This window comes from Aythya ferina, assembly GCF_964211825.1.
Source record: "Aythya ferina genome assembly, chromosome: 4".
In the NCBI taxonomy this organism is placed as follows: Eukaryota; Metazoa; Chordata; class Aves; order Anseriformes; family Anatidae; genus Aythya; species Aythya ferina.
The window spans coordinates 47904513-48363567 of NC_140300.1; the positions used below are offsets into that span (position 1 = coordinate 47904513).

The 459055-nt window shown below is 35.8% G+C and overlaps 5 long non-coding RNA genes across 6 annotated transcripts; 4 read left to right on the top strand and 1 right to left on the bottom strand.

Annotated features, from left to right (window-relative positions):
* Nucleotides 1–51515: 51515 nt before the first annotated feature.
* Nucleotides 51516–55653, top strand: LOC311436009. Its single transcript, XR_014692535.1, has 3 exons — nt 51516–51557; nt 52258–52324; nt 55071–55653. It is a non-coding gene; the product is annotated as an uncharacterized lncRNA (long non-coding RNA).
* A 31503-nt stretch (nt 55654–87156) lies between these two features.
* LOC311436005 lies at nt 87157–102733 on the top strand. 2 transcript variants are annotated; one of them, XR_014692530.1, is made up of 3 exons: nt 87157–87493; nt 90849–91006; nt 93031–102733. It is a non-coding gene; the product is annotated as an uncharacterized lncRNA (long non-coding RNA). The 2 variants fall into 2 exon arrangements; XR_014692531.1 differs by lacking the exon at nt 87157–87493 and adding an exon at nt 89515–89862.
* A 13221-nt stretch (nt 102734–115954) lies between these two features.
* LOC311436008 lies at nt 115955–147774 on the top strand. Its single transcript, XR_014692534.1, has 6 exons — nt 115955–116105; nt 119440–119549; nt 124579–124632; nt 127726–127806; nt 133465–133545; nt 147645–147774. It is a non-coding gene; the product is annotated as an uncharacterized lncRNA (long non-coding RNA).
* Nucleotides 147775–182186: 34412 nt separating this feature from the next.
* LOC311436006 lies at nt 182187–456227 on the bottom strand. Its single transcript, XR_014692532.1, has 4 exons — nt 456062–456227; nt 356171–356221; nt 354038–356073; nt 182187–182213 (listed from the first exon to the last, which is right to left on the bottom strand). It is a non-coding gene; the product is annotated as an uncharacterized lncRNA (long non-coding RNA).
* Nucleotides 198010–348716, top strand: LOC311436007. Its single transcript, XR_014692533.1, has 4 exons — nt 198010–198140; nt 200211–200286; nt 263549–263732; nt 347743–348716. It is a non-coding gene; the product is annotated as an uncharacterized lncRNA (long non-coding RNA).
* Nucleotides 456228–459055: the final 2828 nt, after the last annotated feature.

The following is a 459055-nucleotide window of genomic DNA, read 5'->3' on the forward strand; positions in this document are numbered from 1 at the left end:
TTAGGAATACAACTTCCTGGAAGGAAGGAATTTTCAAGGAGAAATTTTCTGCTCTGGAACTGAAAATTTCCTATTTTAAGCAAAGGACGTAGTTTTTCAGGGAATTTTTTTTTTTTTTTTTGCTAGCTGTGGTTCAGAAAGTCTTTTAAGTGGACATAGCTTTACAGCTTGGCTCATTGTTTTAGGAAAGTAGACAACATATGATCCATTAGGAAGAATATTTAAAGCTTGTAGAATCATCCCCATTCTGTATTTACTCCATTGATTTTTATGGTCTTTTAAATTATTTCTACTCTAACTGTGTTTGGATATCATTCTTCCAGTTCAGAGTATGAATGTCAAAGTCACAGTCACATCACATTTTTATCTCCCTTTCTTTCATTCACATTCATCATTGGATGGCAATACCACACACTTAATTTTTTGAACATACCTTCTACCTGAAACTTGATGGGAGAGGGAATTTGCTAGGTCATACGAGCTTCTCTTCATATGTACTACAGCTGAACTGATACAGTGTGTTTGTTTCTTCTACCTAGCAAATGCATGCTGTGAAGTTCCTGTGGCTCTGGAATGACTGAAGGTTATGTACATTAAAACCTAGTGCCATCCATATTTTTGCACTTAAGTGACTTTTGCACTTACATTGCACTTACATGCACTTACATACTTTTGCACTTGAGTTCACTTAAGTTAAATTCTTTTCCTAGTTCAATAGGTGGCTTATCTAGTTAAGTACTTTCAAGCTCTCCATATTACATTGCAATAAAAAATATTGCCTAATCAAAATGATATTTCTTGATCAGAACTTCTTACCTTAAATACTCAAAAAGTACTCTTATTTACACCCAAATCTGTAACTGGTAGCACACCTTGAGTAACAGTGAAAAGAAAGTAGATCATGCTGTAAACTTCTGTTGTTTCTCTAGTAAGAGTGTTCAGTGCCTCTTTAGCATGAGTGCTTGTTGTCTGATGCTATTTCTAATTGTGTGTAGTGACACAAAACTTCCTATCTCTGGGCTATAGAAGCAGTTAAAGCCTATTCTTGATGCTGAATCTGAGACCACACCCCTCCATCAGATTATTTTCAAATTGGCCAATAGGTTAAATCATTATTTTGAGAAGAGCTAAGAGCCAGACATACATGCAGAGGTAGAAGAGACAGACATGCCTGTGGAGAGTGTTGACTACGTAAGCCTTTCTACCCTAGGATATCAAGCTAAAACTGAATTCTATTCATAAATATATTATGAGTGACTATTGTTGAACTCTCAGCATACAGTACTGTTTTTATCCCATGAGCAACAGCAGCAAGCCAGGTTCTGAAGTGTTCAGAAAAATGCTCAACTGAAAGAATGGATTGAATTTCAGTGTTCAGCGGATCAGCAACCCCCCCCCCCCCCCCCCAAACAAACAAACAAACAAACACAATGGAATAATCTTTTCAGGTGACTTGTTTCTTCCTGAGATGCATTTTTATAGGAACTCCTCTTCAGTCTTACTGTACTGGATAAAAAACTGTGAGATGTGCAGGTGATCCTGACTGCTGGGACAGGAATCTGTTAGCAGCCTCCTGTCATGTCTGAAGAAGCCTCTCTGTACCTTCTTGTCACCTAGCTGGGCAGCTGCTGTGCTGTGTGGTGGAGCATAGTTCCTGGAGCCCTACTGCAGAGGCTTCAATAGCAGACTAAGCTTAGCTTCCCTGAAGTGTTGGCTTTGCTGTTCATACTTACCTCTTTTCTTGGTTTGGCAAAGAAGTAGTCCAGTGTAGACATTCTACCAACATCATACCTAGGATGTGATTTTAAATTCAGGTCAATGAAGGGATTGGTGGAACTTTATTTCATTTTTTTTCATATAACTTGTTCTAATACTTTTATTAGGACAGAGAAAAAATCCAGCGTCAATTCTGTTTTTTCTTTGGTAATATGACTGCAACACCTGTGGCTAGCTTTTATGATTGTTTAAGTATGGACAATAGCAGCAGTAAAGCTGTGGTTTGTCAGTGCTGACTTAATCAGCCATGTGAAGTGTATAACTTCCCTTAAATTTTCCTGTAGCTTCCCGCAAGAGCAATTGGTTGGGTAGAGAAATTGAGGTAGCATGACTGCTGTTTTCAGAACCTGGGTGATTCTGGATGCTATAGTGTTGTGCTGTCGCTGTTGCCCTGTCAATTAACCTATAAGCAGCTTCTGAGATCCAGACCCCACAACTAAAGCACTTTTAAAGAACCAGTGTAATCTAAGTTCTATATGCAGTTCAATGTAATCTAACCTCTATATAGCTCAATTGTTGCCTCAGAATATGTGATCAGCTCAGTTCTCAGTATGGTGTTTCCTATTGATGACAGCAATATTCTCTTTACCCTTATCTTCTATGTCCTTCAGTGATCTCAGTGATCTTGAGACATTTTCCAAATATTTGTCTCCTCTTCCATACTCTCCCAATGACTTCAGCAGACATCCAGGTCTGAGTGTTATGTTGAAGGTGTGTCTTTTATTGATTTTCTCTGCAGATATTTACAGCAAGGCTTGACCTCCAATAAGTCCTTTTTTGCAGATAATACAATGTAGCAGATTGAGACAAACAGATGATTATATGGAGTGATTTTTCTGAGGAGAGAGGGAATAAAACATTCTTCACTTAGCCTGGAAAAGGTTACCCTCTTCCCAGGAAGGTCAGACATTTTATTTTATTTTTTTCCTTAAGTAAACCAGAATTCTGAATTTTGCTGGAGAGACATGAATTGTGGAAGGTGGGGAGCTTAAATCAGGCTCTGAATCTTAGGAAAAAAATAATATGTTTTAAAAAAATTAAAAGATAGTGCCTTTCTGCTAGTGCCTTTCTAGTGCAGTTTGCTGTGTGGAGAAAAATAGCAGAGCTGTACCTCTAGAAAAGAAAGTAAAGCTTGCTATGTAAAGGTGGTTGATTACCTCTTGCACTTCTGCACCTTTTCAACCACCATAAGGCATTTCTGATGACTAAATGAAACCTTTTTTTCCTTCCCCCCCAACTCCCCGCCCTCCGCATATTGCTCTCAAACACAACACAAAGTAAAACTTTTCATTTACATTCCCTTTAAGGTGGAGCTAAAAAAAAAGAATTACTTAAGTAGATCTTGTCTTTATTAGCCTCATACATAGTATAAATCTATAATGAAATACCCATATTTTTGCTTGTGCAGTCATGAACAATTTTATCAAAGCCACTGAAGTGTAAGTCTTTATGTCACTGATGGGAAAACTTGTTCGGAGGAATCATTATTAATGATTTGTTTCACTTGTGAAGAAAAGGGCAATGGAAGTAAATAGGATTCAAAATAAAAAAGAGCTTTCTGGCATCATTTGAACATTATATTCACCACAAAGAAGAACCTGCTAAGGGGCTTATCTGAGAGGATGGCAATAAGTAATCTAGATTGTTGTTGCTATCTGTATTATTTTTATATTTTACTCAGTGAACCAGATGCTATAGAAAAGGTGAATAATGTCAACAAGTCATGGATCTCAGCCCAACCGTATAATTAAAAAATCTGGTGAATCAAAAAGAACCTATCTTGATTTGTTTCTTACTCCAATGTTAGAACAATGAGTGCCTCGCAGAAGGAACTACAGTGAAACTACAAGAGTATATTTCTTAGATTTGTGGAAGAATGATTTTTCCTTCAGCTATACAATACAGGAAAATTCAATATTATTCAAAAATGTTAGCCTACTGTGGAACTAGTACCATCAACACCAAATAATAAAAACAAAAAGGAAATCAAATGACCCCCTCCCTCAAAACTGAACAACTTCCACACAAATCTAAACCTCTCAGTTGTGACGCTGCAATAAATATTCAGAGCTTTAAGACAAATACATAGAAGCTTGCTTTTATTTCATAAATAGCATACTTTTTTAACTTTTTTTTTCTTTTTCTTTCTATTTTCAAGATTTACCTCATATTAAAAAAAAAAAAAAAAAGAAAGAAAGAAAAGGAAAAGAAGAAAGGTGAGTCTGGTATGATGATATGATTTCAGAAGCACAGGTTTTAAGAATTTGTGATGAGATAACAAAAAAGTATAGAGAAATACTGATGCAGCTTTACCAATAGACCGTAACTGTAATGCAGATTCTAAAATGACGATCAAAGAACAGCAACAGTAAAAAAGCAAAATTTTAGTGATAGTCTGAAAAGAATTAACAGCCCACCAATTAGTGGAATATTTGAGAACCTATTTTTAAGAGCATGTTGTGTTTGGTGGAGTAGTCTGGCTTTTTGCAAAAGATTCAATGAATAAGGAAATGTCTCGAGGTCTTGAAAGTACAAACAACAAAAGGTAACATTAAGATGTAAGAAAGTAAATGTGTTTTCAATTCAAGAATACAGGCCCCTTCCTAACAATAGATTTTGGACTTCGTTGTATGAAAGATGAATCCTGCTTTTGCATATTTGTTATTCTTTAAATCCAAGTTATGAAAATGGATGTGCAAGCACAGATAGCTATCCTTCTGCAGAACCCTTTTGAAAGTCAAGTTACATTGAGATATCTGTTGTCATAGTGTATTGTTACAATGACAGAACAGACGTGTTTCTTTTGAGACATTTGCAAATGTTAACATTTTTGTTACTTAAATTATCATATGAATAATTGTACATTGAATTTAGCTAGCTCTATAGAATGATCAAAACTTAATTGAATTTGGCTGATGGTTAAATTATGTCCTTATAGTATTTGCAAGGAATGCCTTCAGAATTAATTAGTGGAAAACAAAACAACAACAAAAGTCAAAGTCTGGTAATACTAATGGCACAGATAAGTGTTATGTACACTTGTAAAGCAGAAGAGAAATCACACTTCAGCTTGCATGAAGCCAGGACATGGAATCCTGCAAATAACAGCATAAATATCACTTACTGCATTTCAGATATATCTCATTAAAGAGTGTACATGGCAGGATGTATACTACTTTTTTTGATGAAAATATCTGTAGCTGTTTCTTCCTTGCCTTGCCTTGCCTTGCCTTGCCTTCCCTTCCCTTCGTATTACTTATGTATTTACAGGAGTGTTTAATAATATACTATTTTTATTTTGGTGTTACTGTAGCAACACCAGAAAGTGCACTGATTTCCCTCCCTCCCCCCCCCCCCCCTTTTTTTTTTTTTAAGACCGTAAACAAAGTAATTACACTGGTATTCCTTCTGCACTAATTTACCAACAATACAAGCCTGAAATTGTTCAAATAACTATCTTAGGTTCTCTTTTGTAAATATGGGAGCAGTGATGTTGCTGGCCATATTGGATATATTCATTCTACTTGGCAATACAGATTAATTATAGACTAATTTAAAGTTAGTAGATTGTACTAGATATTTATGCATCTTTCTATACTTTACAAGATCAGAAATATATCTTACCGTGCTATAAAATCATCTTTGTTTCCAATGCCTCCAGTAAATATTCCAGACATTTTATGTCATTTCTGCAGTTTCATCTGCATTTTTTATTGGATTGTTTATGTGACAGGACATTATTATTTAACATAAATATTTTTGTCACATAGCTTCACTAATTGCTTAGACAATATTATTCTTAGCATTAAACAGTGGCTGCTTGGAAACATTCTCAGTGGAGCTGCATACTTTTCTGACATATTTGTGTACGTATTTCTCTCAGATAAATTGCAGTAAGGATGCTTTGACTAAGAAAACTTATTCAAAGTAGGTTCTTGCTTTTCATACATCTGCAGATATTGAGAGTCCTATTTCAGGAAAGAAAAAATGATAGTGGTAACAAGAATCAATAGAGAAAAAAATGAAGCGTTTGTTAATAATTTGTACACTATTTTTTTCCGAGATTAACCTATGGTAGTAAATGAGACTGTTTTACCTTAAATAATAATTTTGAATTGGAGAGAATTCCAAATTTTGGAAGTATTTTTTAAACTAAATTGTCTTTAATATATCCTATTAAAGAAGCAGGATTCTTTCCATTGCCATATTGAACACAAGTTTGAGACAAAAATGTTTCTAGTGTACTTATAAGGGTTTTATAGGCACTTAAGAAGTAAATGATTTCATTTTCAAAGAGAACACTGTAGATCACAGGAATAACTTTTTTTTTTTTTTTTTTTTTTTTTTTTTTAGATCGGGGGAACAGCTATTTTTAGTTTTATTAGTTTTATTAATATGTTCTGGAGTTGTGAAGAGCCTCTGTTACCATATTTAGGTTTATTCTCTCTTTCTCTCTCACTTTTTTTTTTTTAACAGTGATTTGGAAGGAAGTTCTGCATTAGGATGTCAGATATTCTCATAATTTACATGCATCACAGCTAAATGGAAATGATAGTTTTTCCTTTTAATTACTTGGGATTCTCAGTTGCACAGAGTCAATCTTTCTTTGATTAACTTTATAGGCAGAAAATTCTCCAACTCAGTCTCAAGAACTAATTCCTTCAAGCATAACAAACTTTAGACACAGAAAAAAATGCTGTACTGGTATCTCGGCAATTTTTCTTTTTCTGTATCATTGGTGGTCACACCACCTTTTGCTCCAAAAATAGTAGCATTCTATTTATCCCTGTGAGCCTAAAACTTTGGCAAAAATTAAGGAATGTCTATTCTAGCTCTCATTTATTATGACACACAGTAATGTGCTTTGCTTTGCCTCAATTAGATGCTGTTTTACAGCCTGAGACTCTATTCTGTGTAGAGCTTCCAACGTTTTCTATGAGTGTGGGACTGACCTTTAATACATTGTGCTTTAGGCATTGAACAAGCGTTGCAATATCAGAATATAAAATAGATCCTCTGATTCAGTTAGAAATGGCCATCTTTTGCACTGTTGCAGTTTGGAGACTTTCTGTTTTGTTTGTTTATGTGTGAAAGGATGGGAGATCAAAGAAGTTCTGGGACTGTTACCATTGAACAAACTTGCATGAGCAGCACAAGTCAGCAGACGCGGCAGTGGGGAGTTGGGTCTGTTTGGTGCAGGCTGTCAGGTCTCTGCCTGTGCTCTGGTGACATGTGGGATACGTAAGTGTTGCACCTCCAATCACTTTTTTTTTTTCTTTTTTTTTTTTTTTTTTTCTGTTTACTGCCACATTTCCACTACAAATGCCAAAGCAATGCTTAGCAGTCACTTTTTAATGTGATAAATCCCAGCTTTTGGAAATGGAAAGAAAATGCTTCACTCAGCTATTGACTGTGAATTTAGGTGCTTCCTGAAATAGTAGGGAAATACTGAAACCATAAGAAAAATAAAAGCTTGGTCATGGACTTGACCTGGATACACTATTTAATTCAAGTCATCTAGAGGAAGCCTAGAGAAAGTCTGCTGGAGTGATCAGAAAGGTAGGGAGCTCACTTTACCATAAAATGCTAAAAACACCCGTCTTTTTCTATCTAGCAAAACAAAGGCTGACTAGCCAAATCTAGCAAAACAAATTGCTGGCTAGAATTTATCAAAATAATAAATGCCACAGAGAAACAATGCTGGCCAAAGAGCAAATGCACATGAGACAAAGGGTCAAGGACAGTAAAAAAAAAATATGGCCAACATTAGAATAATAGACATATTATTATAATTATCTTGCATATTATTATAATTATATTAAAATAATAGAAGAATGAGTTTTTGATGTAGCCTTTCTTTAGATCTACTTTGATGAGAATATCTAAACTATTTGCTGAGGGAGCGTTTACCAAAGGAATGGGTCCATACAGTTTAGATTGCCCCAGGTAACAAGGGGTTAGATCTGATGACAATGGAAGCTGTTTCCAGTATAGTACTCCTAAAATAATGTCTTAAGGCACCTTGTACCAGGTCCGGGTGCTATTATTTACAGATGACTGCTCTGAATCTCTTTCAGCTCAGATGTACGGCATACCTTATATGCCATAAAATTCTAGACGTTGTCAGTGAGGTTGCATTACATTACTTCAGGGCTTATCTTGCTCCAATAACTTGTAATTCATTCAAGCTCATATGCTCAGAGTGGTTATTGGAGTTAGGTGTCTAAATCACACTGATGTTGCACATAAATAAACATCAATAGTTAGATATATCGTTTTGAAATCTGCATTCCTTAGCTGTGACTAATTTGTGATTTAATGGTGTAGTTTTGGCTTTTGAAAAATGGCTTTCCAGTCTTAATTCTATATTTCACTTATTTCAGTGCATTGATTAGCATAGTGTATTAAGTACCATAATTAATTAACTCACAATCCCACTGATCTTATTATTTTTCCTGTAAACTAAGTTCTTTTATGAACGTATTACATTTCAACAAGGGAGAACAAAATTTCCTCTGAATTTTCCTATTTCAGCTAATTAGCATGAAAGGGTCAGGATTCACAATGCTAGTTGTTTGTAATTTTCATTATCTTTCATGATGTTGTTTTTTCCATTTCCCGACCATAAAATTTTGTTCCATTTTAAAAAGATTTGAATTTTAGATGGTGCCTCTGTAAAGGATACGAAACTTAGATGCATGTATATACTAAAATTAGATTCTTCAGTTTTTCTCATTTATTAACAAAAATAGTCTATTTGACTTGAATGTGACTATTTGTTTGAACAACTGCAATTTAGCATCAGTAACATGGATCAATTTAATTTTCCAGGGAATTTTGATTAATCATGGAATGTTGCTATGGTCATATAAATAAATTATTTAGCAACTCGTTATAAAAACTTCTTTCATATTCACATAGAGAACTAACAGTTTAAAGGAAGGTCTGACAACTAGATTAAGAAAGAATGTTGGAATAACATATAAAATCCTTTTCAAGGAGATCTCTTTTTAAGGTATCAATTAACTTTAATTTTACTATCAATTCATCTAAATGTTTTATTTTCTAATGTCAAAAGGGGTTAATGAAAAGTAATTTCACTGAAGTTAATCACTTTTCCATACAGTTTTTCAAATAATTTAACAGAAGAGGATTCAGGATGAGGCTATGCACTTTGTAGATAAAGGGGCAGAGATCCCAATTATCATAATTTTAAGTCTTGTAAGTTCATTTATGTTGAAGAGTTTCTGTTTGGGCGGTATTTAGGCTGAAGCCAATTATGAGAGCTACCTGTGTGGACAAGTAGCCTACTACTGAAAAACATTTTTAAAGTAAAAATGACTTTTTCCTCTCCTCTTCCAAAACAAAAGTACATGTTTAGGCATACGTTGTTCTGGGACTGTCTGTGCCATTCTTTGTGCTCACATACAAGATCAATTTCTGTAACAGTTTCTGTGGATAATGATATGCAGCTGGTTTGCTTGCTGTTGTGCCAATGTTCCTTGGATATTAGTACTACAAAACAATGAGTGAAGAATATTATATTATTTTAGAATTACTTTACTGTTTCTACTTATAAGTGGGACTGATCCCAATTTTGAGCTGAGATTCTTTTTCCTTGGCAAACAGCACTGATATTAAAGGATCTATAAAAAGTCATCTCCTTTCTGTTCTGTGTTAATAAAATGTAACTCCGTATAAACACTTTTTTTCTAAAGCATTGTGAATTGAAAGAATGTGACATAAGCCAAAGTCTAGTAACATCCTTGCGATTGAGACGGTGGTAAAGAGATCTGAAATTGGCAAAAAATGCCAGCATGCAGCTCACCCAGCTGCGTATGTGTTCTATTATATTTTTTGGCAATGTCTGTGTATATTAGTGCCTGTCTATGTGTGTCTGTTTATATAGATAATTTTATAGATCTTTCTGTGCATATCCTAGAATCCATAAACTTCATTCTTATTTTTTAAATTTTTTTCTTATCCAAGAAACTTTCAGATTGTTTTAACCTATTTTTATTTTTATTTTTATTTTTATTTTTATTTTTATTTTTATTTTTATTTTTATTTTTATTTTTATTTTTATTTTTATTTTTTTTAACTGAGTCACCTGCTTCCTCATCCCACAAATCTTTCAAAAGATCAATATCTTTCCCTTTAATTCTTATGAGTCCTTGAAGACCAAAACTTTGTCTAGAATGTCTAAGTATGTTGAAATAATTTAAAGGAAAAAAAAAAAAGAATTCAGAATAACTTTTCAATAGCATAACAGAAGTATCCAAATTGTTGTAAATGTATTTCTCAGATAAGGAATAATTATTTTATCATTAGCACTAGATGATCTATGTCTATAAGCTTGATCTAGATCAATTAAAACACATTCACATATTTATTAGTGTAGCCAGAAATCATGTGCCCTGCTTGCAACTTGGATAGAGTTAATTTTCTTCATAGTGGCTGGATTCAGGAGGAAAATAATGTTAATGCACTGTTGTTGTAGTTCTTGTTTAGCAGTGCTTACATTGAGTCAAGGACTTTTCTGCTTCTTGTACTGCCTGAAAGCAAGGGATGCACAAGAAAATGGGAGAGAATGCAGCCAAGAAAACGGACCCAAAGTGGCCAAAGAGATACCATATTGCCATATGGAATTATCATGGTAATAATCATAAATTATCAATTAATTATTAAATAAATTCAAGTCTAGGCAACACTAGTTTGCTTTGGTAATGCATGACTTTGCAATTAATGATCTAATGATCTTTGCAATTAATGATGACTTAAAGATTTTAAGTTAATGTCTTAATTAAAGTCTTTCTAGAAAGTACTTTATAACCTGATACAAAAAAAAAAAAAAGTTTACAAAAGCTATGTAATTTATTTTTGAACTGCATTTGTATTTAAAAGCTTTAAGAAACAAAATATATTACTAAATCTGTAAAATATTATTTTTCAGCTTTTGATTGTTCATGATGATTAATATATGATGATGATGGTATTTGTAAACCTAAAAAAAAATCTGATAGTGAAATTCTTTTCATATTAATAATTGCTTTGTCCAACTATATATACTATAGCAAAAAAAAAAAATCAAAAGAATATAAATCTATCATTTTAGATTGTGCATGTTGGACCAGAGTTTTCTAAGGCTACATTTTACCTCCTCCTCATCCAGAGGTTTGCTACAATCTACAAACAGAATTTATCATTTATCCATTATTTTTGACTGCGAAAACTCATAATGCTTATTTTCAAATCTCTGGAATGTGATGGATTAAAAAGCTTGATTTGTACAGAACTGAGATTTTTTTTTTTTTTCTTAAATGAGGTCATGAAATCAGAACTGGCAGATAAAAAGAAATTCTAACATTAAATACTTCATAGTGGATTTCAAAATAGTGGCTTAAGCTAATAAACTATACTTTAAAGATTATATCATTATGAAATAATACAGAGATGCACACCTCTAAAGTGGAATGAAAATGATTAGAAATATCAAAAGGTCCTTGTAAGAAGGTGGCTATGTGAGACCATTAAAAGGGCATAGGATGTCCCTGGTTTGTTAACAGTGAGTGCTACAGATAATATAAATTTGGCAAAATATTTAGTCAGTTGCATAGGAACAGCAGCAAATCATCTGTATCTCCAGAATGTTCTTTATTCTTTACAAATTATTAGATATGAAATTAAGTGCAATATGGTATTAGTAAAACTATAATCTTATACATGTCTTTGTGTGGTAAGGTTAAGCACAGCTATATGCATAGAATGGAAATATCTCCCAGAGATTCAATATGGTTAAGTCAAATATTTTCAAAGAAATATCCTCTGAATAAGTTATCATGATCTTATCCATTGTAATAATTCTTATATCTTCTTTTAATGCACTGAGTACTGCCCTGCTGGAGTCAAAACAGTGAGCTAGAAAGTCAGTGTGGCAAATCCTGCCTTAATGTGCTCATTATACAGCTATTTTCCACAAACATATTACCATTGTTATACAGCAGCTAGTCTTGACAATATTCTAGAAAATGGGTGGAAAAAAACAAAACAAAAAAAAAAAAAAAAACAACAAGCAACCATCCCAAACCTTCTCTTTATGTGATTCTACAAACAGTGTATGACTATTGATTAGCTATACAAGTTGCTATTTCAAAGAGGAATGTAAAAGAAATTACTTCAGTATTTTTGGGTGATTTACTTATATTGATACTGGCAAGGTCTATTGGATACTAGAAGAAAATCAAGCTGATGCATTAGATTTAATTTCTGTAAATGTAATTAAATCCTGTCCTGGGTTTGTTCATGTATCAGTAAACTAATTGCATTTAGTCAAACATTTGCTTTGAGACTGGACAAAATTAAATTAATTTCCCTAGCTGTAAACTATAGGAAAGCAACATAGAGTAAGTTGCTGAAGCATCTGGACTATTGACTTAGAAGGCAAAGTTACAACAGAAGTGTTGATACATTCAGTAAAAAAAAAAAAGCCATTAGAACAATTATATCTTACTTGAAGAACAATTAATTTGTGGTAATAGTATTATAAATAATGATTAAAATAGAAAAATAAAAGTATTAGTAGGGAAAGTTTACTTTCTTCTGCCTCTTGGAGATCAGTTTTAAGAACATGAAATTTCTCCTCAGATTCTGCAATATAGTTGACACAGGTGACACGAAGCTAAGTTGAACCAGAATTTGACTGAACAGCTCACAATGATGCCCCTGCTTAGAAAGAAAACAGGTGGAAAAAATTATGAAGGGGAGCTGAGAGGAGCAGGACAAGCACCATTCCCTGCATAGGAGAAAGGGTTCAAATAATTGTCACCTGCACGTGTATTGAACAGAACAAGATCTCAGCTCACAGCACGGTTGTGCATGGTGAAAAATGAAAAGATTTGGAAAGAATATTATTAAGAGTATAGATAAAACCCCTGCACCTCTCTCCTTATCTCACTGATCCTGGAGATGCTTTAGGCATTAGGCACCACTCATTTAGACCTGAGGCTTCTCTAACAGCTTTTCATCTTACTTCTGTGTGTGCTCAAAGTTACAATTCACTGGGTCCCTGCCAGTAAGTGGAGTTTCTTGCCTTTACTCAGAGTGGAAATTTCAACAAATGTCTTGCACTTTCTATCTAATCCTTTGAGAAGGAGTCCAAGTACTTGAGAAGGAAATCTTTTTAATTACTGGGATAACGCCATACAAAGAGACTAACAACATCAGTTTCCTCTGTGTCCTATAATTAAGGAGGCTTGAACTCAGATACTTTCCCTCTGCATGAATATCTTGAGGACCCGGGACAACTGTTCTACTTCCAGCAACTTTGTGTTGTGAATCTTATCCCTCTTTTCCTTTGTTTACAGGTGAGTTAGAAACTAAGCAAAAATTTCACAGAAAGACTGAAAAAAACCTCCTGATTTGGTCTGAAGTTTTTTTATTTTTTTATTTTTTTAAACTGCTCCACCAAAAAAAAAAAAAGAGGAAAAGAAAAGAAAGATTTTTTCATACAGCCATAGTTTAATTAAGTGCAAAGAATATCTGGCTAAGTTTCTGAACTAGAAGAATATTTATCTTCCCTGAGTCTCTGATATGAGTTCTTTCAAGTTATTTTCTATTATTTTGAATAAACGGAACAGAAGTATGAATGCTAGAGATGAACAGAGGATTTTGGAAATGTAAGTCCTACATTCTTACTCAGTTTATCTTTAAACTACTTCATTGACTGTATACTCTGTCTGGCTCTTTCACACATTCTCTTTTATGTATTGGAGTTTACTGGTTAGAGCATCTACTAGACTGAATGCAATCACTTGCTCAGTTCTGTGCACATTTAGTTGCACTGAATCATAGACAGACTAAAGTATAGAATGCCAATTCTGTAAGAAACTCTGTATGCATAATATTTAAAGGAAACAAAGTAAACAAAGGAAGTAAACCCACAGAACAATGTCTAGCCCTGAACATCATATAAATCAGCAAAAAGGCTTGTAAAGATCCGGGTGATATTCTGGAATCAGTCTCTGGCAGATTAAGCAGCACTGGAAAGAAAAAGGCATGTTTATCACAGCACTATATTTTGCTCTCTCCTGATTTGGAACATACTTAGCTCACAAATACTCTAAATCATTAATTGAAGTGGTAAAGCAAAGGCTGGAACAAATTTTAACTTACCAAATCTACTAGTATTGGTAGCTAACAGTTCTAACATATTACAAACTACAGTAAATCATACTTGTAGAATTTATATGATCTTTAGTCTGTTAGTTTGATTTTATTGTATCATATATTTCAGCAAGGTGTCAGTAATTTTCTTATATAATGAATAAAATAAGCAAGCCAATTTGCATCTGTTCCGGTGTACTCCTACTCATTTAAGCTTCATACTTCGTGATGCATAAAATAAATAATTGACTCATTCCTGCATGAAAAAAATAAAAGTAAAATGATCAGGAATGGTAAAATTATTTCATTTGCTTTTATGTGGTTCAATTTACATTGCTGAGTTTTATCTTCTACAGAAAATTTCACTGTTGTATACTACAATATCAATTCATAAGAATAAAAAACTTTCTGAACATCAGAACTAGACCATCCACTTCAGTCCGTAAGTAGATTTAATTTATTTTGACCACTCTGTCCTGTTTTTACTCCCTTCAGATCACAGATCTCTTGAAACTGAACTCTTGAGAAGCTGTGTTTCTTTGTATTTTTTGGTTTAATTATGTCACAGGCTTAAAACTGGAGGTTTGAATGCTAAAAGACTTTTTATCTATGTTAGCTAAAATTACTTTGTTATCAAAGGTATAGAGTTTGTCACAGTAAGAATAATGGTATGAGGAACAAAAAGCTCCTAGAAAGAAAACATGGCTCATCTAACAAATAATTTATATTTTATATTTATGTATATTTAATTAAGCAATTTTAGTGTACCAACTATTCTTGTTCAGAAAGAAGGAAAACCTGCGGTAAGACTTGAAAAGCCACAAGAAGGACAGAAACCAAACCAGAAAGTACAAGAGACTGTTAGACAAAACAAAGCAGAACTTAGAAGATGGAAAACAGAATGTGTGAATGAGGCTATAGGTGGGAGACATAGCTGAAGCTGTGAGTACTGCAAATAAGTTTGCTGTGGTTAACTTGCTCTGCAAACTCTATACAGCAAAACATAATGTGGGAAAAAGAAAAAACTAGCTGAGAAAAAGGTCATCTTAGAATCTGTTTAGTAAAATCTGGGACCCATTATCTCTAAGCGAAAGCAGTGTTAAAGTAATTCTGAAGAGAGAAATATAAGACATGCCATGCAAAAACAATCCAGCCCTCCATGTACTCTAGTATTCTGTTTTTAGCAGTGGCATAAAATGTTTCAAAGAAAACTGCAAGAAGACGTGGTAAGCAATTATAAAATTTGCCTTGAGGAAAAAGTTTCTTCCTGCACCCCATCGGTTACAGGTTTGTTTATGCCCTTAGGCATGACAATTAATATTCTCTCCAAATACTTTTGTTTTATAAAGCTTTATTTTTTTTTCTTAACAGTATTCATTTTCATTATCATTATTTCTAATCCCACTGACCCTCTGGAAGCCAGGGTGCTACAGTAAATTCCACCAAATAGTTAGTTACTTAAGTGTCAGAAATATACTTTTACATCTTTAAAGGGCAACTGAAATTGAAAGTGTTTGCTCTGTAAGATTTTCCGAGATCATCACTGACCAAAAGCAAAGATTAAGTGAATTTCATCAAGCTGTATGGTGAAGGAATGAGAGATGGAATTAAAGAGAGAACAGATAACAGGTTTCACCAGGCAGTTGCCATTTGTGTGGTCCTTGCAACTGACACATACAGACCATAAATGTGACAAATATTAAGTATAACCAGTTGTGCATAATAATCTGTTTAGATTGCATAAAACATTGTTGTCTAATTTTCATTTAAGGTGACTTCACTAAAAGCAGAACTCTGAACCCCACCCCAGCCCCAAGTTATCGTCAGAGTAGTTACAGAAATTATAGGAAAAGAGAAGACGCTTACAACTCCTATTTGGACAGACCAATTTCTTACATTCATTAGCTTAGTCAGTGTATATATTGTAAATAAACAAATTGAAAATATATTCTTGTTTTTAGGGATATATGTTCTCAAGATGCTGCCTTACAATAGAAGACTGGATACTGAAAACGTGGGCATGTGCGTAACTCAATAAATATAGTTCAGTAAGACAGCTTATGCACTTGCGTTTCTTTATATATTCAAAAGTTTGTAAACTGCAATGATACACAATGAAAATGCCCTCATAAAGAGCCACTTGTGAAGATTCTTTTCTTTACTTTTATCATCTTATGTCTTCAAAAGACAGTGCAAAACAGGGGCTGCAGAAGCTAAACTGGCTAAGCATTAGAAACTGAAAACCTCTCATTCTCAGTTTTTAAAGATTGTAGCATGCAAGTATTTTCCTTTCAATATCTGAAATCTTAAGAGTTACTTTTTATTATTGTTCCATTTCTGGTAGACAGGTATGAACAATATGATAAACATATTGTATAAAATTATATATGTAAAAATCTGGAAATTTATGGTAAATACCAAACCTCATAGGAATATTAAAAAAAAGTAATCCAAAGACCTAGTAATTCTATGGCAATCCATGCCTATCTAATGTATTCTGAAATGCATACTGGTTAGATGAATCTCTACCAGCCCAGATGTTTCACATCTATGAAAAGCAAACAGAGAAAGGACGGATCAGAAGTGGATGGATATTACAGAATGATAGGAAGAAATGGGAATGCAATGACAAATAAAGGGCTTATCTCTGGCATTTAACCACAGAGCTATAGTGGAGGTAATGAAAAGCTCTTTTGCTTCTGGTGATGCTTAGGGAGCAATTAGAGAAAGATAACCTTCTTGAGTTCCTGATGCCAAAGAGCTCTGCTGCTGATGTCAGTCTTTTAAATGGCCTGTGTGGCCTCCAAGCTAGTGACCTACCCAAAAAACTGCTATTTTGCTTCCTGCCTGATTTCTGCAGCAATGCGTGTCCCATGGCTATACAAAGAGAAAATCCTTCCTTTATTCTCAGTACCATGTTCATGATATAAATAACTATTAGGCAAGATGCTCATAGGAAGAAAGGCTACTGATAACTTAGTATTTTAGGTAACTCCTCCCTCCCCAGCTCCCACCTCATGCTATATTTTAAAATAAGGAATATTTGCAATTTCTTTTGAAATTCTCTTTTTATTGCCATGCCTACGCCAAAATCAGGCCTTGAGATTCTGGCTGATATTTTAGTTTAGGTTGCTCTGAAGTCTTAGAGACTCATTTTGTTTGCAAACTGATCCTAATTCCATTTTTATTTATCTAACCTTGTAACAGGTAACACTGAAAGTTGTATAATGTGGATTCTTTTGTGCCTTTTATTTTTTTCCTTTTTTTCCTTTTCTTCCTTTTTTTTTTTTTTTTTTTTTTCTTTCTATTTTTCTATCTAATTACTTGTGCATTTTCATTCAGGCTAGAGGAAGTTGCCATTTTGTGTGTGTGTGTGTGTGTGTGTTAAAAATTTCAAAGAACTTTAATAAACGGGTAATTTTTTATTCCTTTAATCATAGTATTCATATAACTCTAATTATGTTAACAGATTCAGTTATAATTGAACTAAATAGTGTTATCTAAGCCTTGAGAACTGATAGATTTAATGTTTTATCTCAAATTTTAATACAGCATCAGGTTTTACCAGGTTCAGTGAAGCAGGTTTGTTAAAAAAGCTGTAACTTTATAAACATAGAAACTGAACAGGACTTTGATTTTTATCATAAGTCTGATTGATAAGTGCATAATGATGAGCTATTGCTTATTAACTACAGTGTGCATTTAGGTAAGTCTGTTCCTAATCAGGAGAGCCCTTTCGCACCTGTGTCTCTTCAATTATTCCTTTAAGACCCACTGGCTTAAATCTATGTACTGCTTTTGAGCAGGGTTATTTTCTCGATACACAGAGTTTGAATAAAAACTGTTTTTGTATTGAATGCTCATTTTTAGGCCTAATAAACAAAAGCCTCCTAGAACCCAATTATTTTAGAAATGGGTGTTGTTCATTGTCCTAATCCATGTTCATATTGTATGATTTATATTCTTGTTTACAAACTACACATTGTCATTTAGGTCAAAAATCCATAGTTAAAAACTACCAAAAAGCAGATTTACTGTACAGATAGAGTGTAGCAGCTAGGAAGGAGCTCAATGAAGGATTAAAATCTATTGACAATTATCCGTATTTTGCAAGAATAACATTTATTTGAAATTCTCTAAAAGCACAAAAACGCACCTTTTCTGCTGTAACATAACTTCAACTGGCATTTGTTTAGAATTGTGTCTGTTGTGGGTAGGGTGGTATGAAAATATTGAATCTTCTCTTTTATTCCATCTGTTTCTTCATGAAATATCTGCAGTCTTGTCACAGATTAAGAATCTGATATGTGTTGTAGTTTTGCACATTTTGACGATCCACCAGATCGTCTACGTTTAAAGCAGGGAATTGCAATGAGAGAGGTGGTTGGATAGAATGAGAAGATACTGTTTAAGAGAGCAAGAGAAAAGTGACATGGACAACTATTGGCAACAACAGTTCAATCTCTGTAAGAAGACTTCAAGACTCATTCTAAAGAAATCTTAATTAAAGATGTAGAGTTGAATGGAAAATGGCATAAAGACAATATGGATTTAAAAAAAGGTAATGCATATCACAATGACATGGTGTCTTTCCTTGGTAAAAGAATTGATTTTATTGGCAAGAAAAATACAATACAGCTAATCTATCTCGAGTTCAGTGAAGCATTTGATTCAGTGTCTCAAGGACAATTATTACTTCAACTTGAGAGTTATAGCAACATAGTGGGATGGATAAAGGATTAGCTAAAAGGAAGGTGAAATAGGTAATGTTGAAGATGGAACAAACAGCTTGAAAGTTAGTTGCCAGTAGAAATTCTGGAGGCCTAATCTTGAGAGTAATTTTATCAAATGTTAATGCTAGTGGCCCTAGTATATGTGATTGGAGCATGTTGTTATTAAAACTGCTTCTATGCTAGCATAGATGCAGATTAAAATTTCCAGCAGGTTAAACACAGCAAGCTCGTAAAAAAAAAAAATGCAGGATTTTATGAGGGTTCTGTGTAAATACAAGTGTGACAAGTGCAGTAATATTGGCTAATGAGGATTTACATTATTTCAGCTAAGAATTTTATTTTCTTGCTAGACTTCTTCACTAATACCATTATTTATAGGAAATACAGAAAGAAGTATAGAAGACTATATTTTAAGATTCAAAGTGCTTGAGCTATCAAAAAGGTGCAGTTATTACCATTTTGAATTGCACTAATGGGGTCTTAGTTAGTTTTTTTAGGAAAAAAAAACGGGGGGGGGGGGGGGGGGAGGGGGCTAAAGCTCATACCATCTAGAAAAATCAAAAAATTGGAAAGATACAAGAAAAGTAGAATGGATTTCTCAATGCACCACAATACTTCCCCCCTTCCTCCCCCCACAGGTAGCTTTCCTTCATTTTGAAAACATGCACTTGCATTCTGAATACAAGTGAGTAAAATTTCACGTTTTCTCTTAAATGTCAGAGAAAGTTAAGTAAATTGGGGGTGTTTAAACCACACTTAAGCTTTCCATGTACTGCAACTTCAGAGCCGAGGCTTGGAAACTGATTTCTTGCTCACTCAGTCATGCAATGTAATAATGCAGTATCTTTCTGACTTAAATTTAATTTCAGATATGCAGGCTGGTTCTGTGTTTTTGGTAAACTTAGAATTTGTTAAAGGTGTTTATTTAATATATTTCCAATCAGGAATCCTCCTAGTAAGTGACCAAGGAGTTTTCATGTATCAATGGCACATAAGAATAGTCTGATCTAAAGCAAGAACGTAGAGAAAAAAGACTTCTTGGATATGAATGTAATTAAGCTGCATATTGAACTGAGACATAGGAAGGTTCCGAAAGTGCTCAAAATTTACCCAAACTATTTTCCAAAACAAGCATTGTGTATACCAGGCTTCCCCTCTTTTGTCTTTGGACAGTGCACTGAGGTGGTGAGGCTATGTAACTTCTGTTTTGCAAAATCTACCAGGGCATTTTGGTATCTCATGGACTTTCATATGTCAGAGCACTTTCTAGTCCTTGCTTCTCTAGTCTCTTTGGGCTCCATCCAGCCATCATTGCCTCTGTTGTGGACATGCAGTTCTTCCCCTTAGTCAGTAGCAGTGATGAAGTAGCAGCAATTGCAGTGGTTGTAGCAGTCCTGAAAGAAAAAGCTATTACTCTCACTCCATCCGTGCTAAGCATTTGACTATTTATGCAAGCTATTAACAAGCTTTTTCCTGTATGTTCCTGCATAGTTTTGTTGCTGCTCCCATTCCCAACCTATACATCAGCCATTACTTTAGGTGATTAAAGAAATCTAGCTGTATCACAACAGTCAGTGTTTTTGTGGCAGCCTGTTACACTTGTAAATTGTCAATTATCTTAGAAATTAATTTACTTACAAGCTCATTAAGAAGGGCTTTTTAGAGGCTTCCTCAGTTTCCAGATATTTTTCAACAAATCTAAGGCTGTGAAATGCCAAAGAGTTTTAAATAGTGGTAAGTACTGTACATTCTGGCAATAAACTGTACAGGTTTGACTTGGCAGTGCTATAGGTTCACGGTTCACCTTGATGATCTTGGAAGCCTTTTCCAACCTAAGTGATTCTATGATACTAAGAGCATACATCTTCCTAGCAGCAGAAATCAGCCCTCCTTGAAATACTGTTTTGGAGAATATGTGTGAGAGACATTGCACTTGCAGGAAAAACAGAATTCTCCTGCTTGGTTTTAAGGCCATATCAATAGTAATGTAATCCACAATATTTGTAAAGTGCTGTTTAAGCTGCCACTTTGCAGAATACCATTAGACAGTGATATTTACTACAAAACATGTTCTTAAAAAGCAAAGTCAGCTACAAAACAAAATCAATTATAGGGTTTTATTTAAATGAATTCAGTTTTGAGATGCAATTGTATCTGTTTTCACTAGAATTAGTTGTGGATGGGGAGCATTCCCCATATATGACTCTGGTTTAGGATATTGTATAACAAAATATAGTGGACCTGGAACTAATACTAACTTGAGAATACTGGTCCAAATCTTAAAACAGCATTTACAGATCTGTTGCTTAGGTGCTGTTTCATTCTAAGCAGCGAAGTCATTTTTGGCCACTAGATGGGACTATACAGCTTCACGCAATAGTATTAACAGCAAATTTTGAGAGTTTCTTTTACATGCAATTAATATATATATATATATATATATATATATTTTGCTGAGACTTTACTGAGAGTTGTGTACCTCTCCTTTGCAAAGTGTGAAAAGAGAAAACAGTAGAACCTCTTACAATCTCTCTAATGCTAGTGAAAATGTGAAAAAAAAATAATAACAAACATTACAGTCTAACCCCAATAAAAGAACCTGAAAGCATATAAACCAGTTTTAGAGTTGTAACAAATGAGATTATCTTCTGTGAAGACTAACATTGCAGTTATGCTGCTTTACAATACCCTACTTCTACATTTTTCATCTTCATCACCTTTTTCCTTGGAGTGCAATTATCTTAGTTGTTAACAGCTGAGTCTGACTTTCTAAACTATACATTGTACACATCTCTTTCTAATCTTAGTCTCAGTCAGGGTTCTGTGATATTTTATGCATATTAAGATGCTATAAGAAATAAAAGAAATGAAAACCAGTTATCCCTTTTCCAGCTAATTCATTGCATTCTTCTTTAGTTTTCCTGTGATTAGATTCAGAGTTATGTGGAGCTACTGATGTAGCAGTAAAGCATTTTCCACTTTGATGAACTCAGCAGGTTTTATTTCATTGTGAGACAATGTTTTGCAGATGGAAAACTGATCTTGGTTGGTTAATGTGATTCTAATGCTTTTTTATTATTATTATTTTTCTTGTTCTTGGTCTTAGTGTAATAATTGTACTATGGTTCTTTTTGTCTGAAGTCTAAGGATATTAAATTTAATCAGCATAGGAGAACACATTTAAATCCCAAGGCTATTTTAATCTGATATATGCAGGAAAGGTTTTGACCCTGTGATACGGTTGTTGCTGAATTTATTTTTGTTTCTTGGTGGAAATGTGAATTTCAAGCTCTTTGACCATCTGTTTAAAAACTAAATAAAAGGAAACAAAGCAGAACTTGATTTTATTTATTTATTTTTGCACTATTTGATAAGAATATGTGGAGCATACTTACAGTGTCAGGGCCAACTCTAATGAGATAGTGATTTTACTTACCCTTTTTATGGAAGACACTACATAATTTGCTGGGATATCTACACAAACCTGGGTTTTACTATCAAAGCTGAGGCACTGAAAGGCATCTAGGTTTTGGTTTATTGTACTCCACTGAGAATCTTGTATTCTAAAACAGGAAGCCAGGGGATTAATAGATTATTATTCCACTTTAGCCAGGCAGCACAGAATAGAGACAATACCGTTAACACATTGAAATACCACAGGTCTTCCAGCTGCATATACATTGAAGTTGGATGATAAACTTAATTCCAGTGGTGCCTCACAGGAATGAGATTTTGGTTGATGAGTGCTAGTCCATTATGGTCATTCAAATACTCTTAGCAAGACAGAGGTGGATTCCCGGATGCCCCCACTGTATAGCCTCCAGAGTTGTCTGAGAAATGCCTTACAGTTATTAACACAGACAGCCAGGACAGAGAGCAGAATAATCAGTTTCTCTCTTACCATTTCCAGAAAGATGTTACCAACCAACACAATCAACCTAGATTCTAGTTCTTATTGCTGGTCTATATGTACATGCCTGTATTCAACAGGTATCTAGATAGATACATATAAAAACATTTTGTTTATATAATGACAAATTAAGAGTGGTTAGGATATATTCATATGAATTTAAAGCTAATAGTTTTAACGTTGACTGTGAATGAAACTCAAGTTTCATTGTGGCTGAGGAAATCTTATTGATATGGTTCTTTTTCACTGATCTACAAATACTTCTGGACCAGCGTTATATAAAACTCATAGTCTGTGTGAGTAAAGAAAAAGATGGTCTGTATTGTATATATTATAGAAAGAGAGAACAGCTAAGTACATTTTTATGCATAAATACATTTACATGTGTGTGTATGCTTCTGCGAGTTGTGTTAAAGGCTGTATCTCCAGACACTGTCCTGGATGCTTAAAAAAGTTCTTAGTGTCAAAGATAGTTTGAAAAACTGACCGAACTGTTCCAGCAGTGGCACACATTATTGGTCGGCTTGCTTTGAAAATTAAAATTAGATTCCATTCTGCATGTCCCACTTCACAATCAGCTTCAAGTGCTTGTTTTTAGCTATATTCTACAAATTTAAATGCACCATAGAAGTGAAAGTGTATACAGCAGCTGCAATCTCCCAGTAGGTATTTTCCCAAGCAGAGATTCCTGGCATTGCAATGCAGGCTTATCTATTTCTCATTTTCTTGTCACTAACTAACAGGGGGTGGAAGAAGGTCGTACATGTATGTACAAAGAGAAGAGCACAGGGCACAGTTTCAATATTCTTCACTCCTTTCATGAGCTTCACTAAGCAGGTATGTGAAAAAAAAAATCAAACTTTTTACTTTTTTTTTTCCTCCTAAGACACTTATCCTTTTTACAGAAATTTTTCTATTTTCTTCCAGAAATAACTTAGACTTTTACAATTCCCTCCACTGAGGGAGATTATTACTGCTGCTTCTGTTGTTCAGATAGAGTAGAAGCCAAATGCTGCTGCTGATCTGAAGTGAGAGAGACCCTTTTCCTTTCTTATTCCTGATGCTCACAAGTGCCTAGTCATTTTAATTAGCCTGGATACTAGGGAGAAAATTTAATCTTGGGTCAGACATGCTTTTGCATTAGAATTCCCGATTTTCAGAAAATACACAATTACTGTTACTTTTAGAAATCACACACATTTGTGGGTAAAATTAAAGCATTACTGGTTTGCATACAAGCTTGAGGTTTCACAAAATTTTGTGCAAATGTTGTTGACTTTTGTGGAGATCTGTTTTGGGTAAGACAAAAGCTGTGTTTTGGAAAAAAAAACAGAGGGTAATGTGGAAGCAACTTTCACAGTTGCTTTTGGCTGTTCCTGCTATTCAAGAGGTTTATGTAGTGTCAAGAGGTTTAGCAAGGAAATTTGGGTAGCAGGACCTGAGATGCACTGATGACATCCAGACTTGTCTCCACTGAGGTGACTCAACAGGTTACTTAGCCCATCAGTGACATGGGGTATGAATAAGTGCTGCTTTCAAACACCATTACTGAAGTCTGAAGGTGTCAACAGCTCCCCCGAGGGAGGACAGTCTCTTGTTCATCATATCTTAGCCAGAACAAGCTGATGAACAGAAGTGTTTAATATGTTAATAATTGAGATGACATTAACTGGTTTAATGAGGTTGGCTCTCATTTGTGTTTTATACTTTCAAGCTTGCTCTGACTCTACGGGTTAAATAAGTGTCTAGAGATGTTGATGCTGGACTTGGAAAAAGGAAGGAAGAAATTCAAGATTTGCTTGTATTGTAAGTGGATTAACTGTGGCTTCCCTTCATTTTTATCACATCAGAACCTATAATCCTATAAACCCTATCTAATGGTATGGATTTTGCAGAGAAATACTTACCTGGCTTGAGTTACAGGCTGAGTGAATCAATGTGCCCCGTTCCCTGGGGTGTGGTAATCATAAATTTGGTACTAGTCTACTCATACAGAGCCCAAAGCACTAACATGTTTCCTCAGAGGGTAAAAGGATTCATCTTCCCATTAGCTTATGTGAAAGTTTGCAGTAAAAGGTTAAAAAAAAAAAAAAAAAAAGTTTCTGATGACCCACATCAGCCAGGAAGTCCAGAGTTCTGTAGGGTTTTGTAACATGATCATTTTGTAATAGTATCAGTACTAAAAATATAAGACAGTGCTAAAAATATAAAAATATAAGTGTCATGGCAGAGAATAAGAAAACCAAACTTGTTGAGGACATCTCCTAGTAGACAAGGAAGCTCTAAATTATGTGTAGCACATGTTGGAAAAAGTTAAGTTGGGCTATGATTCATGTCCCTAAGAAAGATGTTTTTTTCGGGGGCGGGGGGTTGTTGTTTTTGTTTTTGATCTTTATGCAGAGATTAAAGCAACATCAACAAAAACAAAACAAAAAATAAACCATTAATAGCTCTGGGAATAATGCATACAATTTACAGAAAGGTGCCCTTTGTGCCTCTAGGCACTAGAAAATGCAATATTTTCCTATTGAATATATACTTATATATATATACACTATATATATATATAGTATACTATGCATATAGTATACTATATAATATATAGTATGGCTTCTGGAGTAATACGAGCATAGAGCACTTTAAAAAAAACATCAAAAAACCCTCTCCACCTTACATTCATTGTGAGCTGCTGCTTTCTCTTCCATTATTAGAACTATTTATTTACAGATAAGTATATTCTGTGCACATCAAATGCATCTTCATCAGACATCAAATATTATCTAATAGTTCACAATGAAATTCAGTTTTAGGGGATATTAGGTGAACCACTTTGTACGTAGCCTATTGTAAGCTGTTCATACCTTGTCCTTTAATCTTTTCCTTGGCACTTGCAAACACTAGAACAGCAGAGATGGAGTGTGTATTGTTACCTGCTGCCAATTTTATCAAATCTACAAAGTAGTAGTGATCCCAAACATGAATACAGGGTGGATGATAAGCGAATAGAGAGCAGCCCTGTAGAAAAGGACTTGGGAGTAGTGGTGGATGAAAACACTGACATAGGCTGGCAACGTGTGCTTGCAGCTCAGAAAGCCAGCTGTACCCTGGGCTGCATCAAAACTGTGCGTCTGGCAGGTTGAGGGAGGTGACTCTCCCCCTTTACTCTGCTCTCATGAGACCCCCCCTGGAGTACTGCTTTCAACTCTAGAGCTCTCAGCACAAGAAAGACAGGCCATTTAGAGTGGGTCCAGAGGAGGACCATTAAGATGACTAGGGGCCTGGAGCACCTCTCCTTTGAAGACAGGCTGAGAAAGTTGTTTTTTTTTTAGCCTTGAGAAGAGAAGGCTCCAGGGAGACCTTATAGTGGACTGCCCTTAAAGGGGGCCTACAGAAAAGCTGGAGAGAGACTTTTTTTTCAGGGAGAGTAGTGATAGGACAAGGGGTAATTGTTTTGCACTGGCACAGGTTTCCCAGAGAAGGTTTCCCAGAGAAGCTGTGGATGTCCCATCCCTTGAAGTGCTCAAGGCCAGGGTGGATGGGGCTTTGGGCAACCTCGTCTGGTGGCAGGTGTCCCTGCCCATAGCAGGAGTTTGGAACAAGGTGATCTTTAAGGTCCCTTCCAACCCAAACCATGCTATAATTCTAAGTAGAACACCTTCCCTGTTGAAAACCGGTATCAGTGCAGATAAAGCAGATATAACTATGTATAATCTGCTGTCTGTAATAACATTTATATGGAGATATAAAAGCTGCTACTAAGTCATGAAAATGCTGACGAACCAATCTCTCATGGTGAGGCTTATTAATCTAGAAATATATGTGCTATTAAATACTTTGTTTCCTAACAAAGTGTTCTTCCTGTCTTTGGAAGAACCAGGCCAACCAGGCACGGACAAAAAGGTTTTTTTCTAAGTTAAATAGGGGGTTTGAGTGTTGCTGTTCCATAAGCCTTTTGGGATGGCCTGCATGGTCACTAATTCTGAAAGATGGGCTAGCAGTCTTTTGGAAGAGTAGGAAGGTGGGGAGAGTTGACCATGTTTGGGAAAAAGCTAGGCTTGGGGCAAGCCAAATGCTTAAAACATAACAGTCCCTTATGGAGACTTGTCTTCATTTTTTTTCACTCCCCCATAACCATAAGAATCATATTTTATCTCCTTGGGTCCTAAGAAAAAACATAATGGGGCTCACTAGAGAAGAAGGAAGTTTTCCAGCAGGTCCTCAGCAAACTTCTGTAAAGGTTGTTTTGTCATAACCCCTCTTCAAATAGTTGATTTTACCTGTGGCAATGTTAATTTTCCGCTCCTTCTGAAATGTCAGGCTCAGGCTGGTAAACTGTTGATGAGCTAGCTCTTGCAAATGTCTCTACAGAGGAACAGGGAAACATCTGCCAGGCAATGGATACTCTATTTTAGGATTGCCAGGCTGCAGGGAGTGTCTCCAAGGAAGCCTTGCAAAACGCTGTACTGCCAGGCAGTGTGAGTCTGCCTATGACTGTCACTCCCTGGTGACAGTAGATAGCTGGACCAACCTTCCCAGGGGAAGCCAATTCTCTCCTCTGGTGAGAACATGCACCTGCAAATCAAACACCTTTCTCTAAGGAATCCCTCACAGCAAGACAATTTTGCACTGCATACCAAAACCTTCCTGAAAAATGGATTTTGCAGAAGTTGATTGACGTGTATAAATCAAGCTGGGAGGTGGGACAGTGAAAACAAAGGGATGTAATGAGGGCAGACTGCAGGCTCCTGCATTATATATCCCGGAGCTATAGAAGTCCTGGGACAATCCAAATCACCTTGCTATGTATTTTCCTGTTCTCAGGGCCTGTGTCACACAGCCCTAACCTGCCGGAGCATTAGGCAGGGGGATAAACTAGGCCAAACTCTTCTTGCTGATTTCTCAAATACACAGGCTAAGGAGAGCAGTAGCCACAGCTACATGGCTGCAGAAGGAAATCACACATATGCATGGGAGTGGCTAGAAACATTGACTGGGTATTGTCATCTCAAATTCTGACTGAATTGCAGGTTTTCAGCTGGACTTCAGTAACAAGAGTCTCAGTTTGTGTCTGAGAGTTCAGTTTGAGACCTAAACGGAGAGGAATCACAGAATCACAGAACTGTAGGGGTTGGAAGGGACCTCGAAAGATCATCGGGTCCAAACCCCCTGCCAAAGCATGTTCCTCAGAGCAGGCTGCCCAGGTAGGCATCCAGACAGGCCTTAGATATCTCCAGAGAAGGAGACTCCACAACCTCCCTAGGCAGCCTGTTCCAATGCTCCGTCACCCTCACTGTGAAGAAGTTCTTTTGCATGTCAGTGCGGAACTTCCTGTGCTCTAACTTGCAGCCATTGCCCCTTGTCCTATCCCCACAAACCACTGAGAAGAGGTTGGCTACATCCTTCTGTCCCTCACCCCTCAGATATTTATATACACTGAGGAGATCCCCTCTCAGTCTTCTCTTCTCCAGGCTGAACAGACCCAGGTCTCTCAAGCTTTCTTCATGGGGAAGATGCACCAGGCCCCATATCATCTTTGTGGCCCTCCGCTGGACTCTTTCCAGGAGATCCCTGTCTTTCTTGTACCGGGGAGCCCAGAACTGGACACAATATTCCAGGCGAGGCCTGACCAGGGCAGAGTAGAGGGGGAGGATCAGCTCCCTTGACCTGCTGGCCACGCTCCTTTTAATGCACGCCAGGATCCCATTAGCCCTCTTGGCCACAAGGGCACAGTGCTGGCTCATGGTCAACCTGTAGTCCACCAGGACCCCCAGGTCCTTCTCCTCAGAGCTCCTCTCCAGCAGGTCGTCCCCCAGCCTGTACTGATACTTTGGGTTGTTCCTTCCCAGGTGCAGGACTCTACACTTGCTCTTATTAAATCTCATTTGGTTTCTAAATGTCATCTGCAGGTTTCAAAGAGCACAAACGTGTGGCTCCATCCCCCAGACAGCTTTTGGTTTTGGGTGAGAAGCAGGATCTTGCTGCAATCATTTCCTCAAAAAATGAGGAAAAAGTGAGCAAAAATTACTGTCTAAAATTGCTGGAAAATATTTTATTTTATTTTATTTTATTTTATTTTATTTTATTTTATTTTATTTTATTTTATTTTATTTTATTTTTATTTTTTATTTTTTTCCCAAGAAGACAGCTGAAGTTTGTGTTGACTTGATTTATGCTAAGTGCAGATCATAACATACTATCTCACTTCAGCAGGTGACTGATCTATTTTAAAATAGATCAAAAAAAAATAAAATTGAAAATCAGTTACAAAAATAAAAATCTATTCCAATTTGAAAAGATTCATTTGGAAATGCTAGCACAAACATTTCTGAGCTCTTAAATGTTTTTATTTCAATTTTTGTGGGGGAGGGCTTTGAAAATTTGTTCAATTGGGTAACAATTTGAGAATTATTTCCATTCTTTCAAATCTGCATGTTTTAATGAAAGTAAGAAACCAAATATTGACACCTAGCTGTACATCTGATCCTAAGAGATATGTTTTTTGAAAATGCTTAATATCTTGTCTCAAATGTGAAAAATTTGTTAGAACTCCTGTGCAGTTAAGAACTAACAGGAGAGCCAGACAGACTCATATCATGGACTGTGCATTTCAAGAATATATCTGACAGAGAAATAATGATTATATTGGAAAGAAAAAAGGATTATTTATTTGTTATACTTTTGGTCATCTTGCTTGCTGAAGACAAGTTATACTTATTCTGTTCTGACCTAAAGCAATTTCTTTGGTAATCAACACTGAAGAAAGACCATATTGCAACCATAAGCCAGGCTTCATGTGGTAGCACAGATGCCATTCCCAGCAGGCTTTCACTGAGTGAGAATTGTGTTCATCTTTTATATTCAAGAGCAATCTTCTATAGCATTGTTATTCACATATTTGCTCTTCTAATGTCTTCTTTAGCAAAATGGTGACTATGACGCTTAAGAAATGTAATCACAAATTCTCTGCATTGGCAAAGTTACTTTTTGCAGGAGCTTATACATTTTCTATTCAATAATGGAACTGTAGTAACTATTTTTTAAATAAGCCAATTCCCACTAAGAAAAAAAAAATACAATCTTCTTTACAGTGTTTTATGTGTTCTTAATCAAAGTTCAGATCTTAGATTTGATTAAAAAAATACAGAAACTTGTGTTCAGTAATGAAGGTAAATGGCACATAAAAAGTGTATTTTTGAGTTCGCACAGTTCATTTCTGAAGTCAAGATTTTTCTTTTTATGGCTTGATTATAACCTACAAAGACTCCTGGGATAGAATTCTAACATAAGTAGGTTTGTCCTTAATATATTCAAACCTCATCAATTTTGCTTAAATGATATTCAAGCATGAATGTTAACTGCTAGAAGTATAGGCTTTGGATTTTTGTAATCACAGTGGAATCACTGTGGAATAAGGAAGATGAGATTCTTTTATGGTTCTTACTTCACTGTTCAACAGGGACATTGTGCAAATCACTTGATTTAATACAGACCAATTCTAAGATAAGTAAAAACAGGAGAAAAAGTCTCCCAAAGAGCCCTTTCAGCATATAGTTTAGGGGAAGGTAGTTTACTTGCTATGATACTGTTCTAACTCTTCAGAATTTTCATTAGAATTATTGTCTCCTCCCTGCCTCTTGCTGCAACATTACCCAGCATTTGAGGAAAGGTATATGTTCATAGCAAGTAGTATAGCTTTATACCATCAAACAAGGAATAATATCAGGATCAACCTAGAGAAGTGGGCCACCCAGAACTTGGTGGGCTGATTTACAGATGGGAAAACTATCTTCTGTTCTGATGAATACTTTTATAATCACATTGCAAATATATTCACATACTTTTATTCACATTGGGAGAAATTTACAACATGCAACTAACTATGCTTTGTGCTATGTACTGTTGTGTGATTTATGTAAGGAGGTGCCCTCTCTAAAATACGCATAGGAAGAGCTCAGTGGTGTAAGGTGGGAATGTCATGATCTCTGATGCATCCTCTGTTTTGACATGATTTTGCTCTTTTGCTCTTTTCGTTCAGTGATCCTTTCCCTTCTCCCCTCCACTGCTGATAAGTTGTTCATGTTGCAGTCGGTATTTTTATCAGACTCTTCCTTGACTTTTTCAACAGCTTGACCTTGTTGTTTAGATTTTAGTTCTAGACAGTTTTACAACAGCTGAGTTCAGAGTGTTCATCTGCATTCCTGCAGCTCTCCAGAGACATGGTCTTGTGCATGAGTCAGGCTACAGCTTCACTTCTCTTCTTTGTATGTTATGTAGGGTGCTACATCTGAGGGGTTTTCTAGCTCAGAGACTTGCCTGTTATAAGGAAAATAAGTATATTTTATCAAACAGGATAATTTATGAGCTATTTATTGTTGAAATTATATGATCCATGGATAGTTTAAAAATACAGAACACTTGCTTTCCCTGCAGCATTTTAACACCTCAGTTGAAATATTTGGCCACAATTAATTAATGACTAGAAGACAACATTGATTGTGTTGATACTGTGGTATGAAGACTTCCCCTTTTTCATTGTACTCCAGCCTAAATAGCCTTTATCATTTGCTAAAAGATAGAAGCAGGCAGGGCAGTTGGATCTGGGATTTCTGACTAGGAGATAAATAATGATAAAATAAAATTCTACAGAGCACAACACAATATAATAATTTACTTTGTCATATTGATGACATAGTGAATATGCAATGGAGGATAATATAACAGTAAAAGTTGAGAATACAAAGAGACTATATAGAAAGAAGAATTCTGTGAGAAAGGGAGGCAAATTTGAAGAGAGAATGAAGGAGAGGCTATGTCTCACAGGACCAAATGGAGAAGCTTATGTGAAAAAGGCAGAAGGAAGCTCCAGGAAGTAGGGAGAAGATTGTCATATAGAAATAGTTGGTGAAGAGTTTTAAATTTGGAATAACTAGAAAATAGTGAAACAATGACTTGCACATAGGCATATGTGAAAAGCCACTCTACCACTGTGTCACTCTGTATTTGGGTATATCTTCAAACTTTATAATCTTAAAATGCCATTGGCTAAGCTGTGCTCTACTGCAACTGTGCACCTCCAGCAAAAGCACTTGAAGTTGATGAAATTACACCAGCTACTAATCTGAGCAAAAGCCTTCTGGCTTAAGATCAACATGATAAAAGAAGCTGAAATAAGATAACTGGCAGTTTAGAATACAGGAAGGCACTGAAAGTGAAATCCTAGCTGCCAGTTTGAAATTACTGAAAAGGACTTATGAAACCTCTTCTCATGGTCATTAAATGAGAAAGAAGTACTTATAAGAGAATATCACTCTATTTTGGGTATACAAAAATCTTTGACCTTGCTGCATTATTCACTCTTTGAAATTGAGTAACTCAAAAGTGTTACATTATATATAGGCCATTCTTTAAATTTTTTATCAGTACTTTTCTCCCAATGTTATTTTAAAGTCAAAACAGCTAACAAAGCCATTTACTACTAATGATCGGGATCATTTATATTGAGTATTTGTACTCTAACTGAATGCTGTTAGAGATGTCAGTTGAATGGCTATTTTTATTGTGCTTTTTTTAGATTTGCTATTAGTCCTTTTCCGTAAGGGAAAAATAGTTAGTAAAAGTTAAGTTTTAGCTATGCACAGAGAGAGAATAAAATAGAATGTGTAGTGTGAAAGCAGAGTGCCTGATAAACACATTGGTAGTGCTGTCAGAATTAGTTGTTATGAGTGAGTAGTTGCGACGTCACAACGTGGTCAGCAGCAGTGTTTTTAAGGAACACTGGACACAGGTCATTTCTTGGAGCAATGTAAACCAGAATTACATTTTAGATGCATGCACAGCTAAGATTCAAAATTAAGGACAATATTCCTTTAATTCTTACATCTAGTGTTAGAAAAAGAATGAATGTCACGATTGAAAATACTTATGTTCAGGACTCGAAAAAGAAGTGTGTATTTTTGTAAATTCGTTAAAAAAAAAAAAAAGAAAAAAAAAAAGTATTGTGTCACTGCCTGCAATTTTATTGTTACCTGAATATTATTGAAAGCAAAACAAAACAAAAATTGCATATTGTATTTTCATTGTTTTACTCTGAGAAATGAGTTCAGAAATGGGATCAGCTTTCATATACATAATAAAGTAACTGTCATAGAGTTTGAAAATAACAATATTTGGTATTTCATCCTTTATTTGAGAAAAGGCTGATATTAGCTTTGGATTGCTAACTTTTCCACATAAACCAAAGCTGTTCTTTTGAGGTATACATTTCTTTGCAGCCTTACATTGCTGTGAAATCTCCTTGACAATCTCAAGTCCTCTCCTGTCTTTCAGAGTAGTTACATGAAAGTGAATAGAAACTGTGACTAGTGGAAGAAAGTAGCTAGGGACAGGGAAATAGACAGCAAGACTTATGTTAGAGTCCAAAAAAATCATGTTTTTAACATTGTCTACTGCCAGTAAGTTCATTTTTTATGAGTTTTATGAGCAATTCTTCAAATTTGGACTGTAAGCAGCCTTCCTCCCACCTCAGAAATAGCAAATTTAAACCTCAATTGTCTAATTCAAAGGATACAATATTTCTTCAAGTTCTTAACACCTTCATTATATAGGACTTCTCTTACACATCATGTCAAATGGAATATTAATTGCATACTTCAAAAAGTAAACTAATGAGGACTAAATATGCAATCTGTCTTATAATATAGTAAGTGGCAAATTTGACTTATTTTTCTTCCTTATGTGTTTAAGAAAGTCAAGTAATTGGGTAATTTCTTAAGGGGTTTAATCACAAAAGTATTAACTACAATGCAGATATTTCCAAAGATTGCATGATAAGCTGCAATAATTGTTCAAACTAGTAAATTTTACAGAAGGCTCTGTGAACATTATTTCAAAATTTCCAAAGTGGAATTCTGGTCTGGATAAATCTGAAAAAGTGTCATAGATTCACTTAATATTCACTAATTTTATGGGGTCTAATACATGGAGAATCTGGCCTTTAATGGAGACTCTATGTCTGTGCAAAACAGCAACTACTAATGGCCCACCAAAATTGCTTTAGATATTTTTACAGTGATTAAAAACAGGTGGTCAGTAACATTTTCCACAGTGTAACAAATTTAGCATATACTTCATATGTAATCAAATGCTGATTCATTTAGTTATGATTTTGAGATTGAATAAGGATGACAGAAATAAAATGGTGAAGGAGATTTCTGATCTCAGTGCTGCTCAGTTGAAGCCAATAGCTAGTCTGGATTAACAACAGGATGGAATACAACATTTAGGCCATGACTCCTAGCTCTGGTTTCTAAAAATTTATGAAGATAATTAATGTCTTAGTCCTGAAGCTTGAAAAGCTGTTATAAATATTTTCCAGCATTATTTACATTCCTAATCAGCTTCTTTTGCATACATTTCTCTCCCTTCCCCTCCCCTCCCCTCCCCCCCTTTACTAATAGTCAAGATTAAGATACTTTTAGACTTCAGTAGCTATAGCTGTGCTCCTCACAGTCAATACACCTCCTTGGTGTGTGTCAGCCCTGACTGAACAATTTTAGAGCTTTTGACATCTTTGGTAGTCTCATGTACTAAGATATGACAGGTTGTATGTGCTCCAAATTCATGAAGCCATGAGGAATTAAAGGCTATGTCTGCGATGTGACTTCAGTGCAGCAATGCTCAGTTTTGAGGATCTTAATCTTTAGTATTTTGCCTGTGAGAGAATCTACATTCTCAGTTTGGTGTAAAACTGTTCAATGAAACAATATAGGTGCCTATATAAATAAGGAGTTCAAATGCTCAGACTATCCCTAAAAATGCCTGGATAGTATAATGTACAGAATAAGTTGTTGTTGTTGTTATTTATTTATTTATTTATTTATACGCCTGCTTTTACACACAGATAGAGACTGATTTTTTTTTCTTCTAGAAAGACAGTACACACAAGAGGGGACATAAATGTCCAAATACTAAACAGGCACATGGATATGAGGAGAGAACTCAGTTCCATGTGATTTGGGATGATTACTGGAGGAGAGGTTGAAAAGCCCTGCAAGCAAGATACACAGCAGAATTCCTCATTTCTTTATCCTGGCAGAACTTGGTGAAAATTTACAGTCAGATTTTCATTAGATATTTAGCTCTCTGTTCCTGACACACAGACCTGAAGCACTTCATTAAGGAATTTTGAATTAGAAGGTAATGTTTTTTTGTTTGTTTGTTTGTTTGTTTTTACAGATTTCTTAAGGAGAACTTTGTGTCTGTTTTTCCATAGTCCTACTCCTGAATCTTTGCTTTCTAGGACATAGCCTTTCAGAGTCCATCCAAGAAGCCAGTTTCTGGAGATGAATTAGTAGCTGTAGCTTGTTTAGTAGTTTGTAAGCAAAGCTGAAAACTACACTTTCAAAGTAGGCAGTATATATGGAAGGAAACAAAGGATTACCATGGTCCTGTAACACAGGAGAATTGTGATTTTCTTTTTCTTCCTCTAAGGAGATTTTGGACAAAGGGTAAGGAGAACTGAAATACTTTTGTTTCCATTTTGAGTTCATATCAGCATCTTCAAGTAAAAATGAGTCAAAATAGTATTATAAGGAAATATCATTTTATTTTATTTTATTTTATTTTATTTATTTTATTTATTTTATTTTATTTTATTTTATTTTATTTTATTTTATTTTATTTTATTTTATTTTATTTATTTTATTTTATTTTATTTTATTTTATTTTATTTTATTTTATTTTATTTTATTTTTAATTTGTGTGTGTGTGCGTGTGTCCTCATCCTCTTGCTACTTTTAATATTTAGAACAGTTCTTGGCTGAATGTGGTGTCTCAGGTAAATACAACACAAAATGTCTACCATGAAATGCTCTGGATAACTTTACAGTCTTACTAAAACTTTAGTACCTAATGGCCTTCAATCCATCAGAAGTCTGGAATGGTGCTAATGGCAACCTCAGCGAGTAATTATATCTAAGGGGTTAAAATCTATTTCAGTGATGCCTTCTGGTTAATGGAATTGATCTTGACCATTCTCTTGCAGATAACCCTGCATAGAATTGTGTATAAGGTCAATGCAGTTCTTCTTGGTGCATGCTTTTCTTAATTCTCCAACAGAATGTACACCTTAGATGATATACTTGATGCAGTACAGTACATGTAAAGATAAGCAGTTCTAATACAATAAGATGCAGAAAGACAAACATAAATTACTTTCCTGTGTGTGTGCATAAACATCTGCCTTCTTTTCTCCCAGTAAAATCTTTGGATCAAAACCTGAGCACACATAAATCTGTCCACCTTCATGAAAGACATGTCTGATTTACAGCTTGTCCTTATTGGATAATTCCTCATTTTGCCTGTCATTTGGCTGATTTGTGTGTGGAGGACCTAAGGCATGTAAATACCACAGGCAAATGTAACTCCCAAGTTGTACTTAACAGCTGTGCTATGTGCTGTGTGCTGAATGCAAGTTCTTATTGAATATTCCATTAATTTCCTTGGGTATGTAATAAACGTATACAAAGAAATGGTGATTTTCTCTTGGATCTGTTTATTGACAAAAGATACTGTTTTGTTAATGAAAACTCTGAGACATCTCATAGGCTTTATCTTCTTCTATACTGACTTGTTTTTTGCTTTCAAGCTGCATCTCTCTGATTCAAGTCACTTTTAATTGAGTACAGCTAAGCAACTATTGCTGCACATGTCACACTTCAGAGGAAAAGATAATTCAGTGAAGTGGTGTCTTATGAAACTAGCAGAGCAGGGTAAGTTAAATGTTTTTACATTGTACACTAATAGAGCTAAATACAAAGGAAAATACACACACTCATATTTTTTTTCCCGTAATGGTACATTATACTATCTTTCATTTTCTTTTAAACTACTTGAGATAATCTGAAAGAAATTTTGTTTCAATTATGCTAGGCCTAGATTCATTTTGATGCCCAATCACATTCCTAAACAAGTCTCCTAGTTAAAAAAAAAAAAAAAAAAAAAAAGCTTTCTGTGACATACATGTATATGTCAGGTTTTAAGGTAGAATCATAGAATCATAGAATCATAGAATATCCTGAGTTGGAAGGGACCCTTAAGGATCATCAAGTCCAACTCTTGACACCGCACAGGTCTACCCAAAAGTTCAGACCATGTGCCTAAGTTCACAGTCCAATCTCTTCTTAAATTCAGACAGGCTCGGTGCAGTGACCACTTCCCTGGGGAGCCTGTTCCAGTGTGCAACCACCCTCTCTGTGAAGAACCCCCTCCTGACGTCCAGCCTAAATTTCCCCTGCCTCAGCTTAACCCCGTTCCCGCGGGTCCTGTCACTAGTGTTAATGGAGAAAAGGTCTCCTGCCTCTTGACAACCCCTTACGAGGAAGTTGTAGACTGCGATGAGGTCTCCCCTCAGCCTCCTCTTCTCCAGGCTGAACAGGCCCAGTGACCTCAGCCGTTCCTCGTACGTCTTCCCCTCCAGGCCTTTCACCATCTTCGTAGCCCTCCTCTGGACACTTTCCAACAGTTTCATGTCCTTTTTATACTGTGGTGCCCAGAACTGCACACAGTACTCGAGGTGAGGCCGCACCAGCGCAGAGTAGAGCGGGACAATCACCATTTGCAGAAAATGAATTCTTATGTCAATTATTTTTTTTTCTCTGAATATAATTGGAAAAAAATAACAAGTGGCAGAAATTATGAATTATCTTATGATTCCAGTAAAAAATATTTCCCTAAATTTCTCAGGACAGTTTAACTTTGAAGCCTGGGGAGGTCATCCTGCAGCCTTTCTCTAAAGAAGGGTCTTCTCCTCTACCTGGCTGATTATTTTCATGAAACTTGTAGAAAAACAATTATTTTTTTTTAAGACTGTCACCTCGGTCAAATTTTCCTGAAATTATTTCGTACATAGAGAAGTGATTGAAGACATATTCAGACATAGACTGTGGCACAAAGAAAGTTACTGAATCAGTTTTGTTTCCATGACAATTCATGATAAACGATCAGCATTGGAGCTCAGAGGTGAGGTAGCCTCCCCAGACCTGCAAGATGAATTTAGTGCATCAGATACTCTTATTTATATTAGTCACATTAGTTTATATTTTAAATGCACTATGTAGCTTATCAGTTGGCTTCAGTGATGACATTTTGTTTCCTTCCTTGAGACCTGTTACCATTCTTGTTAATGCTCTTGCTTTTCTAAGAATAAGAATTGATGTTACTATCATTACATTGAATCTAGAGGTCATTCTCTTCAGACAGGGAGTTGTTGAAATCAATTTCTAGTTTTTGCTTGATAACAGAAGCAAGAATATCAGGAGACAGAAACAAACATAATCTGACCTGCATCATGTTAGAGTTCTCTGAGGTATCTCAGACATTATTCTGCAATCACTTTTAAAAGAGCTTGCAAACGGTGTGAGAATTGCAACAGAGTCTTATCTCCAAAAACTCAGCCAACAGGCCACCCTCAATTTAGAAAATATTTTTATTTTTGATTTTATTGTTGCTGTGTAAAATAGTAACTTTTCAGTAACACTATTTGATTACTTTTTTGTAGCCTATTAAAAACATCCTTAAAAATAAATATGCTAATGTACTACTGTTATGATAAGAAGAGGAAAGGTTCTGTATCACTGTGAGCTTTCATTTAACAAATCTATGCGTTGTTAGATGCTTTAATATCACTAAGACATAAACAGTTTTAGAGCCACAGAGAGTTCAAGTGAAAGAATGGTAAAGCAATTCATGCAGTTCTGCATGGGAGCTTCTAGCTAGTGAGATGGAAAAAATAATTACAAATGATTAAATAAATAATGAGCCTGAAAGCTGTTCATCCATTGCTATACATGTATTTTGCAATTAAAGTTTTCTAATAAGTAGGAATATGTATTGCCTCAGAACTCTTCCCAAAATTCCTTCAGATATCCAATTATTCAGTATAGTGTTTATTTAGACAGAACGAAATTCAGATATGAAAGTTTGTTTTGGATCGGTAGAATACAGTAATTTTCTTGCCCCTTTTATGTTTTTTACTTCATTTATTTAGCAGCTTCTACAGTCAAGCTAAAAAAGAGCAACAAAGTGTATCTAAAGGCATTGTGATTACAGATAATTCAAATGTCACAATCAGAGAAACAGTTCTTAGTAGCCAATAGTATTGAAGTACTAAACTAAAACTGAGCCTTTTCATGATTCAGTTCCAACAGAAAGGAAAAAAAAATATCATATTGTTTGAAACACTCTGAGAAAAAAAAAATGAAAGAGGGATTTTTTTTTTTTTTCTTTCAGAAATCCCTGCGTAGTTCCATTAAAAAAGAATTGTGATAGTAATTTACACCTTCTATATTAGAGATGCATCAAAGCAGGGGTTTCTGCTCAGTGCTTTCTCTATACCTTTTCTCTTGTCTTCTGGCCAGTGGAACATGTGAGGGGAGGGTAGAAACTTGAAGTCAGACTTCAAGCTGTATTCTTTACAGCACAGTCAATAGAATTTTTACCATAATTAGTTGATAATCTTTGCATTGATCTGACAGGACTTGGGCTTGAGCTGATTCAAGCTTCTTTTATAAATTTTCTAGTGGTTGACTCTTGCTTATCTGTTTAAATTCAAGCTCTGTGTATAGCATATATTACAAAAGTCCGACATATCTGTGGAGTAGATCGTTAGGTCTAGCACACCAGGTAAAATGGCAGTCTAGCAAGCAACAGCTCTTTGTGAGTTGTGGTGTTCGATTCTCGTATAGTTTTCAAACTTCATCTGAAAACCAATGAAAAGGAAGCATACTATGATGAGAAAACATTTTAAAATCCAGTCTCAGATCCAAGTGGATCTGAGAGTGAGGACAGAGATCAAGCATTGTGCTGCCTATGGTGAATAACTGAGGATAACCCAAAGTGACCTTCTGCCTGGTAAAAAGGGGAGTCACTGACCTTTGGACTTAGGAGGACATTGAAAGGATGAGAGTGAAAGAAAAGGAGTAAACATGAATAAGTTTTCTTTCATGACAGTTCTAGGGACTTTTGTTTAATTAAAGGACTATCAATATTACTGTAGTTGAACTAAAGATAACTGTTGTACTTTGATTGGATTTTTGGGATGGTAACTAAGCTAATACTAAATTTTTGGTTTCACTTACAAAGTGTTACACTTTTGGCATGAAGGCGTAAACCAGAGCACTTTTTGTAAAGTCTTTGTGGAGACAGTACTGTGCACAGTCAGGCAGAAAAGTTTCCCTCACTCTTCTGTTTTTTCCCCTCCCAAGATTTTGACCACCAGAAATGGCAGTGGGTGGACTGGATCAAGCAGCAGCATGTAGCATAAGAAATTGCCACTTGCCGAAGCAATTGGCTCTGGGGCAGACGCGTTCTGCAGCGGAGCGGGGAATCGGACAGGCAGGGCTAACTTTTCCGGCACCGAAACCACTCGAGGGAGCCACCAGGAACCGGCAGCCCTGTCGAGAGAGGTGAACGAGGCGAGAACGAGGCATAGGCGGAGCCAGCAGCGCCCCCTCCCCGGCCGTTCATAAGCTGCCCCTAGGGAGCACAAGCGACCAGGAGCACAGCAAACAGGATGGGCAAACAGGGCGTGGCGCGGCAGTTAGGGTGTGGCACGTCAGAAGGGCATGGCGTGGCAGTTAGCACGGCAGTTTGCGCAGGCAGGGTGAGCAGGAAGGGCAGAGCGCTTCACCTCCTTAATGGCGGTCTACCGCAAGCTCAGCTGCAATGGTGTACACCAGGCACAGTGTGCTCTCCAGGAAGTCTGTACACACCCAGACCAACTGCCTGCTCAAAACTGTGGCAGTTCAGGTCTCTGGGTGCAGGGAGTGCCTTGAGCCTGTTGCTACCACCTGCGGGGGACAAAGAGACTGTGTGCATGAGGTGCGAGCAGGTGGACAACCTGGTCCAACTCATGGCAGAACTCAAGGAGGAGGTCGAGAGGTTGAGGGATATCAGAGAGTGTGAGCGCGAGATAGACTTGTGGAGCAACTCCCTGCGCGGCCTGAAGGACAGGTACCAGGGTGAGACACCCCAAATGGCGGTGGACCCCCTGTCCTGTTGCTGTCGGGCAGAGGCAGGGGACCTAGGAGTTGAGGAGGAATGGAGACAGGTCCCTGCTCGACATCGCAGGCAATGCCCTCCCCCACCAGCTCCACCTTCCCAGGTGCCCTTATGCAACAGGTTTGAGGCCCTGGAGCTTGAGGGACTGGTAGCTGAGGAAGAGGTAGTAAGTCTACCCAGGAGGATGCCTAGGGCAAGAAAGTCAACTCCACGCCTCAGGACTGCCTCCACCAGGACAGAAAGAAGGGTGATTGTTGTGGGCGACTCCCTTCTCAGGGGAACAGAGGGCCCTATTTGTTGGCCTGACCCTACCTGTAGGGAAGTCTGCTGCCTCCCTGGGGCCAGGATCAGGGACATTGCCAGAAAGCTTCCCAATGTGGTTTGCCCCTCTGACTATTATCCTCTTTTAATAGTCCAGGCTGGCAGTGATGACACTGAAGAGAGAAGCCTGAAGACCATCAAATGGAACTTTAGGGGACTGGGACAGTTAGTGGATGGAGCGGGAGTACAGGTGGTGTTTTTGTCTATGCCTACGGTGGCAGGGAGGGGTACAGAGAGGACACAGAAAGCCCACCTGATAAACACATGGCTCAGAGGCTGGTGCCAACACAGAAATTTTGTTTTTTTTTTTTGACCATGGGGCACTTTACTCAGCACCCGGCCTGATGGCCACACACGGGTCCCTATCTCTAAGGAGAAAATGGATCCAAGGCCAGGAGCTGGCGGGGCTCATTGAGAGGGCTTTAAACTAGGTGAGAAGGGGGACAGGGCTGAGACAAGGCTGTTAGAGCTGTGTCAGGGGTAACAATGGCAAGGCTGGGAGAGAAGGCAATGGCCCAACTGAAGTGCATCTACACTAATGCACGCAGCATGGGTAACAAACAGGAGGAGCTGGAAGCCATCGTGCGGCAGGCAGGCTACAACTTGGTTGCCATCATGGACACATGGTGGGGCCATTCTCATGACTGGAGTGCTGCAATGTCTGGCTATAGGCTCTTCAGAAGGGACAGGCAGCATGGAAGGGGTGGTGGTGTGGCTCTCTGTATCAGAGAGTGTTTTGATGTCGTGGAACTTGAGGCTGGGAATGATAAGGTTGAGTCCCAACGGGTTAGGATCAGCGAGAAGACCAACAAGGCAAGCATCCTGGTGGGGGTCTGTTATAGACCGCCGAACCAGGATGAAGAGACTGATGAGGAGTTCTACAGGCAGCTGACAAAAGTTGTGAAATCGTCAGCACTTGTTCTCGTGGGGGACTTCAACTTCCCAGATATATCCTGGAAGCACAACACAGCCCAGAGAAAGCAGTCTAGGAGGTTTCTGGAGAGCGTGGAAGATAGCTTCCTGACGCAGCTGGTTAGTGAGCCTACCAGGGGAGGTGCCCCGCTAGACCTTCTCTTCACAAACGGAGAAGGACTGGTGGGAGATGCGGTGGTTGGAAACTGTCTTGGGCAGAGTGACGATGAAATGGTAGAGTTCTCCATTCTCGGAGGAGCCAGGAAGGGGACCAGTAAAACCAATGTATTGGACTTCCGGAGGGCCGACTTTGAACTGGTCAGAACACTGGTTGGTAGAGTCTCTTGGGAGGTGGTTCTGAAGGGCAGAGGAGTCCAGGAAGGCTGGATGCTCTTCAAGAAGGAAATCTTAATGGTGCAGGAGTGGTCTGTCCCCACGTGCCCAAAGACAAGCCAGCGGGGAAGAAGACCAGCCTGGTTGAACAGAGAATTGTGGCTTGAGTTTAGCAGAAAAAGGAGGGTTTACAATCTTTGGAAAAGAGGGCAGGCCACTAGGGAGGACTATAAGGATGTTGCGAGGCAGTGCAGGGACAAAACTGGAAAGGCCAAAGCTCATCTGGAGCTCAATCTGGCTACTACTGTCAAAGACAACAAAAAATGTTTTTACAAATACCTTAATGCAAAACAGAGGACTAAGGAGAATCTCCAGCATTTACTGGATGTGGGGGGAAAACTAGTTGCAAAAGATGAGGAGAAGGCGGAGGTTCTTAATGCCTTCTTTGCCTCAGTCTTTAGTGGCAAAACCAGTTGCTCTCTGGATACCCAGTACCATGAACTGGTGGAAGAGGATGGGGAGCAGAATGTGTCCCTCACTATCCATGAGGAAATGGTTGGTGACCCGCTACGGCACTTGGATGTATGCAAGTCGATGGGGCCAGATGGGATCCACCCAAGGATACTGAGAGAACTGGTGGAGGAGCTGGCCAAGCCTCTTACCATCATTTATCAGCAGTCCTGGCTATCAGGGGAGGTTCCAGTTGACTGGTGGCTAGCAAACGTAACGCCCATCTACAAGAAGGGCCGGAGGGCAGACCCAGGAAACTATAGGCCTGTCAGTTTGACCTCAGTGCCAGGGAAGCTCATGGAGCGGATTATCTTGAGTGTCATCATGTGGCACTTGCAGGGCAACCAGGTGATCAGGCCCAGTCAGCATGGGTTTATGAAAGGCAGGTCCTGCTTGATGAACCTGATCTCCTATGACAAAGTGACGCACTTGGTGGATGAGGGAAAGGCTGTGGATGTGGTCTACCTTGACTTCAGCAAGGCTTTTGACACCGTTTCCCACAGCATTCTCCTCAAGAAACTGGCTGCTTGTGGCTTGGACTGGCATACACTTCGTTGGGTTAGAAACTGGCTGGATAGCCGGGCCCAAAGAGTCGTGGTGAATGGAGTCAAATCCAGCTGGAGGCTGGTCACTAGTGGCATTCCCCAGGGCTCAGCACTGGGGCCAGTCCTCTTTAATATCTTTATCGATGATCTGGATGAGGGGATCGAGTGCACCCTCAGTAAATTTGCAGATGACACCAAGTTAGGTGGTTGTGTCCATCTGCTCAAGTGTAAGAAGGCTCTGCAGGAGGATCTGGATAGGCTGCACCGATGGGCTGAGGTCAACTGTATGAAGTTCAACAAGGCCAAATGCCGGGTCCTGTGCCTGGGGCGCAATAACCCCAAGCAGAGCTACAGGTTGGGAGATGAGTGGTTGGAGAGCTGCCTGGCAGAGAAAGACCTGGGAGTATTGGTGGATAGTTGGCTGAATATGAGCCAGCAGTGTGCTCAGGTGGCCAAGAAGGCCAACAGCATCCTGGCTTGCATAAGAAGCAATGTGGCCAGCAGGTCTAGGGAAGTGATTGTCCCCCTGTACTCGGCTCTGGTGAGGCCGCACCTCCAGTACTGTGTTCAGTTCTGGGCCCCTCGCTACGAGGACATGGAGGTGCTTGAGCAAGTCCAGAGAAGGGCGACGAAGCTGGTGAGGGGTCTGGAGAACAAGTCCTACGAGGAGCGGCTGAGGGAGCTGGGTTTGTTCAGCCTGGAGAAAAGGAGGCTCAGGGGCAACCTTATCGCTCTTTATAAGTACGTTAAAGGAGGCTGTAGAGAGGTGGGGGTTTGTCTATTCTCCCATGTGCTTGGTGACAGGACAAGGGGGAATGGGCTTAAGTTGTGCCAGGGGTGTTATATGTTGGATATTAGGAAGAACTTCTTTACTGAGAGAGTTGTGAGGCATGGAATGGGCTGCCCAGGGAAGTGGTGGAGTCACCATCCCTGGAGGTCTTTAAAAGACATTTAGATGTAGAGCTTAGCGATATGGTTTAGTGGAGGACTTGTTAGTGTTAGGTCAGAGGTTGGACTCGATGATCTTGAGGTCTCTTCCAACCTAGACAATTCTGTGATTCTGTGAAATCCCAAAGCAAGAGAGAGACTTCAGTGTGGCAGCAGTGTGAGGTACAATTCTTGCTGTCAGAGAGGCCTCCTGGTATGGACTGCAGAAGCTGTGGCTTAGAATATATATAAGATGCTTGTGAAAACGTAGTTTTGGAGAGGTTTGTACTTTGTGTCCAGAAATTGGAGAGGCTTTTGGGCTGGAGAATGAAAGGGTGATGATGAGCGATGTGTAAGCTTTCGATCTTGGTTTGGGAACACACAGAAGGAGAGGGCAGGACAACATAATTTATATCAAAAATTGGTTTTGGACTGTAGTTACTACAGCCTCGAAATTTGTCTATTCAAATGGTATGTTTTTTTTTTTTTTTTTCCCTTTTTAATTTATTTATTTTTTGTAAGGCAAACCATCAAGACTAATATCGCATCATGTATATTGAGCTTCTTGACTTCAGAAGGGCTTCAGTGTGGTAGATCATAATCATAGCTAAAGATCAGTCAAAAATTGACTTTACTTCGTCCATTTAGCTGCTCCTCCTCCTCCTCCTCCTCCTCCTCCTCTTCCTCCTCCTCCTCCTCCTCCTCCTCCTCCAAAGGCTTTCTCCAAAGTGGTCAGCAAAAGATGCATAAGTAAAATTATAATATAGTAAACCTCTGATAGATTCACAATATACATGTGTTCTCCCAGTGTCATGTAATTTGACTTATTGGTCTTCCTGAGCCTGAAGAGACATACATTTATGGCTCTCAGCTGGCATTTTACTTTTTTCCCAACCTATACAAACTTGTAACATTGTTGAACAAGAAATTCTTCAGCATAACTATGTGTTGTGTAAAAAAAAAAAAAAAAATCTGTTGCTGAAATACACTTGGGTTTTATTGTTATATTCACCATTATCATTCCTCAATTATCCTCAATTATTTCTTGATTATGCTCAAGATACCTATTCCAAGAGTAATTTCTAGTATTCTAGTTGCTCTTAGATCATTATTGCAGTTCTTGTATTTTTTCCTAAAACTCTTCTATCATTTTTGGAATCAGTTCTCTCTTTCTCATCTCAAAATTTAAAATGTATGTAGAGAATGGTTTACATAGTTACATATTAGTATTCTTTGTTTTATTCAGTGTTTTCTTCCTTATGACTCCTAGCATTTGATTTGATTTTTTTTTTTTGACAGTAACATGTTGAGATGACATTTTCATATAATTATGTATTTTGATTCAAGATCTTGTTCCTTAGTAGTAATTACTCCAAGCCCACCATTTTATAGACAAAGATTCCACAACCTCCCTCCCCCCAAATATATAATATGTTCATCATTTATTTTGAAATTGCTCTGTTATTTTATTATTGAGTCATTCAGAATTACAAAGTGTTTCTTCAGTTTTTCACAGGTATTCTTACCTTGTGTATTCTCAGAATCGCAGTATCTTCTGTTTCCATGTGCAGGTTTTTTTTGTTTGTTTTTTTTTTCCCTCCCCCAAATGATACAGGAAAATGTTGAACAGCCTGCATCCCAACACAGCACAGGTTCCTGTGATTTTCCTTTGTGACTATACTGCAAAGAAAAAAATGTTTTGCATTTCTTTTTGTTATGAATAGAGCCAAGTCTTCCCTCTTTTTTCACAGGTGCATAGCTTCCTAGTTCTGAAAGCCTTTTAGAAATACATGTAAACAGTGAAGTAGGATTACATTTATTCTTACAGTTTTTAGTGTCTTTAAGACAATTGCGGTGATTTTTTTTGTGGCATAACTACTCTCTGCAAAAGGCAGACTGACTTATATCCATTAGATTGCATTTTCCTGTAAGCCTTTATGAAACCTTTATTAAACTTTCTACTATCTCATCCAGCACAGCCATCCAGTTTACTGTTTTGTAGTTTTCCATAACAAAAAGAAAATATTAATCACATGTACTGCTTTGCAATCTTTTGAGAACAGTTTTTTAAATGCTTGTACTTCACTTATTTTATCTTTAAATTTATGTAGGACTCTTGATTTTTTTCTTTCTCCTTTTACATGTGTCACAATCTCTTGCCTTTGAATTTTCCATATCTCTCAAAAAAGAATTGTACATGTACAGGGTTTTGTTTTAGGAACCCATGATCCTTCAAACATGCCCAGCTCCATTTGTCAACCCTTCTCACACCACCACCTTTTCTCTTGACTGTCTTTCATTTTGTGTGATCAATCCTAACTAGTTAATCAGTACTCTCCAATTGGAAGAGTAACAACATGTCCAACAGCCAGAATCACTCACCTTTTAAAAGCACATATAGTTCAATTACTGTCTGTAAAATGCTTGTTCAAAGTTGCAACATTTCTCAGAAGTGTGCACCTGTGTCTGAAAGTCCAGTCACCACAAAATCTGAAGGCAGACAGGTATGAGCTGCAGATTGTATTCAGTTTTCTGCCAAGAATGAAGTTCAAAATTAGATTCTGTAGATGTACCTAAGATGAAGTAGTCACAATATAACCCCTTAAACTACATTACTGTGAGCTGCTAGAAACCCATCTGTCTAGCTTGGCTATTTGCATGAATCTTTCAAGCTAGGGAGAAAGATTTTTACTTAGGCTGTTCTAGAGAGCTGCTCTCCCTAGAAACATTTTCAGACCTCCTCCGTAAGGGAGCAGACACGCACTAACATATGTAACTGTCACACAATTGATCTTCTGGATTAGTGGGGAAGGAGTCTTTCATGGTATGATCTTTATACTAAGTTTTCACTTGAAGCCTCCTTTTGAAAAATACTTGGATTGAGTCACTATCATTATTCATCATCTTGAGATGTGGCATAGTTTGACACAGAAAGAACAGGTATATGAAAATTTTCAAAGGGTTTGGAAAAATTACTCCCTCTCAGCTGCATGCTCAGTTTAACCATAGGTATAGTGCGGCTAGATTCCTTTGTTTTGTTGAAATTCATATTCAGTAATGTTACACTTTGCATGGTTGAGCTAAACTACAAAAATAGTTCATTTTTTTAAGGATTCTTTTAATGGAGTCAAACTACAAAAGGCATTAAGATCATGATTGCATCTCTTGATACACTTCCCAGGCATGTAAGAAAAGTACAGGATTTGTTTTTTGCTCTGCATTTTGAAACAATGAACAGTAACATAAGAAACTAAATGGCAACACAGCTTTGGAGGACACAGTGCAATATACTTTCCTGAGTTCCTCCTGTATCCTTTTATATGAAGTAGTTGAAATTCCCTAAACTTATAAGGTTCATTTGAAAACTGAAGATGTTTTGTTCTGAATATGATAAAGTAAAAAAGCATGCACCTAGTATTCCAATTGAAATGAGATAAGACAACTATTTTAAATCATGTCAGTATTATACATAAGTAGTTACAATAATGTACCTACACTGAGAGACATCATATATGAAATGGGACTAAGATCCTATAAATCTTCTGGACTAGCAAAAATAAAATCTGGTTTTCTCATTGTATTCATTGGATCTTAGATACTACGTTAAGTATTAGAATTTTGCAAGAAACAATATATTCCTGGCAACTAACTTGGTTTAGAGAAAAAAGGGGGGAGTTCTCATTCATCTCATGTTTTCAATGTTTGTCTTGAAAAATTTTTGGCTAGGCTTTTCCTGTCAGTCTTGAGCTGAGTTGGTTAGGTACTTGTATGTCTACAATTGCAGAGGAATATTTGAACCTGAAGTCATTATGTCAAAAAATGACTATTATTTTTTCACTTCTAAAAGTGTTTTTTTTTTTTTTTTTTTTTTTTTTTAAGACTATGCTGAAACTATAAAAGTGTCTTCCAGAATGAAAGCTCTAAAGGATAATTTCAGCAATGTGATTGAAACTTAAGCCCCTGAAAAGAAGTGTTTGTAATGGAAATGCTGACACAACATTAACCATAAAAGCATGTGTAGTCATAATGAAGAGTTTGATAATAGGTCTGATAATGAGTTACTAACTTTTTTGTTCAGAAGTGATGACATGACTAATTTATTTAATTTGTGTAACTGTAGATTAGCATGTACATTTATTCAGTTCTTAAAATTCACTTATAATTATTTTAGCTTTCTAAAATAAGGCATGTTTCTATTCCAAGGTTATAATGAACTTGCTAATGGGGTATTGACTACTGTTTCTTATCATCCATCTTCTGGTGGAAAGGTGTTTGCTACTTTTCACTTAATTCCCAGTTTTATCCACGTTCACATAAAATTACTTTTATTAGAAATTCATTTGATTTGCGGTTGAAAACAGCCCCAGCAACAGCTAGTGTTTAATGAAGTTATTTTCTGTATAGTATAAAGTAGAAATTTCAAGGATACCTCAGAATTAAGAACTGTTTCCTCAGCTTGAAATTTAGCAATCATATACATGTCTTCAGACTTGAAATTTGGGTGCTGTCATCTCAACTGACAAATCAATTCTCTATTAGACTTTCTTTAACACAGGTTTGCTGTGTCAACATCTCTAATCGAAATGAACTGTTTTTCTGAGAATCTCTTGAGCAGAAATAGTGATTTTGATCATATAATTTTGCATTTGGATTAATTTGCTTTTAAAATAAAAACTATGGACAATGTAATGGCTTCAAAGAGAGGAAGTTTCTGAGCTTTTCCGTGAGTTATGGGTCCCTTCCAACTTGGGATATTCTATGATTCTATGATTCTTTTGGTTCTATCAGGCTCAGCACAAGAAGCAGAAACTGCAAGAAATATCCATGTCCCCACCTTTTCAGTAGGTCGTTGGTTTAGCATCAGCTTTAATTAAATCTCTTACCTCATTCTGTTTCCAAACAATCCCAATGAGTTTGAGAAACTACCCACCTTACAGGTTATATCACCAATAGCTAAAGTTGGGCAGCAACTTAGGGAGTGATACTTGGAAATGAACTGCAGTTCTCTCTTAGGCCAAAACCTCAATTCCTTAGGACTTCACTGTTTTCCTGAATTCAGGTGCCAGAAATTTCTCACTTGAAGTATCAATGAGTAGCTGATCAAAGAGACTTAATACCTTTATTATAGTAATTTAATCCTTATAAACATGTTGATTTATGCTGGCAGAAAATTGTTCAAAACCTTTAATATCCCAGTTTGTATTCTGCTTAAATTATGCTTTAGCGTTCTGCTAAGCAACTTTCAATAGTAGTCCATATGAAAGGATGAGAGTAAAAATAAAGGATTGAATACAGAAGGTTTGCTTCATTTGTACAGAAGACCCTTACAGTGTGAAGAACTCTTTCAGATTTCTAGATAGAGTGTAGAACCAGTAACCAAACTGAAAGAAACTCTGTTATGCAATTTAAAGTTAGCTTTATCCATGATCTTTCACTAAAAAAAAAAGTTCCCAGTTCCTGACACCTCAGTTCCCATGGTAATCTGGCAACTCAAAGTTAAGAGCAAAAAGCTTTATGAACACAATTTAAGCACAAGCATTCAACTATAAGATATTCTTTGTTGTAACTGAATTTTCTTTTTTTACATCTTATAAGTTCCTACTGAGTTTTCTATTGTTACAGGTATGAGAACTTGACATATTGCATAAAAAGTGAACTTACTAAATGGAGGGTTTTAAAAATTTTTCTATGTAAATATCTTATGCGACTGCTATTGTCTTCCAACCTGCATGATCTCTGGTAAGTTTTTAGAGCAGTTTTTCTCTGCTTAAAGAAATTATTTCTAGTTGGACCATAGTAGAAGCAGTCATTATCTGTCAAATAAAATCCCTAAAGTTCAGTCAGTTGTAATCAAGTAATTTCAGCCAATATTGAGAAGCAGACTGAAAGGTAGCTACATGGCATATGCTGATTGCTGGAGAAAAGTTGAAATGATATTAAGATCCATTTTCCTTCCACTGCCACTTCCTGATTGCATGTTGTTATGAGCTCACGTCAGAAACTTATGTGTAACACATAAATATCTGTGCCTACAAATTTTATAATTATGAATAGCAAGACCAAAAAAAAATTAGGTATGTAGTGAATAGTTTTTCAAAGATATTAATTTTGATTTGAATTGTGATTACTTTTAACAATCCATTGTGTCCACAAGTTTATGCTAACTGGAAAGACAAAATATGAAGTACTAAATGAACAAAAAATGAACATTTATACAAACTTTATTTTTATTTCTATTTTTATTTTTATTTTTATTTTTATTTTTATTTTTATTTTTATTTTTATTTTTTTTTATTTATTTTTAAGAAGTATAGTAGTGCTAAAATGTCATTTCACCTGTACTGCATAGATCAAAACTATTGATATGTGTTTGATCATTTATTCCCCAGTGAGGACAAGTCATCAGGATACCACTTTGAAATGCATAGCTTGCTGCTCTGTACAGGGATCTTATTTCAGAACTTGAATGTGCCTCCTCCGTATGATTTTCACACCTGATTACAACAATGTCATTTGATGTTCTTAAGGTCACTCAACTGGCAGAGTCATGTATTATTGACTCCAGAGCTTGTCCTACACCCACGTACTTCTTGATTTTTTCAGATTCTTGGGACTCCTTCAATATGCTATTTTTTTCTAAAGAGAAATGCTTAGAACAATGATAAACTGTCCATTACAATGTACAGTGATACAGTGTATTATAAGGTGCTGTAAACTTATTAGTCAGTTTCAACAAGAAACTGACAAGACTCAACAGTCACAAGTTCAGGAGAAGGTGCTGAAGCAGCCTATGGGAAAATTGGAACAGGTGCAGAATTCTGATGTAATAAAAAAATAAATATCTTTATGTCTGAGTAAACTATGAACTGTATTATATTATAGGCCTATACTATACAATAGCAACACATATGTAAATCTCAGTTTTTAAATTGATTTTCTGGAATTTTGAATCTGGATTCAATATTTGCATGCACACTCATCCAGTCTTTGTTTCTCTCTCTCTCTCTCTCTCTCTCTCTCTCTCTCTCTCTCTCTCTATATATATATATATATATATATGTATATATATATATATATTTTTTTTTTTTTTGCTAGATATATATATATATATCTAGCAAAAAGCATGAGTTTTCACATAAGGATGTCAAAAATTGTATTCTTAACTTAATTTCAGTCATTTGAAAACAAATCTTAATATTTGATGTTAAGTGCTTGTTTGCCTACCTACAGTTTCAATTTTTGCCATACTTAGACACATGAAAATACTTTGTTTTGAAATTCCAGATACCTTGGTCCACATTGATTTGTCCTGTGTAGATGGAGTGTGAAGAACTTGAAAAGTTCCATGTGAGGAGTCCTCAGGTGTTAATTGTAAGCTGTGTGGTACTCATACCAGGGTAAAGGGGAACTGAAAATAGCACATTTTGGAAAGAAACACAAGGAGAAAGTTGCTTAGAGGAGAGGCAGTCCCTCCTCATCTCCCTCTCTCCCTCCCGACCCCCCCCCCCCCCCACTTTTTTTTTTTTTTTTTTGTCTTGTTGAACTGTATGGGGGTGTCTGGTTCCTCTGTGCATGAATCCCCAGGAATCACAATGCTTATGGCAGTAAAATTTACTGTTGTTCTAACTAACAAGTTACTGCATATCCCTTGCTTTGCTGTATTTGTCACTTATGTCCAGTCACTACTCGCTATGCAGATTTGTCTTAGCACGAATGAGATCTAAAGAAACAAGGAAATAATTCAAGAATCTCCTTGTCCGCATTTGGTATTTAGAAATTTTTTATCCAGTGCCTCCAAAGTTCACTTTTGCTTGATTGACTTCTAAGACCAGATGGTGCAATAGAGCAGCAATAGCACCACAAAATTTATTAAACAAAACAAAACAAATTTAAAAAAAAAAAAAAAAAAGATATTTAAGGGCTGAATGTAGAGCCTTGATTTTATCGAATTACTGAAAGTGCTCTTCAAATGTTGCATGGGCTAAATTGCATTGCTTTATTACTTCAGTGCTTATACAGTATGTAGATTTTACAGATTACAAATTTTAAAATTTGTCTTGTTTTCTGATAGAGGAAAAAAAGTCATCGTCTGATCTACCTTCTAGCAAAGACAAAAATGCAAGGAATGGTCAAGTACGGTATGTATTTGCTTCTAACAAAATATATAGTTAGCTCATCAGAATGTTAAAAAATATATATATTATGGCTGTCAGATTTCATAGAAACATCCACACCTCTGATTTGTGCTATGGCATAGAAAATTGTTTTGAATTATTCTGCTGGAAAAATTAATAACGTATGTCATGACACAGCATGTTATACTGCATAGAGAAATGATTTAAAGAACCATTCTGACGCTCTGCTTAAATAGTTATGCTTCATAATGATCCACTTTTGCCATAGTTTTCTCCTGTGTATTGTTACCTGGAAGAGTTAAATCTTGTTTGCAGTGTTGCTTGTGTTTGTCTCTGTCTCTGCTAACCTGGTTTTCACAAGCTCTGGAAATTGATGCTGTCTCTGGATGATGCACTCCTTTCTATGTGTCTGCTAACTTGTATCTGCATCCACAGTGATACATGAAAACAGCAGCCCTGTTCTGCAGTGCAGAGAGCAGGACTCTATGGTATACTTGAGGGAAACTCTTTACCTTACATCATGTAAGGTTCAGACAAATCTGCTTTTTAAAAACATAGTTCACGTTCCCTCTGGGACTGTGGAGCAAACAGGAATTGGAGTGTTTTATTTGCACAAAGCATCCTGAGTACCTATAGAGGATGAGACAGGAATTTCTTCTTAGTTATTTTGATTTTTATTTTTTTGTCTCTGTATACACCTTTTCTCATAAACTTTGTTATCTCCTGTGTAGCAGAACATTTTCTCATCACAGTATATTATTCTCGAGACATTGGGGGAAAAATTGTATGTTTTCAAGGGAGATATAATTTCTTTAAGGATGGGCATATCTTTTAGTTTCCATTCTTGGCAAAAAAGAAAGAAAACAAACAAGCAACCAAAAAACAAAACCAACCAACCAACCAAAAACAAACAAACAAACAAACAAACCAAACCAAACCAAAAAAGAACAACCAGCCAACCAACCAAAACCAAACAAAAACCACAGTAACGAAACTAGTACTGTGCATAAAATTACTTGCATGTCCAGGTAGGAATATTGAACCGAAGGTTTCTCTACTTCAGAGGAGAATGTCTAGACCAGTTCCTAGCTCCTCCAATTTTTTAGACTCTTAGTCCTTCTGGGACTTTACACAGCATTGTCTCAATGAGCCATAGGAATGTTTGGTTTCCAGATAAAAATATGTCAGAAATTAGGGAAAGTGCACCATCTGAGAATGTTGCATGTTTCACTTTTAGATAGAACCTTCTACCTAGGTTCCTAAGCAACGTTGCCTGTTCAGACACTTGTGTTCTATGTATCAGAGCTTTAAAGAATATGACTTGTATCAAAATCCATGAAGTTGATCTTGGGAGATTTCAGCCTGTTCCCATAGGCCTGACTGTCAAATGAAGGCTTCCTAAAGCCACTGTTTTAGAAATATATTTTATTATCATTGTTCTTTTAAACTGATAGTGCTTAGAAAGATTAAAAGATATGGAGGATTTTTAAAAAGTAATGATGCATGTGCTGTCAGTTCTGTGAAGAAAGGTTGTAAATGCTGAAGATCAAGTTGTACTGGAATCAAGATCTTGCACTAATTTCAAAGCAACAAGCAAACTATCCAAGATGTCTGGGTGTACATAGCCAAAGCACTTGTGTGACAGCGTGATATCATAAAGTCCTTGTGGAAAGTTTGCAAAATATTTTCAGTTATTTTCCATGAAACCAAACTTCTGCTTCAAATCTCTGAAGACCAAAATTTTTATAACACTTGTGGTGTCATTGCTCCTCCATTGCCCTCAGAATCTGTATGGTGCTCAGCTTCATGACTGGCAAGTGCAAAAGAAAGATGCCAAAGGCATTCTTGCTGCTGAAAGAAGAAATTTGTGCTTCCATATTTGAACTGTCAGCTGTGAGCTGCTAGCACGTTATGAAAGAACCATGCATAAGGCTATTGCACATACCCCCTTCAGCTACACTACCTGAACAGATAATGCAAGCATTTAACTGCTCACACAGTCTTCAGGCTACCAAGAAAAGCAACTGTAAGTCCTGCTAGACCAATAACTATATTCATTATAAATCAACATATATAGTGTTAATTTTCAAAAATATCTAAGCCACTAAAAATCAGAATATAACAATAGTGAACAAGTAGCAGTGAGCTGTCACCCATGAGTTAAAAACAATGAAAGGGTGGATTAAAGAGGACGTTAAGAAATAGAGAAAGCAGAAGCACATGTTATTAGAAACCACAAGCTGAAAAAAAAAATCCACAAGAGCAGCTATATCCAACATACAGTTACCCCTATTTTAGCTTCCAAGCTGATTACTGCAATGTTTCCTCCCATGGTCAACAAGAATATATACCAATTTTACACACTATATATGATTCAGCAGCTCTGTTGTTGTGCTTCTTACCCTAAGTTTGTTGTTGTTTGTTTGTTCTTGTATTCCTAGGCAAGTTCTAATAGATCACAGTGATGCTAATCTGAAAGTACTGACTAGGTCCTTACTACAGCTGTTTCTGTGCAGTCACTGACTCAGTCAAAGAGTTCATCCCTGTGATTGCTTTGGTAAAAAATACATTTATTTTCTGTGCACATAGGAAACCCTAATGCTTAGGTTCCTGGGGTCGTTCAGACTGAGTTCCACCAACTCATCATGGAAGGTTAGCTTTGTGCATGAAAGAGTGAATAATAAGCAATGTTTTGGTGATAATTTTGTGGTCCCTGTATGCACAATTTATGTACTTTTTTTTTCTTCAGGTTTGGGCTTTAGTGATCAACAATTCAAATTGAATGAGACTTTGAAGGACTGGATGAGCCTTTAAGAGCTAATCATTGAAATTAAATTAGTATGAGGAGCCTTTAAATCAGCCACATTAGAAGCTTATTTAGACCAACAATGCATACAAACACTTAGAGAAGAACCAAAATGAGTGTCCTTGTATTTCTCCAGTTTGTTTTGTAAACATTCAATTAAGTAGAACACTGTGAACAGGTACAACTTCTACCTTCTTATTTTAATGTAAGGATCACTGAAGATTTGAGCTCTAAGCCAGTATAATCATGTTACCGAAATAACTGAAGCTCCTGGCAAAACTTGAAGGATCAGACTTGTAACCTGGAACTGCAGTAGCTGCACTGTGGATTTCCTAATTCCAGTAAAGAGGTGGAAGCCAGTGCTCAGGGAACATGTCAGAGCGTTAAAACAAACAAACAAAAATCATCACCAAACAATGTTCCAATACTGCAAGATAAAATGATGCTTAGAATATACGCATCCAATGTACTGGGACCCAACAAAACAGGTGGGCAAAATAACTCTATTCAGAATTTTCCAGGCATTTAATCTATGACATTGGTTTTGATGCAATTATACTCGTTCTGTTGTTGTTGTTGTTGTTGTTGTTTTTCCCCCCAGATTTTAATGCTAGATTCTGTATCCAATGTTAGCCCTGCAGCAGAGACAGTGTGGCCCCATAATCTGTCTGTGTCCAGATACGTGTAAATGTTCTTTATACCACTGATTTTTTTGCTGCCAGTACAGATGAGATTTGAGAATTTCGAATTTTTGAGATATTGCTTACATGCTACAGAAATCTGTCAGCTTAGACAGCAATGTGTCATGTCTACTCTTTATTATTCTTAGTAAAAGTCACATAAAGAAAACACAAACTGCCATAGGAAAAAGTTAAACTAACAGACAACCTAAAGTAGCTACAATAATAGAGACAGAGACCTGCCTTTGAGACAAGATGCTCTTCAGTTAAGCATAATGACAAATAACTTCAGGCAAATACATAATAGGAAAGTTAATAGCATCTTGCATTTGAAAGCCTGACTGTGTCTCTTACTAGTAATTTTTATCTTGAGCAGCACAGGATAACTGGAGAATAAGCTAATGGAGAAAGAGAACAGTTGCCACAACAGTTTCCAGGCTTCTCCCTCAGGAAATAAGTCCTGGGAGATGCTTCTCCTATGAACCTCTTCTGGTGGCTTGGTGCTGTCCATGAAGGTTAAATTCTGGAGGCTTTGCTTCTGCCAGCTCTAATGAACAGATTCTGTTGCCTGTCTCCCAGCTAGGGGGTGCCTCCTCCTTTGATTTCCAAATGGGTAGGGATCAGGATTACCAAACACCTATTGAAGAGGTGCTTGAGGAACAGTGATATATCCTGTAAGTGTCAGTGCAGCTTTCAGAACACAAGAGACAGTGATGCACTGGTTGTTTACAACAGTTAACTCAGCAGAGGCATCACAGGACAGTAAACTCCTGAAGATGGTTTGAGCCTGCTTGAAACCATATGCTAACAGTATCAATGCAACACAGGACACTTTCCAGCACTGTTCTTGGTTTCTCAAAAGCTTCAAACCAGAAAGAGGGAACAGGATAAGGAATTAACAAGACTATAAGAGTACATATCAGAGCAAGCTAAGATAGAAGCAAGTGTTTGTACCAAGGGAAAAGATGAGTGATAATTTTTAAAAATTCTCCTGATGGGGTACAGATGCACCCCTTTTCCAACATCACTGAATGCCTTGAGAGGTTTGTTGCCTGTTGGAGGCTTAAATATGGGATGCTGTGGAGACTGCTGAGGTGTGTTGAGGCCTCATGTTACATATTACCCCTTGTTGCTCATGCAAGTGGGCATCAGTGATAATGCTAGGGGTACCCTTGAATGTATCAGGAATGACTAAGAGACATGATGACTAAGGTGCAACTAAGGATGATGGGGGAAGGCTACCATAATCTGAAGCAAAGTGAAACAACAAAATGTCTGGAGGCGGTATGATGGGGCAGTTTCTCACACTCCCCACCTCCCAGTGCACACAGCATGGGTAACAGGAGGAATCAGAATTCATTGTACTGTAGCAGAGCTCTTATTGAGTGGGAATACAGAAATGTGATGGGAAATGCATGTCTGGAACGGTCCATTACATTGATACAACCTCTTTGTGAAAGAGGTTGGGAAGGCTAGGAGGAGGGGTTGCACACTCTGCAAAGAGTGCATTTGCCTTGAAAAGGTTTACAAGCCAGCTGTAAACCTTAGCTTAAGACTAAGGATGAGAACACTGGAAAATATTGGTAACGTAGTAGGTGTCTGCTATCAACCATTTGATCAGGAAACGGCAATAGTTGAAGTGCTCTGTAGACAGCCGGAAGAAGCTTCATGATTGCAGGCCTTGGTATGCATGGGGGACTTTAAACAACCTGGTATCTGCTGGTAAGGCAGTATTTCTAGGATCAGGCAACCTGGATTGTTTTTTGGACATTTCTGGATTGTTTTGATGACAGTTTCTCGTTAGAGCTGATCAACAAGCTTGCTAGAGGAAATTTGCTTTGCTGGACCTGAAACCCGCAAAGAACGAACTACTCAGGGATGTGAAGGTCAAAGATAGCCTTGGCTACAGTGATGATATGCTGTTCCAGTCATGGAGTTTGAACTCGTGACAGTCCAAACAAGACAAGCAGTAGGATTCCAGCCCTGCTCTTCAGGAAAGCCAATTATGGGTAGTTCAGCATTCTGCTTGGCAGATGCTATGGGGGAGAGTCCTGGAGAACAAAGGGATCTAGGATACCTGGCTGATCTTCAGGGACTGCCTCTTTTAGAGAGAAGAGCATTTCTACCTGTGGGAAGCCAAACAAGTGTTCATCCATGCAGGCCTTCTGCTTGGCTCAGGCACAAAAGGGAAATACACAGGAAGTGGAAACAGGAATGAGCTACCATCCTAGGACACCGAAACAGTCAGGAAGCTGGAGACCTCATGTATGGCATCTGAGGAGGAGTTTGTTTCTGGACTTGTTCAGCTTAGAGAAGAGAAGGTTTAAGTGAGCTCTTATTGCTTTTTTAACCATGTAAGGGAATGTTACAAAGAAAATGCAGCCAAACTCTTTGAGGAGCAGAGTGATAGGATGAGAGGTGATGTACACAAGTTAGATTACAGGAAATTCCTATTAGGATATAAAGAAAAGGATTTTCACCATTAAGGTCAGTGATTTCTAGCACAAAAGGCTTAGGCAGGTTCTAGGAACTCCATCCTTGAAATATCTAAAACATGACTGGACATGGCCATGCGTGGTCTGATCCAATTGATTCTGCTTTGAGTGAGGAGTTGATTACCTGATCTCCAAATCTAAACCTAAACTATTCTAAAATGGTAAGATGTTCCAAACTGATTATTGCTAACCTAATGCTTTACATATGTTGAATAACCGTTATTGTTTTGTCTGGCAACAGAATTATTTCTTAGGCCTTAAAACAAATAAAGACAAAATCTTGCCTTACTGTCCTTTTTTGCCACGTCTAACCTGAGAGTCAAAGCTACTTTGGTTTTCACTGTGGTGGCATTAGGATTTTTTTTTTGCAGTGGCTAGGAGAGCATTAGTTGGGCTAGAATTTCTCAGTTGCTACTGAGTATTAGCATTGTCTTTATTTGAAAAGAGATGTCCCCCTTTGAGTTTTACAACACCTGAAGTAGTTGTGCATCTGATATTAATTAACTTGTCAAATACACAAAATTTATACTGCCAGGTGTTATAAAAGTTAGGATGAGTGAACTTAGTTGCTCATTTTATTTCCACTGTTAGGTGGAGAAGTATTAAATAATACATGTATAGAGATGTGTGTTTGTAATTTTTTGGGGTTTGTAATTTTATTGATGGTTCATACAGTAAAGAAAAGTCTCATATACAAAAGACAAAGCATGTTTATAGAAATAGAAAGGTAGTAAGCAATCCTTTCTCATTCCCACTTTTCTGTCCTGTACATGTGGAAGTGAGAGATTGCCAGCATAATGTATTACTCACTGAAAAATCTTTCTAACAAATGCATTTAATAATGAAGTAGTGGGAAGCCCTCTATATTCACATTCATAAATGGGGAGTGTATCAGCAAAGGCATGTTGTTATTAATTTTAGAATAATCTGTACTTATTAGTAAACTAATAGGCCAACTAGAAATTGAAAGGGATTTTTTTTGCACACATATGTTCAGAAAAGCAACATCACCTGTGGAACTATTGGAAGTTTCTTTCATTTCAAAGGCTTATGCTGGGAAAATAAACCAGTCCCAAATAACTGTGTAGTATGGTTTTCCATGAAGGCAATAAATAAACTGAACTTCTACAAAGAATCTTTTCTTGGCAGAACAGTACGTGTTTCTACCTGACTTGTTTATATTAATTTTCTTTACTGGGAATGCCATCCGTTTTTTTGACATGTTTTATGGGTGAGTAAAAATCCTTGATTGCTACTGCATACCCAAAGAAGGGGTTTTGCCACTTTTCACAAAAAAACTCTATCCTCAAAAATGTCAGGGGCCATTTAAATGTCATTGCTTGAAAAAGTACTTTGAAAATGCTCCAAAATGAGCTGTTTTGGAGGTGTCAACTCTTCAAAAACTAATAATAATAATAAAAATGTATCTGTCTAGTCACATTGGAATCACTTTCATACAGGTTTTCATGTATGCATATAAGAAATATATTAGATAAATGCTCAAAGCCATACTGCCCTCACAAGGAAATAGATCTGAACATTTCTCACAGAGCAGAATTCACAGGCTACTTCATAAGTAAGATTAATTGTATTTATTTCAGCTTGGCAGCTTTCTCATGCATAGAAACAGAGGATACAAAAATTGCTGATGATTTTGCTGGTTTTCTTTGCTGAAATTTCTAACATGCTGGAGAAAATTATGAAATCCAAGTTGTTTTACAGTTTTGTTATCTCTGTTTTACACTCATCTCTAGTACTCTGAAGTACTAGATAATGATTCTCTAGCACCTTGTGTGTGTGTGTATATGACATTTTGGAAAATTAACAGGAAAAAAAATGAATTCTTTTTGTATTGTGGCATATATTTATCTCTAATTGGAAGATCCACAGTGATGGGTAGCTGCTGCTTCTAGAAGAATACCCTTAAGTCTTGAGTCTCTTATTTTTATTAATGAATAATGTTTAGTAAGCTAATTTGATGGCTAATTGCACCCTCTGTTTAAAACTAATAATTATATATATATATATATGCACTGAATTCTAAGCCATTATATACATGTATACAGAGCCAGTTACTGGAACTGTTATACCTTATTGAGAGATTTAAGAATTCATTTTCTTTGTCTTTAATATCATGGTTTTATGCTTGCCTTTAATAATCTAAATAGAATGAACTTGACTTCTCTGTAACTCAAATTTTATAATTCTTCAATTTTTCTGGGGGTTTTCTCTGATTTTTCTCCAATTTATTGATGATCTTCCTGAAATGTGAATGTCAGATCTGTATGCAGTACTCCAACAGTGATAACATCAATAGCATATGCAGAGGTAATGAATGCGACCTTTCCTCTAGTACCAGGGCCTACCTGAGAAGAGAGGGAATAAATAATTCCACAACATAGGCTGTCCGTGACACAACCCTGCAATCTCGCTGTATGGTGTGATGTTTTCATGCAGGATGGACAGTTTTGAAGTGGAGAGTACTGCCTAATAAACTAACATCTGAATTTTCAGAAAATCCTCTTCTATGCAGAAACTAGCTTTAATGGACATGGAGAAATGTCCTGCCTACACAAAACTGCACTGAAACTTTCAAGATATCTTGAGCTTTCCCGAAGTTCTCAGGAAACAGTCATTTATCATTGGCAAACTGCAGATCCTAAGAAAACCATGGGCATCCTAGTAGCACAGTGCAGAGATCCTCCAAGCTAGCTAGGGGTAAGTGTTTCAAGATCCCTGCTCTACAGGGATCTTTTGGAATTACATAAAGAGCACTTCCCATGTGTTATAGCACAAGAAAGCTAAGAAAGGTTTTTTTTGTTTGTTTCTCTTCTCTTCTCTTCTCTTCTCTTCTCTTCTCTTCTCTTCTCTTCTCTTCTCTTCTCTTCTCTTCTCTTCTCTTCTCTTCTCTTCTCTTCTCTTCTCTTCTCTTCTCTTCTCTTCTCTTCTCTTCTCTTCTCTTCTCTTCTCTTCTCTTCTCTTCTCTTCTCTTCTCTTCTCTTCTCTTCTCTTCTCTTCTCTTCTCTTCTCTTCTCTTCTCTTCTCTTCTCTTCTCTTCTCTTCTCTTCTCTTCTCTTCTCTTCTCTTCTCTTCTCTTCTCTTCTCTTCTCTTCTCTTCTCTTCTCTTTTCTCTTCTCTTCTCTTCTCTTCTCTTCTCTTCTCTTCTCTTCTCTTCTCTTCTCTTCTCTTCTCTTCTCTCTTCTCTTCTCTTCTCTTCTCTTCTCTTCTCTTCTCTTCTCTTCTCTTCTCTTCTCTTCTCTTCTCTTCTCTTCTCTTCTCTTCTCTTCTCTTCTCTTCTCTTCTCTTCTCTTCTCTTCTCTTCTCTTCTCTTCTCTTCTCTTCTCTTCTCTTCTCTTCTCTTCTCTTCTCTTCTCTTCTCTTCTCTTCTCTTCTCATTATTCTTACCTGCATGTAATCAGATGTAATCAAGTATGTTTATTTCTTGATATCTAACCTGAAAATGAGAGAAAAAGAATGTAGCACAAGGTGTTCTTTTTAAAACAAACAAACAGACTAAACCTATTCACTAAGAAAAATCTTGCATGTCTATTTTTTTTCTGTATTTTACTTGTAAGAAAGATAGCATATCTGTATCAACAGGATTAGAGACAGGATGGCTCCCTAGCTGTAAATTAGTCAATATGTTTTGGCTAGATTCTCAGCTGGTAACAAACTGGAACACATTCATTTTACATCAGGAACAAAGACAGTGTCAATGTGTGATGTATTAATATTCTGTGCAGTTTCTAGCATACTTCTTATCTTGAAGACATTTGGATTTGAACCAAAACTCCTGTATATGCCAGTAAAAGATTTCTTTTAAAAGTAAATGATATGGATCAAACTTCTTGTCAGAGATCACTTAGATTTCTGATTAAAGATCAGCCAGATCCATATCATTTTGTCTCAAGTATTTGTAATAATCCAGATTTATGTTTAGATAGAAAAGATGGTGGTGTTTTACATTATATACTGTTTTCAAGTGTATGAGAATAAATTTAGTTTATAGTTGACGTGGTACATTGCAGTTTTGTGTTTGTGTATGTGAAGCTTCCCCATGACTAAAATATTCTGGTGTGGCAATTTTATGCTTGCAGAAAATAACTCTGAAACATTCCTCTGAAGTAGAAAACATCTTATATTATTAGTTCATACATATATAGTTTTCAATTTTCTAGGCAGGATAAATGAGACTGTTAGTAATTTGAATTGTTCTGTTACAGACAATTTAACATTTTTAGCATTCAGTTCATATTCAGAGTTACTGTAAGCCTGGTCCAATAAACAGTACAGATTGCTTCTTTATGGCTTGTTTGTTGCAGGTTTTATTGATCCTTATACTTGACCTCTAAGCATAACCAGGAACTATATTAAGAAGAAAATTAAGGAGGAGAAATGAAAAATTTTAAAATTGAACAAGCATCAAATCTCTTAATCCATAAGGCTTGAGTGTACACAAATAAATTTGTATGATGGTAAGACTTTGTCTGGATGCAAAATTCGTAAGAGTAGAATGGGGAGAAAGAATTTGGAATCCTTGAAGATAAGAAGGGAATGCTAACTTCTGTCTGCTTCAACAGATGCACTGAATAAAATAATTATTAATATCTTACATGCATCAGCTGCAATCTATGTATAAAAGCTGTTGCAACAGAAGGCATGAGCATGATTACATGCTGGCTTTCCCCTCTACTTCCCCCCTGCCCTGTCCCCACTGTGTTCAGTGGACAAGTTAAACATTAATCTTCAATATTTTATTTTTGTTTTTCAATATGCAAACCTTATCTAAAGTACTGAATAATAGTTAAACCATGTTATGAAGACACAATTTATTACTGATTTATATGATTTTATATGAGGTAAATGTATGATGCTGGCCCCATTTTATCATTGTTATTTGAAGTATGTGTAGCATTAGTTATTTTGTCTGCTAATTCAGGGCACATGATGCGATGTTTGCAGTTCAGAAAATTTTAGAAGCTTGCATGGTACTTAGTTGGACAGAACATTTTGTAAATGCAAATCCTACTGACAGTTTTCACAAGTGAGTACTCAGTGGTTTTGAAATTTATATCTTCAGGTCTTATATGATGCCGCCCAGAAAATGAAGACTTATTAGCTGTGATTTCTAAGAGATTCACTTGAAGTATTTTGTCCAGATTCCTCTAGGAAATTAGTGTCAGAGGGGGATAAAATTTAATACTCCAGGAGAGTGTCAAAATTCTTAAGCCATATGATTGTTCTTTTTTTCCCTGCAGTATCTCATTTGATTTGTCATAATCCTTCTAGCTTCTGAAGGAAATTAAACCAGGATCATTTTCTTCAAAGCAACAATTTGCTATTTGTTGAATAAGTTAACTAAAATATGTGTAATTATGTAATTAACTCTAACAATACTAAAATAAAGAGGAGAGATGAATTAATTTCAATGTACAACCCTAGTTTCAGACATAAGTTTTCTCTGATATTTGCTTTCCATCTATTTTTATCCAATCACCTGGAAAATTTCTGGAGCTGCAGCTGGACTCTATGTTAACACTGCTCACACCATCTTGTACTTAGAGGCTACTATTTTGACAGAAATTTACAGTTCCCCTTCATAAGGCCAGTACTGTCTGCATGTGTAACAGGTATTGTACCAGTAGGCTGTAATGCTGGCCTTTATCATGGTTCAGAAGAGATTTTCATTTTACATGTTTGCAAAGGCCTGTCTTCTCTGCCTACCCTGCAAGAGTGCAGAGTATTGACATGCATCTCTTTGTCTTTCATGTTTCTTGACTGCAGATTGCTTCTTTGTGGACTTATTATTGGACCCATACTGTTTTCTTTCCATGGACAAACTTTAATGATTGCAGTGGAGTTTTAAATGGTTGGTTTTATGATTATTTTATTTTATTTTATTAAAATAAAATATTTTATTTTAGATTGGAGTTATCTCCATGTCTTCTCTATGTGTATAAGCTCAAAAACCCCAGCAGTGCCTTTGAATAATTATAACATACCTAAGGGGAAATGTAAATCTATATATTTCTACCTAAGAAAAGAGATTATTGTGAATTTGCAGTCATTAGAAAAATAAATCTGGTTGTGATTCTACTAGCTGTATTGTATTAAAATAGCATTTGATATCAATTTTCTCCCTGTTTACTTTAGACACTTTTACTTCAATTTCTACCTTTCCTGGTAACAAGGATATTAAGGATGAAAAGACATGATGAACTACAGGAACTACAGACCTGTTTACATTATGTCCACTACTCACAGCATCTGAGTACTTTTCACACACAACTTTAGCAACATTATTACCACATATAGTAATGATAATGATGTGTGTGTGTGTACATATATATATATATAAACAGAAGGGTGAAATGAAGCACTGACCTTGCCTCTAGTTGGTTAAAATCCAGGGATTTTGCAATTCAGCATTACCTACTTTGTTTCCCATGCAAAGTTTATGCTTGTTCCCATTCAATAATAGATAAGACCTGTAACAAGTAAAAGTTGTGGATGTGTGAATGTCTAGACATTATTGCTTCAGTGTGTCAAATAAAGATTCTCAGACACTGATGAGTTTATGATAGAATAACAAATAGGTCATTAATTCTCTTAATAAATTACAGTCTGTCATATTTGTTTCTAAAAGTTAAGCTAGTTTTGGTCTGTCTTTCTGCCTTCTTGACACCATCAATTCTTATGTTGTTGAGCATTTATATGTCACTTTTCATTTTGTTATTCATCTTTGACTTAATATATAATTAAAAAAAAATCATTGATTCACTGACTTATTGATTTGTTCACCGATTAGTTCAAATGCAGTCATTATCCTATCAATCTATTTGCATTTTATATTTCCTTTGTTTCCATTTTATCAGTCTGGATGCTACAGTGTTTTGCTTTCAAAAGCTGTGAAAAGATTAGGAATTGCGAAGTATAAGCATGTTGTGATTTTTAATGAGTTTTATGAGTTCTCATTTAAACATTTAAGATTTTCTCTGTGATAGCTGTATTTGAAGAGATGGCTAATTTTGTATAACTGATTTAGTTAGACAAAACTGACTTTTTTCTTTGTTGTTGTTGTTGTTTTTGTTGTTGTTGTTTTGAAAGTTATCACATCTTTAGATGCCTGAGCACCATCTATGTGAGAAAAAATGCAAATAGGAAAGTACAATAAATGTCTCTGCATAAGTGCCAGATACTTTCTGAGCTTGCAGTACTTGTGTTTCATTTCAGATAAAAAAGGCATTTGAGAAAATCCTCCATCAGACTTGTGCCAGTGAGTGGAAACAGACATATGCTATTATTGCGTATCTAAAAATTCTAGCAGCACAGAATTCTAGCTGTTCTGAATCCTATTTTGCCTGTCCTGTTGTTCCAGCAATATTTTTAAAATCAGGAAATTCTTAGGGAGCTGATATGTTGTTCTTACCCCAATATCAATGAACGTTTATAACATAATATCTTACGTGAAAGAGATAATAATTTTAATATTTTATTTTTCCTTGTTGTAGTAAAGCCATAAACAACCAATAATTATGTGTGCTGGGCTAAACATATCAGCAGTACTTTGATCACACTTTTGTGTCATTTGTCTTCCATCTTCAAATCTATGGTAAAGGATGACATTTTCAGGTGGTTTATTGTGCACATGCAAGTGGGAGAGAATATGTGTTTTTGGCTTTCTGTTCTCTTGTATATATCAATGACTAAAATAGAGTTATTTTTTATTTATAGTGCTTTAAGTAAAAGGACAAACAGTGATGCTGTAATTTATTTAAAAACAATGCATTGTGTCAATGGGTAAATTTCTCTTAATCCAAAGATATGTTTTGCTTTCCATGCCTGGAAAGTTGAAAGCTTTGAAAGGGAAACCAAAATGTTGCTCAAGTGTGGAAGGCAAGGATTTAGATTAAGAAATTTTTGTCCTTGTTAGATGATTTTGGTGCTTTTCAAGGTGTTCCTTGTTCTTTGGTGAGACAGAAATTTAAGAGTTTTATTTGTTTGTTTGTTTTCTTCTTTGTTTTATGTCATTCACCTTGAGCAACTACTTATATAATTAAACAGAACATATCTACTGAAGTCCTCTGGTTGATTACATTTTAGCAACCTCTTTAAGCATGAAAAATAATATTCCATTCTCTTGTTCTGAAATATAGTAAATTATAGATGAATCGGTAAGATAAAATCCCAACAGCTGTCTCTAAAGGGGGAAGGTTTGCAGACCTATGGAATCATTAGGTTATCACTTTGTGTTTCTTTCCCCCCCCCCCCCCCCCCCCCAATTTTTTTTTTTTTGACAGCATGTAGTATACTAAATAGAAACAAGTTCATGTTAAAGAGGTTTGTTAAAGAGTAGTTCAGTTGGAAGGGATTCACATAGATCACTAAGTCCAATAGACTGCTTCAGGGCTAACCAAAAGTTAAAGCCTATTTTTTATATATATATATAAAAATATATAAATATATATATATAAATATATATATATAAATATATATATATATAAATATATATATATATATATATAAAAAAATATATATATATATATGGTCCCATTCACTTTTGAACTCTCAGGGCTGTCCTGGGATTTTAATTGTTGATTGGTGATAGTTGCTATCACCTGGTTGCTTTTTTTTTTTTTCTTTTTTTCTTTTTTTTTTTCTCCTTTTGACTGTGGTTGGTTCAGGCATAAATGTAGCGTTTTCTATTGATTTTTTTTTTTTCTGGTTATTTAGAAATGTTTATTTTATTATCATTCATCTATGAACAATATGTGCAGACTTGGCCAAAATATTGGCAGCAAATTGATTAAAATATTGAAAATAAATTACTTTGTAGAAATTAGATGATACTTAACGTCAGAGGATTTCTTATTACATTTTTGAATTAAATAGTATTCTAGTTAGAGAGCAGTAGAAGGTTTTCACTGAAATACAATAGCAGAGTCACAAACACTCAGCAAGAACTCTTATTTTTGTAATTACTTGTATATATTTTTAAAATTTATTTTATTTTGTGCATTTATCCATAATTTATCCCTGTGAGACTTCCTAGGAAAGTGTTTCCAAGCAGAAGAGTTTTATGTGTGTTTATGTGTGTGTATTGGCATGACTGAGGAGGAAAGGATAGAGGAAAAGAGACAAAAGTGAGAATAGATGAGAGTATCAGTATGTCTAGGGAATGCTAAAGGATCACATATCCATTTTTACACTGTAAATACCATACTAGACATGGTAAATAGATGCTCTATCTGTAAGTTTCAAGGATGGCTCCTTGAAATCCACCATCCTCTGCAACTCTGCCTTGTTTGTAAGCTCCTATCATTTGTTATGGGAGCATAACAAATGACAGTACCATAGGCTGAGAAAATCTGTGAAGCAAACGCTGCTATTATGTGCTCCTGTGAAATTCAGCTTAGTTTGCTCTTACCTGATCAACCGAGAATCCTTTGAAGAAGGAGAAAAGGAAGAATTTGCAGGAAAATAGCAAAATAAATTAGAAAAAAAAAAAAAAATAAAAAGAAAAAAAAAAAGAATCACTAAAAATGAGGAGGAAATCAAGACTGTATAGAAATTTTCTAAAGACAATACATTCTGAGAAGAAAGGGACTTACGGAAGAAACTAAAGTGCCTAGATAGTAGTGGAAAATTCATCTTGCTGATGTTCTGAAGGGGGTAAAGGTTGCTAAAAACAAACAAACAAACAAACACAAAACCAAACAAAAACTCACCCAACTTGATAAAGTATTAACAAAACATACTTGTGTTAAAAGACACTTGTTAAGATTTCTTCTTAATTGCTTTCCAGAATTTTGCATGTCTAAAGAATCATCTTAAAAAACTGTACTTATGAGTTTATATATAAAAATATATTTCTGTTGCTGCTTATTTGGATTAGAAGAGTCTAGACTTTTTAGAATGTCTCAGAATCACGCCATACTTGAAAATACTTTTTGCCAGACCAAAATTTGATAATTTTGGTTATCAAATTTTCCTTAGTCCATTCAGGAGACTATTCCTCTAGATTAAAGCTCTTTCATTAGTGTATTAATTCAATTTTTTTCCTGCACCAAGGTTAGTATTTATATCTTTCTTGTTTCATACTGGCTATGTATCTTCCTCTCCATAAATTATTTGAGCCAACACTATCCAATGGACAGTGGAAGAAGGTCTTCACAAAATAAAAGAAAATGAAATGTGTGTTATGCAGATGTGTGTTGTAAATTCACCATTTTTTTTTTTTTTGAGGAAAATGTCAAATTTTAGGTGACTGTTATGAAGTAGATATCATAGAAGATGCACAATGAGAATAGCTAGGGTTCTTTCATAATTTATTTCAGAGGCCTTGGGGTGAAGCCTACAATGGTACAATCACAAGCAGTATTTTGACTGATATCCTGTTTTCATACAAACTCTTTAAAGTCACATGATGTATCATATAAATTGGAGTTGGCAACTAAGTCTGCCACTTCGATTAAATAGTCAAAATGTCATTATCTAAAAGTTTCATTTCGTGGAAAAAGCCGAATATAGGAAAAAAGAATGGAAGAGATAAATCAAGTCTATATATATATATATTTTTTTTCATTTAATGGCTAGAACTAGTGTCCAACAACTGGCAGTCACTACTGGAGAAAGGAAGTAAATCAAGGAAGATGGTAGAAGCAACTACATTTGCAGTTATTTATAACCTAAGAAAATGGAAAACCCAAGAACTTGGCCAGAAGCTTTGATGTATAAGGTAAGTTTTTAGTGTGATATATCTGAAATAAATGTTTAGCAGCTGAGATCCTAGAATAGAATAGTAGTGGGGAAAAAATATTTACAACTTTTCTGTACCTTTGCTCTTAGTAAACTCTTGTAATATCAAAAATTTTTGTTGCTTATGTTCATAGATTCATAAGTCATTGCTATATCACTGCATGTTCGTATTTTCTATAATAAAACTGGGTAATAAACAAAAAATTTTGATGCCTGCTCTACTAGCTATCAAATATTTCACTTAACTAGAATTTGACAGTTATATGTTTTCTAGTATTTATTAAGTATCAAACATATCCTTACAAACACTTCCATTATTTTTGCTTTTAAAAATAATTTCAGGAGCATTTTTGTATGTGCATGAGACTGTTAATTTTAGAGCACAGTTGTTTAATATTATTAAGTTTCTTAAAAGAATCTTTTGTGCTTCTATGTCACCTAGAGCTTGATAGTCATCTGCTGTGAATTGCCCAGTGGAAAAGGAAGTTTTGTCTACAAAATTGTCTTGCGAAGCCCCTCAGTTTTCTGATTGTACTGTCTATCTACAGGTGAGAATTCTTATTTATATCCATCATAAAATAGAAAAAATATGATTTTGTAAATTCTGAAAGGTTTATAAGCTGAATGTCTGACTCCACTCATTCACTATGAATTCTGAGTGATTCAAAAGGCAGGTAATCTTTCTGTACCGCTTTTCAGTTTTCAGTGTGGTGTTAACTGATATGTAGTACTGCCCATCTAGTATGCACCAGATGCACATTTAAATTTTTTTTTGTATGTTTGCAAGGAAGAAAATACTCATTCTGACTGCCATCCTCCTTGACCAGTTGAGTGCTGTAGAGAGAATTTGAGAACATAATTTACATAAGCAGAATTTTCTAATTGACTTTTATAGGTCTATGTGGCAAGGATAACAGTATGAGACTATTATATAATCATTAATAGTAATATCCTTCAAAAAGGATGGCTATGATATAAGCTGTCTGTGACTTCTCACACTGCCTAAGAGAAGCCAAAAATAATACGTTAAACAGAGTACATCATGTTTCTGTATCCTCAGCAGGCTAGGTAATCTGACAGGGAGGAAATAATCTGCCATTAAACTGAAGGTGCAACAGAGAAATCTTTGAAACCTTTGTAAATACTGTTGACTACCTACACTTAATAATCTTAATGAGCTGTTGAGGTAGGGAGAGATCAACATGTTAGAAAAGTTTAATTAGGAAATAACGCCTTTGATTGTTCTGTTTCATCCTTCAAAATAAAACTGTGAAGAAAGGCATAAAGAGTTTTTGATAGTAAATTTTAATTGGGTATCATAACACGAGAGCAATGACTAGTTTAGACTTGCTAACTTCAATGGAAGATATATTTTGATGTGTTTAGGGCTGTTAGAGCAGAGCATCGTGTTCTACAGACATTCTGTTGGTGTGAGGTACAGCTGAAGAGGAAGAAATGTATGACATCTCAGACGCAGTGCCTCACCATTAGCACTGGAGGTGCCTCTTTTACAGATAGTACCGATGAAGAAAATTGCTTATACTTTCCAGATATGTGGAAAAAGCCTTTATTGCACTGTACGTAGCAAGCATACCTCTGGTAATTTAGTTTAAAATATTACATTTGTGATGATGTTCTGTCCTAGCTAATTTTCCTTGCTAAGAAGCAGGTATTCTGAACTCAGTACTGTGCTATGGCTGGTGCATGCTGCTGAGTAAGATCCATGAAATCTCCACAGGACACTGCAGAGTGCTGTAATCTTTATTCCTGGCCTGAACATCTTGCAGTCTACAGACTGCTTGACCCAGGGAAAGCATACCATTATTGCCATGAGGATACAAAATCACTCTAGTAAAATGCAGCAAGCAAGGAAAGGATGGGGAAAATTCAAGGTGGAAGGGCAAAGATCAAGATATATGTACCTCTTATAGGTGTATTTTAAAAATATTACTGAAGGATGCCAGTCTCACTTATCATTTGTGTTTCAAGCAAATGCCTACTCTCTTCCTGATCCACCCAGGACTGCTCAGATGATGGATCATGAATGCTAACAATGCATTGGCAGAAATGTGTGCACAGATGTATACAGTAAAAGCTAAACAATAATTTGCCTCACTACTTGCATCTGTAGAGAAGCTACCAGTTCACTTTCTGAAAAATCATACCTCTGTTCATAACAATAAGGGAAAAGCGGTTTGGTTAAAAAATTATCATATGAATTTTGAAATATTTATTTTATTTTTGTTCCTTTTTGAGATTTTTTTTTTTTTCTTCTATTGAATCTACTCAAATCTGCTCTTCCTATGGCCTGGAGGGGTTAATTAGGAAAAAGGAAATATCTAAAGTATATTTTGAAGTTATTCAGATTCCTTATTTTTTTTTTTTTTCCCTGAGAATTAACTAAGGAAGTTGCTTGCACAGCTTTGGATGCTATGTTAAGGTTGAGTGTTTCAGCACCAATCCAGTTCTAATCACTTGGGCACAGTGTATATATAGGTTAGGGTACTCTGTGTATAGATAGATTACAAACTATGTTTTAATTCAGTTAGGATATGCTGTTTCTTTAGTGAAGATTTTCTTTGTCCAAGGCAGCTGAAAAAAAGCAATGTCTCAGTAAGCCTGAACTTTACTCCTTTGCCTTTTAGTCCTGCTGCAGATATTGTGATATGTGTGCACATATGTGTATACAGGTGTAAAAATAGCACTGAAGCACCCCAATGGAAAAAAACTTAATTGAATTCAAATGTCTCATTGGAAGTAGGAGCAACAAAGAATTTTTACATAAGTTAGAACTTGGTGGAATACGCATGGTATTCCTAAATAAGATTTCTAGTATACTATATTTTTTTTCTTGTGACCTGACTTTTAAAATTGCATTTTCAAACGTCACTGCAGTGCGTGTCTTTCTCTTATGTGATAAGATGCACATTGTGTAAAGTTTGCACTTGGGGTCAGGCACAGATGTTCCTTTAAAAATTTCTTTATCTTGTGAACTGAAATTAATGCTAATGAGCTCTTACTGTGTGTGAACCCTTTTATCATTTCTCTGATCCGTTGTTTGTAAATGTAAGATTAAACATAATTTCTGCCTTGAATCACTTGAAACATGCAATTTAAGGGTTGTGTCTCTTTCTTTCATTTTAGGATAACATTTAATATTACCTGAAGTAAATATGGAAATGCTTCTGTAAGGATAATTATTCACTAAAATAAAACTTATTTTTTTAAAAAAATTAAAACAAAAAAAAAGTTGGTGTGGTCTTCTAGGGAAAAAAAAATCTGAGCATGGCAGTCATAGAATATTTTCTACTAGTCTGCCAAATTCTAGGTTACTGTAAGAGAAGTTTTATAGATTAACTGGAGATAGAAGGAAATGAAGATACAGTAGTAGGACAGAAAATATCTCTAAATACATTTTTTTATAGGCAACCACTTGAGTTTGGAGAAAGAACTACCTAATCAATTATTTACATATACATTTACATTTTTGTTTCATTAGAAATGTAACTGCACAACATTGGCATAATTACTTAACAGGAAGGCTAAACTGTACCCTTAAAAAATAACTCACTTTAAAAAAAGTAGCTCAAGTCAGATTGCAGTGTTTTATTATTATTTTTTAAAATTTCAAATGTCACAATTCTTGAATTTATCTCAGCTCTGGAGAAAATAACCACAGAACATATCTTTTAAAGTGATTTTTTTGTACTGCCTTAGTTTACAGGTTTATGATATTTCTGTTTTTACACATTACTTTCTATGTTAGATGCAAATTAACTATTGTGCATAACCTGTATCTGATTGAAGTGAGATGCATTAATCCAGTGCCATCGATGCTCAGGGCAAGAAGAACACACTTCATAGTGCTTTAAAAGCTCTTGAATGCAGCAGGACTTTTTCTAGAGCAACAGAAGGCTCAGAAGGTGAAAAGAAAGAACATGTAAGGAAAAGCTTAGGAGTTTATCTGCTCTGAAAACTTTCCTGTAATCAGTGATTCTATTTATGACTCAGCTTTGCTTGTTATAACTAGAAATGGAGGTTCTCAAAACAATTGGATCAGCTAAAGCAAATTTTAGTTCACAAGACTACAGGATGGATGGTCTTGAATGATCTTATGTTTTGGTCATTGATCTTAGCATTACCTAGGTGTGTGCAGGCTTTGTTGTCATATTTATCACATAACTCTGGCATACATTCTTATTTTTCCACTAATGTTGCCTTGCAAATTTGTTACTGTCTTGGTTTAACCCGGCCGGCAGCTAAAAACCACGCAGCCGTTCGCTCACCTTCCCCCCTCCCTCTCTGGGATGGGGGAGAGAAATGGAAAGTGAAGCCCGTGAGTTGAGATAAAGACAGTTTAATAAGACAGGAAAATAATAATAACAATAATAACGATAATAATGATAATAATGACGATGATAATAATAATAATAATACAATGATGATAATAGTACTACTAATAATAATGTGTACAAACAAGTGATGCACAATGCAATTGCTCACCACCCGCTGACCGATGCCCAGCCTAACCCCGAGCAGTCCAGCCCGCTCCCCCGGCTAGCCACCCCTATATATTGTTTAGCATGATGTCAGATGGTATGGAATACTCCTTTGGCTAGTTTGGGTCACCTGTCCTGGGTCTGTCCCCTCCCAGATCTTACTGCACCTCCAGCCTGCCCGTTGGCAGGACAGAGCAAGAAGCTGAGATGTCCTTGGCTTGGTATAAGCACTGCTCTGCAACAATTAAAACGTCGGGGTGTTATCAGCACTCTTCTCATCCTAAGCCAAAACATAGCATTCTACCAGCTACTAGGAAGAAAATTAACTCTGTTCTAACTGAAACCAGGACAGTTACCCAGGATAACAGACTGAGAATGTCCTTTTTGTCCCTATTTTTAGTTCTGTTTGTGAGAGCTGTTGCAGTCATTTTGCAAAATTGGGAATAACAGCGTTATGGGAGTGTTGGCCAAAGCTCCAAATTCATTAAAATATGTTGTGGTGTTTTCCAGCGCATAAATGTTAACTACTGGATCAGGGAAAACATATATGTGAAAAAATAGTTTGTTGGCTCTGTTCCTTGAACCCTGTTTCTGTTTTCTGCTCTTCATGGTGTTTTGGATCTACATTATGCCCAGCTGAGACTATTAAGGTGAGTAAAATGACTTCTATATCTCAGTATGTAAGACCTAATATTGGAGAAATTTAAAGCCTTGCATATAAATCTGCACAAAAAAAGAAAGAAAAAAAAAAGAAAAAAAAAAGTAAACACAAGTAAATAAAATATCATTATGAATTCCAAAAGCAGGAGAGACCAGCAGTTTTGTCTATATTTAGGTACAAATAGTACCTATTACTCTTTAGTAGAACATAGAGTAAGCTGCAAGAAACCACTTCTTTATTTGGATTATTATATGTAATCTCTCTCCTCTGAAAATGCATTCCTCTTTTCATGATATTCTCTGTTAAGAATGAAAGTAATGAAGGAAGGGTTTCATTAATATTTTATTTATTTATACTTTATATATGTATTTATATATATAAATATTTTACATATTTTATATATACAGTTTCTCAGCTGGGGTTGCATAAGAAAAACAAACAAACAACAAACAAACTGAAAATGTCATTGAAGATTGCCTCTAAATTATAGTATAAAGAGAATTTTGATTCTAATCTCTGATTAATGGAAATTAAATCAGGATATCTGCAATAATGGTGAAAAATATGTATATACATATATGTGTATATATATATATGTGTATATATATATATATATATAAATGCAGCAAAGCCAATTCCGTGTTTCTTAAGATAAAAGTTAAAATTACACCATATTTTAAATAAACACACGAAATTGCAAAAGATAGCAGCCAACCTCAGTTAGAAATTCTAGCTAGAGGTTATTGAATGTTCACATAGCTCTAAGTACACTACAGATGTGCTCTGCCAAACCATTAAATGTCACATGCTAGATGAAGGGAAAGCAGCTATGCAAAGTGGGCAAATGTGAACAGTGTATTAAACACTTTTTCTGAACACACAAAAAAAAATCTAGATTTTTAGTGAATGTGTATAATGCAGAGTGTTCTATTTCATTATTTTCCATCATACCAAAATAAATACATAAAATCATAATATGTGATTAAGAGCATAATGTGTAAAAGCATATATAATATGTGATTAAAAGTGTAATATGTGTAATATGTGATGAGGATATTTTCTAGATTTTTTTTTTTTGATTATAGGAAAAAACTTAAATCAGTAATCTAACCTTGTAATTAATTAGTAATCTAACTTTGACCTTTCCACTCTACCTGCTACAGGTATATGAGAGATCTTTTGCAAGGATTTTAGAAACTTCATTGACGTCAAGAATATAGAGGTAGCCAGAAGCTACTCTTGTAGTTGGCTGCCATCTATCCATCTTTGCTATTATATATCCAGTATTCCTAGCCTCACAGTATACTATCTGATGGTTTTCAAATCTTTTTTCTTTTTTCTTTTTTTTTTTTAATAGTTATGCCCAGCGATTGAAAGACTTTTATAACAAATAAATAAATAAATGAGACTTATTTGATATATGAGCATGCACCCTCATGAAATGGAACCCCATACTCTAGTGGTATGAATCTAATGCAGTTTCCAAAAAAATATTTCTAATTTTGTCTCTAATACTCTAATACTCTCATTGTGGGATGATAAGTAGGAAAAGACTGAGTGATTCTAGATTTTTTTTTTTTTAATAAAATTATTTTTAATGTGTTAATTAAGTAAATATATTTTGCATCCACTTCAGACTAAGATGGAGGCCACCTCATAGATCAAGGTTGTAGCAAGAAAAATGTCACCCCATAAAACCTTAAGAACCTTCCAGAAAGTGGAACCCTTAAACTGATGTAAAAAACCTGCAGAGTTATAAAAGTAAAGCTCATAAGGCACAGTAAATTATTCTTAACAGTGGCAAGACACAAACAGAACAGTCAAAGCAATTTATGATACAATTGCCTCTAAAAGAACAAGCAAAGACAAACAAAAAAATCTGAAATCAGAAATTTGGATCTGCTCTAATTAAAACATTAAACAATGACCTCCTCCACTGAGAAACCACATGAACTTTAGGAAAAAGACTAGATTTTAAAATATCATATTCCAAATACCTATTATTTTATTCCTTAATAGTGTTGTAAGTCAGGCATGAAACAGAACAAATTACAGGAAAACACAACAGACTATTAAAAGGACAGTAACTCCACCTTGTAAAGGACATTTCAGCAGTTGCTGGTTCTGCTTGAACTCCAGCTGACTTTGCTGGAGGAGCAAAGCTTTTATGCTTAGTTCTGATTCTGTTACTAGAAGGAGATGGTAGTTGAAGCAATCCCAGTGCTTAGCCAGCCAGAAGAACATTTTCTATTCCCTCAAGCCCTATATTTTATGTATGATCCGATGAAGACTTTTTTGACTTGTTTGTGTCTTCCACCTTTAGCTTTATATGTGCATTTATGAATTACAGTTTCTGAAAGGATAGAATCATACTGCCATGCTATTGCCTTAACCCAGTTATTTTTGTTGATCATACTAATCTTTTCCTGTCTGGTTCTATCTATATTTTTTTCTTGGCAGATTTAACTTGTTTGAAAACTTGTTAAAATATATCCTAGAAACTAAGTGGTCCTCCTTTTACTATCTTACTAGAAAACAACTGGACTAATTATAGCTTGCATTGAAATGATCAAATTATAGGTGAAATATCCCATAAATGGTGTTAGGGAGTATGTAAATGAAGAAACATATGTAGACAAGAAGATATCCAGAGTGTGGATATCATCATTTAAATTTTTTGTAACTGTTTGAATATTGTTTATTCTAACTGCTGATAGTGTACACTTTCATTGTATACTAGAGAATGAGATTTTGTTTTTGACAAATGGTTGTTGAATTTGTTGTTGAATGTTTGTAGGAATATCTGCATATATGCAGAAAAAAAGTGCACACACTATTGCACACATTACAATTCTTATAGTTCCCATTAGAATATTTGTTAGGTGAACAGGAAGCAGGCATAGGCTATGATCTAGATGTAGAGATGATACTGCAAATAATGTGCAGACAAAGCAAACAGTTTTGTTAACTTCTACTAACACTACTAATAACTCAATGGATTTGTATAGATAAATGTTTCACAGATGTTGGAGTGGGGATTTCACATTTATGAGAAAAAATGAAATCCTGAATTCTGTAACTAATCATTTGCAGTGTGTGTTTTAGACCAACTTTACTATGGGAGTTGATGGAAACATTGGTCTTAAGAAACACATTCTGGTGAAATCATGATTCAGTTCAAGATTCAGAAAAATGTCATTAAATTCAGTGATGACAAATTTTATTTCAGATTTTTGGAGCAAATGATAAAAGCTCTAAATTCCCCAGCTGATCAAGTTCCTTGTCAGAACTGGATCCTTTACCCAGTTGTTTTTATTGTTAATACTGATCTTTTCCCAAGACTAATTTTTTTTTCGAGAGAGTAAGGAACAGATCAAGTTCTGTGTGAGAGAGGAAAGAAGACAAAGAACCTTTTACTTAATTCTTATATTTAGTTAAATATAAATATGCTAAATACTATAAAACTGTACTTCAGTATGGAGCAAAAGTTTTGATCAAATGATCATAGGAGAAAAATGTGCAATATATATATATTTTGTCTTCAGTATATCAGCTGAGACACCAGAAATCAGCATCCACGGTAATGTTGGCTTCTGCATTGTTCAAAGTCTTGCATGAAATTATTGATATCTTTGTGAAGATGGCCCTGTGCTTATAATAATGAGAGAATCTTTTAAAAATAAAATTTAAAATTACTATTACTAAATAGTAATAATTACTAAATATATCAGTGAGCCAGAAAAGAAAAAGGAACAGGAAAGGAAATGGATGAGACAACCAATTTCATGGAGATATGCTGCCCCCTCTTTCCCGACTCCCCCCCTCTTCCCCCATGGAGCTTGTTAGCAAAGGTATCTTGTCTTTTGTTACAACTTGTTTTAGTTCAATGAAAAGTAAAGCAATGACATCGTATCTTCTTACATAAACTAGCAAGAATTTCTCAAGAGATAGCCATGGCTATCACACTGTAGATCTGATCTCAGCTAGAAAAATGGTCTAGAAATCAGACCCTTACTCCCATAACTCTCTCCCCTGATCCAGTGTTTCTGGAATTAAATTTATAGACAAATTACAAAAAAATTAAATCAGAGCTGATTATTTAATGGTATAATTGCTGTAATATAAAGGACAGTATGTCAGCTCTTTTATTTCCCTTAATGACTCACTGAAACACAATTTTAATGGCAAATATGCCAGAAGCAATCTGTCCTTTTTGTAAAACTGGAATTGTGTCCTCCTAATGCAGAGTTTCAGTCCATTTGAAGCAACTCTCAGACCTTTTCTGAAAGGATTCCCTCTCTGAATTTACAATCTTTTTTAGAGATGGACTGGTTGTTATACAGCTGGCACCTTTATTGCACAGTCCCATTTTAGTAATCTATAATAGCCATCTGTGCACTCAAAATTCTACCAGAAAAAAAAAAAAAAAAAAAAAAACACAAAAAAAACCACACAAACAACAACAAAAAAGCATTTCTACAGACCACAGGTGTATACTTCTGTTTTGAGGTGGGCCAGGTATGAGGATTTAATGGGAACATAAAATTACACTATTAGGAGAGTACTGGCTTTAGAGATGCTGCTTCCATGTACTAAAAGAAAGATGAAGATGTACACGATAACCATATAAAATATTTTTCAACTGATCTAATTTTATTATGAATATGTTGGCAACCACTATTGCAAATTATTGCCTTACAATTTCTAGGCATCTCTTAAAAAAATATATATATATATTTAAATTTCATGTACACTAAAACTGACTTCAATAGGGTGGTTAATTGTGCCTTCAAATAAATGTTGTTTTTAGAAGAAAAAGGAAAGTTTAATTCTCTGTATCTTTTATAAAGCTATTTCTAAATAGGCAGCATGACATATAATTGATAAGTATTTGCCCCAGTTTAGTTTCCTTTCATTTAGGTGTAAAGGATCAGAAAACAATTGAACTAGACAGCACTTATTATGTTGGACTTCATTTTTTTTTCTTTTAAGCATCACTCAATACAATTAATCTCACTTCTTTTTTTTTTTCTTTTTTTTTTTTTTTTTCCCTTTTCTGTTTTCCTCTTTAATCATGTTTTCACCATCCTGTCAAACTTTGTATATTTTGCCCATAGATGAATTTGCAGCTGTATGCACATCAAATTCTGTATTTAGTTTGCTGAGACATGCTGTTAAAATGGTATAAAACATAGAAATGCTGTCTGCCTGCCATGAACTAAAGATTTAGGATAAAGGATTGTGATGCATTATTGGTAGTGATTTTCTTTCAGATACTGAAAGACAGTGGGATTTCCAATGCAATAACTTATGTAATTACTGAACCCCAGTTTTACCTAAATTGTGAGTTTATCTTGAGATCGAAATGGGTTTTGTTGCTCAGATAATGGGTATACCTAAACATACATTCTCACTGAAAGTAGGCAAAGCCATTAAAATGGCTTTTAAAATATTTTTCTGATTGGAACATTGTCACTGGTTGATGATAACAAGCTTTGTGCCACCAGCTTCCCTCAGGGCAAGACAATGAAAGAAAGGGTGAATTATCCTTGCCCCTTTCCTGTGTTTTCTACTTCTTACAGCACAGGGTCTCACATCACAATAGCGATTTCTGCAGGGTGAGAACAGGATAATGGGAAATATGAGGTGTCTGATTTTTTTCTACTATAATTCATAATGGAAGATTTTTTTTTCCCCCTCCTGATATAACAGATGTGCTAGTTATCTACTGGTTCTTCTGGTTTGCACTGGCTCTTCCTGTCTGCATCTTAAGTACACCAGACCTTGAAAAGCCCTCTGTAAATTTGAGGCAAAATAAATAAATCAGTTTAATTATGTCTGGGTGGTGGCTTACTTTTAAGTATGGGTGGAATTCCAGAAATATAGTAGTTTGGAAAGTAACAGATGATGGCTATATCTGGATGAAGTTTGGTGAATACTGTTTGCTAAACTTGACATAGTATTTTTTTCTCTTCACTTTTTAAGTACCTAAAATTTTGTTTTCACATAAAGGTGACCTCATTTTTGTTGATGTTGCTTGTTGTACATCATATTGTACAGGTAGTTGACATTGGTCAGTCTTCCCTTGTTGACTGATGCAGTTACTCCAGCACTGAAGGCCACCAAATGGGTCACACACAGCTTAATATACATCTCTCCTACTGTTTTGAGAAGTGAAAAAAAAAAAAAGATCAACTTTTAAAATTCCTTATTTTGTATCTTAACCATAAAAACAAAGAAAATATTAGCAGCTAAAGATATTATCACAAGCAGAAACTACTGAGTCTGCTAGCTGAGTGTAAGGGATATAATTTTTAGGAGACTGTTTAAGATTACCTTTTCATTTAGCTAGCAAATGTATGAGCATGTAAAAGAGGGACATAGAACTACTGGAGCGAGTTCAGAGGAGGGTTACTAAAATGATTAGAGGACCGGAATACCTGCCATTTGAGGATAGGCTGAAAAAACTGGGCCTGTTTAGCCTGGAAAAGAGAAGACTGAGGGGATACCTCATTAATGTATACAAATACCTGAGGGGAGGGTGTTGAGAAGATGGAGCCAGTCTCTTTTCAGTTGTGCCCAGTGACAGGATGAGAGGCAACGGGCACAAATTGAAGCACAGGATGTTCTGCATGAATATGAGAGAGCACTTCTTTACTGTGAGAGTGACAGAGCACTGGGACATGTTGTCCAGAGAAGTTGTGGAGTCTCCAGAGATATTCAAAACCCACCTGGATTCTATCCCGCGCAACATGCTCAGGAGGGGGGTTGGACTAGATGATGTTCAGAGGTCCCTTCCTACCTTGGCCATTCTGTAAGAATGAGCCATGGATTAGTGCTAACAGAGATGTGGTTGTATACACTATGCTACAGTAGAAGGATAAAGGTTGTTTTCTCTCATCAATACTTAACTTCATGTAACTTGCCAATTTATATTAGAAAAAAAAGTTACTTTCATAACAGAGTAAAAATCCCATAGAGCCATAAGCTGCATTGGAGGGTCAGATTAGGGCAATCTTCAAAGGTATTTGACAAGTCTGATTGCTTATTGAAACTCTGAACCTCTAGAGATATGCCATTAATCCTGTCATGATCTCAAATTCTGTGCAGTTGTAAAAGCTTTTTTTTTTTTTTTTTTTTTTTTTCCCAATCATAGTGCCTCTGCTAGAGAGATATTAACTTTCTGTGCAATTATACAAAGTATTATGTTGTTTAATCATTATGAAATGTCATTTATTTTTAATTCCTATAAAATGTCATCAAGTTTGAGAATTACAACAGGGTCTGAATAATATTTAGAGACAAAATTGAATTCTCTATTTCACCCTATAATATTTGTTGTAACTGTTATTACACTACCTCAGTATCAAAGATGAAAAACTACCTTGTCTTTATTGCTATGCTTGATTACAAACCTGTATGAATTTGCAAAGTTTGTTGCTAGTGGTCAGTTGTCAGCAGAAGAATATAAAACAGAATTATAGTATACAAGAAACTTTTCAGATAATTCTGTTTAAATGGTCTACTGTTAAAAAGTGAAATCTAACTAGATGAAAATTCATTGACCACTTATTAGAGATACATATCTTCATTTAGATTTCTGTGTTGGAATATTTGTCTTCCTTACCTTCACTAGGAAGATAGAAAAACATTTTTGTTTTATTGGTCTGAGATTTATCAGCATTATTTATAGGATATATTTTCTTTGACTTATTAAGTTATTCTACAAATAATGTTTTACAGAGCAATAAAATCATACAATTTAGCAATAAGGTGACCTTCATCTGAAATGTGTGTATGAAAAAGTGCGTCATAACCATTGTTGTTTAGCTGCATGAAATAATCATTTCAATTTATCCAACAAATATTTCTGGTCTGCTCAAGTAATTTGCTCAATAATGGTTCATCCAGCTTTAATTGTTAGCAAAAACAAAAATCTAAACCATTCAAACATAGTCTTATATGATTTGACGATAAAATATTGAAACAGCTGAAAGAAAATTTATTCTAACTGACATTATATTCTGAAGCTTCCTTCTAATAGAGTTCCTTCTACTTTTTTTTTTTTTTTTTTTTTTTCTGGCCATTTTCTGACTTGATGACATTTATGTGAATTTTTACATCACTGCAGAACAACAAAATTTATGATCATCATTAGCATTGTGAATTCCACTGTAATCCAGTCCTCTTTTCATAATTCACTGCTTAGATTACTATTTTGTGAGGGAGAATAAAATACTAAGTTATAAAAAAAGAATTATGTTGTGGGTCTAGAAAATGTAAATCATTAAGCCTGGTGTTGTAGAGATTAGAAATGGAGATGTGATTAGAGTTTGAATGTTGTTATGCAAAAAAAAAAAAAAAAGAGCAAAGTAAAAAAAAAAAAAAAAAAAAAAAAGTGAGAAAAAGCATGAAACGTGTAGAGTAAGATACATCCTCAAGTGATTCTTCTTGAACAGTACTGCTCTAAGTGTCCCATATCAAAAAGCACTGCAACTTTACCTTTCCTGAGGTGAATTACATAGGTTGGTAAAGTTGTATGTTGTATGTTTTATGTTTTATTATTTGGAAATGCAAAGATCAGAGTTGCTACTATCAGTTACCTGGGCATTAAGTACAAATTACTTCATTGGCTTTGTAGAAATTCTAATAGGGATTACTATGAAGCCTTTGTTTTCACCCTTTAGAAAATGCTGATTGAGGCTACATGCGGTAACCAGTAATTTATTTTTTACAGTGCTTGTTATTTCAAAGATCTTTACAAACAAGCATTGCAGTGCAGGGAAATTCTAACCACTTTTTGAAGAGCATTTCTTTCTTTTTTTTTTTTTTTTTCCTTCTTCATGGAGGCAGTGAAGACTCTGAATTTATTTACAGGCTTGCTATTTATCAGGACTAAAATCTGAAATAATGATATGTTGTACAGAATGAAAGTTCCTCAAATTTCAGAAAGGAGATTGTTAGAAATATCAAATACTAGAAAAAGAATTTTTAGAGTTTAGAAAAAGAATTCATTTTTTCAATGTTATTGAATGAATGAAAACAGTTTGTCTTGAATTAAGTTTAATTTTAAAATCTTTATGATTTTAATACTGTATTTTCTCTTGGGAGTGGGTATCAATATTCATGTACCTCTGACCCTCATATTTTTCAGATTGCATACAATTTTGGTGTTTGGGCTTGTTTTCTAACAATGTGGTAGAAGTTTTCTAGCTATTCTAGGTTGCTTAAGAGAAGATGTATTCATTTCTTACAAAAAACTTCTATGATTTATGCTGTATGAAGATGCAATTAAATATTGGATTAACTTGAATTTCCAATGCAAAGAATCTTAGGATTTAAGGTGAAGATGTTAGCAACATTGGCAAAAAAAAATACAAGAAATAATAACAAATGCCCCAAAACAATGGGAAAGTTAAATTCTGAAGAAACTGAAATCTCTTTCCATTCATTCTGAGAGCAAATTGTCAAGGAGCTTCTAGCCAGAATGTGGAATAACTTCAGTTAAGATCATACAGAAACTCGCAAAATAATTGTACTGTAAACATCTTCAGTCATTCTTCAGCAGAAGTGAAACTCAAGTCCTGATGTTTTTCTGGGGAAGAGTCTGATTCTGCAATGACTGAAAAACAGTGCTGCAGAAGCAGACATTTAGCCTTGCTCCCATTTTTCAGTTTTCCTCTGTACTCATTTATCTTTCTCCCTCTGAAAGTAGAGATGAATTTGGAATACAGTCCACAAATGGCTTTCTAGCAAAACCCACCTTTTGAATAAGACAAAAAAGAGCTGGCTTGTGCAGGCTACAAGGTATGACAGTGAGAAGCTGTTTGAGCAGTGTAGGCTAGAGATCTTTATCAAATTTAATAGGAATATAGATCTATTTACAAATGCAGTAAGAACCTGCCAGTACTTGTAATTAAACTGAATATGCAAATGATATCACTACTATTCATTTTATACTGAAATGAGATATATTTAATAGTGCATTGAAGTGCAGTGAGATTTAGTAGAAAATAAAGAATCATATTGCATTCAATACAGTACATATGTCAGTGGCCCAGCCAATGGGACACAGGAAAAAGTTGAGCACCAACTAACAAAAATAGTCAATAAACTATAAAATGGAAAAAGAAGGAAAAAAATGACAAAATACTTGTGTACCAGCATTATTTTCTCTGTGGACCCAGACACTGAAGTAATTACAGAGAGAGAAAATTCTATTAAGCAAAGAATTGTCTTGTGCACTCTGATATTGCAGAAACCTGCGTATTTTACAGTTTTGGCATGCCCATAATTTAAGCCCCTCATTCTCTTTTTGTAATCTTGTTAAGCCGTATGTGCTCATCTTCCACTTTTAATTCATTTAATTTGGGTTATTGCATAATGGCAACAAATAAATAACAAATAACGTGGAATTGTGCCCATTATGTTTTGTTCCCATTTTACATATTTAGGGCCTTCTAGTGTCTGACTCTTTGCCAGGAGTAAATTCAATGCTCTTGTTTTAATTAATTATTTTTTTCCTGCTTTTTTTTGAAAGTAATTAAACAAGAATTATGCAGATTCACTATAGGATTCACTCTACCTTTCAGAACTTCTGTTTTTATTTAGAGCTGACATATCTCACCACTTATAAGTAATCATGATCTGTAGTGTGTTGTTTAGGCTTTGATTCAACATGCTTCATCTTAGTTTTCTTGCTGTTCTGAAATAAATTTGAGGATGAAGTACTATTAATAACTACTTTTCTGGTTGTCCATTCTACTTGTAGGTGACCTGGGTCCGGATGGGATTCATCCCCGGGTGCTGAAAGAGCTGGCGGACGTCATCGCGGAACCTCTTTCAATTATTTTTCAACGATCCTGGGAATTTGGAGAGGTCCCGGTAGACTGGAAGCTGGCAAATGTTGTGCCAATTTTCAAGAAGGGTCAGAAAGAAGACCCTAGCAATTGTCAGTGCCTGGTAAAATCATGGAGAAGTTGGTTCTCGGACTTATTGAGGCGCACCTGGGGGACAAAGCAGTCATTGGTCCCAGCCAGCATGGGTTTGTGAAGGGTAGGTCCTGCCTAACTAACCTGATTTCCTTTTATGATAAGATCACCCGTATGGTGGACCAAGGGAAACCAGCTGATGTGATTTTTTTGGACTTCAGCAAGGCTTTTGACACGGTTTCCCATAGGATCCTACTGGACAAAATGTCCACCATACAGCTAAATAAAAACATCATACGATGGGTGAGCAATTGGCTAACGGGCAGGGCCCAAAGGGTTATGGTAAATGGGGCTGTGTCAGGCTGGCGGGCGGTCACCAGTGGGGTCCCTCAAGGCTCCATTTTAGGGCCGGTACTTTTCAATATTTTTATAAATGATCTGGATGTAGGAATAGAGGGTATTTTGAGCAAGTTTGCTGATGACACCAAACTTGGAGGAGTTGTGGACTCAAATGAGGGCGTAAAGGCCTTACAGAGGGATCTGGACAGGTTGGAGAGCTGGGCGATCACCAACCGCATGAAGTTCAATAAGAGCAAGTGCCGGGTCCTGCACCTGGGATGGGGAAACCCTGGCTGCATGTACAGACTGGGCGATGAGACGCTGGAGAGCAGCCTAGAAGAGAGGGATCTGGGGGTCGTGGTAGACAGCAAGTTGAATATGAGCCAGCAGTGTGCCCTGGCAGCCAGGAGGGCCAATCGTGTCCTGGGGTGCATCAAGCATGGCATCGCTAGTAGGTCAAGGGAGGTGATTGTCCCACTCTACTCTGCGCTGGTGCGGCCTCACCTCAAGTACTGTGTGCAGTTCTGGGCACCACAGTATAAAAAGGACATGAAACTGTTGGAAAGTGTCCAGAGGAGGGCTACGAAGATGGTGAAAGGCCTTGAGGGGAAGACGTACGAGGAACGGCTGAGGTCACTGGGCCTGTTCAGCCTGGAGAAGAGGAGGCTGAGGGGAGACCTCATCACAGTCTACAACTTCCTCGTAAGGGGGTGTCAAGAGGCAGGAGACCTTTTCTCCATTAACACTAGTGACAGGACCCGCGGGAACGGGGTTAAGCTGAGGCAGGGGAAATTTAGGCTGGACGTCAGGAGGGGGTTCTTCACAGAGAGGGTGGTTGCACACTGGAACAGGCTCCCCAGGGAAGTGGTCACTGCACCGAGCCTGTCTGAATTTAAGAAGAGATTGGACTGTGCACTTAGGCACATGGTCTGAACTTTTGGGTAGACCTGTGCGGTGTCAAGAGTTGGACTTGAAGATCCTTAAGGGTCCCTTCCAACTCAGGATATTCTATGATTCTATGATTCTATGATTTCAGGTCAAGTGTTCAGTTTTTACAGTCCTTCAGCAGCTATCATCCCTTCTGCATTCTCTACAACTAACAACATCTCATAAAATGCCAGTGTTTGTGGTGTCAAGAAATGAGTAGAAACAAATCCAGAAGATAAAATTCTGTCCTGTTTAACCTGAACAAATGTTTTAAATATTGTTCAATTTATGCAGGAGTTACATTAATTTATTTTCCAGTTGACCTTAACAACAGTCCCTTAGGATGTGTGGGCAGATCCTTGCTGACTAGAATCTAATTCCATCAGTGTTCAACAAAAACCTGATGGACAGAAGCTGTATTTTGACATTCCTTTTTATTACAAGTCTGTTCGTGAGTGGCAGCATCCTGTTCTACATATGGTGACTGTTCTTAAACCTCACAATTGCCTAAAAAGCAACAAGAAAAAAGCCAGCTACAATAATTCTTGAAAGATCAAACAGAAATTTCAGGGAGGAATAAATGGTATAGACAATTGCCTTCCTGAACCTGTTCACCATTTTTTTCTTACTGGTGTATTTATTATTATTATCATTATTAAAGACAGAGAAATTCAACATAGATGTACTGGGTCTGGCTGGAATGTTAACTTTCCCGGCAGCAGCCCATACAGTGCCGTACTCTGTACTTGTAGCTGGAACAGCAGTGTTATCACACCAGTGTTGTGTCTACTGCTGAGCAGCAGTGGCACAGCATTGGGCCTTTCTCTAACCCTCCTAGGGGGTGGGCAAAAAGTGAGGAGAGAAACATCACCAGGGCAGCTGACCTAAACCAACCAAAGGGATATTCCATACCATGTGGTGTCACACTCAGCAATAAAAGGTGGAAACAGGAAGAAGAGGGGAGGGGTGGGCTCTCGTTGGGAAAACGTCGGTCCTCCTCTCGAACACCGGCTGCGTGCGTTGAGGCCTTGCTTCAAGGACGTGGTCAATCATCGCTCATTTGCGGGAAGTAGAGAGTAATTTCTTTCCTCTGCACTTCCATACAGCCTTCATTTATTTTGTTTGTTTGTTTTCCTCCCTTCTTTTTATTTTCCCTTTTCCCCTCCCTTTTCCCCTTTCCCTTTTTATTTCCCCTTAGTTAAATTGTTTAGTTCATGGTAGTCTTTATTTAATTATTATAATTATTTCCCTTTAATTAAATTATCCTTATCTCAACCCGTGAGTTGTTCTTTGCTTTACTTCTCCCCCTCCTCATCTAAAGGAGGGGGTGAGAGAGCGGTTGTGGGGTTTAGCTGCCCAGCATGGTAAAACCACCACAATAGAAAACAGAATTTCATTGTGGGACTCTAAAAGTGTTAAGATGTGAGAGGTTTGCAAGTATATCAGTCTTCAGCAATGTGCATTTTTTCTGTATGCCTATCTTAGGCCTACGCTAACTGTGTTAACCACGTTAAAACAGAAATGTATTGTGTCTAAAACACCAGCTGTTGATATTTGGTAGCCGCATGGGGAAATTTGAATGATTTGTAAAATCTCTCTAGTAAGATAAAGCAGCAGTTAAGAAAGCAAGGGCAATTCTGAACAAAAATGCAAATGTCTTATTTTTAATGGCAACTAACAGAGCTCTAGTTTCTCTTACCTCCATTGGTAAATGCAACTTTAATTAAACAATGCATACATTAGCTTCTGGCATTTTGAATCCTAGACAGTTGTAATGCTCAGAGCCACAGCAATGAGAGTTGAGTTGAGGAAGAAAATATTCAAGTAATGTGGTAAACTGAAAGGTGCAGTTCTCTTTGTCTAAACAATTTATGGAAAACAAAAAATCACCAAGCTAATGTCAAACAAAGTTCAGAGGAAATGTATTTTCTTCTTCCCTGAAAAAAAAACAACCACGTTGTCTGGATTTTTTTTTCAGTTTCTAGTCAGTGTTTGCTGTATTTGCTACATACTCCATCATATCCAATGTATGTTTATTTTCTCCATTTATAGGAGAAACCACTTTTCTTATTTATTCTATAATAAAGACCATAAAATATTGTACATTCTTGAAGAGAATTAATTAAAAATAGCTAAAACATACATTTTATTAAATTATTTTAAAATACCGTTACAGAAACAAACAAACACACACACACACAAAACAAACAAACAGAACAAACAAACAAACAAAAACAAAAACAAACAACCAAACCAAACCAAAACAAACAAACAAAAAAACCCACCAAACTAACCATGAACCACTAAATAAGGCAAGTTTGTTCATACTCTTTTAGAGAGAAAATTTTGCTTGGAATTGATAGGAGTATATTACATATAGTGGTTTTGCAATACCATTTTTTTTTTCCCAAGTTCTTCAAATGTTAGTCAGTAATATTACTAGTAAAACAGTGCAATGATTTCAAAACTGTGACTTTAGTTTCTGATTGGTAGTGAATATGACAAAAAGTGGTATGATTGCATGGATACTTTTTAAAAATGCCACATAGAAGAAGGCATTTGTTGATCCAGATTAATAAGAGAAGAAACAGGAAAAGGAAAAGAAAAAGAAAAAAGGAAAAAACAAAACAAAACAAACAAACAAACAAAAAAAAACAGTGTTCTGGTTCAGAGAAATTGTGCACTGTGGCTTGTCTGTGGTTTATGCCTCTCTGTTTTCATAAATTAATTTGTGCAATCAGTCCCTCTGACCTCAGGAACAATTCTCCTGTTTTTGTGAGGCATCTGAGCACTGATGCTGGGACTGAAAAACTTACTACAACTGGTAATTGATAAATTGCCCTCTAAGTAAACATAAACTGTGGATAACATTGAGTTATCTAGTTGAATGGCTAATTTATTTTGTAGCAGAGCCACATACACACCACTACACAGTAGAAGGAGAGGGAAACTTTTATGTTGCCTTTTTTTTTTTTTTTTTTAAAGTATTTTCTGCTCGTAAGGCTGGCAAATTGTTAAGGATTTCTGGATTTCTAACACCAAGTGTGAGAAGGAGACTGTGATGTTAGTTCCTCCTGTAATTCTGATCAGTTAACATCAAAACAAATTTAGAACACTTATGTATAGGTGGAAGGAAGGGATGACATATTAAGATTATAAATTGTTTTTGTAGATATAGAAAAGGAGAAGAAAAGATTTAAAAGACAAAGATAGAAAGGACCACCTGAAAAACTTAGCTCTGTCCTCTTGCCCATCCTTAGGTTAACCAAAAATACATTTATGTTCCTAAACATTTACTTCCTCCACGTTGCATATGCTTTTCAAATGCACTATGACAAACGTGACTGTAATTTTGGCACCAATACTGAAGCAGGACAGATCCCACATTCAAACAGCTGTTGATACAATTCAGTGCCCTGCAAGCATTACCTTTGAGATAAAAGAGGTAAGAGGTAATGGGGTGATGGGTAAGAGGTAATGGGTAAGGTTTTTAAGCTAAAACCCTCCTTCCAGGATCACTTATATTCTGCTGTTTTCTCTTAATTGTAAAAAGTGGAAGTGCTTTCAACCCATTTTAAATTGCATTTTGAAAATTTTCTCTGTGGAGGCCTGAAGAGCATCTTTGGTTTCTACTTTGTTATTGCAAGAAGCATTTATACTAGCACAACTATAGACCGCTGCTTGTCGTAAGAGAAATAATTCTACTCTCATCTTAATATTTACTACTTACAGTCCTTTGCAGACTTCTTCAGCTCCCCTTTCAAGTTACATTTCTGTAGACCAAAAAAAATTCAAGTTCTTTTAATGTATTTTTCAATAAAAGAATAAGTTCCTCAGGCATCTACTCATTGCATTTGTCCCATTCCAAGTTAAATTCACATTCCTTAAATAAAAGGGGACCAGAAATATATGTGATATTTTGAGTATTTTTACAATATTTTTACAATTTGGAAACTGATTCTGAGCTGATCAGCTTTAGTTCAATCATGTCTTTGTCCTTGTATTTGTTAAATAAAATTATTACCTCTAATTCTTTTCCTGTCATTTCATGTCATAAAAAAGGAATCACAAAAACATTTGTTTCACTATCACCCTCTAGAGTTTTTGTTTGTTTGTTTGTTTATTATTACTATTATTTTTTCTTCCCATAATTATAATAATTCCAAAAAAAAAAAAGTCAAAAAACAAAAAACATAATTTGTTCTTGACTTTGGTAAAGATATCATACTGATGCCACTGATGCTAGTGTATTACAGAGATAAAGATAAATGTACTAAGAGCTCAAATGTGTTATTTATCTTGCCTACTGTTATATATTACAAGTAACTTCGGAGATAAAATCAAGAATTCATGTAACTATAAAATGTCATAAATATTACGTATAAACATAACTGAGAATAATGTAATAAATTATATTCAATTGTTTTCTAGTGATCTGTTCCTTGTGGATTTAAGTATGTTGCCTGTGGCCATCCTGCATCATTAGAGGAATATACCCAGGGATTACGAGAATGACTGTACAATGTGCCTTGATTGAGCAAGACTGAACAATCAAGAATGGAACAGGAAAAGGCAGGAATTTGATGACAGTAAGTTGAGTTTCTGTTATACTTATCATTTGTCTTGCCAATTTAACAGAAAATGGAAAAAGAGAAGACAGTCCTCAAGGCAATATAATGGAAGCATAAGGCAGCCATCTATTCATACTCATTTCTGAAAGGACAAGCCAAACAAAACACAATGCAGTTACAGCAACTGTTAGAGTAAATGACATGGTATACATGGAAAATAAGATGTCAGTTTCTGGCTTAGGCTTTGACCATGTTTCCTTTGGGATCAACAGTTTGTTTGATGATACAGATAAAGTGGAAATGGGAGAGAGATCTAAAATATGTTCAGCTATGAAGTATTTGCTAGTCATGACTGCAGATTTCTTATTGCTACTGACAGAAATGCTATTAAATATATTGGTAACACTTTCCCTTTATTCCCTTGTCAAATACTGAACTTGGCTGTTTGAGCATTTCGTTTGATCATGGTTGTTTGATTCCCTTGGCCTGGAGATTATCCCGCTATAGAAACTAATACGAAAAAATCCAATCTTTATTTTTCAGAAAAGTACACCTCTGAATAGGCAAAGAGAGAGAAATTTTCTGTAAAGGGAGACTAGAAGACTGTTTAGGTCATGGTTCTATTTTGAGTAACATAAAGTAGGATTCAACCAATTCACAGGCTTTGTGCTGACCTTCTGTGCTGAGCTGAATTTTACCCAGGCAGTGGATTTCTTCAGTAGAAAGAATCAAGAGCAACAGTATAGTTTAATATTAAAAAACAAATTCAGATGCGATACAAGCAGTGGAACTTCCCCACTAAAATTCCAGTAGCTGAAATATCAGGTTTGAATTTAGCCTAAAGCACTGCAGTCTTTCTAGTGTCGCATGCTTCATGAATTTTTCTGGTGGTGGTGTGTTTCATACTCAGTCAGTTGTATAAAAAAATCCAGGAGTGCTAATTAGCTGAAGGTAATGGCAACAGAAAGTGTCACTAACAGTTAAAATATAGTCTGAAAATTTCAAAAAAATATTGAGTAAATCACCATACATAGTAAAATCAAGTCAGTCACTATAATAAACCAATGACAGGGCAGTGCACTGATGTATAGAAAATACCAAGCACAAAATATCACCAGTGATTAACTACCTATCATTGTACTACAGACCATAATTCACCTTCCTGAGAAAGCAGTTATGATAGGACATAATATAATAAAGTCATTCATCAGGTACCATTATAATGAGGAAAACTGACTCAAGTCTATGCAGCCAGTGCATCTTCTATCCCTTTTTTAGAAACAACTGTTTTTTATTCTGACTGCAGCCCTTTAAATGAAGTTTCCCTTCATTTTTGGAGACTATGCCTGTTGAAACCCAAATTATGCACAAAGCTTGTAACAGCAGTAGAATTTGTTCCATGCTTCTCTTGCAAATTTCAAGATAGTTTTGCTACTAACATTGTACTTTTTTCTAGTTTAATACATAACTCATCTTCAGCATTAATTATCAGAATCAAATGCTAACCACACTCCATTCACCAATTGTTTAACCTATTTGTTATGTTATTATTTGCTTTTTTTTTGTGTGTGTACATCATAAAGAAGTAATTTTGGGAAATGGATTCAGTAATATTTGTAATCATAATGCTGTAACTTTAATTTCTTCAGAAGGGAATGAATAACTGCTATATTATTTTTTAATTTACAAGCTGAAAATCTAGGGAGCACAATGAAGTAAAATGTTTTTTATCATTCAAAAATGAATGTATATAGATAGAATAGTAATGGTAAGGAAAAGATTAATCAATCAGGTGACACATAATAAAATTAACTTTAAATTTAATCTGAGGATAGTAAAGTCTATGTGATGTCTAAAGATGCAGTTTTGCAAGCTGTTACTACTGGGGCTGCATCAATTGTGTCAATAGCACAGCAAAACCAGGTGTCTTACACCTTCATTAATAGGAAGACAGAACATAAGTGACTAACATGCAGTGAATTTTATTTTATTTTATTTATTTATTTATTTGTGTGTGTGTGTATGCTGTCTGCAACACCTAGCACTTCCACTCATATACAACAGGGAGGTACACAGCAGATCACATTTTCAGTAAGAGACCAAAAGGAGCACATGAGATTCACCTTTCTGGTGCAGGAAGCTTCAGACCAACAAGGTAAGTGTGTGGCTTGGTTGGCCCTTTTCATGTTACCCTTACTTCATGTCTGGAGATTTACTATTTAAAAAATAATAACACAAAAACCTGTCACTACTAAAGTTTGGAGCATTTGTATCAGCTCTGAACAACTCAAGTTGGCTGAACTCAGTGCACTGACTCATTTAAAAACTAAATGCAGATCAGACAGCACTCTGTGGTACTCCAGCTGTCTGTGGAAATATTTTCACATGGTCTAAATAAGATTTGTAGCATTTTTGAATCTCATACAGAGACAGCCAGTGGCATAGCTGTGAAGGGCAAATTCCAGCTGTGATGTTCCTTCTCACTGATCTGCTCAGCAGTTCCTGGAGGAATGAGGTGTAAACTAACAGTGCTGTCACACTGCTGGGCATCACCAGACACGATGGGCAGTGCTCGCTTTTTATGTGACTTCTAGACACTGTCACAGCTTGGGGGCACCCAGTATTCACTGTTTCACAAGCTAGCACTGAAAATGTTGGGATGTAATTAAATCAAATGGCTGGTTCATGAGAGTAGTGGAAGAGGCTGCTGAACATTGACCAATCGGCTAAGAGAATAGTTGAGGTTGGGAGGATTAGTGTGGTGTGTCTTGAGTTATGTTAATGCATAAAGAATTCTTCTTCATTCTTCACTATGTGCTAGGATTTGCTGAAATTCAAAGCACCTGACTTCTCACTGGATTTGTACTGTTTTATTTTGTTTTGTTTAGGATGTAATAATTATCTTAAATAATGATTATTTTGGCAACATTGATTATGTGCCAGCTACTACAAAATTTCTGTATAGTTTTGTGTTTTGGTGTAGTGAGTGTTCCTACAGCCAATAATGACTTCAGCACTTAAATTAATTTATTTTACTTTTTCAGGAATTATATTTCTTTAATTATTCCTGGAAATCTCCCTGTGGTGGAATTTCTCTACCTAAGAGTAATGTTTTTATTACTCTTCTCACTTTAGTACACTCTTCCTGTATTTTTCTCCCATTCAGACTTGTAAAATCATATGCTTTTGGTCCTGAAGTTCAATAGAAGAGAAGGCATGGCTAGTGGGGGCTATTTTGCTCCCCTCAACAACTTAAAAATTGTCACTCTTCCATCTGGACAGCACTGATTTACTGATCAGTGCTATCTGATCAGGCCATCATCTTGCCTTTCTATAAAAAGCAATTGCTCTTGGCTCCTGCTGAATTACCAAAGGAGCTATATCAAATACTGTTGCACAGAGTACAAGTATCTATCACTAAAAACTCTGTGAGAGTTACTGAATTGTATTATGGTAGCAGTTCTCAGCTCCTGATGTGTTCCTGGGGCATGTGACCTATTGCTCCAAACAAGGACAATTTGCTAGCATGGGACTGTACAAATCAGAAGCCTCCACTGAACTGAACTGTGCTCCTCTAAAACAGTGTGTTCCCACTTCTTTCAGTTTTTATTTCTGTTATGGGACCACTAAGGTTAAAAGGATTCACACAAATCTTATGGCCTGTTTAGATTTCCACTGAAACTCAAAGTGGATCTTTAGTGCATGGTTAATCAATTGATTTAAATCAACTCTCTGTATGTCTGGTGTTTGGGATGGAGCTATTGCAAGCATTCTGGAAACAGCAACAGAGAAATCCTATTCTAGTTGCTGCTGAATGACTCCTTACAGCAGTGTGGAAACATGGTATTCTGGAGGTTTCATACCATTTCCCAACCTTTCAATTAGACCGGTACTGTTCACATCACTTTGGCTCTTGAGTAGGTATTTATTCTATGTGCAAGTTATTCATTCATTGTCTAAGTGTCCACAAAGTGCAGTTGTTCTATTTACTAAAACCAAGAAATATTTGCAGGTATTTGAAAACATGATATTTATAATACAGTGAGAAACAATTCAAGGACAAAATTCAGCAGAATAATTTGCTCTTCTCTCCTTACACTTTGTTATGCAGGCAGCTTCCAATTGTGCTCATGCACCCTGCTAGGCTATTCAAGTGCAAGCTGCCCTGGGTGTATATTGCATTCCTAAATTCTAGCAAGTGTGGAGAATATAAAGTGTTGCCTTCTACTTCTTTTGCAGCACTGATTGCACTCAGTCCACCATTTTAATATATATATGTATTTGTCTACCAAGGGTAATAGTATTCTGTTTTATTATTCATCTTGACAAAGCAATGTAGTGCTCTTGGAATATACCTGAATCCATCTTTTTCTCAAGGTTTAAGTTAAAAATAATCACGTCTTGCTACCTCCCCACCCCTAAATTTTGTATTTCACTCTTGGAAACTGCATTTCCTTACATGTGCTCATCTTACAATTTGACATATAGCCTGTAAGGTCTTCAAGATATTATATGTTGACAAATGAATTGAAGAGAAATTTCATTAAATGAATAAGAACAGTGGTGTGCATAGGGTAAGTTATTCCTCATTATGGAAGGAAATGTTTGATCTTTACAACAGATAAGCTTCATACAGCAGATAGGTAGATGGTGTGGAAGGTTATATTTCTGTGAAGCTCATTTGAGCTGTTTGGAGTTAAGTTGTCATGCAAAGCTTTATGTTAAGTATATCAGTAAGCTAAAGCTCAGATCTTTGTTATACAAAACCATAAGTGATAAATTCTAACAACCTGGTTTAAATAATAGATTTGTTTTAAGGTATTCCATATTTAGCTTTTGAAGTTGTTTTATATGGCTGAGTTGTGAAGATTTGTAGAACTCCACTGCTAGAACCTATGCCTCAAATAACCTTATTCTCATGATATTAAATAGATACTCAGTTAAACATAGGTTATCAGCAAGGCTGTTTTTCCTGAACCAGTCGTTGGTGGCTATTTGAGTTATGATTATTGACCTATAGTGAATCAAATATCTACAAATGACTCAGACACCCAGTAAAACTGTGGGAGAACAGTCTCATTCTCTGAGGGCATTTTTTCAATGCGTATATGTATTTAACATATCTGCCAGTATCATGTTTTGCATTAGCAATAACAAAAGGCACTCACACTGGGCACTGGTACTTTAAAAGATCTGCCCTTCTCAACAGCTCTACTCTTCTATTTTCCTATGTTTTCTTTTCCAATAGTCAGTATAAGCCCTGAAGACTCCCTACAAATATAATAAATGTGGACTATTTACATAGGAATTGGGCTGTTTAATTTCTCCTTTCTCCATTTGTACCTTTTGGAGAAAACCAAGGAAAAATGTGCACCACTTATATACACTTATTTAGAAGACTTTGAAAGCAGGTAGCCTTTCTTCTCTGTGGTATTCTTTTTTTCTGCCTTAAACATTCTTCTTTGAGCTCACTTACCAAAGGGTCCATCAGCTTCAGTTGTCTTGGCTTCTTTCTTGCCCCGCATTAGCCTTCTGTCCAATAATTAGGCCTTTCAAGCTTCATCCAGATTTGAAAGAGAATAATTTTAAAAGGAAAAAATCAAAAGGGAAACACTCAAACTGTCAGAGGATTTAATGCAATTCTCGAAAGCTTCATGCTTTTAAAAACCTCTCTAGCATTCATTTTTTTTAATTTTTTTTCCCCTCCAGAATGTTAATAAGGACAGCAGAACTGACAATAATTAAAAAAAAACCAAACTCATCTACTACATTTCTGTAGAATTACTTTAATAGTTACAGAAACATTTTTTTTTTCCCTTTGGAATTTGAGAACTTCTGGGAAGCAACCTCTCGTTAATTTGAAACTTTGGCTACAAATCCATCTTAAAACCTTTGATGCAGAGCTATCATAGTCTTTACCTTTCACTGTCTGAAATTCACCTTGAAAGCTAGTGCATCACACAACTCTGGCCTCAACTGTAATAAAGAATGTTAAGAAAAATCTGTAATGTGAATCCAGTCTAAGCTTGACTTTGAACAATCATCTCCATTTTCACTCTGTACCTATAGATTTCACTTTAACATATCTTAAAATGTTAAGTATACTCAAGTATACCTCAGGGAATCTTTTTTCTTATATCTTCCCAAATCATATACTAATTCTAGAAATTACTTGTCTATTGAAGACTGTTTTTTCCTCCAGTAGATTCACAGAAATTTGCTAGAGTTTGGTCTGACAAGGACCAGCCCTTATCCTGTCAGCTACAGAACTCTGTTTATTTGCTGGGTCTGAAAGAATGCTGGTCCATTTCACTCTGTACCTTGCCTGTATTTACTGCAAACAGGAATTGACAATATATAGCAAGCTTTCTAAATAAAACTTCAGTTGCAATATGTTATATACATATATATATATAAAAGAAAGGGATTTGTAGCTGCAGATTTTTGGTCACCATATAATATTTAAACAGCAGCCCCTCTAGTTGTAGCTCCAAAATTAAGCCCATTTAGAGTACATTTATTCTAAATAGAAAATGTCTTGTAGATGCAATTGTTCTGTTGCATAAAATCACATCCAAATTATTGTTATTCTGGGTGTAAGGTACTTTATAGAACTGCAGTTGTGTAATGAAGTGAAGATTAGTATACTGCACATGTGAGGCTTGTACTATAGTTGTAAAGAAAAATGACTTTCCTTGCATTCAGCCTAACATTTTGTAACAGAGTCATTTGCATTTATGTAGTCAGACCTAAACTGTGAAGGTTTTAGCATTTTGGAAAACGTGAACCCACAACTAAAACAGTGAAATTGATTGAGGTGTGCTGTATTGAGATTTATATCTGGGCAGTCCAAAATCCAGAGTTCCAGAAGAATGAAGTTTTTTTGTTTGTTTGTTTGTTTGTTTTTTAAGTGAAAGTACCACAATACTAAGTGGAAAAGACAGAAGTTGAAGAAAGACTTCAGTAGTCACATTTTCTCAGTAAAATGCGTAGTTTGGGATTACATACTGGGGAAATAATCTTCTGAGTGTTAGATTACTAAGAATTATTTAGCCTGTTCTATGTAGCAGAAAAATCTTTTAAACTAGGATTGAGATGCTTCTCTTATACTGTATTGCATTCACTGATGTATTCACTAAATGTGAATAAATCAGATGATGTGAATACATCATCTGATGAGCTAATCCTAGGGAACAGAACTGGTGGAATCTATTTTATATCAGTTCTCCCATCATTAAGTTGCACAATTCACATGTAAATCACAAGAAAATTCCATATAGGTGTTGCTTATTAATTACTCTATTTTGCTTTTTAAATAAAGATACGGGAGAACAGGCAAGGCACAGAAGATAAGTTCAAAATAAACCACTCATCATGCACAGTGACATATTGTTTAACATCTGAATATCAACTTAAACATGGACAGATATTGAGGTTATATTAGGAATAGTTCAACTGAAATAATACTAATCTCCTTTAGGTTGAAGAACACAAATCAACCTAAGAAAAAGAAAGAGCTGGATAGCAGCTGGAATAGAAAAATGTAGAATACAGGAGGAAAGGTACAGTTATAGTTAACCTGTTAAAACTGCTTAACATTGGACTAATTCTACTCCCAAAGAAGTTAGTGGGAATTTCACATCTGATTTTAGGAGGAACAATGAGGCGAAGTGGGTTAAAAGATCTGCAGAGATAGTCCTATACATCTTAAAATAATTTGAACTCTCAGTGATAGGCTGATTAGATTTTACACAGAGTTCTATATTAAAAATTTATTTAGATGTAAGAAAAATGACTTATTCTTTTAGAAGAATGAGTCTACAGTGGGTAGAAACCTTATAACAGCCCTAAAAGACAGTACAGACATATAAGTCATGCCTTTGCTCCTGCATTGTACATACAGAGCATGTTTGCTCCTGGGATTGATCTGAAGACAAAGAAAAGAATGCTAGTGTCACTACAGAGAACTGGGCTCAACCACTAAAATGCATCTCAAATAGCTTATCCACTGGCAATATCCATTTTGGGATGTACTTTTTCAGTCATGTAATCAAACAAGCTGGTTTCTGAACAAATAAATGTGATCAAAAAGACTTGTTTCCTTCTGGTAAAATCAGAAAGAAAATCAAGTGGTAGTTTTTTTGTTTGTTTGTTTGTTTGTTTATTTTTTAGAACAGAACAATATATTACTTATTAGGACTTCTGTTCCCTTCTTTCACAGCTCTATCAGTTGATCAGCACCTTTTGTGTAGATGGAGCGAGTAGACGGAAAGTAGAGAAAAAGCTTGGCTAAAGACAGTTCTGTTGTAGCTTAATCCTTAGATGAATGAGATGCATCATTGATGATGTCAAAGGGGCACATGGGCCCCTTCCATAAGCAGACACATCCCTCTTTGGTATCCTTTGCCTCTCATGGCAGTAATACTACTATTACTGCTATATTTTTCTCCTGATACTATTCTGGATGCTAATACAATAAAAAGAGATTCCAGAAGCAAAAGCTGGAGTGTTTGTTCCATTAGCTTTAAATAGGGAAAGAAGGGTGAAAAAAATCAGACGTATTCTGGGCTGCTGATGGAAAGTATTGCTTTGACTTTGTTAATTACACCAGTGGTTCTAAAAGATCATTTCATTCCAAAATATCTCTGTAGACTAATTAGAAAACAGGATTCTTAGGCAATGCAAAATTACTTTCATTTTGTTTCTGTCCTAGTTATCAGCTATCTTCTGTGACTTATTTTTCAGTCTTGAAGAAAGTTATTTTTCACTGGCTCTCAATTTTCCCCACAAATAAAAGTTATTGGCAAGAGAAATACACAGACTTGTCTGCAGAAATGAATTTTTGCTATATTATTCCCTGATGTTTTTGCAATCCTCTTTTTCTCTGGCTTCTATGATTTGACTATATTCTTGATATAACTGCATACTTTATTTTGACTTTCTGTAATTCTTACTGTTCTTGCCACCCCCACCCCACCCCTTCTTTTTTTGAGTGCCTTCTCTCCAGAAGTTTTCATCTAGGATAGTATATCTGACTCTTTCAGATGATTTGATACAGTTATCAACATGCCATTGAACACTGAAATTTGTTTTGTAACTACTGATGGTAAGTACTAATGATACTTAGCTTGGTCAGTAGGAAAACCTGTATCACTAGGGCATGGTACTGATTTCAGACGTTTATTGTTTTGAAATTTTAATGCCAATGATCCAATAAACGATACTGAGAACTAGTTCTGTTATCCACTGCATAAAGATAGGCTGGAGATACTAATTACTGGAAATTTGATCCTGTTGAAATGCTGCAGCTTGTTTGTTTTATCTTTGTGTGTGAAGCAAACATTCCTTCATCAGTATAGAATTTGTCAATATTTTATGGATTTTTTGTATTTTTTTCCTCTTTCTTAAAAGAGTGTTGTCAATGTTGCCTTTCTCTGGTCCCCACAGAAACCAATGGCGATATTGCCACTGGCTCAAAAATCAAAATCTCCCTTTCTATGTACCTTGAAGAAAAAATAATTCCTCTGATGACAAGCATCTTAAACCAGACATATTAATTTCAACTCATAGTTTCCCCCAAACAAAGCAAAACAAAATAAAATTTTGTAGTAAAAGACATCTTTAATGCAAAATCAAAAATCAGAAATTCTTATGAATGAATGGATTCAAACGGCACATTTGATGTTCTACAAAATGTATGTCACCTTACAAATATGCATTAAAGAGGTGTTGTGATGTATTTCAATCTTTCTGGAAAAGCAGTTTTTCTTTTTACCTCATATTACCTAGAAAATTAAAAAAAAAAACAAACACATAAATAATAATAAAAAATAACACCTAGTGGTTTTAGTACTTCAGTTTGTTAGCAAAGATGTCTCACTGCCAATGAATGCTAGTTTCAAAGCTAGATTATGAATTTGCATAAACATTAAGCAAATTGTGTAACAATTATAAAAAGACTCACTTTTAAAGAGCTCTTAATATATGATAAACAAATTCTCTCTAGATTTGGTCCACAAATTTGGATTTTTTTCATATTTTTTCCTATACAGTTAGAAAAAAAATAGAAATCTCTGCTACTATACGCTAATCCTGTGTAGTGGGTTTACGTGGCAAGGTTTTGGTAGCAGGGAGCCATAGGGGTGGTTTCTGTGAGAAAGATCTAGAAGCTGCCCCATGTTTGGGAAGGGCCCCATTGTTTTCCAGATCCGAGCCAATAAGCGATGTTGTTTTGTGCCTCTGTGAGAGCATATTTAAGACAGGGAAAAAAACGCTGCGCCAGACAGCAGCCGGGAGTGAGAAACAGCCTTGCAGGTGTCAAGGTCAGTGTAGAAGGAGGGGGAGAGGTGCTCCAGGCGCCGGAGCAGAAGTCCCCTGCGGCCTGTGGTGAGGACCATGGTGAAGCAGGATGTCCCCCTGCAGCCCATGGAGTACCACGGTGGAGCAGGGTTCCACGCTGCAGCCCGTGGAGGAGACCACGGTGGAGCAGGTGGCCCTGCACCGATGGAGGCTGCCGCCTGTGGAAGACCCCTGCCGGAGCAGATTCCGGGCCGGACCTGTAGCCCGTGGAGAGGAGACCACGCAGCAGCAGGTGACCTGGCAGGAGCTGCTGCCCGTCGGGGAGCCAGGTTGGAGCAGTTTTCTCCTGAGGGATGGACCCCGTGGTACGGACCCATATCTGGAGCAGTTCTGGAAGAGCTGCTGCCTGTGGGAAGCCCACGCCGGATCAGTTCATCAAGGACTGCATCCCGTGGGTGGGACCCCACAGCACAGGGGACGAGAGTGACCGAGAAGGAGCGGCAGAGAAGAAGTGCTGTAGACTGACCATAACCCCCATTCCCCCGTTCCCCTGCACCGCTCGGGGGGGGGGAGGAGGTGGAAGAGGGTGGATGGGGGGGAAGGTGCTTTTGGTTTCTTTCCTTTGTTTCTCACTTCTCTAGCTTATTAGTAATGAGCAATAAATCTTACTATCTTCTTATGCTGAGTCTGTTTTGCCCGTTACAATAATTATTGCGTGATTTTCTCGTCCTTATCTCAACCCTTGATCCCCTTTTCACATATTTTCTCCCCATTCCTCTTTGAGGAGGGGGAGTGAGAGAGCGGCTGTGGTGGAGCTCGGCTGCCCACTCGAGCAGAACCACGACATCCTGCTATCTTTAAGTTCACATAATTTATACCACTGGAATTACTCCTTTGGATCAGAGCATCTGTAAAGGCATCAGCTATTGAACAAAGCTGTTTCCATTACTTTCCCTGTGGAAGAAATTATTTTTTCTATTTACTCATACATTTGTTTGTTTCCATCTCTTCGGATCAGTGTGAGTGTATACTGTGATTTCTAAACTGGTGATTTCAAAACCAAGGGTGGTCTCATGCCTAAAGACCAATAAGATAGTACTGAGACATTAAGAATAGTGTAACATTCTCTGTTCAGTATAGTTTAATTACCTACTTAGGTAATTTTCCTTTAGGTGTGATTAGCAGTCAATAAACTGATTAACAATTCCAGATATATGTCTGTCCTTTATTTCATAGCCAACTTCAAACATATTTCCCTCCTGAAGTAAATTTTATGTTACTGACTTTTTTTTTTTTCCATTTAACTGGTTTTCTTTGCCTATTGATCCCTAAACAATCTATCTCTAACTTTTTTTTTATGATATATTCAGCTGAACAAGATGGAGAATGATTGACCCTCAAATCTGTGTAGTCATTTAAATATTGATAATACACCATGATCAAAAATATATTGTGTCTGAAAAGTTGAATAAACTCAGTGTTAGAAAGAAGCGAATGTTTATAATAAAGTGCAATCAAATTGTCATGGGACCAAATAGTAATAATTGAATGATAATTATTTTAATATGCTGCTTTGTAGTGACACCTGTGGTGTATAAATGTCCTACAGAAATTGTGTAAAATGCACATTTCACAGAGTATTGTTTCAACTATTGTTTATAATTTCACAGCTAATTGTACACATTCTACAGCATACAGGATGGAAAAAAAAAAAGAAAAAGAAAAAAACAATTCTCTAGAAAATTCATTTTTAGAATACCATCTGTAGGACTTCTGTGTTACTGCAATATTTGTTGACTTCCTAATGAATTCAAGTGGTTTTTGTAAAGATACTGAACTTTTATATAGAAAATACGGACTCAATAATAATGTGTATAACTTCCACTACTAATGTACATTAAGCATATAAAAATAAGACAAGTTGTAATTACTTCATTCTCTGTTGAAGTAGTGATTATTCAGGCAAAAAATACTTTCAGTAGTTGAGAAAAAGGTGATTCACAGATCACATTAGGAGACAGGACTTGGAGTGATACATTTATAAAATCCTTTCTATAACAATCTCTTGCTGTTTTAAATCTAATTCCTCAAGACACCAAATCTATACTGCATTTCAGTCAGAGATGGTGAGATCAAACGTTTTCTTCTCACAAGAACACAAAGTGGGGAAAATATCCACTTACATGTAGAAAATGAGTGATCTGGGGCTTTTTTTTTTTAAAAAAAAAAAAAAAAAAAAAAACTTTCACAAGCTTTTATAATCATAGAATAATGTATGGGTGGTTTCTTTTATTACTTGGCAGTTATTGATAGCAGACTTGTAATGTGAACCCCTCTTGTGCTGCTTGATAAGGTGGAGATGCTGCACATGAGAACAGGAACACTGACAAAAGAATTGCAGCATCTGTGTGACCACTGGCCAATCAACTTAGCTTTAAAGGTTCCTGAATTGGTTTGTGGGGCAAACAATGAAATATCAGACCTTTCTATTTATATCCTTGTTAGCTATGCACAGCTTCATCATCATCATTATTATTATTATTAGAAATTGCATCATGCAATGCCTTTTAGTTCTACCTATACTAATTTAGCTCTACCTCTATCAATAGCTCTACCTTAAAAGCAGTTTGACATTTGGGTTTCCCACTATTTCAGAGTGGTGACCTTATGTGGTGGCAGAAATGCTCCTTTCTCTCTGCAGATGGTGAGAAACCCTTGACCAGATTCCTCAGAGGGAACTTGTTCTCTCTGAATGTGTTGTCGATTCTCCAGTGCTGGGCAATGCTCGTACATCAGCATAGTCCAATAGCAAAGAAAACATTGTTATCTCTTATGTTACCTGTAATGTAATACAACTTTGTGTACTCTTAAGCTGGTTCAAGTGCATAGTAAAAGAGTTTGGCTTAACAGAAACAAACAAAAAAGCAAAACAACAACAAAAAGCACATAGCCACAACAGAAAAGAACAAATACAAAAAAAGAACCAAGCACATATTGAGCATTCTGACTTAAAATCCTGCCAATATGGGAGCATCCTGAGCCCTATCAATGCCTGTGTATCTGAATTGCTGAGTTATAATCTGCAAGGAAATGGATGTGGCTTTAGAATGGCAGAAGCTAATAAATGTAATTAATTCCTAAGTTATTTATTCTTGTGGTGGACATACTTCCTTCACAGTTTCAGCAAAGTGTCAGCTGGTCAGTTTCAGGTTACACTTTGGTGCATTTGGCATATTCATGTCAGTGAAAAGTACAGCCTCAGGAAAGTCTGCAAATGGAGAATGCAATTTAGTGACAGAAATACTATTTAATAAAGCAGAAGACATGGAAAGGAAGGTTCAAGAAAAGGTAATGATCTTTAGAAAGAGATCTCTAAAGTGATTTTCAACATAATTTGAAGAAAAGGTTGAGTAGTCTGAATTTATATAAACTGCATATTATTCCACTCTGTGTAGCGTGTATGTTACAAAAACTCTCTGGTCTCATCACTGTAAGTGAAAATTTTGTCACTGATTAGAGTGAGATCAAGAGTCCAACATGGACTCATTTACAGCTACAGTGAGACAGCAGATGCTCTCGTCCTTTCACCACCATACAACTCTCATCTGTCTGTGTGACCAAATTAATTCTGAAGAGTGCTTTGAAGCTCACATGCTTATCCAGAGATTATGCATGGCGGTGTTCTGGACAAATTCAATGAATATAATGCAGAACTCTTACCGCATGTGTAGAAAAACACTTAAAAATATTAGTAATGAAACATAGTTAAATATGATTTTCCAGATTTAATTTTCTAAAGACTAGTACAGATTATGTATAAAATTTTAAAAATTAAACATTTTAAATTATTTTTTATAAAAGTAAATATATAATTAATGCATTAACAATAACATTTAAATATTAGTGTTTTTTTTTTTTTTTTTTTTAAATTTGTAAATCATCAGGGAAAAAGTGAGAAAACACCTCTTTCAAATCCCTATCATGTCTGTGAGATTGTTTTGCTTCTATTAATACAAAAAACACAAAAAAATGAAAAGAGGCCATGAGATGTTATGTATCTGTTTTATAAAATCAAAGCTTTATAATATTCTATTAAGAAAAATAAGGTCTCAGGCCACTTTACCAAACAGTCAGAAATGCGTATAAAGTCAAAGCTGTATGTTTTTGATGTAATGTAAGAAAGACTCTGATTGTATGCCAGCAGGGTTACAGAGGGAGAACGTTTCTCCCTAGTTTCAAATAGAATCTATAAAGAAAAATGCTTTATGATAATGTCCTCTCAGACACCTCAACATCTCCTGGTACTTCCTCCTGTTATTTAAAAATAAACTGTAGGTGGGGAAGAATAAGCTTTAACTGGGGTATGTGGTGACAATGTTACTGTACATAGTACCTGATATGTTTTTGTGTGCCCAAATCCACTTGATTATGCAATTCTTTGCAGACAGACAAATAACATTTTCTTAAAATTTTAGTCACCCAAAGGAAGTGATGCTAGTATATGTTTTGAAGTGAGTGAAGAAAAAATAACAGTAGTTTTGTAAAATGCTAGGAAATTTGGTGTATTTGGGCTTATTTTATATTGTGTTTTTGATGACAAAACCAATTTTGAAGTACATAAGCAAATACATGGATCCAAACAAACTTGTTGAGGAAAAAAGGTGAAGAACGAATGTTTTAATGATAAAGGAAATACAGGGTTATAATGGACATATGAGAAATGCTCAAGCAATGTTCCAGCACATGGAAAAATAGGACTTAAAATTTACATTCAGTTTAATAAAACTGAATCAGTATATAAAAACATGTAATTGTGAAGTGTACAAAAATACTGTTTTCAGCAACATGGTTAGCCTTGTTTATCACAGACATACTGTAATATCAACAAATGACTGTGGAATTCGTAACACTTTATTCTTCTATTCTTCATATTTATTGGGATATAACTTTTGGAAGTGAGGCCATAAACGTTTTGTTTCCCTTTTCAAAGACATATCTTTGTATTTTATTCAATAGCTACACTGCCATTAAAACAGTGAAACATCCAATATCTGCAATGTATAGATGAGTATGTGCAATACGGTATGCAGCATGAATTATAATTTACCTAATCATGCAGCAAGCTGATTTTTATATCAAAGTAGAGGTAAGGTAAAGATTGAGCATATGCTAAACTCAAATTCAAGAAAAAATACATAACTGAAAGGGCAAGAAGAAAATCAGAGAAAAAGCATTACTTTAATAAAAACTGTCACATTGTAGTGGGTTTACGTGGCAAGGTTTTGGTAGCAGGGAGCCATAGGGGTGGTTTCTGTGAGAAAGATCTAGAAGCTGCCCCATGTTTGGGAAGGGCCCCATTGTTTTCCAGATCCGAGCCAATAAGCGATGTTGTTTTGTGCCTCTGTGAGAGCATATTTAAGACAGGGAAAAAACGCTGCGCCACACAGCAGCCGGGAGAGTGAAGGGAGTGAGAAAACAGCCTTGCAGGTGTCAAGGTCAGTGTAGAGGGAGGGGGAGAGGTGCTCCAGGCGCCGGAGCAGAAGTCCCCTGCGGCCTGTGGTGAGGACCATGGTGAAGCAGGATGTCCCCCTGCAGCCCATGGAGTACCACGGTGGAGCAGGGTTCCATGCTGCAGCCCGTGGAGGAGACCACGGTGGAGCAGGTGGCCCTGCACCGATGGAGGCTGCCGCCTGTGGAAGACCCCTGCCGGAGCAGATTCCGGGCCGGACCTGTAGCCCGTGGAGAGGAGACCACGCAGCAGCAGGTGACCTGGCAGGAGCTGCTGCCCGTCGGGGAGCCAGGTTGGAGCAGTTTTCTCCTGTGGGATGGACCCCGTGGTACGGACCCATATCTGGAGCAGTTCTGGAAGAGCTGCTGCCTGTGGGAAGCCCACGCCGGATCAGTTCATCAAGGACTGCATCCCATGGGTGGGACCCCACAGCACAGGGGACGAGAGTGACCGAGAAGGAGCGGCAGAGAAGAAGTGCTGTAGACTGACCATAACCCCCATTCCCCCGTTCCCCTGCGCAGCTCGGGGGGGGGGGAGGAGGTGGAAGAGGGTGGATGGGGGGGAAGGTGCTTTTGGTTTCTTTCCTTTGTTTCTCACTTCTCTAGCTTATTAGTAATGAGCAATAAATCTTACTATCTTCTTATGCTGAGTCTGTTTTGCCCGTTACAATAATTATGGCGTGATTTTCTCGTCCTTATCTCAACCCTTGAGCCCTTTTCACATATTTTCTCCCCATTCCTCTTTGAGGAGGGGGAGTGAGAGAGCGGCTGTGGTGGAGCTCGGCTGCCCACTCGAGCGGAACCATGACACACATAAACAACAGCATTCACTTCACCTAGATCTTTAAGCAGCAGGTTACTTGGAAGATAGCATTGTTGCTATTGATATATTTCTAACCAAAAATGTTGTGTAATGTTGTGTTGGGTCTGTCTGGGCTGGAGTCACCTTTCCCTGCAGCAGCCCACACAGTGCTGTGCTCTGCACTTGTAGCTGGAACAGCACTCCAGTGTTGTGTCTATTGCTGCATAGCACTAGCTATGGACTCATCCATCAGGACTCCTTCCAAGCCCCTAGAGCCAGCAGGCTGGGGTTGGGCAAGTGATGGGGAGGGGACATCACCAGGGCAGCTGACCAACCAACCATTCCATAACACCTGATGTCACACTCAGCAATAAAAAGGGGGGCTCTTGTGGGGGAGGGGGCTGTTCCTCCTGATCAACCACTACACATTTTGAGGCCCTGCTTCCCAGGACATGGCTGAACATCGCTCATTGATAGGAAGTAGAGATTATTTTTTTTCCCTTCTCTTTGTGCTTCTGTGTGGACTTATTGTTTCTTTTGTTTCTTTTTCTCCTCGTTCCCTTTCCCCTTAATTAAACCTTTCTCATCTCAAACCTCAAGTTCTCTGTGTTGTATTTTCTTCCCCTTCCTCTTTGAGGATAGGGGGAGTGAGAGAGCAGTTGTGGTGGAGCTCGGCTGCCCACCTGAGTAAAACCACCACAAATGTCACTCTAATTTTCTGGATAATTCTTATCTTCTTTCTGTCTTAGGAAAAGTCAAATTGGATTAGACCAGTGGTCTATCTAGTCCAGTAATTTCTTTCTGACATTAAAAAATGCTTACTGTATCCATAGCTACAGGAAAAGAAAAAAAAAAAAAAAAAAACACACAAAAAAACAAAAAGCAATAATTTCTGGCTTGGTTAATCTAGAATAATTTACAATTGTTTTTTCCTTTTTGTGCCTCTAGGTCTTAAATGACTTCTGATGTATGCAAAGCCTTTGCTCTTAGACATGAAATTTTATACATACATATTCCAAAATAAAGGTTTTGTTACTTATAAAAATTTAGGATATTCATCAGATATGTATTCTCTTTCTGGGTGTTGAGTTTTTGGCCTCAGCAGCTTCTGGAAACAGTGACTTCTGTTCTCTGGAAGAAAAAGTGTTTATGATTAATTTATCACCCTTTAATTATTTTACCCCTCCCCACTTATTACAAGAAATGAAGATCAGAAGTTTCCAAGCACTTCCAGGCTATTGGTGCATACAATTTTATTGTGATTGGTATAAAAAAAAGCAATCTTTTTCCATCATCTCTGTAAGTAAAACAATTCTAACATTGGTGTGCATTTTTCCATCCCTTTGGTAATGTCTTTGAATCTTCCTCTGAGACTTAAACTCCTTTTTATGAACCTCTGCCAGTTTTTCCAGTGATGACTGCTGAACATATTATTTTGGAGGAGTTGGCATTTCTTTACTGCAATGCCACATTGAGCAATTAATGTTTTTTCATTCCCTCTCTTTCTCTTTCTTCATTGTCAGTTAATTTGGAAGGTACAGAGTAACTTGCTCTAGACCCTTTATATTAGTACGAACTAGTAATTGAAATGAGATATGATCATTCTTTTTGATTTTCTTGCTCCACATATGTGTTGCATTCAATTACTGCTGTCTTTAAATGTTTCAGACCTAGCTAGAAAGGATATCCTCTCCTATGATATGTGATTTGGTTTCAGAGAAGTGCTTGGGTGGATGCAGGGGTAAAGTCTTGTCTTGCTTTCCTCTGAAAGAGTGAAGTTACACTAAGGCAAGGACAGAAGTTACACTAAGGCAAGGACAGATACCAGGGGTGGACTGTCATCTCTATTGTGTTGAGAAAACCTTTAGTTTAGCCTGTAGGTTGTTTGCATGGCCATTCTTTTGCCCTGGATTAAATTTGTGGCCAGATTTAGGGAAAGGAAGGATTTTTTCCCTTATTCTGGATTGTTTTACTAACACAGGTAATATCCTTAATCACTGCAGGCTTCTTCCTCTGGTATGTTTTCCTTTTAGAGGCTTTTGGTCTTTTATAGTAAACGTCCTATTCTGCAATCAGATGCAGAGGCATGTTTTGTACAGTGAGGGGTATTTTACAGCTTGTGGATGGGACACTGAAGAATTCTGCATTAATGACTGTATGTCAGCCACGTATTTGGCTGTACACCAGATCTGCATCTCATTAATTTAGTGGAAGTGGCCTTAAATAACTAGTGCTTTGTAGCCTAAGTTAGTTCCCAAGTATGTGTGTGGAAGGGGAAGAGGGAAAAATAGAAGAGACAGAAAGATGATATAGGGAAAAGGAAGAGTGGAAGGGAATCTAAGCATAACTCTGTATCGTTACGTTTGGATGTTTGCCATATTGCAGGATATATCATTAGACAACAAGGTTTACTTCCAAATTTATGCATGGGTTTTACTTCAAGTAGTCAGAACATGGCCTGAATTTTATCCTTCTCTGTAGCCCATGCTCTAGGCTGCAGAATATCTTTTACACTGTCTTGTCCACTGACTTTAGGAACATTATATGGGGTTGACTTCCAACTGTACTCCTTGATTTTTGTGTTTTTGATATCCTATTTTTTCCTTGTACTACTTATATTGAATTTAGGAGGCGAAGTCAGAAAAATAGATTTTGTTAAGGGGAGCAAGAAAGTAAAATTATATGTTTCAGTGCTGTTCTATTTAAATCCCTTTTAGATACAGATCTAAGATATATCTCAAATATAAAGGGTTTCCATAATAATGAATTATTTAGGAATAGTCAGAACTAGAAAGAAAGAGAGAGAGAGAGAGAGGAAGCAAGGAAGAAAGAAAGAAAGAAGGAAAGAAGGAAAGAAAGAAGGAAAGAAAGAAATAGCCCAGACTTCTCTATCTAATTAAACAACAGAAATCAGAGAAAACAATTACAAATTAAGAGTAAAATTTGAGCTGCTGTAATTTGAAAGCTTAGTTACAGGTTCTTTCAAGTTACTCCTTCACTCCCCTTTAATGTTTTATGATGAAGGTGACCTTGGGAAATTCATCTGTTTTGGATGTAGCAATAGTATTTCAAAGATGCTTTAAGAATTTTATTTGCCATCTGTTTATTTCTATACTTTTGGACTGAGAAGCCAAGATGCTGAACATGATGTACAATCACACAAGCCAGGTAATAAAACAGCTTTATTTTTTTACATTTCTGTTTTAGCTTTGTTTCTGTCTGAGGTACTAGCAGGTCATGAATTCTAAAATCTAATCTTCTGTAAGTGTTGGTAATGAGACAGTGCAGCAGAGAGGCATGGCCTCTTCCCATGAGGTTTTACTTTGTTTATGAATTAAGTCATATGAAGTGTGGAATCTGAGATAAGGCGTGAAATTTTTAGGTGATGCCAGCTGGCATAGCTCCATTAAAATCAATGGAAAGATACATGTTTTCACTACCAGCTTCAGATTCACTCCCAATGGAAATAAAATAGTTAATAGAAATGTTTCAGTCATGAGCCTTTTAGATCAAAATATTGACATGGCAAGGACAGATGCTGGTTTTCAAAATCTGAGGCGATTTGAGATATTATATCTTGGATTTGAGGCAATCTGTAGGTTTGCTCTCTATCATCCACTATTGCTTTGACCCTGATTTATATTTTAGTTTAGCAGAGAGTAGGTGAATGATGTGAAGTTCCTTGTGACTGTAGTAAATTGTGGGCTGCTGCATAGCATTAGGATGAAACCTGGCTTCTCTTAAAGACTCAGGCAGAGAAGGGTAAAATCAAATCTTTTCCCCTCTATTCCTCATGAGATACAAATTGAATTGCACTACCAAGTCCTTGTCAGCAATATGACTGTTGACTGATGCTCTAACCACTAAGTTTAGCAAAACCATTTAAGATGATAATATGCATGTCACTTTGTCATTTTATTTTAAGGTAAGTGTGGGATTCCATTTTCCAAACTGAATGTGGCAGCAGCAAGTCAAATTCATGCATGAGGATGCATGAATGGGCATGGAAAGAAGGGGATGCAGCTTTGGAGCATTTTATAACATTTTGAAATTTTCCAAATTCCTACTATGAGGTCACAAAATGCCCCTGCCAAAACAAATTGGCTACAAAGAGACTACAAAGCAGAAAAATAGTTGGTCTATCTGAATAAAAGAGAATCAGAAAGGTCAGTTTTTTGGCTTTCATTGCAAGTACACGTGCTTTTCCCTGAACCTGTCTGGTAGCACTGTCATGCTTACATCAGTGTGTACATCAGTCTAGATCAATAGTACATCACTGTATGTATTAGATAAAAACATGTATTGCTTCTCTACTATATCTTCATTTATTTCAGCTGTGATTTGGAATATCACCTTTCCTTTTAAAATACTGGTATGTGGTGTTCTCTGGAACACTAGTTACATTTGCTGAGAGGATAAGATGCTAATAATGATGAATATGCATCTGCAAGTCTTCCATAGGCTTCTGCTTCCTCAGGGAGCTGTAAACAGAAATGCCTGGAAATGCTTACTTCTAGCTCTCAATGCTTATTTTTGAAACTTTTGAAAAGGCTGCTGTTGCATGGAGTAAAGAACTTCATGTCTATGTCATTATAGCCATTATTAGTGTGCATTACAACATGGGGAAGTGAAGCAGTATGATTTATTCAATTTCACTTTGTATTTCTTCAATTGTAAATTATCAGAATAGCATAAAATGTCAGAACAGGGAACGAAAGCACAGTCTTGTTCATTTAAAGCAATATTTAGGCAACTATGTTTTTCTTTTCATGACTACTTATGTGAATGCAGTTCCATATATCTGAGAATAAATTATCTAATATCTTTTAAAATATATAATTAATATACCTTTAGTAGCCTACTTAAGATACATTTATTTATTTATTTATTTATTTTTCTGAGAGTTATGTCTTGGCTAGAGTTCAGTTCTCTCTACTGATTTTTCACAAAAACTTGTAATTGAATTGTCATGATTTTATTATAATGGCCATTGCAGTGCTGTTTACAGCTGTACTGCAATGAAGTTTTAACTTAACACTGATTGGCAAAAAATGAAATAACTTATATGGATTTTATCTTTTAATTGGAAATATTAATAAAAACAGCAACAACAACAACAATATGCTGCTTTATCTTTCCCCTTCAATATCAGAATAAATATTAGGTAAAGTACAATTATCTTACTATTTGCTGGAAAAGAAGAGTGGTAACCTAGCCCTTTGTGAATCCTGCTTAAACAATATGCAAATGAGAGTTTTATTTCATGGACAGCTTTGTTTCTTCATTTAAATTCCCCTTGGATCAGTACAGAAGCAAATTTCTCACTTTGGAGCATTATTGATAAAGGTATCGTTAAGCAAGTAATCTCAACTGTTTTCCTTCCAAATGAAAAAGGAAACATTTCTGTGAACTAAGATTTGCCTTCTGGGTAGGCACTTGAAATTCTCCTGGGACCAAGTTACAAATGATCCTCCACCTCTATGCAGTGAAAGTGCATGGAGTTTAAGCTGGTTCAAAATATGCTCCATTAACTTTACTATGTTTTAAACATAATTACAGAATTTTCGTTTTCCACCTTTCTGTGTAGCTATACTTTTCTCCTATGGCGAGGCCTTTCTGTTGAAGAAATTACTGTCACTAGAAGGCTATCAGTATTATTTTTCCTTATTTCTTAAACATATTGCAATCATAAGTTCATAAAGTATTTCATGCTGGAAATATACCTCATTAACCCTCAAGTCCAACCTCCTACTCAGAAATCTCAGCTATGAAGTCAGACCAAGCTACTCAGGACTTTGTCCAGTTTTGAAACCTTGTAAAAATGTACAAGAACAGAATAAGAATGATAAGACAAATAATATATAAAACAAATGATAATACAAACTTATAAGTTCTTGATATTAAAGAAATTATAAATCTACAGTTATTGGATTAAGGATATGTCCTGGTTTCAGTTAGGACAGAGTTAATTTTCCTACTAGTAACTGGTAGGGTGCTATGTTTTGGATTAGGATGAGAAAAGTGCTGATAACATGCTGATGTTTTAATTGCTGCAGAGCAGTGCTTACACCAAGTCAAGGATGTTTCAGCTTCTCTCTCTGTCCTGCCAGTGGGCAGACTGTGGGTGCAGCAAGAGCTGGGAGGGGGCAGACCCAGAACAGCTGACCCAAACTAGCCAAAGAGGTATTTCATACCATCTGATGTCATGCTAAACAATATATAGGGGTGGCTAGCCGGGGGGGGGGGGGGGGGGCAGACTGCTTGGGGTTAGGCTGGGCATCGGTCAGTGGGTGGTGAGCATTATGCATCACCTGTCTCGTACACATTAGTATTACTATTCATATGTATTAGTAGTAGTACTATTAGCATCATTTTTGTTGTTGTTATTATTATTATTGTTATTATTATTATTATTTTCCTGTCTTAATAAACTGTCTTTATCTCAACTCACAGGCTTCACTTTAATGTTTCTCTCCCCCATCCCAGAGAGTGAGGGGGGAGGGTCAGCAAACAGCTGTGTGCTGTTTAGCTGCTGGCCAGGCTAAACCACAACAGGATATTAGAGGGTACGTTTTTTCATATTTTCTTTAGTACTTGTTTATGGACCTGTTGTCTTTACATTTGTCTATTTCTTTTTTGAATTTGCTGCCTTCTGAGGCAACAGATTTCAGAAGTCCATTTCTTACTATCTAATAGATTCACTGAGTGCTGGTTGTTTCTGGTTTTGATTTGTTGAATAAGTTTTTCCCCATTCATTCACCTTTGTGATTTTGCAGAACTTCAAACATACCTCATCATCCTTCTTTCCAGGTGGAACAATTCTAGCCTTCTTCATTTCTTCCTGTAAGGCATTTACTCCTTCTCTGTTCCATTCTAACTCTGTGATGTTTTGCTGGAGGTGCAGGGGCCAGGACTGTCCACAGTACTCAACATAGCATGGAAGAGCCTGCTTAGCTCCCTTGATGCCTAAATTCTGTCAGAGATACATGTGTAAAATATAGCTTTAAAATGATGGTACTGGAACTGAAAGGAGCTGTAAGGTTTTGGTATAATGAAAAACAAAACAAAACAAAACAAACAAAACAAACAAACAAAAAACAACACACAACCAACCAACCAAACAAAAAATAATAAACAACCTGCTGGTGGTTGTTGAAACTAACAGCAGGCATGGTTTGTTGGACACTTATGATGGCTGTATAAAATCACAGTGAGGTGAACAAGGAATTACCTTACCAAGCAACTCATGAGATGCCTAGACTGGATGTAATTATGATAAGCACAGTCCATAGCAAATGCTTGGCTGAAGATCTTTTTAAGATCCTGGAGGATACCTGATGACAGACCTGACTGCTGATGGGAGGAAAGAGAAGAGCTAGCTCAGAGCACTGAGCCTGAGGCAGAGCTGTGTGCATGGAGCCTGGTCTGCATGGATAAGAGTGTTCCACAGGCTGCAAAGACAGTTCTCCAGCATCATGAGCATGTGGACCCTCTCTCAGACACTCATAGGGCAGTACGTGGAGCATGACTTCTCTGCATGGTGTGACTGCTGGCCAGGAAAGTGGCTGTTTGCTGTAGGAATGGGCTAGCCAGTGTGTGTGTAGTGAAGGAGCCATTGTGCCTTGTGCACTGCTTTTGTGTAATGGAAGCATTAGAAGTAAGAGTACCAATGCCAACTCCAGGATATTGTTTTATATTATCAGGGTAGCATAGTTCTTTTTGTTGGTTGTCACCCCATTCAATTGCCAGTCTCAGTGTAAACTTATTTATTAGTTCCTAAGCTCTTGCTGCCCTGCTCTAATGTGCAGAAATTCACCAAGCTTCTCTGCCATGGCCTTATGAACTCATTTACACTTGTTTCATCACATGTTACTTCATTCACTAGCTATTTCTGTATATTTTTACATTTTATTTCTGTATATTTTTACAAAAATTTTTATTAGCTTGTGCGTACTTTGTAAGGAGTTTTTCAAGTTCTTATTTTCATCCTCTTAATATCTCTCTTATGCCTGGTTTATGAAGTTTTGTGGCCTTTCCTGATTTCTGTATTTGTATAAGCTTTACATTCTTTTCTACTACTAGGCTTTATTTTAGGGATATTTATTTTAGAAATACCACATGCTGAACAGTAAAACTGGGGGAGACAGCTGGGAGAACTGCCATTGCTGGGAGATGGCTACTCATTGGTCAGTAGCAAGCAATTGGGTTTTGCAGCACTTTTTTATTATTATTGTTGGTTTTTTTTTGTTTGTTTGTTTTTCTAATTTTCTTCATTTTCTTATTAAACTGTCATATTAAATTTGATATCTGAGAAACATTATTTTTTTTTAAAGAAATATGTTAGTAACCATAAAAGAAATATGAAGAGGACTTCTGGTGTCAACAAGTCTGAAGTCTGCATCTGTCCTGAGCAACCTTACCATTACACTTATGTCTTCCAGTCAGACGTTGGCAATTAAAGAGCAGAGTCCTTTCTTTCAAATTCTGCTAAGATTTTCTTCAAATTAGGTAAGACATGATTCAGTGTACATTAGTACCAATTTACCAAATGTTTAGTTAAGCTATTTACTTATAAATGTTCCTTCTAGGTAAACCTTTAGAGATTCAGTATCTCATTTTCTTTTCAGTCCTGGCAGACAGGAATCTACTCATGCATAATAACTATCAGTTTCATAAAGCTAATGAATTCACACTGCTTGTAAATAACAATTGTGTATCAAATTTGAAAATATGCAGTAGAAGATTAATAACTTGTAAAAGCACTGACGATCTTTGAAAGAGAAAAATAATTCAGTTTTATCAGCAAAACTTTCAAGTGATTGTTCTATTCTACTCCTTTCTGATGAGAAAGGAAATAGTAAACTCCCTGCCTGAGACAGGTGGGTGTTATGATAAATTCATAGATTACAATAACAAAGTGAGGAAACAGTCCATTCCTCTAGATTAATCTCTGTTGGTTAGCTTCCTCTCTGTTCCTGCATTTACATAATGTGTTTATCACTATCCTAGTTATTTGTTCTGTGTGCTGGATACTTTTAATGCAAAGTTTGAGGCAATAAATGTAAGCAATGCCATTTTCGTAAAAATTCTGAGAAGTGTGTCAAGTGCATAGAATTTTAACTGAAATTCGCAATGTCTGTATTAGATCTTAAAATTAATTCAGAAGCAGTTTCAACACATTTTGGCATTATTGAATTGGGCGCAAAGGTAACCTTCATGCCAACCTTCCGTTAGCTTGCTTTTGGCACCATCTCAATAAACTATGCTAGTCTTTAAGTATATCCAAACTGCTGTTACACCAGATAGAAGTTAGTAAGAATGAAGTAGTGCTCTGGAATGCCTCTGCCACCAATTCTTTACTTCCATTTGCACAAAAGAGAATGTTTTAGTGACATCTGTGTCATCAATATATCATTAAGGGATCCCCTGCTAATCCAGAAAAGGTTTATAACACCTTTACACATTATTACAGTGCAGGATATCAGGGTAAAGATCATCATGTTTTTGAAAACAGTGATTAGGCACTTTAAAATTGTCAATGGATATATTTTTTAGCCATTTTCTTATTTTCTGTCAAATAATAAAATAATTCAATTACTGTATCATAATATTTTGTAATAAATATATCTACTACTTTCTACCAATAAGTATTTTATGAGGAAAACTTATATACTTAGCTCTATTGCCACATGGTTAGAAGCAGGGAAAAATTCTAGTTCGGAATGTTTAATTTGACTCCTAATCAATACATAAACTACTTTGTGCCCCACAACTCCAGCAAAAGTAACTGTACTCAGTAAGCTTCCTGCAGCAGGAAAAAAATCCTCATTTGGAAATACACTCTAATCATATAAAAACATGGATACCTTTAAACAAAAAAACAAATGTAATAGAATAATGTAATATATATGTATATGGTAATGATTGATCACATATATGCACAGTAGAAATTTCTCTTTATCCAAAAAGCTGTCAGTATTTCATGGAACACACCTGCCCTAAACTGATGATAGGATTTGATGGGCATCAGTCCCCTGGTTGACCAAACTTTCCTCACAGTCTCAGCAAATGACTATGCAGAGTATATGGATCTTCTTAACAAGATTTTGTTAGTGCCCAGAGTGCCTTCTGCTTTCTTTGGGCTTGCTAGCATAATTCCTTAAATTGGTAGTTAATAAAGTACTGATTAGAAAGACAACCATACAGTGAACCCAATTGTGCTGTGTATTCAATATTCAATTGTGCTTTATTCATGATAAATTTATTAATCTGCACCTCACCGAACTCATGATCGAATTCAAAGTAGTAATACCTTTACTCAGATCCAAAGGAATATTAGAACACTAAACCAATCATTGATTGAACTATATTAGTCAAAGTTAAAAACAAAGTTGTTCACAGAGACTTTTCAATTAAAATAAACAAAAACTTTTTTTTCTTTTTGTTTGAACTTCTGGGATTATTGGAAAAAAAAATTGCTGGGATTGCTTTAAAAAAGAAAAAAAAAAAGAGAGAATAACATGTCTAGTAATTATTATCACTTATATTTTTGCTGCCAATGTGCTTGAATAGATTTCTTTTGAAAGCATCCTTCATTCAGTTACTTTAGTTTGTTGCTTTTGATGATATTTAGAGTGAAGAGGATGAGAAAGAAACAAAAACTGAAATCAAGAAAATGAGTATCATGCCTGATACTGTTTAGAGACATAGCTTTGGGCTTGGCTAGATTTCAGCAATGATTTTGCTATAGAAATAAGTATTTGAAAATCATATGCTTGCATACACAAAGTCCCTAACGATGATTATCATAAATGTAGTTTACATACTGGTGCTGAGTCAGTTCCTTGGAAAAAGAGACAGAATTGTCTCATTTTTGGCTACTTGTATGTTCATGTGGTGCTAGTGGCAATTCTGTGTGGGTTGGAACAATCCTGAATCTCTTGTATGTAATTCTCCAGACTCTTGACTAACTTTATGATCTGAGTAAGGGCAACAGGTCTCTCTCTTTTGAGCATATGAGCCAAAATATAAATGAAAAGTTGGTCTGTGAAATTACATTCTTCTCTCTCAGTAGCCAGAAATGTGAAATATTCAAATTCATATAATCATTATGTGTAATTTTAAATACAATAAAGCAGATGGTTCAGAACAAAAGCTTCTTTTGTTTGCTGTTGTCTTGCTGAAAGAAGAATGGCTACTAATATTACTGGAGGAAATTTTTAGCTGTGAAACTTGATTCCTTTATTTCTTTACTTCTCTCTGAAATTTGAAAAATATTTCAAAAGTTAAACAGTTATTTTTTATGTTTTCTTATATCCCAGCCAGCGGATGTGTACTTAGAGTCTATTGCTATCAAGTTTTTACTTTTCCAGGGTTGAGATAAGATTATTTTTAGAAAAGTGGCTGCCATTAATAAATGATTCAAAAATAATAATATAATTTTAAAATTTCTGAAGAGTGGGTGTACTCTGCTGATAGGTGAAACTACCTGTAATCTTTAAATTAAGAGAAAAATAAGAGAAAACTATTTCACTTGCATTTCATGTTGAAGTCTGACGTTCAGCATAAGTGTTAATATGAAAATTTAACACCTTGAGACATCTATTTATAGAAAGGCCCAGGTTCAGGTAACTTTTGTTCTAAGAAAGAACGTAACCTTGCAGCCATAGCTGAACAGCTACCCATTGAAGCAAGAAATTGAAGCATTCTTGCAGAATGAGAGATACAGTTGAAGACCATATAATCCTATAATCTAGTAGAAACTCTCTCTTGTGTACTGTTAGGTATTTAAATAAAAATACATAGTCTCATCTAAGGACTTCTGAAATTTTACTTTCATCAGATTCCTCCCCTGACATCTGATGATGACTGGTAAATGTAGAGTCCTTTTTCCACATAACAAAGAACAGTGGATTGGTGTCCTTTACATGCTGGGAAAAGGCCTTGTAGAAGGTAAGTAGTATGGCAATTTTTTTTTAATATATATATTTTTCTGTGAAGGAAATGGAAAAGAATTAAGCTAATTAGACAGTAATGATCACACTTAGGACTTAGAGTGCTTTGTGCTTTACAGAATATTACTATCACCATTTCATAATTAGGGAAAAGAGTGGAGTGATTTACTGGAGGTTATTCTGAAAGTTAGTGATACTCTCACAAAGAGAATCCAAGCTGTGCAGTCTCTGTAGATCACACTGAGTGAGTGAAAAGCAATGTGAGTCTAGAATGTCTCATTATTTCTGTTTTTCATTGGGCCATATGTGTGCTATTAGAAATACTATATACAAATCTGATGCACTTCCCAGTGGAGTTTAAAATCTTAAATGGGCAACATGAAGAGAAGAGGGTAAAGCAACAGAAAGCAATCAGTCTATTAGATTTTTTGTCAGTTCCCCAGACAGTTACTTAGAAAGATTAGGACATATATAGACATATGAATCTCCCTTTCCTAAGAGGGCTTCAAGTAGGAGAGTGCTAATATAAACAAGTAGATAGTCTAATTTTACTTGCTTTCTGCTATCACTTTCTTGAGAAAAGAACTAGGTTTAACAGATCAGTTGAAAGCATCATCTCTCAGGGGAGAGAGAAGTTGAGTCAACATGAAGGAAGCAATGAAAAAAAATAAAACGGATGAAAGCAAGTAAATAGATATATTTATAAATCTTATATAAATAAGAAAGTGAAAACAGGAAGTTTCACTGGGAGGCAGTGTGATATGTTTTTTCCTTCTCTTTAGATAGAAAAGGACAAGAGAATGATACCATATTTCTGGAAATGTCTGTGAGTTTATCTTTTTGTTTGACAGCCAAATCAATACAATCTTTTTTATTACAGTAAATTAACATACTCATTGAGAAACACAGACCATTGCTGTGTGAGATAAGTCCTCAGGAGTGCAGCAAAGACTGTGAATGTGTAGTAATGTTTGACCATGTTAGACAGCTTGCACAAAACAGGAAACTCACCTACTCTGGAAACCAGTGCTGAGTACAGTGAACAGGTAGTTTAGTAATTCCATAGGGTTTTTGAACAAACTAACACCAGGAGGAAGAATCCCATGGATTCTCATGGGGCTCAAGACCTGTTCTTAAAAGTTTGTCTCCTTCATTCCTGAAGATGGCCATCTAGACTGTCTAAGCAAGACAGGAGAGAACTTTTGTCTTTCCAGCAGGATGAGATGATGAGACTAAGAAAACCTTGGACAATGCCTTGATTAAATTTGGGAGAATCATAGATTGGTTTGGATTGGAAGGGACTTTAAAGGTCATATTATTCCAACCCCCCTGCCATGGGCACGAACACCTTCCAGTAGAGAAACATCTGGTATGAGAAAAAAAAGGGGGCATAAAACAGATTGTAAAGCAGAGGTTGGGTCACTTGCTCTCATACCTGATATGTTTATCCTCTAGATCTAATTGCAATTCCTGAAATCACTGAACATCTACATGGATGTGCTAATCCTGAGAATACCTAAAAGAGTATTGACAAGGCTTACCACATGAGCAGCTGTCTTTGATGAGACCTATTTTTATAAGAACTCTAGAACCTACCCCCACCCCCCATCCCCAGCTCAAACAGCTTTGTATGTAGTTCAGGGCTGCTTACTTTGTTTTCCTGTTTCACAAGGTCTGATGTACAGGGCTACACAGAGGGTTTGGATGTAGTGGGTCCATGAATATCAGTAGGATAGTTCTATTCAAAACTCATGGGGGTTCAGCACTATTAATACTATGATGTATTAATACAGGAGCTCTACTGTAGGAGAACAGTGGTGCTTCAGAGACATGCATTAAGGCAGCAGGGAGCATTGTAAGGGAGGTTATTTAGTATGTGGTATTCTGATCCAAAATTAAGGTTTCTTGTCTAGCTGCAGATTGCTACACAACAAGCTGTGAACACTGGTGTCTGCTCACATTTGACTGCTTGTGCTGGTCTGTACTCGTTGGCTGTAAAGCTGGTATAAAGAGCGGATAGGCCAAACAGATCCAAGGCAAAGAATAGCTGTTAAGGTACAAGATGTTGCCATAGATATATCAGTGTCTGGGTGAGGATGCTAGACGTGCGTGTGTAGGCATATGTCATTTGGGGCTCTTCTAAATATGGTTTCTGGAAGCTCTGGAGTTCTGGATAATGTGAATCTGAGGGCTTGGCAATGGTGTTGGATAAGGATCCGATGTGTGCAGGAACATATGTGTGGGACAGTTTTGTAGCTGTGTCTGCTAGCCATTCTGATGGCTTGCAGCTAAGAATTTATGTGACCATATGAAATCTAACAGAATACCTTCATGATAGAGAGGGGATTGTTCTTACCAGACGTGGGTGATGAAACACCAAAGTCTGCTTAAAACATATAAGGCTAGTGTTATGGCCCATGGCTGTGTCACAGAGAGACAACACGTGCACCAGGATGTGGGATTTCTGGAAATATTTCCAAAAAAGTGAGTCTCTTTCATAGCTTTTTACATATATTGGCAGACTAATATGGAATCAGGTGGTGATGCTACTGGGGCTGTGGCAACAGCAAAGAGAAACATCTATGGAACTTCTCAGTAATGACTGAAATGATGAAATAAAGTAGAAGTTCAGTCTTTTGGGATTAAATGTATTAGAGTTATTGAGTTATTACTAATCTGTCTTTGGAAGTTGAGAGATCACCTTTCATTTATGTTAAAAGGTTCATTATATATTGTACACCAAAAAATGATGGTATGGACTTGTAAAGTGTAAGGGTTTGAAAGAAAATAACACATAAAAGAGTCATTCTAAAATATATATTTCTGTAATTTATTTAAAGAAAAACTATTCTGGATAGAGGAGTGGTGGGAAAAATGAGTACTAAAATGAGAGTTAACTGAAGTTATACAACGGACTGATTTTTATGGCTTAGTAATAAACCTTTTAAAGTTTCTAGTGCAAGTGCTGACACTATCTTAAACACCGTAAAAAATCCTGTACTGGTACCAGATTTCTGGGATTTCTTTATGTATTTTTTAAATACTTAAGCCTTTGGAAAATAAATAGTATAGATTATATTAAGTTCTACAGTTGAAGAATGGTAGTTTTTTCTTGTAGTATAATGTGTCAACACTAAAAATTATTAACTTACTAGCAACATATTGTAAATAACCATAATAAAAAACTTGACCTTCTGTAGTTCAGCTAAAATCTTCAAAGTGAATTATGCTTATTTAAAGATTTTCTAAAGTAGCTTTACTTATGCAGTTACTTGAAATAATTCTGCTATAGATTTTTTCTCCTCTTTATGTTAACAGTCTTCAATCACAAGAAATGATGTCTTGTTCAGAAATGAAATATCTGCAAATGCCACTTTTGTTACAGAGATGAGAGCTTTTTCTTACACAGATGTGTGCTTTTGTTTAACCATAATCATCATATTCATGCACCTAACTTGTAATTTACTTACATTTGTAAATTCAAAAAATTGATTTTGATCTTACATACACAGAAACACAAATTAATTGCCATGAAACTGATCCGATCTTTTCCAATTTTTAAAAAAAATCCTTAGTAAGTAAGGATTTTTTGCTTTTCACTGTTCACCAAAAAAAAATAATAATAAAATAAAATAAAAAAAATCATCCACTGCCATTTATTTATTTGTTAAATTATTACTCTAATAAACAGTCTATTATGGACAAGAAAATATTTGTTAAGTTTAATCTTGTACTCTTGCAAAGAATTAAGCCTGAGAACTGCAGCAGGAGCTCCAATCAGATGATTCACCACAGCCTTAAGCCTTTCTAAAGGTAATGTGGGAATATGTGTAGAATCAAAGAACTACTATCATCAGCCTTTCCATTCCTTCCATGGTAACAATAGATTATACCCAGACAGGGATAAGCATATAACAATTTTTGAAAAGCAAGGTATCTCCTTTTAGAGAAAGAACTAGAACCCAGTATCCAATGCAGTAAGTATATACTGAAAAAGCTGAAGGTAAGAGCACTGTTATTCCTCAAAATTCCCTATTTGTATTCTTCTCCAAACCCTGACATCATAAAATGGGATAGAAAAGCTTATTTTAAGCTACTTTCTTGTGGCCACTTAAGTGTGCAGACTACCTGATTTTCAGGGGATTAGAACTCCTGCTACAAATATTGGAGGCTGTGCAATTTCAAATTTGGCAGTATCAATTCCAGACTCTAAGTACTGTCAGCCTTCACAAGCAAGGCTGTTAAAAGTCAGATATTGTATGACATCACAGCCATGTTTGTGCTAGACTGAACATAAGCAATAATTTAAGAAACATATCCTTTTTATGCTGGATATAAGGGATGAAAATTCTTTGAGCCAAATGTTCATGTGACACAGTATCTAAAAGATGGAAAAAGAATGTTTGATAAAAACTAAGACACACCTTTTACTGCTAATAAGCTTTGCTTTATTAAGCAATAGGCTAAAACAACGAGAAACAGTTTTAAAGTAGTGGAAAAAATAAGATTCGTCATGAGAATTCTTTGCTGTTGCTGTTACATTTGAACTAGTGACCTGTTTGTAAATGGCTTTCCTGGAACTACAGGAGGAAAAAACAGGGTGAACAAGGGAATTCTTGAATACAGTGTACAAGTTTGAAGAATATATTTTATGGTCTTTGATTATCTCTAACTGCCTGCTAACATTAGAAGAGATGTTTGTAAACATTTGTTTTCCCACAATTCACTTGTGAAACAAATGTTTATTCCTTCCGAGAATTTCCACATACATGAAAAATTGTACTTCATTTTAATTTCTTGATTTTTTTTTCCCAACAGCTGATCCCACAAATCATATGAAAAGACATCTAACATGGTTGCAAAGACCTCCATGATGCTTTTTTTTTATTTTTCTGATTTTGTTTAGATAAAATTGAATGCAAAAAAAAAGAAAAAAAAAAAAAAAGTCTTTATCCAGCTCTAAAGATAAAATGTTTAGTCTTGGTGTTAAATATCTAATCTAGATTCATATTTTTATTTCCAATCAGGTATATGAACATGAATTTCAAATTGAAGTATCAGTGAAAATTCCGTTTTTTAAGGTACATTATATTTTGGACTTATGTGGTTACCTCAGAGAACAAAGAGATTTGGTGGGTAATTAAGTGAAGGACAGACACAAATAATTTTGATTTTAGCTCCTGGAACGTTACCTTATTTTGCAGGATATATTGAAAGTTTCTGGAGATACAGCTATGAAGAGAATCAAGCAACCCCCAAATCTACCACTGCATCTAAGGACTGAACTAAGATTAGTAGCACTCCCAAAAAACAGTAGCCATAAATTGAAGAACACACATCCAACTAGCTTGTAACAAAAAACAATGCAGTAAGGATTCACTCTGCTGTTCAAAATAGATTGTTATGTATCAGTCAACCCATATTTGGTCCCTGTTATCTTAATATCCTTTTTAAAAGAGGACTGGTGCAATGTTTCATAGCATTGTGTAGAGAAGATTGATGTATGGTTATAAAGTTGACTGAGGAAATGACATCTCTTGAATTTATTCGATTAATTAATTAATTCATTTTTTCCAGAGGAAAGTCACATCAAGTTGGCCAATCTGTCTACATGCAGTCTCAGCTTGGTTAAGAAGTAAACTAGGTTATAATGAGAAACAGGCCACACTTTGTGTTATAGTTTTAATAAATACAAAATATAATTCACCATTTAGAACAGTTCATTATCATATGTGGCGTCCTTTTTGAAGTATCCAGGTGATAAAGGATGAGGACTTTATTTTTTATATTTTCTGTAAAACTGCAATGTATTTTATTCTTGCAGCTCAGATGATAATTCTGGGTCACCACTGAACTCTTCCTTCAGGCAGAACTCCCATGAGTACTTTATTTCTTGTAGTATTAAGCAAGCAGGAGACAAGTGAATCTTAAATCTGTAGGATGTCAAAATGGGAAACTAGATTAACTTTCAAATGCAGATGTAAGAGAGAATAGAGTCACATATTTTAAAAATTCAAGAGTATCACATTCGTTATGCAAAGATATACATATGATTTATCTTAGAACAGTAGCTAGCCATATCAAAGGATCTTTTCAAGTTAGACTCTTGCAAGGTGTTAAAAAGTACCTGGTATCACTGAAGTCTGGTTTAGGATTTTGAATGCTGATAGTACAGGAGTTGAGGACTAGTTTTCTTTGAGATTTTTACAAGGATAAGACCCATATCTTCTGAGGAATAGCTTTTCTTGTCAGTATTCATTCTCTATTTATTCTATTGTACAAATGTTTTCTCTCTTCATGGAAGCTTTAATTTGATCACTTTAGTGTTCTACTGTTCTCTCACAATAAATGGAGTTAGTTAGTGGCTGTTTTACAGTTTGGTGTAATTCAGACAATTATATTCTGTACATTGTGGGTATTAGTAGAAAGCCGAGAGCAACATGGCTCAGGGCAATGGAAAGCATAACACACTGGGGAATTTATACCACTTCTAGCTAGCAAAGAAAGATTTGCTCTCAGGTTTGTTTCATAGGAAAATGAGTAAAATAGCACATTTAGCTTATGGTTAAATGGTTTCAGCAAGTTTAGAAAAATGAAGACACTTCATTTACCTTGTCACTGAAAACTGGAAAATCAACTGAAGGCTAATTTCATTCTGAAACACATATTTTGGATCATAGTGAAACCATGCTGCTAATATTAGCCAAGCTGGCAAATTAACAGAAACTCCTTGTTTCATTATTGTTTCTTCTTTTGTATTCTATTGATAGAATTTAATGTGTTGGAAATGAGCCAGTGTTAAGGTCTAATTTCCACTTAGTGGTATAATGAAGTAATAAACACAATTTGTTTCAGATTAAAAGTTTTTCCCCTCCTAACTAAAAGCATTTTAATACCTTTTTGTAGCTTCAATGTTTATACAAAATAGCTGATAGCTGCACAAAAAGACAAATCTAGCACTTGCTACTTCTAGAAGCAGCTAATCTTCAGTGCTCAGAGTTTCTATAGTATGTAGCTAGGCAAAGCAAAATGCTATATTAAGCTCAGTTATGAATGTTAGACTGGATTTGTCTTGTGATCAAAATTTAAACCAATATAATGAGGGCATTTCCCACAATCCCAGCACTCAGCTCTGTTGTTTCCCTTACTAATCCCACAGTAGCACTTGCAGGGTTTGCTGCACAGTAATGCTTAACACCAGGTATTACATAATACCCATCCAATAGTAGGAAAAAATCTATGTTTAATGAAGAAAGTGCAGAACAAATAGGAGGAGGCTTTTCTGCTTATTTCTTAAAAGTACTGGGCCCAAATCCTCCACCCAGTGATCTTGTGTGAGCAGTATTCATATGACGGAGTAAACATTTGTGTATGATAACTTGGTAGTGTCTTTGAACGATACCTCACGGAAAAGAAAGAAATAGGTCTTGATAGGGTTTGAAGATCAATTAATAATTCTTTACATAATACTTCTTTTGAGGTTATTTTAGATTCAAGATCTTTAATTCTAAATTTCAAACTTTTAAGCAAGGAAACCTTGAAAATGTTTTAAATCTTTGCAAATTTAAAGTGTATAAACCTGGATCTTTTCAGTTGGTAAATTGTTTTATCTAAACATTTTCAACAGCAAATTCTAAAGCAGTAAGTAAATCTGTAGGCCAAATTCAGCCCTTAGCTGGATGCAGGAACCACTTAAAATTTTAGGGCTAGTGCAACAAGGTTCATATCTATTCTTTAAAGTGTTATGGTGTATTACAACAATATTCTGATGACTGTTTTTTTTTGTTTGTTTGTTTGTTTGTTTGGTGGTGTTTTTTAATTTTTTTTAATATTCTATGTATTTAATATTTATGTGTATATCACCACACCATTTCACTGAGCTCATAGCTGGTACAGAATTAAGATTTTGGCTGACAAATGAGAGTTCTGTACTTCTGGAAAAGCTGGATGCCCATTCCTGGCCATGCTTAAGTTTCCTCAGTCCACTGAAGCCATGGATTAATGGTTTATCTATGAGCTATGGTATCTAAGATACCTTAAAGTGTAATTTTCTTCTACTCTTTCTGAGTCGTAAGCTTTGAAAGACCTTGCCTTTGTCTATAAGCAGAATGGAAACTAATGTTGTGACTCTGAAAGTTTCCTGAAATGTATTTTTTTTCCCCTCTTAATTCAAGGCAAGAAGCTGCTGGAGGTGAGCCAATGTAGTAATCCAGAAGAATTCAAATGTTATGCAAAAAAGGTAGACTAAGCCAGAGGTAAGCGCTAACAATTGTTAGAAAAGGTGTCCAAGTTAGTTGTATTTTCTGCATCAAGATCATTCTGCCAATGCTATCACCCAGCAGGCAAGAGAGAAAGCAGGCATGGATGGTGGACAGGAATAGGTTGATTTTTTCCAAGTTTGCTTGTGAAATACAGGTCAGAAACAGTACAAAGTGATAAAGTATGCCTTGGTAGAATTGTCCAACATTTACCCTGCTAAAAATCATATTGATGTTAATTCATATTTTACTAATGGATTTGAAGGAAACTTGTACCTAGTGTACTCAAGTTAGGCTTTATTTTATTTTGTTATTATATGCTGTTTCAGTCATATTTATACAGCCACTTAGGAGCTGTCTGAACAAATCACTGATGAGGAGAACAGGGAAATATGGAGCAGAGGAGTTCTTGTTATCATCTATGACTGATGATGATGAGAATGATGGGCAGCTGTATACACTGGATTAATCAATCTGATTTGTAGACAGGTAGCACAAGGACACAATATGGCTACATGCCACTTTACCAAATTTCTTTGAGTCATGCACTTATTTTTTCTGTCATCCTTGAAGAAGTATAAGTAAATAGTATATTAGCTACTTGTGCATCTCCAGTATAAAATATTCAATGACACCTTCTACTAGAAATTAATAGGGTTTTATTTATGTGTATGCATACATGTGTATGCAGAGTGAGAGGACAGGATTATCATCAAGAAATTTTCTTTTAAAAAGAACAATCCTGGTAAGTAATTTATCATACTTGCTTGACAGTTATGCCTCTGCAGACTGTGAAGTGCTCCCAAGCTCAGGTTTTGTCATGTTCTACTCTGCTCCTCAAATTATATCCCCTTCTATTTCCTAAAAATCCTGTGGGTTTGCTCACTACACACTGCAAAAAGCTTTGTGAAAAATCAAGCAGAAAATAATAATATATATCTTGTCTGTGGCTTTGGATTAACCTCCCTAGGAATACTTGGCCAAGGGGTCTTGAGAAATTGACAAATAATGAATGATGATAAGCTTTTTATTCAAGATGTATCCATTTGGGCTTAGAAGCTGTAGATGATGTCCCTTATCTCATCATCAACTTGTTTTGCAACAACCAAGTACTGAAATGTGACAAAATTGTGAAATGTGTCCTGTGAATTTAAACACTTCAGATTTCCATATAACTATCATAATTAAAGGGATTATCCCTTGCTAGTGGAGTGGACTGTATGTTTCTTTGAGTATTAGTTGTATCTTTCTGAAACGATGGACAATAGAGCTAAGTGGAAAGCACAGATCTTTACGGTTAAGAAGACTGTTTTAGATTGTTCTTTCTCTTTCTCTCTCTCTGTCTGTCTCTGTCTCTCTCTCTTTCTCTCATTTAATAAAATCACAATGTCTTCCTCCATGGGGTTCCCAAATATTGTATAGCAACTGTGGATGTGGAATTTTTTAGCTTACTGGAAATACCTCTGGTGAATTACAATGGCCTGTGCCCTAAACTGCAGGGCCACTAGGTTGCCTGAGAGCATCAAGAACCAATTAGCCCAGGAAATGGGCATCTAAAACAAGCTGGCACCAAAGGCTTGCTTTGGATATTTCTCACTAAGACACTGACCAGCTGACTTGTTTGGAAATAACTTCTAAAGGGTACTCAGTCATGAACTCCACAATCCAGTTAATTATTACTTGTCAGAAGAACTTTACCCTGGATGCTTAATGTCTAGTTATACTGACCTTTACAGTAATGCTTGCAGCTGAGATAACTACTTAATAGCACCCTGTCTCCTGAATGCTGGCTTTCAGAAATAGGCACAGCAGGCTTCTGATACACTTTTGCTTTTGTTCAAGACTGTCACCCTCTCTGTCCTGCTTTTATTCAGAACCTTTCATCTAGCCACAGTGCAGATACAGCTATGGCTCTTTTCATGTTGCCTGTGTCCTTTTGCAGTCAATACCTTCTCCAAGCACTTCCCTGTACTTTAAATTTCAATGTCTTCCTTTAAACAGGTTTTTCTGGCTGAAGTGATTTTTCTTGGTCGTTACAATATTTTCACCTGATATAGCATTTTATAGCTCTTATCTTATAAAACTAATTCACTAAACAGGCATGTAATTGGATCGGCTATTTTTGTTGTGCTCTTAGCTTTTAGTACAAGCCATTCAGAAGATGTAGACATGTGGTTTGATTTTCAGTGCTGATTGTCCAAACATTTATTCTCTGCCTTTTCTTAGACAGTGGCATCACATTGCATAGCCAGGCTGTGGGCAAGCAGAACAGCAGCAACCCACGTCCTTCAGCAGCTTATGCATAAAAAAGTTGCCACAAAACCAGGGCTATTGAAGTTACCGTGTTCTCAATATCTACAGCTATTTGGGCATTAAAACATCTCACAAAGCAGCTTCCTCTGCTCTGAGACTCACCATTTGTGTCTACCCAGACTACTATGGTTAACAAGCAAACTGGGTGCCTGGGATCTTTCTGAATATGTGTAGGGCACTCTGCAACATCTTTCTGCCACTTCTGCTTATGGTGGAGGTTGTGGGAAACATTTGGAGCCCTGTCTCCCCAAATATATCACAAAACAACTTGTTGAGAGCCTGGAGTACTTGGTCTCTAGAACAGAGAAGCTGGTAGCTAGAAGTGAGTCAGTTGGCCTTAAAATTTGGAAACCAAACTGGTTCCCACAGATTTCAGCTTTGTTGAATCAGCGTTACTAGAGGAAATCTGTTCTATCAGAAGATTTTCTGTCTGATCTTGTGAACAGAACAGTGAAAACAGCACATATTACAGGAGCAGATTTTGAAAAGGTCATCGACTAAATGTTCATTTTCTACCTTAGCATATTGAGGACTGAGAGAATATTTCAAGAGCAGAATGATGCCCAAGTGCTCAATTAACTTTGGAAAGTTGCATTTATTTCTTTCCTCTAAATGTCCTGGCCTGAATGTCTGCTACTGATGCTGCTTACCCCAGACTGCCTTTTGGAAAATTCTCCCACGTATGGTTTATACAAGTTATACCAAATTTTAAAGATTTAAAAGTTCCCTCTTACTTTTTTCCTGTAGCACTTTAAAGCATTTGAATTACAATAGTTTAGGAAAATCATTTTATCCTTATTTATATGTATGCAATAGACTAAAATCAACACCTTCAAATACTTTCTGATTTTTCCAGAGGCATGTCTGACACTTTACATTAGAAAATGTAGAGTTTCTGCAGTGGAATCACAGTCACAAAGGTAAAAAAAAAAAAAAAAAAAAAAAAGCAACAACAACAACAAAAAAATATATATTTTTTTATCTAAATATATAAATATGTATATATATTGATATTTTAAAAACACACTATGAATAAACAAGTAGAGTTCACTTTAAAGTGAAGTTAGAAATATTGACATTTTAAAATTTCAAAATGGACAACAGTTGTTTCTTAAACAAATTGATACAACAGAAAACAGGAACACTGTTTTCTCTGAAAGGAAAAAAAAAAAAAAAAAAGGAAAGAAAGTGGTCTGTTTTATTTGTGCTCTAATTGGCCTACATGCCTCCCAGCACAAACAGATATGCAGGGAAGGAGAATTAGAAATAAAAGCATCCAGCAACGTGTTTTTTGACAGCTGTATTTTATCGTAACATAACATGAGTAAATACAAATAAAATAAATATCGCTAGCACTAGCAAAGAACAAAGAAACAAAAAGTGGAAAACAAGAGTGGCAAGATATCACTCATACTTCCTCTGTGTCCCCTGTGTGTCCTAAGGCAGGTAGCACCCATGTATTGTGCTGCTGGCCATCACAATTCCTTGGCTATTTAATCTAATACCAAGAGGAAATCAGTAATAAAAGAACTCAAACACTAAAATGGCAAGCAATATGATTCTATTTTCCCTAATGCATGACACAGTTTACACTCATCTCTTCATCTTTCTGTATGCAGTTATTGATAACAAATTAATGGGATGTGACACAGAAACGATTTTTTGCCATTCTATATCGACCATTCTCTGCTATCTCAAAAGCAGTAAGTCATATGTAAACTTTGTTGTAACAGGACAAGATTAACATTTAATATTAACACAATAAATTATGCTAATTGCAAAAAATATATAACTTTCATTTTAATTAATTAATTAAAATGAAAAACTTAAAACCTTGAATCTCAGTTTAGATACTTAAGTAGTTACTAAAACTGTAGTTTTTGTGACAGGAGAGTTCCAAATGCTAGAAAAATACATTGTCTGGTACAGATAGCTTTCTAATGGCAGGACTCAAAACCAGTAGTAGTTGCTGGAAGTCTTTTTGCTGACTCTAAGCATTTTGAATAAAGCCTTTAGTTACTTCGCTTTTGTTCCTTACCTTTATAAGAGTGCTGTATCATATCCTACAAAGCACTTCCAGAGCTCTCCCAGTCAGGCAAGAGCAGGGTATCAGGCAGACACTTGTAGCTGCTTGCTGTAGATGTGGATTTTTTTTTCAGTTGCTTTACAAACAATGAAAACAATATTTGTTAATGTTTAATTTGCTTTGTATTGTACTGTCTGGGCTCTCATGAGTCAAAATACCCCAAGTATGTGAAGAGTTACATTTTGAGCCATAGCATGTCATGTTTCAGGAAAAGAGAGTGAGCAAAGTGGTATCAAAGCTGAACAGTCATAAGTGGTAAACACATGAAGTATTGGCTATTCTGGATGTAGGATAGAGGGAAGAGGAGCATAAACTTTGCAAATTCCTTGAAATAGATTTAGAAAATCATTCAGGAGCAGTTCTTTATGAAATCTCTCAAATGAAGTAATGTTCTGTCTTCTACACATAGTCACAAGCACACTTATCAAGGTCTGAATAAAGGACGCTCTTGTAGCCAGTATGGTAGCACCAATGTGAATGTAGTACAAAAATCTTGTGCTCTGCATTACTTTCAGTGCTATGTATGCTGATATATTTTTTTTTCTAAACTGATAAAAGGAAAAAAAAAGAAAAAAAGCAGTTTATAATGAAACCACAGTATAATTCCATCCTCTTTATCAAAATTAAATAGCAATCTATGTCTGATATAATGCATGGCAGAAATTGTACAAGCAATGAGTCTAGAACAGGCTAGTCATAAACAAAGAGAAGAAGAGAAGTACCTCTTGCTGGTTTGCTCTTTAGGGAATGGCAGGGTGCACAAATGTTTTTTTTTCATATATCTTTTCTGTTCATTTTTGTATTTTTTTTTTCCCCTGAGTTTTTCTGTAGATCTGAATACCTAGCCTATTCAGTAGCCTATTCAAGAGCTCATAGGCCTTAATGTCACTAATGGTTCTACCTGGTGTTTATAACAAATATTGTTTACAAAAATAATATTTTCCTTATGATGGCTTGTAAATAGCAAATTTCTTCTCAGTAGACAAATATGTTGTATGCTGGCACTATTTATCATCCTTGACTCTATAAAAGCTGAGGTTGCTGCATGTTTTTCAAAAAATTGTTAGTCCTTAACAGCTACATTTTTCTTTTCTGAAACTAAAATTGATATTTTAGGACATTGGTTTTGGCATGCAAAAACACCATTTTGAGAACAATTTAGATACTAATTTAGGGAACATTAATTTAAATGTTGGCCCTCTACAAGAATTCATGTAGTAGCCCTCTTCAAATCAAGCTTTTTCATTTGTGTGTAGGTACCTGTGCACGTGCCTTTTTGAAGTGCCCATATGGTGTGAGAAGCTTCACAGCCTGGAAAAGATACAAAAAGATACAAGGTGAGTACCCTACAAGGACCACCATCCTTTTTAAGTAGAGCTGTTCTGAGTACTCTGATTATAAAGAAATGACTGGCAAATGCCTTTTGAGTACTATGCTGATGAAAAGGTGGGTGAATGCTATTGATTGCTTTTATAGCTTTTGAAACAGTAGTATTTGATGGTATTGTACATGTAGTGTTGCAACATTCACAGGCTTCAGATTGACTAAGACAGAGCTCAATGACTTTGTTCAGTATAAATAACCACCTTTTGAATTTTAGCATGCCTGTAGAGATGTTTGTATAACCCTAACACTTAAAATTGGGAACTAGCAGATACAGAAGTAGCTTCTGATGTGAGATACGGATTACAGTCATATGGATATGAATTATAAATAGTTTTACTTCTCATCTTATTTTGAGACATTATAATGAGACATTAAAATAGTCTCATCTTTGTAAACTAGATAGTTTACAAATAGGAAAAACAAAATTGAAAATTATCTGAGCTGGCTGCTTACAATTGTAGTGGTAACCTGCTAATAATTAAAGACACTGATCTCTCTGATAACAGCAACAAGATCCATAGAGTTCTGTTAGGTGAGGTTCAGGCTGGGTGTTAGGGAAATGTTCTTCACCAAGAGGGTGGTTGGGCACTGGAACAGGCTCCCGAGGGAAGTGGTTACGGCACCAAGCCTGATGGAGTTCAAGAAGGGTTTTGACATTGTTCTCAGATATATGGCTTGATTTTTAGATGGTCCTGTGGGAAGCCAGCAGTTGGACTCAAAGATCCTTGTGGGTCCCATCCAATTCAGAATATTCTATGATTCTATGAAAGCCTCATCTAGCCAGGATGGAAATGAAATCCTCATTGAACCTAGGGAAAAAAAGCTTTGTGTAGGAGTCTTAATTCTGAATCTTTTATGTTGAAATATAATTTCATATGCAGCACTTTATAAACTTCCATTGTAATTGTATTTATTTAAAAAATGTTCTAGGCTATTGATTTTGGTAACCTTTCTCTGAAAAGTTAAAATGTGGTTTTGTTAGATGGTAATTTTATATTTGTTTTTCTAAATACATAAATAAATAGTGTATTTCAATTTCTGTTTAGAAAAAATAACTTACACCATAAAGAAATCATCAAAATTAAATCATTATATTATCAAAAACCACCAAGGGATTTAGAAACATTGCATTGCATGTGTGACATAATCTTGTGTCGACTGTTAATGAGTTCTTTAACAGAGCTCTTTTTAGCTTAAGCTGGTGCTTGCTGTTTTAATTTTTTATTTTTATTTTTAACATATATTATCCCCTGAAATAAGTGAGAATTTCTGTAAGATGCAAAAGAATAAGTACTCAGGTGAAAAAAATAATGTTCCTGTGTTTGCCACTATCTAAAGAATGAATCAATTTATTTTATTAGTGCTACCCAAAATCTCAAGAAAGAGAAAATTGAGTATCACTTTACTCACATTCCTAAAACCAGCTTTCCTATTTGCCATAACATTGGCACGCTCACCAGTCACCACAAGCTCACAGAACAAGCCTAGCAGATGCCTGCATAGGGAATTCAGAAAAGTATGTTAATTACTGCATTTTTTTTTCCAATAAGTCTATATGAATTTATTTCTAGATATAACACTTTCCCCAAATTTCAGTGGATTTTATACAGCTGAAAAATATTTAATAAATTTAGAAATTTCATATTTGAAATCTGAAAACTGTAGTAACCTACTTTAAGTGTTAGCTCTTCTCAGTTCCATCAGCATGTTATTTATTCTTAAGGTCTTAACAAGAATAAGTTTTCATTTATGACAAAAGTTTAATGCAGTCCCTTTTTTTAAGATCTTTATTATCAGACTATGAAAGGAACAGAAAACCAAAATTAGTTTGCTTTTCTTGGAATGTGAAAGAAGTTGCAGAATTTTGAATCTAGATATAATCACTGGTCAAAATCCTAACCCCATTTACTGATTCTGTTTTAATGTTACAGTAGGTTTAGAGATACTTCTCACAACAAAGCTGATATAGCAGCTCCTGCCTTAGGAATAGCGTGTTTTTGTGCTTTGATAAATAAAAAAATAAAAGGAAGTAAGTGTTCAAATATGTCTCTGAGTGGGGGGTAAGGAGTGCTATTCATACTTTGTTATCAGTCATCTTCTGTGCTGTGCATTATTACAAAAGTGGTAGAGAAGGTAATTTGTCTTAGACTGAATTTCTAGTATTTTCATTTTATTTTCATATATTCCATGAAATATAGGTAACCCAGAGGCAGACTGTTATGATATGAACATGGTGGTGGAGTTCCTATGTTAAAGAAACATAATTTAAGTTTTTAGATGAAGTGTATTTTCACCAGAAATTTGTCCCTCTGGCCCAAGTACTCCACCAATTATGAGCAGTAGTCCCATTACATCAAATTCATTCTCAACCGTTTCAGAGCTGTAAAGAAATGGTGTCAAATATCTTTTATTTGCAACCTTTCCATCTCTACAGGTTTCAGAATAAAAACTGTGCTCTGTTATTCAAACGTTGTAGACAATGTGCATTACAAGTGAAAAGCAGGCAAATACTTTAATGAGATCTTTCTATTGTTTTAATGAGGTATGCAAGTCAGTCAGCTATACCACATATACAGAGCAAAACTTTTGGAATGTGTATAGCCCTAAATTGTTCAACTATCCCAATAACGATAGTTGATGTAGCAGTTCCACAGCCATGTTACTTCCAATACTGGTAGTGCCTCACGAAGGACTGCAGCTTTGATTTTTTCTTTTGTGAAACACAACCAGAATGTTAGCACAAAAACTTATATGTGACAAAAAGGAATGTCATGTTACGGTTAAGAAGGTAAAACTGATATCTAAATTCCAACGGAAACCTCCAAGAACAAATAGTTATCAAGCTGCTGATGTTATACGGGACCACAATTGCTTCATCATATCAACACTAATCAGTTCAACACTTTATGACATTGTTTATCGACACTTTATGAGGCAAAGAGGCTTCAGAAAGAGATTCAGAGTTTTGCCATCATCTCAAATGTCAGGAAAGGGGGAATTAGAGAAATTCTTCAGCCTCTCTGGACAGCCTGGAATCCGGCCAAGTGCCATGTCTAAAAGCTGTTTATATAGATGCTAACCTCCTAAAATTGCTCATTAATGCCTGCATTTATGAGATGTTTGCCATTTTCACATGGAACGTGCAAAAAGTCCTGTTAGTGCTGCCTCGTTTTCAGGCCCAGAACTGCTCTGCTTTGAAAAGCTAGGCCCATCAATAGTCCAGAAGTTGGCCTGAGTGGGATGACTATCACTTGAGAAACTCTATCTAATATGTGTTTTCCACACAGGATGGACACACCAGAAGTAGCCACACAATCCTTGACTGATGCAGCACTGCTGGTACAGTCCTGCTAGGTGTGACTGGGGGGGGGTTCATGATACGGTTTCAGGTCAGCACTGTAATATCTCCTTGGTTAGAAGGAATCCAGCAACCACTGATTATGGAGCAGGAACATTATTGTTCTTTTTAAATAAAAGAGAAGAAAAAAATGAGTGTAGACCTTCAATAAGCTCTGGGCAGAAATCAAAATGGGCAGAAGCATCTTGCTTTAGTTAGATGCAGGCATGGGTTCATAATTTCCCATTGGCTTGCTCTTGATTGCTTTCTCCTCACCAGCTGGGCCATTAGGATTATCCTCAGCAGGTGGCTAATTTCTTTTCATGCTGTCTATAGGAAGCCAGGTGGGCCTTTGTGTTTTCTGGATTAGGAGCAACTGACATGCTCTTGGTTTCATATCTGTGAGCAGTGCTTCAAAGGTATAATTCTGCAGAAGGTAGAAGGTGTTTTTGAAAAGGGAATCTGAAGAGGTTGGTGAAATAAATGCAAAGCAACCATTTGAATAACATGTGATGCTGCACATCTTTTAAAGACCTGTGGAGAACACCAGTGTTGAGGTTATCAGTCTGCTGCTTCCACCCGCTGAGAATGTCTTTAAATTCCAGTGACAAAAAGTGAAATAGATACTGCAGCTTCTCTAAAGCTAGCACTTATTTGAAAAATAAGAAGAAAAAAAAAGAAAAAAAAAAAAGAGAGAGAGAGAATTATGAGATAGCTAATGTCTCATGTTCTGCATACTGTGTGATCAGACAGGTGTTTTGTGCAGAATCCTCAAGAAATGTCTGCATCAATATAAACAGGAAGGAGTTTCCAGTTCATGAATCACTAGATTGTCAGTGATCCATTACAATTTGTCACAGACATCATGGAGCAAAACTGAAGTACTGCCCTGAATTTTATACCCCTGTGACTGGAAAAAAAATTGAAAATCCCAGGGATTTGTAATTTGGGTGACTCTAGATGTAATCATCCATGGCAATCTTATTATCTACCATTATTGCTGTGAACATTTTGGACACTTTTTCTTATTGGACTTTGCAACTGGATTTAGTGATTAACCCTGTAACATTTTCCTAATAACTACTGTCTCCTGTCAGGGACAAAATATGATAGTTTTGAATATCAAGCAATTGCCTTATTCGTGGAGTAAATATAGCATAATGTCACTATACAGAAAGATTTACGAGTTAATCCCTGTATAGTTATAGATAAAGTAGCCGTTAGGCTGCTATACACACTGCATATAGTGTCTACTATATCCACACTGTATATAGTAGGTATAGTAGAGAGTTGGGCATTACTTTATTAGTGACAGTATGAGTCAGGGGACACTTATGTGCCATGCACCTCTCATCATGCTCATGCAAAAATTCCATGAACACTCAGTAGATATTGGTGGTAAAAGTTGAGATAGCCAACATAATTACATATCCTTACTCCCTGTAGCTCACAAGAGCAGAAGACTAGCTGAATGCCCATGTGTGCCATAGAAAACAGCATTCTTCAACAGTGCTGAATATTGATGTAGAAAGAGCAGGTATTTTTCTATCTTGGTAGTTGTTCACTTGCCTGAGAATTTTATCAGCGGCAGAATTATTTGAACAAGTTTTGAGGCAGTTATACTTGACTTTCATTTATTGTTAAATATGTGGCTATTTTAAAGTTCTTTTTGGTTTAGTATTCTTTTATTCCCTTCCAAAAGCCTCTAGCTTCAGTCTGGTGTTAGTAATTTGGTAAACTTCCCCTTACTTTAATGATAACATTTTTGTAATCATTTTGTATGGGTTGTTAGTACTATGAGCTAAATATATATGCTGCTTTCAAATGAGGTCTAATTCCTGAATAAATTGTATATAGTGAATTTCAGTGCTGATCTTGGACCTTATTTGCTTTGGTGTAGTAGAATTTTTCTTTTGACTGTTCCAGCTGTCACCACTTTGCAGGCATCGTTCAACGCAGACAGTGTGAGCAAAAGCTATTTCTATCATTTTTGCAGAAAATATTTTTGACTTTGTGAAATTCTAAAATTTCATTTAATTACTTTGAAAGCTAAGATTTAGCATAGTGAACATCAGGCAATCTGTAGTACTTAATCTACCAGCTCAGCAGAACACCAAATTAATTCAAATTTGAAAAGGACTCTCCATCTGTAGCAAAAGCATGTTCTCAATTACATATTGAATTAAATAAGAGATAGGAATATTTCTGAAAGCTTGAAATTTATGGTTTCATTAGACTGAAAAATTAAACCTAAAAATGTGTGAAAATCCACATTAATCATTTAGTTTTAGCACATAAATGCAAATGGCTTGGAACCTAGTTTCATTTCAGACTGTAAGTAGTAATTACCCACTGATACCTCATGAGCTTCATTAGAACCCTGCTTTTAATAAAAGTGGGGAACACTAGGGATCTGCACAAATAAGAGGATTATGGTATTTAATCAGCACGAAGTGGTAATGATAAAACTTCATTAGATAGCATTTCCAAACATGAAATCAAGAAAGATGATATAAGTGGGTTAAAAGTTCATTTTAAAGTTTTTTATTTGATGAATTTTCTTTTCTTCTGTTCATGAACTCTTTGATTTGTATGAATTAGTTTTGATTCTTGAAACAATTATATTCAATAGTTAGTAGATGGACAATTCTTTCTGCCAAACTGTTCTTATACAATGACAGTCTAGAATTATTTTTAATTTTCATTAGAATTTTAGTATTAATTGTCCACAATTTGGAATATTTAATGACTGCTTTCATCAAAAATGGTTTTGGTCCATTGCTGACCTATGGATTGTCCATAAGATGTAAGTTCATGTACAACCAAATATACATGAGAATATTCAGCATAAAGATCCAGAAATATCTTTCTTTGTACAGCCTTATGAATGGTAGTCAAACTATATACAGAATTTCATATAACAAAAGAGTAGCAAATATAATTTATGGAAGGATTGGATTGGAGATGGATTGGAGAAGGATTGGAGATTGGAGATGGATTTTTCTTAATCTTTGATTACCATCCTAAGAGTTAGCTGGGCAAATATAACTTTTAACATCTGGATTTTAATTTCCCTTTTTCATATGTTCAAGAAAAGATATAAAACTTCAGATGAAACATTTATCCTATAATATCATATTGATTTTGTTGTTGTTTAGCATGTATTCATATTATTGTAGTGTATATGTGAGAACATTATGGGAGGAAAACACAATGATACAAATACCCACAGAACATCATAATTTACCTTACAGATTTAATCTGCTATTGAAAGCCCAAATAGAAGAAAATATTTCTCAAATGTAATGACTTAAATAGAGTAGTAGAGTACTGATACACTTATACAGGGGAATTCTATCTTCTTTGAAGTGTGTGCTTCTAACTTATTCGATTCAGCTATTTCATGTGGTTGCTGCAACTTCTAGACAATGATTCTCTCTTACTATATGTCCGTATTTAAAATAATAACAAAGAAAGGTAATGTTTTAATTATTTTTCACATTGGTTTCACATTTTTCTCATTGGTTCTCATATTTTAGATTTTATTTCAATATAGGAATAACAACTATTAATCTGGGAGGAAATATTGGTGTATGGCGGTGGAAAAAAGTAATACAGAAGTCTCCCTTTATAAACATTTTACATTGATTTGTATCAGTTTATACATTTGATAATATCAAATGCACTATTCAGAATATCATGATCTACTGTGAGTTTTTACTTAACGTGTCATTAAGGTAGAACAAATGTACATTTGGTATTCCTAAAAGTCATCAAAGCATTAACCCTTTATTTTTCATTCTTTGTTTTATGCTCTCATCATGTTTTTATAATTTCTCTTTTCATTTATAATCTAAAATTTTAATAGTGTCTCATTCCATTGCTTTGACTCTTGGCCTTACCTCATCTTGTGATATCCTTACCACTGCAGCTTGTGACCCTGTGAAGTGTATACGTAGACCAAGTACTACCTTTCTAGATTCCTCTTCCTATTCATACACAGTTCAAATACTGAACACTAAATATTCAGTTATTTTTAGCTAGTCATGAAGAACTCGCTGTACAAATTGGAAGGTTAACTAAAAACGGTGCTTAAACAGTTTCGGTTTCTATGCCCAACTGCGTAAATAGCCTACATAAGATGCACTTCAGAAGATGCATGTGACTTTTGCACTTCTGCAGTTGCATTTTGGATTGCCCCAGATATCCAGTCATATGACATTCATCCTACTCATCTCTGTATGAGATTGATACTTAAGGAATGAGTTAGAAGAAAAAGATTTTGATATGACTTCTTTCAAGCACAGAAGCTTTATAATTCAAGATTCCTACATAATAATGAAAGTCAAACATGACTCTTGGGGATTATTTTTTTTTTTCCTGGTTGGGTAGCTGGAATTTTGTATGATTTCATATAATTTTCTCATTAAAAGCCATAATAATGAGTCATTCTGTCATTGCATCCAATATGTAATCTAGATGTTTGCATCATTGCTGTAAACAGCAATGATGTTTATAACTCCAGTGATTTTTAAGTTCTGCATTGATTCCTCTTTTGTACCAAGATTTTAACTGGTTTTGGTGTTCTGAAATTCCTGTTTTTTCTCTTACATAGCATAAGAATACTTTGACTGTTGATCTTAATCAATGTAATCAATTTCAAACTTACTACTTCACCCAGCACTCATTGCACCATGCAGGTACAGCCTTAACAAAGCATTAGTGCTGCTGTTTTTTCTCATTAAATTTTCCTAAAGGACATCTTAGAACCCATATATTTTCTACATCACTGTTGGTGCTTCATTACAATAAAAAAGCACCTTTACTCTGCTATAGTTTTTCTTTCTAACTCACTCTGTAGGGGTTCTTGTCAACATTTTTTTTTCCCAAAAAACATCAGATACCTTTCTGTCCTATTAAATTTATGCACTAATTTCTCAGAATGATGTTAAATGTAGCTATCAAATTCTTCATACCTGGGACTGAAAAAAAATCATATTAAGGTCAAACATGCTTAGATCTGTGTTGTCTCATCCAATGACCTCAGAGCGTAAGATATTTAAATATAATACAATAGCAAATAGATATCAGAACTTCTGGAACAAGGAGAGTGCATGCATATAATTTTTCAAATGTTTCAATCATTTATAAAATCTCCAAGTTCAGATGATATATATATATATATATATATGTACATATATAAATATGTTGGTCTCAAATTAATTTTGGTTACCTTGAAACCTTATCTGATTTAATCAAATGCTTGCAACAAGCAGCCCTTACACTGATAGGAAGTTGGAAAGTCTCATTCTGGCACAAAATGATTCCCATGTCTTTATTTTTGTGATATTACTTGGGGTTGTAGAAGAATTCAAGAACATTTATTGCAGCAGGGGTTTGTAGGGCTGTCCCTGAAATTTCAACTTGTCCATCATAAGAATTTTTGCTGCCTAAGAAGCAGTGCCTCCAGGCTGCTCAAACAAGTACAGCTGTTTCATTTTCCAGCCATATGTCTAGACTGAAATATAAAAATAATATATCACTTACAGTATCTGTGACAGTTAGTACCACAGGTACTAATGATAGATGTCAGAGGTGTTAATGATAGATGGTTATATACAATAAAATCAGAGCTTAACATCTTTCGCTTTATTTATAAATGACTAAGTCAAAACCTTTACTGTTGGCAATCATGTAATAAAATTTATTATTTTCTTTTGGCAATGACTACTCTTGTCACATTTGAAGTGTGAATATTCAGAACATACATATATAATACATAGGACTGACCCTTGAGCACTGTAAAAACAAAAAATCTAAATTCTTTTAGTAATTCCCAACAAATAAATCATTAAAAATAAAATACAAATACTTCTTTATCTAGTGGCACAGTTGAGCGTTATGTAGAATGAACACAGCTAATCTTCTACAGTCTATAGATGCAGCTACTAGCTATTCTCGAACTCACAGTCTTTCTGAGTTTGAAATAAGTTTTGTTGGTTTAGATGCAGCTCAGATGGTTGAAAATGTTAGTTCATAGCTTCTCCCAGTATGTCATCACCTCTAAGAGTTATCACCACTTCTGTTTGTCAACCTAAGCACACTCAGTCATCACCAACCTGCTACTGTAAAATTATCTGGCTTAGAAAAAAAACTGCTATTATCTTATGCTAATGTGGAGTGCCAATACCTAGGTTAAGCAAACAGACATTATAGGAAGAATCTGAATAGATATTAATAGGAAGGAAAGGGTGATGTGGAGCAAAGAACAGTATTGGCTTTACCTAGGACAGTTATAGCCAAAAAATGCATGTCAGACATCTTATGACCCCAAAGACATTCTTATATTCTAATATTCTCTGTATTTAACTGCAGTAATGTTAGCTGGACCATGAGATGCCAGGTTAATAAAATAATCCATGATTTTGCATAAGCTTAATTCTATTATTCTTTATTCACATGAAATTTGGTGTTTAAAAAAAAAAAAAAAAAAAAAAGTTATTTGAATTTGTTCAGTTTGAATGGCCAACATATCTGATCAACATGATATAGCTGTTTTGGATGATTACTGGAGAATACCAGAGATGGAGGATGTATATGCACAAATTTGATGCTTGAAGTTAGTAATACTTCATACATGATTTTAGACAGGAATTGAAATGGAAATGAGTTTTCTTATACCACAGAAGTAATATAAATCTGTTGAAGCTCTGGGCTATTCTCTCGTAGATATTTGTCTCTTTAACGATAAATTTCCAGAGTTGAGAAACTGTACCAAATTTATACTATTTTTATAGTGTGAATCCATTTTTTTTGGAGCTCATTTAACCCTATCAATTTAACTGATGTTACAAGTGCAGTAATATCTTGCAGTGGTATAAGCACACTGATGATTGAGTCCCACGTGAGTACTGATGAAGTGGAAGAGTAGTAGGAGTTTAAATCAAAGAAGATTTAAACCTTTAATTCTCCTGAATTACCAATTTCACTTAAAAGAATTTTAGTCCAGATTGGAAGTCATTTTGGAAAAATCTAATTCTATATGCTGAAACAGTTAAAATTTCAACCAGTCTAATATTACCAGTTTTTTATCACAAATTAATTCAGTACAATATCATTGGTTTTTATTCCACTATGTGTGGCAATTGAATTCTAACAGCTGCACAAAGTGTTTAAGCAGTACCTTAAGGTGAAAACTCTTGTAACTAATTGTTTCCAGAACCACCCTTAACATAATAAATATGTAAATATTGGATAGTTTTTCAATATGTCTGCCTTTATTTGATAATACCAAAAATAATAAGGTAAATTACCGATCAGCTTAAATATACATTAATAGAAAACAAGCAAGTTATGCTTTCATTTGGAAAAGGCATTGCAATTAAAAACAGGCAGCTGTTGCAGAAACCTTAAGGTTTAATAGGGAGAGTTATAAATCATGATTTATAGCAAATGAATGCAATTTCTTGAAATGGATCAAGCTTGAATTAAACCTGCTCCAAAAATGTACTTTATAAGGTTTTTTATCTAGCTCTATATGATCCGCAAAATGTCACTTGAATGGTAGCCAGGGATGTAATTTGTACTTCCCATGAGAAAACAGAAACAAAGTTAAAGCTAAAGAGAGTATAAAGCACATTGCACATTCCAGTCATCAATTCTTTCTCGTAACATCTCTACAAAGTCCCTTTTTACTGCAGTTATTTTTTTAATACCAGCATTGGACATTTCATGGTATCTCTGGGGTCTTTGAACTTCATGGGATCATATATCTAAGGAGCAGTTTTCTACCACAGACTAGTAAAAGAATTGGGAGCAGCATTATTTCAGAGATGATTTTCAGAGTGGGAATGTATGTGAAGGTATAGAGAAATGTTTATGGGGAGGAAAGCATTCAGCTTTTCTGTGTAGGTCTAAATTGGCAGTCACAGGTGTAGGAGAGTTTTGGATAGTTAACTATTTTGTAACGTGACTGCAGCTATGAATACATTAATTTTCCATATGCACAAATTATGTGAGGATTATATGACAGATCATCAATATATGAACTTGCCCCATAGCAAATGAAATTTCAATTGTCAATGAAATAACCTGGGACAGTCTTGGACAATAACATTCTAACTTCTTTGTGAAACCGTAGAACTGTAACTCCTGAGAGGTTTTAACCTCTCCATGCATTCAGCATCCTGTCAAATGGCAGCTTCAGTTCTGGAGGGCCCAAGATATGAAGTGTTCAACACCTCCATGTTCTGCCTCCTTGCTAGAATGAGAAGGATATTCAGTAGTTCTGCAGAGTTAGATTTTTTTATGTAAGCTGGACATGATGGCCACCAGCAGAAGAGACAGAGATGGTACCTGGAGTTTCTCAGTTACTGGTGGCTTCATGCAAGGTAAGCTATTGCTCAGGAAACTAAGTTACACAAGCAAGAATATATCCATGTTATTGGCCACTGTAGCTTTAATCAAAGCCACAATGTATTTAATTTTCAGTGCTGGTTGTCTCTGTCAAAATCTGAACAGGGTTACTGTGGGATATATCTCTATGCTGATAGCCATGCAGTGTTGCCACTGGTGTTCCAGACAGGAGTGCAAGGCAGATGGGTGCTGTCATTTTCTCAGAGCTATTAGCAATTCATGAATTGAGAACACACAGAAAATAACCCTAAATATGTTAAGAAATGGAAATGATTAGAAAACAGGAAATGATTAAAACCACCAACAACAAAACACCCAACCAGAGATAAAAAACAGGGACCATCTTTTGAGTAACATGCTCACTTTCTCAATCCACTTTAATAGCCTATTAAGGCCTGTAAATCAACAACACAGTAGGAGAGAGAGACACACTTTTTAAAATTTAGTTACACTTGATTTGAACTGTAGTATACCATAAAATAGATAAATCCAGAAATGTTACAGGTTTAATCCTCATTATCTGAGTTGCAAAATGATAAACATGGAAAGATGCTTTGTAACTACTAAATAATTTTAGGAAACTGAAACATTCTGATTATCTATAGAAAAGGGTGTTTTGTTGACTGATCAAATGAAAATTTGAGACTTGAGAAATGATTGTCAGTTCCAAGTTTGAATGAATGCATATATTCTATATATAGAAAAGAGAAATAGCTCAATGTTTGTTTTACTTCTGAATAAAACATTGAAATCATGCTTTGCATGAGTTTGTGCCATGTGTTTTGACTTTCTTGCAGTTTGAGGGAAAAACAACCCAATCTACTGCTAATTAAAATAAATATTTAATTACTAATCTGGATAACAGGGACACACATGCACTCATTCTTAAAAAAACCCTTCCTCCTCCTCCTACCCTTTTCACAAGCTCAAATTCCCAGGCTTACTTTTCTGCCACTTCCCCAGCTGGTTGCAGGGATTTGGGGATTATGGTCAGTACATAGTGGTTTCTCTCTACTGCTCCTTCCTCTTCACATTTTCTGCTCCAGCCTTGAGTCTCCAAAAGCTGCAGGGGACATCTACTCTAACATGGAGCTGGAGCCTGAGCTCCTTCTTCTCCTGTGGCCTTGATGTTTCCTCTGCTGTTTCTTGCTCTTCTTGTTCCCTCCTCTTCTCCTTCTGGCATTTTATGCCCTTTCTTAAATGTGTCTTCGCGGAGGTATCACCAGCTTCACTGATGGGCTCAATTGTGCCCTGTGGTGGACCCCTTGCAGAGCTGATGGGACCAGGCTGTGTCCAGCATGGGGGCAGACCTGGCCTCCTCCCACAGAGGCCACCCCTGCGGTTGCCCCAGCTACCACAGTCTTACCACCTGCACTCAAAAACACATGTATCATGAAAAAAGCTCTGAAAATTTTTGATTTTAGTCTATGTTACAATTGGAAAATTTTGTAAAGTTTTAAATGTATGGAAAATCCAGTTCCCTTTCAAATTTTTTGCCTCTTTCTGGCATACACAGTGGGTGATCACTTGCTCTGTATTGAATGTGAAAATCTGAAACTGCAAAACCTGGATTGGTTAAAAACCAAATGACATAACTAAAAATATAGCCATGTGGCTGAGCCTTTGTTTTCAAAAAACATCATCTCTTCAATTCCTTAGCACTGCTATAATTCACTGTCATCTTCCCTCTCCCCACCAAAGTCATTCTGAAATCTAATTGATTAAGAAAGCGTGCATCACCTCTGGAAAACTTAACCTTAAAGCTTCTAATTTTCAATAGCTGAGTTGCAATTAACCAATTACTTTTATTGTTTAGTGCTCAGACTTTAACAGCCTTTAAAAATGCTGCTATAAACATCAGTTGTTTATGATCCTGCAATTGTAAGACACAATGCTATTTGCATCTTGGCAGGTATTTCATCTCTGGTGGCTGAGAAATACATCATATATCTCTGCTTGAAAGCTCTTCAGCAGTATTCCATATTTCCTGTCATTAGCAGGGCAGCTGCAGGTCCAATCACATCCATTTTGGCACAGGAGTCTGTTCTTCTATAGCTCACCTTTGCAGCAGCTGTTAAAGAAAAAATTCCTTGGATTTTAGTCAGCACACTAAATATTCTGTAAAGATTAATAATCACTCAGACTGGCATGCCAGAGGAGAAACAAAAAGGCTGTATTTGACCTTTTCCAACAGGAACTTCCAACATCATATTGTTACAAGATTTGTTTACTTACACTTTTAAAGTGAAAATCTACAAAATGTTCTGCTACAATCTTGATTTTTTTTTTTTTTTAAAGGCTAGCAGCAAATACATGTTCAGATTCTGCCCAAAGTAAAAGGTACTCCATGCAGAGACTGTAAAGGAAACAAATGTGCAGAAAAAAGCAGAGAGGAAAGCTAATGCAAGCATGAAGTAAGAAGTGTATTGTATGTGCTGGATATGGTAAAGACTGGACAAAGCAAATTAAAGACCTTCACTAGGACTAGCATACTCGTTAAGGAAATACAAAACTGTCAACAAGAAGAGAAAAAGTCATGAAATGTCAGGAGCAGAATAGCTACAAAATGAAATGGAATGTTTTCCTTGGCATAAAAGCTTCATAAACTCCACGAAATTCTTCCAATCAAGTTCTAAAAGAACAAGAACAAAGCCTGAGGGAGAAAATGTCAATGCTAATAGACAGTCAAATGGAAAACAGTCCTATTGGGCAGAAAGAAAAATAAATGTATCCAAAGTAACATCCAAGCACAGACTGACCTGAGAGAATGACCTGGTATATGAGTCTTCAAATTTAGAGATAACAATTGCTTTTTTGAATAGGAACACAGGGTATATTTGATTTTTTTGAAAGGTTTTATGCATGATAATATAGACAGTCCAAAAAAAAAGAAAAGGGGGGGGGGGGGGGGCATAGAGAAAAACTCCTCTGGAATCTAGTCTTTTCTAAAATCTATGTAATTAAGTTTGTAGCATGAGATTATAACTATCATAAGGACAACTGCAAAAGGTACTAACCAGTGATGTATTGTTTCTGGTTTTAATTCATGAAATGGAGTTACTAATTGACTAACTAATTCCTATTCCTATTTCCTTTTCAAATACATAAGAACTATAAACAGTGGGGTCAGAGACTGAGGAACAGTTCACAGTCTAGGTAAATCTGCACTGAAGTTGCATGAAAAGAAAACAAAGTATGTACTATTGACAATGAAGACATCCTGAGTAAGAATCAGTGATTGAATTTCTGGGCAAATGCTTCTCTGTGCTGTGACAGAACAGGTGGGCTGTGCATCCAACCCTAGGTATGCTTGTAACACAGGTGTTTTTATGGCTGTAAATTCAGTGCAGTGAACAGTAGCATCTATAGATGTACAGAGGAGAAACACCACCCTTTTCTGTGCACCTGAATTTCCCCGAAGATGTAATTATTTTTAATTCGCCCCAGAGAAAGTCTTTGTATAAACTAACATAGGTTCCAGTGTCAGGCATCATTCATACAGAAGTAACAGTGAGAAAATAGCATAGCAATATAACTTTACATAGAATGTTTTCATTATTCTCTGGGAATCTGAGGGTGTTTGTTTGTTTGTTTTGTTATGTTGTTTACTTAAACTTACGTTTAAGTAAAAAACTTATGTAAACTTAAGTAAAAAACTTATGTTTAAGTAAAACTTATGTTTAAAAAAAATTATGTTTAAGTAAACATGTTGTTTTGTATATGTTTTTTGTTTATTTATTTATTTATTTACTTATTTACTTATTTTTTCCCAATATATATGGCCTATTTTGTGAATCCAAACTTTAGATGGCACAGAGACGTTGGGTTACTTGGTTCAGGGAAAATGATAGTTCCTTCAGGCCTAAATAGTTGTTCATCTTCAGGAAGCAGAGTAAATTGTTATGAAAATTTATATGGTGTGTGGTAATGTATCAAAATGGCCAAACAAAAATTTTTGTGAGTTGTTCTGTACAGTGGACTTAGGTGTTTAATGCTTTTCGAAGTCTTTTTCTAGTGTCAGAAAAAGAAGCATTTCTCTCTCCTGTGGTTAGACACCTTAGTCCTTCTTTTGCAACTGAGTTCAGTCCATTAATACAGAAGACATCTTGAGCTCAAGCACCTGGAGATCATGAATCTAACTTTCCAGCTTCCTTTGCCTAAAGCAGATTCTCACCTTCATCCTTTTTCAGAGACTCTTCTTGTATTTTGAGGGGTAAGTGCCCTCATTATCACATTCTAACCTTTTTTTTTTTTTTAAACTTTGTATAAAATCACAATCTATTAATATAAACTACTAACCATTTATGATTCATAGACCTATGAATAGTTTTGGGGGTTTTCCATAAGTATGCTAGTGTATAGAATAGAGGGAAAGAAAAAAGGTGTAGGTAATTTTATTTTATTTTATTTTATTTTATTTTATTTTATTTTATTTTATTTTATTTTATTTTATTTTATTTTATTTTATTTTATTTTATTTTATTTTATTTTATTTTATTCTGGTAGAAGAGATGTCATTTCAGTAGAAATGGAAGATTCCTATCAAAAAGGAAAGAAAACAGCTCAGATTGAAGAGAGTAAGTCTAATGTTACTGCCACAGAAACAATGGCAGTAACACAAGCCTCCAGGCTTGATGTCTACTATGAGTTTAGCACTATGTCTGCATCAATATCCAAACAATATATTATTTGTCTCTGGCCTTGGATGTTAAAGTAGGTTGGGGATATTACAAGGTAAGGGAAAGGAAAGGGAAGGGAAGGGAAGGGAAGGGAAGGGAAGGGAAGGGAAGGGAAGGGAAGGGAAGGGAAGGGAAGGGAAGGGAAGGGAAGGGAAGGGAAGGGAAGGGAAGGGAAGGGAAGGGAAGGGAAGGGAAGGGAAGGGAAGGGAAGGGAAGGGAAGGGAAGGGAAGGGAAGGGAAGGGAAGGGAAGGGAAGGGAAGGGAAGGGAAGGGAAGGGAAGGGAAGGGAAGGGAAGGGAAGGGGAAAGACAGAGGTGGGGAGAGAAAGTAAGATCCAAGAATTACTGCATCATTATAATTGTTGAGATAGGTAATATATAATATAGGTAATAGCAACAGGACCCTAGGGAATGGCATGGAGCTGGGGCAGGGGAGGGTCAAACTGGGAAAGGTAGGGAAAGGTTCTTCACCAAGAGGGTGGTTTAGCATTGGAACAGGCTCACCAGGGACATGGTCACAGCACCAAGCTTGATGGAGTTCAAGAAGCATCGGGACAATGCTCTTAGACATACATGTATAGTTTGATTGTTAGGTAGGTCTGTATGGAGCTGGGTGTTGGAATTGAAAGTCAGTGTGGCTCCCATCCAACATGGGATATTCTGTTATGTTCTGGTAGTGGGTTTTCCAATTCCTTTTCCCAGACTTCCTGTCTATAACCTTAACAAAAGGGTTGAGGCAGCTTGGATGGGATTGTGAACTCCACAAGATGAAAAAATACTTTAAATAAAAAGCAAACAAACAAACAAAAAAGAAACCACAACTCATTCTCCCCACTCCCAACCCTCTGCAAGCTTTGTATGTGTAAAATACAGATGACAAATAGCAACATCAGAACAGAAGGAGCAAGTGGTCTTCCTGTTCATTTCCCCTGCCTTTGAAGAATCCAGTGCCCAAAGACTTATTCTCCATCAGTGTAGTTCCACTGAATTCAAAAACAAAATTTATATTTGTGTTTATGCAGCGTACAGCCCTTCAGGCTTTTCATCCATGAACAGATGCAGCAAAGTGAAAGCATCCAGAACCATAGAGGTACTGCTCTCCATGGTGGTGGATTTCCATGGCATTTTTCATTCCATCTCTCTAGATTTTATTTCCACTGAAATTATGAGGTAATGTAAAGGGTGCTTTTAAGGCTTCTTATTCAGTGTGAGATTAATGGGAACATTCAGCCTTGAGATTAACAGAGTATACACCTACAGATGAGGTAAAGTTTGAGCTCTGAAGATCTTGTTCAGTAGAAGGGAGGAATGTTAGCTGCTGCTCCACTAATTAATGCTTAAATTACCCTTGGGTAGTAGGTAGTAGGTAGCATATCTTTACAATCTGGTAGCTCTAAATTTCGCACCTAATTGTTGCAGTGGGAGTTAGAACATAGGTTGAAGACATAATGAAATTACCACAGGGAGGAATAGACTAATGAACTGAAGTCCAGCAAAAAGTTATAGCTACACTGATGTCATCTTGAAAATCTGTAAATAACAACTTTGAAAACCATTGAGGGCACTAGACAATGGATTTTATGTGTATATAAGCATGAAATGTAGATTGGGAGGAATAATTGAGTTTGCTATATTGTTAAGTATGTACTTGGAAAAAAATCACTTGGTCATCATGCACACCTTTTTCATCTTATTTGCATTTTTAATGCAGAAAACCACAGAATATCTCCTCAATCATACTGAATTGGTTTGTGTCAAATAGTGTATATACAACTTTGTAAGTTTTAATTCTTCATCAAAAAGTTGAGAGAAAAAAAATAATATTCCTCTAGTTGCTTTTGGTATTTGGAATTTCAAAGTCAAACTTTCCCAGTTTTATGAAGAACTCTGAATTCTTCTTTTATTGAGTGGTAATTGTAAAACAGCTTATTAATGAAGTGGCCTATCTTAAATATAATTATCTTCAGTTAATAAAATACAGATGAGTGAATCCAGTGCTTTAGCAAATTTAGCAGAAAACTGCTCTCTGCAGGTGTCTTCTTCAAGGTCTTTTAATAGTTTTATTGTTATTATTAAGTTCCTGTTCTGTGGAAATATCATATGAATATCATCTATGATCCTTTGCTTGCTGTGTGTGTTTGACAAAATGCCCCTTGACCTTCGAAAAGGTAGCCACAGCATTTACTTGTTACATAAACTAAAATGCAATTGATGTGACTATACCTATATAACCTTTGAAAACCTCATCTTCCTAGGTACTGTGGACTTTTTCATGGATTATAGCTATATAAGCTGCATCAACTATATCAATATCACCTATATCAAAGTTTAAGCTTTATCCAAAACCTGGATGTTATCCAATCAGTGAATCATTCTAATAGTGGGTTCACTAGTCACCTGTGCCAGCACCTCAGTACTCACCATCACAGTTCTTTCATAATATCCTATCCTTTTTGCTGCAGATTTGCTGCTCCATTACTTCTTGTCCAACAACAACATTTCCTGCATTACAACACTGTAATGCAGGAAATAAGTTACTTTTTCCTTGTTCCACAGCCTTTTTCGTAATTAAAATTATCCTCGTGACCTGATTCATTTTTTTTCTTTCTTTTTATTTATTTATTTATTTATTTATAAAGGTTAAAAAGCTGTCCAGTCTTGTCTCTTATATTCTGTTGCCTAGACCTCTGACCACCTGCTGATATCCTCTAAGCTGTATCCAGTTAATTCACTTTCCTGGACCACAGTTACCAAGCCTGCATTATTTGTATGAGGGCTGTAGCCTTGATAACTACAGCAGGGAACAGGTGTTCAGCCTTTGATGCTCTATAATTCTCAGATTCCTTTCTGCAGGTCTACTAACTAGGCATTTTTTTTTCCATCCTGTCTCCCCTGTCCTATATGTATGTGGCTATTGTTAGCTAGCACCAATTCTCACTTTGTTATCAGTATATTGTCCTGAAATTTAGGTGCTGTCCCTCTCACCTTGGTGCAAATACACTTAACATCCTCTGCTCCACCATCCATATAAATTAATGAAGTGAGTGAATAGAGCCTAACTCAGTACAGGTTTCTGCATGTCCCCCCAAACACTCTTTCACTATGTTAAATGCTCTCTGACTATAGTTATCCAACTAGTTTCGCATCCAGCAGTTAAATCAACCTCAGCTTCCCATCTTTTTATGAGAGTATTTTATAATATTGTAGTATATGATATGTATTGCTTCTGCAGAATGTTTGCAAATAACTTGCTGGAATATTTACGTCATGGTTTTCTCAGAACTAAGCACAAGCTGGCTATATTTCTTTAGTTTCCTTATGCTCATTTTTTCCCGCCCATTAACACTTTACTTACTATATTCACTAATAATACATTAACATTTTCTAACAATAATTTATTATTTTCCCATTTTTTTTGTCCTTCACTCCTCCTTGATGATTTTGCAAAAAGATTTTTCAGCATGTCCTTTAAGTATCTCAGGAAGAAGTTCAACAAGTCACAAAGTTTTGGAAATACGTAACTCTAAACTTTTCAGTTCCTGATACCTTACCACTTTTTTGTTGTTACTATTAATTAATATTAGGTAGCTACATGCTTGCAAATTATTGTTTTAATGAAGGCTCATGAAAGACACGACACATTTCAGCTTTCTCAGCATTCACTAAAATATATTAATACTTTTCTCCACTTGTTACCAAATTCACACTTTCCCTGATCTTTTTCTATGTATGAAGGTATTTTTTTGACTCCTGTATATCACAGGATTTTACATTTCAATCAGTTATTGTATTTTGCCAACAACTGATAGCACTAGATTGAGGCCATTTTCCAAAAGAACAGTTACTGGGTATAATGTAAAGATATTAAGAACTGGATAATGATAACTTTCCTTGGTAATTAATTACAGTTCTGAAGCACATAAAACATGGTTAATAATTTTTACTTTTTTTTTTTTTTTTTTTTTTTCTGACTCTGGTGATTAATCCTCTCTTTCGTATGTTCCCTTTGCTAGATTAACTGCCAGTTTTTTCTTTAGGTGAATACTTAGAAACTATGATCAAGTCATTCTTCAAACTGCATCTCAGAAATCAGACAGAATTCTCCCAGCAAAGATCTATCCCCCGCTATACATTTTAAACCCAGTTTTTATTCACTGCTTCCCATCCAGGCATGGCAGAAAAAAGATTATTAAATCAGTTCTATTATGGTGGTTAAAGGATGATCAAGGTTGTGAAATATGAGTGTAAGGGTTAAAAGTGTGTTGATGGGCTAAGGTGTAAGATTCAGAGACAAGTGGTACTAAAAATGTGACAGGACAAGGTAAGAGTGGAATACGGCAATGCTAATCCTCTGCTGGGACTAAATAAAGAATATAGAGAAAATCACAGCTTTTATTTATTTATTTTTTGTCCCTGCTGTTTATTTATTTGACTACTTGGTCACCCTGAACTTTTTGGCTGTGTAGGTAACACCTGTTCAAAAACTTTAGATTTCATTAACATTCTGAAAATCTGAAGATTTACAAAATAACTGTTTTCTTCCTTTCAGATCATTTTCAGAAGGTGAGTAAGCCTGCCTGATCACTTTGTTTTGACACATATCCCTCACATGTCATCCTAATTTTCTGTTTTTGTGGTTGAATTAATAAAGATATAGTAATGTTTGGCAAGCATCTAAAAAAATCATAAGCCAAGACTAAAATATAAATTCTTCCACATGAGAAATGTGTTGATTCTATTGTTATTTTAAAGGGATTGCTTTAATTACTTCCTAAAACATTCTTTGTAATATATACATGTAGGAATTATGTACAGAACATATGATGACAATTTGGATTTCATGTACATTTAGAAAAAATAAAAAAAGATAGGAGACTCTAATCCAGGACTAGAAAAGTACATATTAAGAAAGTAATGAAAATAACCAATAATTATTTTTCATTCTTTTTATTTAACAGTTTTATGGCTTATTTACATTGTGGTGATAATTCAAACTGTCCGTATTTGAATTAACATCTGAAGTGACCTTAGGTGCAATGCAAGTGATTGTATTGAGAAGCGCGGTGACCAGGATGGGCAAACAGAGTGTGGCACATCAGAAGGGAGTGGCGTGTCAATTGGCGCGGTAGTTCATGCAGGCAGGGCAAGCAGGGAGTGCAGAGCGCTACCCCTGCCCATACAAACACCTCCATAACGGCGGTCTACCGCTAGCTCAGCTGCAATGGTGTACACCAGGCACAGTGTGCTCTCCAGGAAGTCTATACACACCCAGACCGACTGCCCGCTCAAAACTGCGGCAGTTCAGGTCTCCGGGTGCAGGGAGTGCCTGAGCCTGTTGCTACCACCTGCGGGGGGCAAAGAGACTGTGTGCGTGAGGTGCAAGTAGGTGGATGACCTGGTCCACCTCGTGGCAGAACTCAAGGAGGAGGTCAAGAGGTTGAGGGATATCAGAGAGTGTGAGCAGGGGATAGACTTGTGGAGCAACTCCCTGCGTGGCCTGGAGGGCAAGCACCAGGGTGAGACACCCCAAATGGCGGTGGACCCCCTGTCCTGTTGCTGTTGCGGCACCCAGCCTGATGGCCGCAGACGGGTCCCTATCTCTAAGGAGAAAATGGATCCAAGGCCAGGAGCTGGCGGGGCTCATTGAGAGGGCTTTAAACTAGGTGAGAAGGGGGACAGGGCTGAAACAAGGTTTGTTAGAGCTGTGCCAAGGGTGGCAATGGCCCAACTGAAGTGCATCTACACATAGGATCAGCGGGAAGGCCAACAAGGCAAGCATCCTGGTGGAGATCTATTATAGACTGCCGAACCAGGATGAGGAGACTGATGAGGAGTTCTACAGGCAGCTGACAAAAGTTGCAAAATCGTCAGCACTTGTTCTCGTGGATGACTTCAACTTCCCAGTTATATCCTGGAAGCACAACACAGCCCAGAGAAAGCAGTCTAGGAGGTTTCTGGAGAGCGTGGAAGATAGCTTCATGACGCAGCTGGTTAGTGAGCCTACCAGGGGAGGTGCCCTGCTAGACCTTCTCTTCACAAGCAGAGAAGGACTGGTGGGAGATGTGGTGGTTGGAAACTGTCTTGGGCAGAGTGACCATGAAATGGTAGAGTTCTCCATTCTTGGAGAAGCCAGGAAAGGGACCAGTAAAATCGCTGTCTTGGACTTCCAGAGGGCCGACTTTGAACTGTTCGGGACACTGGTTGGCAGAGTCCCTTGGGAGGCGGTTCTGAAGGGCAGAGGAGTCCAGGAAGGCTGGGTGCTCTTCAAGAAGGAAATCTCAATGGTGCAGAAGTGGTCTGTCCCCACGTGCCCAAAGATGAGCTAGCAGGGAAGAAGACCAGCCTGGCTGAACAGAGAATTGTGGCTTCAGTTTAGCAGGAAGAAGTGGGTTTACAATCTTTGGAAAAGAGGGTGGGCCACTCGGGAGGACTATAAGGATGTTGTGAGTCAGTGCAGGGACAAAATTAGAGAGGCCAAAGCTCATCTGGAGCTCAATCTGGCTACTACCATTAAAGACAACAAAAAATGTTTTTACAAATACATTAATGCAAAATGGAGGACTAAGGAGAATCTCCAGCATTTACTGGATGTGGGGGGGAATTTAGTTACAAAAAATGAGGAAAAGGTGGAATTGCTTAATGCCTTCTTTGCCTCAGACAAAGAAGGCATTAAGCAATTTTAGCAGCAAAACCAGTTGCTCCCTGGATACCCAGTACCCTGACCTGGTGGAAGAGGATGGGGAGCAGAATGTGGCCCTCACTATCCATGAGGAAATGGTTGGCAACCTGCTACGGCACTTGGATGTATGCAAGTTGATGGGGCCAGATGGGATCCACCCGGGAATACTGAGAGAACTGGCAGAGGAGCTGGCCAAGCCTCTTACCATCATTTATCAACAGTCCTGGCTATCGGGGGAGGTCCCAGTCAACTGGTGGCTAGCAAATGTGATGGCGATCTACAGGAAGGGCCGGAGGGCAGACCCAGGAACTATAGGCCTGTCAGTTTGACCTCAGTGCCAGGGAAACTCATGGAGCAGATTATCTTGAGTGTCATCACGCAGCACTTACAGGGCAACCAGGTGATCAGGCCCAGTCAGCATGGGTTTATGAAAGGCAGGTCCTGCTTGATGAACCTGATCTCCTTCTATGACAAAGTGATGCGCTTGGTGGATGAGGGAAAGGCTGTGGATGTGGTCTACCTTGACTTCAGCAAGGCTTTTGACACCGTTTCCCACAGCATTCTCCTCAAGAAACTGGCTGCTCATGGCTTGGACTGGCGTACGCTTTGTTGGGTTAGAAACTGGCTGGATAGCTGGGCCCAAAGAGTCGTGGTGAATGGAGTCAAATCCAGCTGGAGGCCAGTCACTAGTGGCATTCCCCAGGGCTCAGTACTGTGGCCAGTCCTCTTTAATATCTTTATCGATGATCTGGATGAGGGGATCGAGTGCACCCTCAGTAAGTTCACAGATGACACCAAGTTAGGTGCATGTGTCCATCTGCTCGAGAGTAGGAAGGCTCTGCAGGAGGATCTGGATAGGCTGGACCAATGGGCTGAGGTCAACTGTATGAAGTTCAACAAGGCCAAGTGCCGGGTCCTGCGCCTGGGGCGCAATAACCCCAAGCAGAGCTACAGGCTGGGAGATGAGTTGTTGGAAAGCTGCCTGGCAGAGAAGGACCTGGGAGTATTGGTGGATAGTCAGCTGAATATGAGCCAGCAGTGTGCTCAGGTGGTCAAGAAGGCCAACAGCATCCTGGCTTGCATAAGAAGCAATGTGGCCAGCAGGTCTAGGGAAGTGATTGTCCCCCTGTACTCGGCTCTGGTGAGGCCGCACCTTGAGTACTGTGTTCAGTTTTGGGCCCCTCGCTACAAGAAGGACATTGAGGTGCTCGAGCGAGTCCAGAGAAGGATGACGAAGCTGGTGAGGGGTCTGGAGAACAAGTCCTGTAAGGAGCAGCTGAGGGAGCTGGGTTTGTTCAGCCTGGAGAAAAGGAGGCTCAGGGGCGACCTTATCGCTCTTTATAAAAGTACATTAAAGGAGGCTGTAGAGAGGTGGGGGTTGGTCTGTTCTCCCACGTGCCTTGTGACAGGACGAGTGGGAACAGGCTAAAGTTGCACCAGGGGTGTTTTAGGTTGGATATTAGGAAGAACTTCTTTACTGAGAGGGTTGTGAGGCATTGGAATGGGCTGCCCAGGGAAGTGGTGGAGTCACTATCCCTGGAGGTCTTTAAAAGACGTTTAGATGTTGAACGTAGTGATATGGTTTAGTGGAGGACTTGTTAGTGTTAGGTCAGAGGTTGGATTCGATGATCTTGAGGTCTCTTCCAACCTAGACAATTCTGTGATTCTGCGATTCTGTATTGCAAAAGTAGAGTTAGACCTACACAGAAATTGTGTAGGTTGGATCCACAGGCTAGCTTAGTACTAGCAACAAAAAATGGTTGCATCATCCTCTTGGAGTACTTGGGACTCCATTGCATTACAGGGTTAAACAGGAATGTACAGGCAGCATTATTTTACTACTGGTAGGTACTTTTTGAAATGAAAGTCCCGTTTAACCTGAGGTGGAAACCTATGTGTATACGTGAGAAATATAACTCTTTTTGTTCCACAAGCCAGCATTGCACTAAAAACATGACCGTGAAATGGTCAAGCATTTCAGTAATATTTATACTTCCATTGGCTCTCGATTTCTGTGTTACATTATTTGACCATCAACCTTTTTTTTAAACAATATAACACATAATCAAAGCAGGGTCCTAAGGTAAAAGTGAAGAAAAGCACTAGAATCTCCACCTTTTTTTCTTTCTTTCTTTCTTTCTTTCTTTCTTTCTTTCTTTCTTTCTTTCTTTCTTTTTTTTTTTTTTTTTTTTTTTTTTTTTTAAACAGGCGTAGTCTTTGATCATTTTCCATTTGATCAAAGTGTGCTTTGATGTTTTTTTGAAGAAGTATGAAATTACTAGAATGAAAATATAGAATTTGATTCACAGTTTTATCTAAGGAAAATAAATGAGAGAGCTGGACTGGTAGTTTGTAGTAGGTAAGGCTGAAGTTGTACAAATAAGTGGAGGGGAAAAAAAAACATAAATAAAAACGAAGATAATGTATTTATAAAGAAAAGTAGAAACTGGGAAAGCAAGCTAAATATAAAACATATTTCTTCCAGAAAATGTGTCACTAACTGCCAATCAAAATGCAATCAATGTTCTTTTGGAAAGAAATGTATACTTATGAACATCAAAGTGCAAAATATATTGCTGATCCATGCCTGAACATTTACCACAGCTGGAATAATTTCATTGTAAAGAATGCAAGAAAAAGAGGAAGAAAAGGCTAGGGGAAAACAAACAAACAAAACAAACAAACAAACAAACAAACAAAAAAAAAAAAACAAAAAAAACCACACAACAAACACAAAAGGTATATTTTCAGCCTTCTGTGTTGCTTTTACAGTTGCCTATTCAGTAAGATGTTTTGTTGTTGGGTGATGACTAGACTGGAAATTAGAACTGCTTTAGGTAAAGTTCAAACTTTTTTTTTTGAAGTCATCAAAATGAATGCCTAGTATGTCTGTAATTTTGCATTGAACTCATAGTTTTCTGGCCTGGAATATGACCTTTGTTCACATTCAGTGATAAAAATTTCGTACATCTTTAACATTCTGTTCTTTGTTTTGAGAGTTTTTTCCTTCTATGGTTCTGATGGCAGTGTTCTGGTTTCTTTGCAGGCCTAGTTTTCCATTGTCATAGATTTGATCTTAAAATGTTCCAGCTGATTCCTTTTATGGCTATGCTTTCTAAAGAGTGAAACTTGCTTTTTATTCTGTAGTTAAAAACAACAAAAAACACCACGACCAAACAAATCAAACAACCCCACCTCATGAACAAACAAAACAACAAAAACTTAAGCAGCCAAACTTTAGGAAGATGAACTAAATAGAACAATAAATAGTAAGTGCAGAATAGTAGATTGACATCAAAAGAAGTATGACCAGCAGGTCAAGAGAGGTGATTCTGCCCCTCTACTCTGATCTCATGAGACCCCATCTGGAGTACTGTGTTCAGCTCTAGGGCACCCAACAGGACATAGACCTATCAGAATCAGTCCAGAGGAGGGCCATGAAGATGATCAAGGGGCTAGAACACTTTTCCTATGAAGGCAGGCTGAAGGAATTGTGGTTGATCAGCCTGCAGAAGAGAAGGCTCCAGGGAGACTACATAGGTCTTCTAGTACCTAAAGGGGGCCTACAGGAAAGCTGGGGAGGGACTCTGTCAGGGAGTGTAGTGATCAGACAAAGAGTAATGGCTTTAAACTAAAATAAGGTAGTTTAAGATTAGATATTAGGAAGAAATTCTTTATTGTGAAGTGTGCTGAGGCACTAGAACAGATGGCCTAGAGAAGCTGTGGATGCCCCATCCCTGGAATTGTTCAAGACCAGGTTGGATCGGCCTTTGGGTGACCTGCTCTTGTGAAAGGTGTCCCTACCCATGGCAGGGGAGTTGGAATTAGATGATCTTTAAGGTCCCTTCCAACCCAAACCATTCTATGATTCTATTACATAGCAGAAAAATAATACACAGAACAAATAATGCAATACTTTTATAGATAATATTTGTTACCTATTTCTGGGTACTGTAGTGGCATATGATAACTACTTTTGCTAGTTTTTACTGGAAAACCATACGTAAAGATTTGTATATGAAAAGAGTTTTTGCAAGAAAACAGATCCACCTGACATTTCAAATGGCTAAAGAAAACTAGTAAAACTGGAGACCTTCTGCAATGAGATTTTACATGAAAAATTATTGAGTATTTTATTTGAAATTAAAATCATAGGAAAACATAAACACGAAGATTTTAACTTGAAGTACAAATATAGTACCATATAAATGTACTCAGTATCACTAGGGCTTTTTAATGGTAATATGTTGGATATGCTTAGATTCTGGTGCAAATCCCATTGGAATTTTCTTCCAGTTACTTCAAAGGATTCAAGCTAGTTTATAAGCCTCTGGCTTACATCATACCTGCTCTGATAAAGGAAAAACTTAGCCTAGACAGATCCCTTCTTCAGGCTGAAGGAACAGATGAGAGAAATCCTGGGCCTAGGGAACCTGCTGAAAGCCTATAAGACAGGAATACCAAGTGTTTGCAAAACTAGTTGCTATACTTACAGATGTAGCAAGCAGTTTTCTTTACATGTTTTGTGAATGACAGATGTTTCCAAGGGATTCACACATCTATAAATGATTTATTGTGGTATTCTGGTCACTCTAATAAGGTAACAAGAATAACACACATATTTCCCCATACATCTCCTAAATTGCTTTCATTTTTTTTTTTTTCTGTTACAGAAAACCTATGTAAGAATGGTTTCCATATTCCTATTTCAAAACATTTTTTTTTTCTGTTTAGAAACTCATTACTACTTCTTTGAAAGAAATTTATTTTTTTGTGAAGCAAAACTTGTAGTGCCTCAAGCTTGCAGTCAGATCACTATTCTTGCAGCTGTGTTTATAGAAAGCAACACTGATGCTATTGCTGTCAAGTTGAACCTAACTTTTTTTTTTCTGAAATGTATCTGTAAATGTGCCCACTACTTGCCTTTCCTACTGTATTTGACATTATCATGGTGCCACATTCAAAAAGTTCCAGTATCTTATTACTGTCCACTACAATTTATCAAGCACACTGAAATGAGAAGCATAAGACAGAAAGTTCTTGATGCCCTTGAGCTGGTGAAAAGTGAAATTCAGTCATCTGAAATTCAAACTGCAGTTGTAGCTGGATATTACAGTGTCATTTGGTGATTTTGTTTTTAAGCAGGGAATTATTTTGCATATATTTTGGTCCATGAGCACAGAAATCACATTAAGTCTGGAAAATGAAGAAAGGTCCTTATACATTCTGAATGAAGATAAACGTGTTTAATTCAGCACATTATATTTACCCTGACATAAGTATTGGTGGTGGTGAAAACTCTACAAAACTCATTCTATCTCTTGGTCTTTGGGTCTCTGAGCAATCACAGACTAATTCCTTGAAAGTGGGCTGGACACAGAAGCAGGACTTCCTGTGGTTAGTCGTAGGAGCAAGTAAGTATGATCTTTGCCATTTTGCTTCAGTGCTCTGTGTTCGTTTTGATGGTGGGTAGGGCATGTAAAAATGGATGAAGCTAACAGCATTGAATGCTCTAAAATTGGTTGTATACATTCTGTGCTGAAAGAGAAAATGCATGTTTTTCAGCCCCTATGTTAATGAACTGTCTAGGGGCAACACACTAATTTATCATTGAGAAACATGAAGCTCCAGCAATAAGTAAAGCATTAGGACTCCAGGCATGATCAGGTAAGTGCTTCAGAGCCTGATATGCTGATTTTAAAAGTTCAGCTTAGACATGTAATTGATTGTGTGATTCTGCTGCAGTACAAAATTAAATGGGCTCACTAAAATGTCCTCTGTTTTTAAAAAAAAAAAAAAAAAAAAAAGTGCATTCCATATTTTGGAGATACAGGGGTCCCTTGCTTTATTTAAGGAAAAAGGTTGTGGCTTATCCCGTGCAAGTAGGTGTATGGGGATTTATTTTTCTTCTGGGCAGGACACCTAAGAAAGACATTGCAGAGCATTTGATGACTGAGTTGTCTTTCCTTTCCTTTCACCTTAGTATATGGCTGAATGGAGAATTAACTCCAACAAACAAAGCTGATATACAGAAACTAGAAAAGTAGAGCAAGAAACAGAGCAAGTTGGAAAAAAAAAAAAAAAAAAAAAAAAAAAAAAGCAGGTTAATTTCCCCCTGGAGTGTAAAAAGATGTAGGGACATAACTGTGCCCTTACATAATTTTCTTCCTGCTCTGTTCCCATGGTATTACAGCTTTTTGCTCTCTTGGTACTGACTGCCAGAGAACTTTCAGGCTGACCCTACATTACTGAATCTCAGTGAGAGACTTATTCTTTATAACTGAAATCTGCACACTTCCAACTGAAGTGTGTATCCATAAATGAATCACAATAAAATAAAAATAATTCAAACATTTTTAAGATGTGTATAATTTGAAGCTCAGAATGAGTATAATAAAATTGTGGGTCTCTTTAGGAAAGAAAACACCCAGATGGAATCACCGTCTACACTCCATATGGCACTCAATCCCTCTGCTCTGCATCTTGCTGTGCTCACAATGTAATCCATATGGACATTGCTTAATTGGTTTCTTATTCTGGCAACATTTACTATCTCTGTTCATATCTTCCCATGAAACATCTACTTATTGCTGAAAGAATGCGTTATTATGTGTTGATTTTCTAGATTGTTAGAAATATAAAAGCATTAATTTCTTTCTGTATCTTTCAGTGCTGTGGCTTTGCCCATTGCTGATGAGGCTGAGAATATTCGTGCACATCCAAGATGTGCAGTTTCAGCCAACTTGTGAGTGCTCATATGCACGCCCTAAGCATAATTATGTGTGTGCTTCTCTATTCAAACAGAGGGCTCCTAGGATGTGCAAGCAAAAAAAACAGAGGGCCAGGAAGCTGTATGAAGGCCCTGGAGGTGCACCAAGTTTCTCCATGAGTTTCTCCAGCTTTGAATGATGTGAAGATTTTAAGGGCAGCTCTGAGATTGCATGTGGGACAACTGAAAATTTCACAGATGAAAGAAATGAAGGACAAAAGGAAAGACAACTGTCACTTTGCTGAGGTTTCCAGTTTACAAGGTAAATTAGCATAGCCCATACACTGCAAGCTGAATGAGTGTGATCTGACTTTAAGGCCAATGGCACGCTTACAGTGACTGATCCCAAATCATACAAATTCCTGTTTAATGCTAACTACATCAATGTATAAAAAACAAACCAAACAAACAAACAACAAAAAACCCCCACACCTATACAACTCATAAAATGTTGGCTCAGTGTGTATTAGTGATCCCGAAATAATATCCTTGTGTTCCTCAGAAATGGGGCAACTCTAACATATGCATTTTGCAGTTGTCTTGAGTGCTGTGTTTGGGTTTGATTATCCTGTCTCTAGAAAAAGTAATCCAGAGGATACAGTGCTGTATGATGAAATATCATAGGAATATGATGTATAATATGGAGATATTATATGATAATATGGAGGGAAATGGAAAAGGTAAAGATATGGAAAAAGAGGTAGGGAGAAATTACAGTAAAGACTATATGGTAGAGTTGTAAAAGGATAAAGAGAAGGAAAAGAATATTTTAATTTACCTTTCATTATACAGTAAAAGCTCTAGTTCAGTGATATAGAAGGAATATGCTTAAAGCTACAGTAAACACTTTGTACACATTGCAATTAACCCACAGAACTCTGTCATTCTGTCATTAAGTGTTTCTATTGTAAATAGATTTGTGGGGTTCAGAAATGAATCAAATATTTATAGTAAGAGTGGAAACATTCAGAAATTTGTTAGACATATATATTATTTATATCTATGGATAATTTATATTTATATATGAAAACATCTATCTATATCTTGTAGCTATTTAGCTAGCTGCTGGCCACTAAAACCTGTCCTGTCATATTTATACATTTTATGTACATAAAATTTGTGTACAATTTATACATTTATGTTTATGCATTTATACATATATATTCCCTAACAAGAACAAACAACCACCCTGAGAGTTTTCTTGCATCTTTCTGAAGCTGTGCATAGTATTAGGGAGCATAAGGGAAGCCTTGGGACTGGTGACTCAGGAACTGAAAATTCATAAAATAGAGGCATGCAGAGAAAGAAAACAGCACCTTTTTTCTTTTTCTTTTTTTTTTTTTTTTTTTTTGGCGGGGGGGAGGGGAGAGGCATGCAGCATCTCTTCTATATAGCATAGCTTATAAAAAGGAAAATGTGTGATAAAATATACCCTATTATATACTTCATTTTTATTAATGTCACGACACCTGATAAACTCAAGCTGTTGATTGTGTCTTTTTTGATGGCAAGCTATAACTGTTTCTTTTTATTCTCCTTGCCCTTCCCCTCTGACTCTAAGAGTAGTTTAAACAGTTTACCACTATAATCCATGTGATATTTTCTCACTATATTTGTTTTCAGGTATATTGTATTCACCTGTAGATTTACTGATGTAAATGTTTTTTTTTTTCAGGCTCCAGACTTGTTTATACTGTACAAACTCCTGCATGTACCTTGGCAGCTTGCATGTATCAACATTGCTACTATATAAGAGAATCACAGAGCAAGTTAAGGTTGGCAGGGCTCTTTGGAGATTGTCTACTCTGAACTCCTGCTCAAAATAGGCTGAGAGAGAGAAGGTTGGTTAGGGCAGTGTCCAGTCAGGTTTTGAGTATCTCCAGGGACAGAGACTCTACAAACTCTCTAGGAAACTGGTGCAGGTGCTCAGTCACCCTCACAGTATTTTTTTTTCTTGTGTTTAAACAGAATTTTTCTGTATTTTAGTTTGTGCTCATTGCCTCTTATCATTTGGTTCCACGGAGAAAAGTCTGGCTCTGTCTTCTTTACTCCCCCCATCAGATATTTATATATACATTGAAGATCACCCCTGAGCAATTTCTTCTCCAGAATAATCAGTCACAGCTCTCTCAGCCTCTCCTCGAAAGACTGAAGCTCCAGTCTTTCAGTCATCTTTGCAGTCCGTTGCTGGGCCCACTCCAGTATGTCTGTCTTGTACTGGGGAGCCCAAACCTAGACACATCACTCCAGAGGCATCTTGCTAGGGTTGAGCAGAAGGGAAGGATCATATCCTGCGGCCTGCTGGCCTCCTAACACAGTCCAAGAGGCTGTTGGCCTTCTGTGCCATAAGGGCACATGGGCCTGGGCCTCATGTTCGCCTTGTTGTCTGCCAGGACCCACAGGCTCTTTTTGACAAGGCTGCTTTCCAGCCTGTTAGCATGCAGCATGTACAGGTGCATGGAGTTATTCCTCTGCAGGTGCAGAGGGGCAGGTCTTTGTTTTTCCCTTTGTTGTATTTCATGAGATTTCTCTGTTCCCCCTGATGGTTGGGGTGCAACACTGGTGTGTCTTGGATTGCTGGTGTGCTTTTGTGTTGTCTCATCAACAAATACTCTGTTCAAGTCCCTCATGAGGACATGAGCCTGCAAATGTGAGACTACTCCAAGTTGTCTGAAGAAGGTCTCACCTACTTTATCAGGCAGTCTGCAGCAGGCACACACACCATAACCCACTTTGGTCTGCCTTCTATTCCTGACCCACAAATTGTCAGCTGCCTCATCATCCATCTCAGGGCAGATCTCTATGGATTCCTGCTTCTCTCACATGAAGGCTGACCCTCCCTTCTTGCTGTCCCATCCTGTCCGTCCTGAAGTGGAATCTGTATCTATCTACTGCAGCACTTCACTTGTGTGAATTATCCCACCCTGCCTCTGTGGTAAGTTCATAGCCTTGCAACTGCACACTGACATCTAATTTCTCATTTGCTCCCCATGCTGCACACTTTATTGTACAGTCACTTCAGAGAGACACCCAGCTGTGCTCATTTCCCAGAAAAGGTACAAGTACCTTCCTCATGATACGTTCTTTTCTTGAAGGCACTCCCTTATTTCTGTACTTACACTTGAAATGGACCTCTTTCAGCCCTGATTTCTTGATCATGAGGATACTTCAGTTCACATCACCCTTCAATATTTGTTTGCCAACATGGTTTGCTTGTGAGTTGTTGTCTCTCTCCTTTGTTCCTACTTTAAAGGTCACCTCTCTAATTTGCACAGCCTGTCAGCAAAAATAGTTTTGACCCACTTGTTAAGGGGGACCCTGTCTGTTCTCAGAAGTCATCAATTTTTGAAGAGAGTCTCAAAGTAAAATAAATAAATAAATAATCCTTATTTCCAACACCTGCTACTCAACTGGTTGTTGGTCTCACAGCATCTGTGGGTCACCAGCAGGCTGAGGAGAAAACTCTCTGTGTCTCATGCTCTTGATTGTCACCCCCAGCACCATATAGTATAGTCACACTTGATATGCTTCAGGTTTTTTTCTGGCATGTGAAGAGCAGCAGAGATAACTGTCCAAGGCTCAAGCCTCATCAGTCTTTTTGCAATGTTTGAGCCCCTGCAAGGGGCTGCTGGCGATTGTGCCCTGCAGTGTGTCACCACCACTGCTGAGCAGAACATATAATGTCCTCAGCAGAGTTTCAGGTTGTCCCCTGCCACACCACCTCCCGTGTGCCCTTCTGCATGAATTGATGCCTCTATTAGCTGCCTCTGTTATATGCAACATTATATGCAATAATCCACCACTAGACTAAATGAATTGCAAGTCTGAGCTAGCAAGTTCCTGGATATTATCTTTGTAATTCTGCAAAAGTATTTTTCCTCTCCTTGATTACAGTGTCAGAATAATTTTTTATTGTTGCACAGCAGGGAACTGTATTGTTTATTCAGTAATAAGTTAGATCTGGAGAAAGAAAAGAGTGAGGGCAGGAATGGGTACAATGATCTTAAATATAAGCAGAATATCTGACTTGCAAGACCCTGATCATACCCAAAAGCATGTATTAACCCGTTTCATACTCAGGGAGGTGTGGCAGAGAACAGTCAAAAAGGGGACCACAAAAACAAATAATACAATTTTTAAAGCTTTTTTTTTAAATTTTTTTTTATTTAACTTTTCCTAGGCCATATAGACTCACGTTCTAGTGTGTAGAGAGTTATTCTTTGTAGTAGTTTCGGATGGAGAGGCAAAGATCTCACTTCCAAGTGGAGAAAAGAGAATAGCCTTTAAAATGGCATTTTGCCGCAGGCACTAGGAAGCATTTATACTCACTGATTTTCATGAGTAATGCTACAATTTGTTATTGTATAAACCCTTCTGTCATTGTTCTCTACACTTGTATTTTTAGCATCTGAATAATAAGTAATATATAAACATAATAATGTATGAATAGCTGAATAGCTACCAAACGAGAAATCTTTCCAAAACCAACCAAACAAACAAACAAAAGACCCACCTCGTTATCACTGAGGAATAGAGAGCTACCTTTTTATTTTCAGCTATGCTTAGGCTCTTTTATTTGAGTTAAGTCTTCTTTATTCTGGTTAATGCATCATGGTTCCAGACGTCTTTGAAATAGAATTTAGACATTGGTCTTAATGAAAGCACTGTTGGACCCTGAGTTTTTCAAATATTCTGGAAAAACTCACTCCTCACCATGAATGCCCAAGATGTTTTGGACAATATTTTTATACCTTGGGTAATTTATTGAGTTTGCAGTAAAATCAGTAGATAATAGCAAGTCTAGTATTTGGTATTTGGTGCAACATAGCTCTTGCCAGTACAGTTTGATAGGTTCCATATTTATGCCTCTGACAAAGTAATGAAAAGTAAGCCTCTAGATGTAGTTGTTCACCTAAGCACTAGGTAGAACCTTGACCTAAAGATGACTCCCATAATATAAGAAAGCACTGATTATCTTATGACCTTTGAGTTTGTTGACTTTATATGAAGCTGCACTGTTTTTTTTCTTTTTTTCTTTTATTTTTTCCTCACAGGTTTTCAGAGCACCAAAACTTTTCACTGATTACTTCATTGTTGTGTTTTTTGTTTGTTTGTTTGTTTTTGTTTGTTTGTTTAAAAAAAAAGACTTCAGACAACAGGAAGGATAAATAGTGTTGAAGCCCATGTGTCTGGTATTCATGACAAATACTGAAAAATTTATGCGGAAGCACTGTGTGTATCATAAGTTCACTTTATCATCTCTTGTACATGCAAAGGGAATGCCTTGTTGCTTAAGGCACACTATACTGGTGCTTTGTCTGCTTCATTGCAAAAATCTAAATATAGTACAAATGTTAACAGGTCACAATTCCAATACACACTGCGGTTAGGCACATAATTATGCATATAGAACGGATTGAATGAATAGGTCAGAAATTAATCTGAGATAGGATTTTTGTTTTAATATCTGCAAGTAGTTCTAATCACTGATTTTCAGGCTGTAAAAGGGTTTAAGTGGATGTGGAAAGGTTGTGCAGTCGCCCTATGTGGAGATATTCAAAAGCTGCCTGGTCACGATCCTGGGCAACCTGCTCTAGGTGACTCTGTTTGAACAGGAGGGTTGGACAAGATGAGCCCCACAGGTCCCTTCCAACCTCAACTGTTCTGTGATTCTGTGAAAATATGTCAGTGGAATTATGTTTTGTTGTTTGTTTGTTTGTTTGTTTTCCCTCACAGCTGTTAAGAGCATCAGGCATGAATGCAGAGGCTGTTTTCACTTCAGGTTCTTTTGTGAGCCATTTGAAAAGCTGGGCAGGGTTCTGTACACATATAAGGCCTACCACAATCAAGTGGTAGTAACAATCATTCCACGTTTGCTAAAGTGTGATAGAAGTCTAACCTCCATGAGGCATCATACATACAGTAGGCATTCTCTGCAACCTTAAAACAGTTTGCATAGCACAATAAAATAAAATTAAGGAATTCTGAGTTTGATGTGAATTTGGCAACAATTCAGATGTTTCTCAATAGTGTGAGTTGTTCATTAGTGTGAAAAATAAGTCTTTATCACGTTTACATTCATCTTAGAAGTATACAATGAGAGAAAATATCAAGAAAACATACAAAAGCTGTCTGTGTAACAACACAATAGCAGTTAAGAAATATAATAGAATGAACACAACGAACTAGAATTATACTAATTAGAATGAGTTGTTGTGTCCATTAAAACAGTTGGTTATAAGCTATGGGTTACGTATTCTAGAGAGCAAAGACAACTGGGCAAAGGGCAGATAACCTTTCTGTCTGCCAGAGTGGTCTTATGTTCACTGGTCACCCGAGTTGAACATTTTACCAAATATTTAAGCACCTAAATACATGGTTCAACTATTGAGAATGGAAAGCTCTTATCCCTCTCACTGGTAATAACAATCCTTTTGAAAAATATTGTTTTAACTTTTTACACAGGACAAGAGACTCAAAAAAATTAGTCATTGAGTGTCGTGTTCTACAGCTGTAGGCAAGCATTAAATACAATGTTTTCTATTCTCTTTTAGCAAGCCATTATGGCTGCCATCTCATATTTTCAGCATGAAGCAGTGAAAAAAACAAACAAACAAACAAAAAAAACCACAGGAAGAAATAAAAGAAAAAAAGCATTTAATAAACTTAAACATTTTTTCCCCACTTCTATTACTTAAACAAAATCAGCATATTTTATTTGCATAGCTTCAGAAAATCTTGGACCAGCTGTTGTGTTTTTGAACTAATCTGTCAAACTTAAACTCACTGACTTTAGAGGTATTAGTTGGAATTACAGCAGTATTGCTCAATTCATAGTTCAGATTACTGCTGTGATACTATTAGAATATTTTTGTCTGCAGTTTGGGAAATAGGCCATGTTCCACAGTGTATCACAAGGACTTTCCAATACATTATGATACTTTCACTTCTACTTGCAGTTCTTGAAGAAAAGATAAAGACAGAGAAATGGTCTGAAAGTCAGACTAGAGAAGCTTGTCCTACTTTAGCTAGTAGTACTTAATATAGAGTTTGCAGTTTTCTGAATTATCTTCCACACTTTAGCACTGAAAACTTCATTAAAGTGTTTTGCTGCCTATAGAAGGAACTTTCAGTCTATTTTATTTGAAATTTAACTGAAGCGTATGGTTTTCCTTTCTTCTCTTTCATGGCCAGTTAATTTTCCTGATAAACCCAATCAATTCTGTAACCACTAACCAATGTTACTCCATTAGACCAGGAGTTAGAAGGTGTTCCCAAGCCATGTCTCTGTGAACTCTGCTAATAAAATGTTCTTTCTCAACACTGATGAGGGCCAGTTGGTTCAGGGACTTCTGTTCATTAAAGCAAAGCAAAATTTAGTAATTTTGCACACAAACTACAGAGCATTTACTCCTTATCAGGGAGTGAGGTGGTAGGAGAAGGAGTAATGGCTTTAAACTAAAAACAGATATCTTAAACTAAAATAAGATATCTTAGACTAGATATTAGGAATAAATTTACTGTGGAGGTGGTGAGGCACTGGAACAGATTGCCCAGAGAATCTGTGGATGTCCCATCCCTGAAAAAGTGCAAGACCACGTTGGATGGGGCTTTGAGCAACCTGGTCTAGTTAGAGGTGTCCCTGCCCATGGCAGGATGTTGGAACTAGATGATCTTTAAGGTCCTTTCCAAGCCAAACTATTCCATGATACTATGTGTGTTCAAACGTAACTACCAGCTTTTTGAGAATAGCTGTGTGTTGCATGACATGGTACGGCGTGTAACACTTCCTGCTGCCAAACTGGACTCTGAGGACTGCTCCAAGGCTGGTGTGAACTTGTTAATAGTTCCCAGAGGTCTGTTCCAAGACAGGGTTTGGCATAATGAGAGGACTTGTGCTGTATACATCAATCTTCATCAGAAGATTAGAAGGCAGGATGGCTGAAGGTGATGCCAGAGAAAATGGTGCAAGTTTCACTTTGCTGGTAATGTGCGAAGTTCCTCAAAGGAGAAAAAGAGAAACTGCATTTCCTATTAACATTCAAAATCACAGAAAGATTTACAAAGAAAGACAGAGATTGACTTTAGGATTGCAAATAGTATTGACTTAAGGATTGGTCATAGCTGCCAGATAATTACAGAGGCTGAAGTAACACCACGAATTAAGGAAGAAATATGAGCTATTTGGAGAGGAATTGCACCTCCTTTCCCTCCAAGGTAATAATTTTTGTAAAGAAATAAAGCGACACAGATGAAGTGTTCTATGCAGGAGTGACAGTTGTGAATTTTCATGGAAAACATTTTGTGCTTTTTATTTTTATTTTATTATTATATATATATATTTTAATACCTAAACATCAAAGCCTAAGAACTTCTATTTGATGTGTATGTCATGTTTGGGTGGCCCATAACTTGTGAAGTGTTGAGAGGAGCAGAGACTCAGACTAGCCTAGTACTTTAATGCTCTGATGCTCATATTATTTACTTGATAGGTGAGAGAATCACATTTGGAATGCCTTACTCACAATAGATGCTTAAATCCATTAAATTTGTTTCAAGTAATGCTTCTGTTAGGCTACTTATCATCACAGAGTAAAATCTACTTACTCAACTTTTTGGGAGATTTCCCACATTTTGTAAGTAATTCAATATGTGATAAAACCCTGAACTTTCCTGGCTTAAACTTCCAGATTCCTCATACCAGATGGAGCAACTGCAGTCTTACTAACCCCTCTTCTTATTCTTGTCCCTCTCTTTTTCCTCACTTCTTTTTTTTGAAAGTTTCACTTAATGGAGAGTGAAAGTAATTGTAAATCATACAAATGATTTATGAACTTGATCCGTCATTATTATTTTTTTGTATATTCAAGTATCCCTTGATCTGTAAGGTGGATTTTTTCTTTGAATCTCTGTTCAAAATATTTATCCAGGAATTGTATGGCCCAAGAGCTATGTGATGAAATGGGTGGAGACATCAGTGGAACATCTTCAAATTAATGACGGTTTACAAATTTCCTGATCTAGAGGTGGCATCTGAATAAAGAGATTTATAATATCCCACAGGTGAATTTTGTACAGACAGTTTCAGTGACTCTAGAATTCCTAAGGATTATCCAAACTTTCAGGTAAATGAGAAATTTCTACTGATCTTGAGATAATTAATACATAGAAATTTAGTCCAGAGCTTATTGAAAAGTGATTAAGTTTAGAGAATTGTTATCTCAAGTCAGGTACAATACGAATAATTTTCTTCATTAATCATTTTTACAAATTCTGATTTCTGTGTGGTTCAGTAATGCATGCACCTTTGTTTGCTTAGTTTTTCCCTGAAAATTCATGCAAATTTTTTGTTCATACAAATGTTTGCAAAGAGCTTTTATGCATGTGAATAATGTTACTGGCAAACAGGGGTATTCATCCTAGTTAGCTCTCCTATATAAAAAAGTTTTATGCCTATGAATTAGGGCATGGAAGTCAGAGAGAGACAAGGGATATTTTAAAATATAACAAATAAATTGGCATGAACTAACATGAGCAGAAAAGTTGGAATCATTGTCCTATAATAACAATAAAGAATCACTAAAAGAGCTGTTTTCTGCTACCAGGAACTAATATTTTAGTTTGAGGAAAACAATACTACTCTGAAGCATTTGGTTGGTTAGCTAAACCTTGATTCCTTGGAAGGTGATGGAACAACTAATCCTGGAAACCATTTCCAGACACATGAAGGACAAGAACAGAAGCAGTCAGCATGGATTCAACAAGGGGAATCCATGTTTGGCATAACTAATAACCTTTTATAATGAAATAGCTGGCTTGCTAGATGAGGGGAAAGCAGTGGTTATTGTTTGCCTATACTTCAGTAATGTTTTTGCCACTGTCTCCCATAAGATCCTCATAGAGAAGCTGTTGAAGTATGAGCTTGATGATCAGACGGTGATGTTAACTGAAAACTGTCTGAAAAGCTGGGCCCAGAGGATGGTGAACAATAACACAAAGTCTAGTTGGAGGCCAGTAATTAACAGTGTTCCCTAGGACCCAGTACTGGATCCAATCCTGTTCAACATCTTCATTAATAATCTGATTAATTGCTGGTGACACACAACTGGAAGGAGCACCCTGGGGGTGTTCAAGGAAAGGTTGGGCCTGCCACTTAGGGACATGGTTTAGTGGGTGACATTGGTAGTAGGGTGATGATTAGACCAGGTGATCTTGAAAGTCTCATCCAACCTTAATGATTCTATGATTCTATATGTCAGAGGGACCTCAACAGGCTGGAGAAATGGGCTGACAGGAACCTCAGGAAGTTCAACATGGGAAAGTGCAAAGTTGCGCACCTTGGGAGGAGTTACTCCATGCACAAGCGTATGCTGAAAGCTGCCAAGCTGGAAAGCAGCTCAGCAGAAAAGGACTTGGGGGTCTTGATGGGTGCATGACATTCTCTTATAGACAACACAATGTGACTCTTTACCTGCTGTAGATGTTTATAGCAACATCCACAGTTCAGTATATAAGTATTACTGAATTTTATCTATTTATAATAGTTCTTGCTCAGTTCTTGGAATTGCAAAAAATATTGAGATTCCTCACTACTTTAGAATAAGCAAATTAAATAAATTAAATAAAAATGAAATACTTTAACATATAAACCATGTAAAAAGGATTAAACCATAGGTTTAAAGATCTATGCCTGGTACTGAAATGGGTAATGTCAAGCCAAGGAAAGGGAGGAAAAAGGGTTAACAAGTTGTTTTCTATGACATTAGTCTTCAAGTGTAATGCTTGTGGCATCTGGACACAGACTGTGATTTAGAACTTTTGTGTCATGGCTAATGATATGGTGATCATAACTAAAACATACACTTTAATATTTACTAGCATCGCAGTAATCTTAAATGTCATACGTTATGCCCATATTTCAGACAGGAGAGATCTACAGTATTTCTTAACGTAAGCATGGCTTTTAACACAACTGTAATGCACACAGATGCAGCTGTACATGATTTTTTCTCTGTTTTTCTTAGTTCAGCTGTAGTCCCTTCTATACCAATTGTCTGTTGTGCTGAAAAATATCACTGCTTGCATAAAGGGAGCCCTGTTCTGAAGGGCTAGCACACTGCTTTGTTGTCTAAGTAGGTGTTTTCACTTACTACGAAATCCATACATTTCTACTTAGATATTTAAGCTTACAAATACTGGAACCTTTATCACATGCAATACATTATTCAAAATGAAGGCTTTTGAAAATGAATATTGGAGTTTCACACACTTATTGTCACAGTTATGATATTCTCATGCTAGTTCAATTTCTCCATGTTGCAAAATGAATTATGGATAGATTTACATTTCCCAGAGATTCTTCACACATATCTAGGCCTAGATTGTTGATCTCTCTTGAAAATATTGCAACAATTAGTACACTTGAGCACATCTACAGGGTCTTTCAGGCTCCAAATATATTACCTAATTGGCACAGCTCACAGTAAAAATTAATGCAAATTTTTATAACTTTTTTTTTTTTTGAAAAGTTTACATTTCTTTTAAAGTTGAGGTCAAAGTTTGAGAGGAATTTGACAGGATTCAGCAAAAGTCAGCAGAAAGAGTAAAGTAAGCTGAGACAGCAACACAAAGCAACTTGGCTGTTCAACGGGCAGGGCAAGAAAGTCTGATCTGGCAGCAAAACCGCCTGCCTGAAGTCAGCAGTGGAGTCATACAGTCTTCTGTTAGTTGGTAGCAAAGGGTAGCTGAGCCAGCAAGTCAAGGAGCAGAATAAAGGAAAATAACCAGGCTCCAAAACTCAAGACATCTTTGACCAAAGAAAACAGTAGTCTGGGGTAGTTTTGATAAGACTGTGTAGTAACTTAAGTAGAGGAAAAAGATGATGTGAGACAAGCCTCCCATTAAACGTGCTATAAAAACACAAGGGAACAGAACCTGATGCCTCTCTCTTTGCCTGTGAATTGTGCAATCTGTGTATCTTAAGAACGGGCTCAGACTGACTAGGCATTTATGTTAATTATGTCTGACTTGCCTGCTAATGATCTGGTGGCTCAGTTACTAAAAATGCCAGAGCATATGCCTTTTGCCAAACACAACTACAGCCACATTAACTGTTTTAGCAATATGCAATCAATCTTTTCCTGAATTCCAGCTGAACTGGTATGAAATATTCCTGTTTTCTGCTCTGTTGCAGTTTCTGCTACTTTTTCTTTGGTGTATATCTAGATTTTTTTTTTATTTTTTTTTTTGGGGGGGGGGGAGAGGGAAGTGGGAGCTAACTCTGGAAATTCCACCTGTCTGTCTGCTTATTACTAAGAATTAGTTACATGTACATGCACATGTATAATCTGCCTTTTGTTTTTCTCAAAACCTCGTCTTCAGGTTTCACATACTTCACAGAAATTAGTAGTAACCTTTCTGATAGCTGTAGTGTGTTAAAGTTCATGAAATACCTATGTAAAAATGAATGGTAACTGCACTTTATAATGGATTTCATACTTTGAGATCCCTGTTATATCATGCCTTTTTTGTGTCTCTATCAGTTTCTCTTGCTGCACATTACAATTTTTTTCTACTGTCTGATGTAGTTTTGCTAAATTAAGAATCCACTTTCCTCTGTGAAACACAATTTCAGTGGTGATGTACTGTGCTGAAAAGGTGGTGCCCGTAGGTTTAGCAGAGCTAAACCCATCCAACCTCTGTATCCTTTTGAATAACATTTAACTGCTTTCATTTCTTTGTTCATCAAACTGTTCAGTCACATACCTGTAATGTTAAATGCTGAAATACGATCTCACAAAAAAGAAGTTTAAACAGTTCGCAAGAGACACTATCTCTTTGTTCATTTTCATATCAGGACATATCATAGAATGGCTTGGTTTGGAAGGGACCTTAAAGATCATCTAGTTCCAATCCCCCTGTCATGGGCAGAGATGCCATCCACTAGATCAGGTTGCCCAACAGAATCATCACCAGAGCCTCATGAAACTGTGAAACATCACCAGACAAAGACTTCTGGAATGTCATGTTCACTAATACAAATTTAATATACACTATGACATATTACACTATGCCTATTTATTATATTTCAGGTATACACTAACATGTTAGGTTCTCTAAGAATCCACTTTCAAATAAATGTGAATGATAATGTAGCATCAAACTGTTTTAGCCAGTATCTGTAAATATAGACCAATTTTGCAATTTTGTATTAGAATTTCAGGTTCTCTCCTCACTCTTTTGAATTAAACTTGCTTGTAAATGCTTAGTATATTTATTGGCATAACATTTACAGCATGTTTACAACCAATTTCATTTCATTAGCCCTGAAGAGATCAGGCAGTTCGACTAGATCTTTGAAGGTCCCGTCTCACTGAACTATTTTGTTCTGTTTCCACTTTTGATTTTCAGTTCAAGATCACGTTATTCATTATTTCTTCTCTAAGGTATTTTTGATGGGGATTTTAGTGATCTTGTTTTCTAAGTCAAAAGCTGACAACCACATTTCCTTTTCCCATGTTCAGATAGATATCAATATCCAATCTATAATTCAGAAATATTCCCTCAGTGTGTACAGAAAGACTTCAGCCTTCTGTCCCTGATTTCAGCTTCTGGAGATTCAGGATACCTCTAGAAATCCACTTTAGATTTTCAAACATTTATTCCCTTAATACAGAGCATTGATGTGCTTGTTAAATTGAAAGGTATTGCAAAATGGTTGAATTTATGTCATCTAAACACAGATGTTAAATGTTTTGACTGGTGTGTGTTCCCACAGCTAATGATTTTTCTATCCATCACAGCTTCTTGCTATTTTGTAAAGTTTCCTACTTTATTTTGTCTTTCAACTTTCCAAGTCTCCCCTTGTGATAATCTGTTGATCAGGTGTAACTGCATCTCACTTTTCTTCTAGCTTCCTTTTGACAAGTCCTTACTGCTTTTCCTGATTTAGGTTTCTATCATGTAGCTGTCATTCCAGTAGCTTTATATCTTTGATTCCAATCACTATTTGATCTCTTCTAATGGAATCAGTCAGTATGCCATAATTACATGGCTGACTTGCTAAGTGACTGTCAGTCAAACATTCCTCAAATTTAGATAAATGAAAGAAATTCTGTTCTTTGAGAAGAACATATGCTAACAATGATGTCCTTTAAAAGTTTCACTTTTCTTAGGAATACATTTTTTTTCCTGCATGCTCAGATAGTCATCCCATTCTCTTTTAGTACCATACTAATAAAGAAACAGATAACTTTAGGTACCGCTATATACAAAAATATCTTTTGTGACTACTTTTAAGTCTAGTTCTTTATGCATGGATTCAAAATTTTGATTGAATATTGACCCTCCAGCATTGCCTGAGAGCTTTGGTACTTCTCACTCTGAGTACCATTTCTCTCTCTGTCTTTATTTCTCTGAAAACTTACTGTTTCAAGAGCTCACTTTGATTTGATGCAATAGCTGTAGAAAGTTTAGTTTTAGAGTGATCACTATGTTAGAAAGATTGCTTATATATGATGTAAATAATATGATAATATTAATAAATATGATGGCAATTCTTTGCTTACATTGCCAACATACTAAATGCTTTCATAAAATGAATGGGGAGGGAAGTAAAACTGACTTCCTGCCAGTGCACTGTACCTCTAATCAGACTTCCCTTGAGATGTTTTTATTTGTTTGTTTGTTTTTGTTTTGTTTTGTTTTTGTGTTTTTTTTTCTTGTTGTTGTTTTGTTTGTTTGTTTTTTGTTTTTCATAATCCATCAATCCGTCCTGCTCCTGTGCCTCTTGCCCTCTATTTTTCAGGGCTGTAGTCTTCCTGTGAAGCCAGTTTATGTCCAAACAACAGTTTATGTATATGTAGCAAAATGACAGTGTTGTTCAATACAGAGTATGATAGTGATGGTCGAGTGAAGCCCAAACTTTAGTCAGAGATTACATTGAAGCCAGAGCCGTAGTAGGATGCAAGAAGATCACTTCAAGGTCAAACAAGGATAAGGTACATAGCCAGCTCAGATTGCAGGGCAAAGTATTCTTACAGGGAGACATCATGGCTGTCATTTAAGATGGTATGTCATCTCTGCATATTTATTTAGTGTTTTAATTGCTAATGGGAAATTGACTCTGCTATGCACATTCAAATGTCTATTTTTTCTGTTGGGGGTGGGGGGGGGAGGCAAAGAAATGGCTACATTTGAGAGATGTAATGAAGAAGCAGTAAGTTTCTTATTACCAAGGTTTCTGATTTTCTATGTGGCTTAACAAGAAGACTGAAATAGCTACAGGAAAATGCAACCTGGGTTGTTCAGAATGACATAATGACACATTGCCTTCTTAGTGAGATGGCTTATTGTGATGACTTATTTGCTTTCACAAATTTGCTGCTTATTCATTTATCATGTGAAGAAACATAATTTAATCTCAAGTAAAGTGTTTATTAAATTGTTAGTATATAAAAGTTTTTTTTTGAAAAAAGACAAAATCTATGAAAAAGAGCTTAATAAAGAAAGGATTTTAAAGTTGTGTCAGAGTGACATAATAGAAATCAAAAAAAGCAAGGGTATGGTAAGTTGTGGGAAATCATATCATCAAGCTTGAAAGTATATTTACATAGGCATGGAAATTTCTGGAAAGTCAGAAGAACTTTTCTTCTACCTGTGAGTGATACAGCAAATGCTATATGCATCACTTTGTTTCCTGCTATATGCTAATCTAACACCGTTTTATACAAAACAGAAAAATGTGATTTTTTAATACTTCACTACTTATGAAATATGATAGAGCTCATGGTTAAATCTAAGTTAAACTGGAGGTGGCCTAACTTTAATGCTTACCATAAATTTGTGTTATCTTAGTCTGAGAAAATTATTCAGGCCATACACTATCCTTTGTCATTTACCTGGGAACACCTAAGCCATCTCTGTTTTAGGATGCATACTTCTCTAAGTGCCTGAGAATAAGTAACTCTTCATAGTTTAGAGTTTGACCAGCTAGACATGTGACACTGAAACTCCCTTACGGTTCAGAGATGTGACTCCTGAGCTGTTACAGTTGTCAGAGAGATTTGACACTCAAGGATTCTAGGACTGGGCACTTCATCATGCCAACACAGTCAAGGTGGAGACATCTGAGTTCAAAATATGGACAAAAACAGCACAGGAATTAACATCTTTATAAAAACAATTTAAAAGTTAGAGCAGGTCCCTGGAAAGTGAAATGTGGATTTTAAGCATCTTCTCCTTGAGTATGCTGTTTTAGCTCCCAGGAATGCCATAACCACTAAGCTGATATGAGATGCTTTAATTTCACTTCTGAACTAGGCAGCAAGAACTAGAGAAAGAGATTGAGAAGGGAGAACATCTGGGGAAGAAAAGAACTCACCTGGGAGCAGGAAGAAAAGTTTTTGGTTTCCTTTTTCATATTAACGCATTCTGCTGATTTATTTCATTTGGTATTAAGCAGGAAAGTAAATATGAGTGTGTGAGAGAGAGAGAGGGGAGAGGATCCTTGGCTATACTACCCAAGATTGTCAAGGAATCTCAAAGTCAATTAGTTCTAATAAAGTTTTCTCAAACTGACTCTTAGCAAAACCGACTCGCTCTCACTTCCCCTTCCTCTCTCTCTCTCTTTCTCTCTTTCCTCTCTTATATATTCGTATAAATTACAGAACAGGATGAAGGGGCTGTGTTGGCCACCCCACTGGGTGTCAATGAGGAAAAGACATCTGAGAGATAACAGCCCTTTCATCTGCCTAGTTGCAAGGCGGTGCCAGCTGCATTGCTGCACCGGAGCCTCCCCACAGCACATAGGCACAGCACAGGCTTGTGACCACTGCTGTGCAGCTGGTGTGCTCTGTCCCCTGACGCAGCACACACTACTATCTTAGAGATGACACATATATATATTTGGTGCATATTAATTTAGCATGAAATGTGCAAGGTTTTATCAAGAAATTGTAATATAATTAATTCTATGCACATTAATCTAAATCTCATCTGTAAGTGCTAATTTTATCTAATTTGCTGTTCTAGAAGGATGATACCCATGCTATCAATATCTAAGTGACTGAACTATTACCCCAGCACTTAATACTAGTTGTGTTTTAAATGATCATCTGCAGTATGTGTCAGGCAATCAGATAAACCAGATGTTAAAAGACCAAATAATTCTAAAGAATTTTAATTGCTGAATGACAGTTTAGATTATATTTTAGATTATATTTTGGTCTATGATTATATATATCAATATAAACACCAAGTGTTCACATTTTAGCCCTGATCTTATGAACGCTTACATATAATTGATGCTTTTTATTTAAAATCATTTAAAACTGCACATTTTTTAATGCCTTTTTTTTTTTTTTGATTTTTTTTTTTATGGTAGGTAATTTGGGTCGGATTTTTGACTATTAGACTGCTGAAGATTGATATTAGCTGTTGGCAAGCATGTCTTTATCACATATGCAATTTTAGACTTTTAAAAAAGTGCTAGTGTCGTGGTTTAACCCGGCTGGCAGCTAAATACCACGCAGCCGTTCGCTCACCCTCCCCCCTCCCTCTCTGGGACGGGGGAGAGAAATGGAAAGTGAAGCCCGTGAGTTGAGATAAAGACAGTTTAATAAGACAGGAAAATAATAATAACAAAATAATAATAATAATAATAATGTTATAATGGTGATAATAGGAAAGTAATAATAATATGTACAAACAAGTGATGCACAATGCAATTGCTCACCACCCACTGACCGATGCCCAGCCTAACCCCGAGCAGTCCGGCCCCCTCCCCCCGGCTAGCCACCCCTATATATTGTTTAGCATGACGTCAGATGGTATGGAATACCCCTTTGGCTAGTTTGGGTCACCTGTCCTGGGTCTGTCCCCTCCCAGCTCTTGCTGCACCCCCAGCCTGCCTGTTGGCAGGACAGAGCAAAAGGCTGAGATGTCCTTGGCTTGGTATAAGCACTGCTCTGCAACAATTAAAACATCGGGGTGTTATCAGCACTCTTCTCATCCTAAGCCAAAACACAGCATTCCACCAGCTACTAGGAAGAAAATTAATTCTGTTCTAACTGAAACCAGGACATCTAGTAAATGTGACTACTGCCCTTCATCTTGGTGAAATGGTCAAAGCAAAGTATCTGCTGACATAACAGGTTGTATTCTAAATATCTACTCAAAGTTTTTAGTTTATGTTTTATTGATCTCTTAATAAAAAGTATCTGGCTTGGTGGAGTAAATGTTAACTGGGAACTTAATCTCTGTAAACAGTCATGGGAGAAGGTGGCAGATGCTTCCAAAGAGTAACTCAAAAGGCTTAAAAGGAGAACTCATCTCTCCAACTAAGGCGTATGGTGTTTGGATGCTCTGTATTTCTTTGTTACATTCCCATGCATGCTTTGGAGGAAGCAGACAAGCCCCAGAAAAGGGGAGCAACACAAACATCCCAGACATGACTGAAGCACAAGACTCCATTGTCCTCATACAAACTTTCAATACATCCCTACCTGCTTCTCGGCTGCATGGGAGATTAAACACCTACGTGTCATCCAGAATGTCCTGAGCATGTGCAGTGAGCAACTTGGCAGGTATGTAGGCAACCTCATTATCTAGTACTGAGGCTGTTGGTGTATTTAGATGGCTGAAAAGTCTGATAGACTGTGCAGTAAGCATTGAGTTTGAGGACAAAGACCTGTAAGGCAAGTGGAAAACTATTCCTTTTTTTTTTTTTCTTTTTTTTTTTTTCTGAGGAGGAGTTTCTTGGACTTGATTCTAAATGAAAATATTGTAATGTCTGTTGCCAGGAAAAGAGAAAACACCTGGAAAGGCAATGAAGCAAAACTGAAATTCTGGAAGGACCTTAGAAAAAATTTTGGCTTTGGAAGTTGTTTTCTAAAGTTGGGAGTAATAAAACCAGATTTTGCACAGAACATTCCTAAACAAATTATACTAAATGCAGAATCTTATTTTCAGCATGTTTTTGTGACAGAACCCATCCCTCCCACCAACACACACAAAAAAACAGGGTACATAAATATGTTAATTAGCTCCTTCTTTAACTAAAGATTCATCACCCTTGTGTTAATGTCTTTAAAGCCCTTTCTGTGTGTCAAACAGGACGTTTGTCCATTATTGCTCTTATATTATGTGAGGAGGCAATATCCAAGATGCGACTAGCTCAAGTCGCAATTTGTGTGGGAAGGGTAAGTGAGGGGAAAAGTGCCAGAGATCACTGTCTTTGTCAGTTGGAAGATTGACTAGAATGTGTAAACATTGAAGTTTTTCACCAATCTAGGACCCAAGCCAGGAGCAAAGGCACTCTCAAACCAGACAAACAAATGGATAAATGGTTCAAAGTAAGACTTTTTGTGATGTCTACCTACTAAGGCATTTCCAGTGCGTATCCATGCAACATTAGACCCATGTGCCTTTGCACAGTCAGCTTCCAAATTGTTTGTTTCCTTCTCACACACAGGTTGATATTACACTGCTAGATGGTTCCTATAGCATCCATCATAACAAGAGAGTCCTGTTTAAATTTCTTTAAAGGTCATTATCTGCATTGGAAATTAATTTATCCATTAATATGTTTAGATCTTATACATTGTTGGAAATTCTGTTTGTTCAAATGGACTCTAGAGTTAGTAGTTTAGCTGTAATATAGCTATGATGGTTGTTTTTAGAATTACAAAGATGTATGTTTCAAATCTACTTTAGGTGTTTCGTGAATTTTCTTTGAAGACCTTGAAATTAAAATAGAGAGAAAACTGTCATGACATATCTGTTCAGGTAATTCTCGTAAACAAGATAAGTTTTACATTACCTGTAATAATAACAATAATGATAATAATAATAAAGAAATATGCCAGCATCAGAGTAGACTAGATTTATTATCTGCAAGAGATATCTCGGTTTTACTCTAAGATATTTCAGCAGCCTGCACAAAAAGGATGTCCATGTTTCTGCTTAGATGATGGATTTCAAAGATCTCATGTTGCCAGTTAATTTTCAGAGTAAAATTAACATAGTGGTGTCTGACTTGAGTGGTAAATTAACAGACATAAAATGTTTCCCACTTCTTAGCTCTAAAATGCATGGAAGAAGGAACAGTTGCAAAGGTGAAGAGCAATGATATGTATGTGTTGGACCAAAAATTAAAGCTAAGCTAGGTGTCTAACAGGTAGGTGACACTAAACCCTAGGAAAACTTCTCAGTCATAATGACAAAGATCTATCCACAACATTGTTGATTTGATACCTTTGACAACATGATAGATAGTTTTTTAACAGACTGTATGCCAGCTTGCCAGGAGGTGATGTGCACCTCTTTCAGCAGTTTGTGCCCTGCTTCATGCCAGACGTTGGCTAGATTGGTTCATTAGCTAGGCAGCCCTCCTGGTGTACTCTACAGTGTTACAGATATATCCAGTCCATTTTCTCACACAACAGATATGAGGAAATGGCACCTCTGCTGATTTGTTTCAGATTTGTACACTGGTGTAGCAGCAGGCAGAAGCTCAAACTATAAAGCTGGGAAAAGATCCATAGCTCTGGCAATTAGCTGTAATTGAGATAGCTATAATACATTCATATCCCACTGGTTTCAGAAGGAAGTTCTTTGGCTCTTGAGTGCATTTGAGGATGAATTTAATCTGCCCTTGTCTCTTTTCAGTGCTGTAATTGTATATAGAGGATGAAAACAAAACAAAACAAAAAAAAAAAAAAAAACACAACAACAACAACAACAACAAACTACGTTTGCAGCAGGAACATTTCCTCAGAGAACTATAAGTAACTACTTCCTGTTGCAGGTCCTGTGCTGGTGGAAAATGATGGGGAAAAAAAAAAAAAAAAAGAAAAAAGCCCTCATGGGCATAGTTTTTAGGAATTCTGGGTTACTGTGGGTTCTTGGGAGCTGGAAGTCAGAGATACAATTTCTTTTTTTCCTTGGCCCTGAGCTTCATGTTCTGTATCATGCTTTGTATAGGCATGTAGACCCTAAGTATCTGCTTTAGTGCTTTGCATGTTATTGGACAAAACTGTGTAAAATTTACCAGATAATCTACAAGAGTGCTCAGTTGAGCCAGGTACTCAGAGATGAACTCCAAGTAGGAAATAATAGAATTTCTATAGTTGATAATCTCGTATACTTAATTGCAGCTAGCCAGAAGCTCATTTTATCAGTGCATTGAGTGCACTGATATTACTGAGCCCTGTCACCTTTCATTTTTTTCTCTATCAGTGGCATCTAATCATCTACATAAATCATAATATCTAATGAAAGTTAAAATCTTCATTATTCATTTACACATATTAGTGTTTAACATGCATGTATCTTCTTTGATTAATTCATTTAACATGTTTCTTTTACTGTCATTTTACAAGGGACAGAATTGTTTTAAATTTTCTGCTAATAGCACTCTAAATGCCATTGCAGTGAGCATGGTTAGTTGTGAAAATACAACTAAATTAGAACTTAGGTTATTTAAATAAATCTTATTATGTTTGTATAATGTATAACCCTGGAATTCTAAATAATGGTTATTTATATCTGAATTATTGAATTGTTTAATCCATATTTGTTTCTCTGAAAAATTACTCTATTTAATTCCTTAATTCACTTTTCTTTTATTGTTTGGATTTATTCTCCTTCAGTTAACAATTCGTTATTTACAGGTTATTTGAAATCTAACTTTTAAACATAGATAGCTATTTTTATTTGTGAAAAGCAGCAGGGGAAAATTTCAGCCATTGTTTAGGTGGATTTTTAATTCTTTACTTTGTTCTTCATAATTTCTTGTCCTCCCATAATTATTCACCCTTTTCCTAAAAGAAAAAATTATTGTACTATTTTCTCTATTTTCTGCCCTTTTTAGGAGGTAGGACTCGCTTTTTTTTTTTTTTTTTTTTTGGCTTTTAATAGAAAGTTTCCCATTAAACTCTTCAGAACTCTTCAGAAAAAATTTTGGGGAATTTGTCCTCTAAGAAATCCTTACCAAATGAACTCTACAGTAAGTGAACTGCAACGATTCAAACTACATTTGACTTCAGCAGCTTGTTTAACTTTAGCAGCTTGATAAAGCAGCTTTAGCAGCTTGGTGATTTATACTCTTTCAGGCTGAAACAGAAATGTTTCGATAGTGGCAAGAAAGCAAACTTCCAAGTTAGAAGTTGAGGAAAGTACACACACTAATAACTCTTCCATCAGTAATAGATACTGATCAATTATTACCAAAAAGAAAAGATACCAAACTTGAAACTTAAAAATGAAACCTGAAGGATTGTTATAGAATTGTTACAAAAATTAAGGAAAGAAATAAGAGACTTTATGTGAATAAGCTGCTACTAAAAAAGAGTCACAAAGATGATACGGGGCCTGGAGCATCTTCCCTATGAGGAAAGACTGAGAGACCTGGGTCTGTGCAGCTTGGAGAAAAGAAGACTGAGAGGGGATCTCATCAATGTGTATAAATACCTGAGGTGTGGGAGAGAGAGGGATTTGGCCAACCTCTTTTCAATGGTTTGCAGGGACAGAACAAGGGTTAATGGCCACAAGATAGAGCACAGGAAGTTCCGCACCAACATGCGAAAGAACTTCACAGTGAGTGTGATGGAGCACTGGAACAGGCTGCCCAGGGAGGTTGTGGAGTCTCCTTCTCTGGAGATATTCAAGGCCCATCTGGACACCTACCTGGGCAGCCTGCTCTAAGGAACCTGCTTTGGCAGGAGGGTTGGACCCAATGATCTTTTGATCTTTTGATCTTTCGTGGTCCGTTCCAACCCCTTCAATTCTGTGATTCTGGAAGGAAAAAAAAAAAAAAAAGCTTGAAAAATGTAAACCTATTTAAAACTGTTTTACTCACATTTGAGAAAGTTTTTCGCTTTCCTTGGTAAAATATTGTACCGTATAGAGTAAACCTTCCACTAATACTGTGTCTGAGAAATGCCTTATCCCTACAGACCTTAATCTTAAAACTAGACCAAGGAGAGGGTAAGATTGCACCTGATATCAATATCTTAATGCATGATGAAGTCCCTTACTGGTTGCTATTATTCACTGGAAGACTTTTCTGTGCCTCCTGCAGTACCATCTTTCTACTAGTTAGGAAGCCTCAATGCTTTGCCTTACATATTTACCACTTTTCTTTACTTTGTCACATATTTACCACTTGTCTTGCTCTTATCTATTAATCTTAAAATTACTTTCTCTTCTACCTGGTTTAAGATAAAATTTGAATAGAAGTATTAGAAGATTAGAAGATCCAAAATAGATAATCAGTTAAAATATTAATAAATTTCTTAAAATATGAGTAAATTGGAAGATCTTTTGCCTCTCCCTCTTCTCCATTCTGATTTTTTTTAATTTTTTTAAACAAAATATAGCTTTCTTTTTTGAGCCTCTGTTAGCCTTTATAGACTATGGCTCTTTTGAAATTTTCCACAGACTTCAGACAGACACCTTTCAACTTGATATTCATCCAGGGGACAGTCTGACTGTTCTTCCTCAAAATAAGCTGCCTTTCTTAGTTAGAACAGTGGCTTGATAGAGGTGCATTTAATACTGTTTTAGATGTTCTTGGGTGTCTACCCAGCCTATAGCTGATGATACAGAAGGGTACAGATTTCTCATTCCTCCTGACTTAAGTCCAGCCCCATATAGTGTTTTTGATACCTCAGCATACTTGATTCAGTTCAAATTAAAGTGCCTATTTTTTATTGTTATCTGGGGGGGAGGCATATCTTGCCTGAAACCAGATATGACAGTAATCAAGCACTTCAAAAGCAACACTGAGTTGACTGATTTCCAAGTTATTTATTTGTCCCATGGATATTATAGTAAAGTTACACATAAATAGAAATAATTACAACAGAACTGAAGAAGGTCAAGGGCTTTACATAAACAGTCGTTAACACTTGAGAAACAATAAGTTCTCTGTTAAACAGAAGCTGTGGTAGTAGTATCTGGGTGAAATATGTAAAAATAAGCCTGCAAAGATTTGTTGGATTTTTAAACATAAATATCTGTGTAGCTTCTTGCACTTGTCCATCAATGTAATATCAGAGGTTTTTAATGAATTTGTAATAGCATGCTCAAATTCCTTTTGTGTTTATTCTCTGTGAACATTTGAATAACTGAGTTTTACTGGAATAGATTTTATGGAACGTGAGTTTCAAAGACAAGTTAGAAATACTAATTGTAACTGAATATATGCCCCTTTTTATCCTTTTTTTTTCTTTTTCCTTTTATTTTTTTTTTTCCTGGAAAAAATTTCCTTTATTTATTTTTTGCCTGGTCTCCTAAAATACAGAACATAATTTTTCTTGGCTGACCAGTTACAGCTCTAGTGTACTTTTTGCCAATGTTTAGAAAGATTATTATTCTGATAGTTCTGCCTGTCTCCCACCAAAAATCTCCCTACAACTTTTAGGACATTCAAGTAGACTGTGATTGAGATACATATGGACAAAATGGACAAAAGCTGAGGGAATTTAATTATGAATCCCATCAAGGAACTACATTTTAGAATGGTCTTACTCATTGAAAGTGTGCTTCAAAGCCACAAGTTTTTCTTCAAAGGCTGCATCAATCCAGACAGTGAGTACTTCAGAGAATTGGCTTGCTTTTCTCTGTGGCTTTCTCATTGTTAGGAAGTTGATATTGCAATACAAAGTTTATATGGTTTGCAGTTCTCATGAGATGTCCCAACTGGCTGTAAACAAGATGGCTGAAGTAGTAAGAACAGATTAATAATGGAATTAATGTCACCTGCCTTTAGATATGTACTTGGTAGATCTTTACTTCTGAACTAATCAGCATAGGCTATTATAGTCAATAAAGAGAACTAGGCATTTCTAGATTATAATTCATCTGACAGTTCGGACATCTTTGTCAGAGTGATTGTGCTCTAGATTTGTTATGAATGGAAACTACATGACTAACAAGATACAGGTATCTAAGTAAGTTGTGGAGGTCTGTGTACAGTCAGTTGTGTAAGTATTCACCCTGGGTCATCCACAAGTTTTACACATTATATTCTAAATTTGAGGTTGACACATCTATATTAGCTATGTATCTCAGCTAACTGTTTCACGGCCAGCTTTGATTGGCCTATATGGTATGTATAACTGTTCTTCCTTTCCCATCTACCTCATTGTCCCTAAATTAGAACTAGTCAAAATAATGCTTCAAGCACTGTTTCTTCACGCTGCAAGACCAGATTAGAAATACTCATACTATCCTCTTTTGTGTTCTTAGACAGTGTAGGATGTTAAATCTTTTATTGTTTGTTTGTTTTTGTTTCTCCTGGTCAATTGTAATGGCATAAGTTTCACTTGTATGCAGGTCTTTGATGAAATTAAAGGTAGTTAAATTGTAAGTGAAGATTGCAGAAAAAATATTTGAAATAGGAAAAAAAAAAAAAAGGTTATTTTCTATTTGATTTAACCTAGGAAGTTTATCATTAGTTTATCATGCACTTCAGATATTGTGTAAAAGCAAAATGGACATATTTCTGTCTCATGCCAGTCAAGGTAGATACATTAAAATCACTGGACATGAAACAGTCTGATCTAACATAAGGTCTGGCAATTGTGAGTAAGTACTCAGAGTCTTTTTATGAACAGTTGCAATGTGGGAATAGGAAATCAAAGAAAGTTTTCTTAAATCTTCCAGTTAGGTAGTCTAAAGCTTGGGTTTCCTTTTATTTCTGTTGCAGTTGCATAAACTCCCTAGGTAAAGGTTGAGCATATGAAAGATTTTCTTAAGCTCATTGTCTCATATTTTCGTTTGATCTTAACAAAAGCCTTGGGTAAAAGCATACCATGTTATGATTAGAAAATACAAGACTCAGTGTTCATCTTCAGATCTGCTTTTGCTCTGATGTACCTCTGTTGATTGCTATTCTGATTGTCGTATTGACTTCCTGATCTGTTACCTGTTAGATCTGGTTAGCTAAGGTTTCTCTTTGATAGGTGGGGACAGCAGGGACGGAAAATGTTTCTTTGTGTATAAGAGAGTTAAAATGGAGAAATCGCTGAGTCAGAGAAAGGAAGAGTGCTTTGGTTAATCCCTCATTGACACATCTGATAGACAGACAGATTCCTGACACTGCTGACACTGTTCTTAGGCTCCTTTTGGAGTTTATCCCAATATTTTTTAGAAAGTGTTTCTTTATGTATTCTTTATGATTTCACAGCCTTTCTGACACATAGAATTTCTCTTTCTATCCTCAGGGACTAGGAAAAATGCTACTTGCTTTTACAGTAGCTTTTTATATATTTTAAAATTATCATGTTTTCTAAAAGATTTTTTTTTTTTTATAATACTTTGATAATACTTCTGTATTTTCTAGGAGTTCCTCTTATGTAGTCACTGTCTACCAAAACTACATTTTTTTTCCTCAGTCGGAGTGCCTTAAGCTTGATAAATTCAAGCCCAGGTCTTACTGGTAAGCAAGATTACCTAGCTAAGACATATTCTTATGTCCTACTATAGTTGTATTAATTTGGGCAACAGTTAGACACTCCTGACAATCTCCCATTGATTCTGATGTTCTTGAAGGACACATTCTGCACATTGGTGGTGCACAGATATAAAGATATCTACTAGTTTTGGAGAACTGTTCAAATTTAGAGTGTTTATTTGTGATGGATAAAGTATTATAACTGCATATATCTTTATGTAAAGATGGATCTTGAAAAGATTCAAAATTAGGTTATATGGTTCTGTGTTTGATGGGATGGAAAGGAAGAAAAAACGCTTCCCCACCTGCACCATGGCAACTTTCCTTCACATTTCTTGAAGCAAACTGACATGCTGAAATGGGTAAAGAAACACGACTCCACTACTGCTTTTTGTGCTAGACACATGGTTAAGAATGCGATTGTACATTTATGTCTAGAAGTGGGTTGCTGCACTGTACTTTGCCTCCACTGCTGATTCATCTGTCCGTGTCACTGTTCTGTGCAGAAGGAAAATACAACTGGATTGCCTCAGAAGCATCAAGGAATTTACTTCACAAACTATAAAGCAAGTTTACATGGCTTTTTGAATCTCAAATTGGGAAAAGCAAGCAAACAAACAATGGAAAGAAAACATTCCATGCAAGATACTAGAAACAATGCAAATTTTTACCTAGGAAAACAAATAAAAAAATCCCCAGCCACCTAAATAAATCCTAAGGGACATAAGATATTCAGCTCCCATAAAAATTCAACAACTGCTGCATACCTAATCTCCTTAGACCTTGCAAGACTCCTTTGGAAGAAGTTCTGTCTGTCTAAATAAAGTTTGTGTCTGGAACACATTTTGGTAAGTATAACTCAGCTGGTTGGTTATGGAAAGACAAAGCTTCAATAAGATTAAATCCTGGTGTTATGATTGTCAATACTTACATCTGTGCATCCAAAAGTGAAAAGTTTCATTTAACAAAAGCAAATAAGGTGGTCTGCACTTTTCGGAATGTTACTGACCTGATGAAAATAAGTAATTATACTTATTCTGCTGATGCAGGTAACACTTTCTTCATATTTATTCAGTTTTACAGGTTAGATGGGTAGAGGGGGGCTAACATGTATGACTATGGGAAACGGCTGTACAATTAGTTGTGAGAATTCGATACAGTGTATTGAAACGTAATTTATTAGGAAAGATTAATAATCAAACAAAACAAACAAAAAAGTAAATTTTTAGTAATTGTTCCTCTCATATTCAACAAGTCTTAAGGTGTCAAAAGTACTCCATATGTCTCTGTACAGTAATATTGACCAAGCCAAAGCAGAGAAACAGGATCACTGCTCATGTTCACAGAAGGTGAAGGGATGAGCAGGGAGCACATTTGTACACTGTGCCTCTCCTTGCACATAATGATTTCCATTTTCATGATGAGGATTTCCAGAACAGAATAAACCTGGTGTGATTTAAGTACAGTGAATATAGTATGTCTGATTTACTGAGCAGTCAGAACATCTGGATAGCACATTCGTAATAATTCAGTAGGATCTTGAGTGCATCAACATTATTTTACTGTAGATATGACATCCACTTTTAATGTCACTTTTCAGCTGGGGTCTCCAGAAATCCAGCAACCAGGACAAACTGCAAGATGTCCACAGACACCAGACAATGCAAAAAGTATTCAAATTCTATTCAGAAGAGAAAAAAAAAAAAAAAGAGAGAGAGAGAGACAGAAAATGAATAAACAAACACAAATGGATATGTAATAGACTTACTCATCAGCAAAACATCTAGAGTCTTTACAAAGAAGTATGTAATGCATTATTGGCACAAAATACTGTATTGTGATTTGTCCTGTAAACTGTTCTTGTCAGAATGATGTTGGCTGGGTGACTTTAAATGTTCATTTTCTTGAATACTTACGATATTTGGAACCAAGATTTTTCACACAAATTCATTGTAGTAAAGATTTGCATTCACATAAATATTTTCATGCATCAGTAGAGAGAGTTAGTAGAGGCCTTTGAGAAAGTATTGATAAGTATGTAATATTCTTATCTGTATTTTAGTATAGGCAATTATACAATCAATTTAACATACTACTTGATTCTAACATTCATTATCCACTTACCTTTCCTGTGCTTTTCACAGAAGTTTATAAACCTCCAAATTTTTAAAAGCTTCCTTTGCATTTAATGAAGAATGCATTTAAAAGATACGGTCTCAGGTCTCAGTCAGAAAATAGAGGCAAAGAATCATGTCAAAACTCAAAATTATTTCTCTCTCTTGAATTTTGTTACATATGAGTTATATTTGTGAGTTTTGAAATAATTCACCTTTAATATCTGGCTTTATTTTACATATCATTGAGAAGAACTGGGGTAGATAAAAAGGAAAACAGAAAAATATTATTTGTTTTTCCTGCACAATCGATAAAATATTGTGTATCAAAATAAACCTGAAATCTCATGCTTTTACTAAGGCCAGTATTTTTCGTTGAAATGTAACACAAATTTCAGTTAATTCTAATGCAGCTTTTTTTGCTCCTGAGGCAGCTGTCAGGGAAACCCTAATTCGGAAGCATTTCAGACCTACCAACCTGCAAGTAAGGAGTACACTGAACTGTTTTGCATTGTTTTGTGGTTCATAAGCATTTAAAAAAATGATTAAATTGATTTAAAAAAATTAATTGATTAAATGATTAAATTGATTTAAAAAAATCAATTCTTTTTTTTTTTTATTGTTTGTTTGTTTTGTTTTGTTTTGTTTTTTCTTTTTATACGGTGTTACTGTTTACTTCTTTCAATTTATATTCATCAGGGCTATTCTGGGCTACCCTTTTGTCATAGACAGTGAATGTATCCAGAATCATTGGGTGACCTCCCCAAAATGTGCCATGAAGGAAAGCACTGAATTTTAAGGGGAAGATCTGCCTTCTGCTTGTAGGATGAACCTCACTAAATGAAGAGCCACCAAAAGAGAAAAGGAGGTATAGGTACAGATTGCTCTATATTATCTCAATTTCTCTAGAGACCTTTTTTAATTATGAGCAAATTATAAGAACAGCAGTTTCCACAAGGCAAAGACATAGTTCTGTTCTGTCTGCAACTCCCTACAATTATTTTTTTAAAATGCTTAGTAGTAGAATTGCAAGACATTTTTATCTGTTTCTGAGATGCCTAATTTAACATGGGTGATAGCTGGCATCCTTCCTCCCTCTCCTGCATCCTCTCTGTGATGCCCGCAGTGAAACACTGATGCTTGACATGTACTACTTGCACAAACAGGTTGATGAGGAAGACAGAGCTGAATGCAGTATGTGGGGATTTAAAACAAATGAAAAACAAACAATCAAACAAAAAAGGTAAAGTGACAAAACCTAAATGTTTAAAATCACTTAGCATGAAGCAAAACTTCAAGCTACTTCCCCACTTTGAAGGGGAAATGGAACTGCAGTGTTCAATGTTGCACCAAAAACTAGCTAGCAAATGCTAACCTGGAAATGGCTGGTTACAGAGTCACATGTGACTTATCTTGGGTGTGATCCAGAAGGCTGTACCAGTAAGCATAGAGATATTCTGGAAGACAAATAGCTAAATACCTGCAGTACAATCTGTTTGCCATAGTGTAGATAGATCTTAAACCAGCTAGGAATATACACTGTTTTTCAAGCAGAAAAGTGTGTGTGTGTGTGTGTGAGAGAGAGAGAGAGAGAGAGAGAGAAAACCTCGATGAAACCTTAATCTTAAACTAATAAACTAAGTGTTTAGTAACACTTTGTTATCTTTAGATAACCAACTGCAGTGAGTCCTGGATGAAGGCCCATTGCAATAAGAGTGCCATGTGTGCCTCTGATTTCTATAAGCACCATTCTGACACAACATCTATTGCATTTATCAGGGTCGTGACATTTTGTGCTTCAGAAAATCATAAACAGGCACTCAAAAATCAAGGTAATTACAAGCCATGTCTGATTAGAAGAATTTTGGCCTGAATTGCAGGAACGTATTTCAGGAAAAAAAAAATAAAAATAAAAATTGGGGGAGTAAGCCATTATCTGATGTTTAAAAATCCAAACATCAAAAAGATAATGCCTCTGGGAAGAAATATAAATGGTAAACTGAAAGAAGATTAAAAGTGACTAAGTCATAAAGTCTTTAAGCTATGGAAATAGAGAAGATAAAGCAAACAGCTAACTCAATTGATGTACAGCTGAAAGTCTGTACAATTACAGAGAAACTCCTTCTGTTGCTTTTACATAGGCTCTTTATTCCCATCAGGTGATGAACAGGGGATGAACAGCTTAGGGAGATTAGGTTATGGGCATAATAAATGTTCAAAACACTTCCAGAATGAATGCAAATGACAAATGTAAGAGTACATGCCCAAGAATAATTTATAATCCTTGCCTTGGTCAAAAAAATATAATAGCACCAGCAGTTCATTATGCACAGAAACAGACCCAAATTTGACCCAGCTTTCTGCTACATTCTTCAGGAAAGTAAATGTTATCTTGATATTTCATAGTAAATGCTCTCATTGGTACTCCTGCTGGCATCTGTCTGTTAGATCATGACATTTCCATACATATCCTCTTTCCAAAGAAAGAAGAAAAATGCTAAAAATATTCTGACATAGTAATGTTAGTTTTCAAACAATAAGCCTGTGCACCTTTTAATAACTCTAATATCTTGGGAAGGAAAGTTTCTTGTTGAGTACCCTAATTCTGTTAAAGGAATACCCTAGCATCACTGAAATATCAAAACATCTTAATGACTGTAACTATTTTATCATTTTAGTTTTTTACCTGGTGAGCACAGACAAGTTTTTGGTTTTGTTTCTGTTTTTAACTATTTACATTTTTGTTGGATCTATGGAAAGCAGTATGAAATGGGTGGAAATGAATTGTCACAGGGATTTTTTGTACAGGCAGATTTTCTTAGAGTTCTTTCAAATGACCTTTAAATTTCAAGAAAGCCATGTTTTATAGAACACAAGCAGAGTGCTGACTACGTTTTTAGGTCTGATTATGCTCTATTATATGCAGTATATGTTCCCAGGCATAGTTTTAGAGGCATTAAGAAAAACATTAAAATAATTTGACCCACAGCTGCTAGGCTTGTGCTAGGTTATTACCATGTAAAACCAAATAAAACAAAGATGCTTAATTTATTCTGAGTGTGAATTCTAAAAATAATATACATATTCTGCTGCTAATTACAAAAACATATGTATAAAGGAATACTGAAAAAACATGACAAGAAAATGTCCAGAAAGATTAATTTTGCAAAGGCAAACACTTGAAGGATTGTACTTGTATTTTCTTATGCGGCTTTAGTTCTGAGTGAGACAACACCCTATGGTGAATATATGTGGTCTTGCAGCTGAAGTGTTGTGTTGCACAAGCACAATGTCAAAGGAATTACAATTGTCTAAGGAAGTGTAAATCTGTCATGTCCTAAGAATTGAGCTTTTCAACCAACATAACACTCAGTTAAGCGTCTTTTGTGTAAAGATTATGTAATATATTAAAATTTACATTTAATGAAAAGCAGTTGGAAGGCTAAGAATATGTTTTCCCCAATGTTATGGGGAACTAAATTAAATTTACAAGACCTTAGCATCTGGGAGGGAAATGGAATTCCCGTGCCCTGTGTATTGGTGTGTCACTGTTTTTGTGTTGCCGTTTACTCATCAGGTTAAAGCATTCAGGATTAGTCTCTGCTTTAGCAGGAATGCATGTACAGAAGGGCAATTATAGTTTATAGTGCAGAGAAAGCTAAACACCTTTTACACCAGGGAGGTGAGAGGAAAGAGATACTTTCCTAGCCTGAAGTCTTTCCCCTACCAAAGTTCACAAGCTTTCTGTATAATAACTAAATGGATATATTAGACCTAGAAAATCACCTGTCACCTTCTTATTTATTAATCAAAGATTGGCTTTTTAGAATTTCAGAGCATTTGACTCTCTAATTACTTATTGACAAGATTTTATGTTATTTATATTTCAAAGAAATATAAAGAGTAAATGATACAGCCCTCATCTTGTCTGTCTGATCTATACTTTGTATCTACATTTGTATTGTTCCCACCTGTTTTGACCCTCTCTTTTGCATTTCTGTTATTTTGGTTTCATCAGTTCAGAAGGGATGATTGCTGGTAATATGGGCTACTGGATAACAGCAATAATTATACCATTTCTTCCTGGATGGAGATAACACTATACAAGGACCTCGATGGCTGAGGAGGGCAGAAGGCAGGCTCTGACACCCCATCAGTCTCCACCTGAGAGGACAATATTATATTCCTCCCTATGAAAACGTTGGAAGTAGTGCTAAAGCTCTGTAGCAACATGGATGGAGATGTTTAAGAGTCAGTCTTCAGTTCTAAACTGTGCTTCCCAACAATGATTCAAATCAAATAATGATTAAAAGCAGTTTAATCATCCAGCCTGTACTTTGCCACCATTACAAAGAAAAAAGGAAAGAAAAAAAAAAAAAGCATAAAAAAAAAAACCAAAACAATGACAACAAAAACACACACACAAAAACAAAAACAAAAACAAAAACAAAACTCTTCTCACATAACCTGGGGCTCTATATTAGTACTTGGAAAAACCTCTTGTGACTCAGCAACAGAACATTGTACCTTTGAAAGGATTTATGCACACATTTGAAAATGTTCTGTATTATTGATGGTTATGGTATTATTGATACCACAAAATTTGAGCTACATGCAAGTTCATAAAACTCATCAGTGTGTGTTGACAGTTTATATTATAATTTGACAAGTAAAGAACACTTGTTCATTTGATGATTTTCATCTGTAACTGATGATAGATGCATTTTATGCTAATGAGGGCCTGAATTTAACCTGTTATTTTGGTTCTAAAGTACAAAGATTATAATGGATTTATTATTTTTTTTTTTGGATATTAAACCTTGCTTCTTTAAAATATCTAGAACAACAACAAAATAGTTTTAATTTTATTAAAATAGCAGCTGCACGGTGCTCTAAGTTTCTAACTAGTCTTTTGTATGCTATAAAATCCATTCTTAACTTACCAGCATAACTCTCATTAATTAATTAAGCTTTCAATTTGATTTCCAGCCATGTGTATTATATAGGATCTAGTCCTTGTTGGAAAGATTTGCTCCAGAATTTAGCTTTTTAAGGAGGAAAAGTTCTCCATGAAAAATCGCTTTTACATTTCTCATGAAATAAAAAGAATTTTGCAAATTAGAATAGTAGAAAAGCTATCTGTCTTGCTGACCTTGCATTCCCAAATCTACAGAGAGTTCAAAATGTAGTATTTAAAGGTGTCTGCTGTTCCCTTCAGGTCTTTAGCTTTGTAACCTAACATTATAGGGTAAATCTCAGTTATCTTAGTTATTACTTCCAGTCTCATAATTACCCCAAGATCAATGCTGTTTATGTAGTATCTCCACTTAGTAGTTTAAAAATCTTTTAACTGTTCAATCTGGGGAATTTATGTAAAAATGAACAATGTAAAAGATTCAGTACTGATTTTTCTTCTCAGCATTCTGCATTCTTCAACTCCTCAAATTCACACTCATGTCTTAAGAACAGAATTTTTGCTTGCCCAGCTAACTACAGCTGTGATGCCAGCACATCAGAACAATTCAGTGTCACATTATCACAGCAATAGTAAGGCCACTGTATTTTAACAAAAGCAGAACAGACAATGAAGACATAATCATATGATATGAATTTTTTCTTGAGATACACAAGACAAAGCCCCACCTAATGAAACAGTAGTCCAGTTTTCTTTCAGTTAGACATCCGAGTTTTGGAATGGCTTAGTCCATACGGAGCAATCTTTGTTTCACTTTCCAGGCCAGAACAAATTTATGCCCAGCTTACTTGGTACACACATAAAGAAACTCAGATCTGTCTGCAGCCATGTGTATATGCTTGCCATATCTTGAACTCTTTTCTTCTGTGCAGAGCTGTATAGGTAGGAAGCAGGATCAGAATCATAGCAACTATTCTCCTTTCTCATGCTAAAATATTCTGATGGATCACCATCAGCTGCCAAGCCTTCTGCTGCAATTTTGCCCTGGGAAATGTGGCATAAGGTGAAGATTTTCTGTGAGAGTTCACAAAATATATGCTTTCACCATATCAGGAGGTACTTCTGCATCCTGTGAAGAGGTGGTGGCTGAGTCAGCATGGTCCGCTTCTCCTTCAAGTGAGGTAGGACTATATTCATCTTTCTGGGGATAAATATCATATTTTTGACTTAATTTGCAGATGCTATTTTTGCATCTCATCTATGAAAATCTGGTAGCAAAAATTCCTAATTTAATTTGCACATTGAAAACAACATTAACCATCACAACTATCTTCCAGCATCTCTTTTTATCTGGATTTTTTATAAGAACATATCTTTTAGTATAATAAGTGTTATTCCTGAGAACATCTTGTGTATTTGCTTGTTTTGTTTAGAACCTGGTTTTCATTTTCTCATCTGTATTTCTCATAGCATGAATAGATACTCAAGGGGTACCTCTGTTTACTAGATACAGACTGAACTATAAGTTGAGCTGTTGAGTGGTGAGTGATGTGGGCTCAGGAACAATGGAACTCTAGCTGGTGAGACACCCATATAATGGGATTTATTCCTTTTCTATCATATTCTCCTTTCCACATCTTTTCTTTGTCTTACTGAAGGTGGTATAATCCTTTTGGGATCTATCAGAGAACTTCAGCCTTTTAATGGCTGATCTCCTAACAAGGACTGACTTCACTCACCAGTCATTCTTAAAATAAAAACCAATAAAATAAACTTTTCCCTTGGTGTAGCAAAAGGAACAGAATCTTCCTAATGTACCAAGCAGAAAGATGAGCTCAATGAGCTGATAATTCTGTAAGCATTTTTACCACCGCATCATGAAATGGTTGCTATGGAGAGAAGTTGCTATGGCTGCTAAAGTGACTGTAAAGCAATGTTTCTTCCTTTGTTTTCATGAAAGACCTTATGATTTGCACTTGAAATTAAAACACTCTGCTTTTCTTGAGGAACAGAAAATATCCCAACACCATGCATTTTACTTGAATCAAGAGGATAAAAAAAAAAAAACACAACACAATGCCTGCCTTACTGGAAACCTGCTCAATAACTAAACATTCGTTGTAATTTCAACTAAAACTATGGGATACATATATCTTGTTCCTCACTGTCTCCTATTTCCTCTGCACTTTCTGCTGCCCATTTGAGACGTTAATTGCCTGAAGATAAAATTGTTCTCCCTTTCATCTGTTGATCTAGTCGAACTGTTTCTCAGTATTCTAAACTCAATTAGTTATCCAGCTCCTATTGACTTCTGTCAAGAGATGTAGCAGTATGAGCTAATGTTGTGTTCTGAGTGTATTGCCTGAAATATGATGACCATGGTACTACTATGGTCAGTTTTCTATTACATGTAATTAAGGTAACCTCAGTATTATTATTATTTTTTTCTGTGAAATGTAGAACTTTGCAATCAAATATGTTGTGGGTATGGAAAAAATAAATAAATATATTACTGCCTGGAATTCCAACTCAGTATTAAATATTGTTTTCTTTTTCTGTTGAACTTTCTCTTTCATAGAGATAAGTATTAGTAGGTTTTCCATTTAATGAATGTGCATTTTTCATATTACTAATACTTAATATTTAAATGTGTCTTAGCAGGCATAAAAAATTATATTTATTATATGCCTTTTCTTAGAGATTATTAATTTGTATGTGAAGGTTAAAATGCAATACTCTGATAACCATGAACTTCATTCAGTTCAAGAGTTTTCAAAAGACCCACATCAGGACTGGATAAGTCTGTATTCCTACGTGGTTGCATTGTGCTTATGCCATGAATGAAGTCAGATCCAGAAAACAGAAGCCAATGAAAACAGCATATTCTACAGCTAAAAGTAAATACTGTTCCTCTAAATGCTTCTACACTCCTAACAACATATTGAAAAAAATGAAATAATCATCTCTAACTAGAGAGGTTTTCTCAGGATCTTCACTTACTTTCTCTATTTATTTACCCATTCATTCTCATTAACAGCTCTCAGAGTTCCAGGATGCCACGAAGGAAATGTAACAGGTGTATAGAGAGAGAGATCAGCATCTAAGGAACAAAGATTGCATTTTCTTGAATTCATAAGCTGTTGAAAAGAAACTATTAGTTGTCACAAATAAAATTTCCTAGATAGTAGATATTCAAGTAACCTGTTTCACCTTTTCCCATTTTTAAATTTTTATTTTTATTTTCATCCTAGAGTGCTATTTGAAAATGGAATTTAATACCAAGGCTTGACACTAAGAAGGATGATGGTGTGAAATGGTTAGCATATGGTGAGTAAAACTATCTGTAGCAGAAAGCACAAGTCTGACTCCCTAGACATGTTTCTTCTCTTTTGAACAGGTGTGTGGGACATAAATAGACAGAAACAGGTTGTGGGAACCATTTCATCTTGAACAGTGGTAGACAAAATCAGTTGTTTCTCAGTAGTTCCACAGTAGAATCTTCTTTTAGGGATAGAACAATTTTCTCTTGGTGCTATGGACTAGCCAGCAAGCAAAAATATTACTCTTAAGTTACAGTACCATGTGCGGTCTGCTGCTAGGACTCCAAAATTGGAGTTGCTGCTTTTTGGTACTCTGTTTTCTCCTGTAATTATTAAAGAGTTAAAACCCACTGTTGAACAGTAAATAACATACTGCTGCAATAATTTGCTTAGCGTATTTTAAACGCTGCAGTTGCATAGTAATCTGAACTGTGAAGGAATGCATCAATTTTTTCAAAAGGCTTTACTCCGCAGAACACAATTTCAATTTCCATAAAGGTGAGATATATATAAAAATACGTATGTGTGCATCTTGTGTGGTTTATATGCCAATACATATATTCTGCAAAAAATAACTGGAAAAAAAATAAATGTTTCTTGTTCTATGCTTCCCTAAAATATATTTGCATTATGAAACAAGCTCTTAATGTTAAACTGAGAACAAATGGAAGTATAACCATTTTGCAAATGCAGAGTAATCACTAACATCTGCATGCACTTCCTATAACCCTTGTTGCTTAGCCTCCTCTCATATCCTAATGCTCTTTTTTTCCCTGCCTCACTTTTCCATTCATTAAGTGGTTTTAGAAAATCTTTTAATGAAGCAGAGGCAAATAAATACTTGATCTTTTCATCTTTATACAAAGTACTTGATATTGAAATTCATTTGATTCTTTTCATGACTTTCTTGTAGGGGCAATAAAAGCATACATAGCCTTCCAAATAATTCCAGGTAGCTCTCTTATTGTAGGGTGCCATTATATTCCTTAAATTCCTGAACTTTAAAATTAATTTATAATATAAATATATAATTTATTTTAAAATATAAATGTGTACATGAGTGTACAATATTTGTATATGATATCAAAATGGAGAACATAAATATTTTATGAAGACAAACATAAATTGAAAAAAAAAATAAAAAGAAAATGCTACCACCTTTTCCTATTTCTCATATATGGAAACAATTGTGATAATTCTCAGGTACCAATACAATTTCTCCTTACTTTTAGTATCTTATTTTCACAACATTTTGGAAGAATCATTGTTATTTTACTCTTATGACTTAAATATTAAGGAAGTAGAGCAAAGGACATGAATGATATGGGCTGGTCCACAATTGTGGAGCTTTGTAAATTATGGTGTGAGAGAATGTAACTGCAGCTAGATATAGAAATCCTCTGAATAAATCCAACTCAGCTCTCAAAAAGTAAGTATCACAGCCTTTTTGGTGTATCAGTGTGAATGTAACAGCTCAGATGAGGGGTTTGATTAATTATCCTGGTGTCATTACTATAAAAAACATGTCTATCTTCTTTGTAGGATCCAAGTTAGTAAGACCGTAAAGTACAAGGCTGTGCTCTGTCAACATGTTCAGTGCTTACTGTGGCATTTCTATATGGTAATGATGTGCGTAGCTCACATGTGACCTCAGAGACTACTCAGCTCTAATTGCCTTTTAGCTCCAACATGCTATTGCTTTCCCCTCCATTTCTTCTTCTGTCCTCTTCTCTTTTCTATATCTGAAAATGGTCATATGTATATTCTTGAGCAAAGAGAAATTTAAGTACATCTTTTCCTCTGATTTTGATCAGATGCTGGAACTCAAAAATGTAAAATTTATATCTCAGGATCTTCACCTACTTCTTTGTTTCAATTTCTATCTCCATGGTAAACTGCAGTCCTGAATTTGTAAAAGAGAAATCTGAGGAGATATTCTGAGTGTCATTTCTGATATTTGCAGTCCCTTGAGTGAAACGTTGGGGAAAAATTATCATAGGCAAAGACTCCTAGGTTTAGATCTTTCTTCCACTCTTTCCCTTTGCAATATTTAACTCTGTGAACATTAGGGTCTGCGTGCTGTATTTCTGATTCTTTAGGAACTATATGACACACTTTCTCTGGTATACTAAATTGGTTAGCTCAATTTTCTTTGCACTCACTTTCAATCTGGTTGTACGTCCATGTCAGCAAAGTCTTGTAAACTCCTTCATGGAATACTTTCATGATGCTAATGAACCAACAGACTAAACTCTTTGGGAGATTTCATGCCTGCATACTTGTAATTCACCTCAGTATAATATCCTTCTATGCCAGAAATCCCTCTCAAAATATCAAAATATGTTTTGTTTTATAGTGACAAAGATGATGAGAATCATCTTTGATGATTCAAAGAATCATCAGAATCATCTTTGACAATTCTTCCAAATTGAAGAATTTCTATTTGTTGATGCTTTTGTGTTCTCCTTACAACCACTTGGACAATAATTTGTTTCTGAATGCTCATAAAGATGTATCTGTTTGGAGTTAATCCGATACAAGCTGCAGATTTGGAGTTAATGGCCTTGGAAGGATGCCTTCTCTTCTTTAGTTCAGTTATATTTAGAAATCAGTAGATGCTGTAAGCACCTCTTATTCAACAACTTCTGCTTCAGGGACAGTAGTTCTTTTCTTTCACAATTATCTGATTTGCCAATATCTTCTCTTTTTCCCTACCCACTGCTAAAGATGAAAAGATTGAAAAGTACCATTAGTTACAAGAACATGTTTGTTTATTTGGCTCGTTTTTCTTGTTCTGATTTGAAATTAATCATATTCTTGCCCTTTCTTTTATCCCTGCCCTGTGTGTTCTACTTATTAGTAAGAAGATTGAAAGCACACAAGCAGATCTGTTTTCTTAAAGCACAAGAGAAAATAACTGCTTTGACTCCTGTGTACAAGCATTTCTTTAAATCTTTAAAATTGCTATCTTTATAAAACAAAAGCTTTGTAAGAACTTAACTATAATTCATTGTAGTTCATTTATGAATCTACAGTTATTATCAAACCAGTTTTATGAACACTAAGCTTTATGAACACTAAACTAAGGTTAATTCTTTTGTGCTGCTTGTACTTTATTCCTACAGAATCCTACTGCTATGGACCAAAAATAATTTGTCGAGAACAGAGAAAGTCCTCCTCTGTCAGTACAGGTGCACATGAAACTATTTTATCTGGACAACTGTTAGGGATACATACTGTAGTTTTTTTTTGTTTGTTTGTTTTGTTTTGTTTTGTTTTGTTTTTTTGCTTTATTTACCAGCAATATTGCTTCATTTTTCCCTCCCACAGAAATTGTACAGATCTGTGCTGCTTTTCAGGCACCCTTGCTCTGTGCTAGAACAGAGTGTAAGCCTCTGTCCTGATCTACATATAGGTAAATTGCAAAAGTGGATTATGGTCTGGTATATAGCAAACAAACTGCTTCAAACAGGTAGTGACATTTTACTCCTTAGTCTTCATTATTTATTTTATAAGTCAGTACACACAAGGTGGAGTGGAGGGAGAATAGTTCTTCCATTGACTACAGGCACTGGCCCACAGAGGGACATCTGTAAATAGCACAACTTGTATTCAGCACAGTTACTGAATTATTATTGGTCTCCACTATTACTGGTCTCAAGTACAAACAGCCCTTTTACATCAGCCATCACAAGTCAGGTTATGTCAGGCAATGAGTTATTTTGGTTTTGGAGATTTATTCACTTTCTGAGGGGAGAAAAAAAATGACGAAGAAGGGGAATCTTTATTTGAGAAGGAAAACCTTCATTGGTTTCTAATGGAACACAGAATATAGACAAAGATTGCAAGACCTGTGAGAGAAATGTGTAAGACTCTAGTACCAGGTGCTGGGGCACAAGTGCTGGAAGCAAGGCTGCAGGACCTCCAGGAGGGAAGGCTGGTGCTGCCCTATACCTGATGCAGACAACCCCAGCTGGCTCCAAGGGCATTTGGCTACAAGCTGGGGCCAACATACCACAATTCTCTAGACTCCAGGGTTAATACAGTATTTTAATAAACATAAATTGTAATGAAATTCTACAGATGCATTTTACAACATGCAAATGACCCATAAATTAAAGAAATAATTACGACAAATGCATCCTTGTTTGTTCAAAAAAAAAAAAGAAAAAAAAAAAAAAAGGACTCAAACTAGAGTGCCTGGTGCCAAAGCAGTTACAGAAATATATGAGAGTAGAAAGGGAAGCTGGCACCTGCCTTCCTCCCTTTTTCTCCAAAACTCAAGTGATCAAGAGTTCATCAGATTTAAATGTTTTTTGCTGCATTTTGTAGGGTCAAAATGAGAGAATTGGGAGAGATCGCCACCAAATGAGAAAATGTATGCTGTTCTGTACTCTAGGGAACTTCTCAGATATTTTGGTGCCCTAAGCAAGGCAGATATTTTTGGCAGTGTGAGGAAGGGCTAAAAGATCAGACAAGTGTTATTTGTAGCTGTCATTATTGTTGCAAAGATATTGGTCTCCTAGGAGGCCAAAGAGAGGGCTTAAAGCTGCCTTAACTGCTCTGGTTTTTATTTTACATTTCACCTCCACCCTTCTCCATTATGTTGCTAAGTGAACACCATCTCTCTTTGTATTTTATGGTAATGTTTAAGTTTAGAACAATATTTTGTCAAGTAAGACATCAAAAATGATAGAGTCATAGAATGGCTTGGGTTGGAAAGGACCTTGAAGATCATATAGTTCTAGCGGGATGACGCCCACTTGATCAGGTTGCCCAGGGCCTTGTACAACCTGGTCTTGAACACTTCCAGGGGTGAGGCATCCACAGCTTCTTTGGGCCACTTGTTACTGTGCCTCATCACTCTCTGAGTGAATGATTTCCTCCTAACCTCTAATCTAAATCTGCCCTCTTTTAGTTTAAAACCATTCCTCCTTGTCCTGTCATTATCTGACAGAGCAAAAAGTTGCTCTCCATCTTTTTTTATAAGTTCCCTTTAAGTATTGAAAAGCTGCAGTGAGGACACCACACAGCCTTCTCTTCTTCAGGTTGAATAGCCCCCACTCTCAGCCTTTCTTCATAGGAGAGGTGCTCCAGCCCTCTGATTATCCTTGTAGCCTTCCTTTGGAGCCGTTCTAACAGGTCCACATCATTTTGGGATGTGGAGCCCCAGACCTGGATGCAGTGCTGGTAGGACAAGGGCAGAGCAGAGGGGGACAATCCCCTCTGGTGACCCACTGCCCACTCCTCTGGTGATACAGCCCAGGATGCAGTTCATCTTCTGGGCTGCAAGTGCACACTGCTGGTTCATGTCAAACTTTTTGTTCACCAGAACCCCCAAGTCTCTCTCTGCAGAGCTGCTCTCAATGAGTTCTTCTTCCAGTCTGTACTCATGTTTGGGATTGCCCCAGCCCAGGTGCAGCACCTTGCACTTGAACTTGTTGAACCTTGTTAGGTTCATGTGAGAACACTTCTCAAACCTGTCCAGGTCCCTTTAGATGGCTTCCTTTCCTTCTGTTGTATCAACTGCACCACTCAGTTTAGAGTCATCTGCAAACTTGCTGAGGGTGCACTTGATCCCATTGTCTATGTTGTCGAGAAAGATATTAAACCTTACCAGTCCCAGGACAGACCCCCAAGGGACACTATTCATCACCAGGTCCACCTGGACATAGAGCCATTGACCACCACTCTCTGGGTGCAATCTTCAAAACATAGTGTAATTAATGTAAACATTGCATTAGGTTTTTTAGTCACTTCTTTTTTAAATATTGGCACAGGAGATTTGCACTTATATGTAATAGCTCCAAGGGACTTACACTGCCAATATTTAGGTTAAATTAATAAAAGCTATACAAATTTGTTAAATAAACATATGGCTCCTTTACAGCCATATCTGCAAATAGCAACCAGAGATATTTATTTGTTTTCCACAGGTATTAAATTTCTGTTGGCCAAATTGTGCCTGCAGCTATAACCATGCTGAGGCTGTTTAAAGTAAGTTTTTATTTTCTGTAATGACTGATGTGCTATGAGGTATCAGGAAAATTGCCTGAAGAAATTTTTCTTGATAGACACAGGAGCAAATCCCTATTCATTGAAAGGATAAAAGTGAACAATTTTCTAGGTCTAAATAACATTATAAATTAATGGAACTTCTAAAGAGGGATCAGAGTGATTTTGTTTCAAAAAGTATCTTCTTTTTCTAAGTGTTTCTTATTAATAAAATATGATTTCAAGTATGAAAGTAGATCAAATTGATTTTGTATCAACTGACACAAGTGCCGATAAGACTGGTCTGAGATCAATATAACAGCACTTAGAACAATGTTCTTTAATTTTTTGCTTAGCCAACAAATTAAATGAAGTAAATAATACATGTGCAGATTTTCTGAGAAGGAAAATAATCAGACTATTATTAGCACTAGCAGTATTCTTTATTCACATGTCCCAACAAATCCACAGATTTTTCTGTTTTTTTTTTGTTGTTGTTGTTGTTGTTTGTTTGTTTGTTTGTTGTTGTTTTGTTTTTTGTTTGTTTGTTTTGTTGGTTTTAGTATAAAAAGGCAAAAATGGAAAACACTGTCATGTTTTCAGTAAAGTTCCATTTAGGCTCTATTTAATTCATAAAATGATGTGATTTTCTTGTTAACCTAAATATTTAGATGAGTATTTTCTGTTTGATTGCTTAGCATTTTTTGGTAATTATTTTTCTGGTCATATTTAATTTCATTTAGACTATAAAGCTGTTGTGATAAACATCAAGCCTTTACATGTTTTTGTACTAGTGCAGTGGTGGTGTTATGTGGATAAGAACCTCTGAATTCATTTGTAAGATAAACTGCAAAATAACTGTAAGTGACTGTCAGAAATTGCTGAATTCAAGTGACCTGGGATAGTTTTTGTTTGTATGTTCAATTTTAATCATAACTGAGAAAAAACGTTCTGTGAGATTTTAGTGCTAATAACTAAACTGATGTCAGTTCGAACACTGGAAATGTTTGAAAAGGTCTAATTCCCTGCTGCTCCTCGATTCATAAACTTGTCAATTATTTGCAGGAGAAGAGAAAAAAAAAAAAAAAAAAAAAAAGAGGAAGGAAATAACATTCCAGTACCCAGCAATTTACTAACGTGTTGTAACTAGCTTTTCTTGGAACAATGAGATTATCCCAGAGCATACTATAGTTGAAATTACTTAGAAATCTCTATACCCAGAAACACAAAAAGACTTACAGCTGATAAAACCTTCCTATGAGGCCCGGAACAAACAGAGTAATCATGTGTCTCCTTTGTGTTTGTTCTCCAAAAAATGTTAACAAGTCTGACTGGGATTTAAATATTTATAGTAGAAATCTAATTTTTATAGTTACTATGTAGTACTTTAGGGACTGTGGCGAAACAAGCAATAGCAAGCTAACAGTAAAGACAGCTTTAGAAGTGACATTTACTTCATAAGTGACAGCATATGCTTTGTCTACCATCTTCAGCTGTGGAAATGCCAAAACTTTGGCTCTGTTCTTACAAGATGATGACTACCCTCAACTCCCCATGGGCTAAGTTCTGCTGTCTTTGTTTACTGAAGTAAATTTGGAGATATCTCATTTATCAAGGCAATTGCCATGGATTCACATGGTAAGGTAGCGGTAGCAAAATTCAGTCGTTTATTTAGGTTGCAATGCAGAGTGCTTCTAAACATGCAGATTGAGACCCTTAATTTGCCATATGTTTGAAATAGCAAAATCTCACCAACGAAGTTAGCATTATATTTTTGTAATTTTCTCTTGGTCTAATTGCTGGATAATATTTATTTATTTATTTATTTATTTATTTTAAATCCCACTCTTGTCATAATGTGCCTTACAGATCAAAGGGTATAAAATGCAGAAATATGCATATTAACACCAGAGTGAGAACAAGTCAAGACTGTGTGGCTCCTTCAGATCACTACTGGGTTATTTGCAAAGAAACGCCTCCTGGAGCTCTTTTGTCCACAAGCCAGCGTAGAATCTGTAGATCCCAGTAGTGGTGCAGCACTGTTACTCTTTACAGTCCTTCTCCCTAGCTACAGCCAAACTACACTGGTTGTTTTCTACCCCTTACCTTGGAACTCTAGGGTTGAGACATCAGTTCCGTGTGGTCCATGTGCCATCTATATCTAAGATGGGAAAAAAGACAGATGGCTCTTTTCCCACTTGCCTGAAACAAGCCAGCCAGGCATATTGCAGTTCTAATATGTTTTTTTCCATTAAACTAAAAATTAGGAATTCATAAAGAAGAAATTCACTATAGTGTGCAATCTTTTATTGAATTTGCAGTATGACGATGATCCAAAGTAATTGAAACCATATAGATAAATCATAATAATACTATAGATTACTTTGGTTTCTAAATTCTATATAGTAAGTTAAAACAGTCAGTACCAGTTTTGTTAAACTGTTTATTTTCAGTTAATGTAGTTAACAGTTGTGATATTTGCTACTTTTATGGATAAGTGCGTTGTAGCACTAGGCAGAGATCACTGTTACCCAAAATTGATTCATTAGTAGTCCTTCAAATATCGAGAGCCAATTTCTCAGTTTGGTCACTCAGAGTCAGTTAGGGATAATTTGGGGCTTGGTGTTTCTGTGGTGTAGGGTTGTAGGTTTTTGTCTCATTTTGGGGAGGGGGGGTGGGGGAAATATTCACTGAGCAGAGCTGTAAAGAAGACTTTACAGTCTTCTCCAAGGATTTTTTTTTTCTTTCTAAAATTTTTAATTTGTTCTAGACACCCAAGGTAACACCGTATTTAGAGCTCTAAAGTAGTAATATCATGAATTGTGTGTGTGGTTAAGATATTTAGGTAAACTCTGCGGTTTTATTTGTCAGTGACACCATCGGCTGAAAGCAGAGGCATACAATTTCTCCTGACAAAACCACATCTACTACAAGCAGGAAGAAAGTTGCATGCTACGCCTGATAACTTTCTGAGATCACCTTCCTGCACATGTAGGAAAAATCTTTCAGGTTGTAGATCAAGTAGATTTAAAACAATCTTGGCTTCATTTAGAACATCTTTGCTTTCAAGAGACACCCTACAACATATCCCGAAGTCCAGTCTTTTAGTGTTTGCAAATATTATTCGTTAATTCTATGAAGCTTTTATTGTAAAGAAACAAACAAACAAAATATCTAAATATTGTGTAGATTTGTTTGGAGATCAGAATAGTAATGTCTATGTGTATGAATGATTATTATAGAAGTATAAACTACTGATAAAATAGAGAGAATTTGTGCTATCAGCCACAGTCATCCATTTTGTAATTATGGAAATATAGATAACATTACAGTAAGAGTATCAGTGTATGGGTTTCCATATTTCAGATATATAGTTGTAAGTCTTGTTCTTTATCATGTAAATATGCATTAGCCACAGGGAATCTGAAATTCAGAAGTTTGCACACAGGTAAAATGGAGGGTTTTTGTTTTGCTTTGTGTCAATCAAACATAACAAGAGAGAAGGGCTTCTGCTTCTTTATCTATTTGCTTCATCTTTTTGATTGGATTTCTACAGTTAATGGTTGGTCATATTGTTAGTAAAAAACTTCAGAGAGAAAATAACTGAGGCAAATCTGGGCATACATCCAGTCCTGAGAGTGGTGTTAAAATAAATTCACACAACCTAATAAAAGGACTGCTGCAGCTAAGGACCAGTGTTAGCCCTTATCACTCAGAATGGAAAGCTTATAAGACTGATTTATATTATTGTTTGGTACTTACAGTGTTAGATCACATAAATTTTGTTAGGTAAACTACCACTTTGACAAGTATTCCTGTAGTTTAGTACCCCTGTGCCTCTAGGAGTTGCATCACAACTAGAAATAACAACTATGAAACGAAGTTTTCTAAATATGCCCCAAAATGAAAGCAATAAGAACTGAGACAATGAGATTTTTAGGTAAGACTCACTATCTCAGGTTTATTTTTATTTATTTATTTATTTATTAAGAAAAGAAGGGCAAAATAGTTAACTTTCAAGTTCCAGTTTCTTATATATAGGAATAATCATCATATGGGCATGGAAAAAACATAAAATGTTTGCCTTATTGATCTGTTCTGTTTTTGAAATAAACAACAATAAACAAACACCAAAGAGGTACAAGATAAAATATGAGTCAAAACAAATTTGTATTTGTTTACAGTACAGCAAGTCATTTAGTTCAACTTGTGATTGTGAGATGATGCAGGATACTAACAGCTACATTTGCAGTTACATATTTGTAGCATCTAAACTATTATTTTCCTTAACTTTGAACTGAATAATTAACTACAGAATCATAGAACCATAGAATCATTAAGGTTGGAAAAGACCTCCAAGATCATCTGGTCTAACCATCACCCTACTACCAATGTCACCCAGTAAACCATGTCCCTAAGCACCAGGTCCAGCTGCATGCAGCTGCAATGGAGATGGGGAACAGAGGGGGAAAAGGGAGGCCTCTGTGCCTATTCATGTCTGAGAGCGAGCATTCTCAGAAGCACTATATTGAATAAGATGCAGCCCCATGTATACTTAGTTTGATTTAACTTTAAAAAAGGGTTCAATACAATTGTTGATAATATTGAGTTTTATGCCACTTAATTATAAAATTATTAAGTACATGTTTAAATTATTAAAAATAATTTTAAAAATATATATATGACCCACTATTAATTTTTCAATGCCAATTCCCACAATGAATGGAGAGACTTCAGTGTTAAAAACTTGGTCAAATGTTGTGTGGGATGTTCACAAGAACAAAGCTACATTAGTCAGAGGCATATAGTCAGAGGCTTGCCAAGGTGATTGGCTCCAGGGCAGATGCGTTCTGCAGTGGAGCAGGGGATTGGACAGGCAGGGCTGATTTTTCCAGCACCGAGTTCACTCGAGGGAGCCACCAGGACCCGGCAGCCCTGGTGAGGGAGGTGAACGAGGCGAGAACGAGGCTTAGGCGGAGCCAGCAGCGCCTCCTCCCCAGCCGTTCATAAGCTGCCCCTAGGGAGCACGAGCAACCAGGACGGGCAAACAGGGCGTGGCGCGTCAGAAGGGAGAGGCGTGGCAGTTAACAGGACAGGCAAACAGGGCGTGGCATGGCAGTTAGGGCGGCAGTTCGCGCAGGCAGTGCGAGCAGGAAGGGCATAGCGCTTCCCCCCTTCCCATACAAACACCTCCTTAACGGTGGTCTACTGCTAGCTCAGCTGCAATGGTGTACACCAGGCACAGTGTTCTCTCCAGGAAGTCTGTACACACCCAGACTGACTGCCCGCTCAAAACTGCGGCAGTTCAGGTCTCCGGGTGCAGGGAGTGCCTGAGCCTGTTGCTACCACCTGCGGGGGGCAAAGAGACTGTGTGCGTGAGGTGCAAGTAGGTGGATGACCTGGTCCGCCTCGTGGCACAACTCAAGGAGGAGGTCAAGAGGTTGAGGGATATCAGAGAGTGTGAGCAGAGACTTGTGCAGCAACTCCCTGTGTGGCCTGGAGGGCAGGCACCAGGGTGAGACACCCCAAATGGCGGTGGACCCCCTGTCCTGTTGCTGTCGGGCAGAGGCAGGGGACCTAGGAGTTGAGGAGGAATGGAGACAGGTCCCTGCTTGACATCGCAGGCGATGCCCTCCCCCACCAGCTCCACCTTCCCAGGTGCCCTTATGCAACAGGTTTGAGGCCCTGGAGCTTGAGGGACCGGTAGCTGAGGAAGAGGTAGTAAGTCTACCCAGGAGGATGCCTAGGGCAAGAAAGTCAACTCCACGCCTCAGGACTGCCTCCACCAGGACAGAAAGAAGGGTGATTGTTGTGGGCGACTCCCTTCTCAGGGGAACAGAGGGCCCTATTTGTTGGCCTGACCCTACCCGTAGGGAAGTCTGCTGCCTCCCTGGGGCCAGGATCAGGGACATTGCCAGAAAGCTTCCCAATGTGGTTTGCCCCTCTGACTATTATCCTCTTTTAATAGTCCAGGCTGGCAGTGATGACATTGAAGAGAGAAGCCTGAAGACCGTCAAACGGGACTTCAGGGGACTGGGATGGTTAATGGATGGAGCGGGAGTACAGGTGGTGTTTTCGTCCATCCCTACGGTGGCAGGGAGGGGTACAGAGAGGACACAGAAAGCCCACCTGATAAACACATGGCTCAGAGGCTGGTGCCAACACAGAAATTTTGGTATTTTTTGACAATGGGGTGCTTTACTCGGCACCCAGCCTGATGGCCGCAGACGGGTCCCTATCTCTAAGGAGAAAACGGATCCCAGGCCAGGAGCTGGCGGGGCTCATTGAGAGGGCTTTAAACTAGGTGAGAAGGGGGACACAAGCCTTGTTAGAGCTGTGCCAGGGGTGGCAATGGCCCAACTGAAGTGCATCTACACTAATGCACGCAGCATGGGTGACAAATAGAAGGAGATGGAAGCCATCATGCGACAGGCAGTCTATGACTTGGTTGCCATCATGGAAACGTGGTGGGACCACTCTCATGACTGGAGTGCTGCAATGTCTGGCTATAGGCTCTTCAGAAGGGACAGGCAGCATGGAAGGGGTGGTGGTGTGACTCTGTATCAGAGAGAGTTTTGATGTCGTGGAACTTGAGGCTGGGAATGATAAGGTTGAGTCCCTATGGGTTAGGATCAGCGGAAAGGCCAACAAGGCAAGCATCCTGGTGGGGGTCTGTTATAGACCGCCAGACCAGGATGAAGAGACTGATGAGGAGTTCTACAGGCAGCTGACAAAAGTTGCAAAATCCTCAGCACTTGTTCTCATGGGGGACTTCAACTTCCCAGATATATCCTGGAAGCACAACACAGCCCAGAGAAAGCAGTCTAGGAGGTTTCAGGAGAGCGTGGAAGATAGCTTCCTGACGCAGCTGGTTTGTGAGCCTACCAGGGGAGGTGCCCGCTAGACCTTCTCTTCACAAGCAGAGAAGGACTGGTGGGAGATGTGGTGGTTGGTGGTTGGAAACTGTCTTGGGCAGAGTGACCATGAAATGGTAAAGTTCTCCATTCTTGGAGAAGCCAGGAAGGGGACCAGTAAAACCAATGTATTGGACTTCCGGAGGGCCGACTTTGAACTGTTCAGGACACTGGTTGGTAGAGTCCCTTGGGAGGTGGTTCTGAAGGGCAGAGGAGTCCAGGAAGGCTGGGTGCTCTTCAAGAAGGAAATCTCAATGGCGCAGGAGCGGTCTGTCCCCACGTGCCCAAAGATGGGTCGGTGGGGAAGAAGACCGGCCTGACTGAACAGAGAATTGTGGCTTGAGCTTAGGAGGAAAAGAGGGTTTACAATCTTTGGAAAAGATGGTGGGCTATCTGGATGAGGGGATCGAGTGCACCCTCAGTAAGTTCACAGATGACACCTAGTTAGGTGCGTGTGTCCATCTGCTTGAGGGTAGGAAGGCTCTGCAGGAGGATCTGGATAGGCTGGACCGATGGGCTGAGGTCAACTGTATGAAGTTTAACAAGGCCAAGTGCTGGGTCCTGTACCTGGGGCTCAATAACCCCAAGCAGAGCTACAGGTTGGGAGATGAGTAGTTGGAAAGCTGCCTGGCAGAGAAGGACGTGGGAGTATTGGTGGACAGTCAGCTGAATATGAGCCAGCAGTGTGCTCAGGTGGCCAAGAAGGCCAACAGCATCCTGGCTTGCATAAGAAGCAATGTGGCCAGCAGGTCTAGGGAAGTGATTGTCCCCCTGTACTCGGCTCTGGTGAGGCCGCACCTCAAGTACTGTGTTCAGTTTTGGGCCCCTCGCTACAAGAAGGACATCGAGGTGCTCGAGCAAGTCCAGAGAAGGGCGATGAAGTTGATGAGGGATCTGGAGAACAAGTCCTGCAAGGAGCAGCTGAGGGAGCTGGGTTTGTTTAGCCTGGAGAAAAGGAGGCTCAGGGGCGACCTTATTGCTCTTTATAAAAACATTAAAGGAGGCTGTAGAGAAGCGGGGGTTGCTCTATTCTCCCATGTGCCTAGTGACAGGACGACAGGGAATGGTCTAAAGTTGCACCAGGGTTGGATACTAGGACGAACTTCTTTACTGAGAGGGTTGTGAGGCACTGGAATGGGCTGTCCAGGGAAGTGGTGGAGTCACCATCCCTGGAGGTCTTTAAAAGACGTTTAGATGTTGAACTTAGCAATATGGTTTAGTGGAGGACTTGTTAGTGTTAGGTCAGAGGTTGTACTCGATGATCTTGAGGTCTCTTCCAACCTAGACAATTCTGTGATTCTGTGATTGTGTGGTAACCTAGAGTTTATTTTAAGCAGAATGGGTGTAGCAGATGAATGGCAATTTAAATTTCAAAATTTCTATTACATGACACACATACTGTACATTTCTGCAGCACATGGCTCCAGACCCTCAAGTCCAGTTCAGACCCACAACAAGGTTCTGGGAGAACAGGACATCCACACTCGTGGGACCCTAGCTATGGCAGCTCCACCCTAGACTTGACCTTCTGCACCATGTTGTATGCTTGTTCCTCCAAGTAATACAATGCAAACACTCAAAAATAAAATAAAGTAAAATAAATCCAGAACTGGTTATATTCTATATTCACTCTTTCAATACAGAATCAGTATATTGCCAAAAGGTTACTGTCTCACTCAATAAGCAACTACTCAGTCTTTGCTTTCAGCCTGTTTATTTGATAAATGTTCATAAAACATTTTTGAAGCTCAATGCCTGAGTGTTGCATTGAACAAAGAAGTACCAATTTCTTCTTAAACTAGCCCAGAAGGCTCACTAAACAATATTTAAATACATTAGAAATAATACGAATAATACAAAATGAAATAATACAAATGGATTTTATAACATTGAAGTACCTGTGAAGCATTGATAGCTCCTTTTAAGAAAGGGAGAACTTTGCATGCTTAATTTTATATATCTACTCTTGAGTTGCTGGCCTTTTTTTCTTCTTTTGAATTTTCTGTGGAAAGGTTAATAATTCTGTAGTGTTGCATACATTCAGGACTGATTCTGATTCACTCTGAATGCAGTCATGAATGCTCACTGTTTCTATACAGGGAGCTCCCATTGTCTCTGACTGAGCATATAGAATGAAATCTTATACCTAAGCACTACTGTCTATTATCACTTGGTGTGCATCATCAATTTGTATTTAGGCAGCATTTATGTGACATTCCATGTCACAGATTGTACCTAGCTGAAAATAAATAAATTAACAAGCAAATAAATAAATAAATAGTTGACTAAGGAATTTAAATAATACCGCCATTATTTGTCAAATAATTTATTTGACAAATATTATTTTGGCTGCTGCAGTATTGGTTCAATATCATAAGTATTTGTTTAAATAAAATAATCAAGGGAAAAAAAGACAAAAAAATCAATGGGTAGTGTATTTGATAAATTATATTTGACAAGCTCAACTGTAGGCAATGTTTTATTTTCTAATCCTGTATTAAATAATTTTCTTTAAAGCAAGAACTCTAGTTGATTTTCTGTTCCAGATGATTCCCTTTGGCCAGGTGGAACTGGATCTGAAACAACGGATGCTGTTTTGGCTCTTGCAGTACTGTTCTTCTAGAAGTCCATGAGTGAAACAGATCAGTAGATCTGAAAGTAGAAACTTTCTACTTTCACTAGAAAGAGTTTTTGTAGCACCCCATATTTTGAATGTATTGTTCAAAACCAAAATTCAATTTTAATCACACCTATTCTACTTTTCCATGTATTAAATGCACAATGATGATTTGAGACATGCTTTAATAAAAGTGTTATTTCTTATTCTGATTATAAAAAATACCAATAAGACCTAGAAATTAGTGTCATTCAAAAATTCAAAGAAACAGATATTTAAAACTTACTTTACACGTTGAATTGACATTTTTCATAAGTATCTTTAATGTACTAGAGTTTTCAGCTACTTGGCTGAGTAGGTGATGAACTTCCCTTACTCTTTTTTGTATATGTGTGTGTGTCTATTCTTCCTATAACCTGAGAAACATGATCATTAGTTCCTTAAAGATTTTTTTTTTTTTTGAGGAAGTTCAGAAGAAAAGATACCTGGAAGATATAATCTAAGCTGAAACTGGTGGAGGTTATTTAAAATCAAGTGTTTTTTTTTTTTTTTTTTTAATTATTATTATTTTTTTTTTTTCTTCTAATGATATTTCAAAGATTTAAGATATTTCAAAATCAGCATCAAATAGATACAGCATCATGTCCTATTTCCATGCAGGCTTCCCTGAAAATGCTTCTCTGAAACAAATAAGACTTATTCACCTCAGACCAGGCAGCGCTCAAATTTTGAAATATATTTCAAAATGTATCTCTTCTCAAACCAAATAATTTCAGTTCTTTGCTTTCTTGAGCATCGTGTTTTGTATCTTCCTGTCATCCTCTCAACTCCATCAGTTTATTTCTTTGGAAATACAGTGACCAAACCTTGATATGGTATTCCAGCTGAAACACTGTATATGCTGAATAAATTAGGAGAAATTTCTCTGATGTCTTAGAGGTGTCATGTTTGTTTATGCATCCAAGTATACTTTTTCTTGTTTTGTGACAGCTTGATGTTAGTAACTAATGCTTTCTTTGTGATCTGCATAGACTACAAAATTATGACTACTGAACTAACTCATATCCATCTTGCATTGGTGCTTAGCTTTACCTTTCAGTTGCTTATGTTATACTTGCTTTTCATTATCCTATTACTGCTATTGACAAGCTGTATTATCACTGGCAAGCTATGTTTACAGAGGTAGTTTTAGAGTTGAAGTTTTTTCACTTAAAAGCTCTATTCAGTTTTTGATAAAATTGTCAGGTAGATATGAAGGCTCAGTGTTGGGTAGGGTTATTTTCAGTAAGAATCAACAGTAAGGGACTCCAACTAGATTAGGCTGTCACAATTCTCTCCCTCTCGCGAGATCACAAATAGAAGACACTTAAGGCAGCACATGCTGGTTTGGTAAGGAGCAATTAAAAAAAATGCATACACAAATATGCATTAGATTTGGTGATAATGAGGGCAGTATAGTATTTGTTTCTGGCTAATAACAGCAGATATCAGTGCGTGCCAATGGCAAAGAAAAATACTCCATGTTCTGATTCAGGATGGGATCTTCACCTCTGCTGTGTCTTCCTTACCAAAAGGTTGTATATGCACTAAAAATCCAGACTCCCATTAGGCCTTTACCATTCCTTGTTTCTCCTGTTATTTAAGGTCCTTTTGTAGGGGGTTAGTATATCTGGGTAATACTGTTCTCCAAGTACCATTAGGATGTTCTGATTATTGCCTGGAGGTATATAAGATACGAATTCAGCAAGAGATGTAGATCAGAAGAAGAAAAAGATGTCAAAGCTGAGAAGCCCCCCAGCCTTGCAGAAGTTCAGAGAGAAGCGCGGGAATGGTAGGAGAGAATCTCCATCTGTCTGGGGCCTTAGGCACCAGTGGTTCCTTAGTGTCTGCTGTACTCACCTGTAGCTTGTGCTTTAATTTTTCTGAAGACTGAAATATTTTGCTAACTACAGTTTTTCCACCTGATAGAGCATCTCTAAGTGAAACCCGGTGGCTTTTGATGTACAGAAGGACAGACAAAACAGTAATTGAAATTTCTAAAGAAACAACAGGGGTTAGACATGAAAAGAAGCTTTTGAGGCCTTCAGCTGCCTACGTGTCTGGAGTATTCTGCAACACCCTGTGGGCTGCTTGAGACTTCAGATTTTTCTTTATCATTCTGCATTCACATCGTAGGAAGACAGTGGTACTTGCCTAACATATGAAAACATCTAATGATACCTCTGGCTTTAATTTGTATGAAATTATGACGGTTTCCACAGAAGCAGACATTTTGTCTTATCTTGTACCTGAAAAGTTCAGTTCTGTCATTGGCCAGAAGAAGATGAACTGTGTGAAGAGTCTGTCAAAACTTGAGTGTATTTTTCTGCATGTTAGTGATACAAACAGGATGAAATACTGTTTTTGTCACAGTCAATGAGAGATTTCTGCTTGACTTAGTCAAGACAGGATGTCACCCACAGAGGCAAAGCTGAAGCTAAAATAAGCCTTTGGTCTTCTTTGGATTCAGCAGTTATTCTAACCACCATCCAAGTTAGATAAGAAACTCAATAGCACTCACTTAAACATCTACTTGGATAGTTTAAATGCTATCCCAGTGGAAACAGTCTCATTCTTTCCTTACTCTCAGGGAGCTTAAATGCGAAATCATATGTTTTATGTTTCAGAGTAGTGAATATTGTCTGAAAAGTCCCAAAAGTAACATCTCTTATTTCTTTGTGATGTATAGAAGTATATTCTACCAGTTTCCTTGCATGCTACTTTAAGGAGAGAGAAAGAAAAAAAAAAAAAGGTAAAAAAAAAATGAACAAGCATCCAACAGCAATACCCCAAAATGACCTGTCTAAATATTACCTTTACTCTTCAATCTGTAAACAATGTTGCATCGGGAAGCAGACCACAGAACAGCAGTCATTAACCTGAATGTTGCTTGATCTTAGCAATCAATATGGGTTTATCAAACCACTGCATTTGCTAAAACTGTAGTGCTTCTGGCATAGGTCCAAGCAGATTTTAGACTTCAGAGTGATGACAATAGGATTCACTTGCCTGCACAATCAGATGACTGCAGACCTTTCAGCTGTCATTGAATGTAACAGCTTTGACAAATGTCACAGTCACATGGAAGCTTGTGGGGTATGTTATCTTGCTTTCCCTCTCATTGCATCCAGAGCGCACAGAGTGAAAAATATCCAGAGGACCTCTTTGAGTCAAAAAAGATTCATCACAGAGTATTATGAGTTATTATTATTATACTATTTTTCCCTGAAACTGCAGGGTTAGGATGTCTGTTTATTTCAGTGAAGAAGCTAGGGACTTGATACAATGTCGCCTTTAGTTTCTTAATAAGTGAATGCACTCATGTATGTCACCTCTAATTTAACCACAGGTAGTCTGCCTCCTAGGTGTCATGTTGTGCTTTCAGGATAAGATATGGTAGTTCAGACAAGTATATTTTCTTCATGTTTAGCTGGAATCCTACTGAAATTTTAAAAGAAATGTTGGATTCAAAATGCTTTGTAGGTTTTTTAATTATGCTAATGTAAAATAAGTGTACCACATAGGGATACAGTGCTTTAAGAACCTTCATGTCTTTGCCCAAAGCTGAAGCCATAAACTGCAGAATATGCACTGTACAGGATTTGAAGAGGAGCTGCTCTAAAGTAAATAGCATATATATGCTGCAGCCAGATGGGGGGGGTACTATATTTTCATAGGTTTGTCATGAAGAGCAAACAAAAATATGCATTAGTTTTTCATGATGAACCATAGGCTTTTCCCACTAAAGTTGATGTCAAAATTGATATTGACCTCAGTGCTGTCAGAGCAAAGCACTGATGACTTACAATGTCAAAACACATTCTGCCTTTTTTTGTTACGTCTTACTCCTAATGTTTCTGTACCTTTCATTATAAAGATCCACTGACTTTTTCTCTCACTTATCTCAGGAAAAGCATCCTGTTAACGAGAGCAGTGGTTTTTAGCCATTCAAACATAGTTTTCAGCAATACTGTTCTAAAATGTTTTAAATGATACTATTAGTGTCTATGTACTGACTGTGTTACCCCACAGAAGACTCAATTTCACTTAAATGAAGAGTAATGAGGTATTATTAAGAAGTGGATATGAAAGCTTGTGTGTCATGAATTAAAAAAAAAAAAAAAAAAAAAAAAAAAAAGAGAGAGAGAGAAAAGTGACACAGTGAAGTGAAAAGAAGTGAAGAAGTGAAGTGAAAAGTGAAAAGAAGTGAAGTGAAAAAGTGAAGTGAAGAGAAAAGTGAAGGAAGGGTTGAGGGAATTAAAGGTGAAGTATAGATTTGGCAAATGAAAAGAGCAAGAAAATATGGAAGAAAAAATAGAGGGATATAGAGGTAGGAGGGGCTGGCTTTAAGCCCAGGACACTGACAGCTTAGATTTCACCATACACCTACACGACATGCAAAAATGTTTATATGTAAATATTTGAATACATATATTAAATAATCATTATATAAAAATGTAAATCCATGTCCGTACATTAAAAAGTAAACAATACCTACATGTGAAATATTTACACAGACTCACCTTTTTGTGAGAAAAATGGGGAAGAGAGAGAGGGTAAGCAACACATAGCATCCCTCGTATTCATCATAACTAAGCTGAGCAGAGAGGAGAACATTTTCAGGGTATCTGTTGGCCAGTCATGCAAAAAGGTATTTCGTAGGAACAAAGGGGAAGTGCAGGTTGGAATGGGGCCTAGAACTGTGGCTCTGGGACAGTTGAAGTGTTGATTCTGCCATATTTCAATACAAAATTAGACTAAGCAAAATAGTCTGTAATTTCAAGGCAAGATATAAATTTCATAACATGAAAAGTAAATAATGCTAGTGTCATTGTGCCAAGAACAGAAGACTTTCTGGAGTACTTCTGCTACTCTGACAGAACAACATGAATTCTCCTGCAGATTACAATCTAAATTATATTGAACAAATACACAAAAAGGCATGGAATCTTTTTGACAACAGCTGAAATTAATTACCTAATAGCTTTAAGTATCAATCTTATTCTCACCTTCCCGTAAAATATTTGCTTGTCATCAGCCTTTTTGAATTTGGGTTTTGGGACTGGAGTTGCCTTCACAGCAACTCCAGTTAATCTAAGTAATTTGGTAAATTTAATCTGTGTGTGAATCTGTGTGTGAGACATCCTGGACTCAGCAAGAACTACTCACTAAATACTAACAAGGAGAAAAATCCAGTTTGTGGTACCTTGAATATATGCAGATTAAGGAAAAGGCTTGTACAATCATTGTGGTATCTTAAGAATTGAGAAGAAAAATGAGCTACTTTTACTACTTTGCAAAAGGTTTATAAAACAATGTTTCTTACATTTGCAACTGGCATCTGTTCTGTTGTTTCTGATAGGGTCTACTGTAGCAGAAAGTGGGCTTAAGTAGGTCACAAATATAAGCATGAAATACAGAACTTTTGAATTAACACAGATTGTCACACTCAAATATATATTATGACAGTTGAAGTTTTTCTTTTCTGTTTTGTATATATTGTCTGAAACACCAGAGATTATTTTTATTCAGAATATTAACAGCTTGCAGAACGGGAGAATGACATGGTGTTTCCTAGCTACTTTGAGAGAGGAAGGTGCAGAGATGTACAGTATTTTGTTTTCTTGCATTGTATCTCTGGGCTAGCCTGGGAGATGTCACAACTACTAGGCTAAGGAAGGTGGCTGCTCTTGCTAGGCAAACTAGAGGGGGAGTCCCCTTTAGGCAGTGAGCCAAAGAAATCAGCGTAATTTTTTTCAAAGTACTTTTGCAACTGTGTCAAATGACTGGAAAACACTATGAATGGTACTTGACTAAACTTTTTAATTTGCGTGCCCAAAGTCAGGTGGTGTGAATGCTATACTAATGTTACATACATTATGCCATCTCTATAACATTGTCACTGCTGCATAGTGGACTTTTAAGGCATGAAAAACAAAAGCATAGCTACAAATGAAATAAAATTTTGTGTGATCCTACTAGAAATGTTTCTATCCTCCCACTCTGACTGTGTGCCCACAATTTTGTTAAAAAGAAATACATATTGAACTGCACCTTCTTAATTTGAATGAAAATGCTTTTTTTTTTTTTCCTTTTTTTTTTTTTTTCCCAACATTTAGATGTTACAAAAAATATTAATTTTGATTAAATATTTAAACATGTAACCTGAAATCTCATGAGAGTCTGACCCAAGCTCTGGAACGCTGCGGTTTTCTCCAAGAGCATTGTTTTCATCTTGACGTTGCTGCTAACTGCAGCTCAGTACAGATACATAATGGCCCAGTCTACTTAGAGTCAATCAAGAAACATTGCTGCTACTAAGATGTCTGACCAAGCATTGCATTATATTTCAACACCAACCTTTAAATTTGGGGATTATGAAAACCGCTGTAAACCACAGAGACTGAAAAACTACAATTAAAAATACATCTTTTTGTCTGCAGTGTCATAAATTAAATTTATTAACATCACGATAATGATTATGGATAGTATCACAAACAACTCGGGTAAAATAGACTACACAGAGCATAAGCAGCTACTAAAGCCCTAGTATTTCCATTTCCTTCCAGGGACATTATTCTTATTTGTTAACATCATAACAGAATCACACACAGAATCACACTCAATTTGAGTTAGGTGTGCTTGTGATGTTGCCAAATCCAGAAATCCAGGCTGAGTGTTCCTGAAGAGCAAAGGACACATTCATAGTAAATCAAGAAAAGACTGGTTTTCTTTTCTAATTCATGGATATATTGAAGTAACTCATGGTATTGCAGCATAATGGCAACAAAATGTATGTCTAATCAAGTGTGTTGCCAAAAAGCAAACAAAACAACTATTTTTTCCCCGCTCTGTACTAAGAAAGACGCAGAATATTTGCACTTCGCAGAATGACTAAATTTTGAATGATACATGAAATAACAAAAACCTGTATGACCTACTGCTCAGAGAAAATGCAGACAACATTGTGCTTTCATATTTAGGAGAGCTATATCTGCTAGTTGTGAAATATACAATCTGATTGTAAACTAAGTCCAAGAAACCTCAAACATCTTCACATTAAAGCCAAAGTAAAAGAGCTGTCCACCTCACTTTTTTTTTTTTTTTTCTTTTTTTCTTCTCCCTACTTTCTTTGCCTTCCTTATGAAGTCAGCTGGAATCACTGCAAAACAGAAAGCCCTTCTTCTCACAGACTGCAAATGCACCCTTTAACCTTTAAAATAAGAAGTGAAATCTAGAGCACATATCAGTTTAACCCTGGAAAGATCTTCAACAACTTCTGAATAATTTCTTCATTTATTTCCTTTTCATTTGACTGTTTCTTACTGATTTTTTTTCTCATTTAATCCATTAACTGGTTTGTGTAGGGAAAAGTAACTGAAGTTGGGAAGTTAGATCAGAAGATGAAGAAAGTAGCTTTTCAGGGAAACAGAAAGGTGTTATTTATCCTGTTGTGCAGCACAGCTGGAGTGCTCTCAGGGGCAGAAAATGTTCATGCTGAAAATTCAGTGGAAAAATCAATAGCAGTAGTAGGAGGATGCTTTTATCATTTTAATGATCATACACTCAGCAAAATTTTAAAGTTCTGACTAACAGCATGATCATAAGTGAGAATGGCAGGTAGTACTGGAAAGAACAGCATAATGTCTATCAAAAGCAGTGAGTTGTATTTTTTACACCCTTATAAGCAGAATGATTGTTAGTATTATTCATGACTAGAGACCATGTGGTGCAACAGAAAGTCCTTTACAATGATATAGATTCAGAATTCTAAGAGTAAGAAGTGCATGGGGCCAGTCCTGTTCTAACTGGAAAGTAAGAGTTTTGCCAGCAATCAGACTGCAGAATTTCTGTATCTTCAGTGTAATGCACAGAAACAGTGAATCCTGAAAAAGAAAGGCTCTTTCAGAAGACCAAGCTTTGCATCTCTAGGTAGCTCTGAATAATAGAGCAAACCTTTTCTAACAATTCTAATGCCTTTACTCCCCACAAACTGGTAAAACACTAGATCTCCTTTTATTACCTTACTTTTGCTTGCATCTTCTACATGCTCTAAAGGGAAATACATATTTATTTTTCAGCATATATGTAGAAAACATAGGAAGCATATATAAAATGAACTCCTGGTTCAAGAAAAATGATGCCTATTTTATAGTTACTCTGCAGAAAAAAATATGCAAATCCCTTTATGTGAAGAAGTTATTGTGTTTGACCCACCATTATGTACTGAAGAGATTTACTAGAAGAGAACATTGCTAGAGTTTCTGACATCTCTGATTTATCAAGCAGTCTGTGATACTCTAAGGCATTAATTACATTTAACTGGGAAACATAAAGTAATGTTTTTTGCTGAATTATTTAAGAGATTAATATTTTAGTTTTATGAATAGGCAGTTTTATTTTAAGATGTACTTTATGATCTCTTTTGGTAAGTCCATTCAAAAATGCATATTAAAGTTGTGGGCATTTTTTAACTCTTACTATCCCTTTTTTTTGGCTATTAGTGTGTGTTTACTTGGGTCTTCTTGCTTAGGGTCAGAATTTGCCTAAATGTCAAACAGTTAGGAAATGAGAGCCCAGAGTGAGGTATTTTAAGACATAATTTGGTAAAGAAATCTTTTTTGCAAAGATTGAACATAACCTTGAAAGTTTGCTAACCCCTTCACTAAACTGTAGAAGACATTGAGAAAGAGAGAGGGCAAAAGAAAAGATCAGAAGGGGAGGGAGACACAAAGAGCTATTCCTACTTACAGAAGAATAGTTTTCCTTATAGCTTTACATCCCTCATTCAAGGACAGCATGGGTTTAATATCAATGCAGATGTTGGACCTAGGAACATCATAATGATGTTGCCTTTTAAAGACTAGAAGCAAAGTGTTACTCCAGTAACTGTCAGAAAATAAAGTGAATCTACTTCCAATTTCAGATGTTTCTTGTGGTGTGTTGTTATTTGAAATCAGAGAGATCTGATAGATTCCATATCTGAAAATCCAAATCCAAAGTCTGAGAATCCAAATTGAAAAATACTTTGAAATGCTTTGGCTTTTGTTCTGTTTTGTTTTGCTTTTTTTTTTTTTTTTTTAGAGGAAGTCCAAGTAAACCTGGATTTACTAAAGCAAAACTGATGTGCTGGAATAATACATATTGATATGTGTGTAAATACTTTGTGTCTATCTGAGAATGTAACACAATATTCAGTCTGAAAAGAGACTGAAACAATGTGAATGGTAATACAAAGCTACAGTTAAGTATATAAAGTTGTGATGAGGGTTACAGGTAAAAAGAAGTAAATGTGAAGCATCACAAATTTTTTTGTTGGTCTTTTGAATCCGAGTTAAAAAAATAAAGATTTAATTAAATAAACTTTTCCTAGAGTAAGACTTTATTACAGCATTCTCTAGAATCTTCACATACATTGAAATTCCTTTAAATTATAGTGTAAAGTATAATAAATCTATTGTATTTTTTTCCAGAATTTCACAAAAAGAAATAAATGACATCAGACTGTCAGCCTGTTTGAAGAGAAACTATGCTGCCTGTGATTTTGGAAATGGTGATAACTACACATTAGCAAGAGTGAATATTTCAGGGTACTCCATTTCATGTTCCTGGCCTCCCTATCCAACATGGTAGAGATTTTGTAAATTAACGCTATATACCAGGCCTGGACAAGGTTCTCAGAAAATGTAAATCAGCATAAATCTAATGAAGACAATCGACCAAGGCCAGATGACAAATTAATTGGTTCAATCAATTGGTTCAGTTAATCTTAATTCTGATTTATTTTTTAAATAGTTAATTTACAATCTTTTTAATATACTTCCTTGTTTTAATAAATACTAAATAATGAATGGTATTATATTCCATGTATCTTGTTTATAGCTAAAACAGGAAACTGTGAATGATTCATACAGAACTCTCTCAGATAAACTGTTAGTTCACATTGATTCAAGTGCTGCAGCAGACATAGATTCTGCTTGTCTTCTTTTTTGTCCCCTACTCATCTCAACATTTTTATTTTCCCTGTCATACCCCATCTCATATTTTACATCCTATATCCTGTGTTTATCTGAAAGACATTGCTAGATACTGCTTTTTTTCTTTAGAGTTGGAAGTAAGGTAAATAAGACCATGCTGATAAAGAACTGCAGAGGATCTGAAGAATGGAGGAAATTATGACAAAATGAGAGGCTATTGTCGCTTCCTTATTCTTGAATAGTACCCTAGTGAAAGATCGCAGTGTCACATGGTCAAGTCCTGGTGGCTACTGAGTTAGTTGGTGCATAGAAAGAAGTTTAGTTTTGAGAAGATTATGGAAAAGAGAAGAATCTACGTGAATGTAGAAAATGGAGAAGAGTGCTCAGAGAAAGATTTGCTGCTGCAGAAAAAAACAAGTCATATTAGATGGCAGGTTTAGAAAATAAATAAATAAATAAATAAACAAACAAATAAATAAAAGAAAATAGCAGTTAGTACAGCATAGAAGGGAATGCTAGGGGACAACTACTACAACTTAGGAAAGCAGAAGACAAGATACCAAGTCATATGAAACAAGAAAGACCAGCAGATATTATCTGAGGCTGAATTAAATTCCAAGGTAAACACAGCAGAATCTGCTGTTGACAGGACACTTGACAGATTCCTGCTAAATTATCAAGAATGACTTTGCTAAGTTATGATACCATCAAAGAATTAGAATCTTAAAGGATTTCAAAGGTTGTTTTTTTTTTTTTTTTTTTTTTTTTTTCTGTAAACAAACAAACAAAAAAGGAGTGTAATTGGCTTGGATCAAACTCAAATTGAAAAAGAACAAATTGTAAAAGTGATAGAGTGATGACAGGATCTTTATTTATTTATTTATTTATTTATTTACTTATCTACCTATTTATTTATTTATTTATTTTGCATTTTATTACCTACCTCTTTTATTCACTAAATAATAACAAATGATGATCCTGTATTAGATTTAGGTTCATTAAGAAGTAACCAAGATTTATGGGTTGTAGATAACATGGGGAACTAAAGATTCATCTACGTGCCTGGGAAGATCATAGAGCATTGCTCTTGGAAGCAATGTTAAGATACATGCAAGAGGAGGAGGTGAGCTGAGACAGCCAGCATGCCTTCATCCAGGTTTTGTTTTTTATTTGTTTATTTTGTTTTCATTTTAACCTGTACAAAAGTGTTTCTGGTTATTTAATTCTGTACTGAAAACCCATCATGTAAATGTCAGCCCCTTCTTTACTTTGTATTGTGCATTCATGGTGGTCAACTATTGTCGATATAACTTCAGAGTTGTTCCACTTATTTAGAAGAAAGTGCTGCTGTTATAATTGCTAACTATATATTGCTGTTCCTAAGTGCAACCAATTTTTGTGACAGTTTGGGATAATCACATATTAAACCTTCCTGAAGTAAGCTTGAATTTTATTAAAGGATTTCTACCTTCAAAAACATGAACCCTTCCAATGTTCAGATCGAGGGCTTCAGATTTCATGCAGTTATTTGTTGCTGAAAGGTGTGAGAAGGTCAGGAATGAAAATACAGATACTGTGCTAATGCTGCCAGTTTCAATTCTGCATCTGTTGGCTTCTCCATATTGCAGCTGAACTCTGATAAATTATACCAATTTATAATTCTAAAGTGGTCCCATGGGTATCTTTTTCTTCTGCATTTTGGTATGTATCTGCAGTGATACAGTTTTACAGGTTGCCTTTATGTAGCAAATATAGGAGACTGCTTTTCACTGCAATTGTCATGCTGTGCAGGAGGACTGTATTAGGATTTGGGAAAAGGCCATTGTTACTGTCCTTTAGGAAAGCTCTCACCTCAGCTAATGTATTCTTTCATCCTGCAAGTTCTAGCATGATATGAAAGAAGGCATAGAGAGTTATTTTATAGCTTAACACAAAGTCGTTGGAAAAAGCCTGGGAAGTACCTCAGAGGGTCGACTCATCTGTTCATCCCAAAAACTGCAAGAAGCGGGCCTCTGCATAAGAGAAATTTTCTGTGCTACATTTTGTGATAGTCTCTAATCTGTGATTATACTTTTATTTATGATTATACTGCCTTATTGACATGCACAAGATGAAATATTTAGAAACAAGAATTAAAAAGTGAAACAAACTTACCATTGCATTTTATCTATTTATTTATTTATTATTTATTTTTCAATATGTTCTTCCAGCATAGCATTTTTCTTTTTTTTTTTTTTTTTGTAATTTCAAAGCCTGTGAGTTTCACTCATCTACAGTTCTTTTTCTGTTCAGCTTGATTACATTTTACAAAGAAGAAGTTGTATTGCTTTAACAATCTTACATGAGTCAGTATTTTCTGTGTAAGAACAAACACATCAAACATGATGAGGATTTTGTGGTTTTATATTGTTTTTATTTGTAGAGGGGTTTGTAGAATAAGAACACAATTTATAATAAAATACTGGAATTCTTCTCCTGATGTTTATACTCCATTATAAATAATTCATTTAAGGTTAGACCATGGTTAAATATTATTTTACAGCTATTTTAATTTGATTATTAGTGGATCTTTCAAATTTTAATTGATGACGAATATGATCCAATATACATTTCTTAAATAAATATGCAATCTTGAATCCCATGAAGTTGACTACCTAATAAAAACCTTTGATTACCAAGAATAAAATTCATCCTATATCACAATTCATTGCTATTTCTGTCATTTCATAATTTTTAATGGAATTCAGTGATGTTTATATATATATTGCTGTTTAATTTCTTTATACATCACCGAGTTTTATGACATTTCTAAGTAAATTAATTACATCTATCATTTTCCCTGCTCTTCAATCTGTACACATGATTAGAGGCCATTTGAATTAATATCTATATGTATCCTGAACAGAAGAGATACTTTTGCAGATGTTTGACTATGGTAATACTATTAAAATGTTAGTAAAATAATACATTAACATCTGAAGTAAAAATAAGCAGAAGATGTAATCATTCTGCATATAATTATACTGTATATAATCTGTTAGCTTATGCCTATGATAATGGCACTGAGAATATATTTAAATAATGTAAAACTTTTATCTGAATTATGAAGTATCTACTTAAAAATCTGCCTTCTGTCATACTACAATATAATATCTTTCCAACATGTTACTTGCTATTATGTAGTAGTTCTAAATATTACTCATATTGGAATTAATTTCTTCTTCCAATAAAAATGTACATGCTAAAAATGATGCAACAATAGCTGACAATATGCCATAAAAATCACATCAAGGATAAATAGATGTCTGTTCCAATAGGAAATGAATATTTAAAAAAAATTCTCCCCTATATCTTATAACTTAGAAGTAGAAATGCTTCAGTATTAACAATTAAAATTAGTATTTCAGTAACCAGTAAGAGGAAAAATAAATGGAACAATGGAATTAAGGGAAAACGGTGACATATTACCATATGAGCATTTAAGATTGCTAACATTCAACATTTCTTATTTTCCTTCTCCCACCACCCCCCCGCCCAGTACTTACAAATGGAACAGAACAAACCATGTACTCAAATAAGGCATTAGGCTTTTATTCATGGTATTCATAAAATTCAGTGGAACTGAGAAGGTATGAACTTCCAAATCAGAAGAATTTCCAGTAAAGATTAATAATTTTCCCTCAGTGCTAAAGCACATTAAAGTAGATTATTAATTAATTGCAACAGTTTATCTATATACATATATATTTATATAAAAGTAAAAAATAAAAAATAAGTGCTATACTACCAATGTCTTCCCATTGTTTAATACTGTTTAACACAAACCATGTAAGGTTCGAATATATTACATCATAAAAACAAGCTTGATCCCCATCTTCACTATCAGCCACCATCCATTGCATGAGTACAATCACTGTCCTTGATGTAGATTGCACAGATCTTTTTCCAAGACCAGAGATTAGACTAAATGCTGGATTTTAATGTCTTTATTATCTCCATATGTGGTTTATTACTGAAAACTGACATGGAAATTTAAGGTTAGACCTGAAAGGTAACGTTATTATTCACAATGCTTTAAATGAATTCTCCTCATAACGACTTGGACACAATAAATTATCTCAAAGTTATGTGGAAGATGGAAGATTACATTTAAATTTTTTTTCTTCTGTTATTTGTTCATTGGTTTCTAAAGACAGAGCTAAGAATTCAGGTTTGATATACAAAGGACTGTGAATGGGTCACATACATAACCGACCGATTGATGTACAGTACCATGTTTAAGTAATGTTGCAATACTTAGGAATAATATTTGGTAGCTATCCGCTAGTCTCGATTTAATATCTTTTATAAAATGATAATACAATTTGAAGTATATTAAAAGTTAACATTTTGAGATGGAGAACAAAGAAATACCACCAACTGTAACTGCACAAAATTGTTACTTTCAAAGATGTGAGCTGTGTTTTAAACTGATGGTGCTTTTATATGTTGAAATAATTGACAGGTAGTTAGGATGGTGTTTTTAAGGGAGGTTTCTTGCCACAATCAGTGTTGAAATTGTGCAAATGGTGCTTAGTCCAAATATAGCCTCCAGATTCCTTTACCAGAATTTGATTTAAAATGTCCATTTGTCTGTATATTTCCTGAGGGAATTTAAAAAATAAAATAAAATTGCCTGTCACTGAATCTACATACAAATTACATTAGCCAAGGAAATTCTTAAATTTTAAAAGGCCAGTTTTTGAAGCTCATGGTAATGATGACAGTGATCAGGTAAAATTCCCAGAACAGATAGATGGGTTAGCAGTGGTAACTGTTGGTACATTCTACTATTCTTATTGCTTGATATACCTTAAAAACTGTTCTGTGGGAGTTAAAACTCATGAATAAATAAACACATACCTGTGGAAAAATGCTTTCATCTTGAATTTTAAGGAAATGATGTTGGTGTTTATCATAAGATATAGGTAGAATTTTCCCATTCTCCATGACTCCATCCTTGCATTAATAGGGAAGCACAAGAATCATGCCAACTTCTTAGGATGCCAAACAATATTTAGCAATAGATATGTATATATTGCACAGTATGCAGAATACTGATCTTTTACATTTTCAACAGAACAGTCAAAGAATATCAACAATGAATACTGTAAATCTGTGTAAAGTTTTTTGTTTTGTTTTGTTTTGTTTTTTTTAGTCATTTGAAATACCAATTGTGATGTTAAGCACAAAATAAGACTACAAATGTGTTTAAATAACTTTGGATCTAGCTTAAACTGACGAAGGAAGGAAGGAAGGAAGGAAGGAAGGAAGGAAGGAAGGAAGGAAGGAAGGAAGGAAGGAAGGAAGGAAGGAAGGAAGGAAGGAAGGAAGGAAGGAAGGAAGGAAGGAAATTAAGCCACCTTTGCACCTCTCAGTGCAGCATGCTGAGTTACGAAGAGAGAATACGATTCAGTTGTTTTTATATCATCATCCCTATAAAAGAAAGCACTTTACACAGAGTCAAACACAAACTGAAAAGTAAAATAAGCTTTTAAAACCAAATTTTAAACAAGAAACATATTTAAATAATGGGTGACAATTAGAATAAGAATTTCATATTCACTGGCCATCATTTGTTTAAAGGGTCTTGTGCTTAAAAATATCAGTACTTAGCAATGACTAGGAGTTGAGTTTAGATGGAATAGAAATGATTTTTAAGTACCTAAAACAAAACAAAACAACACAAAACAAACAAAAAAAGTTTGAAGGAAATATCCTTCAAATGTTATGTGTAAATGTACTTGTGCCACTGGGACTCATTTATGTATAAAAATAAAATAAAATAAAATAAAATAAAATAAAATAAAATAAAATAAAATAAAATAAAATAAAATAAAATAAAATAAAATAAAATAAAAACAACAAAAAAATGAATTAAACAAGTAATGACCAATTCTTTGAAGATGAAGCTACTTGAGCTACTGGATCAAGCATGAACTTGAACTCTAAGAACAAAATGTATTAGTCTGTTATTTTTTTCCATTGTTACATCTTTTTCCAACAGAAAAATAATCAAATTCCTTTCTAGTAAGAACTCCAAAGTACTTGCTTAGCAGAGCATGAAGAACTGCATTTTTCTGAGGTGATGGGGGGGAAGAAGAAAGGATTCTAAGTAGCTTTAAAGGCATGATTTATGAAACAAAAAAAAAAACAAAAAACAAAAACAACAACAACAACAACAACAAAAAGCCTTCAGGAAACAACTATGTCAGAATCTGGGTCAACATGCTAAAGACCAGAGGAAAAAAATACATTCAGCTATAAATTATGACAGCTTCTTATTTGCCAGAGGAGTAAACATATATAATATTATTTAAAATACTCATATTCGCGTAATTATAGAAAGATGATTAGGGAACTGAAGCATCTTTTATACAAGGAGAGGGTGAGAGATCTGGGACTGTTTAGCCTGAAGAGGTGAAGGTTCAGGAGGACTATCTCAGTGTGTACAAATATCAGATGGAGAAAGTACAGAAGACAGAGCTAGACTCTTCTCATTGATGCCCAGTGAAAGGACAACAGACGGGGCATAAACTGAAATACAGGAAATTTCATTTAAACAAAAGAAAAAATTTATTTACTGTAAGGGTGATTGACCACTGGAACAGGGTATCCAGTCTGTTTCTGTAGTCTCCATCTTTGGAGACAGTCAAAACCTGAAGACATGGTTCTGAGCAACCTGCTTTTAAGCAGAGGATTAGACTAGATTATCTCCCCTCCAACCTCAGTGATTCTATAATTTCATGGCACATTTCATATCAACGTGGATAAGTAAGCATTCTAAAGAAGAAATAATTCTGGCAAATAGTAATAATAATAATAATAATAATAATAATAATAATAATAATAATAACAACAACAACAACAACAACAACAACAATAGTTTAGACTATTGTTGACTAGTCTCCATTTGTCATACTTGCCAGTTAGATGAGTGTCTTGTATTCTTTATTTCTGTTGCTTGAAACTGGCCCTGCCTTGCCAATGACTGCAATGACAATGAATTTGTCAGATATGTTTATTTACTCTGGCATTAAGTATCCACAAAATATTGTAGTCTCTGTGCTATAAACTATGTCTCTCAGTCGGGAGTTTTTACGTAGCTGAAACATTACAGGGTAAGTCAACTAGACATGACTTTCTTCTGGGCACAATCCTCTTATAAGCAAGCTGTTCAACAAAAGTATTTCTTACACATATGGAAAAAGTCAGATTTACCTCCTAATAAGATGTTCTTTTCTAATGTTATGATTAGAAGAAAGGAGTGGTGGTCCTCATACAATCTGCTAAACTATGATCAAAGCAAATAACGACTGACTGACATGAATGGCAAGCAATCAACACTTCATATAAACTTGAAGTGGTTATGTTTTTTAAATACTTGTTTGTTTGTTTGTTTGTTTTTTATTATTTTATTTTTTTAATGTTTATGCACTATGTTTTTATCATCGTTCAGTCCTAGTTCAATTACGCATTTGTACTCAGGAAAGAATTTATAACATTTGAATAATTTTGGCTTTAACACAGCAGAAAAGTAAATTATAAAATAGAGGGAGGATAAACTACTAGTTTAGAAGGGGAAATAGTGATATTCAGATGAAAGAATAGTTGTACAAATCTATGAGTTGTGCACAATACCTTCTATTTGACACATAGAGTGTCAAATATAGAGGATCTAGTCATCTTGGAAACATAAACCTAATTCAGATGGTCTAGCAGACCTTGACTCTTATGTATATATGCAAATCATAGGAAATCCCATATTCCCTCACACATAATTTTTCCGTGTATATCACTAAAGGTGTTCTCTTTTTCATTGTTTTGCAGGTCATTGTATGGCCTCAGTGTATTTTATGTCATGAAGGAATACACTTATAAAGTACGTTTAAAATTCAAGGTAATATTTCAGAGAAAAGGATACGTTACCCTAGTATATGAAACAAGGCCATTCTATGCACCCAGAATGTAAATGTTTATTCTGTCACATTTTTAGAATAGATGGCACTAGCAGTAGCAAATAATTCCTGTTGTTTTGATAGCATGGGGCAGAGAATGATTGAGCTGTATGGCCAGCACTGTATCACTTTGCCATGCTACCTTTCTCCTCCATACAAAGATTTCAGTGTAGGCTGGTTTCCCATACCCTACTTTCTTTGCTCGTGATTTCACCACTCCAGACATATACTTTGGTGTCCTATTATAAAACAAAGAAAAACAAAACAAAACAAAACCAACCAACCAAAAACACTTCTGACAGTTGTGGAACTTCCCTCTAGTAATTTTTCTCAGGTTGTTCCAGGGATCTGGCATCAACAGCAAAGGAACATGAGGAGAGGGTAGTAATCCTGGCCTTTATTTGAGGAAATTTGTCCCAGGTGCACAGATAATTTGATTCAGTAGACCTCCTTTGGCACTTAAACCCAGATGGCCTGCTGTGCAGTGATGGAGAGCTACAGTTTCATGGTTATACTCAAGAGGCTTTATCTGGCCTGCTGGAAGGCCAGGCCCCAACATGGCTGATCCCATGTGACTTGGAATAGTTGCTCTACATGCTCCAAATTGCAAAGGAGGTGTGCAATTCTTGGTTATCTTGCAGCGGCTCCTATTCCAGATTCTCCTCCTTTCTTGCATTAACACTGTCCTGATGCAGCACTTCCCCTTTGAAAGATGAATGGGAAACTCTTGGGAAACAGCCATCTTCTACCCTGTGGCTACCATCATACACACTGCTTAGCCTGGCAGTAATAACCTATAGGCCCAGATCTGGTGACAGGAAACTGATTTTGAAGCATGCTTGTAGGGAAAGAGGATAAAGTAAAAAAGATATGGATACGCTATCTTCACAAAATGTTTTTTGCTTGTTTTTGTTTGTGTGTTTTTTGTTGTTGTTTGTTTTTAAAGACAAAATTCTGATGCATTTTAAATGATAGCAGTGGCATTGTATTATGTTTGACTGATTATACTTTAAATTGTAGCTTCTGGTATATAATTCAGCTGCTAGAGGACCAGAGAACTAATTTTCACTAATAAAGGAAGAATTTACTGTCATATTTTACCTGAATGATGTAATAAGACTGACTTAATAACAGCAGACTAAGATTGGGATGTATGTTATTTATGACCCAGGTAGGTTCTTCTCTGTTAACTTAAAAATCATTTTAAAATAGATCCTTTTTCAGTTGTTGTTACATTACGGAACTGTACTGAACATCCTATAAGTGCCCATTCATTAAATTTACTGTCAATTCTTTCATGTGAATAATTTACAGCAAATGATCTCCAAAAAAATCAATATTAGACTTCTGAATTTCCAAAGCCTTAGGAAATGAAGAAGTAAAGCTTTTATATTAATTAGCAATAGATTTTGCTTTTCCCCTGCCATTGAAAAACAAACAAACAAACAAAAACAAAACAAAACAAAAAAAAACAACAACAACAACAAAGACTTTCTGAATCGTATTAAATATTAGTACTTTTCAGTTATATACTAAAACATGGTATGCATCCTAGGACTGCTTCTGGCAATGATTTCCTTATTTGCATGGTGAGGGCTGATGTATAGGAATTAGAAGGTCTAATCATAAGGTTTATTGGAGGACTTGTTAGGACTTGTTTGTGTTAGGCCAGGTTGGACTACATGATTTTGGAGGTCTCTTCCAACCTAGATGATTCTGTGATTCCCTTCTCATGGACCGATATGCTGGGAACACAATCAGTCAACAGAGTATCGATAAAACAGGTAACTACAATGCTTATTTTTGATATCGATAGGTAAAACTTGCATTAGTGTGCAAATAAGCCGTTGTAGCAGTCACCACCACTTCTCAGAAGCAGAGGCTCCCAGCCCTGTGTGTGTGAGCTTCTATGGCCAGGTGGCATCACAGCCCCATGATCAGTCCGCCATGGCATACCTTTCTAGCAGGCTCAAGTATTTTTCTCCTGTTAGTTCTGGATTCATGGCTCAAACCAAGGCTCAAAAGTCTGTTTGTATTGTACTCAGCTCTTGTTCAGGGCAAGGACTTGATAGTCCTATCTCACACACATACAATACCTTTTTAATGACTTTAGCATGAGCTAAAGATCTTATTCTTTCCTTTTTCAAGTGGGTCAAAATTCTGCCAACTAATTGCTTGCATGTTACTTTACAAGGGAAAAATCCTGCACTATACATCATATAATTTCCTTGAAGAAATGAGATTGCAAGGGGAAAAGTAGTAGAAATAAGAAAATGCATTTCTGATTTACATTTAAAGAGAAATGAATGCTTTCCATAAACATAAGCATGCCAGAAAGATGTGAAAGTGAGTTGATACATAACTGTTTGTCCCCAAGAGCTGTTTAATTCCTTAGTTGTCACTTTTGTACCTACCATCAAACTAGTTATTGAATCACAGATATTTGGGAAGGGGGGAAAAGAGAGGAGTTCATTAAGAAGCTATGGATTTTATTCAACCTTCAGATGCAGAGTGTGGATATGGTAAGCAGCATTTTAAGCTAAGCTTCTTTATTTAGCACTTAGAGTACCTATAAAGAGCGAAGTGTGGCTCTTCTCTCATAAGTCTGTTATTCCAGCCTTAACAATTTGCTTTATAAATGTGTATTCATGAACAAACACACACTTCTATCTAAATTATATATAAAAGAAAAGGGGGAAGAAATCAGGTGACTCAAAACCATAAAGGTGAATAGCCATGTGATAGGGACCTCACCTCCTTCCGCCTCAAAGATGTTTTAAGCTTGTAAGGATTTAAAGATTTTTTTATTATTATTTATTTATAATTATTAGAATATAAGCTCTCGTGGAACTAACTGCAGCATCTTGTTTTCATAAGATAAAACAAGTGGGTTTTATCATCTTTGTTTCTACCTTCAGATACTAACAAAATAAAAAATCAATTTAAGCTTTAGCCTGAAAAGGGCCCAGGTCTTTCACTGTTTGGAAGGCTACTAGATATTTATTAGCACCCAACACGGTATTAGATTTTAAAGGATAAAGTTTGTTCTGCTCACCATTTCAGAAGCTACCCTAATGTATTAAGCTAAGAAGTAGCTGAATAGCCACCAGTACCTCTAAAGACATCATTAAGTTGTGAGATGGGATTCAGACACTGTTTTACTTAAAATTTTTCACTGGCTGACTATTTCCTGCTCAGTGCAATTGTTCCCAGATCTTTAGGAGCTTCCTAGACATCAGATACAGAAAAATAAATAAATAAATAAATAAATAAAAGTTCTTTCAGGCAACTAAATTCTCTACCAGCTTTCCACTTTTTTTCAACCTCTTTAGGATAGTATGAATGTGACATATAAATATTTGCTTCTCTCTCTGGTTATAACATTCCAAAGTTTTCCTTTGAATTTCAGAAACCAAGAAAATGAAATTAGAGAAATGTTTTACTGCTTTCTTTTGTTAATGCTACCTGTCAGATATTAAACAGAGTGTGAATTTTGTGTAGTAATTGAGGTTAAATAATTTATTTTTAAGTAAGTATACAAACTAGCAAATGAGTAGTTTTTAATCTCTTTCTAAAGCCTGCATCATGAAGGCAGATATTATGCAAGCACCCAATGAAATGTCTAACATCTGAGGCTATTCACATTAGAACAAGTAGAATATTGTCTTCAGTGGAAAATCAATTGACCCTCTGCTAGCATAGCATCATTATGCAGATCCCAGTTGCATTCTTGTAGATTTGATTAGGCTTTTTATTTCAAATAACAGTGATAAAAAACTTACTCAGCTTTCACATGTGAGAATCCTTCATTAATCAACCCTATTTTTTTAATAATTCATTTGCTACTTACATAAGTATTTACAGACTAAAGCAATGTTTTGGATGATGGTGTTATTTCACCCTTTGTGGAGAACCATTCCCCAAGTCATGCCATATTAATTCCGATACGCATGAGTGAAATATTTTAAAAAATGATTTAACAACAGAAATAATTGGTACTCTGTGCCCCATTTGAATTGTCAGAGCATCAAAATGTAACCAGTGAACAAAAAAAGAAATCATTAATGAGAAGACTTTAACAAGCAAGTAGGAGCCAAAGTCATTGTTCTCATTCACATATCATCAGTTTGCATTACTCAAGCCGCACGAGGAAAAAACATGTACAAGTGCAAACTAATGGATAAAATCATATATTATAGAGATAGGAGTAATTGAGAAAATAAATGTATTAGGAGGAGACTGAAGAAATATGTGATATACATGTATGTACATTAGGAGACATAAGTAGGCTGCTTATTCTGGAAGTGTAGATGAAAGTCTAGTATGGTACTGTAAATATGATTATTATCTGATCACAGAATCACAGAATCACAGAATTTTCTAGGTTGGAAGAGACCTCAAGATCATCGAGTCCAACCTCTGACCTAACGCTAACAGTCCCCACTAAACCATATCCCTAAGCTCTACATCTAAACGTCTTTTAAAGACTTCCAGGGGTGGTGACTCCACCACTTCGCTGGGCAGCCCATTCCAATGTCTAACAACCCTTTCAGTGAAGAAGTTCTTCCTAACATCTAACCTAAAACTCCCCTGGCTCAACTTAAGCCCATTCCCCTTCGTCCTGTCACCAGGCACGTGGGAGAACAGGCCAACCCCCACCTCGCTACAGCCTCCCTTGAGGTACCCATAGAGAGCGATAAGATCGCCCCTGAGCCTCCTCTTCTCCAGGCTGAACAAGCCCAGCTCCCTCAGCCGCTCCTCGTAGGACTTGTTCTCCAGGCCCCTCACCAGCTTCGTCGCCCTTCTCTGGACCCGCTCAAGCACCTCCATGTCCTTCTTGTAGCGAGGGGCCCAAAACTGAACACAGTACTCGAGGTGCGGCCTCACCAGAGCTGAGTACAGGGGGACGATCACCTCCCTAGCCCTGCTGGTCACACTGTTCCTGATACAAGCCAGGATGCCGTTGGCCTTCTTGGCCACCTGAGCACACTGCTGGCTCATATTCAGCCGACTATCCACCATCACTCCCAGGTCCTTCTCTGCCTGGCAGCTCTCCAACCATTCCTCTCCCAGCCTGTAGCTCTGCTTGGGGTTATTGCGCCCCAGGCGCAGGACCCGGCACTTGGCCTTGTTGAACTTCATGCAGTTGACCTCAGCCCATCGGTGCAGCCTATCCAGATCCTCCTGCAGAGCTTTCCTACCCTCAAGCAGATGGACACACGCACCTAACTTGGTGTCATCTGCGAACTTACTGAGGGTGCACTCGATGCCCTCGTCCAGATCATCGATGAAGATATTAAAGAGGACCGGCCCCAGCACCGAGCCCTGGGGGACGCCACTAGTGACTGGCCTCCAACTGGACTTGGCTCCATTCACCACGACTCTTTGGGCCCGGCTATCCAGCCAGTTTCTAACCCAACGAAGCGTGCGCCAGTCCAAGCCAAGAGCAGCCAGTTTCTTGAGGAGAATGCTGTGGGAGACGGTGTCAAAAGCCTTGCTGAAGTCAAGGTAGACTACATCCACAGCCTTTCCCTCGTCCACCCAGCGCGTCACTTTGTCATAGAAGGAGATCAGGTTCGTCAGGCATGACCTGCCTTTCATAAAGCCATGCTGACTGGGCCTGATCGCCTGCTTCCCCTGCAAGTGCTGCATGATGACTCTCAGGAGGATCTGCTCCATGAGCTTTCCTGGCACTGAGGTCAAACTGACAGGCCTGTAGTTTCCCGGGTCTGCCCTCCGGCCCTTCTTGTAGATGGGCGTCATGTTTGCTAGCCGCCAGTCGATTGGGACCTCCCCCGATAGCCAGGACTGCTGATAAATGATGGATAGTGGCTTGGCCAGCTCCTCTGCCAGTTCCCTCAGTACCCTTGGGTGGATCCCATCCGGCCCCATCGACTTGTGCACATCTAAGTGCCGTACCAGGTCACCAACCAGTTCTTCATGGATAATGAGGGCCACATCCTGCTCCCCATCCCCTTCCACCAGCTCAGGGTACTGAGTATCCAGAGAACGACTGGTATTGCCGCTAAAGACTGAGGCAAAGAAGGCATTGAGCACCTCCGCCTTTTCCTCATCTCTTGTAACTAAGTTTCCCCCCGCATCCAGTAAAGGATGGAGATTCTCCTTAGTCCTCCTTTTTGTGTTGATGTATTTATAGAAACGTTTTTTGTTATCTTTAACGGCAGTAGCTAGATTGAGCTCCAGATGAGCTTTGGCCTTCCTAATTTTGTCCCTGCACAGCCTCGCTACTTCTTTAAAGTCCTCTTTAGTGGCCTGCCCACTTTTCCAAAGCTTATAAACCCTCTTTTTCCTCCTAAGATCAAGCCACAATTCTCTGTTGAGCCAGGCCGGTCTTCTTCCCCGCCAGCTCGTCTTTGGGCACGTGGGGACAGACCGTTCCTGCGCCATTAAGACTTCCCTCTTGAAGAGCACCCAGCCTTCCTGGACTCCTCTGCCCTTCAGAACCGCCTCATGTCTGATCCGCTTATGTCTGATCTACAGACATAAGAGATTGTAAAGAAACAATAGTCAATAGGCTACTGAAGCTTCTGTAGATGCCAAATAAATGCATTTTCTTGGGCTGAGTGAGAATATTATCAGGAAAGAAAACAAAGGGCACTGCAGTTGCACTGAATTAGTAACCAGTCACTAACCAAACCAGGTCTGGAAAATGTGATTTTTATCACATCAGGAAGTGTGGTTCTGATGCAAATCTGGGAAGATACTGGATGCTTTAGGTTGCATGAAATTACAAGTGATCTCAGGAGGATGATCCTGAGAATTGAATAATCACAAATCACAGTATATGGATAAATGTCTGCTTTCATAAGAAAGAAATGTAGAAAAAAGCACCTAAAATGCCAAATTATTATACTACCTCTATCCCTTATTCAATAGCATCTACACTGCTTTCATAAATTACACAAGTGTTAGTGTGTAGATAAGCATTAATTATTGTCATGCTGGGAGCTCCAATCTCAGAAATGTGGTGTGACACAGCACCTGGAATATGAATCCTAACGTTTAGTTCAAGCAATTGTTCCTAATATTGTTCCTATTACTGATTTTACAGACATTTTTAGCAACAAAAATCCTCATATTATTAATTTTCTATTGACTGCATTCTAAGTTGAGCATGTTTTAGTATGGATAATATTGCAACTTTTTTTTAATTTTGATTTTTTTCTGTCTTTTTAAATTATTAAGTAATATCATTTTTTGTCATGCTTTAAAGGACAAGGATACTCTGATTATATTTAAATGGTAACTATACCTAACACCTTTAGGTTCAATTATGTTGATATCTCCATACAGGACTTTGAAAATTGAAATGATTTATTTTCTACATCTGCTTACAGTCATGAAATGAATTTGACACTTTTGGAGACTTCTGAAGACTTTTTCACTTGCCTACCTTATTGCTAACATGTCAAAGAACATGTTACATAGAAAGCTTTCTGTTGTACAAGTCAATAAATGTAGAGGACTTTGTGTTCTCTGTTTTTCCAAGGTGTGTATCTATACATTCTAACAAAACCTCCCATGACCTTTCCTTCATCCCACACTGATATTTTTTTATGTAACCAACAGTCATGACCTGCTTTTGTCATTACTGACAGTGTTATGAATCTCTTCTATAGTCACAACAGTCTGATTTTATATGAGATATTCCTTCACAGTAAGAGAGTTTTTGATGATCAACAATGCTTCTGAGAAGTAAGTACATCTTAGTATGTAACATGTAAAAATAATTTTTCTTGGTAAAAAAAAAAGTCTTGTTATTTAACCATGTCTTTTATTCTGTGGGTAAATACTAATTTCAAAGCTATTTGTTTTGTGATCTGCCACATTTGCAGGTGAAAAAATTACATGTGTAAAATTGGTTTATCTAGGGTTTTCACACAAGCACATTATCTCACATTGCATTTTGTTTGTAAGTGAAAGTACTTTCACACAATTATTACTCTTTGTGAATGATTTCAGCAGAACAATAATAGGTACGTGTTGACACAACTCCACTGAACTGTGGGATGATTTGCAACGTTTGAAGATGTAACTGAGAGACCACATTTGAACTCACTTAACTACAGTCCAATATAGCCTTCAGACTGAAAGATAGAAGAAATATCATATAAAGCCCATAAGACATTAAAAAATGTGCATTATCTGACTGCCTACTGAATCCTGATCATGTACATTATATTCATTACTGGGTTGCAGAGACTTGTTTATAAATAATATTAAGTCCAATTATACAAAACCATGACAACTGGGAGATAATGCTGACATTCAGTTAATTTTTTCACTGCCTTAACACTGCTTTTATTCAGCTTTTGTTTACATTATATGTAATGCCCTTGTTTCAAAGTTATATTTCTTTCATTCCAAATTACTTTGTATTGCGGATACTTTTTTTGTATTGGTCCAAAATTACACTTTCAAGAAGCTGAATAAGTAGATGCACTCTCTACAGCAGAGGCAATGTAGTCAGGAAAATATTGCAGGTAGCTCCACATTCCCACTACTCAAAAAACCCTACATTCCTGAAATGCATAGAGGACTATATTTGACAGAAAGACTTACTTAAGCATTGCAATGACTGCTGTTCTACTGGTAGTAGTTCTACTGATAGTTCTACTACCAGTTTAAGTCCTCAATAACAAACAATACATTTGTGCTTATAGGGAATTAAGAGAAATATATGTGGATATTGATAGGCAGAAAGGAGCTTCCCCCATACCTCCCCTGTCCACCCAGTAGCTGCCTAGACCAGTTATAGTCTCAAGTAATTCAGCACAGCTCAAGTCTATGTTAATACTTGACCAAATAATTTAATCATTGGGCAGGCCTGTATTCCAGGGTGAATTTCCCCCCTTTGGAAAATGCCCGCTTTCAATTAAGCAGTTTCAGTGTTCACTGGAACAAGTACTAGACCCCACAAATGAACCAAGTTTGCAATTCTTCCCTCTACTTTCTCTTTGTTCCAGTTACCATTTCATTATTTTCTTGTAGAAAAAAAAATTAATTAAATACCTTCAGCTGAAAAAAAATCAGAGCAAGAGAGATCTGTCCCAAACTATCTGGTAATATTGCAATTAGGGCGCTCTGCTGAGAAGTAAAATACTTTCATCAAAATGCAATCGGATAAGGAAGAGACATTAACCGAGTCCCAGCTGAGCACCCTGTCAGCTTGCAGCTGTGCTCTGTGGCAGGAGTGGACACTTCTCCACATTTATTTTTTTTCTCAGGGAATTCAGATTGCTCAGAGCATGCCTGTGAGATCAGGCCCTGAAGGTCTAATCTGTGAATCCCACTGTCAATGAAATACAGCATAGACAAAAGCAGCTTTACTATAGGCGTTTCTCTTCATCCCCAGCAGCAGAAATGTAGCTTTGCTCGGTGTTTTGAGGCTGTAAGTTTTGGTCATTTCACATGGTGTGTGCCAACCTGTCTAGCTGCACCTGATGAGGAGCTGCACTTAATGGTATCTCTCACAGGCTGCTGCAACGCACTGGGCGTCATCCTGCTCCCAGTACAGAAGATACAATTACACACTTTGTGACTCAAGGACTCATCACATTACATGCTGCTGTAGAGTGCCATTAATATATTGTTTATTTGAGAAGCTGCTTGCCTGAAAGCTGTGATACAAGTTTGATGTGTAATCTTCACCTTTGCACTGCCATTAGGTTTGAAATTATTTGTCAGTTTGGGGGAAAATGGTACCTTTTATCTAGACAGGATATCATGCAGGGATGTATCTGTAAGATATGTATACCAGACAAAACCTTTTTGCTAGAAAATTCAAAATATTTTATTTTCAGTGTGTTTCAAACAGATTTTAAAAGAAAGAAAAAATAGATCAGGAACTATGACAACTTGAACAATCGAAAGATTCACTGTAAAATGCATCTGTGAGACGCATAAGCAAATTACCGTCTGAGGAGGAAAAATAAGATATTCTAAACTGATAATTCTGTGTAAGTCTGTTTAATACAGTGGTGCCTTGAGACTTTTCATATCCTCCATTTTCATTGATGTTTAGTAGTTTTATATTTAAAAAAAAAAAAAAAGAATAAAATACATTAAAACTCATAAGGTTCCTTTTTCACTTTCTCTCTTAAGGAATCCTTTCACGTCAGTCTGCTTTCATCCTTGTCAGTACGTGACTATCTGAAAGGCTTCTGCAATGCTGAAAGTGACAACCATACATACCCATAACTAAACCTCACTGCTGGTCAGAATCTGTCATTCCTTTTCCCCTCTGTCACCGTTGTGGTCTATACCTTAGCAACAGTTTGAAAGCTGCACCTCGGCTCTCTGTGCTGACTTGAAAGAAGTTTCTGCTGAACTTATATCATTGAAATGAAATAAGACAATAGTTGCCCACTTATATAATAAGTGAATACTTATGGTATTTTGTAGATATAGTTCCAGTTGTCAGCTGGAGTCTGATAGCATCTGGCCATGCAATGGAGAACTGCATCAACATAAGTAGATAAGGAATAGGGTGATTGAGGATTTTGTACTTTACCACTACTATTTCTGATGCGAGTGCATTGTTCTTGGAGGCTATATAAACCACCACCAAAAAGAAAACTGTTCATTGTTATTAGGAACCTATGATGTTCTGCTGCAAGTTCTTGTTTCTCAATGTTAGCCCTCTGTTCTTTAACTGCCTTTGCTTTTTTTGATTTGTTGTTCTTTTCTGTAGCTTCCTCCCCCCATTTTTTTTTTTCCCCTGAGGAGATTTTTTACAACCTACCCTTCAAAAACAACATACCCAATGGGTCAGAACAGACCCCTCTAGAGAAAGCCTGTTTATACTGCTTTGTTTAATTTAGTATAATATTATTGGCTTTACAGGTTGAAATAATTTTTACTTTTCAAAGAGCAGCTCCAAACCTTTCAAAGACTAAACTGCCCACTGAATACAGTCCTGGATATGAGAGTAATTGCAATTTCCTTTATTTCAAAAAAATTCCAATTTTAGACAGCAATGAAGAATAACACTAAATACTATGTGAAGGTGGAGAAAAGCAAGGTAGGGCCAAAAAAAATTCTTCAAACTTTTTTCAAATGTTAGGTATCTCTCAAACCTGAAAAGTAACCAGGTGAAAAGTTAAGAATTATAGACTCATTAACTTTTGTTAAATGTCCTTATTCAAGTTTTATACATTTACATTTGGACTGCATTAGATATCTAGAAATACATGTAGTCACATCACCATATAAAATCAAAAGTTGAGCATGTAAGAACTCTTTCAAAGACAACAAAACCAAACTGTGTTAGTGGTATAAGCAACCTGTGTGCATACTCATGCTAACGTATACAGTATTGAACATTATTTGGATAGGACAGTATTTAAAATAATATTTTTTAAAAAGAATATTTCTCCCCCTATAAGCCTGTAATATTCACAGTCTCTTTGTAAGTAAGGACTTCTTAAAGACTATATCTCTAGAAGCCAATATGCCTAGAATTAGGACCACCAAACGGACAAGTTAATATCAGTGCAGTGGAAACATTAATTTACATGTAGTAGTTAAAAGGCTTACAGAAAAGTAGATCATTAATCTCTTAAGTAATTCATTCAAGTCCATTGTATGCATATCAGTACCTGGGACTAATTGTCCCATGTTAACAGCTTTTATTGAAAGCTTTGTCTTGAAAGAGTGAGGAAAGATTTCCTAACAACAACCTAATTCTTTATTTATTTTCAACTGTTTCATTAACATTTTAATTTCACATGTTTCAGAGGTGTTGCAAAGTCATCATGCACATATTTAAATACAAAATACTCAGAAGACATCATTTCACGGAACTGAGCCACACTTAACGTGTGAGGTGTCAGTTTGAAATGTTAAACTATAAGGTAACATTTAAACAAGCCTTAAGGCCAAATTTATCAAGAAGTTTAAGTGAATGTTTCAGTACTTTTTTGAAATGCAGTCTTAATCTTTTTGCCAGAATAATATACGTGTTATATTTTTCTAACAAATCTGATCATCTTGTATAATGTCTCATCCAGATAATAATTCTTGCTTTCTAAAATTTTCAATCTTCAGGAAGAATAAGGATGCTTAAAAAGACGCAAAGGAATCAGAAAAAGTGAAAAACATTTCTATAAAAGTTGAATTCCAATACAATTTGATGTTCTTTGGAACTAGAGAAGTTAAGCAGACTCTGTCTTAAAAGAGGCCACATGAAAAAATCATCACAATGCTAAAGCAGACTAGGGAGAAGAAGCTGCATGGGCTACGGAAAGAGTTAATGGAACTTTCTCTTGTGTTACAGTTCTATTACTGAATAACGTAGCTGTTTTATTTTTCAAAATTGAGATTAAAAGTTGTATAAAACTGTTATAGAGGAATGATGCTGTCCCTTTAGTGTAAGGAAATATAACAACACTAGGAACTGGTTTGTTATACTCTTCCATTAGGTTGTCTGCTTAAAGTTGATTGTTACTTTTAAGTCCTTTAGAGCAGACTTATTGCTGAGGAATACCACACACATTTATGTAACACATATAAGAAACTAATAGCACACTTTTACTACCCCTTTACACTATGGGAAGCCAAACCAAACCAAACTAAACCAAACAAAAAAACATGCTTTCACTTAGACAAAACATTTTTTTCCATGGCACTGAAGTACTTTATGGGAAAGTCCCTTTGACACACAGGATAAATACCAAACCTATTCTGTAATCCAGGCCTGAAAAGAATGATTATATGGTCATGGTATGCCTAGACCTGCTGGTATGCTGGTATGGCTGGTATGCCTAAAACACAGCAGGCCAACATGTGAACTTCCTGCCCACAGCCATACAAAGGGCAGTAGCTGGCTTCTGGACTCCCTCCTGGTGCTCTTTTGGATCTTGTACCCCTTAGCAGACTCCTAATGCATAACTGAAAGAGTTCTTGCTTCCTGTTCAAAGGAAAACTATGTAAAGTCTTAGGTTTGAGGCTCAGAACTGGTCCATATTAGCATATAAGAAAATTCTAGCTGTTAATTATAAATCACGTATTACTAAAAAATTCTTGGTCAGATTAAAGTTATTTAGAACCTCATCTTCCAGGCCATTAAATCATTTGTATTTGTACAGCATATTTGTGATCTATTTTCTTTTTCTTTCCTTTCTGTCACTGAAAAATAACATTTGAAAGATTTCTTTTTGCATCTGACAAATATTCCATCTTAGGATTTCTCTTACCTTTTCTGCACACATAAGATTGAACTCCCAGGGAACTCCATGAAAGCTTATTTCTGTTACTTTAGATTCTACACAGTGGCAAAAGTGTAATTTTTTAATGTTATATTTAAAATGATAATTATATACTGAAAAAAAAAAATGACAAGAGAATTACTGTGTGGGAGACAGCCTTCTATAGGTACATATTTTTCAGTACTTCAGTGTCGATGACTGAATGCCATTGCTACAGCTACTGATGTGCATCTGAATGCTCTAGGAGGAATATAGTACATTAGCTCAAAAGAATTGCTGAACAGGTGTTTTCTTCCCCCCCACAGAGATTACTAGAAACAGTATTAAATTGCCCTGTACATATTTGTGTAAAATATAGATGAGCTTGTGTTTTATTTATAGAAGTGTCATCCTCATACACCTAAAGATGAAAGAAGAACACCCACCTCCATTATTGCAAGTGAAAACGATGTATTAGAATACCAGAAAATAGTTAAAATACAATGTATTTCAAACAGAATAAAAAGGAAATATATAAATAAAACACAATAAAAAACCTGAAATTCTAAATAGGGCATGTGGGACACAAATGGTGATAAAGCTGGTTTGGTTGATTCTTTATGTGGTATCCTGAAAAACTGCGTGGAAAACAAAAAACAAAAAACAAAAAACAAAAAAAAAAAAAAAAAAACAAAAAACAAACAAACAAACAAAAAAAGGATAGTCAAGGGTGACCTGTGGTAACTTCCAAGATAATTTTTTTTTTTGAAACGAGGCAAATATATGAAAGAAATTATTTTTTTATACATGCAGTATGAACCACTTCATAGCTTAAAAGAGATGTGCCAATCATAGACTACCAAAACAGAACAAGGTTTAAGTTCCATAACAAACAATATTAAGAAAAACTAAAAAAAAACAGAGTATGCAAGAGAGGCTGCTTCCAATTTAGTTCTAGAGTATCAGTTTTTAACACAAAACTAGGAAATAGAACTAGAAGGAAACTCAAGTTTCTATCTAAGCTGTTTCTTGGTCAGAGGATATGATCCACTGAAACAAAACTGTTCTTGAGAGATATTTGTTTAATCTCTTCTTAATGTCTAAGAAAAGCCATAGTAGAAAATTAGTGGAAAAGAATTTGATGCTGTTTGCAATGCAGTCTGTTTAATAACATCCCAAACAAAAAGCTGCTACTAGAGACAAGGTTTAAATATAAGAAAGAGTAAGGAAAACATAAAAATTTTCTTTTTACAATAGCTTTTCCTATTATATATATACATAATATTATCCTATATTTTCCTAGTATAATTTAGTATTTTTTTCTTTAAGCTTTTATTTTAAATACAATTACACTGCAAGAGCATACTTCTCTTCTTAAAAGTAGTATAGCAAAAATAATGCTCCTAATAGAGATATTAGCAAAGATTAATCTAGCACATACTTTTATTATATGTTTATTTTTCAATAAATATTGACATATTGTCATTCCTCTAAAGGGTGATTTTCCTTACTACAAGACCACTTTGAACTTCACTAATCTATGTGGAATTAAATTGAATTGCTATCCACTGATTTTCTTTTCTATTTTTCTTTTTTTTTTTTTACAACCTTATTTATAATTGTCAAGTTGTTTTCTTTTTATTGGAAAAAAGTATCTGTGTGCTATTATGGCCATTATTTAAAGCCTCCAAAACAAAAAACAAGCAAAAACACACACACACAAAACACACCAAAGAGAAATTTTTCAAATAAAAATCTCTCAGGTATCTGAACTAAAAGAGCATAACTTCTGTCATTTATTGCTGGTTTCAAAAACACCAGTGTTACACTTCAAGGTTCTACCAAAATGAAAGTCATAGCACACATGGATTATTGGTAGAAAAATGTCTTAGAGATGCACTTGTTTGTAATTTAGCTGAGTTTACAGTAATTTCTCCTTATTGGCTATTGACTGGAATTGATGGCTTCCTGTTTTGCCACTACGGGGACTTAATAAGAGAACGTATTCTCATTAAAACCTATACTGAAGCATTTCATCACCTGCTTTTAAAGAAAGAAAAAAAGGGCATGGATGGCATGGAGATGCCATCCATTCTTATCCCATCCCTTCCCTCTTCTCCTCCCCTCAACCCCTTCACATAGCTCTCTTTGAATCAAGAGTTTGAGGAGAATGTTAGAACTTTCTTAAATTTACTTGAGGACAGTTTAATAATGAATGTTTTGAGTTTTACATAAGTATGTATATGAGGATAAATCACATTATGACTTTTACAAATGAAAGATCTAGTCACGAAATAATTGAGTTTATATTAAAAAAAAAAAAAGCAGTTTACAAGAGATAAAAATAATAGCAGTTGGGTAAGAAACTAGAAGACTAAGAAAAACAGCAACTGAAAACTGTAAGATATAAAATCTGGAAATGCACAAGTAGATGATTAAGGGCTTCAGATGAAAAGGTAATGCTGAGGGAATGCTGACAAGTGACAACTCACCTGCAGCATACTTCTCAATATATTTGATAGAGGACATTTTCATGTTAGTTATGATTTCTGTTTTTATTGCGTTTATTAAAATAATTGAAATAGCAAAGACTGAAATAAGAACTGCACTGCTGATGTGCAGGCTGCTTGAAGGTACCTTGCTCTTCCTAACAGGTAATGCTGGGGAACAGGCCATGCAGAATGTTCCTAGCATGAAAGTTCATCAGAAAATACTGTACAGATTTTACTTTGTTTTGTTTTGTTTGTTTGTTTCTATCATCTGCAGATAATCAAGTTACAGAATGCACCATTCATCTGATCTGAAGTTCTACCTTACTATTGATAGGATTAATGATACAGACCAATTTGGGAGAGAAAAGGCTGCATGGAGAGCGAAGGAATGAGTCCCTGTGTCATCTGAAGTTTTTTTCATTTTTCTCCAGTATGATACTAATGCTAGTCAGAGTGTGAAGACTGAAGGCAGCATAGATATGATAGGAGGGAATATATAGATCCTCCTCCCAGGACACAGAGCAGCCATCTGGACAGTAGTTGTGCTCATCTTTATTCAGGGAGGCTATACACACCTCAGGCTCTGAAGAGCCATAAGGGTTGACTGATTAGAGAATATTTTCTGAGACTAAATACTGTACTTAAAACACCATGACAATTAATACAAACACAACTGAGAATACGGGCTCAGCTGGGCATGGGTAGCCATGGTTTTCAAATCACTTGCTGATTTTGTAATGGCTGACTTGAAAGTCCAGCTGTGATATGCAACTACTACACATTATAATTATTTGAAAGGGAATACACTAAATGTGAAAAGAAAATGCTAATGAGTTGTTTTGCTTGTTGTTACATTTTATTGTACCATATACTGACAGTCTTCTCAAGGTTTATGGTGGTATGTCTTCCAGAGTAGTAAATGCTGTTTTATTTGCTGTGTATCTCAGAGCCCCTATGAACATAAAGAATTGGCTTGATACAGAAGGGTGGGTAAGCAGTATTGTGGGTCTTTTGTACCATAGCAGACAAAAGATACCACATTAGGCGGGAAATAATTGATTTTGTTAGAATGATAATTTTTTATCTCCAGTTCTAAAACTGTATTCACATCTTTTCTAAGCACTTCATTGCTACAGGAATCAGAAAAGAGAATTGGCAAACTTACATTTAGATAACCACAGGAAGCAAAAGCTAAGCAATGACAGCTGAAATGATCAAGTATAACTGCATATATATATGTATAAAGAGTGTTTTGAATAGCTTTTTAAAATAACAGCTTTACAACTAGCAGTTACTGACTCCTGGAAATTCTGGTAGCTGAGTCAGAAAGAGAATAGCCACCTGTGATGAGGGTGTACTAGCAAAGAAAAGCTCTCTCCATTCCCTACACTCCTTATCCCATTTCTAAGCAGACTGCCTTCAGCAAATGATCTCTGCTCACACCACTGCAATGGAAGGTGAATCCAGTTTGCACAATTAATAACAGAAGATATTGCATGCTCAAATCAGTAGGTCAAATCAAAACAGTAGTTTCTTTCATATATTAGCCTTATGTTAATTATCAGTAATTCTTTTCATACATATATTGTATTCTGTGTTGGAGTTATTGTTCTAAATTGAGGCATTGTAACTGAACATGTTAATAAGGCTTTCATTGGGCTGCAGATAGGAAAAAGGAATGAAAATATATATTTTTTGTAGTTTTATTTTAGTGTGGTTTTGAAAGCTGATGTTAGAGATGTGTATTAGCTAAGAATGGTAGAGATTCAGCAAAACAAGGGTTGAGGGCTGGGGCCTTAGGTGAAAGCCAAGGTTTACTAATGGCAAGGAGGACTAGGAGACAGTATAAGAAGACTCTCCCGTGTTGACTCTGCCAACTCACTGGAATGTTTCTCAAAACTCCACTAGGAACAACATTAGGTGTAACAGAGGCTTCTCCAAGTAAGAGGCAATAAATGATTGATTGGGTTGTACTTGCTGCTACAACAACTAACTCCTAGTTATTTATTTTGCATTACTTAATAGTAACCCTGTTCTAGATCAGTTCATTTTATCCCATTTGTTTAATAATATATTTTATTTAATATTAGATTCTAAGACTGAAGGAAGATGATCCCTTAGGTAAGCAGAAGAAATAAAACTTGTTTTTTGCCTCCTCCCCTCTCTCAACAGTGAGACAATGTTGATTTAGCAGAGCAAACGTTATACAAACTGACAGGGGTTTTCAGTTATTATTATTATTTATGATAGCTATCCTGGTTTGCATAGACACACATTGAAAAAAAGGAAGTAGGAGTAGAATGATGAAAAACACAATAACACAAAAGGAAAGCAAAAGAAATCCTCTAAAAAAGGAAAGATTCAAGTAAATATCAACTCTCTGAACTATGAATAAAAGGACTGAACCAGGCTACAGGATGTTTAACTGTAGTCATACTCATTTTTTAAAATGGAGGAAAAATCTGGAAGGCTTTGATTTCATCTAAATTTTTTTTTGATAACACTTTCTCCTAAACAGTTTTATTTTAAGAATTTATACAATTTTAACACTTTTAGCAGCAAGTGCAATTTACAACATTCAAAAAAAAAATCCACATTTTTAACAAGATGCTAATGAGGAACACTGCCAGGAGAAACAAAAGAAAATAAAAAGAAAAGATGTTAGAGGTAGGTATGCAGCCTCTTGTAAGGGTAGCATTCATTGAATTCACTAGATTTCAGTTAAACTTCTGTGGATATTTTTTCTGGTTTTGTCTTTTTGTCCTATCCCCTTGGTGATACTCTTTACAGTAGGCTGACATGCATTCACAAGATACATCGAAATGAGCTTGTAACCAGCCTTCCAAAGTACATGGCTCTACTGCATGTTTCAGATCGTAGGCACCCCTTGTAAAGCCTAGGAAAACTATCAGTAGATTGAAATGTGGTTTGATATAAAATAAATTCAAATCTCATGAAAATTTAGGCCTGCACTCGTCTGAATGTCATCTTTGTATACAGAGCACATTCTTGGCCAGAGCACATTCTTTGCAAAGATCTAGGTTGCCCAATTTAGCTGCTTCATGAATAAAACATAGGTGTTTGGTTCTGGCACACTCGTTAACATATCTAACTTAAGGTTTCTCCACATACTTCAAGCATGGGTGTATCTAAAACTTCTCTAGCAATATTGGCCAGAGATAAGGCAACTCTTTATTGATAGTTACAGACCTGTCAACAAAGTGTTCAGCCAAATGCGTTTTGCCTTTCTTTGGAACTGCCTTAATCAGAAAGACTGTTCATCAACAGCAGAAGCAACAGAAGGATACACAAATTAATGCAAAGCAAGCAAATGATCCTGGGAAAGGACCTACTGCCTAATTTTATGATTCAATATGTATATAAAATATCTTTATTTCTGTATTTAAGTAGTTTTGTTTGGGGCAGATTTGACTCTATTTTCTGGGATGTAGTACTTTATGCTTGTCTTTAGTCCTTATTGAATTTTATCTTATTGATTTCAGACTGTTTCTCCAGTCTATCAAGAACATTGCAAATTCCAATCCTGTCCTCCAAAGTGCTTGCAAACATTGCCATTGGATTTTATAAGGAGACCATTTATTCCATAATGAAAATCATTAATGGAGATATTGAACACTTTCTTGTCCTGTACAGACAGCTACTAAACTCCCCTGATGTAGCCTGAGAGTAAATCATGAATCAATAAAGTCAGAGTGTCAAAAAAGTAGTGATTCTTAAAGTATCATAGCTACAGCTTTCTCCACTGTTGACCAAGTGAGTTCTCACACTGAAAGCAAAACAAAACAAATCAACAAACAAACAAACAAAACAAACAAACAAACAAAAAAACCACTGGTTTGACTTAACTTCTTCCTCATAAATTCCCACTGGCCATTTCTAAGCATCATGTTATTCTAACGCATCAAACTCTGCTCTTCTAAAATTGATTCAGCAATTAATCTTGCACTTGGCTTATGGCACCTTTTTAATCCAAGTGACTTCACCGGAAATTATGACGTTTAAATGCTTATTCTGTCAGGCATTTATTTCTGGAAGCTGACACTGGGTATGTTACATTAATTACTCTGGTATTTTGAAGACTTAGAACGCACACAATTAGCACAGGTGCCCATTTTTATACTTTTCTCATAAGCACGTACTGTATCCTTTGGTTTACTGCATTACTCTTAATAGGTTGAAACACAGAAAATTTTTCATCAAAAAAGGAGGGGGAAGGGAAGAGAAGAGAGACAAGAACGAGTTTATTTCTAACTGTATACTACTGAATTCCTCTCATGGAAACAGACTTCACTGACACATCTATATAGCCTGTTACTTGGCAACCTTGACACATTAGATATTAGATGTCATCTGCGTCCCTTTCTCGAAGGGAAGGGAAGGGAAGGGAAGGGAAGGGAAGGGAAGGGAAGGGAAGGGAAGGGAAGGGAAGGGAAGGGAAGGGAAGGGAAGGGAAGGGAAGGGAAGGGAAGGGAAGGGAAGGGAAGGGAAGGGAAGGGAAGGTGGAAACTTTAAAAAGGCCAAACCAAAGTTGGGCTTTGTCTTTCCAATGCAGTGAAACATACTCTTTTCAGACATCTCGTTCAGTCAAAGTCTATGTTATTAGCAGTTATTCAAACCAGATGAATATACCTCTAAAATCAACCCCATAAATAGGGAACTAACTATGAGCAGCTAGAACCAACAGAGTTTTATAATTCATGCTGTTATTAATATCCATTGTGTTTTTTTACCATTGCCTTTTTCCATCTTTATCCCTCCCACCCCCACCCTCACCCCCCACCCTACCCACTCCCCCCATTTTGTAATGGCAATTAATACAACAGTTCTGTGAAACCAATGAAGTGATGGAAGATAGCCTTTAGTATAAAGCCTTGGCATTATCAGTCACTAAAGCTAAATTATGACATACTAATTAGGCCAAAGTATGGCAATTTGAATGAATAAGCTCTTCAAAATACTAGTCAACTGAAATCCTCACCAGGGAAATGAATCGTGAATCCCTCCCTATCCTCCTCCAAAAGAAGTGTACTGCAATAGGAATGGGGTGATCAAAAGCTGTATTTTTGAGATTTTTGGAAAGAAGAGGGTGGATTGAGATAAAATCTTCACATCTCTGCCAAGATGACACTTATAAGATCCAGGGAAACTCATAAAACTGCTAGTCAGTAGGATCCATGTTCAAAACATGAAAATGGTATCTTTCCTTACAACAGATTTTTGCTAAAATACATTCTAGATTTAAGAAGTAAAGAGCGGCTCAGGGAAACTGTGGAAAAAGTTGAGAGGGGCAGCCAATGTGAGTTGCTAAATAGGCCTACCATACTGGGCCTGAGAATCCTTTCATTTGACAATAGTTTGAAGTTTAGATGATATTGCAGGGTATGGGTAAATCTATTTGCCCTGCTCCTAGTCTTCCCTAGGCATTTGCTTAGGTTCAAGGTTGGCAATAGAATGCTGGGTTAGAGTGACTCAGTTTGGACCAGTGAAGTCATTCTCATATTCTTTCACCAGATCAAAGCCTGTAAAAGTCATTAACTTTGATTGTGTGGATAATGTGTATCAAGTCCTGCACTGGCAAAAAGATGCATTCGTCAGTGGATGGGCATCCTTAAGTTTATACTCAATTATGCACCAAAGTATTCTCATCAAACTGTTTATGAAACAGTAGGACAGCTCTTAATCTGGACAAAGTGTTCTGCAAGAATTCCTTGCTGTGTGATAGTGACTGTGCAACCGCCATAGTTTTGCACTGAAACATGAAATACGACTAGACTCACAGGAAACTAGAACCTTCATTACTTCTGGTATGTTTGCCACCATGCAGTCACTATGCTCTGCTGTATTCCTCAGTTATTCCAGGAACCACCTGGATTGACACCATTTTTTGTTGTAGCTGACAACATGTACCAGATCACATTCAGTAATAAGCCCAAGGTTCCTCTGCTGAAAGTAAGAGAAGGGTGATAAGGCAAAGAGTGGTCTGCCAGGTAATGGAAAAGCTCAGACTTCTACTAACCCTGCAATGAACTCTTTCAGCAGGTACTACCTAGCACAAACAGACAAAACATTATTTTCCGTTTCTTCATCCTTCCTGTCCACACCTACCAATCCATAAAAGTGTACAGGTACCTAGGATATCTGTCAGTTAAACCCTAAAATTAGTTTCATACTTAAAGATGCACTGAAGTGCTTTTCTGGACCAGCGCCAGATGCTCAGCATCTTACAAAATCAAGTTCATATTTATGAGTGCTTCATAAGTGAAGAAAATCATAAAATTGAATGGTTTCATTCCCATAAAAAGGAAATATGAAACACTCAGTGAAAAGTAACCATGTGTTAAGCACTCAGAGAATATTTTTTCTTTGTTAATTAAGCAAAAATTTCATCTGGGTGGGGCATTTCCTGGCAGCTGATGTTCAGATGAGAGTCATGAGTTTTAATTGCCACTTAAATCTAGGGCATGTTATTGAGCAAACAGGTGGAGCATATCCACTTTGAATGTATGCAAACAGCTTTATTTATTGTAGATATGAGAATGAGTTTTCTGATTGGTTTCTTTTCATTCCAAGCAAGTTATGGCCAATTGCAGTCAGTGCAGATTTTCTGCGTGGGATATAACAGTGTTTACACAGAGAAACATTTCAAAGAGAACCCTTACTGTTTTAAAATCTGTACTAATGTGAAAGAAAAACTACCAAGCAAGCATATTCCATTTATATGTCAGAAATGAGGGTTATTAATTGAAATATGTGGCTGAAAATAATCTATTAAAGACTGACAGGAATCACTGGCAACCATTTCTAGGCTGACACTTTGCATGATATAAAGGTTGGTTAGGAATCAGCTATTAAAATATCCAAAATCAGTATCCAATCTATGTACTGGGATCTGGAAAACAAATCAGTGTTTTACATTCCTGTTTCTAGCATACAGAGAAAGGGAGAATGCATTTGTAAAATGTATTCAGTTTTATTCTAATAGTAAGCAGTTAGCAATTAAGAAAACTTTCTCTCCTTTGAATCACCTATCAATACAAATATATATATACATATATGTCATGTAAACAGCTCTCAGAGGCAATGTACTAGTTCGATGAGTTTTTAAATTAAGTAGTAGGAGATGATATGCAATCTATTTCACCTATTTGGGGCAAGTCTGGAAAGCACTTCTGAGCAAAGGCTGTAGATGTAAGTTGGATGTGTCTTCAGCCTTTTAGTTTATACTTATGATTTTCAGTTATCAAAGTCCTTGATTCTTTTATCAGTATATGTGAAAGGTGGAAGTTGACCCTTGCCTATGTTAGTGTTGTCATGCTTTGTGACCTGTATCACTTTAATCATGGTACCTGAAACTGTGAAGTTTATAATGCAGACTTACACAGCTTACAAAGGATTGCATCTGATGTTCTGTCATCTGACTAACGTAAGACAAGTTTGCAAAAATATTTACCACTATGTTTTTCTCTTGCATAAATGTATATATACATTTTGCTATATCCAGCATTTCTTCAAGAATAGTAATGCTTGTTCCTATTACACAGAGTATTAAAAGGATGTTATTTTTTGTAAGTGATATCCAATTTATGAAATAAATCTTATGCATTAAAAAAAAAAAAAAAAGGTTGTTGTTCTTAGGGTTTTTTGTTTGCTTGTTTTTCCCAATAACATGAATTGTAAATTGTTAATGGAGAACTGAGCCCTGTCAGGTAGAAAAAACAAAAACAAACAAACAAACAAACAAACAAATTCCTGTGGTAATCACATGAACATTGCGAAAAAGAGATCACCACTTTTGCTACATTTTTGTATGGGAAATGACCTGTGAGATGTACTTTGAGAACCTGTGCATTTGCCTGTAGGTCATCTTGAGTGTTTACATCTATACTGGGTTTGGTTTGAAGACAATGTCAGCTATAGGAAATGAGATAAGCTAATGTCTAAACCACAAACAAAAGGGACGGACTAACAAAAGACCACTTTTGTGATTCAAAGCAAGCTAGGATATGTTAGGAAATTCAGGAACTATAAAACAGAGGGCCAAAGGCAATAGCATGGTTAGAGGCCAGACAGATGATCGGTTAAATAGGGAGTCATAGCATTGAAAATGACCATGGAAGAGGATCAAACAAGAAACAGAGGGATGCAAAGTGGTTATAAGCATAAATAATATCTGGAACAACAGGAAGCATGAAGAGCAAATGGTATGGAAACGGAGTATCAGTGAGGATCTCAACCAAAGAATTGTTCTCCAGGAAATCTATATCAACCAAAGAGTCCTTGTCAAGGCATTAGCTTAGCAATTTTGGCTTGGGATAGGGTCAATTTCTACGTGTGAAGAGTAATAGCCAATGATGGATTCTTTGCAGGCAGTAAAAGTATTTCTATATAAGAAGTAAAAAAAAAATAAAAATGTTAAAGTCAATTTATTCTTAGTAACAAGTGGCTACCAACTCTCACTGTGGTAGGCAGAATGTAACCTTTTAATACAGCCTGAAAAATTTTCCAACTTACATCTGCTTAGAATATAACCAAACTTCATAACCTGCTTCATAACCAGGAAACATAATATCAGACTTAGAACAGTACTTCAGAAAGGTGGTCACAATGGTAGTCTTGAGTTACCAAAAGAAAACATAATCTTAATTACAGTGAACTGTGTCTTTGACATGAACTTTAAAATTACTTCTCTCCTCCTTCCCTAAAGGGGAATTAATTTAGTTTTGTCATATATCTTAATAGGATTTGTTTCTCAGTAAGACCTTTTTAATCAGAGCTCATATTTGAAGGTGACAATACCAGTTTTCAATGAGGAGGGATAAAACCAAATCATAAGGAGCTATTGTTAGGACACAATGACAAAAATAAGTTTTTTTCAAAAGAAGAAATATATATAAAAAAATGTGGATATTATTGCTATACAAAAAAGAAAGTGGAGATCCTAGAAAACATTTGAACAATTTAAAGTTTGAGAATCTGTTTTACATTTTTTTTCACTTTAAAGTGTTTCATTCATTAAGGTAATTGCTAATTGTTTATTTAAAATTTTGAGACTAAAAACTATTGCTGTTCTTTGGGACATAGACCGCCCCTCCAGTAAATGCAACTTTTATTTAATTAGTTATTGAAAATAAAAAATAAGGAGTAATGAGAGCTATTTGGGACTTTGTTTTCAAGTCATTAATTTTGCCTAAGAATTAAAATCATATATTATATATTATATAGGTTACAATAATGGGTTGATAATCTCTGTTGGTGTTCTATTTGAATGTACAACATGAGAAACAATTTGAAATGAATAAAAATATGGCATGATGAGAACCAGCTATTACTGAATGCCAGAAATAATCTTTAAACAATAGCCAAACATAGAGATTGCTTTAATGGCACCATATCTGAAGAACGGTTTCAGCAGAATGCAATTGGGATTTAGCATTGCAAGGCCATTTTGAAGAAAATATCTTTTGGTATTTACTAGCAGGGCTATCTAAAATGATTCTTTCTTTCAAAAAGAAAAGCTGAATTATCTTGTGTTTCCATAGTGGACTAAGATGGATATAGGACAGATCTTCCAATACTTAAAAAGATGTGGCAATGATAGAAAAAATCATTTTGGGTAGAAAAGTATGGAAGAAATATGGGACAGAAAAAAATCAATTCCTTAAAATGTATTTCACCTCAAAGTAGAGTTTTATATATTTTGCTTCTTCTAGAAGACTTGACCAAAGGCTGTAGCTTATGTTAGCTATCTAAAATTAATTGCCTCAGACCCTGTTCCACTAGAACACAGGAGAAAAATGAGCTGATGAAAAACATACCAAAGAGATAAAATCTACTTCCAGACAGCAAACATACCATCTTAATCCTTCCTCTCCCCTTACTTCTGAAGGCAATACAAGTTGTTACAACTGTTGTTATGATACAAAATTGAGTATAAAATTATCAATGTTCAAATCGTCTCTGGTTATCTGCACCAGTTTCCATCATGTACTGCTTTTTGCCAGGACACTTAATATATTTCTTCATAGTATCTTGTATAATGATATGTTTTGGATTTGGCATTTGTCTTCCCAAGTCACTGATACATGTGATGAGCCCTGCTTTCAAGAAAATGGCTGAACATCTGCTTGCTGATGGGAAGTAGTGAATGAATTCCTAGTTTTGTTTTCCTTGTGTGCACAGCTTTTGCTTTATCTATTAAACTGCTTATCTCAGACCACAAATTCTCCCATTTTTATCTTCCCAATGCTTTTCATCACTGCTGGACATGAGTGAGCAGCCATGTAGGGCTGAGCTGCCTGCCAGGTTTTACACACAACACAGACAGGTGAAATGATCTGGATGATCAGCTGAAATTATTAGAAACGGCTTTTAAAAATATAATTTAACACAATATAATTATCTGCATCAATATCAAATAAAATTTCAAATTTAATGGCTTGATCAAATATTTACATGTGTTATTTCAAGTCAGTCTAACCACTGTTTTCACCCCCTTTATTCTGAAGACTCAATTTTATCGCATATTGTTTATAGAGAGGGTATGTGCCAGCCTAACCAGCTGTGACATGTGAGGTGAAGGCAGCAGAACCATACCTACAGAAAGTCTTGTGGCTGGTTCTCACAGGAGACATCTCCACAGAGGAGTGCTTCATACAGACTCATCACTGCATGTGCATGATATGACACTGCTTACATCATGTGTATATAATTAGCACAGAGCAAGACTTTTCAAATTTGTCTCAATGCTCTATACTTAAGCCCTTTTCACCAAAAATACCTGTTTTTCCTCTTATGAACACTTCTGTTAATGGGTCTTTTGAAATTTTTTTTAACTTACTCTATTTTATTAGCTGCAACATAGCAGTCTTGAAATGGGAACATTTAAGTTAACCATGACCTTTTTTAATCTTACAGTTTAAGGTTCACCTCTGTACTAGTATTTAAACATCTGTTGTCTATTATTATTCGACTAGTATGTGATTTTCTCCTAAATTTATTCTTGCCCACATAGCTCCCTTTGCAAGATCAGTATGTAGTTGCAATTATTAGTATCCATATTTCAGACACTCCTCAGTTTTGTCTTTATCCATTGACTTGGACAATTGCTTAATACAATACGCCTAACTTTTATATAGTTAGTAGGATAACAGTTCTTAAACTCTTTTCTGGAAAGCTGAAGCTTTCCAAAGTTTCTTTTCCCCTTTCTTTTTCCAATCTTGTATGCATTTTTTCTCCCTCTCATAAGCATTAATTGCTCTGCAGGCTCTTCACTGTTATTGAAAATTTATTGACTTGAAAAGAGTTGAAGGGATTTATTTCTTGCTTCTTTCCTGCTATGTATTTGGCATATGCTACCTTTTGCTTTTGCAGCACTGCATTTAACATTTCTGTAAAGAAATAGAAGCAAGTGCTACAGAACAAAGAGCAGTAAGATTCATGAGAATGCTTTTTCTTCTAATAGTATTACAGTGAAGTTGGATAGATATTACTTTTAATGATAAATTCTTTCCAGAGGATTTTTTATCTATTTTTTCTAGAAATTTCACCTGTATTTTACATAGATAGAACTCTTAAAATAACCTGGCTTTTTCAAAAACGGAATTCAGCTAAAGAATTGAAATGATAATATTTGTTGAGAAATAAAGAAGGGACACAACTGAACCATAACATAACATAACAACAACATAACAATAACATAACAATATTAGCACATTGGCATCCATATGCTGATTTACTGAAATCTTCATATGCTTTTTTAGTTATCAAATATTTTTAGCAAAGTCATTATAAAAATGTTTGTTTTTATTATTAGTGCTTCAAAAATCTGCTTCTGATTATGTTTATGGTTACTATTACTGCAAGCACATGCTTCACAAATCATGCTAAAAAGAGAATATGTACAATAAAATTAAAAATCTGTCAAAGCTAGAACAAAAGTCTCTAAACTTGATATCTCATTTCTAAGGCTCTGTAAGCAATTTCATTTTACTGCTTCATAATTGTCTGTTCCATGTTTCCTCTTAGACTACAATAGAGGGGTTATGGAAATCACAAGGTCTTTAAATATAACAGCAAATATTGTTTATATTATCAATGGTCTATAGCATCACCTATTTGCAAGGTTGTTCAACTGCGGTAGGTAGGAATGAAAATAGAATTTTCATTCACAGAATGGAACAGCAATTAAAAAGTCATTATTTTCTGTGGAATTACATCTAGTATGCTTTTACTTGGGCTAAATTTTGGAAGACTTCAAAGTTTTTGCTAGTCATTGCTAGGTAAGGAAAAGTTACTTTTAATGGTGCTATGTGATTCTAAGAATTTCTCTGATGAAATGTGTTATTTCCTCATGTGTCTTATTGTGTTATGAGAAAGATATCCAAAATTTGATAGGATTTGGTCAGGAATACCTTACTTATTACAGAAGAGGGGAAAGGGTAAGACAGAAATAAAATGTTAACTGATGTGGCTAGCATTAATTCAGCTGTGAGACAGATTGATCCATAAGGAGGGGAAACATAAAGAGAAACAGGTTAAACAGACATGCACTGTGAATAAAGGACTGTGACCAAACAAAAGAGATTGTGGGATAAACAGGGAAAACCTTGGCATGAGATGGGTTGTCTTCAGATTGGGTAGAGAAAAGAGAAAATGACTTAGTAAGAAACAGGAATCAGACAGTAATTATTCTTTCTGAGGAAAGAAGGATACCGGCAGAGACATACTAGAAAGTAAAGGTCACCAAACTAGGAAGCTGAGGAGGAGAGAGTCCTAATGGGGACTGGGTAAATGTAGTCTGGAAGGAGCAGCCTGAAGAAAAGAACATTGCAATACATATTTGTATTATGAGAGATTGTAATATATAATACTTAAAATAACAAAGAGTCCTATGATAATTCTTGGCAGTTTGACAAGTGCTACGCGTATATGGAAAAAAGGCCAGACTCTGGTGCTCTGTGCTGGAAGCTTCAACACACATAAGCTAACCATGTAGAGTAGGACTAGGATGATAGGAGGGTGAAACACAGACTAGGGTGGACTGCAAGGTAGGAAGAGAATGCTGTATTTGGTCAAAGTGTACAGCAAACAATGTACAGCTCTCTCTATATATACCTATTGTGTCTCATTTTCTGTCAAGCAATGTATTTGCAGAAAGGCTGTCTCAAGGTTCACTGGCAAATTCCAGAGTTTTCTAACTTCGAAACAATGTTCTGACAGTTCTTTTAATGAAGTGTTACAATATTTTATATAAGCAATATTTAAAGGAAATGTATTTCTCCAATACTATTATTACCCAGAATTGACTGGTTTTTGTGCTAAAAACTAGGACGATGTAATCTGCTGGAGAGCTTGTAACTGAAAGCATCAGTCCTATAAAAAGCTCTTATGGGATTTTTACAGTTTAAAGGTTGATGGGTGTACCATCTCTTACAATTGTTAAAGAGCTTAAGATATATAGTTAGAGAACACCTTTCTAACAGTTGTACAGCCTAAGCTTTAATAGAGCTATTCAAGAAACAGCCTACAGTAACTTCAGAAACATTTTGGTCAGCATGGTTCCTCGGGGAACCATAGAAATTTCTGGATGCCCAAAAGACAAATTGCTACTTATACTAGCTGGAAGTGCTTCAGCAGACCTATGCTGAAACAACACGTCTCTACTCAGCCACAGTAATAGAGTCTGATATCAATGCAATCAAACACCTCTGGAACCAAGAAGACTGACTCTGTCAACTGTGCTAACTAGGTTAGTTTGCTTGTGCCTGAGAAACACCAGCTTCTTGGAACCAAACTTGATTTTTTATATTACAGGTAACAACAACAACAAAACACAAAGAACAATAACAGAAAAACAAAAACAAAACCCAAAACTTTCATCAAATATTAAGTCCATATACATAGTTCAATATATAGTCCATTTCTTTCTAAGGAAGCTGTATTCCATTTTAAGGGAGGACAAATAAGTTTCACTAATTCTATATTCTTATCTATGGCATATCTTTTCCTCAGTATCTGCTAAAAAGAAGGCAAATGGAAAACAACCCAAACCACCCCATCCAATGAAGATTAAGATCAAAATGAAGATCAAAACAGCATTGCCCCAAGGTACCAAGTGCCTCCTCAAACTCAGGTCTTTGTTCAGAGAAAATACATCTGAGATCCTACTAGCAAGCTGAACTTAATCTAACTCCTGGTAAGATTTGATCTCGGATAGATCTGTAAACTTTGACTCATGCTGAAGTTTATGAATCTCCAGCTCTAACTTGTGAATCTAAACTCACACACTTGTGTTTTGAAAATCCAGGGAAATAGGTCCTTGCTTTGTCACTGACTGTGGGTGATTAAAATATAAGATTAAACTAGTTCTAGAATAATCTTTTCACTAAAATATGAGAAAAAGAACAAGCAGGTGTATCTGCGAGTACCTAAAGTAAAGGGAGCTATGATGTCAAGGACAAATGTTGGAGAAATGGAGAAATATGAGTGCATGCAGTTGTAGGAATGTGTGCACACATGCTTGTGTGCACACATACCTGTGTTACTGTGATTACAATACCTTGAGGTTAGTTACAGAACAGCATTTAGAAATTTGTTGTTGTTTCCCAACATTTCATAACAACCTAGTGTTACTGTTTATCTGTTGCACTAATACAGGTTTTGAATGTATAGTCCGTTGACTGTTGTCTAATGATATATCAAATTAACAAATCAAAAACAAAAATCAAAAAAATAAAAAAAAATCAAAATTAACAAATCAAAATCGAAACAAACTGTTTCGATCATGATTTGGCTGAAGCTAAGTTAATTGAGTAGTCTTTTCCTGTGACAGTCACATACCTTTAGAAAGAAAAGAAAAATCAGTTTGGAAGGCTGTAATATACAGTTTATGCCATTACTTTTTTTTTTTTTCCTCTCATATTAAGGGAAACAGAATGCAGGTAAAGTCTATTAAATGAAAGAATGGCGTTGAGTAAGAGTAACAAAATTTTTGTGGTGAGGCACAAGACAGGAAAAAAAACACATATGAATATGGTAAAAAGTATTTTAGTATTTCTTCTATATAAATGCAAAACAAATGAAATAACAGAACTCTTTATGGGTTTCTATTATAATGTAGAAAATATGTTCTGGTATTTGTATTATCCTTTCAATGATTACATATCTTTTGAAAAGGAACATAGAAATATTAATGGAAATGTATGTACTATTTATTCACAGAAGAAAAAAAGGCAGTTAGGGTAGAGACAATAGCTATATGTTTTGTATAGCCAGGTTCATAATTAATATCTATCAAAGTTCAGAAGATCCTTCAGCTATCTTTAAAGTGAATACTGCAATTTAGTTTCCAGAAAATCTCCATTCTTAACCTCTTCCTGAGCAATCAAATTGCCTTTCAGGTTTGCTTACTTAAAAATGTAATTCAGTTACATTTTTAAAGTTACATAAAAGTGTAATTCAGTTATTCAGTTATTCTGAACCTGAAGGGCCCTTTACTATGCTTAAAAATGTAAGGTCTAAGAGTGTCTAACTCTTCACTGAAATGAGACACTACAGTTAAAAAAAAAAAAAAAAAAAAAAGAAAAAAAAAGGTCAAGTCCTATATGCTATATGTCAAGTTCTTTCTTGTTTCTTGTTAATCCCTTCTTGTATTGGAAACTCCTTTAGAGAGCTCCAGGACTGATCTCATATTAACCAAGAGATAAATACACCACAGAATTGAACTTTGTAATAGTCAAATTCAGTGTTAGCTACTGATGTCATCGGAACATGACTGGTTTCTATCACAAAGCAACTGATCTGCCATGATTACTTTTCAGAATAGCAGATAATTGACTGACTCTTTTTCCTTAGAAGATGTTTAGAGCTGAAGCAGGGTGATACACACTGGACTGAGATTAATTTTTGAAGTTGTATGAGTACCTAGAAGTCTTCAAAGAAATATCAACATAATTTTCAGTAAATCAGGAAGCTGCAGCTACTTGCAAAGAATATTACTACTGCTACTAATAACAACTTAGGTATCAAAATTACAAAAATGAAATTACCTTTAACTTTAACTTTCTGCTTAGGATCAGCCTAAATAAATCTGCAGCAGCAAAGTGGCTGCCTGACGTTTGCAGCCAACACAACTTGAGCTCCTACCAGATGACTTAGCTGTTTGACAAATTTGTAGGGAGGATTGATGTAGTTTATGTGCAGCCTCAAGAACAATAAGCTTATGATGTCTATGCTACTGAAATAATTGGAACATTGATTTAGTGGTTTTGAACAGAAATTATGAGTAAGTTGAGGATCTTAATGTACCCACACTAATGAATAGGTTGTTCAGATTATAGTATTTTCTGAACAGATGCTTATGACTGTCAATAAGAGGGCAGCCTTTTAAGATTTTATTTGGCTGAAAGAACAATTCCTAATTATGTCTCTGACTTGAGGCATTTTGGCTTATATTCACTAAAGTTCTGAAGTGCTGAGTAAAATCAAAATCTAAAGCTTTCATAATCTGCACAAGACAGAAACGGAAATAAATATGGAAATGCACCAAAATTAGCAGACAGGAGAAATCTGTGCCATAATTCTCCCTCCCCTGGGTTGACTTGGAGCTGTTTTCCTTTTATCTGCTTCCTGAGATTTTGCTGAGAGGGAGGCATTCAGCTTCTCCATTCTAAATGTTACTAATGCTTGAAATACGTCGCTTTACAGTAAAACAGCTTAAAATCTTTATAAGCAGATCCAGAAGTGTCATAGTATACAGGAAGTAATGCAGTTAAAAAAAAAAAGGCACGGACTACCAAGAAACAAAAAAACAAACTCACCCAACTCTGACATACATGCGTGTCCTTCCTGAGGTCTGGAAGAAAAAACAAAACAAAACAAAAAAAAAAAACACACCACAAAAACCAACAAGCAGTACGAATCAAATTGAAAAGCCTTTGATAGATTTATTACACTTCACTTAGACTCATCCAAAAATGAATATTGCATTATATTGCATCACCTTAATAAAATACTGCCCCTCTAAGCAAAGAATTTTCATTTTATATAGTGATAACGTTCTAGAGTGATTCCATAGAGTCAACTCAGACTTTTGATCTTCTGGAAGGTTTGACACTGAGAACAGATGTACTCAGTACCTGAGAGTTATTACATTAAGGCTTTATTGTTTTATTTATTTATTTTTTTAAGTCAGCAGTGACAGACATATTGAGTGCTGTTGTTGATTTCACTGTCATTGCATTTCTACAGCTTAAACATTATAATATGTATTTTCAGTTAACACTTCAAGGGAGAAACTTACGGCAATTTCAGATGTGCCATGCCAAAGGTCTTGTGTGTCTGCTTGATGCTACAGGAGAGAAGTACTTTCACAGTCATCATTTTAATCAGTTCTTGCTCATCTATTGTCTGTATTAGTTGCTGTCCTCTCTAGAAACACAGACTTGTCTATCATGATGATTTTAAAATGCACATTTACAACTAGAGGGACTTAATCTAGAGGCATGTAATAAAATATTATCAGTACACAACCTCTCAAATTTTTAAGACATTCATCTTGTTTCAACTCATGTCTGCTTTGTGTTCATTTTCAATTACTCATCTAAACAGTTTCTTATGACAGTAGGGGGAAGACTCTAGAAAAAGGGTCTGAAATTCTTAACTATGACAGCATAGAGGTTGCAGTCTGTTCAAAAAACACTTGGTTTCATGTTTATCAGTGCACTCCTGTTGCTTTTTTGTTCCCCTCCATATGTCTGTTTTAGTCAATGATTCTTTTTCTGTCTATCTTTATTTTATTAACTCTTTAGGACAGACAGCATCCTTTGTTCTTCCCCTTCTTTGGTGTATAATCTACGAGCTATTGCTGAGACCACTCAACAGTACTCCTGCGGAACTGTTGTGAGATGAATCATCCATGCTGCATTTTTGTATTAAATTCAATCTCCTGTAGAAAAATGAAAGCAAAATATACGCTTTCTTTAAAGAAGGATACAGAATTTGATTCCAAGCTTTCTTATGCCCTTTAAGGATTGGGAAAAGAGAAAGAAGTATTTATCTAATAGTTATTAAGTATTTTTATTCATATGCATGATTAAACTCTTGTTCATTATAGGACTTACAATATTTTAACTACGTAGGTTAAGAAAATAATACAATTCTTTTTCTGGTATGTGTCTCTGTGAAGTGTCAAAACCTCAGTTCATTGCATGCAGCCTGGTGGTAGCTGGTACAGCTTAAGACATGTCAAATGTGGTGAAAAAAGTAGGAAATAGTTTGAAAATGTTATTCCAGTCATAGGAGTAGAACTACAGAAAGACTTTGTAAGAATGCAAGTTTTATAAACCTTCATCCTGAATTATAAAAGCTATGACAGTACCTTAGGAAAAACAAGTGTTACTTTGTGTTATCCACATGTACACATTTACAGTGTCAGAAGGGCATTTCTTTATCAGGGTTGACATTAGTACATTCAAACGTATGTCTCAAGGAACATTACTAGGGACTCATCTAACATTATATTTTAGTAACACATTGTAAAAGAAATAAATAAGTTGTAATTAGTAATTACATTGTAAATTGTACACTGTGATGTGATTGCTAATTTTTACTATTAAAATGTGTTTTTTATGCATGTATATGCAATAACATACAGCAAGATTGTCTGGGGCTTAGGTCAGCTCTTCGTATTTACAACAGGAAGCTACCTAAAGCAAGTAGGTAAGTGAGGTTGACTGTGATGTAGCTCCCATTCATTTTATCTAAATTTATTCCAACATCATGATATGTCTTTTGGGGGACTTCAGAATAACAGTGTGTAGAGGACTGAACCACAGGATCTGCCATTTAGAGCAATTTTGTTCTGTTTTGTCCTCCTTTACTTTTGAAGGTACAGAGAATGCTGCTTTAATCAGCATGGTTATCCTATGGTTTTCTATTTCTTATTGTTGTATAAATACTTCACTATGGCTGTTCTAATTATAATGACTAGCAAACAAGTGTCCTGTTTGGTAAGTTAAAGAATAGAACCTTAAAACTACCATATTTTCCCTGTAGAATGCCTCTCTTTTTTCCACTATGCTTTCAATACTTTGTCTATACAGCAAATCTATAAGTAAGGTATATCTAAGCTTACAGTGAGCTTAATTTTCCTGTTTGTTTTTCTCACCCTTATCCAGTTTCATCTGCCTAATCTAATCTTAAGCATCCTTTCAAAATGCTCCACTTTCCTATCTACTCTCCCTGTTATGCACAATATCAATATAGTTTTATTGATAATGTCTATATGATTCTCTAATCATACCACCAGAGTGCTCAGCTTTGGAAACATGCATTACATGTAGGTCTAGGGTCAGCAGTAAAGCCTCCTGAGCATTTTCCACCTCCAATTACAATCAATTCCTCAACTAAGTACACAGCCAAACTCCAGCTGTCAGGCAGAAGAAAATCTGAGTGAAGGTCACCACTCTAGAGAAAATCTTTTATGTGGTGATCAGACAGGCTCAATCAGGGAATAACTAACTATGACAGATAAGGTGGCCTTACCAGGCACATTGTCAGTGAGCAAGTCCCTTGTTGAAACCTACACATGCCAGATGGAGAAAATCAAAGTGGGGGCTTTGCATCATTTTTCTAATTGCAACAGGCAATGATGGGGGAGATGCAAAAATGTGTCCTTTTTAAAATCTAAGGGGCAAGTAATGAGAATTCATAATTATATGATTCTTGGAATTCTGGGATAAAATGTGCTATCCTAACTTTGGCAATATTATTAAAAATGCAGAAAATAGTGCAATTTGAAGACAGTAAAATGTAACACAAAGTAAGCCTGGCAATAATAATGTAATTGAACTTTCTTCATAGACACCAACAATTAGCATATTGAGAGAACAGCTGACTCCAAATAGTTTATCTGCTTTCAAACACATTTCGTTTCCACCAAAAAAAAAAAAAAATCTTCTTTAATATTCTTGAATTTTTTTAAGTTCTTTCTCAATTTTCAAACATTACAGAACAGTGCCTTCCAATGATACAGGAAGGCCTTCCTCTGAAACTTTTTTTTTGACTAGTACTTTTCCCAAAACACTGAGAATCAGGTAACTCCCAACTCTTGCTTCTCAGAACCAGAACAAAAATTCCATCATAGTGGAATATGATTTCTCCCGTTCCAGCTCCATGCCATTCCCTCAGGTCCTGTCACTGTCCCCAAAGAGCAGAGCTCAACGCCTGCCCCTCCGCTCTCCTCATGAGGAAGCTGCAGGCCGCCATGAGGCCTCCCCTCAGCCTCCTCTGCTCTGGGCTGAACAAACCAAAGAACTTCTGCCTCTCCTCATATGTCTTCCCCTCTATACCCATCACCATTTTCTTAGCCCTTCTTTGGACACACTTTAATTGTTTTATGTCCTTCTTATGCAGTGGCAGCCCTCTAATTTGTCAAGCTCTCTCTGCATGGCATCTCTGCCCTGGCTGGAGTCAACAGCTCTTCCTAATTTAGTGTTGTCCACAAACCTACTTAGTATATGTTTGAGTCCTGCATCCAAGTAATTTATGAAAACATTAGAGAAACAGCCCTAAAATGGAGCCCTGCAGAACCCCATTAGTGACTGAACTGAAAGTATTAAAAAAAAAAAAAAAAAAAAAAAAAGACAAATTTACCTGGAGTATTTTTTTTTTTAATATATATGTATCATATCCAGAGCAGGTTTTAAGGCTGCAAAGCCTAATTATAATGTCACAATGTAAGTCACATTCTACCAGCTGTGGCCGCAATTGAGGACTAAATCTTTGTAAAAACACAGTAGTATGAAGAAGTCCATAATTTCTCATCAACTGCCAGTACTTAGACTTCCATTTCATTTCTCTCTGGACATTTTTTTCCCCTCTTTCTTTTAGAATGTATTCAGGTTTCACATTTCTTAACACACTTAACCCTTTCCAATACACCTTTAAAATTTACTTCTCTGTTGCTTGCATGACCACATCTCTTGGCCTTTCAAATTACCAGTCCTCATGAACTTACTGAAGTACATCAGTCTGCTTATTTGAGTTCATATTAATGACTATTTATTGGTTTTGTAACTTCAAACCTTTCTTTTCTCTCTTTTTTTTTGTTGTTGTTGTTGTTTTGTTTTGTTGTTAGTTTGTTTGTTTTTAATTCATAAGCTTAAACCTTTTCACATAGAAGAATTTCAGTTTCCTTGCAGAGGATGTATCTAATAACTACTAAAATTAGGTGAAAGATAGTTCTGTGGAATCGGAGTATTTTAAGCAAACTTTAATGCAAGCAATGTGTTAAAGTTATGACTACAGGAAAAAAAAAATACTTTGCTTTGGATCTCACATCTCTGGGCCATACACCATAAATCATAAGAATTTTTTTCCCACAGCATTTATTTTTCATTGCAGCACCCTCTTGGTCCAGAAAGAATAACATGATCTGATCATTTAAGCATTCTGTGATAGAGAAGGCTACCTAAATCCTCTGGATACTGCTTAAGTCTCTACTTCAGGAGATAGTCTCTCCTGTCAAGGAAGATAGTCTAGAGACTATCCAAAAGAGTTTGGCCAAACTAAATAAATTTCCCTCATTAATAATGATGTTTAGAAGTGAACCAGAATTCTCTTTGCTTCTCCTTGGCTATTCTTTCTCTACAGATTTTGTGTAACATTGCCCCCATCAAAACAGAGGTTCACTTTTTTATTTTTGTGCTGAAAGAATGAAATTATATGTTGGAAACCCTGCCATCAGATGTTGCAATTAAAAAAAAAAAAAAAAAAAAAAAAAAGTTTCCTTTTCATCTCAAAGATGTTTATCTCCTTTGGTACAGTATTTTCACTTATTCTTCCAGTCCATCCTTAGCTTGTCCACAGCTTCCCCTTTCTTCCAAAAGAAAAAAAAAAAGAGCCCTTTCTGGCTCTTTGTAAATCACTCTGTGCTGGATTTGTCTGTATCCTGGCTAATTCTCCTAAAAATCTTTATCCAAACACATTAATCATAAGTAGCTATCAGCTAGCCTTCCTTCTTTCCATTTCTGTCTGAGAACGCGAAGCTGTGTTATTTTTCCTAAGAAAGCCTTTTTACGTTTTCCCCTCTGCAAACATAGGCTTTCTACAGTATCTCTTGTTAAAGAGGAAGTAGAATAGAATAGTTCAGTTGGAAGGGACCTACAAAGATTGTGTAGTGCAACTACCTTATCACTTTAAGGCTAACCAAAAATTAAAGCATGATATATTGAAGGCATTATCCAAATGCCTCTTGAACACAAAACAGGCATGGGGAATAAACCACCTCTCTAGGAAGCCATTTGCAGTGTTTGAACACCCTCATGGTGAGGAATGTTTCCTGGTGTCCAGTCTGACTCTACCATGGAGCATTTTCATGCTGTTCCCATCCTTCCTGTCATTGGGACCATGGAGAGGAGGCTAGCACCTCTCTCTGCACTTCCCCTCCACAGAAAGTTGCGGAAAGCAGCTAAGTCACCTCTTGGCCTCCTTTTCTCCAAACTAGACAATCCAAGTGTCCTCAACCTCTTCTTATAGGACGTGCCTTCCATCCCTTTTACCAGCTAGGCTGTCTTCCCTTCCTTGACTTTATATGTCTAAATTACATTCCAGTGAGCTTCAGCTCAGGAATGGCAAGATCTAGGACTATATTTGGAAAAACAACCCCCTTAATAGCTGACAGAAACATAGAAAATAGAAAACAAAATGAAACATGATGCCCCAGTACTCCTTTCAAAATATTATTGTAATTAATTACTCAGAAATAGTCATCTCTTTATAATCCATCCACAGTCTAAACAAAGGATATATATTAAATAATATGCTTAGCTACGTTAAATAGTTATTATGCAAACATTTAGAAAAACCCATTCCTGAAGTATACTACATATGCGCCATGTATTATAATGCAGATTTGTTATTTGGCAGCACGGCAGAATCATCTAATAGACCTAGAAATATATAACAGATGTTGCTATGCAGTGTCCTTGAGTTGTAAGATAGTTGATCTCCCTAAGCAAGGCTCATATGTGTCATATCAGGTAAAACAGAATATTCCCCTGAAGCTTGCTCTAGAGATAAGGGGAAAAAAAGGAAAAAAAAAAAAAAAAAAGATTCAGAATGAAATTTGCATTTTTGTTTCTTCATTTTAGGTTTTTAATGTTATGTACTTTCTAGAAGCATTGACTGTATATGTCTTGATATTCATTTCAGAAGTGTACCTAAATATATATATATTTATTTATTTATTTTACTGTTCTAGTGTATTTTTGATGATATTAAGTGCACTAACCTTCACAAAAACTTTTTTTTCACATATACTTGTTTTAGCAATAGACTTTTAGGTTTCCTCTTTCTTTCATTACTTAAAATATTGTTTATTGGCAAGTGAAATCGATAATGGCAATCACAGTTTTAACCCTTCTAGTAATTTCATGGATATAAAATTATGGCAAAGAAAATAAATAATAGATAATTATTAAAATATATTGTTTTTATTACTTTTAGGTGTTTGTTGTCATGGTTATTAGCTTTGGAGTTCATGTTTTCAGATTGTTGCTCTTTCTCTCATTACAACTTCATGGAAGAAACACAAATGAGGTATTTTGTGTAATTTTGTGAGTTTATATAACCTTCGGTTAGCAATAAAAACATTATATCTCGTAATGGTCAACATAAATTCAGTACAGTAGGTCATAATTAGTAGTAGCTTATGGAAGAAACAGCAGTTGCATTATACATAAAAAGTAAGCAGTTATTCTGCATCAAAATCCCCTTCTTGCTTTGATTAACTATCAAGCACAATAGAAAAGCGGTATACAACACACTCAATTCCAATACACAGATACAACATTCAATACAGTAATAAATTAGCATAGGACTTTGTGTACTTTTTTACATTACTTATCTGATTTTCTAGTATAGTTGTAGAGGACATGCCTGAATATTTCAAAAGCAATCCTTTCTCAAAATCTCTACACTTGTTTTCAGTTATAACTTAAAATACATTTTCTTTTACTCTTATATCATAGAGATGTTGTGGAGATAGCCTGCTTTTAAAGGAGATTTACTCTTAATTTGCTTTATCTGGATAAGCTGAAGAACATCTTAATAGATTGTTTTAATGAATCACAAAGTTTATGGCACATACATTCTGTCTAACTTCTAGATCTCTAACAGATACCTAGATATCTACCATATATCAATAATGGACCTCTGGAGATTGAGATTTTAGAGGAGAAAAGCCTTCAAATCAAACTGCAAGAGGTATTAAAAACAACAGCATTGAAATGAATACAGGAATACCCTGGAAAAAGTCATTCCTCAACTTTATGTCCTTACAGGGGCATCAAAAACTTAAATGATGTGCTGAAAACAACTTATAAAAGAAAGAAAGGGAACAAACCTAAAAACAACAACAAACAGACTACATTGAGCAGTATTTTCAGTCCTTAAGTTCTTTTTGTTGACAATTATTTTTCCTTTTTTTTTTTTTTTTAATTTAAATGGAAATTAATTATGCTTAATTAGGCCATCATTTGGAGGAATGTCATATGGTATCAATAACTAACTTTTCAGTAAGCTAAAAATGCATAAATGTATGTCAGGTACTGATACTTAAATCCATATTGTTCCATGGAAGTATATCCATAACACTTAACCACTTAGAGCTGACTGACAATGGCTTCATCATATGACTGATTATGGACATCCCAAGGATATGCGTGCCACGAGAAGCATATAAAAAAGTTGCTTAACATACTTGTAAAAATTCTCCCACCTGCATCATGTAATCCATCTTGTGAGGTTGCAAGAATATAACCTTACCCATTTCATTGAAGGTTTCTTTGGTCACAGCAGGTGTCCACTGCATTGTCAATCCTCCTGAGTGAAATAGCTGTTAAAAATAACTAAAAAAAATAAAATAAAATATCAGACATTGCTGCTGTCTCTATATAAATCTGGAACACGGAAAGAATTTCAGTATGCCATAGCCTAAACAGGATAAATAAAAAGATAGGGGAAAAAATATTCCTTAAAATAGTCTTTTCTTTCCTCAAAACTGTTAAAATCTAGGGAAGGTGAGTGTTTTTTTTTTTGTTGTTGTTGGTTTTTTTTTTTTTTTTTTTTTTTTTTTTTTCTGGAAATGAAAACAGATAATTTTTGACAGGGTATGTTTTCACTTAGATTTCTAATCTGTCCAGAGAAGATATAATACAGCTTGAAGATAGTTCATTTTATGAATTTTTCTGATAGTTCATTTCTGAACCCTTGTAAATCATTTTTATAACTGTGCCTTCACTTCTTTTTTCATGTGTACAGTGACAGTGCATAGTGAGACTTTACATATAAAATCCTATAAATTCAATAAACCTAAATTTTTAAACACACTGTTTATACTCAGTATTTACTTTAAGTTTCATAACTAACATTATTACTGATTTCTAGGACTGGAAAACTATTACTTATTTTATTTTATCTTTCCTCACAGGGCCACTAAGAACACTTTATTTACATTCTGTTTCACGTATTAGTATAGCTGGTGGCTTTCTACAGAGATTTACTTTCTACACTTAAAGGAAGAGATAGGTCAGATGCATTTCAGTAAAACAAGAGCTTAGAAAAAGAGATTGCATAGAGTTAGAAATGAAACATTGCAATCACCAGATTGTTGCTGCTATACCTCTGACCTATTCCAAACTTCTTGCCAAACTGAAACATCTGTATCTTAAAATATTTGTTCTGAGCAGCACTTTTATTATCAGCTTAAAAACTGTAATTTATTTTATTTTACTGAAAGCATGAGAAAAGTTATGTTTAACACTTTATTTTCTATGTAGAACTTTGTAAAAGTAAAACTGGCATCACCTTATGCTTATATCAGCAACCTTGGTTCAGAGCTGTTGGAAACATAATCACTAAAAAGCCAGCAACAAAGGCAAGGAGGCAACCAGGCATACACATGTACAATTCTGGTTAAACTTATTACAGTGATCACAAATACAAGAGTTACTTTTAAATATATTGAAAACCCAGGATTTTCATGTTTTAGTCTACATGCAGAAATGTTCTGCTGACTACTGGCTGATTTACTAGCAGTAGCTCTGCTACTGTAGAAGGCAATGTTGATTAAGATGCAGCTGTATCCTTCACTATGAGTAGGATGCTTTTAAGACTCAAGTGTGTCCATTCAACTGCTGTAATAAATCATCTATTCAAATGAATGGACTACCAGAACACATCAGCTGTATTTGCATTTATTAGCATTAAAAAACTTTTAATTAATTTGTGTTCACCGTACCCATGCTAAAATATATTTTAATTTGTTATTATGCAGATTAAGCTTTGCATCAATATTTAAAAGTGTACTTCCTCGATGATCTTGAGGTCTCTTCCAACCTAGAAATTCTGTGATTCTGTGATTCAACTGTCACCACTATAAATAAATCCAAGACACAGCAGAAACAGTACAGTAAGGGTGCAAGATGACATAATTCTCTCAAGACAACTCTTCAAAATACCAAAAATAAGCACATTCTTTATCTGAAGGCTAAAATTCCAGTCTTGGATAAAAGCCTACCACCTTGGATTAAACTTTCGCCTTGATCTTCCAGGCAACAAAAGCCTTAAACCAAGTTCACTCAAAACCTACTCTATAATATAAAAGCTTTCACAAAGTTGTCAAAATTTGTAGAGCTCAGAAATAACATATATCAGAACTCCCATTAACATATGCAGGAGAGAAAAAATCAAGTCACCCAGATACCATCACATGGACAAAGACTAACAAACATATTCTGCTTCTCTGTATTTTGATAGAGGACAAATAATAAAACATTTCATAACTCTCTTGTCCATCTTCATGCTTTTTCAGGAAAAAAATATCTACCTGTGGCAACTAAAGGCATTTATACTCCATTGAGGGGAATAGAAAAAAAAAAAAAAAAAAAGTTATGCTATGCCATTCCATCCTAATCTCCAGGTTTATATTAATTGACCTTTGCTGTGGTGGTGGTGCAGTGGTTACTGTGGTGAAACTCTTATCTGAATCCCTGATGTTACCCCCTTCCCTACAAAAAAGATTCAAAGAGATTCATTTTATTTAACTTTGAAAAAACAAACAAACAACAATGGAAAAGTTCCCAGTTGTGTTCTAAATATGGTGCAAGTTGTCACATGCCACATAGTATGTACTCTTGCTTCTGGAGCTAATTGTCTGTTTGTGAAAGACAGAATAAAATATCACCCATCACATATACTGCTACTTACAATTTTGTTTGTTTGTTTGTTTTGCTAAGTTTATCTGCTTTCCACAAATAAGTGAAAACTTCCTTGGTGACATTAAAACTGTCACACTGAATACCTGGCAAAGAGTCTTAAATGCAGAAGGCAGAATTTAACAGTAATAGTCAATAGTCAGACTGGTAACAAAAGAATCAAATTTATTTATTTCATTTAATCTGCTTCTGACTAGAACAGTGACCTGAGGTGCTTTAGATAACTTGTCTCTTGCATAAACCATTCTCATTTGGCCTCCCAAACTGTGAATTACTACTTTTTTTGAGTCTTACTTCAAGTGGTAGCCATGTTTAAATTATTTAGAATGAAATCAACACAATAAATAGGCAAAACATTTGAAATATATTCTCTCCTTTCTAGAATATTCCTTCTTTGACCAGTCTAGTCCACTAAAGTGGACTGGAAAGTTAACGATCTTTACATGGTCCTTTACTGTAATCACATCTGCAGGCTGATGGCCATATATATGATTAATTTATCATCATTCAGAATGTCATAACTGACTTATCTACTTATTTCCACGTGCCTGAAAAAGCCTTAAATAATCATGAAATCTACCTTTAAAACTCACAGACATCTGCAAATATATGAACTGTTATATTGAGTCCTTCTGACCTGAACAACACACAATATGAATATAGCAGGATTTCTGAGCTGAGTTTCGAACATCACACACACAGCGTAAGAATGACATTATTTTCTTCAAAATGTCACTGTTTTTTAGGGACACTGTCATTTTTAATGACCTATTACCATAACTGTAACACCTCTCTAGGACTGTAAATAAATTGGGCATGTAAATCCAAAAAGAAATTATAGAGAGACAAAATAAAATTGAGTTTGACAACTAAATTTTACTGGACATTTTGAGGAAGGACTTAAATGTTTGAGAAATACATAATATAGAAATAGGGTTACTTTTTGTAAGAAAGACCCATGTGAAATTAGATTGAGTATGGGCTGAGAAAAAGTAGTTTATAGACTGCTGCAGATAATGATATAAATAGAAATATTAATTTATGCTCTGCCTAGGAATTTCTTCCTCAAATGTTACCATGCTTTGTAGCAGGTGACCAAATTTAATGAGACAGATGGTAAAAGCAGCTGTGACATTTTAAGAGATTGTCTTTCACCATCCTATTACATTGGACATATTTGGGCATATTGTCTAAAGGTGCAGAAATGCTCTGTTAATACCTAAGTTAAAGATGAATGGAATTAGTCTGAACAGACACTAAAAATGTTTTGAATCAATTCAGCCAACTTTGATAATGAATGATAATGAATGTTCATAAACTTTGTTCTTCCAACCAAGTGGTGGTGTCAATAACCTCCAAATGGAGGAGTAAAAACAGACTGTAACTAATTAACAGGTTTCACTGACATGGGATCTTCTGTAGTGCATGAATACTGTCTGAGATTAAAAGAAATTTCCCAGTTAAATAAATCAAGATGAAAAGGTAATGGTTTACAGTTTTGATTGAATAACTTTGAAAACAGTTTATCAAGTATTTTTTTCCCCCCTCTGATCATTTAAATGAGCAACTAACTCATTTAGCTTTTAAAGCAACTAACTGTACCCTTACTTCATTCACAGAACTCCCTTTGAAATAGCAATGTGAAGAAAAGAACAATGTAAAATAGGTTTAATGTACAAATAAATATTGAATATTTTTCAATCTTTTTTATTTTAATTATATACTTATTAAAAGTTAAGTGTTCTGTCATATGGTGAAAAAGAAATTATAACCATCAATCATCTTATTTCAACAGCATGTGTTTTATATGTATACATTTGTCTAAGCAGAATGCTTGAGAAAACATTACCTGTTCCCAATTCAGTCATTTTTCATTTTATTTTTTGTTTATCTGTATCCTTTGTAAATCTTTAGCATCTCCCCTATTCTGTTTGCGTTCTACGTTAAACTCATTTTTCTTCTAGTTTTATTTTCCCCTTGGCTTCGTCATGAAAGTTTGACACTGAAAATTCATTTCAATCATTTAAAATGTATGCTATTCCATGTACTGTAGCAGCATGGAGAGAAATATAACATTTGAATTAGCATAGGGAGAAACTATTAAATTCAGCAAACTACTTATAATAATACAATAAAAAATTTCCAAGCAGCAGTCTGAAGGAAAATGTTGTTTCATACCTTAATTTATCATTTCAACCAGAAAACTTTAATCATTAACAGAAGACTTTAATGCTATGATGTGGGTGGTAAAGGTAGCATGTAGGTGCAATTATTTTACAGCTAAGAGACATTATTTTTAAATAGTATATGTTATTTTTTCTTTTATCTAATTTTCTCTTTCTCCTATGGTATGTTTTCCAATACATCCCTTCATTCCAATCTGCATGGAAAGCAGAGAATTCCTCTTAATAATAGGTAACGTAGACTTGAAAAACAAGTAGGTTGAGTTGTAACGTAAGACAATTAAATAAAAAAATAAGCACTCCAGTTCACTGATACTTATTCTCACCTTAACTGATTCTTTTTACTTCTGCAAAAGAGGACTAAACCTTTAGAAAATGGACTTGTTCACTATGTTTCTTCTAGTCATGTTGAAAGTATCATGAATACAGCCAATATCAAGTCCACACAAGAAATTAGGTGGGTACAATCAAAGAGAAATATTAAGTAAGTTGAACATTTTTTGAAAGATTCATGTAATTATATATAAATAAACACATAAAAAGTTTGGTTTCAATAGAAACAGTAATATGTTGATAATTAGAAAATAAGCATCTTTTTTTTTATTATTATTATTATTTTTTAATTTCCCCAAAGGCAGTACCTGTTAAAATGATGTCTAAAAACGTTTACAAGATGCTAAAAAAATTGTCGTTAAAATTAAAATATTCATTTTCAGTCTTCATTGATGAGTATCCTTAGGTTTAAATCTTTCCCAATTATTAAAGGTATATATAACAATGTTTTATTAACAACAGGTCCTGTGCTGCGTATTATATATGGTTTTGGGCTGATACATAATTAACAGTTAAAATAAATAAATAATCATTCTTCTGGTCTTTCTATATATTTCTGTGTGTTTAACAAACTGAAGGATTATATAAGCATTCATTTTAAATGTGTGAATGTATGAGGTGTTTTTGTGTGTGTGTATGGAAGCACGAGTGTGATTGTTGACACACATATATCTAGCAATTTCTGTGTAAAAAAGTGGACACCTTTGTATGTAGTATTATAATGAATTCATAAGTTTTTAAGTAGTCACAGAAGAATTATAACAGAAGGCAGAAATATTTTGTCCTAAGGCAGTTCACCACCACAAATATTATTTTATCATCCTTGTTGAAATATTCTTTTGTTCCTGGAGTATAGTGTATATTTGTAGTTGAAACACAACGTTTCCTTAAAAGGAAAATATCTTCACATTAGGAAAGGAATTAAACAGTCTTAATGCAGGTAAGAATATCATCCTCCTCCCATTCCTCCAAAAACAAAACAAAACACAACCAACCAAATCAAAACAAACCAATCCACAAAGTATAAATGCCTACCATAAAGTAAGCGTTCAGTAAAACAAAATAAAATTGAAGTGAAATGTCTGGCACAGGATGAAAGAGCCTGTGTAATGGTAGTTAAAGCATAATATCTTTAAGCCTGAGGATAAAATGAAGTGCAGATGTGTCACTCTTTGAATAAAAACAAACTAATGGTTTTGCTATAGAATCATAACTACAAGGTTTGTAGGAGCAGATAAGATTATATCAGTTTTTATCTGCTGTTTAAGGTGTATCATGGTTTCTTGCTGAACTTGTCTTTGGATTAAGAAGCTCTCAATTTCAAAAGTGCTTTCAAGTATTCCAAATGCTGACTTTACTTTTCTAATTAAGAATCATAATACGTGGCTTCTACGTACCTTTTTTTTTTTTTTTTTTATGGGAGGCTTTTTTTTTCTTTAATTTACACAGGATCTGAAACCACATACAGCGGTATGTCTTATATTCCATAATTTCTTATTCTTCTTGAAAGCATTCATCTTACTTTTGTATAACTGCCCAATAACCAATATTTTGCACTATATCAAACCTTTTCAGAAATAAGTGAGGATAAGGGAAGTGGTCTTGCTGTAAAGGAAGCTACTCTTTTTTAAAGGTCCTGTACATGAAGAATTGGATATGGCTGTTCCACAGACTTCCTGAGCTACCTGGGACAATCTGGGAAGGCCACTGCATTTACAAATTGCCACTGAGTAACAGCTAACAACCTCAGCATTACAGCATCGAACCATATTACATTTTACACGCAGTTACAATCTTCACCTTTTTCCTCTGTGTCCCTGATCCAAGGTGTGCTAGAGGAGAAAAAAAAAACATATTAACATATAAGCATACAGAATCAGAAGATACATTTATAGAAAATTACCCTCCTATGTACAGCAGCTTGAACACACTTACTTAAATGTCCTCCTGGGAGAGACCAGGCATGTAAGAGGCAACTGTCCTGTCACTCCCCCCAGACATCCACATCCACTTATCTACTTTCATGTTTTCTACATGTAGAGATGCTTTTCATTTATATTAAGTCTGCATTAATAATCCTTCACTTTGTCATAATTTTCAAGTTAAGAGCAGGTAAAACAGGCAAGAGGACTGCATGTTTGTACCATTTACACTACCTGATGCTGCTATAATATGCTGTCTCAAATGCATGACTGAATAAAGGGAGAAAGTCTGGGAATACAAAAGATAATGTTTTAGTTGTGAAGAATGTTTTCCATTTTCTGTACATGTAATTTTTATGTTACAGAAAATAATATTGCAGTAAAGAATTCTTAGACATATAAATTTACATAGAGAGAAAGAAAAATGTTCCATGCAGAATGTGACAAGCAAAATTTTCAGTAGGAAAAGAATACGCAAAAGTTAAATAATTTTTCTTTTCAAAATGATGCTTATTTTCATTAATTTTCTTTTTGTAGTCACATTAGCTGTAGAAAGAAAAAAGGCTACACTCTGTTAATCAGCATAAGCTGGAAACACAATATTAATGCATGTTACAAATGATACTACAGAAAACTGAAAATCTCTGTGTTCCAGCAATAGCAATATCCAATATTCAAATGTCATAAATGTATCTTAAAGAGGCAGAAAAGCATAATTTCTCAACATACTTTCACTATTAAAATCAGAATTATGCATTGGCAACATATTTAACAGTTCTTATTGCAGTTCTGCTTAGAAGAAAACTGATTATGCTTGTAGAGTAGGGGGAGAGTTTTCCAAATCACTGTCTGATTTTTCTTAAGAATTGAACTAAGCATGGTAGCAGCATTTTATAAAATCTCATAATAAACTTGCATTATCATTTGCAAAACAAGTTTGACTTTTTTTTTTTCCATTTTATTTCAAAACCTACTCAGTCGTATCATTACAGTTATAATAAAAATCTACTTTCTAAGTATCATAAATTAGCCTAATATTGTGCAGCAGAGAACAAAACCACAAGCAGGGTAAAAAAAAAAAAAAAAAAAAAAAAAAAAAAAAAGTAGGTACAATGTTAAATCAGTTAATCAGTTAGAGAAGTGAAAATATATTTCCTGCAACTCATTGTCTGAATCCAATTCGCAGAAAGCACACAACATTCTTTTCTTGCTGAATCTATTCAAATTCAAACTCAAATTTGAATATCATTAACTTCCCCAAGCATCTAGGAAGAGCTGTTTCAGAAAAAAGGGGAAAATGGGAAAGAGAAAGTGAACTAGTCCAAATTATTTCCACTTCATTCACTTGATTCTCTCCAAATAAACAGTCCAACACACTATTAGCATTGGGATGTGATCTGTGTTTCATATGAGAATTTGGAAACAACACTAGATTTTTCTATGTGTAAAAACTTCTGCAGAAAGTCTGCACAGTGCTGTAGGCTAGACTGGAGCCTTTGGCTGTTTTTGAAGGTGGGTAAGAGGAATAAACTGTATGACATCATTGAAATTTCTCCATCACTGTTAAGAATAAGAGCAGAGAACAACCATACTCTAAAAATCACTCCCTAGAGAAAGAAAACAACACCAACATAGAAAAGAAGAAAAAACAAACAAGCAAACAAACAAACAAACAAAAAAAACGTAAGACATTCTTTATACAGTTGAGTCTTCTCAGAATGAAATGAAAACAAAGAAACAAAAACCTGAGTATAGAATATCATGAATGAATATGTTAAATGAAAGTGATACAGTCACACAGAGAAGATGCAAAAGGCAAGAGTTGTTCCTTGCCTGCTCTATTCCAAACCTGTTTGATGGATGCTACTGTTCCCTCACTTCTGATACAAAAGCACTCACATTGTTTCCTATTGTCAATTTCCTCTCTTGCTCTAAGAGAACTAGAGCAGCATGACTCCTAGAGAGACACTAAACCTAACTCAGGATTAGAAGGGAAAATGATGAGTATCCCCTATTTATTATTTTCTTTTCCTTCTTCACTGCTTTTCTTTTACCTTATTGTTTATAGTTTAGTTAGTGCTGAAGTCATCCAGCCAAATAGCATTTTCTGATCTAAAAAATACAAAATGTATTTATAATTGCTCTTAGATTTAGAGAATGATTCATTCCACACAAAAAAATGGATTTGTTAAAGCATACTCCTGAGACCCTTTGGTAGTTATCATTGAACTGTATCTTACCATACAACAGAATACTTTGAAAAGTTTTGATTTTTCTAGTAAGTGTTCTCTGCAACAGTTTTAACAGCAGTAGTAATTCGGGTCAGTTTTTTCTTCCTTTTTTACTTGTCTTCTACAAATATGCTCTTTCAGTCATTTTACATGGAAATTGTTCCATGCAGCAACTGAAGTTTTCTTTCAACATTCAACTAAACCTTTGTGAAGAAGTATGAGGTGGGGCAACTTGAGCCAGATATTTACAGTTCCATGAATTTCTGTAGAGAATAATTTCTAGGGATAGATTAAAAAAATGCAAAAAGGAAAACTATTAAAAATGTAGTTTATGAATTTATATCAAAATTACTGTTCTCAGTGCATTAGTAATGTATCTGTCTAGAGGACTGTTGGTTTGTGGAGATTGTTGATTCTTTAGTTTGGTTTGCTTTGTCTTGTTTCCAACAGCAAAATTAGATTCTCAACTGAGCTTTTGAGCTTTATAAAATGTGCTTTTTTTTTTTTGAGTGCTCCCACCATCAATAGGTATTGCTATTGACAGCTTTTATGTAGCTGGTTTAAATTGTAAGAACAGAAACTGAAAGAGTACAAAATAAACACTCAAAACTATGAAGGACATTTTCAAAAGGGTTTTACCACTCTTGCATTTGATAAAAACACGCCAAATAGCATGAGAAAAGGATACAAATGTAAGAGCAAGACAAAAAAGTAAAAGTGTACCAAGTTAATGAATCATTAGAAAAATAGCTTGGTCTCAATTGTCTGATATATCTCATGGAAATTATTTCCAGTAAGGTGTAGAATTTTAATTCTAGTGTATGCAGAAATAGCACCACCAGAAAATGAGGCTCACTTTAGCCAGAAGTTAAAATGGATTTGTGTCATTTAATTACCTACAATTTACTAATAGCACATGGCCTCCCAATGCTTCAAATCAGGCCTTGTCCATGATTTGCTAGCAAAGCTAATACAGTTTTAAAGCAATAAAAAAATAAGAATAAATATCCAACAGGAATATCCAACAGTATGCAGTAGACAGCTGTACTTACTGTGACTAGTTTCATTCTGTAACCTTTTCTTCATAACTTCTATGCTCCAAATTATATGTTTAGTGTTTATGTGTATCTGAACTCGCCCAAAGAGAGGTTGGCTCCAGCAGAGAAAGCTGGATAGGGAGAAGGCCACTTATGTCTCCAAGGAAGTGCTGAGTATCATCAAGGGAGTATCAGTGGGATTGGCTGGAGAACTGACAAGAGAAACCCAGTGCCGAGGCTGGAGCTCCTAAAACAGTCTACGCAGACACAATGGGTGGCAGGAGGAATTATTATTTTTTTTTTACAATTTAAAAATACAATTTACAAATACAACTTAGGTTAATTTGAACCTTATGCCTTTTGGTCTTTTGGGGATGTTTCTCCAAGTGGAATCTTAAATATGTATTCTGCAGCAGTAGCTAAATCAATATCACATTTTTATGTATGCACAGATGCAGAGAAAGACTACTGTTAAGACAGTGTGCTCACAAAGGATTAAAAATGGGGGGGACCGTGCACCTTTATGAAATGATGATGACAAAGATGGCTATTAGCAGAATATTTCTGTAAGTGATAAGAAGTTCAGGCAAAATGGCAATTTCACCTTCACATGTCCTAAAAGGAGGGGGCAGAGTAAAAATCAGCTAACTCTTCTCTTCATTTGTTTCTGTCTCAATCATATTAGTTTGGGTTTCGCTAACATACCACTTGAAATGCTTTTCTACTCTTTATAATGGAAGTAGCACTGTTACCAATTTCACTGGCTTGCAAGTATTTTTTGCAAGTATTACTGAATTAGGTCCTGTAATATCGGTCCCTTTAATAACTTACTAATGCATTTCAGGTTTTTGAACAGATATTTTCTTATATTTTTTATGCCTTTCATGTTATTTTTCTGGCTTGCTAACATCACTTTCTTTATTGTTGACTGATTTCCATTATTTTCCTTTTCATCCTCTATAATAACTTCATGCCATTTGCAATAAAGTTGCTGAACACTGATAATACCTCTTTTACATCTGTTGCTTTTCCCTACAGTAAGAATCATTTTTATCCATCCATTTTCTGCTGTATTTCTTCATCCCCTTGCCCTTGACAACAAACACGGTACCATTTTTTCCTCTGTCTCCTTTCTCTTTATCAACAGAAGTAATCTAGATTTTGGTTTAGAATCAAAGACCTAAATAAAACACATCATCAGGAAGTAACTTGCTACAGTGGTACATAATTGTTCTTTATTTCAGTCTGCTTTAATATCATATCACTCCAAATTACTTATCCTTCTTCTCTCATAAATAAATAAATAAATCTGTGTATGTCAACTTAGATTCATGCCACTTCTTGTGAGAGTATTCTGGAAAATACTTTACTTTTTCTTTCTGAAGAAGTAACTTCTTTTATAAAAGTATATAATTTTTGACTTGTGCAGAAAAATATCTCCCTGTTTGTTTTATTATTTCTTTTCAATTTTTCTAGAAAAGTCTACTCTAAATTCAAAACCAAGTTTTCTCTGATTAGCTGTTATAACTGAGTAGTCTTTTGGAATTCTACACTGCACCTTTTCTGTGGAAATGAAAAACTTCCATACCTGTGTAAAATAAAACTTTCCACTTTATATAACCTAAAAAGATTACGCTGACATATGCTTATTTTTTCCCCTCAACAAGACTACTTTGACCATTGGTTCTTTTTGCAAAGAATGGATATTAAGATTATTAACTTTGTATTTGATTTGAGTTGTAGGAAGTATTATCAGTCACCATCAGAGAACACAGGAATCACACCTTTGTTTTGTTAGATGCAGTACAAAAACCAGAAAGATAGTGTGTTGCACCACAACTTTTTAATGTAGAGACATGCCAAATACAGAAAAAATATCAATCAAAAATCAATAAACTTCATGCTTAGTCATATACTTCTATATTTCTCTTGTTTTCTTGATCCTAGAATAATTTATTCAAATGGCTATATATCTACTAAAACAAAGCTTTCTTCCTGAGTGACTTTCTTTATCTCTACTTACATATTTACAAGTGAATGTAAATGTATATCGCTTGCTTTATCCAACTCAGTCAAATGTTTTGATTTCTAGATTAATCTTTAGGGTTTACACTCTAGATTACAGGTACAGCTGGATTTAAAAGAAAGTCCCCTTAGTTTCAATACAGACACTGATTTTGTATTAATGGAAATTGGGGTAAAAGTCTAATTCAGGAATTAACTAATTTTATTATTACTAACAAAACTCAACAAAAGTGAACAATCTTACCTAAACTATAAGCTTCTGCAACAATAACAAAATAAAGAAGTAACAATATAAATCATGCATCCTGAGATGTACCTTTTTTCCACTTTCGTGATAATAGTATTTTAGATAACTCCACAATTACATTTCAGAAAACCTACTGTAGTAATACTTGAAATGCAACTAGACTGTAGTTTCAAAATACTAAACTGTAATTTGAGATTCCATTAACTGTCAACTTCTTCTAATTAGACTAACAGTCAATGAGAGTCAAACTTGTAAGTTACACAACTGAAAAAGAGAGGGAGAGAAGTGTATTTAACAACCTCACTGGTAAGGGGCATTAAGAGATACAAGTACAGAGCAGGAGAGTGGAGGCATGCACTGGGGAAGGCTCTAAACATAAAAATAAAAGAAGGATGAAAAAAGTAGAGTTCAAATTCCACCATTGTCTTCCTAAGAAAAAAAGAATTGAATGTGGTGTGCAGAGATGTTATAATGTAGGTTATATATTGGACACACACAAAAAAATAAAAATAAAATACTTGCAGATAAATCAGTTGTACAAATGTGATATTAAATAGTTAATTTTAAAATGTGTTTTGTGAGCTTTTATTATGTTACTCTGATTAACTGAATTTCTAATGAGAATCTACTTTTTATTAAAAAATAATGAAAGCAGGGATTTAATAAAGGAAATGAATAGCATAGAGGTGAGTCTATTATCAGCAAGTTGAACAAACTTAAAAAAATAATCTGAGTTTAAAAAGAGATTTTTAATGTGTCTTAAATCTATTCTACAGAGGAACCCTACTACTTTTGTTTCAAAGAAGCTTAGCAACATTTTTTATTGTTGTTTCAGTCATAAGATTCTTCCTTTTCTGTATGGTCCTTCATATTGAAAAACAATGAAATTCTAAGTATACATAGTTTCCTTGGCAGTTTAAATTATTCCAAGTTGTCTAATGCTAACATGTCATATGGAAATAGATACTTCATTGCAATTCTTGAAAGAGAGCTGTGGAAAAAGATGAGAAGTAGCACTGTTGAGGAACGTATTTTTTTCTTAGTACCCAGGGATCATATTTTTGTAGAGTTTGTATATCTTAAATCTGAACTGTACAATCTAAGAAGAAAACTTATATTCCGCAACTAATAATGTATAATTGTGCAAGTTATAATTACTGGAACTAAGAGAAGCTACAGTATGGAAAACGGGCTATTGCCCAGCAAAATTAAATACTTCTATCTGATTTCCAATATTTATACCTAACATGTTCACCATTCAAAGGTGCTTATCTGTAGTTAGCTCTTGAAACGATGCTCCTTCAGTGCTGGCACCCACATCAATTGTCCACTTTGCTTACAGCAGTCTGTTTCTACCAGCACTTCTGTTCAAATTGTAAAGGATAAACTGGCTCTTCTACCTGCACACTCATCACCACCAAGCCCCCACAAAAAGCCATTTAGTTCCACATGATATGACTTGAGGCCCTACTTTTCCTAAGGTGCTGGAAAAGATCCTGCCACTAGAGTCTCAGGACATTGCCAGCTATGGTAACTGATATGCGGTGTGAACAGGCTGCTCATAACTTTCCTATGACCGGTTAATACATGGCAAATGGCTGAAGAAAGAACCCTGAAAGTAGTATAACAAGCTCAAAGCAAATTTCCAGCTGTGTTGCATTAGTTCCACTCCCTGGAAGACTGCCTGCTTCAGTGTACCAGCTGAAGTGGTGTCATCAAAATAAGTGTACAGGATTTGACAAGCACAGAGCAGCACAACAGGAAGCTGTGCAAGAGGAAAGCTCTATCTAATAGGCCTCTTTTGTGGCTCACAAGCCATGCATTTCTCGTAAAACAAGCTGCAAAACCTCCATGTTTGGCTTAATGCGTATTATTTCCTTTAGCTTTCCTTCAGAGGCAGTAGCACTAACAGCACCAGGCATCTGGGACAAACACTGAAGTACAGGATCTCTCAGTCAACATGTATTAAGTGGATTGCCTGAAAATCTTGTAGATTCTGAGCAGTTTTACAGATTTGGGGAAGTTTAAGAAAATCTCTTCTGCTACTAGAGAGGATTCACCAAGAGTAGGAAATCACATATATTTCCAGATCTTAACATGGAGTAGAAAGGCAGGAGAATGATTGAGAAAGTGATTTAAATAAAATAAATGAATAATAAGAAAGGCCATATAAAGTTGCTCTGAAACTCACCTCTCCTTAACGGACAGAATAGTAATTGCACAAGTGCAAAAACCAGGACAGCTGACTGCACTGATTTGAAATCCACCTTTTTTTCTCACATTATATACAATTCCTTGAATTGCCATTGTTTTCCACCAGTTTTATGCTTTTGTAGCCTCTGTGACAGTGATGCTATATACCAACGTAAAACTAAAATGAATAAGTGACTGATGGGGTCCTGAAATGTTTTCGCTGCCATATACAACCCCCTGTACATGTATGCATGAAGTAAGCAGACATAGATAAATTATGAACACAGATGTTCCGTCTCCCCGAGCCTTTTCTACATGGTGTTGTGGTAAACAGTGCATAACAGTGTGCATTATTTTGCCAGACTGAAATGCCATAATCTAACATGAGTATTTATTTCTTATCGATTATCACTAGAGAGGAAATAGTACTAGAAAACTTCAAAATGCTAAAGAATATTGCTGATACAAATACCAGTGTCAATTATTGTTTAATCAAAACACAACCATCACAACCAAAAACAGTGCCTAGAACTATCCAAGTAGAAAATGAGAGGTAGCAAGGTTCTCATAAGATAAAACAAACATGGGAAATCAGATAACAAATATACAGTGAATGTAAAGCGTGCTTACACTTGAAGAGTATCTCAGCATAAATACAACCACTTAGGTAAATGGACTTTAAGATATATGACAAAACTGCTTATCTTAGAGTACTTGATTGACTGATAAGCTTTAGAAATGTGAGAGCTGATGAACCAAAGAGCTTCTATGAAATCATATAAAAAAAAAGAATATAATTATCTTGTAACACAGAGAATAAATTTCCCCTGAAATAATAAAAATATTTTTAAAACAATAAAAAGTCTTTTTAAGAGTATGTGAATACCATAATACTTTTATAGGGCTGAAAGCATAGATCTATTTGACCACACCTCTGATCTCTCTATTCCCAAATGCAGATTATCACATATATCTTCCATAATGATTTGGTCCTACATTTAACTCCATGGAATCATTCCAGTCTTTTTTTTTTTTTCTCCTTTCCAGAAACATGCTAAATGCAGATAAGGTAACAAAGATACCTTTTATTCTTGTATTGACTTTAAAAATACATTAAAAAATCCCATCCACTACAGCAGTGAAATGATTCAAACTGAGCAAACTGAGATCTGCTGAGTATAAAATGCTTTGGTTCATCCCCCCCTTTTTTTTTAATTTTTATTTTTATTTTAAAGTAAATCTCTGAGTGTTAAAATTAGAAAGAGAATGTTTAAACGATTGGTTAACACACTAATGCTTCCTACCTTGGTTCACTGATCAGGTATAGATCAGGTATAGTCTCCAGGCCCACTTTGATTCCATTGGGATTTTGGGCTCAGAGACCACATTTCTGAATTTATGCTGTTGCCAGCATTTGACAGCATTTGAGTACAACAGCTCATTACAGAAGAGTAGACAAGAACAGAGGTTTAGCTTCAGTGAATAAGAAGTTACCATAATCTCAACTTTTATAGAAAGTGTGTCAAGTGGTGAACACTAGAGTTGGGAAGACCAAATGGGTGAAAGTTGGATATGTCAAGGGACAGGAAGATGCAGAAATAAAGGTCTTCCCTATCAAACTAAAAATGTCAGACTTTTAAGAAAATAGGGGGTTGGTCCCAAGCCAATTCACTCTGGTGCTGTTTTGTAAATAGAACAGAAGTATTTTCATTTGTTTTAACAAAGACAGAAAATTGCTTCCTAGTCTTCTGAGCACTGCAAGAAGATCAAGATTATGCAATGATTCTGAAGTTCATATTTTCCAGAAATACTCTGATTTCCCAATCAGTCCATGGCATTAGGCACTCCTTATCTTGATATCACAAACCTGAGAGAAGCTCAACTTTTGCTTGATTTAAATACCTTCAGTTTTCTGAAGCAGAACAGAACCATTAGGAAGGACTTTATAACCTTGATTCATGGACTATCATGAAAATTCTCCTTCAAAACTGATAACAAAAAAATCTTTTTAGTTCTTCCCTAAATTTCACAAATGCACAGATTCAACTATTCTACAGAATTCCACCCAAAGAGTAGAGCTTAACCTCACAGAAAATCCATAAATGTTTTTTCAAAAATGATTTTTCAAAGAAACCCTCAACCTGAAGCTTAGCATAAGGATATTATTCCTTTAGAACAGTTGTAAGAAAATATATTTTCCGAGGAATAAATACGTATGGAACCAGATGCTATTATCTGTGTAAACTGTTAGTGCACCATGGAAAAAAATATATAAATATATATATATATATATACACTTATACATATATATATATATATATATATATATTTTTTTTTTTTTTAAAGCAAGTGAGCTGGTCTTATAAAGAGTATAAATGCTTCCCTAAATCAAGAAATACAATGAAACCAGAGGAACCGAATAGTACTTGCAGTACTTGAAGTGAGGCAGGTGCTGAAGTTCTCATTGCTTGGCTTTTATTTTAAAATAAAAAAGTAAAAAAATAAAATAAAAAGTCTCAAATACTGACAGTTGGAATTAGTTTCAAAGCTTTCATTAAATGATTAAATCAATATTTGAATACCTATGGAACAGGGAGAAATAGGTCGTGAATAGTATCAATATTTATTAATCTTTTGCCTATCCTACTGTGCATGCTAATTAGGAAAAGAAAGTTATTAATATACACCAAATGACTAAAATAAAGCACCTGATTCTAGCCTGTAAGAATTATTCTCAGGAAATCAAAATTCCAGTGGTATAAGTGTAAACAAAAACATGTGACTATACCATCAGGGAAATTTCACAAACCTTGAAAATATCCTGTGGTAATTTCCTAATATTTATTATTAATTTTATTTTAAAATATCTTACACACCAAGAAATACACCGTGCTTCTTGTGAAACATGAATAAATTATCTTTTTCATAAGGCCCACTCCATTAGTTGTTAATTCTACAATGTCTTAAGAATTGATCCATGATATAAAACTAATACAAATTGGTATTTAACTGAAAGAAGGTACTTAAAGACTTGTAATAGAACTAGCAATGAACTTCTTAAGTGAAATAGCCAGCAAATAAATCTCTTAGATTTTAATATCAAGCTGCATATCATGACAGTAATTGCATATATGGCATGGCAGAGATCCTATGTGTAGCCCTACAATTGCCTCACTAAGAAGCTGTTAATAGTTCAAAGAGAACTCAAAAAATGGCAACACGAACTGAACATGTGAAAGAAGTTTTTGAAACAGAAAAAATGAAGGCACATATACCTCGGTTAAAATTGGAATTACAAATGAATGGCTTAGGATAATAACAACCTGCTACTGAAGGATGTAAATCTTTCACTAAATAAGTGAAAGGAAAATGTTAATTGGTCCAGGGAAGTATGAACACTGACAAATTTAGCCAATAAAAATTAAGGTCAAAACGAAAACAAAACACAACCAAAACCAAAAAAAAAAAAAAAAAAAAAAAAAAAAAAAAAGACATTGTAAATAATTTAATTGTGAAACAATATCTGAAGGTAAACAAAATAAATTATATAATTTGCTTAATTTAAATTACATGCTTAAATCAAAGCATTAGAATACATACTGAGCCCCCCACTTCAGCAGCTATTATTTTGCACTAATAAAATATCACAAGCCTAGTGATAGTATCAAAGACTACTAGACTGGAGCAATTACCTAGAAAAAAAAATAAAAAGAATAGCACATTATAAGTCTTACTTTCTTATATCTATTACTATTATACATATATACATGTAGCTATATAGCTATAGCTATATCCATCAGCATTTTTCAGGCAAGACTACATGCTTCCTATATTTCAGATAGAGTAAAAGCAAAAATTCCTGCATAAAAGTTATTTGTAATTATCAGAAGACAAGAGAAGCACTGAAAAGAGAGAAAATTCTTACAGTTCTTATTTAAGTTCATTCTTACAATTCTTATTTTTGATTGCCTGAAGCATAGAGAACTAAACACAATAAATACTGATAAATGGTGATTACTTAGTTTTTCCTCTTTCTGCAAGTAAAACCTCTACTGACATATTGTAAAGTCAACTTGTTGACTGAAAATCTGAAGAAAAAAGTCAAAGTTGATTTTTCTCAAAAAATCCAAAGGACAAAATATACATGTTAAACTGACCTTCGCCTCTCAAGAAGTATAAGCATATAACAAAGAAAACTAAGAGCAGCAGAAGTGAAGTATATTACATGCTAAATAGAAAATTTCTCTTGGATGTTCATAACTAAGTTGTCATTGCTATCCATGAAAGAAGTTGTTTACAACAGAAAATGATAGTAGAAAAGTATTTTTAGCTGCCTTAGAGGATACAGCAACTGAAAACAGCAGAACTCATATTGTTGCACACCAAGATGTTCTTGTGTACCAGGTTGCTTGGTGTCAATTGCCCTCACAATATTCTTTGAGAACCATTGCTGTAGAATATTTTTTTTTAACACAGTCAAAATGGCTTCTTAACTTTTGTTTCATTTTTTCACTGATTTTCAACTACTTTCACAGCTAATATTTAAGTAATATCTTTGTTTTAGTTAGACCACTATCAGTCAAAGCATCTTTTCAGTGTAGTAGGACTTCAGATTTCAGGCTTCCTACAGTCCTTTAATTCATTCCCATTCAAATTTTCCTTTTTTTTTTTTTTTTTTTTTTAAATGCTAGATAAATCTTCAGATAATTTGCCTTCTCTTAAATGACTAAATATGTCATTTGATTGTGTCAGTGTTGATTGCTCTTGTGAAGGTAGTTTCTTTGTACTACATTTTGGAGTGATGAGTCCTGCATATGACCTTGTGTCACACGACAGTATGTACCTACCAATGGTAATGAAGTGGTAAGGAGAGAAGAGAAGGAACCTGGAGTAAACCTACACTGAAACTTGGACATTTTTACATTATTTGTTAGGTTGGATTGTTAAATTGTTGGATTTGTTAAATTGGATTGTTCGTCTATGAAATTTCATTGAAACTAATTATGCCTGTGTAGATGGCCTTCCTTTACGTTCCATTCAATTGACTCCACCAGAATTGAATTTCTATTTTGTGAACAATTTCCATTTTGACTTAATGTCTTCTTGAATAATTTAAAAATGAAGAGTTAAGAATGTACTTATAAAGATATGCATACAAGTGTAAGAAATTTTCCTTAAGAAAGATCAATGGCAAGAACTAAACGTACTTAAAAATCACTCATAACTGAGATCTGAATCTTTCAAATAAGATTGTTCTTTTGCAATTAAAGGAATGTCAACATTATGTTGATAACCCCTGCTGCACTGTAGCTCAGATTAAGATAAGACATAGCAGGAGGTATTCAGTAAAAAAATCTACTGTCAACTGTGAAACAGTTCATCTTTTCTTACACATAGCAACATAGACATATTTGAAACTAGTGACAGCAGTTTCCCATGCAAAGAACCATATAGTAATATACCGGATAGAGCAGAGAGCAAAGACAGTATATGACAATGAGAAAGAGTCATTTAGGATTACATATTTTCACAGCAAACACTGATGTGCTGAAGTTGGAGAATGCTAATTTTCTGGACTTCTGAGGAGTATTAAACATTGAGATTTTTTAGAAATGTGGTTGATTAAAAATAAAATGTATTAATGCAACAGGAGATGAAAGGTAGGAAAAATATTAAACACATCTTGCAAGATCAGATGACCATACACCTTTCTGGGTCAACATTTTTATGCCCAGGTGCATTTTTTATGCCTAATGCATTCTTAAATCTGAACACTAGTATCTAAATGCAATTGGAGTGCTTTCTGCTTGTTTCATAAAATGGCATGCAACAATATTCTTATCCAAGATTTCTTCCCAGAAAGACACCTCAAATTCATATGAAACTACCTACCTCACATTATACCCATTTGGACTAACATGAACTCGGAGAGTAGATTTTCTGAACGCATTAGTAACAAATTAAATAAATATACTAGTAATACAAAGAGTAACTTAGTTTGAATTTTATTACTAGAGTTTTACTTCTGCTACTTTGTATGTGGCCTACATTTAGTTTTTCTGAAAGCAGGCTCCTCCTTAAACTCTTGCTTTAACCCCAATTCTGGGGCTGATTAACCCCAAAGCCAACAACAAATAACATCTTTCCATAACTGAAAATGTTTTTGGTTTTTAAGTTTATTATTTACAGTTAGCAAATCACTTGAAAGAGAAATGTTTACTAAAAACAGTGCAAACCAATGTATTTGTTTTGCTGGCCAACCAATAATGTACATAGGAATTTTATGAAAAGTTAAAAACAGAAAATAAAAACTTCAGTAATGAAATATATTTCCAATATCTTAAATTTTTTGGTAGTAACTTTTTTTTCTTTAAATTTGATATAAAATATTTTCAAGACTTACAGCTCCCTTTACATCTAAATCAATAATATTTTTTTCTCTACCTTTATTATTCGCCCCACTAAGTTTCTATGATAACCTTAACAGACTGAAAAAAAGCATGTGCTCACCTTCAGGTGATACAAGTTATTAGTCCATTTTCTTCACAAAAGGTTTTTTTTTTTTTTTTTCCTACACAAAGTAAAACCCTAAAGCTATCTCTAACCTCATTTAATCCTTTCAATACCTTGATAACCTGCCCTGCAGTATTTTGTCTTTATCACACTCATGAAAGAGAGTGCTTTCGTCTGCAACTTTTCATGGCAACAAAATTGCACCTCAGACTTGTGCTATAAGACATGACACTGCAATGTATGAAACATGAGTTATCAAAAAAGTAAAGAAATCCTGAAACTCTTTTCCAAAGGCAAAACTTCAGTGCAGGTTATCAGGCTGGACAGTCTAAACATCAAACCCAGCCCAAATATGACCTTCAGTGGGATGACTCAGACTATCTTAGGTTGCTTCCAGACAATCAGGATTTGTACACTATCCACCTTCAGTATGATTTTTTCACTGAGAGAGACAACAAAACAGATAGCTGCACATCTATGTTTAATGCCTTCTAATAATTTCCTCTTTTCCTTTCCAACTCCAACCACGACCAAAGATAATGCAGTAAGTGGGAAAAAAATAAAAATGCCCTCCCTAAAGTCCACACACACACAAAAAAAAGGCACTGCCTGCTCCCCACTCCCCAAAATACTCCTGAGATAGCTCACAGACCCTGCAGTTTTGAAATGTTAAGATTACTAGCTACACTTAGGGTCTTTAATTTACATATAATATATAGCCACATTCAGTGGAGTGAAGGATGTGGCTCCTTCTCTCTGGGGCTGGCTGAGAGAGGAAAGAATGTGACCTTACTTCCAATTTAGTATCACACACAGATTTGTCTATCACACAATTATTTATGAAAAACTAAAGAAAGTATCCTGGAAAAAAAAATAGAAAAAATAAAAATAGCTTAGTGCATATTCATATGACAGAAATTAGAAGCATTAAGACATTTAATCTAAACATCAAAGCTCAGAGTAAGAAAAAGAAAGAGAATCACACTTAAGTAAAATCTAAGACAGTCTTTTATACATTTTCCCTCTAGTTTCTTCTTTTTATTTTCCTGAGATTTTCTTATACATTCCTCCACTTTCACCAAAACACAAAGACATTGATAACTTTTCCTCACAGTTTTCATGAACAAAGTGAACAATCAGTGCTCCCTTATCAAAAACAAAATCAACAAACACATATGAAAACTCTTGAAAAATCCATAGTTACTATATCTTTTTTTCCTAATTGATAATCTTAAACACTTGTTGTAATTTTCTGAAGGAGAAGAATCTTCTTTCTAGCACATAGTGGAGGAAGGGGACTTTTTTATTTGTTGTTACTATTGTAGTACATTTATATGCTTTTTTTTTTTTTTTTTAATGATTTTTGTATATCAAGATCTAATTCTGCAAGAGATTAGGGAGGCTCATCCTAGATATGCTGAGCGGCTATCTATTGACATGAATAGAAGAGTTAGCAGATATTGAGAATGGCTTCCAGCTCTCAAATGATGGAAATTTGGGAGGTTATAAGTCATGTCTTAAAAATTACGCCTATGTTGTCCTTATGAAGTAAGAACTGTAAGGTGGGAGGCAGATAAGGAAAAAAACAACAACACGCAAACATCTCAATTCAAAAATTATTTACACATACATGCTTTACATTAATTCCACTGTTTTACTGGTCTTTGATGGAACTCAAACCACATGGCTACAGAAGCAAACTGGATTCAGAATAACTTTGTTATTCTTGTTCTCTGTAGGATTGTATTTAGTTTATAATTAAAAGTTTATGTTTTCTGAAATTAGTATTTCTGGCATGTTTGGGCTTTGTTTACATTTCTGGTTTGTAGGGTCATTTTGAGTTCTTTTTTTGCTGGAGTGCTTTTAATCCACAGGCAAAATGTTTCTATGAGTCATTTAGCCTTTGCAAATGATTTTCTGGTCCTAATGAGTATGTAGTTTCACTGAGATGTTTAGATGAGTTCTCCCACATTAAACTCAATATGGATGCATTCCTATAGACTGTGTGTTTCTGCCACGATTCTTCTGCTATTACCGTACACAATTTTGGATTTCTATTTTTCAGTACACTTGTTCTTTGCTAATTTTAAACTATGCCTAATATGAGCTCCCTTCAGGAAGACAATCACCAGAAGTAAATGCTACCTTGCTTCTGCAAGCATCCACACCTTTTAGAGCTTAAGGGAGGCTTATTTTACACTGATCTGCTACCCTTGTTCCATGTTCCCTCTCTCCTTTGCCTCCATTATAAACCACTCTACATCAATCCAAGTAACCGAAAACTATGTGGGAATTGAATTTGTAAATCAGAAATAAAAAGGCTAACACTTTTTAGGAAGGTTGCAGTCATATCAAAACTGTTTGTCTTCTTCTCTTGCTTACTTTCTAAACCTCAGTTGCTGAGAACAGCACATCATTCACTGAAAGCCAGCTCATACATGTTGAGAAGAAAAATGCAATATAATTTTAAATCTCCTAGATATATCTGGAGAAGAGAGGTATATATCATTAAACATTTTGTCAGGTCAAACTCACAATCATCTTCATATCAATTATTAGTAGTGATTAGAGATTTTCATGCTGAATGTTACACACCACAGTTAGGTCAATACAGTAACAGCTTGCTCACAGAAGGTGAGAAGAAGGACAGAGAAGTTTATTGCAGAGAAGTTTATTTATAGACACAGAACTACTAGTAGGGAAACCAAAACTCTTTTCATAAGCTTTTCCTATGACATTAAGTAACTGGTGTATGTCACCATCTGTGAAACTAGAATAAGTACTGTTTCCTTTTCATGTGTTTTAAGGAAGGTTCGTCCTCAAACTAAAATAAATAAATAAATACAAAACAAGACACAAAGGAAATTGCAGAAAATATTTTTCAGTTACTAATAACCAAACATATGATAATGAGAGAGAGATTATATTTTCTCTGGTTTTCATTTGCAGTGTATTTTACTTCTTTTTTTTTTTAAGTGTACAAATGTACTTCTTGGAAAATTTTTTCAATTTTTTTTCCTTTGCTATTATCTTTCAAATCTTACATGTTCATTGATAATAAGAAAAGTATTGAAGCAATCCTCTGTTTCTTAAGTATTAAAACAATCCTACATTCTTAAAGCGTTTTCATGATCTACACTTCTATTGTTATGCCTCAATTCTCAGGTCACATTTGTGAAACGTAATTCATTGATCTTTTCCCTTACATTTTACTTTAGCTGTATCTGGTTCTAATGCTAGCAAGAATTCTGTTTCCAGACTTCTCTACTTGCAATAGTGCTTTGCAGATCTTCTAGTATTCATCCTCTCCAGGAAGAAGAGTTAGATTAGTTCTAATGATGATTATAAAATGACCGCATGGCATGAAATTTACCAAATATAGTTGTGGGTAGTGACATTTCAAGGCTTGAAAGTTAAACTTTGTTTACTTTTAGAAAGTCTACTTTTTTTTTTTTTTTTACTTTGTTTACTTTTTTAAACTTTTTAGAAACTTTTTAGAAAAGTTTTTTTACTTTTTACTTCTTAAAAAAGTAAAAACTTTGTTCAACAGATATATAAGGCTTTTGTGATCCACAAAACTATTTAGAGAAGTTATTTTAGTTAAAAGGAAAAAAAAAATCCTAACAAAAACAATTGACTATCGTCATTTTAGTTTGACATATTCACATCTAACTGTAGCATGAAACTCACCTGAAACAATCAAAGGGGACTGCTCTAGTTCTTGATTGTTGCTGCTACAATCTGGTCTAGGATATGTCATCAACGTCCAGGACCCCACAGCTTTGAGCTAACTGCAGCAAATGTAACAGCCGTATTTCTTCCATCTTCAAAGCCAGCTATGTGGAATACAAGACTACCTAAGTATGGAAAAACATAACCATCATGTAAGGTTTTGTAGCATAAGGAGGAGGGCTTCACCTGGTTTCCTTACTTGTCAAGAGAGATCTTACGTATATTAATTCTGTCCCTTTTTGTTATGACAGACAAGTTACATAAATATGAGACAGTATGAACAATTGGCTTTCCTGGTGTGACAGGCTGCACATTACACATCCATAATTACCTTGGACTTTTGTAAAAGGGAGAGACAACTATGGACTACCGATAGTATACCATTAAGGATGAAGCTCACATGAATGAATGGACAAGCTGTATATGCTTGCCAAATTTCTAATCCTTCAGACAATTAATACAAGATGCTTAGGAAACAGATGGTCAGACATCCAAAAGTGAAATCAGAATCTCTCTTGTGGTCCATAGGGAACAGTCACTGGCAACAGAATTGAAGGAGATTAACATGTTGACAGCCTATTCAATCTTCTCTATCATTTATTTAAAAGAAGTAATTATACTCTGCAAGACACCTGACTTACCTTTCTATCCTTCTAGTGAAATTCTGCCTAAGAGAAGACCTACAAGTGTTTTCTGTCACATTGAGTTTAGACATCTCTGAAGCACAAGAAGCCATAATACTGGTGTTCTCAGTATCTAAAGAGACATCTGGGGAAATGCCAGCATGCCTGTCAGGACTTAGGAACGTTGTGTTCTTTTATTCAACTTAACTTCACTTTTTAACCTGGAGAATGCTATTGTATTCCTTTTTATTATAAAGGAATTTTTTTATTTTTAATTTTATATTATTTTTATTATAAATAAGCAAACTTAGTGGGAAGTTAGCCCAGTGATGGGTTTAGACACTTAGAAATTTTACTTGTCTTTGCAACTCATACATTTTGTTGCTTTTCGCATGAAGTTTTTCAGTTTGTTTTCTGTCAGTAGGGCATACTATACTGTTGTGTAGTGTAGATATAACACCATCTGACTGTTTCTAGTCACTTCCATGGTGTCACAAAACCAGCCTTATGTACGAGCAACTCCAGGAGATGCTGCTGGGCTCCTGAAAAACTTGGACAGGTGGAAACATTCTGATATTTCTTTTTCTTGTTGCATTTCACAAGACCATTCCTTGTTCTGGAGTAAGTATTCGAGAATACGGTTCTGATTTTTCTGCCCCATAAATTGATAGGGATTAACCCTGACATGCACTCAGGTCTTTTGCTGAATAGGAGTTCAACAAAAAAAAAGTCCCTTTATACACTCAAGCCCTTGGCAAATTTAAGATGGACTAAAAAGTTCAGACCACAACAATTTGTGCCCTCACTGTGCATCGATTTGTTATAGCATTTTGAGAAAGCACAATCAGATACTGTGCTGAAATTCATATAGACAGAATTCCCAAGGGATATTTTGCCTTCTTTAAACTATATTTAGAAACAATATTCTAGGCCACAACATCTAAACAAAATGGTAATCCTAAAGGAAGTTGAATCTTTAGAGTAAAATTTATTCTGCTGCCCTTTGATGAAGTACAAATTTGTGAATGCTATCAAACAGTAGATAAAACTGTGTCAAAATCCTTCATACAGACACTGAAACTACTTTCCTTTGATTCTAGGGATTCAGAAAAACTACATTTTTGTTGTTGTTGTTGTTTATAAGAAATAGATAGCAAAGTGTACTAAAAATTTATTCCTTTGTATTTAAAAAACAAACAAACAAACAAACAAACTTCAGAATCCAGGCAGAATTTTTTTCTACATGAAGATTTGTCTACGTAATTCCCATGAACAGATACTTTTAAATAATATTAGACCATAGAGAAAATGGTTCAAACACAAACATCTAATGAGTATTATCAATGAGAAAGTATAACACTTGATTAAACAATGCCTCTGCTCTATATGAACTCTACAGTGAATCTCAGCTGTTCATGTGGTCCAATTTCTCTGTTTTGTTTGTTTGTGTTTTATGTTGTTGTTTTTCTGAAATACTGATATTTATAATTGTTGATTATCATTATAAAATGATGTTTGAAAAACTTTGGTGCAATAAAGGTAGTTTTGAAATGCGTTCATTCTTTCTATGGTATTCACAGACATTGATATGTCTGTGAGACAGTCCATAAGACAGCACTCCTGACATTTTCTGATATTTTTTCATTTAACTACTGGCAACTTTTTGAGTACATTGCACAAGAGAGCATTTACACTTACAAATCATAATTTTTTTTTTCTGTTGCTCATAATAAACTATTTTTCTCAATTGGTTCTATAGGTGAGAAAAATAGTTTATTATGAGTAATATTATATGATATGAATGAGTAATTTATTATGAGTAATATTATATGATATGAATGTATGGTTACACCAAACTTATGAAATGGACTGCTATATACCTATTGATGGACTGGAGATCAAAGAAGTAACCCACAAAACTGACAGAAATCCCATGTATTATTCTTGGCTTTTCTTTTGTGAATTGTGAATATTCTGACGATTTCTACCACGTACAACAACAGACAGCAATTTTTACAATCAATATAATCAATCTCAAAGACATAATTAGCCTCATATAGCCTTTTAAGGAACTTTAAAGATGACAAATTTTGTAGGAGATACCGTTCAAATTTGTGCTCAAGCTCAGTATTGTCTCAGATTTTCAAATTGCCCTCTTCCATTTATATGTGTCATAAATTGGGTATTCTTATCCCCAAATGCAAAAATTTCTCCTCATCTTTCATGACATTCTACATGTATGTAGCTTAATACAATAGTGTGTGAAAAGACTTGATTAATTGAAGAATATAAATTATAACTAACTTTGCAGTCTGACACAGCTTGTCTTTCTACTTTAGTTTCCAATTTTGTACGGTGTAGTTTTCTGTTTGACTTCAGTCTGCTTTTGATCTAAGAATCTCAAAAAAAACGTCAATTACAGATGACTCACAAAATGCTTTCAAGGTAATTAACTAATAATTCTTATTCAGACCTATATGCAGATTATAATGATTGACACTAAGCAAAATTTTAAATTAATATGTGAACCTCCACAGACTTCCTCACATGTATAACCATCTTTACATGTAGATCCTCAAATGACTTAAAAGTTGTTCATAAGTAAGCCTTTACAAATCTTACCAAATCTTACCCTGCTTGCCAAAATATCCTTCTTAATCTCCTAATTCTTTTATTTATGAGTAAAACACTTGGAATTCCTTTGACACTACATAGGTAATATGTGATGGCAATAATTACCACCATTATGAAAATATGAATATGAAGTAGGAAGACCTAAATTTTGTAATTCAAATCATATTGACTGATCCAGGAAGAACACACTTCATTTTTTTCCTTTTTTTTTTTTTTTTTTTTTCCTGATCAGCGTTTTTCAGTATGGATCCCTACCTTGTTTTTGCCTGTTTTCATATACAGACTTGCATAAAAATTTCTGAGCTTATACCAAAACAGAAATAACAAAAAAGAATATTTTTGTTTATGTTTAAGGAAGATAAAAGCTCTTCAAAGAACACAGTCCTAAGAAAATTCTTTAATTAGTCACCAATTCTACTAAATCCTTTCCAAAACAATTAAACTCTGTTATAAAACCAGGCAAGAGTTTTCTTTCATTCCTCGTAGTCTGATAACAAACTGCATTCTCTTTTCTAGGCTAACTTAAATAGCAGGATGTTTGTATCCCTCTGTTCTGACATCTATATTTTCTTAGCTGTTTTTCCCCTCACTACTCTTAACTATCATCTCCTTCTTCTACTATGATATATTTATAGACCATCCAGCTTTTGTTTAACAATACTGTTAGCCAAGCTTTTACAGATTCCTATTAGTAAATACATTACTCATTTCCATGTTGATCTTGAAGGTAAAGATATCTCTTCCTTACACTTAGACCAAATTTAGACTACTCACTTTTTAAAATGGATGATCCAGTATTTCATAGAACTACACTAAAAAATGTTGTTGTTATTGTTTTTAAGATCCAATAGAACAACAACAAAAAATCTTTTGGTAGAATTACCCTATGGTCTTCAATATTTGCAATTCCATTTTCACATTAAAATTTTGAGGATGCCAGCCTAGGCTGCTTTATAACTACAACTTCCATTTTAAATTCTAAGCTCATGAACATGAAAGGAAGCACACTTTCTGTTCACATAATGTCCTAAACATACCTGAGCTTCATTTTCATTGAAGCTAATATGTGCAATCTTGTTTCAAGAGACTTCATATCAATAAATATGTCACAAATGCTTTCTTGTTAATGTTGAATTACCTTAATTGAGTTGGCATTCGATTCTGTTAATCAACATTCATCTTATCTTAGTTGAAGTAGCTTAGCCTGAGTTCAATTAAATTCATTTTCAGGCTCATTCTTCGAAAATTGCATTCACAATTATACTTTGCACAGGAATATCTATATTGTCAAGAATGAGAACTGTGATATTTCAATTTCTCTATATGCCCCCAAAATAAAAGTTAAATCTGATTTCCCTAACTGTTCTCTTATGATTAAGATTTTGGACCCAAGCATTTAACCTACTACACCATTTTTCTCTATTGATTGTATTTTCCTAGTAGGGACTAATAAGGAATACATGCTCATTCTCTCTTCTCTTAAAAAAGAGGGAGAAAGAGCAAGTGAAGCCATTAGGCAGAAAGCTCAAAGCAATCTAAGGGAAGGTAAATACCTAACAACTATGGAGTGATGTTTGCTACAGGATGTTCTGGATACTGAAATTTACATGGCCTGAAAAAGTAATAGGACAAATACCTGGAGAAAAGATAAATCGATGATTATTAAACATATAAATACCACCTCTTGCTGAGAAATACCCTGAACTTTGGAAGCTAGGTTAGTATTCCTGGGAAGTATCACTTCACATGTAGCCTGTTTCCTGCTCTAGACATGCATAACTGGCTGTTGATTGCTGCTGAAGAGAGGTCACTTGGCTTAAGATGCATTTGATCTATACTTACATACCCTTATACATATTAGTGTGTTCTAACTGCTCGGATATTCAGAATTATAATCCTGTTCAATGACATACAAAAACATTCACCACTAGCACAATGTTTAAGCCAGCACAACCCAGTGTCAGGGGAGTCCTCTCCTGACTACATTATTGTAAATGATGAGGGAAATGCAGGAACAATAAGTGATGAAGGAACAGGTGCTGTCTGCAATAGACATGAAAGTGTACAGATGTGATCCTTTCTGTGGTCCACTCTTTACTCTGGCTGGCCTCTGTTGTTCATGTCTATTAGTAATCACCATCTGTGTCAGTATAAGTTACTTTAAGGAGCAAAATAACTCAGTATTTTTTCCAGTAAGTAAATTGCTATGAGTCCGTACTGCGGTAATGCCATTGAATACAGACATGTCTTACATAAATACAAAAGATGTCAATACATTTTGCAGTCACATCTCTTGATATATTTCATCTGTTGTAGCATTTTTTTTCTGTTTTCAGTTTTTTAAAAAAATTGATCCAAAAGCATATACTGTAGCTGTCAAACTACCTCTGCTGAGATTTAAAACCTATAAAAAATATTTTAATTACAGTATGTTCTGATATATGAGGAAATACTTTATGACTCTGGTGTCTATGTTCAATGGTTTCGTATAATTTTTGATTCACAGCACACATATACTTGGCTTAATTCTCTATATTTTACTGGGTAAGAATTTGACATTCTTTAATGGGATATATAATATTAGAATGTTATATTAGCTTCAGATGTTTGCTCTGGGGTAATATTTATTGATAGCTACATATTCACTATGTTGCATATACATTCACTATGTTATTCATGTATTTTTAAATCTCTTGCTTGCTTTCGAGATGGGAAGTTATTTCTTATTTAGTTCATTGCTTGCTGTCAAAGAAGCAGCACAGACTGTTCCTAGGGTTTTCTTTCTTTATTTTTTATCACTCATTTCCAACAGAAGTCACTTATGTTTTTCCAAAGGTATGAGAGCAAGGCCAAGACTGTAAACACTATATTCAGACACTAAAAAGGATAAAAGAAAAGCTTAGCTCACATTAATTGTTAAGAAATATGTGCTTTCACTGTTTTCTTTGTTTATTATCTTTTGTAGCAGGTCTTGGAGAGATTAAAAATAATCTTAAATAGTACAATACCAAGAGAATAGAACTGACATTCTGTGAATATACAAAAGTGAAGGTTGCAGAAGATGCCTTTCTTGGAATAATTAAGTCTGGCAGTTTTTATTTTATCCTAGCAAACTCATTTCTCAGGTCAATTTCCAAGTTGAGTGAAACAATGGTTAAAAGAAACTCTTAGTTTCACTAACTGCTCCATTCAAGAATGTTTCCTGTTAACATGTGAAAGACTTATAATTTCTTTAAAAGCAGTTCAATAACTAAATTTGACTGAAATCAGTCTTTTAATTACCTGAGTTCCTTTGATAGTCTGTTTTGGGGCTGGGATGGGTTATTCACAAAGGATAGTTTTAACTCAGCTTCCTGAGGCTTTTTCTACTGGTAAGAGAATGAAAGATGTTCTTTTAAAAGACAAATTGGAGCACAAAATCACCCTCTGGTAAAGGCTTTCCACTTCCCTAAGTACAGATGAAGCCTGGCAGATGTGAAGACCACAGAAATAAGAGGGTTTTGAAAATCTGAATGTTTGTTAACTTGGGCAATTTTCTTTCTATATAGTTTAAGCAATGTAACGTGCTATAGTAGGAAGAATAGATACTCGCTAAATCATATTCATGTTTTGAACAAAAGATGTTAAGACATATCACTTAGAATTTAATATCTCTTTTTCAAAGTAAGTCTCATATCTTCTCCTGAAGGAAAGTATGAAGATACTTCAATAATTCAAGACCTCAGTTATTCAGGGAGGCTAGGTATTTTAACTACTAAAGCACTGGTGACAAGGATGGCTATGTCTGTTTTTTCATGTCTTGCTTCTCTGTCCTGCCTTGACAAGCCCATGCATGACTTCTTTCAAAATGATACTGTGAATATGAAAACTATTGTTCTTCTGATCACAAATTAATTCTTACCATCAGGAAAGAAGGTTGACTGGTACAACAGCTAATAAAAATATAGCAAACAATTTATCTACTTGAATATTCTGTATTGCTACTGCAGGTAGAGCCTCAAGTTGGTGTTCCAAATCTGAAAATAAAGCATAGATGAAAATACTTAGCTGAAATATACAGGAGCTCATCTCAGTGAATCTTCCTCATTGCTACTAAATGAACCTGATGTTTGCTGATATAATTTTGGCTTAACATAAAGAATTTTTGACAGCAATAATATATGTATATATACATATCATTTTTAATCTGTCCCAGGACAGAACCTTCAAACTTCCTATAACAGGAAATTCAAAGAAAAAACCCCACCACTATTCAGAAATAGAGATGTGATATTTCTGGGGCATAGGATTTGAGTCAGTATTTTGACCCAAATATATGGACTAGAAAATATTTCAAACCATGACCTCTGATGAAATATTTTTGGCTTGTCAAACTATATTCTGCAACAAAATCTTTTTTGGGAACTTGTTTCATGTTCTTGTTGTACATCTACAACATTACATGTATTTCAGTTTAGAAAACTATAAATCATAAGCTTTTATCACTTAGAGAAAAAAGATTTTATAGGGCTATATTATTTGCTAACCACACAGGCATACAGAAAAAAAAAAAAAAAAAAAAAAAAAGGCACTAGCAATACAGACCCTTGAATATTCAGTTCTGTCTACAACTATCTTCTATCTATTATATCTTTTCTAAATAAGGTAACCTATAGTCACATATGCATACAAGAAACCTGTTTGCTCTGCACAGCTTTGGACCTCTTTTCTGGAAATATGTGTTTTTAGTATTTTAAATGTTAAAATATTTAATGAATACTTTTCATGCACAATGGTACAAGAACACCTACTTCTAAACAAAGTGACTTGCTATGGTAAGGTACAATAAACTGAAAACTACAGAAAATATATCTACCATATACATTAACAAACAAAACTAACCAGCCACAAAATCTTACTTATTACTTAAGACGTATTACTTATTTTACCTTAAAAATGTTCAAATGTTAGTAGAGACTAATGTTTGTATCTTAGTATTTGCAAATGTTTGAAATGGTAGACTGAAATGAATCTCTATGACAGATGTTTCTAGGTGATGATACTAAACAAAAACAACAAAAAAAAAGCTACCTACCTAATAGATCTTTGTTAGATGTTCTAATATACCTAATAGTGCTGTATCTATACATTGCAGTTTTCAGGTCTTTCTAATTCTGCTTCAGTAAATATCAGTGCATTTTGAAGTAACATAAGGAGAATACTTTCAAACCCATTACTGCAACTCTTAGTTCAGAAAACCATCAGGTGTGGCATTAACTACCCAGACTTCTCCCTCAACGATGTTCACATTCTTGTAAACAACTTTCAATTATGTGGAAAATCTGAGAAAACTAGTGACTGGGAATGGAATTTCGTTTTCACAACGTGGAAACAAAGACTTCTCTCAAGTCAACACTTCTAACAGATGTATCTTATGTGCTAAATATGAGGATGTTAACACAGAAATTGAATACTCAAATCAAATAATGACTATACTGTGACCTATAAGAGAAATACAGGATATTGGTGTTGATTTCACACTTTTATGCAATTAGATGACAGCATGTTACAATGAAAATAGTTGTCACAGAAATAAAGTATTTGGTTAAGTTAGTTTTCAATAAACATAAATTTGATGGTGTAACCTTAAGAAAAACATTGCATTTTAGTCCACTTGCAAAATCTCCATTGTCAATTAATAACACTAAAACTTTTTAGTTTCAAAGGTTAAGCAAATGTTCAGTGACATTGACTGTGGTACAAAATAATCTTTGTAGTGTCCTCCAGATTTTCATTCTGTGTTGAATTATGATATTGGTGTGTGTAAAAAAAAAAAAAAAAAAAAGAAAAGAAAAGAAAATATCAAGACTTGGATAGTAGAACAAGGTTAATAATTCCCTAGGATTTCAAAGAATTATAAAGAATTCTTTTAAAGCATGACATAATATGGGCCATTGAACAGTATATATCTGGCAATAACTCTATCTGAAATAGAAATAGATTCAGAGATATATTTCATTTAAATTTATGATATTTTATCTGGTTATTGAGAATCTATTAGTTATTCTTTTTAATGATTCTATTCAGCTATTAACATTAAATTATAATATTAGCATTAATATTTGCTTTTTTTTTTTTTTTCTTTCTTTTTCCTCAATGTATCCAGCAACAGCTTCTGAGGAACAGATTCTGGAATGTCTTTGCCTGGGTAAAGACATTTCATTCTAACAAAGATGGATTTCAGATGTAAATGATAGTTGATTATAACATTATTTCTTCAGTTTAATTTTAATAAGCTAAAGCTGGTCATTGCAGAAAAATTCCAGAATATTTTTCCAATATTTTCTATTTCTTTTTGTTTGTTTGTTTGTTTGTTTTAGGTGTGGACATCAAAACATCCATGATATAGCATGACAATAGAATTGCAAATTGACTGTCCTGCTTCAAGTATTTTACTGTTTATTCAAGAATCATATAAGCCATTTTCTACCCATTGCATTCCTCAGGTGTTCTCTAATTTTCTAGCCATTGGGATGCCTGAGAATGCTTCCAAAAATTGGACATCTATCCTAAATATATGAGTTGCAATATTCACCTATATGTTTGTAATCCTGATATTCTTTATATTGATTCATATGGTACAATGAGCTGACTAAAACCAGATTTGCCTGTAGAATTTATTTTTCCTTTACCTTGTACTTCAACACTAACATTTTAAAACCATAATGTTTTATGGTATACAATTAAGTAAAGCATGGACTAAATCACTGAATGTAGTCTTCATTGTGTATGCTTAAAATAATAGAGATTTCCTTTTTAAAATATTATAGTGGCCTTTAATGTGTATGGATAAATATTTCTGAAACTTTTTGCCCCATCTCTTCACATACAAATGAAACAAAAATCTAACTGTTACATATACATTCTACTTTTTTCAGATGTACATACAATCTTTGAGCTGTCTGCAGATGAGTTTAGAAGTGGTAAGAACACATTCAGACTTCAAAATATGACTTTAATATTAGTCTAATATAGTGGGATAGAATAATATTCTGAGACTCTCTCTACTCTCTAATTCCAAATTTTAAATAATTTCCTAAAAGATTTCACTACCCATACTGAAATAACCATCAAAACTAACAATTGACAGCAACAAATTATTTTTCATCACATGTATACTAAGCAATAAAGTACAAAAAAAAAAATCAAGTAAACAAATCGTAAGCAAATATAACATTCATCAATAGGTCCTCCTATTTTGACAAAACTGGTTTCCAAAAAAGGACTAAACACCAAAGGGAAGACTTAAGTCACTCTCCTCCTTTCAAAACCCCAGATAATTAATTGTTATACAAACTGCCTGAGCAAAGCTAAGATGCTTCTTATAGCATCCATTGTTAATGATTCTATATATAGGGTAGTTGCAAAGGTTAAACGTCTTAAATATTTCAAAATAGCGGATTCTGAGATGTAGCAATGGCATCTTTAACTTGGGGCAAAAGGGTATCAGTGTCAGGAGTACAGTTAAAATCTCACAGGTTTACACCTCCTAGTCCTACACTAACACTATTTGTTCATGCTTATTTCTAAGACGTCAAGAGCAAAATTATATCCTACAGCCATCTACTAATGTAAAAGCCTTTAAAAAATGTGCATTTGGTTTGTAATATCATTTATATATCAAAAATGACCTATACCACACTAAGTAGTTCTACAGAGAATCATTAATGTTATCAAGAATTAAAGCTTAAACCTCTGCTGTTACAAGAGAAAGAATAAGTGAAAGGGAATAAGCCAAAGAGCTATGTGTGTCCTGAAACAGAAACCATAATTTACCACATCAAAGAGATCATAGAGAGCATGAACCAAAACAGCAGAGCTGGTGACGTAACCTCAAAAGTAATTGAAAAGCATCTTCCCTAAAATTGAGGCATAGGAAGAACAACCATGCATAATAGCAGGATCGAAATGTTCAATGATAATAGTACTGTAGGCTTGGAAGAAAATGCATGCTACAGTCTACATGTTTTCTGAAATGTCAAGTGCGCATCTTGGAAAGGTACAATGAGCATCTTTCCCAGTTACAGAGAACACAAAAATGGGTCTTCTCTGGATACCTGAAGGCTTCTTTCAGCAATCTCAGCAAGCTCAGTCCTGACACTGATGCCAAGCTACCTTGCTGAGCTTAAATTTAACATCTATGTCAAGAATGAGAAATGAGTTGACAAGATTTAGCTTCTATAAATTGCATTTATAGGCTGTGAATAAGTAATCTAGCATGCTCTTGATTTATTACAATTTGAAAAATTGCAATATAAAAGTGACAATTTCTTCAACTATAATTTCCTTGTTTGGACACTTGTCAGGAAAAGTGAGTACCATGGAAATAATAGAGCATCTCAACACATATCACCTTTGTGTTTAGGCTTTTCTCTGTAGTGTAGATCCCTTAATATTTATGTCATTCATAGTGATTAAGTCATACGGCATGATTTTTATATATATGTATAGGTGCACACATGTATGCATGAAAGTGTATGTATATATATATATACACACACACACACTTAACACATCAGGTTTCCCTCTGAGTCTTCAGTTTCTTAGGAATCTAAAATACATCAGAAAAGGAGAGAGGCATCTTCTCATTTCCTTTCAATTATCTTGTTCCTTCTTTCTATCAACTAGAAATACTACAGAGAACCTTTGAATGTTGCAAAATTTCTGTTTTTTTTTTTTTTTTTCTGTATTTTTTTTTGAATGTACAGAAAGATTTAAAAGATGTCAAAGAAATAATTAGGGTCATAAAAGGAGAAGATTATTATTTGTTAGTTTGTTTTTTCTTAATTTGCAAATATGCTCCTAAGTAAAATAAGTAAAAACTAAAACTACTGGTTTTGTTTTTTTTTTTCATATAAAATTGTAAGGCTAAGAAAGGGTAAAAAAAATCCTAAATATTCAGAATACATTCTCAAAGTATGTAATAACATTAATAGGAAAAAACATTGGTGCGAGCATATTTGTTTTACTGTGCTTTTCAGCTCAAATAAAAGGAAGCATAAACGAATTGTTCCCTGTTTTCCCTGATGATTCCAATGTGATACAATAAATAAATAAATAAATAGGATTTGAGTAGTCTTGAGGTTTGAAAAATACTATTGCTTGCTATTGTTTATTAGTAAACATTATTGTTTATTAGTAAAGCAAAGGTCTTGTTGGACATCAGTTTTCTTTTGCAATATTATGTTTCAGCCTGATTCTTTATTTATTGATGGGCACTGGCTTACCATCATTTTAATATAAACAGAGTGTAGCTCCTACTGTATCTTAACTAATGTATAGAATCTAAAACCTTTCAAAATCTCAGATAATGCAATATATGCTCCCTTCTCAGAATTAAGAAAAAAGGAAAACCAACTCAGTGGCCTTAGCCTAATTAATTATCTGTCCCTTGTCTATAGCATGTATTAATCAGGATTTTGATTCACTTTCACAGAAAACTGTTTTGATAGATACAACCAGTTAGGCAATTAGAGAGAAAATAGAATATGTGTTGTGTCAAGAGAGCACTAGCTGTGAAAAAGTCTTCACTTCTCATCTAAGCATTATTTCTTTGGCACATTCACTCCTTATTCAGCTCTACTGAAAAAGGATAGAGCCATAAACTTTTTGTCTCTGGGCCTTTTCTTCTGGTAAAGAACTGTAGTAGTCATGATTTCAGGAACATCTGTTTGCATGACTGTTGTCCTGGCAGCAAAGAGATTTTGTCCAGTAGAATGCCAACACATTCAATATGCTGTTAATGGGATGTTCACACCTAGAGTCACTCAATCATGAAGTTCCTGAACCCTAAGACATTTCAGCAACTTTTATTCAACTAGTTAATATCTTAAGAAAGTTTCCTGCTCTCATCCTCTGCCTCTTCTGAGTTTTACTGATTAGTAAGAAACTACATGAAATGGGAATTATTTCTTTACCACACGTTCCATATGCTAATTTCAGAAAGGCATTTTAGTTCACAAATTTAGCTTGTTTGCCTTTATCTAGCATTGTTTTTCCTCCTGTATTCAAGACTGCTAAACAATATCAATATCTAACTGAAGTAATTAATAAACAGTAAAAAATTAGCAATGTCTTCTTGAAAAAAAAAAATCTTTGTAAACCCCTGAAGGCATAATCATCATGTAACTGTTATTATCCAGCTATTTGGTTATTTAGTTTCACAATTGGTTAGCTTGATGTTCAAAGGTCCCAGTCTCTTCCTATATAGGTAAAATCTCATAAATAACACAATATCAGAATGTCTCAAAAATAATTCAGAGAGAAACTAAGGATATATTTTACCTTGCCCTCAGATGGTTGCATCACAAAATTACAGACTTCTTTCTTTCAGTGCTGAGATGAAAACACAAACTGTACCCAGGAAACATTTTGATCGTCCCCTACTCCATCAATAGCTCAAGGGTCACTACCAAAATTAAATAATGTCAGTTTATAGAAAGCATAGGAGACTTTCTCCAGATGAAACTCCTAGTTATCTGCATCTGTCCTTTTTACACTGCTAACCCACTCTGCTTCTTCAGTCTGTCTTCCTAGTACAGTACAGTAATGATGAGAGAGAATATATTTTCCAAAAACTCTCAGCACATGGAAAGCAATGTCAGTAACCACATTTTAATATGAATGAGTGGAAGAAGTTGGTTCACAAACCCTTAACAGTTCCTGATTGGCACAGGTAAAGTGGATTTAAAAGGAAAATTAAGTCTCTCATGTACATTTTCAAAAACTGGTGAAGATCACTACATTCTCTAGATTTATTGCTACTTACTACATTTTATGGTAGAAAAATGGACTTCAGGACTGAGAAATTAACATTTGAACAGTAGCTATTTTAATATATGGTAATCAAGTAACTCTGATGGCAAGGGCTGTTCTAGCAAAGAATGGCCAAAACCAATTATGCCATCCAACCATGCAATTATGTATCACTTAGAGTAATTTTGCTCTCTTATGGAAGCTTATATATTAGAAATATTTATAGGAAGTTATGTTTATTTTCTCTGTTTTATGAGAAAAATACTTCAGTATAATAAAATTATAATTGAACAAGAAACAAAAGAACTGGATTTATTTTTTCAGAACACTGAAGTTGCTGGATGCACCTATATCACTATACAGAAAACAGTTTACTGAAGTAAGGATTGTTATCAATCTTTCTGCTAGTTAAGAGCCACCAGTTGTTTCAGGTCAGAATTATGAATATTTAATACTAAATACAAGTGCTAATTGTGTTTGAGAAACATGGAATTGGATGCAGATCTTCTGCACAGCCGTTATGGGAATGTAAAACATTATTCTAATTGGGCAGTTATAAGTGCTGGGAAAGAGGAAAACCATAAAAAAGGGACAGATAATTTTCTTAGGCAAGGGAAAAATACAAACAAATACAAACAGTGGAAAAAGCATTTTTATCCATAGACTGCTTTCTGTGTATCATCTGCAGTGGAGCCCAGAGTTTGTCTAGGACAGAAAGAGCTTTTAGGATCCATATTTTCAACAGCAAGAAAACACAGGAAGCCATGATGCTGAAAGCTGTCTGTAGCTTTACTGGATCATCTATTCATCATTATTGGCAAGGGCTGGATGCTAAGACAGTCTTTAAATCATTGTTTGTTTTTTTTACACTGATAATAGTAAAAAGAGAGCTCAAGTGAGGTGCATATGACAGCATGGCAACCATTTATAAATATCAAAGGACTGACTTGGTGTTGGACAAAGGGCCTAATTATTTCTGAAATTCTAAAAAGAAAAATATAAAATAAATTGCCACTTCATTCTAGAAAACGGTTTCAGAAAAGATTTGGCTATAAATTGGTCATTTTTATTTACATTTAAAAGTAAAAATTACTTGATCAACCTATAAAATACCATCAGTCCTTTATATTTATATTTATATCCTGTACATGATCACACACTGAGATATTTCAAATTTTACATTTGAAATTTATTTTCTTAAAATTATTAGATTCTTATGTCAAAATCGTTCTTTTGCAAGCTTTTCTGTATTTTAAGCCAAAAATCTTGAGCTTTTATATTTTTAAGCAGCTCTCATAAAACCTACATACATAATAAATATAACTTTAATATATATATATATATATATAATTAATTGAGGGAGAGAAAGATGTATTTATTTCACACAATTTTTCTCAGAATGGGTTCTTTATCTTTTTTAATCAACTCCGTGAGATCTTAATTGGATACCTACTGGATACTATAGCAAAGGAAGAAGCAGGAACTGTGTCCATTTACATGTAATTTTGTGTAAGGCAGGTGATTGAGTCAGTCATGAATGATAATGTGAGAGGGCTTTACTCTTTACTCTTTTTTTTTTTCTCTTTTTTTTTTTTTCTCCTCACTTTCTTTGGAAAACTGAAATACAGTGGAATTCTTATGTATCCCACTTACATTTAGACAGTGCACACTTTTACTACACAGCTTAATGCACCTGTGCAGAAGCCAAGTCTCTTTTACCTTTACTCTTGTCACAGTTTCTGTTCTGATGAAGCTACAGAAATACAACACCTAAAAGCCATACCTCTGCATTGTAAAACATACACATTCATGTTGGTTGCAAACACTGACTTTGGTCTTGACTTTGGGATTCATGTATTTTACACTGGAGCAAAGCATCATAGAAAGGCAAATGCAGCATAAACGGAGCTGAATAAAAGCAAAATAGTTCACCATTTTTCTGGTAAATTGGTCATGACATTATTTTAGATCATGCTGTAACCCCTCAAGTTTTTAGAAGAGCTTTTTCACTGAAACTCAGTGATAACACAACGCTAACACTGAGAAACACACCTTGAAACAAGGTTGATCTATTTTTCTTATTCAGCTGCAAGTATAAAGAAATGAGAAACACTCAAAAATGTAATATATAATAATGATGTCTGTGTTCATATTTAACTATCAGATTTTCACAATGTACTTCAAACACAGGAACTCTTCTCAAACATACCCAATGGCTCCTTAATATGCCTCTTTCTAGCAAAGATTAATTAAATTTTTGTTTGTTTGTTTTAGTCTGTGTTTATAGAAATAAAGCATACAGACTGAGAATTGCAGTCTCCAAAAATGCATTCCGTTACTTTAATTTATCAAACCTCATTTTTAAATGTTTCCATAACCATGGATGGAAAAGAAGTCTCTCAATTGAGTATACTAGTTTAACAGAGCTTCACTCTCAAAAAGCAAAACTAATGGATTAAGTTTGGCCCCTATAAAAAATACACTGCCAAACTACTGGCTAAATAGATACCTTGGACACACGGAAAACATTAAAAAGGAAATAAAAATAAAACCTGACGAAGGAGAGCAATAATATATCTGTCTCACTTATCCTATTACAATCACTGCCAGTCAGCTTTACTTTTGAATCAATTGGCAAAGTCATTCGCTTCTCAGGCAGGCAGCACTCAATGTGTTGTTCTATATCAAACAAACAAAAATAGGTACGTGCCATGAAAAACAAGATAACACTCAAAATGACAAAAACATTTGTAATCATGGTCCATATAAACAAGACCACTCATCAAATACTAATGCCAACAAATGTAGCAGGGCGTTAGATACCATAGGCAATTATATTGGTCGTCTCAGCAAGAACCAGGACTGCCTAAATTCTTCCTTCATGATTGATTGGAAATGCCAAGTTATTAAAACTGCAATCCCAGGGCAAATGTAGTTTATTCAGGGCATTACTTCTTTTTCACTTTTATCCTTCATCATATGTGACAGGTACCTACACCATCTCTCCTCAGGCTTGAGCAAGATGAAGACATTAGTCTTCAATCCTTTTTTAAAGGTTATTTAGAGAGGTGAACAAGACTTACACAAAAAGAACCATAAGTTGGTGCAATCAACCTTGAAGAAATGCCCCAAAGCTTGGACAAAGCAGCAATGTAGTTTCTCCAATTTAATTGGTTCTGCTGAAGAAGATAGACTGCATTGCTTTTCTTTCTTCACCGAGTTGTGTCTTTAATTACCACTGCTCTTTAAATTCTATGAAAGCATGTCTCAAAAGAAAACATGGTGGTTGGCCACTACCTTGACTGATCTCTTTCTATGACAAAGTGACGCGCTGGGTGGATGAGGGAAAGGCTGTGGATGTGGTCTACCTTGACTTCAGCAAGGCTTTTGACACCGTCTCCCACAGCATTCTCCTCAAGAAACTGGCTGCTCTTGGCTTGGACTGGCGCACGCTTCGTTGGGTTAGAAACTGGCTGGATAGCCAGGCCCAAAGAGCCGTGGTGAATGGAGTCAAATCCAGTCGGAAGCCAGTCACTAGTGGCTTTCCCCAGGGCTCGGTGCTGGGGCCGGTCCTCTTTAATATCTTCATCGATGATCTGGATGAGGGGATTGAGTGCACCCTCAGTAAGTTCACAGATGACACCAAGTTAGGTGTGTGTGTCGATCTGCTTGAGGGTAGGAAGGCTCTGCAGGAGGATCTGGATAGGCTGCACCGATGGGCTGAGGTCAACTGCATGAAGTTTAACAAGGCCAAGTGCCGGGTCCTGCACCTGGGGCGCAATAACCCCAAGCAGAGCTACAGGCTGGGAGATGAGTGGTTGGAGAGCTGCCAGGCAGAGAAGGACCTGGGAGTGATGGTTGATAGTCGGCTGAATATGAGCCAGCAGTGTGCTCAGGTGGTCAAGAAGGCCAACGGCATCCTGGCTTGTATAAGAAGCAGTGTGGCCAGCAGGGCTAGGGAGGTGATCGTCCCCCTGTACTTGGCTCTGGTGAGGCCGCACCTCGAGTACTGTGTTCAGTTTTGGGCCCCTCGCTACAAGAAGGACATCGAGGTGCTTGAGCGGGTGCAGAGAAGGGCAACGAAGCTGGTGAGGGGCCTACGAGGAGCGGCTGAGGGAGCTGGGTTTGTTCAGCCTGGAGAAGAGGAGGCTCAGGGGTGACCTTATTGCTCTCTACAGATACCTCAAAGGAGGCTGTAGCGAGGTGGGGGTTGGTCTGTTCTCCCACGTGCCTGGTGACAGGATGAGGGGGAATGAGCTTAAGTTGCGCCAGGGGAGTTTTAGGTTGGATCTTAGGAAGAACTTCTTTACCGAAAGAGTTGTTAGACATTGTAACAGGCTGCCTAGGGAAGTGGTAGAGTCACCATCCCTGGAAGTCTTCAAAGGATGTTTAGATGTAGAGCTTAGGGATATGGTTTAGTGGGGACTGTTAGCGTTAGGTCAGAGGTTGGACTCGATAATCTTGAGGTCTCTTCCAACCTAGAAATTCTGTGATTCTGTGAAATGCATTTTTTGATGAAGCAGACCATAGCGGTACTTCAGCGGAAGACGGACATATAATAAATGCTCATAACTTCGATGTAATTGGTCGATTGCTTCAGAAAGTGAAGGGATCACATGGATGAACAATAAGATACTTCAACATAATCCCCTTCGGGTTTAAACCTACACTCCAGGTGAGGGCAACACACTCTTGGACACCTTTTATAGAAGAAAACTAGTGCACAGTGAGCTTGTGCAGTCTTAGTGCAGAGCAGTTTACTTACTCCTGGAATATTTCCTAATCTATACTCCCTTTGTACAAACCTCAAGGGACTAGATAATACATAATATAAATGCTAATCCTTTAAATGCACCTTGTTAAAAAGTCTCTTAAAATTTAGTACAACTGAAACTAATATTTGCCATAGGTCGGTAATATGAATCTATAGAAATGGGTACAAAAGTCTAAGATGTGTATAACAAACATATTCTAGAAGCTTTTTGAGTACTAGATGAGATGTAATGCAATTTTCTATGACATGCTACAGGACATCTATTGCATCAACAAGGGCTTTTTTCAAGAAATTATTAAATTTTAAGGATTACGCTTTCAGCAGCAAGTATAGTAAAAAAGATCCCAATGGTTATGATTAGCATGAGTGGGAACTGTATGACTGACTCTTAACATACAGAAATTTAGTTATGATAAATGTTGGTCTACATCAACTTTTATTACTGTCTAGAAGAGACTTGCTGTACAGAGACAGTACCCACTGAGAAGATTTAACTCCTTCCATAGCTGTAGATGGGGCAGAACAGTTGGGATCCATATCACAGATAAGAGAAGTAAATTAAACAACTGGTATTAAACAACTTAACTCTCAAGTCCCTGCAAAGGAATCTACAGTAGCAAGATAGAAGTTGTTCCACTGAAGAAATAGGTGGAATTAACAAAAGAAAAAATAAAATCATAAGGCTAAAGTGAACAGAAATAAAGAAAATCCCAAGTTTTAAAGAAATTGAAACATGAGTCATATATGGGCTGAATATAACACAGAATTATATCTGAAAGGGTGTATAGAGATATAGCTGTTAGGTTTAACCACTGCAAATTGTCAATCTCACAGGAATTCACTATTGCAGTTTAGAAAACAAGAGCACAAGAAAAGTTATAACTCTAAGTACATCTTTGAAACCACATGCCATAAAACTAATTATTTTTCCTCATTCTATCTACTACATATGTGGTAGACCAAATTCAGTTTTGTGGGTTTGGAACAGTAACGTGACTATGACTTGTGTAAGATAAGATACTCCATTAGAGAGATACTGATGAAGAGACACAAAGCTAAATTTTACTGTTAATGTCCTTTGAAAAGGAAAAGACTGGGGAAGGTAAGGTAAATTCATTATTTGGAGAAAAGAAAAAAAAAAAAAAAGAGAGAGAGAGAGAGAGAGAGAGAAATACTCCCAAATGCCATTGTTTGGTTTTGTTTCTTATGAGGTAATACACAGATAGCTCTACCTCTTCTACCAACAGCTGATCAGAGTTACAACTTATTATTTGCTGGAAGTGTTACTAAAAGAAATACTAAAAAATAGAGCTACTGTTTTCCTTACGAGCAGGGAAATGTTTCTCATCAGATGTTGGGATAAAAGTGACAGGATTATCTGGTCTTTATTCTTCAAATGGGCAGAAACATCTCTGTTAAAAAATCCTACTGTTAGAAATATTTCATAAGTGGAAAGATGGGTGAAACAGCTCTGTCATTATTTCATGAGATGAAAGGGCAGATCCTGAGGGAGAACCAAAAAATAAGAGCTCTTCTTATTTTGCGAATGAAGAGAAAAAGTGATCAAACTGTCAGGGCTTAACAGAAGAAAAAGTTTAATTGAGAGAAACGCTAACCTTCTTTCAGCTCTAACAATTTTTAAGGCATTTAGGCCTCCCTTAAATCTTTCTATGCTCTAAAATGGCTGAGTTCAACATGAGAAAGCTATGGTTCTTCTTTCTACATCAGTTTAATCAAAGCTGCACTTTAACAGAAACTAAAATTTAATTAAGAAAAAAAAAAAAAACACTTGCTCCTCCTTTCAGTTAGACAAAATGTCAGAATCCTTTCAGTTTGAAGAAACTGGGGACTGTTCTCAAAATGTCACCTAAGATGTCTGAGTTCGTGGAAACAACCTGAGAAATGTTATACATCCAAATTATCTTGACTTGGATTTTTTTATTTTTTTTTTATGTTTGTGTCTCTTCTCTCGTTCCTGTGCACACTGGCTGCACTAATGATGTGAACTGCTGGATCTCTAACTTTAGCATTACTCATGCATTAGGCATTAGTCAAAATGTCACCATAAACAGATGCTAGAGAAAGAGGCAAACTGCGTTTCATGTCCTCTCTATTTTCATTTTGGCTGTGGAACTAGAGGGGTGGGAGTTATTGATTACTTTTATGTCTGTACCTATATTGTTTACTTTGGCACTTGCTAGAGGCAAAACACTAATATTCTTGCTGAAAAAATTTGTCTGTTTCAGGATACTGTGATGACACATTGCTAAATCCTTATACTTGTATGTGTACACTGAAATAGCCGCAGAGCATGTCTTTTCAGCCTTCAGAGATCAACACCTGTCAATATTGAAGTTTTACTTGTTAGATGTCTTGCACTTCTTAGAAATACTGTATCTGCTACTGTAAAAAGTTTACTCCATAAATAATAATGAAAAAAAAAAAAAAAACCAAACTCTCAGAAATGAGAAAAATACCTTCTTTAAATACAATATATTTATCTTAAATAAGAGGAAACATCAAGGTTACCACAGAGCAACACAAGAGGCTGAAGTCAAAATAAACTAGAGGAAAAAAGTTAAAACACTTTAAGCATAAAAACAAACAAACAAAACATCTCCCTTGTACTTTCCTGAAGGCAAGTTAAAAATGAGACATCTCCCAAGCCAGACTTTTTTCAGCATTTCTTACCTGATCATCTGTGTGCATGATGGCAAATGTATTGTTTCACTGTTCAAGAAAGATATGATTTTCAGTATTTTGTTGGGTACTGCTGATCAGATACACGTACCACTTCTGGAATAAACCCACCTCTGAGAAGGTAGTTCTGACAGAGAGAAAATGATAATTCTGAAGAGAGAAAGATGATTATATACACCACCAGAGCTCTTTCTCTGTTTACAAAAGTGAACAAATAAATAAATAATCTTGATTGAGTGATTAAAAGATATGAACTCCATCTTTTCCTTATTAGCTAAAACATACCAAACATTCACAATGAAGTTGCTTACTTTATACATCTATTAAACATATATCTTATTTAATTACAAAATAATATAACTATGATTTTACATGCAAACATAAATGTGTATAACATCTCTATGATTATCATACACATACATTTATGGATATAAAAACACGGAGACCAGAAATCATTTTAAAAGTACAGATTCAAAAAGGGGAAAAAAAAAAAAAAAAGAGTTGGATTTCACCTATTAAGTTTAAACTCCTAAATCCTTCACTGCAAAATGTCCTGTTTGGACAAACTAAAATACTTGTAAGAAGTATTTTAGTTTATATATATATATTTCTTCCTACAAACAGAATAAACTAATTTTGATATTGCTGTTTTCTTTTCTCCTGCTGGCAGGATCTCTGCAGACATTACTGCATCTTTGCTGCCTACAGGTGAATAATGAGCTAAGCCTTCCCTCCAGATGACATTACAGATGTTGAGGAGACTGTCCACTGTTTTTCACAGAGTTTAGTGTCAAACTATCACTCAGTGACCTATCTGCTAAACAAGATACTAACTGAATGCAAGTGGGTTAGCATCCAGCACTATATAAACAGTAATTTTCACTTTTCCGTACTGAATATACTTTGCTACTTTGTTTATATGGCATTTAGTTCCTGGATTACACTAATACACTGAATTATTTTCTCGCACCTTGCCATACAGCTATAGATCTAGTAATATTTCATTTAAATACGCTTAAAGTTAACTTGGAATCTGAAAATAACTTTCATTAGTTTAATTGAAACTCCAGTGAGTTTTCAAAACAACTATCCCATGGGTGTTCTTCTTGAGATTGTTCCTATGACACTATATAGAAATCACATGAACTGAAAGATTTTGCATGCCTTGTCCTCCTACCATTTTTACATATTCATGTTGGTTGTGCATTTTTCCTGCCTGCAAAAAAGATGAAGTTAAACACTCTTCAGAGAAAGACTAAAAATTGAATTCACCAAATGACCATGGATTTCAAGACAGATACCTATGTGATTTTTACAGGAGAAATTTAAGATTTTGTAATAAATATAATACATTTTAAAATAAATAAAATGGTAAATAAATAATAACTGTAAATAAAATAAAAAAATAATATTTTTTCCATGTTTCTGACAAAATTCATATTTGTCAAAAGAGGTTTAGTATTTAACAGAGACTTAAACTCTAATTGATAACATGTGGTCTGAATTGGTTTAAATGGTAAAATGAATGTGACAGCAAAGTGAAAGCAGTGAAAAGTAGCGCAGAAAATGATACCAATAACTATTTGTGAAACAGAACACTGTGAGAACATAGAAATGGCTACGTCAGAGTTCAATATGTTAGTCAGGACCAGATGATTTGGAGAAAAGTTAACTTTCTGAAAGCTCCATCTTTCACAGAAAGTCCTAGTCCCTATCACTTTTGTAATCACTGTATATACCGAGGTAAGACTTTTTTTCATTAATTTATTAATAGCTTGTAATGTCAGAGTGGTTTTTATCTTTGTCTCAATGGCCTTTTCACAAAAAATGCATAATTCCCTCTTCTAACAGTTACCTGAGCTCAGACCTATCATCCACCTAGTGTATGACTTCACCTTTAAAATAAAGTTATTTAGCAAATATGGATCCCATGCAGCTAAAGCAGAAGCCTTTTTCTCCTCTAAAAGTAGAAATGCACTAAGCAGACTGAGAAGAACTTAACATTATTTTTTTCTGAACCTCAAGTGCAATGTTGAAAGCTGGGGCAGGACAGATATTTCATTAAGCTGCAGCAGTTGAACAAGTGAAATAACAGCTGAGCAAAAGAATAAAGCACATGCCAAAGCAACATCCTCAAAAATGTGTAGCCCAGGGACTAAGCCCAAGAGTTGGAAAATCTCTGTGAATTCAGTTGCCTTATAAAAGGATAAGATCTAAAGTGCTGGGGGAGGAAAAAGCAGATGCCTGGTTTGGTTCCAGCTGCCCTCACAGAAGAGCTCTAAATCCTGGCCACATTGATGGCTATGAGCATCAATGGCCATAGCCATCTACACTAACCATGTAATATCAGATTTGTGGTTTGTATACTAATTTAAGGCAGAAGTGTTAAGGACCGACTTCTTTAAATAAGCAATAATTAAGATTGGTAATGTGTAAGAACTAATTATTAACTCAAATTATTACTAGTGTGTTACTAATGAATGTCGATCAGCTTTCTAAATGCTTCTGACACGGTGATCTCTAACTTTGCAACTAATATACGTTGTATGTATATATTTATATACATGTAAATATATTCAGCTGCAAAGCCTACCATTAAATTTAGGAGTCAGCCTAAAGTAACTTCATGGTGCTGTCTTTGAATAGTGCACTTGCATTCTGAAACATGGGTACATGCGTTTGTTGGTTGTTTTTTTTTTGGTTGGTTGGTTGGGTGTTTTTTTTTTGTTTCTTTGTTTGTTTTTTAAGCTGATACTGACAAATACATAACAGTTTGTTTTCTTTAGGGAAAGGGTATCTTAATTATAGATCTAAAGATATTTAAGAACATTTTTAGTATCGTCAGCACTGGGAACTGTTCTGTCATGGACAGTATTTTGCTCATTTTGTCTCTCCTCCAAATCATTAACGCTAAGAGTACATTAAACCAGAGTGGTTCTCTTATGATATTCAAACACACCAGTGTTAACATTTCACTCTCTTCAAAGACGATGACTTCTTCAGGCTCTTTGTTTTCCATGTTACATCCCACTTCTGACCTGTGACAGAATTTTAGCTCTCCACTTACAGCTGTTCATTTTAATGACTTCTTGTGAAAGACTTTGCAAAATGTATTTTGAAAGCTTAGACATGTCTTACCTATCTCCTTCACTCTGTTTTATTGACATCCTTGGGGAACCCTACTACATTAAATTACAGGCACATTTTTTTCCCTTATAGAAACTAATCTCCTTGTAATATCATACTTATAATATCTCCTTGTAATATCTGTTGTGTTTCATAATTTGATTTTTAAATTGTTATTTCAACCAAGTTGTGTACTGAAGATCTGTGATTTCTAGGATCTCCTATGTCCCTCTTTCAAGGATAGGTAAAATATTCTCTAACACTGAAGCTCATTTTAATCAATCTCTGGGATTGTGTTTGGAAAATTCTGCTGTTTAATTCGTAATTTGGTAACAGAACTAGTTTTGATACTTCACACCCTAGTAGTGTCTCATCTTTAATATCTGAGAAATTAGTATTACTTTTCTCAAAAGCATGAATATTTCCAGAGGATGCATTTAATAGTTATTCACTAGTAAATAGCACTATTGTTCTCATTAATTATGCAAAGAGTATTTTATTTACAGGAGAAAAGAAGTGACAGCATCACTCCCTGTGCATCTTCTCCACTTCTCTGACAAAAAATCCTCAGGTTCTTTTTACCATAGATGAAGAAAGACATAGTTATGGGAGTTCTCTTGACAAATACTGGTACTATATCTCTGAGTACTCTCATTTGCCCTAAAATACTGGACATATTGTTAGATTAATATTGCAAAATTAGATATGTCACTAAATACCTTATTCATTGAAAAGAAAAAAAAAATCAGTCAAAAATTCATTATTTTCACTTATGTATGAGCAGATAAATTTTCCTAACCAATCTTTAAAAGATTTCTTTTTTTTCCATGAGTACAGATGAAATTAGTTGTGGAGAGGAAAAACAACTTTCAAATTTCTATTGGAAGCAATTCATGAACCCAATTACTAGAGTGCCAGAACACCTTTTGAAGCATTTTGAAGCATCTTGAATATTTCATAACATTCAGGCTAGACCAGAATATGCATATTTATTTCAAGATGGTTTATGAATATTATATCCTGTTAAAACTGTATGAATTCCAACAATAATTATACTGTATATCAGCTAAAGAAAATAGTATCTTTCAGAATAAGAAGCAAGCTTTAGACATAAAAAAAATCTTGTTAAGATTTTTCTTCTCCAATACTAATTTGCAAAATATTTAAAAATGAATGAATGATTCATCACTTCTACTATCTTGGGTATACTGAAACAGTCATCTCACCTATAAGCTATACAAATTAATTTAATAACTTCCTAGGAAATGATACAACTCAAAGATTCTTTGGAAATTTAATATCTGCAATATGTTAAAAAAGTTTTTGCAATGTTCAGGAGCAATGGATCTAATTTCTGACTAGTCTAAAACAAACAAAAATACTACTTCAGAACAAGTAGATTTAAATTCAGTAAAATGTTACTGATTATGTAAGTTATAACAATATATTTTAAATCAAAAAACATTTTTAATAAGAAATATATTTTTTCCTCTTTCCATGGTCATACAGAAACTGTTATTAGAAACAAGAGATTTTTAGGGTATTTAAAGTTTTCTAATACATATAATTTATTACCGTGATTCACATTTCTGCATGCTTCACTTAAAACCAGAGTTTTATATAATTTTGGTATTCAATATTGAAAAATTTTCTATTTCTTCAAGTAGCATTTTTCACTAAATCACTTATGGATATTTTGTATAGAATTTCTATGGCTATGATTAAAACTCTGGTAATCTACTAATTTATAAAGAATGTTACATTTAGTCTACCACAAAAAAAGTAACACAGATGAAGTGAAAGTAAAGCAGACAAGCATACATTAGTAAGGTTGCAGAAAATAATGTACCTAACCCTACACAGTTATGGAAAATATCTTCCTGGTTCCTGATTAGATGTTGATTATGAAAAACAAATTCTCATATATACAGTCCTAACTCTCATCTTAGGAAAAGATCAGCTCTAAAATCTTTCAGTCATACTTGCAGTTAAGTAGTCTCTGTTTCTTTCATTTAACAAGTGTTTAAGAGTTTCCTCAGTTCCTCAGAAAGTTCTCACAGCTTCAGTCTTTAAAGCTTCTACTCAAGCTCCGTGGTTTAAGTTCAATAACCTTTCTTACCTTAAATAATGTTGAATGAAACTTTTTTTTTAATGTTTCTGATTAAAAACTGTTATTACTTTTCCACATCTAATTGAACAAAAGTGAAGTACACACATTTTCATATATTTCTTAACTGCCTAAATGAAAATCTACATGCCATAAAATAAATAAATAAATAGGCAATAAATGGGAAAGTATTATAGGTAAAGATGACTGTTTTACCATAAGTAAAATAAAAATCATTTAAATATCATAGAAGCATAGAATAGCTTAGTTTAGAAGGGATATTAAAGATCCTTCCCATTCCGTACCCGTCCCCTCTGCCATGAGCAGGGACACCTCCCACCAACCCAGGTTGCCCAAGGCCCCATCCAACCCGGATTTCAATAGTGCCAGGGATGGGGCATCCACAGCTTCTCTAGGCAACACGTTCCGGTGACTCACCACCCTCTGAGTAAATAATTTTGTCCTAATATCTAATCTAAATCTCCCTTTTAGGGATTTTTTAGGGAAGGAGGCCATTCCTCCTTCTCCTATCACTACACTCCCTGACAAAAAGTCCCTCTCTTGCATTCTTGTAGGCCCGTTTAGGTACTGGAAGGCCGCTATATGGTTTTCCCAGAGCCTTCTCTTCTCCAGTCGGAACAACCCCAACTCCCTCATCTTCTAGTAGCTCAATAGGAGAGGTGCTCCAGCCCTCTGATCATCTTTGCGCCCTTCCTCTGGACTTGTTCTAACAGGTCCATGTCCTTCTTGTGCTGGGGGCCCCAGAGCTCAACGCAGTACTCCAGGTGGGCTCTCATGAGAGCAGAGTAGAGAAGGAGAATCACCTCCCTCAACCTGCTGGCCAAGCTTTTGATGCAGCCTGGGATACTATTGATTTTCTGTGCTGCAAGCATAGATTGCTGGCTCATGATGAACTTCTCATCAAGCAACACTCCCAGGTCCTTCTCCTCAGAGCTGGTCTCAATCCATTCTTCACCCAGTCTGTATTTGTGCTTGGGTGCAGGACCTTGACCTTGCATGCAACGAAACTCTACACACTTCCACTAAGACAAAGAAACCCATGCTGTTCTGCACCATTTGGATGGTACCAACAGGCACTGCCTGGAATCAATCCATCAGGGGCTCACAGCAGTTCTCTCAGGATTAGAGATGAGCTAAGTAGCTAAGTTCAAATTTTATTCCAGTTTTGAATTCTCCACAGATTCACTGATATTTGAAACAAAAACTTTGGTTTAGTCCCGGCTCTAGCTGCCAGGATAAACTGTAGCAAGGATTTGTGTCAACTGTAGTCTGAGAGATCCGCTTTACTAGAGAGCTCTCAGTAAAGGAACAGCTAAGTGCACTGGCACACATCCAGAAAAGCACTTACATGGATGCTTCAATCAAAACTCCTGAGTCATCTCAATCAATACCTTAGAATCTCATTTTTTTTTTTCACATTTCTATCACTTTGGGCATGTCTGTAGCACTCTGCAGGCTTTAATTATAACTACCCTTTGTCATCTGTCTGTCTAAATTCTGAAAAAAGTAACACATGCACACAAACTCCTTATGACCTGATAAATGAAACAGTAAATTACTCTGTATATATGGATAAAGTAAAGTCATGTAGCTTAACTGGTTTTAAAATAAAATTAAATGGATAAAATAATAAAACTCATTCTGTTTTTAAAAGCAGCTTGCTTTATGCACATCTATTCCTTGAAGAATGGTTCCTCAGCAATGACTTCACTATTTGGCTGGTTAATTAATCTAATTGTCTACATGACTGCTAAATTTTCCTTTTACTTGATTTGTAACCACTTAAATATGTAGTTGTCCTTCAGATGAGTTCTCTCACCAGTCATTCCTACAAATGACACCTACAAAGATAACACTTCTGAAAGTAAACAGGATATTTTTAACTACACCAAACTGTGAAAGGTAACAGAGAAGGAAACACTTTTTCATATCCTGAGTTTGCATATACACAAGAACAGACAACCGCAACAAAAATAACAGCATTCTTTTTTTTTCCCCTCTGCATTTGATTTCATTGGATGCATAGCATTTCAGATGAAAAACAAAAAGAGGAAAATAATAGGAGGGAGGGAGGAATTTGGATGCTATTCAAATATGTTTTCTCTTTTAATTCTTTTTTTTTTTACTTGAAAAAAATTTTTTTCTTTTTCCTTTTTTTCCTTCCCCCCAAATTTTAAAGTATCAGTGAATCACCTACAGAACAAAAAGGTCATACTAGTTTTGTTTTTCCATGTGTTCGATATGATAAGGCACTTATGAGATTACCAACCATTTAAAGTCCATTTAGCAAATGAAACAAGATCCAACACACAAAATTCATATTTCTGGAAACAATGTTTCTGGCTGGATTTAAGCAGAATTCAGACTAGCAACAGGTAATGAACTAAAACCACATAGACTTAAAAGTCCAGAGTACAACCTGCCATCCACATTCACTGGTCTAAACTATTCTCAGATGTATCCTTTGGAGGAGGTTAGGCAGAGTCTGCCTTTTTCTAGTGTTTAATGAATACTTCATGTAATATTATTTTAAACAGTACCTTTGCCAGGAATCCATCTTCAGAGATACGGTTAGTCATTCACATTTATGTATGGTCCTCATAGAACCACTCGTCAGAACCTCCTTGACCTCCGTGGGGCATTTGGTTGTGCTATCAAATAAAGCAAAAAAGACAAATAACTTTCTTTTATCTACTCTCATCTGCTAGATTTACTGATCTAGCTGTTGAAATAACTTATAAATGCCAGATATGACTACCCAGCAAATTCACTGTAAGATGTTCTTTACCAACAACGGTGCAGCCCCGCAGGAGCAAGGACTGGTGATTTAACAAGTGCAGCCCAGTGATCATCAGAAAGGTGTGAAGTGACAGTCAGGGATGAGGTCAACCTTCAAGTCCAGCAAAAACATGGGGGCTAGCAGAGGACTGGGTTGGGCACAGGGTTACATACTCCATAGCACAGGCAAGGACCTGAGCTTAAAGAAAGCTCCTGAACCAAAGGCAGAGGATACGTGGGTGCACTGAGGCAATAAGTGTTTGAGGGTGCCTTGGAGCACTAATACCCTGTGAGCCAAGTGCTGCATAGTAACAGAGTTATTCCAGATTTAACCAGGTTTTGCCTAATGCATGCCTAATGAAATGTCTATCAGCTTGTATATTCATATTCTCAGATCAGATAAAAGCATTTCTTATGTCATATAAGTTGGAAGTAATTAGTTTCTTTGTGTTTTTCATGTTGTCCGTTGCAGTTGTCAAACTTTTGTACCTTTATTTATTCTTGCACTAACTGATTATGGGGTCATTTCAGAATATTTGGATGTTAATTTATAAAGCATAAATATACATTTGTTTATATTTTACCTAATTATAGTTTTTAGAAAGCTGGTAACGAAACCTATGTCTTACTCTGAGACTTAGCTACATGACAATCTGCAGCATACCATATGCAAAGAAATACAGTATAACCACAGAAAATTGAGTATTCCTCTCTTTATACTTCAGAAAAAAAAAGGGTACTTTTTCTTGATATGTTAAACATAAATTAACCATTTCTTTCCTTCCTTTTAGTCCTTTTATTTAAAATAGCAATCATTGTTTTGGAAAGACATAATTTGTTTGGGAAAATACAATCATAGTTTTGGAAAATACAGAAAGAATGGATATCATAAAAATGATGGTCTCTGATATCAGAACTTGGCTTACAAGTAAATATGAAACAAAGTACTATAGAGAAGACTGGAAAAAATTGCTCATCATCTACACCTTCAGAGACTTCACTGACCAAGACACACAACATATTTTTGTCAGAACAAATGCACTTTCTCAAATTCCCCATTTCAGGCATTCTTCCAAACTTTAGCCAATCAATTTTTGGACATCTCCACACATCAATATATTCCAGTCCTTATGTACCACAACTTTTGGGTTCTTGTCCCAGCCATTAACTAACCGCCCCCCCCCTTATTCCTTGCTACAGGATTTGGCCCCACCTGTTCTGCTCAGAATTTTTATCATTGTTAACTTTGCAGTAACTAAGTATAGATTTACAACTAATTTATATATCACAGTAAGAAATATGGCAGAACTCATCTTAGGTGACTTGCTTTCCAGAACATAATGTAACCCCCAAGACTCATTGCTAAGTTTCTGGACTCCATTTATGAAGTGTGTAAAAATCTGGGAAAAAACAAACAAACAAACAATTAAGAGCCAACCACCTAAGTTAGTCAACACTAACGTCAATGTCAATGTTGATGTCTGAAAGAAAAGGCAACTCATTTAAAGAGATACCTTCTAATCCAATATCTCAACCGTTATCTCTTAGCCAAGTAAGACCAAGATAGCATTCCTTTCTCTTGAGGAAAGAAAAGTGACAGAGAATGCAATTTATCTGTGTGAGAAGGAGTAAAGAAACAAAAACTCAGGAATGTCTGGTTATGGAACAAACTCGAGAGTTCTTCACTATTTGGTTTGACACCCTCACAAAAAAAGCAAGAAAGAAAATGAATGCTTCTGCCTTTGAAAGAAAGAGATAAGCTAAAAGAGCTTCTGTACTGAGGTAGCAGTACAACCAGTAAGCAAAACAGAGGGTATGACACTGTGCTGGAAAAGATTTGGGCTAGATTGCGTTGAGTGTCTCTGAGGGTGGGGCTGAATTTTCACTGCAGCCCTGCTGGATTAGGAAAAACTACATTGTTCCAGAGGTTATAGCTACCATTTCCTCATGGACTATCAGTAAAAAGCAGGCAATAAAGGTTATTTATTACACCTCCCACTGTTTCCTCAAAAGATCAGGACAACATGAGTTAAATTATAGAAGAAAAAGGAAGACTATATCTGAAAAATGTCCTGAGGGAGATTAGCCAGAAAATCTTAATCCTCTTCAAGCAGTGGAAGCCCTGTGGCTTATGATTTAAGAAAATTCTGGACAAAACACTACAAGATGAACAATAGAGAACACTTGTGCAGTGACAGGAGATGAACTCAGTGATCTAATAGGAGTCATCCCCTTCTACCTTTGATTATTCTGTGTTTAAATCGCTCTTTAAATTTCAAGAGTTGTATTAACGATATGCTACTGCCCTAGGATAAACTTTGAAAAATGTATTAAATGCATTCATCCATACTACAGCTCTTTCCATGAGCCAAATTCTTCTTTCTCTCATATTTCTGCAATGTCTTGAAATCAGTACGAGAACTTTGAGTAACTGCTATTTATTCCTTTTGAGGAGATGTGGCTTGTTTAGGATTCAACTGACCAAAAAGTTTTACAGCTCCAAAAACATCTGAGGACTTATGGTTGATTAGCCTGTATCTGAAGACCAAGTGCAATAACATAGCACAAGATAGATTTCAGTTCTGTGTGGGCCAAATACTACATTCAACTGCAGCAGCGTAAATGACAACAGCATTTACTTTCAGCTCCCATTGCCATTAAATGAAAAAAACCTTGGAAGAGAAAGAGAGAAAGAGTCCTCTTCTGAAAATACAGACATCGTAACCTCTGTGATGTTTATAATACCTCTGAAAAAAAAAAAAAAAAAAAAAAGTATTATCAGAGTAATGGTTGCTTTCTTCAGTGGCTCTATCACCTGATCCCTTCCCTAATTTTCATTTGATTTGCATCTTTATATTAATTTTCTCATTTGTGTTAGTGAGCTGAACATGCATGAACTACATTTGCAGCAGTAATAGACTTGTGGATCTTCTGACAAGTTCAAATGAGCTTAGAGAAGGACTGTTTTCTGAATAAATGGCCCTTTGATTCTCTGGGCAGGCTCAAAAGAAAATGAGCCCTATTATCCCTTTAGTTATCTTCACAGAATGTTTCTTTTGAATAGAACTTAAATTGTTGTTACAAGCTTCTTGGTTTCCCTTATTGTTTGTATATTTTTTTAAGAGTTGATTGAAAAAAAGTTCAGGAAATAACCACTTGGAACAAATAAAAGCTTTTTGTTCCTTGGTTTGAAAATACAGCAATGTCAATTATGTCCCAGAGAGGGGCATATTATTAACCACAAAAGTATAAGAGAACTCTGCATCTAATTTATGAGCTCAGCCACAATAAGAGTCTTACAAAAACTGCTGTGGCAGAAGATTAAACCATTTTAGTGAGCAGCATGGTAACTCAGTATGGGGATCATTTCTAATGCAGGACTTACTGTTGTCAATTTCTAACGCATCCACCAGGATTAGAAAATATAACAGCAGCCACAGCAAGTTTTCTTTAATAATTATTTTAGCAGTAGGGAAATAGAATTATGTGGCAAACAAGAAACCACTGCTTATCCTCAATGAAAGGTCCAACATCTCAATCCAACAAGGTCTTTAATCAAGAATTTAATCCTAAATACATAAGTGATCTAATTGCACTGAAAAGTCAGTCTCCAGAAAATCTTATACAACGGTACACGTAAGTAGCCAGAGCCTTTTCCAATACACCAGCTCAAAACACTTTCTCTCCATCTGTTGTACAGTGTAAAGGATAACTGATTATATATAAAATAGTATGGTAAGATTCTGGCACCAAATCATGCTATCTTCTTTAGCAGAAAAGGAGTATGGTATCTTTTTCCCTTCATTTATCCAGGCAGTAGCAATTTGTCAGCCAGCATGTGCTGATACAAAGCCTGTAACTGTCCCAAAGAAACAGATGAACACATATTTTTGCCAGAGCTCTTAAATATATTCCTTCCCACTAGGGGGCTGGGGGGAGCCATGTTTATTTAAAAGTACTGAAACTTCCACTGTAAAGCTTATCTGCTTGGCAGTAAGTTTGTTGTTTCAGGTAAGTGGAGCACCATCCTGGCTAACAACCCGTGCTCCATCTCCACTAGTACAACTGATGTACCTACTGCAGCCATGATTTATCTCCTAGCACTGGGCAGTGAATTAATATTAGCTACAATATAAGATTATTTAATCTTAATTAAGGTTGATTTTTGCAATGCACAATGTAGACCACAGTATGACTGGATTTGCACATGCGTAGAGAAAGATGCTAAACCTGAATGTTTTGCGTGCCCATACATCCCAGACACTGTACTATCACTCATGACAAGGAACACCTTGCCTGATCTCACAGGCAACCAATTGCCACTTCCAAAGTCCATGCTTCTCTCTAGGAAAGAGGCTTCCCTGATTCAAAGGTTTATCATATTCCACAGAACTGAGTAGCATGAATGAACCACCTAAATCAGGGCCACAGAGGGAAACTGTATACCCTGACTCAAAACCTTCCTTTGAGGAAATCAAGTGACTGGAGAGGTAGGACACCCAGAAGAAAAGGAAAGTAACAAAGCTTTACATCAGAACAATTTCAAAGGTGGAATAAAAGAGCAAGACCAAATTTACATATGATAAAGTTATTGGTTCAGTTGGTAGCCAGCCTTTAACAAAGCCAAATATTCCTTGTTTTCTTTTTTCTTGCTTTTCTCTGATTCTATGTGTTCTATACCTTGAATTTCTTGTCACACATTTTTGTAATCCATCAATACACTGTTACACCCTGCCTGTTGCAATATATGAAACTAGTAAAATGGCTGATGCAAACAAAACCACAATGTGCCTAAAAATCTCTAGTGAAAAAAATCCAGGTGAGCAGGAGTGAAAGAATTTTCCAAAAAGACCACTGCAAAAGGAAGGCATATCAAGGTGTGGTTTTCTTTTTTTAATGCTACTCTGTTTGTAGAGTATTAAGTATGTTACTGCTGTCATTGGAGGTCTGAGGCAACTTGCTAATCTCAGATGATCAAGAGGACATTCAAAACATATTTACTGTTTCTCTATGAGTTTTTCTCTTCAGCATTATCATATCATAGTTAATGATTTTCAGTGGGATTTTGACATTAATGAGGTTCTTTAATGAGGAAGCCTATTAACATTCACACTTGGGAATTAAAAGGTCATCCTGGTCTATGAGCAAATGAATCTTACTCCCTTTGGAAACTATTAGACAACCTGTGTTTGCCTTTATTTGATAATCATTGCACCTGCACTACAAGAAGATCAGAAAGTTTGGTGTTATTCTGCAAACAAAAGGCTTTGCCACACATCACGAGGATTTACCTGCCATTTCTCCTTTGTTTTACCGCAAGAGGCTGCTGTTTCATCAGCTGCACTGGCAGACTGTGACTCCAAGCCAGTGCCTTAAATTTTACTCTTCAAACTTACGGGATTTCAACGACAACAAATTGCAGCTGTGTGAATGTGTGCACATGTGGGCACACACATGCCTATAGTAACAACAGACTTTTCAGAGAAAAGCACAACACAAAACACAGTCGAGATTATTCATTATCATGATAATACAAGAAAGATCAGAATGTTTAGTTTTTGTATGTTGGAAAACAGCAGTAATGGCCACTACTTTGTAGAAGACCTAACTTTCTTTGACATGCCTGCATTTCTTAATCTTTAATCTTTCCAGTACAGTATCCTTTCAAATCATTTTGGCTAAAAAAGCAACAGTTGCACTCACGAATAATGCAGCTTCCCTTTCCTTTCCCTTTTCCTACCACCCCCCTCCCCGGCCCACTTTTTCCTAATAAATATCAATGAACCATAAGACTACCTTGCATTCTTTTTCCATACAATGTTTTATTTTAAACACAATATAGATATCCAGCATTCCAGAAAGCATGCATAGGCAAAGAGTGGTTGTAAAAATAATATAACTAATTCAAAGAGCAAACGGTGAGAATGTAGGACACATAAAGTAATACGGCAACAGAGAAATGTTGGTATCAAAAAAGAGGAGAGTGGGGGTGGGGAAGATAAATCCTTACTTGGGTTTCATACTGGAATATTAATCTGATGGCAGAATATATAGAAAGGTCTGGAGGATGATAATCATGATACCAGAACACATTTTGCTGCTTACTCCTAAAGCTCAATTTAGAGAGAACTCCATCATGATCTCCAAAGCTTTTGTAATATTCCTGCCTGTGGGTCTTTGTACCCTGAATCTCTGAAGGTTGGTTTGTTTGTTTGTTTGTTTTCCATAATCCCTACCCCTCTCCTCTCTACCTTATTTCGTCTGCCAGGCTTTTATTTTTATTTTTTTCCAGTGATCCAATTTTCCTCTTCTCTTACTCCTACCTTTGTGCTTTGACTCCTAGAATAGCTTCCCTTTTTGGTATGTGGCAGTCAAACACACTTCTGCTTTCTTTAAGAGGACCTGCCATGTTCATTTAAGCTTCAGTTTGACAAGCATGCAAACAGAGGCTTAATTTTAGGTTTAAACTCCAGTGAGATAAAGCACATCTTCAGTGGCTTCTTTGAATCAGGACCTTAGATTCATAATTCAAATCCTAGGCTCTTTTAAGGTGTTTAGATAATAATTAATGTATTTATAAGTTATGAAGCATGCCAAAAATTTAAAATCCACATTTATACAGCAGCAATATTTCCATATAGAGCAATGAATTCAAAATTGCCCATGTCTGATTCTTTTAATTTGGAATGACTCTGTGTTTTAAACCAATTGAATATTCTGTGTGTGTGTTCATTGTCTAAAATCATATTGATAAATTGTATCTAGCACTTCTAAATTATTTTTATTAAGAAAGTAAGTAAAAAAAATCCTGAATTAATATACAGAGCAAAATATCTATGAAACCCTTCCTTGTTCTAACACTAACATCCAACTTTCTTTGAGAATAACAGATCCCAGAAGATAAAAGATAATTTTAGCAGCAATTCAGGTTGTATGTTATCTCTACTTCAACTCTAAAGTGCATGCAAATCCCTAAAAAAGTAGTGCTTATTTTTCCAGATTGGTTCTTTCTCAACTTGAGACTTTTGTTATCAATACACATGCAAGAATTTATGATAATGAGCTAATGCTAGGCACCAGTCCAGAGTCTGAGCTCCATTTCACTGGTGTAGATCTAGAATAGCTATTAGTTCCAGTAGGACTGTTTGTATTTATACCAGTGTGTTATCATTTCATAACAGGAACAATTGTTATTCTGTTTTGAAATGGATTTTTTTGTTGCCATGTTTAATGAGAAAGTTGGGTCTCCATACCAGAAGAAAGCATTTTAATTCTAAATCCTTAATGACTCACATAATATATTGAAATGATAAAATAATGGTCCTCTCTGAGCTGCACTGATCATCAGCAGCCTTTTTCTGATTCAGCAGAACACCTGCCTTAAAGGAAATTATTGCAAACCTGGGAATTCAACATGTGTGTTGAACACATCTTGGCATGTATGAAATCTATGGACATTATCAAAAATCAACCAAACAAAAAACAATAGCATTTGCTTCTTTTGCCATCTATTGCCATGTCCCAATTTAAACACAAGCTATACTTCTGAAGCAAACATATAGATATATGTATAGAATGCTATATAATACATTTTAAAAACAGAACTTTTCGTTATTATTTGGCAGGTTACAGTCTAGTCATTTATCAGCAATGTGTGTTATATATTAGTGCAAAGAATACAAGAAGTTTATTACATACCTCCATTCCCTTTCACTTACCCCTAAAAAGTATTAGATGGAAAAATCTAGTTGAGAATTTATGTTCAAAAACCAGTTCAACAGACTATTGAAGATGTGGTTGCATGCATGAGACATGATAGTTTTGTTTATTTTACTAATATATATTAAGTGGAAAAGATAAACTAATAGTAATAATTATTCAGATGAAACAGACAACTAAGAGAGCTGCTGTTACATTTGAACTTCATTAAGTAGTGTAGTGCTTTTTTTCTCAGTTTGTACATAGTCAGATTTTAGGCCACTAAAAATATCTCCAAATTAAAAACATGTATTTACTTCACATTGTTTTATAGTGCATAAGCATAATAATTGCATATCACAACATGCAACAACAAGAAAAAGCGACAGTTTGAGTCATGAAAATAGATATTATTAGATATTTAAGACTATAAATCTCAATCTTGTTACATTCGCTAGATTTCTCTTCCAGCACAGATCTTTCTACCGTTGGGTCTTGAGTCTCTTGTTTTGCCTTTAGAGCACCATCTCTGACTTAGCTGACTGGTTATTGGCCCGTCATTGTTAATACACTTACATAGCAACAGCAAAATTGAAACCCTTTTTAACTTATAAGTAGCTCACCCATTTTACTGTAGCAATGTATACCTTACTTCTGAAAATATTTACTGAACAGACAAGCTACCATCATAGAAGTGAAGCAATCAGCAAGATATTTCAGCTTACAGCACACAATGATTCACAGTTATCTAAAGTAGTTCCCAAGATCTGCAGTTATCACTACTTATCAGGTATTTTGGTGGCCTCTTAATGCTGATCAGGAAGGATGAAGTTACACTGCAGTTTGTGTGGGGTCCTTATTTAAAGTATGTATTGTATGTATTGTATTGTATTATTCTAAAACAAACAAATAAACAAACAAAAAAAACACCTTTTCTGAACTATATTTCCCTGTAGAAATGTGTCAAGGTCACTCATTTACCTAAAACTGTCCAAATAACAGAGCTAGGACAATATCAGAAAAAGCCCAGTTGAATCTTCAAATTATGAATTAGTGAAATTCATGTTAATTAAACCAGTAAAGTTAGGCATGTGGAAAAGAAAAAATGTTGAAACTAATAATCAAATGATTTGTATGGTGGTTAACCATACAAATGGTGGTTAAGGAATTATTCAATTAGAACACACATACAGTCATGTGACCGATAACTGACCACTTCTACTGAAGACCTATAAATCTGTTACACATGTACATATAAATCTTTGTATGTGTAGATCCGTCTGATGCAATACATGTTCATGGCATCTATAAATCAGTACGCTTCAAGTACGTCACATTTTTAGAATATATTATAATACTTTTCAATCCTGGTAATAAAAATGAATAAAATGGTCAAATATAATGCAAACAAATAGAAGAAACCTCATAAAACCATAAATACATAAGGAAGATTATAAAGGATATAAATTCCAGGATGCAATTTCAGTTTTGCTTATCAAAAGCAGTATGAATAACTAAAATAGCAATGGTAGCAAAAATCTCTGTGCCACATATTACTCTTTAGTGAACTTCACTTGGAATGGTCCCCTAAACAATTAGGATAGAACAGTTTTGCAGACTTCTGGTGCAATTATACCAATATTCAGCAGTTTCCAAATATCACTATATGATATGTAGTAATAGTAGAAAATAATAGATAGTATGGTACTGAACACATGGAACCAATTCACTATGGCATTCAGGCATGTTTATAAAACCGTCAACAGAATCAACTCTGGAGTTGCAAAGAAATGAGAAAAAAATGTAAACAAAAGGTTTCTACTGTGGAATTATATCCAGTATTTCATATGTTCATTATCTTTCTCATTTCATGAAGAAAATAGTCTGAGAAATACATAGCAAATATTATTGCCTTTACATTATGATACTAGAACTTTTTTCAGATGCAATCCTACTTATGATAAAACAACAACAACAACAAACAAACCAAACAAAGAAAGAAACAAAACACACACACACACACAAAAAGATATTTCATTAGCATTGCACAGACTGTGGAGCTAATACTTCATGACATGAATTCCCAGGCAACTTTCTAAAAGCTTACGTAAGAGAGAGGCCTAGAAAAGAATGTAATCAGTACCAACTTTTCATGTTCATCTCTAAACTGAGATCTCATTAGACAAGCCTTTTTGTATACAAACCTAAGAACAATAATACACTAGAAAGAAGTTATAGACCTTTACACTGTTGTACTTTAAAATAGAAGAAAACAAGAAATTAAACAAAAGAATTTTTGGTGCTTTGGTTTTCTCTGCAACTCCCTAAACGTGTAAAATCTATACACTTTTAAGTATGTCTACATCTGTTTTTTGTTTTTATTTTCCTTCATCCAGAAAAACAGGTATGTTTTTGAATTAAAAGAAGATATTTCTACACCAAACATATCTTCCTACTTAATTAAGAAAAACATAATGATAGCAAATATCATGTATTCTAAAATTCAAAACAAAATAAAATTCTTTGATTCTGAATACCGTATGTTCTCTCACAGAATTTTTTTTTGACTATGTTTCCAAGTTTGACTCAATTCTTTGTTGATGCAGACCTGGCAAACAATTCAAAAGATCCATTACAGAAAATTCTCCTAAAATTAGGAATTAACACAAATATTTCTGAAAATGGGATCTCCAGATTGTTTTACTCCCTTTTCTAAGCAAAGCAGAAGAAATAACTTAAGATTTGTATTCTGAAAACACTGGTAGTTTTTGAACTGAGTAGCTTTGGGTCAGTATATGCAAAACTAGACTATTTCCTTCACTGTGGCAGTAATAAAAAGACATATTGTATATGTATATTGTTAATTGCCATTAAAAATGTCCAGAACAATTAGCTTGCTTTGGATGTTTTCTCTATTTTGTAATTAAAATACTTCCATTAGGAATAACAATACATTGCTAAAAGGAATAAATGAAGTATAAACTTGTAGTCAAGCTTCTTAAGACAGAAAAAGGTATTTTTAAAACACATATAGTACTACAGTTTTATTATTTTCACTGTGAAGGGAAACGGCAGGAACTTGACCATACTACAAAATGCACCTGTGGGGACTTTCAATTTTCACTGAAGGTTTTCACCCTTCACCCAATATCTAGGATCAGAGCTCTATCAAGGATTGCTTTCACTAAAGGTTTATTAATTTTTGTTGATCCTGGTAATTCCAGTTCAATTTTTAAGAACTTTCTTAAAAAATAAATAGCACACTAAGAACTCCACCAGTACACAAACCTTTTTTGAGCTCTGTGGAAAAACAAAAACAACAAGGAGAACACTGACTCTCTTCACCTTTCACAGTCTTAAGAACATAGTGGACTCTTGCACTAATACTCCAAGCATAAAGACTTCAATATTTAGCACCAGATTAGAGCAGGCACAATACAACACAGTCAGAATTCTATTCTAACTTCCCTAGCAACCTTTACAATTTCACTTATATAAGAATGGAAAACTGATGAACAGTTTATTTGACTTCATTTTTTATTAGGTGTCCTGGTTTCAGTTAGCACAGAATTAATTTTCTTCCTAGTAGCTGGTGGAACGCTGTGTTTTGGCTTAGAATGAGAAGAGTGCTGATAACACCCCGATGCTTTAATTGTTGCAGAGCAGTGCTTATACTAAGCCGAGGACATCTCAGCCTTTGCTCTGTCCTGCCAACGGGCAGGCTGGGGGGTGCAGTAAGAGCTGGGAGGGGACAGACCCAGGACAGGTGACCCAAACTAGCCAAAGGGGTATTCCATACCATCTGACGTCATGCTAAACAATATATAGGGGTGGCTAGCCGGGGGGAGGGGGCCGGACTGCTCGGGGTTAGGCTGGGCATCGGTCAGCGGGTGGTGAGCAATTGCATTGTGCATCACTTGTTTGTACATACTATTATTACTTTCGTATTATCACCATTGTATCATCATTATTATTATTGTTATTATTATTATTTTTTTTTTTTTTTTTTTTTCCTGTCTTATTAAACTGTCTTTATCTCAACTCACGGGCTTCACTTTCCATTTCTCTCCCCCGTCCCAGAGAGGGAGGGGGGAGGGTGAGCGAACGGCTGCGTGGTGTTTAGCTGCCGGTCAGGTTAAACCACGACATTAGGAAATAATAAGTCAGGGGAGGATGAAATGACCTCTGGCAGGTGACAGTGGAACTGCATCTGCAGTGACCATTCTGACAAGGAACAGGAGCTGTAGGTAGAAGAGACTCCCTCCAACTACCCAACTATCTATTTTTGTAGTAAAAAAATATCACCTGAAGGCTTGTTCTCACAGATTCCCTTCATAGGCTAGACAAGATAAGCACTCAGAGTCCCCTCCTTTTTTTCTGCCTCTCCTTTTTATAATATCTGATGTGGAAATTGTTTATTCTTTAAAAAGCATTATTTCGCTTCTCCAAAAAAGTATTCACAGAAATGGATGGTGAAATCTGTATGAGACCAGATATACAGAACTACCAAAACAATAAGTAATTTCTTAGGAATTGAGTATTCTCACAGTCAAATAAAAGGAGATCTTGAACTCTTCCTGAACAGGCTGTAGAGATATTCTGCCAAGGTAGTTTTACTTGGCAAAATACAGTTCCATTCTCTATAAAATATCTGTATTTCTCATCATGAAGAAAGTAGGCCTCCAGCATAGCTTGCTATAGCAGCCCTCTAGAAAAGAGAAGAGACGATTTTAGGCTTTTTCCTTGTCCTCAGTTTTCTGGATTTAGTCTTGTTTTCTTTCCTCCCTATAAAAGTCTGAAACATTCTAGAAGTAACACACTGTTCATTCTGTTCTACAAAATCACTGGTTCATTTCAATGAGAAATGACAAAAGCTACTCAAACTCCCAGCTATATTTATTTCTCTTTGGCTGCCCAAACTTACAGTGATCAGCACTAGCTGATCTGCACAGTCTTAACAACACTGTCAATCACAAAGTTGTTTAGTAAAGCATGATCTGCTAGAACTTGGAAATTGACTCACAAAGCTTGTGCTAGAGGCACTCACAGTATTATTGATTTGTATTCAGACCAGTCTTCCCTCCATTTATCTTTCCAACAGAAAGTGACCTGATATCTATCTGTAAAGCAAATGCATGGGGAGATGTTTCTGGGTGTAGACTGTTATTTATCCTGTACAGAACCATATAAAAAGATTGCAAATTAAAGATTAAGAAGTTTATAAATGAAGAGACTGTTTTGGTGGGGTTTCTTTGTTTGTTTGTTTGTTTTACATTTAAGGCTTGGTCTTAAAAAAAAAAAAAAAAAAAAAAAAAAAGACTGATCTGATCTGCATAGAAAATGTCTCCACAGAATCTTCTATCGTTTCTAAAAAGAAAAGGAAGCAGAATCCAGGCAGTGATTTCAGGCTAGAATTAGCAGCCGGGGTAGAGACAGATTTTGCTGCCCTATCTTACAAGTGTCCTTTTTATACAGATAAATCTTCAGAATGGAAACTAGATGTGGTTAACATTTACTTATGGAAATTACCATTGCACCCAAACCTGAATGAGTTTCTTAAAGACAAAAACATTTAAGTTTAAGATCATCAATACCATGAACTACATAATTCATGAACTTAATAGCACAAATATGTTCTCACAGCCAAAGGATAGTAACTAACTACAAATACAGAATTACATGTCATACTGAACATTCCTCTCTCAGAGTTCATCTTCCTAAACACCTTCCCAATAATTCGTTTAATGTCTAAAGTAAACATTTAGAATGTCAGACCCTAAAAGGTTATTGTGATCTGGAAAAACAAGTACATTTCTCTAGTGGATGAGTAAATGCCAATAAAGATTAGGGAGTAACAGTGAAGTAGACAAGGAAAGCAAGACAAGGCAGTCCCAGAGAGCCAGATACTGTCTACTATGCCCTTATCTGCATTAGCTACTGATTAATTGTTGAGGCTTCCTTCACCAGCTTCTTTTATGAAATACATTAAATTATACAGAATAATTTAGGCAAACTATTAAAGGCATGATTTTATTATCAACTTATTCTGTTTGGTTAGCTAAAACCTTCTTTGCAATATACAGTGGAATTCATTATGCCTCTACTGGAGTTTAATTCATACATAAAATGCTTGGAAAAATCTTTTCAACCGGAAATTAAACTGCTTTTCTTTTCCTTAAATTTTTAAGGAGAGGGATCTTTCTTTTTTAAAGATCAGCTTTCCTTTCAGAGAAAAAAAAAAAAAAAAAGGCAAACAAAAACAGAGGTCAATTCACATCTCTTTAGGAATTGCTTGTAGTTGTGAGATAGAGCAATTTACTAAATACCAAATAAATTCTTGTTGACCTCCATTTTTTCTATATTAAAATTGCTTTTGTTTTCTAATAATTGATTTTCCAACAAGATGGTAAATACACTTTTACTCAAAATAATGCCATTGCAAAGCCTGGACAGTCTTTGTTTTTCTTAATGTATGACTTTGGAATGAACTAAAAGAGCAAAAAAAATGCACTTTTAGATTAATATATTAATTCTCTAATGGACTTGTTAAAGATTGATGCCCAATTCTAGCTAGAAATAAGCTACAATTTATATTGGTAGATTGTGAGTCTACCCTTATCTTTTATATCTTTGCATTTTCCACTTGTCCAAACATGTCCTAGAATTAAAGATAACTGACATATTTATCAATATTTCTGACAGAAAACAAAACCAACTCTCACCTCCCACCTTCAAAAATTCCTTGTTACACTGAGCAAAAAATAATGGAAAAATTGAGAATTACGATTTTATTTATTTATTTATTTTGGTCTCTAAAGATTATAAATAGGTCAGGAGAGGTTAGGAAAAGCTCATGCTGAAACAATCTCCTTTCTAAAAACGAGAAGTTTTCCTGTAGCTCTAACTCAAGAAATCTTTTCTCCTTAAATGCAGCACTCTACTAGCACTCACTTCTAGAGTGGCAAATGATACTACTACTAGTGCATCAACATATCTTACAACATTATCTTCAGGTTGCTGGCAGTACCATATCACAATGTCCAACATTATTGGGTGTTCATATAATAAACAAAATAAGAATCCTGAAAACTCTGCAAGTATGTTTTTAAAATGTACAGATTTTTGCTACTAATGAATCAGTTAGTACTTTTTAAGTATCCTTTTGAAGCTTTATATAGAGAATTCAATGTTTTTTATTCACAGCCATGCCAGACTGCAGAAGATAAGAATTTTTGATTACAAGCTATAAAAACCTGAATTCTATCTGTTATGAAGCTCCAGTAATTCATAACTTTGAGGCAGTACCAATAAATGGAAAGCAGAAAAACTAATCAGAAGAGTTAGAGTTTTGGAGAAAATTGACCATTATTTCTAATGAATTCTTCTTACCTGTTCAGAAATTCCAATGCAATTTCTTCTCTGTATATTTTATGATTTAATATTTTCTATACAATTATAGCTACGCAACTGATCAAATCAATAAGTTACTTCTTATGAGTCACTTCATTTCTGTACCACTAGGCCAAAATCAAATAAATTCCCTTGTGCATTTTAAATATCCCCTTTGATTAGTAGATAATCTCTAATAAAGTAAAATGTTTTCTTATCCCGGATGCATGTCGGTTAAACCTGATGAAATACTTATTGCAAAACAAACAAACCATGCCTCTTTCTTTTCTCCAATATTCCTATTGTGAAATGCGAAAATGCCAGGAGAGGGGAGAAACAAATAAGCTATTTCAAACTAGAATTAGGACAAAATGAAAGGAAAAGTTATTCTGGCCAACTGTTTAGAAATCAACCAAACAAAATTACTTACATGTATATATAAACCCAATTTCATGTTTCATATACCAGACTGATGCTTGATACATCAGTGATACCTGATGAGCAGCACAAGTGATACACAAGTAATACCTGATACTTGAGTAGTAATGTTACTGCTCATAATTGAGTTGTCTCTAAATAGAAAAGATGTGCACACGTTACCTGTTTCACTCCAGAAACTAAAGTCTAAAAATAATAATAATAATAATTTGAAAATATGTATCTAGAAAACAAAATATTTAAAACATCATACATAGTATGAAATGAGAAGTGAAATATCATCTTTTATCAGTCAAAAATCCTGGGAGTATTGGCCACAGTTATGTATGAATTTGCTACAGCAAAGCCAGCCCTGGAAATTTCCCATGATTCTAATAAAAGATATCACACATTTGGAGGGATAGTTGTAGCAGGTGTCAAATGAATTCTTGTGTACATCATGTTTTAGGGTGAAAGATTACCCTTATGTAATATTGTTAGGGAAACACAAAGGACAAAAACAACAATAATCCCATTTCCCTATTGCTACATCAAAATGGAAATTACGATTACTCCACACTCCTTTTACCATGTACTTTAAGGAAAAAATCCCGCTTGTCAGTAAATAAACATATTTTTGTTGATCTATTTAAATATGAGTTTAGCTTTGATATATCTACAATTCATTTACAAACCGAAAAGTTGTAGGCAAGCCTCATACAATATAATCAAAAAGAGAAAATCAATAATTGTGTTTTGAATAAGCTTGCTTTCCCTGAAATACTTGATTTCTCAACAGTCATTAAAACTTTCTCTTGCATTCCTTGTGGGTTAAGTCTATGTAACACTATCACATTTGTATCTACTAATAACATTACCACTGTGTATTAGTGTAGTGAAATTAATATACATTCACCAATTCCACTTTTGGAATTTCATATTATACAGGCCTCTTTTATTCTCATGCCAGAAATTACTTTGAAGCTATTGGGATTAACTGTCGTTCTCCACACAATATTAATGTAAATGGTTTTTGAGCTCCTTCGCAGAAAGTAGTGTCTGCAAGAAGGAGCGTTTCCAACATCCAAAATAAGAAAAATGTATCTGCTTAAAATGGCAAGTTCGGAGCCTGCTCAAAGAAACTTTGGCTGTGGTTTTGAGGGAGAACTATGGTAGGAGTCTCACTGGAGGACAGCTCAAGTACAATAGCATCAAAATGCAGCTAGATGAAAGATGATGGTGAAGGCTCATGTTCAAACACTCACTGTTCCAGCCAAACCCCATTTATTACAGTTTGCTTTTAAGTACATGAATTTGGACAAGTTACTTACTTTACACTGACAACTCTAAAATGGGCAAAGGTATCCTTTTTAGTTATTATTATTTATTACTACTAGTATTATTATTTCCTTAAGAATGCAACCACTACCCTTACAGATAATAAAACAACAAAAAAGGGTTAGTAAGAAAAAAATGAGCACAGGAACGGCTGCCCAGAGAGGCTGTGGAGCCTCCCTCCTCGGAGATCTTCGAAAGTCATCTGGACATGGTCTTGAGCAACAAGCTCTAGGTTGGACCAAAGGTCTTTTCCTACCTCAGCCTAGGATTCTAGGAAAATATTAGGACTGACATCTAGTTCAAGTAGGTGAATGGTCTCTGTAACTCTTCCTTCACTCTAAATACAAATATTTGCAATTTAGCAGAATTATTTCATGTGTTTTACATTTCATCATGAGCTTCTCCAGGGATTTGGGGTCAAGATTTAAATACAGTGAGATAGCACGTTCTCTTACATGTAGTCTAACATTAGATTCTGTTATGACAGATAACAGTATTTAATTTCTTAGTTTAAAATAAATGTAATTTCTCAAAATCTTTTGCAAAGAATAGTCATATTTTACTGGTTCTGTCTACTTTATTTAGTCATCAACATAATGATTTTAATGTTATTTTGATTACAAAAGTTCTGCTGGACCTCTTAGTATAAAAGATGGAATTAGAATTAGCTATCTGGAGGTAACATTACTGCAGTCAGTCCTCCGATTATCATGGCTGGCAAAGAAGCTACTTCAGAATGGTCATTCAATCAAAACAGCTTTCTAAAAAACAGTCCCATCATTTGGCTTTGCTTACCACAGCCTTGCACAGTCAATAGGTTTTTCTGTACTGCAGCCAGACTGTAAGGTCCCTTCCAACCCAAACTATTCTATGATTCTATGAACATGTGTAAGTATCCAGAGCACAGCAGGAGTGGTCTTGCATGCAGGTGGAAAGAAGGCAGCACAAGGCAGTCAGTCACACACCCCCTTGAAATTTTGCTGCTCCTATGAAATTATATGTTTTGCAGCTATCCTAATCTTGTATCTCAGTCAGTCATCTCTTTGGTTGTAATGGGTACCTATCATGAGTAAGAGATGAAAACACAGCATCATAAACCCAGTTTGTGTTTCAAGACTCTTGGCAATTATTCCCAAGTGATTAAAAAAAAAAAGCGTTCTATGATTTGCACATTTGTCCATAACGAAAGGGAGCTAATTCAATAGCTAGTGAACTGAGAGGATGCTTACATATTGTTGTCATCTTTGGATGGAAGGGATAATGTGAAGATTTCACATTAGTATTCAGAATGTTTTGGATTTTTGTCTAATATGCAAATAAGATCATGCAATTTAAACCTCTTTGGCACTACATTACTAGGTTCTCAAAAATAGTACATGAGCTAGCATAGTTACTTATTTTTCTATAACAGACATAGACAGTGACTTTCTCATAAACACGCAAATTATATTTTGAAGGCTTGATCTTTTTTTTATCACCCTGCAAAGACTAAAAGAATGTCTAACTAGTGAGTTAACTATTACAATTAAATATTTTTGTTTTGCTTCACACTTCAGGGCTTTTTGGAAGTGAGACCTTTCAGAACTATCACAAAGGGTTGCTGATAGCGTTTTGGAACCTATAATGGAGACTGAATGCCAATATATCTATAATTTACAAATAGTATTTCTGCTGAAATACACACATACAAACTCTTGTGTTACCTTTCAAGATTGAACTAATTTAACATTTGTCAAAAGATCTTTGTTTTTTCAATGTCACATAATATAAGGAAAACGTTTAAAAAGAAGCAGCCTCAGTCAAATATCAGAATTTTATTATTTTTTTTTATTGAGGGTAAACTGTATTATTTAACCCATCACCTCCAAATTTATAAACACTTATTAAAGGTAACCCATGACAAGCTTTCCTCCTGATTGCTCCCAATAGTTACCCCCAATGTAAAAATATTTTTTTGTTTCCTCTTCAATCTTCCTTCATTTTTATGCATGACAGTGCTTGTTTCAGGGCAAATAAATTGCACTTTTCCTCATCATATATATATATTTTTTTAATTACTTGACTATACTAACTCCCTTTTGATATTTTTTTTCTGTTTGCTGCTTCCCTTATAGGTCAGCTGATCCAGATCTTCAACCAAAGCTCTTTCCAGTGAAGTGAAGGAGTAGGAAAAAGGACAGAAAGATATTGGTTAAAATTTGTTTTACCTCTCAATATTTTAGATTGTTTGTAGCAAACCTGATTTTCAATGTAATTTTGGGCAGCTAAAAAAATAAACCCAGGACATTTTGAAACCAAAGGCCTCAGAAGTTCTCTTCAACAGGGCAGAACATGGCTATTCCAATGCGTTGCTGACTAGAAAGCAGCATTTAGTCACATGTTGTACCATCTTGCCAGGTAATCTGACCAATTTCTATGAAAATGTTGGCTCTACATTTTTTCAGGATTGTATCTGAAGTGACAGGCCTGATGTTCTGAACTGTCCCCTCCTGCCATACAGATAGATAACTGTTTCAGTGGTCTTTCAGCTGAACATCGTTGCAAAATCAACTCTTCAGCATTATTCTTCGTAAGGTGGTGAGATCCAACGCTATATTGGCCAAACACCAAACTATCATAGCTAGTACAGTATTATAAAACTGCTACATGTATGATTCAGGTTATGAAAGAAGAAACACATTAGCAGAAATCAAAAAGGACCTTCTTGCCCCTTGTATCACCTTTGTGATCAAAAGTAAAGCATAGGAACCATTGCAGCACTGCGGTTCTCATGCCAAAGCAAAACCCAGTACTCCTCAGTTTATGATGCTTTAGTGAAGCTGGAGAATATTCAACACAATTCCTACGTCCTTCTGACTAACTAAATACGGGTTGTTATTGTTAGGTCTTCAGGCATGTAAACAGGTTTTAACCAGAGCACCACTGCTCTTACAGCATGAGTATGACTGAAAAACATTACTGCTACATAAATTAGGCAGAAATAAACTCTGCTTTATTGTTAAAAATGAAATATCCATCTGTAAAATTCTGTATGAATGACTCATGTAATAAATTGAAATATGGAATAAAGCATTTGCCTTACAGTACAGTCTCAGAACTTAATCCTAGTCCTTACTAATACTTAGCTGCCCTTCAAAAATAAAAACAAATCTGGTGTCTGCCACAAAACTTTTACATTCTAAAAGAAGTGGCAGAAGAGTGAGAAAGACAGCATTGGGTTCAGATCCTTTTACAGCAGTGGGAACAGGATGATATTCATGATACATTTCACATAAATAACTTTATTCATTTCTTTGTCTACAATAATAATGATTGATAATAATTATAATTTGTCTAATTATAAATTGTCTAATGATAATGAGTGATAATATTATATAATGAGATAATATTAAGAGTGGCTAGAGAGCCACAGAAGAAAGGGGTCTAGGGGTGCTGCTTGACAGCAGGCTCAATATAAGTCAGCAGTGTGTAGCCAAATGAGCAAACCACATTTTGGTGTGCATTAAACACAAAATAGCAACCTGGACAAAAGAGGTGATTCTCCTGCTACATTTAGTATTGGTGCAACATCACCAAAATTTGGTTCTGGTCTGCACAATATGAAAAGGATGTTAAGGTCCTTAAAATAGTCCAGAAGAGAGCAACATAGAAGATAAAATTGCTGGAAGGCATGTCCTATAAGGAGAGGGTGAGAACACCTGGGTTGTCTAGTTTGGTGAAAAAGAGATTAAGAAGTGACCTCACTGCTCTCTGCAGCTTCCTGCAGGGAAGTGGAGAGGGAGGGTGCCCATCTCTGTTCCCTGGTCACTAATGACAGGACACATGGGTACAGCACAAGGGAATGGGGGAAGGGGAAGTTCACACTGGACATCAGGAAAAATGTCTTTACTGTGAGGGTGGTCAAACACTGTAATACCTGTAGGTTTCCTAGAGAGGTGGTTGAAGTCCCATGCCTGTCAGCATTCAAGGGGCGTTTGTGCAATACCCTCAACAACATGCTTTAATTTTTGGTTAGTCCTAAAGTGGTCAAGCAGTTGGACTTCATGGTCTTTTAAGGTCCTTTCCAACTGAATTATTGATCATATTTCATTATGATCATTTCTATTTATCATATTTCATTAGGATCATTTCTCATTAATGAATGTAAAGTAGCTATCTAACAGGTCCATTCCTTTTCAATTTAGCTCACATTTAGTCCATCACTAGTTGTCACTGAGAGCTGGTTGAACCACCACCTTGAAGAAAGAAGTCTTTAATTCATCTACAAAAAGGTTTTTTTACAGTTACTTGAAATGTATGCTTTAGCTTAAACATACTATTAAGAATAAACCTTCACCTGGTTCCTTTTTTCTTTCTTCAACTTCTTTGGATGTATAATACTAAAACAAATGTTTTTGTTTTCTATCACTCAGAAAAATCACATATATGATAGGACCTGCCTATTTTTCTACATTCTTCAGCAGTGAAAACAGAATTTAGTTACGTAATATTACAGGCTTTTTTTCTCTTGACATGCTGATTAATATGTTACATTTCATAATCTGTGAAAGATTTGTTGCATAGTTAATCCTACACTTCGATATATTTTTTCTTTAAAAAAAAAAAGTCCTCTTGAAATTTCTTTGAAAATCTGAAACATCTAATTACATTTCTTTGTAAGTTGTAATGGCAAAAACATCAAGAATGGAAATTCCATGGTTCCATATACTCAATGCATTTCAAAAGCTTGCATTACACTAAGGAATACAATCTTAGTCCCTTTTTTTTTTTTTTTTTTTTTTTTTTTTTTTAAATGTAGCAATAATGACATTTGTTTATCTCCACTAGTGTTCAAATGCCTCATTGAGAATGCTGGGAAATGTACCTTCAGTCATTTTTAGCATGTGTACAGGAAAACAAATAGGAATTGTTCAGGCTGTCATTGTTCCTTTTTATAATGACTCACTACTTAAATGCATAATATGACATTTCTTTTTACATAGCTTTCCAAAGCAAAAATAGGATTATAGCATCAGAACAATTTGTGGTTCATGTGATCCTCAGAAATGATGAAAATGATGCTTCTCTCTCAAAAAACTCTCAATCTTCCTACATTTTTTTTCACTCTAGTGCAGGCTTTTCTTTTTGATATCAATGGAATCAAAACTTTAGGAAAAATAAAAACACGCACACGCAAAAAACATATCAACACCTGTTTGTTTTTCTAAAATATACTATATGTTTACAGAGCTTATGTACTTTGCTAAAACCCCAATAAGTAAGTGCTTAAGAATATATCTTTTCAGTATTCGTTATAAGAATGAATTCGTTACAATTCTTCTGTCACCATGTATGAAGAGAACATTTCTTTCTCTGTTTACCTGTGGAGTACAACTGATTTAGTCCTACAGGAACACACCAGCCTCCTGAAGGACTCACAAATCACAAAGAGCAAAGGTCAACAACGCACATAGTCAAATATATGCTCCCTCTTATCCTCCTCCTCTCTTACTCCTCCACAGCTGCTGCAAAACTGAAATAGCATAGCTATGAGCAAGAGAAAAAGCAAGGAATAGAGCTGAATGGGAACAAGTATCCCAGCGCAATGACAAACCTTGCCATGGAAAACCCAGGGACTTCAGAAGTGTGATGATGAGAACTTGGGGGAAGAAATGCCAGGACAAACAGCAGGCCCTTGGTCAAGGCCTTCCTCTGTATAGCTACCACCAGCCTCACCGAGAGCAGCAGCCTTGTCCTGTGGCTCTCACAGTACAGACTCCGCACTAGGTTTTGGATACTTGGCAGAGTAGTTCCATAACAAACTAAAGCATATTTTCATGACAGAAATTTTGTTTGAACTGACACAAACAACATTTATATCTATTATTCACTTCATTGTGTGCTAATTCTGGTATAACACCATGATAACAAAACCTATGTTCAGAGGCTTCTTTTAGGCCAGAGTGACTTAGTTTTACAGCAAATACGGATTTCTAACACCTTTTGGGAAAGCAAAATAAACTTAACTATATCACTATCAACCCTATATGTCACATGAAGCTGAGCTGAAACATAAAACAACTGAGATGGCCCTGGCTTTTTTGACACTTCTGCAAAGTGCTGGCCACAGCATGTCTAGAGAGGGTGAGTACAGGAGGTATAAGTCTGGGAGAGAAGAAAAACCACCCTGTCTTTCCTTAGTTGGAAAAAAGTAAAATTTTAGAATAAAGTTTAATCCCTGATAAGGCCCTTGTAAAATTTTATTTTTCTACTCCCTCCTTTGAGGATGTTCAGAAGTATTTTTAATATATTTGGCATAAATTATATTAGTTTGTATAGTTATATATAGCGAATGTGTGTGTATAAAAAAGTTGCTACTTCTGAGAAGAGGTTTTCTCCCAGGCTATTGTAGCCATAATAAACCAGATCAGGCTGACATTGCATTCAGAAAGTACATACAGAAAGAAGTTAAATAAACAGGGATATCTCATAATAAAGTCTGTTTGGTTGATAAGAGAAACTATCTAAATGCTGAATTCATTTTTCTTCCAGTTATTGCAGAAAAGTACTGCATAAAGGAGACAGATAGTAATGTGACACTCATTTCAAAACTAAAATTGAAGATGTAAAGTTGTCATGAAACCTGGGTCAGATTTGAAGGAACAAACGCCTTGCTTACCTCCCACCTGGATTTATATCCAAACACACTTTTAGTACAGACCCACAGAACTTATGTCTCATTTGGGATTTTTAACTTTGACACTAATTTCTATAAGTTTGCATTAAAAACAGAGGGGAAGCTGACACCTTTATATTTGCTAGCTGGAAAGGGGAATTAATCTGGAAAATCACTAGCTTGCCTCTTGAAAAACAGATGTTTAAAGGAAACATTTCATTTTCAGCATCATGCAAACATCTACCACTTTACAGATTCATTGAAGCTCAATACAATAAATAAGATAAATATTTTCCCAGTTTCAACACAACAAAGTCCACCAAAAGTATCTGACAACTATCTAGTATGCTTAGTTTCTTAAAATACAATATATTAGACATACATAGAACTATAAAATCTGTGGATTTTTTGGCAAATATTTGCCAGATTTCCCATTCAATAGTTATGTCATGGTTGCAAGGCAGATTTTTTTAATACCTGAATATATATGGTATGCTACATGTTCTCAAATATTACCCTTCACAAGCATTATCATTCACGCTGAATGGAGAGGAAGAAATTGGTCACTCTGTATTTTACTCTAGGGTTAAAACAAATACACATAAGCAACAGCAAAATAGCCAAGAATACTAACACACAGAGATATGCCAGACAAATGCAAGGAAGAAGGAAGGGAAAAAAATGGAAGAAGAAAAAAAAGGAGCAATTTAGCAATCAGCTACCCAGAAGCAGAATTACATAAACACTGAATCCTGAGGGGATGTTCTGAGTTTGTTAAATTGACATAGTCACTACTAAGGAAAGTAATATTCATTCATAAATGAATTTTGAGTTTTTTACCCTCCTGCTGCCATAGTTATTTTCTTGACATAAATAATCCAGTAATTACTGTTTTTCTTCTATTAACAATTGTTGATAAGATTGTATTTCAGCAATTTTGGCTGTAATTGGGTATTCTGAGATTTTTTCTTTCCTCTGCATAACCAGATTTAATATTCAGTAATACATACAGAAGTAGTAATCTTACACTTCAATTGCCTTTTTTTTTTTTTTTAAGTACTCTTAGAAACCTTTGATACCTTGTATCAAATTTTGTATTTTTTCTAGGGGTCTGCTTTGTGGTTGGTGTTTTGGGTGTAGCATCAAATCCTTCGCCGTATTATGGGGTTGTTGGTTTGGTTCTGGCATATGTGGCGGGGTGTGGTTGACTATTGAGCCTTGGAGTTTCGTTTGTAGCTCTGGTGCTGTTCATGGTGTATTTGGGAGGTATGTTGGTGGTGTTTGTTTATTCTGTGGCTTTGGCGGCGGAGCCTTTTCCTGAGGCTTGGGGCGACTGACGTGTAGCTGGGTATGTGGCGGCGCTTGCAGCGGTAGTTTTAGCAGGGTTGATGTTAGGGGGGTTTGTTGGGTCTTGGGGGTTTGGGGTTGTTACTGTTGATAGTGTTGGGATGTTTACTGTACGGCTGGATTTTAGTGGGGTTGCGATGCTTTATTCATGAGGGGTTGGGATGTTCTTGGTTGCAGGTTGGGGGCTGTTGTTAACTTTGTTTGTTGTGTTGGAGCTTGTGCGGGGGTTGTCTCGGGGGGCTATTCGGGCAGTTTAGGGGTCAGGATCAGAGAATAGTTTATTATAAAATACCAGCTTTGGGAGCTGGAGATAAAGGTTTAAGTCCTTTTTTTTCTGAGGCGTAAGGATACTCTAAGAAGGGGTAAGTCTTCAGTCTTTGGTTTACAAGACCAATGTTTTTATAAACTATTAGAGTATTTAGCAGTTAAGTATTTTATTTTCTAGGGCGCTTACAGCGGGAAAGAGGAACAGGAGGATGGTGAAGTAGGTGATTGATGCAAGTTGTCCGATGATGATGAATGGGTGTTCAACAGGTTGGCTTCCCACTCATGTGAGCATTAGGAGATTGGCTACTAGGGTTCAGAATAGGAGTTGGGAAAGTGGTCGGAACGTTATTGTTCGCTGCTTCGACTTGTGGAGGAAGGGAATTAAGAACAGGATTAGTACTGAGGCGGCTAATGCTAGGACGCCCCCTAGTTTGTTCGGGATTGATCGCAGGATGGCGTAGGCGAATAGGAAGTATCATTCTGGTTTGATGTGGGGTGGGGTTACTAGTGGGTTCGCTGGGGTAAAGTTTTCTGGGTCTCCTAGGAGGTTTGGTGAGAATAGGGCTAGTGCTATTAGGGGGGTGAGCATGAGGATAAACCCTAGGATGTCTTTGAAGGAGAAGTAGGGGTGGAATGGGATTTTGTCGCAGTCTGATACAATGCCTAGGGGGTTGTTTGAGCCTGATTCGTGCAGGAAGGTTAGGTGGACTAGGGTGATCCCTGCGATTAGAAAGGGCAGTAGGAAGTGGATGGCGAAGAATCAGGTTAGGGTCGGGTTGTCTACCGAGAATCCCCCTCAGGCCCATTCGACTAGAGTTTGCCCGATGTATGGGAGGGCTGAGAATAGGTTGGTGATTACGGTGGCCCCTCAGAATGATATCTGCCCTCATGGTAGGACGTAGCCTACGAAGGCAGTTGCTATAAGAGTGAGTAGGAGGATCACCCCTGTGTTTCAGGTTTCTTTGTATAGGTAGGAGCCACAGTAGAAGCCTCGTCCGATGTGCAAGTAGATGCAGATGAAGAAGAATGAGGCGCCGTTGGCATGTAGGTTGCGGATGAGTCAGCCGTATTGGACGTTCCGGCATGTGTTGGCAACTGAGGAGAAGGCGAGGGAGGTGTCTGCAGTATAGTGTATGGCTAGCAGGAGGCCTGTTAGAATTTGTGTGGCTAGGCAGATGGCGAGTAGGGACCCGAAGTTCCATCAGGCAGAGATGTTAGAGGGTGCGGGCAGGTCGATCAGGGAGTTGTTGATTATTTTTAGTAGGGGGTGGGATTTGCGGATGTTGGGGGCCATTAGAGAGTCTGTGTGGTTAAGATCATTACTAAAATAGATAGGGCGAAGGACCCTAAGTAGGTTTTGATAAGCCCTGTGTGTGCTAGGGTTGCGGCTTTGCTTGCGGCTACTTGCAGTTCAGCAAGGCCCTCTGGTCCTATTTTTTTGAGTCAGGAGAGGTCGATTAGGTGTAAGGCAATGTTTTGGCCCTTTTCTAGTAGAGCTTTGGAGCAGAATCGGTGGACTAAGGGGTTAAAGTATCCTAATAGGGAGGAAAAGTTTATGAGGTGGTTTGGTTTGGGGTGGGTGAAGGTGTGTGTTTTGTTTGAGAGTTCAAGGGCTAGGATGACCCCTAGGATTGTTACTAGGATGGCAGCAGTTTTAGTGATGAGGGGTATAGTTATTGGGGGTGTTTTGGCTGGCGTGATGAAGGAGGTGAGTAGTATTCCTGCCACGATGCTGCCGAGGGCGAGCCGAGTTAGGGGGGCAGTGATTAGTGGGTTGTTTTCCCTTAGACCTTAGATGTCTGAGGATACAGATATGAGAGCCAAGCTCAACTCACTATATGCTTGTCTTTTCTATGAGGGAGATGAAGACTAAAAATATGCATCATCTGTTCCTGGTCTTGGTCACATAAAAAGAAACTGCTTTAGTTCACTTCTATTCTGATGATCATATAAATGTACACGTGTATATGTTATACATACAAGATAGAGGAAACACTGACTTGGTGGTGGTGGTGGGTTTTTGTCTGTATAATTAGATGCAGATGGTGTAATCATTCACTGTAGTAAGATTAGATTCATCATCTTTTTTCCCTGCACAGACTGCCTATGCATATAGAGATGATTTTTGCCATAAATATAATAACTGAACACCTGAAAGCCCTTCAATCTTTCAGAACTGAAAAATAAAAAGAGATAAAATAGGAAATTCAATGTAAATATTTCTGTCTTCTAGTAACTGGGAAGGAATGGCTGGAAAACACTTGCTCACTGACCGAAGGTGAGATAGAAACAATTCCGGACCACTGGCTGTAATGGTTCCTCATCTGTAGGAAAAAAACACCAGTAGTGATCAAAGTTTACATTAGGAATGTAAGACCACCAACTAGTTATTCATGCTCAGTTTCAAGCTACCATTGAGGAACATAGCTCCTCTGCATCGAGTATTGTTCAGATACATTACATGTGCACTACTTACAGCTATCCCTTTCCATTTATACAAACTGTTCCAAATTACTTTCTGCCAGAGTTTACTTCTTAAACAAGTACTACAACCCATTTTGACAATTTGTCACTCCACCAGATACCTACTTCTAATGTTCTTCTGATATATATAATATATATATTTTTTTTTAAAGAGTTCACAGAAGAGCTATACTGCCCTTCCAAAGCATTTATCTTTTTGTAGAAGTCATGTTAGATTAGCATATATCTTGCTATGAGAAGCTGAACATCGTCATTAACTCCTTTAAACCGTGAACGAACATTTATGCTGTTGTGTAAGCACAGACTACAAGAATAACCAGTCCTTTACATTCGACTGAGGTCCTCAATCCATTATTATCCTGGAAATATGAATCTGTTCTCTCATCACAGACAGACATTCCAACATGTATCAGTATTTTGTTATCTCCATACCAGTTAAATTTGTGTCTAACTTCAGTATTTGTCCTATCAGCTAAGTCGTGTACTAGTCTGTCTGCCAGGTTACACAAACCTTTTCCACTGAAAACAATTATATTAACCTTGGTGATGACTTCCTCTCCAATCCATCCTTCATTCTTCACTTTTGACCCTCTTGTCATGGCAAATATCACTTGTTTAACCATTCTCATCTAAATGATACAAAATTACTATTTCTTCCTGTTGGAAGATCACTATCACTCATATTTTGAAATAAATTATTAAGACAGCTAAAGAGAAATAGAGAAGACATATTTCAAATAAATATTAAAAGAGTTCTCCTGAAGAACTCTTTGCTTGGAAAAAAAATAATCTTGCTTAAAGACATTCAAAGTTATTAATGGACAACTGCTTAATTATTATGCATTAACCAGTGGCATAGCTCATTGTAGTGAGCAAGTTTTTGTTTCCTTTTAGGAATGATACACTACAGAGTATCCTGTGGGTGGATTTTATTTCCTGATTTAATTCGGAACAGGATTCTTTGCCTAACAGGCCTGTTTATCCCAATGTTATTTCACAAGACCTGTCATAATTACAGAATTCAAGCAATTAGAGAAATTCCAACAAACCAATCAATTAACTCCAGTGTGTATCAGAATGTAACATGAGCATGGTTTGTATCATTACAATTTAGGTCACAGACACAAATTTTCATTACAGTGAGATAAATTCCAAGCTGCGAGCTTGATGAATGTTAGACAGTAGAAGTGTAACAGCAATTCAGCAAGGGACATTAAAAACATTAATGAACAAACATAATGGTCTGACAGTGAAACTTCTAAGAATGCTAAACAGTTCCCTGTAAAAATAAAACCAGGAAACCATAACAGCTTAAAATAAAGGCTTTCCCAAAAGACAGGAAACGTAACTGAAAGCAAAATTCTTCAATTAGAGTAGTTAATTTGGAGCATAACTGGGTCCTGCATAAAGCAACTAGCAAGAGCATATAGTTAATTGAAGACAAAGCTGTGAATTAGTCTCAAAATAAACATTTGGTACTACTAAATTCCACAGAATATGCCTTAAATTAGTAATAGCTAAAGATAAGAGAGGTGCTGTAGTTTTCTGGAGCTTCTTATAGTAGAAGCATTTTTAATAACTGAATTATTGCTTCAGTAACAATCATTACCCATTGTTTGGTTGCATTCCCAACAGTTCCTTCGATATCTGCATTCAAGTTTCTTTGATGGTGTGTCCAAGCATGCAAGAATTAAATGTAACAGTCTGTCTGTAGTCCGAGACCATACTATGACAGTAATAGACATGTGTTACTTGAAATGCTAAGCCAGATGGCAGGCAATGGATGCCTAGCTGATATTTTTTAGCACTGTATACAGTATATGATCATTTGAAGGATTCCCACATTAAGAAATAACAATAACAATTTCTGGAAGTGTTTAAAATATACAAAAGCTTGAAAGCTGAAGTGCTGAAAGGCTGCAGGTCAAGAATAAAACCTTGAAGATAACCTTCAAGAAAATTTGTTATCGTAACTCTTTCCAGATAATCACAGAGAAGTAAACTCTTTTAGAAACTTTAATAATCATTTAAAGCTTCTGTATTCCTGTAAATTAAGTTATTGGAAGATGAATTATTCATTTATTAATTCATTAAAAACAGTGATTTTTTTCCCCACATCTTGAGCCATTAAAATAGTATTTCATGTTCTTTTCTATGCTTTTGCTGATGTTCACCTTATTTTATTTTGTATTTTTTTTAAGTTTCATCCTCTTTTTGGAACATGGCTTTTGTAAATCTCATACAATCTGACAAAAATTAAATTAGCAGAGGTCTAAGATTAATGACAGTTAAATAGGTGCACAGGCAATTAATTCTCTGTGATTAGCTTTGTTGTTAACTAGACATACTTTTTTAAAAAAAAAAAAAAAAGGTAAAGTTTAGATATCTGATGAAGGCTATTACAGGAGGACAAAAAGATTGAAAATGCTTCTTTATGTCAATTGGTACTCCGTGCCATTTTAAAGCTGGCATTACAATTTTTGCCAGCCTAACCAGATGGCCATAAGCGTTGCTATTCAGGGCAAAACAAAATGTGCATCAGCTTGGAGTATCTGGAAAATGTTCTTATCTAAGGAATATAAAATCTGGTATTGGAGCCAGATTTTCTTCTCAGTTATAGAAGTGTAAAATTATACATAGGAAAAGCTGAATTTCCTTTTTATAGTCTTGACATCAGAGGACAAAAACTTTTGTACTTTTATAGAAAACCATCAGTAACAAATCCAGTTTTAGGTCCACTCAGATCTGAATTTGTATGGATTGCTTCTCAAGACTTAGACTGTCATATGAGACTGACTGCACTTTTGTCTTGTTCCTTGTTTTAATGAGTGGACCTATACCAACATTTTATTTTGGAGTCTGGTAGTACACCAAAGTTCAAAACTCCTCAGGAACCTACACAACATACACTGTATGTCATTTTTTCACCTTAGGTCTTAATCCAGTTAGGAAAATGGAAAGAAAGCGGATGGAGTGACTATAACTTAATTTTCATCTGGCAAGCAATCTGGATACAACTCATTTAAGTGTCACCTTGAATCTAGAAAATGTGACTGTAAACACAGGGGAGTTTTATTTGCTCTGACCGTTTCTAGTGTAAGACTAGGTCTAGTGCACTTTAACGTATATTAAGTAAGATTAGATTTGAATTTCTTACTTTCTTTTCCTTTCAAACATCTACAAGAAGAACTGTCCTAATACATCTTTTATTTGATAACAATAAACATCTGTCTCATTTGACTTCATACTTTACTACTACCTCAGTTATACAGCCTTTTGTCCAGCCTCAAAAATGAGCAAATATAATCCTCTAGCTTTTTTTTTTTTTTTTTTTTTTTTTTTTTGTCTCTTGCTGGTTTGATGACCTTTGGTTACTCAGAGAGAACACTAGAATTACTGATGTATCTTAGACTTTATATTTTAATGACTCTTCAGGTACTAGCAACTCCTGGAGAACACATGCAAGTTTTGTTATCTATTGTGTTATCTACAAAGGATTTTTTTTCTACAATACAGAATAAGGAGTCTGGGAATAGAAGGGGAAGAAAAAAAGGAAAGATATACTTAGGATAATCCACACACTTCACTGTATAGACAACCTCAAAAAAAAAAATCAGAATTGTTTATTAGAGTCAAGTAAATATTAAATACAGAAACATTACATACATCATGATCTCAGGACCTGTTCATCTATCTACTCTGTGGGAATGCATCGTTTCTCATATGAAATTGTTCATCCAAACACCTTATTTAAGATTAATACCCAATATAATGCATTAGCCACACATTTAACATGCAAAGAAGAAAATAGTCAAACTACTACTAAAAAGTAAAGCACAATCGTATTTCCTTTTATCATGAAAATTGTACAACCACTCCTATAAAAAATTTAAAATCTTGTGGCATTGTTAAGATAACATAGTATTTTCTTTTAAACACAACCAAACAAAACAAACAAAAAAAAAAGCAAGGAAGAAAAAAATCTATGCAAGTAATAGCAAGTTACACCTAGAAAAAACTGAAGTAGAGGTTAGATCAAATAACTTATATCCCTGCAAGCAATGTTAAAGAAGAAAAAGAAGTTGAAAGAAAAACCGTAACTTGCATGTCCAGCTATAACATGATAATACATGTACGTTTCCTGTCAACTACCTCCAGCCTGAACCCAGCTGATTGCTGTTACCCTTCTACCACAAACAATTGTTCCTGGTGATTTTGCTGCCTAAAATTCTCAAGTAATTGTGCATTAACCTATTTCAGTCAAAACTTAGTTTACCAAATATCTGGTATTTTGCTTAAATAAGCATTGTCTATTTTATCAAAATAGATTAGGGATTCCCTTCAAACAGAGTAGAATGCTATTTAGAAAATGTCATACACTTCAATATTAGCTGTGATCAGTAGACAATGTACATATATATCTAGGACGCTGTACTGTGTATGTTAATACAGCTGTTTGTACTTTGTAGTTGCAACTTTCCTCATTTACATTTAGCTAATCAGCTTGTACTTGTGTCTTAGTGTTATTTATTTACAGTTTTACTTTTTCAAAATGTACAGAAGCAGTTTTTACAGGTTACATTATTTCTGGAAATTTTTACTACCACCAAAGTACAGGACTAATTAAAAATGCTTGATACTTTATAATGTTGAATGACCTGTATTTGCTCTGGCTCCAGAACTGAGTCACAGATGGAAATTCTAAGTTTCTGAGTTTCAGAGCTTCAAAGTAAAACTAAACCATACTGGCACGGTTCATTCACTTTCAATTGGTCTTGGTACTTTGAAAGGTGCTAGCTTCTGTAGTATGGGAGAACATCTAAGAAAATAGGTAGATAAGGAAGCAAAATGAAAGTCTGTTGTGACTTAAATGTTAACTCATCTTTGAGTAAATATTTGCCTAGAACTCTGACAGATGAGAAACATTGACTCTTACAGTAATGAAATTGCAACTAATCATACAGTAAATCTTAAGCCTAAATTTTATCCACTATATGTAGAAAAATGAGTATAAAACACTTTTCTATCTTTTGAGTATTCTATAAATAATCACGCTGAAGCATGTTATCTTCTGCTGCCTCTGCTTTTGACAATAACTCTCAGGTAACATTTACAGTGAGTGAGACAGGGAATTAAAGTTAATTAGCATCTTAATCTTAACATTTTGCTTCACGAAAATTAATGGAACTTTTTCACCAAGCTAGAGAAAAAACATCCCCTTATGATAGCAGACTGACTATAACTACACTTTTAAATACAAATCAAAATTAAAAAAAAAAAAAAAAAACACACAACCAGTTATTTATATAAACACACCAATACAAATATTACTATATTTTTTAGCAGGTAATGCATGTAGCCATATAATCAATATTCAATTTTTAGTCTATTTTACATATTGAACTTGAGCAGTTATGTGGAAAATTGTATAGTAGTCTCACTTCGCATTTCTTTGCTGGAAATTTACTGCTATTTTCTATCAAACATAATGCAATATATGTTTAAATTACAAAAGGAATGCTTTTGTTCCCTAGCTTACTAGCTCACTATTGATATACAATGAAAATAGAAAGCCAAGTAACTATATATGGTGCCTTCAAATGTAATCTCTGGAATGTCAAAACAATTATTGGCTAATGCACTTACGTTTGATTCACATTATTATATCACTATTTTGAAGTACGGAATATATCAGCACAAAATAATTGCTGTGGTTATCTTATTGTGACATTCTTAACAAAGCAGAAATACTGACATCTATGACTCAGCCAAAGATATTAACCTCATTAACTCTGCAATGAAGGAGATATTGTACTCCTTTCACTTGAATTTCCAAAAAAAAAAATTCCTTTCTTTTTTTTTTCCTCCTAAATCTTAAAAAAAGTGTCTGGCTCCAGAACAATTATTTTTGCATCATTGCTATATTGAAAGATAGGAGAAGCATTCTTCTTTGTGCATTTTCAACTCAAAACTAGGTCACCTGATCACACTATTTAGCCAAATTGAAAATAATGATGATTGATAACATCAAAACCAAGTCTTCTGTTGCTCCATCCCTACTCTTTATTCACTGCCTAAAATTGGAGCAGATAATTTTTGACCCCATGAATAGCAATAGCAAACACTCCCTTACAGTAATGAGATTTTAACCCATAAATTAAATTTACCATTCCTTTCATATTTTATTTCATATAAACATTAAAGACTTTTTAATATTCTTTATGATTTCATTCATACCCTCAAGAAGTATGAACTATTTCACAAGATACACATTTGTATGTTTTCCTGTAGTCTTTATGGTACTTATGTGGAAAAAGGTTGTAAATACAATCACTTTATGAAGTGGAAAAAGGGGTGTGGAGTTAGTATGATTTGTAAATTTTTCCTTATATTCACAATCATCCAAAAGGAAAAACCCACACAAAATTATGGAAAAATACAATATGGAAAGACGGAACATGAATATTCAAAAAAATATCTGAGAACTACTTGAAGGCGTCACTAACATTTTAAATATATTTATCATTCATACACTACATGGTGATCATGTGACACCAACTATTCACAGCTACTGTTGCCTTTTAGATATACATGTGTACTGCAAATGCATGGGTATGCAGAGGAAAAAGGCCTTTAATAATGGACAGAAGGGTATCATGTTATATTCATTAAAAAGCGTTTAGAGTAAAAGTGAACATACTATGGAAATTATGGATTTCTAATACTACTGTAGATTTTCAATATTTTGTTATTGCAACATCAACAAATGTCTGTTTACTAAAACTCTGATCAGCATTAACAGTTTGCACTTATTTTGAAGGGTACAGAGCAACAATTATTTATCAAAGGTAATCTGAAACACAGCCATTATTGTAGGCTTAATTCTATGCTGGTGTAAGGTAAAGAACTAGGCCATTTAGCAACTTTTATTACCCATACTTGACATGTCACACATTAAAATACATATATTTGTAATTGCTTAGAAGAGCACAAAATAAGACAGTCCTTTATGTGGACATAACTCTCCCATCAAATGTAACATTTCATTTTTTCTGTTGTACCAGCTCAAGGACAACAAAACTTAATCCCACAAACCTTACTCAAATAGCTGTGTTAATGTTCACCTTTGTGTTTCTCAGGCGTATAAACACTGTACCTCAAAAACTCTCCCTGAAGGAGCAAAGAACCAACATAAAAATAAGAACAACAACAACAAAAAAAAGTATTTTCTTCCCCAAACCTACTTTTATTGAGTGTAATTCAAAAGATGTATTTTCAGATATAAAATGGAAACTAAGGCTGTTGGCACATTGCACAATGAAGTGTTATGAATCTGAGCAGAACAAACAGATACTCATGAACAGAATACTGATGTCAAAGCTGTACAATGCTCACTTCAGTTGTTTTCTAGCTGTTCTAGTCCCCCTAGAGCTTTCACAAAAGTTCTATGTAATATATATTGCACATGATCCAATTGTCCCACAACAACATAAATCTAAGAAATTATTTCCAGTCGCTTACTAGAAATACTAACTGAATGTTGCCAAACTGAAAAAAACATTGCTAATTGAATGGTAATTATTTCTTAATTATATACTTTTCCACAGTTATCTAACATGACTTGGTTGAAAGCAGATCATTCTGAAAGAATATGTATTTTGACTTAAAGTAACTAAGAATTTTTTTTATTTTTTTTTTTTAAATGAACAGGATAACATTTTAGACAACATAAAAGGGTATGAGACAGAGAGAGAGAAAAAAGTCTTACAGATCCCATTAAATGTCCTGGGGTCCAAGCAGTAAAAGATTCTGGTCATTGCGTTTCAAATGAAGAAAAGGGGAAAAAAAAAAAAAAAAAAAAAAAAACACCAAAATACTTTTTGTTTTTTTTTCTTCTTACCAAAAGTTATGTTCATTACTTTCTGTACTTATTTTTGAGCCTAAAGTTTCATGTGACATGAAAATTCCTCAGTTTTTCTCCTTTGCAGTATAAAACACAATGCAGTCAAGAATTTTATTTACACTGTCAAGAAACATTTCTAATTTCTTCTGTGACTGATAACTGTTATCACACTTCTAGATACCAGTTCACTGAGAAACATGGATATACTCAAAACCTGCCTGGACACAATCCTGGGTGGCCTGGTCAAGCTGGCCCTGCCTGAATAGGGGAGTTAAACCAGATCATCTCAGAACGTCCCTTTTTACCTCAACCATTCTGTGATTCTGTGAAAAGTGCGGCAGAATAGTTCAAAGAAAAATTAAACTTCCCGTATTCCATTATCTTCCCTCTCTATTAAAATGAAGCCACAGACTTCTCCCAGCTTAAGTCTATGCTGAAGAAAAATAGCACAGGCAAAACAAAAAGAATCTTTTTTCTTTTACAATGCTTACCAACTCTCAAAAGACAGAGGACAAAATTTTGTAGTGTCAAAAGTTTGCAGTTCACTTTTTTCCACCTAATTGATATTATGTCACAAGAATCCAACTTGCAGTGTGGAATAATTAAAAGTGGAAAACGATAATTAGTTGGCTCCTATTTAAAGCTCCCAGTGGGAAAGACACAGACAAGTCTGTACAATATAGTACCTTGCTAAGAAAGGTCAAACCTTTGGGCTGTATTCAGAGCGAAACACAATATGTCATCAACCTCAAAGGTGAACAGGCTTTGCTTCCATAGATTTAAGTGCTTGGATTGTGTTTCAGTGATCTAAAACAAAAGGAAGCCTCAATGGGAGTTAAACTTACCATTGATATAAATGAGGGTAATTGGGACTTTGAAACAGACATCATCATTCTGCCCTTCTCATGACTGAAATTAGGATGATCAGAGAACTGAAGTCTACAACAGAAATAAGTAATCTTTCTTGCTTGCTAGGGGAAGACATTTTGGTAAGTATAGAAACAATACAAAGAAATCATTCCTAATCTTACCACCTTTTCTAAATGTCACAATGCATATGATATCTAAAAGCAGTTTTGATTTATTAATTAGGAACTTAAGGTCATGCTGTCTCACAGGCTTGTGTAGAAAGAAGGAGTACCTGAGAAATACTGTTATGCACAGTAGCTATTTGCCATGGGAGAAGTCTGCCTTCTTTATTTTTTTTAATATAATCTAAAAGAAAAATGTATCATTTGAGTTTTTAAATAAGCCTCTGAAAATGATTGAAAGATGGATACTTAGCTCTGGAGAGATTCCTTTGAAACCTGCTCTTAGATCTTTTAAGTATGTTAATTTATACTATCTATATGTAGATTAGTCACATTCAAGACTGGTCACATTTCTAAGAGATTACAAAAATATATAAAATCCCACCGCATAAAATCTGTCCAGTGGATATTATAAAAATTTGGATGACATTTTGTTCCAAACAGCTGTAAAAAAGTAACTTTAACATGTCTCCCTATTTTATATACGTGGAAAATCTGAATGAACTGTGAACTTCACAGTTAATCAATTTTTATGTGGAGTTGCTTAATAGAAAGGAGTTAGTACATATATATATATATATATAACTTCTCAAAAAATGTGTATTAACTTTTCTAATTATCCTACAACTTGCTTAAAAACATGCATTCTCAAAACAAGTCACGTTTTAGCATTTCTCACAGCAATGGTTATACTTAATACACAATGAAATTTGTAAGGCATTTGAAGTGTTTTTCCATTTCATATCAAGCTAGATTTATTATCAGTTTTGAAACAGCATTTAGGAGACTCAGTTCATTTCCATTTAGATCTTTAACCTTCAGTGTCCATTTTGGTCTTTCAAACCAAAGTCATCTCAATGACTGGAGGATCAAAACAGAAGTGAGAGCATATTAAGACTTCTTTTCTTCCAAGTGGTGAAAACAGGATAGGAATTCTTATTGCAGCTGAGTAGGAAGTGACTTTGACACTGCATTTTCACATATTGCAATGATATAATAGGAAAATGATAAAATATTTCTTCTTCGGTAAGCCAAAACCTAGACAAGTTGTACAATTTGAAGGTTATACCCAAATTCACGTCATCAGTGCTGAGTGGACCAGATTCATGAGTCATAATGCAAGCTGCATATAAAAATGGTTGTAAACAGGGAGAAAGTTCTTGGATGGAACTGCGTCCAGTACTAGAATGACTTCAGTTAGGAGTCCACATATGTGCTAAGAGTCTAATTACTATTGCCATATGAGGATGGAACACCAGTAAGCGTTAGTTGCCAGTCTTGAACCCCACCCAAAATCCCTTCCATCCCTTACTAGGTAACAGCTGAGATTTCACACCACATATTTGAGCAGAAGACAATTACATTAATTTTGTGAAGGAAAAATACAGACTTTAAGGGACAGAAAGGGAGAAAGGCTCTCAGACTAATGAGCCAAGTGCATTGCATACTTTTTTTTTTTTTCCCTCCAGATATAATAAAGAAGGCAGCTGATATACAGTAAAGTATCACAAGTAAATACAGCATTTCTGGTCCAGAAGAGTCTGTATTTCACTAATTCCTTGATACTGTGCCGTACAAAGCTATACTAAACATCTGCAGTACCTCCAGTAAGCCATTGCACAGATGGAAGGAAGTACAGAGCATGTAGAGTTGCAGAGAGTGGAACACACTGCTTTCTCCAACGCTTTTATTCAAGGTGTTCTGTTCAGCCTATATAATCTCCAGGAAAGGTCTCTGTGTTTAGGAAAGCATAGCATTAGCTCATGCTTACTCCTACCAAAATCACTGGAGACCATGCAGCCAACAGATCTTGAAAAGCCCTACTGACAAGAGAACAGGCAAATATTTTCATATAAGTAAACCTGAAACGTAACTACAGCAGTAGGAACGTGACAAAATTGTTGAATTAGATGATCTTTAAGGTCCCTTCCAACCCAAACCATTCTATGATCCTTGTGGGTCCCTTCCAACTCAGGATGGTCTGTGATACTAATTCAGCATAAATCAACACCTGCTAATTGCCAGTTCTCAAGCAGGTTTGCCCATCTGTGCTGTACAGCTAGACTGCTACCCGAAGTCACCCTCAATATTTTAGGCTTGCATAATGATTTAAGACAACGAGGAGGGGGCAGAAGGGACATAGAAGGATATATACATTGCAATAGTTTTAGGCAACTTGGTAAGTCTGAGCCATAAAACACACACACAAAAATATAATATTCATAATATTATATTATGCTATCATTATTTTCTTTTGTTTTTCTTTTTGTGCTGTGAATCATGCTGAAGAACAATGGGCCCCTTTGGTTTCTTGTACATTTGTCAGAAGCACTCAAATTGTGTATAATGTATAAGTATGTTAGAATATAGCAATCAGAATTACAGGGTAGCACAGGCTGTGTACCCACTCTGTCATCTTCCTTGCACAGAAGGACGCTTAGCCCCTGATACCTCAGAGAATGGTTATTACAGGTGGGGAGGAAGATAAATTCTCTAAGCTGGTGGACCTCTTTCAAAAGTTTCTCCAAAGCTGAGACAGAGGCTTGTAGGGAAGAGGAGAGACTTTCTTTGTACTGCCAGAGTTGTTTAGCCAATTCATCCACTGCAGTGGAGGTGCTCCCTGCTGTAGATGCCTGCCCATATCCTCCCACTCTCCCTGCCACTCCTAACTATCCTGCCTCAGAACAGATCTCTGGACGACAGTCTTAAGTATTTGTTTCACCTTAGACAAAACACAAAGTGCATTCAGGAGACATAATAATAAGAACATGCTGGTCTGAACATCCCAAGGATAGTCAAAGTTTTGGAAAGCTACCATAACACTCCTAGAGGAAAAGAAAGGGAGAGTGAACAAGTAGGAAAAAACACCATCAACAACCCTACCTCAGAAACTACAAACAATTATAACTCTCATGTCTTTTCTTCAGGTAGCCAATCTACAAAAGGGTCAGGGGGAAATGTCCAGCAATAGTTTCTTTCTTTAAAGTTATTTCCGTGAAGCTACAACTTCCGGTAATCTAAAGGATTTTGACTTACATATTGTGAAAACAGCATTTCTTTTACCTACAGCCCATTCTCACAATTGACACTTCATAAAAGTAATGAGAACGCCACCAGTATCTACCCAAATCTATTTCTTCTTACTGCAAAGCAAGATTTGAATTCACAGTAAGGCACCTTTTTCATACAGCCTGCTGTACAGTCTTCACAAATACTTAAAAACATTCTTGAAAGTCAGCCTTACCTGCATGCACTTGAGCTTCTGAGGTTGTTTTTTTGTTTGTTTGTTTTTTTAATTATTATTGTTTCTTTTTTTTTTTTTTAGTGCTGTGAAGGAAGCCTAGAATCCATGTAAGCAACTTCACTGAAAACAGACAAGGTGAAGGAAGTACTCAAACTCCCCAACCACAAAACACCTGTAGAACCCAGGAAGACTTACTGCCAGCTTCTGAACTTGAGTCACTGCCAAACTACTTCACAGGGAAGAAGCACCACTAGGGTTTTCCTGTTCTGAGAAGGAACCACCAACGTAACTAGCTCACAGGGTCTCTGAACCTATTTCACAGAGATGGTAGAAAACATGAAGAAAAAGTAGCCTACTGGGGAACACTGAGTCCATTTCACCAGGACAGTAAAAAAGCACTCTTGATAACCTGAGCCTCAAACTCCCCTAGGGAGGCAATTCCTCTCATAAGTCCTCATGTTTCCTATATAGCAAAGGTCAAATGATCTTCACCTGGCAGATTTCACTTAACAAGGGTAGAGCCAAGAGAACTTGTGGAATAGGCTCATCTACCTGGTTTCAGTCTTTTAAGGTCAATTGCTCCTTATCACTAATGGAAATAACCCAACAAGGGGCTTAGTGGTTAGAGCTGACCTAAAGAATTAACTACAAAAGGCTCACAAGGGTCATATTTCTATTAATCATTCTGTGAGGAAAATTAGTACAGAGCCTGTTAAAATAAACAAATGAATAAATAAAAGGAAAGAAAAAAGAAAATTACCCTAAAGGCAAAATTGCTATCATAGATTTTCATCTGTCTAGTCATGACAGATAAAGAATATGGCAATCAGAACTACTTTTCTTGACATTAATGTTATTTAAATCTGCTTTTCTGAGATGTCTTCTTTATGTAGGACTTTTCAAAACCTAGCCCCGTGACCTCTGACTACAATATTCACTTCGGCTGCGTATAAACTATCATGTATAAATGCCAGGATCCGGATCCTCACTCACTATTCAGGTCAAAGGCTGGGCTGAAGGTTTGGGCTTTGACTTGATTACATGCCCACATTGCTGTTTCCTGGCAGGTCATGGGAAGAAGATTGGCTGGCTTGGGGGAGCTTATGTACACGTGGCTTTTAGGCTGCAGACAAAGTGTTCCTCTAGATCTAGAAGTTTGAAGAGGGTTGCAGTCTCCAAGCTCAGATACAACCACATACTAGTCTGGCACAACTGATTTCTGTGCTCCTTGCACTAGCGGCTCTTTCACCTCCTCTTCAGAGACAAGGACAAGTGTCTCTTTTGTGCTCCTTCGTTAGTAAACAAACCAGGATAGATTAAAGCCTCTTTCTTCAAGTCAGTAAGACACTGGGCTACAAAGATGGCGAAGGGCCTAGAGGGGAAGATGTATGAGGAGCGGCTGAGGTCACTGGGCCTGTTCAGCCTGGAAAAGAGGAGGCTGAGGGGAGACCTCATTGAGGTCTACAGCTTCCTCATAAGGGGGAGTAGAGGGACAGGCACCATTCTATTCTCTTCAGTCCCCAGTGATAGGACCAGCAGAAATGGTGTCAAGCTAAGGCAGAGGAGTTTTAGGCTAAACATCAGAAAGAGGTTCTTCACTGGTGATGAAGCGGTGGTGGTCACACACTGGAACAGGCCCCCCAGAAAGTAGTCACTGCACTAAGCCTGTTGGAGTTTAAGCATTTGGACTGTGCACTTAGTCCACATGGCCTGAATTTTTGGCTAGACCTGTGTGGTGCCAGGAGTTGGACTCGATGATCCTTATGGGACCATTCCAACTCAGGCTATTCTATGATTCTATAATTTTGAAGTTGTTTTACTGTTGTCCTGAAACCAGAACTTCTCTGCAGTTCATCTCCCTCAGAGAATATGAAACAGCATGGATGATAAGGGGATGAAGTGCCAAGCCATTGGTAGCTATTATGAAAGTTAATATATAGAAATAACTCTATTTTTTGCACTAATTTATATTATTGTGTGAATACATCTCTAACTCAAAGAGTTAGTAATTGATTTCTTCCTATCTCCATATTTTCTTGTTGAAAAAGACTGAAAAAAAAAATCTAAGAAATGCCACACATCTCTCTAGCCTAGAGAAAACATCAGTTGAATAAAAACACCTTCAAATATCTCTCCATGCAATTAAATTAGATCTGAGCTTCAACTGGCTTCTTCAAGGATGGAATTGGGCAACAGGCACATTCTGGTTCAATACTTCCAATTCTATGAATCCTTTTTTTGAAATAAATCTATCTCATCCTTACCAGAACTCTAGAGACAATACAGTACTGACCTAAGAACCATCAGCCAAAACAAACATCTAAAAACTGTTTGAGAAACTTTGGTGCTTTGGATATTTAAGGCAGTGAAACAATGTTTTATCTTACACTTACATATAGTACACCTTCAGAAAGTAATGGTGCATTCACAGTCTGGCTAACATGACAATAACCAAGTTAAACAAATAATGCTGGCAGTTCCTATTTTGTCATACAAGCAGAATAAGGATTACAGAAGTTATTGAAGATGGAAATGTTATACATGTATAAGATTTACAGCTGCATATCAGGAAACACAGAGGCTATACTTTCAAAAGTATGGTTTTCTTCAACTTTTGCCTTAAAGCTGTATTTGACACAATAATTCTAAATAATAGAAACAACAGCAAAGAAGTACAGATGGTAGTATATAGGGAGCAGCATAATGAGGAGTCAGATTTAGAAAAAACCCTGTAAGGTAAAGGGGATCGATGATAACTCATATATGATAAGGAAAGGGAAGACAAATAACAGTTTCTCCATCAGTACGCTATATGTGAATAATACATTCATATATTAGACCTAATCCTATCTTCGATATATCATCCATCTGAGACAGTAAGTAAAACTGCCGAGAACAAGAGAATGAATGTGCACTGCAACTACTGCATGTAGAACCTACTGTATAACAAAAAATATAATGTAATGTAATGTAATATAATATAATGTAGAGAGAAATAAGTGAAAAAATGCAGCTTCAATTGAAAAGATGGAAATAAATAATAAAAAAATAATATGCCAATACTATGCCTGCCCTCCCTTTTTGCTTGCTGAACAAAAAGTCAGAAGCCTTCTGGGCAACTGCAAAAAGGATGCACTTGAGGATTCATGAAATATATCAAAACCTAAATAAATTACTCCACTTGAAGACTGTGAATGAGATGGAAGTATTAAGGCTCATAGAAACAAACTATGCCAGATGGAAAGAACAAAAGAGGCATCTTGAAGGAGGAGGGCTCATTAAAAAAAAGTGACTAAAGTACTATGAGATGTGACAGATCTTGTTGTGGGCAAATGGAAACAATATCAATATGAGATACATGAAAGTAAGTTCATACAGAAACTGAAATTGTACATAAAAACTGTTCTGCCTCAAAGCAGAAGAATAAATGGGGTGTAGAAAGAGGTTTCATGTAAGATGTCATTCAAATAACTGGAATAAAGGAAATAGAAGTTGGGGGGGGGGACATTGTAGTTCCAAGAAGTGAAAGACACAAGAGTATATAAATTTCTACTCATCTCTGTAGACAGACTCTTAGGCTTGAGTTCTAAAACAGTAGAGGATAATCAGATTCATCACTAGAAATTGGAGATAATGAGACATTTTCCACATTTCCTTCAGTTGAACCAAAACAAGGGGCATTCCGATTCCTGCAGATAGTAATGAAAATCTATTGCACTGGAGATAAAACAGAAATGAATGTACTTTCAGGTTTATAAAGTACCTCCAACACAGGTGAAAGACACATGTTATAATCCCTACCATAAGTACGTTTGACCTTTAAAACAAATAGTTATTTTCTACCAAAGGAACAAGAAATCCTACAGGAGAGAGTTAACAGCTGCAACTATTCCACCATTAAAAACATACCAGGTAAAGTAGCTCTTGACTGTTTTTCTACACTGGACTCCTAAGGTCTGGGGAAGAGAACACCATATAAATGTTAAGCATTAATTTAAGTTTGATGCTCAGAAGATTCAGACCACAAATCCACAAAGAAAAAAAAAATACATTAAGATGGAATACTCTTGAATATGGTTGTTTGGACTGTTTTGTTTTGTTTCAGTAAATAATGAGAATTTTTTAATAATTTGCTGTTTTATTAAAATAGTTGCAAAGTTTCACTGGTGGCTGAGCATCTTCTCAGTACAGATGATATGTGTAACAGTCATTCTCTGCACCTGATAAAACCTAGCCCATCAGGAAGGGTGGATATAACAACATTAGCAGTTGTTTCGTTCCTTTGAACAAAAAGGCAGAATATAAAAGCTTTTGAAAAGCTATTTGACTTCCCTGAAGAGCCAAACTGATAAATTAAGTTTACCAGCAACCTAGTCACTGTTATGTTTTGGAATTTAATAGTGAGAAAATACTCCTTAAATAAAATAAAATAAAATAAAATAAAATAAAATAAAATAAAATAAAATAAAATAAAATAAAATAAAATAAAATAAAATAAAATAAAATAAAATAAAATAAAATAAAATAAAATAAATTTTGTAATCTACTAATTTGTCCTTATTACTTCCCTTTAACTCTGTACTATGTACACCCATCTGTTGTCTTCAGCTAAGAGCTTTCAGAGAAAGGACCATTACTTTGTCCTAAGATCCAGAGCAGTCAGAACAATGCACAGTTGTTCTGCGTGCCTCCCATGATACTGTAATGCAAAGAGCTGTTATTGAAAACTAAAAAAAGAAAAAAAAAAAAAAAGCCAATCCCTACATTGAGCATATTTTATTAGTAAAACACAGAATGAGCCACGGATTAAATAAATCATTAATTTCAATCATTTTCATATTTACTGTAATACTATTTCCAATATATAAACTGATTTTCTCCTTCCTTATTCAACCTAATTTCAAATATAATGCTTTTCAATGTATTTTCTCTGTAACACAAATTAATCCATGATTTGTTTCTTTTACTACACAGTACTTTTAATTTTCATTCCTAGCAGTTTTCTCAATGTGAAAAACATTTCTCTCATCAAGAAAGACTTGTATGCTTCAAAGTGTGACTGCCTCTGTCCTCAGCTATGGGGAATCTTGCTGACAATGGACTGGCTTTTGACCCACTTTGCAATGAGAGTCATTTAAAATGCTGCTTCTGCTCTACAGTGTTCCTAATTCCCTGAAGAAGGTCACTAAGTGCAAAAAGCTAGATTGAGCAGTTTGTATGTGGCTAAAAGATAAATGCATTTTGAATTGCATGCGACTAAAAGTCTTCTCTTGGAGATTTTCTTGAGCTGGAAGGCTGAATCCAATTATGTTTTTACACTGCCAAAAGATAAACATGCTTTGAACTCCATCTTAATTTAAGAAAAGAAATTTATTTTTCTTCTAGTCCTGTTTTTGTCAGTGAGTAGCACCTCATTTCCTTAAGAACTTCCAGTTCTGAGAATCAAAATGTAAAAAAGAATGCTCTATATATCGATAATACTGTTGGGAGCACAACTGAAGCACTATATAATTTATGTCAAGTGTTTTTGTATTTTTTTTACTCTTCATCTACTAAATGTTTCTTGTCTTATGAAAAACCCTTCCCCTTCCTCCTCTCCATTCTTGCTTTCCTGGCCTTTCCCCTCTCTCATTTATTTCATTATCATGGAGCATGAATCTTCTGCAAAAAGAAAAACACTTCCTAACGAAAGAAAAATCTCCCTCTTATTCTAACATATAACACAAGCAATTTCCATAGTGGCAGAGATCTATCATTGTTCTGTCCTTGTTACCAAGAGCCATATCCCATCTGCAACAGCAAAAAAGCATATGATAAAGTCAACATCAAATACAGATATTAACAACCGAATGCTTAGCATTAAATTAGCTGCTTCATTTCACCAGAGCTTTCCTCCAGCCTTCCCTTTCCTTTCCTGCCCATTTGTTTGCCCACTTCATCAGTGGTGTTGTTCTGACCACAGTATGATTGGGAAAGATTTGTGAGGATGCATTTTCTTCTTGTTTTTAAAAGAAAATATTGACCTTCCTTCATTTTTTAATTCCAAAGGTCTTAAGCATCAAAGTTGGAAAGAGCAGAAGAAAGCTCCAAAGGTCTGTAGAGAAAAGCACCTGTTTGGGTTACCGTTCAGATAAACTATCTAGTACGAAAAACAAATATTAGAGAACATGATATACACACTTGGCAAGTTTTGTGAGTTCTTTTTAACTCTTACTTATTCTCAGACAATGCAAGGGAAACTATGCAAGAATCCTGCATGCCACAAATTGCTTCAGGTGGCTTAAATCCAAAACATCATCTTGAGCTCAATTTCAGTACTGTGCCAGGTACATCCTATCTTATCCTGGCATCATATTCATCTTTCTTTGGATCTTTAAAGTTGGTGACTCACATATCTTATGCTATCGAACATCTGCTTTGCAGCACCTTATCAAATCTGTTCAGAGGCAAAAGTAATTTAGAATGCATTTCATTTCATATTACAAGCTCAAAAGGTTACATGTAAGTTTAAGATCACAACATAATTTTTTTGTTGGCTTAACGACAAATACCTTTCACTTCTCTAAGGCTTTCTGTTAAACAAACCTCAGAACTAATGCCAACATAGACCAGATTCTAACAGAAACACTACTCTGTGTTGAATCACAAATTGTGTAATTTGCTCAAGGAATTATCAGTGCTCTGTGACTTTTTTTTTATACTTAAAGATGTATCTACATATATATATATATTTTTCCCCTGTGGCTAAAAAGTAAAGTGCTCTCTCTTCTCCTCTGTTACCTGCTAAGCGCTTGACAGTTGACATTGGTGATTCCACAGCTCATTACCTGTTATCACAACCTACCTCTGATCTATTACAGACGTAGTGTCTATAATTTTGCAAAGCACCCTACCTGTCTACAACAGTTCCTCTTGTAAAGCAAATCAGTCATTCACATTCTTCTCATTTATTATCAGCAACTTTGGCTGACAGAAGCTGCAGCTGAGCATCTCTCCTAGAAGTCCCATATACTTCACTCTATAGTATTATCTAAAGACACCTTTTTTCAACCTACTTTATGTTTGTGAAATGCATTTATCAAAACCCCTGAGCATTTATAAATGTGTAGTAAAGTATCATTATAATATTGGTTGTAGTGGTTTTGTGTTACAATTGCAAAATTTGCTGGCGCAAATGTAGGATCTCCAAGCTTACAAAATCAAAATTAATACCTGATGCTCAATCTTTTAGCATTAAACCTAAACACATGCTTTTCTCAGACAATCCAACAACACACAGATAGATTGTTTATTTCTTACCTATTGACCTTCCCTACTGCAATGCACGTACAAAATCCATACAAACTTTAAAAGGAAAAGACATATAAAAGATTACTTCCATTAGGGAAGGTTAAAAACTCTACCAAACAACAACAAAACCAATGACTGAATCATTTTGGCACAGAGAAAACTTCCACTGTGTTTCCATCAAAGCTTTTTAACTTCTGTGTTTAATCTTTCACGACTAATTCTTCTCTACCTGGGCAATGTAGCATTTAAAGTTTCAAGGGGGAAGACAAAAAAACAATCAATTCTAGTATTTTTTTTTCAAAACACATGATTTAATAAGGGAAGATTTATTTGTATGCTCTCCATGTATTAGACAATCTTTGAGGACAGTGCATGCGTAATGAAGTTAGCTGAGTATAGCTTCTAAAAACATTAAAACATTCGACCTGCTTCTACAATCTCTTGAAAGGTCTTTCCCTTCTTTCCAAAGCAACAGTAGTTATCACCATGGGACTAGGAAAACTGTGGAATACAAGGTATAAGCAGAGGCATAGATAGACAGTGCTGGAGATTGAGGATCTATCTAAGTTGTGCATAGAGACCCAAGGGGATCAGTAACAAAACGCACTAAATTTATCAGTAGGTGTCTTACAGCTGTGTGCCATGGCAAGAGAAAATAAATACTACTAATCCTATTTTTTATTTTCAGAGGTAGGATTATATTTGTATTATTTTTGTTCTAAGATAATAAGTATATAATTGTATAAGCACACACATACATATTTTAGTCCCAAGAGTCATTCTGCTTACAGCAAAAAAAATAACTGACATCAAGGACTAATAAATTAAAATTCCTGAAGAAAAAACAAGCAAACAAACAAACAAACAAAAAACAAAACACATAAAACAGAACTCTCCATTCTGAAATACTAAAACGATCTCAATCACAGCCTGTATTAAATTTATGATCACATTTCCTACAAGCACATTTCCTTCTTCAGGTTTCTTTTTCCACGCATATGGTCAGCAATCCTCTACAGGATATAATAAGTTCAAAGTTCTAAGAGGCTATACTACCTCCTGCTTCCAGAAATGAGTTCATTTGCTTATAGGTGTAGTAGGGAAAGTGACAAAGACTAGCTATATCCTTTTCTGGGTTCACAGGATGACAGCAAGGGAAGAAATCAGGACAAATAATCGTTTCAGTTTTCCCCCTGAAATCCTTTTACAGGCATGGACTAGCTTTTAGGCATATGAGTGCATGGAACATTTATTCAGCTTAATCTATTTTTCCAATAGACTCGGTAGCTGGCAAAAAAAAAAAAAAAAAAAAAAAAAAAAAAAAAAAAAAATCTAGCAGAAAACGAATGTATAAAAACAGGATAAAAACTCTCCTGCAAATACAGAAGATAGGTCAGCAACACTGATATAAAACCCTAGATTTCAATTAGATACTAAGAAGAAATTTTTCCTATGAGGGTGGTGAGGCACTGGAACAGGCTGCCCACAGAATCTGTGCACACCCCACCCCTGAAAGTGTTCGAGGCCAAGCTGGATGGGGCTTTGGGCAACCTGGTGTAGCGAAGAGTGTCTCTGCTCATGGTAGATGGAGTAGAAACAGATTATCTTTAAAGTCTCTTCTAATCCAAACCATTCTATGATTCAACACAGAATGTCTCCATCCCCCTTGAATCTGGTAGTGGAAAAGCCCTAACTCTCATTTTCCTCACATGCATTGAAGATAAAGTTTCCCTTTTTAAAGAAAACAGATGAGGTAAACGGTGTGTTAAGAACTCTGAGCCCCAAATTGTTTGTTCACAACTGCTATGAGTTACACCTCACTGATCAGTATGCAGTTTTAATTTCAAAACCACTAACAAGGTGTGAAATATTTGCAACTGCGATTAAAGGCAGAAATGACACAGTACACCCATGAGTGAGGGAACTGATGTTTGACACCCCAAGGGACTACTGAAATTTTTTTCTTCTTCCTTCAAGGCATTTGTAAAATCACTCAAAAGTGTGATCTTTTCCCCTCCCCTAAATAGCAAGTTGCTGTTAATGCTGTCCTAGTTAAGATTAATGTCAAAACAATCCAAGTTTTGTCCTTAAAGTTCAGAATAGAAGCTGCATCAGACACTACATAAGCATGTCAACATAGTGTAAGAAAAATAAATATTTAAAAGAATATATTAAGAAAAGAATCAGAAAACTTTAAGTCATGCTGAGTTTAAGACACCTGCTTAATAACAGTTTCTGAAAGGGAAAATATAAGATGTTTTACTCTATTTTTTAAAATTATTATTATTATTAATAATAATATTTAACATACTGATGCTTTATGGCTTGTTTTCCCCAGGTAAAACTCCAAGTGTTTCCTCTAAAATCCAAAGATTCATGAAGACTGACCAAATATTGGGACAACTTCCACTCATAAAATTTAATGACCTGAACTCAGACGTTAATGGAAAATATTCATCTAGACATATTCTCCAGTCCTACTGAACTGCTTGGTTTTGTGATCTTGCTGTAAAAAAGAGTGCTTTGAAAACGAAGTTCAGTTGTCTTCACAGAATCACAGAATTTCTAGGTTGGAAGAGACCTCAAGATCATCGAGTCCAACCTCTGACCTAACACTAACAGTCCCCACTAAACCATATCCCTAAGCTCTACATCTTAACGTCTTTTGAAGACTTCCAGGGATGGTGACTCCACCACCTCCCTGGGCAGCCTGTTCCAATGCCTAACAACCCTTTCAGTAAAGAAGTTCTTCCTAACATCCAGCCTAAAACTCCCCTGGCTCAACTTAAGCCCATTCCCCCTCGTCCTGTCACCAGGCACGTGGGAGAACAGGCCAACCCCCACCTTGCTACAGCCTCCCTTGAGGTACCTACAGAGAGCGATAAGGTCACCCCTGAGCCTCCTTTTCTCCAGGCTGAACAAGCCCAGCTCCCTCAGCCGCTCCTCGTAGGACTTGTTCTCCAGGCCCCTCACCAGCTTCGTTGCCCTTCTCTGCACCCGCTCAAGCACCTCCATGTCCTTCTTGTAGCGAGGGGCCCAAAACTGAACACAGTACTCGAGGTGCGGCCTCACCAGAGCTGAGTACAGGGGGAAAATTCCCCCTGTATTCTTCCGAATACATAAATTTACCCACAAGAACTGTTACATTTGTGAAATAAAGCAAAGATTCCTTTTCTTTCCTCTGCAACAACCTGTCAGTTTGTGAACCAAGCAGCACAAACTGCATAGCATACATAAGGTTTTCAAGAGAAATGGAGACTTCACAGGAGTGTGGGAAAGGTGTTTAGCTGTAGGTCAACCTCATGCATGCAGCTGGAAAAATTATGCAAAAATGAGATGAAAAGTGCAAAAGTGTAGGAAAGCTTTAATCCAAAACACTTGCACACACCCTCAATAAAGTGAGAATATCAAAGACAGAGTGCTGCTACTGTAGTCAGTAGACTGGAAGAGCAACTTGATGATCGAAACAGTGACTGAGTCTAGTTTCCGTTTAAGACAGGCAATCATCATTTTTGAAGCTGATTGAAGTTTAATGCCTTGCATTTTCTTCCTGATACGCATTTCCTCACATAAAGCAATGGAAGGCTTCTCAAGGCTTTCCCAGTGCATATATGCATGTACTGTTCAGAATTAATTTGATGTAACATATTACTCTATGGTAAGTCATGACTATCAGTTACCTGAAAAGTCCAAACTTTTGGAAAAGATGAGTAGTTTTGAGTTGCTAAAAAGGTTTTTCACAACAAGGACTTTTCAAACTCAGGAGCCAAGTTACTTTAACATGCTGCATTGAATTATACTTGTTGAGGCTTGTGACCAATGGTTCAAACATAAACAAGCACCTATCTGTGTTCATCTTCATTAAGAACAAACCTCCTGAAGTATCTGAGGTAGTCCAGCACTGTATTAAGATGTTGTCCTAAGCAGGCAACATCTTCAGGACAGCTGTTATAGAGGCATCACTGCTTGCTACTCACAGCAGGACTCGTGCTCTTCATGCCTCAGAAATGGGCCTAGTTGCAAACCCTGCTACAAATCAACTGATGGCTTTGCACTGCAGCAGGCATATAATCTTGCAAACAAGAATGGGATGCTAGTTTTCAAGCGCTGTTTATGGGTCTTTTTGCGCTATCTGGGGATCATACATCATTCACAACATGTCGCTCAGATTCTGTTAAAAACATAAATCAGTATTTGTCCATAAAACAAAAGGAAATCTATTTTATTAGTCCCCTGGAGAACATAAACAAATTATGCAACATCACACTTTCACCTGGTAGAAAGTAATAAATTATGTATGTAGGAAGGGGAAATAAAAGTGGAGGTATCAAAGAAGGATAGAATATATCATAAGAATGCTGTTCACTTTACAGTATACAAGGCTCTATCACTTTTTCTATTCTGAACCTGCTTGCTCTGGAGGTCATCTTCGTCTCAGAACAATTCTTTTCTCTTGACATACTACCCTACAGCAGATGTGCTGTGTTTCTTTTAGTTTTGTCCATCTACATAATCAGCAAGGAAATCCTAAATGCCACTGTACAGGTACCTGTATTGTTGAGATTGAATGGGCAATTACCTCATATGAAATGCCAGCATAAAAGACTATTAAAACTAAAGCATAAGTGTACTGTATTACTGGATACTTAGAGTTTACGATTATCTTATGCACAGGTTAGGAATAGCAGGACCTTCCCCTCCACCCCCTTACCCCCCCCCAAAAAAAAGAGAAAAAAAAAAGTAAAAAATAAAAAGGATATTGCAAAATTTTGGCCTAAGTCAGAACTGTACAATTATTATTATTTATTTTAAATTGCTTTTCAGTTTTGCCTAAACTGTTTGAATCAAGCCTGATTTTTCACAGGGAACAAAGAAACTTCATTTTTCACTTTCTTGAGAGGAAGATCATACATAATGCCTCCATCTATTGCTATTCTGGTATGATCTGCTTATGCACATTCAAAGCTGTTTCCTCATGTTCCAGCAATATTTGCTAGTAGTACCACTCACCCTAACAGAGAAATAAATGTCAGTTGGGAGTTCTGCAGCAGCTTACTGCTGCAGTTAACTTCAACAGGACTGCCGCAGCAAATGACAGGGCATAAATTAGATCTGATGACATTTCTGCCTCTAAAGTCTTGGCTCCTTCATAATGCTGCAGCTGCTTGGATCTTCATAGACCCATCTATCTCTTGCAGAACATTTCTAAACACTCTAAGCTAAATTCTATCTTACTATTAATCCAGGTATGAGAAAGCAACAAAAATATCACATTCACCTTTTCCTCTTGGATACTATTCTGTAACACGAAGGCAGAATGAAGGCTGCTAATCATGCTAAAGCATTGTTAAACAGGGTGCTTTGGCTAACACAGGCAACATATCATTTTGTCCTAACGATAAGCTACAATTTGCAAGAAAGAAGGATACAGGAAGTTTTCAGGGCTCTGCAATTAGGACAATAAGGTCTTAGAAGAACAAAAGGTATTTTTTTTTTTTTTCCAAATTACCTTTGTATATACATTTTGTAATTTTATTCAGAGAAGAACATCCAATTACCCTTTTCTATAGATCACAGTGTTTCTTATCTGGAGTTTCAAAAAGCAAAACAGTGAATGGAAGAGACTGCTAGCCTTTACTTTGCTGACTTAGACCTTATTTCACCAGAAGGGTTAAGGTATTGCGAACTTTTGTTCATCCTTGCATCCGTATAAGATGGACACAGAAGATGAAGAAAGAAATGTTGAAAGAAGAGAACTCCTAATCTTGTACTGTAAAACATCAAGTGCTTATCAAACTGAACTAGGGTTTAGTCAGCTTACTACATTATTTAGATTCCCGTTTGCTTTATAACTAACTTGCAAAGAATAGAAGATAGTACAAAAATAATTTTTCAATAAATATTTCCAGAATGAACCATGTTTGCACTAGGATAAAAACTCATAGCTTGAAACACACAAAAACAAACAGTCCAAACAGAACTAATATCAGATCTGATATTGGGACAGGCTCCTGTGGGTTGTTTGCTCTCCTTTTGACATGTAATAATGGAGTAAGGATCCATTCAGCCTTACTACCCTTTTTGTACTACAGAGAAATAGCATGACTTCACTTCTATATAAAATCTGCGTTATGTTAGAAAAATTTATTCAAAATATCCTATAGCTTGTCAGCGTCCAAAATGTATTTACATTTAGAGCATTTGATCTTCATCTAGCTGACTGAATTTCTTGTACATGGAAAATTTTTGTTAGAGGTAATAAATAAATAAATAAATTTACTTTTAGTTTCTCTACATCTGGAGAAGCCACAGGCAAGAAAGATTACAGAAATGTCCAAAGATTAGTTACAAATTTGAAACAAACAAAACCTTATAACAATAACTACTATTTGTCATACAGTTATGCATGCTCCAATAAATTCAAATAAACTTTTTCATCTCTCACATAAGCTCAATTTAACTGTTTAAAATGTAAAAAGATAAGTGTTTACAGAACATAGAAAGTAAAGCCTTATTTCAAAAAGCATTGAAGAGAATTACCACTATCAGTTTACGTCTAAGTAATGTAGTTATGTAATCACTTTAAGAAAAATGGATTCATAAAAGAAAAAAAAATCTTTATGTGCAGTGTCTCAGTTGCTGGAATTAATTCACTTATGCACAAGTACTTCATGGTTGCTTGAGGCAGTCAGCTGATGTCAAAGGAAGTTCTTCAATTACAATAAATTATGGATGTAAAATAAAGTACAGATGTAGTAAGTGATGGACATCAATTGTTATAAACAATGATGCAAACAAATTTAGTTGCAATTGCTATATAGAGACACTAGTTCCAAAAGCTAGCAAGTCTTATGTTAATTTTTAAATAACTCAGCTGATGAAAGCAGGTTATCGTGGACATTGAAGCTTTTCAGGCTGCATGCTTGAAATATCCAGTGTTCCAAAGGACTACTCGTTTACACTGGGACATATAAAAGCATGGTTTTCACTCACAAATACCCCAGAGGACTAGACTGTATTCATAGTCAATGGTATCATGGAGGTGTTTCTACATATCCTTACTAGCTAGAGCAGATCCCAGCCTCTGGAACAAACAGAATACAGAAGCCCGGTGTATTCACAACATACGCATTTCATACTGGCTATCAGAAAATATGACCTATGATGGCATGCAACCACTGTCATGCATATACACATACAGACATACAAAGTGGTCTGGAAACCCAGGGTGATGAGGAGAAAGAAAAAAAAAAAAAAAAAAAAAAACAAACAACACATTACCAGAAGACATTTGTGGCTGCATGAAACCTGGGAACTCCTGATTCACTCAACTGATGGCTATAAGCTGCCATAAGTAAATCCAAGCTACACAGCATGACAAGAACACACAGATACTTGTAAATAGAACCTGTCAAAACAGCTTCTATAAACAGCTTCATGAAAATAATTCAAAACTGTCAGACATTTCTATATTTTCAGTATGAGAGAAAATATCTTCATTAAATCCTTTCCCGAATTTGATGACATCTCTTCAGATTGATTTTCCTAAGAATTTGAGATGAAAAGTAAGCATCTGGATACTAAATTTCTTAGTTTTTAATGTTACCTCATTTATTTTATTTTTTTCTGACTCACAGTAATATTATGATTATAATATTATGGCCAAGAATGTTTATCTGTATTCTTAATTAAGAAAATGCAATTTGCAATTAAGACTGTATACTAGTCAACATCTATAGTTTTCAAGTGTTTTGAGGGATTGATAAAACTTTCAAAAATTATTTAAGCTGTATCTGGAGCAAGTTGTACAGGGTTTAGCATAGATTTGTGGATGCTCTCTGTGCCTGCTATGAACATTGGTTGGCTTTTCAAGTATATATTTTCAATAGCTTAAACACCAAAATTCAATCTGTTCTTAGAGTTAAGAATAGAGAGCTGCTGGTTTACCATGACAGCCAAAGTCATTTATGTGAGAACAATCTCTGACAGACTAAGCCGAGGTTCTGTACTGTTCACTCCTGTAACAGCAATATGCCACAAACCACCTCTGCAAATCCTTGGTCAAAGGGCATCAGCAATCTCCCTCACAATGGTATAATGCTTCTCACTCCAAATGTTCCTACATACCAATGTTATCACTATTCATTATAAAACAGAAAGAATGGGATTTGCTTTTTGCCCCCAAGTACTTCTGATTTTTTCTTATCAAAATATACAACTTTTATTTATCTCAAAAGCCGATTTTATCTTCTGGAACAAACATTAAACTTTGCTGATTTCCACTATAGGACAAAAACAAAAGAAGTTATCATTCTTTGGAATTCTGCTTGTTATGCTAGTTGTAACTAACTTTCCCATTAGCCCGTTTTTAAGAGAAAAACGTTCAAAACAGTAAGTTTAACAGAACAAAAGAAAATTTCTCTTCTGTTCAAGTCTTTCTCTCTACATAAGCTCAACCACCCAACAGAATTCTGCCCTCCAGGTTATTATATCTGCCACCTGATATCTTTTTTCAGCAGTCCTTCCTAATCATAACCTAAGGAACAACTACATCCTGGAGCTATTTGGAATCTTATAATCATAGCAAAACTTTTTGAGGGGATTCTGGCTGTAATCCAGTGCAGGCTTCTTCTGCAAATGGGGACTGCCTCACAGGTAAACCAGGTTTCTCAGAGCCTCACACTAAGTTTTGAAACCCTTCATAGCATCTCAGAGTAACTTGTCCAACAGGACAAGTTCACAGGAAAGATTTATCTTTTCCTTACATCCTTACATTCTATTGCAGACTGTGACTGTCACCTCCATTGTGAATGTCTGAGAAGAGTCTGGCTCCCTCTCCTCTGTAACCCTTCTCTATGTTGTAACAGACTACAATTAGATTTCTCCCTTTCCAACAGCTTTCCTTTTTCCAGGCTAAATGAACAGAGTTCCTTTGGTTTCTCTTTGCATGTCTACTGTTCTTCCTCTGGTTTAACATCTCTTTTGTATTGGTGACATTGGTGACATCTCTTTTGTATTGGAAACTGGACACAGGCTGTCTGTAGATGCTATGAGGAAAGGAAGACTGTAGATTTGGGAAAGGAATTGCAAAGAAGAACCAGCTCAGAATCTGCAATTACCAGAATGCCAACATAAAATAATTCCAGGAAGCACCAACATCAGCTGATGTCTATACCTTCTGAGCCTTCCCTTCTGCATTTTGGCTGCTTACTGCAGTGTCCTACCTTTTTCACATAGACGTTTTCAGTTACCTGTTACCCCTTCTTCATATCTGTAGTCCTTAAACTTACCATACATGGAAATACTTAAAGTTAACCAAGACTACTTATTTTCTGGTTTGTTTGTTGTTTTTTTGTTGTTGTTGTTTGTTTTGTGTTTTTTTTTTTTTGTTTTTTGTTTTTTGTTTTTTTTTAACTTCAAATTAAAAACCTTGGGAACTGAGATCCAACAAAAAGCTGAAAATCACTGATTGCCTCCTAAAATTATACTAGTAATAAAATGTTTCAAATCAAAAGCCATGTGACAGGCCACTCAGAGTGCTCTGCTGTCAGGGTCAAACAACAAATTCTGACAATCCTCTTTAACCCTCTTTTTCCCATCTCAATCACTCCATTTTTCCCACTAATTGAACACACATACTTCTTCCTGCTTCATTCTCAACAGGTCTTTTTCATCTTACCACAAAGAATTTAAAGCATAAATTCATTTTGTGCCATTCATGCCAAAGGCTGATTCTCAATCAATCTAATTTTATGCTATCTGCAATCCCTTGCAGCCCTCAACCAAAAATATTATGACATAATTTGCAACCTGGGATCCTTTTTCCCCCCAAGATCTGCAAGGGAAATGGTTTATTTCCAGTAGTTTTCTGCTTACCTGGACTAGATTCTGTCTTTTATATATATATATATATGTATATATATGTATATATATATATATATATATACATACACATATATATTTCAATAAAGATCCAAAATGAATATGAAGACTAATGGACAATGAATTCTGCTTACTAGCCAGAATTCTTCTGCTTTTAATCTTCCTCTTGTTTCTTTCTGAAGAAGGCTAAAGCAGATTGATGGTTGGCTTTGCACATTGGTGTTTCTCTCCAATTTAACATCTGCCATTAGCTGTTTTTGTTTCTGATTTTTGTGGCACTATGTAAATAAGCACTAAGCATGGGAGCCAAAAATATAACTAGAAGATTCTTAAGTTATTTATAGAAAAAGGAATCTTTAAAGCTCCACATTTTATTAAGATTTAAAATAAATAAATAAAAAAAAAAATACTCCCTCTAATATATCTAGGGTAATTAAGGCCAGTTTGGAATTCACTATCAATTTTCAACTAAGAGCATTCTGTGAGGTTTCTAAATCTATTTTGAAGTTTGAAATGATACACATTTTAAATCCTGTTTTGATACAAAGTTTGTTTTGTATTTAGGAGTGTCAGTGATTGTAACATCTTCCTGTGAAGGGATGAGTAGAATTGCCTGTAGGCAAACTATTGAAATCCTAGCTATAAAACTCTCTCCTAGAATGCACGACATCTTTTTTTTTAATGCAGTGTTGCTCTTTATACAAATATATGTATGTGTGTATATACAGCTTTAATTCTCTTGACAACATTTTACTCTGAAAGCACACCATTGTAGAACAAACTCTAGGTGTAAATTTGCTGCATCATCATATTTTACTGCTATACAAACATACTTGGTTTTCTTGTTTGGAGTCAGACTTTTGCTGTCAAAAGAGGGAGGGGAAAAAGATAAGAAAACCATTTTTCTAAAGAAGAAACAACAAAATTAAGTACTTGCTCAGTTTGAGAACTTTAACTCATCCATAAAAAGTCTAATAAAATAGTTTTTAACTTTGTCTTACTAGCATTGTGTCAAAAGGTCTTATTTAATAGACTGGCTTTTAGTCTGTCACTTAGAATGACAGAAGTTGAACATTTTAGTTCTTATCATTGTACACTCAAAAACATGCAAGAAAGATGTTTAAAATAGAGTTCATCACTTGTTGTTCATTCTGCAATAGATTAAGTAAAGCTGCTAATTGCATAGATACTCCTGGAGTTTATTCATTAACACCAGCCATCAGGCAGTCTTCCTTGGATTTGGGGTTTATGATATAGAATCACAGAATCACAGAATTTCTAGGTTGGAAGAGACCTCAAGATCATCGAGTCCAACCTCTGACCTAACGCTAACAGTCCCCACTAAACCATATCCCTAAGCTCTACATCTAAACGTCTTTTAAAGACTTCCAGGGATGGTGACTCCACCACCTCCCTGGGCAGCCTGTTCCAATGCCTAACAACCCTTTCGGTAAAGAAGTTCTTCCTAACATCCAGCCTAAAACTCCCCTGGCGCAACTTTAGCCCATTCCCCCTCGTCCTGTCACCAGGCATGTGGGAGAACAGGCCAACCCCCACCTCTCTACAGCCTCCTTTAAGGTATCTGTAAAGAGCAATAAGGTCGCCCCTGAGCCTCCTTTTCTCCCAGCTCCCTCAGCCGCTCCTCGTAGGACTTGTTCTCCAGGCCCCTCATCAGCTTCGTTGCCCTTCTCTGGACCCGCGCAAGCACCTCCATGTCCTTCTTGTAGCGAGGGGCCCAAAACTGAACACAGTACTCGAGGTGCGGCCAAATGAATTAGAATTAGAATATTAGAATGCTGCCAAAATGACAGTGTTACAAAAAGTTTTTAGAAAGATATGAAAGGAATGTCCTTCTATTTTCTTTCCACAAAGCATGCTAGAGGGCAGTTATCCATTTGATAAATTTGTGTTTTCAGTCACGCTTTTAGTAATGGCTGAACAAAATTCTAACATCTATGAAAAATAAAAAGAAACTGAAAGCTTTTGAAATGTATCAATTCCCCTCGTAGAGCACTGTTTTGAGGAAGTAGATCTTGTAATCATCAGAACTCTGAATAAGGCATTTCAGCTTTGGGCTGCAAGTTCATTTTTCAATTGAGATTTTCAGGCTATGCAGCTGCACCAGGATGTCTTACAACCTCAGAAGTCCAACAGAAGCTTTGTAAACATGTTTCTGGGATAAATGCACTCAGTAAAAAAAAATGGAAACCTGTACTAGATACCAAGCAGACTCCCAATACAGGGAGTGACCCCAACTGATCTCAGTAGGCCAGAAGCCACCTAAAGTCAGTGTCCTTAGGTGTGTAGCTCCTTACATCAGGTGGGTAGCGATGGTCTATGGAGAATATGGAAGACATTGCATGTCTGAGTTCAAGCAACTGTATCAGAATAATATGAAATCTCTTATTATTTGGGATCAGTAATGAGGAAAAATCAGGAAATACTTCCTTAAATTAGGATCTTACATTCAAACAAACAACAACAAAAGATATATATATACATATATATATATTAATAGAGGATATATATGTATATATTGTAATAACAAAAGGTACTAGTATGACCATATTTTAACTGGGGTAATACTTGAAATACCAGGATTCCCAAGAAGAGAGAGTACTTTGAAAATATTGCATATTTTATCCTGACATTATAATATATTTGTCTAAACTTACAATGAAATGAGCCATAGATCGGCTACTAATTAAAATCATCTGGGGAAAAAATAGCTTGGCTTTATTCTAACAAACAAAACATTCATTGTTATTTTCCACAGAAGTGAGAAGAGATGAGGGAGAGCAAAGGGAAAGGTAGATTAGACTTCCCATTTTAAAGCAGTTATCTATTTCCTTTCCTTCTCTAGGAAGATTCAGTTACCTCAACTGAATGAAAAACAACCTATACAAAAAGATCTGGAAAATATGCCATACAATGAAAGAATGAAGGGGGTCAGACTATTCAGATTACCAAACAGAAGGTTAAGGAGTGAATCAATCTCAGTTTGTGAGTATCTACAGCAGGAACAAAGCTTTGGTAATGAGTTCTCCAGTCTAACACATAAATATACAACAAAGATGTAAGAGCAAGAAAACAAAGCTATATAAATTCAGAGTAGCAACACAGTGGTTTTGTTTGTTTCTTTTTTAAACAAGAATTAATCACAGGAGCAATTTATCAAGTATTTCAGTGGATTCCCTATCACTGTCATTGCTAATAATATCTGATGTGATGGCTTTCTTTTTTTTTTTTCTCCCCAAAAAAGACATGTTGCTCAGAGATACAAATAAGTCCTATCTAGTGTGTTATAAAATAGCTATGATAATCCTTCTTTCTTAATCATCTGAGTAATTATACCAGACATCACTAAAATATGTACACATTAAGGGCTTCCATCAATACATTTACGAAATAGATTTATTGCTTTATATACAAATGATGCTATATTTTTCCTTGAGAGGGCATAAACATTTTCAGAAATCATAAGGGTTATGTGCACATTCATTCTCCTTCTTAGTGTTCAGGGACTATTTGGCACAAAGAAACAGCTAGCTACAATGCCTTGAACAATAAATACCCCATGTTTCTGCCCACTTGCCACCCACAGCTATTCTGTAACCAGTTACCATTCTATAAAGTGGATACTTTAAACCGCAGAGACTGATTTTCCCTTCACATATACCAGCTGAAAGCTATGCACTGCAGGCAGGAAAGACAAGGTGAAACTTAGTTCTCTAATTATTCTGGTCAAGCTAGTAATAACTCAATGTAACAGGTATGTAAAAAAAAACAGCAAATACAAGCCACATCTACTCACTGCATAATAGAGTTTATGCATTGACAACTTATTTTTCTTCTCTGCATAACTTTTTCTCCTTCATTTACACCCTTAAATTTCCCCTTGGGTTTCAAAATGCATTGTTATCCAAGGCAAATCAATGCTGACAAAACAGTATGATACCAAACAAGTGCCCTTCAGCAGCAGTTCATCATTGTTTCTTACCTGGCACCATTCCAATATGATGGTAAAAATAACTGAATCCCACTGCCTGAGGACTTTGTGTGCTTACATTTGGCCTTTCATCACAGAACTAGCAACTATTTCACAGAAGACCATTTTTGGGAAGGAGAAATGACAAAATGGTATTAAAAAATTGAACAACGTTAATGATTTTACTATCATTCTTCCCCAAAAGACTTTTTCAGCTAGAAGTTGCAAATTGTAAAAACTGAGTCTTTTAATGTTTTTAAAACTCCTATTGATTCAGCACATCTCAAAGATTAGACCTGAAGATATTTTGCTTTTTGCTGCTATTTTGCTCCTTCTCTTTTTGATTGTCATAAACCATCAAAACATAAAATGGTTACATTTTCATATGTGCCTGAAAGGAAAGTTTCCCATACCAGCTTAAATATTTGTCTCATGCTAAATTGCCATGAATCAGTTCAGGTCATTCTAATCACAACATTTTTCCAGAGGTTGGGGGGTGGGAATCTTATCAAGTACCAGGTCCAAAACCTGTCCTTTATATAATATTAATTTTGGTCAAGCCAAAAATTAAACTAGGTTTTGGGCAGTTTTTGGTTTTCTGAGTGCTGTTTTAAATTAATAGATCGCATCCCCAGCAATATTTTCTGGCTAGGAAAATAAACTGCACAGGAGGGTAGGAAGCAATATCTATGAGAAGTAGAAAAGATTACTTTCTCACCTCAAGGCTAGATGTGTATATATATTTCTACATGGCAACATCCCCCAAATATTTTTTACTTCAAGCTTGTGATATGAGAGAACGGGACCATGTTATATCTAGCCCATAAGAAAAGTTACACTGAATGATGAAATTCAGTGCAGATTTTTTACCTGGAGCACTCCCCACACAGATGATGAAAATGCAGAAAATGTAAATCAATGTTGGTCTTAGCCCAAGAATATTGGTCAGAGAATAGTAACTGTCTGGGGCTGGATTAGAAGTGAACTGAAATCAAATGAGAGATTTCTTGCAGACTTCACTTTTGCAGAGCTTTACCTTTAGTCCAAGAAATGTACCGTGTTCTTGAGAAGTAAAACGTTTCTCTTTCAGTCCCACAGGGGATTTTTTATATATATGAATTACTCTTAATTGCATATTTATTCTTGTATGGGACTGTAAGAAGGTATTCATGACAGCCTGTAGTTTTACTTATATAGAAAATGTCACAATATAAAATGATTTTTACTTCACAAGTGAAGAATGAGTCAATAATTCATACATGGCATAACCACAGGCCAAATTCACAAGTGTTTCTACAAATACCAACTCAAATCTATCCACTCTGTACTGTATTCAAGATTTTCATTTTATAGTTCATACTTTATTCTTTCTTTTGTCCTTAAGATTCCAATGTCACTTTCTAAGACTCCATTTGCTCTGACTCATTCTTCCTAGTTCATTAAAAATTTCAGTAATTGAGAGAAGTCCATTTTCAAGATAAGCACTGGGGTCATTTTGAAATTCTACTCTAAGAAACACAAGAATAAGAGAGGGATGCAAGAAGCCAGAGCTGTATGACATAATTGATATTCCTGGTCCTACAAACAAAAGTATCATTATGAGCAATTATTATCAAACAACAGTTTTGACTGTCCTTGGTTGGGGTGTAGAACTGAAGAGTGCTAAACTTTTTTATTTCCTGAAATAAATTTTACAATGATGCCTAAAGAACATGATAGGTACTTTTCTTTGCTTAGTCATAAATCTAAACAAGTGATTCATAGCAGTGACAGTATTTTCCTCCAAGATGCAACTTTTACATCTTGGTACTCAAAAAGGACAAAAAAGTGAATCAGTTTTTCATAGCAACTGAATCAATTTAGTTTAGCTACATAATGAAAATATGAAAAAAAAATGTACACTGAATTGTCAATGAGGTATACTTGCACTAAACTATTTTCACCTTCAGTTACAATGGTGGTTTCCATGTTATACTGCCAAGTTTTTTTATTTTTTTACAATGATCATTTGCTTTAGGAAGAAAGATGACTGTAGAAACACTATGTAATGACATCTTCAGGCAAACTGGGAATATGTATAAAAAACATTAAAAACATGCAGACAGAATATTATTAGAAAAAAAAAAATGTTGAAAATCCATGCAAAATCCACAGGAATTTTAAACTGCTTGTAATTTCTATTCCTATATAAATTTTCACTAATGTGCTTAACGGTATATGTACTGAAAAGAGATGGAATTTAGAATGTCACTGAAGCTACATACCACAGAAACAGATTAGATGAAGTCATGTCAAACTTTATCATGTACAATGATATGAACAACTAGCCATACGCAGCAAGAATTATGGATATGCCTTATCATAAGGATAAAAATGGTACCAAGGAAGACTGAATTAGGGATTGAGGATAAACTAAACCAAAAGGAAAAAAGCATTCACATTAAAACTGCCTGAAAGTACAATCCTGAAATAGCTTTGCTCAATGTCCATCTTGTGTTTCAAATTCAACAAAAACATAAAAGCTCCAATTCCATGCTTCTCCACAACCAGAAGTAAGATGTGGGATTGCTATCAGCTTTTTAGTACTTCCTTTTTATTTTTTTTCTTTTTTCCCCCTCATTTTATAGAATGCAGAGTGCAGCTATACATCTTTCAGATAACTAAGAGTGACTGTGAGCACTGGTGATTATGGTATGCTGAAGTCTTTAAATAAACACTTTTTCAATAATAAAAAATATCCAAAAGAATAAAAAACAGCATATTAAAGGAACAAAAAGATAAAATAATTCATGTTCAAATGATAAAAAGAGATGGCAATTTAAAGGTAAAACCAAAACAAAGCAAGCCAGGTAATACTAAAATGAAACTTGTAGAACATATAAAAGCTAAAAATAAAGATGTTGTCAAACAGAGAAGTGGGATGACTGAAGAGTCAGTGGGGCCAGTAAATTATCGGTATAAAAAAGAAACACTAAAAAAGGTGAGACCACTACAGAAGAGATAAGTGAATCCTTTCATTAGCGTTCACTATGGAGGTCAGGGAAGGTTACCTTCTTCACAAGAGATGAGATGGAGAAGCTATTAAAGAAGTGTCAATAGAAGAGGTTTTAGCACAAATTAATAAATCAAGCAGTAACAATTGTCATGACTAAGCAATTTGTGCAAGAGCAAAAGAATTGCAGTATGAAGTTGCAAACTTCAACACAAAGAGTTACAAACTATGGTATATGAACTATTACTTAAATCAGTCATTGTGGCAAGAATAAAAGACTGAACTGAAGAGATCATGACTCCTTCCCCAAGAGTTGTATGACTGAGGGGACTACAGACTAGTAAAGTGGCCACCCTACCAGGAAAACAGGTAGGAAAACAGAGAACAGGAGTAATTGATTCACAGTTAGAGGTGAAATATTTGGTAAAATTCTGGATTGCTTTTATATGAAGAAGTCCCACAGAATCTATCAGCTTACTTTGAAAAAGTTAATGAGCATTGATTAATTGATATAACTCACTTGGATTTCAAGAAAGTCAAGAAAGCTTTCAGCAAGGTTACTTCACAAAGATTCTTGAAGGAGCCATGCTTCCCCAATCTAAGGCAAAAGTCTCTCCCACAGACTAATAACTAAAAGATATTAAATCCAAGAGAATAAATGTTCAGTTGGTTGATGGAGGGGTCTGTGCCAGAGATGCTGTTCCAGTACTGTATTTCTGTAGTTGAGGCTTCGGTAGAACTTTTGTGCAGAAGTGTGTTCTTTCCTCCTCTCTTGCATCTGGGGCAAGAGATATAGATGAGGGTTTTAAGACAACTTCTTTAAGACAACTTGTTCAAAAAAAACAAAAAAAAACAAAAACAAAACAAAACAAAAACAAAAAAACTGAACTAGTATGGATCCTATTTAGAGGACTATTTGCCCATTTCAAGCTACAGAATGAAGTCCATAAATGTCCTACCTCCTTGGCTACAACTCCAAGAGTCAGAGCTTTAAAACATTGATAGTTACCTGCCACTTTTTCTGGTATATAAGGTATTAGGGAAAATGTTGAAACAGGAAAGTATGCAATTTTAGAATGCATTACTATTTCACATGAATTCTTTTTGTGGACAGTTTTAGCCTGCTATAAATTGAGTCAGTACATTAGCATCATTGTGTATGTCCTCTAGGCAAACAAACAAAAAACACCACCACCACATACACACATAGAAAAAAAGAAAAAACAAAACAAAAAAAAAAAAAAAAAAACAAACAAACAAACAAAAAAAAAAAACAAAACAAAAAAAAAAAAAAACCAACACTTGTAATTTCTTGGCCACTGAAAACAATTACTCATATACACAAAAGTATTTCTGCTCTGTAACAAACAAAAAGCCAATTTGGAATTTAGAAATAAAATTGATTTGGATAATATTGTTCAAAGTAGTAGAACATAATTTTTTTTTTTGTTAATGAAATATAATTTCCAAAAAACCTTTAAAATGTCTCTTTGACATGACAGCAAAGATCTTAACTGTGCTTAAATTATATAGTATGTTCGCTATGACAGACTGCAAATACGTATCCAAATCTTTCACACTCAAGTGATCCCCAAAAGCTTGTATGTGTGAAGTGTGAGTGAATAACAATGGGATATTATTTCTAATGATATAATATTATTTCTGTTGTTTTAATTATATGTTTTTCTGCTATAATTTTGAAGTTTCATTCTTGACTCATGTCATTCTTTATTCCATCCCTCCACCCCCCCTTTTTCCCTATCAAATGGGTTATTTCTAGGTCATCTGTATCAATGTAATTTCATACTCCCACTCTGCACTCTCTTTTCTGTTGATTTTTTTTTATTATTATTATTATTATTATTATTTACTCAAACAAAAGCAACACAGCTTTGATACACATTGATCAAATAATTGATAAAAAGCTGCCATGGCTATTGATCAGTTAATTTACAGAATTTCCTAGGGTCCTTTTACAATGAAATTCTGACAATGTTCCATTTTAATTTAATGATAAATGCATCTCCTGGGATAATATACTGCATTGTTTTCAACCTTGTGTTTATTCTATTCAAAATGCAATTTTGTATCAAGGTAACAAGCAGCAATGTCAAATCTCAAAGGCAAACACCCTGTAACATACAGAAAATTACAGTCAATTTTTATGGAAGCTGGGCAAAACCACCTCTTGCGTTCTCCTGAAGAACAATTTTGAAAGACTAAGAAAAAATTATTCTTAGAAAGGGAGAGGAAACATTATGAAACTACTGGATTTAGATATGAGCCTTCCAATTGCCTTTGAAATATTCCTTTTTTAAGTAAAGAGAGAGAGTAAATTAGAAGACGTTTGGACTTAGCTATTTTTAGCAAAGCTACAAATGTATAACTTAAATAGCAATATGACACCTTGACAGATAAAAATATCTATAGCATCTTCTTTTAATTCCTATAAGCCCTGCTACACTGAACTTAGCTAGAGGAATCAGCATGTAAAATACTGCTGTGAAAAAGATGATTATGATTCATAAAAATGAAATACAACACAATAAGCTCAATAAAGCTCTTTTCAGAGTAACTTCAATCAATCTTATCAACAGAATTTGCCACCACTGAATAACTTTCGTAAGTGTGATAATTTCTCTGTTATTCCCACACAGCAGAAAATGTAAGTGCAAGCTAAGAATGGTGATCTGACATAGTCAGAGTAAAGACAAAATGGATTTCATGCACAAGGAAGCATTTTCTGTAGAATCCCTCAGACCATAGGAAGGGAAAAAAAAGAAGGGAAAAAAAAAAAAAAAAAAGGAAATCAGAATTATTAAAACAGATGTTTTGTGTATACAGAGACATCCTCAAAGCAAAAGTCAACAAATTAATCAGCTGTTTATTTTTTATCATGTCTTCACTCTATTCCTTAAGTGCCTTATTTCATATACACAACTCAAAGGGCAAATTAGGAATAGATAACCCTTTACACATGACTGATAATGTGTACCCGGAAACCATGCATTCAGAAATAATTGTATAATGGTAAGATTTTGCTCTGAGGAAATGAGAAGAAAACTGCAGTAATTGGCACTCAAGTCTAATTAAGTACAAAGTAAGTAGAAACTTCAATGAAGGATTTTGTATCTTTCTTGACCAGGTTATTTTTTTGTTCAAATTATCATATTTTCTGTATTCACCATTTTATTTACTAGAACTATTTATTTGGCTCTGGGTTGTCAATGACAATAGTTAAAGAAAGAGTTTAAAAATTATCTCACTTTTAATAGACTATAAATTGGACTTGATAAGTCTACTGTATTGTTATACTTATGAGACACTGTGTACCCTAGTTAATATAAACCATACCACATAGTTGTGTACTTTGGGGGTAAGACTTTCTATTCTAGGTCAAAAGTCTGCAAATAATAATAAAGTTTGAGGTAACTTTAAGAAAAATGCCTCTTATATTGAACATTCCACTTGGTTGAAGCTCAGCTACATAACTTAGTTAGGACAGAATTTCATCTCACCTGCAAAACCCTGTCTTGTAGTTGTGCAAAGGATTAACACCTCTCTCGAGAGCAAAAGGAACAGGCCCCCATTAGCCTCATTTCAGTCCTCCCTTAATTTGTTTAGAGTATTTAAATTGCATTTAAAGTTTTAGACAAGCAAACCCTATGAAAACTTAGAGGTAAAAGTCTTCCAAAATACATTTACTACAGCTTTGTTTGAGGAGGACAGAAATTTGCGATTTGAGTGGCTTCCACAGTGTTCAGCAATATCAAATATAGCATGTAACTTTCTAGTTCTTCATATCTCATGATTTATATATAAAAGGGCATATTTTATTTTGGTAACATGATATATATATATATTTATTTTTTTAATTTTTTTTTCCTCCTGTGAAAAGGAGGAAGGTGAAAAATGGATTACAGAACAGAATAAGTTTAGTAACCAGCAAAAGGATGCCTTGCCACCCTAGGTTAATTTCATCCTTATCTTTGTTATCTACTGCTTGCAGTTTTGCTTTAGCAAATGCATGTTTTATGTCTGCTTGGTATTTTTGTTGTGTAGATTCAAAGATTATCATATTTAGATGACCAAAGAAAGTGGAAAACAATACACTCAACTCTCCCAGATTGATAATTGAACACAACACAAACAACAAAAGAACACCGTATCTTCATGGTTACAAATATTCTATGGGTCAGGAAGTATCTAACAATTTAAAATATTACTAGGCAGCCTATTTTCTATGGTAAAAACCTTACCAAACATACAATATAGTTTGCAAAAAAAGATTATCTTGACCTCTGCAATATCAATTTTGTATATTTGAGCAATATACATATACCTGACATTAGTATGGTACCACACAGAACAGCTTTGAAAGCTAAACTAAACACAGTATTTCTTATAACGTCATGAATTCAGAAGAATTAAAGTGAGGATTGCCCAAAAAGTGATTTTTATTTATTTATTTATTTATTTACAGATACTTGCTGTGGCCCAATATGGGGCAGCAAATAAGGAACAGATAATTAACCTCTTAACCTTTTATAATCAATAAAACAGGAATGCGTCAAGATGGTATAAAATCTTCAATTTAAATAAAACGTGACTTGATCCAAACACACTGTAGTACCAAGAAATTGTAGAATTCCAACAGAAATACTCAAATACGTGTAATATACCATATGTGAATGCCTTCAGCCCTGGCTATAGACCGTCATAGCTTCTATTCTTTTTGTTGTTGCTGTTACAGTTTCTTTTTTTTTTTTTTTTTTTTTTTTTCTGAACTCAATATATTTATTCTTAATGTCAAAAGATTTCAGTGAATTTAAGAAAGCAGAAAAAAAAAACCCTCTGCCACTGTCATGCTAGTACAACAAAATTACAAAAGATTTCAGACTTCTGAGAGATGTCTTCCAATAAATCCCAGACATAAGTGAGACCATGCAAACCTCAAAGTTACATCACAATGAAAATACCTATTTTTAGAAAATACCAATATTATCTGCACTAGTAAGCACTAAAGGGAAGAAGTTTAATCTTATCTTGAAAATGAGAGAAAACTGACAGAATGGGACTGCAAGAAAACAACAGACAAGTTTAAAAATGGAAGACCATAGCCAGTCTGAAAGATGTTTCTGTAAACATATTGTAGCTACTGCTGTCGCAAAGAAAAGGACATAGTCGTAGTGGGGCAAGACTGCAAGTAAAGCTTTATAGAACTATTAAAGTGAGTATTTTGTACCATGAGGATTTGTATCTTGTAAATTGAGTCAGCGTATCATTACTGACAGCTATAACTTTTCTAAAAGGAAGGACCAAATATTTGTCTGCTGGGCTGTATCATTATTTCATAAGATTCCACAAAAACTGATTCAACGTCAATTTTTGTTAAGATCTGAGATTGTCTTGATTCAGATTGGTGCTTTAATGGGAAAGATAGTTGTAAATTAGTGCTCCACAAACTGTATTTTAGGAGTTCCTACATAGTATATATCATCATGTTAATGTAAATCGTAATACCTAATAAATGTTTTTAATGAGAGTATGGTCAGAAACTGTGCATAACCTCTAGCAACTTGGAAGAGGTTATGAAGAAGTTCAGACTGCCTACCTTCTAACTGATCAACAGTAAACAAAATAACACGAAGTAAATTCCAAGTTATTCATGTCAGAAATTTATAAAGAGTGCAATCCCCACGTGTTCCTTTCCAGAACATATTAAAAAGTTTGGATAACAGTTATGATCATATGCACATTTAAATATTTACATTTAGTTTTTTAATTACAAGACACCGTTAAGACCAATCAATTTGCATTCAGCATGCCCTGCATTTGCATTCGGAAGTTTGAATTACTTCACTTATCTGCTGTCCTATTTGCTGTTCTCCAACACTGGAAAACTCCCTCGGGCTTAGCATGAAACACCTCCAGTAGATTTTTTGTACATAGGATAGCTTTTAAGCAAGACACTACCACAGTGCTCACTTCAGAGATTCGCACAGTGTGATTTCTATAACAAATTGCAGATATTGGGTCCCAAAATTATAACTTTTCCTGTTCCACTAACTAACAATAGTTTCTAGCATTGCATGAATCCTTTTCAGTTTTCACTGGAGAAAACTGTCAAGAGGTGGCAATCTGCTCTTCATGCTTCTCACTATCCCTTAAGCATATGTTTCAGTTTATTTCTAACTTAACTTTAGCCTTTCAACTCACTGGTCACTTTGCAGTCTAATACCTTATTTATCTATTTACTTATTTATTTATTTTAACAACAAGATATCTCTCTTTTTTGAGCTACTGTGAAAAACAGCTGGTGGAAATAGCACCCTCACATTAGGAGTCCCAGCCCTGTAAGATGTCAGGAATTACTAACTGAAATACACAATGGGAGAAAAGGTTTACAAGGATATGTGCTAGCAGTCTTCCCATGTTGTTACCCTACCTCAAACTGATCCATCCTTTAGCCGTTTTCTTTCAAAATATTTATTACTACTTTCTTGGCCAAATTCATGGGTTTGGCAACAGAGATATCACTGTCATTTAAAATGACCAATAGTAACAACTGCAACTTCAACCCATAGCCCAGTTAAATTTAGGAAGAATGACTAGTTTGCTAAGACTTGGAAGCACTATAAAGCCATAGAATACCTCAGATAGTTAAGGCTGGTATCATGCTACCTTGAAACTGAGATATATATTTTTCAGAAGAGGAGAACTAGGAATAAATAGGCTGTTTCAGTTCTAGGAATTTCCTATTCTACTTTACCTCTAGTAGAAAAAAAAAAAAAAAAGCCAACAGTAAAGTAAAAACGCAGTAATTATATCCTTGGGACATATAATTATATATTAAATATAAAATTCTAACAAAAAGAAATTATGAGATTTTCATATGGATACAGGCTACACTTGTCATTATAGAACACTGCTATCCACTGAGATTCTTTTAGCTTACAGAGTGAAATAATCACATAAATTTACTTGTATTGACACATCTAAGTCATCATCTTACACAGGTCCTATTACATGAGATTGGAAGAATTGTTATTTAACTGATAGCACAGTTATTTTTATTTGCTCTATAGTACTTCTTATTGGGTATAACATTCTCTGTAATAATTTGTTCTGTTTTAAAGCCAAATGGTTTCCTGCATCTCATTAATAAATTAAGCTCTTTATTTCTATCCTAGAGGTCTGCAGTAAAATACACGCTTAATACAAAAGGGTAATTCCTTATTTATTTTTGCTTAATCATTTCTCTGCGTTATGTTGCAATGAGGGATTACAATTATGCTACATTAAGATGACATTTTTATTTTAAAAATGAAATTGATCTATGTTTCACTTGATCTTGATTTAACTTCCATCTAACAGGTATAATTTTCTGTTTACACAACCTATTATATTTTCTGTGTAACTCTCCTTTATATTAATTAAGAGAAATTTAGATTAATAAAAAATAATATTTTAACTAAGTAATAAGATAATTAACTATTTCAAGTGACCAAAAAGGAAAATTTCTCAGAATATTCCTTTAAGTAAGTTTAGTAACAAAATATGGCACGTAAACTCGTTTTCAGTGGCCAAGATGGAAACTAGAACTTTTTGTTTATGTAACTTTTATAATTCTGAGGCTGTTTCTGTCACATAGTGAGCAGGAGTAGACACTCTTCAGTGAGGTAAATTAAAAAATAGGTAAATCATATTCTCTGCAAAGTCCATTAAAAACATTTTAGTTCCTTGTTTGCATTGCCTGTCCAAAAAGTACATAGTTCAATTGAATCTCCAGTAGAGTATAAAACAGACAGCAAAAGAAAAAAGTTAACGATATCAAGGTTTCAGAAGTTCAATAGCAGGTATATTATTTGATAGTTACTTGTCTGCCATCTAATTCCTAAACCCAAGCGATGCTTGATTTCAGAAGCAGTAAGCAAAGAGCACATGTTAAATATTTTCTTGTTTTCTGTCTTCCAGTATTTCATTCTTGTTTTCAGTAAGGAAGTCCACCTCAAATCCTGTAGTTGAAAAACAGCAATACTATTCCTTTGTAAGGTCTGGAAATGAAGATCATGTAAGAAGAGATACAATAAGCCCTGTCTGTGCTCTAAGTCAAACAGAAATTAACTAGTTTGTCTAGAAGTCAGATAGCTGCACTGGCACAAAATTGTATTTGAAGTAATAAATCCTGCTTAGAGCCACAGTGCAGCACAACAGGAAACTGGACCAAAAAAAAAAAAAAAAAAGTAGACTGGAATTCTCTGTATGTTTAGCAAGTCTGGGGTCTGGATCTCCAAAATCATTTATCTGAATTGTGCTGTGTACTTAGTTCCTACTGAGGGTATGGATTTGTTTCTCATAAATGCTACCGAACTAACAAGTAGGCAGCCATCTGAATATGTTAAAATCTCAGCCAGAGGACTCTGACAGTTTCTGATGGAAAGGTCAGTTTTCAAATGAGAGATTTTTTTTATTTTCTTTTTTTTTACTTTTATAAGTAGTAGCCCATAACGAGCAAATTGTACTTCACAATTGTAGCTCAGCTAGAACATGGAAATTAATTGTGCCAATCAGTCAGCAAGCAGTAACCTGTCACAAGTGCCTGCACATATTAACTATGAAATGAGTCAAAAGAATAAATATTCAGTAGGAAGAACTAAGCGCATTGCATGTAGTTGTGTCTGCTTCCAGTAACATTCAGAGCACAGCTGTATTTGCTGTGTCAAACAGAGATGCAAGTCTAAAGCCAAAGTGGGATTAATTTAGCAAGGGTTGTAGGATCACCACAGACTGATCCCAGCATAACAAATTAGATGAAGCCTTCAGTTCCTCCTGCATGCTGGCCAAAATTGTTCTACAGTAGGCTGTGCCTGGAAAGACAGCTCTGAAAGCATGTTATCTGGGCAACCTCTTACAATTAAACCATGGATTAATCTGCTTGTTAATGTTTGTCATTGTGGACAGATACTTTAAAAATCCCAGATACATTACTGCTGCCCACTGTGACCATCTGCAACAATCAACTCCTTGGAATAAATTTGAAAGTAGCACTTCATTTTGAGTTGACTATAGATAATACAGCTGCTACTGCAGCAGCCTTTAAAAATTTGAAAATTTAGAGGAGATAATTAAAGCAAAGTAAGTTTTTTTTTCCTTTTTTTTTTTTTTTTTTTTCCCCTGTGATTTCTACCAAGAGCTAGGATGATGCTGGAAATCAGTGGCTTGAAAAGACTGTACTTTTTATGCATATTATTACATATTATGTGTAAAGCATGTATACATGATATTATTTTTGTCTTAAGAATATTCTAGAAAAGTAACTCCTTTCACATAAGCCCTGAATTCTCTATTTCTGTTAATGAAGCAGCTCAGCATACATCCACCCTTGCTGGTGGGTTGGGATGGGTCAGGAGGGTGGGGCAGGGAAGAACCACCAGGACTATATTCATAGCAACTGAACACCATGGATACAAAGCATGAGATCAGTGGAAGAATAAATACTTCTTGAAAAATGAGTGGTGAAAGAGAACACAAACCATGGCCCACTTGGGTAGACAGGCTGAGGTTAAAGGGAAACTACTCAAAATTGTTCAAGAAAATATCAGGGCTCAGTTCTGAAGGACAAATATCCCTAAATATAAAAAAGTTTGTTTAGGACAGGTCTCAGTAATAGTAAGTGAGAGATACTCAAGCTAAAAATAATTAGTCTAGTTATATGCTGATTATTTAACCTTTTTTTTTTTTTTTTTTTCTGCTCATAATCTGGTTTCCAGCCTCTTAATCAAAAAAATTATCTTGCTTTATTGGTTTGTGTTTTTTTTTTTTTTTTGGCGAACTCAGACCCATGGACTAAACTTCAACAAATGACGTACATTCCAAATCTAGAAGAACTTAGACAAAGCCTTACCTACTAGGCTGACTGAAGAGGTGTATTGATTTACGTAGCTAGGTTTTGGTAGTGGATGGTTGCAGGGGTGGCCTCCTTGAGAAGAATCCAGAAGCTGCCCCATGTTAGATAAGGGCCAGCTCCAGCTGGTTCCAAAAGGGGCCCACCGCTGCGCAGAACCGAGACAAAAAGTGACACAAGTTGGGCCTCTGTGAAAGCAGATTTAAGAAAGCGGGGAAAAAAAAAATCTGCTGCTCAACAGCAGCTGAGAGAGGAGTGAGAAGCAGCCCTGCAGCCGCCCCGAACAAGGTCAGTGCAGCAGGAGGGCAGGAGGTGCTCCAGGCACGCAGCAGCAGAAATTCCCCTGCGGCCTGGTGGAGCAGGCTGTCCCCCTGCAGCCCATGGGTCCCACATGCAGCAGATCTCCACACTGCAGCCTGTGAAGGAGCCCCCGGTGGAGCAGGTGGACGTGGCCTGGAGCAGGCTGTGGCCCATGGAGAGCCCCCACATGAGCAGGCCCTGGGCCGGAGCTGCAACGTGTGGAGAGGAGCCCCTGCAGGAGCAGAGGGTCTGGGGGGAGCTGCCGCCCACCCGTGGGGGACCTGTGCTGGAGCAGTTTGCTCCTGGGGGATGGACCCCATAGTACAGAACCATGTGGGAGCAGTTCTTGAAGAGCTGCTGCCTGTGGGCAGCCCCCACAGTCTCAGTTTGGGAAGGACGGCATCCCGTGGGAGGGACCCCACGTGAATCAGGGGCAGAGAGTGACCGTGAAGGAGCGGCAGAGATGAAGTGTTAGGGAATGACCGCAGCCCCCATTCCCCGTTCCCCTGCGCTGCTCAGGGGAAGAAGTTGAGGTGAAGAGGGTGGGTGGGGGAAAGGTGTTTTTAGTTTGTTTGTGGTTTCTCACTGCTCTAGCTTACTAGAAATAGGTTAAATATATAAATATATGAATCTACCTATGCTGAGTCTGCTTTTCCTGCGATGATAACTGCTGAGTGATCTCCCTGCCCTTATCTCAGCCTTTCAGCCCTTTCCCTTTGAGGGGGGGGTGAGGGGGGGAGTGAGAGAATGGTTGCGATGGAGCTCAGCTGCCCACTTCAGTAAACCCCCCTCCCAAAAAAATGGTGTAAGCAAGAAGAAGAAATTTGTCTTGACAAATTTGGATTATTGGACTATTGGGAAATAACACAAGGTCAGAGTCATCTCCCTAGCTAGAAAATGTATTTTACCAGAGGGGAAAGCAGACATAAAATGCTTGTACAAAAAGCCAACAGCAAAATAAATAAATAAATAAATAGCAAGGTGCAGTATGAGTTATTAAATGAAAAAAATGGAATTTGGACTAAGAATTAGGTTGACTTGAATGTTACATGACATTATAGAATCTCAGGGAAAAAAAATAGTTTTTTTATCACAGAAGTATATTTAGTTTCCCAAGCATAGTTTCTTTCCTTTTGTTTTATAATAATAATAATTATTATTATTATTATTATTATTATTGCCCAGCATATGCTCAATTTGAGAACATTCTGGCCATATTCAAGTAAGTGGAAAATTTGAAGTTATCTTCAGCAGAACCAAGATGAAAAACTGAGTGCAGTCCCATTGATTTCAGCAAGACCACTAATTATCTGAAGCTATGTGCAAGCATGAATTTTCAAAGGAGCAGGGCCTTTGAACAATTTGTTTATGTGTATTTACCAGTTAAGAAAACAACATTTTGAAGTGGGCTGCAACACTGACAGGTGTTTGGAATGGAATTAAGTGCACTATTTCATTTTGCTGAACCTCACATATGTGCAATTTAACTGAAATGAGCCTTCTGGATCAGCAGGTATCAGTCCCCCACTGTGAGGCAAATTAGATAACTAAAAGCAATTGCAGCACCCTGAAGTGGAGCCCAAGAGTGATCTGGGCTTGGTCTCTGTAACCAGGAGCTTGGACGTGCAGGCAGCCATCTCTCAAGCTGAGGCTCTTTCAGATCTAGCTTTCCAGACCTACAGTTTCCAGGGTCCTCATCTTTATGGAGTGGAAAGAACTCCAGACACAGAAATTTCAGATTTTTTCCCTGCAGTGTGGGATTTCTTGAAAAGCTCAGGATCTTTCCAGCTTACACCTAATTGCCTCTTCTATACTGCTTCTGAAGTCAAAGGCAGCACAAGGGGGCCCCAAAGCCAAAACAAGGCAAGTTTTGACATCCAAAATTGAAACTAGTTTTAATATTGCCAAGATACTTCTTTGGAAATTTTGTATCAGATTCACACAAGCAAGTTTCATTTCTCAAACATATCGAATTACAATGGAGAATAAAAATAAAAAAAGAACAAACAGAGGTTATCACCTAGGCGATACAAGAATACAACAATTAAACGTATTCCGAGAAGAAAATCTACTCTTGTTCACATTTAAGTCACGGAAAACACTTTTTTTCCCCTCATCCTCTTAAACAATCGTTACTATCTTAAATGTTTTAGATGCTGTCCCTCTCCTTCCTCCCCCCTCCTCCCCCCCCCGCTTTTTTTTTTTTTTTTCTTTTTGTGCATTGTCATCACAGGTTGAGATGTAGAAACGTTCTTAGGAAGCATTTGCTTGTATTATTGTTTTGTTGCAGATGTTTCTCTTTTTTAGGTTAGGAGTATGAGAACTACAGGAAAAAGTACTTCACAGTCTGTTCTTTGTACCCCTCTCATCAAAAAAAAAAAAAAAAAGTTTAAATACATTTACATCTAGCATGTTACTTATACATTTACAGCCATTGCCTTGTTTAGTCAAACTTTACATTTCAGAATATAGTTATTTATAATATACAATCAAATAAACTCTGCATGTAAAACACGTCCTTACAAAATATATTGCAATATAATTTATCCTTTCAACATTTTGCTGCCAAAAGGGCAGTTTAGTCCAATATATGTAAAAATTCCCAAGTCTCCCATTTGTAATTATTTCTTCAGAATTTATATAAATTGGGGTTTTATCATTAGGAGTTCATTTCCAAATATAGCATTTTGTAATTATATTAACTGTTCAATTTGTTTTAAGTGTGTTGCTTTTTTTTTTTCTTTTTTTTTTTTTCTTTACCCCACCTGTGCAGGAGGACATTTGAAGGACTGACTAATAATAAACAATAAAATTCATGAGAACAGCATATTTTAAATAAGTTTTGCAAAACAGTTATGATAAATGAATCTCATATTTAAAGTGATGAACACCTGAGACACAATTTGGATCCTAAGATATATTCAGCTATCCAGCAAACATGAACTGTATTTCGTTATTTATATTATTGATCAAAACAACCAAAATTTCACACATCAGGAGAAAACACACTGAATGAACTGTTTATGAACAACCTATACATTACCATTTAATAATTAAGAACACTGAAAAATAGCCTTCTTTGGGAAACTTTTTTATATTTTCGCTTCCTTGTAAGAAAGCTATTTCTTATACTACACTATTTCTGATACTACATATTGAAATAGATGACTCTCATGACAAGAACCAAAAAGTGAGTCTGTTCATCACAGCAGCTACGTCTACAATCCAGTGTGAAATTCAAGCTTGCAGTATGGAAGTGGTTTGCAATTAGCCCTGCAAATGGACTTCGCATGCAAGACCATATAAGCAGGTATAAATTGGAATGTGTTTTAGTTCACCATTCACTCTGACTGGGAACCTGCCTGGAACATCCACTTTGTTTTGTGCCTGAACTTTTCCTCTTTCAGAAATCCAAGGATGAGAAGAAGCCTGGGTACCAGGCTAAGCTAAGGTCAGACAAAACCAGGGCTAGGAAGCGCTAAGGTTCTCTACGTTCCTCCAGCTAAAAATACGTGCTTTGGAAGAACTGAGTTAAGGTTGTCTGGTGGTCTACATTATTGTTAGCCAGACTATCCAGCTCACGGCAAAGCAACATCAAAATTGTATCCAGGGTCTCAGTTTTCAGAGCTCCAGAATTCATCTCAAGTCTTTTCTTGATCAGACAATCAAAGCAGTCTATGATTACTAAATAACTACAAATCTCTTTCTTCAAGAAAGCTGGGAGCATCAGTTGAAATACATGGTTGCCTTGGTCTTACACTTTTCCTGAGTTATGCAGTTTTAGCAACTCCTAAAGACACACAAGGGCTAGGTGGACTTCTACTCCATAAAGTGATTCTGTACTATTGAACGTTTCAAACTACTAGAGCCTCAGAAATTCAGACTGCAGTCTTCACTGAAGACTAGAGCCTCTTCTAAACTTTGCATGCTATTCTTTTGCCTTTGCACCTGGATATTCTTACAGTGAAAACAAACAAACAAACAAACAACAACAAAAAAATGATATAAGTAGATAAATAGGAAAGGAACATCAGATAATTTACTTTAAAACCTATAACCAGGATTTTATCCCATCAGAAGAGAGAATTGGTTCACTGGAGAGAAGACATGCACTTTGTTATTCAGTGAAGTCAAGCATGAGAGAAATAAATAACCTCCCCCAGAATACGAGGAGTGCTCTGTCTTTTCATGAAAACATATCTGCTATACATAAATATACACAGATATTTATGCACTAACAATGTTCAGGGCAAGGGGGAGTGTGACACGAATACACAGGTTCTGAAGGTCTGAAAAATCCAGATAACTGCACTGAGGTTATGAGAAAGTATTGAAGAATAACTGAACTATCAATATGCAAGCTAGAGTGGGCACTGGAAACTGCAATTGCAGTAACATGATCTGTCACATTACTGTGGCTACTTTTTCCCTTTAGCTAAAGAAGGTTGTTTCTACAATACCTTAAAATATAGATGATTGTTTTCACAGGTTAATTTCTTGAGGGTATAATTGGCAAAACTACAGAAATATTTTTGGGGAGTATGTGCACACAATGTATTTCAACATACATTAGTGATGTGTATATACCCCTTTTATATTCATTCAACAAGTATTATGCATTACTCATATATATATTACACAAATACTGCCTAACAAATACAAACCAAATATTCAGATGATCCAAGATCTACAGTGTATTCAAGAAATATATTCAAGCAATTGAAGTGTTTCCCTTATCGTCCCTTTCTTGGAAGCTGCATCTTTGAGGAAAAATTTGGAAAAAAATATATATATTTTTGTTACGAAGAAAAGCAGAACAGAAGTTAAAATCTCTAGCTAACTTTCTGAGAAGAGCTGAGTAAAAGAGTTAGAAAGTAGTACCGTGTGTTGTCAGTACTAAAGTCACCAAAAATCTTTTTTTTTTTTTTCCCCAAAAATAAGTACATGGTTTTTTGCTAGTAGCTCCAAATACTATACTCATAGTTCGTGATTCACTTCACTGGCCAAATGGATTTTTTGACAGCTCACAGAACTCTGTAGCTGTCAAGGTAAGTACCAGCAGGGAACCTGGAGCGCAGCACAAAGAAGGTTTTTGTATATTAGGAAACAAGAGACCTTTACAAATGAACCTAATTACTTTATACTCTGCAAAGAATAACTAAATGATCTGGAAAATGAGAAATCTTTGAAAATATTAAGTTTTACCCGTACTATGCAATAGAATGCACGTTGAATTTAACACCACATGACTTACTAGCTTCATTAGCACAATCCTTAAGAAACATTCATTACCAAATGTTTGTTTCCTTTTAACTCATTAAAATGTTCATAAAAAAACAGCAATTCTGAGGAAAAATCCAAGACAGTTTTTTTCTGAATGATTTTGAATTTTATTAACGATAGTTATTTTTATTTTTTTCCTTCCAGATCTTCTGTGTGAAACAGTGATAAAAACCTATGCATTTAAATGTTTACAAAAATACAGTCCCCTATTTACTTTTGAAATTCATTGATAGGTTGTATAGCTTCTTTCCTGCCTCCAAGGAATTCTCAGTATACCATTAACTTGTTTCGAGTTTCTATCAGTAACCTGTGCTGAGAGCCATTCTCCATGCTCAGGCTTACACAGCCTAGTTTGTATAACAGGATCCCCAGGAATCTTAACTTGCTTAAAATTTTTTTCTCCTCAAAAACACGCTCATATGCTATGCGGTTACCAACTCCAATATTTCAATGTTTCTCAAAGGCCAAGTTAAAAGTCACGCTGGTGTCATTGAAGGAGGTCTTAGTGAATTTGAATGGATTTTGGTTTAGTTCAAAAGTACCAGTAGTTAATAATGGGATAATAGGCAACAAATAAAAATAAAAAAACTCAGTACTGGTTTAATGTTTGATTGCTAATACTTGAAAGGGGATGGATGATCTGCAGAACAGAAGTTAAAACCTCTAGCTAACTTTCTGAGAAGAAAGAGCTGAGTAAAATGTTAAAAAGTAGTACTGTGTGTTGCCAGTACTAAAGTCACCAAAAGGTGGTAAACAACATAAGCAAAGATAATACCTCCTGGAGACTATCAAAACACATTAAGAGAACATGATATATTATGCAACTATTTCTGGGTAATGTGCAGATTTTAGAGCTGTGGTGGCAGCAAGCACTTTCATTTAGGAAATGTACAATCTCTAACTAACTGTATTTAGACTAGCCATTTTATAATTGTTTAAAGTACCTGTTTTCAAACACAAAAGACATACTCAGTATCACATTACACTCACATGCAACAGCTTCAGGATTAAGCAATCGCATACTAGGAAGCCGGTATCTTTGAAAAGATATACAAATAAGAGAATAAATGTTTACACTGGTCATGGCACAGGTAATAATTGCTTTATCATTGTAACCCCAAACTGAATTTTACTGACATCACCTGATTCTCGACTGATGTAAAGAACTTCTAGAAGCAGTTACAACCATAATAAATATCAGAATGTTTGGCTTTCAGGTCTTGAAGTGAACTCTGATAATTTCTGAGGGGAAAGACCTGTTATCGGATTTGAGTATATTTTTCTTCTTATACAAAAGAGCCAAAAATTAAGTAAACTAAGCTCAGAATTCTTAGCTCAGCTAGAATTTTGAAATTAAACTTGGCTCATGATGAGAGCAAACTATCAGAATAATACTGGATTAGCACCCTTTTGAAATCTTAGGTGGTTTTACAGAAATTGTAATGCAAAGTAATTTTCAGAATGGCATCTGATCTTTTCTTTCTGTTTACACATTTATAGGATATTTGACCCAGTAGAGGAAAAGAGACAATGGCTTCTGGTGCACATAAATCCTGACCAGATAACCCAATAGTTCTTTCAGACCTTAATTTTCTGTGGGGGGGGTGGGGGGGGGGGGGGGGGGGGGGGAAGGAGGAGGAGCAGGGAGGAGGGTGAAATAGTTTTTCTGTTTGTTTTTAAAGAAGAGAAATGAAAGGGAAGATATATTTGATGTTATTTTCTGATGTTTTTAACTCAAGTCAAACTGATTTTATTGCAAGAAAAAAATGCAATATATTGAAAACAGAACAATAATTAAAGTTGTTTATCTGTATCAGAGACTGCTAGGTTTTGTATCTGCCAGGAAGTGTCTAGCACCAAGTGAGAAAAAAAAAATAAAAATGAAAGCTTAATTTGAAAAAAACTTGAAGTAAATTCAAAAACAACTGTTACAACTAGCAGTACTATTATACTATGAAGTTCTTAGCTTACATCAGTTAAAATGTGAGCTGTTAAAACTTGTTCCCTATCATTAAATACGAACTAATTTTATGCACATTTAAAAAAATAAAAATGAATAAAAACCACGAACCATCCCACACAGTCTACAAGCTGAATTTCTCTATGCTCTAACATCAAATTCAGAAAAATCTGAATTTTATTTTTAATTTTAATTTAATTTCTGTTGCAAAAGCAGAGCAGTCCTAGAACCGCAGTAGCACATGTGGTCCTCCCTGGATGCTTAGTCCTGTGAATCAAGAACTAGGTTGAGCACTCAAAGAACATGCCTTCTGCCTATTTTCTTTCATCAGCATGTTATAGGAGGAGGACTGTGCTTGGTATTGCTTTCTCCTGACCTAGAAAATTTTCACAACTGAGTATCTTGAAATATCTTGTATTTGGAGAACTAATGATTCTAAAAGTTTGCTCATGTCTGGTTTTTATTTTAAAGTCTGTGTTCAAAACTTGTTCTGATCCTTGTAATGAGATTTCACTTGTTACAAGCATTTAAATATATACGGATGACTGAGAGAGCAAATGGATGTTATGAGAATGTTTTTTATCATAGGGATTAATAGAGATAATAGATTATACCACCAACTGCTGCTGTACTGGATCTGATGTCTTGGTTGTGTGACTAAAATAATAATCTCTGATGTTTGAGTGTACGACAGAACACAGATAGGAACATGTATATAGTTCCTAAATAATCCATATTTTTACTGTAAAAAATAAAAATATTTTAGATGGAAACTAAAAATATCAAGAGAGTTAAGTAGTATAGTGGTTTATGAGATTATGTTTCCGGTAAAAGAGAATGGAAAGGCCAAACTACTGCTATAAAATGGGCATTAGCTACAGCACTTTATGAAGATCATACTTGTTCTATGATTTTCTGAAAAATAGGTATTGTAACTTTAATAACCAATATCAGCAGCCACGCATACAAAGAGGAGGGAAGAAAGATCATATCTTTTCCTTTGTGCCAGTACAGAAATTAGCAATGTTACCTTTTGTACAGACAACTACATCACAGCCAAAGAGGAAAAAATGTCTTTAATGGGTTGTTTCCTTTCTTTTAAATGGAAAGAAGGAGGCAGAAAGGGGTGCAGAACATATTAAGTAGTTTTTGAATCCTTCAGGCAAACAAGCATAACACAGCCCTATCGGTATGGCGTGACAACAATTTGCATAAGCTTTTATAAAAGATTTTCCATCTCTGAAGCTTGTGACAGAGCATGGAAGAGATTATCTTTTAAAAAATACTTTAAAAAAAAAGATATTTTTGAAAGAGTAAATTTTGCATTTTCTTTTTTCTTTTCCCAGCTGCATACAACTTCACTTAGCAGCACACAATTGCTCAGGAGCAACATAAACAAGGAAGAAATCATGGGATTAGAGGACAACCAACCTGTACAAAATGCAAATAGTCACATCAGTCACTAGTCGTAGAGCTGATGAGAAGAAATCCCTGTCTACTGGAAGTGTAGTCTTTTCAGCAAGTATTTTTCTTTTTTTTTTTGTTGTTGTTTGTTTTTGTGTCTCCCATGACGACAACATATGGCTGACACATTGTAAAGCAATACACCTTTAGAAAAACCCATAGCAACCTTTTTGGTATGTTATTTTCCCTCTTACTATGCAGTTGGCTGCAAAGAAGTATATTAAATTGAACTTCACTTTATTTACTTCATTTATTTTCAAACTCAAATCATTTTCTGGCATCATAATTAGAAGGATATTGGGGGAAAGTGTTGCATTTATTTCCATAATAAATAAAAAAATAAGTGACCAACATTGTTTTTATATGCAAACATTAAATCAATCAGGATGTATTAGCCAGTAATAAATTATGACTTATTATTATAATTTTTAAGTTATGGGATGATAATACTAAGATGAACACTACAGCACCATGTAATAAAGAATAAAAGATATAAGGAAGATCAGAACACATGCTACCCTGTGGCAGCCACAAGCTGCTTTATTAACACATCTAAACATAAGACATGATTATTATATTATCCAGTGAGTTACTTTGCTAACAAACAGGTCCGGAGTTACATAATGTATTTCAAAGTATTAGAGACAATGAAGCATACATTTCTACAGAAACTGGTAAAGATTTTTGGGGACACAGGCCAGTTCCCTGTTAATCATCATTTAACAACTTCAGTTTAAAATTAATAATTATTGTACACATAATATTGTTTTATCATTGATCATAACATCTATTTTTAAAGCCTGAAGGGTGCTTAAATGATAAAAACAACCGTTAACAGTAAACAGAAAAAGAAATAAACATTCAAACAGCTTGTCTCTGAATAGAAATGCAACAAGAATCTTCAAAACAATTAGAAAAAAATGCTGATTTTTTTTTTTTTTTTAAACACAAATAAGTATCTGGACTTCCCCTTTTAAAGCACTGTGTTGAAATGAAATACAAGATGGATATGTATTTTACTGTTAGAATTTTATTTCTTTCTGAGTAAAGATATTTCTTTATATTCTGTAAGCAGGGTTTGGTTTTTTGTTTTTGCTTTTCTTCTTCTGTGACTGAAGTTTTGAGACAGTGAAAAATTAAACACTGGGAATTTATCCCATTGCACATTTTGAAGATTGATGAAACTCTATCCACCTTGAATGACATACTGAATACATGGAACTGCAGATGTGGGAGCTATGAAGTGAAACAGCAAAGTTATTTGTGATTTATAAGCTCAGGAAGGCTTTACATCAAAACAGCAGGAAGGGGTCTCATACGGTCTAGAATGAATCCTGCTTCTTAGCAAAGAGGAAAATACCCTTAAGAACTAAAGTTGATTTAAAGGATGTAATCTTCCTGCAGGTAAAAACACCCCCCTATTGCTACTTATTCTAAATGAGGTCCTCAGTTTTGTTCCTTGCACCAAGCATTTCTTGGCTTCTGATGGATTTATTGCTTTGCAGCCTGCTTTCAACAAATGCTTCCCTTCCTCAACAGATGAGATCAGTGGCCTTAGACTTTTAAAGGTGAAGTATTCCATAATGTTGAAATCCATATGTTATATGCTGGTAAATTACAATAAGTACAGCCTGTCATGAACTGAGCCACAATTACTTGTGATTAGGCAGTTCCCCAAAAAGTTGTCCTCAACTTAAAGAGAAATTCATTCATTACTCTATCTATATACATGTACACTCATACATCTGTATCTGTTTACATGTCTTCTCCATTTCATCATACATCACTAAACACAGGTGACTTTGAAGCACATGCATAATGATGTCCCATGAAGGGATGTGAGACAACATTACAGCAACACCACACTGGCTAGTACAAAAGTCTTCACAAAACTAAACTGGGAAATGTATGCTTTGCTCTCCTTTCCCTCCCTCACACAGAGGCTTAACGTGACCTGTTGCATGTTATTTAGGCTCATGAGTGATGGAGGAAGATAAGTTCTGGAAATGGGAAAGGGAAACCATGTTAAGCCAAGGGAAAACATGTTCTGGGCTTTTTTCCTGGTAGCGGGTTAAGCACAGATTATTTGAATGGCAGGCTCTTGTGATGGCATTAGACCTATATGTTATTTAAAATAATAACATCTTAATAATTCAAGAGAGTATGAGTATCAGTATGTGTGAAGTGATCAAAAATACACTGGTATAATTCCAGGAGCCTTCTGTTGCATGACTGGACTTACTGTAGAGGATTTGGGACATGTCTTAACAGTTCGAAAGCATCTAGAATGAATGAACCGTGGGAAGATTTTCACACTGCATTGAATCTGACAAAGGCCTGTCCCACCCACAGCAGGTAGCTACTCAGTCCAGTTCACAGTTGCTGGAGTGGATGCAGCCCTACATTATATCAAAGAAATATGAGAAGAAAATATGTGGTGGATGCATCTGCTGCCACCTTCTCTCTCTCTCACACACACTCCCAATCAAGTTCATAGATGCCAAAGTGGCTGCAGCTCTATGAGCCATCTGTTACATCAAAGAAAGATAAATGCATTTGCCACCACCTTTGCACCATCCTTCTTCTTTCACTCTCCCTTCCTACTTCTTCCAACTCCTTGTAGTGCCACAGGACCTAAATACCAAGCCCCAAATGCAGGTGTAGCAAAAGACTACTTTCACATGACAGAAGCAAGCAAGTCTTGGTGGGACAACATCAGAGCAGAGTGACAAAGATTGAGGACAGAGGAACCCCCTTTGCTTCACCTGTCTGAAGTTATCCTGTACTTATTACAACAATAGTATTTTCTGTAAAATCAAGAGAGTTATTTCTATAAGTCAAAGTAATTGTGTAATTTTTGCCTGTTAACAATGGTTAGTGGTAAAAGAGTAAAAGAGTGCTCTGAGGCAGTCTCTTCTACCTGAGGGCATTCTGAAATAAGTTAATAAATAAATTAACAAATAAACCAACATCAGGAAAAAAAAAAAAAAAAAAAAAAAAAAAAAAAACATAGCAACAAAATATATACATACACACAGAAATGCATGGTACAAGATTTGTGTGGTTATCCCAGTGCAAATAAATAATTTTTTCATACAATTTTTTTAGTATCATTTCCAATGCCTTTTAGTCCTTGTGGTGAGAGTCATTTTTAATAGCTATGTGGTGATACCATCTCATCCATTCAGCAAGCTTTGGTCGGTTGGCTGGATGGGAGCGTTTTTGTTAGGGTGGGGTGGTGATGTGTCACATCCTTCCTCCCACTCACAAGTCTTATATTTGAGAATACTCTCCACACAGTTCTACTATTTAACAAGGTTATAATTAAGTTCCCCATGAGATTTGGAGAAGTCACAGAACCTTATTTAACTTTTCAGCTGTCTTGTGCATACTCAGTATGAAAATTTATAGAGACTTCATGGAAAGCCTAAGGCTGTATTACCTCCAGAGTACAGAATTTAAGACTACTTTGTACACTTGAGCAGAATCCCAGCAACTTAAAAGGTGGTCATTGCCACATATTAAAGGCAGAGAGTATCCAGGTTTCTGTGATGGCAAGTCAGAGTGAATGTTTTTAATCCCAGGCAAGCAACTATCTCTATTCTGCTACTTTTATATCATACTGATAGAGGGACAGTGTATATTTTTTTTCTTGTGTGGAGATGTTTGGCCTTGTCTCACACCAAAGTTAGTGAATTGAATCTTAAAACAATCTACTTGTTTCTAACTGAATGCTTTCCCATTTCACAGAGGACGCAAATGGAACAGTATAAAACAGAGTGCTTTGATCTAACAGTAGTGTTTTTTGCATGGCATGAACTCACTTTGCTCTCAAGACCATGGTTTTACTCACCTAATCACATAAGTGGAAAAAACAAGCTTTCTAAAATTCATGATTTAGCAACATGGCCCTAACAGAGAACTGAACTATAGCCATAGCTGTAATTACTTCACAGAAAACTCACTTGCTGAAAACCGCACAACTCAGACTCCACAGCTTCCACAGCAGAATCATCTGCAGGCCACTTTGTTGGGAACATTTATTTCTTAGTTCTCCTATTTCAAATAGACATTGAAGTTATTCAAAGTGATTAAGAGGTTAAGAGTTTTTCCCTGTTTTCTTTGAGCAGGATTATTGCACAAATCACTTCTGTTTTACTAGAAACAGTGAGATGTACAAGAGGTAAAGATAACCAAAAAAAGAGTTTCATCTAATACCTCATCTGTTTCATTTTTTTTCCCTTTTTTCTTTTCTTTTTTTTTTTTTTTTTTTTTTTTTTTTCTCCTCACCCAGAAACAGAAGCCTAAACATGCATATCCATGTAATAGAAGAGGATATCCAAAATACACAATTCTGGACCTTCTGCCTCAAATTATTCTGGATGAAAGTTTGGATTCCTCTAAAACTACTAAATCATAAACTACTTTGCTAATATAGTCAAAGCCTCCTTCAGGCCACATCCACCTGCTCCACTGGGGGCTCCTCCACGGGCTGCAGCATGGAGATCTGCTCCATGTGGGACCCACGGGCTGCAGGGGGACAGCCTGCTCCACCAGGGGCCTCTCCATAGGCTGCAGGGGAACTGCTGCTGTGTGCCTGGAGCACCTCCTGCTGCACTCGCTCCTCTCTCCAAGCTGCTGTGTTGCAGCACCTTTGTTTGTTAACCCTTTCTTAAATATGCTCCCACAGAAGCCCAACCAGCATTGCTTATTGGCTCTGCTCTGGGCAGCAGCAGGTGCCTTTTGGAGCCAGCTGGAGCTGGCCCTTATCCAACATGAGGCAGCTGCTAGATTCTTCTCACTGAGGCCACCCTCACAGGCCTCTGCTATCAAAACCTTGCCACCTAAACCCAATGTAACCCTGTCAATAAGGAGTCAGGTTGGCCTACTGCAAAGCAGTACTAAAGCTTTGTTTAGCTGTACAAAATTGATATAATCTGTTTCATATTTATTTTTTTCTTAATTAAAATAAACCTGCAAAATCAGCAGGTTTGGGTATTTCGTGGTTTACCTGAATGATGTTGAAAGCTAGGATTAAATATGTATCAGATTTTGGAAATATAACTGTTGGGATATTGTTACTGAGTGATCAGAACACTGGAGTGTAAACAGACAACTATGCAAATTCTTTATAGTGATGTTTCACAGACGTCTGACATTACTTTGCTATAATAACAACTGTTAATTAAATCCACTCAACTGAAACATATTCTAGGAATGACTGACTTAATTTATTGAGCATTTTGCATTTTAAGTTATTAACAAATGCCAAATGTGCTATATTTTTTGACACTAACTTCAGTAGCTTTCTTATATTGGAATAATTAGTTTTGCCATTATGGAAAAGAAACATGCTTTGATATCGAAGTTCATATTACTAAATGTTCTTCTTTATATATTTGTTAATATATATGTATATTATCAATAGGATCTCATCATCCCTAACAATATGTTTTATTGGAAAGCTAGGTTCTTTTGTTTTTTATTCATTTTCCCACTTGTAAAGATAGTATACTTCCCTACAGATATTTCCATATTCTTCCTGTCCATGGAAAATTTTAATATTCAGGATACTAGACTATTAGTGATCATGTTAAATTCCACTGCTTGGAGTCAGAGAGAGCTCCAGTACAGATTAACTATTTACTGCAGCACCAGTATCTAGATGCAAAGTCCAGGGGAGTAAAGAATTACACCTAATGGCTTTTACTGGTGTGGCTAAAATTACATGGGAAATTTACCCTAGCTCAACACAGCTGACAACACAATATTTTGTACAGCAACATGGCCCTGTAGAGCTGTCTGACAATGATAAGTCTCCTGAATGTCAGTGTCCTTTTTTTGACATGTGAACATTGCTGGAAGATGTTGGAACTTCATCACTAAGCTTTCCCATGAAAAATCCATCAAAAATAGCCACATTAATAAAAAAGTGCCTTGTTTCCATTGCACACATATATCCATGTCTGCCCCAGAGAAGTGATAGGCATCTCCTCCAAGCAGCCATTCATTCCCAGAGCTCTGCCTTGAGTGCAGACTGGTCATGAACCAACGAAAAGCAGACTTCTCTGGTGTTGCTCTTTCTAGGCAGCATTGCTTTTACAAACCAATTTGTGCAGTAACACAACTAATCTTCCCAAATTCAGGTTTATGCACCCAGGAAAAAAGCAAACTGTGGATCATTAAATGTGACAGTGACATCCACCTAAGGACTATCCCCATGTTGAATTACATGATTAACTGTCTTGACGGTGGAAGAAAAACAGGAGGCTCTGGAAGCCTATTTCAGCTCTTAGTCTTTGATATGCTTAAGCATGCAGTTAATCTATGTAGCAGTCAACCTAATGAATTAAAGATCACAGTATAATTAGACTGATTTCAAAGAATAAGAGAAAGGTTCTATAACTTAGTAATATGATAGTGTAACATTTGTATCATGACGAGGAACTACTTTAAAATCACATGGATTATAGCAATCATCAGGAACTCATCCGGTATAGCCCAGATAAAATCCAGGTCTTTCCTGGAAATCTTATATTTTCTATTTCATTTATAAGTCCAATAAAACTGTTTAAATTGATGTAGGAAAACACTATTTCTACTTCTGTGCCTACTTCTTCCCAATGGTTATGCATTAAATAATGTGGATAATGTGCATCTAATGAATATTTCATCCACTCTGCTTGAGATCAGGCACAGTACAATAAGGTTCACTAAGACTGATTAGGGTCATACAGAGCACTTTGTTCTACCAGTCGTGCAAGCAATTCCCCTCCACCCCTGCTACCTTTAATACCTTAAATTCAGTAGAGATGTGAAAAAAGTACCCAGAAAACTTTTTTCATTTTTTGTCTATGATTCCACAGACATTGTTAAATTCTTGTTACAGTTATGCTAATACAGGGATTTAGTTCTGCAAATGCATTTTGCTACTTGTCAGGGATTTTTATCAAGCTTCAAAAAATAAATTACTGCAGAAAGAACCTAGTATGAAGCAATGTTAATACTCTGGGAACTATTGCTTTCTTATTAACTGCAACTGAAAACCGTTCAAAATAAAATAGCAAAATAATGGAGGAGATAATACTGATTTTAATAGTCAAGGTGACTGTGTTTCACACCTATGTAAATGACTGAAGTTGTTAGTTATGCACAAGCCATATTTTTAGTTTATCTTAAAGATGTCCTATTCCTCTCCAGTGTACTACTGAAGTAGTGTTCATATATCACAGGCTCTGTTGTATGTCAGTGATGTTCTGGAATACAGACAAGAAGTTTGTTGTCATGAGCAATAGCATTGCTATGACACTCTCCTAACACTCTCCTAAGTACTTTTTTGGATGGATCTTTAAAATTTCTTCTAATTGCCAGAATTACTTCCAGCATTCAGTGTTTGTCAATAGTGGGTCTGGGGCAGGCAGTGGGGAAATAAAGCAATAGGGCAACAAAAGATGAGAAAGAGCATACTGTAACTGCCAGTAAATGTAAACATAGCTTGTTATTCACTGAGCGGTAAGACTTACAAGAGTAATACTAGTTCAGCAGAAATCCCTAACAATAGAAGCTCAGAATACCAACAGAGACTTCCAAGAGTGAAAACAAACCAAGAAGAATAAATATGGGCGATTAAAGGAAAGTAATCATTAGCACTGTGTAGAACTCCTTTTACAGAATATAATACAAGAACATAACCAGCATATGTGAAAAAGCCTAAATATGAAGAAAATACAAAACAAATAAGAAAAACTGCAAGACAGTTACAGTCCTTATGAGAATGGGAATCAAGAAAGAAGAGAGTTGCTCCAGAATTATCTTTTCCATATAAGGATGTAGAACCTAATGAATGCCAATAATTCAACACCAGCATAACACGCCTCGTCTTTAGCAAATAAAGATTCTTTTTTTTTTTTTAATTTGCTACTTCCTACACTTTTTTTTTTTTTTTTTTTTTTTATCTATTTTAGGAAGTTTCAGTAGTAAAGTATCATCCTTTACTACATAAACAGAGACAAAGAAATTACTGTTCTGCACTTAATTCTTAAAAGTAAAGTCAAATGTCTTTCCTGTTACATTCATTAATATGTGTGACTCAGGGCAGAGACGGCTGACAGACTCCTGTGGACCACTAAAGGTTTCAATGGAAATTGGAAGTTCAGAGCTTTCATTTTTATCAAAATAAAACATTTTGGATGGCCCGAAGCAATAATAAATCACTTTCAAACGGTGCTCTGAATAAAAGATAAGTACAAATATCACAAGGATCAATAGCCTGGGGTTTTATCATTGTACTATAATTGCTAACATAATTCAGTTTTAATACTATATAAAGATGTGTTTAGATACCTAAAGGGATCAGAACAATGGAATAGAACATATAAGCTTAAAAATTGACTACTTTTCTCCCCTACAAAAATGGATCTTCAGCTGAAATTATTTGCTAACCAAATGAGACATTGAAACTACTACTTGAACCAATGTGACTAATTTCAAGATGTGAACTGGAAAAGCCTAGGAAAATGAGTTTTCTACATAATAAATATTTGCTGGTAAACATTTCTTTCTCATATGAGTTTACCTTCCTATTTGATGCTAAAACTCTGGATTATTTTTTTCTTAGTAATGAAACTCTAGGGACAAAATCTTAATAATTCTACTAGTAACTCTGCCTTGTGCTGCACTACCACACTTCAATCCTGACCCGGAAGAAATAGTATTTCTAGAGACAAGAATAATTGAGTCAACATCCTCAGGGAGTGAAGACTGACAGTTGTCCCAAACATTCTGATTTATTTTGTTGTTGTTTTATTATTAGCTAACAACATAACAATTTAACAACTAACAAACTTAATTCAAAGTAAAAATATTTAAGTGTGTCATTCTACAAGAGTTATTAAAAAAATCTTGAGTTTTTTCTGTTTAACATATTTGGAAAATAAACATGGGAATTGGTCAAAGAATATTGAGTTTACATTTTCCGTAACGTAACATACCTCTTCACTGTTAGCTATTCAGAACAAACTTAATGAAAATAGACTACACACGATTATTTAGAATAATATGTAAGGTGAATGCTAGTTTTCCTATCCCTCCTTAAGCAAATACTTGGTTTTATACCAACTTCAGAAAACAGACCTCTATTAAATAAGACCTTCAATGCCAATTAATAAGCTAACAAAGAAAACCCTTCACTTCTGTCCTGGTTTCAGTTAGAACAGAGTTAATTTTCTTCCTAGTAGCTGGTAGAATGCTATGTTTTGGCTTAGGATGAGAAGAGTGCTGATAACACCCCGATGTTTTAATTGTTGCAGAGCAGTGCTTATACCAAGCCAAGGACATCTCAGCTTCTTGCTCTGTCCTGCCAACGGGCAGGCTGGGGGTGCAGCAAGAGCTGGGAGGGGACAGACCCAGGACAGCTGACCCAAACTAGCCAAAGGGGTATTCCATACCATCTGATGTCATGCTAAACAATATATAGGGGTGGCTAGCCGGGGGAGGGGGGCCGGACTGCTCGGGGTTAGGCTGGGCATCAGTCAGCAGGTGGTGAGCAATTGCATTGTGCATCACTTGTTTGTACACATTATTATTAGTAGTACTATTATCATCATTGTATTATTATTATTATTGTTATTATTATTTTCCTGTCTTATTAAACTGTCTTTATCTCAACTCACGGGCCTTACTTTCCATTTCTCTCCCCCGTCCCAGAGAGGGAGGGGGGAGGGGGAGTGAATGGCTGTGTGGTGTTTAGCTGCCGGCCGGGTTAAACCACGACAACTTCTCACATAAACAAAAGTGAAATCCAAGAACAATTCATAGAAGAAAAGTTATGCTGATCTTCAGTACAGTACTAATTTGTAGGAAACAACTGTTGACTGTCAACTTCAGCAATATCAACAGTCTGTAAAATAACCTTTTCTAAATTAGTTCTCCATAGCTTGCCTTTAAATACAAACATAAGAACTAAAGCCGCTACTCTATTTCTATCTATGAATGAAATGCCACAACCTCAATTTAAGAAAAAGCATTCTGTGAGATCTTGCCCCAAATCAAAATACAATTCAAAATTACAGTAACAGAAACAAGCAGAAGGAAATATAGTAATGTGTTGATGGAGCAAAGTTAAAATGAAACAAAGTTAAGGAAGAAGACTGTGAAAACTGAAGTACTATAATTATAGCACAGTTCAAGAAAGTGAAAGTCATTTCTGCATATTTTAGAATACAGAGGCAGCTGGAATGATTGAGGGATAAGAGCTTAGCTGTTTCTGATATCCCCCAACTTTTTTATCCTGCTGTTATGCAATAGGCATCAATGTCCCAAATGTTTTATTAACACAGAACTAAGCCCCTGACAGGTGGGAGAGCACACTGCTTCACTGTTTTACTTCTCACACTGCAGTGTTTCAGCAGCAGTACACAGTTCATTACCACATTACCTGTCAAGACACATCCACTTTTGCTATTTATGATTGAGAGACTATGCTACTTGTGAGAAGGTAAAATAAAATTACTTAATTTAAATAGTAGGGGACACTGTGATTTGACTTGCTCTGCCAATTATTTTCTCTCACAATCATTCCTAAAAAAAACACATTGATTTTCCATAACTCTGATAGTTATTGATTCACAGGCAGTTGGTTTTCCATGCTTTTCCCATTTTCTTCATAGATTGATTTGCAGCTGAAAAGTCTGATCTCATGTTGTTTACTTTTCTATTTGCTCTGGTAGTCTTTGATATTAAACTCTGAACTGGATATCTTCAACTCCAGTAACTTTTTACTGTTTCAGCATGATTAGAACAGACTAAAAATCTCCAGTGACACAGAACTTGTAGGAAGAAAGCCTTCATAAGACAGTAGGTGATGGGCCTATGTTGTGGTGCAGCCCCATCAGGCAGCTCAGCAGCCCCAAATGCTCACCCACCCTCCCCAGGTGGGATGGGGAGAGAAAGGGAGAGGTAACAGTGCAAGAGCTCAGGGGCTGGGGCACGGACAGCTCAGTGGGGAAGGCAGAAGCTGTGCGAAGCGAAGCCCGACTGGGCCCCACTGGCTGCTTCCCACCAACAGGCATGTGCCAGCCGCTGCAGGCCAGCAGGGCTCCTCACGAGGGGCAGCTTCTCGGGGAGACAAATGGTGTCACTCCCAACATCCCCTTTCCTCCTACTCAGCCCCAGCTCTTATTGCTGCGCATGACAACGAGCAGCATGGGACATCCCTTTGTGCAGCCTGGGCCAGCTGTCCTGGCCGGGTCCCCTCCAGCTCCTGGAATGCCCCCGGCCCCTCATTGGCAGGGCAGCACGAGGAGCTGGGAAGGCCTCATCTATGGGCCAGCGCTGCTCTGCAACAGCTGAACATCCACATGCTGTCATCACTATTTTCTTCAGAAGTCCAAAACACAGCATTGTGTGAGCCTCTAATAAAGAAAATTCACTGTCTCAGCCAAAACTATGCTAGTATGGAGCTACAAAAGCATAGGAAATGGTAGCCCTATTGCTTCATTCACAAAATCTCTAGTTTGGGGGCTGGCATTCTTTTGTCTGTCACTTCATCAGCGCTTTCATAGGATGATGATGCAGGATAGGACTGAATCATACAGCATGAGTTGAGAGATAAATTTCCCTTAGCTCCGATGTGTACAATCTCAAAGCCACATAAATTCAGCTATTCATGTTCATTACCACAGAAAGCATACAGATTTCCTCTTCATCACATAAAACTTCTACCATTGCATCTAATTTTTGCTGTTTCCTAATACCATGTATTCAGATGTTGGGGAAAAAAAAAACCACACTCCCATTTTATAATTTATATCAGAAAGTGTTGATAAGTGTTGATTAGCTACTTTAATAGAAACTAAAAGTATTGCTATTAGTATTACTAAAATGCAGAGGAAGAATACTACACTGTACTGCATCCCAAGAGAACCTACTGCTTTGAATTTTTCATTTTATTTCACTTAATTACTGAAAAAGATAAGCTAATACTTTCCAGAGATGTCAATCTATTCACACAGGTCCCTCATGAAACATACTCATTTATTTTATAATTTGTGTCTGAAGAGAGGATTGCTGAGGTTGAAAGCTATTGGTATATCACTGAAATCTGCTTAAATGATCTGTATCAGAAGTTGCCACATACTACATTTTATGAAGACCTTTCAATTTTTACTTTTGAAATGTGGGTTTGGTTTTTTGCTCTTGTTGTGTTGTTGTTTTTGACCTTTCTAAAGTTACACACCAGCTCATAGGGTTTGCATCAGCCCTGTATCCTTTATATCACACTACTGTCAATGCTTTCATTCCAGCTCTTGGCTACACACTAGAAGTATCCGGAGGGAGGAAAACCATCATCACCTGAATTTTGAGAGTATTATTTTTGCTGTGTAAGCTCTGAGACAAAATCTATGTAACAATATTACTCGATGGAGACTAGTTGTCAGAGCCAATAGACAAGACTTCTGGATTACTACATTTGTAAATTATACAGAGGTAATAAACCTGGTTGTTGAAAGAAAAAAGCAGATGTGGCTTTAACATCATATCACATAGTTTATTTTAAGGGAAATGCAACGTCTTTACCAGATTGTGCTTAATTTTTAAGTATTCCTTATTCAAATTAAAGATCAACCACCAATGTAAAATGTAAAAGGCAAGTTTCCATTCATTTCTACACAGTTTCCTAAACTCAGTTATGCAGGAGAGGAAAACAACATACACAAGCTGCTCAAAGGCCACAATCCCAATATGGATATCATTTTGCAACTGTGTTTTGCAATTCTGCAACAGGATCCTCTGTAAGAAGTCAAGTCGATGTTCACCTTGATTTTTTAGGAAGGTATATTAAAAGCAATTCACTACAATCAATAGGAATCAAACCATGCATTTACAAATATAGCTGATGAAGTAACTTAGAATGATATATTAGCTGTTATATGAAATAATTACACAACAGGTAAGAGGAGGAATATTCTTTAGTTCCCCATTTTTAACATGGAAGGTAGCAATGAGTTCTATTGTAAACAAGCTTCTTACTGTTCTTGTTAGGAAGTTTAACCTAGTTAAATGTTTTTAAAGGAAGTGTCACAGTACAGTGATATGGCAAGGAAAAATATAAATAGATTAGCCAATTGATAGGAGTACCTGTAATGGTGTTTTAAAAAGCATTTTTATGCTATCATTATGGAAATTCAACTAGTAAAGTTTTAATTAATTCAAGACTTAATGGTTGCAGAAATTTTGGCTGTGTAGAAATTGGAGATAAACTAAATTGTTTATTTTTTCCTTTAGATTGTGTGGAAGGGTTGTTTTTTTTACTTACCAACCTCAGCATCAGGCCTTTATTTAAGAGTCACAGAACAATACCTTCAGAATTAAGCAGTCATCCCCTTCCTCTGCTTTTGAAACTAAAATAATTTTGTGGGGTATGAGTATCGTTGAAAAGTTTCTTCCAGGAATATATTCAGGTTCAGTTAAGTTGTCTGAATACTTTATTATCTACCTGTACCTATTAAAGGTACATTAACACTATCTATATTTTATCATCATCATTTGTCTTCCAAAGGGCCTAGAACACTTGTAGAATAAGCTACTATAGGCAGACTAATGCCAAAATCCAAGTTTTGCTTCTTAAAAATACAGGTCTCTGTATAGATGGCCAATAAACACCACTATAGTACTTTTTCCATAGAGAAAAACAGAACTTCTTCATTGAAATAAAGCAAACAAAAAAAATCACTATCAAGTAATTAATATTCTCTGAAAAGTCTGATGTTGGTCTACACCATACCTTTGGATACATTATAGTTCATTCATTAGGCAGATACCAAGAGAGAAAGCTAAGTAATAGAATGTGTATTCTTAAAATGAGGCAGACAATTTACCTCAATATCATATAACCTTCAACAAAAAGAAAAGAGATCATTAAAAATGAAGATGCAGCTTCTACTCTCTTCACAAATCTTATTTTATTGTTTTACGTGATTTCCGCCCCTCCCCCCCCGCCATGGGCATTTGAAAGGTATACATCATAAATTTTTATGATCACATGAAGTGAGTAATATTCTAAGACGGTAATAACTTTATAAATGGTAGAGAAATGAATGGCAAATAGGTTGGTGCTGCTGACTTTTACATACACCCTCCAATAACATTAATCAATTTAAAAGACTTCTATTCAAATTCTTATGTCCATAAGCCTTCTTCAATATAGAACATTCATTGCTTAATGCCAAATCCTACAGACTATTCTTCATTGCTGTTGGTATTTTCCACCTCTTACGTGTTACATTTTTGGCCAGTTGGTCTTAATGTTGGAGAACTTAAAGGAACTACTGGGGCAATTCAAATACGTGGACAGTAAAGTTTCTGACCATGATAAAGATGATATGTATAACATTTGGAGGCTTACTTGAAAAAATTGTTCTAATATTTGGTTATAAAGAACTTCTGTCACAAAAGTGAAGGTTTGCTATTGGCATTGACTAAATTTTATTGCAACCAGGTTCATTACAGTACAGAGGCAATGCTGCTGAACTTCACAATTATAGCTCTGCAAACATTATGAAGTTGAAAGAATATTATGAAGTTGAAAGGAACCCTGGTCTGCTGTCTTTGCCTTCTACCTTACATCTCCTTCCTTCCCACCAAATTAATTAATTAATTAATTAAAAATCACACAACTGAAATGCCTGTGTAAACCTCACTTCCCTTCCAGACTTCAGATGTCTAGTTTTGAGCTCTAGCTTTGAGAGGACACAGATACATCTGCAGAGCATTCTTCATATTTTCAAATCTAGGATAATTTGTGAAAAAACACGTAGACTAGAGCCAAGTGAGAGAGGAAAGGTACAACTGCAATCAAAGATAAGCTTAACAGCATCTCAGGAATTAAACAGGAAACCACTGGTATGCAAATGTACAGTTTTCAATAAAATACAGAAATTTTGAAGATGTCAATCCAGTAACAAGGAAGATCAGCCCCTTCAAAGCAACAATACAGACTAACCCTTCCATATCTGACTGGCAAAAATTCGGCCAAATATTTGGTGTCACTGCAAACATATTAATGCTTAGCCTCGTGATATCATACACATTTACCAAAGCCTAAATGCTTTGCAATTTTACCTTTTATAGTTCATTTGCATTCTTTCTGCACAGATGGCAAAAAGCATCCAAAGCAATCTGGGCAGTGAAGGCTGCACCCAAAATGGCTGTCAATATCAGGACCAAGACTCTCCATGACAGGCAGCCACAACACACATCCCTGACCAGCTCAGTTCCTTAAGGAAATCTCTGACATCAGAGAGAAATTACCCTCACTAAATAACTTGCAGGAAACTTCTAAAGTACTTTGAGTAAGACCTAGTGCTGGTATTCAACATAATACCTGCTAAGCGTCTGATTTTCTGGCTTTTCTTTTGACCTTTCTTGTTATGGCTTGGCTTCTTGTAGCTGAGATGTGTTGAAGGAGTATAAAAAAATGCTGTGATGTCATCTCAGATTCTCTGTACACGAAGAAATGCTCTTTATGATGGAAGGTAGACAACAGGCGAACTGTAGCCCTCTCTGTCATTCAGACAACATTTCATACTTCAGTTTCACTTAAAACCATTACCATCTGTGGGTAGTGTGCCAGTGACAGTTGTACACATAAATGAAAGAAATATGCTCTTCTTATAGAAAGACGTTCACTGAAGAAGAGACAAGAATCTTCAAACAAGGACTTGGTAACTTTTCCACACGTTAATGATTCTATACATAGACTTTCCAAGGGGACAGTAGGTACTTGTACCTAAAAGAAGTAGCTGAGATACTACCTTAGCTGGAGATACACGAGAATTAAAGTAGCCTCATATAATTGAATAGAAAAAATGTTTTTGCTTTGGGAATTTGAGAGAAATAAGAAAGCTAGAGGATTAAAGAAGTCTGTTGGTGGACCCTGAAATGCTCAAGGCAGAGAAAAACACTTACAGTCATGTAAAGGCTCCAGTTAGTCTTTCTACACAGGGCACTCCTTTCATTTTATGAAGCACTGAAGTAAATTTATGAAAGTCTGGTTACTGTTCCGCCCTGGCCTTTGATCTTTAGGGGACAGGAAAAAAAAAAAAAAAAAAAAATCAGCTCCATGTTCTAAGCCTCAACTTTCCTGCTGATGAGCTAGGGAAGAAAGTGACAATTGTTTCTGTGAGAACACTCATTTGCTTATGAGAACTATCCAAAAGGCAAGCATTGCAACTTTCACAATCCATTTTGTACTTGTGTGTAAGCCACAAGAATATGAGAATATGTAAAGAGGAAATTCCAAGCACTTCTTTTGCTTATTTCTTTAAGTCAATTACAAAATAATTACCAGTGGCAGAACTAATTTTTTGCTTTGAATATGCTGACATCTCTCAGTTACAAATATAGATGTTCATCTGAATTCCACTGAGGTCAGCTGTATGATTTCAGCTCCTTGCACGAAAGACACAAAAGTACAGTCCTGAATTTTAAGCATTTCCATGTTACCAGTCTCACAAAATATTCTACACAGGATGCAAGCTTAAAATGGACCCCTCTACACCTGTAATTACAAAAAATTAAAATGCAATTAAAAAGTACCTTAGGGTATAAAGTGTCCATAAATTAAAATTACTAATTTATTTTTATTCATAACATCCCCAACTCTGTTGTTAATTTCTGTTGTTAAATCAAGTTTCATAGAATTTTACAGCCATTGTATTTTACTGTCTGTCTGCCCGCACTGAACAGATCTTATGCATGGTAAAAGACGAACAGGACAGGAGATCTGTAGGAGAGAAAGTTAAGAAATGTGGACTTTTGTATAAAAAAAAAAAAAAAAAACAACAACAACAAAAAAACAAACAGAGCTGGTTTTTCAATCTATTATCTCACAAGATGTAATTAGTAAATTACAAATAATTACAAATAGGATTGGTCTGTGAAGAATGTTTAATGGAAGCCTTAAGAGATCTGACATCTTACTTGGATAGAGTAATACTGGGCATTGTGGGAACTGTCACTCAGAGAAAAGTGTGTCTGTCTTTCCTAACCCAGCTTGTAACGTCACAAAGTAAATACTACCAGAAATGCTATTCTCACACAGAATACAGTGGTAGCTGGAATGGTGCTCGGGAAGCTAAAAATATAGATAGATAAGTTGTATCTACTAGATCACATAGGTAAGAAATGCTCTGAAATATTTCCCAAGTCACTCCTCTTTGCACCCTCAGCCTTTTTGTTTTCCATATGGCTCCTTGTCTTCTTTCTAGATAAGGAGATCAACATAAGTGTACAGATGTAAAATGATAAAGAGTTGGTACTAGTAAATGGTTCTGTTAACTATTGCAACAAAAGTATCTGCATCTGGTGACATTTACATTTGATGCTTCATCCTCATATGGATTTCAACCAATTTAACTAACAAATTTCTTCTTCTAAGTAAAACAGGTATTTAAAAGATCCAGACTACCCCTGGGAACAGAGATGTCTTAATAGCAAGGTAGAATTTGATGCTTCCTTACCAAGAAAATATCAACTAAACACATCTACATTTAATTTCAAATAAAGATGAATATGAAAAGCTGGAGGGCCTGCAAGATTGAAGATTTAATTAGATAGAGCCTACAGAAATAGCTTTAAGTGCCCTATAGTTTATTCCACAAATAACTGCAACATTATTTTTTTCATTAGATAGACAACATTTTTCCTGTCACTGAGCACTGTACTGGAAACACTGATTATTTGTTGCTTAACCCAGGAAAGTTGCTTCCAAGCACTGTAGTCCTCCTACATACTCCCAAACACATACTTTCTTTGATATCTTTTATAAACAAAATCAACTCAAAGACCCACTCTCAACAGCTAGCAGAAGCCCTGATTAATTCACTACTCAGTGTATACTTCATTCAATTTTTAATAATGTTTAACATTTGTCAGATATTTTTTGTCTCACTCACAGTATATAAAGAATTACAGGTAGCGTGTCAGATAAAACTGTCTGAAAAACATTTCTCCCCATTATGAAAAGATTTTTTTTTTTGCCTTAAGTTTCCTTACTTCAGCCAAATATTTCAGAATCTTTCTTCAAATACAGGATATTTAAAGTGAAACAAATTTTAAATATATTAAAATTTTTGTAGTAAATTTCAGACTTTTTTTTTTAAAGTCTTGTTTTAGTATTAACATGCATCAATCCTGAGAAGACTTTTAGTTTGAAAATTTTATAGTAATACAAATAAAGTGACTTCACCTTAGTTATATGTTTACAGCCAGAGTGAATATTCATTATATCTTAGTTTCTTCTATGCTACACTGCTTTAACACTCACAATTTATGAACTGCTTGTACTATGCTCCATATATATACATATATATATATATGTGTGTGTGTGTATATATATATATATTCTGCTGTATATATATATATATATTCTGCTGCCAGGATAACACTTGTAACTATTGAGGCAACAGGCAAGTCATTTCAACTCATAACCAATGTTCCCAGGTTTATGTAATATTCCAAGAAAACACCTATACGTGGGGAATGTTCCCACATGTTCTACTTCCCTCTCCCCTCCTATTTTCTGCAACCCTAAATGCCAGAATCAGACCCGTATAGGAAAAAAAGTAGCCACCAGTTATGGACAAGCATGTTTGAATCGTTCTCTTCACATTTTTGAGTGTCTAGTATTAGTTTCACTCAGCACAAACCCAATGCTTAGTATATTTATATTAAAGTTAATAAATTTAAGTAATAAATCTAGCAGCTGTCATGTTTCTAAAGAAGAAATGTGAGAAAAACAACAGTATTATGGAAGTAATTATCCCTTCTACGCATGCCCTAGTGTTAAGTTTCACCATGGTCTGGCCTTATTTTGGCATGAATTGTGTGTACAACTTTAAAAACTAAGTTATTCAGTAATTCTAAGTTACCTCAAATTCCTTTTAAAAAATCAGTAGTCAAGTCCTGTAGAATATTATTCTACTTGCAGTTTTTAATATTAATGTCCCAGAAGAAAAGAAGTCTATTTCATCTGTTTAAAGCATTGTTAGAATTCAACATTCAGCAGCTGTTGGCTCAATTTACATCACACCAGGTTTTCTCAGCGCTGTGCAATCTGAAGTAGATTAGATCCCATTGGTCTTGTGAAGAAAAAAAATCACTGATTTACCAAAAAAAAAAAAAAAAGGGGGGGGGGGGGGGGAGGGGAGAGTGAGAAAGGGCAGAGGGAATGACAAACCAACAATTTGTTTTATTTCTTGGCAGTTTTTTCCTGTTTCAGAAATGTGCATAAAAGGCCTACTTCTGATAAATGAGCTAACTTCACAATCATATTAAAAGATTCAAATTTAAGGAAAGATTTTTTTTTTTTTATAACAACATTTAATTAAAAAGACAACAAAAACTGTTTGAAGTGAAATCCAATTTAAATTCATTATCCATTTCATTTAAAGTATTCAAGCATAACTTTTGACAATGGAGAGGTCCACTTAATGTTATATAAAAAATAATGCACCTATTGTTCAGCTATCTACTTAATGAAAACATTAAAAATAATGAATTGCAAAATTTCAAGGAAATGCCTCTTAATTAAAGCATTTCCATATGTCAAAACATTATTCATTTTGGCTTTTCTTGCCAAAGAAAAGTTTGTTCTTTTTCCCCCCTCTCTAATCTTTACCTCAATTTTAATAAAAGATTTAAACTAAGGATTTACCAGCTTGCTTTTTGTATATGTAATTATGCAATAGACTGAAGCCTGTTGAATCTAAGCCACTGAAAAAAAAAATGATGAGCCCATGCATAGCAGCCTGTTGTAAAGGGGGGTAGCTTGATGGGCTGAATCCTGTACTTCCTTGGATATCATAGAGAGCAAATGGGATGAAGATATACCATGTACTGATGGGGAAGGCAGAGTACTATGAGAGCTTATGTAGAAAGACCAGAACTAATCTACATCTATGGCAGAACCAGTTATCTATTTCCCTTTCCTAAAGTATGGCAAATGAATGAACACCTTACACAAAGTTATCAGGGAAAGAAATAGGATGATATCAGAACCATTCTATGAAAGAACAAGAAAAATATTTCCACTACAAAGGCAGGAGATTCTGCCAGTAACTTCACTACAAAATTCAACAGTGAGGTTTCAGCTGCTATTATTCCAAGGCAACATCCTGTTTGCCTTACAAAGGAATTCTACATCTACCCACAATTGGTATGGCCCATTGTCAACAACTGGTCAGCAGATTTGCACAATTAATTTTCTGCTTCTATCAGTGAAGCGCTCATCATGAAGATCAAAGCTCTGTTTCCCAACAATTACTCAGTCCCATGATATTTAGTCCCACGATATATAAATAAATACTGTTAGTTTCAAATAATCTAACATTTCTATTCACTTGTTGCAGTGATGTTACATATGAAAATTAGTAAGAGAAGTTATTCAAAAAGTGTACATTGAAGAAGCTTGTGAAGCTTTAACTTTAAATCTTGTGAAGATTTAACTTAAACGTGTCATCTGCACAGATGTGTGACTTTCCTAGATTTGAAATTAATCAAGAGATTGAGAGCACAATAATATACAGGGTGATAACCAGTATACATATCTCTCCTGTTTTTAACCACTACTGTAATCATGGATTATGTTTGTGTTTTTTTTTTTTTTTTTTTTTTTCCCCCCACTGTGCTACAATGTTATAGATACTGAGCAGTTTAAACTCAACTGACTCCGCAGTTCAAGCCCCCAGATCAGTCTGCTCTGGTGTAGCCTCACCTTAAGGTAATGAGGGCAGTTTGGGGCACACCGGGTATAAGAAGGACATTAGCCCTCCTTTGGACACTCTCTGCTAATAAGATGATGAAGGGCCTAATGTTCAGCCCAGAAGAGAGCAGGCTGAGGGAAGCCTGCAGCTTCCTCACAAGCAGAACAGAGGGACAGGTGTTGAGATCTACTCTCTGGAGACAGTGAAAAGACCTGAGGGAATGGCCTGGAGCTGGGACAGGGGAGAGTCAGGTGGGGCGTGAGGGCAAGGTTCTTCACCAAGAGGGTGGTCAGTGCTGGAATAGGCTTCCCAGGGCAGTGGTCACGGCCCCAAGCCTGCCAGAGTTCAAGAAGCATTTGAACTCTCAGCCTGATTTTTGTGTGGTCCTGTGCATGAGGTGGACTCCATAATCCTTGTGGGTCCCTTCCAACTCTGGATATTCTGTGATCCTACAATACAAGCTTCTAGTTTGTAGTAATCCAAAGGCCAGGTTGCTAAAGGACTAAGTACAGGTTATTGAAAACAAGTGAATGCATTCGGTTTTGTTTGCTTTTTCGTTTGAGTATGTAGAACACAAAAGAAGCACAGGTGGAAAAAAAAAAAAAATCCCATGTATTGATGTTCAGGTGAAAAAAATCCAAGCTTTTCCCCAAATGGAAAAGGAAGTGTAGGAATATTAATTTATAGCTAAGAAAATGATAGTTATCTATTTTGTTATTTTATTTAAATCTACAAATTTAAATCTATGTTCCAAATCTACATTATGTTATAGTTGCAAGAAATCCTGCCTAAGACAAGTTAGCATCATACAGTGTAACAGATCAATTAAAGCCAATGCAGGTGTAGGGTGTTGTTACAGATCAAGTGACAGAAAAAAATATGGAAAAGCATAAACCTAAGAAATAATCACATGGATGTGTTTCAGTTGTAAATACAATCATGAAGCTACTCTTTTCATTAAATATTTTTTTTTACTAATGTTTCCCAGGGAAAATTCCCATAAACGCACTATTTTCAAAGTTAAGAGCAAATATTAAACTCAAAAGTCTTCTTAGAATTTCAAGTCTGACAGAGGATCTAGAAAAGCTTTTTAATTATCTTAGAATGGTTTGGTTTGGAAGGGACCTTAAAGATGATCTAATTCCAGCCCCCCTGCCATGGGCAGGAGCATCTCCAATTAGACCAGGCTGCTCAACTGAAATAAATGTGGTAAGAGGGGAAACAGAGGTGAAAGAGAAGGCTGCCAGATGTGACATACACCTGCGTTTTCTCAATGTTTGTCTCTCACAAATTTCCCTCTCATGTAATTTTCCTCCATTTCATTCAATTCCACTTTCCTTTGTTGAAGAAACATTTTCCCTTCCATTGCAGTCCTCAGTATGGTTTTCCACACCAGCATACTTGTTTTGCCTCCTCATATACAAGTCTAGTTTATTGACAGCTTCTCTGCAAAATACACTAAGTAAAACAAAAGGGGGAGTGTGTTTGTTTTCATGGAAAATTTCAAAGTATATTCTGAACATACAGTAATATATCTATATACACACACACAGAGTAAAGTACTGTAAAACTATGAATTTGCACAAATGTGGGAATTTAATTTAAAAATACAGCTTCACATTACATGTTCCATTTTGCTCTGAGAATATGAAGTAATTAATTTCCAGTGAAACATTCTCATGAAAAATGAGTACAAGCTAAAAAGCAGTAGAATGTATCGCATGCACATAATACAAATCCAATACATTGGAGAAAAAATGACGTTTATGAAATTTGTGGTCAGCTGAGCTGCATAATGAATGCACACTGTTTAAAAGCTTCAAATAAAAAAAAAAAAAGTCAACTAGTCCTTCCAGGGAAAGAGAGAACTGTGCAATCAGATATCCACTGGGGGATATACAACTCAGTGTAATCCCCTAACAAATAAAAAAAGATGATGTGCAATAACAGGCTATCATTAATCAGAAGATAAGAAACTGTATCAAGTGTGGAAAACAAACTACCGTTCTTATCCTTAGACTGACTTTTTACTTGAAGATGTGTATTTTAAAAATATTTATTTAAAAGGGAATGTTGGAAAATTGAAGACATCTTTTTGTCTTTGTTCTTTCATACTGCACTTAATTTGGCATTTCTGCTACTATTTTGAACTAATTCAAGTGCCGAGTACCTGAAAGAACAAAAAGGCTTGATTACCTTAATTCACCAGGTTGGAAGCTGGCAGCTAAGACACTGAAGGACAGAGGGTCTTCCTGAAACTTTGAATGTTACTTTAGCAGCTTTGTGAAAAGCAAAATGCACATTTTTAATCAATTGAGTTTCATATCTTAAATATCTTCAGCCTTGGCTGTATTATTGTTAAACTGTATTATTGTATGTGTTAAAAAGTGCTTTTCAAAATACTGTAGAAACATGGAGAAGGTTTCTGCCTCTCCCCTCACTTTTTCCTCCACACAAGTTGTATGAAACTGCTCCTCTAGCCTTGCTTAAGTCCTTCAAAAACTTTTTAAAACAAGGTGTCCTCCAACCAATGAAGAGGCAATTTATATAAAATATTTATTTTTGACCTGAAAACAGCATGCAAGATAGCAAAACAGCATTAAAAACCCCAGAGGGAGCAGGTAGCTACAAAACAGAATGTGCATTTCTGAGGAAGATTTATTCCACTGAAGCACAGAAATGCCTTCAAATGAAATAAGAACTCTTGGGCTTCATATGAGTATTTTAATTAAGTGGAAATGCCAAAATCAAACTCTTAAAGTTACGGTTTTGGTCTTGAGTTTCCCCAGGTGGTAAATGTGATATGATAGCATGCCACAATGGGAGGAAAAAAAACAGGAGGCATTCAGAGCATTGTTGAGCAGAAATACTCAGGAGTCACATGCATGCACTACTTACCATATAACTTAAGTAGGACAGTTTAATTGAAAAGTACGTAACATGATCTGATCTGCCAAGCATTCCTCAAGGTTTTAGTGATAAAATCCTTTGGAGATATCTTATCCTTAATACAACAGGGCAAACAAAAGCATTACTGAATTCCAATTTCTACCGTTAACATCTCAGTATATTTACCTATATAAATTTCAAAGATCCTCTCTTCAGAGTGTGGAAGTGTCTGTCAAAGTGAAAATGAAAAGGTAGAGACTCTAAACTTCTTCTATCACTACCTCTAATGGAACTCTCCTTATTCCACATAGGGCAAAAAAAATTAGAGATGAATAATAGGGGTGAATAATCATGTGATCTAATGGTTTGCCTCAGTAGGGGACTGCAGTTAATGATCCAAGAAGTCACTTCAAGTGACTATTGGATATGGGCATACAAAAAACTGCACTACAGTATGCAGGTTCTGCTGCATACAAGCATCACTGTTCATACAGTGCTTAAAAAGTTTATCAACTAGAATAGCAAGTGCATATAAAAATGCAACAAAACTTATCAGCTGCCAGGAAAACTGTTAAGACCCATATGACCAAAATATCAGAAGACATCTGAAAATGGACGTAGAAGGTATGGATTTAAGGTGTCTTATTCCTTTATTCGGGATATCATCACTAAACAATTCTACCATTTCTTCAAGATGCTAATACAGTTAAAAAAAAAAAAAAAAAAAAGTCATGTGAGACCCACTTACAAGATCAGCAAGGGGCATCCAACAAGATCAGACTAGAGACAACTAGAAGTAGAATTGCTGAACTAATAAAGGTTAAAAATAATGATAGTTTTTGAAAAATACTACAAGCATTAAGTTTGAAATAATCGTAAGTATAGAACTGTTAACTTAATGTTCTGTTTTAGATAATGATGCATGATACAAACAAAACCTTTACTTAATAACCTAATAAAACCTTTTCTTTTTGCTGTGCAACTATTTGCAAAAAAAAAAAAAAAAAAAAAAAAAAGCCTGTTCTTCAAGCTACAGACTCTATATAATATTCTTCCTGAATTTGTTTAAAACACACCAAGTGTAATCATGATTTCTTTTCTTTTTTTTTTTTTTTTTTAACTTCAAAAGTAAAAGTAATAATAATACAATCTTGGATAAGCATAGTGACTTAGATCTGAATTCCAAATTTTTCATCCAAGTTTAGTTATTGTGCTTGCTTCTAGACTTAAAGAATATCCTTAGATTTCAGGGAACATAATTTATATCTGCACTGCAATAAAGGATACAACTCCGATTTGGCTTTTTATCTTTAACAGGGTTAATTCTCCCACAGGTAAAACTCCATGGGTTCTGTCAACCATAATACCCATAAGATTAACCTAAACAGCCAGTTTTACAGAGCATTCTGACTGAAGAGCTCCCACACACATAAGATCCAGCTGATTAACAGCTTGATCCTAAAAATATTAACACCATTTGAAGAGTTTGAGGTGGTACAGCTTTAATTCAAGACATTTTGTCCCTACTACACATCTTTTATTCTACTCAAGAATAACCAGTTGACTGATATCAAAGATTAGCAGAGTGAATAAATAAGATGTAAAGAATGCATATCAGAAGTTGGAAAACATTGATAAAATGTCTGGAGCTGCAGATAATGGTTAAAGTTAATAGCATATTAACTCTGAAATTAAGAAAAAATGATGTTCAGAAACATCCTGGCCATACTGTTAATGTTAAAATCTTCAGCTCAAGATTTCCAAGACCATGTTAAAGCCACATGTTCTTCATAAAGAAGCAGGTGACCTCCTCTAACTACTTAACTAAACTGACTTCCTAGCAATGTGATTGGACCTCTTCCAAATACATTCATCTTCCTAAATACTCATATAATAGTAAAAATTATAGAAGTCATCAAATTGGGAAGTCCTTCCCTTTCATGAGTTTTGATGTTCAGAATCCTTCCCCCACCCATGCACTTTATGAATAAGCTGTCAGTGTGAAAACCTGTTTATTTCTCTATTATTCTGTAATAAAACATCTAATATCGGTTCATTATTTTTAAGTTTGTGATCTTTATCGGTTCATTATTTTTAAGTTTGTGATCTTAACTCAAATCAATATGGTTATATTTTTATTTCACCTACCATGTCTGCCAGGGGAAAAACTACAAAGTTTAATATTTTACTTTATCCCTGCGGAAGTAAGATCAAAAATGGTTCACAAAAAGTTCTAAAAGTTCCCTAGCTCTAGTGACTCCAGTCACATGTAGAACTCTGCTTGCTTTTCAGACCTAAATTGAGTTAAATGCTGCTGAGAAAATCCTATATGCATGGTGGTTACTTTACCACCTTTCTAAGGTCATGTTTTCACCACTGTCCGCCTCAACCTCATTAGCTAAACTGCTTGGAAATCACCTCAGGTCATACTTTATTTAGAACAGGTGAGTTCTACTGCACAGGGCTGATAAATCAAAGTGAGCACAGACTTGTTTAGAACAGATTTTGTTTTGGATTCTCATCAACATTTTTCTCGAGGACTGTCATGTCACATACATACATCATCCACCAGACAACTCTGATTATAACTTCCTTACAAATACCAGAGTTGTAGGGTTCTATTTTTCTGATTGATTCCAGTTGTTCTACAAGTTCTCTATTACCCGATCTTTATTTCTCATCACAATTAAAAGAAATCAAACCTCTAAAACACAAAGAATAAAAACAGATCTAAATAAGGATTGAGAAATTCTAACATGTAAATACCAGGGCACCATTCAGGTGTTGCCTAACACTAAGCCCATATACTCAGGATTCTGCTGTTGACGTCCACCTATGTTTTCAGCGGTTGTGGATTGCAACTAGTGAAGTCTTTATGCTACCAAATGCTTGGCCCTTACAGTAAGAATTTTAAGCAGATCAGGCAATTCACCAGCTGAATACCTTTTATATTGACTCACTGTAAGATGAAATATACCTTACCATTTCCTTCTGCTGGGGGTAGTAACAAAACACATACACCACAACAATTAGAGTTCCACAAAACAGAGCACTGGTAAAGACAGAAACTTACATTTGACACATTTGTCAGTAGACAGTACCCCCACACACACACACACACACTTCTATAGCAGGTTTACTTTTGGGTGAGCTTTTGATGAACCAGTGAACTAAGCAACATTGTGGGAGAGGAACTGTGTAGGTTTAAGTGAATAATTCAGGTGGGGAGGGTTACTTACACTGTCAGACCACCAAGGTTTCCAAGTTTCCTCAAACAATAGAGATATTTGATAGCCCCTTTCCTACCTCCAAACTCATATCAGTCCCTGACAGCATTGTCAACTTCAAAATCATCTCTGCTTTCTCCACACACATACCTCCACCTTTTGGGGAATTGGGAGAATACTGAATTTCAGATTTGGCTTACACTACTGAAAAACCTTGAACCAACTTTCAGGAAGGTGAAGTCTTGTTATAAATGAAGTCTCAACTTAATCTGAATTTAGTAATATTTGTAAAAGGAATATTCATAAAAAGTATAAAAGGTATAAAACGCAAGTAAACAGCGCTGGGTGTGCAGGGAGTCTACACTCCACCAACACGCACACACGAACATCAAACATTCTAAACATATAGAACATTGCTTTACATACTAAACCCAAGTATGCCTATACACACGTACAATCAGAAAAGGTAACAAACAATCCTTTAAGTTCCATGACTTAACAGTCTCCATTTTCCATTCCTTTTCTCGATTACAAACAAGTCTCCGTTTTCCATTCCTTTTGAACAATGTCTCGCTTTAAGTTGTCAAGCAACTCGGTCTTCGGGCCGTATGTACCCCATTCTTCCCAGATCGAAGAAAAGCACATCCATCTTTAATATCTTCATCGATGATCTGGACGAGGGCATCGAGTGCACCCTCAGTAAGTTTGCAGATGACACCAAGTTAGGTGCGTGTCGATCTGCTTGAGGGTAGGAAAGCTCTGCAGGAGGACCTGGATAGGCTGCACCGATGGGCTGAGGTCAACTGCATGAAGTTCAACAAGGCCAAGTGCCGGGTCCTGCACCTGGGGCGCAATAACCCCAAGCAGAGCTACAGGCTGGGAGAGGAATGGTTGGAGAGCTGCCAGGCAGAGAAGGACCTGGGAGTGATGGTGGATAGTCGGCTGAATATGAGCCAGCAGTGTGCTCAGGTGGCCAAGAAGGCCAACGGCATCCTGGCTTGTATCAGGAACAGTGTGACCAGCAGGGCCAGGGAGGTGATCGTCCCCCTGTACTCAGCTCTGGTGAGGCCGCACCTCAAGTACTGTGTTCAGTTTTGGGCCCCTCGCTACAAGAAGGACATGGAGGTGCTTGAGCGGGTGCAGAGAAGGGCAACGAAGCTGGTGAGGGGCCTGGAGAACAAGTCCTACGAGGAGCGGCTGAGGGAGCTGGGCTTGTTCAGCCTGGACAAGAGGAGGCTCAGGGGCGACCTTATCGCTCTTTATAGGTACCTCAAGGGAGGCTGTAGCGAGGTGGGGGTTGGCCTGTTCTCCCACGTGCCTGGTGACAGGACGAGGGGGAATGGGCTTAAGTTGAGCCAGGGGAGTTTTAGGTTAGATGTTAGGAAGAACTTCTTCACTGAAAGGGTTGTGAGGCACTGGAACAGGCTGCCCAGGGAAGTGGTGGAGTCACCATCCCTGGAGGTCTTTAAAAGACGTTTAGATGTAGAGCTTAGGGAAATGGTTTAGTGGGGACTGTTAGTGTTAGGTCAGAGGTTGGACTCGATGACCTTGAGGTCTCTTCCAACCTAGAAATTCTGTGATTCTGTGATCTCCTCTTCAAGGCCAATAGGCACATCCAGGTCAGCAGGGGGTGTAACAGCAAAAGCCTTCGATGGCTGTAGCAGCAGAGGGGCCCATGGCGTAGCAGTCGGAACACTAAAGGAGCCCGCAGCTCCCTCACTGTCTGGCAAACCACATGTTTCTGCCTGTGGTCCCATATGGCTCTTTAAGGCCTCAGAGACTGCTCGCCAGGTGCCGAGCAATCCTACTGCAACTTTGTCGTTTTTAATTGCAGAGTCCCACACCTTGACATCAATTTAGTTCCATGTTTCAGGCTCATAAACTGTCCGATTGTTAATAAGGACAATAAGCTGTAAGGTTACCAGGACGGTCTTTGTTCCTAAGAACGTATGATTCCCCATAATGCGCAGCTGCTTACCAGCGAGGGGCAGCTGCGTGTGCGGGTCCGCCTCTCTCAGCTTCAGCTTCTTCCCAGCTCCAGTGTGCCCATTTCCAGTGACTTTCTGTATGAGCTTCTCTGAGCGGTTTGCTGAGTTTGGCCGAACCTATCTTCATGAGGCGATCAATGTGCCTGTTCCCGTCCTAGCCTCCGTTCCGCTAGCCTGTTCCTTTTCATTCCTTCTTTCTGCTTCTTTATTTCTTTATTGATGACATAACTTCATCACATCGTGTTGCCTTTTTTTTTTTTTTTTTTTTAATCTTAAGGGCAGGTTCCCCTCTTATACCCTTCACCCCACAGCAGTTCTTTTCAAAACAACTTTTCATTGGTCAAACAACTTTGCATATAACACCAACAGCAAACACCCAGAAGCTCCCATGCCTTAACGGCTGGAGAACAAGAAACCTGAGACTGCATGGAGTCTCCTGAATCACCCTTCTTTGTTCCCTCTAAACTCTTTTACATTCCTGATGGCCTCATCGTTAAGAGTCTAATGTTATTAACCACGGGGCTTTCCGACCCCCATGGCCACACTCTCAAATCTCCCCCTTCTTTATTAATATCAACCATTTTCTCGATACGAATTACCACTCCGTATGTAACACCACTCTATATATAACAGTCTTAAACGTCATTCTCTAGTGCCCACACATATTAAACTGGGTTGTAGAGCAATGCCACTCTTAACTAGGGACACACATCCCTAAATCCTCTACTGGATTTAAGCATCTAAATTCTTCCTTTCAAAAGGTATTTATTTTAAAAAAGCTCTCAGAAGACAAAGATGTTAGTAGTCTTTCAGCTAGCAAATAGAATGTGGAGGAATGGTTAAGTGAAATAAGACGTGGATGTTGGGCAGTTAGGAGGCAATGGGCTAGTGAAGTACCGTACTCAACTCACATGAGTCTGGGCACATACGCAGCTGGCTGAGAGCCAATCAGGCTCAAGGACACGATGCCCTTGAGCGATGGGGAAAGTCCCTAAGGCGGGACGGTAGCTAAAAGAAGGAGGAACTACCTGAAAAGAGCGGGAAGTGTTAGCCAATCCTGAGCTTAGTTTTTGCAATATGTATGAGTTGATTATGTTCGAACTAGATAAAAGGCGACTGAGCTATCCATTAAAGTTGAAGTTCACTGTTCACTCATATTGAGCATCTGTGTCTTCCTTCCGTCGACAACAATAGAACGGTAGTTAAACCCAAGGTACAAATTAATTTCTACCTGAAAGCATTTCAGTTTCTCAATTTCCCTTTTTGTCATGCTTTCATTTCATGTCATAAGAAAATACCAAAAGAGACCAAGACCTGGTACAGTGAACTTTAAACTTCAGTAATTAATCCTATTTTGAAATAATAGTTCAAAAACTGCTGTGTTGTTGCAATTTGTTTTGGAGTTTTAACTAGAACATTGCAATTCTGGACAGAAGTAAAACCACAACTGAATTGTAATATAAGAAGCTTTGATGAATCAATTCCTTAGCATAATGAGCAGCACAGTCTAAGTTGGTATCTTGGCTTTTTATCAATAAACACTAAGCAACAACAATGTAAGCATTCACTTATTTCATAGACTAAAATTTTTCATTATCATTGTGACAGAGATTGTACTTTTATGTTTATGTCTTCTAGTCTTTGGAGGGTAAAAATACCGAGAAAAGTAAATTTTAGTTTTCACTGGCCTAACATGACAGGAAAAAAAGGAACCATGATAATATCTCGCAGCACAACTGACATATAAAGAGAACAGAACAGTTTTGCTTTACTGATAGCCTAAAGAGAACTGTGACTTTCCATTTAGACTCTGCCAAATTTTTCCTTTTTATCAGGAACTACATCCAAGTGTTTCCCTTGATGCACTAAGGGCATTCTACTTCATGAATGGAATAAAGGTCAAGTTCTGCACTGACATCCACAGAAGTGCACAGAGCATAGATTTTTTTTTTGTTCACTGCTGATTCTCAGAGAAGTCTGCCTTCTCAGCTTCCATAGCTCTCTACTTCATCATCCAAAGGAAACCATACAGCATAGATCATCACTACTGGGACAGCTGAGCAACCAGCTATGACCTCTTAACAGAAGAAAAAAGTTCTAATATACCTCTTATGGGCATATTGTTCATTTTGTTTGATGTAATAGTCACTATCCTGCTGACAAATCTGAATAAGCTCTCTAGTGTAACTCTCATTTATACAATCAGTGTGAACTTGTGCATTTTCACAATACTTTTCAAAGTTACTAAGTATATTCCCACTCTTAAAGATATCTAATAACCTATCCATTATATAAGCATAATCAGTATTTTCAACTGGTGCCTAATCCTGAAAGAAATCCCTTTTGCATTTCCACTGAGGTACCGCTCCTTTTCTGACCACGCATATGATAAAAAGAAAAATCATGGATCAGACTCATCAGAAAACATTCCCTTATCAGTTTATCTAGGCATGATTCTAAGAATATTCTTCAACTACATGCAACCCCCAAAGGCAGCAGCACCAAGAATGGCTTCTTGCTTAAACTAGCCAAACAACTAGAATACTTCTCTAAAAAGTTGAAGATTAAGTCATCTCTCTTCTTCAGGGAAGCACCGAAGTATTTTTACACTGCAATCAAGATGCAACAGCAACTCCCTCATTTGGATCTATGAACCAATTTCAAAAGCACAGAGGCAATTACTGTTGAAGTGCAACTATGTCAGTACTTATCCCAATACTTTTGCAGTACAACATGCTGAGCTACATGCTGCCAAAATAGTTGTTTGGCAGTATCCAGGTGGCCAATTTTAAATGAGGTTTTGTACACACAGATAAGTTTTAACTGCATTTACTGTATTTGAAGATAAAAACAGAAAGTGACATTAACTTTTGTAAAATGGGTTCCAGATAAAAATCTTACAAAATAAACACTTTAAGCTTGACATTTGCACCAGGAAAGGTAGAAGAAACTACCGTAAAGGGGGGAGGAAAAAACAAACAAACACACACACACACAAAACGCCACATTAAAAGGAACACTGTTAAGTATATCAGATAGTCAAATTGACAGTTGACTTTTCAAGAGTGAAAGAGCACCATTAGGTTTAGGAATTGACATTTAAAACAGTTAACTAGGTCACAGATAAGGGAGATCCAGCTGATAGTCAGCTACAAGACTTTCAACACGATTAGTTGCCAAAACTTCTTAAAGAAACTAAGTAGTCATTGGATAAAAGGAAGGTCCTCAGGTGAACACAGAATTTGTTAAAAGATTGGGTAAAGTGGAGTTTCATAGCAGAGAAAGGCTGTGAAAGATTACATGTGCTGGGTTACACACCGTTCAACATTACAAGTTACATGAAAAAGGAAATAAACAAAGTGACAGTTGATGAAATTATGTTGTTCCAAATAGAAGAGCTTAAGGTTGACTGCAAAGACAGACATAAGATTTCACAAAACTGGATAATAAATTGGCAGAAGAAATTGAATACAAGTATCAGGTAAGGAATAAAAAACCACAACCCTCTACACATCGCAACGGGCTTACCACTACTAAAAATAGCAAGTTAGACCTAAAATAGTAGTTCTGGAGAAAAAAAAAAAAAATAAATTAAGCATTACAATGGACAAAATAAATTTAAAAAGTATGATGAAAGGTGTTGAGCCTTGACAGAGCCCACAATGAAGCTATTTGAATCTCAAAAATTAAGCGGATCTAAAAAAGGTTCAGAAGTTGCAGTACAAGAGCTCAAAAATCCACAGCTGAAGGGCACATTCTGAATGTGTTTTTAGAACACAGAAGACGGCTACAATAAACTGTCTTTCCCCAGTAACTGTAGCATTAACATCACCACCTAAAAATACCGACTGGTGAGCAGTCTTTCAAACACGGTGCAACAATTTGCTCTGATCACATAGAAACCTGAATGCATGCCCTGGGCAGTGCTTACATAGTAGCCAGTAGCGAGATTCAAATGAACAGCAATATATTCCTTTACAGGATTTTAGGTAATCCATTTTGTGTTCTATTTGGTGCCAGGTTGATTGCTCCAAAAACATGCTTAAGACAGAAAAAAATTCTCCTACATCACACTTTCTAGACTATCTCCCTCCAAGGTATGGAAGAGTTGGTTTGTTTCTGGTATTCACTTTGTCACATTTTTAAATTAAAGCTTCTTGAGAGTAATTGTAGTATAATTTAAAATATTGGGCTTATCTTGTGAATTTATTCAAAACTAATGTGATTTTACTTCTATAGTATTTAGTTTTCTTGCCACATCCACTAGTCATGAAGTTATATTTACTGCTTACCCAGCACATTACTGCCCACCTGCTCCTTGTACTCTCAAGAATAATCAAACCTAAAGAAACAGAATGTTGCTTGATCTCAGCAATGACTCTATGTATTAAAAAAAAAAAAAAAAAAAAAAAAAAAAAAAAAAAAAAACAACCTTTGTGTATTTCAATTGAAACACTTCACTTTAGGTCTGCATTTTAAACAGTTGGCCTTAAAGAACTGTTGAATAAAAGAAAGAATCATTACTGACCACATTGTGTCCATCATAGCAAGATGTATTACACTGAAAACTGGTTGGACCATTTTGTACTGAGACTGATAAAACATTAAAGTATGTTCTTATTTCAATTTGCAGTCATGCAGCATAGCAAAGAACACACGGAGAAGCAAAACCACTTGATTGCAACAGACAATTCAGATTCCTCATCTGCCCTCTCCCCACACACACACACACACACACTGTCCTTCCCCCTCCTCCAATTGCACCCCTGAGGGTGGGGAAGAGGAGAGGTGGGGGAAAAAAAAAAAAAAAAAAAAAAAAGCGGGAACTTATGCTTTCACATGTGTTTACAGAAATAAAGAACACCTTCACGTTCCTTATATTACCAAGTAGTCTGGATATCTGAACAAAACAATTTTGCTTTCTATCAGGCATATACTACAATTCTATCTTCTCTTCTTCTAATGTAACAATATCCAGTATACTCACTATTTTATTTAGTGAGTGTAAAATAAACCAAATAAACTGTACCAACATACAACCCCCGGTCAGAGCACAAGTAGTCTACACAAATTGCAGTATTTGCAAACTATTGAGAACTCTGAAAGCTTGCAAAACAAATATGTAAGAAGAGTTCGGTATTTTTCTGAACATCCAAGGAAGTAAACAGAAAAGGCAAGATTTAACAGATTAAGGTATTATGCAGCCTGTTAACTCTTAAGACATCTCCTTCTGCTATTCTAGGTGTAGTAACCTCTGCAACCATGAGAGGAGGATTTGGCTTACCTGTAAGAGCCTTTAAATCTATAAAGTGCACAAACCTACAAATGCATTCCGTCAGTCACGTTTTATAACTAATATAAGAGCTTTTCCAAGGCTTATGATATGTTGTGACATCCAATGGGGAGAATTCTTTTCTATAGACACTTCTTGAATGTTATCTTGTTCATGCCAGTTATTAAAGAGACGGTTTTCCATAAAGGATCCAGTAGCTTCAAAGACTGACTTTTTTTTCAGGTTGTATTTTCTTTGCATTAGGAAAGAATACATTTTCAGGCGAATTGTATTAGACTTTTCTGGTGACCTGGAAAATATTTGAAGGCTTTATTTTAGTACAGAAAAAGCCTTTTTAAAAATATATTTTTATTTCATGAACTTGTTCTGATGCTGCTTTGAAAAGAGCTAAGGGCACTGAAGCCTGGTTTTGAGGTTGTACTGGAAAAGTTCCTAAATGAAATCACATGCTGCAATATTCCAGGTAATGACTTATTTTTCTCTTTTCATCTTTGCCTTTACAGATGTATTATTTTCACTTTTTCACCTCCTTGCACTCAGTCTGCAAAAAGAACCTGTCTCAAGGCAGAGAGAGGCCCTGATGCTGTCCTGCCTCGCACGAGCAAAACTATCAACAGGAAGGAATGGCATGATGTGTGGTGAGTGACAACAGTAAAAGAAGTAACCAAAGTCAACTTGCATGAAGCTGGAATCTAATCATAGAGGCAGATCAGGTGATCACAGGATAGACTGACTAAAAGACAATAAAAGGCAACAGCTGAGGCACATCATCCATAGTTCATTTGCAGACTACGAGCTTTGCACTTAAACTGGTGAGAAATCAGAAAAAAAAAAAAGAAATAGCATTACTTTTCCCTTTTAGTGGAAAGCTCCTGGAGCAAGTCCAAGGAAGTCTTACTTTCAGCTGGTCTTGCATGTATTGTCATAGCTGTCACTGTCATCACTGTCATAACTTATGTTGTCATACATGTACATCACCATGGAGATCCCATAACAACAATTAGTAGCTTTTGTTAGTCATACACTGTCACCAGAAGAGGATATAGCCTGTGTAAAAGAACTGTTCTGGGGCCCACATGAAGCATTTTATTAACTCACTCCTAGCCAAAATTCAAAACTGTAAGAGGATGATCATCTTTCTTTGCAGGTAATTCTGTGTTTCTGTTAGTAATGTGCACTTGTTGCCAAATGGAAGACCTGAGTATAAATGCCCCACTTGGTATTCAGTCCTTGGTCAAACAGCAGTTGGGTGATGCATAAGTTAGCACATAAGCTGCAGCAAAGTTTGCTGGAAGATTTAGACATAGTGGTGATGAAACCAAGAAGGAAACATTTATTTTCCTCCAAAACTCAAAGCTTTTCTTCAGAGCAATGTCTCAGACCCGGAAAAAGTAAAATAAAATAATAATTATAATAATAAAAAAAAGCTTCATGGCATAAAGTTATTGTGGTAATACATGCAAAGGAGAATTTAAGTTTTGGCATTGATAAACTGACAATAAACAAGAGATTTTCCTATAAGGATGAGACTTCACAATATTTCCCGTAATAATTAAAACAACTAACAAGTACCAGATAATTTTAGTCAATTCTCTGTTGTCAAGTAATGCTTCAGAGTTTTATAAATATCTGCTCAACAAGCTCATTAGAGTGGTGAAGTAAAACCTGGGGAATAGTACTAATTAATAAAAGACAGTCCATGCAGAAGTGTCACAGGGTGAGTTGTCTGCAACAATGCAAAGGAAGGACTGCTTCATGCTGTAGTGCAACTGCATGGGCATCTGTGTCAATATTCAGTGAAACGGCACAGCTACTCTAATAGAATCAACAAATCACATTAAAGCAGTCACTCCTAACTGGGACAATGAACTGATGCATATCTTTAAAAAGATTATTTTACGGAAGGAAATCTATTGTAAAACTCCAAAGCTATCAGTGAAATGGCTGGTGACCTTCAGTTTCCAACTGCAAATACTTTTAGCAATCTATGTCTGTCATAACTGGTGAGATTTTCTGCTAATATGCTTAAAAGCTTCGTAAAGCTTCCATTATTCCTGAGCAATTGGTAGTGACATGTTGTTGTTCTAACGAGTGCCGATGCATGAGTGTAATAGTAAAAATATACTCTGATTTTAAGCACTGTTTCTAACAGGAAGTATACTGAATTTTCAAAATGTTTATAGCTGATGCAGTTTTAAAACATTTCAGAGCTTCAAATCATTTCTTCCTCCTATTACAGAATGTTTTTCTGAACACTACGAAGTCATGGAATTTATCTATTTTTGTAGCTAAAAGAAAAATCATAACCTTAGTACATGTCATTATAGCACCATGGCCAGAAGTTTAATAGCTTTGCTTTAACAGCTCATAAAAGTTGAGAACGATCACTTTTTTTTTTTTTTTTTAAGTACACTGTTGTAACCTAAGGAAAGCCTACACCTTACTTTTAATGAGGTATACATTACTTACTAAGGTTACAGTTGATTCAGTTTTTAATCAAAGCAGTTTGTCAGTGATATTTCAGTAAAGTTTAAAATTAATTTGTATGAAGCTTTTTTTTTTTTTTTTTTTTTTGTGAATTGGGAAAAAGCAAGACAAGCTTTCTTTAAAAAAGTATCTAACTGTGGATATCAAACACCAGGTCATGTATGTATTCCCCAGTTCACTTTAATACTCCTCAGGGCAAAAACTCACAAGAAAAAGCAGTTAGAGAAAAGTCTCATACAACTCAGGATAAATTATTTATGAATATTGTACATTTAGGACACACATTGTAAAGCCACAAAAGATTCTGAAGCAGCCTTCCAGAGCTGTCTAAACAAAGATTGTTTTATGATTGATAAATGATCCTGCAGCAATGACATAGCCCCAATGTCTTTCATACTCATAGACTCTAGAAGTCATACCACAGAAAACAACTCTTGAAATTTTCTGTTTACCCTAAGTGCATGAAGCTCAGTGCTATGCATAAGATTTCTTAATAAAATCTTTAACCCACCTCTTGAGATAAACTAGAAATATATTCATCAGTGGCCATCACCAGCATTTTGGAGAACAGCAACTGCTGATTGTAAGCCCTAAAACAAAGGAGTACAGTGATAGTCAAGCAGTCATCTTTGTAGAGCAGGTTAAGATTGTCCACATGAAAATAAAAATGGAGTTACACGTAAGGACAGGAAGAGAACTGCCCAAAGCTGGTTAGACATTAGCTAGTGAAAAGCCTTCAAAGAATTAGACTGATATTTTCCTTCCTGGGGTTCTTATCATGTTCCTTCAGGTGTTGAAGGATTTTTTGGTAGCAAACAGTACACAGTAGGTTTTCCTAATTCCGTCTCAGAACTCAGATGCACACAACATGTGCAAAAAGATGCATAAAGTGTACAGTCATAATCACAGTATGAAGAAAAGATATTGAACACAATACTCACAATATAAAAGTAGTAAATTCAGGAGAATGATATCGCTGTAGTTTCCCAGTGGATGGGAAAGAATTGATTCCAGGTGTTGCAATTAGTTCATTAAGAAAGAAACAACCAGATGACAGTAGAGAATATCAAATTCCAGGGTTGATTTATTCACAATTATTTGTATGCCTGAGCAGGTGTCTTGACAGCAACAGCAAGTTTTACAACTCACAGGTGTAACACCCCTTTCAGATCTCCAGTGGAGGCAGCTGTGTTTGAACAGCTTCAGCCTGCCAGCAAATAGCTCTTCATACTCCTGTTTTTCCCAAGACACTGTTCCCAAAACTGCCGCAAGCTTGTTCCACCCTCTTTACAAGTAAACTAGAGGCTCTTTGTGCTTAGGCACAATCATAACCTTATTTAATATATTCCTGTTTTGCAACTGTGGGTACAGCAGAATCAGCAATTCCCTGGTATGCAGGGTAAGGATACTATTTGCAGTTTGAATTTTCCTCAGCTACAAGCCATGCAAAACTAGCATGAAAAGTTTGTGGAGTTTACCACAGAACTTATCAATCCGTTTTAGATATTCATAAATGCCCATTACCTAGGTGCACAATCAATAACGTATTTATCTTTATGCCATCTCTGTGGAAGGCCATTATCCTGACTTTATAGAGTGCGATACGGGAAATTAGAGTCTTGAATTCACATTGCACAACCGTGACTTGAATATCCATTCCTTATACACAGTTAATACTAGCTGGTTTAAAGCAGGATTAAAAGACACTTCAATGCTCCACAGATTAAAACAAAACTACCTAATAGGTAGTTTCCACAGGTACGAAATGAATTTAAGATTTTCTGTGGTGTGGCTGCTTCATTTTGGCATGTAGGAGTGCATAATATTAAATCTTAGTATGGAAACCTATCCTACTAAAGTCCTGTAGAAGTGAATAGACAGTCAAACAGCTTACTTGTGCTCTGTAAATTCTCAAAAACAGCTATACTCCATTTTATTATTATTTTCAATGACATGAACATAGCTTAGAAGCTAGATTATGATTTTGAGTATTTCAACAGTGAAAAGGAAACTGAGAAGAGACTCTTCATTATACCTCCTATAGTTAACTGAGCACTGAAAGCTGTGAGAAACACTGGTACTCAAGAAAACTGAGAATCTATTAAAATTCACCATGACCAATTCACTGGTGAGCATCAGCACATTATTTCTAGTCTCACTCAGATAAAGAGATGTCACGAAATTATTGTTGAACCATTTATTTTTTTTAAATTCATCCTTGCAAGGCCTATGTTTGATGGCTAGGTCCTTTTTGCTGTTGGATATGTGGTCTAGCTATCCTGAGGAGTGGAGACACAAGGCTAGCAGAGAACAAAAGTGCCTACTCACTTTTAAGAACAGCATTTTAGTTCTAATGAATCTCTTCCCAGCACCTGAGCACGTCAGAAGTGTGGCTTCCTCCCATCATTGTGATCTCACTTCCCTGCTCCTCAGTCAGCAGGGGCAGAGATTGACAGCTTGCTTAACTTCACAAGGAGAGAGACTACCTCTTGCCTCATGCAACTTAAAAGTGAGCCTTCTGGTGGGATAAGAGAGACAGGCTGCAATGGGAGACCCATCTGTTCTTACTCAACTAAAAGGAGGATGGCTCTGATGCCAGGATTCAAAGGCAGAATGATGAAAATAGGGCAGCATGGAGGAGGCTCTTTACACTGAATGATGCCCTAGTTGAGGTCTCTTATGTTATGTTTCAGATTTTATCCACATCTAGAATAGCATGAAACATGTTCATTAAAATAATTCTATATCATTGTACAATTATATTTTATTATGAAACATGACCAGTAACTGCAATCCACTTATAATTACTTCAGAAATAGAATATAATACTCAAATAGGCCTTTATAAAGTTGCAACAACCCCACCCTACAAAAAAGTCACCTTAACGGCATTTGTATGAACCACATATTAAAATTATGTTTATATAGAGAAAGATTGTTTAGCTCCCCCAGTGGCTGAAGGGACAAAGTTAAATATGTATTAGCAACTCATAAATCAATTTGTCATATAAAATGGGAGAGTCAGAAGGAAAAAGCTACAGCTCCATAGAAACAAGTTGTTAGAGATTGCTGTCTCATGTTTGTTATTGCTAAGTTCACAAGCAGTCCAAGGATGGTATTTTGATAACTACTCCTGAAACATTAATATTTTGTGGCCTTCTTTCAGCCAAAGCACACAGTATTTTAACACTGAACTGTGACATAGCTCAGTTAAAGTCCTAGGAGAAAAATACCTGTTAACATTTTAGAGCTTGAATAAACGGATTAGATTGAAAGGACAAATGCTTCAAATGCTTTTATAATCCTCAGTAAATTTCTAAGTGTGTGTGCTGCTGTTCAACTCTAAGAAAATCAGACTTGAATAACTCCCCCCACCTCCTGGGGGTGTGGGTGCATTTAGGCTTGAATTGTTTCACATAGTAATCTCTGCTCATCCATTGACCTAATGATCTTTATTCTGTGATTTTAGCTGGAAATGCTACAACAGATTTTGGCTATTCAGAAACTAGTTCTCTCTGTAACATACGTTACAATTAGAGTGAAAGCGTGCAACCTCAAATAAAATTCTTCACTCTGTTCAAGCAAAACAAGTGTCAAAAGCCAAGCCACGCAGAATTTGACCCACTAACAATAATAAAAAAATATTTAGTAACAGCTGAAAGTTGGAGAGAAGAAATTTCTTGAAATTCAACTGTTCTTGAATCATGTTAGACAGCAAAAGAGTGACTAGTTAACCTGGAGCCAGGGATAAAAGCAAAGAAACAACAAAAACAATCAGGTAAAATGAGAAATCTCCATTGGCTTGTCTGAGGATTTGAAAGAAATTTGCAAGACATTTTTATTTTTTTCTAAGCAACATCATGACATTTCTATAACAAAATTTAAACTATTCAGACACAACATGGATGTTTATGCTTTGTGTAAGTGGGCAACTAAACTAGAGCTGCATTACTGCTGGAACTTGTGTTTCACATCAGCAGAACTCACGGCCTCTGGAACTGTCAATTTCATAATCTTGAAAACAATGAAGACAATAAATATGTTCACAGTAGGGGATTAGATGGTCTGCTAACCTGTCCTTTGGGACTCTACTAATAGCATTCTGTTTGTCAGGGCTGTCAGAAACAATGTGAGGTATTTTGAAGGTTTTGAGATACCTATCATTCACAGTCCTCCAGGGCTGCCTAGAGAACAGGAACACAGTTTCATGAGAAAATATCAAAGCTTTCATCCTGCATTAGAACAAAAATGATATCCTTGAAGACCTCTGGAAAAAGCATAAGAAAAAAAAAAAAAAACACAAAAACAAACAAACAAACAAAAAAACCCAACGCTATATTTATAGCCCAGTTTGCCATCCACATTATGGGTTTGAGCACCCATCTGGAGCATTGAGGGCTCAGGAGCATGTGCCTGCTGAAAAAGTCACACAAGTGCAATTTGGACCTATTTCTTGTTGTCCAAGTAAATGACTGACTTCTGCATATCCCACCTTTCATTCAGCCTTTCCCAAACAGCAGTTTTTATAAAATATTAAACCTTCCAGTAAAACAGATGTTTTTCCTGATTTAGTATTCTTCTGAGAGGAAAAGACTTTCAGTACAACTCAGAGATTAGCAAGCACAATTTTGGCCCACCCTATTTTGCTGCTGATAGCTAGCTGAGTGCCTCTGCAGTTGTCCCTCAGTTTTAAATTTGAAAAGCTACATGCTGTCTCTTGCTGTACAAGACATTTGATAACTGCTGCCTATGAAACAGCAGTTATCCAGTTGGTAGTAGCTTCTGCTGTGAATCAGCATTAAACAGACACCACAGGGCGTAACTGTAAGCCACTCTGATGTTCAACCTGTTCTTTGTGTGCATTTAAAGAACAATTAAAGAACTCAAGATAGTTTTCAAGTGTCTGTCATAAGTGGAGTGCATTTTAAAGTATAAGTTTATTTTTAATGGTAAAAAAGTAAACAAACAAACAAAAACATTAACCTTTCAATCTTGCCATCTACTTGTTACATTTTTTCTTCCTATCCTCCAATTGAAGCATCACTTTGAAATGAAGGAATGTCAGAATATTTATAATTTTTTTTTCATACTGATACTTTCAAAGCATTCAGTAGTGCTTGAACATAAATGTGTTTTTAAATGGTTCTGTTAAACATGAATTTAACGCATGATATCAGCAGTATCTACTGGCTTAAATCATTACAAGTTCCTTCAGCACTGTCTCTCATGAAGAGATCCATTTGGAGATCACATCTCCCAAAGTTAGGTATTTACATGGCCAGGCTTCTAAACCATCACCACAGTCAGTAGATATACAGCCATGAGAACTAATGGATAAAAGTATTCAAAAAGGGGAAAAGAACCCCCTTCACTAGAAATCAGAATCTGACCATTTGTTTTTCATTCATATTCCTTTTAGCCAGTGAATGCCTTTAACACTTTACTTTTCATTTTTAATCCACAAAATGGATTCCATGAAAAGCCTAGGCACATGAAAAAAATCAATGAAAAAACTAGGCACAGAAACATCAAGAGTTTCCCTACTTTGTTTCTAAAACTATTCAAAGTATCTTTTAGGTTATGTACTTTTAAATTAATGCAATCCTATTCAAATTTCTTTGATAAGATGCATTGTACTTTAAAAGTCTTTCAGTTAAGCTAATACAACATTATGAACATTATCATCACTTGTGCAAACTTTTAAAATGAGGAGATACTGGTCTGAACTGCATGCTTTATGTAACATTATAGTTTGAGGCTCTCATGGAGAAGTGGGAGCTGGAGTGCTTCTCTGCATAGAATATATGCTTGGTACATAGCAGCCCTGCAATTCACTTTCATATGTGATTCTCTCCCCCCGCCCCCCCCCCCCCCCCCCCCCCAGTCATTTGAATAGCAGCTTTATGACTATTTTTGGCCTCCTGCTTTTAAGGGGCCAACTTCAATGAGCATTCTTTAGAATTCCCATTATGTACCAGAGAGTGCTGCAAGAGTCTTTTGGAATTATGCATCTCATCTGCGAAATTGAAATATGTTCTTTAGAAACAAGAAACATTACAGCCTCCTCTCACAAAAGAAAGAATATCAATATTCTGTAAAGAGAGACCACTCTTAGTATAAACACCTCAGTGTTTTCAGTAGGTCACACTGAAATATGGCCTATTCAGAGACTTTCAAAGCAAAGAAGCAAATGAAAAGAACTCAGTTATCTTTCTTTCCTTGACCACAGGCATGGCTACAGAAGATTCTGGAATGAAGGGGGGGATTAAAGGAGGAAACAGACACTTGATCCAGATTTTCTGTAATCCTGACCCCAGTTCTCACATTTACATCTTTCCTCATTCTCATTTTATCTTTGTGAAGAATTGGGTGCTTTTTTCTCCGCTTTTTTTCCTCTTAACAGAATACGTATGTAGGCATCTTGTTTATTCTTTATACTATAAATCCTTAATCCATGTAATTACAGCTACTGTCAGGACACGGTTTAGTTTATTAAGGACCAGTCCACATCACCAACAACTCCTCACACCGGCAACACAGAGCTCTACAGTTCCCTGAAACAGACCACCTCAATGGTCGCACATGCTACTTCAGACACCTGTTTTACGGACAGCCATATTGCATTTGGAGATTCCACTCTCATTTTAGTTATCTCTGTAAATTGCCTACAGTTTTAGTACATCTTGCAGCAGGCACCATCTTAGCTAATGTATTTTTGCTTATCCAAGGCATTTAGCAAGTATCCCAGCAGATGTACCCACAAAGGAGATGTCTCCAACAGAGGTTTTAAGAGATTTGTTCTGCAGTCTACTCTCAGAGTTTCTTCTTTCTGAGGCTTATCAGATAGTATATTAGACACAGGTTTATGATTGTTAACTGATATTTGAAATACTCCACATCACATGAAGCTTTAATCAGACTACTCCATACCAAACGTTCTCAGATTTTTTTTCTTAGCAGAATTAGTATTTTAATAGAAAACATCTCAGAGATAAATTCAGCCAAGCAATATAATCCATCACTAAAGTAAGACGAATATATAGATGGCAAAAGAAAACCTTTTCAATGCATTTGGTTTCTCAGATGACCATGACAAGCCAAATGGCTATATATCCTCTATAACAAAGCACTCATCTGACTCCCTTCCTACAGCCTCTACACAGAAATAACATCCAGGAGCTCTAAAGTGTTGGTTGTTTATTTCTTTTTTTTTTTTTTTTTTTTTTCCTTTTTCTTTTTTGAACAAATTTGGCTTAGCAACACACATCATCATTATGACTTTTTCCCCCATCATTCCTTTCTTTTGTCTCCCACTACTTGCAGGAAGAAGATTGCCAGCTCCACTCAGAGACTCTGCCCTAAAGCACCAAGCTGCCAACAGAGGCACCACTTTATTTTTAAGAGGTTGTTGTACACATAAAACAGAGCACTCAGAAACAGAAAGACTTCTAACCACAACCTTTTCAGAACGCATTGCACCCCTGCCACACTAAGCTATAAGGAAGCAAAATAAGCACCCTGAAATTCCCATGCCACACGCAAACTCAAAGGCAGAAAAAGTTAGTGTAAACCCCTATTAATCCCATTTCACACTACCTTGTCTCTATTTTGTTTTCAGAACAGGAATCCTTTACATCCTTAAAGTCAGTAGCTCCTATCAAACACACGTAAAGATCTACCCCTCGCTACAGACCTCACAATATATTTCAAAGGCTCCCAAAATTTCTAATTCTAGCTAAACAATAATATAGCAATTTATAAGAAAATACTTGAGATTCATTGCATAATTACCTTAGCATCCAGCTGCAATAAAACATATCTTCATAGTTTGTTGATAGTTGCATACGATATTTCTTATATAACACCAAACAGAACAAGATTAGTCCACCCTACTCTGGGGCAGGCAAAATTTTGAAGGAAGGAAAAGAAGAGAGAGGGAGAAAGGGAGAAAAAACACAGAAAAAAGTATCCCTGCTTTATTTAAATAATAAAAATGATTTTAAAAAGCTGAGTCTCAGCTGTGCACACACTCCCCCACAAGAAACTCACATCACAACTTCACAGGTGTGGGCCAGGCAATTTTCAAAGAAGAGTTTGCAGCCCCAGCTGATCCTTAAATTCCTTTAAGTTTTTTTTTGTTTGTTTGTTTTTTCCCTGTTTACCCAAGGGGAAAATACAAGATAAAACAAATTAATTCTCAAATCCAAATTATTTATGTAATCCTTAAACATAATGGACAGAAATCTAGCTATTTGTCAGTAACAAGCAAGTTCTAGAACCATACAATAACACTGTTTCTTCTGAAAAATGGCTAAAATAAAGCAAACTTATATATATATACATATAAAACTGTCAATCAGAATCAAACTTTCAGGAGACATTCATTGGTTTCAGTAGCACAAACTTTTCTTGGTTCTAGATAACAGATTAATAATCAAAAAAGATAAAACAAATAGGCAACGGTTTCAGTTTATCTAGAGAAGTCAATAGTTCAAATTTTTGCTTTTTCTTAGTTCTGAATAGGGCTGGGAGCTGTTGTTCTGGGCAGTCCCTGTTACAATTACTCATGTACCAGTTTAGCAGCTGCTCCATTCTATTCTCAGCTGGCCAAACGAGAATCCCCTCCCTTCACCGTCAGAACACACACCTGATACTAGGGTAAAAATGAGTGCTCTCAACCTGCAAGTGCAAACATATGAAGATGTAATAGAGAACATTTTCTTAGGTAGTTTAAGAAAATGTCTTTTTGGTGGTGTGTCTTCTGAAAAATATCAAACTCTTGAAAAATTCCCTTGGTTGAACATATTTTTTGGCTTTGCCCTGCTCTAGCAACATTATTGAGAAATTACTCCTAAGGAGCATATTATTTGCATTAGCTTTAAAGGAAGAAAATATCCTTAACAACTGGCACTACTAATCATAATGATGGGAAGGGGAATCATTAAGGAAATTTATGAAGTATTTCACTGACATCCCAACAGGGCAATAAGGCTTGTTCTAAATAATAAAAGTCAGTAAATGAGAGAGTACAACTTTGCTCTGGTTTGTTATGGACAACGACAAGGGTGATGTTGATACTTCAGTCATGCTGAATAAGGCTGCAACACAAGCCTTATTGCTTGGAAGTAATTTCTAAGTAATAGCCTAAGAAAAGACAGGGTCTTATAAGCAATCAGACCTGACTCTTCCCCTTCCTGCTGCACTGACAGTGAGCAAAGACTAGCAAGTACTTTGCTCACTGGGCTCTTCTTAGCCAAAATTAAAATATTTGTTTGCTCTAATATAGGATGACCTTGGTAACATAAAGGTGGATAGGATCTTCTTATCACTGATATGACAGAGCTCATATGTTTGGACTACAAACCAATTCTGATTATCCAAATAATGTTAAAAGACTGTATCCAGTTTATCTTTTGTCCTGTTAATTGTAAGAACTTACATGGAGTCATACCAAAGATTCCTGCAATTCCTTCCAATTTAGCAGAACTTAGTAGCCGTTGTTTAGGAAACATATTAGAAAGAGGGAAAGTAGAGAATGGTCTTTCCATTTTCTGATAAGGATTTAGGGATTTCATGATTTTGAGATTCTATCTGGAGTTTTATTTTTAATAGTAATTGAAAAATTGGGACTCCCTTAACGTCTGAATAAGAACATAAAGGAACATTCTGCTCTTAATAAAAAGTCTTCTGGTTCTGAAATTATCTAGAATCATTTTCATGAAAGGAAGATTAACCAACTTGGTTATCTTCTTGAGTATTTGTCAAACAAGTCACACTTTCCAATGCATCTATTTTTTATATATATATATATTTTTTTTTAGAGAAAGTAGTCTGGAAAATTGCTAGTGAAACAGAAGCCTCTGAAGACAGTTGGAGAAAGAGAGAAATTAAGATCATTCAGAATAAAATATGTTATTTCAAACAAGAAGAAGAGGCTGTTACAAATGTCACTCTAATATATACATTCTAGTTTTATCTAAAGGAATCATCTAACGGACAGATTTGCAGGTTGTCATTAGAGCCAGCATCTGCAGCATGTTTCATCATCTGAATGCCCTGACTTAGTCCTTCTCTTTGACACTTCTCAGGTCCTAGAGGGTTTTTTTTAGAATTTAGGCAGCTTCTGTTAAACAAATTTCCCACCTGTCACTTGTCCAAATAAATATGCTTTCAAGCTTGAATATATATTTTCCTCTAACAGGTAGTAACTGCTAATACTGGATCAGAAGAAGAAAATTTACTTCAACCAACAAAAGGAGGGGTTTGGACTACATTATCTGGAAAGGAAAAGTAGTGGCACAACAGTATTTTCAGCATCATTAAAAGGTCTGGGGTCATTCCCCACCCCACTTTTCTCCATCTCTTTCCTAGCCCTCTGCTTTCAGAGACAAGCACAAAAACTACATAGGTAGATAATTACTGTAATGAAAATTAAATTACTGTCTGTGGTTGTGCTACAATGCTGAGGATTTTATGACAGTTCACCAGCAAAGTGCATGCACCTAGAACCAAATCTTTGATGTGGTATGTCAGTGTATTTAGACACACTGGCACTTTTTGTATGTGGCTTCATCATTATGAATCTGCAGTCATATGCTTTCCAACAGATTTTAGAAACCTAATTGCTATTCTGTGAAAAGGGACTTAGATTTTTTTGACCAATTCTTTCCTATAATTTTGACCAAGAACAAAATACAGTAGTAAGGATGATGTCATAACCATTTTTGGAAAAAAATCCTCTTTAAATAGCTTTTGTGGGCTACCAGCATAGCCAGCTCTTTTTTG